The sequence below is a fragment of the Paroedura picta genome, chromosome 3 (assembly GCF_049243985.1).
Source record: "Paroedura picta isolate Pp20150507F chromosome 3, Ppicta_v3.0, whole genome shotgun sequence".
In the NCBI taxonomy this organism is placed as follows: domain Eukaryota; kingdom Metazoa; phylum Chordata; class Lepidosauria; order Squamata; family Gekkonidae; genus Paroedura; species Paroedura picta.
In genome coordinates, this window is record NC_135371.1 from 84688303 (window position 1) to 85172190 (window position 483888).

General features: G+C 43.8%; 2 protein-coding genes across 3 annotated transcripts; both read left to right on the forward strand.

Annotated features, from left to right (window-relative positions):
• Positions 1-38973: 38973 nt before the first annotated feature.
• Positions 38974-423243, forward strand: ADAMTS2 (ADAM metallopeptidase with thrombospondin type 1 motif 2). The gene is made up of 22 exons (XM_077326669.1): positions 38974-39493; positions 40637-41001; positions 205918-206080; positions 308044-308243; positions 317076-317159; positions 343490-343646; positions 346031-346136; positions 349635-349778; positions 354452-354584; positions 358187-358300; positions 373875-374020; positions 378135-378310; positions 378862-378995; positions 382395-382518; positions 384107-384187; positions 391137-391300; positions 391848-392004; positions 393872-394004; positions 397096-397303; positions 399948-400077; positions 408174-408263; positions 417187-423243. Exons 1-22 carry the CDS (start codon positions 39406-39408, stop codon positions 417648-417650), a joined length of 3561 nt encoding a protein of 1186 aa, XP_077182784.1. The 5' UTR covers positions 38974-39405; the 3' UTR covers positions 417651-423243.
• Positions 423244-435904: 12661 nt separating this feature from the next.
• On the forward strand, positions 435905-457035 carry LOC143832363 (uncharacterized). 2 transcript variants are annotated; one of them, XM_077326663.1, is made up of 2 exons: positions 435905-436004; positions 453411-457035. In XM_077326663.1, the coding sequence occupies exon 2, from the start codon at positions 453413-453415 to the stop codon at positions 454391-454393; it is 981 nt and encodes a 326-aa protein (XP_077182778.1). In that variant the 5' UTR covers positions 435905-436004; positions 453411-453412; the 3' UTR covers positions 454394-457035. The 2 variants fall into 2 exon arrangements, with proteins under 2 accessions (XP_077182778.1, XP_077182777.1); XM_077326662.1 differs by lacking the exon at positions 435905-436004 and adding an exon at positions 440334-440703.
• The last annotated feature ends 26853 nt before the right edge of the window (positions 457036-483888 follow it).

Sequence of the window (483888 nt, forward strand, 5' to 3'; positions counted from 1 at the left end):
GGTGCCCAAAACTGAACACAGTACTCCAAGTTAGGCTGAACCAGAGCAGAGTAAAGCGGTACCATCACCTCCTGTGATCTGGACATGACACTCTGTTTGATACAGCCCAAAATCCCATTTGCCTTTTTAGCCACTGACACTGCTGACTCATGTTCAATATATGGTCTACTAAGACTCTTAGATCCTTTTCGCACATGCTACTGCCAAGACAAGTCTCCCCCATGTTGTGAATGACTAGGCAAGACAGGAAGGAAGGAAGGAAGGAAGGAAGGAAGGAAGGAAGGAAGGAAGGAAGGAAGGAAGGAAGGAAGGAAGGAAGGAAATGGGGATAAGCAATGTGTGTGAAATTTTCCCTTTCCTGTAACTTCTAAATGGAGCCACACTCTACAACTGCAATAGATAAGACTGCGGATCAATTAGGCAATATATAGCAAATATGATATACACAAGCCATTTGCAATGGAATGAAAAGTAACAGGAAATCAAAGGTTTTTAAAGGATCATCTAATTGGCTGACTTCCCTATGCACTCAATCAAAATATCCCTCTTAGCCAGACTGGAAGCTGAAAAAGTTCCTTCAGGTTTTGCTGTATTATGATTTTCTGATCTGGAAGATGAAAAGTATAAACTATGCTCTCATGAACAAAGACTGATTATAATTTCAAAATGCTCCCCTTGTTCCCTAACAATAAATATCTGTTTGACACTGGAGGGTGCCTAGGAGCTTTTTATTTTTCTGTGAAAGGCAGAGAAAGTGCAGAATTAACACTGCTACTCCTATGGGGCAAGAAACAAGATGGTGTAAAATGTATCACCCTTATCAACAATGTGGAAATAAAAAGATGATCAATATTATCTTCTTGTTTACTGGAAATGTTGTACCTCAGCTAGTATTGTGCCAAAGCTTAATTCACAGAACTCAGAGAAGCAAATAGAGAAGTGTTCCTTTTTTTCCTATTTTACCTCTCATCTTCTAATGTTTACGTCTCTGGAGAGATATTGGATTCCCCCCCAAGTAAATAAATATCGCCATGTCAGGCGAACTTCTCTTGGATTAATTGTCAGTAACTCTTTGGATCAGTGAGAAGGATCATGAATATAGGAAAACCAGTGTGAAGTATGTTCATCATATCCTATGGAGACTGTTATACATGGACATAGTAGCTGTCTTATAGTCTGTTAGACCACTGATTTATAAAGGTTGCTATCTCCTGTTCTGATTGGCAGCAGTTCTCTATTGTCTCAGGGTGAGGCCTGTTATGTTACCTGGATGAAGTCTGCAGGGGGCTTTGCTGCTGCCTCATGCCTTGAACACTGTAGCAAAGCAGTCTTCCCTGATTGGCCAGGGCATCAGTTCAAAGTCTATCTGGTTACCAGTTGCAAAGCTTGTCTTAAAAGTAACTGTGCTCCAGAAACCCTAATTTCTCTCAGTAGAGATTTGCCTCTTGGATTTATTACCCCTCCTTTGCTGTCTCCAATCCTCCCCCTGCCCCCATTCAAGAAAAGTAAGAGGCTCCTACTGTGCTAGGCTTCCCCCCCCCCCTCTGTTCTGAGCTTCCCCAAACGAGTGCAGAATACTCTCTGTTTCAGTTGGGGGGGTGAATAGAGGAAGACCCAAGTTCAAATCAATCTGAATTCAGCAGGATCCACAATGGAATAAACAAAGTAATTGCAGAATCAGCCCTGCTCTCTGAGTTGATGACTGGAGGTGCTTGGGATTGCACATCAGACCGTCTGCATGTAAAGCATGTGTTGAAATCAAAGTCATACCACCTCCAACATACCTCATTTAGCATAAACCGACATAACTTCTCCTGGACCTCTTGGAGGCTTTTGATACTATCAAATTATAGTATCCTTCTGGACAACTTTCCAGGTTTGGGATTGGGTGACAATATTCTGTGGTGGGTTTGACCCTGTCTTAAAAGTAGGTTTCAGAGTGTGGTGCTCGGGGACTGCTGCTCTTCTTGGCTTCCGGCCCATGAGGTCCAACAAGGTTCTAGTTTATCCCTGAACTTTTCAATATGTACATAAAGTTGTTGGAAGATACAATCTGGAAATTTCAGTTGAGTTGCCACCAATATGCAGGTGACACTTAGCTGTATATTGTGTTTCCAGTAGAAACCACCATGACCCAGCGGAGCTGGGAACAGTGGTAAATAAATGTAATTAATTAATTAGAAGAAGAGCTGGTTCTTATATGTCACTTTTCTCTACCAGAAGGAGTCTCAAAGCAGCTTACAATTGCCTTCCCTTTCCTCTCCCCACAACAGACACCTTGTGAGGTAAGGGAGGCTGAGAGAGCCATGAAATTACTGCTCGGTCAGAACAGCTTTATCAGTGCTGTGGTGAGCCCAAAGTCACCCAGTTGGCTGCATGTGGGGGAGCACGGAATCATACCCGGCTTGCCAGATTTGAAGTCCGCAGTCCTAACCACTATACCAAGCTGGCTATTAATTTATTAATAGATCAAAAGGAGGCTTTGGAAGCCATAAACAGGTTCCCAGAAAAAGTTTTTGGATGGATGAGGGCTAACAAACTGAAACTAAATCCTGGTAAAACACTGATGCTATGTGTGTGTGTAAAAGTTTGAACCCAGGAATTGGGATATCTCCTGTTCCTTATGGGAGAGCCCTCCTCCTAAAGAAGCAGGTTTGTAGCTTGTGGTGAAGCTCAACCTGGACTTCCTGTTGGATAAACAATTGTTATTGGCACTCCTACCTGGTTGGGCTGTTATGTGCGTTTGCTTGTTGATATGTTTTTATTGACCTGTTTAAGTATTTTATGTATACCTTATTTTCAATGCTGTTTGAATGCCTTTGGTGTTTCAGTATCAGAGATGTTTTAACTTGTTGATGTTTGCTACCTTGGGGATCCTGTTTGGGCGGAAAGGCAGCATGGAAACAGTTTAAATAACTAAAATACACACCCTTGTGACCCACCAACTGTAGTCTATTAAGGTTGCCATATTCATGTTTCCAGGATCTGGCTAGCCCAATTTGCATTTTATGTAAACTGCTAATTATGCAAGTCGAACTGCCAGCCAGTCAGAAGTGGGATCCCCCCACCCGTGACTGTAGTAGATTACAGCTTGAACTCATGAAGCAGCTTTATAATGAGTCAGACCATTGGTCTGTCAAGGTCAGTATCGCCTACTCTGCCTGGCCGCAGCTCTCCAGATTCTCAAGGTCTTTTGCATCACCTTTCCACTGAAGATGAAATGGGAGAAGGAACCTTCCACACTCAAAGCAGATGCTTTACCACAGAGCCATGCTTCTCTTGTCAGCCACAGCTTTAAAAAGGCACAGACTGTAGTGCTTAGAGCGGAAAAGGTTGGCTTTGAGATTAATCTGCGCACTCTGGAAAAGTGAACTGGAGTTTATCACACAGCCAGCAGCATCAAGGCAACAGCTTTCATGCAACTGCTGGCAGTACTGCACAAGTATTCTGACTGAACAAAGCACCAGTCTAATTTTGACCTTGAATCTGATTTTCCTAAGATGCCCTTCATATCAGGGCAAGTATACTGGAGTCCAACAGCCACTCCTGTCCCTGTTTACTGTGGTGTAAAGCTAAGTTTCCTCAGGCTTCATAGTACTCTGATTGACATCGAGGGATAAATGGAAGAGTGGGAAAGTTCCAAATCACCCCCTCAACAGCTACAAAGGCAAACGGGACTTGCCCCTTCAGTGAGGCAACCCATGCATCCCCTGTTCAATTCAATATTATGTTCTGGTACTTTGCGATTTATTCTGTTGATTTTACTGTTAAAAAGCAAAAATAAAAATAAATAAATTAATAATAATAATAAATATATATTGGATATTGCGATTAATTGTGGTATTTGCACACATGGAGGAGGGGCTTTGACGGCTGAACTGCACTTCCAGGTGGCAATGGGAACCAAGCAGAAGTTTACGTCTCATAGGGTTCCCAATATACTGCTACCTCCCTGGTACTAGCAGGCCATTGGGGTGCTCGGGAGTGCCTGGCTGTTGTCAGATGTATCCCAGCATGCCTGCTGGGTGTAAAGTTGGCTGCCTTGTGGCCAGTGGGCCACAAGAAGGCTGGATTCTCTTCCCCATGTCATCCAACGCTGTGTTGAATAAAGTTGTGGCCAGTTTTAAGCCAAATTATGTTGCAGTGTCTTTTATGGCAGGGAAGGTGTTCACCTGCAAAGCAAAACTAACTCTGACCCTACTTAGAAAGCTTATAGTTTGAGTTGACAACAGGAATGTTGGAATTTTATTATCTGTGTAAATATAATTTTATTACATTTGTGGGAAATGAGGAAAATGGTAATTAGAAATACCCAGATTTCTCTCTTTACTCCCTGAGGGAGTGGGTACCAAGATTTTTATTTGTTTCAATGAGAATGCGCCTACACAAAGGACGTGCTTCCCTATTATGCATCTGTAGTTTATTTCCTTAAGGTTTTTTTTGCAACAGCAGCAGAATACCCCATCCTTCAACCACAATCACTAATACCATATCAATTTTTATTACATCTTAAAATGAAAATTTGCAGTGAGTCCACTCATGTAAGAGATATTCTGAGTTGTAGGAAGTGGTAAAGGGCATTCTTACGTTGCAGTCATACTAACACAAGCACTTATGTACACAATGTCTAATTGACCCACAGAGTTTGGTTCCATTCAAGGGGTCATGGCAAGTATTGCATTATTTATTTACAAAATGTATATTCCGCTTTCTGCCCTTACAAGGCTGCTAACAATTTAAAATATACATAAAACATGATAAAACTACAGAACAAAATCATGAAAATAACCCCCTTCCTTGACATATCTCATTAAAACAACTTTAAGAAGAATTAAAATATGAGTATTTTAATGCCATGTAAAGTTGTATATTATGAGCCCTTTGTGGCGCAGGGTGGTAAGGCAGCAGAAATGCTGTCTGAAACTGTCTGCCCATGAGGCTGGGAGTTCAATCCCAGCAGCCGTCTCAAGGTTGACTCAGCCTTCCATCCTTCCGCGGTTGGTAAAATGAGTACCCAGCTTGCTGGGGGGTAAACAGTAATGACTGGGGAAGGCACTGGCAAACCACCCCGTATTGAGTCTGCCATGAAAACGCTAGAGGGCGTCACCCTAAGGGTCAGACATGCACAGGGGATACCTTTACCTTTTTTTCCCTTTAAAGTTGTATATTATTTATTTATTTTATTTTAAATTTATATCCCACCCTTCCCAGGAGGCACAGGGTAGCTTACAGAAGATTTAAAATACACAACAAATCAAATATTAATTATTAATTTTAATTACTAATTTTAGAATAGTAAAGCCTAAATCTATTTTTAATCTAATATTAATTTTTAATCTAATATTAATTTAGGTGTTAAAGGCTGTACCACCCTTTTTCGCCCCAGGACTGTCCTAACTGTCGTGTCCAACTGCAAATTGCCTCAGAACCCTGACAGAGCTGGCTGGAGGCTGCAGAGTGCTCCCCCTCCCCCCTCCCTTCAGGCCTGCTACGAAGGAGCCTCTGACAGGCCCTGACTGAGGGGAGGGAGGTGTTTACAAGAGCAATGCAGGGGAGTCTGTGGGCATGGATAGTGCTGTCCTTTTGAAAGGGGGAAGCTTTCACCTTCTGCCAAACCGTTGGCTGACCAGGAGGCCACAGAAAAGCCCCTTCTCACTTAAAAATACTGCTCTGGCCAGGCTAGCTACTCGAGGTTAGTAATTCTTCTTCACAACTCTCTGCAGATTTGAGGCCTACAGCATGAAGTTGTTGTGAAGATCAAACTGGATGCTGTTGCAGGGGTTCCTTTGCCTCCTGTTTCATCTGCACAACAACCCTGTGCATTAGGCCTCAAGTCTTTCAATGCAACAATAACCTTAAATGTTTCTTCTCCACAACCCTGTCCAAAGCAGCCCTTTCTGCCTGGGGAGCTGATCTTTATACTCTGGAGATGAGCTATAATTCCAGGCGCTCTCCAGGCCCCACCTGGAGGTTGGCTACCCCTGGGTTGGAAATATTCTTGGAGTTTTGTTCGTGGGACTTCAAAATCATATAATGCCTCAGAGTCCAGCTTTCAAATGAGCCATTTTTTGCAGAGCTGATCATTATAATCTAGATATGAGCAGTGATCTAGATACTATGGTAGAGGCTTGCAGGCTGCAGTTGGGAGTGAGTGGTGTGGGTGTGTCCCTCCTGGGCTATGGGGTATGGTCAGGCCTTACCAGCAATTCTTTGTATTCTGGGGCGCAGACAGACCAGCATAAGTCCTGCGAGTCTGGAAAGTGCAGCAATTGGCAACCAGTGCAGCTGCCTCAGCACTGGCTGGATGTGGGCCCTCGAAGGTATGGCAGTGAGGACCCTAGCAGCTGCATTTTGCACTAGCTGAAGTTTCCAGATCAAGGACAAGGGCAGGCCCGCGTAGAGCGAGTTACAGAAATCTAATCTGGAGGTGACTGTCGCATGGATCACTATGGCTAAGTGGTCAGGGGACAGGTAGGGCGCTAGTAGCCGGGCCTGGCGAAGGTAGAAGAATGCCTGGCCCGCTACATAGTCAGGGAGGCATCGATGGTCACCCCCAAATTCCTGGCTTGGGGCGCGATGGTAAGTTGCGCTCCCGCCAAGGTGGGTAAACGCGCTTCCTGTTCCTGGCCCCTTCTTCCCAGCCATAGGACCTCCGTCTTGGAGGAGTTGAGTTTCAGGCGACTCTGCTCGAACCATTCTGTCACTGCTTCCAAACATCTGGCAAATAGTTCTGGGGGGGAGTTTGGGTGGCCATCCATTTGGAGATAGAGCTGGGTGTCATCAGTGTACTGATGGCAACCCAGCCTGAAGCTCCGCACCAGCTGGGCCAGAGGGCACATAAAGATGTTGAACAAGGTGGGGGAGAGAACTGCGCCCTGGGGAACCCCACAAGGGAGTCTATAAGGATGCGAGAACTCTTCCCCCACTGCAACCCTCTGGGCCCGGTCTTGGAGGAAGGAGCATATCCAGCACAAGGCTGTGTGTTGTATCCCCGTGCCGGCAAGGTGGTGGACCAAGATCTCATGGTCCACGATGTCAAAGGCCGCTGACAGGTCCAATAGGACCAGCATGGCCGACCCGCCTCTATCCAGCTGGCGCCGGAGGTCATCCAGCAGGGCAACCAGTACCGTCTCCATCCCATGGCCAGGACGGAAGCCAGACTGATATGGATCGAGTGCCGAAGTTTCTTCTTGAGTACCCCATGCTTATTAGGGCAAGGTGGCATTTTGGTGTCTGTGGCCTAATTCACACAAGAAGGGAAATGACGCAGAACTGGGAGGAATTGGTTGCCATGTAATCTCCCTCTAAGGATCTTCAGTCTGATTTTCACTTCACATATCTGAAGACATGGCTCCGGAAAGCTCATCTGTAACCACTATGCAATAATTCCCAAAGGTCAGTCCTCTCCCATAGTCAACGAACATTCCAAACCACAGGTTCTTGACACCCATATCTCCACACCCATGCCCTCATTTGTTGCCATGCCACCACAACCTCCCACACAACACACACATTCAACCCCATGCCCTTACAGACTAGACAACTCCTCCCCTTCCTCTTCCCACCACCAAGCTCTAACGCCTGTTGTATTCCTGGATACAATGGGTTTTGCCCCTAGTAAAATATAAAATACATATAAAACAGGTAAAACCTGTGCCTTTTCCACTGTAGCTCTCACTCTGTGGAACTGGGTCCCCGAAGGCCATTTTATTCACCACTAGTAGTAAAACTGGTTGCGTGCTGTAAGGCAATGGGCACTAGCTCATTTGTGCCTCACTTGGAAGCTGGCAACCCTAAAAGGTCCTTCTGTGGACCACAATCCTGACCGAAGGCAGGTTCAAGCTCACCTAGGAAGTTTGGAATTCCTGAACATGAACCTATATCTATCTGGCAACCTTACGTCCTCTCTGCAACGTTTTGATGACCTGAAATAGGCCAGGGGCACTATGTGGCTGGTTCGGTGGCTGTGGTGGCATTATATACTTTTGAGGCCCTACTTTCAAACCTCAAGGAATATTTCTAATCCAGGGGGAGCCAACTTCCAGATGTCGCCTGGAGATCTCCTGGAATTACTGATCATCTCCATACTATGCTGATCAGCTCCCCAGGCAGAAATGGCTGCTTTGGTGGGTGGAGGCATTGTACCCTTTTGAAGCCTCACTTCCAAACCTCACTTTCACTGGGCTTAGCTAGCACAGCCTGTTGATTGGCTGGTGATGTCTGCTTTTCTGAAGCCTGAACTGCTAGCAACTGCAGTTCCTGTTGTTGTCTGCAAAGCCAAATCATTGCTTAATAAAACTTGAAAACCCATTTCTCCCCAAAGTTTCATTGATACTTTCCTGTAAGCTCTTTGTATGCGAACTCCCAAGCTAACTCCACTTGAAATTCTGGGCCACTTATTCCTTTTATTTCATAGAACCTTTGTGGCAAATACTGATTTTTATTTATCAGACCAGGGTTGAGCAAAGACACCCTGTGTCTCTTCAGCTAGTTGATTTTTCACAATTTACAGTTACAAGGTCTAAATATTCCTTATTTAGATCTTCTTGAACTTTTCAGACTGACAGGACCCTTGCAGTCTGTCTGTTTGTACCAAAAAACTAAAAACTGCTACTCATAAGGGCTGGTGAGAGCTCACTGTCCAAGTGGGACACACCTGTGCCACTCCATCCCAACCTCAGCCTGCAAACCTCTGCTGTTGTCTCTACTATCCAATTGGTCTGTCTGTTTGTGCCAAAAAATACAAACTGTTTCTGGTAAGGGACACCGCTATCATTGTCTCTATTATCATTGCTCATCTCCACACTATAAAATCAGGTCTGCAGGCAAAAATTGCTGAATTGGAGGATGGACTCTGAGGCATTGTACCGTTTTTGAGGTCCTACCTCCAAACCTGAAGCAATATTTTCAACCCAGGGGTAGCCAACCTCCAAGTGGGGTCTGGAGATCTGGAATTACAGCTTACCTCCAGACTATAAAGATCAGCTCTCTAGTCAGTAATGACTGCTTTGGGGAGTGGAAAGGGATGTTGTGTAAAAGAAACATTTGAGGCCTCCCACACAAATGGTTGTGGAGATGAAACACTTGAGGCCTAATGCGCAAGGTTGTTGTGCAGATGAAACAGGAGGCAAAGGAACCACCACAACAGCATCCAATTTCATCTTCACAACAACATGCAGTAGGTCTCAAATCTGTAGAGAGTGGCAGAGAAGAGACATGCATGGCTTGGCTCTGTCTTCCCTCTGATGAGAATCAAAAATTTGCACTGTGTGAAATGTCAAAATTTGCTTAACTTAATTTAAAAATATGGTTTATGTGGTTCATTGTCTGAATTATACCCTTCAGATAAGTCATATACATTTTATTCAACAGTACATGGATCCTTCTCTAGGCTAGATGCTATTCTTATCTCGAAGGAAGCATTGCACTGGGTTGAGAAAATGTCAATTGGCATGATTAAGATTACAGATTACAGATCATGCTCTGATTATGGCTATTATAAATACAATGCAGACCAGCACTAACTATACCTGGAAGTTTAATCCTGTTCTTTTGACAGATAGTTCAAGTAGACAAAACCTGAAAGTTACCTTGGAAAGGTACTTTCAAGAAAATGCAGACAGCTCAATATCAAACACATTAAGGTGGGAAGCTATGAAAGCTGTAATGAGGGGAGACTGTATTAAGAATTTATCAAGAATAAAGAAACAAAAAAATAAATTAATTAAGGATATGGAAATTGAAGTTGGTAAATTAAAAGAGATTTATAAAAGATCGGGATCCCTCGTGGATAAAGTTAAAGTAGATCAGAAATTACAAGAATTAAATATGTTAGATATAAATAGAACAACTTTAAAATTATGGTATATGAAACAAAATTATTACAAATTTGAAGGAAAATGCTCGAGATTATTAGCAAACAAAGTGAAGTTAAATCAAACAAGAAAACTGATTATGGCAGTAAATAATTCTAAGGGAAAATTGGTTAACAATCCTAAGGAAATAGTAGACTCCTTCTTGGAATTTTATACCAATTTGTATGCAGCAAAGGAATCCCACTCTCAAAGGATTAACGAATACTGCCTTTTTGTGAATATTCCTCAATTAGAGTTTGGAATGAGAGACATGTTAAATAGACAAATAACAATAGAAGAAATGAAAACAGCTATTGACTCATTAAAAGTAGGAGCAGCACCTGGATTAGATGGATATACAGCAGTATTCTATAAACAATATAAAGACATTTTGGTTCCTCACCTTTTTCAGCTATATAATGAAATTATGGATGGAGCTTCTCTTCCTCCTTCTTGGCTTGAAGCCAAATTAATTTTAATTCCAAAAACAAATAAAGACCCTACATCTAGGGAGTCATATAGACCCATATCATTAATGAACAGAGATTACAAAATTTTTACTAAAATCTTGGCTTCTAGATTTAAAAATTGCATTGGTAATTTAATTAGCATAGATCAATAGGCTTTGTTCCAAAATGTTATATTGCAGATGCAATTAGAAAAGTGATGAGGTTGTTATATTTTTCAAAAAAGGAAAAAGCAGTATTGGCATTAATATTTTTAGATGTTTATAAAGTATTTGATTCAGTTGATTGGAATTACCTAAAGAAGTTAATAAAATGCTATGGTTTTGGAAATAGATTTAATAACGCAATTCAAGCTATTTATTCCACCTCTTATGCAAATATTTTGATCAATAGTATTTCAGGAAAAGTGGAAATTAACTGTGGTACTAAACAAGGATGCCCTCTTTCCCCATTACTTTTTATTTAAAGCCTCTAGCAAATAAATTAAGAAATAATCAGGAAATTAGAGGCTTTAATTGCAGTGGGGTGGAAAGGTTGTTAACAATGTATGCTGATGATATGTTGCTCTCAATAGCAGATTTAAAATCATCTATAAAACCTATTAAGGAAGAATTTCAAAATTTTAGTCAAATTTCAGGGCTAAAGATAAACTTTTCAAAATCTAGTCTGTTATGTAGTAATATTATTCCTAAAATACAGCTAGAGGCTTCTCAGAAATTAAATATCCCATTAGTTCATAAAAGTGTCAGATATCTTGGTATAACAATGACTAAAAATGTGAATAAGATGTATCAATATAATTATAAACCATTGTGGAGACACATAAAATTAGACTTGAAGAAATGGGGAAAACAGAATAGTGGTACATTCACTCAAATTGCATGGGTTAAAATGTTTATTATCCCAAAATTATCATATTTATTTTATGTATTACCATGGCATCTTTCCGATAAGATCTTAAGGAAATGACAAATACAAATAGCCCAATTTCTTTTTAGATCCAGGAAACCGAGAACAGCAAAATTATTGAGATACCATTCAGTAAAAGAAGGAGGTTGGGGAATCCCAAATATTTCTTTATATTATGATGCATATCAATTAAGACATATTATTCCTTTCCTATCTCTCTCAAGGGAAATTAACAGCTCAAACTTGGATAATGATATTTTGGAGAAAATAGGAGGTTTGGAAATTTAATTCAGCAAGATCGCTGGTAAAAATATAAACATAAACTCTTTGCTTACTCTTCATAGTCCGATTCTAGTATGGAAAAAATGGAAAAAGAACCTATACCCTGTAATCTCCCCCATTAACACCTATTTTCTGCCACCCAAAATTTTTAGCATTTAAAAGTTATGGATTAGACATTGTAGGAGACCTTGGCAAAGTCCTTCTTCTTAAAAATATTCATACAAATTTATCAGAGGTTAGCAATTTATTAAGACATGAAAAACATATTCCAGAGGGATGTAACTGGATGTTGAAACTTCAAATTTCATCCTTTCTGCAAAGGAAAGAAATTCAAATCCAATTGGATAGACCATTAACAGATTTTGAAAAATCAATCAACAACTTAGATAAAATAGAAGGGAAACTAATATCGAAATTATATAAAATATTATTAGATCAGGAACAATCTGTATCACAAACAATAAAAAAAAATAGACCTAAATATCACTATTAATGGGATGGAGTGGAATAAGATATTTAGGCAAGTTCCATTTAAGTCAATATCAAGGAAAGTCCAAGAGCATGAAATAAAGGTAATTCAAAAATGGTATTATACCCCAATTAGGGTATATCGAATGAAGAAATCTGGGGATAAAAAATGTTGGAGAGGCTGTGTAAAGGAGGGAACTTTTATTCATATGTGGTGGGAATGTCCAGCAATAATGAAATTCTGGGAGAATTTTTTTTTGGGAAATTAGTAAAATTGTAAAAGTGAAATTAGAACCTTCAGTCCAGTTGGTTCTCCTCAATTTATTTCTCAATTAAAATGCTCAAAGTAAGCAAAAAATATTGGTGAACTTTCTGATTGTAGCTGCCAGGATGTTAATTGCGACTAACTGGAAAAACGCAGATAATATCACATTAGAAAATTAGGCAGTTTGTGATGTTGGAAAAGTTAACAAATAACATTAAAGTAATTAAAGGGGACAAAAAGATTGAGGATTTTAATATAATTTGGCTTGATTTGGCAAATTACAAGGACATTTTCAGACTATAAGGTATGTGAACTAGTGTTGTAATGTGTGACTTGGAATCATGATGAACAGTTGAAATGTAACAGATGAAATGGACATTGTCTACAGGATTCAAAAGGTTTATGAAGCTACAGTGTTGTGCTGCAGTGAATTTTGTTTTTGGTGGGGTGTTTCTGTTGATTGTCTGTTATTTATTAATTATAATAAAAATTTATTTTAAAAAAAACGTCAAAATTCCATTACAAATTGTAGTGGTTTGAGCTGCCGCAGACATCCAGCAACATTGGCAGATGTGCGGAATGGACCCCAGAGTCTATTTTTACAAGTAGAGATTGGAAAGCTTTTTGCAGCACCCATTGAAACTGGTCTTATTCCACACTGGGGAGGGTGAGATCTCTGTTACACCTGTAATTCAGGAAGGCTTGCTTGCATGGTTGGGAACCAGACCATAAAATAGATGGTCATGCAACATTGTTTAATGACTACCGTATATAAGAAGTTAAATAACTTCAAAACTGCAACACAGAGATGTTTCTTAAAAGGAGAAGTTCATTTTCAGAGATGGGTTAATACAGTGGTCCCCAACCTTTCTGAGGCTGGGGACCGGCAGGGCATCGGGCCGCGCCCGTGGACTGCGCCCACGCAGGCCACACCCACACATCGGGCCGTGCCCGCATGGCTGCGAATGCGCGGCCCGGCCCTGATTCCCTCTCCCCGCCCTCCCGCAGTAAGAAGCTTCCCGGGCCCAAGCTTGTGGCCTGGGAAGTTTTTTACTGCGGGGGGGGGCAGGGAGAGGGAGCCGCGGCCCGGCGCCATGGCCTTCGCGGCCCGGCACCGGGCCGCGGTCTGCAGGTTAGGGACCACTGGGTTAATAGTTCAACCCAATCATTTATCTGAAATAGTTTAGATGTCATGCTAAGAGTAGACAGGAAGCTAAATGATTACCACAAATAGGTGTGAAAATGTATCTTCTTGCCTTTGTTAAACTATTATCCTGCAACTTCTGTTTTTTTTTAAAGCATCAACCCCTAAGACAGATGGGCATAGCCTGTAAGCCCCTGTATAAAACGGGAAATGCCTGTTTTACCTCGGAGCTGGCTTTCCTGACATGCTCCCATGTTAAAAGCCTTTAATATGATACGGGAGAACTTTGTGTGCGACCCTTTATTTCCAGTTTGATAAATGGAATTTAGATACTCTGGTTGGAGTGGGGCCCTTTGTCACGGGGACCCCCTATATAACACCTCCAGCAGTGAGGCCGGCCACAACAGTATGTGAGAAGGGGCTTTCTGTGGGCTCTCTGTCAGCCAACAGTTAGGCTGAAGGGGAAAGCTTTCTCCCCCTCAAAAGGAAAGCACAAGTACTCCCACAGACTCCCCTGCATTGCTCTCAGAAATGCGTCCCTCGCCTCAGTCAAAGGCTGTTAGCAGCTTCCTTCACAGCAGGCCTGAAGAGAAGCTGGGAGATGTGTGCAGAATCCTGAGCAAGAGCAGCAGTTGACTCTGAGTGAGGGATATTCCACCAATAGGATGCTTTGGAACCTTCAGCATTTTGTCAGGTTGTACAGTCACAGTTTTATGTATATAGGTGATATTATGATGAATAATATTGTACTCATCTATTGTACTCATCTATCTAATATTGTACTCATCTATTGTACTCATCTAATATTGGTTTTAAATGATATCGTTTTAACTATGAATTATAAGCAACCTTGAGCCACAAGGTAAGGAAAAATATAAGTAAATACATATACAAAACTTAGCAGCCCTTGATCTGCAGGTATGAGCAGATAAGATGGATACTATCACTTAGTAAAGTTAGCAGAATAAAGTGCAGCAACAAGGACTGGTAATTGCCATCATAATATAGTTTGAAGGTGTGGAATGACTGCCACAATCATTGTCATGTAGTCCCCACCCCCCAATCTGGTCACATTTGTTAAACTCTGACAACATTTAGACCAGGGGTAGTCAAACTGCATTCGCTGGCAGGGGCTCCTGGGAATTGTAGTCCATGGACATCCAGAGGGCCAGTTTGACTACCCTTGATTTAGACAGTTAGGATGAGTAGGATTTTCTATCTCTTCTATACAAAGTTGTTTCTCTTCGTAATAAAACTATTTTATTCATTTTAGTATCTTGGTGTTTGCTCCTCTCACAAATTTAAACTCTGCCACCACCCCTAATGTTGCCTCCTGACACTGATTTTCACAGGTTTGCTGTCTCTACATATGGAGGTTCCTTTCTCTCACCATGGCTAGTTCCCACTGGTAGACCTATCTATCTAATCTCCTTATAAAGCTTTCTGTGCCTGTGGCCATCACTAAATCCCCAGACAGCCAATTCCATACTTTAATCACTCTTTGTGTAAAGATGCATTTCCTTTTGCCTGTCCTGAGTTCACTGTCCATAAGCTTCATTGGATGACCTCAAGTTCTAGTAGTATTTCGGATGAGGGAGAAAAAGCTCACTCTGCCCACCATCTCCAACTTGTGCAAAATTTTATAAACCTACTTGACACTTTTCTATACTGAAAAGTCCCTGATTAGTTTTCATCAACCCTTTTGGTAGATGATGAAGCCACGACATAGAAAATCCTTAACATTGTGTAATTCCCCAGTAGTCATTACTTTTGTCTTCTTGACATTGAGCTGTAATCCTGCTTTGGCATTTTTCGCTTTAACCTTCATCGGTAGTTGTTTCAAGTCTTCCCTGTTTTCTGCCAGTAATGTGGTGTCATCTGCATATTTCAAACTGTTAATGTTCCTTCCACCAATTTTAATTCTACTTTTACTAAATCTAATCCAGTTTTCCATATGATATGTTCTGCATAAAGATTGAAGAGACAGGGAGATAAAATATATGCTTCTATTTATCCGACAGTGGCCTCTTGTCCAAAGTATAGGTTACACTTCAACACTATAAGATGCTGTGTCACACCTATTTCCTTTAAAGCCTTTAGCTTTTCATGATCCACACAGTCAAAAGCTTTGCTGTAATCTATAGCCTATTATGCATATACATCTTATTGCCGACTTCCACTAAAATCAAGTCATGAAGCTTGAATTCGGTTGCTGTATGGGCGCTCTGCAGTTCTTTTTCTCCAGTTTTTCTCTTAGGAATTCCTAGAGATTTGGGGGTAGAGGCTGGGGAAGATGTAGAGGGAAGGGGCCCCAGCAGGTTATAATGCCATAAAGTCCACTCCCCAGAGCTACCATTTTCTCCAGGGGAACTGATCTCTGTAATCTGGATATAAGCTGTAATTCTAGAAGCTCCTTAGGCCTCACCTGGAGGTAGGCAACACTTCAAACACTGGGTACAATGGCACACTACAGGATGTGATTGGCTGTAGCATTTGTTGGAATATAATTGAGGATTAGCATGGGAACATCATCATCTGCGGATCTCCAGTGAATCTAACGGGTATGTTTTTACTCCAACTGGGTTTTTTTATGCATAATATTATACCACTTTCCTGGGCCAGAGTGAGTGTAGAAGTCTGGATCACCTCTACTACTTCCATAACTATGTTTTCAACTCTGTCAGATTTCCCCCTTTCACTGGCAGAATCTCAATATCACAAGGATAATGTTAAACCACATGGCCTCCTACAGACACAAGGGTTTGTTAGGAAGACATAAATACTATCTGCTGGCATAGTCTTGTACTCTGCTGTCACAGGAAGATATGGGAACAGTCCTCTGTCACCCACCTGGTATAAACTAGGAACTGAAAAATATACCCAAAATAACACCCATACACCTTAATATGCCAAGAGACATAGTCAAATTACTGCTGAAATACAGAATCTTGTAGTGTTAGTAAAACTGATACTTGTCAATAAACTAAATATTTTAAAGTTAGGATTCTGATGTTGGGGCACCTATCCCCTCTATCACAGCTTAGCATACCTCACAGGATGGTTGCAAGGATCAAGGAAGATATTCCACATGTTCTGAAGAAATTATAAATTGTAAGTGTGTAAAATCAGTGCAATATTTTTTTCATGTAAAATTCTAGCATTGTATGGACATCTAAAATGACATAGTCTCCCCAGTCTTCCTCAAAAATTAATGGAACATACAGGGATCAACTGAGCTTATGCTACATATGAATAAGTTTTCAGTGGAACTTGCATATGCATATTTGGTACTGAAATTAATCACAAAGATAAAACACCAAATATACAGTCCAGCAAACTTTCAACCAACTTCCAATAGGGCTTAACAATAAATGAGGCCCAGTTCTCACAAGAAAGAACTGAGTAATAAAACCGAAGCATACAAGAGAATTTCAATAGAAAATCAGCTTATGTTTCACAGGCCTTTTACACACATAATTTTCCTTTGCTTTTAGGTCACCAGTCTGTCAGGTTTTATTCACACTCCACATTGGCATTGTTTCCGTGCTAGCTTTGGTTTATTTAGCTCCCCACCCCATCCTAATGTTTTTCAAGTGCTGTTTTGAGGCTTTTATTTATTTATTTAGAGCTAGAGATTCTGAGAGCCATCTTGGTGCAGTGGTTAGGAGCATGGACTTCTAATCTGGCAAGTCGGGTTTGATTCCCCGCTTCTCCCCCACATAGAATCATAGAGTTGGAAGGGGCCATATAAGCCATCTAGTCCAACCCCCTGCTCAATGCAGGATCAGCCCTAAGCATCCTAAAGCAGCCAAGAAAAGTGTGTATCCAACCTTTGCTTGAAGACTGCCAGAGAGGGGGAGCTCACCACCTCCTTAGGCAGCCTATTCCACTGCTTAACTACTCTGACTGTGAACATTTTTTTCCTGATATCTAGCCTATATCGTTGTACTTGAAGTTTAAACCCATTACTGCGTGTCCTCTCCTCTGCAGCCAACAGAAACAGCATCCTGCCCTCCTCCAAGTGACAACCTTTCAAATACTTAAAGAGGGCTATCATGTCCCCTCTCAACCTCCTTTTCTCCAGGCTGAACATTCCCAAGTCCCTCAAACTATCTTCATAGGGCTTGGTCCCTTGGCCCCAGATCATCTTCATCGCTCTCCTCTGTACCCTTTCAATTTTATCTAAATCCTTCTTGAAGTGAGGCCTCCAGAACTGCACACAGTACTCCAGGTGTGGTCTGACCAGTGCCGTATACAATGGGACTATGACATCTTGTGATTTTGATGTGATGCCCCTGTTGTTACAGCCCAAAATGGCATTTGCCTTTTTTACCGCTGCATCACACTGCCTGCTCATGTTTAGTTTACAATCCACAAGTACCCCAAGGTCTCGTTCACACACAGTGTTACCTAGAAGCGTATCCCCCATCCAGTAGGCATGCTTTTCATTTTTCTGACCCAGATGCAGAACTTTACACATCTTCATTAAATTGCCCATTTTTCCATTGTGTTCAGATCTCGTTGAACTCTGTCTCTATCTTCCGGAGTATTTGCCAGTCCTCCCAATTTGGTGTCATCTGCAAACTTGATGAGTAGTCTCTCCACCCCCTCATCTAGATCATTAATAAATATGTTAAAAAGTACCGGGCCGAGCACCGAGCCCTGAGGTACCCCGCTACTCACCTCTCTCCAGTCTGATGAAACACCATTGACAACAACTCTTTGATTGCGGTTCTCTAACCAATTCCCTATCCACTTAACTATCTGAAAATCCAGAATGCAGTCCTTCAACTTATCCATCAGAACATCATGGGGAACCTTGTCAAAAGCTTTACTAAGATCCAAGTAAATGACATCAACTGAATTTCCCCGGTCCAGCAAACCTGTTACTTGGTCAAAAAAGGAAACCAGGTTGGTCTGGCAGGACCTGTTGGAGACAAATCCATGCTGACTTCCTTGGATCACCAAATTGTCCTCCAGATGTTTGCAGATCACTCCCTTTAATATCTGCTCCATTATCTTCCCCACAACAGAGGTCAGACTCACTGGTCTGTAGTTTCCCGGGTCATCCTTCCTCCCTTTTTTGAAGATCGGAATAACATTTGCTCTCTTCCAGTCCTCCGGGACATCTCCAGTCCTTAAAGAGGTTCCAAAGATGATGGACAAGGGCTGTGCAAGTTCTCTGGAAAGTTCTTTGAGTACTCTCGGGTGCATTTCATCCGGACCAGGGGATTTGAACTCATCCAGTGCAGCTAAATGCCTCTCGACAACCTCTCTATCCATGTTAACCTGCCACCCAGACACTATCCTTTGGCTATGCCCATCTCTAGATGTGCCTAAACACTTTGACCTGTGGGAAAAAACAGTTGTAAAATAGGCGCTGAGCCTTTCTGCTTTCTCTGCATCCTCCGTTAGAATTTTTCCATCCGCACCCAACAGTGGGCCTATTGCCTCCTTTACCTTACGTTTGCTCCTCACATAACTGAAAAATCTTTTCTTGTTACAATGGGCTTCCCTGGCCAATCTTAGCTCACTCTCAGCTCTGGCCTTTCTGATGATTGATCTACAGTGCCTAGTAACCTGAAGGTACTCTTCTTTAGAGCTCGTTCCTTCCCTCCATTTCCTGAACATTTTCCTTTTCTTTCTTAGTTCCTCTTGAAGTTCTCTGTTCATCCAAATAGGCTTCTTAGAGTTCCTGCAGTGTTTTCGTCTTTCTGGGATAGTCATTGATTGAGCATACAATAGCTCTTGTTTGAGTAGCGCCCACCCGTCACATGCTTCCTTCCCTTCCAGCATTCTCGTCCATGGTATGACACTCATCATGTCTCTGAGTTTATTAAAGTTTGCTCTACGAAAATCCAACATCCCCATCTGGCTACAAGCTTCCTTGGCTACTCATCTCAAAAGGAATTCTATGAGGACATGGTCACTTCCCCCTAGGGTACCCACCTCCTTCACCTCATCCACCAACTCTTGCCTGTTGGTCAGTATTAAGTCCAGTATGGCTGAACCTCTTGTGGGTTCATCTACCATTTGATAAATGAAATTGTCAGCCAGGCAGGTCAGAAAGTTGCATGACTGAGGACGCTTCACAGAGTTTGTTTCCCAGCACACATCTGGGAAATTGAAGTCACCCATGATGACAAGGTCCTGCCACTTGGATATTTTTTCAAGCTGCTCACAAAGTGCAGCATCCACATCCTCTCGTTGGTCAGGCGGTCGGTAGCAGACACCAACCACCACACTGTTTGTTTTCCCCTCGCTTATTTTCACCCAGATGCTTTCCACTGTAGATATGCTCTCCTTCACTAGAATTTCCTGACAGGTAAGCCCTTTCCTCACATACAGTGCCACTCCTCCACCTATTCGATGTATTCTGTTTTTTCTGAACAGTTCATATCCATCCACCATTACATTCCAGTCATGAGAATCATTCCACCAAGTTTCTGTGATGCCTACTAGATCATACCTTTCCATCAGCATGAGACGTTCCAGCTCTTCCTTTTTATTGCCCATGCTTCGGGCGTTAGTATAAAGACATCTGAATCCTTTTACTTTTGGTTCCCTATGAGCTGGCCTTGCCGGTTGGGCTGCCCCCGATCGTTTTCCTCCCATACACTCCCTATGTTGATCATCTCCTTCCCCTTGTGGCTTTAGTTTAAAGCTCTCCTGATGAATCTCCCCAGGTTCCTGCCAAACACATTCTTCCCCAGTTTCGATAAGTGCAGTCCATCAGGTGCTAGTAGGCCTTCCTCAAGAAAGCCTATCCCATGGTCCCAGAAACCAAATCTCTCCTGCCGGCACCAACTACGCGTCCCGTGATTCACCTCCATTATCTTCCTCTCCCGACGCATTCCTCTTCCCTTGACAGGCAAGATTGAAGAGAATACCACTTGTGCCCCCATTTGCTTGAGCTTCCTCCCCAGATCTTGATAGTCTTTTTTAATAGGAGCTATGGTATTCAGGGACATGTCATTCGTTCCCACATGGACCGTCACAAATGGGTAGCGATCCGTAGATTTGAGAAATTTGGGCAGCCGTTCTGAAACATCTTTAATTTTCGCCCCTGGCAAGCAACACACTTCCAGGTTAGGGGGTCGGGCCCAGCCACATGGCGATCCATTCCTCTAAGCAGGGAGTCTCCAATTACCAGTACTCTCCTTTTTTTTTTTTCTCAACTCCATTTCCTTCTGCCCCAGTGGCCTCTTCCCTTTGTTTTAGACTTCGTTTTGGGACCTCTTCCCTCGTTGACCCTTGCACCTCCTCTGCAAGGGCCTGAAATCTATTCTGGAGCTCCAAAGGCCCCGAGAACTGTCTCGCTCTTCACCGTTGAGTCTTTTTCTGAACTGCCTGCAGAGGCTCCCTAGTGTGGTCAATCTCCTTATCCTCTTGAGCAGTGGTCCCCAACCTGCGGCCCGCGGCCCGGTGCCGGGCCGCAAAGGCCGCGGCTCCCTCTCCCCGCCCCCCCCCGCAGTAAAAAAAAATCCGCGGGCGCGGCCTGTGTGCGCGGCCCGATGCGTGGGCATGGCCCACGTGGGCATGGCCCACGTGGGCGCGGTCCCCGCGGGCGCGGCCGATGCCCTGCCGGTCCCCAGCCTCATAAAGGTTGGGGACCACTGCTCGAGGACTGGCTGTATTCTCTTTATTCCGAGTTGCAGGGCTCAAGTGATGTTACACACCAGCATAATGTGAGCATACCTGTTCTCAACCCTCCAGTTCTTCCAGGGATGGCTGTCAGCTGTGACTGGTAACCCTAGTCCCAATAGCATGTTTTCAGCTGCTAACATGTTGTCAGCTTTTCAAGTCAAATGAAAATGCATATTTAGGCTTGCTAGTGTTTGTGATGCAGTGTAGTGAATTAAACATAATGGGGGCTGCAATGCCTGAACAGATTTCCTTCAGGCTCATTATACAGTGGTCTTCTCCTGTGTGGTTAGAGTGTTGCCCTGCAGAATTGTAGTTGTACTGTGACTTCTTTCATTTTCTATTAATAAACAATGCTTCTATAAGAATCTCCCCAAATGAGCATTGCCTTGTAGAGACAACATTTTTATCTCTCAGATACCAAAATTCCTGTTTCCTATTGCATTATGGTCTTCTAAACCTTGTAACTTTGATGGACTTAGTAGGGTGTAATTCTTTTTAAGATTTTACTGTGGGTATAGTAGCCTGTTTGTATGATGAATCTTTAAGAAATTTCCCGAATATACTTGGCTTGTCTCTTTTATTAATCAAACAAAAGCACCCTCCACACTAGAAAGTCAATCAATAGTGAAGAGAAACATTTACATTGGAAGATAATCAAATGTAGCTAAATTAATTAGCTAATTTAATTAGCTAGTTAGCTAAATTAATATAATCTTAATATTGATACAGGGATTGCAAATATTTCTTGACCATCACATCACTGGACTGGAGTATTAATATGATAGCAGTATAATGCTGTACATGAGAAAATCAAGTGAAAATATGGGCTAGCGAGTTGTAATAGTCATCAAAATACAATTATACTCATCGTTAAATACAGATGGCTAATGAAGGATACAATAACAATGAAGTTTTATGAGTTATGATGGGAGATGAAACAGCAAGGGGCATTAAGAGTAAGCATTTGTTATGGATCATTAAACCAAGATCAAGCAGCTGAGCCAAATGACAGGGAAGATGAAGAGATACAAGGCTTGGTCTACAAGTAGAAATTTACAACCTAAATTGTGGACAACAGTGTTATGGTGTGTGGACTGAACACCAGAACTGGCAACACTCATAATTTTCAGGGATTTCTAGAAGGCTGGACATATAATTGAAAGAGTACATCATTAAAAAAACTTCTAGTTTTTGTGGTTTGACAGGCTTAGATACAAAAACAAATACATTGTCAAAAAGTGACAATGACATTAAAGCCAGTCTCTTGATTTTGATTGTTTTGTCCATCCATTCACCTACATGATTCTTAGGCCACCTTTCTTACTGGGATCCAAAGAGGATGACAGAGTAAGTCAATAGAATCAACAGGATGGGACATCCAATTAAAAATCCATTGGGATTTCAGAAATATGGAACAAACCAGAAATCTGTAAACAGAACTCAAGCAAAGCATAAGTAATAACAGGATGTGTAAAATGGTGCAAAAATTATATAGTAGGATCTGAGTTACAGAAACAGGCAATATGAGCTATTCACAGTAGTAAAGAACACAGTCCCTTAGACCAAGTAACTTTCTGAACTATTTTGTTACAGTTAACCCTGTGAACTGTGTAGAAAGGCCCTGTTAAATAATACAGTTTGTGGAAAGACAATAGAGTAGGAAACTTCCTGAACTCACCAGACAGGCCTCCCTATAAGGTGTGGGACACAACAGAGAAAGGCAGTTGTTGGTTTTGTTGGCAGAGTTTAAATATGCAAAAAGGAATAAAGACTATTCTGTTTAAAAGAAAAAAGAGTTTTATTGTGAAGAGAAACAACATTTGGGAGAGACAGACAGACAGACCTGTCTAACTGTTCTGTTGTCTTAATTCTGTCTGTTGTGGAGACAAACAGAGAGGAAGTGTGCTTAAAGGAGCTGGAAGTATCCAAATAAGCCAATCAGGACATAGGAAGAAATTATTTGCAAAATGCCAGGAAGTTCCTGGCCTAAATATGCTAAATATACATCTCCTCCAAAGCTCCCTGTAGAATATTCTTCATATCCTCTTGAGTCATGCACACTACAGATTTCAACAGATTTTGCCCATTTGCAGAATGCCACTTGCAGGAGGTCCTGTTCAGATGAGCAAAGTTGTCATGCTGGAGCGTATGGAAAGAGGCTATGAGGGCCCAAGGCCATGAAAGGCTTTCTATGTTATAGGAAATATCTTAAATTGAGCTCGGTAAAGGAACAAAGCACCAAGACCAGATGGACTAACTTCTGAATACTATAAGAAATTAATCTGCATACTTACAATTTCTCTACAGCAGATAATGAATGATTTATTGGATCAGATGAAAGCAAATCACCTGAATTCCTGGAGGAATCAGATCCATCTCTCCCACAATCATATAGGCCCATCTTAAATGTGGACTATAAATTTTTTGCAACAATACTGGCAAAAAGATTACACTGAATGTGAATGTGATACATGAGGACCAAACTAAATGTGATACATGAGGACCAAACTGGATTTACACCAAAGAGATATATGAAGGAGAATATAAGATTGGTCCTGAGCACAGTGGATTTTGTAAAAAAATTGTCAAAAGGTAGCTTATAGCTAAGGAAAGGCTGCTCTTTTACCATTGCTATTTAATCTGGTCTTGAAGGCAATGGCCAATAATATTAGGATGGATTAAAATATTCCTGGTTTGCAATTTGAGGATCATGAATATATAATACACACTTATGTTGACAATGTAGTTCTGATGATGATGAATCCTGAGCCTTCAGGGAGGGCGGTATACAAATATAATGAATGACTGACTGACTGACTGACTGACTGACTGACTGACTGACTGAATGAATGAATGAATGAACGAACGAATGAGCCAAAACTTGTAAATTGTTTGAACGAGTTCAGCACAGCTTATGGATACAAAATAAACAAGAAGACAAAAATTATAATATATAGGTAAGAAAAAAAAATAAAGGAGACACAATTAAACACAGGGTGTGAAGTAAATCCGACCAAAGTTAAATATCTAGGAGTATACATAGACAAAGATCTAAATAAGCTATTTAAAATAATTATGAAGAAACCTGGCAAAAGATAAAGAAAGATCTAATTGGTTGGAGCAAATTGAGCTTATCAGGGTCAGCAAGGATTGTGACAATCAAGATGAATGTATTACCCCAGTTGATTTTTTTATTCCAACAATTGTGTTAGAGCTTAGTGAGAAAACTTTATCAACTTGGCAAAGACATATCAACAAATTTATATGGAATAATGAAAGACTTCAAATTGCTTTTAAAATATTGCAAGATGGGGGGGGGGGGAAAGGAGGTCTGGGAATTCCCAACATCAAAATTTATGATCACGCAGCAGATTATGGATTGGATAAAAAAAATCTGGGGAAAAGATTGATTGAATTTGAACAGGGAAGCTCGGTGACATGGCTACACAAAATATTGTGGCCATGCAAAAAGGACCATGTTAAAAAAAGTGCACAACAGCAAATTTGGAGAAATAAATTTATTAAGATTTTGACAAAATACAGAGACAGAATAAATCTCAGCCCTTCCCCACTAAAAATAATTATCCAAAGGAGACTAAAAGATTGATCTGTGGAAATAATTGATGAGCAAAGGGAAATAATAAGTTGGCAATAACTGCAACAAGAGGGGAAAATAATCAGTTGGTTTATCAATATGCAATGGGCATCAATATTGAAAGAAGAATTAAAAGACTCTAAAGAAAGGCTACCCCCTTCAAGGATTGCTGCCTTGCGGTGGCAAGGGGGTTTGCATAGCTCAGTGAAGCTATGAGCTATGCTGTGCAGGGCCACCCAAGATGGACAGATCATAGCAGAGAGCTCTGACAAAAGGTGATCCACTGGAGAAGGAAATGGCAAACCACCCCAGTATCTTCGCCATGAAAACCCAATGGACAGTTCCAAAAGGCAAAATGATATGACGCCAGAAGATGAGCCCCTCAGGTTGGAAGGTGTCCAATATGCTACTGGGGATGAGCAGACGGCTTGTACGATTAGCTCCAGAATGAATGAAGTGACTGGGCCAAAGCCGAAAGGACGCTCAGTTGTGAAAGTAACTGGAGGCGAAAAGACAGTCCGATGCTGTAAAGATTTTTATTCCCAAGGAACCTGGAACGTCAGATCCATGAATCAAGGCAAGCTGGATGTGGTCAAACAAGAGATGACAAGACTGAACATCAACATTTTAGGAATCAGTGAACTAAAATGGACAGGAATGGGTGAATTTAATTCAGATGATCATCAGGTATACTACTGTGGACAAGAATCTCTCAGAAGAAATGGAGTAGCCTTCATAAACAATATGTGAGTAGGAAAAGCAGTCTTGGGATACAATCTCCAAAATGACAGAATGATCTCAGTTCGAATCCAAGGCAAACCATTCAACATCACAGTAATACAGGTCTATGCCCCAACCACTGCTGCTGAAGAGGATGAAGTTGACCAGTTCTGTGAAGCTCTACAACACCTTCTAGAAGCAACGCCAAAAAATGATGTGCTTATCATCATGGGGGATTGGAATGCTAAAAAATAACTGGGATAACAGGCAAGTTTGGCCTTGGAGTACAAAATGAAGCAGGGCACAGGCTGGTAGAATTTTGTCAAGAGAATACAATGGTCAGAGCAAACACTCTTTTCCAACAACCCAAGAGACAACTGTACACATGGACATCACCAGGTGGTCAACACAGAAATCAGATTGACTATGTGCTCTGCAACCAAAGATGGAAAGTTCTATACAGTCAGTAAAAAGACCAGGAGCTGATTGTGGTTCAGATAATCAGCTTCTTGTTGCAAAATTTAGGCTTAAATTGAAGAAAGTAGGGAAAAGCACTAGGCCACTCAGGTATGAACTAAATCATATCCCTGATGAATATACAGTACAGGTGACAAATAGATTTAAGGAATTCGATACATCCAATTGAATGCAGAATTCCAGAGAAAAGCTAGAAGAGATAAGGAAGAGATAAATGAACAGTGCAAACAAATAGAAGAAAATAATAGAATGGGGAGGACCAGAGATCTTTTCAAGAAAATTGGAGATATGAAGAGAACGTTTCATGCAAAGATGGGTATGATAAGGGACCAAAATGGTAGGGACCTCACAGAAACAGAAGATATTTTTCAAAGGTGGCAAAATTATACAGAGGAACTATACAAGAGCGAGCTTAACATCCCTGATAACCACATTGGGGTAGTTACTGACCTGGAGCCAGACATCCTGGAATGTGAAGTCAAATGGGCCTTAGGAAGTCTGAGCAACGCTAAAGCTAGTGGTGGTGACAGCATTCCAGTTGAACTATTCAAAATCTCAAAAGACGATGCAGTAAAAGTGCTACACTCAATATGTCAGCAAATTTGGAAAACGCAACAATGGCCATAGGATTGGAAAAGGACAGTTTACATTCCAATCCCAAAGAATGTTCCAACTACCGCACCATTGTACTCATTTCTCATGCTAGCAAAGTTATGCTCAAAATCCTACAAGGTGGGCTTCAGCAATATATGGACTGAGAACTTCCAGAAGTACAGGCAAGATTTCGAAGAGGCAGAGGAACTAGAGATCAAATTGCCAACATACTCTGGATCATGGAGAAAGCTAGGGAGTACCAGAAGAACGTCTACTCCTGCTTCATTGACTATGCTAAAGCCTTTGATTGTGTGGAGTACAACAAATTCTGGCAGGTTCTTAAAGAGATGGGAATACCAGAGCATCTTATTTGTCTCTTGAGAAAACTACATGCAGGTCAAGAAGCAACAGTAAGAACCGAGCATGGGATCACCGATTGGTTCAAAATTGAGAAAGGAGTTCGACAAGGCTGTATACTGTCACTTTGCCTATTTAACTTGTATGCGGAGCACATCATGAGAAATGCAAGGCTAGAGGAGTCACATATTGGGATCAAGATTGCCGGGAGAAATATCAACAACCTCAGATATGCAGATGATACCACTCTAATGACAGAAAGCGAAGAGGAACTAAAGAGCCTGTTGATGCGGGTGAAGGAGGAGAGTGCAAAAGTTGGCTTGAAACTCAACATCAAGAAAACGAAGATCATGGCATCCGGCCCCCTCAATTCCTGGCAAATAGATGGGGAAGAAATGGAGGTAGTGACAGATTTTATTTTCCTGGGCTCCAAGATCACTGCAGATGGGGACAGCAGCAAAGAAATTAAAAGACGCTTGCTCCTGGGGAGGAAAGCTATGGCAAATCTAGACAGCATCCTAAAAAGCAGAGACATCACCCTGCCAACAAAAGTGCATATAGTCAAGGCTATGGTATTCCCAGTTGCAATGTATGGCTGTGAAATTTGGACCATAAGGAAGACCAAGCGTCAAAAATTGAGGCTTTTGAACTCTGGTGCTGGAGAAGACTCTTGTGAGTCCCTTGGACTGCAAGGTGAACAAACTGGTCAGTCCTAGAAGAGATCAGCCCTGACTACTCCTTAGAAGGCCAGATCCTGAAGATGAAACTCAAATACTTTGGCCACCTCATGAGAAGGAAGGATTCCCTGGAGAAGAGCCCAATGCTGGGAGTGATTGAGGGCAAAAGAAGAAGGGGACGACAGAGAATGAGGTGGATGGATGCAGTAGGTGTAAGTTTAAATGGACTCCGTGGAATGGTAGAGGACAGGAACGCCTGGAGGATCATTATCCATGGGGTTGCGATGGGTCGGACACGACTTCGCACCCAACAACAACAACAAAAGGTAAGGCTTAAAGAGATGGGATTTCAAAAAGATGATTTCAAGAAGGATGATTATGCAAGACAAACAACATCACCTATGAAACTGAGAAAGAACACATGGAAATGTATGAAAGTGGATGCAGAACTTTAGGGAATGAATTGAGATGGAAGACTAGGAACACTTGTGGTATAAAACAAAGAAATTAGCAAAATGTCAGGCTTTACAGGAAAATTGGTATAAAATTTTTTATAGATTGTATCTGACTCGTAAAGTGATATGTAAAATGTCTAATCACACCAATAGTAAATGTTGGAAATGTTATGCAACAGTTGGATCTTTTTTCCACATTGTAAATTGGTTAAAAAAATGGATAAAAGTGCATGCAAAATTCCAAATTATGTTGAAATTCAAATTTGTATGTGAACCAAAATACATGTTATCAAGTGTTTTTCCAACAGCTTTACCCAAAGATAGAGCAGAATTCTTCTTCCATGTGACAACAGCAGCAAGATGGAAACAACAACAGATGCCTCAGATGAACTCTAGCAGTGAAAATATCAGAGAACTGGCGGCGTTGGCCAAACTAACAGCTATTGTAAGCCGCAGACCAGCTGAGGAATTCCAAAGCCATTGGGAGAAATTTCTAATATATTTATAAATACTAACTTTCTTCTTTTTCTATATTCTATTCTAACTAAACAATCAAATAAAATGTATATTAAAAAATTAAATTGAACTCAGTAACCGATGGGCTGCTGATAGAGTGACTGTTTAATATAAAATGTTTGCAATCCTAAAACAGTTATCTCCTAAAATTAAACTAATTAAACCTTCTTATAATTAACCCAATAAAACTGGATGCCCTGTTTCATGTCAGATTTCAAACAATTAAAAGCATAATCACAGGACAACTAAGTTGATTTAATTTACAAGACATGCCTAAAAATTTGGTAGTTTCTTCAGTCAGCTTAACTTCACAAAAGAGGTATACAGCTGTATATCCCAAAGATGTACATTGGAACTTGTAGTGATTGTTGTGATTTAGAGACACATCCTTATAGGAACATAGAGAATGGGAGCTTCCAGTGGATCCCTGCTGTTTAGAAGGGGGGGAGCTGAAGGCACTAGAACTATTTCCACATGAGGAATGTATTCCTGGACAGCCTTCAAATTTTGGCAGGCTTTAGAGCCCCCTCCACATGATGTTGCCTGCATCCCGAGGCTATCCAGTAGCTGGTTGCAATTTGGCCATTTTTAACTCGCAGTTTCGGGAATCACCAAAACTGGATTTACCACCTTAAATCATGTGTCCCATCGGTGAGCAGCCAGTGAGCAACCAGGGATAAGACTATATGAAGGGGTAAACGCACAATAGTCTTAGCAGCTTTGTCCCACTCTCACAACTGACCTCCCCTCTCCATTGCTTCGAGTAATTTAAAAAAATGTCATGGTCCATATTGCAGTGCATCCGAAAAACTACATCATCAAAGGTGAAATAAAATCTTCTTTAAAGTGTCCACAGTTTTTTGGGGGATCAGGCAGGCTGGTGGTGGATGACCTGGGAAAGAGGAGGGGGGTGATCAGGCTGCCTTCTCCCAATCATACAGGGGTCTAGACACCTGTTTTAAAGCCAACCATTTACACAAAATGTATTTTTGGGCTTCAGGGACTATCTATCTATCTATCTATCTATCTATCTATCTATCTATCTATCTATCTATCTATCTATCTATCTATCTATCTATCTATCTATCTATCTATCTATCTATCTATCTATCATCTATCTATCTATCTATCATCTATCTATCTATCTATCTATCTATCTATCTATCTATCTATCTATCTATCTATCTATCTATCTATCTATCTATCTATCTATCTATCTATCTATCATATTTTTATACCGCCCTCCCATATGGCTCAGGGCGGTTTACGTACAACATCGTGGGGTATTACATGGAATGACTTACGCATAGAAGATAGTCAAAATAATCCAACAGTAGTTTAAATTAACATAATATCAATGAATTTGATCAATAATATAACAGTACTAGAAATTAAGCCCATTTTATGTCTGAATAAAATGGGCACTAGGAACCTGTCTTCTCTCGGCGGTGGGAGCGGCCTCATGGCGGTGAGGCCGTTCCCGGGGCTGAGAGAAGTCAGAGAAAACAGCGTTCTGACAGGAGGCCGGCTGCGGGCCCCCCCCTCCTGAAGGCCAAAACGGCCTCCTCTCACCCGGGGAGCGGCAAAGCCGCTCCCGGGGCGACAGGAGGCCGGCTGCCACCCCCCACCCTCCCGAAAGCCGGGAGAACGGCGGCGGTGGGTGGGCAAGGCCTCTGCCGGCCCCGGGCGCTCCTTCGCGGTTCGCACTTACCTGAGGTGCGTGCTGCCAGTGGCGTGTGTGAGGAGTCCAGGGCGGGCCAAGTGGCCAATAGGGAGGTGCACTACGCGTGCCTCCCAGTTGGCCACTTGGCCCCTGAGTGGCCCTCTCCGAGTTTTTACCCCGGACGGGTCCCGCCCTAACTCCTCCCACAGAGCCCTTACTCTTTTATTTATTCCGCGGCACGCCGCGGTGCAGGACGGTGTTTAAGATAGTGATTAAAGTGTTGATCTAGGATCTAAGAAACCCAGGTTCAAATCCCGCCTCATGCCAGGGATGCTTGTTGAGTGATCTGGGTCCTGTCATTCCCTTTTAGTCTAACCATCTGGAGTTCCTGTGGCTGAGCAGGAAGTGTCCAAGCGAGGAAGCATGCCTACCTAATCTGGACAGAGTGCAGCTATCAGTGCCTTGCTTCACCTGGAACCTGGATGTGATCCTTGATGCTTCCCTCTCAATGGAGGCTCAGGTCACAAGAGTAGTGTGGCTGCCATTCTGCCACCTACACCAAGCCAAACTAGCAGTATCCTACTTGGCCCCAAAGCACCTGACCACAGTGATCCATGCAATGGTCACCTTTATACTGGACTTCTGCAACTCGCTTTACCCTGCCTGCCCGTAACCTTGATCTGGAAACTGCAGCTGGTTCATAATGCTGTAGCCAGGGTCCTCACAGCAACACCAGGGAGGCCCCACATTTAGCTCATTTCCCAACAACTGCGCTGGTTACCAGTTGATATGCACTGAACACATGAAACTGACTTACTGAGACTCAGACCATCACGGTCCATCAAAGTCTGTATAGTCAGTATTGTCTACTCAAACTAGCAGCAGATCTCTGGGATCTCAGACAGAGGTCTTCCATATCACCTACTGCCTTGTCCTTTTAACTGAATGTGCTGGGGATTGAATCCAGGACCTTCTGAATGCAAAGCAGAGGATCTACCACTGAGCCACCACCCCTGCCTGAATCAAGCTTCCTGCACTAAATTGGTTCGAGTGGAAAATTCATCTCTTTTGTAGACTTCCAGACAGCTATATCACTTTCAGCCCAATCCATTACCCAATTAAACCAGAGTACTTGGATTTAAGTTGGTATTTCTGTTGATTTAAATGGAATTTAAAGTTGGCTTAAATCCAGCTAAGTTAGAATTGAATTGTGCTGTGGATCAGGCAGTTTGGAAGGCATGGTCTGAATGAAACACAGAGGCGTCTATATTCAATTGATTTTCATGCTCCATTAATTTGGTCTTCTGCTGCATTGCATTCCACCAGTAAACCACCTGCATGAATGACCAAATGGTATAATATCAGCCTGTACCACTTCTTTCTGCTATCATGTGCAAACATGGATCTCTTCCATGATGAGCTTCAAGAACCGCAGATGACAGTTCTCGCTGTAGATGAGGTCACCTAGGGATGCTAGCCTTCAGGTGGGACCTGAGGATCCCCTGAAATTACAGCTTATCTCCAGAGTACAGAGATCAGTTCCTTTGGAGAAAATAGCTGATTTGGAGCATGGACTCTATAGTATTATACCTCACAGAGGTCCATGTCCTCTGCAGGGTCCATCCTCAAATCTCCAGGGGTTTCCTATCTTGGATGTGTCAAGACCCATGCACCCCCATCTCCCACCAGGGTACTGGCAGCCCTACCAGGTCCTAGCTCACAAATTAGAGATGAAGCAGAAATAATTGTGAATGATTTTGTGTAGTTTCTTTTTATTCCAAAGAAGTCATACTGAGTGCTATACTTTCAGGCAAGGCTGCAAATCAGTAGTATATGTACTTGGCTTGCGCCCTTGGCCAGATAAACAGGTACTCATTTCTGGATGTTTTCCTTCCCCTTTCTGCAAGTTTTGTGGGGGCTCTAAGAATATTGGTTCTACTGAACCCCTGGGAATAATAGGTCTTTCTTATCAGCTTGTCTTTAAGCTGAGTCTATTCATTTGTCTTCTTTGGTGGTCAGCAATGTACCATCCTCCAGTTCATGATGGAGTTCAGGATAAAATGAGGGAAGTAGGTATGTGTGAGAGGGAAATGATTGGGTCTGTTATAGTTTTATTGCTTCTTTGGAGCTGAAATTTCCCAAAATCAGTTGTCGCAACTCTGGTTTTTCTTTTTGGAATCATGCATTGCTCACATCAAAAGGGAAAACAAGACATGAAGAATGAAAGGGTTGGAAAGGTCAAAGAAAGATAAAATGGCAAACAAATGTTTTTCTTTGCTTGTTAAGCTTTTAAAATGTTGCTCAGTTACTAGTATGGGATTTCTTTTTATTTGCATAGTTGAAAAATGCTTAAAATGGGAAGCAAGTAATATAGTTAATACAGATCCATCTTGGTGCCATAGACAACCAATATTTAGATAGTACCTATTCTAAGAAGAAGATCAGGGTGGGGTAAAGTCTCCCTGTACATCTGGAGCCTTTTCAGTCCAGTCCTAAACAGAGTAACAGCCCTATGGACACATAATGGTATTATACTGCACCATTTATATATGTATTCTAGTCCTGCTGTTCTAATTCCATTAATCGCCCTTGTGTTTAATAGCTTATTTGCTGATATTGCTTATATGGTTTTTATTCTATTTCATTGCTGCCTTTATCCTGACAATTTATATGACTGCTGCTGAGAACTATTAATTGTTTGGGTTTTTTAGAAGTATGTTACATGCTGCCTTAAGAGCTATTCAGCTGAGAGCACAGGTTCAAAATAATTTAAGTAACAAATTTATCACAGATAATGCCCCCCACTGCATTGGTTCTGCTTCTCTCCTCACAGATACCAGATCACTGTCATATCTACTTCCCAAACACATCCCATCCCAACAAAATATAAATATTTTCAAGGGTCATCAAAGAGAAACAAATTTAATTTGTTTAATTAATTTAATTCCAAAATGTTATGTTGACTATATCATGATAATACATTTGCAGCCCAGGCTGGTCCCCGCTAGATCCCTAAACCTCATTAAAGTATGCCCCCTTCTATGAAAAGACCCTGGATGGTCTTTATCTGAGAAATTACTTTATCTGAAGCAACTTTATCTGAGAAATCACAACTGGGACTAAAGGTCAGAAAATATGTGCTCCTTTTCTTTCAATGATGTAGAATCACAGATACAGAGCATTACAGTTGGGGTAGTAAGAAAAGGCATTTTTGATTAATTCTTCCATTAACTGTGACCTATCCCCAGCTCACACTTGGCTTGATACCAGCTATAGTTAATGCAGCCAAGACTCCCAAAATTCCTGGGAAATTGCATTTACAGCTTTCTCTCACTACTATATGGGACTCTCTTAGCTGGCTTCCTACAGATCAGCAGACTGCAATCCTAAATAGTTACAAGCCTTATAATGACCCCATTGGTCTTAATGGATTTTGAAGGTTATAATTTTGTTAAGGGTGACACTGATAACGCTCTTGCCCATAACCTCTACTAGAGTCCACAAACAAGAAGGTGTAACATTAGGAAATTTGCATTATGTCTTGATGACATAGGTGTTTGAAAACTATCATGCTAGGAGGAAGCCCAGAATTCAAATGTCACCCCCAGACAGGCAACAGAACAAGGTCTTAGCTGAGCCACTATCTCAGTCTCTGCTCTATACATGCAAGACTGGAGTAATAATACCTGTCTGCCTTACAGAACTGTAAGGACTGTTGCAAACATTGTTGAGAAAATTAATTGAATGATCAATAAATTCCTTTTCACAGTGGATGATGATTATCAGTCCTGGCTGCCTCCTGATACAGATTTGGGAATGAGGGCAGGAACTCTGTAACCCTAAAGCCTTGTTGGAGTGTTGGCTCCAGGAACTGCATAGATTTTTTTAAATCCCAGACACACAATTATCTGGGAGGGTCCAGTCCCCTATTCTGAAGCAATTTTTAATTATTTATTTATTATATTTACTAGTAATTAAGCCCGCTGCAGCTTAAATGCAGCGGGCGCTAGGGTGGCAATGGATTTGGGGGGGTGGCAGTGTGACATGGGGGCGGGCGGGGGTGGACCGTAGGCCGTGGCGGGGGGGCGAGACAGTCCCCCGTCGGCCGGGGGCTCCTGTGGGCGTTTTGGCAGTGCGGGCTGTACCTGCGACGTGCAAGGCAGTGGAGCATGGTTGTCATCATCAGATCGGCGAAGGGGCGGTGTGCTTGGCGCGGTGTGTGAGGCGTTGCGGCCGCGGGCTGTCCCGGCGGCAGCGGCTGGCGGGCGAGGCAGTGGCTGGGCCATTGGGGCGGCCGGTGCCATTGGGGGCGGGCACGGCGTTGGAGGTGCAGCGGCGGACAGGAGCAGCAGCTGGAGGCCTCTCGGGCCCGCGGCGAGCTGTGAGCGGCGGGCAAAGGCGGGCGCGGTGCTGGCGCAGCTGCCGGAGGGGCCAGTGCCATGGGGGAAAGCGGCGCTGGGTCGGGCGCTGTCAGGGCAATGTTAGGAGGGCGAGCCGCGGCTGCAGGCAGTGGGAAAGCGCGTGGGGCATTGGGAAGCAGGGCCAGGCGTGTTTTGGGGCGACAGGGGCAGGCAGGCAGCAAGGGAGCTTTGCGGGCTGACAGGCAGGCAGAAAATGGCGCCGGTCATTCGGATGCGGGCAAGTTGGGGGGGCGGGTCGGGAGGTGCGGTGGCAAGGGACCAATCCCCTTGCTGCCGGACTGACAATCGGAGAGGTGCGAAGCACCTGCCGATTGGGCCCTCCAATTATCAGTAATGAGGAAGGGGCCTATCGGCACCCTTCCTCATCACGGACAGGGCCCTCCTTAGGTGCCCTTACCCAATTATTTAATCCGCTCCACAGCAGCGGTTTAAAGATATTATATTTATATAAATTAGGATTGACTATAGCAATATTTATGTGTTTGCTTGTATATGCTTAGATTTATAGGTGTCCCCTACTGAACCAGTCATCTTGGGGTGGCGTACAGGATAATAAACAATACAACAAACAAATACAGTTCAAAACTACTAAAAAACTACCAGTATGATGTTACCAGCTGAATCATTGTCTGAAGACCCTCCATTGGAAGAAGGATGCAGGCAGAGGACCCAAAGCCAGTAGGGGTGGTCCATGATGTCCCTGTTCTTACTGGCATACTGGCCTCAACCATATGCCTGTTGGAAGGGCTCTGTCTTAGAAGCCCTGTGGAACTGTGCTAGTTCCATCAGAGTCCTGACCTCCTCTAGGAGCTCATTCCACCAGATGTGAACCAGGGCAGAAAATGCTCTGGCCCTGGTCAAGGCCAGCTGCACTTCTCTGGAGATGGGGACTACCAGTGAGCTGTTGCTGACTGTAATGTTCGCCAAGGTCCCTTACATAATCAGGTCCCATACTGCATATGGCCTTAAAAGTTAACATTAACCTTGAATTGAATCCAGAACTCGACTTGGAGGCAATGCAGCTGCTGCAGGATTGGTCCTCCATGATGTCATTGTGAGGATCGGTGCAATGGCATTTTGGACCAGTTTTAATTTCCAAATTAAAGTCAAGGGCAGGCCTGTGTAGTGCAAGTTACAATGTAGTCTAGAGGTGACTGTTACATTATTACCATGACTAGGTGCTCTGGAGCCAGATAGGGCACCAGAAACTTAGCTTGGTAAAGATGAAAAAATGCCAGCTTTTCTACTTTCATGACTTAAGTCTCCATGGACAAGGAGATGTCAAAAAGTACTCCCAGATTCCTGGCCATATATGCGGTTGTCAGTTGCACTCTGTCCAGGTGAGGGAGATGCGTTTCCTGTACTAGGCCTTTCCTCTCTAGCCACAGGACCTCTGTCTTTGAAGGATTCCACTTCAGACAAGTACTCTTGAGCCATCCCACTGCAGCCTCAAAGCATCTGGCCAATGAATCTGGAGAGGTATCCAGTTGATTGTCCATCAAAAGATAGAGGTGGTTGTCATCCACATATTGGTGGTGCCCAAGCCCATAGGTCCAGATCAGCCGTGTGAGAGGTCAAATAAAGATGTTAAATAATACTAGGGAGAGAACTGCTCCCTGTGGAACTTGGCACTGGAGCTGGCAGAGATGCGATTGATTCTCCGAAGTTGCTACCCTGTATGTATAAAGGAAGTAATCCATTGATGGGCTATCCCCCATATCAATGAAGTGGCAAACAAGAAAATTGTAATCTACCATGTCAAATGCTGCCATAAGATCTAGTAACACAATCAGTGCTGACCCACCTCATCTCTGGAGATCATCCATCAGGGCAATAAGAGCCGTCCCCACACTGTGGCCAGGATGGAAGCCAGATTGTAATGAATCAAGGACCAATGCTTCTTCTAGGTATGCTAGTAACTGGTCTGTGGCCACCCACTCAATCACCTTCCCCAGGGACACAAGATGCAACATGGGGCAGTAGTTGGTTGGTTCACATGGGTCCAGTGATAACTTCTTCAATAGAGGGTGAACCACTGCCTCTTTCAGACTGTCCAGGAAGGTCCCTGTAGTGATGGACTGGTTTATTATTATTTGACTTATAGTTATGAAAGTAGTCATAGTAGAAATATCCTCTCTTGTCCACCATTGTCTTTTGTGCTTGTGAAAATCCATCTAACTACCCTGTATAAAATATAAGCTGAATTTAAGCAGAATCCCTATAAAGTACATTCAAGCAATACTAATTGCTCCATTAGTAACTGAAGGAATATTGTAGCACTTTGACTATAATATTAAACATTTATTTATTTATTTAGGTTTTTATATCGCCCTTCCCTATGGCTCTGGGCGGTTTACATAAAACATTTCAGAACATTTACATAGAATATAAATATAAATAATATACCAACTAGAACTAGGACAACATTTCCACAACAGTAACTTTAAATAAATCAATATATCTAATTCTCAACCTGGCCAGATCTGAGGATACATAAATCTAGAGGCTAGAGCCATGAACAGGCAAGATAGATCTTTCTATAAACCTAAAAAATGCCCCATGTTTGCAGAAAATTGGCTGTTGCTAAGCAACCACAAACAGCATTCCATGTTTGGTTTCTGTCATGAAAAGGCAAGGGGAGGGGCAGGACCTTTTCCTGGGTTGCTTTGACATTTGAGAAATGGCATCAAGGCCAGGGCCAGCAGTAGCCCCTGGACAACTTGATACCAGACTACATGTATGACTCATCTAGATCTGGGCTGGTTCTGTGCAGCGCCTCCTGATTGGCCCAAAGTCCAGACAAGCCCCACCCACTCTCTGACAACCTACCCCTTAAAAAGGTAAAGGTATCCCCTGTGCAAGCACTGGGTCATGTCTGACCCTTGGGGTGACGTCCTCTAGCGTTTTCATGGCAGACTCAATACGGGGTGGTGTGCCAGTGCCTTCCCCAGTCATTACCGTTTACCCCACAGCAAGCTGGGTACTTATTTTACTGACCTCGGAAGGATGGAAGGCTAAGTCAACCTTGAGCCGGCTGCTGGGACCAAACTCCCAACCTCATGGGCAGAGCTTTCAGACTGCATGTCTGCTGCCTTATCACTCTGCGCCACAAGAGGTTAAACATGCCCCTTACCCCTTTATTTATACAATGAAACCTGTATAAAGATACCATGCAATGTATAGTAAATTTTAACACTAAGGTTTGTTATATGTAATTCCTTTTCTCATGTATCCTTCCAAGAAATATTCCACCTTTCCACCCAATCAGGGCCCACTAGGCAATACACACACACACACACACACACAAATTAAAATATTTAAACAAATAAAATACACTTAAAATAGTGTGAAAGGCGAAAATGAGCTCCTTTCCCCTCCCCCAACTCCTTATTTGACTGTAGAACCTAATTTGAAAGAAATTTCAATGCAATTTAATGGGAATCCCCCAGTTAACAGGATAAAGTTCTTTGGAGTCTAAGGGACGTAGACTCCATGATTTTAGGTATGTACTTAACTTTCATTTTAAAAGCAATGGGATTTCAAAATACTGTACTGTGGTCAGCTCACATATTAAGTTTGTGTGGGGGAAGCAAAGAACTTTCTACTTTTGTTCAACTGACATCATAATAAAGCCATGCTGGTGGGCACAAGGATTTCATGTTTTAAAAGAAAGTCTTAGGTTTCAAGTGTCAAAAATTGAGATTCTGCAAACCCCAACTTCCAACTAATTATTTAATCTTGTTCTATGGTATGATTGAGAGAGAATTAATCTTAAAACATCCAACAGGTGCTTTGCCCCTCTCTGTTTTTATCAATATGTTTTACTTTTCAGTCCAGTCCTATGAATGCTGACTTAGAAATGAGCTTTGATACATTCATAAATGTATATTAAGTAGGCATACATTGGTTTGTGTTGTACATTTAAGTCTGTGTCATAAAAGGATTTTTGAGGGGTGATGTTTGAATGGTTGTGTGATACAGCAAACATAAATAGAGAGCATGAAAAAAAAGAACTTAATTCCATGCTACCAAACAAGTTAAATCTGATACATGTGTGAATTTTTAGGAAGGGCCCAGAAGCATTTTCAGGACCTTGGAAGGAAGGCTTGCTCTGTTCTCGGTATCGATTAGACAATCGGGATATGCCAGATCCCAGAATATTTGGTGCAGGGAAAACAGGCAGATGTGAAGCTATAGGCAGACAACCATGAACCCTGAGGGGTCATTTTGCTGGACCACGACATCACTTTGAAAAGACTCTGAAGTCGCTGTCCGGAAGGGAGAGGTTGTGGCGAGGTGCTTTGGAGGAGCATCAGGAGGACCGGACCGATTCCGCGGCGCGAGCGTCTTAATGGTGCAATCAGCGGCGCGATCTCCCTCCGTGTGTCTTGGGAGGAGAGCAGGATTTCCCTCGATTGGCTGGGAGGCTTGGTCGGGATCCCGCAGGAACCGCCTCTTAGCCGTGTTGGAGAAAAGTGTCCCGTGGCGGGAGGCAGCTGCGGAGTTTGGTCCCACAGGGCGGCAGGAGCGGCGAGAGTCCCGGGGAACCGCCACCGCGAGGCCGGGCGGCAGGCTCAGGCTCGGCGGGGCTGTGGCAGGCGGCTTGCACGCAGCAGCGCCTCTGTCAATCAGGCGGACTTCCCTCCTGCACGCCCTGCGCTTTCCAGCCCGCCGCCTCCTGGTGTCTCTGCTGCCTTCGCCGAGGAGAGCGGCCGCTTGTGGAGCGCGGCTGGAGAGGGGCGGCGGCAGCGCCAGCGGGACTGAGGTTTCCCTGCCGGCGGAGGCGCCGCGGGCAAGAGGGCGGTGCCGGCTGCCCTCCAATGTGTCGGGACTCCCCTGCAGGGAACTTTAAGGCTGGCTCCAGAGGCTGGGATCGGGCTGCGCTACGCCTGCCATGGGTCCTGCAGCCGAGATCGCCTCGCTTCTCGCCTGCTGGGCGCTCCTCCTGGCTGCGGGGTCCCCCCACAGTCCCGCGGAGAGAGGTAGGTGCTGGGGTCTCCTTGCCTTAGCCCGATGGAGCCGCCACCTCCCTTGGCCCGGCTGGCCCTGAGGCTCCCTCGCTGCCTCTCAACTTAGCCCGCAAAGGACTTTTTTTAACCTTCTCCCAGCCACACTTCTCCCGCGCCACGCTGACCCTGGCTGCCTGGAGGAAAGGCGGGGGGAGATCCCCGCCGCCACGTGGGGCTACTTCTGGGTTGCTGTCTCGGGGAAAGCAGGGGAAGAGCGCTTCGGGGAGCTCGCCTGCGAAAGAAGAGTTTCAGTCGCACGAGTGTGTGTGTGTGTGGAGAAGGGGGGGGGGGGAGCGGGAACCTCGAATGAACTCTGTTTACAATGGGACGCATGTGGCAGACCCGCGTTTAGTGTGTCAATTCCTGGAATTCCATGTGTGGAATAAAACACCTGGCAAGGACTTGGTTTGCTTGCCGGCTGTTGTTTGAATTAAGACAGAGGGAGTGGATCAAGCAAGCCGTTGACTTTTCCTTTCGATTCTTTTACAAAAGCTGTTTGTTGAAACTTTAAGGTTGATCCAGAGGGATCCAGATTTGCTTTTGTTCCCGGAAGCTGATGGCAAAGTTCAAAAGTTGAGGGGTTGGTGAAAGTGTTTATGTCCCTTGGGATTGTCACCCCTGCTCCCCCCCCCCCTTAAAGCTAATCGATGAGGGATTGGAAGAGGTTATCCCTGTGGCCCTCATGTCTCAGTTGCCAAAAGATGGCATCCTGGATGCTTGGCCAACCTTCAGTCTCTGGCATGTTTTCACACTGGACTCCTGTTCATAAAGATAGATTCAGGTGGGTAGCTGTATTGGTCTGAAGCAGCAGAAGTGCATGTACATGACAGCTCATGCCTTGAATAAATCTTTGTAGGTCTTAAAGGTGCTTTTGGACTCAAATTTTGTTGCGTTCATGAAGAGTGAGGTAAGGCGTCTGCACTGTAATTGAGGTTGCCTTGCTCTCTGAACCCCCCTATTCTCCTTTAATTGAATAAGCTTTATGGGGTGGGATATACTGAAGAAGGGCCTGTCTTCATGCATCTGGGGGAATTACTACGGTGTCTTTAAGGAGGCAAAAATCTGGAGTGTGCTTTTTTGGTAACAAATTAGTAATTAATTACTCTCTTTCTCCAGATTACATTTTGGGGGCGCTAGAAGAATACAGAATTGTCATCCCAACGAGCACAGACTCTGAGGGCCGGTTCCTCTCCAAGGTTGTATCTGGAGCTCCAAAGGGGCGCTTCCGAAGGGACACTCTTGAGGATCTTCTGCACGGAACTGCAAATGAACAGATTTTTTATAACGTCACTGTTTTTGGAAGAGAATTTCACTTTAGATTGCGACCAAACTCCAGGCTGGTAGCGCCTGGAGCAACTGTTGAATGGCAGGTGGACTCTAATATCACTTACATTGAACCACTCCATGGGAATTGCCTCTATGTTGGGGATATCACCGACTTGCCTAATGCTTCTGTTGCAATAAGCAATTGCGATGGGCTGGTAAGATGCTTTGCTGTTATTATATACCTAAGAGAACAAATAACCGTTTTCCTTTTTAAATGCAGAGCTTCAGCCTTTAAGAAATAATTGCATGTCATTTGTTATATTAATTGAGAAATCAAATGAAGGAAATGTTCCCTTACATGAGTTTAAGTGTGATGAATTTTAAATATCAGAGAAGCAAATTCACTCTGCATTGTCTCATAACTTTATAGCAGAATTGCTCGACAAATCACTAATTATCAACATGACAATCTAGATCTTGAAGCTTTTCAACACATCTGAAACAGTGGCCTGCTGTCATTGTCTAATTCCCCCCCCCCATCTTCAGATTATGGTGGAGGTGCTTCAGAAATCAGATAATAATACCAAAAGGGAAGGCTTTTTTGCCAATTGATTGGCTTTTGGTCTGTGGAAAAGAGATTTGGAGCAGGCCCTTGCCCTTTTAAAAGGTCTCTTGCTCATTACATTTCTCTTATCCATCTAATCAAATCAAGGGAGACTTTGGAAGCAGTCGTTTAATGGGTTTCACAATACATGCACCTTTTGTGATGGCTCGATGCTTGATGAGCTGTTTATATGTTATATACAGCTGGAAACTAGTTATAGTTTCCATTCCAGAATGCATGTACAGGAGTCAAGCTGTATGGCCCAAGCTGTGTTTTTGAGAGTAATTGCTATACAGAACAAACTTTGTTTTGCTTTATTTTGGGAAGTAAACTTCTAATTACATTCAATATTGTCTTGTTTAGATTGAGGTGGGGGGGAGCTACCATACAGCTGGTACTATTTATATGATAAATGGATTTAAGCTTAGAATGTGAACTTCCTGTATTGTCTTGAGTTCATGGACTCATAGTTTCCTCCAGGATTTGATTGAATTGTAAGAGGAATGGTATAGCATTGCCAAATCTTTTCTTTCTCCTCTCACAGTTTTCCTCTGCCTTTAATAAGAGACCGGCCCATAAGTATTTAGCAGGTGAAGCTTCTGACATCCTGTGTCTCAAGCAGTGTCTAAAGCATTGGAACCCTGCCAGAAAAATGAGGGAAACCCTAGGTGGCAGTGTTTGATGTTGTTTTGTAGTGCCAATGGAGATGACCCTGCACTTGTGCCAGAGTGGTGCCTAGGACCATGGGAGATTTAAATGTTGTTGTGCCCATTGAAACAGTAACCACTGAACTGCCAAATCCATATTTGTTTAGGGGGAAATTGTCTAGGAAGTCCAACATGAAGTTGAAAGGTAAAGATGTTCAGTTCCCTTCAGGAAACTGTTTAGATCAACGGTGATTGAAGCTCAGATATAATATGTATCACAGATCCATCAAAACACTAGCAAAGTCATAAAAAGCAAGAAGATTTAAAAGTCAAAGGACAACCACAGGATCTGGCAAAACAAATGTCAACTGACAGGTAAAGCATGCGAAACAAGAATTTGAAGAGTGCAAATCATTCCCAAAATATAGATTTGTTTGACCATATTGGTAGCAGAAAACTGGCCAAAGAGGTGATTGGGCTGTAAACCAAATCTTTTTGGGTTATTTTTTGCCAGTCATGCCACGGTGTCTTGTTTTACTGATGTTGTGGTAACAATTTCTTGTGGTTGCCTATAACTACTTGTTTTCCAAAAGGATGTCAGAAGAAGTAAGTAAAATAATGCATTGTATAGAGACAGTTGATAAATATCTTTCTCATTCTGTCAGAGTCAAATGGAGGCGTTTGACGTGACAGTCTAACAGACAAATAAAAATTAAGAAGTCAAAAGGTCTAGATGATATATACCCTTAAGAAACACAAATATGAAATTGTTGATTTCTTATAACAATAATAATATGCCACTTGTCAGAAAATGCTAATTAAAAAAGAATCTAGGGGGATATAGGAAATTACAGATCAGTAATGGATGGAAACTTATTGAAGATAGAATTATTGTATAGAAGAACAAACCATACCGAGGAAGAATCAGCGTTTCTTAAGTGCTGTTTGACAAATTACATTAATATTATCTTCAAAATCAAAAAGGAAGTTGAAAAAATGTGAAGCATTTGAATTTGATCCAACATGAAAACAAGTCCCATGAATTACACCAGCAGTAAACTTCTTGCCATAGTATGATTAAAAGATCAAGGGTCACCAATGTTAGATAAAACCCTAGATTTCACTGGTGGGCTCCCATCCAAGTACTAACCACGGCTAATGCTGCTTAATGTCCAAGATCTGATAAGATCAGGTTAGTCTTGCCCATCCAAATCAAGGCAGTTTTTAAAACCAACTTCAAAACATCATTCCAAAGTCTCAACATGCTCAGTTTTTACTTCAAGTTTTCCCACATGCTGAGTTCTGTGTAAGGGCCATGGCTATAGGAAAATGTCTCCAAAGAATTACATCACAGGTTATTGTTATGATCTACATACTTCAATCACTAAGTGTTTAAAAGAACTCTCTATTGTATACTAGGTAAATATTAAACAGAGTTTACAGTAATATAGAAAGGGCATGCCTCTGCTGGCACTCAGATCTGTGCTGTGAGCATCAGGTTTGCTCCTTATTCAAAGTGCTGAAAAATAAAGGCTCTTTGAAATATTTTATACATTATGAATGTTGTGAGAATCACTTGCAGCCTCTTGTAGACATTTTCTGGGCTGTAATTTAGGACAGGGACACTTTTGGAACACTCAGGAGCTCTAGTGGCTGCCACCACAAAATGGAAGGCAAACTGAAAAGGATGGTAGCATTTAAACTGAGCATTCTCATATGAATTGCCAGCTCTTCCCAAAGGGTCACTTCTTCCAGATCAAAATGTGACAGGGTTTTCTGAAGCATCCTCAGCTCCATTGAGATGGAGGAAAGCCAGGATTGGCCCTTTGCTTTAGGGAAGGAAACCCATTGTCAGTACCATGCACACCACGTTCTGGGTCCATGTTTGGGATATCAAACAGAACCTACAATTATTGAGCTCGATTATCAGTATGTTAACAGAATCATCACTTAATGTGCTTTAATACATGTGATTACTGTAACTAATTTTATTTCTATGATTTTGGTGTAGATATTCTGAAGTCTTGGTCACACTGGTATTCAGTACCCATTGGATTTACCAGTAATTGGTAAACTAAATCCTAATTAAAATCTCTGATTCTTACAGTCATAGTTAAAAGAGAACCCATTTGAGCCTTTCTCTGTGTTATGGATATGATACAATATGGATTTGAGAATGCATAAGATAAGTGTGCATTATAGCCCATAAAGGTTTCAGGAAATAGTCTATCCAGATGTTCATGTTGTGGAAAAACAGCATAGAGACCCATAACATTTAGATGAAATGTGACCAGTCTGAACCCTGGAAATGAGTTAGATGCGAGATATGCCATGGATGAAAGACAAAAGCTTGTACTCTGGAAGTTTTAATTACAAAGGTCTCGTAACAGACAAGTGAACGGAGATGAGTGAACCTTAGAGAGCAATGGAAAGGTCATGTGTATTTGTGCACCACATATTCCAGTTAGTATTTCTGGGAAATTATGCTTACTGTGACTAAGACTCAAACTAGATTTTTCAGAAGATCACATGGCTACTTCCAAAAGCAATTTCTGCAGCAAAAAAAGGAACTGTCAGGACTTTGTTGTTTCCAGACACTATCAAATTTGGATCTGATCTTGTTTGCATGGCAGTGCCCATGGCAGAGCTGCTTCATGCTTTACATTGCTACATAATGTTAAATTGTGTTTTTCCCAGCAGCAATTTCATCATGTGAAGGGCAGACCGTGTTCTTACACAAGCAGCAGTCAGGGACTGGGGACTCATAACTGGGGCTTCTCAGCCCATGTTCCCAAATGATCTACTTTCCCACTTGACATACTTGTTGCAGGGAACATGTGTACCATTGGCGTAATTGTGGCTAAACTGGATTGCTGTAAAAAGGTGGTGAGTGACAACAAGCATAATTCGTTCTTTAGCATTTTTTCAAACTTAAAAAATAATCCCAAAATAATAGTCCCTAATAGACATGTAAGGAAAGCCAACTTTCTGGCTGCTTTCCCAGATGTTAATTTGTCTAGAAATGTCTGGTACAGCAGAAGTGCAATTTAAATTTCCCTAATAGCAGTAGTGACCGCAGCACAAGGCACATCTTGGTGAGTTAATGACAATGGGTGCTCCTAGTCAGGCATTTATTTCTAGAAAGGAACTTGCGCTTTGATTTTTTACATTCAGTCAGTCAGTAACCTTTTATTGGCATAAAGATTTTTACATTCTAAGACCTGTATGTCCAATCTCATAACAAAGCCCCTTTCATTTGTATGAATTATCCTAGGTGCAAGAGCTTATTTGAGACCCGGGATATCAGCAAAGAACCAGACATATTCCTACACGATTTAAATTAATAGATATAAGGTGGGGATATCAGAGGAATCAGCAAAAGCTCTTAGGGCTGCTTTGTCTAGGGTTTCTTGTGGACTTTGACTTTTTTATTGTTAGAAGCAAAGAATGAGTGGCAGAGAATGCTGCATTTGTGCTTGAACAGAGGCAGGCTTATTAGAGCACATGAGGCATTGCCTTACCAGGTTCAACTGCCACAGTCCCCTCCTACCTGCCATCTTACTTACCTGTAGTCTAGATAAGTACCAGAATGCCAATCTCAGTCTATTTTTTTTAATGGTAGAGGAGGCAGAAAGAGGAGAAAGGAAGTCGGAGGTTATCTTCATCCATGTAGAAACAGTAAAGGAATACCAGTTTTAGGGAAGATCAAGACAGATGGATAGGCCTTTCTCATGGAATCTATTGAATTGACCAGTCAGGAACTCAAATGGGGGCCAATGAGCCAGCGTCCTGAACCTGGTGTAAAAAGATGGGTAAGGTCTGGCCTAGACTGATTTGACCTGTGAGGCTGTCCTCTCTCTAGCTCTGTTGTCTTCCCCTCAGTCTATTTTGCTGGGTCCTGCTTGTGGGGCTCCCAAGGCCTCAGAATGGGAAGGAAAGAGGATTGCTTGACCTGATCCTTCTCTGTCCCAGAACAACAGCTGTGTCTATCTTTCTTCCTTGGCCAGTTACAGGAGCCCTTTTAAAAGAGACTGCTTAGCCCCACCTTAACCATCACCCACTAGACCCCACTTCTCCGGACACACCTGGCCTATTCCCCCACAAGGCTCCCAAATTTATCTTCAGCTTCTACAGCCATCTTGCCCATTGCATATACCCTGGTGTTGGCTGGGATACACAATAGGCACTTTGGGCCTACCTCTCCATATGCCTCAGTGCCTAGGCCAAGCATTCTCACCCAAGTTTCATGAAAACCCGGTGTTTCTTGATGGCCCTGGAAAGGTTTCCTGAATGGGTGGGAGTTAATTATTTTTACATTAAAAAAAATTGTTGTGTTTATGATATGACCACATATGATTATGTTGACTTCTTCCCAACATGGCCAATGTTAGGTCTGGAGGGAGTGGGAAGGGGAGGGGCCCTGGGTGGGTGTGTACATAGTTATGTTTCCCAACTACATTCTGCATGATTATGTCATTTCTGGGGTTTCTTGAAGCCTAAAGAAAGTTTCAGGGATTTCTCAGTAGTAAACCTCTATGTCTCCCACCAGAACCTCCCTAGCGGGGTTAGTCAGTAGCTAGGTGCCAGTTTGGTGTAGTGGTTAGGAATGTGGACTTCTAATCTGGCTAGCCGGGTTTGATTCTCCACTCCCGCACATGCAGCCAGCTTGGTGACCTTGGGTTCACCACAGCACTGATAAAGCTTTTCTGACTGAGCAGTGATATCAGGGCTCTCTCAGTCTGACCCACCTCACTAGGAGGGTGCCTGTGTGTAGAGAGGAAAGGGAAGGTGAATGTAAGCCACTTTGAGACTCCTTCGGGTAGAGAAAAGTGGCATATAAGAAACAACTCCTCCTCCTCCTCCTCTTTCTTTTAGGTTATTTTAGGGTGGGGGAGGGTTAGTAGGGTGGAGTTGGGTTGGGTGTGTATGAGTTTGTGTGTATGGGCTAGGGAGGGAGTTTTAGTTAGGGCTAGTGAGAAGTTGGCAGACCACCAATGCTAGGAGTATGCAGGGGGATAGCGTGCTCTCAGAGGGGGCCAAGGTGGGGCAAGATCTTGACAGTGATGGGCCCTGTGATGGGAGATATTGTGGGGAATGGAGGCTGGTCAATAGAAGAGCTGCGAGCTATGTGGACCCATGTGGGCCCTGGTTGTGGAGACACGGCTGTGGGCCCGGGCACGCTTGTTCCTTTTCTAATCTCCATCCCATCCCCAGATATGTGAGGGTGGAGGTCAGGAAGGACCCAATTTTGGTGCTATGTAATGCAAGGTCAATTAATAACAAGACCTCAACTCTGGGATTGTTTCATGGAGTTGGGAGCAGACCTTGCTTGCGTGACCAAGACCTGGGCGCAGGAAGGTGAAATGATGGCCATGAAAGAACTAGCCCCACCTGGGTTCTCAGTCCTGCACCACTCTCAGATCCATAGTAGGGTTGGTGGTGGTTATTCTCGTCTGGGAGGCTTTCTCCTACAGGGCTCTCCTGGTGCCTGTGATCTCTGGAGTGGAGTGTGTCAGTATTCGATGAGACTCGGTTGAGGGCTTGGCCATCTGATTGGAGTACCACCTGCTCAATTCCCCACTAAATGCCCTGTTGAGGCTGCTGGAGGTGTTGGCTTCCAGAGCATTGCAGTTTCTCAGGTTTGTAGTCCTGGGAGACTTCAATGTCCATGCAGATGCGCCATCCCTGGGTCATGGCTCAGACCTAGTGTTGAACATGGTGGCACTGGGGCTCTTGCAATTTGTTACCAGTCCTACCCATCAGGCTGGCCACACCCTCAATTTGATCTTTGGTGCTCAGATAGTGGTAGATCTGGTGATGACATCGGTCAGTCCACAGTCAGACCACTATGCCCTGTGAGCCTGGCTCAAGATCCCTTCCCTATTTGGGCAGAGGGCATATTTTAGCCCACCCATGGAGACTTATGGATCTGATTGGATTCCAGAATGCTCTGTGAGACCTGACGCCTCCTGGTGACTCGGTGCTGGTAGAAGACTAGCAGTCCCGCCTGATGGCAGTCATACATGAGATCTCCTCTAGGCGTCCTCTCTGCTCTCGCCTCAAGCAGGCTGCTTGGTATACCAGGGAGTTTCAGGAGATGAAGAGGGAAATGAGACTACTAGATTGAGTGTGGCGGAAAACTCATGTCGAAGCAGCAAGAACATACTATTACATGCTTATGAGGCCGTATGAGGTGTCAGTTAAAGTGGCAAAACAAGACTTTTTTGCCATGAAAATTGCATCTGTGAGTTCTCACGTGGCATATTGTTTAGGGTAGTTTGATCTTTTACTGCCCTCGAGGAGGGGCGCCAAGATCTTAGTATATTGGATCTTAGCTGAGAGGCATTTGTGAGCTTTTTCTTGTCTCTTAGCTAAGAACCTCCCAACACAGTTGATACAAATAGGGAACTGGAGGCCTGTTGGCCATTTTGGGGGTGCAGTTTGATGGCTTCAGATGGTTCTCTTTACCCAAAGTGGACAAGTTGCTGGGATCGGTGAGGGCTACCACTTGTCCCTTTGATCCTTGTCTGTCTTGGCTGCTCAAAGAAGGTAGTCAACGGATAAGACATCAGCTTCAGGATATTATCAATCTCTCCCTGTCTACTGGGGGGTTCCCTCAGCCACTGAAGAAGGCAGTGGTTTGCCCTCTCCTTAAGAAACCATTGCTGGATCTGCACGACCCGGCCAGCTGCTGCCCGGTTTCTCATCTTGCATTTCTGGGTACGGTGGTTGAAAGAGCTGCTGCAGACCAGCTCCTGTTATTTTTAGAGGAAGTTTCGGCACCTGTCAGGCTTCTGTCCTGGTCACAGGATGGAGATGGTGCTGGTCGCCCTGATGGACAGTGTCTATCACCAGCTGGATCGGGGCAGTTTGGCCATCCTTGTGATGTTAGATATGGGGGACAGAGCTCCGATTGCTGCCCTCCTTCCCGCAGAACCGAACACAAAGGGTGGCAGTGAAGGATGAGTTATAACATCCCTGTTGACTCCCTTGTGGGGTCCCTCAGGGAGCAGTACTCTCCCCCACTCTTTTAAATATCTTTATGCACCCTCTAGTCCAGCTGGTTTGGAATTTCAGGTTGGGCTGTCATCAATATGCAGATGACACTCGGCTCTACCTCCTCATGGATGGATAGCTGAAATCCCCCAGGAACCATTTGCCAGATGTTTGGAAGCTGTAGCTGAAGAAGGCAGTGGTTTGCCCTCTCCTTAAGAAACTATTGTTGGATCTATGCGACCCGGTCAGCTGCTGCCCAGTTTCTCATCTTGGGTTTCTGGGTATGATGGTTGAAAGGGCTGCTGCAGACCAGTTCCTGGCATTTTTAGAGGGAAAAAATGAGCAGTGTCGTCTGAAACGCAACCCCTCCAAGATGGAGGTCCAATGGCTGGGAAGGAAGATGGCAGATCAGGAAACATGCTTACCCACTGTGGCTGGGATGCAACTGAACACCATGCCCCTGGCCAGAAACTTGGGGGTGACTCTGGATGCCTCGCTGTCTATGGAAGTGTAGGTCAGGTGTTTTACCACCTATGTCAGGCAAGGCTGCTAGCACCCTACTTGTCTTCTGCGCACCTAGCTATGGTGATCCATGCAATGGTCATCTCCATAACTGACTCCTGTAACTTGTTCTATGCGGTTAACCTGATCTGGAAATTGCAGCTGGTACAAAATGTGGCCACTAGGGTCCTCACAGAAACACCTTGGAGGGACCATATCCAGCCAATGCTGAGGCAGCTGCAGTTGTAGCCCAGATCTGGTTCAAGGTTTTGGTTTTGACCTTTAAGGCCCTTTGTGGTCTGGGACCCACATATCTGAGGGACTGCCTGTTGCCCTCCACCCCTCCACCCACCCATATGGCTTTATGCTTTGTAGGTAGTAACGTTGGTGATTCCTAGCCCCCGGGAAGTTTGCCTGGCTTCAATCAGGGTCAGAACTTTTTCAGTCCTGGCGGAATGAGCTCACGGAAGAGCTGAGGGTCATGCAGGATCTTCCAGCATTTCACAGAGCTTGCAAGACAGAGCACTTCCACCAGGCTTATGGTTGAGGCTGGGGCATGGAAGATCTTGTGGGCTCCCTAGAAGACAGCACCACCTGGCCAGACCTTTTCTCCTGGTGGATTGCAGGCATCGTAGCTCTATGGTACACCAAGAGATAGCCATTAGTGGCTAGGGGGATGGGAAATATTTTACCTCTGGGTTATATATAGTTTTAATGGGGATATAGTTTTTTTTGGGGGGGGGGTTTATCCTTTAATTTGCCATGAGACGGCTTGCTGTGAGTGACGGGAAACAAATTGGAATTTTTGTTTTTTTAAAGTTGAGAAAGGTTGGCCTAGGCTGCTGCTGGACCTGGGTGGCTCTTTCTGGCCCAGACCTGGCCTTCTCTTAGGGCAGCCCTGAGGCTGGGTCCCAACTGGTGTTGCCTGCAAAGGCATCCTTGATGGTGGAGGTGGCTCAGAGTCTGGTGCCTTCTCTGGACAGGATATAGGGTCATGTATTAGGAGCTGCTTTTTTTCTGGTTAGGCAAAGAATTTTTCTTCTGTTGGAACTACATTCTGGTGAAGGGCGTGTGTGTTTTATGTTGTTGTTCTGTAGAGCTGGGTGCTTTTCTGCTCACTCAACCTGGGTTGCAATTTTTTATTGGATTTAGGGGTGCGAGCTCTGGGCTGGGAAATAGTTGGAGACTATCCACCCTTCAAAGCATTTATTTTCTCCAGGGGAACTGATCTCTGTCACTTGGAGATGAGCTGAAAAACCTGGGGATCACTAGGTCTTACTTGGGGACTAACATCCCTAACTGTTAGTCAAGACATTAAGGATATGATGTTTACCTGTGAGATAGGCCTGGGTTCCTCCCACCCAACGTTTACAGTTAGACTGCACCTGCTGGGAACTAGATTTTCAAGTGCCACAGGGGTCTGATTCAGATAGTGGCGGGAGGGAGCGAGGGCTTCAGGCCTCCTTGCTTCATTTTCGCATCCCCGTATGGTCCCAGTGATATATTATTTGACTCCCTGGGGGTTGCATGTGAGTATCCCTAGTGGGGCATATAATGACTCCCAGAGGGCTGTTTCTTTCTGGGAAACCAGAATGTGGGCTGAAGCCTCTTCCCCTGCACCATGGTCCAAACAGTTTTTGGTAAATAAGTTCCCTGCAGTTACCAGCTGGCTACAGAAAATGTGGGTTTCCCTGACCCATCTTTTGTCAAAATGTATTATGTAATTAGGATCGAAGCAAAAATATGCATACTTCGAAAGGCAGAATATTATCTTTTGAGCCTTGCATTTTTCAAACAAAACTGTGGTCATCCGGGTAGCAAACCTTAAAGTTCAGTTGAATTGCATTGCAAATTATTCCATGAAGTTTGTTTCCATCTGTGAATTTTCAGCATCTTTATAGGCAATGCACATGTTTCAGGAGCTTATTGCAACCAGGCTGCTAATCAGTCAGTCAGTCAGTCAGTAACCTTTTATTGGCATAAAATGTATAAGACATATAAAAATAGGGTTTAAAATTTCAACAAAATAGTAAAATGGGGTTACATAACCAGACAGATCTTAAAATGATTAAATAAACTATAAAAGATAAAATACAAGGTAGGCAGCATATTATAAAAGCATCTTAGTTAAAACTCTAGCAACTAAAATGGTTATCTCTGGGTCTTTGTCAGGCTGCTAATCTAATTGCATCAAGTTTAATTTTGCCTCGTACAGCATTACATCTTCCAAGGCATTTATTCATGGTAAAGACATACAAGTATTCTTTTTGATCTTGTTGTATATTATGAAAAAAATCCATGGCCTCTGGCGGTGTGCGAGCCAGTGCCCGTATGCAGATGCAGAGCTGATGTGGCGCTGCTGGTGCTGCCCCTGTCCTCTGTGCCGCTGCACTGGCCGCCTCAGGCTTTGGTGCTCACCAAAGCGGCTGAAGCACACCAGAGTGCTCAACCCTAGTATGAACTACTCACTGTTTTCACATTAATTATTCTAAATTGGCTGATTTTTGTACCCATTACAAAAAATATATATAAAAGATCAATTTTATCTATTGCATTGCATTTATAGAAATCCTGTTGCTTTTTATTGGCTGTGCCTTTACAATGTGCATTCATTCTGTACCCTGTTTTAATAACTAGGTGGTACAAACACATATATTTGAAATAATTAAATAAAGGGAGGCAGTGACCCTACTTAGACTGCCAAGTGTAATTTAGAAAGGAATAAAATTCAGATTGGTAAATGGTTTTTCCCCCTTTACCAATTTAATATTGTAAAAGATCAGAGACCATGGATTTTTTTCATAATGTACAACAAAAGAGCCTGCATGGTGTAGTGGTTAGGAGTGCGGACTTCTAATCTGGCGAGCCGGGTTTGATTCCCCACTCCCCCACATGCAACCAGTTGGGTGACCTGTAAGGCCAAATTTTGACCACCTGATGGGGCTTTCAAGACTAGAGATGTTCACAAGCGGTTTGCCATTGCCTGCCTTTGAGTAATGACTCTGGTATTCCTTGATGGTCTCCTATCTAAGTACTAACCAGAGGGGAACCTACTTAGCATCCAGGATCTGATGAGATCAGACTAAATTGGGCTATTCAGGTCATGTGTACAGAGGCAATATTATTTTTTTACTTTGTATGGTGATATAACTGATATAATGATATTCAGATACATTAGCACAACAAAAGCCCATATTTAATTTATAATGTCTCATTATAGTCAGATGTCCTTAAGCATTTTAAGAAATGTAGTTTTACTCCTCCATGCTGCAATGGCAGCAGGAGAAAAAATATATTAGGTAAGACTCATGAAAATATGAATGCCATGTGTTGGACTGAAAAATGAGAAAATAATAATAACCATAGTATTCCTAGGATGATAATGATAATAGGATCTGTATGGTGAGGGAAACAGTTTGTGGTGTGAACTCACCTGTCACCTCTTCTGCAGTGTGTTCCATGCTGTCTCTTTATTCCATTGAACACAAGAAATAGTGGTGTCAACAGATGGCTTCTGAGTGCCTCTCATGTTTTCAGAGCCACCTTGGTGTAGTGGTTAAGAGCAGCTTCCTGTAATCTGGAGATTTGAGTTTAATACCCCACTCCTTCACATGTAGCAGCTATGTGACCTTGAGCCAGGCACAGTTCTCTCAGAGCTCTCTCAGCCTCAGCTATCTTACAGGGTGTCAGTTGTGGGGTAGGAAGGGTAGGCAATTGTAAACCACTTTAAGACTCCTTCAGGTAATAATAAAATAATAATTAAAAAAAGGTCTTTGAGCCTAATGCACCCCAGCCTAGCCAAGATGCAGCTATGGATGGCTTCTAAAAGTAAGCCCACAGCACTATTGCAGGAGCTTCCCTCATCCCTACAATTCAAGATAAGCTTGCACAAAGGCTTCTGGAAGAAACGGGAGGAAATAAAGTCACATACCTCATCTTCTCACCACCAAACAGTGCTTCTCAGTGGAAGTTTTAGCCAATGGTTAACAGAGTCAGCTGCCTGTGCTCAGGGAATATGAGTATCCACAGCCCACTCTCTCAAAGTACAGTGGAGAAGAAGAGTAGGGTTCTTCCACTGCTTATACTTGCTTCATGTGGGGCTCATGTAGTTGGCTTCTGGTGGAAGTGGTGGCTCCCACCCCTTGCACAGGTCAAGGGCCAGTCCTTGCTTTGCCCAGTGTTTGTGGGATGTGTGTAGCAGTGCTGCTTCCTATCTGGAACAGAGGAAGCAGCACTGTTCCAGTTTCTATCTGGAACTGAAGATAAGGGGATTGACCTCATCATGGAGCCTCTGCAGACAGTTAGGAAAAAGACTCAATGGCGTAGAGCGAGATGGTTCTCGGGCCTTTGGAGCTGCAGAAGAGATTTCAGGCCCTTGCAGTAGAGGTGCAAATGTCAATGAGGGAAGAGGTCCCAAAACAAAGTCTAAGACAAAGTGAAGAGGCCATGGGGATAGAAGGAAATGGTGTTGAGAAAAATTTAAAAGGAGAGTACTGGTAATTGGAGACTCCCTATTAAGAGGAATGGATCGTCATGTGGCTGGGCCCGACCTCCTAACCTGAGAGGTGTGTTGCTTGCCAGGGGGGAAAATTAAAGACATTTCAGAACGGCTGCCCAAACTCCTCAAATCTACGGATCGCTACCCATTTGTGATGGTCCACATGGGAACAAATGACGTGTCCGTGAATACCATCGCTCCTATTAAAACAATCAAGATCTAGGGAGGAAGCTCAAGCATATGGGGGCACAAGTGGTATTCTCTTCAATCTTGCCTGGGAGAGGAAGATAATGGAGGTGAATCAGTGGCTGAGTAGTTGGTGCCGGCAGGAGGGATTTGGTTCCTAGGACCATGGGATGGGCTTTCTTGAGGAAGGCCTACTAGCACCTGATGGACTGCACTTATCGAAACTGGGGAAGAATGTGTTTGGCAGGAACCTGGGGAGATTCATCAGGAGAGCTTTAAACTAAAGCCACAAGGGGAAGGAGACGTTCAACATACGGAGTGTAAGGAAGGAGACCGATCGGGGGCTGCCCAACCAGGAAGGCCAGATCATAGGGAACCCAAAGTAAAAGGATTCAGATGCCTTTATACTAACGCCCGAAACATGGGCAATAAGAAGGAAGAGCTGGAACTTCTCATGCTGATGGAAAGGTATGATCTAGTAGGCAGCACAGAAACTTGATGGAATAATTCTCATGACTGGAATGTAATAGTGAATGGATATGAATTGTTCAGAAAAAACAGAATAGATCGAAGAGGTGGAGGAGTGGCACTGTACGTGAGGAAAGGGCTTACCTGTCAGGAAATTCTAGTGAAGGAGAGTATATCTACAGTAGAAAGCATCAGGGTGAAAATAAGTGAGGGGAAAACAAACAGTGTGGTGGTTAGTGTCTGCTATCGACCGCCTGACCAACGAGAGGATGTGGATGCTGCACTTTGTGAGCAGCTTGGGAAAATGCCCAAGTGGCAGGATCCTGTAATCATGGGCAACTTCAATTTCCCAGATGTCTGCTGGGAAACAAATTCCGAGAAGCATCCTCAGTCATACAACTTTCTGACCTGCCTAGCTGACAATTTCATTTATCAAATGATAGATGAAACCACAAGAGGTTCAGCCATACTGGACTTAATACTGACCAACAGGCAAGAGTTGGTGGATGAGGTGAAGGAGGTGGGGACCCTAGGGGGAAGTGACCATGTCCTCATAGAATTCCTTTTGAGATGGAGAGCCAAGGAAGCTTGTAGCCAGACGCGGATGTTGGATTTTTGTAGGGCAAACTTTAATAAAGTCAGAGACATGATGAGTGTCATACCATGGACAAGAATGCTGGAAGGGAAGGGAGCATGTGAAGGGTGGGCTCTGCTCAAACAAGAGCTATTGCATGCTCAATCCATTACTATCCCAGAAAGACGAAAACACTGCAGGAACTCTAAGCAGTCTATTTGGATGAACAGAGAACTTCAAGAGGAACTAAGAAAGAAAAGAGAAATGGAGGGAAGGACAGAGCTCTAAAGAAAAGTACCTACAGGTTTCTAGGCACTGTAGATCAATAATCAGAAAGGCCAAAGCTGAGAGTGAGCTAAGATTGGCCAGGGAAGCCCACTGTAACAAGAAAAGATTTTTCAGTTATGTGTGGAGCAAACATAAAGTAAAGTAGGCAATAGGCCCACTGTTGGGTGCAGATGGACAAACTCTAACGGAGGATGCAGAGAAAGCAGAAAGGCTCAGCCCCTATTTTACATCTGTTTTTTCCCACAGGTCAAAGTGTTTAGGCACATCGAGAGATGGCAGTAGCCAAGGGATAGTGTCTGGGTGGCAGGTTGACATGGACAGAGAGCTTGTTGAGAGGCATTTAGCTACACTGGATGAGTTCAAATCCCCTGGGCCTGATGAAATGCACCCGAGAGTGCTCAAATAACTTTCTGAAGAACTTGCACAACCCTTGTCCATCATCTTCAGGACTTCTTTAAAGACTGGAGATGTCCCGGAGGACTGGAAGAGAGCAAACGTTATTCCGATCTTCAAAAAGGGAGGAAGGATGACCTGGGAAACTACAGACCAGTGAGTCTGACCTCTGTTGTGGGGAAGATAATGGAGCAGATATTAAAGGGAGCAATCTGCAAACATCTGGAGGACAATTTGGTGATCCAAGGAAGTCAGCATGGATTTGTCTCCAACAGGTCCTGTCAGACCAACCTGGTTTCCTTTTTTGACCAAGTAACAGGTTTGCTGGATCGTGGAAATTCGGTTGATGTCGTTTACTTGGACTGATAAGGTTCCCCATGATGTTCTGATGGATAAATTGAAGGACTGCAATCTGGATTCTCAGATAGTTAGGTGGATAGGGAATTGGTTAGAGAACTGCACTCAAAGAGTTGTTGTCAATGGTGTTTCATCAGACTGGAGAGAGGTGAGTAGCGGGGTACCTCAGGGCTCGGTGCTCGGCCCGGTACTTTTTAACATATTTATTAATGATCTAGATGAGGGGGTGGAGGGACTACTCATCAAGTTTGCAGATGACACCAAATTGGGACAACTGGCAAATACTCCACAAGATAGATACAGAGTTCAACGAGATCTGAACACAATGCAAAAATGGGCAAATGAGAACAAGGTGCAATTTAATAAAGATAAGTGTAAAGTTCTGCATCTTGGTCAGAAAAATGAAAAGCATGCCTACTGGATGGACGATACGCTTCTAGGTAACACTGTGTGTGAACGAGACCTTGGGGTAATTGTGGATTATAAGCTAAACATGAGCAGGCAGTGTGATGCAGTGGTAAAAAAGGCAAATGCCATTTTGGGCTGTATCAACAGGGCATCACATCAAAATCACAAGATGTCATAGTCCCATTGTATATGGCACTGGTCAGACCACACCTGGAGTTCTGTGTGCAGTTCTGGAGGCCTCACTTCAAGTAGGACGTAGATAAAATTGAAAGGGTACAGAGGAGAGCGACGAGGATGATCTGGGGGCAAGGGACCAAGCCCTATGAAGATAGGCTGAGGGACTTGGGAATGTTCAGCCTGGAGAAAAGGAGGTTGAGAGGGGACATGATAGCCCTCTTTAAGTATTTGAAAGGTTGTCATTTGGAGGACGGCAGGATGCTGTTTCTGTTGGCTGCAGAGGACAGGACATGCAGTAATGGGTTTAAACTTCAAGTACAACGATATAGGCTAGATATCAGGAGAAAAAAATTTCACAGTCAGAGTGGAAAAGGCTGCCTAAGGAGTTGGTGAGCTCCCCCTCACTGGCAGTCTTCAAGGAAAGGTTGGATACACACTTTTCTTGGATACTTTAGGATGCTTTGGGCTGATCCTGCGTAGAGCAGGGGGTTGGACTAGATGGCCTTTATGGCCCTTTCCCACTCTATGATTCTATGATTCTTTGAAAGATAGTGGTAGGAGCTATCCTCAGATCCATTGCAGCAGCAGCAGTCTGCAGAGCTTCTAGCAGGCTAAGCTAAAGGAAACGAGGATGGAGAAAATAGGCCTCTGAGCATGCATCTTGTACGCTGAATGAAGGCAAGCATTACCTAAAATGCACATCCAGCTCTAGAGACCTATCAGCTTTGGAGGACTTTTTGGGATCTCTGAGAAGTCTCCTTTGACATGCCAGTTTTAAATGAAGCAAAGAATCATGACTGGGTAGTGGAAAGAGGATAAAAGGTGAATATATTGTAAGTACAAAGATAATGCAGAAGGAAAGCAGGGGCAGAGCAAACTGAAGAGTTATGCTTCTAGCTCAGTGCTTTACAAAACAAAGCTGAAAAACAGTCCTGGAGAAGAGAAGGCATGAGGTCAACTTGTTCCTACTACAGCAGGAACCATATTCCTCCGAGGAAGCTGGTTTTTCATACCCCACTTTCTGTCCCTTTGGCACAATCCTTTTTAAGCTGTGAGGGGGACAAAGGCTGATCTATGATGGAGATTGTCATATTTTAACATTATCAAATCTTAGTTCTCTTCTCCATTCAGAGTCCGGTTGGAAGGCAAGCAAGTGGTAGGCTGCTTGGTTCTCTTCAGCCCCAATTATGATGGTTGATGGCTCACTCTTCATACCTTCTGTTGCCCAAATTCCAAGACAGCATGGGGATAGTATAAACATGTAGCCCTATTAGGGTTGCCAAGTCTACTGGTCTAGGTGGGGGTTCCCTGCTTTCCAGACACACCTCGCCTCCCCCAATTCACCCCAACCTAGAAGAACATCTCTTTTTAATCTGATGTACTTGTGTCACCTGGAAGTGATGTCAGCATGTGAGGTCATCAGAGTGCGTGTGATGCTCCAGTCATTCTTGGGTGACATTGGCACATCACAAAGGTGCTGGAACATGCCCCCAACTCCCATTGGCAGCACAGATGGACCTGGCAATCCTTAGTCCATATCTTTAAAAATCCTGTGTTCTTCTGAATATCTTCTGGTCCCTTTGCTATTAAGTTATTTATTTACTTTCTTCATTTGTATCCTACCTTTCTTCTCAATAGTGACACACAGTGACTAAGTTACCTACGGCAGCCCTCTCCCTGTGGCTGTTTGGTGACCTGTGAATCTGCACCCGAATATTAATAGGGACACTGGTTAGACTGCTTCAGAACAAAAGGCAACACGCAGAGGTTTGCAGAATCAAGAACTCCTGACAACTATTAATCAGATATAGTCTTCTGTGTCACGCAGTAGAGGACTTTCATTTACATATGCCCAGAGCAAAGCAAGCAGCTGTTAAACAGAAGTTCCAACTTCTTCAGGTGTTTGTTATCTACTGTGTATGTTGTCGATGTGCTGCTCTCTGTTATAAATGTTGTGTGCTCTGAATGAATCATATTCCCAGTAGCCTTTTGATCTGAGGATGGGATGGAGTAATTTTTTACATCAAACAGGTGGATGCCATCTGGTCTGAATGTTCAGAGGCAATCACATTTGATATCTTAGTGTTACACTGTAATCTTCTGGATAAGAGGTAGGTATTTGCTTCCTGCATGACTGTGTGCTACGCTGTTTTGCTGTAATGTCACAAACCCTTTCTACTCCTAAGCCACGCAAGAAGTAGTTCAGAGTTTTAAAAACTTGGTCTAACTGAGGTTTCCCTTTATACTACCTATGTATTACACAAAGTATATTTATATCCTCTCTATACTTTCATTCCCTGCAGTTCCCGAATATAGTAACTCATTTGAACAAAGTCATAATTACCTCACTGGATAAACAAACATCTAATTTGTGAAATGTTGGCTCCAGGGTTCAAACCACTATTGTTGAAGCATACTTCTCTGTTCACTGCACTTATAGGTTTTTACTCCCTGTCATATGCTGGTACTGTTTCCTTAGCTGTTCACTACTATTGAGTTTTGCATGTTCATTGCCTCAGAGTGAAAAGAGTGTCACCGAGGCCCCTAGCCAGAATTTTTTTGTTAGAGGAGCAATTTTTGTGGTGAGGCAGTACAGTAAAGTAGACAGCAGCCCATTATGTGTCTGTACAGAACTGCCATGCTTATACTTCTACTCTCCTGCTGCTCTACACTTGACAGCGAGTGATTGTTGGGGTCCACCTCTAGTTATGAACCTGACCATTTTCTAAAAAGAAAATATAGAAACCTAATATGCAAGCCAGAGTGTTACATTTAAAAATTGTTTCACAAATTGAATATGGAAGGGAGGGAGAATCAGTGGAAATTATCGCTCCCCCCCACATGTACAGCTAAAACTTTTCTACTATTATTATACAGCTAAATAAATGTATCTGACAAATGGACCAGCAAACCATGGCACATAAAATAATGCAACACAAAGCAAAATTATCCCGTTTGGCCTTCAATTGACTTTACAGCTCATGTAACATTTTCAGTTTATCTTCAGTTAAAAGTTAATACAATGACTACCAACTGATTTCTGTGTTGCTGGCTAAAAAGAAAACCCATTTTTTGCCTCTTGCTCTGCAAAACACTAAGTAGAACCTACCACCAGCACCATTTCAAATCTGCATGCTTGCAGGAGCATTATCTGTCCTATAGTTGTGTTAGTGGGAAAGCAGCAGAGCGGAACAAATTTTGAGTCCAGTGGCCACTTTAAGACAAACAGCCCTCCCCTCACTAATTTGGCAGTAGGCATCACTGAATGTTTAGGATCACACTGCATCCTTCAACATAGAACCATGTGGCAGAACGAGTTAGATGAAAGAAACATAAAATGAACAAAGTTTGATTTCAATAGTACCTAAGACCAACAAAATTTTATTCAAGGTAGATGTTTTCATGCACATGCACCCTTTGTCAGATACAGAAAAAAAAAGATTCACTTTGAAATTTGTCATTAAAAGGCATTTATCCCAAGAGAGGTACTTTTGAATGAAGTTAAACCCTTCCATTGTTTTGCTGATTCAGAGGGAGCAATGAACAAAAACACCCTTTAAGAAAATCCTTCAACACAAACAGTGATCTTCTATACAAATGCCTTGGGGAGCAATTGTCCTGCCCCCCCCCCCACCTCCAGCACTTGAGCATATCATTTTTGTTCAGTCACTACTCCCTAGATGCAATTTAGCTTTTACTTACCACTGGAATTGAGAGCAGAACACTGAGGAAAGCAAGACAGTAGCACTCAAAGGAAGCTGCTTGCTTCCCAAGTCATTACAAAAGCTTCTAGCAGTGAGGAAGGCATCTGGCATGCGGGTGGCAACCCTAGGGCACTTGTTATTGCTCCCCAGGATAGGTCAAATCATAAATGTGTGTATACTTCTACAAGCAGGCAGGAGCTGGGGGAGGAGAAGGGTGTGCAGGGGAAGAAGATACTGATGCTTGTCTGAATCTTGCACGCTCAGCAGTAAGGAAACCAAGAATCACTACCCCACAGTTACCACTGCCAGTCAGAAGCTGAAGGTAGTAAAGCAGGGCAGGAACCGATTATGCATGGTGGTGGCTGTGATGGGCTGCCACTGGCGGACCTTGTCCACCCCAGATTACTGTGTCTCCACAGATGCAGCTGGGGCAGAAATGTTATGCCACACGGGGAGTGGGTGGGGTACCCCCCCTTTGAACAAAGGTGGGATTGCATGCAAACGGAATTCCACCTTCCTGCGCAAAGAAAAAAAAACGCCCCATTCGGCCCTGTGCCACCGCAAAGCACTGCAGAAGAAGAAGAGTCTCAAAGCGGCTTACAATTTCCTTCCCTTCCCTTTCCCCACAACATACACCCTGTGAGGGAGGTTAGGCTGAGAGAGCCCAGATATCACTGCTTGGTCAGAACAGCTTTATCAGTGCTACAGTGAGCCCAAGGTCACCCAGCTGGTTGCATGTGGAGGAGGTGCAAGGAATCAAACCTGGCTCACCAGTCTGCGCTCCTAACTACTACACCAAGCTGGCTCCCAGAGGTGACTAGGGCATTTTTCATTTCTGCCAGGGGAGGAGCCAGGCCTTCCCTGGTTGCATGGGCCTGTCCTGACACAGGTGCCAATAATGCCTGTGGCAGGAAAGGGAAGCTGAAAAATCAGCATTCTCTTGTTGCGGGGCCCTAAAGCAGGCCAGGGCCAGGAGGGGGCTGGCCCAGTGGTGAAATCATGCGTAAGTGGGGATTAGCCCCACTGCCATGTGAGCGCCAGCCTGGCCTTTTCACTCTGTGCATAATATGTCAGGCTGTCTTTTTATATTGTCCCCTATCAGCCGCTATAGAAATTAGTTTGTAGAGGGCTGCATCCCCACTGGATTCCTTTATCTTCCTGCCCATGGCACTGAGAGGTAAATGGTCCTTTCTGGGGGGAGGCACCATGCGGGGACCCTGAAAGTTATGCCTGGAGGCAACGGGCAGGCTCGTGATTGAGTAGAGGAAATTTCAGGATGGGCATCACCCCTTCCTGCCCTTTGGTGGCTATGGTCCCTATGGTCACCATTTGGGGACTGCTGGAGGCAGTAGATTTCTGTGTTTCAAATCCCATATGATTTTTTAGGAGCTCCTGTATCTTTAGTTATCATATGGTATTATAAACTACCTGAAATAAATGTTCTTAAAGCACATACCTTTTTACAATTTCATCTTGAGTATATTGAAGGGTAGATCTTTTGTAGCCTGCTGTGAATCCTACCTCCTCTTTCACATGCCAAGATACACTGAGTATCAACTGTACATATTACAAACAAGTTCCTGTTTTTCCATCATAATGGAACTTTGGGGCTGGTCTAAATATTGGTAAATTTGTTGGTAGATACGTTATGTGTCCCTATTTTAAGGCTGTAATCCATGTTTTGGAATTAAATTAATAAGGCTTACTTTTGGGTAAATATATGTAGGATTGAAACTGGGCATCTGTAACTGGTAGATTGCTCAACTTTGATGCAAAATGAAATGTAACACGGTGGCCTGCTTTTAAAGTATTCTTCAGTACTGTGAATCTCATCCATCATAACTGCATTTACAGCTAACCAAGTGCTTTGAGGCTGCCAGATGATTCTGCAGTCTTCCATCTATCTGTGTTGACCCTCCACCCTTTCTCCCTTAGCTTGGGTCTATGCATTTTAATGATGAAAGAAACCCCAACAAAACCCAGAAACAAAATACTCAACATTTTTATGTTCAAAGATAAGGCAAAATGAAAATGTAAAACTGAGACCTTACTGCCTTCGTTGGCTAGGACAATAGATAGCAAAAGGCAGAATGAGTAAAAGAAAACACAGAATTATCCTGCCCTTCCCTCCAAGGAACTCAGGGTTTAATCTGCTGAATTTTTATTTGCACAACAATACTGTGAGGTCTGATAAGAGTAACATAGTAGTGTATTGGCCATTCAAACCACTGGGCAAGTAGGCACAGCAAAGAGTCATACGAGAAGGAAATACCTACATTTTATCCAGAAAATTACAATGCAACACTAAGGTGTCAAATGTAGGGCAAGTGTCCCTTAAAATTCTGAGATGGGGTATTGGGCACATACACAAAATGGCTGCCACAGTAGGCAGAGCCAGCTACAAAATGGCTGTCATAGTTTACCTTGTAGTTAGCCAGTGAAGATCCTACCAGTGTGGTGGCCAAAGCAACATCTTTCAGAATTGGCCCAACAAATTAAATCTTCAAACCAAAGCTGCCCCTGGCTCTGTCCACTTTCTAAAAATACTCGGTGAGTGGTTGCTGTGGTGGGGACTCCTGATGAAAATAATGTATTGCTTGAAACATCTTTCCATCAGAGTATTCCAGGTTTTTTTCATTATTGTTATCTAAGGTTGTAAACTCTTTAAAATAAGCTGGCAATAAATATTTAGACAAACCAAACTTGTTCTAGAAATAGTTTCTTGAAATAAGGGGCATCAATATCTTCTAGCAGCCACTGGAAGGGAATTTGCTTTATACAGCTCATCTCATAGAATTTTGGAGTTGAAGGGACCTCCAGGATCTACTAGTTTAACCCCCTGCAGGAAATGGCCACCGGAGCCAAGCATCTAGACAATCCCTTCTCTCCACCCACTTACAATCTGCCTAAGTTCACAGATGGCTATCTAGCCTCTGTTTAAAAACATCCGAAGAAGGAGAGCTTACAACCTCCTGATGATAAAATCCCAAATATTGCCCTCAGTCCTTAAAAGAATAGCACACAGAAAATAGGAACCAAGCCCAAAGTTAAGGAGTTGTCTGATGGCCTTCAAACAAGTATGGAACCGTGGATTCCTTAATGTGGACTCAGAAGAAAAAAGGAAATCATGAAGCACAATGATATAGTAGTCTTCTCTATGTTTATAAGTGAAAAGGTTATAACATAGTCTAAATGGTCAAACATAAAGAGTCAACCAAAACGGGATCCTAGGTTAAGTGACCCACTTTCTGTTTTATCTTTGTCAGTGGTTGCTCTTCCAATATACTGTCATAGTAGTAGTTGTAGTATCACATTGGCAAAATGCTCATAATCATCTGGGGATTTCATCAAGTGCCCCATGGAATGCATTGAATGTATCACATGAATATGCAGTACATTTATATAATAAACATTAAAGAAAGCATTGTCTGAATTGTTGTTTTTATGTCTCAAATTTTCACTTGTAGCCAGTGAGTGCTAATATTGCCTCCTGGGTTGGGGTAGTAGACTAAATGTTAAGAACAACTGCTCTAGAGTATACTCTAGTGAATGTATGAAGTGAATGTATGAAGCTGTCTTATGCTGAACTGAACTACTAACCCATTTAGCTTTATATGGCTGCCAACGCTCACTCTGATGCAAGCTCTCCTGTGTGTCAGGTGGAAGGTCCCTTCCCCTGTCTTATTATGGAAGATGTTTCTAACTTCAAAAAACATTTGCTCCACCACTAAGCTAGGCCCCCTCCCCAGAGGCTCGCAATATCAATAGTGAACAGACCAGTAGTCTTTCAAGGTATAATGATATGGAATCCTGTTTGTTTTCATATTATGGAACTGTCCAAATTGCTACTTATGTTCTCATTACATTTCCAAGGAATCTCCAGTTTCAGAGAACCTTTCCTGAAAACCATTGCGTGTTTCTGCCTTCACATTGATATAGAGATTTCCTGATTGCCTTGTTGAATATTCATCAGTGTCCCCACTTTAGACAGTTTGACACATTTGGGGGGTTAAGCGGCTCTCTCTTAGAAATGAAAGAATTTGGATTAAATTCTATCTCTTGCCTTGAAAAAGCAAAGTTTTTATAAACTTCTTTTGTTCTAAAGTTGACAGCTTAAGAGAACGTAGTATAACATTCATTTAAAAAATCCCTTTACTCTTCACACTAGGGGGGCATGGATTATTCACAACAGTGCTTGTTTCTTAAAAAGATACATGTCAAATATTTGGCAGTTTCTGCCCACTGAATCTTAGTAGAAAGAATATATGACATTTTCCCAGCACTTTTTTCTCTCTCACTCTCTCAGGGAATAATGATATTGAATCCAGCTTGTTCTCATATTATAGAACTGTCTTGAAACTGTCCAGGTGCAAAATGAAAACCCTGTCAAGAGCTGTGTGGTGTGATAAACGTGTGGATTTGGACTAGGGATACTTTGGTTCAAAACTCCTGTAAACTACAGAGTTTTATATTTGGTTGAAGCTCTCACTCAGCTGACTCCTCCAGGATACTCAATCCTTCATCAGTTGTGAACAGGAAGATTGTGGAATAGCAATTCTCATCCAAAATTCTTTCTCCTTTGAACAGCTTCCTGCCCCAAATATTGTGGGCATTAAATGTGTAGGACTGGTGTGGGGTGCCAGGGAGAGGGTGGGCATCCTGGTGTCCTACCATCCACCTAGCTAATCAGCTGATTCTCTGCTGAGGTCCTGGCAGAGCAGGCCTTGCATTTCCCTCAAATGATAGTTTGAGGGGATTTCAATGTCTGTGCCAATGCTACCTTGCCTGGTTCCTCCTTGGATTTTATGACTGGTGTGGCGTCTCAGGTTGCACTGGCCCCCACACTCAGAGTAGGCCACATACTGGATCTGATTTTTTGTGCAGGAATTGATCTGGATTCAGCGGCACTATGGATTGATCATTACCTTCTGCTCCATGGAACCCTGCCCTTCCTGGTTGGCGAAAGCCTTCAGGGAAGTGGTAGGAGGAGCCTTGGGAGATATAAATCTCTCACTCTTCCCCTAGCTCTGTAAAGGAGACAGTGGTGACACAGCTCATGAGTCATTGTTAGATAAGAGATATCTAGCAAATTGCCATCTAGTATGTAATCTTCCATTTCTGGGAAAGGTGACTGACCAAGCAGTGGCTGAACAGCTCCAGGAATTCCTGGATGAGGCATCTGCCCTAGATCCCTTGTAGTCCAACTTCCTGCTGGGATTTGGGACTCAGACAGCTCTGATTGCTCTGGTTGATCATCTCTGGTTACACCTTGTTGTAGGCATGATGACGCTACTGATCCTGTTGGATCTGTCTGCTGCCTTTGACACATTAGACCATTTGGTCCTGGTCAACTGCCTAGCCTCCCTAAGTGTGAGGGCTATGGCCTTGAGCTGTTTCTCCTCATTCCCTCAGGGTTGGTCCCAGATGGTAATCATGGGTAGAGAGAGTTTGCCACCATTGATAGTTCTACAGGGGTCAGTTCTCTCCCCAATGTTATTTAACATCTATGTGTGCACCCTCTGGCAGAGATTGTAAGAAGGTTTGGGTACCATCAATACTCAGAAGACACCCAACTCTCTTATTTAAGGTCCACCTGGTCAGAATTTAAACTTTGGCCTCCTTCCTGCATGCAGTGGTGGAAGCTAAATCCATCTAACAGATTATGTGGCTGGGGAAGCTCAGAGCACTGAGGTGAGCACTTCTACTGACCTTTGATGAGGTCTGTCCTTCTACGGTTAACTCAGTCAGGAATTTGGGAGTATGGCTCAGTTCTTTGCTACCCATGGACAAATGTGACCTTGGTGAAAAACACTGCATTTTACCATCTGTGTTAGGCCCCCTAACTGGCTCCCTATCTGTCTTGAGAGGATTTTGCCAAACTAATTCATTCAATAGTCACTTTGAGACTGGATAACTGTAACACACTTTATTCTGAAGCTACAAGGAGTTTAGAATGCAGTCGCCAAATTGATGACAGGAGTTTTCTAGTCAGCAAATCTTACGGCAGCTATACTGACCCCCCAATTAGTTTCCAGTGACAATTCAAAGTGTTGATTTTTACCTTTAAAGTTTTAAACAGCCTGGTATGCTCATACCTGTGGGACCACCTTTCCCACATGATCCTCCCAATCTTCTCCAATCTTCATATAATTTATTGATGGTCCCTGGTCTATGAACTGCCCCCTTGTCTCAACAAGGACAAGGGCCTTCTCAGAAGTGTCCCTAGATATGTAGATTCAGCTGTCCCAAGAGGTGCATGCCTTGTGGGACCTCCCTAGGTTCTGCAGGGCTTGTAAGGCTGCTCTTTTTTCAGATTGCCTTTGGGTGATTGTGATCTACTAGGCAGCTGGTATACTTCAGCTGTGTCTTCACCATCCATACCTCCTACCCTGCTTGATAGTAGATAGATTTTAATGGGGATAGTTTTTAAACATTTTATATTCTAAAGATTATTTATTACATCTTTGTATTTTTTATTGATGTATTTTATATTCTGTTAGCTGCCCTGAGTCCTGATTCGGGAAGAGGGAGCAGAATAGAAATTTGATAAATAAGTAAAATTCACACTTCATTTGAGTACACAAGGCAGAATATAAATTTCAGTATAAATACAAAATAAAAAAAATTGTTTATTCTTCCTTACTTTTAATTCCTTCCTACTTTGCAGCTTTGTAGGTTAGAACTACTGGGTTAACCAATCCTAATTGTGCTGCCCTAAATTGGAAGTAATATTGTAAGATAAACCATCATTTTATCTTGGTATTTAATAAGAATAGCATTAATTGAAGTAGTATCTAGAACAGGGGTGGCCAATCTGTGGCTCTCCATATGACCATGGACCACAATTACTGTGAGAAAGATGAGCAGTGACAAATAGGCAAGTAGGGTATGATTCTCTGATCCAGTCGGAAACTATCTAGGGTTTTTTTTTGGGGGGGTGGGTTGGTCCCTGTTAGTCATGTCAATAATGGGTTGTATTGAGATCAATCAGCAGAAGGTGTTGGCCAATGTGGATTTCGGTCACTGCTAATAGTTGATCTAGATAGATTGAAGAGCTGACTGGAATTTTTGCTCCCATCAAAGCATTGGCAAAACAGGAGGTAGTGATGGGGATAGTAATTTTGGTTTCATTTTTGAAGTTCATAGAAATATTTTAATTTATACTGCCTGTTTTGTTGGTGTAACATTATTCTGTTGTGGAACTGTAGTCTGGGAAGGTTTAGGTACTAAACCCTTCATATCTCCTGATATCTTTCCAATGCCATCCCTATCTGGCTCTTGCACCAATGAAATTCTGTCAGTAGCATAGCAATGTTACACTAACAAAACCACCACTGCCAACACAGAATCCTCGGTTCCAGTGTATCTTTGAGCTATGCTGGTGTAGGTAACTTACAATGGAATTCTCAACCGAGCTACACCCTTCTAACTCTGCTTATGATTGCACTATTAATTGGCATCCTGAGGCTTTCCAGCTGGTATGATAGGATCATAAGATCAAAATATTTGGATGATTATATGATCACTGTCTTGTTCTGTGTCTGTTAGTTTGCTTTTCCAAGAGTTGGAGCTCTTGACTGGGACTAATTAGGTAATAATTTCATGTAGTGTGAAATTAGCAATAATGCTTAGTATTCATATAGCAATAGAGTGCTTAGAGCACTTTTCCTAATAATCTTATTATCTTGAAAAATAATGTGCTTATAATTAGTGATGTTAGCTCAAAAAGGACTAGCCAGGATTCCAAGTAAATTGGTGGAAACTGTTGTTAAAGGGAGAACTGTTGTTAAAGCGCATAGAGGAACAATCCCTACGGAGGAAAAATTAGTATGGATTCTTTATGGGGAAATCCTGTATCTCCAACCTTTAGGAGTTCTCAGATTGCAAGCAACTATATGATGATGCACTAGGAGACATTATGTTCTTGGACTTTGAAAAAACACTTGTTAGAACTTACCAAAGACTCCTGAATCAACTTAACCTTCTTTGGGATAAAATCCTTTTATGGATTAGAAAACTGGTTAAATAACAGGAAGCAAATAACAACGTTCAAGTCCAGTGACACCTTTAAGACCAAAAAAGTTTTATTCAAAGTATAAACTTTTTTGTGCATGCTCACTTCTTCAGATAGTAGGTGGGTTTAAACTGCAAGTATGACGATATGAGGAAAAATTTTTTCACAGTCAGAGTAGTTCAGCAATGGAATAGGCTGCCTAAGGAGGTGGTCAACTCCCCCTCACTGGCAGTCTTCAAGCAAAGGTTGGATACACACTTTTCTTGGATGCTTTAGGACAGTGGTCCCCAACCCGCAGGCTGTGGCCCGGTGCCGGGCCGTGAAGGCCTTGGCGCCGGGCTGCGGCTCCCTCTTCCCGCCCCCCCGAAGCGAGAAGCTCGCCAGGCCGCAAGCAAATCGGCCGCCGAAGTGGCCGATTAGTTCGCGCCCTGGCAAGCTTCTTGTTTCGGGAGGAGGGGGAAGAGAAGCTTGCCGAGCCACATGCTAATCGGCCGCTTTGGCGGCCAATTTGCTGGCGGCCTGGAGGGGCCGGGAGAGGGAGCTGCAGCCGCCGGCATGGCGGCAGCGCAAACACGCATGTGCGGACTGCTGCGCACGCGCGTTTGCGCCCCTGCCGGGCACAAACGCGCATGCGAGGCAGTCCGTGCATGCGCGTTTGCGCTGGGGCTGCCGCGCGTGCGCGGGGCCCCGGGCCGCCCTCTCCCGCCACTCCGTAGCAGTGGTCCACGGCAACCGGAAGGTTTAGGATGCTTTAGGATGCTTAGGGCTGATCCTGCGTTGAGCAGGGGGTTGGACTAGATGGCCTGTATGGCCCCTTCCAACTCTATGATTCTATGATTCTGTGATTCTAAACAGAGAGTGTTTCTGCATGAGGAATCTGCCCCTGGACAGCCTCTGATTGCTGGTAGGTTTTAGAGCCCCCTCCACATGATGTTGCCTGCATCCCGAGGCTGTCCATGGGCTGGCTCGTGTTTTGTCCAGATTTGCCACGGGATGAGGGAAATCGCAAAGAGTGGATGTGCCACTATTTATCTTGCATCCCGTTGGTGAGCAACCAGTGAGAATCCAAAGGCAAGCCCGTATGGAGAGGGAAAGATGCAATGGTCTCTGCAGCATTGTCCCGCCCTCGCACCCACCCTCCCCTCTCTATTTCATGCTCTGAGTAATTTTTTTTCAAATGGCACAAAGTGTTGCACAAAGCTACATTGTCAAAGGGAAAATAAAATCTTCTGCAAGTCTTTTTGGGATCAGGCAGGTAAAACACACCCCGTTTCTGTTTTCTGGAAGTGGGGAATGAGTGGGGAATGAGCTGGGAAAGAGGGAGGGCAGGTGATTTAGCAGCCTTCTCCTGATCATACACTTTGTTTTTAAACCAACCATTAACACAAAATGTCATTTTGGGCTTCAGTTACCATGTCCTTCTCACAACCCAGGCAGGCAAAAATAGTCCCGTTTGTATTTTCTGGAGGTGGGAAATCAGCTGGCAAAGGGGTGTGTGTGATCAAGCAGCCTTCTCCTGATCATACAGGGGTCTGAGCACTTTGTTTTTAAGCCAAACATTTACATAACATAATCTTTTGGGCTCCAGGCACCATGTTCAGCATCTCAGAAATCCACCCAGACAGAAATAAAGTCCAAAAGAATACGAATCCCAAAAAGGCGGGAGGGGGGGGGGAGATACTGTATCGTTCTGGCATTCCTCCATAGCAATGCAGTACTGTTTATTTTTTATTAAAAATGCATCTGTGTTGTGGCATTACCGCATAGCGACGCAGAATTGCCTTAAAAAAATAATTTTGGGGCTGGGTGGGGGAAGAAAGTTTCAGTCCATGAGAGATCTGCTGTGCTGTGATTGGTGGCTTGCTGTGATTGACAAGCCAAGGAGTGTGGGAAGAAGTTTGGCTTGTTTTCCCTTGCAGCCTCGTTGGGAGGCAAAAAGCTGCGATGGGGCAAAGGGAAAATGTGGGAGGGGTCTACGAGGAGGGCTGCAAATGTGAGGTTTACATCTCGTATTTGCAAGCAAGAGGTCACACACGTTATACTCCCTGTATGGAAACAGTCAGACAATTCTCAATGGAAGAAAGGAAGAAATTGATACTGGAACTGGTGGTATTTAGCTGGCATTGGGGCTAAATAGCTCTGCAGATGGCATCACATTATTTAGGATTATGAAAACCAAGGCAGATTGTGAATAATTTGCAGTTGTGATAATCTCTTCTATTTCTAGATTTGGTGAGGGGGTAACAACATGGCTAATGAGGTTCAATATAAGTAAGTGTCAAATTATGTACATTATGACAAAACATTCTAACTTTCATCTACAAATGGGCCCTGAACTGTTGTTGGCTAACTAGAAAAAAAGATCTTGCAGTCATGGAGAATGACAATGAAATGTCGTCAATATGTGGCAGCAGTGAAAAATGGCAAATTGTATACTGGTGATTATATTTAAAAAGATTGAAAACAAAACTGGCATTACGTCAGTGTCCTTGTATATAATGCTGGCCCAAGGATTTCTGATGCCCTAGTTGCACTGCAAGACCCCAGGCACCTATGATGGATGTTAAATGGGAAGGAGTAAATCTAGGGGTGCCATCTCTGAGCTATGAAATTCTTGGAGATTTGAGGATAGCGCCTTGTGAGGGTGGGGCTTGGAGAGGGGAGGGACATCAACAGGATATAGTACTGTAGACTCTACCCATCCCCCAAAGCAACCATTTTCTCCAGATGAACTGATGTCTGTGGTCTGTAGATCATTTGTAATTCTGGGAGCTCTTCAGGCCCTATCTGGAAGTTTGTAACACTTGGTAAATTCATTTCTTCCTTGGTACTTGGGGCAGGTGTCCTGGCTGGGGTCTCCCATTTTCAGCATGCATGAACTGGTGGGCACTGGTACTCATTCTTCTTGTCTGTTACTCTCCAGCCCAATGAAGAGACTCAGTCTAGAGAAAGGGGAGGGAAGTGACAGCAACAGTTGATTTGGCTTGGTAGGAGGTACGACTTGGCAGCTGCCCCAGCTGATTGCCTTGCAAACGTCTCCCCTGCCAAGCAAGGAGATGTGCCTTGAGCTATTGCTAATGCCACCCAGAGTAGGCAGAGCAGAAGGGAGCAACAGGCACCTGGGGGTAACTGGCACACACATTGATTCTCTTGGACTCTATCCCTTCTTTCAGTGGTTCCATTAAGACTGGAAGGATGAAAATCCTTTTGTCTACCCTACTCTTGGGTACAGTAAACAATGTACTTCTGCTGTCCCAGTTTTCTCCATCTGAAAATTGGCTCCATTATCTGGAGATTGCCTGCTCAATACCTTGTACATGTGGAGGGGCATGAAGGCAGTTGCCAATATTCTTGCCAAGTTCCCATCTCTTAACCCTGGTGACAACAGTCATCTTGCTACAGGTCAACCTGGCAGGCCCAGGGACTCCATACTCTGCCTTGCCCAGAGTAACAGTAAAAGGAATAGGCCAGTGGGCAGAGCTATGTGCTCCTGGCTCCAGGATGATGTAGGTGAGATCCCTGCCTAACAGCACTGCTAGAACTTGGGAGAAATGGAACTGAAATGGCACATGCTATGTCCAGGGCTTGGTGGGACTTGACAGCCATCACAAGCATAGGAGCAAGTCCTGAGAGAGCTACCAACATGTGTAGGATGTGTAAGAGAAGAACTCAGAGCAAGCCTACCCTTTGGGGCACCCCTCTAAATCTGGCACCCTAGGTGATTGGATTAGGTTTAATAGCCCTGCTGGTCATCCTTGTATAGATCTGTGGTACAGACTACAGGTTTGGTCACCCATCTCAAAAAGGATACAGAAAAGGTGCAGAAAATGTGAACTAAAACAATCAAGTGGTTGCAACATCTTCTCTACTCTTCTCAGTACATAAAAGTGATGATGACAAGAAAGTGATAGAGGGTTATGGTTTGGATACAGTCATTAAATGTTCCCCCACCCCTTCATAAATCTGGAATTTGATGTCACCTAAGAAAATTGGCAGTACATTCAGGTCAGGCAACATAGAATCTGCAGACATGTTTGGGGATGGCCACCCATTTAGAGGGCTTTGAAAGGAAATTAGATAGACCTTTCCACATAGGAAAGGCCTTATCAATGACAATTGTAGCTTAATGGAAACTCCAAATTCAGAGGCTTGTTTGCTGGAAGACCATTGCCTTCATGACCTGGGTAAGATTTTCCAAAACATCTGACTGACCCCAGACATTTAAAGCAGGATGCTCTGCTAGATGGGTTTGAGGTCTGATCCAACAAGGTTATTATGTTTCCCTGCAGCTAGTATTAAAGAAAAAGTCTAAGAGCTCAAACTATTCTGCTGGAATAAATAGGAGTCTGAATTGCTTTCCACAGAGTTTCCCCTGCTTGGATGAGAAATGAACATGGTCCAAAAAGAAAAGGGAAAAAAATTAAAAACACATCTGGGCAGCCAGACAAAAAGCTATAATTAAATCCAGAACTTTGCATTTCTTTTCTGTGCACCGTTTAGCTGTGTGGCTGTAAGAGTTTGTATTTTGTGTGTTGTACATTTAATCTTTGAAACATCTTCTTTTTTAAAAGAACAACCATTTTATGTTCCATTTCTAGAGATGTATTTGGTCAAGAAATGACTTCAGTGAACTCCCACTGTTATATGGGGTTGCTAGAAGGGGACGACAGAGAATGAGGTGGCTGGATGGAGTCACTGAAGCAGTCGGTGCAAGCTTAAATGGACTCCGGGGAATGGTAGAGGACAGGAAGGCCTGGAGGATCATTGTCCATGGGGTCATGATGGGTCGAACACTACTTCACAACTAACAACAACAGCCTCCAGGTGTGGCCAGGAGTCCTCCCAAAATCATAATAATTTTCAGGCTACTGAGATCGGTCCCTCTGGATAAAATTGTTGCTTTGGAGAGGTGGGGGGCACTCTATGACATTATAACCTGCCCCTCCCCAGCCCGGTTCTCCTGAGGCTGTACCCCTAAATCTCCAAGAATTTCCCAAACCAGAGCTGAATATCATTCTTATCAGTAAGATACCTACTAAAATGAATGAGTGTGTATTGAAATAAGGCCTTTAAAAAGGCATATAGTTGATTGGGGTGACAGCCAGCTCCAGTTTCCTTTCCTTGATTTCAGCAAGCCTTCACTTTGTGCTTCTCCAGTTTCCTGCTTCTTGCAATTTTTACTTTCTCAGGCTTTCTGCTTCTTTCTCTTTTCTTCTCTTCTCAGCCCCTGAGCTGCTTCTGTCCCTGGTTCGCTTTCCATCCTCTACACCTTCTTTTTAATTCCTATGCTTCTGTTGAATGCTTAGGGTTGCCGCTTATAGGCTGGGAATTACCTGGAGATTTTGGGGATGGAGCCTGAGGGAGAGGGATTGGGGAATGGACAGACTGCTATGAGATATAATACTAGAGAGTCCAGCTTCTGAAGCAGCCATTTTCCATCACCTGGAGATCAGTTGTAATCACAGGAAATTTCCATCCACCACCTGGAGATAAGCAACCCTATGGATGCTGCTTTTACCCACTTGTTTCAAACTCTCCCTTAAACCTATTTAGCTATAGCCAATTGTAAATCTTGTGGTGTAGAGTGGTAAGGCAGCAGACATGCAGTCTGAAAGCTCTGACCATGAGGCTGGGAGTTCGATCCCAGCAGCCGGCTCAAGGTTGACTCAGCCTTCCATCCTTCTGAAGTCAGTAAAATGGGTACCCAGCTTGCTGGGGGGTAAATGGTAATGACTGGGGAAGGCACTGGCAAACCACCCCGTATTGAGTCTGCCATGAAAACGCTAGAGGGCGTCACCCCAAGGGTCAGACATGACTCGGTGCTTGCACAGGGGATACCTTTACCTTTACCTTTAATTGTAAATCTACCATCCCATACAAATTATAACTGGAATGGAGACATGGCCTGGTGTTAGGTATCGTAGATGCTTGAAGAAGAAGCAAGAGGCATTTTAATTGGCTTCCCCTGCTTTTTGGTTGTTGTTTAAGGAAGTCATGAGTCATAGATAGCTGGTTTTCCCAAGGCTGCCATCTTCAAAATACCATTCCAGGTGGATGCTGTTGCAGATATCACAAAAATGCAACAAGCTCTTTAACAGGATGCATTCTGTCTGCTATACAAGAACACTCTTTTCACTTAAGCTAGTGGATATAAATAAGGAATGTGCATAGATTACCATGAAGTTTCTACTTTCTCAAGAGTGGTATTAATACTGGGCATCTTTTGCTGCCCTGGCCTTTATCTTTTCAAGATAATAAATAAATGTGTGTCTCGGTTCTTCTGTTGCATTGAAATGAGAAGTTAAGGGAAAGCCAGAGACTAGCTTGGAGGCAGAGGGATTGCATCAGATGTTTAGTGCCTGTGGGGATTGCTCTTCCCCCATGGAATTTGGACAGGGGTTATTGTGACCAAAACAACAACAGCTGTGGCTGGTGTACTTATGTTAATTTATCAAATTAGATGTAAATATAAGACCTATCCACCAAGTGGATTTGCAGTTAATCTTAAAAGGTCAGGCTGTGCTAAAACTGATCAGGAGTCAAACTCAGCCACTATTGTCCTCCCCTCCCTTGGGAGTGCCAGAGGTTGGAAATGGCCCGTGGCATTGCTGCTTGCTTCTGCACATCCATTGCCACTTCCTCTTCCACTGTGCCTGTGTCTGAAAATTTCCATCAGCTATGGCTGCGGTTGCTGCTTTAGCTGCATAATAGCTCTAGGTTCAGTCATGGTGATGTTGTAAATCAAAGAAGGAACACAGTTTCAACAGCATTGTAGAAATGCTTGCTGTTGTGTATGCAGACAGTCTGCTCAAAAATGGCAGTATGCAAATGAAGGCTTCTAATGTGATCAATGAGTGGATTGTATTAGTATTCTGCCATAGACTAATCAAACGGCTGCACTAAGGGCTAATCAGGTTGGGGGGAGCAGCTGAAATGGATATAAGTTCTGTGAGTTCCTATTTTTGATGTTAGGTGCTCTAGTTGATGTTGGTGTTGAACAAAGAGCAGTTGAATTTGAAGAAACTGCATCTGTGTCTTGCTGAACCTACAGAAATCACAGCAGAAATCAGTTATAGGGTCTTCCAAGGCACCTGATGTTCTATAACTGTGTTGTAGAACAGCGGTACCCAACCATTTCTAGGTTGAGGACCGCTTCCGGGGGTGGGGGAGAGCCGGCGGCCCGGGCGCCGCACACATGCAGCAGTGCTGCGCAAATGCACATGTGTGGAGTTGCTACGCATGCACGTTTGCGCTTCCCCGCAGCGAGAAGCTCACCAGGCCACTTTGCTCATGGCCTGGTGAGCTTCTTGCTGTGGAGGGGGGGGGGGGAACAGGCAGGCGCGTCCGCCAGCAGCCTGGTACCAAGGTTTTCACGGCCTAGCACCGGGCTGCAGACTGGAGGTTGGGGACCACGGTTGTAGAACATCAGGGTCTTCCAAGGCATCTGATGCTCCTTCCTTGCCCTTCAGGTTGCCAGGTCCCCCTGGGGAGTGGGGATGGAGCCTGAGGAGGTCAAGGACCTTAGTGGGGTATAATGCCATAGAGTCCATCCTCCAAATAATCCATTTCTTTCAGGGGAACTAATCCTTGTATTCTGGAGATGAGCTATAACTGAGCTGTAATTCCAGGGGGTCCTCAGGTCCCACCTGGAGGCTGGCATCACTGCTTACCCTCCATAAGTATGACAGCTTAGTGCAACAATAAGAAAACGACAGCAGAGATCAAATAAACAACCAGGTTGGCTTAGAATAGGGAAGAACAGGACTCTTTCTGAATGTCATTTTTGAAGACCACAAAAATAAGACTTTTATTCATTTATTATTATTTTTATTATTATTGTATTTATACCCCACCTCCCCCCGAATGCTTGAGGCGGCTTACATAACCCCATCCCCTAAAAACCATAAAATAACAATAAGTTCCAATAAATTTACAATAGTGGCAACAATGATGGCTTAATCTTACTCATTTAGTCTCCACCTCCTCAACTACAGGAGGGGGGGTGACACTCTCTACCGCCAGTTTGTGAGGAGGGGGGGCTGATCTTCTTACCGCCCGGCCTCAACTATAAGCCTGGCGGAAGAGCTTTAATTTAATTTATTTATAGTTTGATATGTATACCACCACTTTCAGACTGTCTGACTGCTCCTCTTTTCTCTCCAGTGGACCCTCCAAGTGCCTTCCAACTTTGTGGTTCCTGAATCTGTTTTACTCTTTTATACATGTTCTGCCTTTCCTTGTTGGTCAAAGTGGGTTACATGTCACAGATGAAATACATTTGAAACATCTATAACAACTTCTGCTGTTATATATAATTGAGAAGGCCCCCCTAGGCAGGCCCTGTCCAGACTTCCGCGTCCCGATTGGACCACAGACCAGTTGCTCTCAGCCCCACCAACCTGGACAGGGGCACTCTGGCGCTATTTATTTTTATTTTATTTATTTATTATATTTATATACCGTCCTCCCTGAGGACTCAGGGCGGTTTACATAAAACAGGAAAAGATACAATTAACATATGGTAACAGGTAACAGTAATAGTAAGAACCTCTTGTGGTACAGAGTGGTAAGGCAGCAGACATGCAGTCTGAAGCTCTGCCCATGAGGAGTTTGATCCCAGCAGCTGGCTCAAGGTTGACTCAGCCTTCCATCCTTCCGAGGTCGGTAAAATGAGTACCCAGCTTGCAGGGGGGTAAACAGTAATGACTGGGGAAGGCACTGGCAAACCACCCCGTATTGAGTCTGCCATGAAAACGCTAGAGGGCGTCACCCCAAGGGTCAGACATGACCCGGTGCTTGCACAGGGGATACCTTTACCTTTACCTTAACAGTAACTGTAATAACAATATAACAATAATAACTTAACAAATTGCAAGAGCCTCAGCTCGACTCTTACTGGGACCCAGTGGGTAAAACTGATTAGTGTTGCTCATGGGGGGGGGAGCTTGGGGGCCAACTGGAAGCGGTGGTTTGGGTCGACCTCAACCAAATGCTTGGTGGAGGAGCTCCCTTTAGCAGGCCCTGTGGAACTGTTTAGGTTCTGTTGGCGCCAGTATAGCCTTGTCTGCCACCAAGGATGGAAGTTGGTGGGTCTGCAGGGCCCACCTATAAGTGTGGGTGGGAGGGCTATCTGTCACCACCTCTTCCAGGCTCACCGGGCATGAAAAGCCCCGGCCAGTCTGGGAGACACCGTGGCAGGTCTCCCCCCCTCTTTCTACATCTCTCCTATCACTCTGTCTTTCTTTCTCTTTCTATCCCTCTCTCACCCTTTATCTCTATCACTCTTTTTTTCTTTTTATCTCTCTGTTCTTTTCTCTATCTTTTTCTCTCTTTGTTTGCTTCTCTCCCTCTCTTAATTTCAATCTTTCATTCTCTCTCTTTGTAATTCTATCTCTGTCTTTCTCTCCCTCTCTTTCTTTCTATATTTGTCTCTCTGTTCTTTCTTTCTTTCTTTCTTTCTTTCTTTCTTTCTTTCTTTCTTTCTTTCTTTCTTTCTTTCTTTCTTTCTTTCTTTCTTTCTTTCTAGCTATCAGTTTCTTTTCCCTCTCTCTTTTATCTCTTTCTTTCTTACTCTTTTTCTATCCTCTTTCTCTTTATATATCTCTCTTTCTTAATCACTCTTTCTTTCTACTTCTCTCTCTTTGCCATTTCCCCCTCTCCCCCATGCTAGCGCCCACTGTATCAGCTACAACAGGCTTTAATTCTAGTTACTGTATAAACCAGTATAAAACTCCAGATATCTCCTCTCTCCCAAACAATAGAGGCATGTAGTTAATAGATCCCATTATCATACTTGGTAATAAAATGGCCTTGCAGAGCATCTTGAAGATTTCTAACAGTGGTGCTCATTTCTGTTGGATATTTTATATATATATATATATATATATATATATATATATATATATATATATATATATATATATATATATATATATATATATATATAGATAGATAGATAGATAGATAGATAGATAGATAGATAGATAGATAGATATAGATATAGATATAGATATAGATATAGATATAGATATAGATATAGATATAGATATAGATATAGATATAGATGATATAGATATAGATACACACACACACACATACATACATAGCTACCTATAGCTCATAAAGGAGCTCTTAAGCTTAGATGTTACATGTTTGAAGTCCAAGATGGATCTCCTTGTCTGCCCAAAGCAGTTTCTTCTTCTTCAGGGTGGAAGTGGAAACCCTCCTCTTCCGTTATGAGTTGCAGATATGGGTAACAAGCACATAAGCAATGAACACTTTTGCACAACAATAAACAAATCACATGACCCAAACTTACCTGTTCCCACTAGCAATTAGTGTCAATAAACATTAACCCTTTCTCTGACAGACAGCAGCTGACTCTTGCTAAACAAAGGCTAGCAATTTACTCCTGTTCCACAGTAAAAGTAAGGGGCTCTGGTTGATCCCTTTTATCCTTACTGCAACAGCAGTCAGGTGAGGATAGGTTAGGGTGAGAGAGGGAATGACTGGCTGATGGTTGCACAGCAAGCTGCCATGACAAAAGTGGATATTTGTACCTTGGTCTCCCAGATCCTAGACCATTACTCTAATCCAGCCTTTTTCAACCTTTTGACCATGGAGGAGCCTCTGAAATATTTTTTCAGACTTTGAGGAGCTCCTGAAGTCATGTCAGGTGGGTGGAAGTGACATCACTACTCACAACCTTAGCCTTCCTTTTACTCCTTCCTCATGACTCCCTCCCCCTGTTCTGCTTCATGTAGACTGGAAAGAAGAACAGGAGCTGAGAAGACAGCCTGTACCATGACCCCAATACCGCACCACTTCAGAGCTCCTTCGAACCCCCAAGGGTCCACGGACCTCTGCTTGGGAATCCCTACTCTAACCACTAGTTGATAATACCATTCTAATATCACAGAAGCAAAATACTTTTTTCTCCCCACTCCAAGAAGTTTGTCAGCCATGCTGCCCTTCCCTGGTTTCGTTGCCTAGTAAACTTTGAAATAAGGTTATTGTTTTTAAAACTACTTTGTGCTAGCACCTCAATGATGACATGGTTGAATGATGGCATGGTTTTATTTTGTACTGCAATTTGATGGTACATTTTCACTTGATGCCAGTGACGTGTAGTCATAGTGAAGGAGTAAGACATAGACACTTGCAAGTTTCCCAATATCTTTGCCTCTTTACCTTAAAGGAAGCCAACCATGGAAATCTATTCTGGTACTTAACAATGTAGAGGTAGAGCAGAAGGGCAGCCTTTAAGGCTCTACGCAGTCTGGGTCTTGCTTATATGCTGGACCGCTTAGCTGTCTATGCTCCCCGCAGGGCTCTTTGCTCTGTAGATATGAATCTACTGGTTGTCCCAGCCCCCTGGGACATCCGCCTGACCTCGACCAGGGCCAGGGACTTTTCGGCCCCGGACCCAACCTGGTAGAATGAGCTCCCCGAAGAGCTAAGTGCCCTGTCAGAATTGTCAGCTTTCTGCAGGGCCTGTAAGACGGAGCTCTTCTGCCAGGTATATAGTTGAGGCCAGTACGGGGTCACGGAGTTACCATTGTTGGATCCCCAATGTGTGTGCCAGGCCAGAGACCTCAGTCCAGGGAAAGAGCTTTTGACCCATTGGCTGAACGGGGGGTGGGGTGGCATGGAGGGTTTTTTTGGAATTCCTATCAACTGCCCTCTTGTTAATTGTTAATTGTATTAAGGGGTGTTTTTAGGGGGTTAATTGTGTTTTTATAATTTTATTGTAAACCACTATGAGTCAACCCAGAGTGGTGGTATAGAAATCAACCAATCAATAAGTGGCTATACTAGTGGACAATACTACTTCTGAAATAATATCAAGATAGTAAAAGCAATTCAAAGTATTGCCAGTTCAAACCTTTGTATCTTTGGCCAAGACCAAGGCCAAGGCATCAACAGAGCTTCAGGCACCTCCCATAATAGATGCTTTTGTATGAAATAATATTAGTCAAATGGGCTGTTAACGAGGGAGAAAGCAATATTTGTTCAACAGGTTCTACCCAAATCTAGAAAGAGAAGAATATATTTCCTTAGCACAGCAGGATAACATGTTCTATTCACATCCTGCTGAGTTAATGTATATGAGTTATCTCAGGAACCTTACTGAAGTTGGAAAAGATTTGATTTGAATAAGAAGCTCATATTATGCAAATAATGAAATTTTCGTTTTGCTGATCTCAGCCCCACCCCTAATAACAGCTCTGCAGGAAAGGCAAGATTTTGACAGCAATGGGTAAATTAAGAAAGCAACCAAAAATTGCAAAACCTGTAAAAATCACTGCTAAGAGCCAAACAAGGCAAGCCATTTTTTCCATGAATCATATCTACCCCCTGCAACACGATGGGCACAGTCTTACAGTCGAATGCCAGCATCTGGAAACTAATTTCTAAACAGCACAGAGCACAATTTGCATTGCAAATTGGGTTACCAGCACAATACTTGCAACTGGCAGGACTCTACGAGGATGGAGAAACTGCTTTGCACAATGCCATGATGTCTTTTCTGGCTGTAAAGTTACCATGTTGTATGACACTCTACGATTTCCTCAGATCTCTGTGGTAAATTTCCTAGAGCACTGTGTGACTTTAGTTCTGGGTTCCTAGCCAGAAGTGACATTGTGGCATAGCACAAGGCTGTTCGCCCCTCCATTTCCCCCTTGTAGTTCCATTGATTACTAGAGTGGGATGGGTAGTACTAGCATGAGTTCTCTCATTGGCACCAGGAACCTGCAATTAGAAGAAGAAGAAGAAGAAGAAGAAGAAGAGTTGGTTCTTATGTGCCACTTTTCTCTACCTGAAGGAATCTCAAAGCTGCTTACAGTCGCCTTCCCTTTCCTCTCCCCACAACAGACACCCTGTGAGGCGGGTGAGGCTGAGAGAGCCCTGATATCATTGCTCGGTGAGAGCAGCTCTATCAGAGCCGTGGCAAGCCCAAGGTCACCCAGCTGGCTGCATGTGGGGGAGCGCGGAATAAAACCCGGTTCGCCAGATTAGAAGTCCACCCTCCAAACCACTACATTGTGTGTGTTGGAGGCTTCATTTTCCTCATCTGAAACATCCCCTTAGGACTATTATTTGCCCCATTGGAGGAGCTCACATTCAGGCTTCTGACTGGACACATAATACCTCCCCTCATTCTGTTTAGGGGTCAGGAAAATGGGGCATGAAGGGATTCTGAAGCTTCTCTTTTCCTGGCTCCATGGTCCCAATCCAGATTTAGCCCCTGTGGCACTTGGCAATTTAATTCCCAGTGGGTGCTGTATGACTGCATGAAAATCAGTTTGGGGATATCCAGATCCAGGTTGCTGAAAAAGTCACACTTAGACTGGGCCTTCTCAAGCCCGCATGGTTCAATCATTAAGAGTGGCAAACTCTAATATGGAGAACCAGGTGTGTCAGAGGGTGCATATAGATGTTAAACAACGTGGGAGAGAGGATTGCCCCCTGAGGGACTCCATGAAAGTTGGCAACTGCGCAATTGCGCCTCTTCCATTATGACCCTCTGTGTACAGTTCCAGAGAAAGAAGAGCAGCCATTGCAAAGCCCTTGTATTCTGCCCGAGGGGACAAATGCCGCTGACAGATCTAGCAGTGAAAAGTAGAGTATAAACCTCTCCCCCCCTCCCCTTGGCTCTTCTTCCTTCTGGAGCTTGCAGCTAGAGGGCTTTTTTTGCCGCTCTTCTCAAAGGTAGAGGCTCTTTAGGTCAAAGTCCCTTGGAAAAATATATTAAAATAAAGTATATTAAAATAAGGAGTGACTGATAAGCTTGTTCAATGAACTCTTATGGAATTTATTGACCAATCAGACACTCAAATATCCAAATGTTTCCAGAATCAGTGTGGTTTTGGTCAGACAGAGCTGGTGGATCCTGAATCATTTCTGTGTTGTGCTGCCTACTAGGTTGGTAAGGAGAGGGTGGAAGTGGGCAAATGGGAGGGTGTTTTTCCTGCTGGTCTGCTTTTCCCTTTATTGCAATAAATATTTGGCAATTGTTACATAGCTACCCAAAATGCCTATAAACATGAGTCCAAGTTTCAAGCAAAGCCAAATCTATGAATCAAACATCCTAAATACTCCTGAGCTCATGCTATTGCTCCTATTTTAAAGGCTGGCTTGGGCAAGAATTTCTAATCATTCTAGCTTTCCTTCTATCCTTTTCTCTGTTTTCTCCTTACTGCCTGTACCACTGTTTCAGCTTAGATTGTAAGCTTCTTGGGGCAGAGGCAATTTTTCTGCTGACTTTTATGCTGCAAGCACCATGTTAACACAGCCCGCGGGCGCCGCGGACTAAATAAAACCATAAGGGCTGTGTAGGAGGAGTTAGGGCGGGTTCGGTCCGGGATGAAGAAGGGTGCCGATTGGCCCCTTCCTCTGGACAGACCATCGGCCGAGCTCAGCCGATTCCCACCCCACTCACGCAGCTCGCAGTTGCTTCCTTGCTGGCGGCCTGACGCAACGCCTCCGACGCGTCAGGCCGCCGGCCAGGGAGCCCCCGGCAAGGAAGCAACTCCCTCCAAATTCTCTTCAGCCACGAAGCGCGGCTGCCGGGGGCTCCCTGCCCGGCGGCTTGACGCAGCGAGAGGCGCGAAGCGCCTCTCACCATGTCAAGCCGCAGCATAACTGAGGCCCCTGCTTTGGAATACACGCAGCCAACATCAAGAAAATGGCCGCCAGCCAGAAGACGCCACAACCGGTAAGCCACCTTTTACTCCAGCCTCCTAGTGCCCATTGTATTTAGGATACAATGGGCTTTTTTACTAGTTTATAACGCAGTAGTAATATTACTTTGCCATCTGCTAATGAGATGGTTGGAGTAAATCCTAGGAATCTCCAGTTGAAAGAATCTGGTAGTAGGTGATGAGAAAGATCTCCATCTCAGGCCCTGGCCAGCAGCTGCCAGTGAATAGACAGTGCTGACTTAAAGGACCTAAGGTCTGATTCAATAGAAGAAGAGTTGGGTTTGATACCTATCTTTTCACTACCCAAAGGAGTCTCAAAGCGACATGCAATCACCTTCCTTTCCTCTCCCCACAACCAACCCCCTGTGAGGTAGGTGGGGCTGAGAGAGCTCTGACAGAGTAGAGTGACTGACCCAAGGTCACCCAGCGTGTTCAAGCCTGAGTGATACGTCCTAATGGCTGAAGGGCTGTTTGGATAAAGCTGGTTGTAAGGAGAGCTGAAGCCCACACCAATTTCCACTTAAGAGAGTAAAATATAGCAGCACGATGTCAGGATCAGTGTCTGTTCTCTGCCATGATTTCTGTCTGTGTGCCTGCATATTGCCTGTTGCATATTTTGCTTTGTCCTTGTGACCCATGCATTCTCTCTGTTCCCATGTAAGCATGCCTTGTAGTTGCCTCCTTTGATTTGCCTGCTTTGATCCCTGTCTGCTCACTCTGCATATTTTCCCCCTCCCTGTGAAACATTGTTACAAGGACCCTGTGGTTCCTGCAAAGGCTTATCAACTAGCTGGCAGCGCTGGCTTGACCAAGGCCGAGTGAATTTCAACATCTCTGGCAGGAAACCTGTGATGGCACCTGGGAGAGGGGGCACCTCCTCCTATGGGAACACTCAAGTTTTGGGCGGGAGAAATGTATTGATAAATTCTGGTTGTTCCTATGTTGGGCAGATTTGACTTCTAAAGTTATAGTGACTAGAGCTAACTTCCATTAAAGCTTTCTTTCCATAGAAGTTTTGTTGTGAGTTTTGTCAGCACTTGACAGTAAGTCAAATCTGTAAGACAGTAAGCCTACTCACCAAAGGTAAAAGATTCTACTTATGTACATGTTATCTGTTTAGAATCTGATTACTGTCCTTGAGTGGTCTTGGTATTACAAGGGGCAAGCATGGGGACAAAATCTGAGTGACTTTGCTCTGACTCCACCTACAGCTTGCTGCCCTACCCTCCACTCTCTGGGACCCACCAGGCACCAGCTCCCACTGATGAGCACTAGACAAGTAGGAGAAAATAATGCTCCCAAGCACAACATGTGTGATAGTTTCAATGTAACCAAGCTTTTGTAGTATTTCCCCAAATGATTAGTTTGAGCTTGGTGCATATGTGATACTAAATGGTGCAACTCTTATGTATGTACATGGTTGACTTTTGTAAAATGCTAGCTTGAATGTCAGGCTTGTCCAGATCACTAAATTGTTGTGTATAGTTCTGCAAAGGAACCAATCCCATTCTAGCTAAATACTATGCTTTAAACCGCTCAACATTTTAAAGATATTTTAGTCTTCATGCTTTACTGAAGCAGCCAGCTTTCCGAACAACTTTCATCATGTGAAAGAGTTGGACAGGAAAATTCTCTTGGCCCATGCTAGGAATCTTCATCATGAGGTATTCATTTGTTCCACAAATAATGGTTTTCAAAGATATTTGTCTGCCCTGCATGTTCTCCAAATTGCTTCTTTCAACATAGCTTCCAATATAAATGTATTCCTTTATTCAGAAAAAAAACATGTTAATAGAAATAGCTAATTTATTCCTGCTTTATTAATAGAAAAGCTTGATAAACTTTAAACGGTAGTTTGCAGAAATCCCCCCCCCCTTTCCCTCTCTCTGTAAAATTCACCCCCTTCATTGTATGTAGCAGGCTTCTTATCATGGCTGCTTCATGGTTATACGTTGTACACAGAAATATTTGAATGCCTCTATAAACATACATTATGTCTGAGAGCCTATTAAAGGGTTGTTAAGCTCCAGGTGGGGCCTGGATATCTACTATTATAACTGATCCCTGACAATAAACATCAGTGCTTCAAGAGGAAATGGCTGCTTTGGACGGTAGACTCTCAGGCATTGTCTCTTAATGATGTCCCTTCCCTCCCCAGGCTCCACTCTTAAAATCTCCAAGTATTTCTCAACCCAGGGCTGGCAACTCTAAGTTAATACCTCTTCTCCAGGTGTCCACTTCAAACACTATGGTATCTGCAAATGGGACAGATTAGATAGAACAATCTGCTTGATACAGTATAAAATGGTTCTGATAATTCAGTCTTTGACAATGCCTGATCTTGTTTATTTTATTAATCTATCTTGGTTTTAAGATAAACTCCTGCTGGACACAGAAAATGCAAGTATGCAAATAAATGGCCTCTCTTATAGAAGAAGAAAGGGGGGCATCATCTGGACATGGAATCTGAGTCAATGGACTAGCTGACTCTGGAGGTACCCTCCAACTCTGTGATTCTATGATTCTGAGAAAGACGCTTGAAGTAAGGCAGCACAGAAAACCCGACAACAGTAAAAAGATCTGACAATCTCTAGCAGTACTTGTCCCAAAAGCAGTGCAAACATCCAACTCAAGTTGTAGATTGTATGTTTATATTATGTGTTTTGACCTTGAATTGGTATTGTGTGTGTGTTTTCTTTTAAATACAATGTATGGTCCGTTTTTGCACAGACTTCATGGGGCTGTATCACAGCCTGCTTAATATGTTGTTAACACAATATGTAAATTGTACTTTACCCTTTTTATCATGTGTGCTCATTCTGTTGACAGATTATTTGCTGAGGGAGATTGAGTTCCGGCAACATCAAAGTTTTTGGTGACAAGCAATCAATTCTGATTATATTTGCTGCCAGCAAAGCTGGTCAAAACAATTGAACACGATATTTAGTTCTTATATACAGGAATGTTTGGTTTTGGCCTGAAACAGAAATTTTCTACCTTGCTTTAGGCCAGTACTTTATGAGAGGGGTGGTCTGCCAAGCTAAAGGTAGCATAGAGCTAGAAGGACCTGGAAATACACATCAATTGTAAGGAAAACCACTATTTATACTTAGAAGTTTCTTATACTCCATTGTTAAAGATGTGGCTTGAAGTAAATGACTTGGATCCGAATGAATCTTCCACAGCCAGATTTCTATCTGCCGAGTATGAGTTTTCATGTTCCCTTCCTTCTGCAGCTTTAAATGATCCCTGAAATGTTCATTCTGAGGGATGGAATATGGTTGCTAGCTGTGGGAAAGTCTTGAAGAATGGGGAGGGAGGGAGGGAGGAGAAAGAAGGCTGGAGAGGGACCTCATTGGAGCATAATATCATAGAGTCCACTTTCCATAGTAGCCATTTTTTCTTGGGTATGTTGGCTGTGTTGTAGTTCTGGGAGCACACCACCTGGAGACTGGCAACTCTAAGGTGTAAGCAGGGTTCCCTCTAAGTCAGGATTTCTCAACCGGTGTTCCGTGAAACCCTGGGGTTTCTGCACAGCCCTGGAATGGTTTCCTGAATGGGTCGGAATTAATTTTTAATATATTTTTAAAATTTGTTAAACATTTATTGGGTGATATGACCATATATGGTCATGCTGACCTTCCCTCCTAAAGTGGCCAATGATGGGCCTGGAGGGGGTGAGAAGGGAAGGGGCCCAAAATGGGTGTGTATACAGCTATGCTTCCCAACCATATTTGGCACGATCATGTCACTTCTGGGGTTTCTCAAAGGCTGAAGAATGTTGCAAGGGTTTCTTTATGGTAAAAAAAGTTGAGAAAGGCTGCTCTAAGCTGTATGCATGAGCAGCTCAGCAGCAATTTGGAGTTGAACAGGGTCTCACACTGCCTGTTGCCCATTTTAAGATTACAGCAGTTATATTCTGCTCACCATGTGGATGGTTCTCAGTAGGGGAATAAATTTAGTGGCAACCGTGGGTGGAAGCAACATTTTTTGGGGGGGTATTTTGAGTTGCAGTGGGAATGGATAAAGTTGTGCTTTCTGGATAGAAACACATAAATGAATTACTGCTAGATCCAAGGAAATGTCTGCATGGGACCATACATTTGATGCTTATTTATTTACTTCTTTATGTCCCACCTTTCTCACTGTTAGGTTGACTCAATGTGGCTTACGTCATTTTCCTCTCCTCTCTTTTATCGTCACACAACCTTTTATGTACGCTGATGTGTCGCAGCCAAGCAGCATGCTCCACCATTTCTTGTGTCCCCATGGGGAACGCATTTCAGTGGTGGAGCTGGTCTACCACTTTCTGCATCCCTGCGGGGCACACGTTTTGGCAATGGAGAAGCTCTGCCACCACCACTGTTGCCACTCCTCCTGCAGGCACCCGTGCTTGGCCGCCAGCCACCAGCCCACATCCCTTTACTGATGTCTCCAAATCAATTTTATTTGTGGGAGGGTGCCTGCACACGAAAGCTCACACTTTGAATAAATCTTTGTTCATCTTAAAGGTGCCCCTGGATTCAATTTTTGTTCTTCCAAATAATTGGTTTTTGTTACTCGGTTCGTACTCTGCCCTTCTCTCCATGGGGTTCCCAAAGTGGCCAAAATCGCTCCCATTTCATCCACACAACAGCCTTGTGGGTAGATTGAGATAGAGCGTTCGTCTGTCTGAAGCAGTGGAAAAGAGCGAGATCGGCATGGTGGGACAAGAGGCAGAGCTGAACTGAGAAACCTAGGGGAAAAAACAATTCCTATACAATCATGAACAATGGATCTTCATGCCACTGGTCAGTGAAAGCACACTTGCAAAATTTTATGGTTGGGGGTCACCACAACATGAGGAGCTGTATTAAAGGGTCATGGCATTAGGAAGTTTGAGAATGACTGTTTTAACCACTACTTCATTCTGACTGTCAGTATAGTTGTGAAACGAAGGAGCTCCTTGTTCATGTGAATGAACTTTACATAGCTAATAGAACTCTGGCCTTAAGTTTGCAGATATTACATTATTCAGCATTCCAGTTCCTGTAAACTGAATCCTGCAATGTGGAGTCATACTCAGCTGTATGATTTGTTATTCTTGAAAGAGGCATCCAAAATACTATGAAGGTGTTTTAAAAACAGCTACATTTAGAGTGTGCCAGCATAAGTATATTTAATAGGGTTGCCATAATAGAAAAATACAATTGTAACTTGATAAAATGCATTGTTGAGTGTTTGGGCAGTTCAGTTATTCATGTATACAGGAATAACATGCTCATTTTAAGAAACCATTGGGGAATAGTCCACCCCAAACTTATCATTACTCAGTGCACTTGATAGTTTTATTTGTGCATTTAATTGATCTGCTTTTTATCTGAAAGAGGGGTGAACCCCCCCCCCCCGAAAGTGTTCCACATTTTTCATAAGTATCTCTGGAGAAAAAAAAAATAGTGCTTTGCAAAGCTGTCTACAGTGTGTTACCGAGCCGGGGAACAGTGATTCAAAATGGCATTTGGATGCTGTGCAGCTGACTTGCGCAGTATTACTTGTGGTGGCTTCTAATTAGAGGAGGATGACCTTGCAGTTCTGTCTTGGTAGTGGAGGGACATGATGGAGCTTAGTGCAAAAGCACTTTATTGAGCATCTTGTCACATATCTGTCTCTTTAGTGCTGCCCTTTCTAGGCCAGGGGCCAGACCACATCCATTTATGCAAACCCCAAATTAATCTTAAAAACAAACTCTGTATCCTTTCATAGGATGGTTTTGTGCCAGGTAGCCGTTGTTGTTGTTTTCTTCTTTTTTGTTTGAAAGCTGAAGGGTGCATTTGTTGAAGGAAATTGCTTTGCACATTTCCTGGGGCTTTTCTGCATGCGATAAATATAGTGAAATACTTACCTAAGGTAGGCGTCATATTCCGGCTGCTCCACATGACGTTGCCAACATCCAGCGTTTAAAGCGCAAGTTGGGGAATCGCATAAAGTGGATTCCTCAACCTATTTAGTTCTAGCTAAGGGAGAGCAACCAGCAGAGGGAAGGTAATGCGTTAAAGGTGCCTGCCTCATCCTGCCCTCACATCCGTCTCCCTCTTCCAGGGACAGGAATTTCTTTTAAAAAATGGCTAACCTCCTGGAGCAACGAATAGGCGGACACACGTATATGCGATGCCAGAAATAAAAGAAAATGGTTTTCTGTGTTGTGCCACGAAGCATGCCTTTCGAATGTTTTCTCCCCTCCAATCAGGAATGATTCTTCCCCACCAACCCCAAATCAAAGGACTAATGAATCATTGGCTGATTTGGCTTTGGTGCCTAGTAAAGTCAGTGTGGCCATTGCCTATAATGGGAATTTTGGCTTTCCCGCCTTTCCTGAGGCCTGAGGAGGTGGAAGTTTGTTACAACCTCCAGATTTTCAGGGTAGCTCTGGGAGGCTCTTCTCTGACTGCCCTCCAAATTTCAGACTTATTGGTCCAAGGGGTCCACTTTTAGATGCTCCCGAAGAAGATGTCCCCATCCCTCCAAATGGAGAGTTCGTTCCATAGGATATAATGGAGGAATGGGGGCAGCCTCTTAAGGAGCCCCTAGATGTAGATTCTGTGGACCAATAATTCTAAAATTTGGAGGGGAGTCAGTGATGAGCCCCCTGGAGCTACCCTGAAATTTTGGAGGCTGTACCTCACCCCTCCCAGGCCCCTGGAAAGGCGGAAAAGCCAAAAATCCCATTTTAATCGATGGTGGAAGGGAATTAGTTGTCTGAATTGATTGACAGGTGGAAGTGCAACGCGTAAAAGGCGTGCTGCTCTCTTTTGCCATTTCCAGCAGCAGTTATTGAGGGTAAAACGTGTGAAAGGGCGGCCAACAAAGGCAAGACAGCGAAAAGGTGAGGAGTGGCCAGGAGGCACAATAATATTTAGCTCTACACCATTCAGATTGCGTAATGCTACTTTCACTAATGTGCAGGAATGCCCTTTGAGTCACCTGTACAGAGACAATGAAGTGCTTTTTGAATGTTCAGATTTAGAAGACCTAGGGCAATTCCACACATCTAAAAACATAGCGTTAAGCCAGCACAGTTGCGTAATGCTATTAAAAATCGTGCCCCCCGTCATTTCTTACCTCCTCGCACTCTCGCTTTCTTCTCACACTTTCTCATGCTTCCTGGCACTGTGCATGGCTGATTAAAATGGCGGAGGAGATGGACTCGCTAAACCTGCGAGTCTCTCCCCGCCTGTCAATGAAGAGAGCCAGACAATCACCTTTCTCCCAGCTTTAAAGGGAAAGCGATCTTGCATTTAAAGTAAAACTTATCAGTTCCTATGCCTATGCATGTAATCATAGATGCATTGTTCATAGTTTAATGCCACCCCATTTTGAAATTATATTTGAAGATCAACAGTAATTATTTCCCCAGGTTTTTTTGGAGTGGGTGTTGAGAGGCATGCTTTGTGTGCCAGCTGGTGAGTAGAAATTTTTTTCTCTGCCTGGATCAAGCAACATGTATTTGTTGCTCCAGACAGCTTGCAACAACAACAACAAAAAAAGAGCCCCATTCCAGGGAGAAGGAAAAGGGAGGTGGGCATGAGAGTAAGCGCTGGAGACGGAGATCACACTACTTCTGGCCTCTTTAGTTATGAACAGCTATTTCACTAGGGGTTGCTGCTGGAACGCTGGATGCTGATGACATCATGTAAAATGTAAAAAAAAAAAAAGTGTCTGCAAGAGGTAACCCTTTCACTACGTTTTCTGAGTGCAGAATAGCCCCTAGATTGGCATACGTTTTGACTGCTCTTATAACACAGTGTTTAGGTGAAGCTTTATTTTTCTCTTTATTTCTGCAAACTATTTATTTATTTATTTATTTATTTATTTATTTATTTATTTATTTATTTATTTATTTATTTATTTATTTATTTGATTTCTATACCACACTTCCATATGCTCAGGGCGGTTTACAAACAACATGGAACAAATTAATATATAACATAAACAAATACAACAACAACAACAACAACAATCTAAATAACACAATTTCAGTGATCTTAAACAATATAACAGGAATGGAACTTAGCTAAGGTGCTAAGCCATTTCGTCACTTCTTCCAGGCATCTGGTTAAGGTTTCTGGGGGGGGGGCGGGGAATCGGGGCGGTCATCCATCAGGAGGAAGAACTGGGTGTCATCTGCATATTGGTGGCAACCCAGCCCAAACCTCCGTACCAGCTGAGCAAGAGGGCGCATGAAGATGTTAAATAAAATAGGAGAGAGGACTGCTCCCTGTGGGACTCCACATGTGAGCTGATGACAGTTGGATTCTCTCTCTTCTATTTCAACTAGTTTAGGCTGCTTTCATTTCTGCAAACTGTCAGCATGATGGTCTTTGGTAAAGTGTAGCATGTTGCTGTGGATTGAATATTACCACATTCACTGCCTGTATTTGTGCAGAGGTACTCTCTAGCATCTGCTGTGGTTCTTCAGATTTCTCTCTGATTTTCTGATGCGTCTCTATTCATCCCAGTTGCCTAAGAATGTTAAGCAGATGACTTCCTTGCAGGTATACCAGGAGGTGGTGGAATGTTTTGCCACCACATTTAAGGGCTTGGAATTCCTAGATGGCCTGCTATGCTCCAAGTCTGGGTCCCTTATTGGTAGCTGGTAGGCAAGAGCTGCCTCCTTTTCTCATTAGCTGGAAATAATTATTTCACTGGGAAAGAATGTGCTGTGGTTCCTGCAGTGCTTTTGAGCATCTAAAATGCAGCATTTGCATGAGAGATCTGGGAGATGTCTTGGTGGGGAAGACAAGAATGAGAGGCAGAGGAAAATTGAACCACATCTGATCAGAATTAAAAGATCATTGACTATTTTGATTGCTAAGGCATCAAGTGCAGATGTATATTATTCCACTTCTAGAAATTTTTAGATATTGCATAATAATATTCCCATGTTTTGACATAATATGCCTTTTAGACTACAGACTCTGTTTATGTTTCTGGCCTGCTTCCGTACCACAAGGTTCCGGCTACTTGACAAGGATGTGTAATGGACTAAAAAAAGTTCAGATTTGTCATTTGTTTGTAGGGTGCTGTAATTGCCACAAGATCATGGCTTAAAAATGTTATACATGCAAAAAATATATATATTGTTGTAACTTGGTGAGACCCAGTGTGGTGCAGTTGTTAAGAATGGTGGCCTCTAATCTGGAGAACGGGGTTTGATTCCCCACTCTTCCATATGTAGCCAGCTGGGTTACCTTGGGCTAGTCACAATTCTCTCAGAGTTCTCTCAATCTCACTGTTTTCACAGGGCTTCTGTTGTGGAAGTGTACACAATTGTAAGCTCTCCGCCTTTCTCCTCCTTGTATGAAAATATAACTTGTTTCTTTTGATGGCATACCTGTGAAAAAGTCTAGTCTTGCATTTGAATATTGGCCAGTCATTTTGCTCCTGCTCTAAGTAGCTTAAGATTCCATGCTGTTTCTGAGCCATACAAAAAGTAGCATACACTTGAATGAAGCAAATGAAAAATGTCTGGTGTTCCACCAAACTCAAATTTATTTTAATACAGCACTACGGCCAGATAAAACAGATAGCAAGAAAAAAACATTTCAGAGTAGAAAATTGCAAAATCAGGGAGCCAGTACAAAATTTAAAATATATAAAATTGTATAATTGATTGGTACATTATAAAAAATGCATAGTAAAATTCCTCTGAAAATCTTCACTTAAGCTTAAGTTGTCTTTCCCTTGTGCTAAGCACATGCGCACAAAATTTGGCAACCTGTTTACTAATATGGCCCCTACTATTCCACAGGAGGAATTTTACTTTTTCTTTGTTTGAGCTGGTGGAGGAATTCCTGAGTAATGGGAGGATGAATTTATTTCTCGCAGAGCTAAAAGTAGGGCACCTTAAGAGGACGTTTTCGATTGACTCTATCTCTCCGGAATTACAGGGGCAGAGTCTTTCAGCTAATGGAGTTTTCTTGAAGCGAATAGTCTTTTATTACAGGCTCACTGTTATGGTGAGTAACCTCCCACACCTTGCTCCCCTGCTGCTCAGTGGGGCAAAATTGGGGAGGGGGAAGCTGGCAGAGTGTTCCATCATGTTGTGACATGACTTCCATGTACATGACCAGAAGCGGTGTTGTGCAACACTGTGTGTCCTACCAAGGGCTGGCAACCCTAATGGAGTGTGATCTGACAGAAGGTACCTAATTACTGATGAAATAACTGAGAAATAACTGAGACCAAGGCCTGAAGTTTTAAACAGGCAACATGCATGTTTCACATGGAAAATAAAAAAGGGAAGAGGGAGACATGATTATGCTTTTCAGTGGCTGTTGCATGAAAGAGGGGAAAATTGAAAGCAAACTTGAGTTTCTGCACAACAGAATTCTGTAGTTTGGCTGCTTAAGCTTGTTGCTTAGGAAATATCCAGCCAGGGCTGAGGCAGCTGCACTGGTTGCCAGTTGCTGTCCAGATCCAGTTCAAGGTTTTGGTTTTAACCTTTAAGGCCTTATGCAAGTTGGGACCCACATACCTAAGGGACCGCCTATCAGCCTATGCCCCCTGCAAGGCTTTACGCTCTGCAGGTGACAATTTACTGGTCATTCCTGGCCCTAGGGAAGCATGCCTGGCCTCCACCATGGCCAGGGCCTTTTTGGAAAGGCCCTGGCCCTGACCTGGTGGAATGAGCTCCCAGGTGAGCTGCGGGCCCTGTGGGAACTCTCGGCGTTCTGTAGGGCCTGCAAAATGGAGCTCTTCCACAAGGTCTATGGTTGAGGCTGGGGTTGGTGAGAAAGATCGAGGGTGCCTCCCCTCCAGCGTTAAGCAACAACACAAGTCATCTTACCCCTCCTTCCTCCCCCACACTAGAGGCAGGGTTGGTTGGGGTAATATTCTGCCATATTTCTCACTTTTTATTGTGATTTATATTCTGAATTTTGTGTCCTTTTAATGGGGTTTTTAATGGGGTTTTATGGGACATCGGTAACCCACCATGAGCTGGCTCTGGGAGTGGCAGGGAATACATGTAATAATAATAATAAGTATTCTTTATTGTCAGGGAACTCTGTACTAGATAGGAAAGGCAAAGTAAAAGCTTCCAGTTGTCTATGCAAGCTAGTATGGAGGAAGATTGGACAACACATGGCCAGCTCTCATGGTGGACCCAGAAAGAAAAAGAAAGAGAAAGGAAGTGATCAGAAGAAAGAAATCTCCAAAAATAGCATTCTGGATAATAAAGAGACAGCTGCAGGAGTGCACAATAGAAAGGTCTGGAACCACCCGGTCTACCCTATACAAACTCTCTACTACTGCCTTTCCCTGAGACACTAAAACCTGTGCTAGCATTTAGCTAGCATTTAGTGACATTGTGACACAGCACACTTCCTTCCAACAAAAGTGTTTGTTGCCTCAAAGACCAGGGCTAGATCTAATGGGCGTATGTTACAAGAGGTCAGATTCAGGTTGAAGATTATGAGAAACTTCCAAATGGTAAAAGCAGAAAGATATTGCCCCCAGTTCCTAGAGAAAGGTTTTCCCCTCACTGGATGTTCTCAGGCAGAGGCTGGACAGAGGCTCTAACTCTGGAGTTTTTGCACTGAGTAGGTAGTGTTCTAGGTGGCCCGTAAGGCCCTGTCCAACCCTTTGAATTCATAGTTCTCTATGCGTTGAACAGTGCTATGTGTTCTACTCTTGAGACGTCATAGGGCTGTGGTCTTAATAACATCGGTTCAAATCTGATCTCAGTGTTTTTACAGTTAAGTTAAAATTTGCATTATAGGTGGACTTTTTGCTTACAAAATCATATTGTGACTTGTGACTGAAAGTTATATAAACAAGGACAGCACTTTCTGGAAGGTCTAAGTTGAGATGCTATGGTGTACATATTTTCAATATTGTGGTGTATTTCTGGAATTCAGGGTGCTGCATGTTGCCAAGGACAGCAGAAATATTTTCTCAAATCTTTCAACAATGTGACTGAAAAGGAAGGAAAAAACAGTTAAGCCTTTTCTGTTCTTGGAAGAGTGATCTTATTATTACCTTCATATTGTGCAAAGGGCATTCACACATCATAATAATCCCCAGCTTGCTTTTGTTTAAGGGCATTAACCTGATTCTCTGTTGCTTTATAATTCACATTAGAATTTTGCTGTAACAGACCAGAGCTGATGTTTCTTGCTTTCTTCTTTGTGATATTAAGCTGAAAAGCAAAAGCATATGAAGGATAGAAAGAAAGGAAGGGATTGTAAAGTTGTAAATTGTGGGCACTGATCTATCCTTTTGTTCTCACTGAATCTTTGCACCCACCATGTCAAGGGAAATGAAAGCAGGCAGACATCCATAAAGAGGTTAGTGCAGACCTAGCATGTCCAGTAAGCTTTTGGCAAAGTGAAGCTTGTACCTCTTACTCCATGGGTTGGATCTCAGCTATCATTTTTGTGGATGCAAAGACATGAAGCATGTCTGCCCACTCCTTCTTCCCCTAGGAGCCCCAAATGCATCCCTGAATCTTGTTCCTCAGGGGGAGAGGACATTTTAGGCTCCCACAAGAGTGGGGGGTGGGGTGGGAGAATCACTCTTTGCAAGTCCTTTTGCCTGTGAAAGTGTTCATTGCAACCCAAGTCTTATAGATATTTTCAGTGATAATATCCCTACAGTATCCTCACTATCTAGCTGTCTTCTGATTGTATCATGACACTTTATAAGTCTTCCTGGCCACTATACTGAGATCAGACAAAGCTTTGCTATATAAACAGCTAGGACTTCCTGCATCCTGGGGATTCCAGCCTCCAGGTAGAGTACTGGAATTAGATAGTATAGATATCTGTTACTCAGGAGAAAATGGTTCCTTTGGAGGGAGGACTCTGTGGCATTGTGCCCCACTGAGGTCTGTGCCCTTCCTAGGCTCCATCCCCAATCTATAGGACTTTCCCAACTTCGATCTGGCAACTATATCCCCCGCCCCCCACTAGTGGCCAGGAAGACCTGGCAACCTTACTCCATGTTCACTGCTGATTCTGGATTATGTGACTAATGACCATTTGAAAAATAATTCCATACGCTGGAAGTATGTGTCGATTTGATTTAACGCCCATAGGTTGGGAGCTCTTGGCAACTGCAGCTGTCCAGTATTATATAAACACAGAGAAATGTACATAATAACAACAAGAAGCCCTGCAATTAATTGCACTACTTTTGATTGCTAAAAGCCTCTTGTGGTGCAGGGCGGTAAGGCAGCAGACATGCAGTCTGAAAGCTCTGCCCATGAGGCTGGGAGTTCAATCCCAGCAGCCGGCTCAAGGTTGACTCAGCCTTCCATCCTTCTGAGGTCGGTAAAATGAGTACCCAGCTTGCTGGGGGGTAAACGGTAATGACTGGGGAAGGCACTGGCAAACCACCCCGTATTGAGTCTGCCATGAAAACGCTGGAGGGCGTCACCCCAAGGGTCAGACATGACTCTGTGCTTGCACAGGTGATACCTTTACCTTTACCTTTGATTGTTAAGAATTGAGTTTCAAGGGGAACAAATGCCAACCTGGGTTTTTATTTTATGTTCTGCCAAATTTGTACAGTAAAAGTACTTCTATAAGTATTAAATTATGAAAACATTTCATTTGGCAGCTTGCATGCTTAAAGGTAGTATTTTTTGCAATATGTTCAGTGCATTTCTTAGGGAAAAATTGCAGAGCATGTGTTTGCAGTATAGATCTTGTATATATTTCCATAGAAACCACCCTTTCTCAAGTTCCAAATCTGTCGATATTAAGCAGATGACTTTTGAAAGGATAAAGCTTTGGGACATATGTTTAATTACCAAAATACAGAAACAGGAGAACTAGTTGTATTTAGCATGCCAAAAAAACAGCCTGAAGGTTGCTTCTCCAGTTACTTCAGCCAATATAGAGCAGAAGATAAATGGTTAAGATTTATGATGGTTCTTGAAAGTTAATGTAATAAAAAATGCAATCATTTTAGTAGAATAGCAATATTATATGATTACAGTGAAACTGCTGCCCTTCCACATTGCAAAATTCTCAGCATAGACAAAAGATTGCCACGTAGAATAAGATAGGATCATTTTTGTTGTCATCCTTTAAGGAATATAAGTCTAAAGCTGCCTTGGACATAAAAAAAATTGCTGCATGAACTCTTTCCTAGATGTTTACCTAAAGTATATTAATCTTACTCTTTCTGGGGGGGGGGGAGGTCAGTAGTCTTTTAGATTTTAAAATACCTTTGTAAATGCCCTCAAGTCACAAGACATGGTAACTCCAGCAAGGGGCTTTCAAGCCAAATGTGAAGCAGAGTTGGTTTACCTTTCTTTGGAGTCTCCTATTCAAGTATTCACACAGCTTGGCTTCCAAGATCTGACAAGATTGGGTTATACTCCCTTAATTTAAAACAGTTTTGAAACAGGAGACTAATGTTTATTTGACCATAAATTATGTGTTATCAGCTTGTTTCTAAGTTATGGTGAGCCTATGAATTAATGACCTTCAAAATGTCCTATCATGAATAGTTTTGCTCAGGTAAACTGAAGGCCATGGCTTCCTTAATAGAGTCATTCCATCTCACGTTGGGTCTTCTTTTTCTTCTGCCTTCAACTATTCCTAGATTGTCTTTTCCAGTGATTTGAGTGTTCTCCTGCCATCGCAATACAATAACCTTCATTTAGTCATTTTATCTTCTTGGGAGAATTGAGGCTTCGGTTGATTTAGAACCCACTTATTTGTCTTTGTTGTGATCCATGGTACCTGTAGAACTGTGCCCCAACAATAACTTATAATTTAAAGGAATGATGGTAATAGTGGTAGTGCTAGTTTGGAAGGTGGGAACCTTGAAAGACATTGTCCTCCACACTTTCATTTGAGTTCACCTGACCTTTGCTGGTTCAGTTAAAAACCTTGGGACTAGATGCAGCTTTATTTCTCAAAAAGCAGGTTGCCATGCCAAATTAAGGGCACCTCAAGCTCCCATTGGTGGATGAGGGACTACAAACAGAAAGGGGCTTTTTCATTCACCCATTGGTGTACGAAGAGAGAAAAATACATGGTGATGTTTATGCATGCAAAAAAAGGTGTCCCTGGAACCTGTGTAAAGCAAAAAGTTGTAGCAAAGCAAGTTTACAATACTGTGAGGAAATGCCATGGAAAATGTGTGCCATGCAGAAAGAAAAATAAGACTGTGGGGTTTGCATGGGGAAAACGGTGCCACATGCAGAAACTAGAGAACAGATGTAGTTTTTTTGCAGAGTATTTGCAAGCTTTTCCCCAGTGCATAATACCTCCTGGTATGCTTCAGGAATTATAACTGACATCCAGCTTACAGAGATCAATTCCCCTGAATGAAAGGGCAGTTGAAGAGGGCAGACCTTATGGCTTAACTTCCCTGTTGAGCTCCCTCTCTAGCATGACTCCAAATTTCTTAAACTGGAGTTGGCAACTCTGCCTTATGTGACCAATTTCTAAGGAAAGTTGTATACCACACAGGAAAGTGTGCTTAATACTGTCGTACAGTTTTACAATATTTCCTGTTTTGGGGTTGTCAGCATGTATTTGGTTTCTTCCTTGGTACAGCAGCATGGGGTAAAACTGATCTAAAGTACGATCTGTTGCAGCCCATAAACTATAATTATAGAGATAAATTTCAACAATGAAGTCATAGCATGAAAATTTCCTGTCATAGCATGATTTGTGTCACTGAAGATGGTTGGGAGCAGAGGAAGCCACTTCAAGTATCACTAGAGACAGATGGGAATCATATGTGTGGCTGTCCCACCTCCCCCTGAATTAAAATAAATTGCATCTGGCAACATTGCAAAAAAAAAAAAAGTCTCTCTGCAAAATTTTCACTTGCTGCCTCAAAGCAGCTTTCTTTGATAAACTGGGGGCATGAAATTGTTCTGCTGTTTAAACTGGGAACAGGGAGCTGTGAAGATATGTTCTCTGTTAACCCAACCTTAGAGATCCTACCATGACCTTTCTGGGTTCCATTTTGTGCCCTGTTTATCAGCAGATTGCATGGAAGTACTAGATGGAAATCAGCAGAGAAATGCCTGAATTCAGGAGGAGAGTGCAAAAGTTGGCTTGAAACTCAACATCAAAAAAAAAAGATCATGGCATCTGGCCCTCTCAATTCCTGGCAAATAGATGGGGAAGAAATTGAGATAGGGACAGATTTTATTTTCCTGGGCTCCAAGATCACTGCAGATGGGGACTGGAGCAAAGCTATGGCAAATCTAGACAGTATCCTAAAAAGCAGAGACATCACCCCGCCAACAAAAGTGTGTTTAGTCAAGGCAATTTTATTCCCAGTTGCAATGTATGGCTGCGAAAGTTGGACCATAAGGAACGCCGGGCGTCAAAGAATTGAGGCTTTTGAACTCTGGTACTGGAGAAGACTTTTGCGAGTCCCTTGGACTGCAAGGCGAACAAACCGGTCAGTCCTAGAGGAGATCAGCCCTGACTGCTCCTTAGAAGGCCAGATCCTGAAGATGAAACTCAAATACTTTGGCCACCTCATGAGAAGGAAGGACTCCCTGGAGAAGAGCCTAATGCTGGGAGCTATTGACGCAAAAGAAGAAGGGGACGACAGAGAATGAGGTGGCTGGATGGAGTCACTAAAGCAGTCGGTGCGAGCTTAAATGGACTCTGGGGAATGGTAGAGGACAGGAAGGCCTGGAGGATCATTGTCCATGGGGTTGCGATGGGTCGGTAACGACTTCACACCTAACAACAACAACAACAATGAAGGGGCAGAGCTTTATTTAGATTTGATTTTTCATACTTGCATGTTGTGTGCTAGTTTCTTTTTATTTCTTGGTAAAACCATGATTTTAACTGATGTACATGCATTACTGTAACCCAGGACACCTCAGTGCGGTGCCTGTGGACATCATGGTACCTGCCAACACCTTGCCTTGCATCTGCCAAGTGTTTTTAATAAGTGGGTGGGATAAGGTAGGGCTTTGGGGGGTTTTGATGTGGATGTTAGAATGCAAACATGTATATAAAGGACTTAATCTGTGCAAATAGTGGAGTAATATTCTAAATATACATTGGACCATGACTCCGACTAAACGTAATTAGGCTGCATCACAAAAATGGCTAATTCACCTAACTGGAACATCTGTTGAAATCATCAATTCTTCCCAATTAATGCACTTTTCTTGTTCAGGTGGAAGGTGATAATGAAATAATTACACCAAATTTTGTTCATTTTTCAAACATCATTTTATGTTTCTATCAGGATCTGCCCAGAATTTCTGTTTTACTGTACAGGCATGCAAGGGGCTTTCACCAGCCTTTTAGCACTGTTACAAGTAATTGTGCAGATTAAAGTGGCTGGGCCCCATGTAAACACTCAGCCAGGTGACGTGGCATCCCCCCTTTTACTTTTTGCATAAATGTATTAGATGCCTACAACATGAAGACCGGTTCTGCTAGATTAAGTGTTCTTAGCTAGCTCAATATTCTTATTTTGTGTGCATGTAAAAAATATTTTAAGCAATACATGAAATTTAAAAGACATTCTGTTAAACAGAACATCTTCCTGAAATATTGAAGACCTACTTTCATAGTTGTCTTACTCCTTGATATTTTGTAGTTGGCTCTGCCTCCCACGGCAGCCATTTGGTGTTTGTATCACTACCCTGGGTCAGAATTCAAAGATGCCTGAAGACTGGAAAAGTTTGGGGACCCCTGCTGTAACTGATAATGAATATGGTCACAAGATTTGAGAATCACTAGTGTATAAATTACCTTTCAATAGGAATGCCTCACTAGATGGCACTATGGTTAGGGTTAAAAATGAGTAAATTAATTCCAAGAGCACAAAAAGTTTTGTTATTTATAGAAAAAAGACTCTTTCCCATGCTGCATTGTAACATGGAACTGGGGTTAGCAGTTTGGAAAATCTTACTCATCTAATTGTTTCTTACATGGGATTGGTGTAGAGAGCTGCGACTTCTAATCTGATGAGCCAGATTTGATTCCTCACTCCTCCACATGCAGCCAGCTGGGTGTCCTTGGGCTAGTCACAGTCCTGATAGTGCTATGCTCAAAGAGCAGTCCTCTCAGAGCTCACCAGATATGGTTACATTCATTCTGTGATCAGCAGTTCTAGAAATAGCTATGAAAAAGATAGCTGAATGTATATTGACCTTTGTGCTAAGTCTAGTCCGAAGGTTCAAAAGCAGAAGGAGCGTGTCCACCAAGTGAGATGGGCAGGGGAGTGAAGTTGAGAACCAGGCTAGAGTCAACACTGAAGGGAGTTCCAAAGCTGTACTGTGATCGAGTAGCAAGGGAGCAGAAGCAAAAGCCAAGCCAGAGTCAGAAACCAGGAATGGAGTCAAGAGTGTAGTCAAAGTCAGGAACCAGGAACAAATGGTCAGAGCTTTACTGCTGCAATAAGCAATACTGGATGTGTAGGCAGACAGGCAGAGAACACATGCATTTCACCCATGGAGAGGCTTGTCCCAAGACTCTCCTTAAGTATACTATGGCTAGGTGGGGAAGCTATCACCCGAAGGACTTGCAGTTGGGCCTAGTTCTCATCTGAGGAAGGAGCCTCAGCTGTAACCAATCAGGACTGACAGTGTGACAACCAAGCCAATCTCCTGACAGCTGTCAGATTGGTGCAGCGGCACCATCACTATGGTGAGTCTTCCACTGGACTGCGTGGGTGCTGGCAGGTAGGTCTGGGTCAGAGCTTGGATGGGCCCAGGTGTCTCATCATCTGAAGGATCAGGCTGACCCTGATCTTCGATCAGTCCTTAGTCGAAAGGTCTGTAAGCCGCACAGGGTGTGTGCTTGGGCTGGGAAGTGCACCTGGGTTGGCGACTGCCTCTGGAGTGCCCTCCAGTGGCTCAACAGGAGGTGCAGCAGGTGCAAGCATGACAACCTTATTATTTTTTTCATTTTATTTTTTAACTAGCTGCAAATTCATAAGAACGGGCTTTGCAGGGCCCTTCCCTAGGCCCCTGTGGGACGACAGTCCCGCAGCAGGCTCCCTGGGCTGAGGCAAGCATTCTCGCAGCGGCAAGAGTGCTTCCTGTGGGCCAGGCAAGGGAAGCTCCCCCAACCCTCCCTCCGGCAGGCTCCCTGGGCCTCCTTTCCCTGGGCTGCAGGAAGTGCTCTCGCAGCGGCAAAAGCGCCTCACGCGGCATGGGGAACCTGCCGGGGGGAAGGGGGAAGCTCCCTTCTCTGGGCTGCAGTGAGAGCACTTCCCGTGGCCCAGGCAATGGAGCTGCCCCCTCCCCCCAGCAGGTTCCCTGGGCCGTGGGAAGCACGCTCGCTGCCTCACAGAGCGCTTCCTGCAGCCCAGGGAAGGGAATCTTCCCTCCCTGCGAGCCGGCAAGGAGGGAGGATGGGAGGTGGAGACAGAGGGCCAATCGGAGTGGCCCTATTCCAACTCGGGCAACTGGACTGTCTCCACCCCCAGGGTTGTTTCACAAATATATAAGGGAAAACAATGGATAAGGATTTACCTTATTTTTATTTTATTTTATTTATTTGGGTTTATACCGCCCTCCTGGAAAACCAGCTCAGGGCAATGGACAATAATAACTGTACCAATAATAAAAATTAAAAATGTATAACATTATTAACATGGGACCCCAAATCAGCTTACCTCAATCTCACCTCCTCCATTTTATCCTCACAATAGCTCCACTAAAGTTGGAGGGAGTCTAATTAGGCTGAAGGGACTTGGTCCATCCTAAGTTAGGATACATGCTACTAGTTTTACTACCATATAGCCATTAACTTTATAAACAGCCAATCTATTCTCGGATCAATAATTAGCAAGAAAATTCCCAATGTGACACTGTTCTGGAACGATGCTGGGTGTCAGGAGGAAGCAGATCTAGATACGTTATGAATTTACTCAAAGAGGTTACCAATTTAGGACCAGTGAGCTCAGTTGTTGGACAGTACTAGTTGGATTGTTAGATAAGAGGGTGTCTGTTGTGGAGAGAGGAAAGGGAAAGTGAATGTAAGCCGCTTTGAGATTCCTTTGGGTACAGAAAAGTGGCATATAAGAACCAACTCTTCTCCTTCTTCTGTATCACAGCCATGTCCTTAGTTTGCAGAATTCACAATCACAGCCTGGAATCCCTAGAGTCCCATCTCTATTCTCCCCCCTCCCCCCCCGCCCCGTTCACCTTTTCATGGTGAAGGGTGGTACAGATGCGCTTGTGCAATCCACACCAGCACTTTGCAAGGACAGGGCAGCTGGACTTGTTCCCAGGTCAATAAGTGTGTGGAGATTTGCACCTACCAGACTCATGCACAAAAGACAGAGCCGGAGTGCCCACAATGTAATCCCGAAGCTCCACAAATAAGGAGAAAAGAATGCATAGAATACCACAGAAAATCTTTTCACAGACAGGATGATGACAGGATGGTCACCCTGGGCTGCAATTGGAAGCAAGTGCTCCTGACTGAAATGCAGCTTGCAGTCAAGTAAACAATAACATGCATAGAATCAGGCTGTGAAGCCAGCAAGGTGAAGACCTTTCCAGCTTCACAGACGGAGGAACCCCTGACCCAGCTACTGCTACATGATTTCAATCATAGAATCATAGAATAACAGAGTTGGAAGGGACCTCATGGGACATCTATTCCAATCCCCTGCACTGTGCAAGACCCTCACATCCCAATTACTAATCTACTGTAACCTGCCACCCCTTTGCCTTCACAGAATCAGCCTCTTGGTCAGATGGCTATCTAGCCTCTGTTTAAAAATTTCCAAAGATGGAGAACCCACCACCTCCCAAGGAAGCCTGTTCCACTGAGAAACCGCTCTAACTGTCAGGAACTAAAACCAACCATGTCAATTTTTCATAAATGCCCCATCACATAGAGTTGTCATGACAAATCACTTGAACATGGTATCATCACATGGCATCATATCCCTCTATGCATCTTAACAGATACAATACCTATTTGTCTAAGCATATTTGGATGGTACCTCTCAGCGGCTTCTAGTATGTGAAAACTGACAACTTGGCCTTACTCTACTCCCTGCATTCTTGTTTTACTTTGTTTTATCCTCTTTCTCTCTAAATTTTTCTTTTAAAATGTTTTTTCCTACCAGGTACAGTTTCCCCCACTGGGGGTGCTACTTGTATCTCTGTTCTATTTCTATTTTATATTTAAATTGGATGGATGTGTGTGTTTGCCAAGGGCAACAACTCTTTCCCTCGCTCCTGCTAATTGGGGTTGTACATGGTCACTGGCATACCTTTTCTTTCTCTTTATGTCTTCTTTTGTGCCACATTAATCCTCTAGCCTCTATTTGCTTTAATCCTATACATGTTAACTTTCAAAAATTGAAACCTTTAAACATTTTGATAACTTTAAAACCATTTATAAACAGTTTAAACAATCTAACAATCTTTTAACTTTTAAAATCTTTGCATATTTCCATTTATTTATCTTACTTACCTATTTATTTGTTTGTTTATTACTGAAATGATAGAAGAGATAGGAATGATATAAAGCTGTGCTTCACCTTTGATTGGTTTTATTTTGTATATAAATATTCATATCTACCTCCATTCTACATTTATACTTAATATTTTCTATTCACTTTACATTTTATATTGTACATTTTACATCTACTTCACTGTATCGTACTATTACTGCAATTATTAATCTAGCACAATCACATCCAGTTGTATGTTTTTGTTTCCTCCGCCAATCTTTCCTTTCCCCCTTTAAGTAAGCTTCACTGTCTAAAATCTACCTTACTTTCCCCTTCCACCCCTTATTTTGGTGGGGCTGTGCAGTGAAAAAGTCAAGCAGATCATATTTTATTTCATCCTACTTTTATCTCTACAACTGCTGAAGTATGGAGTTGAGTGGACTGCTCTACACTGTTTTGTCCCACTTCCAAATCCACTTTTACACCCACCAGGTGTGGAGCTCTTGTTTAGTTCTTTTTGGAGCTCTTGGTTTTGATTTAGAATCATAGAATCATAGAATCATAGAGTTGGAAGGGGCCATACAGGACATCTAGTCCAACCCCCTGCTCAACACAGGATCAGCCCTAAGCATCCTAAAGCATCCAAGAAAAGTGTGTATCCAATCTTTGCTTGAGGACTGCCAGTGAGGGGGAGCTCACCACCTCCTTAGGCAGCCTATTCCAATGCTGAACTACTCTGACTGTGAAAAAGTTTTCCCTAATATCTAGCCCATATCATTTATTTTCTTTCTTCCTTCTTTGGAGATTCATTGCTGGGGAGTCCTTCCTCCTCCACCTTAGTGTAGTTGGTTGCAGTATGGAGTAGCACAGAGGGCTTCGGGAGAGTTTGGAGAGAGCTTTGACTACCAGTTCATAATTATTGAGGTTCCTCATTCCCCCCCTCTTTTTTCATTCCTGTTGATTCTCTCTCCTAACTGCCAAAGAAAGGAAGCTAAGGCCCATTCCGCACAAGTTAAATGTAGCAGGATTGTGGCAAATTGCAAACGCTACTAATTTGCAGCTATGCACGAAATCGCACACAATCTGCCACACTCCTGAAACAGACCCGTGAAAAGCGCCAAAAGTGGATTCCCCCTCTGGAAAGCACTACACTCTTGCAAACAATCTGCAACAGTATCGAAAAAGTTCTGTGCGTTACCATTGTTGCGGTTTCTGCAAATTCCCTCCACCTGGCTCTCTCCTCTGAACTTCTGGCGAAGCAATCGCCATTTTTTTTCCTCGGAGCGAGCGGAGAGCAATGAGCCGGCGAGCCTTCATTCACCCAGTGAGGCTTCTCCAGCTGCAGTCCCTCCACAGAGCTGCTTTAAAGCTTCCCTAAGTCACCAAGCACAACACAGCCCCGTTTGCAAGTTCCCTTTATTTTCAGCCAAAAATCGTGCCCCGTGCACGGGGGGGGGTTCACTTGGGGGAGCGTGACAATGATGAATCAGCAGCTCACATGCCAGATGCCAGCTAGATGGGTCTCTACGTTAGGAGGAAGCAAGGAATCAATGAATCAAGGCATATTCGTTGCAGCATGTGTTTTTCTTTTTTTTTTTTAAACCTGTGCTTAAAGGGAAAGGGTACTACTTGAAATTTCCAAGTACTACTTGAAATTTCCCTCAGAGAATTCAAAATTATACAAAAACTAGATCTAATTTTATATTTAAATAAAATGGGCGCTAGATGTCCCCCCCCCCCGGGCCAGAGTCCCAAAGGCTTCTGTGTAGGCGGCGCAGGCTGCACCGTCTGTGGGGCGGCAGAAGCCTTTCTCCTCCTCCCCCCTGCGTACCGTGGAAGGCAGAGATGTCGTGAAGGGGGGGTTACCGGCGGGCGGCGGCTGATCGGCGGTGTTCTGGCTGCCGGGACGGGCTTGGCTTGCTGGAAGTCAGCCTACCTGTCTTCTCGGCTGGCGGCTGCAGAGCGTCCGGTAGCTGTGGGCATGGTGGGTTGCGGCCAGGTGTGAGGTGGGCGTCACTGTGCTGTGCGGTGGATGGCCGGGTTGGGTGGTGGCAGGGAGCGGAATGGGAACGGCCGGTTGGGGTTGGGGGGAGAACGACGCATGCTCTGTAGCCAGCGCATGCGTGGTATGTTGTGGTGGGGTGGCTGGGGGGAGTGTGGGGGGAGGAAGGCACGCATGCGTGGAATGCCACACATGCGTGGTTCAGTCGTTTGGCGGTGTGGCAGCTGCGTGGGTCATGCGGTGTGCCGGCGGTGTTGGCGCAGGGCGGGGTGGGCCGGGGGAGAGCAGGCCGATCATCAAGGGAGTGAGTACGGCCGAGTGGGAGTGTTCCTGGATAGGTGGCGGGGCAAAGGCTTGTGTTGGGGGGTAGGGCGGTGGAGTCGGTGGTGCGTCTTGTTGGTGGTGTGGGGGTGGTTGGCGAGGGAGGAGGGCTGGATGTTGGGGAGTGTCTGTTGTAGTGCCCGCCCTAACTCCTCCCAACTTGCCCTTAGCCTTTTATTAATAACCGAGGAGCGGTTTACAGATGATAATAGCAGACCCCTAATAGTCAGGAGGCAGGTCCCTAAAGCTCGAGAGATTCCATTGATCAATTTAACTGAACCACCAATTTGACAAGCGCCCAGGAAAATGGTTGAACTTCAACAGGTGAGGGAAAATTTAAAAAGTACTCAGTACTTCTGATGGAAAATACCCTGGATGCTATTGATGGAGGTTTTAAAATTTTTTTTGAGGTTTTATCTCTTGAAGAACAAACTGAGATTATCAAGACATCTGAACAGTTACAATATCAGTTGATTAAAGTCCAACAAAGGAACACAAGAGTGTAGAATCTACTATATTACAATTATACAGAAACAACCTAGAGAGATAACTAAAACAACCCATGATGAAACCAGAAGAAAAGGGACTCCCCTCTGTGCAAAGCTATGAGAGGGATTATTACCTTCTTTGTAATGAAACTCTCTCACGATGCTCCATCATGACCTATTACGCACGACGGCAGCCACTCCAGGCTGCCGCCGTTCCGTTGCAGTGGGCCAAAAAGCCCTGCTGTTCCCTGTGTGTCCATGGGGGAGGAGCTTCCCTGGTGCATGCTGGCTGCTCTGATGCAACAGCTTTGCAGCGCAGGGCTGGAAGGTCTGGGAACGCTCTGTGGCAGCAGCAGCAGCAGCAGCAGCAGCAGCAGCAGCAGCAGTGGACGGGGGAGAGGAGGCATGGAGCCCCCCACTGCACGTTGGCAGGAGCTGGCAGGGGTGAGAGGTGTCCCTGCAGGGATGCTGTAGGTCAGGGGAGGAGCCGGGCCCAAAGGCCTGGCTCCTCTGATTATGCACTGGGCTAGTCTGATCTCGCCCTTGCCTGCACCTGCGGCAGACCTGGGAACATAGAAGAATCTGCGTTTCCTTAACACGGGTCTTTTGATGGCCTGGGTTGGGCCAGGTCTTGGCAGCGGCCAGGATGGCAGCAACGCCGGGTATAATCAGAGATTTTCCCCGAAGCTCTGCTACCACCATCTCGGGCATTCCTCCACGTACATAATCAGTCCATTTGACTTTTCCAGTCATTCTTGAACACAAAATTCAGAAATAATCTATAGGTCCCCCTGTTGCCTATTCAATCAGTCCAATAGAAAATACCACTTCTCATAGTCAATGACAACACCTTTGTAACAAGTTGAAAATAGTAAGTCGGAACGTGACTGGTTAGAAGACCAAATGCGTCTTCCCAGAAGTTAAATCCTTTAAAGCTACTTTTAGTATTATTTTATTACAAGTAGGTAATGGTTAGGCTGTGAGCCAGAAGAAACTATTTCCCCTTTCTGTACAATAAGTTTTCAATAGTTAAGATAATTTTTCTACAAAGATGATGGACTGCTCTATGAGCTTAATCAAGATCAATTCTGTTCCTGCTGGGTGCAAATAAAAGACAAGAAACTATCTTACCTTGGCTTAGCAATTAATTATATATTTATAATTGGGGAACATTAATCCTTACTAATTATCTGTAACCTTTCCATGGAAGCGGTATAAATAAAACAATAAGGGGGGCTGGGGTGGGCCAAGTCCGTGATCAAAACTTACAGATTCGGCCCCTGCCCCCGGACTGACATGTGGAGAGGCCAATTGGGATTGGCCCTCACGGGCCTATCGGGCGGCACACAAAGTGTCCCTTCTGATCCCGCCCTTGCACCCGCTGGAGCCGCGCACCGCAGATTCGCCCACCAATCGGCTCCAATGTGCCACCGCCTGCGCATCTGCCTCACCCCCATGGCCCCGCTCCCTCGAGCCACGTCCCCCGCCGCCACGAGGACCCCACCTTTGTCTGGGGCTTGCCCACAGAGCACTGTCGCGCTGTTCACAGCTCCCTCCGGCCTACTAGGGTAGAATACCGAGCCTACTAGTATAGGCTAGTTCCAGAATCTGCCCTGTTAGCTATGTGGATGGGTTTTTGACAAAGGTAGGCTTGAATTACATGGTTTTCAAATAATTCAGAAATATTTATTATACATATATGCACTAAGATCCCACGATAAGCTGTTGCCAGGTTTAAAATATGTTGGTGTTAATACTTGGTCTAAAGAAATTATAAGTTTCATGTTGCAGCTTTGGTTCTGCTGTAACCCAGAGCAACACTGTGAAACTGGGAGGTAGAAATAAGAATTTATAAATGATCCAAGAATGACAGAAGGAGAATTACAGTACATTGGGTTTAGAAAGGTGTAACTCATTAGGCTTACACTGTTGTTCTCTTTTTGAAAAAGCCAAAGTATGTATTTTCTATACAAAGTAGAATTTCTGTGTCTTGTTTTTCCAATGTACTCCCATGTAAATTGCAAATGTCTGAGTAGTACTGAGTTACACAGCCACTTTTATTTGTATTCCCTTGTGACACTTCTCAAGCCATCCCCATTATATGAGGCCACTTATACATATACTAGTAACCAAGCCCGCTGCAGGGAAATGCAGCGGGCGCTAGGAACTTACTATCGTCATCGGCGGGCTGGTCGGCGGCTTGGTCGGCGGCGGCGGGCTTCTTTCGGCGGCGGCAGGGAGGCTCCCTCGGGCCGCCAGGCAGGGAGGCTCCCTCGGGCGGCGGTCTGACACGGCGAGAGGCGCTTCGCGCCTCTCACCGCATCAGGCCGGGAGCAACTGCGAGCCGCGCTGCGCGCGGCTCGCATTTGCTGGGGCTGGGAATCGGAGGGACCCATTGGCAGCCGCTTCACGCCTGCCGATTGGTCCCTCCGATTGTCTGTCGTGAGGAAGGGTCCAATTCGGACCCTTCCTCATCACGGACAAAGCCCACCTCAAGGCCCCTTAACGAATTATTTAGTCCGTGGCGCCCGCGGCACCACGGGCGGTTTAAAGATTGTTTTCCCTGAATTAGATGCTATTAAGAAGTAGGGTTTTTTACTCACTTATAGCACTGTGTTAGTTCCATGTACCTTCCTGGCTTTCCCCTTCATTCCTGCAACCTTTCCAAAACCTGCAGCCCTTTCCAAATTTTTCTGACATATTTTGGGAGTGAAGCTGAGGTGATGCCTGCATGCATGGGAAAGTCTGAATCTTCCTGACCCAACTCACCCTGACAATTCTTTCTCTGCCCCAGTACCACATGGTGGTCACAAGGACTTTTTGTGTGACTATAGCTTTATTTTATAATATTATATTATAACAGTAACTGTATCCTGGAGGGAAGGTGGCATGGTATAGCCCAACCTCATCAGCTGTTGGAAGCAAAGCAGGGATGGGAGACTGCCCCCCCTCCCAAACTCTGACGAGAGAGGCTATAGCAAAGCACCTCTGCTTCTCACTTGCCTTGAAAGCCCCTTTCTGGGGTTGCCATAAGTTGGCTATAACTTGACAGCACTTTTTACACAAACGCACATATGCACATGCGCACACGCACAGACACGCGCATGCACGCGCACACACACACAAACACAATATCCCTTTCCCTTTAAACTACAGAAACAAAAGTGGCTACAGATTTTTTTAAAAAACTAGTAGAACATTCTATTCCACTTAATATTTCTGGTAAGGCCTTGGCGGAGGAGCGTGTCTCATGGCTTAAGTGCCACTCAGCGCTTAAAACCCACTCAGAGTGGCTGTCCCACCCTCCTGACCACCTCCTCTTTCCACTTTCCTCTGAGGCTTGGAGGCTGCAGATCCCTGCCGCATGAGAGCTGCTCCTGCCTGTGAGTTTCATAATAGCTGCCTGCAGCTTTTCCAGGTCCTGGGGGGAGCAAGAGCCATCTGCAGACTTCTTCCACCCCCCCCCCCCAATCTAGTGCTGTTGTATTCCTGAAGAAGACTTGGTTCTTATATGCTGCTTTTCTCTACCCAAAGCGGCTTACAATCGTCTTCCGTTTCCTCTCCCCACAACAGACATCCTGTGAGGTAGGTGAGACTGAGAGAACCCTGATATCACTGCTCAATCAGAACAGCCTTATCCTTGCTGTGGCAAGCCCAAGGTCACCCAGCTGGTTGCATGTGGGGGAGCACGGAATCAAAACCAGTTTACCAGAATAGAAGTTCGCACTGCTAACCACTACACCAAGCTGGCTCAATGATATGCCTAATGCTGATAAAAAGAATCTCCCCCTTAGTGTGGGTATGAGGGATAGGCCAATGTGGAGAACTAGGGTAGGGTAGAAGTGGGGAAGTCTACAGTGAGGAAGCTCAATGGCTGTTGCATTGTATCAGCAACCACATGGGCAACATGGAGACCACATGTACCTGTACCCATGTGGGAAAAAACGAAGATATAATCCTAAATGCAGGGTTCTTGACCTCATTTTGGTAAGAAGAGTGCAAAATACAATCTTGGCATGTTTTCAGATGAACAGTTGTTTTGGGGGTGGGAGAGGACAAAGAGGAAGGAAAAGTTGCAGGTCATTTCTGTCTCCAGTGGGATCATACAATAGACAGGGTTTTCATTTCAGTAACCAATAAAAAGAATAGTCTATGGCCGAGTAGTGAATGGCACCTTCCTTATTTAAATGTGAGATTAAATGTTTGGAGTACTGGGTTGGTCAAAAATAACCTTAAGTACTAAGTGTTAAAACTTAGGCTGTGTGGTTTTTTGTTTGTGTGTGGACAAACATAGAAGCCAGTAAACTACAAAGGGTAAACATTTAGGTTCTTAAACTGCCAAATAAAAAAGCTGTCCCATCTCCTTTTTTAATATATTAAAGTGGTGTCTGCTAAAGACTGTAATTCCTTCTGCAGAAGGCAGTCTACTTGTGTTTCCCAGGCAAGGCTTTCTGTGCTTATCTCATTCTTGGCATCGTCCCATTTTCAACTAAGACGTGGCAGTAAAGTATTCTGAGGCAGAGCCAAAGAGAGATTGTTGCAGGAAAAAATGTTTCTTACATGTTAGGGTGAACTCTAAGCTGCTAAGGCTAACACGTTTGTCCTGGAAGTTTAAGGGATGAAGCTATGCATTAAAGGCTAGCTGGTTGCTGGGTTTAATCAACCAAGGTGACTTCAATGATATAAGCTCCACAGGAGTCAGTCAGCTAGACTGCAACTAAGCCTCGGAGTTTATATTACGATTGTGATCTTCTAGTATATGATTAATAAAACTGGGTATCCCAAGAGAGGCCATTTTTGGCATGGAAGAAATAGATGTTTCCATATTCAAAAAGGTGATTCATTACCTCTGGGCCAAAAAGCATTGACTGATGGTCATGACTGATCAATTAAACAGATTTTAAAAGTGGGATTTTAGAGCAAAGTACCTTCCTAAGAAACAGTATTGAACTTGCTGAATTTTCAAAGTCCCATTGTGCTTGATGCCTTAAATTATTATTTTAATTAAACATGCACAAGTTATCCCATGTATTGAGATGAAGTGATTATTTTATCTTCATTGGTTAATTAATCAATTAATAGCAAGGTAGTTAATAAAACTTTTGACGATCTTACAGCATTGAAAATAACTAAAAGGGACTTTCAAAGGGATATTTTATAGTTCCTTAGATTCTGATCTCCTTCTCCCCCTTTTTGCTATTTCACCACAGGCAAAATTTTCTGCCCCCACCCCATCATATTTATTTGTTGAATTTTGGGAATACCTTTAGAGTAGTTTGCCTATAAAATATGAATGCAAAGTGCAGAGTGGATATCAGATTTGTTTATAGCACAGAAAGCACAGAAATGAGGAAAACAAATACAATTTAATGTAAGATGTATGTCTAACAGGCATTTTGTACAGCATGTTTACATATTATTGTATGAAACAGAAGGTAGAAGGTACTTTGTCTCCTTTTGCCTTTAATATGGCATAGCCTTCATTCACAAAAAAGAAATATCGGAAACATTTAAAAATACATTGGGTAGGATTAAACACCTACATAAAAGAAGTAGCATAATAAAATACCCTCGTGGCAACACAGCCTTCAAGCCTTAGTTATTGTTAGTAAAAGGCAGCTCCCTTTCCAGGGCTATTTTGACCTTTGTGAAGGGTCTTATCAGGGCCTGACCTGGGAGCAGTTACTGGATTAGAATGACTCACACTGCCCCACTGCTTGCTACTATTCAACGACAGCCATCCAATAAAAGAAAGTATAGTATAGTGGTTGGATTGTCAGATTAAGATTTGGGAGATTGAACATTTAAATCCCCATTCTTCTGGTGAGCTAATTGGGTGGCCCTAGGCCTGTCACTCAGCCTAACCTACCTCACAGGGTTGTTGTGAAGATACAATGGAGGAGAGGATAATAATGTAATTTGCTTTGGGTTGCCATTGTTGAGAAGGTTATGTAAATAAATTATAAATGTAGCTGAGGGCAGATAAAAAGTAGATTGGTTGGTTGGTTGGTTGGTTGGTTGGTCCTGGCTTGTTGTTTTGAAGTAGTTGTTATACTTCAAAATAGTTTTGTCACTGGTTGTTGCTATAATGCTCTGACAAAGTTTCAGCAGGCACTGTATTGGGGACCCCTGTCCTAATTAACTGAACCTACTCACCCCATTTTCAGTAAGTATCATCAAATTACCGTATTTGCCGGCGTATAAGACTACTTTCCCCCCCTGAAAAACATGCCTCCAAGTGGGGGGGTCGTCTTATATGCCGGGTGCACTTCAGTTGGGATAGACATAGTTGCCCATAGTGGCCTCCTGATGCTCGCCCGGTGCCCATAGTTTAAGGTGACCAGAATTAAGGGACGCCGAAGCAGAGGCAGCATGGTGGCGCTCCCCCCCCCCCACTGGGCTCACCAACTCTGCTGCTGTCTTGTGAACTCCTCCCAACTCAGAACTCGCTGGGCCCGCCAAACTTGTGCCTGCGTGCACGCCCCACCTCGCCACGGCAGCGACGGGTCCTCCCACAAAATACTCTGAAGCGGGAGGGGGGAGAGAGAGAGAACTCCAGAAGGGCCGGCTGGGTGAGCCAGTGGCAAAGGAGTGGAAAGAAGGAGGATGCTGGGGGGGGGGGAGGTGCGAGCCTCTGCTCCCCTCCCTTCCCCTTTCAAGCGGTTTTTGGTGTTTTGAAGCCGCCCCCATTCAGGAAGAGAGCACACGCGGCCAGCCCGGCGCGCAGGGAATGCTACTCCTTGATCTGCCCTCTGCTCGTTTGCTCGCTCCCTCTTTGTTTGCAGTTAAATAACAAGAGAAAGCTGTTTCAGTTCAATGCACAGAGGCACTGCCTCTGAGAGAGAGAGAGAGAGAGAGAGAGAGAGAGAGAGAGAGAGAGAGAGAGAGAGAGAGAGAGAGAGTTACCCCTCTCCTCTCGCCTTTTTGGGGGGAAGGAAGGTAATCACTAATCCGAGCATAGTTTCTTGCTTTCTTTTCTTTTTTATGGCTCTCTCTCTTTCTCCCTCTGTCCTCCCCCCCCCTTCTGATGCTCTTTTATGTTTTATTTGGTGTGTGGTAGTCTTATACATCGAGTATATAACAAACTCTATATTTTGAGTGGAAATGTTGGGGGGTGGTCTTATACGTCCAGTCATCTTATACGCCGGCAAATACGGTATATAGAGTTAGAAATGCTCCAATTGCTTTTGTAGAGGGAACATGAGAAATCCAGCATCTTTTAGAGGCAATTTTGGCTTGAGGTAGAGAATATTTCCTCTCCTGATCCCAGTTTTCAGCATAGTGATATGCATATTGAGCCTTTAAAATACTTTGTTAACAGGTGTAGCAGTGCTTCAAAAACCTGTGTAACCCGTTGGGCTGGATATAAAAGGGATAAAAATGGAAAATGATCCTCTGCCATAGTACTCTGAACTGTCTTCAAAACAACTCAAAGCCTTAGCAAGTGTCACTTGTTTGCTTTTTTTAGGTTCTCTCATTTGGATATGATTGAGGCACAGTGGTGGTCACCAAGTGTTCAGGACCCATGTAATTCCCCAAATGGATTTTTTAAATATAGAAATTAATGGGGCTTCTTGGGTTCAGTATGAGTTATTTAACACAGAAACTTGCTGTGAAATTTTCATTTGTTAGAAGGGGCTCTTTAGGAGGATCTAGATGAACATGTCTTGAGGTAAATGCCTCTTTCTGTCCAGCTGTTACATAAAAGTCGTTAAGTTGTGTTCGTTTAAAGAACAACCTTCAGAAGGGCATTCAGAGTTCATTGAAGACTGCAGCGGATAGAGAATCTACAGTCTGTGCCAATGCTTACTCATAGTCCCTGTTCACAAAAGACTCACACCTGGATTATAATTTGAATTTGTCCAGACCTATCCAACCGTTGATTATGGTTCTGTATTGAACTCTGATATTTCAGATCTACTACTTTCATCCTAAGAATGTGCTAATGAAGCAGAATAATTTTAATGTCTCATGCAGTCAAAAGATGGAATTTATTCCTTTTCCCCCAGCCTAACAGGTACACAAGGAAGATCTGGTGCACTGAGTAGATATGAAAAGATTCACTGCACTTCTGCACTTGAGCACGAGGCTGCTCGCCTCTTTCCTGACCTGAAGGAGTAAGTGGGCGGGGCGGGGGGGAGCTGAACCAGCAGCAGCCTCTCACAAAATGAGGCAGATCTCTGCTTGAGAAAAGTCTGGGATTCTGGAGCACAGTCACCCCAAACCTTTAAAAAAATAAATCTTGGGAGGAAAATCTTGCAACCAGGAACTTGGAAGTCTTAGAACTGGTACCAGCCAATCAGCCAATCAGGGACACTCTACTTCTCTACCTCAGCAGGGAGGACATTATTCTGGCAATACCCAGATCTACACTTTAATACTTGGAGCCCTCAAAATGGCTTGATCAATTATACCGAGTTTTCTCTGCTCCTGGATATTGTGGGTAGGGTTACTGTGGCTCAATCAGATTGGCTGCAAATGGAAAATTTAGATCACCCAAAATCAAAATCGCATTCAGTGTAGACAGCAGAGATTTAATCGACCTGGAATTGGAATAAAAGTTCCATGCAGATTTAGCCTGGAACAGTAATAGATCTGTATTTTATAGTGTTTATGACAGGACCCACAAGACTTGTGATGGGGAAAATCCCATCATTTCCCTCAATGTCTCACTGTTCCACCCCCCTGTTGGCTCCTACTCCTCTCCCAGTGACCTGTCTACACTGATGACACTCTGTGGCTCACACAGAAGTGGCAAAGTCAGGGTTGGTTCCTGCTCCTTCCCTTTCTGCTGATTTCACTGCCACCTTTGGTGGCACACATAGCAGTGGATTGTGGTAGCAGCTGATCCTGCTTCTTCTCTTTCTGGCTGTCTGTATCCCCATGGATTCTGAACTTCATGCAGCAGTGTGGCTCACATTCTTCCCCTGCCCCCCCCCATTGTTGCCTCTTGTGGTTTACACAGTGGTAGCAGTAGGGTGCAATGGTGACTCATGTTTCTCCCCCACTTGCATCACAGCCATCTGAGCTTACTTCAGGCAGCTGGCACAGACTGTAGCTCATCCAGGAAATAATTAACCTCTCCCTCTCAACAGGAGAATTCTAAGAGCGTTTAAAAGGCAGTGGTACGCCCATTGCTCAAGAAACCATGCCTGGTCTCGCAGGAGCCTGACAACTATCGCCCCGTTTTGCACCTAGTGTTTCTGGGGAAGTTGGTTGAAAGGGCTGCTGCAGACCAAATATCAGCATTCCTGGAGGAAACTTCAGCCCTTGACCCATTAATGATATTTTAATTAATTCTGATTTTAATTCTGATTTTTATACATTACATCGGCCGCATTTGACGTGGTCGACCACAAACAGCTGGCTTGCTGCCTCGCCGGGACAGGGATACAGGGCACAGTGTTGAGCTGGATATGCTCCTTTCTCCTAAACCGAACCCAGAGTGGGGGAAGAGTTGTCGAGTCCTGTTGGACTCCCTTGTGGTGTCCCACACGGTTCGGTTCTCTCTCCCACACTGTTTAACATCTTTATGTGCCCTTTGGCCCAACTGGTATGGAGCTATGGCTTGGATTGTCACCAATATGCTAATGACACCCAGCTATATCTCCTGATGGTTGGCTGCCTGAACTCCCCCCCCCCCAGCCAGTTGTTTGTAAGCCGTAGCTGGGTGGCTTGAGCAGAGTCGCCTGAAACTCAAACCCTCAAAGATGGGTGTGTTTGCCCACCTTGGTGAGGACGCAACTGGTCACCGCTTCCCAAGCCAGGAATTTGGGTGTGACCTTCGATGCCTCGTTAACGCTGGAGTCCCAGGTCAAAAAGGTAGCCAGCCAGGCTTTTTTCCATCTTTGCCAGGCTTGGCTACTAGCGCCCTACCTGTCTCCGGAACACCTGGCCACAGTGATCCATGCACTGGTCACCTCCAGAATAGATTTCTGTAGCTCGCTCTATGTGGGCCTGCCCTTGGGGTTGATCCGGAAGTTACAGCTGGTACAAAATGTGGCTGCAAGGGTCCTCACTGAAACTCCATGGAGGGCTCATATGCAGCCTGTGCTGAGGCAGCTGCATTAGTTGCTGGTTGCTGCCCAGATCCGGTTCAAGGTTCTGGTACTTACCTTTAAGGGCCTACACGGTCTGGGTCCCACATACTTGAGGGACCGCCTTTTGCCCTATGCCCCCCCCCGTGGGGCTTTACCCTCTGTGGGTTCTAATTTATTGGTCATATCCGGCCCCAGGGAAGCGCAGTTGGCCTTGACCAGGGCCAGGGCCTTTTGGTCCTGGTCCCTACCTGGTGGAATGAGTTCCCGGAAGAGCTACAGGCCTTGCAGGAGCTTTCGGCATTTCGCAGGGCCTGTAAGATGCAGCTCTTCCGCCAGGTCTATGGTTGAGAACAGCACACTAAGGTAGATATGACCCCCTCCCCCTTTTGGACCATTCTGTTGGCGGCTTATAATTGTTTCCCGGATAATAGGGATTTTTATGATTTTTTCATCGCAATATGTCTTGAATTGTAGTTAATGGGGTTTTAGTTCTTAGTTTTAAGTGTGATTTTATTGGGGGATTTTATGTATTGTACTGTGTATTGTACATTGTATTTGTGACCGCCACGAGCCTCCGGGGATATAAATTAAACAAACAAACAAACAAACAAACTGCCCTAAGCTTGCTCTGCGGGTTGGTGGTGGTGGTGGTAGTAGTATATAAAACCAATAAGAAACAAACAAATAAATAATGTGAGTTAGTAACTTATGAAGGATGTACTAGTGTTCCCATAATTCATCAGGATAAACCATCCAAAATGCCTCCAATATAAACATCTTTTATCAGTGATTTCAATCAGCATTGTGCTAAACAGAGCTATATTCTATATTCTCACGTCATTGATTTCAATGGATGTAGAAGGGGTTTAACTGTCTAGGATGGCTTCAATTCTAAGAATTGTTCCCTGGGAGTATGCCCCACTGAATAACAGGGCTTCCTGTTGAGTAATTTGTCACCAGAATATGAATGCAACAAGGGATTGGAGAAAGGAGGTTGGCTGATGGGGTAATACATTCAACTAGAATATTTGTTCATAATTATGCCCTTGCTTAATAAAATTTAAGTTCACAAAAATAACTTTAAAAAGTGGTTAATTGGCCTGTTGTCCTTTTCAGCCACTTTCTAACAACTAATAGTCTTAATTTGTGAGTTGGAATATAATTATTGTGTGAACAGAAGGTGAGAAACACAGTGAAGTAGCAAACAGTAATATTAGATACATGCTTTGAAGAAATGACAGCTACCATTTGGCTGTGTGGAAAGCCACTCAAGTCAAAGGAATTCCAACACCAGTTTGAGTGAAGCAGGTCAGAGAATGCTGGTAAGTCTTGAATTCAACATTCAGTGATGCTCTGGGAACATGCATAATATGAAATTCAAGTTGTTTCCCTCTCCCACACAACTATTCAGTTTGCTTTTTTGCCTTGATTTTATTTCCAGTTAGAAGAAAATCCATTATATACAAGACCTTGCTATGTCAATCCATGCTCCTGTAACTCCCAGATTGTCACATCCTCTGGATGGAGCTGACCTTTAAGACATCTTGGAGGCTTCAAATGAAGGATTTTATATTCTGTATTCTTAACTTCACACTAGTAAAAATAAATAAGGTAATAAACCATTTAAAACTAGCAAAAATCATCAGCAAAAACATTTAACAGCACATTTATCATTGTGTAGAATAAAATTTCTAAAACCAGTCATGCTAAAAACCCTCATAACAGTAAATGCAGATCAACAAATAATAAGAAATTACAACAGAAAACAGAACATTGTGGGATGTAACAAGGAGAGAACAGAATGCCAATCATTAAGAAGTTCTTTAAACTTAGCAGTAATTCAATAGGTATAAATGCACCCCATCTCTGTTACCTTCCCTTTGTACTTCTTAACAAAGAACATCTTGCAGTACATGGCACTGTGGAAATGTTTCATATTTTTCAGGACAGGTAATCCTAGGTAAGAACCAGTATGTTGTTTCCTAGAAGTGAAATGGAAATACATTTCCAGCAGTTCATACCAGGAAGAATTTTATGGCTGCATTTTGAACCAGTTGTTTGTTTTCAGACATTCTTTAAAGGCAGCCCTGTGCATAACACATTGTGGCAACTTGGCCTGTATATGATCAAAGCATGGATCATTGTGACTAGGTTTAGTTTTTATATGAAGCTGGCACTCCAAATAAAGTTATTTAAAAGATCTGTGTTCCTCAGATGATATCTGAGCATTCATTTACAGATGTGGCTCAGTCTACATTCATGTGTGCTAATCAACTTTTTAGGGGAGAATAAAATTATATCCCAAGCAGCCTGACTCCTTTCTTTCTCTTTAGTTACATGGTTGACCAATAGCTGTTCAGTAGCTAAATTGAATTTCAGTACATTGACCCTCAGCTAGTTCATTACTGCCCCCATCTTCTCTGGCACTATATTATTCCAGGAATCTTCTGTCTTTTCTGACAATACTTTAGCAGTGGTCCCCAACCTTTTTATCACCGGGGACCACTCAACGCTTGACAATTTTACTGAGACCAGGTGGGGGGGGGTAGTTTACTCCTCTAGTCTCAACCTAACGCTCTCTGACTCTGGTCGCTATCCCTTCAAAATAAGATACAGACACGCCACAATAATGAACATAAGGAACATTTTATTTTCATGGAAATTTTAACTCATGACAATGACAAATCAATGGGAACCCTGAGCTTGTTTCTCTGTAACGAGATAGTCCCATCTGGGAGTGATGGGAGACAATGACACCCAAAGTGTGTTGTAAAGGGCCGGGGGGGGGGGAGAAGGCGTCCTTCGGGGCCCACCTCCAATTAGTCGATGGACCACATGTGGTCCGCAGCCCACAGGTTGGGGATCGCTACTTTATAGGGCATCAGGCAGCATGTTCACACACAACCTATACTGTACCAGTTACAATTGCCAGTCTGCTTCTGGGTTATATTCAAGATACTGGTTTTAACTTATGCATCTCTTCACATATCTGAAAGATCAAATCTCTCTTTTCAAAGCCTATGTGCCTGTTAAGAGCTGGACAAAAATCTATATTAATATTGCCCCCATTCTGGAAAGTAAAAATTGTGGCTTTTCTATGTACTTTGGAACCATTAGGAAAGCTTTACAATTACAGGTTTTTCACAAGGGATGAGAAATTAAAGGGATTCTTTTCCATCAGAAAATTGGTTAATGTGACCATTATATTGTGTGGACAGTGGGCCTAACTTGTTTAACTATACCCTGTTTTGGATTTCTAAAAATTGAAAGTTTAGGATTTTCTGTATTACTTTACTACTTTGGACTTAGTTATAGTAAGATATAAATACACATGCAAGATATTTTAAATAAAATAAATTCATAAACAGTTAGGAATGGATTGTGAACTTAAACATTATAAAGCGGAGGTCTAAGATTTGACAAGCTCCAGAGTATAGTGCAAAGGGCATTCAGTCTTTCTATCTGAAGTACAATTAAAACTATTTGGATGATCTTTCAGGCCCAGATTACACTATTTCCATGTGTAGTTTATATTAAAAGCAATCAAACTGTGAAAGTCCCTAGTCTAAAGCTGGAGGATAGGGATGGGGAGAGGCATTACATCTTTCTCTTCCTATATTGCCCCATTCCATACTGCTAATTATCCTTTGTAAAATATGCCTATGAGAAAGGGACTAATGTTTTCTTTGCACCTGTTTTCTTTGCAGCTATAAAATATGCTTATGAGAAAGGGATTAATGTTTTCTTTGCACCTGATCCAATTTTAGGAATTGGACTGTCTTGTATGATAGTGACCTGGACATTGGCATACAGGATCTGAGTGAAGTTGTCTTGATTGTCATGTTTTATGGACCTTTGCCCTGCCTGCACTGTCAACTAAGGTCACACACAAAAGAAAGTCAATGCAGTTTTGAACTCTTCTTCTTTTGCTGTATCAGTTGTTCTTTGGGTTTTTCTGAAATATTATCATTTACTGCTAGCCTGGCCTTGACAGTTAGTTCATTCATTCTAAAAATGGAAGCCTAATAGGCAGAGCTATATGTGGTGAAGATTAACTCTGAGTACTCTAGTACAGTCTATAATTCTGCATATTGCACTAAGAAAAGAAGTTAAATTATAAGTTTCTTTCGCTGAATTCCACAGCTTTTGACACAATGTCTCCAACATTACTAATCTTACCAAATATGCTTCTATTCTTGCAGCACATCTTGAAGAACCCCCTCATTCCATAGTATGCCAAGTGCTGTTGATTTGTAATTTTGTTTTCTTGTTTTAAGACATTCATTTTATTGAGCAGTGTCCTTGCATAATTTCCCTATAGAAGAAAGCCCAACATAATGCTTAAAACTACTATCTCCAGCTGAAAAACACACCTGTACCTAGCAATTTATTTTTAGAGGTTATTAGGCCTTTTATTCTCTAATGGCATCTACCTTTTTCCCATCTAACTTTGCTTAAGTAATATTTGCAAACTGCATATCAGTTTGGGTCAAGGAAAGGGGTAACTTTTGATTCCACCTCAGCAATTATCTCTGTAACCCTGTAAATGGTAACCATTGACTTTTGGGGAAGCATATTCCCTGTGGGTCTGCACTGAGATCTAATAGTGTTCCCTTCTTACCATGCTCTTGTCATGCTAGACGTGTGTTGTGTATATACCCTCTTTTATGAAAAGGGAGCACAACATGCTAAGTATCAGTAACATTTCCTTTATATACATTATTGTGTCATTATGTAAAATGTATTGTCACTTTTCTTCATCATAGAACTCAAGGTGACCATTGACCATACCCAGAACTGCTTAGATTTTGGCAAACCTGCTCCATTGTATACTCTCCAACGACAATTTGAGAACCAGTAATGAGTTAATCCTTTGTGCTATCAGATGTGTACATCCCAATTAACTCTGTTCTGGATTCTTCTAATTACCCAGATGACAAACAGCCTTCACTTGGCACTTTGAAACCTAACAATCTTTCCTTCCAGCTGGTGTTTTTGACCTTTTCAACTGGAATGAGAAATGCACAATCTCTTTAAAATTTATTGCAGTCAAAAATTGCCACATCTCTTCTGTGACTATCCATCCCTCCTTTGGTAATATAATCGAAGAAACTGGATATTAAAAAAACGCAATATGAGTAAAAGATTTTTTTGTAAGATATTTTTAATTGATAGAAGAAACTCAAACCAATTGTTGGAAAAATCCATAAAATATGGATTAAACACATGGAAATAATATTGTCAAATGAGTTTTGTTCTCAAAGCTATATTAGTAGACAAAATAATTTGTAGACAAGGTTCTGTTTGTAGACAGCATAATTTGATTTTGAACAAATGGATTTGTTTTAATCCTTTTGTATAAACCCAAGCATTAGTTTTTTTTTTGCATAGCTTTCTGTAGAGACTTCTTCGTACCATGCGGATCTTCCTAAACAGCATATGCACAGATGGGTTTAACCCCCCCCCCTTAAGCATTATTATGGTTCTGCTTGGCATACTTTTTACATCTGAAATAATGACTATGGGATGCAAGACTGTGAGAGAGTGCAAAAGTATTATATTAATAAAGAGTGGCATACTTTATACAGGGTCATAGATACACATAGAGATTTAACCACAGGAATTTTTACTTCTTGGGGTGAATTTAACAGTTCAGCTTCAAGTACTCAAACTTGTTGCAAGTTTTGCAGGATCCGTTACTTACTTCAGAACTGGGGCCAGCACCCTTCTCTTTCTTTTGAGCTGTTTATTTTGCCCCAATATGATCTATGCCATTCAGATCCTTAAAAAAAAGAAAAGAAGTCAAGTTGTTCCCCACCGACGTCTCTCATGGGACTTGCTTCATTTCTGTCTCAGATTTCTATAGACAGCACCTCTCAGGCATGTCTGATCAAAGTGATTGCCTGAAATTTTCCAGAACCCTGACTGTTCCCTGCCTTTTTGGATAGGGCAAATCTGTTTTAACAGTGTCCAGTCTTTTGGCAAACTGCTAGTCCAATGATGACTCATGCACTTTGGCTTTCCAAATTTTTCAACAGTCTGCTTGTATTAGAAAATGCTAGGAAACACTGCTTCTCAGTGCCCTTCATTACTACTACTGTTGCTTTCCCTTCACTTTTTATACACGAGCTTTACATTTTATTGTGGTTTTAACTTCAGGAAAAGGGACAAGAATGATGAGTCAGTAGATCTCAATGACCAATTCACAACGGTCTTCACAATTATGTTCTGGTTATCTTACTGATAACCAGGTTCGCTCTTCTCTTCCATTCAAATTCTTTCTTTTCCATTAAACTTTTTGTGCCATGTGACTCTGCTACCTTGTAGAATTTAACAACCACAAAAGTGCACAAGAACTCTTTTCACACACTCTCAAAGAAAGTAGATTCATTCAACGAGGTCTCTTTTCCTTTAGGATGACTAGTGGCAGATCTCCAAGTGCTAGATGTATGAAAAAAGGTTCTGATGCCAAATAGTATCTCTTGTATAAATTGCTGGATTCTTTACTATGAGAAAGGTAAAATTTGGGTGCTATCAGCAAATCATTGCAACAGTCATTTTCATTGGTTTCATGGGCTTCAGATCTTTCCAAGCATCATGGGCTACCCATCAAGCCTATTACTTTGCCTCTTCTTTCTGTTCTTGCCTTCACACTTCTGCTTTTCTGTCAACTTATACAAGCAGTGTTTTCTTCTGTTCTCTTTAGATCAAGCAGACTGGCAGGCACTGCCTACTTATTATAGATTGGGGCAAGTCATAGCTTCTGCCTCACCGCTAATACAACCAAAAGCAGTTTCAGTTCATTTTCCTAGCCTAGCATGTCTACAATGCCATTTTATGGTTATATGGAAAGAAAAAGCCCTCTTTATACCAGTGAAATGATGTAATGGTTGATTTAAAGTAGAAATGATGAGCATAAAAAGATGTTTATGCATACAAATCTGAGACAGCATGATCCTTATGAGTGGGAACTTTTCCAGTTGCATAGTTTTTCTAGTACCATGCATATTCCCTAAACTTTCTGCCTCCTAGTCCCTGGACAATGAAAAACAGACAGCAAAGTACCAGAATAATTATTATATCAGAAGAAGTCTTCCACCTGCTCTTCAGTATTGGAGACAATTTTGTTCCAGGTAGGAAACTTCCCAGTAAGCAGGGCTTGGATAGGACTGGATCTTCATGAGTAAATTTCCAACTGTTCATCACTAACACATTCCGCCTTGTTCAACATGTTCAAAGCACTGCCAGTCGAATCTTGAAAAAGTCTTCTCATGGTAGACAAAATACTAGCATTAATCAGATCTGACCTGCTTGGACTTCTACCTCTGAGAACATTCTGCTTTCATAACTTCAGCCAACATGGTATTTATCAGATTTTGCCCACCATATACATAACCTTTCATTGTATGTTCTTTTTGTTGAGAAGTCCTTGTCTCTATGTATAGCTGCTAATCATGCATAATCCATCTGCTTATTTATATTTCAGAACATATTGCCTAAAGAAGAAAAGAATCCTTTGTTTTTGTTTGCACATGTCAAAGCTTAAAAAGAGTTTGGTCATTGTAGTATAACTGAGGGTGACATTTAAAAGTTTAGATGGAGCTTTCTAAATTTGAACACAGGTGACTGTGTTCTAAAGCAGTAAAGAAAGAACAGGAAACCAGTTTGACAGGATAAAGAGGTGACTGCTCAGCTAATTCCTAGAGTAGTTTGAAACTGTGCTATTTTATGTTTCGGAGGTTCTGGTTGTTTTCTGATTTCTGTGCCCAGGTGGAAATGGCTGTCATATCTCATCTCCTAATGTAAACCTGTGTTTTTGTGCTCAATTTCTTTGATTGTTAGCCTTTACAGTCAACAGTAAAAAGAGGACAAAATTGGCAACATACCTTTATTTATACTGGCTTTGTTCAGTGGAATTAACTTCTCAACAATCCCCTAAACATCTGTGAACTGAAACAGTTTGGCCTCTTGAATTTCTTACATCCGAGTCACTGCTTAACTCTCCATAAACTGACAAAGCTTTCTGTTGAATCTTCTCCACTCCCCCCCCCCTTTTTTTACCTTGATGATAGGCAATTACTCTTTATTTATTTTGGCCATAATATTTTTATGCTGGGTGCTTTTGTCTATTGTTTCCCTGAGGGCCTCTCAGGAAAATAAACTCTTTCAACTTGGAATATCTTGTTGGCAAAAGTGAATAAAAAACAGATATTTCTTTGATGACGTATTGCCATGTATCCATGAGAGACAAGGGAGAAGAGGGAAACCCTGGATCCACAAGGAGTGGTAGAATGTTTATGTCTCATTCTGATGCTGATGAAATGGACAAAATCTCCATTACTGATTATTCCTGCTCCCCCCTCAGTAGCACTTGAAACCAGGTATAAATAAAACTTCCAAGGGAAGCAAGGGAGAACACAACAGGCTCAGAATTTGCCTTTCCCATTGCCTGGAGCTTGCTGCTTATTAACAAAAAATGTGTTAGTATTTTTGCATCAAAGTTGCTAGCAACAAATATTCCCTTAATAAATGTGGTCAGTTTATCTTAGATTTGGTAGAGCTAGTTTCCATATTACAGTTACATCCATGAAACACGTACTGCGTGTAGTGATGGAACAGATGCATCTTATCTTCACTGCAGCTGGAATGGGAGCGGCAGTGGAACCTTTAACCATTCTTATGAAACATACATTGTTCAGCTTGCCTGTATGAACAAAAGATGCTGCCTACCTCAAGGACTAACACACACAACTGCTTTGTGCTTTCTGGTTATGTTATTTTCCCTGTGTGATTTTCAGGGCCATTCCGCACAAGGACCAATGTTGCCAATTGCTTTCACAAAGCGGAAACGCTATTTTAAATAGTGGAATCTTGGCGTTCCGCATACCTTCATTTGTAGTGGAATCCAGTAGCATTTCATTCGTACCCCACAGGTTTCCGGTCTCGCAGGAATCACTAGAAAGGAAGCAATTTCTTTCTGTGCTTGTTCCTGCCCCTGGCCTGGCCATCAATCAAACGGAACATCCAATGGGCAGTTGTTATCATGCTCCCGAAAAGCCCCTTTCCCTTTAAGCACAGTTTTTTAAAAAACACACACACACACACATCTAGCTGGCGTGTGAGCTGGGGAGTCATCGTTACCATGCTCCCCCGAGTGGAAAAAAAATCCCCCCCCCGCACGGGCATGATTTTTGGCCAAAATTAAAGGAAACTGGCAAACAAGGGGCTGTTTTGTGCTTGGGGACTTAGGGGAGCTTTAAAGCACTTCTGTGGAGGGACTGTAGCCGGAGAAGCCTCACTGGGTGAATGAAGCCTCGCTGGTTCGTTGCTTTTCCCGCTCCGAGGAAAAACAAATGGCGATCACTTCGCCGGAAGTTCGGAGGAGATAGCCAGGGGGAGGGACTTTGTTGCAACCGCTACATTGAGAATGCACATGTCTTTTTCACAAGTGTTGCAGGTTGCTGGCAAGAGTGTAGCGATTTTCTGAGGGTGAATCCACTTTTCCTGATTCCCCAAAAATCGCTACAACAAAGCAATTTTGGCGCTAGTGTTGCAGGAGTGTTGCAGATTGCTCACGACATCATGCGGAACACAGTTTTAGTGGCGAAAACAAAATGTAAGACTAGTGCTATATTAAAGTTGTGCGGAATGGCCCTCACAATTCACCATGGGTTCACTGGTCATATGTGGTCCAGGTGAATGACCTAGTCAGCTGGGTTTCTGTGAGGGACCCAGTGAGATGCTGGAGGATGAGAATCATATGGCCTTCTTGTGACATCCATCTTTGGGGAGATCTCGCTCTTCTTAGGGAAACTGCTTACTGAGTCATAAACTATCACTGTGATGTGATGAGAAGCTTTGCAGGGTCAAGAGGACATCAGCTTCCACATGGAGGTCCATGTGGGCCATGCAAGCTGCATGTCATATACCCCAGCTTCATATGGGGTTTTATGCAGAATATACGAAATACAACATTATGCTGCCAGTGCAACAGTTCTATACTATTATCAGTTTTGTACCTGTAGTGTCAGCAAGAAATCTTCTGTGCATGGTGTAGAATGACAGGTTGCTTGAAACTAGCAATGTATCCAGAAAATAGATATAGAACTTTTAAAGACTAAACTAGTGGAAATATCAAGTGCTATAGGTGTGCAACCCTGATTATGCATGAGGAATTCTTCTATGTGATGACGGCAGCAAGACTAGTTCTGGCCAAGAAATGGAAAACGCAAGAATTACCTTTGATAGAAGACTGGCTGAATAAACTAGCGGACTTTGCAAAGATAGCCAAACTGACACTGATAGTTAATGGAAAAACAGAAGAGGTGTTTCAAGAACAATGGGGCCCATACCTGAATTATTTAAGAAGATAAACTAAAAGGGGACACTTAATAGAGGGGATTTAAGTGCAACAAATGAAGATCATAATCTATTTTTCCTTGTATTAACAATTTATATTATCTGTTCTTTTTCTATATTTCTATCTTTATGAATATATATATATATATATATATATATATAGATAGATAGATAGATAGATAGATAGATAGATAGATAGATAGATAGATATAGATATATAGATATAGATATAGATATAAGAGCCTCTTGTGACGCAGAGTGGTAAGGCGGCGACATGCTGTCTGAAGCTGTCTGCCCATGAGGTTGGGAGTTCGATCCCAGCATCCGACTCAAGGTTGACTCAGTCTTCCATCCTTCTGAGGTCGGTAAAATGAGTACCCAGCTTGCTGGGGGGTAAACGGTAATGACTGGGGAAGGCAGTGGCAAACTACCCCGTACTGAATCTGAAACTCGTGGCTAAGCAGGAGTTGGTGCGAGTTTTCATCCAGTTTGCTCTGTGATAAAGGAAATTGCAAAATCGGGTCACAAACAGGGGCAAGCCTGCCTGAAAGTAGAAACAGGTAACACTCTCCGTGGCATTTTGCCCTGCCCTCGCCTCTCCATTTCCGAATTGCAATAAAAAAAAAAAAGAATGGTGCGGTCCACGTTGCTACAGGACCGCAAAGCAACGTGCCCTCAGGCACCTCAGGGTTGTCCACACTTCCAGCTTCTCTGCCTCCTCGTTGGAAGGCAAAAAGCCTCAAAAAGCCACAATGAAATAAAGCAGTTGTCTATTTTCGCCTGTGCTGCTCTACAAAAATATTTCTGTCCAGCTGTCAGCTGCATCTGGAAACTGGACGACATGCATGCAAGTTATCTGACTGCTTACATCTCATCCCTTTTTCAGTCTGCTCAGTTTGCCCTGGGCACTTTGAATGGGACTGTTCTGTTTTGAGTCTTTTTTGACTCCTCAGTAGCTGCCAGTTCAGCCAGTCCTTAAACAGTTTTCCTTGCCCCCTCCACACCTTTGAACCATTTGCCTTGATCTTCTGTCTTCAGGGCATATGTTATCATTGGCCTTACCCTCAACCCTATTATATATGATTATGTCTCCTGGCGTAATGCTGGGGGGAAAAAAGCACTACCTCTGTTGCTGATGCTCTTTGAGACTGAACAAATTGGTAGGGAGAAAAGAGTAGGAGAAATGTTCAGACCTCAGTTGTAGGTACCAGAAAGACAAAATGGCGCAGCAGGGGCATTAGCTGGCATTGCTTCTATATGGTTTTCTGCTTTGATCATTGAAAACACGCAAGCTATCTCCATCTGCTTAGAGGAAATCAGAGGAAGACTGAGTGAATTCAGAGATACTCCTAAGCAATGCTTTTCATTTGCTGTCATAGAGGTTTTACTCTTTGCCAGACTGTCAATTGTTTTCCAATATCCATTGATTTATTTACTAGCTTGAGTTTTGCCTAGTGCTTGAGGAAGCATAACACCATCTTTAACCGCTCCTAGCAGAGCGGATAAAATAAAAGAGTAAGGGCTCTGTCAGTGGGCCCTGTCCGGGATGAGGAAGGGTGCCTATAGACCCCTTCCCCCGGACTGACAATTGGAGGGCCCAATTGGCAGGTGTGAAGCATGAAGCGCCTGCCGATTGGGCCCTCCGATTGTCAGTCCAGCGGCAAGGGACCAATTGGTCCCTTGCCCCCGGACTGACAAATTGGGAGGTGCAAAACGCCTCCCAATCCGCCCACCTCCCACCTCCCGATCCGCCCACCTCCCATTACTGCGCTTCCCCTCGACGCCGCGGGTCGCCGTCTGCCCGTGGGGAAAGGAGGCCCCATGCCGACGCAGCCGCTACCACCAAGCTCACGCCTACTCGCCGGCCCCCGCACACAAGAGCGGCCTGCACCACCACCCGCCGCCGCGTGAAACGGAGCCGTCGCCACCCACCTCGCAGCTCCCTTCTCCCAGGAGCCGTGGCCCCGCCCCAGCCCGCAGCAAGCTCCCAGCCCGCAGCAACCCCAGAGCGCCCTTTCACATTGCCGACCACACTTTGACCTGGTGCCATCGCTGGCGCCACCCGCCGCGCCCCCGGCCCCGCTGCGCACTCCAGCCTCCCGCAAACACCTGCCTCCTGCCCTCCACGCCACCCACCTTCACTGACAGCCGCCACTCCGCGGGCCCAGTTCCAGAGATCCAGGTAGGCCGCGGTGCACAGGCCTCCGGCCACCACTCTCGCCGCCTCATGGGTCACCCCGTGCCCGCCCTTTGGTCTGGCCCCTGGCCCCAAAGAGCTGCGCCGCAGAACTCCCCTGGCCCACTAGCGCCCGCTGCATTTTGGGGGCAGCGGGCTTATTTACTAGTACAAACATAAAAACAATAATATATCGCTGCTTCTTAAAATAGACTGCTAGTAGAATAACTTTGGGTATTTCCAGTTGCAATGTATGGCTGCGAAACTTGGACTATAAGGAAGGCCGAGCGTCAAAGAATTGAGGCTTTTGAACTCTGGTGCTGGAGAAGACTCTTGCGAGTCCCTTGGACTGCAAGGCGAACAAACTGGTCAGTCCTAGAGGAGATCAGCCCTGACTGCTCCTTAGAAGGCCAGATCCTGAAGATGAAACTCAAATGCTTTGGCCACCTCATGAGAAGGAAGGACTCCCTGGAGAAGAGCCTAATGCTGGGAGCTATTGAGGGCAAAAGAAGAAGGGGACCACAGAGAATGAGGTGGCTGGATGGAATCACTGAAGCAGTAGGTGCGAGCTTAAATAGACTCTGGGGAATGGTAGAGGACAGGAAGGCCTGGAGGATCATTGTCCATGGGGTCGCAATAGGTCGGACACGACTTCGCACCTAACAACAACAAGAACAACACACCACATGTTAAATTGGCATCCCTTCCTGCCACTAACAAACACATTGCTGGACAATTGCAAAGCACATGCTCTCTGAGAAGAATTGCTCAGTAGGTTTATTTGCCTCAGCCAGGCAGTCTCCCCAGTATTTAGACCAATGGGGACAGAACCACCAGAGGAATTGCAGCTGGTCAAATACAAGCATTCCTGTTTCTGAATTAAAGTATTTTATAGAATGCACTGCACTAGAAATGCTGATAGCAAGATATGAATTGCACATCAGAAGATATAAATGTGTGCCATTTAACATAGCAATGTAGTATTTCCCAGTGGCAGAAAAATGGAAGATTTGAACAAAACATTTTTAATATTCCTTAGTGAGGCCTATAAGCTAATAGACCTTATACATGTACCACTTGAACCCAATTTAATACTGAAGATTATGCAAGGACTGGATTAGTTTTCATTGGATTGGTATATTAAAAAGTTTAGTATTTTTAAAAACTTAGGTGAGTCTAGCTGTGGAGCCCATGGTCATTTATAGATCCATTGATGTCTTGGAAATGGGTATGAATGTAAGACACAAATCTCATGTGAAATTGGAATAGCAGAACAAAAACCAAGGAGGCAGTGACAGTTACTTACTAGTGTCCATTCAAGCCAATTGATGTATTTCTTAATTAGAAGGCTGCCTTTTGGGCTAGGGAATAATTAGGTAATGAGACAGAGAGAGAGATTAGACTAGTTTTTAAAAAGATTATTTGCTCATTACTGGAGACTGTAGAAGCTTCTGGAAATTGCATAATTTCAGAGAGTCATATGTTATGAAATTATTTGGATGGGTTTTATTTAGTTTACCTTCTTTAATATATACCCTTGATTAACTGCAGGGTTGTAGAAACTGTTCATGGACTCAGTGAAAGATTGTCAAGTAGAAAATGGAAAGAGACTGTCTGCTCTATACTTTGGGAGAAGAAACTTGTTCAGAGAAATTACTCAGATGCCAAATGCGGCATTTTTTATTTTGATTTAAATTTTTTTTGACATGACTACTGTGTACCCTGCTCCAACAGAGGACTTTTGACAGGAAATAATTGTCTTTTAATTTCTGAAAGAATCCATGTGTGCTATTTCTTAATTGAAATGATTCTAGATAACACAATGTGCCCAAGGACAAGAGTGAGTTGTGGTGCATATGCAACAATAGAAACCAAAACCAGCAGACAAAAAGGAACACCAAATTCAGCAAAAACCATTGTGAAATTGCATGTTCATGCATTAAAGCAAGTGATAAGGAGATGGATCTCACTTATAACAGTGACTTGCTGCAGAGCATTAAAGCAGCAACTGAAAATTAGTTTGGATCAGTCTGCTGCAGATAAAATTACTCTGTAACAGGGCAGTGATAAAAAGAGGTGCCCAGAGAGACATATGGGGATTATACTATTTGGTCTCTAACTGAGAAGTTGCTTCCAGAGCCTGATTAAGACATGCTGAAGGTTCTAAGGTTCTAAATAAAAGAGAAATGAATCAGGGTGGAGCATGTTCAGGCCTGGAATATGGCCAATCCTGGCACCACCTCTAGAACACTGGCCCCCACCACCCAGCTGCACGTGGCTTGCCTGCCCTCGCGCCCACATACACGCTGGCCATGGAGGGCGATGGACCTGTGCCTTCCTGCCTGGTCCTCTGTGTGGTGACTGTGCTGCCGAGGCGGTGGTGCTGGAGGTGGCAGCCCCATCACAGCTTTTACTCGATTTCCATCACGTCTGCAAACCTGCGTCCAGCACCATTGTTTTGGCTAATCCAGTCACTCACTGCCCTGGAGGAAGGGCGCCTAAACAATAATAAATCAGAAATCAGCTGTGAGGTATTTGTAAGCTACTTAACGGATAAAATCTCAACACTCTGCCTCGACCTGCCACAGACCTTGGACTTAGAAAATGAACTAGAGGCTCCTTGTCTGCCTTTGGAGGGAACATTGCTGACTTCAGACTGCTCATGCTTACTGAAGTGGCCAGTAAGTCTGACCACATGGCCACTAGACCCCTGCCCCTTGTGGCTACTTAAAACGGCTGACAAGAGGATAGGAACCCGCCTCTGGGATATAATCAACCTCGCTCTCTCTCTCTCAATAGGAGAATTCCCAGAGAGGGTTAAAAGATGTAGGGATGTGTCCGTTGCTGAAGAAGCCATCGCGTAATCCACGGGAATCTGCTGACTATCCACCCATCTTGCACCTAGCAAATGGTAGAAAGGGAAAATGGCAGAAAGGATTTCTGCAAAGCAAATGACAGCATTCCTGGATGAAGCTTCAGTTCTAGATCCATCCTGGTCAGGTTTCTGGCCTGACCATGACCATTTATACCCTGAGAACTTCACTGCCCCAGCTCCCATGCAGGAGCACCAATAGGGGGCAGATGAGGTGCACCGGGCCAAATGCTCCCCCGTGTGAGTACAGGAAGAGGTGGGGCAACCTGCCACGACTAAAACTCCAGCTTGCAGCCCAGCATGAGACCTCCAGTGCATAAACGGTCCATGAGGTGGAAACAGTACTGGTTGCCTTGATGACTGACTTCTGCCACCAGCTGGACTGAGGCGGGTTAGCACTGCTCATACTACGTGACTTTGCAGCAACATCTGACCTAGTTGATCAGGAGCTCCTAGCACATCACCACACTGATGCTGGGATACAGGGGACAGCCCTCAAATGGCTGATCTCCTTTCTCTAGGGTTGCAGACAGAGGGTAGCAATTGGAGACAGTTGAACTGCTGCAAACTGACTTATGGAGTTCCACAAGGAGCGGTCCTCTCTCCAATGTTATTCAACATCTTTATGCATTCTCTTGCCCATCTTGCCCAGCCAGTTTGGTGTAGTGGTTAGGAGTGTGGACTTCTAATCTGGCATGCCAAGTTCGATTCTGCACTCCCCCACATGCAACCAGCTGGGTGACCTTGGGCTCGCCACGGCACTGATAAAACTGTTTTGACCGAGCAGTGATATCAGGGCTCTCTCAGCCTCACCCACCCAACAGGATGTCTGTTGTGAGGAGAGGAATGGGAAGGCAACTGTAAGCCGCTTTGAGCCTCTTTCTGGTAGGGAAAAGCGGCATATAAGAACGAACTCTTCTTCTTCTTCATCTGGTGCAGAGGTTCGGGCTTGGGTGCCATCAAATGCAGATGACACCTAGCTCTTCCTATTGATGGATGGCCGCCTGGATTCACCCCGAAAATTGGCTCACTCCACCAGAAATCTGGGTGTTATCCTAGATGCCTCCCTCTCTATGGAGGTGCAGGTCACCAAAGTGGCACAAGTGGCATTTTCCCACCTGCGCCAAGCCAAACTACTAGTGCCATACTTAACCTCAGAACACCTGGCCACAGTGATCCATATGACAGTCACCTCTGGACTTATGCTTGTTGATTATGTTAAGATTGTTGCCATAGTTATGAAATTTATCCTGTACTCTGTTACTCACTGCCCTGAACCACAAGGGAGGGCAGTATATAAATGTGAATGAATGAATGAATGAATGAATGAATGAATGAATGAATGAATGAATGAATAATATAACAGAATAAATTGTCTGACAAAACTGATCCAATTGAAAATGCTGTCATGGTATTATGACAGACAATAATAATTATCTTTCCTTTGATTCATATGACTGCATTATGTGTTATGTCTGTTGTGGTCTATAACCAAATCAGTGTAAATGTATATATTACAAATTACTTAGATGAAATAGAGTTAATTTAAGCCACTGATGGGATGAAAATCAATTGGTACCAACTTCCAGTTTTACAAAAAAAAATTGTTCAGGAAGAAACTCGGTGAATAGTTTGAATTGCATGCATGGGCTGTCTAGTAGAATTTGGATTAATTAAAAGTTTCTGCTTTATCAGGTTTTTGGTTACTCCTCTTTGAAGATCAACATTTTGTATTTAAATTGTATGATACACCAAGCTTTCCGTCAATCTGATCAAAATGATGTATACTTTCCCAGATGGTTGCTTTAAACTGGATGTATATTATATACTTTAGTACTAAATTCTGAAAAGAAATACTACTGTTCTAGATGAGGAAGTCGGAGGCGGAGACGTGGGATTTAAAACTCCGCTAGAAACTTCTCACAGTTGATTAGCTATGTGTGTGTGGAGTGAATAAGTATTTAACTGCATCCATACTTTCCCCCCTACTCATTCCCTTCTTGGGAACCGATTCAAGCTGTGAAAGACCTTGTTCATTCTATGAAAATAAGGGTAATTGTGACCATGTCATCTTCTTTTGTGATCATAATTTTCTGAATTAACTAGCACATTAATGTTGCACTCTTAAGAACACTTTCCTGGGAGTAACCCCAATGAATAAAATGAGACTTACTTTGTAGTAGATTTATATAGGCTTGCTCCCTAAAGCAAGTAATGTTAAGGGAAAGTATCCTAATAACTCTTCCCTTTTAGGGCATTGATTTGAAAACCTTATCTTGCACCTGAAAGCAAAATTTGTCAAAATAACAAAGTAATGTTAAGCATATGTAATTTTACTACTGTATATTGGGGTACACATGATTTGAATTATCTGGAATAGCGATCCCCAACCTGTGGGCTGCGGACCACATGTGGTCCTTCAACTAATTGGAGGTGGGCCCCGAAGGACGCCTTCTCCCCCCCCCCCCCGGCCCTTTACTTCATCCCCCCAGCCCTTTACAACACACTTCATTGTTGTGGCATGTCTGTATCTTATTTTGAAGGGATGTTTAAACATTACCATAGCGATCAGAGAGTGCTAGGGCAGTGGTTGAGAGTAGAGGAGTAAACTACCCTCCGCCTCAGTAAAAGGCGTTGAGTGGTCCCCGGTGAGTGGTCCCCAGCGTTGAGTGGTCCCCGGTGATAAAAAGGTTGGGGACCACTGATCTGGAAGACCCAAATAACGTTCTGCCATAATGCTTCTTTTCTTTTTCTTGGTGCTTAAGAATAAATCCCCAGCCTGATAATTTACCCTTTATGGCTGGAAGCTTAGAGTTAATTTAAGCTGCTCTAGCAAAGCTGGCATCTGGCTCTCAGGAAAACCTCCCAGTTATATTTGAAAAGAAGGAAGAAGATGGAGGCACATTAGTTTGTCAGTTTATGATCATTAACCTGCGCCTTCTCTGGTTCATACTATTGTAGTGAAGCATACTGTTTTCTTTTCTATGAGTCTTTCTCTGTCAAATGTCTGCGTGAACACAACCTAACCTCCAGCAAAGGATGTGTCTAATGTGATCGGGTGTGGAGGTTCCATGTGTGTTCAGGCTTTGTGGAAGCTGCTAGGAGAAGCCCTAAGAGTCTGTGTCAGTCCAGCCTCCCATGACAGCTGTGTAAAACATGTATGCCAATATTTGTTCTATTTCAGTGAATATACAGTGAATGGATTCAACTCATATAAAAGTTTTTTTTTTTATTGTCAGTCACTCTGTAACCTTAAATTGGCATAAAACATATGTAAATACAGCTTAAAAGATACCATTTGATAATAAAATAGGCCATGGGATTAAATAACAGATCAACCCATAAAATTGTAAAACACGCCATAAAATATAAAATACAATAGCCAAACTCCATAAAGGGCAGCCAAAAGAGCTGGTACATCACTTTAGTGTTAAAAATTTTGATGGCTGTATGGATAAATTGGTTACCTTTAACAGAAAAAAAGAACTGCTTTATCAGGGAAAATGAAGATCTAGCCAGATTGACAGCTCATTGACAGTGAGAATATCAGTTTATGTTGTAGTGAAAGTTAGCACCTAAATATTGAAATATCTTAGCTTATTCAATTATGGTATACCATCTCTTCAGAAAAAAATTTTTTTTGTTTTGCCATAATTAATTACCAACATATTCTCCCGACAATATTGGTGAACGGTAGGTAGCATTGTAAATCAATCCAGATTAGTCCCAGGTTGTTTTAAAAATCTAGAGAACAAAAACTTCCATAAAAAAAGAAAACTCCCTGCTGATTACACATGGATACATGCTTTTAAATAATATTCTCCCTCACCTTGGTTTAAGATTTAAAAAAATGGGAGGGATCTTTTTGCAGTTTTTGAGAGCATGTGAGAAAGACAGGTCGAAAATTTGTGTTGGCCAGAGCCTTTCTTATTTCCAGATCCCTGTTTGTTTAGAAAAATGAACAAATAGAACATTATGAGTTCAAATGGATTTGGGGACATGTTATTAAAATAAACAATAAATGTGAGGCTTAGTATGATCTGTATAAAGAAAAAAAACTCTAAATGTGGGATTACGGTCTTGTATTCCAAGAGGTCACTTTAGGCATTCAAAGTATTTTCACTGGCTTGAACCATTTGATTTTTTTGTTCAAAGGTAGTTGGCAGATTGAGGAATATGAAATAATCAAAGTAAACATCATTTTTATAATACATCAATCAATATCATGAAACCTGAGGCAAGTGACTTAATTCTCGGCGTATATCGGAGGTCATCAACCCCTGGTCTGTGGCCCGGTACCAGGCCGCCGGCAGCTGCGCCTGCCTCCCCCCCCCACAGCGAGAAGGAAGGGAAGAGGAGGCGCGGCCGCCAGCATGCCGGCAACGCAAACGCGCATACGCGCAGTTGCCGTGCATGTGCGTTAGCGCCCCCTAGTGGCAAAAACACACATGCACAGCAACTCTGCGTGCGCATTTGTATGGCACCCGGTCCATCGGCTTTCCCCTCACCCCCAGAGGTGGTCCCTGACCTCAGAAAGGTTGGGGACCGCTGTTGTATATGATCTCAAGGTATCGTATACAATCAAGCACTTAAATTGATCCTTCAATATGGCTTTTATTTTGAATTATCAGTGCAGTCCCCGTTTCTTATTTGGGCTAAATGTTACTGTTTTTCAAAAGAATACCATATAAACAATATTTTGCCACAGAGTTCTTAAAAAGAAAAGTGTAGGGTTGCCAGATCCACCTTCTCCCCACCACTGGGAGGTAGGGTTGCTAGATCCAGGTTGGGAAACCTCTGAATATTTTGGGATGGAACTTGGTGAGAACAGGGACATTACTGTTGTACAATGCCATTGAGTTCACCCTCCAAAGCATCCATTTTCTCCAGGGGAACTGATGATCTCTGTAGTCTGGAGATGAGCTGCAATTCCAGGGGTTCCTCAGGTCTCACCAGGAGTCTCATATATCTATCAAACTGCCCAGTTATCCAAAACGCTATGAGTCTGTGTGGTCAAACCAGTATCCCTTGAAGAAGAGCTGATATTTTTTACCTTGCTTTTTACTGCCCAAAGTAGTTTCAAACTGGCTTACAATCGTCCCCACAACAGACATCCTGTTAGGTATGTGAGGCTGAGAGAGCTCTGAAAGAACTGTGACTTGCCTAAGTTCACCCAACAGGCTGCATTTGGCAGAATGAATGAATAAACTTTATTGCACTAGGCCACAAGCTATCACAATTTAAAGCATTTGGAGGAGTGGAGAATCAAACATGGTTCTCCAGATTAGAGGCAACTGCTTTGAACCACTAAACCAAGCTGGCTCTCTTGATGTGTTTTACATTTTTTCCATGTACCTGTCTCAAGGAAATCTACTAGAACAGTGGTCCCCAACCCGCGGGCCGCGAAGGCCTCGGCGCCGGGCCGCGGCTCCGTCTTCCCTCCCCCCCCCGAAGCGAGAAGCTCGCCAGGCCGCGAGCAAACCAGCCGCCAAAGCGGCCGATTAGCTCGCGGCCCGGCAAGCTTCTCACTTCGGGAGGGGAGGGAAGAGAAGCTTGAATCAAATCAAATAAACAAACAAACAAACAAATAAATAAATAAATAAATGTCCATGATGTCCAATTCGTATGAGTTCCTATCAGCAACATGCTGGCAGGGGCTCATGGGAATTGTAGTCCACGGACATCTGGAGAGCCACAGTTTGGCCACCCCTGCTCCAGAGTGTCCTCTACCAGTTAACAGCTCCAATTCCAATGACTGAGCAAGAAATGGGTCTTTGAGATCCTGATTTTCATTTTTGCAATGCTGCTCATATTAAGCATATAAAGCAATGATGATGGGACTTTGGCTATGAAGCTTCATTATTACTTATCTTATTATCTTATTATTACATTATTACTTATAAAAGTAACTTTTTAGTTTGCTGGTAATTAATGTTTAAATGGGTTATTGTACCTAGTGGCTGGGAGTTGGCAGGCTTCTAAATTCTTTATGCCTGTTGAATACATTGGCAACCAACTTCAGTAATATTGCACAAAGACATCTGGGGGTTTCTGCTACCCTTTTACCTCTCCCTCATTATTTATTTTACATCCATAAGGTATATGTCTCATTCATTTATATGGTGTCTGCTAAACAGCAGAAAAAACTTGTTTAATCAAACAAATGCGTAGTTCTCTAAACCAGTACAGTTTACCCTGCAGGGAGCTAAATGCAGTTGCCTTTAAGATCAGGCCGTGACATTTTTTAAAAGATCAGTTATACATGGTTTTGGAACAGATGTAGTTCCAGTCAGGTCAATATGCCTATACTGTATAATATTTAATATTTTGTTAGCATTAAATAGGTTTGAAAGGAAGTAATGTTGCTTAAGGTCACCCAGATGGCTTCATGCGGAGAAATAGTAGCAGTAGCATAATTTGGATGAAGGTTTTTTCCTTCATGACACTTACTGGACACTGAAAGAGCTTGCCTTGACTAGGGCCTGCTTTTGAAACATTACAGGTCTCAAATAGTTTTATCTGGCCTTCTTGTCTGACTAAGGTCCATAGTGTCCGGGGTATATAATATAATCTTTAACTACGCCTGCCAATTGGGCCCTCCGATTGTCAGTCCGGCGGCAAGGGCCCAATCGCGAGCTGTGCGCAGTGCGGCTCCCAATTGGTCCCATGCCGCCGGACTGATGAATTCCTTTGCCCGCTGACCAACATCCAGCTCCCTGCCGCCCTCTGCATGCCGCCCACCCAACGCCCGCGCCCGTCAACCCGCAGCCGCCTGCCGCCGCCCCGCACCTCTCGATGCCTCCAGGAGCCCGGCTGCGCCTGGGAGCGCCCGCTGCTGCCACAGCTACACGCGGCCGCCTCCGCACGCCTGCCACGCCGCAATAACAATGCCACCGCCCCGTCCTCCAGCGCCTGCAAGCCCCAACACGCCACCTGGAGGCCACGGCCTACGCCACCGCCAGCCCGCTCCGCTCCAAGTGCTGCGCCTCGCCCTCGCAGGCCACGCGCCACCACGTCTCCGCCCGCTTCCGCCGGTCCCTTCTGCTGGACACCGTTGCCACGCCGCCACACCGGGCCCCTGGTGTCAGGATTGTTAGAAAACCCTGCCATAAATTAGCCTGAGTTCTTCCATGACAGTTTTATTGCTTGGTGCCTGGGAGCTCCAGGTCCTATATCATGCTAACTAGTAGAAGTGAAATGTATGTTATTGTAACCATTATCTCTGAATGTGCTTTTCCGTGGGGCCTCTCGGCTGGGTCTGGTTCTACTGCAAATACCATCTTATCTGGGTCTGTAGACAGTCAAGGCCATGTGAAAGTAACACTGTTTTTAATTGCATGTGTCTCCTCTCTCACTCTCCCCTCCCTTGGGAACTTTCAAGTTTTGGGCGGGAGAATTGTATTGATAAGAAGAAGCAAATCTGTCCTCAGGCCAGATTTGACTTCGCTAGTCTAGATGTATGAAGTGCTTCTCAATAAAACTTTCTATTTCTAAGAAGTTAGTTGTGAGTTCTTGCAACGTCTGACACCTGGCCTGCCCACGCCACTCGCAGCCAATGATGAGGCCCGGCACCACGCCCAGACAACCACCCAACTGTGAGTCTGGCCCCGGACAACGGGGGGGGGGGGAGACAGACAGCCTGCAGCGCTCACGCCCAGCCACCCAGCTGGTCAGCCGTGCCGAACCCCACATTCCCGATGCTAGCGCCCGCTGTATTTACACGACATCGGGCTTAATCTCTAGTTTTATATAAAGGAGCTAACTGTATATAACAGCCTTTTCCAACCTTTTTACCATTGAGAAACCTCTGAAACCCCAGTTGTGGCACGATCGTGCAGAATATGTGTGGAAAACATAGCTGTGTATATGCCTACCTGGGACCTTCTCACCCTTCCAGGCCCATCACTGACCATTTTGAGAGGAGGGAGAGGTCCACAAGACAGTATTTGGTCATATCATCTGATAAATGCTTAACCAATTTAAAAAATATGTACAAGTTAACTCCCACCCATTTGTGAAACCCTTCCAGGACTGTCTAGAAACCTAAGGTTTTCATGAAACCCTAGTTGAGAAAGCCTGGTATATAAAATCTCCTTTATTTTATGTATGCTGTTTTTATTTTATGCCTGACCGTTGATAAAGGCAGCAATGCCGAACTGCGTCTGGTCAGTGGAGGCATTTGTATGCATGTATGCACTGATTTTATTGAGGCTATGCTATAAGCCTTGGGTTTTTAACTTCAATAAATTGTTGTGTTTGGGTACGAAGTCATGTCCGACCCATCATGACCCCATGGACAATGATCCTCCAGGCCAACTTCAATAAATATTAGTACTAAATTTTAAAATGGTGTTCTACCCTACAAAGGCTTTTGTTCATTTTCCTTATTTTGACAGCTTTAGGTTCTTGACTCTGGTTTGGGTTAGGATATTTTCTCCCTTTTGTTTTGGGCAGGGTATCAAACCTCGCTTGCTAGATTAGAAGCCACCACCCTTAATCAATACACTATCCTGGGAATTAGTCCAATCTTAGATTGCCAAGGGTAGTTGAGAATAAAGATAGAATAAAGATACAGGATTCATACGGAGACATTTTCCAACTGGTGTAGAAATGGTCAAGCTTTATAATTAACATAGGCAGGATGTTAAAATTCCTCAGCATATGCCCAGTGCTATATATAATGCATTTTCTACTCTGAAATCTATAAGAAAGTCTAATCTATAAAAAATAAATAAATGGCTTCTTGAAGATTTTGAATTGTAGCTTCAAGTAGTACGTATTCTCTTTCTAGCTATTAGTATTGCTTATGACAATCACTTTTTGAAAAATTTAGTAACTTTTAAAATATAAATAAGAATTTCTAATAGGCTTGAGGTTTATTTCAATTGAAAGCTGCACTGCAGCTATGATAAAGGAAGTTCAGATTGTTAATTTGGAAAATCTTATTTGGTTTATGGTATGCTTGTTTTACAGTCTTTCAACAATGATATTTTTAGCAGAAATCATCTGTGTATGAGCTCAGTCTTGCAAAAGGGATATTTTGTTCAAATGCTTCCTATGATTTAATTCAGTTACATTTAAAGTCCTTGTGAAGTCCATAGACTAGAATGGGAATTGGGTCATGTGGGACATTAATTAATTAATTAATTAATTAAATATGGTTTTTTATACCGTCCATTCTTTATGACTCTGGTTGGTTCACATGGAACATTGCACAAATTTACATGAAACATTACAACAATCTATAACATTATACAAATTTCAATAGAACATCACAACAATCTATCAGGTAACAATCACAACACAAAACGAATAACAACAACACTGGGGAAATCAAATTGTTCAAATCAGAGAAGGGTGTCTGAGGGGGGGGGGAATAACAGATGTTCCGAGTCGGTTGGCCTCAAGCGAATGCTTGGTGGAGGAGCTCCCTTTTGCAGGCCCTGCGAAACTGTGGAAGTTTGGGCAGGGCTCTGATCTCCTCTGGGAGCTCGTTCCACCACTTGGGGGCCAGAACTGAGAAGGCTCTGGCCCTTGTTGAGGTCTGATGTGCTTCGCTGGGACCCAGGATCTGCAGCCAGTTGGAGGTGGTGGAGCGTAAGGCTCTTTTGGGAGTATAGGCAGGGGTGTGGTCTCTCAAATACACTGGGACCAAACCGCTTATGGTCTTAAAGGTGATTAAAGGTAAAGGTATCCCCTGTGCAAGCACCGAGTCATGTCTGACCCTTGGGGTGACGCCCTCTAGCGTTTTCATGGCAGACTCAATACGGGGTGGTTTGCCAGTGCCTTCCCCAGTCATGACCGTTTACCCCCCAGCAAGCTGGGTACTCATTTTACTGACCTCGGAAGGATGGAAGGCTGAGTCAACCTTGAGCCGGCTGCTGGGATTGAACTCCCAGCCTTATGGGCAAAGCTTTCAGACAGCTGCCTTACCACTCTGCGCCACAAGAGGCTCTTAAAGGTGATTACCAAAACCTTAAACTTAATCTGGAATTCAACTGGGACCCAGCCAAGCTGTTGGAGTATTGGCTGGATTTGGGATCTCCATGAGGATCCTGTTTTAGGCCCATTATGTACGGCTGCCGAAACGGCGATTTTGGGTCACATGGAAAATGCGGAGGGGGAAGATGCAAAGCAAACCGGTTATGCATGGGACGGGGCGTGGTGGCGGCAAAACCTGGAGCGGCAGGTGTCGAGGCGTCGATGCGGAGCCAAGAGGAAGCGAGGCGTCCGGGGGCTGCCAGCTTCTCTGGGAACGTAGGGGGTGGTCTCGCTGCCCCTCACGAGTCTGGGCCGGACGCCAAGGGGGGTGGTAGGAAGGGGCGGTAACAGGGCGCGGCTGGTCAATTGCGACCATGCTGCTCACCTGGTGAGAGCGGCATGACGGGGCTCGCTGGCAGTGTCTGCTCCACTGCCAGTGTCTGCTCCACAGCTATTTCTGCTCCACTGCCTCTCCATGGGCCACGCACGCCGCTTGATGACCAGCCAGCTGGTCAGTTGCTTCGACGTCTCCAGGGGGCGTCAGAGTATCTAGAAGCGGCTGGGTATTCCCGGACGCCCCGGCAATGCTGGGAAAAGTTTGCCTGGCTCTGGGAGACCTTTTTTGCCACCCTCCGTGCCATCCAGGCAGACACCCCGGGGCCGCCTCCACCGCACGGGATCTCCTGGATCTAATGTGGGCGGAGGCAGGAGCGCCCACATGCATGCTGCATTGGTAGGAGGATGTGTATGGCGGCAAATGGCAGGTGCGTGATCCCGGGCCGCTGGCCTGGGCGTGCGGCGGCGCCTTGCCGTCATGGCCCTATAGGGACCCCAGCTCCAGCCATCGCCCTCACAGACGTCCTGTCTTCCCCCCTTTCAGGGGATGCCTCGACGGACAGCGCGGATGCCGGGCTGTCATCTTCAGTGCCCGCGTGAGTTCCCGCCGCAGATGCTGCCTCCGCAAGGCTGGACTTTGGAGGGGATTTGTTTGGCCCATATTTCCCCTTCCCCTTGGTTTACTCCCCGTTTGCCTCTCCCCTTCTTTCCTGGCCCGGTTCCTCTGCCCCATAGGTATCCCCTTTCTATTGTTTCCCCCACGTTAGGCTTTGTATTGTATTTTATATTTGTGCTTTCTTCGTTCACACTATTTTATAAAGTTTTTGCATTTTCTTTGAGACCTCGCTTCCGTTCTCGTTTGTGGTTGGGGTGTGTGTTTGGGAATCGGTGGGAGGTGGGGGGCCGGCCTCTCTGCTGTCCTTAGCTGCGGCGATCCCCTCACCCCCACCACTGTGTGCTCTCCGGCCGCCTTTCCGTCCATGTTCCCTTGGGTTCCCCCCGGCCTGTGCCGCTGTTGGTTCCGGCAGCCGCTTGAGCGGTCACGCCACCTCCGACCCTCCAGCCTCCCCGATTATGCACGTGGTCCACTCGGCACCACCTCTGGTTGCGCCCTGGTCGCCCGGGAAGCTGCGCTTTCTTCTGCGTTCCACTAACACGGCTTTTTTGGCGGCGTGCACCTAATCTGTGGCCGGTTGCAGCCGACTCCATGCGTTATCGGTGATTTTAGTCGCCGCCATTCCACCCTGAATCCGCGCTAAAAACCCCGTTCATAATGGGTCTTAGTGAGGATCCTGGCTGCAGCATTCTGCACCAGTTGTAGTTTCCTAATCAAGGATAAGGGTAGGCCTATGTAGAGCGAGTTACAGAAGTCCAGTCTAGATGTGACCATCACATGGATCACTGTGGCTAGGTGCTCTGTGTCCAGGCATGGTGCTAGTAGCTTGGTTTGGCAGAGGTGGTAAAATGCCAGCTGTGCTGTCTTTGTGACCTGGGCTTCCATAGTAAGGGAAGCATCCAGGATCATGCCCAGGTTCCTGGCAGAGTGCATTGCTGAGAGCTGCACACTGTTCAGGGTGGGCAGACGCGCTTCCTCCCATGGTCCCTTCCTACCCAACCACAAGACCTCTGTCTTTGCAGGGTTGAGCTTCAAATGACTGTTTCATCCATTTCGTCATACGTCCGGTCATCCAGCTAAGGGTTCTGGGAGAGAGTCAGGGCAGTCATCTATCAGGAGGAAAGAGCTAGGTGTCATCTCCATATTGGTGGCAACCCAGCCCAAACCTCCACACCAGCTGAGCCAGGGGGCACATAAAGATGTGAAATAAGATAGGAGAGAGGACTGCTCCTTGTGGGACAGTGAATGAAGTTATCCACATAAGCATACAACAGCATATTGGGTCAAGGATAGCAGTGACTGGAATAATGACTCCTCTGCTGTTTGACCATGCCTGTACATTATTAAAAATTATTTTACTACATGTCATAGCAAGAGTATCCAACAAGATGAATCTTCTAGGACAATTAAATTGACTAAGAATCATGACACTGCCTGTATCAAATGTTCAAAATATTGAGTTGTATCCTGCATATTCCTTTGAAGGAAGGAAGGCAGTTTTTACTTATTCTCCACTCCTGCTACAGATCTATAACCCTCAACTTTTCATGGAGGGTCTGACCCCTAGAAGCAGCATTTTGGGAGGTATTTTGATTTGTGGTGAGGATTGGGGTAAAGTGAGGAATTTGTTCCATGTTGACTTAAATCCTTCAGTGTTCAGTGGTGGTATCCATGCCAATAAGAAATCATATTTAATTATATTTGTAAGCATCAAATCAGATCTCTTATTTGTTGCCCTTATGTTTCCACATTTATCTCCAGATGCATGAGAACTTGAGATTGAAAAAATATATACAGAGACACAGAGATTGTTTACATTGAAGTTTTTTTGTATATTTAGCTAGCAGCATTCCAATGAGTTAATATTTTGGGGGGTGTACACACAACTTGTGGGACAGGCTTTCTCAACCAGGGTTTTGTGAAACCCTGGTGTTCTTTGATAGCCATGGAAGTGTTTCCTGAATGGGTTGTTGTTGTTAGGTGCGAAGTTGTATCTGAACCATCGTGATCCCATGGACAAGGATCCTCCATTGTCCTGAATGTGTAAGAATTAATTAATTTTAAATTATATATAATTATATATAATATATATATAATATTTGTTAAACATTTATTGGGTGATATGACCATATATGGTCATGTTAACCCATTCCCCCCCTCCCCATAGTGGGCAATGATGGGCCTGGAGGGGGTGAGAAGGGGAAGGGCCCTGGGTGGGCATGTACACAGCTATGCTTCTCAACCATACTCACATCATTTCCGGGGTTTCTTGAAGGCTGAAGAATGTTTCTGGGGTTTCTCGATGGTAGAAAAAGTTGAGAAAAGCTGTCTTGCGACAACTGTGAGTCAGTATGTTTCCTACCTATTCTTTACCAAAGGGTCCAATCTTAGGGGTACTTCTATCAGCTCCATTGGATATAATGGAGAATCGGATTCTTTGGTTTAAACTTGATTCCCCATAGGTGTCTATGGGGAATGGTCTTTGGGAGCCCCTAGGATGGGACCCCCTGGTGCAATCTTCCTGAAACCTGCAGAGCACTCAAAGAAGACCCTCCCTGAGCTCCCCTGCAAGTTTCAAAAAGATTGTACCAAGGGGTCCAATTCTAGGGGCTCCCAAAGAGGGTGACACCATTTCCCCTAGACTTTAATGGTGGGGGAAAAATAATTTCAGCTGGTTACTTAACCAGGAAATTGGCAATCTTCTCTCAGGAAGATTGCCAATTTCCCACATACAGCCAGCTGGGTGACCTTGGGCTCGCCACAGCACAGATAAAACTGTTTTGACTGAGCAGTGATATCAGGGCTCTCTCAGCCTCACCCACCTCATAGGATGTCTGTTGTGGGGATAGGAAAGGGAAGGCAACTGTAAGCCGCTTTGAGCCTCCTTCGGGTAGAGAAAAACGGAATATAAGAACCAACTCTTCTTCTTCTTATAAACAACTTTCTATGGTACTCTGTCTGAATGTTTGTATTTGTTAGACATTTGTGGCTCATATTTTCAGAGACAATTTTCATGGATGACTGGATAATCTCCACCCTCCACAATATTATCGAGTAGCTTGTTAAATAAACAGACCAATCCTAAGCAGGTCTATTTAGTCTCTGACTCACCTACTCAATAAGAGATATTCCCAGGGGAGTATCCTTAGGATTGCACTTTCAAGGAGAAAGGATAACTAAGGGTTGGAAATTCAGAGGACTTAATAGTGTTCAAAGTGCAAGAGGACACTTCTATCTGTAACGGATGATAAGAATAAACCAAGGCATTGTGGGAAGCCTCAAGAGATAGTCAGTGAACAACAATGACACAATAAGGACAGAGTGGATATGTGTGATTAAATATTAAACTGCTTATGGGAGGCTGGGCACCTAGGCAGCAAGAGCAAGGAAGAGCAATCAGTGAGATAGATGAGTAAGGATACTTCATGGGGTAGCACTTGTATAATGCTCTTAGCATGGACGTATAACTGGGTGTGGGAATGGATGGGGAGGAACTGCCAGGACAATAATTTATAAATGTGCATTCAGCAAAAAAAGAAAATTTGGTTTGCCCACTGGGAATCCACCTTGGGAACCTGTTGTGGGACCCTATTTGAATGGAACAAATACACAGCTTTATCACAAACTGGGTTTGTGGGTATTGAAAGTTGTTTTAATGTTATAGTCTGTATAATGTTCCATGAAAGTTATATAATGTTCAGTGTAAACCACCCAGAGCTGCAAAGAAATGGGCGGTATTGAAATCTAAATAAATAAATAAATATACCAGAAAGATCCTTGAACAGTATGGCATTTGCTTATCAGACTCTGAGTCTTGTTAACTGATGAATCCCATGACTTCTGGATAAGAAGAGGAGAGGCCACATCTGGGAGAGGAGTACAGCTACTAAATATAATTGGGTCATCAGACAGATCCAGCAGATTTGTCCTAAACTTTACGTTTTGAGTATATTTCCCTTATGACTGCAGTTCCCTCTCTAATCCCGTTTACTTTTACACGAAAGATAAATTGTTACATCTAATCAGCAAAATGGTCCAATCAAAACATTCACTTTAAAGTTCTTAAATACAATGAATTTTGGCACTATATATGTCAGTATCAAGAGAAACTTCATTTGCTGCAATCCCTGCTGTTGAATATGGTATAAGATAACAGTGTTAGGAATGCTATGTGAATTTTTGGCATTAGCAATGCATCCTTGGCATTGTAATAAAGTTATTGGGTGGTTTCCATTTAGTTTAGAGAATAGCTGTAAAAAGAAATACTGCAAATATAATCTTTAAGGTGGTCTGAACTACTCTCTTTCCTGGCTCATTTCTTTTGCCTAAAATAGAAGTTAGGCTTCACATTTACATGTTTTGAAGACTACCTTGTTTTATTACAGAATAATTTGTATTTATTTTATTTTTATTTTTATTACATTTTTATACTGCCTTCCCCTGTGGCTCAGGGCAGTTTACAATGAGGGTTCATAGATCCTAATTCACTGTGACACTAGTACAGTACAAGAAGCATTAACAGTTATAAACTGGTCATATTTTGAACATTATTGTTGTTGTTAGGTGCAAAGTTGCACCCATCGCGACCCCATGGACAAGTTGCACCCATCGCGACCCCATGGACAATGATCTTCCAGGCCTTCCTGTCCTCTACCATTCCTCAAAGTCCATTTAAGTTTGCACCAACTTCTTCAGTGACTCCATCCAGCCACATCATTCTCTGTTGTCCCCTTCTCCTTTTGCCCTCAATCGCTCCCAGCATTAGGCTCTTCTTGATTAAAGCCTTATAATTGGATAACTGTTTAACATCCAACCATGAACTGGACAACTGTAAGTGCAACTTTTACAGAGTGTGTGGCCAGATTGGGAGTCACCCTGTGCTGTAGCTGACTGGACGCAGTTGGTAGTAGTGGTGGTGGGGTTTTTGGAGGCTCTAGCTGTTGGTGTTGTTTCTTTGGCCTTGACAGAAAGCTTGGTGGAAGAGCTCTATTTTGCAGGCCCAGCAAATAAACTCCAAAGGATAGTAAAGGACAAATTATGTTCTTCACAAGCCTATAATAGAAATGTGAACCCTCCTTGCTGCAGGGAATATGAAATCCTGGTGAAAAGTGCCTATGTCTTTTAGTTCCCACTGAAATTTTACAGCCTGCGAAATTTTCAAGGAAAGCTTACACAACTAAAAGGAGGCCACATTGCAATTCAACCAATTTTAAAATTACAGTATATAAATAGTTTCCATGTGTGTTAAATCAAGGTCAGTGGTATTTCTTTTGTTTTATTATTTATTGTCAGTTTTATATTCTGATTTTAACTTTGTTTTATATTCTGATTTTCAGATATATAACACATATTCTGATTTTAACTTTGGTGTAGAAATGTATATTGTTCATTACAGTCAACCTGGATGCAGACAGGGGCTGTTACTAAATTAAATAATAACAATAATAACAATAATAATTAATTTGTAAAGGTGTAAACATTTAGCATTTTTTCACATTAATATCTTTAAACTGCCCGCGACGCGGGGCGCCGCAGACTAAATAAAAGAGTAAGGGCTGTTGGGGAGGAGTTAGGGCGGGCCCTGTCCGTGATAAAAACTTGGAGGGGCCAATCAGGAGCCGCGAAACGTTCGGGACTTGGGGAGGGTGGGTGGGGGAGCCGGCCTTCTCTTGCCCCCGGGAGCGAAGACCGGCTCCTAGCGCCCATTTTATTGCAGAATAAAATGGGCTTTATTTCTAGTATTACAATAAAGATCTGGTTTTCTGCAGAGCGGAGGTTCTCTACAGAGATACTTCATAACCAGTTAGTGTTGTAAATGATGATTTTAAAGGCCTGTAGTGTCCATTGTCAAGTTGGGTTGATATATGGTAAATTTGCATTGGATTGTAGCCTTTGTACATTTACATAAGAGTAAGATTTAGAACTAAATCTGTAGATTTAGTTCTAAGAAATGTGTTATGGATCATAACTGGAGGCTAAGCATACAACCTTTCTCCCTTAGTCATTTCCCATGCACAGAAAGGACATAAGATAGAATTTAGTCATGTGGTGTTTAAAATATTGACTCAAGGACAGCATATGCCTAATTTCATTTAGTCAGGCACTGTCCCCAGAATGTATTGAACTACTCTAAAATGTGCATCTATTCAAGTAGCTGGTGTAGGTCATGCTGGAAGGGGACATACACAATGCTTGTTGACATAATGATTTATCCCGTGCTTTTTTCTCACTTCACCTTCCTATAGTCCACCTTTGTCTATGTTGCAACATGTGGATAATTTTTTCTGAAGAACTTTTCAAGCAAAGAATATTTACATTTATAGGAACTATGACTCTTCTTCCTATGTACATGCTAGGATTTAGAAAGATGTATTTGCAACCCTTTTTTTTTTTGGCAATGGCAGGACTATTCTGGAGTTAGAAAGGGAAGGGAGCGTTCCCATTGATACCAATTCCCACTGCAGACTGTAATTTTTCTTCTTGTGCAGTCAATAAGGGTTTGCTGAGCCCCAGACAAGAAGCAAGTAAAAATATTTTAATTTTTTAAAATCTTCCTTTCTTCCCTCTGGGGATCCAAAGTGGCTTATACCACTATCCAACCTTTTATTTCATCCTCACAATAACCCTGTAAAGTAGGTTTGGCTGACTCAAGGTCACCTAGCAAGCTTCCATGGTAGAGTAGGGATTTGAACTCTAGTCTCCCAGATTCTAATCTGACACTCTAAATCTGACATTATGTTTGGTAGTGGTAGGATAGAGCAGGGAGGAACTTACCCACTGCACAAGATCTGCTCCATCTGCCAGTCTCCTAAAATACAACCCAATGTGTGATTTGCTTTTGGACAGATACTTGCAATTTAATTGTGGTTTATAGTGAAAGCTTTAAAAGAGTTCTCCATATGTTTTTGTCCTGTGCTGAGAGAAGGAGGTGGGATACAACCAAGGTCTTTGGTAATGAAGTTTGACTTTTCAATGTTGGCAAACTCTTATGTGTTTAAAATTTTATATTTTATTTGAGATTATCTGAAAACAGCACAAAGTATAGTTAGTATGCACAGAGGCGAGTCTTCTGTGCCAGTTTCTTTTCAGAACATGACCTGTGGGGCATATAAAAGAAGAAGAAATAACAAGCAGATTCCCAGAGGAGGGCAAGCAGTATGCCATTGTGAGGACTGAATTTGCAGAGCTATGTGAAGAATAGAATGCCAAATGTCTGGTTTGTACAAAAGCTGTTTTTGATATCTTTAATATAATGCACCATTTAATAGATGCATGCACAATAGTGACTAATATTCCAAGCATTAGAGCTATTTTCCTGCTAACAAAGCTGTGTGTGTGTTTATTTATTTATAAAATTTCTATGCTGCCTTTCCCAGAGGGCTCAGGGCGGTTCACAACATTAAATATAAAGTTAAAACATTAAAACCAATTAATATTAAATCCAAGAGAGAACAAAGTGGTCCATTTCTAAAACATGAGCTTTTTAAAAGTAAAAAAAAAATTAAAACTCCTCTGTGGGAATAAAAATTAACACATCTTAAGTAAGGGTAATGACTGGGGAAGGCAGTGGCAAACCACCCCATATTGAGTCTGCCATGAAAATGCTAGAGGGAGTCACCGCAAGGGTCAGACATGACCCGGTGCTTGCACCGGGGATACCTTTATCTTTACTTTAAGTAAGGCCTTACTTTCATACTTCTATGATAGGGAAGCATAGGCATTTGTAACTTCAAACCATTGTCATCTTATCACTTGCTATTGTTCTGTTACGTTTACTTCTAGAAGTCCTTCAGATACAACCATATCTGTCTCTGAATATACATTTCTACCTTTATTTCGATTGCCCTGTTGTAACATGTTTTTCTAGTGGGCTTGTCTTTCTAATGTGTTAGGATTGCTGTCTGCTTTACAAGTTAACACATGAAACCTAGCAGAAACACTATCTAATGCTCCATCTTTTCTTTTCTTTTTGTAAATAATTCCTTCTCTGGGAGATGATAATATTACAGCAGTACCGCATACTTAGGGCCATTCTGCACAAGGACCAATGTTGCTAAATGTTTGCAGTATGCAGAAACGCTATATTTAATAGTGGAATTTTGTCATTCCACAAACCTTCAATTCTAGCGGAATATTGAAGTCCCAGTAGTGGTCTATTCATTCCCCACAGGTTTCCGGTCTTGCCAGAATTGCAACAAAGGAGGCAATATTTTTCCACGCTTCTTCCCGCCCTTGGCTGTAAATCAAACAGAACAGCCAATGAACTGTTGTGTTCGTGCTCTTGAAAAGCCCCTTTAACTTTAAAAACTGTTTTTTAAAAACCCGAAAACATCAGTAGTAACGAATATTTGTTCATTCAGTGTCTCAGAAAGATCTTTTTCGCTGGCATAGGAGCTGGTGCTTAGTTTACATGCTGTTCAAGTAAAAATAATAATAAATTTCCCCCCGATGGGTGCAATTTCTGGCCGAAATTAAGGGCAGTGTCGAACATGGGGCTGTATTGTGCTCGGAAACTTTAAAGACAATTGCAGAAGGGAGCTTTGTTTTACTGTTAAGCACTTCAGTGGAGGGACTTCAGCCAGAGAAGCCTCACTTATTCGTTGCTTTTGCCGGTTTAAGGGGAAGAAAATGGCGATCGCGTCTCCAGAAGCTCGGTGGTGAGAGCTTCTACCGCTATTTTGAGAACATACATGTCTTTCACTGATGTGTTATGGCTTGTGCTCAGAAGTGTAGTGGGCTTTTTTGGGGGGGATCCACTTTCCCCCCTAGGTGCTATAAAATTCCAATTGTTGCTAGAGTTTTGCGTGAGTTTTGCGGTTTGTTTATGGCGTCATGCAGAACATTAAATTAATAGCATTTACAAAAGGTAAGACTTCGGCTATGTTTAAGTTGTGCGGAAGGACCTTTAGATAAGCTTGTCTTAGTGAAGCACCATGCAAAGAGTGAAAATCCCCCATAAATTGTTTAACATGTTTTAAAATAGACATTTTTAAGTAGATGGAACCAACTGGAAGCAAAGTGAATAAAAGCAAGCCGGCAAATTGAACTTTTGTCCTCTAGGCAGGTTTTCTATATTACCATTCTCGACAGGGAACTTTTACTGTAACTAAATGCATGCCTGTCAATAGACTGTTCCAAGAAATCAAACAATCTTTTTCTTTAATATCAACAAGGCATAGTGATCCATGAAAGTACGTTCAGCTATAGGATTTGTTATATCTTATCCATAGTTCCTGTTAATATTTGTGAAACTGCCCGGGGGGTGGAGCATGTACAGAGTGTCCGAGTTGGAATAGGGCAAATCAGGATGACTAGCCCAGCCCCTAGAGCTCCCACCCTCTTGGACAGATGCTCACCCCCTCTGCCTGCACACGTGCCTGCTTCCAGGATCCAGCACATCTGCCACACTCCCCATGCAGCAGAGACACAGTGATTAGCTGCGCTGTGGACAAGCTGCCAACTGCATGTTGTGGGAGTTTGTGTGGATGCCCTGCCACCGAGGCTGGCTACCGCTGCCACCTCCTGCCCACAAAGATGCCCTCCCAGCCCTGGGGGACACCAAGTGGGGACAGACCGATGCTGCCAGCTGCCGCTGCAAGGATCCTATATAGCTGTTGCCGCTCCACCACAGGACTGCCTGCCCCTGACCCCGGTGTGCATGCTCCAGGAGGCGGCAGTGATGCTTAGCCTCCTGTGACAGCTAGGATCAATCGTGGGGGCTCGCCGCCAAAGAGACATGCCATGCACCCCAGCCCCTGTTGCCCCCATGCTCCAACATGCTGCCCCCACAGCCTACAAGCTACAATGAGAAGTCGGCAGGGGGAGCCTTTCCCTTCCACCTTGGGCCAGGAAGCCCTCTCACCCCCTCGCAGAGGCGGTGAAAGGGCCTCTTGGCCCAACAGTAAGCTGGTGGGGGGAGGGGGGATTTCCCTTCCACCTTGAGGAGGCTGGGGGGAGGGAGCCAGCTGATGCAAACACTCACTTCAGGTTCCACTACCTGAAGAAGTCATGGCTACTATTGATGTTACTAAAATTATTACAGAATAAATTAAAGGTTTCTTCATTCTTGTTTGTTTATTATTGTGTAGGACCCAACCAGAACACATTCTAGATATGTCCCATTTTCAAATGGAAATTATCTTCCATGGTTGTCCTTTAAATGCAAATATCATGAAAATCCAAATTTGGAAATTCAACCTCTATTGAATATTATAGCATATTTTGGCTCTCCGTTATGGGGATGCTAGTAATACTAACTGCTCCCCTGCTATGACAATAGATCTCTTCCCAGCAATTCTTTCTTCCCAAGTGGTAATAGGAGGAAAAATAAAAAGATATCACCTTTTGTCCAGTATCATGATTTAGCTTCCAGTGGAAACCTGAAAATGATGAAACTCTATGGTTTCACCATAGAATTTCCAGCAATGCCTAGAGGGGCATGATGAAACTTCCAGGGCCTCTTCTGCATGATGGATAAGCTGATGTAAACTCACTAAATACATCGTTGTTTTTCTGATCGCTGCACAAAAGAGTGAATTTACTCTGCAAAACTGATTTTGCTCTGCATGGTGAATTGCCTCTTCGGTAGCATTGTTTCTGAAAGATGCTTTTTAGGGATTCATTTCTCTCCTGCCTGCCTGCGACACACTATTAGTCATGCAGAGAAGCTCCTTAGTTATCCCCCATAAATCCCCCTTAGTTATGCAGATTAGTGACTGCATTAGAGAACAAAGCAGAGTTGGCAAAACTACAGGGGGCTACAGGGCTATGAATTGTTTCCTGCAGAGAGCCTTGCAACGTAGTTTTTTAACAGACTATATTCAATGCAGAACAATGATTGTAATATAATAAAGCGGTCTAAACTGGTTGTTTTTTAAACTGTTTTATTTGGCTCCGTGCAGAATACTTCCAGGTTTTCCCAAGAAGTGACATCATGCAGTTGCTGACAGTACTCATCATGTCCACACACACCATTGCCAGGCTGTGCCTTGCAACCTTACATGATATGAGAGAAGATTGGCTTTCAAATCCCTATTCTTTTTTACTCAGTGTTTCACTGTTTGCTTTTTGCTACTGAGAATATGTAGTTGAACTATATAAAAAAATTCTTGATAGGTACCAAAACTTCCAGAGATGTTCTAGAAGCTTGTTACACCTTTTATTTTCCAAAGCAAAGCCAAATTTCATTCAAAACTTTTATCCAAAAATATTTACTCAGACCTGATCTTCCTGATGAAGTTGTTGTGAAGGAAAAAATGGATAAAAGCCCTACGTTTGTAAATTAATAATATTTTTAAAAAATTGACCACTAAATAGTTTAAACTTTCCTAGTTTGTGCAGAATAGAAGCACTGAAATTAATTTCTTTATTTGTATCTATTAACTTGTAGCCCACTGTTCCTATACAATGGCTGTTACTATACAATGATAACATCATAAAACCCCACAATAAAATTCCCTAAAAATCACAGCATAATAATATTATTATTTTTTTTTTTAGTTTTATTTCCCGCCTCTCCCAACAGGCTCGAGGTGGGTCACAACAACTAACCCCATTAAAATTCCCATTAAAACATCAAACTACTAACATGACGGCTAAAAATACCATCCCTCCCCTATTATCAAAGAGGTGAAGAGGAAAGGATGGGGGGAGTAGCGTACACTCCTACTCCTGGGGGGGGGGGAGCGATGTCCCTGATTCACTGACCCCAGCATCAACCATAGACCTGATGGAAGAGCTCCGTTTTACAGGCCCTGCGGAAAGCTGACAAATCCTGCAGGGTCTGCAGTTCACCCGGGAGCTCATTCCACCAGGTAGGGGCCAGGACCAAAAAGGCCCTGACCCTGGTCGAGGCTAGGAGCGCTTCCTTCGGGATGGGGACGACCAACAGGTTCTCACCCGCAGAGCGTAAGGCCCTGCAGGGGGCATCGGGAAGTAGGCGGTCCCTCAGGTATGTGGGCCCCAACCCGCGTATGGCCTTGAAGGTTAAAACCAAAACCTTGAACCGGATCTGGGCAGCAATTGGCAGCCAATGCAGCTGCCTCAGCACTGGCTGGATGTGGGCCCTCCAGGATGTTCCAGTGAGGACCCTGGCAGCTGCATACTGCACCAGCTGTAGTTTCTGGGTCAGGGACAAGGGTAGGCCTGTGTAGAGCGAGTTACAGAAATCTATTCTGGAGGTGACTGTTGCATGGATCACTGTGGCCAAGTGGTCAAGGGACAGGTAGGGCGCTAGTAGCCGGGCCTGGCGAAGATAGAAAAATGCCTGGCCCGCTACTCTCTTGACCTGTGTCTCCATAGTTAGGGAGGCATCAATGGTCACACCCAAATTCCTTTCTTGGGGCATGATGGTAAGTTGCACCCCTGCTAGGGTGGGTAAACACGCTGCTTATTACCGCCCCCTTCCCCCCAGCCACAGGACCTCCATCTTGGAGGGGCTGAGTTTCAGGCAACTCTGCTTGAACCATTCGGACACTGCTTCCAAACTTCTGGCAAATGGTTCCGGGGAGAGTCCGGGTGACCATCCATTAGGAGATAGTGCTGGGTGTCATCAGTGTACTGATGGCAACCCAGCCCAAAGCTCCGTACCAGCTGGGCCAGAGGGCGCATAAAGATGTTAAACTATGTGGGGGAGAGGACCGCACCCTGAGGGACTTCAGGGTGCCAACGAAAGTGCGTCTAGTCAAGGCTATGGTATTCCCAGTTGCAATGTATGGCTGGGAAAATTGGACCATAAGGAAGGCCAAGCGTCAAAGAATTGAGGGTTTTGAACTCTGGTGCTGGAGAAGACTCTTGCGAGTCCCTTGGACTGTAAGGCGAACAAACCGGTCAGTCCTAGAGGAGATCAGCCCTGACTGCTCTTTAGAAGGCCAAATCCTGAAGGTGAAACTCAAATACTTTGGCTACCTCTGAGAAGGAAGGGCTCCTTGGAGAAGAGAAGAAGAAGAAGAAGAAGAAGAAGAAGAAGAAGAGTTGGTTCTTATATGCCGCTTTTCCCTACCCGAAGGAGGCTCAAAGCGGCTTACAGTCGCCTTCCCATTCCTCTCCCCACAACAGACACCCTGTGGGGTGGGTGAGGCTGAGAGAGCACTGATATCACTGCCCGGTCAGAACAGTTTTATCAGTGCCGTGGCGAGCCCAAGGTCACCCAGCTGGCAGCATGTGGGGGAGCGCAGAATCGAACCTGGCATGCCAGATTACAAGTCCGCACTCCTAACCACTACACCAAACTGGCTCTAATGCTGGGAGCGATTGAGGGCAAAAGAAGAAGGGGACGACAGAGAATGAGGTGGCTGGATGGAGTCACTGAAGCAGTTGGTGCGAGCTTTAATTGATTCAGGGGTATGGTAGAGAACAGGAAGGCCTGGAGGATCATAGTCCATGGAGTCGGGATGGGTTGGACACAACTTGGCACCTAACAACAATAACAACATCGACCAAGTGTCTCTCCATGGCAACACCTTTCCTATTTAAGGGGGAGCCCCCAGGTCATGACCTAGAGGGAGCCAGGATCTCAGAATTCCTAAATGCCCCATAAAAGGATAAAGTGAATGCTGCAGTGAACAGCACCCTCTTGTAACCGTTGAGACTCACCACCCTCAATTGACGCATCAATTGAGGAACAAGAGCAACGTGATGGGGCATTGGGGATCCTGTCTGATTGATCCTGCCTTCCTCCAACCCTCCACAGCCTGTTGGGCCAAGAAGGTTGACCGTGGATCCTATTTACCCATCATTTTTCTGTAAAATGTTAAATTGGCCAAGTTCCAGGTGCAATTCCCTTCAGGTGTGCTAAATATCATAAGAGTATAGACTCCGTCATCTGCCAAGTTGACTCATAGCTCGTCCCATGGTGAAGGCTAAGAAGCCCTTGTCAGCTCCTTCATAGACCCACTATGTATATGGTGCCATGGATCCCAGGACCTCATGGAGGATCACTCTTCTCCAAGGCTCCAAATGTTGGGGGGGAGAGAGACCTATGGATCCTGGCATGCCCCTGGTTCCAAACAACAAATCTCTCAAACTGAAATCGAGAGAGGGTGTCTTCTATTTCATTCTCAACCCCTGCTATGAGTTGTGCCCCAAAAGAGATACTCTCTTCCAGGCATGTGAAGACCAGCCTGCAAACCAACCTCATGACCCTGGGAGAGATTGAGGTCTGTCTGTTCACTGCTTGTTCACTACCTGGTTGTAGCATCAAAAACAAAACCTTTAGGTTAGCAAACTTGTTCTGCAACCAAACCGGCACCACTAAAATTGGAAACAGCTCTAAGAATGTGAGGTCTCAGAGCACTGTAGCTGACCAGCGTGTTGGGCTATGGTCGTTGCACCAACTGTTATCATAGAAAACACCACTCCCTGCACTGCCCACTCCATCAGAATGCACCTGCAAGGCATTATCTATCATAAGTGGGGTCTGCCAAATGGATAGTCTAGTAAAGTGCTTGAGAAAGACCTCCTAAACCTGCAGGTCCTCTTTGATTGGAAGATCCTCTTATGGAAAACAGGGAGCAAGAATCTGGTGGTGATGGGATGTGCTAGTACGTGCCAAGATGGCAGCAGTGAGTTGCTTCCTCCAGCAAGTGCTCTAAGATAAGCAGAATTCAACTTTTTAAACTTACTTTACAGTCAGAGCTCAGCATAATCTTGTTTATAGCTGGCACTGGGTAGTATTTTGTAAATATTTTAGATTTCTCAAGTATAAGAAGGGAGTGCAAAGAGATAAGGTGACTATAGCCTTGCAATGGGAGGCAAGAAACACTTTTTCTCTCCATCAGAGTTGACCAAGTTTATTACAGGGAAATAGCTGGAAATGGATTTATATTTGAAAAAAAAGGATACTGAAGTCTTTTAAATTTTGTTCCCTACATCCAGCAGATACTCAGTTCTGAGCTTAGAACAAGGGAATGAATCAGAAAGAGTTCAGCAGGGAAAGGGCAGTGAAAGAAGGCAGCTGGCTGCTCCAGCGCAAATTGTATCTTGTGGAGGAATTCCTGAGAGTTTAGAATTGAACAACAAGGGAAATAATTCAAGCAGCTTAGATTTGTTTGCTAAACAAACTGTTGTGGTCACAGAAATGGTGACAAATCTTTTTATGAAATAGACCAAATAGATTTAAATTTGCAAAAGATAAAATGAATACTGAACTCCATTACTAGTATGATACTTTCTCACTCTCCAAAAGAGCCGAATGTGATGGCCCAGACCAGGAGCAACATTGAAGAAGCAAGACCTATTAAAGCTCCAATAATTTAAAAAGAAAATGCCATCTTGGAAAGACACTTTTCTGACCCCAAGCAAATTCTGGCTATGCCTTGCCCTTCAACTAGCAAAAACACCTGTCATCTGCAGCCTCAACTGATGGCACTGCTTTTTGACAAATTAAGAGCAGATTTTGGCAGATGTGATCACAGAGAAGTGGCATGCTCTGTAAGTCAGATTTCGGATAAAAATCATGCCGGTCTGGGAATTGTGAATATGCAATGGTTACCAAGCAAGCCCTTCCTTAAGAGATTAATCATCACTTTTGCCTTTGTCAATCTTCCCTCTAGAGTCTTTGTGGATATTGAATGTCCTACTCTTTGCAAGCTAAGAAATCCCAAAACCCGAAACATGGTGGTCAATAGAACTGGTACTCTGGTGTAGAATTAAGTGGTCCCCCCACCTACGGTCTACTGTAAAAGAAGCTCTTGACAACCATGATTTGCAACCTTTTAGGTTGGCCTGTGCCAATCCTACAGAAAACTACAATCTGGTAGCATATTTTAAAGCACTCATCTCAAAGTTGGAATCTGTTCTGTTTAAACCTGCTCATAAAAGGGGAAAAGGGCTCTAGGATCTTCAAACTAAATCTTACAAAGGCTTATAGAAACTTTGCTAAAGCTCTAGGGAACCCAAGGGATAAAGCCCATGATAGCATGCTGGCTAAAAAAAAAAAGCTATAAAAATTAGTTGCCTTAAAAAAAAATTCACAGGGAAGCAGTGGAGAACCTTAATTCAGGCAACTAGAGACAAAAATCCAGCCTTGTTTTGGAAGGTGATCACTAATCGTGCTACCCCATTTGACTCTATCATCCCAACAGACAGATGGGTTACTTATTTTAAAAGCGTGTATGGGGATGCTCACCTCCATCCTATGCAAACTCCAGATCCTGCTGATTTACCCAAATGGGCCCCTGTTACCCCGAGTGAGATAATTGCACAAATATAGAGACTAAGGAAAGGGAAAGCCCTGGGGTGGAATGACATCTCCTCAGAACTTAAGGAATTCAAGGATTGGTGGGCTCCTCATCTAGCGTCTGTATTCACATTCACAGACTCCAACGGAAAGATACCCAGAGATTGGGAAATGGCTGTTATGATCCCTTTCTTTAAAAAAAAAAGGAAGAGGGGGGGGACCCTTCCAATTATAGGTCAACTAGGGGCAAAGCCCATTGTATCCAAGAATACAGCGGGCACTAGAGCTTGACAGTGGGAAGGAGTGGGAGGAGTTGTCCAGTCTGTAAGGGCATGGGGCATGTGCGTGTTGTGTGAGAGGTTGTACTGACATGGTGGCAAATGAGGGCATGGGTGTGGAGTTATGGGTGTCTATAACCTTTGGTTTGGAATGTTCATTGAGTATGGGAGAGGACTGATCTTTGGGAATTGTGGTATAGTTGTTACAGATGAGCTTTCCAGAGGCATGTCCTCAGATATGTGAAGGGAAAATCAGACTGGAGACTCTTAGGGGAAGATTACATGGCAACAAATTCCTCCCAGTTCTGTGTCATTTCCCTTCTTGTGTGAATTAGGCCACAGACATGGAAATGCCCCTCTGTCCTAATATACATGGGGTAGTCACAGTACACAGGTGTCCACCCTGTTCCTTCTTTTCCATTTTTTCACTGTTGATAAAATGTTATGTGCCCACATGCTTCTTTCATGGTTGCTCCTTAGAAGAAGAATGGTTTTTTGTACCCTGTTGTTTACTACCCAAAGGAGTCTCAAAGCGGTTTACAAACACCTTTTCCCTTTGTCTCCCCACAATAGTCAACCTGTGAGTGTCAATCACTGACAGAACTCACAACAAAACTTCTGTAAGAAGAAAGCTTTAATTGGAAGTAGATCTAGTCACTATAACATTAGAAGTCAAATCTGTTCGATACAAGAACAGCAGGCACTTATCAATACTTTTCTCCCACCAAAAACTTGAGCGTTCCCAAGGGAGGTGGGGAACCCCTCACCCAGGTGCCATCCCAGGCTTTCTGCCAAAGGTGTTGAAGTTAGTGCGGCCTTGGTCAAGCCGGCGCCTCAGGCTAGCAGATAAGCTGTATCTTAGGAACCGCAGGAACCTTGTAACAATGTTTCACAGTAGGGGGGGATATGCGGTGTGAAAGGCAGGGTTCAAATCAGAGGCATAAAGGAGAAACTACAAGCAGGGGTTTTGGTTACATGGGAACATAGTGGCTAAATAGGCAGCAAGGACAAACACATATACAGCAACCAAGATGGAGTCAGACAGGTTCACCGAACAATAATCCTGGCAGAGAACAGGGACTGATCCTGACAGTGAGGGATGTGCGGCTGTGAGAGCTCTGAGAGAACTTGGAATGGGCCGCAGTGACCCAGTAGGCCTCAGGTGTCTCAAAGCATTTTCCAATTGTCTTCCCTTTCTCTCCCCATAGCAGACTCCCAATGAGGGAGGTGGGGTAGTGAGCCTCACATGGAAGCTGGCAACCCTAAGAGGAAGACTCTCTGTGCATAGCAGTCTTGACCTTAGTAAAGTTTTTCATACTGGTTTTTTATTTGCCAGGCCAAGGTTGGAAAAAGTCAAGTCAGTTTCCATGTGTCTCCAGCCATTTACTTGTTCACTATTTATAGTTTCAGGCTGTAAATATTTATTTAGATCTTCCTGCACTTTCCAGACTCACAGGACTGATACTGGTCTGCCTGTCTGCTCCCCAGAATACAAACAGTTGCTGGTAAGGGCTGGCCATAGCCCACAGCCCAGGAGGGACACACCTGCACCACTCCCTCCCAACTGCAGGCAAAAATGGCTCATTTGAAGGCTGGACTCTGAGGCATTGTACAATTTTGAATTCCCCCCTCCAAACATCCAGGAATATTTCCAACCCAGCGGTAGCCAACCTTCATGTGGGGCCTGGAGAGTTCCTGGAATTACAGCTCACCTGTAGAGTATAAATATCAGCTCCCCAGGAAGAAAGGGCTACTTTGGACAGGGTTGTGGTAGAGAAGAAACATTTAAGGCCTCCCGCACAGGTTTTTGTTGAATTGAAAGTCTTGCACAACTTGCACAGGGTTGTTGTGCAGATGAAACAGGAGACATAAGAACCAGCTTCGTCTGCAGAATAACGCTGTGCACTGGCCTCAAATCTGCAGAGAGTTGCAAAGAAGAAAGACACATGGCTTGGCTGTGTCTAAACCCCGCCAGAGCAGTATTTTAAGTGAGAAGGGGCTTTTCTGTGGCCTCCCTGGGTGGCAGAAGTGGAAAGTTCCTCACCCTCAAAAGGAATGCCTCAGGCTCCACTGCGTTGCTCTCAAAAACGCCTCCCTCCCCTCAGTCAGGGTCTGACAGAGGCTCCGCAGGAGGCCTGAAGGGAGGGAGGGGGAGGGAGCGCACTCACCAGCCTCCTGCCAGCTCTGTCAGGGTTCTGAGGCAAAGCCACAGTTGAACATGACAGTTAGGACAGCCTCGGGGCAAAAAGGGCTGGTGCAGCCTGTCCAAGCCTCTGTTCTCATCCCCCTTGGCAATCCTACTGACCTCCTCTCAATGCGGTGGTCAGGAGCAGACTGGCAGCCCTGCGGTGGTCAGGAGCAGACTGGCAGCTTTGCGCCTTCTGATTGGCCCCTCCACTTGTCAGTCCAGGGCCCAGGGGCCAATTGTTGCCCCCCCGTCCCGGACTGAGCCCACCCCAACACCCCTTACTGTTTTATTAAGAGGGAAAGATAGGTTTGCTAAATGCTGTTAGCAAACTGTACACTAGACACCTGTTGGATAAATTTATTTTATGGCTTGAACAGTAAAAGATCATTTTACCCGGGCAAGCAGGGTTCAGGAAGGGCAGAGGCAGTTTAGAGCACTGTCTAGTATCACACCATCTGGTCAAAAAATATACTTTTCGCAGTATGACCACATTATATGCAGCCTTTGTAGATTTCAAAACTGCATTTCATTCCATCTCACAACTCAGATTATGGTCAAAACTGGAAGATTCCACAATTGACAAAAGATTTAGTTTTCTGATACGCTCTTTGTACAAGCAGACTACACTCAGAGTCAGGTGCTGTAGGAACAGTCACTTAACAGAGCAGATTAAAACTTATAAAGGGATCAGACAAGGCTGTTTATTGGACCCTTTCATCTTCATTTTGTACATCAATGACTTAGAGAACTACCTTGAGTCCACAGATAGTTTTCCACCCAAGCTAGTAGGTCAGCACATTCCTGCTCTCCTTTATGCTGATGATGTGGTCTTATTATCAAGAACCCCAGTTGGTCTGAACAGAGCCCTGACAGGTCTGGAAAAATACAGCAAGAAAGAAGCCCTAGTAATAAATGAGGTTGTTGCCCCAGAATTAGGACTTGGCGTAAAACAGGAAAGAGGTTAGAACAGAAGTCCTTTAATTACCTGGGAACCCTCTGCCTTGCTAACTGGGAGATTCGATAACGTTTCCTATGAAAATAGAATTTGTCCATGTGAATTGAATTGTATTGAATCTGTCTTGCATGTTCTATTGTACTGTCCATTTTATGAAGGGATTTGGGTCAAATGTTTATCCTCTTTTTTAACTAGGTGTGCCAGGTCTTCTGACCAGGCTAAAGTACTGTTTTTAATGGATAGTCAGAACCCTGTATTGATTGAGGGGGTGGCAAAGTTTTTGTCAGCTGCTATTAGGATGAGTCTAGCTAAACTTGAAAGTTGATAATTGTTTACTCCCATAATTTATATGTTATTATAATGGTTCTATTAATTTTATTATCATCCTCTGACTTTTACATTTCTGTAATGGTTTTATTAATTCTCTTATCCCTTTTATCATGATAATAAAGAAAGACTGTTTGTTTGTTAATTACCTGGGTGTAAATTTTCAGGCTTTAGGATCAAGGCATGAGCACTGCAGACAGCTTGCAAGCATAGAGGAGAGAAGTGCTTAATATACTTAATTTTCATTGCTCCAATGGAACCTATTTTGTTCCAGCAGTGCTCAAACTCTTTCAAGCTAAGACATTAGCTCAAATGTTACATGGAACCTATTTAAGCCCACCAACCTCTTGCTTTGCTTCTCTTGTCTCATCATCCATTTCTGTATGGTTAAAGGTGCATTGGACTACAGCTGGCTTGCTACCCACAATCCTCTGCAACAATTTTAAATCCTGGTGGCTTTTGGCCATTGAGAAGGAAATTATTAGGCTTCTTCTCACTAACATTACTTGGAATAGGATATGATCAGGCAAAAATTGTAGTAAAACAAAGAATTGAGGATTCAGAGCATCAATTTGATCTTTCTTGGTCCCCCAGGTACATCGCATCACTGAGTACCAGATATATTTAAGCCTTTGCAGACTATCTTTCCTGTTTGGAAGAGCATTCATGCTAGCAATATGCTCTGCATTACCTTCTGCAGTCTAGCAGGCCACTTCAAGAAAACCTCAGTAGCTGAAAGGCTCTGCCCCTGTAATTTGGGGGAGATAGAGTAAATCAAACATGTGCTCTTAAGGTGCCATTATTTCAACTCAGCAAGTTAAGTTACCCCATCAAGACCTGCATCTCTCTCAGTGTTCATTTGGTCTTGTCCTGCATTAGCCTGATGAGTTCCCTCTAAACTGTGAGCTTTCCACCCAGCAGCCTGGAAGTGCCCTGGACTATATTTAGCTGAATACCCAATAATGTAAACTAATTGGTAGGGCCTTCATTTTTTTTTCCTGGCAAGAGGAACCCCCAAGTTGCTGGCCATGGTCTGAAATGCTGCCAAATGGGCAGCGCAGTCCTAGGAGCCATTAGGCTCTGCGTACAAGAAGTCATCTAACTAGTGGGATAATGCTTGAAAGTGTCCTAGCTCCTTTGCAGCCCAGTCAAGGAAGGTACTAAAGGCCTCAAAGGCTGCACAAGTGACCGAGCAGCCCATCGACATGGCTTTGTTGACGTGCCATTGCCCCCGGAATTTAAACTCCATAAACCAAAAGTCCCCAGGATGCACTGGTAGCAGGCAAATGCTGACTGGACATCACATTTTGCCATAAGAACTCCCAGGCCACAAGACCACATCATGGCAACTGTTTGGTCAAATGAAGTATACCTCACCGAGCAATACTCTGGGGGATTGTGTCATTAACCGATGACCCTGCTGGGTAGGACAAATGATGAATTAACCTGAATTATCCCAGGGACATTCTCTGCCCCTAGCAGAGAAACTCAGAGATTCGACAAAGGCGGGATAGGAAGGGGACCCGCCACACTGACCGCTTCACATTCCTTCTTGATTTTAGTCAGCACAATATCAGGCATGTCTCTGGCTGACTTCAGGTTGCCACAATTAGTTACAACCTGCTTGCCCATAAATGGAATGTGAAAACAGGTCTCCCTATTAAAGTCCTAGCAGGGAAGGCCAATATCTCTTTGGGATCACTGCTGCCCGCATGGCTCTAGCTTTATATATATATGCTCCCGGCCTGAGGCGGTGAGAGGCGCGAAGCCCCCAGGGAGCCCCCGGCAGTCGCGCGGAGCACCTCTCGCCGCGTCAGGCCGCCCCCTCAAACAGCCGCCGCCCCAGAGTGCCGACCCAAAGGACCGCCGCCGGGGGACATGCACAAATGTAAGTTCCTAGCCCCCGCTGTATTCCTCATACAGCGGGCTATATTACTAGTATATATATATAATAAATTATATATATATAATTTTCATAAAGATAGAAATATAGAAATGAGACAATATAAGTTGTTAATACAAAGAACAGTAAAATATAGTCTTCATTTGTTACACTTAAACCCCCTCCATTAAGTGTCTCCTTTTAGTTAAGCTTTGAGTTTGGGCTGGGAGGCACTGCGAAGATATACGTAATAATACAGATTCAGCTTACATAGGAAATCTAAGACCCCACATTAACTACACAATGGTATGAACTTTTGCCCAAAACTTATAAGCTTTTTCACATTTCCACCACATTTAGGAAAAGAAGCCTACTTTATTACCACATTTCCAACATTTGTTAACATAGTTTTTAGCAATTTTAGCAGTCACTTTTGGTGTCACATACCACCTATAAAACATTTTATACTTGATACAGCCTAAGAGCTATCCTGACAGATATTCAACACCATATTTTCAGATTTGAATTAAATGCTTAACATTGAACATTTCTTGTAGAACAGTATGAACTTTGGCCCTATAACAATACACTAATAAAGAAGAAAAAAAGGGGGGGAAACCCCACTTTATCATGACATTTCCAGCACTTACAATTATATTGCCTTAAAAGTGTACAGAAGAGGAATAAAGATTTCAAACATTGCTTCTCCTTTCCCTTCCCCCGTCTTCTTAAGGGGGTCTGATATCAAGGCTTGCTGCATCTTTTTGTTCCCGTAGACTTATATTCTGTCCACTTAGATTTGGCATAGAAAGTGCAGTTGTACTCTTTTCTGCAGAATATTCACCGATGAATCTTGGCAATTGCACCTCCTGGACTCCGATATCAGTATAATTTTTTCCCTGAGAAGCTCCTTTAAATCGATTACTTCAAAACAGATCCATGTATCTTTTGGTTGATTCTTGTGTACTGTTGCTTGGAAATGGCTGTATGCCTTTTTAAGAAGGGTGTCCTTATCTGGGCTGCGAGGTTCCGACATCCCCTTTTCCATCTCCAAAAATTCAGATTTCTCTTCTGCGGATGATTTCCCACCTTGTTTAGTGCTGTCATCAACCTCTGTTATTGATCCATCATTCCTGTTAGAAACTTCTTCCTTGCTGTCTTGGATCTTCTTAAAAATATTCTTAAGCAAACCTTCTGTAAATGCTTTCAAATCTTGGGTTTGTTTCTCTATTAGATGGGCCATTCTTTTTAACATAGACATGTTTTAGGCTTATAAGTCAGCAACCAATCTCAGACAATTTTGCAAATAGCCAGTAGAGGTCAGCAAGTTGAATTTAGTATAGCCAAACAAGGTGTCCTTTAGAGCTGGTCACACATCAAGATTTCCTGGCACTAGTAGATGACGTTTTGAAGTCAGTGAAGCCAATAGTCTCGTCCTGGAGCAGAGTTCTCGTGGGATCTTCCCAGTCACGGCTCTTATCTCTTATCTCTGAAAACCAAAACAATTGCAATAAAAGCTATTGCTAGTTAATCCAAGTCCTCTTCTTCTACTTAAGAAAATTAGCCTGCCCTGAATCAAGGTGGCTACTCAGGCAGAGCGAGTGGGAGGGAAAGAGAGAGGCGAAAAGCGGCAAACGGAGAGATTACTTGCTGTTATTTATTGAAGCGTTGATTAATGGCTTTCGTTGAGGCTGCCAGATGCTGTCCTCCACTCAGTCACCTGCAGCTTTCACTTGCAATAAATAAATTGTAGAGGAGGGTTAAGGCAGTTTCTTTTGAGAGAGAAAGAAAGAAAAATAGTCCAAGATAGAATATGGCGGTTGTTCTCTTGACCTGAAACACTGACAGCCTGTAATCCCCTAAAAGATTGGAGACAGCCCCAAGAGTTCAATAGGACTTCAAGGGTAGAAAAAGTGAGGTGGGGTTTGCGTACCCCTCCTCTTTTCTGCCAATTTCTTCCACAATTGGCCCCTGTCAGGCTCCAGTGATTGCACTGCAATCCCCTCAGGACGACATCTTTAGCCACACCCACATGGCTCTAGCTTTAATGGTGCTGGCCCACTGGTGCTCTGGGCTGTCACAAGTTCCTCTACCCTTCCTCCCATCCAACGCACACTGTTTTCATCTTTTTGGACTGATCTCGGCCTCTTTGGCGCCTTCATGGTGGCAGGGGGGGAAGCCCTTCTCCCGCTGTCTACAGCACTTCAGCCACCCTCAGGCAGCTGAGTCTAGGGTTATATGTATGAGAGCTTCAAAGACTGGAGGGGGAGATTGAACAGAGTGAAAACTCCAAGACCACCGCTCCAAGTCCTAACCAGCCCCATGCAGCAGTCCAACATCTTATGCAGCCGTTGGGAGAAGGAGCGGGCTCCAAGCATGTGGCTCCTTTTATAGCTGCAAGCTTACTCCTCCCCCCTTCCATGGCCATGCAGTGCACACAGCATGTGCCTACAGCTTCCCTTGCCAAGTTCCTCCTTTGTCCGCCCACTGCCACGTTAATAGCGGCTGAGCTAAATCTCGGCTGGATTTTCTGCATATTTAGACTCATCAATTTTTTTGGTACAGCAGATAAATATTGCTTCCTCTGTAGAAAAATAGAATCATAGAATCGTAGAGTTGGAAGGGGCCATACAGGCCATCTAGTCCAACCCCCTGCTCAACGCAGGATCAGCCCTAAGCATCCTAAAGCATCCAAGTAAAGTGTGTATCTAACCTTTGCTTGAAGACTGCCAGTGAGGGGGAGCTCACCACCTCTTTAGGCAGTCTATTCCACTGCTGAACTACTCTGACTGCAAATTTTCCCCCCTGATATCTAGCCTATATCGTTGTACCTGTCGTTTAAACCCATTGCGCTCTCCTCTGTACCCTTTCAATTTTATCTACGTCCTTCTTTAAAGTGAGCCCTCCAGAACTGCACACAGTACTCCAGGTATGGTTTGACCAGTGCCGAATATAATGGGACTATGACATGTTGTGATTTTGATGTGATGCCCCTGTTGATACAGCCCAAAATGGCATTTGCCTTTTTACTGCTGCATCACACTGCCTGCTCATGTTTAGTTTACAATCCACAAGTACCCCAAGGTCTCGTTCACACACAGTGTTACCTAGAAGCGTATCCCCCATCCAGTAGGCATGCTTTTCACTTTTCTGACCTAGATTCAGAACTTTACACTTATCTTTATTAAACTGCATCTCATTTGCCCATTTTTCCATTGTGTTTAGATCTCTTTGAACTCTGTCTCTATCTTCTGGTGTATTTGCCAGTCCTCCCAATTTGGTGTCATCTGCAAACTTGATGAGTAGTCCCTCCACCCCTTCATCTAGATCATTAATAAATATGTTAAAAGGTACCGGACCGAGCACCGAGCCCTGAGGTACCCTGCTACTTACCTCCCTCCAGTCTGATGAAACACCATTGACAACAACTCTTTGAGTGCGGTTCTCTAACCAATTCCCTATCCACCTAACTATCTGAAAATCCAGATAGCAGTCCTTCAATTTATCCATCAGAACATCATGGGGAACCTTATGAAAAGCTTTACTAAAATCCAAGTAAACAACATCAACTGAATTTCCACAATCCAGCAAACCTGTTACTTGGTCAAAAAAGGAAACCAGGTTGGTCTGACAGGACCTGTTGGAGACAAAACCATGCTGACTTCCTTGGATCACCGAACTGTCCTCCAGATGTTTGCAGATCGCTCCCTTTAATATCTGCTCCATTATCTTCCTCACAACAGAGGTTAGACTCACTGATCTGTAGTTTCCCGGGTCATCCTTCCTCCCTTTTTTGAAGATCGGAATAATGTTTGCTCTCTTCCAGTCCTCCGGGACATCTCCAGTCCTTTAAGAGGTCCCGAAGATGATGGACAAGGGTTGTGCAAGTTCTCCGGAAAGTTCTTTGAGCACTCTCGGGTGCATTTCATCCGGCCCAGGGGATTTGAACTCATCCAGTACAGCTAAATGCCTCTTGACAACCTATCTGTCCATGTCAACCTGCTACCCAGACACTATCCCTTGGCTACTGCCATCTCTAGATGTGCCTAAACCCTTTGACCTGTTGGGAAAAACAGATGTAAAATAAGCGCTGTGCCTTTCTGCTTTCTCTGCATCCTCCATTAGAGTTTGTCCATCTGCACCCAACAGTGGGCCTATTGCCTCCTTTACTTTACGTTTGCTCTTCACATAACTGAAAAATCTTTTCTTGTTACAATGGGCTTCCCTGGCCAATCTTAGCTCACTCTCAGCTTTGGCCTTTCTGATGATTGATCTACAGTGCCTAATAACCTGTAGGTACTCTTCTTTAGAGCTCTGACCTTTCCTCCATTTCCTGAACATTTCCCTTTTCTTTCTTAGTTCCTCTTGAAGTTCTCTGTTCATAATATTATTTATTATGTTATTTATTCTCTGTTCAGAATAAATTGTGTGTGGCATTATGTGTGTTTCCTCTTATTCAAGATAGCTCCTGGCCTCTTTATTGCTATTGTTTCCCCTAGTCACACTTTTCAGCACACTATCTGAAGCATTCTGTTGCCTTGTGTTTGTCACAATGCTTGCTTTTTGTTTTCACTGAGGAAAATAGCCATGAGGCTTTCATTGCCTTGATGCCTGGATTTTGTTGAACTCTTGTTAAGCCTTGCAGTTGTGTGTTTTTGTTGCTTTGGCTCTTCCTGAAGTGTCAGAAAACTTATCTCATTATTGTTGTGAACGTACAGGTGGTCTGTAGAAGGAACAGTATATAAATGTAAATACTTTGCCCCTGAATGAAAAACAACTTTCTTAAAAATCAAGTTACCCCATAAGCGGCAACACTAAAATATCTGAGAAAATGATGTTCTGGAACAGAACTGGCAAAGGCGAATCTGAACATTTAGATGCTCAAACACGAGTGCTGTCTCTACTTGTCATGGACCCACACAATTTTCCATCTTGGTTGAATAACTGCATGGGAATATTCTCTTTTGAGGAGTTTCATTGTGTAAGCTAATTACTGGTTTTCTAAGTTTGACCATATATCCTTGTCTGCTTCCCCCCCCCCAAGCAGTTATGTGGATGTATCTTTATATTATTTTTATCTCTATAATGCTTCTCTAAGAACCCTGCACAAGGGACCTAATAACAAACAAGCAATACAATTCATTAAAAATCTTAAAAAATTATAAAAGTTCAACAGAATTTTCCACAGTAAAATTATTAGTCAGTGAAACAAAAATACCGGGGATTTAATACCTAAAGTGAGTAAAATTTGGGTAAATTCTGTTTGAAAAGAAATGCCTTCACCTAGTGCTTATATACCAACAATCTTAGGAATAGATAATAAAATCAGCCTGTGCAGATCTTCCAGTGCAAGGTGATATGTTTCCTCCATCCCACTCCTGATAACAATCCAGGTATTACATTTTGGGAAAAAAATGGTCGTTTTCAAAAAGTCTTCAGAGACAGCACCTTGTATGAGGCATTACATCGAAGTCATGGACTACGTCCTGCCTTTCAAGGAATATACACAGCTGGTGTTCAACTGAAGCTAATAAAAGATATTATATGCCATACAGGAGAGCTGAACCTCCAATTGTAGGCCAGGATCAGTAATACCCTTCAGACATAAACTTGGTCTTTTGAGGAAGTGCAAACCACTCCAAGATGGGCTGATGCCTCAGCTCTTGAGCAGCTTTGTCATTGACCCAACAGCACCTCAGTCTTGTCTGGATTGAGCTTCAGTTTATTAACCTCCATCAATCCTATACCCCTTTTAACACATTTGTTCATGATTTGCACAGATCCATCCACATTTGCGGCACTTAGAACCCCTGGATGAGTGCTTCGTGTTTTTTTACATAGAAGTTAGACAGCATGAGAGGCAGACAACATTGAACCTTGTGGACATCGTAAGTGCTAGGAATTCCGGCAGTAGTCTTTGAGCACCACCTTCTGGAAGTAGCTGTCTAATAGGAGTAAAACCAACATAGCATGTTATCTACAACTCAGCCAGCCTCTCCTGAAGGATGCTATGGTTTGATGTTACTGAAAGTTGCCAAGAATTCTAGGAAGATGTGCCACCCTTATTATTTTTCAGGTAGAGATTATGAAACAGGATGACCAAGGCCATTTGTACCCCGAACCCAGGCTTGAATTTCTAGATAATTCAGTTTTTCCAGGACATCCTGACACCACAGAGCTACTGGCTTGTTGAGGTAATATTTAATTAGGTCTAGGGATGCTTTCTTTAGAAATGGCCTCACAACTTTAGAAGTGGCCTTCATGGTTACCAGGGCCACCGCTTCCTCAAGGAGGCATTTCCAACTTTTGGACCCACTCAACTTGTCAGCTAAAAGGGACAAGGATCGAAGAGTTTGACCCACAACATGTATGGGGATCAAAATGTCCAGAGAAAATGTCCTATGGCAATAATGAAGGCCTGTGTCACTTATGTCAGTGCTACTCCAACATGAAATCTCCAAGGACCACTAGCCTTGAGGTTCTCAGCATTGAGTTTAAGACACCATCTATCAGGTCCGGCAGGAAGACAACTGGGAAATGAGGTGTGCACAGCACCCAAACAGAATGCTTGTTCTGACCTGATGACCCAGCATGAAATGTTGGGACTCTGGGCAACAAATCACTTGGTGAAGCACAATAGAGATGTAGAGAACCACTGCTATTTCTCTTAGCACTATCTTGGACAGAGTCCTGGCTACTACTACCCTTTGACTCTTCCTCTCGTGAATTTGAGGAAGAAGAAGAAGCCTGACCTCTCCCTGTCTGAGGGTCCTTCCTATCCTGTCCCTTAACCGCCAAGCCCTGCCCACTCACCAGGCCAGACTCTGCCACCTTGTAGAAAAAAATCCTGTCTGTGTGGGCAGCTTCACCCTCTGAAGATGAAGAACTGCTAAGCTCTGTGATAGCAGCGGTCCTGGAGCCCCTAGACCTGCCCTGGCTCCTCCCTTGATGAGTGGCCGCTCGGCCCCGGTGGTGCCCCAAGACAGATTGGGAAAATGCTGCACTCTAGTAGATGGCCTGCTTCTACTGCCTGTAGAGGGCCCGCTGCAAGGATTGCGGATACAATACATTGTGGGTGAAGGAGGAGAGTGCAAAAGTTGGCTTGAAACTCAATTGAGAAAGAAGTTTGGCAAGGCTGTATACTGTCACCTTGCCTAGTTAACTTGTATGCGGAGCACATCATGAGAAAGGCGGGATTAGAGGAGTCACAAATTGGGATCAAGATTGCAGGGAGAAATATCAACAACCTCAGATATGCAGTTGATACCACTCTAATGGCAGAAAGCGAAGAGGAACTAAAGAGTCTTTTGATGCGGGTGAAGGAGGAGAGTGCAAAAATTGGCTTGAAACTCAACATCAAGAAAATGAAGATCATGGCATTCGGCCCTCTTAATTAGATGGGGCAAATAGATGGGGAAGAAATGGAGGTAGTGACAGATTTGATTTTCCTGGGCTCCAAGATCACTGCAGATGGGGACTGCAGCAAAGAAATTAAAAGACGCTTGCTCCTGGGGAGGAAAGTTATGGCAAATCTAGACAGCATCCTAAAAAGCAGAGACATCACCCTGCCAACAAAAGTGCGTTTAGTCAAGGCTATGGTCTTCCCAGTTGCAATATATGGTTGTGAAAGTTGGACCATAATGAAGGCCAAGCGTCAAAGGCTTTTGAACTCTGGTGCTGGAGAAGACTCTTGCGAGTCCCTTGGACTGCAAGGCAAACAAACCGGTCAGTCCTAGAGGAGATCAGCCCTGACTGCTCCTTAGAAGGCCACATCCTGAAAATGAAACTCAAATACTTTGGCCACCTCATGAGAAGGAAGGACTCCCTGGAGAAGAGCCTAATGCTGGGAGCGATTGAGGGCAAAAGAAGAAGGGGACGACTGAGAATGAGGTGGCTGGATGGAGTCACTGAAGCAGTTGGTCCAAACTTAAATGGACTCCGGGGAATGGTAGAGGACAGGAAGGCCTGGAGGATCATTGTCCATGCAATCGTGATGGGTCAGACACGTCTTCGCACCTAACAACAACAAATAAATTGCTATTGCTATTACAAATAAAATGTCAGAGCAATTTCTTGTACACAGGGGACCTCCAAAGTAAGCAGGAAGATAATATTTGTTTAAAAGTGATCCCTGACCTTTTAAAAAAACTTATCTTTAAATAGGACAGGGTCCTATTAAATAAAAGAGTAAGGCCACCTGGGGAGGAGTTAGGGTGGGCCCTGTCCAGGATAAAAACTCAGAGGGCCCAATCAGGAGCCGCGAAGCTCCTGATTCCAGGGCCAAGCAGCCAATGGGGAGATGCGCAAAGTGCCTTCCTATTGGCCCCTCACCAGGACAAACCAAAATTCCATTCACCCAGCCCAGTCTGGCTGCCAGTCTGCTCCTGACCACCGCAGGGAGAGGAGGTCAGTAGGGCTGCCAAGGGGGATGAGAACAGAGGCCTGGACAGGCTGTGCCAGCCCTTTTCGCCCCAAGGCTGTCCTAACTGTCAAGTCCAACTGTAAATTGCCTCAGAACCCTGACAGAGCTGGCAGGAGGCTGCAGAGTGCTCCTCCTTCCCCCCTTCAGGCCTTTTGCAAAGGAACCTGACTGACAGGCCCTGACTGAGGGGAGGGAGGCCTTTCCAAGAGCAACACAGGGGAGCCTGAGGGCCTTCCTTTTGAGGGGGGGGGGGAGACTTTTCCCTTCTGCCAAACAGTTGCCTGACAGGGAGGCCACAGAAAAGCCCCTTCTCACTTAAAATACTGCTCTGGCTGGGGGTTAGACACAGCCAAGCCATGTGTCTTTCTTCTTTGCAACTCTCTGCAGATTTGAGGCCACTGCACAGCGTTATTCTGCAGAGGAAGCTGGCTCTTTTGTCTCCTGTTTCATCTTCACAACAACACTGTGCAGTAGGCCTCAAGTCTTTCAATTCAACAACAACCTGTGTGGGAAGCCTTAAATGTTTCTTCTCTACCACAACCGTGTCCAAAGTAGCCCTTTCTGCCTGGGGAGCTGATCTTTATACTCTGCAGGTGAGCTGTAATTCCAGGAGCTCTCCAGGCCACACCTGTAGGTTGGCTACCCCTGGGTTGGAAATATTCCTGGAGGTTTGGAGGTGGGACTTCAAAATCGTACAATGCCTCAGAGTCCAGCCTTCAAAGGAGCCATTTTTGCCTGCAGTTGATAGGGAGTGGGGCAGGAGTGTCCCTCCTGGCCTATGGGTTATGGCCAGCCCTTATCAGCAACTGTTTGTATTCTGGGGCGCAGACAGGCAGACCAGCATCAGTCCTGTGAGTCTGGAAAGTGCAGGAAGATCTAAATAAATATTTACAGAACAAGTAAATGTCTGGAGACACATCGTAACTGAAATAGTAACTGGCAAATAACCTTGGCCTGGCAAATAAAAAAACAGTATTAAAAACCTTACTAAGGTCAAGACTGCTGTGCACAGGCAGTCTTCCTCTTAGGGTTGCCAGCTTCCCTGTGAGGCTCGCTACCCCACCTCCCTCATGGGGAGTCTGCTATGGGGAGAGAAGGGGAAGACGATTGGAAAATGCTTTGAGACACCTGAGGCCTGCTGGGTCACTGCGGCCCATTCCCAGTTCTCTCAGATCTCTCACAACCCTACATACCTCACAGATTGACTATTGTGGAGAGACAAATGGAAAAGGTGTTTGTAAACCGCTTTGAGACTCCTTTGGGTAGTAAGCAATGGGGTACAAAAATCCGTTCTTCTAAGGAGCAACCATGAAAGAAGCATGTGGGCACATAACATTTTACTAACAGTGAAAATATGGGAGACAGAAGGAACAGGGTGGACACCTGTGTACTGTGACTACCCTATGTGTATTAGGGCACAGGGGCATTTCGGTGAATGTGGCCTAATTCACACAAGAAGGGAAATGACGCAGAACTGGGGGAAATTGGTTGCCATGTAATCTTCCCCTAAGAAGAGTCTCCAGTCTGATTTTCCCTTCACATATCTGAGGACATGGCTCTGGAAAGCTCATCTGTAACCACTATGCCACAATTCCCAAAGGTCAGTCCTCTCCCACAATCAACGAACATTCCACACTACAGGTTCTTGACACCCATATCTCCACACCCATGGCCTCATTTGCCACCATGCCACCACAACCTCCCACACAACACACATGACAACCCCATGCCCTTACAGACTGGACAACTCCTCCCCTTCCTCTTCCCACTGCCAAGCTCTAGCACCCGTTGTATTCTTGGAGACAACGGGCTTTGCCCCTAGTCTAGATATAAGAGCTGTGCATTGATGTAGAATGCATGTTGCCTTACAATGCAGGTAGGAGAGCTCAACTTTCAGGTGCAAGCTGTGAGGCATGTGGTCTCAGAGAGTGAATCACTCTCACATCCTTTATCTGTGTAATACCATGTCACTTCAAAAATCAGAATTGTGATGGAAGGTGAGGAACAGGGCTTGGATAATGTCCAAATGTAAAACACGTTCCCTCAAACACAGTCTCTTCCCCAAAGTGTTTGTAGCTTCAGTGAAAACGACAGCAGAAAAGGACACCATAGAGCTAGGTGCCAGATTCACTAAGGAGAAGCATATGATTCAGTGGATCAGGAAGCAAGAGCAAATGGAGTTGTTGTTGTTGTTGTTGTTGTTGTTGTTGTTGTTGTTAGGTGTGAAGTTGTGTCCGACCCATCGTGACCCCATGGACAATGATCCTCCAGGCCTTCCTGTCCTCTACCATTCCGCGGAGTCCATTCAAGTTTGCACATACTGCAAATGGAGTACTCATCTAAATAATTGTAGGGCTATCACTGGGCCGTACATTCAGAACAGCCAGATGAGGATATACACTCAAGTATGCATTCCATGTCAAGCAAAGCAATGTACCTGCACTCTAATGCATGTTTGAATATGTATCCCATGTACATTCCTTGTTCTTGATTCTGCACATTAGGAAACCAGGTTCTGTCTGGATCTCATTCACTTGATCGCGATGAGAAGAAATTAATGGAAGGGATGGAGAAGGAAGGGCTAACTATTCTTTTTAGCCTGCATCTTTTCTCTCCCACTTAATGACAGTTTCCATAAAAAAGAGAGTGAGATGTAATAATACAAATAATACAAATACACAAATCAACGAGTTTTTGCAGGTGTCCACTTATCTTTAACAGCGGGTTCACTGTTAAAATAACTTACTAAGGGCTAAGTGGGCAGAGAATGGGTGTGGTCTGTCCGAGGCATGGCCCAATCGGGAAGCTGGCGGCGGGGGGGGTGGCTTTCAAGAATAAAACTGGAAACATCTTGCAAGGGGGTGGGTTGATGGTGGACTTTTTGTAATTTCGGAGCAGGGGTGTCGGGATGGCAACTTCACCTCAGCTGCCACCCAAACTTAGTCTGTTTTCTAGCCATAATTGACAAGGCACATGGGGGTGGGGTTCTCTTAGAAGCCGCTCTTCAGATCTCTTTGAAAGGCGCCTAGGATTTCCTTTCAACCTCAATATAGGGAAGGGAGGAATTAAAATAAATTTTAGCAGTTCCTTGATTCACGGGAAAGGAGATGGGGAGGAGGAAAAGAGATTAGAACAAATGTTACCTTTCCGTGTCTATGTTTACATTTATGGCGCTTCAGGGGAGATGTGGAGGGGGGGGGATTGAAAGCATTTCCTGCCTGGAGTTTTAGCCTTTCTCTCTCCCCCCCCCTTCTTTCATAAACCTGGTGGTAACTATAGACATGGCTCGAATATTATTGACATTTCCCTCAACTGCTCCCTCTGTTAACCCAGTTACAGAATTCATCAAGAACTGTGTTGAATTATCTCTTTTCCATTCAGTATCAGCACTAATTAAAAGCTATAATATCTGATATAAATAGTTAGCTCTGCTGTAGGGAAGCAATATTTTGTTTTCCTTTCAATTAGAAGATGATTGAGGTTTTTCAGAACAGGTCAGCTGTGAAATTTGAATTATATGTGTACCCTATTCAAAAGCTCCAGAGATTCGTCAAATGCTTTTACCCAGAGAGCTAGGAAGCTACAACAATGACAAATGCATGCACATACACACACACAAAGACATACATGATAGTGGGCGGAGCGTGGGGTAGGATCTGTGAATGAACTGCCAGAGAGAGAGAGTGCTTTGTTAGGGGCGCAGAGAAAGTAACTAATTTGGAGTTGTTGTCTTTTGGTGCAGTGGTTAGGAGTGCGGACTTCTAATCTGGCATGCCGGGTTCGATTCTGCACTCCCCCACATGCAACCAGCTGGGTGACCTTGGGCTCGCCACAGCACTGATAAAGCTGTTCTGACCGAGCAGTGATATCAGGGCTCTCTTAGCCTCATCCACCCCACAGGGTGTCTGTTGTGGGGAGAGGAATGGGAAGGCGACTGTAAGCCGCTTTGAGCCTCCTTTGGGTAGAGAAAAGCGGCATATAAGAACAAATTCTTCTTCTTCTTCTTAAAAAAAGGAAAAAATCTCAACTCATCAGTAAAGGGAGTACTTCTCCCTGCTGAGCACGAGGATCGCAGTTCACGCTGGCCCTGGCAGGCGGGCTTTCAGCCGCGTGCGCGTCCACCAAGCGAAACTGTTGAAGGACTCCAGAGGATGTGCCAGGCTGCATTTTGGGAGAAGTTGCTTTGGACAACTTTGGGACGAGTTCAGGGAGTTTTGCCACCCGAAAGGAAAGGGGCCGAGGAGGAGAGGATGGGCACTGGGCGAGTGAAGTGTGTCAAGGAAAGTGGGGAGACCTCCTGCCTAGCCCTGGTGGCAGAGTTGGAGTGGTCAAGTAGCAGAGGCGGCGAGAGAGCTTCTTGGCCCAATAGGAAGCTGTCAGGGGGAGGGGGGCTTTCACTTCCACCTTGGGCTAGGAAGCCTCCCTCTGTACACCCCCTCCTTGCCAACCCCGCTTTGCATCACTGCTCGAGCCCAGGGCTTTCGGCGCGGCTCCACCTCAGCTCAATGGGCTTGTGTCTGCCCCATCAGATGCTCTGCCACCCGCGGACCCCCCTCTGCACCAGCCCCCAGCATTTCCATTCACCAACTTCCCCCACAATGGCAGCCAGTCTCCCCTTCCACCACGGAGCATCTTAAAGGTGTCTCTGGAGTCAGACTTTGTTCTGTTGCTTCAGGCCACCACAGCTGCCCACATGAATCAAGCCATAACCGTGTGTTGGGGAGGGGGGAGGGGGAAACTCACCACATTTACTACTTTCGGTTTTATGCACGTTGAAGGTGGGACTCCCCAAACCAAAAGCCTGCTAGTATTGAGCCTAATGCAACGCACACAAGGTTTCTAATTCTCCAGAATTCTATTATCAGAATGGTTGTAAAAACAACAATACAACCCCCCTCTCCAAAAGCCTTACCCCCCCTCCCTGCTTCACTGACATTTTAAAATGGCCATTTTCAGCCCTTGGGGAGGCCGAGGGAGGAGGAGGGAGGCTGCCTTTCCTTCCTTCCTTCCTTCCTTCCTTCCTTCCTTCCTTCCTTCCTTCCTTCCTTCCTTCCTTCCTTCCTTCCTTCCTTCCTTCCTTCTTCCTCCTTCCCTCCCTCTTTCTTTCTTTCTTTCTTTCTTTCTTTCTTTCTTTCTTTCTTTCTTTCTTTCTTTCTTTCTTTCTTTCTGTCTGTCTGTCTGTCTGTCTGTCTGTCTGTCTGTATGTCTGTATCCTCACTCCACTGCATTCCTGACTTCAGCGAGCTTTTTTCCTAGTAACATAACTCGTATTCTTAAAGGAGTTAATTAGTGTGATGGGTTGCTTGCCTTTGTTTGGAATATTTTGTTACTCTGTGAGTATTCAATAACATACCATACCCCCCCCCGTTGTTTAATAAGGTGACTTATGGATGACATCTTGTACAGAAATCATATAGGACAATATGGGTTGGAAAAATATGATAAAAAAGAAATCAGCTGTGAATTCTGATGCCTTTCATTTGATTAGTAGTTGGAAGCAGGGGTGTGCATTTGCATATACCCAAGCCAAAATTATACCTCCTGAAATGAGCCCAAATGCTCCCCAAATTCTGGTACTAATGAAAATTTATTTCCTGGATTTTGGGGAGTGTTCGGTGGTTTCAGAGAATGGGGAATACAAAGAGAGGAAGCTTGCTCAGGAAACAGCTGTTAGTTGACATTTGTCTTCCCTTCTTGTATTCCTTCAGATTAATTTTTCCTTCAGTAATTAGTCATCAACTTTGGGAAGAATATTGTTCTAAATGTGTGAGAGAAAAATGCTATGGTTCAGACAAAACAGCATTTACCTGGGAAGGCTGTATCCTTACCAAGCTGCATTCCTGTTTTTCTCACTGCTAAGGCCACTATTTTTCTGTGCTTGAGTCACGCCCCCTTTCCTGCAATAATTACTTAGAATGAAATTAGATAAATTCAAATCCATTAGATCTTAATGAGAAAAAAAATCACAAATGTTATGTTTTATGCTTTGGTGCTTCAAAGATGGGTGGGGGATTAAGATTAAGAATATTGTTTTGGAGGACTGCAATTATAATGCCCAGCTTGCAACTATAGTAATCAAGCTGTGGTCCCTTGAGTCCACAGGATCTGTCGCATTTATCATTTTCATTCCTAACAGTTCTTTTAATAATCCCTTTCCCTTTAAAATTCAGTACCTGTGTATACTTTTAAACTGCCAATCTATGCTCTTGCCAAAACTTTTTTTTTGTGCATGCTTTTTCCCCTCTTTGCTAAAATATAAAAACCTGTTGTTTAACTCTTTGTAGAACAGACTCCGTAGCTAGTGACTTCTGTAAAAAGGTATCTAAAGCTACCCCCAGAATAAACTTGTACCATGAAGTAGTTAACGTACTGTGCCCAACTGCCAATAAAGTATACCACAACCAAGGACAGCTGCTTATACTGATTAACTTCCACTTCTTGGAAGCTGCCAGGGCTAAATATATCGAAGGCATCCACCTTTTATACTTGAAGATCCAATGTTTCTAGTAAACGCATAGGAGCATAGAAAATTGTTCCATGCATGCATCAAAGAAAGCATGAGCACAGGGTCTAGAGACTTCAATCATACCCTGTATGAATAGCAGCCAGCCATATAATGACCTTGAATTGTGCATTAGATTCATATTGTTCTAAAGCAGCATTTATTGCTTGGCAAAATAAATGTGTATAATGGGAATGGGCAGCACTAATACCCTACATCTGAGGGGGACACAATGGGAGCTCTGCACAATCTGTGATGAGGGCCAGGAGTATATCATTACCCAGATTCTGGATTGGCCTGTTTCAGTTCCAGAATCTTGTTCCAGATACTTTTTTTGGTTCCCAGAATTGTGGAACCATTGTTCCCCATGGGGGGTTTCTGAGTGTTTTTTTTAAATGGCAATTGTAATCTATCAGTTGTAATTGCCACCTAGTGGCCTAGTTAGTCATTGTTAGGGAATATTATTGGGCATACCTGGGGGCCGCGGGGGGGGGAGTTTCTCCTTCCTGTTTCTGGTTGTTCCAAGATGGAGGCCTGGCTGAAGACTTAGGATGTACACCTGAAATATAGTTATATCTACTCCACATGGCTGATTTGGACCATCTACATTACAGCAATGATACCATATTCGCACTGGAAATAGCCCTTTCTCTAAAGACACTGACGTTTCACGGGAATTGAACAGAGGGTTCTAGTTTTATGGAGCTCCAAAGAAGATGCCTGCCACACCTTTGTCTCCATTGTTTAAAATATTTTTTAACTTCTTATTTTTAAAAACTTCACTTTGATAGAAAGCAGTTCTGCTCACTTTTGGATCCAAACTCTAACACCATCAGAATATTGACTTCACTACAGGCCACCTCCCTGTTTTAAAGCTAGACAAAGAAAATGTTACATTGTCTACCTTGTAGAAGGAAGCATCCACCTCCTCCTCTGAGGCAACCAGCGGTGCCATCAGCATGGACCCTGCAAATGCATCACTGCTAAGGGACATAGACCAGGCTGTGTGCCAAGCTGTGGTGGAGTTACTGGAAGAGGAGGAGGTGGTGTTTATAATGGAGGTGACAGTGTCTGTGTGTGTGAACACATACATGCACGCACAGCAAACCAATATGGTTTCTTTGTGATAACCACTTCCTTAAATTATGGAAATAACTGGTCAGTTGCTATACATCATGTCTTCATGCCATTTCTACAACCATCCCTATTCTCCACTACTACTTAGGCTTACTATATAGGGTCTTCTAGGTGAATGTTCCCCACTAAAAGGAGCCGGTAGCTGAGTGGTACCAGGTGGCAGCAGCTGCAGCCTGCACTCATGAAGCCCTGGAGGAAGCATCCACCTCCTCCTCTAAGGCAACCAGTGGTGACATCATCAGGGACCCTGCAAATCCATCACTGCTAAGGGAAATAGACCAGGTTGTGTGCCAAGCTATGGTGGAGTTACTGGAAGAGGAGGAGGTGGTGTTTATAATGGAGGTGACAGTGTCTGTGTGTGTGAACACATACATGCACGCACAGCAAACCAATATGGTTTCTTTGTGATAACCACTTCCTTAAATTATGGAAATAACTGGTCAGTTGCTATACATCATGTCTTCATGCCATTTCTACAACCATCCCTATTCTCCACTACTACTTAGGCTTACTATATAGAGTCTTCTAGGTGAATGTTCCCCACTAAAAGGAGCCGGTAGCTGAGTGGTACCAGGTGGCAGCAGCTGCAGCCTGCACTCATGAAGCCCTGGAGGAAGCATCCACCTCCTCCTCTAAGGCAACCAGTGGTGACATCATCAGGGACCCTGCAAATCCATCACTGCTAAGGGAAATAGACCAGGTTGTGTGCCAAGCTATGGTGGAGTTACTGGAAGAGAAGGAGGGGGTGGTGTTTGTAAAGTCTGTTGGCATTTGGACACAGATGCAAATGAGAGTTCTCTGCTAGCCAAGGAACTAACCAATCAAGGAACCTGATCACTCTGCCAGAGCCAATCCAATTGCTCTGCTTAGGGCAAATCAGATTGCTCCGCTAGAGCCAATCGGATTGCTCTGCTTAAGGGCCAATTGGATTGCTCGGACTGCTCCGCTAGGGCCAATCGGATTGCTCTGCTTAGAGCGAATCAGAGGCAGCAACAGGTATAAAAGTTCATGAGTTTGCCTGTTTTTCTCTGTTCAGTAGTTGTAGTCTGTTGCTGGAGTTGCTAAATAAAAAGAGCTGTTTTGAAGACTTGTAATCTGTGATCACTGAACCCGCAGACTTAATAGTGTTTACTTCAGAATGCTTTACTTGGGCGCGTCTATGATTGGCCAGGAAGTACCATCCTCATGGCTTCGAGAGACAACATTGGAAGAGATAAAAGGATCATTTTAATTACCTGGGAAATCTGGACATTTATAAAGAAACAAGCAGCTATCAGTACACTCTGAATCCATAAAATGCCAGAAATTCCCTGCATTGTTTTTAATATGTATGTCGGTAATCCTGGATAACTCCAGAATTTTGTTAATCATTTGGGAAATCCTGGAACTGTGCTGAAAAGGCTATGAGGCTTGGTGCAGTTTAGAGACCATGAGGGAGGAGGGGAGGCTGTGGAGAGTGGACACTGGGAAAGGGGCAAACAGGGCCCTTTACAGTAATGTGACCATATGTCCCGGGAATGGCAGGACAGTCCCGGGATTTCCTAGTTAGTCCCTCGTCCCGAGGCATTTTTAAATTGTCCCGCGTCGGCGTGGGCCTCCCAACATGGCGTCCGGCTTTTTTTTCTTTGTCTCCTGCCATTCGCAGCCCCGGCCGTGTTGTCCTCGCTGTTTGCCTTGCCTACCCCAACTGTGCATAGACTCAAAGCCCTGCCCTCCAGTGCTGGGCTTAGCCCCTCCCATCACTCACTTTCTGCCGTGTGTTTTGATTGGCTGCTGCTCGGACTCCGCCTTCTTTGTTTGGTGGGTCCAGATCAGAGCAGCAGCACTTGGAGGAGGCTAGAGAGCTGGCCTGTGGAACTGCGAGGCAGAACAAGGTCTTTTTCCTTTGTTCTGCCTGGCTGCCTGCCTGTCCCAGTAAGTCTCCCCCCCCCCAGCCAGCCTGGCCGGACCGAGGCACTCCAGCATTTTACAACCCCCCCCTCCAAAAAAAAACGCTTTGTATTCTTTGCCCTGCCTGGCTGCGTGCTCCAGTAAGTCTCTTTCTCTCCCCCCCCCACTCCGCCTAGGCAGCCCGGCCGGACCGAGGCACTTGAGCAGTTTAGAAAAAAAAGCCAAAAAATGCTGTTTGTATTCTTTGCCCTGACTGCCGGTGAGTCTCTTCCCCCTCCCTCCCCCCCAGCCCAACTGAAAGGCATTTTATGGGGGGGGACGCTGTTTGTATTCTTTGCCCTGGCTGTGTGCTCTGGTGAGTCTCTTCCCCCTCCCCTCCAGGCCAGCTGAAAGGCATTTTAGGGGGGGAAAACAGCTGTTTGTATTCTTTGTCCTGGCTGTGTGCTCTGGTGAGTCTCTTCCCCCTCCCTCCCCAGCCCAGCTGAAAGGCATTTTAGGGGGGGGGAATGGTTTGTATTCTTGGCAACCCCTTGGCAACCCCTCTAAGCTGTGTAGGCATTAGGCATTAGGTTATTCCAGACCTCCAGGCATAGCCTAGAGGTTGACAAACCCCCCCCCCCTTGGTCAGTGCTGTCCCTTCTCTTCAATCTTGAAATCTGGTCACCTTACTTTACAGGCATTTCAGTGAGAAAATGGCATAAGTAGAAAATCAGAAACCCTTGCTCCCCACTCACAGTGTTTTGTATTGCAGTTTATAAGGAGAGTGTCCCCCCCTTGGTATTTATTTACAAATGTATATCCTACCAGATTTTTAAAAACCTAATAAAACACACCTTAAAAACCTTGAAATCAAATAATCTCATGTCTGCCGTATCCATTGCAACTGAAAGCCACTCAGAGGAGGGGGAAGAAACAGGGTCCTGTTGAGATTTATAATGAATTCCAGGAGGCACAGATTCACCTGAGGGAGTGGAGTGGATTGAGAACTAATGTGATGACAGTGACAAGGAGTATTCCAAGGGCTAGGGATAACCTTAATCAAATGTGCTCCATGCTATGGAGTTTTTCAGGTAACCTAGGACTCTTACTCTTGATCTAATTTACCCAACTATGGAATAGAGAAAGGGAGAACCATGGATACTACCTAAGCTCCTTGGAAGAAGAATGAGATAAAAATGTGACTGATCATGCCCTTCATTCCCATAATTTATTATGTGAGAATCTGGGTTTCCTCAGTGTTTGGAAAGTTTTGGACACACGTGATGGAAGGTTTTAACCAAAGAATATTATGGTCTGCAGCATACACTTGGAAAGTGCAAACCTGCTGTCATTATTATTTATCTAGCATGAGTAATAGTTAAAAGACTAGCAACCTGATCTATGAGGCTTGTGCTAGCAGAGCACTTTGAGGTTCAAATTACAAGCTACTAGGTTATCCTGTCAAAACTATATTGCCGCTAAAGGTAAATTTTCATAAGCAGAGATGCTGTAGCCAAACATAAATCATTTCATTTCATTTGCTTGGGGCTGCCCTGTGCTTAATGTAAAAAACTGGCTACTCGATCAATGCAATGTTACCCTGGGAAATATATTTATAATATTTTCACATTTTCTTTCCTAACAGGAGAGTACAAGTGTAAACATGTATAAAATAAGCTTGAAATTGTCATTTTATAGAATATTAAACAAAATGTAAGGCTTAAGTTTAAAGCTTCCTCATGTTCCCTTCCCAGATTGAAGACTGTATAAATTATTATAGCTTAGGGTGATAATACTTCACAGCGTAAGAATGCAGCTGAAGGTTCCAAAGCTTTAGGACACATTTTCAATGTGCCTCTCTTATATTTAAGAAAAGAAGTCCCCAGTATTCACAGTTTATTCTGTGTTTTCATAATTCTAGCAGTTATTTTAAAAAAGAAAGATTTTTTTTCATGTTTATATGTTTAAAGCACAATTTGAATAGTGGAGAAAAGGGTATATTTATAAATATACATAGAAGAGAAGGATTTAGGGTTTCCAGCAGGCACCCAGTGGAAGACTAGGGCAGGTAGGGACATGGGGATATATCAGTTAACTGATGGTATGATTTTGTTTCCAGGCAAACCTGGATGTTATGTCATACCAGTCTAGGATTCAGAGTGGCTGAATCCTAGAGTGGCTTGGCATTACTTCCAGGATCATCCAAGAAATGATGTCATGCCATTGGTGCAATAGTGATATTTTTCTCTGATTTCCCCTCTCTTCCCACCCCCCCTTATTGGCTTACCAAGCAGTAGCTTAGGTTGGATTCTGAAAGCAAGGGAAACTCCACAGAAACAGGAGCATGGCAATCCTAGGGTAACTCCATATATTTATAAATGATTCCATAGGTGAAAATCAACCTGCATAGAATGAGGTGATATGCTTATTTAATCTTAAGTGAATTCCAATGCTGTTCTAAATTTAGTTAAACCCTTCTGAACCAGCTGACATAAGCAGTCTTGAAGGGGTGCAATTCTACTTATAATGGCACTGTAAGTATTCTAGCTTTCAATCCCTTCCTCACTACAGTGGAATAAAGGGCCAGGGAAGGGCATTATAAGAAGATCTGTCTCTTGTGGCAGAATCCTCTGCAGAATGTGGATTGATCATGATTCAAGCTGAATAACCAGAGTTACCAAAACCTTTTCAGCCACAGAGCCCCTACAGTGTCCTGAAAATTTGGTGGAGCCTTAAAATATAATAAATTTTTGGTTCAATAGCTTTTCAAATAGGCATTGTTTTAGTACGCTATTTTTATTTCATGTATATTCCTTATACATTCTTTCTCCCCGCAAAAACTCTCAGAAAATTAATAACAAAATAACAGGGTGATTACTTGAATGTATATTTTTAAAATTTTAATGGAATGTGTTTATTTGTTTTTCTTTGCAAATCCATTTATTATCAACAATGTGGAAATCTGGATTATTATATAAAGTGCAGGATGGTGTCTGTCTTTTGCTTTTGTTGTGGTGTAATACAAAGGTCTGATTGTACAGAAATATGTTGTGGATGGGGGACTGTATGAACTGTACATTTTACAACACATTTGAATCACATTGTTTCAAACCGAGTTAGTAGAAGTTACTGGAATTTTGTTTGGCCTGGCAGCCAGAAGCCATATTGATCAGTCTCTCATAAACTTGAGCTGATAAACTTACTGGTTTGGCTATTATAAAAAATGGATTTCTGAACCCAAACTTGTTACAGTTTGTAGGAGGAAAGTATTGGAGAAGAGAGGAGTACATACCACACAAATACTGTATGAAGTCACTGCAAATATCTCTATCAAAAGTGGAACTGATTTCACTCAAAGAGTCATGCAATGTAAGAAAGCAATAATTCTTGTCTTTTATGGACGAGGGCCAAAATTCCAGTTATCACAATAGAAGTAAAAGTTTCTTTTATATTGAAAAATGTTCACATGTTTTCCTTGCAGCGACTGATTAATTTCATTCAGCCTGGTGAAAATATCTGTAAGGCATGCAAGTTTCAGCAGCCATGAGTAATTTGTCAAACCACTAGACAGTCTCTGTGAAAAGCTAACAGAAATCTTGCAATTGTTTATGATAACCACCTCACCTCTGCATGTTGAAGGAATTTTGGGGATAGTTTATTCCATAATTTCTTGTGCTCTAAAGTAGCGATCCCCAACCTGTGGGCCGCGGACCACATGTGGTCCTTCAACTAATTGGAGGTGGGCCGCGAAGGACGCCTTCTCCTCCCCCCCCCGGCCCTTTACTTCATGCCCCCCGGCCCTTTACAACACACTTCGGGTGTCATTGTCTCCCATCACTCCCAGATGGGACTATCTCGTTGCAGAGAAACAAGCTCAGGGTTCCCATTGATTTGTCACTGTCATGAGTTAAAATTTCCATGAAAATAAAATGTTCCTTATGTTCATTGTTGTGGTGTGTCTGTATCTTAGTTTGAAGGGATGTTTAAACATTACCATAGTGATCAGAGAGCGTTAGGGCAATGGTTGAGAGTACAGGAGTAAACTACCCCCCCCCAGCCCTCAGTAAAAGTCGCTGAGTGGTCCCTGGTGATAAAAAGGTTGGGGACCACTGCTCTAAAGGATTTCTGGAGAGTGCTGCCCTATGCCCCTAGATGTGTTTTAAACTAAAAGGTCTTTTTGGAGTACAGTATACACATAACCGATATTAATGGGTGACAGGAGCTATGTAGCAGCTTCACATGCCTTCATTTCCTTGGTGTAGTCAGCTCGGTGTCGACCGATTATGCACGTGGCTGGGTGTGCCGGGCCACCAGCGGTTTCTAGCATTCCTTCCTGCATATGCATGGAGGATAAAGTCCCCAGTGCACATGGTCTGCCCCAGAGTTGTGCATGCACACACACAACTCCACGGCAGGAAAGTTCCTCTGCACCTCACAGCAGCGGCAGAGGGTGACGGGGGGGACACTAGGGTCTCACCCCAGGATAGTGGAATAGTGGCATGCCATTACCTCACCATTGTGGGGGATGTAGAAATGCCTGCAGGGACACCATAGGTGTGAGGGAGAAGCTGAGCCTTGAAGGACCGGCTCTTCCCAGATGGGCCTCTGATAGCTGGACCTCTGATAGCTGGACCATTGGAGGCCCTAAAGAGGGCTAGGGCTGGGAGGAAGCCTGGATGCTGCCGGTATCATGCGTAAACAATGATTAACCCTGCTGTCATGTAGATGCCAGCCCACCCTTCCCTGCCCATATGTGATCAGTCATAGTAGTTAAGAGAGGCAGTTTCTAATCTGTCATGCCAGGTTTGTTTCCCCGCTCCTCCACATGTAGCCAGCTGGGTGACCTTGGATTCATCACAGCACTGATAGAGCTGTCCTGACCAAGCAGTAATATCAGGGCTCTCTTATCCTCACCTACCTTACGAGGTGTCTGTTATGGGGAGAGGAAAGGGAAAGGTGATTGTAAACAGCATATAAAAGCCAACTTTCTTCTTCCTCTTCCTCTTCCTCCACTGCTGACATAACACATGCAGCTCCATAACCTATGAAATACATTTGGAACACCCTGTACTAATCACACATGGAACTGGAATGAATGAGTTTGAATGGTAAGAAATAAATGATGAAAGTAAGGAGAAATAAGTACACTGGTGGTAAAGCAGTTCATTGGTGCTACAGGCTGAAGGCCCCAAGCTGGAAAGCCCAAGCTAGCCTGATTTCATCAGAACTTGGAAGCTAAGCAGTGTCATGCCTGGTCAGCATTCAGGTGGAAGACCACCCAGTAATACTGGGATTGCTACACAGAGGCAGACAATGACATACCACTTCCAGATGTCTCTTACTTTGAAAGCCCTACAGGATCACCATAATTTGGCTATGATTTGAGGGCACTTTCTTCCTCCACTACCACAGACTGAAGAGTGGTATTTAATGCATGCTTTAGTAGCACCCACTCTGGGATGGGACGATTCCATGAGGAGAATTTAGGATATATAACGTATTTGCCGGCGTATAAGACGATTGGGCGTATAAGACGATCCCCAACATTTCCACTCAAAATATAGAGTTTGTTACATTACATTACAGTACTATGAGCAGCTATGTATATCCCAGCTGAAGTGCACCCGGCGTATAGGACGAAACCCCCCCCCCCACTTGGAGGCATGTTTTTCAGGGGGGGAAAGTAGTCTTATACCCCAGCCAATACTGTAGTTTCGCAAATATTTTTCACATGTCATCTTATTCTGAAGAAAATCTGTGTCTTTCTATCCTGCTAACATCTGAGACTGATACAGGCTTGTGGCTTTATTTTGGGGGCATATTATCCTGCTTTTCTGCATTGAAAGTGAACTCAAGCAATAACAAACCATCAAATATAGCAAAACTAATCCAGTCTAATCCAGAGGAGAGAGGAGCAGAGCAGGTAGCAAATGTCCTGCCCCTGATGGTAACAGTTTCCCACAGGCAGTTCTTTCCTGGAGTTGTTGTTGTTGTTAGTTGTGAAGTCATGTCCAACCCACAGCTCTTATATATAGATAAGTTTTTTAAGAGGTCAGGGATCACTTTAAAACAAATATTATCTTCCTGCTTACTTTGGAAGTCCCCTGTGTACAAGAAATTGTTCTGACATTTTATTTGTAGTAGCAATAGCAATTTATTTGTTGTTGTTAGGTGCGAAGTCGTATCCGACCCATCGCAACCCCATGGACAATGATCCTCCAGGCCTTCCTGTCCTCGACCATTCCTCAAAGTCCATTTAAGTTTGCACCAACTGCTTCAGTGTCTCCATCCAGCCACCTCATTCTCTGTCGTTCCCTTCTTCTTTTGCCCTCGATTGCTCCCAGCATTAGGCTCTTCTCCAGGGAGTCCTTCCTTCTCATGAGGTGGCCAAAGTATTTGAGTTTCATCTTCAGGATCTGGTCTTCTAAGGAGCAGTCAGGGCTGATCTCCTCTAGGACTGACTGGTTTGTTCGCCTTGCAGTCCAAGGGACTCACAAGAGTCTTCTCCAGCACCAGAGTTCAAAAGCCTCAATTCTTTGACGCTCAGCCTTCCTTATGGTCCAACTTTCACAGCCATACATTGCAACTGGGAATACATAGCCTTGACTGGACGCACTTTAGTTGGCAGGGTGATGTCTCTGCTTTTTAGGATGCTGTCTAGATTTGCCATAGCTTTCCTCCCCAGGAGCGTCTTTTAATTTCTTTGCTGCAGTCCCCATCTGCAGTGATCTTGGAGCCAAGGAAAATGAAATCTGTCACTACCTCCATTTCTTCTCCATCTATTTGCCAGGAATTGAGAGTGTCGGATGCCATGATCTTCATATTCATGATGTTGAGTTTAAAGCCAACTTTTGCACTCTCCTCCTTCACCCGCATCAAAAGGCTCTTTAGTTCTTCTTCGCTTTCTGCCATTAGAGTGGTTTCATCTGCATATCTGAGGTTGTTGATAGTTCTCCCTGCAATCTTGATCCCAATTCCTGGAGTAGCTTCCCTTTAAGTTTCCAAAACCTGGAGAGAAGAAACAGAAGAGGTGGTAAAAGCCCTAACCTGGCTCTCAGTAGTTTCTCCGTTTCTGGAAGTATCTTTCCTTTGAGCTGAAGGCAGAAGCAAAGCAGGTGGGGAAAGCTTTCACCCTGATGAGAACAGTCCGTCCTTTCTCCATTTATGTCAGGGTCAGGCTGGAGATGTATGATCTAAGCTAAGCTGGGGTCTTTTGAGGTGCAAAAGCAGGAAGTTGTTCCATATAGACCAAATTTTTAATCAAGACCCCCCCCCCCCCCCGGTCAATGGTGTCCCGCTTTACCAATGTTATAATCTGGTCACCTTAATATATATGTACAATATGTTGTATAGATTCAAGAGGATAGCTGTGTTGGTCTGAAGCAATATAACAAAGTTCAAATCCAGTGACACCTTCATGACCATCAAAGTTTAATTCTGGGTATAAAGTTTTGTATGCTTGCCCAGAATAAAACTTTGGTAGTTTTAAAGGTGCCACTAGACTCATTCTTTGTTCAATATGTTGTATATTTTGTGATTTTTGTATGTGTTTTTTTAAAAGATGTTCTTTCTACTCCAGTGGGCTTATAGGATTTGCCTAAAAGTACAAAAAATTGCAGCCCAATTTTCAAATTGCCCTGGGAAATACATATTCAGTTCACTTCAGTAGGATTAATTTCTCATAGGTAGAGGCAGCAATGGAACTGTTACTGGGCCAATTTTCATTCTTCGGTAGTTCCTATAATTATGTCAGCATAGATCAAAGGTCAGCTTTATTTGGTATAGTTGGAAGAGTTCACTCAAACAGTGTTATAAATGTGTAGCGTTCCATTATGCACTCCAATTGCCATATCCTTTTAGTTAGTTCCCTTCCCCCAGCACCAATTAATTTCAGGTTTATACACGTATAATTCTTCACCTTATTGCATGCTCAAAAACTCAGTGTGTGTGGTAATAACTAAACTCACACATGCTTGTACTAATGAGGTGAAAATGAGCATTAATTAAAGCTGGAGCTAAAGTCTGAGTCTGAACTCTGGTGTCTTTGAGAAGCAGCTGTAGATGCTGTGCAGGTTTACTTAGTTATGGCTCTAGAACATGTTGCTGTGATGTGAATGTGAATGAGAAGACAATTAAGGCACTTGCAGAGTGTTCAGCCAGAGGAGACATTTAATTAGTGGAAAGACCTGAGAACTCTAAGACCTAGAGACTGCTGTCAATTCCAAATATGCTGGCAAATTAAACTTTTAAAGGAAGCCAAGTGAATTCAAGAGACATTAGTAACATTTGAAGAGATAGTTGGAACAACTGGTTATTATTCCACTGAGTTTTTTAGTATGTTTGTAGCAAATAACAACACTTTCTTTGGGGGGAGAATTTCTATGTATAGATGTCAAGATCAAGATAGAATATATTTGCCTTTGCAGCAAACAGGAAGACATATTTCATATGGGTAAATATGAGTACATTGGTTTTAGTTTGTATGCAATTGCTCTCAAGTTGCTTCCAACTTATGGCGACCATATGAACTAATGACCTCTAAAACATCCTGTTGGTAGCAACCTTACTCAGGTCTTGCAAATGGAGGGCCATGGCTTTCTTGATTGAGTCATTTGCATCTTTAGTGTGGGTTTGGGGGTGGAACTGGTAGCCCGCAACACGGTGCCATGGTCAGACTACTATCCTCTGAAGGCCTGGCTTAAGCTCCCATCTCTTCCCTCAAATGGCGGAGGGGGCATTTATGCCCACTCACGGAGACTTATGGATCCAGATGGATTCCTGAATGCTCTGAGGGACCCAAAGCCTCCTGGTGGATCACTAGATTAGATGGTCAACAACTAGCATTGCCAGATGTTGACCACCATTGATGTGGTCACACCTCAACACCCTCTTAAATCCCATCCAAAGTCATCCCCCAGCTATACAGAAGACCTGTGCCACAGGGGACAGGAGGTGATATGACTAAAATGAATATGAAGGAAGGCTCGTGACGAGGCCTCAAGATCATCTTGTAGGATACTTATGAAAGCCTAGGAGATGGCAGTGAAGTTGGCTAAACAAGAGTTTTATGCTGTTTCCATTGCATATGCGAGCTCATGCTTGGCACAATTATTCTGTCAGGAACCAGGCTGAGCCAAGCCTGCAGAGTCCGTGATAAAGACACATCCGAGATCTAACAGGCAGTTGTAAATCCAAAGAGAGCTTTATTAGACAGAGTCCACAGAATGCTAGAGCAAGCCAAGATCTTCCTAAGCAAAGATCTTGATAATAACAAAGAGCAATAGAAAACCCAGGGCAGATATAGAGCCCTGTTCATAAGGGAGGGGTACAAAGGCATTTGGGCGGGAGAGTGAAAGGGCAGCAAAGGGGAGTCAATTCACAGGGCACCAGATGGCCAGGAATCTAATCTAAGTTGTTGCCATGTTGTTGAGACTGAGCTGTCTCCACAAGGACACTTATAGTGAGATTGATATATAAACAACGGAAAACTCCTGCTGGGAAAGGGAAGGGAAGCTTGGAGCCTACAGACAGATTTATAGGTTTATGGCCTTGGTTTTACCAGGCTGGTGAGAAGCGAAAAGGCCAGCAAGAAACGAAACTTAGCTGGCATGAATCGGGGTTCATGACATATTCAGGATAATTCGATTGCTCACTGCCCTGGAAGAAGAGCATTCAAATCATAGTGAATTGGACATAAGCTGTGATGCATTTGTGTGCTATTTCACTGATAAGGTCTTGCAGATCTGCCACAACCTGCCTCCAACTATTGATACAGTAAAGGAGCTTGAGGCCCCTTGGCCACCTTCAGAAGGGACCTGTGATCACTTCAGGCCTCTTACCCAGATTGTGGTGGACATGCTTCAATGAGGCCCACCACCTGTCCTCTAGACCAGTGGTCCACAATCCCCGGTCCGGGGACCGGTACTGGTCCATGGATCAGTTGGTAATGGGCCGCGGCTCCTCCTTGTCTTCCTCCCTGGCTGCTGCCTCGGGGCCTGCCCTGCCACTCTGACGCCGGCTCACCTTTGGTGCTCTCCGGTGGCTGCCATGGCTGGGGCTCCCCCTCTGCATGGCAGACAGCGGGAAGTCAGGGGCGCCAGCGGGAAAGCAAGTGGAACGGGCTCAGGCAGCGGTGATGTCCCTCGGCAAAAGACTACCCCCCCCCCGGGCCTCAGTAAAATTGTCAAGCATTGACCGATCCCCGGTGATAAAATGGTTGGGGACCACTGCTCTAGACCCCTAGAGCCCTGCCCTGGTTCCTTAAAACAAGTGTTGAGAGGGTAGGAGTACCATTCTGGGAGATAATGAAACTGTCCCTAATGTCTAGAACTTTCTCGGAGGCACTGGTTCATTTTCTATTGAAAAAACCATCATTGGATCCACATGACCCAGCCAGCTACCTTCTTGTGTTACATCTTGCATTCCTGGGGAAGTTGGTTGAGTGAGTGGCTGGGGACAAGTTGCCAGCTTACCTGGAAGAAACCTCAGTCCTTGACCCATTCCAGTCAGTGCAATGATATCCGTTTGAAAACAAAATAGAAGCCCAGTAGCACTTTAAAGACTAACAGTATTCCATCATGAGCTGATGTGAATCAAGAGACAGAAGATGTTTACATATCAAGTTATAAAATAACTAGCTTCAAAGCCCCATTCCTAAGAACGGGCCTTGAAAGGGTCCCCTCCCCTGCCCCCCAGCTAGGCAGCTTAAGGTGGCTTTGGTCCCCAGCTCTTAGCTGGATCAAGTGGGGCAGGCGGGGGCTGGCCAGCTCGTTAGCAGGGCCGGGACAGAGCTCCTTGGCAGGCAGTCAGCAGGCCAGGAGGCGGAGGCCCTGCTTAGCAGGCTGGGAGGCCCTCGTTAGCAGGCCCAGCCTAGCAGGGTAAGAGGTCCTTGTTAGCAGGCCCTCCACCATGACCCTTTGCCCAGGGCCCTCTCCCCTTACCTGCTGCTGGCTCCAGGCACTGAGGTGTCTCTGAGAACAAAGAGGCTAGAGTCCATGGACAGAGGGCGGGACCTGCAGGGGCAGGGGCAATCAGGCCCTATTCCAACTTGGACAGCCGGACACGTTCCACCCCCCAGGCTGTTTCATAAATATATAGAGGAACCATGGATAAGGATTACAAATACAAATTACTTCAGCATGGACCAAGAAGAAAGCAACAAAATAAAAAGGAGTCAGACTTGTGCTTGTACTTAAAGCTGTACATGCATACTCACACTTCTGCAAATAAATAAGGATTTCTGTCTTGAGCTTCAACTCTTATATTGGAATACTATTCATGATGGATCCTGCTTGCGATATTAAAGTAAAAAGGTAAAGGTATCCCCTGTGCAAGCACTGGGTCATGTCTGACACTTGGGGTGATGCCCTCCAGCGTTTTCATGGCAGATTCCATACGGGGTGGTTTGCCAGTGCCTTCCCCAGTCATTACCGTTTACTCCCCAGCAAGCTGGGAACTCATTTTACCAACCTCGGAAGGATGGAAGGATGAGTCGACCTTGAGCGGGCTGCTGGGATTGAACTCCCAGCCAAGACATTGAACTACTTTTACATAGACTGCTTCCTCCTTTTGGGCTGCTGCACCCCTTCAGAAAGGCAATGGGCCTCAACAGTATCTTCTATATTTGTTCTGGCTCAGATTCCTCAAGCAGACACAGAAGCTATCTGTCAAATTTCTGCAAAACGGCAGCTGTGTCTCAGTGAATAAGATAGCCAGAAGATAGTTCAGAGAACACGGGTATTTGTAGATATTCCTAAACTAGCCTCCTTCCTTTATTTCTGCAGCTGGAAAGTTAATAATGCAAGACTTTAATTCTGATTTCATTCTCAGAGAGCTACTCCAGTGGTTTTGCTGAAGGTCTTATTGAGATTTACCTTTATAGAACTGAAAACAGAATGTGTCCATCTCTGTTTTAGTCATCTAGAAATCATTCTAGATTGCTCTATTATGTGAAGAAGTGATATTTAATATAAGCCCTTTTTACATTACCATTGGTACAAACAGTGCTGTGAGACAAGGTAGGAATCACCAAAGCAAAAACTTTCTGATGCATGAGTTATGTCTGCACATGCTGCCACCTTCTCTACTGGGCACTTGCTTGTGCACACCAGGTGTGCCACATTATAGTAGAAAATGTGGTTGTAGCACTAGATATTTTTAATATCAGAAATCTTTTAATGGAACTGCCACCTGCCAGCTTTAGGGTAGAGCCTGGGGATCTGGAATTACAACTGATTTCCGGACTTCAGAGTATCTTCTTTGAAGGATGGACTGTATGGTATTTTTCCTAGGGTTGCCAACTCAGGGTTGGGAAATTTCTGGGTATTTTGAGGGTGGTTCCTGGGGGTGGGGTGAAGAGAGGGACCTCAGCAGGATAGAATGCCAAAGTCCACTCTCCAAAATCGCCACTTGCTGCAGAAGAACAGATTGATCATTTGTAATAGCGTGAGATCTCCAGGCCCCATCTGGAACCCATATATACCTCAGTGAGGTCTTTCCCCTGTGCAAACCTCAGCATTCTAATTCTCTACCCCCAAAATCTCCAGGAATTTCCTAACCCAAAGTTGGTAGCCTGCTGTGTGATACTGTGTAGTAGGTACATGGGACTATTTGTGGACACTGGTTGGTGAAGGATGAGAATAGAGATGGGCACAACCCAACCCATGGGTCTCCACAAACCTACGAAATTGGGTAGTTCATGGCTCGCGAACTGGGCTTCTATGGCCACCACCACCACGCAACGACCATGCATAACCACATACGGGTCTTATCCCTCTGTGTGCATTCACAGGCTTTTTCAGGGGCGGAGTTTTCTCCCTCGGTTTACGCGCATTGAGTGTGAAGTGCACAAAAATCTCTTTTCCAGCATAGGTGGGGCTTGGGAGGGTTGTATTTGGTTTCCATGGCTACTCCAATGGTTACCCATTTAGCTTGATTGGCATCCTCATTAGCCAAGAGTAGTGCTCCCCTTGGTTTCAATGGGAATGCCTTGGTATATATAATCCCTGAGCCCATGTGAGAGAGCATTGTGTTCTTTTGCTTTTGGTGGGATTGGGTGGTGGAGAGAGTGAGAGGCGCATTGCTATTTGGAGGGAGATAATTTTGTGGGATAGAGTGGTTCTAGAGAGAAGGAGTACCTTCAGCCTTACTTTTGGGTCTTTGGCTGCTAATTTCTGGCTGGCATTCCCCATTTAGTGCCTGACTGGCTTTTAATCAGAGCTTTGCTCTGCCTGTGGCACTGGCTAGACTTTTCCCTGGCTGCAGGCAGATGTCTTTTATTTTCTGTCTTTGAAGTATTCTGTCTGGGAGCAAGGGAAAACAATTTCTTTCCAATGTGTTGTTCTTTAAGAGTTTTCCTTTTAAACCTCTTCTGGTTTAACTCTCCTAATTTTGTCTCTTAAAGTGGGGTGAAGGAACTCCCACAAATCTAGATTTCTATTTTGGGGGAAACACTTTATTTTGGGTTTCCCATCATTTGGTGTGTGTGGGGGGGGGTCCCTTCCTAGCTTGGTTTCGCCCATCGCATTGCATATAGTCTGGGTGCTGCACAGCCAAATCAGCTTATTGGCTTTCAGCATTTAAGCAGATAGAATAATCTCAAACACAATTAGATTTCCATTTCTGGGAAACATCTCATATTTTCCTGGGTGTTAATTTGATACCCTATTTTACTTTGACTTTCCTTTCTGGGAGTGGGGTTAAAGACCAGCAATAAATCCTGTTTTTCCCCCAACATTCTGAATATGAGGCACAGTTTGGTCTCAATAGTTTCCTTTACTTGGTGTGTGTGTGGGTGGCCCTGGCTGTAGCTCCAGCCCTCTCACCTGGTCAGGGTATTTTGGGTGGCTAAATATCCAAATCAGTTTACTGCTTTTCAGATTTCTTTTCCTTCCTTAAGCCCCCCACCCCACGCTGTTATTGCATGTGGGTCTACCTTAAAGTATCACTTTTACCGGTCAAGTACTAATTTTCTGTGGCTTTCTCTTAGAGCAGGGATCCTCAACCTGTGGTCCTCCAGATGTTCATGGACTACAATTCCCATGAGCCCGTGCCAGCAAATGCTGGCACGGGCTCATGGGAATTGTAGTCCATGAACATCTGGAGGACCACAGGTTGAGGATCACTGTCTTAGAGCATGGTTTTTGCTCCTCTTACCCCTCTTTCCCCAGCTCACATTCCACTGAAACACTTGGAGGCCAGCCAGACACTACTGTTTCTGCCACATCTGGGTACGTTCAGTTTTGGATCCCCTCTGATGATCCCCTCCCCAAGGTTGTGTCTTCCTTTTGGTTTTCCCATGCGTTGGGGCTTTCCCTTTGGACAACAATTTGGTTGGCTTTTGTTGCACAGCCAAGACAGCATATAGCCTTTCGGCATTTCAGGGGATAGAATAATCTCAAATCCATTTGTAACTTTCTAACTGGGAGTGGGATGAAAGATCACCAATAAATCTTGGTTTCTACTTCCCAACATTCTGAATCTGAGGTGCAGTTGTGCCTCAAGATTCACTTTCACTTGGGTGCCTGTGTGGTGGGGGGGGGGGGGCTGTGGCTCCAAACCCAGCATCTTTTCCTGGTATCTGGGGTGGCTGTGGCTGGATAGCCAAATCAGTATCTTGGCTTCTACGTTTTTCCCCTTCCTTCTTTCCCCCCAGATCACACATGGGACTACCTTAAAGTGTCACCTTTACCAGTCAAGTTTTCATTTTCTGTACTTTTCTCTTTTCCACCCACATTCCCCTGCTCATGTCCCATTGACACAAGCCAGTCATAAATCACTGCTTTTGTGGCATCGGGATGTGATCAGTTTGGGATCCCCTTTTGTGATACTCCCCCCCCCCCCCGACCAGGTTGGGTCTTCCTGAGTAGTTTCCCTTTTTAATAATTTGTGGCTGTGGCCCTGCCATTGGAGGACATCCATTCCACAGTCCTCCTTAATTTCTGCCTGCATGCTCCTTGCCCCTTTTGAGATTCTGTAGTCTGACAGTAAGTGCAGTCATAGGCGTCAAGGGGTAATTTGGGATGTGTTTTTTGGGGGGGATCATGTTTATCACTTTCACTCCCTTCTGTTACGCAAAATGCTCTGATCAAAAATTGGGGGAATCAGCTACGCGAAAAGGGAATAACTAGCAGGATCTGTTTTGCACAGTTTATGAGGTGATTAAGCCCTTCAGAAATCCAAGGCAGACAACAAGTACTGTTTAAAATAATATTGTAGCTTTATTTACAGAACTAGAAACTAAGCCCGCTGCACTTTAAATACAGCAGGCACTAGCGGGCCTATAGAGTTGGGCGGGGTGGCTGTGCAACTTGGCGGCAGCTGGCCGTGCACCCAAGGCCAGGAATGGTCCGGCCTGTGTGGCTCTCCTGGCGTCTGCCGGCTCCTCCATGTGTCCCCCCGGCGCGGCACGTACCTGAGGTGTAGGACGGGACGGTCGAAATGGGGGTCAGCGTGCTCGGCGGCGGGAGACAGTGCCGGGGGTCGTTGTTCTCGGGACGGGGCGGCGGTGCAGTTGCTGATGCCGCGTCTCCTGCCACCAGTAGCTGCTGCTGCCGTTGGGCCGGGCACTGCTGCATGGGTTCCGGCGTCGTTGCTGGCGCGGCAGCGGGCAGCAGGTGTTGTATGTTGGCCGGGCTGGCGGTGAGGTGGCATCTTCGGGGGAGGACGGCCGCAGCCGTTGGCGGCACTGGCGCGGCTGCCAGCAGGGCCGCTGAGATCTGCATGTTTAATGGGGGGGGGTCCAGGAAAGAGGATGCTCTTTGAAGTTGCTAGCACTGTGCATGTTTCCCACGGATGCAGGGATACTGGGTTCATGAGGTCAGTCAGTCATGCCAAGTTTCACTGATGCTCTGCAGAGACAGGTTGGCCTGACTAGTGCCTTATGTCTAGGCCATAGCAACTATCCAAAGTCCATAGTCTTGATTGAAGAAGCACACAAGTGCTATCTTGTCCTACGGTGAGGTATGTTATTATAGGTGCTGATTCAAGGTTTCTAGCACCATTGAATACAGTCCAGAGTATCTAGTTGTCACTGGTTATAATCCAGGGTCTGGTAGCACTGGTTACATTTGAGAGGTATGGTTGCACTGGTAACACTTCCAGAGTTGTTTACCTGAGTAATCGCACTTTTTAGTTTTCCCCTGCCTTGGGGCTTTCCTTTGTTTTACGTCCAGTGACTATTGAGGCATCCCCCTAGTTGATTTTCTGCAAGGGTTGGTTGTGATTTGTAATAGGCACCCCACTGTTATTCCTCCCCATCCCCTTCCCCCCTAATTTATAGGTCTCACACTTACTAAATCTGCCAGGCCTGAACTGCAAGTTTGAGAGTGACTCCTCTCTCTCCCACAGATCAAACTCCTTTCTGTTTCCCCCAACAAGATGAGTGGGAGAGTGCAAATGTGTCGTCTACCTCGAGTGCAGGGTAGGGTGCAGATGAGGGGTGCGCATTGTGGAGTGGGGAGGCCTACCTCTTCTCTTATGATGCAGGGACTATTCCCAGTGGAGGCTTACCCAGTGACAAAAAAGGAGGACCCCCCTGCAGTTGACTATTCCCCCCTGTCATTCCCACGAGTTCTACTTTGGGTGGTGTGGCAGGTGAGGATGCAGAGGAGTGCTCCACATCACAGATGCATAGTCTTTTTCCAGACTCCAAAGAGGAGTGATTCTTTGAGCAGTCCAAGGAGCAACAGTTGCTCATGCTGACTCTGTAGAGCTAGGGGATGGGGACTGAAGAACCTCTAGACCCTCCACATCAAAAGCCACCATGTCTTCATCTGCCTCAAACACACCCAAGTGTTGTATTTGTCACAATACTCCCTGGGCCCTGGGTCTGGTGCTCATAGTGAGCGGCACTCCACAGGTGTTAGATGGGTAGATAGATGGTAGTGTAGGTGGGCAGGTAGATAGTTTGTTTGGTATGACCACTTCCCAGTGCCAAATGGGAAGTGTAGTATTTTAATGGTATGTTTAGTGTACATGCTCATAGACTATCTCTTAACTTTCTCCCCCTCAGAGGGAGGAGCCTGAAATGACATACAATGGGCCTGAATACCAAAATGTAGCAACAAAGCCATTAAATCATGTGACATGTTACCCTTTACAAAGATATCCAGTGCCTCCTTGTTCAGGTTTGAACTGGTCTGGATGACTCTGATCAGGCCTGATTCAGATATAGGTGTGTATTTAAGAAGCCCTAGAAATCTAGTTAGCTTTTTAAAATATCAAATCATGATTAACCTCCTGACATTATCATTCTGAGTATAAGATATCAGTAAAAATATTTTTAGAGGTACTTTCTTTTTAATTTTTTTATTAATATCTGTTACATTGACTGTAATAAAAGAATATAATATCATTATTTGATTCTGTATAGATAATTGAAGGAGAATGATTACTTAAGCTCATTATAATTTCTTACTATAAGTGAGCAGGTTAAAAACAAGAAGCACATTCTAAGGAGGAGCATCTAACTTAATAGGTTTTTAACAATAATCTTCTAACAGTAACTAGCTGACTCTTTGCAAAAGGCACAAAAAGCATCTGAGAATGGGAAATAGTGCAGGTATAAGTCCAGCGGCGTACCTAGCCTATTTGGTGCCCTGGGAAGATAAAATTAACACATATGTTGAAAGTGCAGCCAAATCTTCTGGAGAAATTGAGAGAGGGAAAGATTATTTTCTATTTCTGCAAGATTTTGCTGAGCTGGGTGCAAGGAAAGAGAGCGAAGCTGTTAGAGAGGGAGATCTCTTCAAGTTAACTAATGTTTTGATTTCAGACTGGGCAAAATCCACTCAGTTAAAAAGGCAAAGTGTGGAGGTTAATGTGAAGAAAGGCAACCAGCAAGGTGGGAGTAAAGAGAGGGAGAAGAAGTGGAATATAGGAACTCTAATTATATATTTAAATACTTAGCCTTCTATTTCCAGTCATTAAACAATGGAATCAAATCCATGTGTTGTGATTCCTCATCAGAGTCTTTTAAAAAGAAGCTAATATCCCAGATAGAGAATGTAATCTAAAAAAGCCTTTCCAGAATAAGCCCCCACCCAAATTCCCTTTTAATTTCCCTTTCCCCTAATCCCAACACATTTCTTTCCTGCCCATTCCTTTCTTTTTGTTTAACTTGCAAGTGTGTCATCAGTACTCAAAGTACACAACAGAGCAGGGCAATCTTTAAATAGGACAGGGTCCTATTAAATAAAAGAGTAAGGCCACCTGGGGAGGAGTTAGGGCGGGCCCTGTCCAGGATAAAAACTCAGAGGGCCCAATCAGGAGCCGCGAAGCGGCTCCTGATTGGGCCTTCCGAGTGTCCATCCAGGGCCAAGCAGCCAATGGGGAGGCGCGCAAAGTGCCTTCCTATTGGCCCCTCACCAGGACAGACCAAAATTCCATTCACCCAGCCCAGTCTGGCTGCCAGTCTGCTCCTGACCACCAAAGGGAGAGGAGGTCAGTAGGGCTTCCAAGGGGAATGAGAACAGAGGCTTGGACAGGCTGTGCCAGCCCTTTTCGCCCCAAGGCTCTCCTAACTTCCATGTCCAACTGCAAATTGCCTCAGAACCCTGACAGAGCTGGCAGGAGGCTGCAGAGTGCTCTCCCCCCCCCCCCCTTCAGGCCTGCTGCGAAGGAGCCTCTGACAGCCCCTGACTGAGGGGAGGAGGCCTTTCCAAGAGCAACGCAGGGGAGCCTGAGGGACTTCCTTTTGAGGGGGGGGGGGAGCTTTCCCCTTCTGCCAAACAGTTGGCTCACAGGGAGGCCACAGAAAAGCCCCTTCTCACTTAAAATACTGCTCTGGCCAGGGGTTAGACACAGCCAAGCCATGTGTCTTTCTTCTTTGCAACTCTCTGCAGATTTGAGGCCACTGCACAGCGTTATTCTGCAGAGGAAGCTGGCTCTTTTGTCTCCTGTTTCATCTGCACAACAACCCTGTGCAGTAGGCCTCAAGTCTTTCAATTCAACAACAACCTGTGTGGGAAGCCTTAAATATTTCTTCTCTACCACAACCCTGTCCAAAGTAGCCCTTTCTGCCTGGGGAGCTGATCTTTATACTCTGCAGGTGAGCTGTCATTCCAGGAGCTCTCCAGGCCACACCTGTAGGTTGGCTACCCCTGGGTTGGAAATATTCCTGGAGGTTTGGAGGTGGGACTTCAAAATCGTACAATGCCTCAGAATCCAGCCCTCAAATGAGCCATTTTTGCCAACAGTGAAAATATGGGAGACAGAAGGAACAGGGTGGACACCTGTGTACTGTGACTACCCAATGTGTATTAGGGCAGAGGGGCATTTCGGTGTCTGTGGCCTAATTCACACAAGAAGGGAAATGACGCAGAACTGGGGGGAATTGGTTGCCCTGTAATCTTCCCCTAAGAAGAGTCTCCAGTCTGATTTTCCCTTCACATATCTGAGGACATGGCTCTGGAAAGCTCATCTGTAACCACTATGCCACAATTCCCAAAGGTCAGTCCTCTCCCACAATCAACAAACATTCCACACCACAGGTTCTTGACACCCATATCTCCACACCCATGGCTTCATTTGCCACCATGCCACCACAACCTCCCACACAACACACATGACAACCCCATGCCCTTACAGACTGGACAACTCCTCCCCTTCCTCTTCCCACTGCCAAGCTCTAGCACCCGTTGTATTCTTGGAGACAACGGGCTTTGCCCCTAGTCTCAATATAAACCGTGTTTGTCAGAAGAATCCACCCTCCCTCCTCCCACTCTCTGAGGAAGTGTATATGTACAGGAAAGCTTATACCTTGAGTAAAACTTTGTTGGCCTTAACATGCCACTGGGCTTGAACTTTTTCTCTCTCTGGCAGCTACCATAGCTGTGTTCAGCATGATTTGTTAAGGAAGTTTGCCAGAGTCTTGGAGAAAAAGGAAGCTTAGTTGATCCTAGAGTTTTTTGCTATGCACAGACATCCCTGTGCGCCAAGTGGCTGTAGCCAGAACTGCACCCAAAAATACAAGGGAAGACATTTAGCTGGAAGCAGCAGGATCATAGAATCATAGAGTTGGAAGGCATCTCCAGAATAATCTAGTCCAACCCCCAACAGAATGCAGAAAATTCACAAGAAGAAGAGTTGGTTCTTATATGCCGCTTTTCCCTACCCGAAGGAGGCTCAAAGCGGCTTACAGTCGCCTTCCCATTCCTCTCCCCACAACAGACACCCTGTGGGGTGGGTGAGGCTGAGAGAGCCCTGATATTCCTGCTCGGTCAGAACAGTTTTATCAGTGCCGTGGCGAGCCCAAGGTCACGCAGCTGGTTGCATGTGGGGGAGCGCAGAATCGAACCTGGCACGCCAGATTAGAAGTCCGCACTCCTAACCACTACACCAAACTGGCTCTCTGGCACTACACCAAACTGGCACTACACCAAACTGACAACTACCTGCCTGCCCACAGTGACCCCTATCCCATGCCCAGATGATGCCCCCCCCCCCCCCGAATCCCTGGCCAGACTTGCCTGGAAGTAATAATGCTGGGTCCCAGGGTGCCTTCAGAGATCTTTCTTAAGCTGCATCTGGGCTGCAGACTGCACCCCCCCCCCAACACACACATATGCCATGGTTTAGTTCAAAGATGGGGTGTCTTGGTTGAAAACAAAAAGAAAAAGAGCAACTGTTTTTTTTTACCATGCTTTTTACTCCCTGAAGGAGTCCCAAAGTGGCTTACCTCTTCCTGCTTAATCTCTACAACAGACACCCTGTGATAGAAACCCTTGTTTAGTTTGCCTGCTTATGTTCCATATATAGGAGAGAGATGGTGTTTCTGCAGCTAACCCTATGGCCGTTTTCAAGCTGCCTTTGCATTCCATTTTAGTAACTGGTTGCTAATGGATTTTTTCTGTCATTTCAGACAGGCCTGTTCTGTAACCAGCTGCTAGCAAACGAACCTGCTTGCATTGGGTTAGCAAAGTGTGGTTGAGCAATATTGGAAGGCAACTGCTTTCTTCCATTTTCTAAACCTGGTTTGCCATTATAGTGTTCAACTTCGAATATAAAGAATAAACTCCAAGGATGAGCATACCGTGATAAAGGTCCGGGGGTGTGGGGGGAGTGGCACCGTTTGAAATCACCATAGCACTTCAGAGATGGCTCATTAACGGAAGGTATGAACTGTATGAACCCCCCCATCCCCCATCCCTGTATCACTTTACTTAAAGACCCTGTATCACTTTACAACGAATAACATCCAGTTTAGACCAGTAATGTGAATATCTTCTATGTTTCTACATCTGCTAGAATCCCAGTGTTCTCTGAATCACAAGTTGTGGTGATCAATTTTCAAATGGCATTTCTTCAACACTTTGCGCTACTATTTTGGGACATTGCGCTGCTATTTTGGGCATTTTTAAAAAACCACTTGTATGCCTTATTCCTAAAATCTTGTTAAAAATATGCTTCATGTTTAAGAAACTACTTACCCTTCTTTAGCTCCCACTCTCAAATTTATAGGCATGCTGAACCATACCACTGTAACCTCTATATTGGACTATTGTAATACACTGTATGTGGGACTGCCCTTGAAGAAGCTTTAATTAGTGCAAAAAAGGCTACTAAACTGTTGTCTGGAGTTAGTCATTTTCAGTCTATAACAGCTTGTCATGTCATGCTACCTCCTTAGTATAAACGGAGATGATTTTGTGTGGTTAAAATTCTGTCTTGATGAATGTTTTCACATATCAATATTCATTTAAAATGTTGACACAACCATCAAGCTGAGAAAACCTTGACTGCTGTGCTTGTCCTAGGGAACAGGCAGTAGAACTGAGACAGGTGGCCACTTCTATTGGATCAACTTGTATTTGCCTAAGAAAATGGAAACTTTTTCAATTGCACAGAATTTGCAAACTCAAGGGAGGAAGTTTCCAGCAGCTAATTCAAAAGATTGCATACCCCTACACAAATTGATGTCATCTCAATGACCATGACTAATAAAAATTAATATATTACTTCACATTAACTCGTGCGTTGAAGGAGAGATCTGATCAAAACTCCCTGCCTTTCCATAGCCTAATCCCAGCCTTTGTTAATTAGATTCCTGAAGAAATCCCTTTGGTTTAATGCTTTACTGCTGTCCTTCCTTGTCAAGCTGAGACACTGACGTTGTGTTTTCTTGCTCTAATAAAGAATTCACCTTGCTTACTCTCTGCATCATGACTGCTCTCGGGAGAGCACTGAAGTGTGCTTAAGCATATTGTAAAGGTTTATTCAAAATGTCTGCTGCGTGGGCAGTAATTTGAGGTGTTCAATCTTTTTGCCCTGTCACTTCAGGCTGGCATGATTCGCACAGACAAGGACGAGTTCTTCATTGAACCTCTGCAGAAGGGGAAGCAGGAGGAGGAGGAGGAAGAAGGTAGGACACACGTCATCTATCGTAGGGCAGCTGCTGCCAAGAACCCACTTCCTAGAGAGCATCCCGATCTCCAGCACAGAGGTAAGGCTGAGATGTTAATGACAAGTTATATTTAAAAGTTAAACTCAGCTAAAAGCATGAACCCAGTAGTCAGTATAAGCTCTCAGCTGCTACTGCCTTGGCATCCTTGACATAAGAAATCCTTTCTCTTTCATTATTCCTTCTTTGCTGTTACTGTTTAGAAGAAATGAAGGAACTGAAGAAATTGAATTTTAAATACCAGAGTAGCCAGCATCTATCTGAACAGTTCTAATTCTGTTCGAATAAGCACTATAGGTCAACTGTGAAAAGGCTTAAATATTTATTTGAAACATTTTAATCCCACCTTATCTCACTGAACTCAAGGTGGCTGACAATGCTGCAACCAGGTTGTGAGGACATAAATTGTAACAGTCCAAATTAACAGGAGTAGAGTACATTAAATGCATATTCAAATTAAAAGGCACTCAAGTTTAAAACATGCAAAATTAACACACATGCTGAAAGAGTGCAGCCAAATCTTCTGGAGCAATTTATCTTTTTGGTGACCCCACCTTTTGAAATGGCATGCCTGAGGAGGTCATAGCCCACATACTTCTGGTCTTCCACAAAATGTGTAGAACAGAATTCAGAAGGCACTTTTTAGAGGAGCGATAGGACTATGTTAGGATGCACTGGATGAAGAAAGAGATTTTAAAAAGGAAACAGGACTGTATGCTATACTAATAGGTATTGGGCATACTATCTTTTTGCAGTATGTGTTACCATACTCTCACTACATTTTTAGCCATCCTTGTGGCACTGTTATCATACCATGCCTAATACCTTTGTTGTGTTTTCAGTTTTCTGTAGTTCTGCTTCAGGTACTTTGCTCATCATTTTTTTAATTTGATTGATTATGCTGATTGTGTAATCTGCCTTGAATTTTAATAAGAAAAGGGGACTACAAATTATGTAAATAGAAATGATAACAAGACAGCCTTATATGCTTTCTTAAAAATAGCAAATGAAGGTATTCTCCTTGCTTTCTCTGGTAGGCTGTTCCTTAGTATAGGGTCCACCATAGAAATAGCCTGTGATTTTTTTGCTCCACACACACAGTCCTAAGAGAAGATGCCTTAAGGAGAATACTGAAGAATCTATGGTTGAACAGTGCAGGCCTTTACAAATGGGAAGTGAAGATGTGCAGGTCCACTCAATGTAAGCTGTTGCTATTAGAAACCATTTGTCGTTAGTGTGGGACCTAAGTATCTTGTGTAGTGCAACAAAATCACTGCTTTTCAATCTTTATGTAAAGCCTTTAGGTCAAATTACTTGTAGTTTTGGGGTTGTTTGTCCTCAATATGCTGATATCCTTATCTGAATCTCCTGGTGATGTGGTAAAGGTCCTAAATAGCTGCTTGAATGTTGTGGCTAACCAGCTAAAGGTCAACAAACTGGAAGAAAAAGAACCCTGAAAAGACAGAGGTAATGCTGGTAAGGAGGTGGAGGTCTTGAAGGATGTTCTCACTTTTCATAGAATTCAGTTGTCTCTTGCTGACTCAGTTAAAGGCCTTGTGTTATACTGTGTTATACTGTGTTATACTGTGTATCCGGTGTTATACTGGATCCAACCCTATTATTGGAGAAGCAAGTTAATGCTGCTGCAAAAAATGCTGTCTTGCAAATCAGCTTAGCCCATAAGATGGCTCTAACCTTGATATGGCTGATCCAGCCATCTGGATCAGTAACATCAAGACTAGACTACTGTAATGTGCTATACATTGGTTTCCCCTCAAAATCACTTCAGAAACTCCAACTAGTGCAGAATGCTTCAACTCAGCTATTCACAGGAGTTAAATGAAACATGCATATTACTCCCATTCTGCAGACACTCTATTGACACCCATTTGTTACCAGGCTCAATATAAAGTAATGGTTATCACATACAAAGCCCTTAATGGCTTTGGTCTCCTTTATCTGTGAGAGTGCCTCTCTCCTGCTGCTTCAACTACAACTTCACTCATCTGAGCAAAGAGCTTCTGCAGGAGCCAACCTGGTAATGAACAAAATCCATAACTGTCCATGCAAATGCTTTCTCTGCTACCTCAAATCCTGTTCAGTGGAGAGGGAGTGGAATACATATTTGATAGATGGATAAATAAATAACATTCTCTATTGTGGCTCCTGCCTGATGAGATCAAGAAGCCTTCCACTCTCCTGGCTTTATACAAACTGTATATGTTTATGTAAAACTGAATTATTCAAGAGGGCCTTTCTGCATTTGATGTCTATAATATTGGGGTTCTAGTTTGTGTTTCCTGCCTATAACATTGCAAAGGGAGATTGGCTGTTCCTTCTAATTGCATCGACCACAATCTATAAATGGTAGGGGCTGAGGATAAGCATTGTGTGCAATGTGAAAGCCATATCACTACATGAAAATCAGTATTGTGATGTACACATTAGTCAGAGGACTTTTCAACACTAATATGCATTTAATGTGGATGTTGGCTGAATGATGACCATTGTAGGTTTATACAGTTTTTTAAAATGACCCAGTTTGCAAGTGTAGCTGGAGCAGTAGTAAAATCTGGTGGAAAGAAAAACTTTCTCATAAGATTCTCCCTACTGCCTCAACAAAATGTATGTAGTGGATTCATTATTTGAAGGGGATAAATAGCATTGGGCATTGTTAAAGTGGTGATGAAGGATGGGATGTTAATTAATTTGTATTTGTGAAAAATATTGATTTGCCAGCTTTCTTAATGGGTCCATACGATTGGGTTGCTTGTGGAAGTGACATACAGGTAAGTCCTTCCCATTCTTTTGACACTGATTGCTGTAGTAATAATGTGTTTATACAGATCAGTCAGAAAATATTTAACTGTACAAAAGTTCCTTTGCAACAAAAGAGCCTGAAAGAAATTCACACCTAATGTCATCATTTCTTAAAATACCAGGTCTTAAGTATTCCTTGGCAAATAGAACTGGCATAAATACAATTGTGAAGACAAGCTTGACTCCCAGGAATTTGCCTTATACTGAGAATAAATTGGATAGGAAAAGAACTGAAGAATCTTATTAAAATAAAAAGAACCCTTAGATGTCTCAACTAGATGGTTTAGTTTCTAGAAAAACTAAGTTTTCTTTGGATAAAGAAGTATAAGTAGTCACTAGCATGTCAATCTATGGAGCAAGTTAAACACTTCAAATATCTAGGAATTATTTTTCAAGAAAGCCTTTCTTGGAAGGTTCACTTGAACTCTGTTGGGTTGCTATTAGCACTGGGATGACAATCTCAAGATTTTATTACCCTTCTGATGATGGACAATATATTCCTGTGACAGTTAACGTTTTTAATATTAGAGTCACCGGGCAAATGCGGTATGCTGCCAGGGTTTGGATCAGAGCAGTTACAAAAACATTGATAGACCACTATTAAGATTCCTATGCAATATTTTGGGAATTTTTCAGTGTGTGTCTGGAATAGCTCTGAGAGCCAAGTTGGGGAGACATCCTTTGAAACAAAGACCTGGGGAAGAGCATTCAACCTGAAAATTAGGATCCTAAAATCAAACCCAAAATCAAGCCTCCTTGGACTAATCAAGTTAGACCTTCACACAAGTAATTGGGTCAGATTACTGGATCATAAATGATCATCTTTGGGTATTACCCATGATGTGATAGAAACAGAAAGTAGACAAGAATTGACCCAACTCATCAGAAGATGTCTGAGAGACTTTTCTTATGAGAGTATCTTAATCAGAACCCACAGTTTGTTCATCTTTCTCTGTAAGTATTCTCCCTCCAACAAAAATGCCAGTTTACCTGAATATAGAAGGGCATTTTTGTTTACATGCTGTAATGCCCTTTCTTCAGCAGTGATAATGGGAAGATTCAATAGAATTCCATATTTAGATAGATTCTGTACTTGTGCCAACAATAAAATTGATTCTGTGATGTTTTTATTGCCCCAAACTAATCTCTGCATTATTTAACCAGGACTCTGTCTCTTCAGAAGTGAAATCATCCTGGTTTCTCAGAGATAAAGCTAAACAATTTTGTGTATAGGGATGGGAATCTCAGCTTGAATAAGCCCAAAAATACTTGAATGAGTGCAGATTCAAGTATTTTTCAGGCTTATTTGAGTCAAATCAAACATCCCATCAGTTAAAATCAGCTAAATCAGAGAAGCTTGAATCAATTTGAGTTTGATTTGGCTGATTCAAGATTTGACTAACTGTGAAAGCGCTCTTTAAATGCCTCCTCTCCATTCCTTCCCAAGCTGTACAGAGCTTGCTCTCTATAATCTCAGAGGGGTCGGAGGGGAGACATTTAAAGACCCCACCAAATAGCTGATCCTTTACCACCAATCAGCTGATCAATGGAGAGGCTTCTCTCTACAGCAGGATCAGAAGCCTGGCAGCTGTTTTGATCAAGTTGGTTTGATTTTCCCAAGCTGACCCACCGCAAATCGACATACCAAATCTGTGATTCAGTTATTTCAAGTTGTACCAAATCAGGAAACCTCAACTCGGAAAGGTACCATTTTTTCCTCCTGTGCATGCCTATTTGTGTATGGCAAAATTTGTTTGAAAAAAAAAAGTGAAGCTGGTTTCATGCAGCTCTGTAGTGGCAGCTCTGGTCACTTGGCTTGGTTCCCCCATGTAGTGGTTTTGTCAATCCTGATTGAGCTACAGAAGGCTAGAAGAAAAACTAAACACCTTGCCTTCTCTTTCTCTGCCTTTATTAAAATTCCATCCTTACACACTATTTTACCTTAGCATATTAGCCTATTAAGAGCCTCTTGTGGCACAGGGTGGTAAGGCAGCTGACATGCTGGCTGAAGTTCTGACCATGAGGCTGGGAGTTCGATCCCAGCAGCTGGCTCAAGGTTGACTCAGCCTTCCATCCTTCCGAGGTCGGTAAAATGAGTACCCAGCTTGCTGGGGGGTAAAACGGTAATGACTGGGGAAGGGAATGGCAAACCACACTGTATTGAGCCTGCCAAGGAAACGGTAGAGGGAGTCACCCAAAGGGTCAGACATGACTCTATGCTTGCACAGGGGATACCTTTACCCTGACCTTTATTAGCCTATTAGCCCTGCCTACTAGTAATTTACTTTCTGTTTCTTGACAATTCAACCACACACACCTTGCCACCTAAGCCCGCTCACTCCCCACCCCCACCTGAGCAGACTCCTGCCTTCCCTCCCTTGCATCAGTTACTTGAGGGCTGGAGAACTGCTTTGGATGGGATGGTTCCAGCCCCCAGGCAGTATATTTGACGCCCCTGCTATAGAACATTGGCTTTCCAGCTTTAATTAATTTATTTTTTTGTTAAATTCCTCCTTAGGACTCCAGTTCTACATTAATCTATATGCCCTTCACAGCCTGATGATGAAATCCTACCAATTTGCCCTGTTGAGCAAACTGCTGTGTTCCTATCTAATCCTTTGTCATTGCTCTTTAAGAGAACCTATGTTACTGCATTATCCAAGACAGATTCTAGAATGAGACAGCTGAGATGAAATTCATATGCCAATTTGACACTATCAGCTTTGGGCCCAAAAGAGACAAGGAGAGGCTAGCTCATTATAGAAAGCAATTGTAATTCTTATTGTCCAACTCTGGCAAATTCTTGGCAGAGAGGTCTCCACTCACTCTGACTGATGGGTTACAGTTGTGGCTGCTCTGCAGTGTAAAGCATCTCTATCCTGGGAGGCCTTCCCTCACCTCACCACTCTTCTCTGTGTGTATGCATTGTGTAAGTAAATTTGTCATAAACCTTCCAAATCAATATAGTTCATGGATCTGAAAAGAGGGATCTGGCTCATACAGAACTTACGCCACAATAAATTTACTTTGAACTAGTCTTCTGCTGCTAATGGAAGGGCAGGACATTTTCTTGCCAAACATATTTCAGCAGATTTCTCTGAGGCATCAGACACCTAAAGTTACAATATGGTAGTCTAGAACAGAGACCAATTCTACACGGAGGTGTAAAACACGCGCCACCACCTCCTGCTTGCAAACCCGGGATAGGAAACTGCACATTTGCAACTTTTCCTCCCACATTATCCTGCTGTTTTTGCAGCTTTTTGCCCCTTTATGATGTGGTCGAGAAGCAGGAAAGGTAGACAACCCAAAGTTCCCCCCAAGCTCTTTGGGTTGTCAATCAACAAAAGCCACCAATCCCTTCACAGTGGTTGTTTTGAGGACTCAAACTTCCCCCCCCCCCCGAGGCCCAAAATTAATATTTAAAATAAAAATACACTTCCATGCTACAACAGTAAAACTTAAAAAACAAAAAAACTTGCACTTCTGCGTTGCTTTGGGATCATGCCACAACAATAAAACATTCCCTTAAATGCCCTTTTTGGATTCTTTTGCATAATGGTCTCTCTTCCTGTTCTGGTAGATTCGTGATAGGCTGGCCATGGTAACTGGACCCTGATGATTGTGTATTAACGGTAAAATTTTAAAACAAAGAGCATGGACACCAAGCTAATAGGGAGAGGGCTGCTGCATCACATGCCCCCTCCTCTTTTCCTGTTCATACCCCATTGCCAGAAAACACAAAAAGTAATGTGTTTTAGCTGCTTGATCCCAATATTACCATACACACAGAAGAGAACATTTTATTTGAAGTGAGGGCATATCACTTTGTGGCCCCGTAGCTATGCAGACCCTGCCATTTTCTTTTTTTTTTAAATTTTCAATTGGAAAATGGAAAGGGGAGGGTGGGTATGAGGGCTGGCAAAACACTACCGAGACTGTCACATGTTTTTCCTTCCTGTTTGTGCCCTGATTTGCAATGTGACAAGAAGAGGGAAATTGGAATTTTGTGATTTCCCTCATTATGGAACAAACTGGATGAAAACTCATGCCACCCACTGGAGAACTCCCAAGTTGCTGCCAACATCATGTGAAAGCTGCACTAAAACCCACAAGCAATAAGAGGCTGTTCAGGGGCAAATTCCTCATGAGAAATTGGTCTGATGTTTCAGAAATCTGTATGAGTGTCCTTCTCCTGACCGGTTCTCTCTCATTAAGGATCCTGCATTTCACAGTGCAGAAATCTACATTACATCTGTTCCGCAAAATTTGGACCATCTCAGAACTCTAGGGATATTAAAAGAACTTTTTGTATCAATGTCTTTCAGACATTTTGCCTTTTAAAGACGTGGAATGTACTTGAAGAGAACATATGCTAATAGAACGGTACAAGATTGTGTCAAGCTGCAGATAGTTTCAACTGTAATTAAAATGTTTTATGACTTTAAAGAGAATAGGAAATGCAACTTGGCTAGGCAATCTGTATTTGTCTCAATAACAGAAAGAGGCTAAAGGGTTTGAAATTTTCAGCCTTTGTCACACAACACGGTTATTAATGGATTGGTGAAATGACAGCTTCCTATTTTAACCAAGTACCATTAGTTAATGAACAATTCTGACACATTAGTTTCCAATGGGAGGATATATAGAATGATAGAATTTAAAAAGGAATGAGTAAACAACACAGAAGTTTACTGGTAAGGAACTGCAGTATCTTAGATTTAGATGGGTAGCCCTGTTGTTGTTGAATAGGAATGGGCATGAATCCCAAAACAGCAGCTTAGGTTCTGGGGCAGCTCCCGAACCAATCATTGAACCTACTCAGAAGGGCCCCATCTGAACCAAGCGGATCTGGCAAGTTTGGTTCCCGCTTTCTCCCAGCTGTGGCGACCCACTGCAGAGAGAAGCAGGGACCGCCCTGAAAGGGACTCTGCTTCCATCTTTCTCCTGGCCGTGGGTTGCCAGGGCCAGAAGGAAGGAGAATAAGGCCGAGGAAGGATTAAATGACTATGAGCAATAAACCTCTTGGTTTCATTTTCCCCCTCTTTAAAAGGGGGTGGGAGCAAAATCAACTGGCTCACAGCCACTTAACCTTTTGGGTTGGTGCCCCCCCCCCGCCCCGCCCCGCCCCGCTTTGAAAGAGGGGAGTGACGGCAAGGGTTTTAATGACCCACAACCATTTAAACTTAACACCTGACAAGGTCTGTTGGTCAGCACTTAGGTTTAAATGGCTGGTAGCCATTTAACTCATTGATATCTCCGCTCCCTGCTTGAAAGGGGGAGTGAAACTGAAGGGATATAAATTGCTGGCAGCCATTTAACCTGCCTGTTTTGCTTCTCCCTCTTTGAAGGAAGGAGGGACCAAAACTATGGGGTTAAATGGGTCACCAGCATTTAAAGGTCAGCAGGTCTGCATGTCTCATAAATATTGATTTGTAAGCTCTGAACCAGCCCCAGTTTAGGCCAAATTTCAGTTTGTGAAATGATTCATGCCTATCCCTAAGTCTGAAGCATCAAAATAAAATTTGAGCCCAGTGGTACTTTTAAGATCGACAATGTTTTATTCCAAGTATTAACTGTTGGGTTCCTGTACACATCCTCAGATACATTTAAATAGAAGTTACCAGTCCATATGTGTAAAGGATGAACAGCAAAATAGCAAAAGTACAGTAAATTGTGTTTTACAGATGCAAGGAGCAAACTGGAATAACAGGCTTAGTCTATATGGTCACCATATTTTAGGTTTAATCCTGGGGGGGAATATAGTAAAGGAAATTAACATATCAAAATTATTGAAAGATGGGCAGATCTACTCTTCATAATTGTGGAATGCTGAGAGTAATTAACTGAGACCCTATTATGCATCCATCTTTTCTTAAGCATGGTGCTGCCATTGAAAAGGCTTTTTCATGTGCCCACCAGACAAACTTCTTTGATTGATGAGACAGACAGAAGGGCCTCATTCTGCAATCTTGATTCCTGTGCCGGAATTGCAGTAGTCCAGTCTGGATGTAACTAAGGCCTGGATCACTGTGACTACATCTGACTGAACCCGGAATGGGTGCAGCTGATGCACCAACGGAAGCTGAGTGAAAGCACTCTGAGCCACCTCAGTCACCCAGTTTCCTAAGGTGACCTCTGTGCCGATACAGGAGAGATCGCAGGTCCCTGGTGTGCCTTTCTGCTAATCCAGAGAATCTTTGTTTTGTCAGGACAACTGTTAGCAGTGTTATACCCTCCTAAGCCTGTAGACTTCAATGGAGTTAGATTATAACTCTAGGATGGCACCGCAAGTTGCTCATTTGTTGTTGTTGTTAGGTGCGAAGTCATGTCCGACCCATCGCGACCCCATGGACAATGATCCTCCAGGCCTTCCTGTCCTCTACCATTCCCCGGAGTCCATTTAAGTTTGCACCTACTGCTTCAGTGACTCCATCCAGCCACCTCATTCTCTGTTGTCCCCTTCTTCTTTTGCCCTCAATAGCTCCCAGCATTAGGCTGTTCTCCAGGGAGTCCTTCCTTCTCATGAGGTGCCCAAAGTATTTGAGTTTCATCTTCAGGATCTGGCCTTCTAAGGAGCAGTCAGGGCTGATCTCCTCTAGGACTGACCGGTTTGTTTGCCTTGCAGTCCAAGGGACTCGCAAGAGTCTTCTCCAGCACCAGAGTTCAAAAGCCTTTGACGCTTGGCCTTCATTATGATCCAACTTTCACAACCATACATTGCAACTGGGAAGACCATAGCCTTGACTAAACGCACTTTTGTTGGCAGGGTGATGTTTCTGCTTTTTAGGATGCTGTCTAGATATGCCATAGCTTTCCTCCCCAGGAGCAAGCGTCTTTTAATTTCTTTGCTGCAGTCCCCATCAGCAGTGATCTTGGAGCCCAGGAAAATAAAGTCTGTCACTATCTCCATTTCTTCCCCATCTATTTGCCAGGAATTGAGAGGGCCGGATGCCATGGTCTTAGTTTTCTTGATGTTGAGTTTCAAGCCAACATTTGCACTCTCCTCCTTCACCCGCATCAACAGGCTCTGCATATCTGAGGTTGTTGATATTTCTCCCTGCAATCTTGATCCCAATTTGTGACTCCTCTAACCCCGCCTTTCTCATGATGTGCTCCTTCTGCAAGCAGGGTTGCAATAGTTTTCTAAACACAAAGAGCTTTTGCTGCCTGTTAAAATGCATTATCTGAGTCCAAAGTATGGGCACAACATTTCTCCAATGTTGACCATTGCATGAAGAATAAAGGCACTGTTACATACAAAGGCAGAAATGATAATAAATAATTCCTGGAAGGCATCCAGGAAGCTACCAAGCACCAGAATGTTATCAAACCTCACATTTGCATCATTTGTATCATTTGCATATCTGAGGTTGTTGATATTTCTCCCTGCAATCTTAATCCCAATTTGTGACTCATCTAACCCCGCCTTTCTCATAATCTGCTCTGCATACAAATATGCAAGGCGACAGTATACATCCTTGCCGAACTCCTTTCTCAATTTTGAACCAATCAGTGATTCCATGCCTGGTTCTCACTGTTGCTTCTTGACCTGCATATAGGTTTCTCAAGAGACAGATAAGATGCTCTGATATTCCCATCTCTTTAAAAACTTGCCACAATTTGTTGTGCTCCACACAATCAAAGGCTTTAGCATAGTCAATGAAGCAGAAGTAGATGTTCTTCTGGAACTCCCTAGCTTTCTCCATGATCCAGCGCAATTTGATCTCTAGTTCCTCTGCCTCTTCGAAATCCTGCCTGTACTTCTGGAAGTTCACGGTCCATATATTGCTGGAGCCTAGCTTGTAGGATTTTGAGCATAACTTTGCTAGCATGAGAAATGAGTGCAATGGTGTGGTAGCTTGAACATTATTTGGCATTGCCCTTCTTTGGGATTGGAATGTAAACTTACCTTTTCCAATCCTGTGGCCATTGTTGAGTTTTCCAAATTTGCTGGCATATTGAGTGTAGCACTTTTACTGCATCGTCTTTTAAGATTTTGAATAGTTCAACTGGAATGCTGTCACCACCACTAGCTTTATTGCTCAGACTTCCTAAGGCCCATTTGACTTCACATTCTAGGATGTCTGTCTCCAGGTCAGTAACTACCCCATCGTGGTTATCAGGGATGTTAAGCTCTCTCTTGTACAGTTTTTTTAAATCTCTTCTGCTTCTGTGAGGTCCCTATCATTTTGGTCCTTTATCATACCCATCTTTGCATGAGATATCTTCATATCTCCAATTTTCTTGAAAAGATCTCAGGTCCTATTGTTTTCTTTTATTTGTTTGCACTGTTCATTTTAAGAAGGCATTCATCTCTTCTAGCTTTTCTCTGGAATTCTGCATTCAATTGGGTGTATCTTTCGCTTTCTCCCTTTTCTTTCACTTCCCTTCTCGCCGTAGGTATTTGTAAAGCTTCCTCAGACAGCCATTTTGATTTCTTGCATTTCTTTTTCTTTGGGATAGTTTTAGATTGTTTAGTTGCTACTTGTTGTACAGTGTTGCAAACCTCTGTCCAGGCACTCGGTCTATCAGATCTAATTCCTTAAATCTATTTCTCACCTCTACTGTATATTCGTCGGGAATATGATTTAGTTCATACCTGAGTGGCCTAGTGCTTTTCCCTACTTTCTTCAATTTAAGCCTAAATTTTGCAACAAGAAGCTGATGATCTGAACCACAATCGGCTCCTGGACTTGTTTTTACTGACTGTATACAACTTCTCCATCTTTGGCTGCAGAGCACATAGTCAATCTGATTTCTGTGTTAACCATCTGGTGATGTCCATGTGTAGAGTCATCTCTTAGGTTGTTGGAAAAGAGTGTTTGCTATGACCATTGTAGTCTCTTGACAAGATTCTACCAGCCTGTGCCCTGCTTCATTTTGTACTCCAAGGCCAAACTTCTCTGTTATCCCGGTTATCTTTTGGCTTCCTACCTTAGCATTCCAATCCCCCATGATGATAAGCACATCATTTTTTGGTGTTGCTTCTAGAAGGTGTTGTACGGCTTCATAGAACTGGTTGACTTCATCCTCTTCAGCAGCAGTGGTTGGGGCATAGACCTGTATTACTGTGATGTTGAATGGTTTGCCTTGGATTCGAACTGAGATCATTCTGTCATTTTAGGGATTGTATCCCAAGATTGCTTTTCCTACTCTCTTATTGATTATGAAGGCTACTCCATTTCTTCTGTGAGATTCTTGTCCACTGTGGACAAGAAGTTCCTCATATTACATTGTAAATATGGTTGGTTATACAACCCACTAGGACATTCTGATGACACTGCCTATTAGCATCTGGAGCTCTCCAGAACAGTAGCCTTATATGAATGTTCAAAACCATATATTTGATTAGTGGAGGATATCTGTTCTTGGTTCTGCCATGTATTCAGCCTAACACCTGTAAAGTCCTGCATGCATGTCTGTAGAATTCCTGGAGATTTAGGAACAGAACCCTAGGGAGGGAGCTCATAGAAGATGTGACGCCAGAAAATGCACCCTTTAAAGCTGCCACTTCTTCCAGGGAACTGATCTATGTAGTCTGGAGAACAGTTGACATTCCAGGAACATGATAGAAGAGAGGTTTTTGTAGAGTTTTACTTTAAAGAAGGACTTCCTAGGCTTTTCAAAAATGTGCTCCGATTCTGTTGTAAAATAAAACTTTAGGGGAAATGCTGGAAACATCTTATAATGGTCTATATTCGCTTACTTGTGGATAAGTTCCATTGAACTCAACAGGTCTTTTGTCATGGGAGCATCACACTGCAGGGTATTCTGCCCTCTGAAGGAGCAGCCAAATGAAAAGCTACATCACATTATGTGGTCATTTTTTCTCTTTGTTGTTGTTGTTATGTGCGAAGTCGTGTCCGACCCATCGCGACCCCATGGACAATGATCCTCCAGGCCTTCCTGTCCTCTACCATTCCCTGGAGTCCATTTAAGTTTGCACCGACTGCTTCAGTGACTCCATCCAGCCACCTCATTCTCTGTCGTCCCCTTCTTCTTTTGCCCTCGATCGCTCCCAGCATTAGGCTCTTCTCCAGGGAGTCCTTCCTTCTCATGAGGTGGCCAAAGTATTTGAGTTTCATCTTCAGGATCTGGCCTTCTAAAGAGCAGTCAGGGCTGATCTCCTCTAGGACTGACCGGTTTGTTCGCCTTGCAGTCCAAGGGACTCGCAAGAGTCTTCTCCAGCACCAGAGTTCAAAAGCCTCAATTCTTTGACGCTCGGCCTTCCTTATGGTCCAACTTTCGCAGCCATACATTGCAACTGGGAAGACCATAGCCTTGACTAAACGCACTTTTGTTGGCAGGGTGATGTCTCTGCTTTTTAGGATGCTGTCTAGATTTGCCATAGCTTTCCTCCCCAGGAGCAAGCGTCTTTTAATTTCTTTGCTGCAGTCCCCATCTGCAGTGATCTTGGAGCCCAGGAAAATAAAATCTGTCACTATCTCCATTTCTTCCCCTTCTATTTGCCAGGAATTGAGAGGGCCGGATGCCATGATCTTTGTTTTCTTGATGTTGAGTTTCAAGCCAACTTTGGCACTCTCCTCCTTCACCCGCATCAACAGGCTCTTTAGTTCCTCTTCACTTTCTGCCATTAGAGTGGTATCATCTGCATATCTGAGGTTGTTGATATTTCTCCCTGCAATCTTGATCCCAATTTGTGACTCCTCTAATCCCGCATTTCTCATGATGTGCTCTGCATACAAGTTAAATAGGCAAGGCGACAGTATACAGCCTTGCCGAACTCCTTTCTCAATTTTGAACCAGTCAGTGATTCCATGTTCAGTTCTCACTGTTGCTTCTTGACCTGCATATAAATTTCTCAAGAGACAAATAAGATGCTCTGGTATTCCCATCTCTTTAAGAACTTGCCACAATTTGTTGTGTTCCACACAATCAAAGGCTTTAGCATAGTCAATGAAGCAGAAGTAGACGTTCTTCTGGTACTCCCTAGCTTTCTCCATGATCCAGCGTATGTTGGCAATTTGATCTCTAGTTCCTCTGCCTCTTCGAAATCCTGCCTGTACTTCTGGAAGTTCTCGGTCCACATATTGCTGGAGCCTAGCTTGTAGGATTTTGAGCATAACTTTGCTAGCATGAGAAATTAGTGCAATGGTGCGGTAGTTTGAACATTCTTTGGCATTGCCCTTCTTTGGGATTGGAATGTAAACTGACCTTTTCCAATCCTGTGGCCATTGTTGAGTTTTCCAAATTTGCTGGCATATTGAGTGTAGCACGTTTACTGCATCGTCCTTTAAGATTTTGAATAGTTCAACTGGAATGCTGTCACCACCACTAGCTTTATTGTTGCTCAGACTTCCTAAGGCCCATTTGATTTCACATTCCAGGATGTCTGGCTCCAGGTCAGTAACTACCCCATTGTGGTCATCAGGGATGTTAAGCTCGCTCTTGTATAGTTCTTCTGTATAATTTTGCCACCTTTGTTTAATCTCTTCTGCTTCTGTGAGGTCCCTACCATTTTGGTCCCTTATCATACCCATCTTTGCATGAAACGTTCTCTTCATATCTCCAATTTTCTTGAAAAGATCTCTGGTCCTCCCGATTCTATTGTTTTCTTCTATTTGTTTGCACTGTTCATTTAAGAAGGCATTCTTATCTCTTCTAGCTTTTCTCTGGAATTCTGCATTCAGTTGGGTGTATCTTTCTCTTTCTCCCTTGCCTTTCACTTCCCTTCTCTCCTTAGCTATTTGTAAAGCTTCCTCAGACAGCCATTTTGATTTCTTGCATTTCTTTTTCTTTGGGATGGTTTTAGTTGCTACCTCTTGTACAATGTTGCGAACCTCCGTCCATAGTTCTTCAGGCACTCTGTCTATCAGATCTAATTCCTTAAATCTATTTGTCACCTCCACTGTGTATTCGTCGGGAATATGATTTAGTTCATACCTGAGTGGCCTAGTGCTTTTCCCTACTTTCTTCAATTTAAGCCTAAATTTTGCAACAAGAAGCTCATGATCTGAACCACAATCAGCTCCTGGTCTTGTTTTTATTGACTGGATAGAACTTTTCCATCTTTGGCTGCAGAGCACATAGTCAATCTGATTTCTGTGTTGACCGTCTGGTGATGTCCATGTGTAGAGTCGTCTCTTGGGTTGCTGGAAAAGAGTGTTTGCTATGACCATTGTATTCTCTTGACAAAATTCTACCAGCCTGTGCCCTGCTTCATTTTGTACTCCAAGACCAAACTTGCCTGTTATCCCGGTTATCTTTTGGCTTCCTACTTTAGCATTCCAATCCCCCATGATGATAAGCACATCATTTTTGGGCGTTGCTTCTAGAAGGTGTTGTAGGGCTTCATAGAACTGATCAACTTCATCCTCTTCAGCAGCAGTGGTTGGGGCGTAGACCTGGATCACTGTGATGTTGAATGGTTTGCCTTGGATTCGAACTGAGATCATTCTGTCATTTTGGGGATTGTATCCCAAGACTGCTTTTCCTACTCTCTTATTGATTATGAAGGCTACTCCATTTCTTCTGCGAGATTCTTGTCCACAGTAGTATACCTGATGGTCATCTGAATTAAATTCACCCATTCCTGTCCATTTTAGTTCACTGATTCCTAAAATGTCGATGTTTTTCTCTTACTTCTCTGTTAAAGCCAGGAAATTAGGTGGGAATTGGTGGGTAATCGGTAAGCCTATGTCATGCCCCCTGAAATATCTTCTGCATCCAGTGATTGCAGTTTACAGAAAACGGACTGAGAGAAGTACTTTGTCATTAAAGTTCAGCCAGTTCTGTGGATGTGTGTATGTTTGTGTTTTATTATAGTTCAATAGAAGTCTGATATATCACTGGTAGGCAAAATCATGAAACTCTGGCTCACTTACTTTGGCCATATCATGCGATCCAACTCACTGGAGAAAGCGATTGTGCTAGGATTGGTCAGTGGAAGAAGAAAACCAGTCCGGCAAAGAACACAGTGGTTGGACATGATTGGGATGGACACCAGCCAGAACATGGGATCGAGGATCATGGCAGTGGCTGTGCTATGGGATCACCAAGAGTCAGACTCAACTGAATAGGCTGTGGAATAGGTGAGCCTAAGGAGATGGTGAGCTCCCCCTCACTGGCAGTCTTCAAGCAAAGGTTGGATTCACACTTTTCTTTAGGATGCTTTGGGCTGATCCTGCATTGAGCAGGGGGTCGGACTAGATGGCCTGAATGGCCCCTTCCATCTCTATGATTCTATGATTCTATGAATGGCTGACAACAGCAAAATAGTCCAATAAATATGCAATTATATGCATTTTGTATATTTGAGGTTTTATATATATATATACTAGCAAAAAAAAACACTGCACTCAGGAATGCAGCGGGCGCTAGCAGGGAACTAGCGTTCGGGCAGACTGGCCTCCCTGGGCTCTGGCGCACGTGTTCCTGGGAGAGGTGGTGGGGCGAGCATGTGGCGGCTGGGGGGGTGGCAGTGATGGTGCTGGTTTGGGAAGGATCAGCACCAGCTGCAGCAGGTGAAGGCTGGGCAGCGGTCCTACTCTCCATCTGTAGTCGGGGCTGCAATGGCCCGTCGGGGCTCCAGCGGCGGCTCACTGGCAGCAGTGGCGGCGTGTCGATCATGTCACCTGTCCTGAAGCAAGGTTCACAGCCAGTGCTGTTGGTCTTCGGTGCCTTGTCGCCAGGGCCAGCAGATCTCGGGGGCTGCCACCGCTACCCGAGTGGAACAGCGGGCTGGGAATTTGTCAGTGGCATGTGGAAAGGTGGCAGCATGGGCGAGGTTGGGGGTGGGCATGTTTTTGGGAGTGCGTGGCGGTGGCATAGTTAGGCTAATAGAGGCAGGGCGGATGGCAGGCGAACATGTGGGTGCAAGACAACGAGGTTGCCTTGTGTCCAGCTTCAGGGGCGGGCTCCGTAGGGGCTGGGGCAACCCAGGTGTAGCCAGGTGGCCGGGCGGGCACGGCCTCTGGTGGGCATGGTGGGCTGGTGAACAAAGCAGGAAAGTGGAGGAGCGGCAGCAGCCAGGCAGTGTGTGGCGGTGAGGCAGGCTTGCAGCCAGCCTCAGGAGGCAGGCGCTCCAGCTGGCCCAATCCGGTCGCACCTGGAATGACACTGAATGTGTCCTGGGCAGCAATCCACCCACAAGGGCCTTTCCCAAATATTAGGGAGAACAGTGGTAAGGATGCTCTCATGAGAAGGCAAATGGAAAATGTTACCACAAAAATATAATAATTAAGATGGCTTTGTAGATTTTATAGATAATTGATGGGAAGAGCCTTCCCATCATAGTGTATCAAACTGACAAATGCTATTGTTTTTTTTAAAGTATGCATTATTTTTAAGAAACCAATACATATTGTTTTTCTTTCTCTAGAATTCCTCAGATGACATAAATTGGCACAGGATTGGCCATGGGCCCCTGTAATTTAAAGAAACTCTGCCAATAAACTTTAAATAGGAATAGCTCCATTAGAGAACTCTCTCACCCCCCTCCTAATCCAGTCAATATTTTCCCTTCAGTGTGTACCCCTGGTGATTAATGAGAGTTCTCTTAGTTTGCAGTCAGTAAGGCTACAATGACAATATTTTTCGTCTCCTCTTTATATCATATGTGCATGATAAATACATCTGTCTTTTCCTCTGCCTTCTTTTTCCCTACCCCTGAATTTTACTTTGCCGATTCGTACAGCTTTTCAGGGATAAGATGGATTGTGAATTTTACTGTGATTCAACTCTTGAATAAGAAGCAGGGTTATGCACTTCTGAGGAAATGAGTCTCAAGGGATTGTTAGGCCAATGGCTGTCACTATTGCTAACCACCAAGGTGGCTGATGAAGCTTCTTCTGCAAAAAAAAAAAAAAAATGAATAGAAGCTTTGAAGGAGTTTTATCACCAGATTTTGTATACATCAAGGAGGCTCTATTTTTATAGTCCAGATAGTATGGTATGATGAATTGATCCCTTGACTGCTTGCTTGTTTTTTCCTCTTTCCATGTATCCTGTTAAAAATCAGTCTGAGCAGGCATCTGTGATTTTTATTTTATTTGGAAAATTTCTAAGATGCTTTGCCTTTTAATAAAGGTCCTGAAGAATCTTGACAACCAATAAAAACCACCAATAAAACAATACAAAACTTGACAATGTAAGAACTATAATACACAACTTTAATCTAAAAACAGTCACAAGACCAACCTAAGTGATGCAATTCCCTGAGATTTTTCTAGTCTGCCTTCCAAAATATGCCTAGTCCATGTAGGGGCAGTCCAGGAGCAGAAGCTAGGGGTTCCAGCTCTGGGAAGGAAAATTCTTGGAGACTTGGGAGTAGATCCATGGACAGATAGTTTGAGGAGGGAGCTTAAGCAGGGATTTGATGCTATAAGCTCCACCTTCCAAAGTTGTCATTTTCTCTAGGAAAACTGATCAATTGTAATTTGAGTAAAACTCCAGACCTCACCTGGAAGTTAGCAGCTTATCAGCAGCTCAGAAGACTCCCCCCCCCCCCAGGTTTCAGCTCACTTGAGCTGAAATTGGTTCCCACAAATTGTCCCCACAGAAAGGCATGTGGGATCGCTTTGGGAATATCACACCAGCCTTCATTACTCATGGGGGACTGACTGCGAAGATGTTGCAAGACTGGCATCCTGAGAAGACAGGCCACAAGACTGAAGATATGCCTGTGTAAGGATCTTAGAAACATGGAGTGTATAGACTCCAATTCATTATTAATGTTGAGGATCCAGACTGGAATGCCATACAGAATTTGCGGGATAAATTCATATAATAAATTTTTAATGCAGCTGGAATATTTTTGTTCCCCTTTTGATGGTAAAATTTAGTCAGGAATGCTAAGGATGATTTCATCTTGGCTATATGTTTCCTATGATGTGCCCATTTGTTGTTAAAGGAGAAGTTGAGACCAAGATAGTTGAAATGGGACACATGTTCAAGACTGTGCCCATCAATCCTTCATGAATATTTATAGTGGGTTTTTGCAAAAACTAAGATTTTAGTTTTCTCAAAGTTTATTACCAGTTGATTGTTGCGGCAATAGACGATAAAGCCACCAGGTACCATTGGAGACCTACACATGATCTGAACAAGATGACAGTGTGTCAGCAAATGAAAGTAAGGGGTTGGTCTTTCCTCCAAAATGGGGGGATGGCCACTTAGTAGAAAGCTGGGGTGATCATGCAATCAATCAATCAATCAAATTTTATTACAGTTGAGAGACACAAGAGACCAAAATAATATGATTATTTCATGTAATACAATTTAAAACAGATCATGAAATAGGACTTAAAACTATGCTACTTTAGAGCATTGGATTTTTATGGCGGCAGCACAAAACTTAGCCAGCTGAGTTGTCACCTGGGGGGACTCATCACTTAGCAGCCTCTTTGCTCGATCTGCATCATGAAGTTCTGGCAACTTTTTAAGGAGTGGTTAAATCCAGTTGCTACAAATGTCTACAGAAGCAGGGCAGTGGGACAATATATGCTCTCTTGTATCAATTTCACCACTCCCACAAAAACCTTGTCTTAGTGTAAGGGGAATGTTCTTATAGCGACCCTCTACAAGAGCTGAAGGCAAGATGGAGCATCTTTCAAACGTATATGCTCTTCATTGTTTACTTATTACCAGCTGAGACAGATAAGTGGCAGGGGCCAGAACATATCTTGTTTTAACTGGGGCCAGAAAAGTTGGAGTTTTGCTCAGGTCCAGTTGACGTTGATTGTTCTGTATCCGCTGCTTAACTAATGATGCAGCTTGATCATGAGCTAATTTGGATAATAAGTGTATGGAAAAGCCCAGACTTTGGATTCCTCTGTGGACAGCCTTAGTCCAAGATGATTGGAAGTTGTCATTCAGGGTTAAAGAAACTATACCCTGTGGATTATGTATTAATTTCAGCCACATTCCTATTGCTGACAGGCAGATTTTGTCTTGGACCATTAACATTCCTGTTTCCAGATGCACCATGGAGTTGGTTACACAGCATGGAAGTTGGAGGAGTGCCCGAAAGAATTTAGACTGGGAGATCATGCAAAAATAGTTTAAACAATTGGGGAGCTAAATTGCACCCCTGTTTAACTCCAATATTGATGGGGATTTTCTCTGTTAAGTTGCCAGAAGTTAGTTATTTGATCTGTCAGTTATTACCTAAATGCAAATTTCTTAAGTGAAATAAAGACAAGGAGTTCTGCAAGTCTGTTCCAGAGTATATATCTGGGGATGGAATCAAAGGCCATCTTTAGATCTATGAATGCCACAAACAATTTTTCACCGCTTAGTCAGGAATACTTCTCACTAAGAAATGACAATACATCACAATGGGATTTGATGACCATTTATGCACTGGGAACTTCACTGCCCCAGCTCCCATGCAGGAGCACAAATCGGGGGCAGATGAAGAGCACCGGGCCAAATGCTCCCCTGTGTGAGTGCAGGAAGAGGTAGGGAACCTGCCATGACTAAAACTTCAGCCTGCAGCCTGGCATGAAACCTCCAGTGCGTAAACGGTCAATGATCTAAAGTGGAGTTGCCTTTTTAAAATCCAGTTTGCTCAGAACCAATTATTTTATTAGCAGAAACCCAGGTGGTAAGTTTTAAAGCCAGCAATATGGCATACAGTTTACCCAAAACAGAAAGCATTCATTGAAATTCATTGTCAGCTCTTGACAGTGGTCTCTTGACAAAGCTCTCCCGTACCTGTGAGTTGAAGGCCGGTGGTCAAATTCAAATTTATTTTAATACAGCACTGCGGCCAGATAAAACAGATAGCAAGAAAAAACATTTCAGAGTAGAAAATTGCAAAATCAGGGAGCCAGTACAAAATTTAAAATATATAAAATTGTATAATTGATGGGTACATTATAAAAAATGCATAGTAAAATTCCTCTGAAAATCTTCACTTAAGTTTAAGTTGTCTTTCCCGTGTGCTAAGCACATGCACACAAAATTGGGCAACTTGCTTAATAATGTGGCCCCTACTATTCCACAGGAGGAATTTTACTTTTTCTTTGTTTGAGCTGGTGGAGGTATTCCTGAGTAATGGGAGGATGAATTTATTTCTCGCAGAGCTAAAAGTAAGGCACCTTAAGAGGACGTTTTCGATTGCCTCTATCTCCCCGGAATTATAGGGGCAGAGTCTTTCAGCTAATGGGGTTTTCTTGAAGAGGTCCACCAGCATGGCAGAAGGTAACGCAGAGCATCTAGCTAGTGTGAATGCTCTCCTATAGTATTTTGTTTCCAAATAGGAGAGATAGTCTGCTGAGGCTTGAATATATCTGGAACACAGTGGTGCACCATACCTAGGGGAGCAAGATAGGTCAGTTTGACTCTCTGTGTCCTCAATCCTTTGTTTCACTACAATTTTCGCCTGATCGTACCCCAACCCAAGTAGTGAAAGTGAGGAGAAGCCTAATTTTATAATTTCCCTCTTGGTGGCCAACAGCCACTGGGATTAAAATTGTCACAGAGGATTGAAGGAAGTAAACCAGCTGTGGCCCATTGTGCCTTTAACCATAGGGAGATGGATGAAGTTACTGCTTTCACTTTAAATTTTGGAAACCCTGTCTCTAGACATATCCATGAGTTCGAAACACAGTTTGGAACCTGAAGTAACGCTCTAAAAAAATTTGTTTGAACCCGCTCAAGTGGGGCAAAGCAAGAGGTTGGTGGCCCTAAAAAGGTTCCATACACTAGCGATTCCCAACCTGTGGGCCGCAGACCACATGTGGTCCTTCGACTAATTGGAGGTGGGCCCCAAAGGACACCTTCTCCCCCCCTGGCCCTTTACTTCATCCCCCCCAGCCCTTTACAACACACTTCATTGTTGTGGCGTGTCTGTATCTTATTTTGGATGGATGTTTAAACATTACCATAGCGATCAGAGAGCGTTAGGGCAGTGGTTGAGAGTAGAGGAGTAAACTACCCCCCCCACATGGGGCCTCAGTAAAAGGCGTTGAGTGGTCCCCGGTGAGTGGTCCCCGGCGTTGAGTGGTACACGGTGATAAAAAGGTTGGGGACCACTGCCGTACATCATTTGAGCAATTGTCTTAGCTTGGAAGAGTTTGAGTGCTGCTGGAACAAAATAGGCTCCATTGGAGCGATGGAATTTGAGTATATTGAGGGCACTTCTCTCCCCTATGTTCGCAAGCTGTCTACAGTGTTCGTGCCTTGATCCTGAAGCCTGAAAAGTAACTTCCAGGTATTTGAAGGACTTCACCTGTTCTAATCTCATTCCAGCTAAGCACCAGGTCCTAACTCTGGGGCGATTGCCGAAGGCCAGTACCTTAGTTTTTAATTCATTTATTACCAGGGCTTCTTTTCTCACTGTATTTCTCCATGCTTGCCAGGGCTCTGTTCAGACCGACAGGGGTTCTGGACAGTAAGACCACATCATCAGCATAAAGGAGAGCAGGAATGTGCTGCCCTGCTAATTTATGGACTCAAGGTGGACTCTATGGACTCAAGGTGGCTCTCTAAGTCATTGATGTAAAAAATAAAGAGTAAAGGGGCCAATAAACAGCCTTGTCTGACCCCTTTATAGAAGGCCAGTGTTATATCAATAGAGTTTATGCTACAACTTTGAGTTGGATGAATATTGAAATATTGACAACTTCCTAGGATAAGTTTCACAGTCATAGGAGGAAACAACCACTGTTTAAAATGCAGCATTGAAAATGGCAAAAAACTAGAGTCCATTTTGGTTGCTTCATTTATCATTAAAATAGAGACAAGACACATTTTGACGTTAGATTCAATATCTTATTAAGGAGTATTGTGTAAACATTATACTGTATACAGATTTTGATAGCCTGGGACAGGTTCTCTCTTTTTTATGTTAGGTTAAGAACAGCACACCAGGGCCCGAATTCTACTTCAAAGCCATAAAGTACATGCTTCAGGATGCAACACCGAAGTTGACTTGCTTGAAATTACTCATCTGTTCTTTTCAGACTTTAGGTGATCTTTGAGATGTCAGCAAGCACATTGCACCCCAGTTAACTCCCCCCGCCCCCAGATGAACAACCTTTGAAAGTGCCCTAGACATTTTTATCACTTTGTATAAAGTGAAAACTCTTGCAGTGTTCTACTCTCTTTTGGCTTTTTTCTCATCCTGCATCCTCTTCCAGGGTGCTTCTAGGTTCAATTCAGGTGCTAGTTTTAAATCCCTGTACCAGGAATGAACAGGAATGAAAGTATTCCAGCATGGGATGATACAGAGTACCAGTAAAAAAGTAGCTTATCTTCTACTTGGAGCACTTGAGCAAGACAATACCTATAAGAAATTTAAATTAATTTCACTCCTCCCCCATATCCTCTGAACCAAGCAGTGGCAGAGATGCCATCCTCCAGCTAGGATCTGGAGATCCCACTTCTGAGTTTTCATGAAGCCTGAAGAATGTTTCAGGGGTTTCTCAATGGTAAAAAAGTTGAGAAAAGTTGACATCACTATCACTAAACATTATAAAGTTGAATTTGTGTACAGCCAACTCACTCCCTACCTGATTTGCCCTCTCTTATGGTTTGCTGCCAGTAGGGAGAGACCTAATAAGGGATCTGTTCTCTGCCTCCAACTTCCTGCCAGTGTCAGCTGCCAATAAGTTGCCCTGGCCTCTTTCAACTTGGAAGATATTTTTTTTGGGGGGGGGGGATTGAGCTGCTCCTTGATGCAGTCTCTGTGTGCCATCTGGAGAGGGGGCTGTGGGAGACCCAGAAAAGCCCTCCTGCCAGGCCTCTGAGACCCAGAACATACAACTGTTTTTTATTTACTCTGATATTGAACGGAACTGAAGAAATGTACTAACTGAAAGGTTTTCAATTCTTTAAGCATTTTGCTATCAGTTAAATATTTTCATTAAAGGAAGAAACTGTGTAAAGTTAATTATTTGATGTTTATTGTTATTAGCAATTACTGCCACCCAGCATTGTTTCCCACCTGGAGCCTGGTATCCCTGCACCTCCATAGGATCCAAAGCCAGGGCTTTTCTTCAGGGGGACTGATCTCTGTAACCTGAAAATGACCTGCAATTCCAGCAAATCCCCAGGCCCCAACCTCTCCCATCCTGCAACCTCTCTGTCACAGAGTACTCCCCCCCCCCGCCAAGCAAGCCCTTTCATCAAAAGCCTGGAGAGGAGCTGTCGTTGTAGACTCCCCCCTCCAAAACAGCCATTTTTTCCCCTGGGGAGCTGATCTCTCTAGTCCAATTTCCAGGCCACTGCTGGAGGCTGGTGACCCCTGGGTCAAGAATGTTCCATGAGCTTTGGAGGCGGGGCATCAAGAGTCCAAGGGTGGGCAGGAACTTTTGCCATGTAGCCAGATCCCAGGAAGGCCACAGTGCAGTTGTGTATCCCAGCGCCCATTGTATTCCTGGGTACAATGGGCTTTGCCTCTAGTTTTAATATAAAGATAGTAATGCAGTTTGCAACATGGTGACAGCAGTGACTACATCCTAGACACAATCAATAAGTAGAATTGAAAAATGGTAGGGGGAAAACCCCAGGAAAATAACAAGAGAATAACAGGCAATTTAGGCCAGGCATTGAAGGCCCAATAATTTAATCTGTAGATGGAAATTTTAATGGCAGATAAAAAAGAGTCTGTGAGTGTAAGACGGCTTTCATACTTAATTGAAAAAAAGGGCAGGACAATAAGTCAGACATTTTATCAAATATTCCTCAAGCACAGTGTAATCTAACTACAGTACTGGCCTGTTTTGATATCCATTTAAATGAAATGATAGAAAGGTACAGTTTTTCTACATGGAATCAAGCAATGGAAGAAGGTGTTGATGAGTACTGCAGAAATCTGAAAATGCTAACAGCCACCTGCAACTCTGGAGATATTCTTACCAATAAGAGACAGGATAGGGTGTAGAATTCAGAATGCACAAGTATAAGAGAGATTGCCAAGGGAAGCTGATTAGTTCTGATTGCCAAGGGAAGCTGATTAGCACCCTGATTGCCCCTGCCCCTACAGCTCCTGCCCTCCTTCCCTGGATGCTAGCCACTTTGCTCTCAGATGCCTGAGAGAGAGACACAGAGCCAAACTGCAAACAACCCCTGATTACCTGCTATGGAGAGACAGAGAGAGACAGAAAGACAGAGACAAACTGCAAATGAGTCCCAAACTGCCTTGATTCCCTGCTATAAATGAGCCCTCATTAGCTCCTATGGCTCCTGCTGGAAGAGAGAGAGAAATCTGCGCCTGCCGGTGTCCCCAGGGTCCTAGCGCCCATTGCATTCCTGGGTGCAATGTGCTTTCTTGCTAATTGTATGTTAATAATGGAGATGTCAAGGTTCCACGGTCAGGCGTTTGGTTGAGGCTGGGGAAAAGGTGCCCAGAGTTTCAATCTGGGGTCTTGCATCTGGGATCTTGCATTGATGCCGGAATATGAGGGACAGGCCTTCAGTGGCTGATCTCCTTCCTCCAGGATCGTGGACAGAGGGTTGCAATAGGATAGAGAACATCAGACCGCCAACAACTTATGTGCAGAGTCCCACAGGGAGTGGTCTTCTCTCCTATTCTATTCAACATCTTCATGTGCCCTTTCGCACAACTGGTATGAAAGTTTGGGCTGGGTTGCCATCAATATGCAGATGACACCCAGCTCTTCCTCCTGAAGGATGGCCACCCTGACTCTCCCCCAGAAGCATTAGCCAGCTACCTGGAAGCAGTGACAAGATGGCTCAAGCAGAGTCATCTGAAGGTCAATCCTTCAAAGATAGAGGTCCTGTGGCTGGGTAGGAAGGGCCCATGTGAGGAAGCACGTCTGCCTGCCCTGGATGGTGTGCAGTTCTCTCACTCCACCAGGAATCTAGGCGTGATTCTGAACACTTCCCTCACAATGGAAGCCCAGATCACAAAGATAGCATGGCTGGCATTTTACCATCTCTGCCAAGCCAAGCTACTAGCACCCTACCTGGCCCTGGAACACCTAGCCACAGTGATCCATGCGATGGTCACCTTTAGACTGGACTTTTGTAACTTGCTGTACACAGGCCTGCCCTTAGCCTTGACCCAGAAACTACAGCTGGTCCAAAATGCAGCGGCCAGGATCCCCACAGCAACACCGTGGAGGTCCCACATCCGGCCCATCCTCCACCAACTGCAGTGGTTGCCAGTTGAATTCCGGATCAGACTAAAGGGTCTGGTAATTACCTTCAAGGCCATATGCAGTCAGGGCCCAGTGTACCTGAGGGACCGCCTCCCTGATTAAGCCCCCAAAAGAGCTCTGTGCTCTACTGCTACCAACCAGCTAATGGTTCCTGGCTCTATAGAAGTCCGCCTGGTCTCGACCAGGGCAGCGCATTCTCTGTTCTGGTCCCCATTTGGTGGAACGAGCTCCCGGAAGAGATCAGGGCCCTGACAGAGCTTAAAAAGTTCCGCATGGCCTGCAAAAAGGAGCTCTTCTGCCAGGCATTGGGTTGAAACCAGGCATAACCAACAGTGACTGCAGGGCCCCTGCTCCCTCCCTCCCTCTCAGAACTCCACCAGAGTGGTCTGGACCTGTTTGCACGGTTGCACTGTTGCATTGTTTATACTGTCATATTGTTATATTGTTACAACTATTAGTTATTAATATTATTGTACAGTTATTTGAGGTGGTTGAATGGAGTCACTGAAGTTGTTGGTGCAAACTTAAATGGACTTCTTGGAATGGTAGAGGACAGGAAGGCCTGGAGGATCATTGTCCATGGGGTCACGATGGGTCGGACACGACTTCGCACCTAACAACAACGACAACGACAACGACAACGGTTATTTATATGTTATAGACTGTTTCATGTATTGTTCTTATGTTCCATGTAAAGCCTCTGGGGAGGGTGATATATATGTAAATAAATAAATAAATAAGCAAATAAATAAATAAATAAATAAATGCATACATACATACATACATACATACATACATACATACATACAATATGGTTGGTTCTATGGAAAATCTCACTACATGAGAATGTGGTAGGCAATTGTGACTGGTGTGGCAGAGCTATGGGTTTCTTTTGTGGTGTTTCCGCCATCTTGCTGTTGCTATTGTTTTAATTGGTTGTTTTAACTGAGGCTGGGGATGTTTTATTGTTGATATTGATTCTTGTTTTTATTGTTTTATTGTGAGCCCCCTTGGGCTGGCAGTTGCCAGGAAAGGCAGGGTATAAATATAAAAATAAATACATAAAATATCATATTTGTTATAAACCTCCTTAAGATGGCTGTACTAAGAGGGGCAGTCATAGAAATTAAGCAGATCAATAAATAAACAAATAAACTGCCACAACCAAATAAATAAACAAATAAAATGCTATAAAAGTAATGGGCAAAGACTGAATGAAACCACTCACAACAAATGCATACAGAATCGCAAAGAAACAAAGGCATCCCTATGACCTGCCTTGGCTGAGTATCCCCTGAGGCAGAGTTGACTGAAGGGTTACTGCAAAAATTAGGTTAGCTTGGCTGGAGGAAAGCTGGAGGACTTCAGGTAGCTTCGAGGCTCAACATTTGTACCAACACTTGTCACAGACTCAGACTAAGTTCTTGAAATACTGGAACAGGCTTAGCAAGCTCCAAATTGGCCTCAACCTCCTATGTCTTGCAGTGTCTCTTAAAGGGTCTGTGCTTAGTTTTGCACTTGTGTTGCACTGTGCGATTTCTTGGGAGGTCCTTTGCGATTTTAAGCTAATGGGACTCAGTGATGAGACTAAAGAAGCAGTTAGGCAGGGTCTGTCAAGGTGCTTTGACTGCATAGTTGGGGCTACTGGACACCTGGCTCTGGGGGGTCAATTCTAAAGGTGCTGATTCTACCTGACCTCTTCTGCCCTAGACAGCTGTGGCTTTCCACAGCTGCTGACTTCATGTTCAAATCAGGGTTTGTACCAAGAGCTGGACTGAATAACTCCTCTTCAGATTAAGTTTCTGGCTTGCTGAGTGACATCCTGGAAGAAATTTTAAGTTTGATTCTCCTTTCTTTCTGTCTTTACCTCAATCTACCTTTCTTTTCTTTGAAGTTGCATGGCTGGGCAATCACTCTAAATGACCAAATATCATAAATTCCCATAACTGTTCTAAAAACTTTTAAGAAATTAAATGTTTTTCTTCTACTTGGAAGCTAATTTGAAAAATAAAATTTAATAGCAGGTGCTTTGGAACAGCCATGCAGTACTCAGAGAAACATATTTAAAAACACTGCCCAAATCTGTAGTACTCACGACTAGCTGTTGTGAAGCTATTAATGTTAGATTAGTGGTCTTTGTAATCCCCAGGTGTTTTATGTGGTGAACACAGTTAGACATGTGGAGGGAGTCAGACTGGATTGACTTTTCCATGGCAACACTTGGTGACATTTCAGAGGCTGACATAAAGCCTTGAAATTAACACAATATGGTTATCAAGACAAAAATAATTTTTCATGAAAAGCTGCAAATAAATCAAGTGAAAAGGATGTAGAGAATTAAACTAAATTGTGTTTGAATAATATTAACATTTAAAAATTCACACTGTTTAAAGAAACTGTACTGAGCTAGAGTGGAAATGGGATATAAGCAGTTATCAATACATTTAATTCTCAGCATGATCAATACTGTGGGTACCTGTGGATCTGTTGATAAATCCAGAGACTGAATAGACAAGCTCTTTCTACAAACCTGAAAAATGCATCAAATTTAGTAGCAAAATCTGAGATCTAAAAACCGAAACCAAAAGAAGTGGGGGTTAAAAATCCCCCGGTAATAAAATCAACACCTGTAGCTTTAAGAAATGAAAGTCGTAAATAGTTGACAAATGTTGGATGCTAATACTGGATAATTAACATTTTACAATAGATATTTCAGTTTGTAACAGCAAGTAGACCAATATGAGCTGGTACCTAGAGACTCTTTTATTGTAACAATTATTTTGTAGACAACTTCCTCAGATGACTGAAGTAGGTTGAGGGGCTTGTAAAATTATTCAGAAGTGATGCGGTGGGGGGGGGTGCTTGGAAGGCAAGCTGTTTCTCACTTTGCTTTTCCTCTTTAAAATACAAAGGGATAAATTTGTGCATCTTCCCTGCAAATGAATTGCAGGGCAGGAAGTCAGATTCTGGCATACAAAGAAACACAACACCATATATATGTTTTGGGAAAAAACAGGGCCACAACTTTATTGTATTAAAAAATTGAGTGTAGGCATACCAAAGGTGAAGTGGCAGGTCCTAACACACCCCTCCCCTGCTGCAGTCATCAGATGGCATCCCTACGGGGAGGCAGACCAACCAGCAGGCCCATCCATGGAAATGAGCAACTCTACAGGTTGAGCATTCCCTAAACATCAGGCCTGCAGCCCCTTGGGAAAGTAAGCATTAGAGAGGGGCCACGGGTGTCAACCTCTTGTAGCCACCCCTCAGTGTGAGGCAGTCCACCTCCCGTTAGAAGCGGCTCCTGCTCCCACCTGCACTCTCATAAGGAAGCTCCCACTAACAGGCACCAACCTAGCTGACTGGCCAGGTTGCACCAGGTTGACTGGCCAGATCTGACCCCCAAACAGAACACCAAATACAAAGGGGTAAACTTGTTCAGCTTCCCTGCAAATGGATTGTGCCAAAATGTCTTTAAACCTCTGGCAGTCGCTGATTTCATAATCTCAGAAGAAAGCTGGAAAGAAATCATAACCAGTGATTTTCATGCCACCCACTGCCCTGTTTAAAGATACACATCAGCTAGGTAATCCTTCGCCTTCTATTGATGTAATTTTAATCCACTCATTGAAAATATGTAAAAACTCTCCCATCTCTACAAGGAATATCCCTGTTATAAAATGACAAAACCGAAAAGGAAAATACTTATAAAATACACCAGTGCTTTTACACATGAAACAGCTTTATTCCTGTCAAATAAATTGCTGTATTTGATTCTTGCATATACTGTTCGTGTGACAGTCAGTGCAATCTGACTTTCTGATTTATTCCATTCCTACTAACAGCTCAGATCACCACCTGCCTGGAGATCTAAACCAAAATTGTCTTTGACCCCTTTTTTGTGTATTTGTATGTATCCCCCCCACTCTTTTCTCTGGTTTCTCCTTTTTATTCTGTTGCCTCTTATGTCCTGAAAAAGTGTGTGCACATGAAAGCTTATACCCAGAATAAAACTTTATTGGTCCAAAGGGTGCCACTGGACTCACACGTTGTTTCCTTATGTCATGTTGTTGTTATTGTTGTTGTTATTCCAATTTTTATTTCCTGCCACTCCCGAGACTGGCCCGTGGCAGGTTACAATCATCCACAATTATTGATTGATTGGATTTATTATACACTATTCTCAATAAATGTCCTGCGGTGGGTTACAATAACATAAAAAACCCCAATACATAACAATTAAAAATACAATCATCCATATGAAAAAAATACCCCAGTGGCAAGCAAGCCCCCCCATCTGTCGTCCCCCCCCCCAGTGCCTTAGGGGGAAGAAACTATCCAGGGGTGTCAGTCCTAGCTCTAAATCTCCCATTCAGTACAGAATATGGAGTTGTAGGGGGGCCCCTAGATCTTATCTTTACACACCTTCTGATTTGACAAACTCCTGTTCAAGACTAGCATTATGTCACTCTCTCCCCACACACCCCTAACCATAAGAGCTACCAGGTTCCTTTGGAATCCCTCTCTCTTCAGTCCCTTCTTGCTTGACTGTTGCAGATTTCTCCTCCACCACCTACCCTTCAACTGCTGCTGTCATTCCGTTGGTTACTGTTCATTGCTTCCTCTGCTTTGCCTGTGGGACCCTCGTGCAGAGCTTCCCTGTCTTCTCATATCATCTCTTGACTACATGTTATAGTCCAAACAAGACAGCAGTTTCTCTTTCCCTCCTACGAACAGGGCTGCAGATAGTCTGACAGCTCTGTTTCAGAAGTAGTTTCAATATTTCAGTGAATGTACAGCAGAGATTTTACTGTCCAAAGCACAATACATTAATGGAACATTCTATTCACTTTACATTGCAGCAGCGGTTTCAATTTATTTAACGTCTATTCCTGATTTTTGATTTGTATACCTGAAAACCCTACAAAAATTCTACTGCCACACTACTGGTCTTTTAGCAAAAATTAGCAAGAATATCTAATAGAACTGGATATTTCACTTACATTCTTAACCATAAATTTTGATTTTCCACCCTCTTTTTTAACATTTTCCATTATAGTGATACTGCAGTAGTGTTTAAAATACAGCTATCATTTCATTCGTAAATTGGAGGTTGTTGTGGGAGAGTTTTTAAATGAGTTTTTGTCTTGAATGAATGTTTTTGTCTTGAAAGCCTCTTTCTGGGGTGGCTGTGACTTGAAGGCACTTTAAACACACATGAATGTTTTAAATAAATCAACTCCAGCATGCTATGCAGAATAATTTTATACTTCTCGAAACTGTCCAAAGTGTAATATGGTTTTATTTCAAATAGTTCATGCCTCTATGTGGCTTAAGCCACAATTCACTGCTTTTGCCATCTCCTTTACTGAATTGAAATCACCCCATGGCGACACTGGGACTTTCACAATTTGTTGCTGGACCCACCCATCATGCCGGCCACACACTCGACTTGATTTTCGGCGCTGGGATAGAGGTGGATCTGGATACAGCTTTAGCTGTGCCGTGGTCAGACCACTATGCCCTGCGGGCTTGGCTCAGGATACCACCACCTCTAGTTATCGCACACTTATATGAGGGCATATGAGATGGCGGTGAAAGTGGCAAAACGTGAATTTTTTTGCCACGGAAATCGCGTCCGCAAGCTCTCGCCTGGCCCAATTATTTAGGGTAGTTAGATCCCTCACCGCCCTTGAGGGGCGCCAAAATAGTAGCCAACTGGAACTCAGCTGTGAGGCATTAGCAGGCTATTTTGCGGACAAAATCTTGTCACTCCGCCATGATCTTCGCGCCACAGTTAATACAGTAAACGAACTGTTGGCCGCCTTTGGGGGTGATGTTTGATGGCTTCAGACAGCTCTCCTTACCCGAAGTGGACAAGTTGCTAGGTTCGGTCAGGGCAACCACTTGCCCCCTTGACCTCTGTCCGTCTTGGCTCCTCAAGGGAGGTGGCCAGAGGATAGGAGGTCAGCTCAGGGACATTATCAACCTCTCCTTGGAGTCCGGGGAGTTCCCTGACCAGCTGAAGGGGGCAGTGGTTCACCCTCTCCTGAAAAGATCTATGCTGGACCTGCGGACCCCGCCAGCTACTGTCCAGTGTCGCATCTGCGTTCCTGAGCAAGGTGGTTGAAAGGGCCGCAGCAGACCAGCTCCTGGCATTCTTGGAGGAAACTTCGGCACTCGATCCATATCAGTCTGGCTTTCGACCTGGCCACAGGGTGAAGACGGTGTTGGTCGCCCTGTTGGATGACCTCCATCGCCAGCTGGATAGAGGCAGGTCGGCAGTGCTAGTTCTTCTGGACCTGTTGGCCGCTTTTGACATCGTGGATCACGAACTGTTGGTCCACCGCCTCGCCGGCACGGGGATACGAGGCACAGCTCTACGCTGGATACGCCCCTTTCTCCAGAACCGGACCCAGAGGGTTGCAGTGGGGGATGAGTTCTAGTGCTCCTACAGACTCCCCTGCGGGGTCCCTCAGGGCGCGGTCCTCTCCCCCACATTGTTTAACATCTTCATGCGCCCTCTGACCCAGCTAGTATGGAGATTTGGGCTGGGTTGCCACCAGTATGCTGATGACACCCAGCTCTATCTCCTCATGGACGGCCACCCGGACTCCCCCCCAGAACCATTTGCCAGATGTTTGGAAGCAGTGACAGAATGGTTCGAGCAGAGTTGCCTGAAACTCAACCCCTCCAAGACGGAGGTCCTGTGGCTGGGACGTAGGGGGCGGGACCAGGAATCGCGCTTACCCACCCTGGCAGGGACGCAACTTACCATCACGTCCCAGGCCAGGAACTTGGGTGTGACCATTGACGCCTCCCTGACTTTGGAGATGCAGGTCAAGAAAGTAGCTGGCCAGGCATTTTTCCACCTTCACGAGCACCCTACCTGTCCCCCGAACATTTAGCCACAGTGATCCATGCAATGGTCACCTCCAGAATAGATTTCTGTAACTCGCTCTACCCGGGCCTTCCCTTGTCCTTGATCTGGAAACTCCAGCTAGTGCAAAACGCAGCTGCTAGGGTCCTCACCAGGACACGTTGGAGGGCCCACATCCAGCCAGTGCTGAGGCAGGTGCATTGGTTGCCAGTTGCTGCCTGGATCCAGTTCATGATTTTGGTTTTATCCTTCAAGGCTTTACGCGAGTTGGGACCCACATACCTGAGGGACCGCCTATTGCCCTAAGCCCCCCGCAGGGCTTTGCGCTCTGTGGGTGAAAATCTGTTGGTCGTTCCCGGCCCTAGGGAAGCATGCCTGGCCTCAACCAGGGCCAGGGCCTTTTCGGTCCTGGCCCCGACCTGGTGGAATGAGATCCCGGGAGAGCTGTGGGCCCTGCGGGATCTTTCAATGTTCCGCAGGGCCTGCAAAACAGAGCTCTTCCGCCAGATTTATGGTTGAGGCCGGGGCTGATAAGATAGATCTACGCCCCCCCCTGGGATTTGGGACCTGAAGTGAACATCATCAGGACCTCCTCTCCACCCGCCAGTAGTGGGAGGGGTGGAAGTTGAGTTTGCTGATCTCCGCCGTTTTGGTAATGTTTTTTGTCTTTTAATGGGATTTTAATGGGGATCTTAGGACACTGTAACCCGCCACGAGCCGTAAGGGAGTGGTGAGAAACAAATCGAATAATAATAACAACAACAACAACAATAATAAACTAAATTGGCATGTAACACTTGAAAGCTCTGGTCTGTTGCATTCTGCGCAAGGCAACGGCTGAACTCAAGGAAGGTACATGTTGACAGGGTACAGCATAGCTGTATGAAAATAACACTTTGAGCCTGACATTCAGAGGGAACAGCCAGGACAGGACATGTGAGATGTATAACATTTTGAAAGACTAGTTGCCACAGCAACAATTATCATTCCCAAATATTTTTTCAGCAAAGTGACACGTGATTTTACATAGATTAGAAGTTGTCAATATTTTCCACTACAACAATGCCATAAAAGCAAGCGTGCATGACCCACTGAAGCAATTGCTCAAGAAATCAAATCACAAGTTCTAGCATCTGGAATTTTACCTTAAAGACTCTGTTTTGGTTCACTCTCCCAAGTATTTCATTAACAAAAAACTTCCTTATTTAGGCCATGAGATTATGCCGAAAAATGATGGCCAGGCTTTCAAACAGATATCTCTACTTCCAACTTCATAATTTTCACATCCTGTTCCAGAAGTGCTGTATTCCAACACCTCCTTAATCCAGTTCTTGGAAAATCTCTCATTGTGAAAACAATATTGGCAGATTAAAAGAACACAAATGTGAAGTATGTAAAATTTTTATCACTTTATAATTAATCCTTCCACCACCCTCCTCTGTTTTTTGAGCACAGAATTGCTTTTTAAATGTTAAATTCTGATCTCTCTGCACATGCTGCTCTGAGCCAAAAGGCACTGGACTATTGCAGTCTGGGGCTTCTAGAGGAGCTTGTAATAGACTTTTTCCTGATGGAGTCCAGTATTCCCTAATTTATACAAGCAGTATTTTGGGTTGTGCGGGCTCTGAAACCTCTGGGCTGTAAGGGAAGCCAACATAAAGCTTTCACATTCTATATCATTTCAAACCTCTGCTCATATAAATATCTTATGCACAGGAGACCTTCCTGATGTTTCTGTTAGATTAGCATATGTTTTAATCTGTTGAGGAGAGCTCCCTCTTCCCCTGCAGTAGAAGTCACCCCACCCCATGTTCTAAATGAACTTCTTAACATAGATAGATAAGGCTACAGAGATCATTTCTTCTGATTTTTAGGGAACTACTCTTGAATAAGTGCACTGAGGAATCTAGCTACTTATAAAAAGGTAAAGGTAAAGGTATCCCCTGTGCAAGCACTGAGTCATGTCTGACCCTTGGGGTGACACCCGCTAGTGTTTTCATGGCAGACTCAGTACGGGGTGGTTTGCCAGTGCCTTCCCCAGTCATTACCGTTTACCCCTCAGCAAGCTGGGTACTCATTTTAATGACCTCGGAAGGATGGAAGGCAGAGTCAACCTTGAGCCGGCTGCTGGGATTGAACTCCCAGCCTCATGGGCAGAGCTTTCAGACTGCATGTGTGCTGTCTTACCACTCTGCGCCACAAGAGGCTATCTAGCTATCATTTAAACTAATAGGTTCAAAAAGAAAAATAGCGGATATCGTGGTCCCTTTCAAAGAGCGAGGAAGGTGATTGGCTGCTTGTCTTGATTGACAGGCAGAAGAGAGGACCGTGTCTAGCACATTTCCCTTGTCCGCCATTTCAAGGAGGCATGCAAAATGTCAGGAAGTGCTAGATGGCAGCAGAAGAGCCAGCAGGTGAGGAATTCCGGGAGGAGTCTTTTTTTTGTTTATAATTTTATTATTTATTATTATATAAAGCATTTACAGAAAAGTAAAAGAGAAAAAAAGCGACCAGCTGATATGGTTTGCCATCCTCTTTTAACATACATATTCAGTTCCCATCACATATTAATCCTAATCTAGAAGTTTTTACCATCTTTCTTAGCGAGATGATTGTTAATACATATGAGAGTATGATCTGTTATAAGAATATATTCTATTATTATCTTAAGTTATATAAGGTCGGTCCCCTTCATATATTGGCCCTGACCTAAGAGTTACTGCTGCTGTCTTGTTAATACATATGAAGTATAGTTTGCCATCCTCTTTTAGCATACATATTGGCATACATATTCAGTTCCCATCACATATTGATCCTGATCTAGAAGTTATTACCATTTTTCTTAGCAGAATAATTGTTGATACATATGAGAGTATAATCTATTATAAGAATATATTCTATTGTTGTCTTAGATAATATAAAGTCAGTTCCCTTCATATATTGGTCCTGACCTAAAGGTTACTGCTGCTGTCTTTCCCACAGGAAACCAGAAGAATGCTCCACTGTTCATCACATCCTTCAGGTGGTCGCAGAAAATGAAATTGTATTTTTTTCCATAGTAACGCCTGATGATTCCTACATAGAGTATTTCTAGTTGTCCTTCTGTCAGGGCCAAAGAAGTCTCTTGCTTGATTCTTGCTTGCAGTCTCCTTTAAGTAGGCTCTGTATACTTTATCAATCCGGATCTCTTCCTCTGGTCACACAGAGATATCTCCTGATAGCTTCCTGCGTGCTGTCGCCTTTGAATAGACTCTATTTATTTTGTTGATCCAAATCACTTCCTGCTCTAAATAGACTTCCAGGTTTTCGGTGCTTTCCTTCCTTAAATCTGTTTTCCCAAGTTCTTCCAAGGTGCTTTTGATTTTTACGTCCCTAGCTCTCTCCCCCTCCTGTTGATTAACTTCCAGACATTGAATTCTCATTTGAAGTATTGTTGGCTGAGTTGTGTTTTCATCAGCTGTTTTTTCCAAACCGTCGGTTCTGTCTAAAAGCTCTTTCTTAGTCTTTCGGATTTCCTTTTCCACCTTATTGACTGCTTTCAGTATCTTTGAGTTCCCTTCGCATAACAAATGGAAAAGCTGTGCCTTAGTTAATTTTTCCATAGTTCTAGGCAGTCACAAACTATAAACAGAAAGTCTCGTGAGGTCTCGCGGGAGCACGAGCGATCCAAAATTATCAGTTTGTTGATCTCCGTATCAAGTCAGCATCCCCCACTGAACTCTCTCCAACAAAACTTTAAAGTCTCTCTTTTCTTTAAGCTCTCTCCTTGTTTGATTAGTGAGTATAATTAGCTGGGAGCCTCTCACTCGACAAAAGAATTCACTTGTAAATTGGTTGAGGGGGGGGGGGAAAGCTTGTGGGGAAAGAAAAGGAAAAGCCAGAAAACTCACAGTCTTTACTGTTGTAGACTTCGGCTCCTGTCAGTCTGGTAAAAGATGATCTGGGAAGAATGTAGGGTCAGCTGGTCGTTTCAGGCTTAGAAAGTTATTTACGACAAGGGCGCCATCATGACCTTGAGCACATGCCACGGGGATCCGGAGATCTCAGTCTCCATGGATCTGTAGGACCCTCAGGATGCTGTTCCCGGTTCCTGGGGCGACCAGTGAGCAAGATTTGCGTATCTGCTCAGGTCTGCCAGGTGCGGTTGCTCCTGACCCTCAGCATGGCTTAAGAGCCGGACAGAAGCCCAGCTAGTACGGCGCCATCTTCAGTCGTTTCCCCCCGGGAGGAGTCTTTTGTTTTGTTTTTTAGTGTTAAGCCATTGCGTTGGCCTAACACTGCTAATTTTTCTGTGCAGAATGGCCCTGATTTATGGCAGGCCAATTTTCCAATCTCCCTCTGTATTTCTCTTTAACTGGCTCTCCAGTGCTCTCAACATGCTGGTCCCCCCCTCCACATTCCTTAACCTGTTTCAGGATTCCCTCTTTTGGCTTCATTAAGAAAGTCATATTTTTGTGGATAAACTCTTTGAAGTGTGTAAGAATCTTTCTTTATGAATAGCCCTGTTGTGCTGCTTTCATCATCATAACAGGGAGTAATCAGGATGAGCTACAGCCAATCATGGTAATGTATTTTGCAAAAGGCATTTCCCTGAGGTCTTCAGGTTGCAAGCTTATTGCAGGAAGCAGCTGGGGTCCAGAAAACAAACCTTGCTTTCCACGGCCATTCCCCAGGTAACAGGTGGAAGAAGGAGTATATTTGCCTAATAGAAATTTAGCTTTTGTGGGAAATTGCCAATCACAGAAGTTGCCTCTTTTTAAAGTTCTTCTCGGCATGTCAGAGACATAAAAGCAAAGGTCTGGCTGATCCTCCTTTGCTGTGCTGTTTGAGTCTGGTTTTGAAAACTGTGTGCCTGTAGCTTTTGCTTGCTGCTGCTCTGTGAGCCTGTCTCAGTTGCCTGGCTTGATAGTGTGGACTCCTGGTTCTTCAGATCATTGCTGTTCTTTAGGTGCCCACAGATTTGGACCTCCTGAAACAATATTTTTTAAACTTGGGGGATCTTTTGAGGAGAGGCTTCATCAAGTACACTATACATTTGGTGTCTCTACCTCAGCCCTCACATTCACCAGACCACTGAATATGCTGGCCAGATTTCCCATATACTTTAGTGGCTCCATAAGGCATAATGAAGCCAAATTGATCCAGGAATCCCAAAACTTGTGGAATGCGAATCCTTATACTAATACTGGGAATCAGGCGATTCGGCATATACTGAATTAATTCATACCAAACTGATCCAGGCAAAAGAAGTTAACTTTTGTACACTCCTACTGGAGACACGGCTATCAATATTTCTGTGTTTTGTTTTCTAATAGTATTTTTATATTGACTTGACATCTAGGAATGTACTGGATCAAAGTACTTATGCCAACATTCAGCAAGTTATAGCAGCTGCCTAGTTGGACTGGCTTGCTTTTATCTTGCAACCAAATTTAAATGAAACAAAACTGACTTCATGGCCTGAAATTCTTCCCCATAAGAGATCCTCAAACCACATTTTACAGCATTGCTGGAATCAAGTAAAAATGATTTACAGCAGGTTCTAATTTCAATTACAAATGCTTGTTTAACCAAAGTTCTCTCTCATTTCTGTTCTGGGATCCCAACCAACTTTCCATTGTTTTTTTTTTCATGTTTGAGGGACTCTGAACCAAAACCCTCAAGTGATGTGAATTGGTTTGGCCCTATCTTTCACATTTAAAAAGAAGTGTTTTGCACTCATGCACCAATAAGTAATTTGTTAAAATCACAGACCATTGCATTCTAGGCTGCAGTTAGGTGGGAAAGTCAATGGTTTTACAAATGCATAACTGCGGGCTGGACTGAGAGGCTTATGTTTTTCTTTTCATTAGTTGTTGGTCTGTGGTTGCACATTCAATTACAATGACTATACAATGCATTGGGTTCCATTTTTTCCCCTCCATGTCAGTTTTCCCTGTAACTCCAGAAGCTGTGGCTGAAACATTTACTGTTAGACATAAAATTGCCCAATATCTTCATTTTAAACTTTTATCACTATAGGTTGTCTTTTATATCTTCTTTGGTAACCCGGAACATAATGATTTGGGACAGTAAAGTGAGCTTTGTATCTTTAAGGGGTTTTTTGTTTCATTTTAGAAAACACAATTTTGTAATTTCAGTATTCAGCTGAATAAATCTGTGCCTCTGGTTAGAGTTTGTGCATTAACTGAGTTTCTGGTATTTTCAAATATTGTTTTGGTAGAACAGATTTTATTAATACATTTCTATTTTGGGATATGTGTCAGTGTATAAAACATCCTAGTTAAATAATGGTGCATATTCCACAAATAATTAAAATAACATTTAATTGTAGGAATTTTGTTATGTCAGTTTTCTTTAATTATCTGGGTTTCTATATTATAATAGTTAAAGTGTATAATTTAAAGATTTAAAACAGCTAAATAATATGAAATTTCAGCAATATTTAAGAACTGCAGTCTTGTATACTTGAACAAACTGGTCCCAATTAATGATTTGGTGAGGAATTATTTTTATCTTTACAGGCAAAAACTAGACTATCTTAATTGACAATTTAGAATTTGGAAAGGCAATAACACCATCTGCTTCAGATGAATGACCCCAGGTTTGTATTTGTGAACAACTGAGAGCATATACCTGTGTCTGTCAGTTTTTTTGCAAAGGGAAAAAATTCCTGGGACACTGTTCCTCTCTTCAGTTGTTGTTGTTGTTGTTAGGTGCGAAGTCATGTCCGACCCATCGCGACCCCATGGACAATGATCCTCCGGGCCTTCCTGTCCTCTACCATTCCCCAGAGTCCGTGTAAGCTCGCACCTACTGCTTCAGTTACTCCATCCAGCCACCTCATTCTCTGTCGTCCCCTTCTTCTTTTGCCCTCTATCGCTCCCAGAATTAGGCTCTTCTCCAGGGAGTCCTTCCTTCTCATGAGGTGGCCAAAGTATTTGAGTTTCATCTTCAGGATCTGATCTTCTAAGGAGCAGTCCGGGCTGATCTCCTTTAGGACCAACCAGTTTGTTCGCCTTGCAGTTCAAGAGACTCGCAAGAGTCTTCTCCAGCACCAGAGTTCAAAAGCCTCAATTCTTTGACGCTCAGCCTTCCTTATGGTCCAACTTTCGCAGCCATACATTGCAACTGGGAATACCATAGCCTTGATTAAATGCACTTTTGTTGGCAGGGTGATGTCTCTGCTTTTTAGGATGCTGTCTAGATTTGCCATAGTTTCCTCCCCAGGAGCAAGCGTCTTTTAATTTCTTTGCTGCAGACCCCATCTGCAGTGATCTCGGAGCCCAGGAAAATAAAATCTGTCACTAGCTCCATTTCTTCCCCATCTATTTGCCAGTAATTGCAAGGGCCATATGCCATGATCTTTGTTTTCTTGATGTTGAGTTTCAAGCCAACTTTTGCACTCTCCTCCTTCACCCGCATCAACAGGCTCTTTAGTTCCTCTTCACTTTCTGCCATTAGAGTGGTATCATCTGCATATCTGAGGTTGTTGATATTTCTCCCTGCAAGCTTGATCCCAATTTGTGACTCCTCTAATCTCGCCTTTCTCATGATGTGCTCTGCATACAAGTTAAATAGGCAATGCGACAGTATACAGCCTTGCCGAACTCCTTTCTCAATTGAGTTTCAAGCCAACTTTTGCACTCTCCTCCTTCACCCGCAATGTATTAAAATTTATTTTAAAAACTGTCACTATCTCCCCCACAAAATGATTTGTGCATTTCTTCTGTATACCTTATAAACAGGCCCAAGTAATTATTTATAACAAAAGTATATAGATGCTCCTAAAGAAGAATCAATCCTGCAGTTTAAGCCAGATGTGTTTTCCCTATATGGGGCCCCATTTTGAACCAATCAGTGATTCCATGTTCAGTTCTCACTGTCCCCCCCACACACACACTACTGCTATCCCATCTCCTAAATTGGAGGAGGAACCACCTGAAGCCAGGCAATCGCTTCCTGCCTCAGCAATGGGTTCTGAGGTTGGAGGGGGAACAAATTCCTGAGTGGGGTGCTCAGATCGTGAAGACAGAACAAACCTCCCATCACAGCAAGGACATGGAGAGAAGTGCCATGCCCCTGGGAGCGCTGCCAGCCTGACAAACCTTTCCAAGCTTTAGCTGATGACCAGGCTCAAGTCCTGCAGGCGAGCCCATGGGCAGGACACTCCAAATCCCATGAGGCAAGGCGATGACCTTCCCAAGGCAATGCCCTGTGTAAAGCACCCCCCCCCCTTCGTGAGCTCAGCAGCCGCTGGCCATGCTCGGTGTTCTTGAGCTGCAGCCTGGCTCACCTCACAGATGCTTGGGAGGGAAGGCCAGGGCTCTCCGAGTCTGCCGACTGCTCCCCTCAACTCAGATTGCGGCTTCCCCCACGGGCATTAAGCCGGGCTCCAGGCTCCTGTCGCACTGACGCTTGGCGCTCCCCCTCCCCAGCTCTGAGAGGCCTGCCAAACCACCACCCGCAGCCAGATCCAGGTGGGCGGGCCTCTCGCCATGAGATCCGGGTGGGGGGGCCTCTCGCCATTCCCAGTCACCGTAGACCACAAGCTGCTCCGCAGCATCCTTGATATGCTAGGACCCGCACACATGGTGACTTAATAAGCGCCGTGGTTCCACCTCTCCCTTTTACTCTGTTTCCGGTCTCGCTGGAATTGCAACAAAGGAAGCGATATCTTTCGACGCTTCTTCCTGCCCCTGGCTGTCAATCAAACAGAACAGCCAATGAACTGCTGTGTTCGTGCTCCCGAAAAGCCCCTTTCCCTTTAAAAACTTTTTTTAAAAAGCCGAAAACACCAGTAGCAACGAATATGTGTTCATTCATAGCAACGAATATGTGTTCATTCATAGCAAGGAATATGTGTTGATTCATTGTCTCAGAAAGACCTTTTTTGCTGGCGTAGGAGCTGGTGCTTAATCATTTACATGCTCTTCAAGTAAAAAAAAAAAATCCCCCCCCCCGGGCGCGATTTGTGGCCGAAATTACGGGCAGTGTCAAACAGGGGGCTGTATTGTGCTGGGGAACTTTAAAGACACTACTAGGGAGTTTTGTTTTACTCTTAAGTAGTTCTGTGAACGGACTTTAGCCGGAGAAGCCTAGCTCGTTCGTTGCTTTCACCATTCTAAGGGGAAAAAAGGGCGGTCACTTCTCCGGAAGTTCGGGGACGAGAGCGGGGGAGGGACATTCTTTCTACCGCTACATTGAGAACGCACATGTCTTTCGCTGATATGTTGCAGCTTGTGCTCAGAAGTGTAGCGGTTTTTTCAGAGGGAATCCACTTTTCCCGATTTCACAAAAAGCGCTACAACAAAGTGATTTTTGCGGGAGTGTTGCAGGAATGTTGCAGATTGTGTACGACATCATGTGGAACGTTGAATTAGTACCAAAGGTAAGACTTCTTCTACATTTAAGTTGTGCAGAATGGCTCTTAGGGTTGGAAGGTACCTCCAGGGTTATCTAGTCAAAACCCCTGCACTATGCAGGACACTCACAAAAATCTGCCTACCCACAGTGACCCCAATTTCATGCCCAAGTGATACCCTGCACCAAAAATCTCCAGAATCCAGCTTGGCCTGGAGGAAATTCACCTACCTTCACACAGTAGTGATCAGCAATTCCCTGGGTATGCAAGGAAGTGCCACAAGAGATGAATACGGACACAACCCTTCCTGCCTACCCACTCACAATCTGTCTTGGTTCATAAAATCAGCATTTCTATCAGATGACTATTTAGCCTCTACTTTAAAACTTCCAATGAACTGAACTGAGGCTCGCACCCAAGGGGTTTCCCTATGGCTGGCTATTCCCCAAGGAATCCCAGCTGGCACATGGTGCTGGGCTCCAGGTTAGCTGAAGGTTTCGGTAAGTAATGTACCTGCCACCGGGATCTGGGTTTCATTGTGGTTTGCTGACTGTATGGTGCCAGATCCGCCTTATGCTGCGTTGACACACTGGAGTTAATAATGCGAAATGGAGATCTGTGTGTGTATCCTCTTCATCCTCTATCCTCAATATGCCCTCCGACCTCATAATCATGTGCCGATTTTGTTGTGGCTTAAAGAAAAGTAGTACAAGCTGACTTATTTTGTGAGTATCTCAGTACTTGGTTATTTTGATAGCAAAACATTAGCTTATAAGGCAAGTTTCTGGTAATGGAGCACTTTGCCCACAAGCAAATGATTCAATGTTGTGTGTTCTAATGTGGACTGAACCTTGCAAATCATTCTGCGGTTCTGAATGGGTAAAACTTCAAGTGAAGCTTTGCTTGATTGAAAGTGGCTGAAAGTGACATGCAGTTATTTTTCATGAATAAAAACAAATGAAAAATAATAGAAATCATCCATTGAAAACAAAAAAACATTGGATGGCATGCATTTCCCGGAGTTTGTTTACTTTTTCCTCCTTTTTTATTGCCTGCGGGAACTGGACACATTGGAAAATTTCCCATTTCTATAAAACTAATGAGTAAAAGATGGTATACCATAGAAATGTCAACTTTGGAAATTGCAATGAGCATTTATGTTACCATTTTTCTTACATCATGTAACTTCCTGGGTTTGTTGATTTCTCAGTGACACTGAGCTAAATTCTCACAGTGCACATTTAATACAAAGTTTAATTTATTTGCTGACTTAAATTTCCCTCCTTATATTGTACTTTTATATGCTATTATTAAAGGCTTGTTGTTGTGTGTGTTGTGCTGACTTAAATTGCAGAGAGACTGAAATACCCAGGGTAAAGACAGTAACAGTGCCACACTAAGAACAGTTTCTTGGAAGTAAGCACCGTGAGATAAACATGATTAGAATATTGAGTAGACAGTTTAAAGCAGTCAAGCCACTTGAACATATTTAAAATATAATCTATGTAATCTGAAGAACTCAGTTTGATAACCCTACATGAAGCCTCCTTGGTAACCCTGGGCCAGTCATTAACTTCTCATGCTTGGAAGTACATGATAAATCATGTAATAATTTTTACCTGATTAATGATGAAGAAGATGTTTTTATACCCTGCTTTTCTCTACCAGAAAGAGTCTCAAAGTGGCTTACAATCACCTTCCCTTCCTTTCTCCACAATAGATTCAAATGAGTAGCTGTGTTGGTCTGAAGTAGCACAATAAAATCAGAGTCCAGTAGCACCTTTAAGACCAACAAAGATTTATTCAAGGCATGAGCTTTCGAGTGCAAACACTCTTTGTCGGACTAAGAACTGACCATCATGACTGTGGGAATATAGAAGCAAAAGTTAATCCTGTTACATTAGTAAACTGTGTCACAGCATCCAAACACAGCCACATGATAACTCCCTGCCAAAACAGCCAATCAGATCCCACAAACCCATTTGTAGTTCACAAAGACATATCAGAAATAAAACTGTCAAAGCCAGTGATCCATGGCTTACACCCTACTAAGATAGCTGCCAGCTTACCTTCTACTTGTAAGAAAGTTTCACACTGATATGGAGAAAGATGGGGCCGGCAGTAAATAGTAGTTGGTCTTAAAGGTGCTACTGGACTCTGATTTTGTTTTGCTACTTCAGACCAACACGGCTACCCACTTGAATCTTTCTTGAGGGTGGGCATTTTCTCTCCTATTTTTGTAGATTTCTGTTAAGTAAATAGCAGCAAACATTTTGCAGCTTTTGTAAAGAAACATTGGCCCCAAAAACATTGGCCCCCATTCAATAATGAAGTTATTAGAGAGATAAAAAATACTTTGAACTTTAACACTATAGTGACCAGAGGTCTCACATCTGGCGGGACCGCCCCACCTTTTCAAGAGTTTTCCCGTGTCCCGTGTCATGTTCCAAATGTTCCGCACCCTAAGCCCAGCCCAGACACCCGCCGGAGGCAAGAGAGCGTGTAGCCTCCTCCGCTCGCTCTCGGGCCAGGTCTCCTCCCCCGGAGGTGGGGTTAAGGGCACGCAGGTGCAACAGTGGAGTGTGGCGGGGGAGTCTATACCAGGGCTGCTAAGGCCAGTGGCAACTTCAAATTGTGGCACTTTTTGCAAGGGCAGATGCACAGAGCAGGAGAATACCATTTTCCGGCAACATCCCATCGATCCCACTCATCAAGCCTCGCTGTCACCGCGATCTTTGCCGGGTAGCCACGCCGTAGAGCGCATGCGTAGAGCCATTCCAGCAACCGGTTGTGGTCTGTCCCCGGAAGCGAGAGTGGCAGCCTTCACCAGCTCCATTTTCCCAGTGGTGGGCCTCAGCTTGCTACCCAGCATGAAGGAAAAGGAGGAGGAGGATGAAGCGGACGGCCCCCACCGGCAGCTGCGGTCTGCTAGGCACGGCGTGAGCCGAGGCCATGTGCTGAGCTGTCACCGCTGCCACAGAGGCGAGTGCGCCCTGCCCTCCCTGGTCGGAGGTGGCCGTTGGGTTGGCCGCTCCACTCTGGCCCCATCAGGCCCCTTCTCACTGCACTGCAGCGGGCAGAGGTGGAGGAAGGAGAAGCCCATTAAAGGGAACCACGACGAGCTAGAGAAATGCATCGGCTTCGTCCATGAGGCCCTGGAGGCCGGCAATAGGGAGCGCGCCTGCACTTCCTCAACACGGCCCAGAAGCTCTACCCGACCAAGACCGCCAAAGGTGCAGGGAGGGAGAAGCCCTCAAGCAGCCCGGGGCCTTCGGGGCTTGTGCCGCGCCAAGAATAACAGGGCTGCTTTTACTAAGCTCATTACTGTGTTTTCCTTGATAAAAACCCTTCATGTGTATTCCTGGTGAGCCAGTGAAAACTATTGTGTTTCAAAATAGGAGTCCTTTCCCCAAAAAGGAATTATCCTTATTTGTAGAGGGGCCCTAGTAAACCAGATAAACAGGTCTGTTGCCTTTTCTTTGTAAAGGAAGCAACATTGATGGGCACAAAAGAGTACTAAAGTTGCTACCAACACTAGATCTGCCTTGAGAAGGGGCTTCTTGGGACTGGCAGCATTGATATGGCATGGGCACTAGACAGGTCTAAAATAGAAGGGGTCTTGAAGGGTTTTTCTATCTTCGCCAGGCCCGACTACTAGCGCCCTACCAGGTCCCCTGACCACTTGGCTACAGTGATCCATGCGACAGTCACCTCCAGAATAGATTTCTGTAACTCGCTGTACGCCGGCCTACTCTTGTCTCTGATCCGGAAACTCCAGCTAGTGCAAAACGCAGCTGCTCGGGTCCTCACTGGTACACCTTGGAGGGCCCACATCCAGCCTGTGCTGAGGCAGCTGCATTGGTTGCTAATTGCTGCCCGGATCAGGTTCAAGGGTTTGGTTTTGACCTTTAAGGCTATACGCGGGTTGGGACCCACATACCTGAGGGACCGCCTACCGCCCTATATCCCCCGCAAGGCTTTACGCTCAGCGGGGGAGAATCTCCTGATCGTTCCTGGCCCTAGAGAAGTGCGCCTGGCCTCGACCAGGGCCAGGGCCTTTTCGGTCCTGGCCCCTACCTGGTGGAATGAGCTCCCGGGTGAGCTGCGGGCCCTGCAGGATTTACCAGCTTTCCGCAGGGCCTGCAAGACGGAGCTCTTCCGCCAGGTTTTTGGTTGAGGCTGGAGTCAGCGAATGAGTGCCAGCATTCCCCCCCCCCCCCGGACCTAGTAAGTTAGATCTGCTCCCCACCCTCCCTGCCGCTCTGATAGCAGGGGTGGGAATAATGAGAGCTTCCGCCATGTTGGGATTGTCTTTTAATGGGTATTTTAATGGGGATAGGACTATTTTGACCCACCACGAGCCTACGGGGAGTGGCGGGAAATAAATCTAAATAATAATAATAATAATAATAACAACAACAACAACAACAACAACAACAATAATAATAATAATAATAATAATAATAATAATAATAATAGAAGGGATACACAAAAGCATGGAAGGCTTTCACATTCTGTGTCACACTGGGGACTTTGCACTCGTGTAAATGAAGTGTGGTCACTTTGCTCCATGTTGTCATCTACTTGCATTATCTGTCTCCATAAATCTGTCCCCCCTGTCAATGGTGTCCCTCTTTAACAATCTTAAAATCTGGTCACCTTATTTAACACTGAATTTTAAAATGTTAAATGATGTATAAATGCAGTACAGGAATCCATATATATTATTTCTGAAATTTCAAAGTTCTGTTCTGTACATGGAGAAACATTTTGTACTGAAACTGTTCAGTTCTGGAAAGGTTCAGAGTGGTGAATTAAACCACTGTACCTGAAATCCATGTTCCCACTAATGAATAGTTTAATAGAGTATTCTGCAATAGAAATTGATCTGTAGGTGCCCTTGAGTCTACCTGTAACATCTGTAAAGGAAATAGATGATTAAGCTGTAGAAAAAAGGTTTCTTGAAGATTGTTCTTCTAACTAGCTATGCCAGGAGTCAAAGGTTGGGGCTTACTGATTGCCTTATCTATAATGACATATCAGCAGAGTAAAGATGGACTATACCAACAAAGCAGAAAATACTATTGCAGGGAATATTTAAGACTGAGAAGATATTTTTCTTTCAGCCATTGTGCTTGTAGAATATTAAATGAAAATATCCAAGAAGTAGAATTTCACTGTAAAACAAAATTGTGCTAATGGTAGGTCCCATTCTACTGCTACATACATGAATGTTGCATAAGTTCAAGCTGTTTTGAAAATCTATTTCAAAACAATATGTTGCTCTACCCCCTTCTGCTTCAGCTTATGATAAACATGTGGGCTGTTGTTCTTGGAGGCTTCTAAGGAAGAACATGTGTTAAACATTGTGGACATTGGCTATGTTACATTGGTGATGAAGAAGCTTCAAATGAATGTGTGGTTTAGATAGCACTAGCAAATATTTGATATTCTTTGTTTCTTACTCAAATTTTTAGAGTCACCCCAAATTGCAAAGGATTCCTTTGGGATGTTCCTGATTTTCCCTGAGCAACAGATATCTTGAACCAAATCTTTGGAATCTACTGTATCCTTAATTTTGGGTCAAAAGATACATTTGACTGAGCAAAACCAGGAAAGGAAAGTCCTACTGAAGTTCAGAAGAACCATCAAATGAGATTTAGTATGAATCAAAATACTTACTTTTAATTTACTTATTAAGCATAACACTATGCTGTAGTAGGTGTATTATTGCAGGTGTAAAATGGCGGAGTTCCCATTACTCCTACTAGAAAACAAGAAGCAAGATAAAGTCCAGTTTAGTAGTTCTTGGAGCAATAATAAGTCAGCGGTAAGTGGCAAGTAAGGTTGGGCATGAACCAGCTCACGAACTAAAGTTTATCACAAATTTGGGGCAGTTCATGGTTTGTCAAGCAATGTTCTTGGAAGGGTCACCAGCACGAACATTTCATAAACTGTGGTGCTGTTTGTGGAACTTTGTAAATGGATACATTTCTAGACACTGTTCCTACTCAATTAAACTGTTTAAAAAACACTAACACAATAGGGGACAGAATTCTCCAGCATTTGAGAATAGGAGTCCCTCAAAGCTTAACAGGCACTGCTGACTGCCAAGAACAGAGTTCCCATTCTGCTCTATGGGATCAGAAAGTCATATATGAACTCAGCTTGGCTGCACAACCTTCTGTTTATCAGCTGTTTTTAGAGAAGCAGGGAACTTGTTAGAAGCCAACTAGCAGAGCACATTCATTTATTCTTTCCCAATTGTAAACTCTGCTGGAGTTTGGATGTTAAACTGAGCTGCTACATCTCTCTGCTAATGCTAAGCAGAGGGGCTTAGCTACTGTGTGCCTTAGATGGGTGAGGACCCCTGTTTTATACCCTCCTGATTGTGAACTGATCTCCTTGCTGGGTTTGTTAGGTGGACTCAGAGCTCTTTGCCACTCTTTCTCTCTGCTCTTGCTGAGCAGTGGGGCTTAGCTACTAGGTTCCTTGCCTGAATAAGAAACCATGCTTTGCATGCCCTTCACGAGGGAGAAAGGATGGCCATCCAGAGCAATCACTACTGGCAAGCCAAGCAACTGCTTCCGGAGCCCTCCACATAGCACTTTTGACATCTCCATGGGTGGCTCACCTTGATGTCCCACCCACAGCAGCCTGAGTGTAGGGAGCCTTTTTTGGAGGGGCCTCCTGCTCTCCTTCCACTTATCCTTGCTGAGTGGGAATGGGCCCCAACTTCCACCAGCTGGCCGCCACTATTTCCTCTGGTGGAAACCTAGTTGAGTGCACCCTTCGCAGGTGCCTTACAAGAATGGAGGTGTTCAAATGTTGAGGTGGGTTTGTGCCCCTCCAGACATGGGTGTAGCAGTCTGCCACATAGGAAGTGTGTGGACATGTGCCCAAACTGTGGCCCCAGGATTAGGGAAGGCTGCTTTCTGGTACGATGCTAGGACAGGCCATTACTGGGACCCCAGAAATACAATTTGCCCCCAACTTGGAAAGATTGCAGAGGAGCCAATCCTAATATCCACTATGGAAGCAACTCCTGTCAGAGTTGTGGGTAGTAGGCATGCTCCTTTGCTTGTCTGGTGGGGCTGGGGTACCTGCTAAGCTGTTGTGGGGTGACTTGGGGATTTGTCTGAAGTCTTTTCTTGTCTGCCTTTGTGTACCAGAGATTGTAGAAGATCAGGTGGTAGGATGAGGTTCCCTGTACATTTGGTGTGCGTAGCTTGCAAGTGATCTATTCATAGAATCATAGAGTTGGAAGGGACCTCCAGGATCATCTAGTCCAACCCCCTGCACAATGCAGGAACTACCTGCCCACCCACAGTGACCCCAATTTCATGCCCAAATGATCCCAAAAATATACAGAATCCAGCCTGGCCTGGAGGAAATTAACCTACCATCCCACAGTGGCAATCTGCAATTCCCTGGGTATGCAAAGAAGAGCCACAAGACAAAAACACGTCCCTTCCTGTCCACCCACTCACAATCTGCCTAATCAGCATTTTATCTGCCTAAGTTCATAAAATCAGCATTCTATACACTTTGAACCTATACTTGACCTTTTCCCCAAAAGCATTTTTCTTACTTGCCCTTAGTTGTGCTGGACTTGCAAAAATGCCCCCCCCCCACACACACACCTTCAATTTCTGTGGAGATTTTCAGGGACTTTGACTCTTCTGTGGGGCTTCTATTGCCTTTGCTTTTTCTGCTATTTTTTCTTCCATTGGAAGCTTCCTTTTTTGGGAGCTGTAACTTGGACTCCATGAATCCAAAGCCCTATCAAACTTGGAAGAAAGGTAGAGGAGAATCAGCTGGAGATTCATTTTGAGTCTCTAGCTTGTGTAGGATCAATTCTATACACTCCTGAACCTGCATCTATCTTTTCCCCAGAAAGCACTTTCCTGGGGGACACCTTATTTGTGGGGGCATAACTTAAACCGTGTAAATCCAATCATCACCAAACTTGGAGGGCAGGTAGAATCAGCTAGAGATTGCCAGTGAGTTGGTACTAGGGTTGTGTGTTTCAGTGGCCTCCTTGCACCCAGCCATCTCTAGAGGAGCCCAAACACGTCCCTTGATGATTGCCCAGCCGCAGGCTAGCCTCTGTGCTGGGGGGGGGGGCTGCCTGCCTTACATCCCTTTCTCCCTCCCCTTTCTCCTTCCTTCCTTCCCTCCTCCCTCCCTCCTCCCTCCCTCCCTTCTTTTGTTCCATTTCCTTCCTCCCTCCCTCCCTCCCTCCCTCCCTTCCTTCCTTCCTTCCTTCCTTCCTTCCTTCCTTCCTTCCTTCCTTCCTTCCTTCCTTCCAACACTTCAAAGCCTTACACTCCACCCTCACACCATGCTAGCGCCCCTTGTATTTTCAGCTACAACGGGTTTAAGGCTACTAGTTCAATAATGATACAAAATGTTTAAATATGTTAACGGAATCTATGGCATTCATAGTGATTGTCCTATTGCTATGCAATATAGCAGTAGTCCCTAAACTGAAGTAGAGCTGAACTGCTGTTTATTGATGAGCCAGATAAAAAAATTAAAAAGACAACCTGGTAAACAAAGCTGCTCACATATGGCTTACCTTGCAGTCCTAAACAGAGTTATATTTTTCAAGGGACTTTAAAATATGCTTGCCAACTTTGGCTTCAAAAATGTCCAGAGATTTGAGGGTAGTGGCTGGGGAGGGCAGTGTTTTGGGAGGGAAGGAAGTTCAGTGGGGATGTGATGCCATAAACTCTGCCTCCAAAGCTGCCATTTCCTTTCAGAAAACTGATATCTGTAAAGATGAGCAGAAATTCCAGGAGCTCCAGGCCTCACCTTGAGGTTGAGACTGTAAGTCATAGTTGGAACAGTTCCACTTGGTTTATATTTGGAAAACTCACTTTCTGTAGAATGCAGGAAAAGTTTCTCAAGAGCCCCAATGCAAAACAACCATGATTTAGGAATAAAGGCAAGCTGTGTCTTTCTATAGTATTAGAATGGAAATAATTGTTTTATTCAGCAGCTGCCAATGTGGTCTTCCCCCCCCCCCTTCACTAATAAAGTAGTGTTAGTACTATCAATAACAGCTGTATTATCAAGCCTTTTATATTTTTAAGCAGGGCAAAATTCCCAGGTATGGGCTGACTAACACAATTCCACTGTATGTCTAGGCCTTCTTCCATGTTACCTTGGCTGACCTTTATTGTAGTCGATTTTTCACTTCCTCTTATAGACACCAAAAGAAGATTTTGTCTTCCTTCACATTTCTATTTCATGTTTAATCGTTTGCCAAATATTAGCCATCTGGGGTGTAAGAATGTAGTTCTGGACCAATTGCTCTCTTGTTCCTCCTTCTTCTTTGGAATGAGACCTGATCTTTGTATTTCCTGGACAGATGCTTGATGTTTTATTTTTCCTCTACATATTCTTAATTTGTTCATTTAAAAAATATCCTACAACTTCATGTTCAGTATACATAAAACAATCCAACGCGAAAAGGAAGGTCCAAAATAGTGAGTTAGTTAACTGGTCTACTAATCTAAGGACTTGATTTCCAGAGCAGCTGTTTTTTGGTAAGCTCATAAACCAAACACAGGATGATTACACTTTGTAGAGCAGTTTTAGGGAAAAAATGTATGCAGTGATGGCAGTATGACAATCTATTGCTAATTCCAATGTTAGGGGGGGGGAGTTGACTCTAAGGGAGCAAGCTCTGTGACAGCCATTAAAGCTTCTCAAACAGAAATATACTTTTGTATTTCACATGATATTTTGCTGTTATGCATAGTTAATTAAACAAAATTTTCCAGACTACCAGTAAATGCTAGTGATCTGTGAATGGAAGACCATAAATATAATATGCCCCTAAAAACTGCGAGAAGGGATATGGACCAGAATGCTAGACTCCTCTGCATTTCATTTTCCCAGTTAAGATGGCCTCCTAGAATAATTTAAGCTGGCAACTTGTGGGGAAGGGTAATTGGGAGGTGAGGATAGGCACACCAGTGTTATATGGACGCTTGACATCACTTCCAGTGAAGAACTGAAAGTGATGACATCATGCCAGGAGTGCCACTGTAAGATTCACCCAAATGTCTATGTTTACACAATAAACGTTTGGGCAAATCCTTGAACATTGCTCCTTAGATAATGCCACCACTTCAATTTCTTTTTACAAGAAGTAACATTGCTCACAGACTATTTTTCTCCTGCTCACTTTGGAATCAGTATCAGGTTCTAGAGGTAGGCAGAGGGATATCACCCAGGAGACATTGCCTGCCTTTACCTGGGGAAACTATGGCCCAATTGCATGGTGTTAGGGTGACAGGGAATGTACAAGGACTTGTGAGGGTTGTCTCATTTTCTTCTGTATCTCCTTCCCCACATTATTTCCATCTTTCTTTTTCCTGGCAATCCTGACATGTTCACCTTTTCCTACTTCCTTCTCCAACATGAACCAACCCACCTCTTATCTAAGGATGAATGCTTCACCTCAGATAATCCTGAATATGCCCAAATCAATACAGATTTGAGATCTTTTTAGACATATCCAAGCCAAATTACACATCCCATCAGTTTTAACAAGCTGAATTAAAGAAGCCCAAATTTCAGCATTGATTTCGACTTGATATAGCTGGTTCTATTTGGCTGATTGAGAAAGCCCCCACCAAACAGCTGATTCTGAGAATCAGCTGTTTGACAGAGTCTTTAAACGCCTCCACCGCAGACCACTATGAAGCTGTGGAGAAAATGCTCTATGCAACTACAGAGGAGTCTGGAGAAAATACATTTAAAGGAAAGCTCCAAGCCCTTCCAACCTTCCAGCATGCCTGCCCTGCTATTAAGGCTTAATGGCTCCAAGCCAATGTAGTACTCCTTTTTGCTTCCCTCTCCTTGAAAGGGGAGAAGCAAAAGGGAGCCCTGAATGGCAACCAGCCATTTAAACTGAAGCAAAAAAAGGGAAGATTGTTCACCAAAGAATTGTGAAGGAAAAGAAAGCTGTTGAGATGGCTAAGAATAACGTAATTCTTCTTTAATTCAAGCCAGAACAAGTTCTGGTAGAACGCTCATTTTCAAAGGGAAAATTCTTCCTCAGTGGCTTAAATTTCTCAATGTGTTTTCCAATCACTCAAGCATGTTTCCAACTATTGTGTATCAACAGGACCCGTGGTTCCAATCAATCTTTGATGTGGGTTTAACATGGTATTCTGGTAGACTTATGCCACATTCAAGAAAGCAACTGCCAAACAACTGATGATGACTGGCATCCCACCCACTCCTTTAAATATCCCCTTTAAATGTCTCCCCAACTTTAAATCATTTAAATACCTCCCCTTTATATTAATCTCCTTTAAATCCCTCTCTGATTTGCCTGCAAAAGTGGGGCATTCATTTGAAGGGAGTGGACATAGTGCTGATCAGCTGATGACAAGGGCCCCTGTTGTGGAGGGAATTAAAGGGAGTGGGCAGGGCACTGTCATCATCAGCTGTTCAAGGTGCTGACCACGCTGTTTAAAGGCAGATGGTGCTCACCCCACTTTTGCAGACCAGCTTTTTGTGCAACTTTTTGGGGCTTTTTGTGTGGATGCTTCTGTTTCCCCCCCCCCACACACACACTCACACCTCTTCCCAGGCAGCAGAGTCTCTGCTGCCTAAGAAAAGGGGGGAATAGAGCACCTGCCAAACAGCTGATCATGACTGGTGTCCTATCCACTGCCTTTAAATACTTCCCCAGTTTGGAAACAACTCCTGGCTGTCCTTTTTACAGCTATCGACCAATCGGGAATATTCCCTGAATCCTGGCTCAACTCAATCATTGTGCCTATTTATAAAAAAGATGGTGCCAGCTCTCCAGAAAACTACTGTCTATCAGCCTTCTATCCATCGCCAGCAAAATGTATGCCAAACATCTAGAACTTAAACTCCTAGATTGGGTGACTTCAAATGACCTAATAGGTCCTGAACAAATTGGCTTCACTAAAAACTGTTCCACCATAGACCACTGCTTAACCCTCTACTCTCTTGCAGACAAATATCTTCATACAGGTAGGAGGAAACTCTATGTAGCTTTTATTGACTCAAGGGTGCATTCGATTCTATCTCCAGGTGTTTACTATGGAGAAAATTGCAAGATCTTAATATTGATTCGCGCCTATTACTACTTCTAATGAACCTCCATTCCAACAATACCTGTCAGGTTAAATTTACTGAAAAGGGTCATTTAACTAATCAAATCCCCATCCTGAGAGGAGTTAAACAAGGCTGCGTCCTTGCTCCTCACTTATTCAACCTCTTTTTACATGATCTTCCAAAAACCCTAAGACTCACAAATGGTCATCCACCCAAACTAGATAAACTGCCAATCCCACTTCTTCTATATGCTGATGACACCGTCTTGCTTTCCCATTCCAGAATTGGTCTGATTAGATACCTGAATGCTTTCCATAAATATTGCCAACTCAATGACCTATCGATAAACTTCAAAAAAACCAAAGTGATGGTCTTTGCACAGAAGTGGTCTCCCTCAAACTGGCGCATTGGTGGTCATAAAATCGAGCAGGTCAAATACTTCAAATACTTAGGAATCACCTTCCAACATAATTTGCATTGGACCAAACATAGAAATAGGATTACTTTGCAGGCTAACTGTTCCATTACCCATCTAAACCAGTTTTTCTTTCTTAAAGGCAATCAGTTTGTCCCAGCTGTCTGTCGTGTGTTTGACTCTAAAATTCTCCCCCAAATTTTATATGGCATCCCTCTGTGGATCTCAGGTTTTAACAAAAACATGGAGAGGTTACAGTCTGTCTTTTTCCAGCAGATTTTGAGAACTCCAAATTGTGTCCCTTACTCCTCTTTATGTCTTGAAACTGGACATAATCTTCTTGAAACTAAGGCCTAGATTTTCACCTTTAAATATTGGCTAAAACTGTATTTTAGGGTTCGATCAGATAGCCTATTGGCCTGTTTACTGAGAGACTCTTTTAAATTTAAATGGTTCTCTGCCATCCTGACTACACTCCAACAAATTGGCATTGACTACGATTACATCCTATCTCTGAATGAACCTTCCATTATGTGCCAAATCAAACAAAGGCTACTTGATCACGAATTCCAAAAAATCCATTCCACTATCCCAGCAATTTGCTCTCCCCGTGCGCTTGGTCTCCAAGTGAAGCACGGGATAATGCCGGCTTATTTCCATAACTTGGCAAATCCCCTCTATTGCAGAGCGTTTTCGCTTGCTCGGCTTAACGCCTTTCCATCCAAAGTATTACAAGGGAGATTTGCCAAGATCCCCTTTGAAAACAGACTATGCACCTGTGAATCAAGTTCTCCTGACACCATCCAACATATCATACTGGATTGCCCCTTGTTCACTCAACAGAGAAGGCATATCATACCGATTATACCAAAATGGAGAAACCATTCAAGAGACTTGGTTTGCCAATTTTTACTGAGTGATAAGGATGCCGACGTCACTTTTATTATGGCTAAATTTCTGTCCTCAGTTTTTAAACTTAAACTGTCTGATGTATCTTGACTATCTTTGTATATCCTCCTAATCTGCTTTATGCCAATAAAGGTATTGTATTGTACTTCCCCAGTTGTTAGGCAGATGCTCTTCCCTTGCCTTCTCAGTCTTCTCAGCCTGAGAGAGTTTTTTTGTCTAGCATTGGCCACAGATATCATTTATTTCTTAAAGCTACAGATGTTGCTTTTCTTATTTGTGAGAGGCATCCATTTTTAATAAATATTTTTTATTTTTCTATGGTCATTTTCCTTGTTTGTAGAAAGATCTGCCTTTCCATTCATGACTCCTGTCTCTGGATTGTATCTACAGATCTGCTGTGTTGATAATTAGATATTTGGGTGATAATTAGACTTCAAGAACTATAACTTGCAAATGTGGTTCATGTACTAATAGAAAGCTTTCCCTTAACAGGTTCATAACAAAAATGCAATCCAAACATTACTGTGATATAATGTTCATTTAGAATATAATTTCATTTATTTTTACATTGTTCAGAATATAAAGAAGAAAACCCTGGAAACTATTCAGATAGGAGCAGTGCAGACAATAAGAAGTTTAAACAGAATGGTATCAAGAGCATATTCCACAGTAGATTTGGAGTCTTGAGCAGAAATTGTGTAAAGGGTTGAGCTAATAAAGATTTAGCATTTAAGTCATGCAATTGTTCTTCAGTATGTGGATGGATGGGTAGGTGGATAAATAGATAATAATTAGTTATTCTTGGGAACCTCAAAATGTATAATGATAGAAACTGGCAACTGATCCCATATGTGAGATGTTAAATGGCATTTATAAAAGATATAATGTGCAGCCAAGTTATAAATACATTTTATTGGAGGTAATTCCCATTGACTTCAATGAGGCAAACTTATTTCGATGGGAATCCTCCTCAATTTACCTGTCAAATCTTTAATTTTTCTTTACATCTCTCAACATACATTTTTTCTTATAAAGTCCCAGCTATAGAAAACAGCCAAATGTTAGGGGAATAAAGATTGGCTTTAATGTGGGTTTAACATGGTGTAGTGGTTTGGTATAGTGATTAGGAGTGTGGACTTCTAATCTGGCATGCCGGGTTCGATTCTGCATTCCCCCAAATGCAGCCAGCTGGGTGACCTTGGCCTCGCCATGGCGCTGATAAAGCTGTTCTGACTGAGCCGTAATATCAGGGCTCTCTCAGCCTCACCTACCTCACCGGGTGTCTGTTGTGGGGAGAAGAAAGGAAGGCGACCGTAAGCCGCTTTGAGCCTCCTCCTGGTAGAGAAAAGGGGCATATAAGAGCCAACTCTTCTTCTTCTTAATCCTGCCTAGAATTTCTGCACATGGGAGGTAGGCAGTTTTTGTCTGTCATATTATCTCCCTTCCAGAACTGTCAAAAATGTTCCTCAAATGTTACTCCTACAAGACAGGGAACCCCCCAAAATGGCTTGAGAAAAAGAGATGTTTCACAGGAAGGCAGAACTGGTGAAAATTACCCTGCTGCACTCAGTGATTATCCAGTTGGAACAAAGCAGTTAAAAAAAAAGAATATTCATGTATTTCAAAATACAGTATGAAGAAATCCACTGTGGCTTGATGTACTGCAGATCCACCCATCCCCTTTATGTGAGTGGTGATTTTGCAGCTGCAGTGCTTTGGGGATTACAATCTACATGTTTATCGTGATTGCAGAGACGATTTGAGAAAAAAAATACTGGATGTTTTAAGAAAGTAATAACATTTATTAAGTGTTTAGATATGATTTGTAGGATTATTTACAACTGGAGGTCAAGTGTATGCCATCGTTATCAGTATCAAAATATGCAAAACATGATGCTTGTTTTCTTCCTAGATTAATTGAAAAAAGATTCACCAAGAATGTGAACCATCAGCCCTTTTAGAGTCTCAGAAAATTAATTAGTGTTATTGATAATATTTGTTATTGGCAGCAGAAGGTATGAGGCACCATAGTGGCAGTTTCAGTGCCATGCTCCATCTGGGGGCCCTCAGAAAGAGCTATTGGCCTAGTGTCTTCTGTGTCACAGCAGAATGTTTGAAACAATTCAGTTAGAGTTGCTGCGATCAGTTGACTATAGGACAAAGCCTGTAAGTATAAAGCTGATGCTGGGCCATTCCATGTAAGCAACTTGTTGAGAAATATTGGGCATTTCCACATGCCATAAATGTAGCTTAAGGCTTACGTAATGAAGATGCTATATTCCAGCCCCACCCCATGACATTGCCTACATCCTGCTTCTGGGCAGCAAACTGCTCACTACATCCTCCATTTTAAAGCACTTCTCCGTGAATCCCCAAAAATGGATTCACCACCCTAAAAAGCACTAGTGACCGGAGAGCAACTAGCAGAAGGAAGGTATGGAGGCTCAAACACGCTAGAGTTGTCTGCCCTCACTCCCACCTCCCTCTCCCTTGTTCCAGGGAGGAGAATTACTTTTTTAAAAATGGCGAACTCTTTGGAGCAACAAATAGACGGACATGTGTGTAGGTGAAGCTAGAAATAAAAGAATATTCATTCAACAAAGCATGCCTCTTAAAAGTTTTCTCCCCCCCCCCAAAAAAAATCAGGAATTATATTAATTTGCTCATTTATCAAAGGACTTGGCCGCCTCGGTTTCGGCACCCATGGAAGTCAATGTGCCATAGACTATAGTGGAAATTTCAGCATTCCCAACTTTCCCAGGGTCTGGGGGGGCAGGGGTTTGAGGTACAGCCTCCAAACGTCCAGGGTAGCTCCAGGAGGCTCTCCCCTGACTCCCCTCCATATTTCAAAATGATTGGTCCAAGGGGTCCATGTCTAGGAGTTCCCTAAGAGGTTGCCCCCATCAGTTCCATTATATCCAATTGGATGGACTCTCCATTGGATATAATAGAGGGATGGGGGCACCCTCTTCGGGAGCACCTAGAAATGGACCCCTTGGACCCATAATTTTGAAATTTTGAGGGGAGACAGGGAAGAGCCTTCTGGAACTACAGTATTTGCTGGTGTATAAGACTACTTTTCCCCCCTGAAAAACATGCCTCCAAGTGGGGGGGTCGTCCTATACGCCGGGTGCACTTCAGTTGGGATAGACATAGCTGCCCATAGTGGCCCATAGTATTGTAATGTAATGTAACAAACTCTATATTTTGAGTGGAAATATTGCGGGGTTGTCTTATACGCCCAGTCGTCTTATACGCCGGCAAATACGGTACCCTGAAAGTTTGAAGGCTGTACTTCAAACCCCCACCCTAGGCCCCAGGAAAGGTGGGAATGCTGAAATTCCCATTATACTCTATGCTGCCATTGACTTTCATGGGCAATGAAGCCGAGGCAGCCAAATTAGGCCCTTTGTGCACAAGCCTACTCATGATTCCATAAGGGCATGGAATCATTCAAAAGCACTATGCATCTATGATTCTAAGCATAGGCATTGCCACGAAGAAGTATGATTAAAAAACAATTTAGCAGGCATCGCAAGACCTTTAAATTGCGTCAGAATATGGAGAATGGGGATTGGTTGCCTGAATTGATTGACAGGCAGAAGCACGACGCGTATAAGGCGCATTGCTTTCTTCTGCCTCTTCAAGCAGCAGATGAGGAGGGTAAGACGTGCAAAAAGAAGACAGACAAAGATAAGACAGCAAAAAGGCGAGTAAGGCCAGGTGGGGGGGCACGCTATATAATGTTGCAGCTTGCCAGTCCATGGGCATGGTGCTATTTTTATTAATGTGTGGAAATGCCTATTGTGTTGCCCAAATTGGAGGTCTCCTGAATTTAGATGATGAAATTAGCAAATTAATTGGGAACTTAGCATGAAGCAAGTAACTATGGGATCTTTACCTATGTACAGCAGGATATTGCTTTCAGAAAGTCTAAATAAACTTGTCTGAAGTAAACTGGAAATATGTTTTTATTAAAGAAAAATTAAAGAAATACAAGGATACAAAAGCACAAAAAAACACAGTCAAGAAGTATAAGGAAAACAAGGGGGAAAGAGGCAATATTTACCTATCACAATGTGGAGAGTTCCAATGAGACAAATTGGCCACAATTTCATGGGAAGAGGAGGCTGACAGAGGGGTGTGTGTGTGTGTGTGTGTATGTGTCTAGAGAGTCCCAAGACACCCACACAAAGTTTTCTAATTTATAGAAAAATTGCATATTCAAACCATTGCTGACGTGGATAGTCCAGACAAGCCCAATCCTGTCAAATCTCAGAAGCTAAGCACAGTCAAATGAGCCTCTTGTGGCGCAGAGTGGTAAGGCAGCGATATGCTGTCTGGAGCTGTCTGCCCATGAGGTTGGGAGTTCGATCCCAGCAGCCGGCTCAAGGTTGACTCAGCCTTCCATCCTTCCGAGGTCGGTAAAATGAGTACCCAGCTTGCTGGGGGGTAAACGGTAATGACTGGGGAAGGCACTGGCAAACCACCCCATATTGAGTCTGCCATGAAAACGCTAGAGGGCGTCACCCCAAGGGTCAGACATGACTCGGTGCTTGCACAGGGGATACCTTTACCTTTACCTAAGCACGGTCAACTTGGCCTAGTATTTGGATGGAAGACCTCCAAGACCTTGGGTGTTAGTTCCTCCAAGGAACAGTAGAGGTCGTGACGTGGAAGCAGGAAATGGCAAACCACCTCTGAATGTCCCTTGCCTGGCTGCCAGACAATCCTTGGATCTCCTGACGACACTAACCATACCATAGGATATATAAACAAATAAATAAATGGCAAGGATATTGGTTTGTTGTACAAGGAATGGGCCCCTTCTAAGGGATTATTTCCATGCTTTCCAGTCTCATGCCTTCCAGTCTGAATATTTTCAAGCTCCATGGCAGCAGCGGAACTGTCAGCAAAAGTGTCAGGTAGTTCCAGCATGTCCTTGAAGATCTCAGTAGTCCTAGCTTTAAGGTAATTAATCTGTTCCCTGAAATGAGAACTGTTCCCTTAGATGAGCAGTGTTGCAGATACTTATATAAAAATTTGAGGATTATAAGAGGTGTCCCCTGGAACTGTCCCCTGGCACTGAATCCTGGCAAGCAAGAATGGGGTGCTACCTCCTAATGCTGGAGAAATTAACATCAATGAATTGCTGGCCTCCCTACCTGAAACCTATTTGGAAATCAAATAGGAAACCAGAGTACCATCTGGAAATAATCTACCTAGACATTGACTGAGCCCCTCCCCATCTGAGACTTTTAACCATAAGGAAGAGATGGTTTTTAACTTAACTGTATTAATTTTAAAATTAAAAATTATTTATTTAATTGATTTCATTGTTATAATACATCTGAATGTAATCTTTAAATTTTGATGTTATCTATCCTAAGCCTATAGGGAAGGGGGAGGGGGCTATAAGATTAAAGTTATTGTTCTTATAAATGAAGTAAGGCCACTGGGCTCTGGGCTCCAGTGCTCCTACCACATACTACCACTGTATCTCCAGTGACATTTTGGAATGACCTGAGTGTAGCCTTGTGTAGAGAAAGAAAGAGGACTTCCTTTAGGTAAAGTTCAACGGATGAGTTTTGTTCTGTATTGCATGTCTAAACCACGGTTTCCCAACCATGGTACTGAGGTACCATGTTGTTAGGTGCAAGGTCGTGTCCGGCCCATCGTGACCCCATGGGAAATGATCCTCCAGGCCTTCTTGCCCTCTACCATTCCTCAAAGTCCAGTTTCACTTAAGTCCATTTAAGTTTGCACTGAAGTACCATATGGTACCACAAAGGTCCCTCAGTGGTACCATGGCATGGGGAGAGCTCTCCCACACAGTGAAATAAAAAATTTTTAATTTTCAAAAATTCTACCCTTATCTAGGCATGTTGACCCGCCACCTCCCAATGTGGCCAATGACGGGCCTGGAGGGGGTGGGAAGGGGAGTAAACTCAGCCATTTAAAACTTTGCTTCCTGAGGCTCCACTCACTTCCAGGGGGCATGACAGGGGTGTGTGGCCAACTGACATCTCTTCCTGGTACCTCAAAGCCTGAAAAACATTTTGACGGTATCTCTATGGTCATTGACTTGTTGACTGATCATACCCAAAGGGTACTTGTTAATGGTTCAGCATGCTCTTGAAGAAGAGCGACAAGTGGAGTGCCCAAGGGATCTGTGCTGGGGCCTGTGTTATTCAACATATTTATAAATAATTTGGATGATGGTTTAGAGGGGATACTTATTAAATTTGCAAATGATACTAAACTGGGAGGGGGTAGCAAACACAACCGAAGATAGAATCAGAATACAGGATGATCTTGATAGGCTCGAGAACTCGGCTTGGCAGTAGTAAGTGCAAAAAAAGATCTAGGAGTCCTAGTAGACCATAAATTGAACATGAGTCAGCAGTGTGACTTGGTGGCTAAAAAGGCAAATGGGACTTTGGGCTGTATCAAATGGAGTATCATGTCCAGATCATGGGACATGATGGTACCGCTTTACTCTGCTCTGGTTCAGCTTCTGTGTTCAGTTTTGGGCACCACAGTTGAAGAGGGATGTAGACACACTGGAGCATGTCCAGAGGAGGGTGACAAAGATGGTGAGGGGATTGTAGACCAAGACATATCAGGAAAGGTTGGGGAAGCTTGGTCTGTTTAGCCTGGAGAGGGGATCTGACAGCCATCTTCAAGTATTTGCCGTATAGAGGATGGAGCAGAGTTGTTCTCTCTTGCCCAGAAGAGAGAACGTTCCAGAATCAATAGGATGAAATTAATTAAAAAGAAATTCCATGTAAACATCAGGAAGAGGTTCCTGACAGTTAGAGCGGTTTCTCAGTAGAACAGACTTCCTCGGGAGGTGGTGGGTTCTCCATCTTTGGAAATTTTTAAACAGAGGCTGGATAGCTATCTGAGAAGCTGATTCTGTGAAGATTCAAGGGGGTGGCAGGTTACAGTGGATGTGAGATAGGGTTGTGAGTGTCTTGCATAGTTTAGGAGGTTGGACTAGATGACCCAGAAGGGCCCTTCCAACTCTATGATTCTATGATTCTAAACGGTTGAAAATGGCATCATATTTAGCCTAGGAGAGCTTTCCCCTTATGTCCCATTGGTCAGTGACCTTGCAGAATCATAAATGCTATTGAATTGGAGAAAGATGGCCTATACATATTTTAAATAATTAACTGAGCTTTCTTGCATCCTGTGAATTGTCATAATTAAATAATCTGAAGCATGCCAACACATGCTCCTTCTCTGTTTTTTTACAAATGTAATTTTAATTTGTAGTAGAGTAAGAGATTATGTAAATTTGATTGATGTGTAGAAACCCCTTATAATTTGCAACCTAATGTTATATTAGAGCCCCTTGTGGTGCAGAGTGGTAAGGCAGTAGACATGCAGTCTGAAAGTTCTGCCCATGAGTCTGGGAGTTCAATCCCAACAGCCGGCTCAAGGTTGACTCAGCCTTCCATCCTTCCGAGGTTGGTAAAATGAGTACCCAGCTTGCTGGGGGGTAAAACGGTAATGACTGGGGAAGGCACTTGCAAACCACCCCGTATTGAGTCTGCCATGAAAACACTAGAGGGCATCACCCCAAGGGTCAGACATGACCCGGTGCTTGCACAGGGGATACCCTTACCTTTACCTAATGTTATATTGGGGGTGTTTAGGACTAATACTGTATGGAAGCTGGAGTCTGTAAATTGTCACGGAAATTCAGCCGTCTTTCCCTCGAAGAGAAGAACCCAAGGACAAGATAAAAGATGAAAGCAGCAAGGTTTATTTTTACGTGCATGGAGAGAGAGAGTTCAGGACGCACCCAAATTCCTCCCTGGCGTCTGTGACACATTATTAAGGCAGCCTTATTCTGTCTATTGCTCTCCCATTGGCTAGTTAGTCAATGAGCTCACATGCTAATATTCTGCCATGATAGATTTCTAAATTTTCCTCCCCCAGTATGGACCCCATTCCCTTGATACTAAGCTTTCTGTTACAGATCCTGTGTCCTCGCTTTTATCTTTGTAACATACTAGTCTGAGTCTGTTCCTACTTCATACTGAAACAGAAGACTCCATTATATTCCTAACACCATCCGCAAGAATGTTGTGTTTTGGCATTGCCACCCATTATTTCCCTCAAAGCCCCTACTAATGACAGGGAGGGTTTTCTCTCCATTTCCTTGTGTAACACCCCTGTAAGGAATGGTGGATTCCACTACACATGTGCCAGTCACGTCTAAAGGAGAATATGGAATTCCTAGTTAATATACTGCAACCAATCTTTTCTGCCTTGCTGTGGAGGTCATGGATGATGCATCATCTGCAACTTCACATATTATTACAGCCTCACTGGATGATTTTAGGGTATTTCAGCCTCACAATTGAATCTTTGATATAGGATTTTTGACTCTGTGACTGAAATACAGCATTAGGGAAAATCTGTTTGTTTTTTTTCTGGCATAGCCTTTGTCTAATGGTAGACTGATTAATGTGAAACATTCTTCTGTTTGATATGCGTGTGTGTATTTGTGTGTGCGTGCGTGTTTAACAAAGTTGGAAGGAAGTTTCTGTGAATGGCTTAAATGTAAGAAACTTCAATGGCTCAGTATTCTGCACAGGCAGGAATTAATATCTTAGGTGAAAATGTCAAAATAAAAGGTCAGGGAAGTGAACTGAAAAAGAAAGTAGACACAGCTAAAGGAACCTGTGTTTGTTGGTGGATACTCCCGATAGGGTTACAAAAGGTTAGGAGGGGATATATAATGGGAGAAAGATTCACATTTAATTAAAATGTTGCATGAGGAAAACAAAGTGTGCTGTTTCACATTGAAAGAGGGACAATTAATATAATAGAAATTCATAGCTGGGTTTTGTCTTGGGATAGTTTGTATGACTACAGTGATTCTTTTCCACAGGGGTGGTTTAAGCATACAGAAATAGGTAGAAAAAATGGAACTCTTAAAAAGTAATGTATATACTTGCATATAAGCCGAGTTTTTCAGCCCTTTTTTAAAAAGCTGAAAAGTCCCCCTCGGCTTATATGTGGGTATAAAAAACAGCTGCCAGACAAGACAGGAAAGCGGGGGTGGGAGACAAGTATACTTAACTGAAGAAGCAGAGGCAGGAAGAAGTAGAGATGCAGCAAGCCCGGGAGAGAAAGAACAGTCTCCGCCTCCCCCCCTCACTGCCTTAACGAGGCCAGCACCTGTTGCTGCTGCTGAAGGAAGCTTTGTCTCAGAGGGAGAACAGAGAGCAGAAGGAGGAAATGCCCTAAGAGGAAGGAATGGAAATAGAACACTGAGCTAAGAAGAAGGGAAGGAGCGCATGATTGGATATCAAAAGGCAAGAGGGGTCAGAGGGAAGAGGATAGTGGGAAGAAAAGGGAAAAAAGATCCTGCCCAAAATAGGAGGGAGGAAAGGAGAAAAAGCCACTATCCAAACACCACCCTCGACTTATATGTGACTCAATAAGTTTGCCAGCATTTTGTGGTGAAATTAGGTGCCTCTGTTTATATGTGGGTCGGCTTATATGCGCGTGTATACATTAGGTTTTAAAAATATATATATGTGGTTAGAATCTCTTCATTTCATACCGAAAGTCTCTAGTTCAAAGAGTTGTATGTGGTATAAGCTACCTTGGAGAGCTGCTGCCCCTCAAAGTGAAAGTTTCTCTCTTGATGTATTATGTATTTTATTTAAAACTTTTCTATGCAGCATTTCTACCCTAAAAGGGTCCCAAAGACAGCAAACATCAAATTTTTAAAACATTTCAGCATTAAAGGTAAAGGTAAAGGTATCCCCTGTGCAAGCACCGAGTCATGTCTGACCCTTGGGGTGACGCCCTCTAGCGTTTTCTTGGCAGACTCAATACGGGGTGGTTTGCCAGTGCCTTCCCCAGTCATTACCGTTTACCCCCCAGCAAGTTGGGTACTCATTTTACCGACCTCGGAAGGATGGAAGGCTGAGTCAACCTTGAGCCGGCTGCTGGGATTGAACTCCCAGCCTCATGGGCAAAGCTGTCAGACGGCTGCCTTACCACTCTGCGCCACAAGAGGCTCTTCAGCATCAAAACAGCCTTTAAAATAAAGTACATGTAAAATTATTCATAAAAACATAAACACAAAAACACACATAACTCCAAAAGGAGGGAGGGGAACTATAACAGTTCCTGGGAGCACACCAAAATATACAGAAGTCTTTACTTGCTGGTTTTATACAACTATAGGGATAAACGAATCTCCCTGGGGAGAGAGCTTGAAATTTTTGGCACCACAATTTGAGAAGGCACCTGTCTAGACTTGGAGAGTGGGGCAGGTCCTCCACAGATGTCCAGAATGGATGGATAGGTTCAAACAGGAGAAGGTGGCCTTTAAGGTATATTGACCAAACTTTACACGTTTTTAAAGGTCAATATCAGCATCTTGATTTGAGGCCAGAAACAGGTTAGGAGCCAATGTAGATGGAAATATGCAAAGCTGTTACAAAGTGCAAGTAAGAATAGAAATGGCACATAGAAGAATAATTCTGATATGTCATTTGAAAGGGTTTTTAAAATTTTAGTTATTTTACAAGCTGATGGAGCAGCTGTAGTAGTCTATGCAGTAATGAGATTTACTACTAACAGGAGTGCCGGATGCAGAGCTCCGGAAGGATATGATTCATGGATGACTATTCAGTTATTTACTTAATCTAATGTCAGTTCCCCAATACTTAGGTAACAATGGTGCTGATATTTATACTATTTACAAGTGGAGACCTGCAAGATTTGCTGGAGGAATCCCATTGCCTTACTGGGCCACCTTCTTGGGCACCTCTCTGTTTCTCCCGTGAAGAGACTCTTGGGGGGATTTCACTTGGCCACCTATCTGCCTACCTGTTCATCTTCCTGAGACCAGTGGCAGGAAAAAACTCCCCCTCATCCTCACCCATTTGCCTGCTTCCAGCACTGCTGCTTCAGCAGTGGCATCAGAGGAGCAGGCCTTTCCTCTCCTCCTCCCCTGGACACCTATATGCTTCCAGTGAGGTTGCCTTGCTTTCTGCCTATCCACCCACCTATATTGCCTCATGGCATTATAGGGTGTGGTGATGACAACTCCTGTTCTCCCTCCCCCACCTGTAGTGGTTTGCCATTACCTGCCATCTGCGTCACAATCCTAGTATTCCTTGGAGGTCTCCCATCAAAATAGTATCAGGGGAAGGTGACCAGATTGTGCCACTTTGGAGGAACATCTGGGGGTACCTGGCAATTTGTATTTATGTTGCAATTTAAAAATGTATATTACAATACTATTTTTGCATTCTATGCGTTCTATGAAACTTTTTGTTGCTCCATATAGACCAATTTTTTAAGCAAGAACCCCCCTGGTCAATGGTGTCCCGCTTTACCAGTGTTACAATCTGGTCACCTTTATGAAGGGTCAACCTTGCTTATATTCCAAGGTCTCACAAGGGTACAAATATAAACTTTACCATAGACAAAGTAACACAACTATCATTGCCAGTCAAAGGACATAATAGATTAAAATCATATGAACAGTGAGGAAACATGCTCAGTAAAGGCAATATAAATGCAAAGCTCTAATACAAATAACTAATACAAATAGCAATTAAATACAAAATGAGGTATAGTTAGCTGTAGTTAAAATTTAAACTCTTCTTGTTAGATCGTGGGCATTTAAGAGGGACTTAGTTTGACTCCCATAGATCATTTTGAGATAAGTTAATGGACCATAAACTATTTAGTTTAAAGTTTAATTTGTCCTTCTCTTGGAAGGCTACTCCAAACCCCTACAGAATGCAAGAAACTCACAGCTAATTGCCAATATACAGTGACCCCAATTCCATGCCCAGATGATGTCCCCCCCCCCCAAATCCCTGGCTTCCAGTGATATAACAAATATTAGAGAGAAGGTTTTGGAAGGTTTGAAATTTGAGAGCATCCAATGAAACTGATGGGCAATACATTCAGGATGGCCAAAAGGAAATACTACTTTATGCAGAGAGCTAATAAAATGCAGAATTTGCTGCCAGAAGATAGATGGCCACAAGAATAAACAGCTTTTAAAAAGGGGTTAGATTCATGGCTCCAAGCAATGGTCCTCAATGAGGGACAGAGCTTTTTCTGTCATGGCCCCCACCTGATGGAATGAGCTCCCTGAAGAGATCAGGGCCCTGTCCGAACTCTCAAAATTCTGCAGGGCCTGCAAAAGGGAGCTCCTCCACTAGGCATTTGCCTGAGACTGACAACAGGTCCCACCTCAGACATCCCCTCCATGGCCTGAACCAGTCTGTCCTCTCTAAGGGTCTTAGCTAAGTTCCTCTTCCTGTTATATTGTTGTTTAAGATCACTGAAATTGTGTTATTTAGATTACTAGCAAGAAAGCCCATTGCAACCAGGAATACAATGGGTGCTAGGACCCAGGGGACACCAGCAGGCACAGATCTCTCTCTCTTGGAGCAGAAGCCATAGGAGGTAATCAGAAGGTAATCAGGGCTCCTTTGTAGCAGGAAAGCAAGGGTCATTTGCAGTTTGGGGCTCATTTTCAGTCTCTCTCTCTCTCCCCCCCCCCCTCCCTCCCTCCCTCGCAGCAGAAGCCTTAGCAGGTAATCAGGGGTCATTTACAGTTTGGCAGGGCTCTCTGTGACTCTGTGTGTCTCTCTCAGGTGTCTGAGAGCAAAGTGGCTAGCATCCAGGGAAGGAAGGTGGGAGCTTTGCTGGCCACACCCTGATTGGCCCTATTCCATCTCAGACAGCCAGGACACTCTCCAACCCTAGGGCTGTTTCACAAATATTAAGAGGAACAATGGATAAGGATTGTTGTTGTTGTTGTATTGGTTTGTGTTATATATTAATTCGTTCCATGTATCCCCCCCCAATGTTGTATGCAAACCGCCCTGAGCCATATGGAAGGGCAGTATAGAAATCAATCAATAGTGACTGAAGGGAACCTCCACATCCGTAGCCCAGAGGTAACCTCAGGGGAAGGCCTTGGCTTCTATGCCTGTTGATAGCCTTCCAAAAGAAGGCCACTGTATGAGACAGGATGCTGGACTAGATGGACAATTGGTCTGATCCAGCAGGGCTCTTCTTATCAAATAGAAAATGAACATAAGAGTTCTCATATGGCTAAACTTTTAGTGAAAGAAGCTGGTTTAAAGATATGACTGACTAGATTCCTACCGCTTTATTAATACCAGATCCCTTTTAGATCAGATTCGCCCCAGCTTGAGGTGAGGGATCAACTCTCATAAAAAGCAGCTCTGCTTTAGGGACTGAACACCTTTCTTTGCAGTAGAGAGTCTTATATGCTCTCTGTCAAAGTTCTACCTCAGTGATTGGTTCCTGCTTTTCCTTATATTTTCCCCAATCCAATCCTGGCACTTGGATGACGCTTGGGAATCATAGGCCTGCAGGAAAATTTGCAGCAAGGCCTAAGGGTATGAAGGACAGTCTACAGGCCACTTAACTCTACAGCCTCTTTCCTAGGATTATGACAAGTATGCTACAATAATCTAATCTTAATGTCACAAAGACAGAAGTGATATGTGGTCTGTTTTCTTGAAGGATCATTGCTGATGGATTAGTTGGAGCTGGAAAAAACTACCAGGGCAATTTTGCAATCAGCCTGTCCTAGAATCATGTCTACTACAAAATACTGTTGCTAACACTCAGCTGACAATCCCTAGGACCATTTTGGAAACAGAGATTGCTGAGATGTCATTTCCAGTTCTGGAACAGGAAATGAGATCATGATGGTCTAGGAATTTTCAAATTTATATACTACTAGCGTCAAAGCCTGTTCCAAAGAATGGGCCTTGAAATGGTCCACTCCCCTGGCCCCTGGCCAGGCAGCTTAAGGTGGTTTTGGGCTGCAGCTCACAGCTACATCAAGTGGGGCGGGCGGGGGCGTGGCAGTTCGTTAGCAGGCACAGGACAGAGCTCCTTAGCAGGCAGTCAGCAGGCCAGGAGGCCCTCGTTAGCAGGCCCTGCTTAGCAGGCCGGGAGGCCCTTGTTAGCAGGCCCTGCTTAGCAGGCTGGAGGCCCTCATTAGCAGGCCAAGAGGCCCTTGTTGGCAGGCCCTCCACCATAACCCTTTGCCCAGGGCCCTCTCTTGTTATCTGCTTCTGGCTCCAGGCACTGAGGTGCATCTGAGAGCAAAGAGGCTAGAGTCCAGGGACAGAGGGCGGGAGCTGCAGGGGCAGGGACAATCTTTGCTGGCTGCACCCTGATTGGCCCTATTCCAACTTGGACAGTCGGACACATTCCACCCCCTGGCTATTTCACAAATATATAGAGGAACCATGGATAAGGATAATAAATTACATAGCCTTGGAAGTTCCTAGAGAATCCTAATGTCGCTTCTCGTCATCAAACAGGAAATGGTGTCATTATGCTTTAACCATAAACATTTGAAAATTCCTATAATGTCATGATTTTATTTCTTGTTCTGAATTAGGAAATTATATCCCATAATCAGTCAATGCCATTTCCCTCCACCACTCCATTGAGCAACAGCAGGTAACTATGGGTTTCCTGCTGGAACTAGCAAAATAGCAACCACCCTGCAAAATTACCTCTAAGCTGTGAATCTCATCCTCCGGGGAGAATGCACTCTGTCAAAAACCATAACAGCATCCCCCCCCCCCCCCCCTACTCAAAGAACTTCCATCTTGTTTGTATTAACTTTTAATTCATTTTCTCTTATCCATTCCTTGAATATCTCCAGATGCAGACTTAATACTTCCACAGGTGAAATCAAGTTAAAATTTATGAGGTAAAACCATATATGTTTTTGGCTATTGAGAATTCCATAAGTTGTTCTGAGTTACTTAGGCTCTTCAAGATGATAAGCTTTTGTTCCAGTGTTTCCTGAACACTCCTGTACATTTTGGGTCTTCACTGACTATTTTGGTTTGTAGAAAGCTGGGATACTGTATCCAGTAGAATCATAGACTCATAGAATAATAGAGTTGGAAGGTACCTCCTTGATCATCTAGTCTAACCCCCTGCACTATGCAGGACGCTCACAACCCTATCGCTCATCCACTGTAACCTGCCACCCCCCTGAACCTTCACAGAAACAGCCTCTACATCAGATGGCTATCCATCCTCTGTTTAAAAATTTCCAGAAATGGAGAACCTACCACCTCCCAAGGAAACCTGTTCCACTGAGAAACTGTTCTGTCAGGAACTTCTTCCAGATGTTTAGACGGAATTTCTTTTGAATTAATTTCATCCCATTGGTTCTGGTCCATCCCTCCAGGGCAAGAGAGAACAACTCTGCTGCATCGTCTATATGGTAGCCTTTTAAATACTTAAATATAATTATCAGATCCCCTCTCAGTTGTCTCCTCCCCAGGCTAAACAGACCAAGCTCCCCCAACATTTCCTCAGACGTCTTGGTCTCCAAACCCCTCACTATCTTTGTCGCCCTCCTCTGGGCATGCTCCAGTGTGTCTACATCCCTCTTCAACTGTGGTGCCCAAAACTGAACACAGTAATCCAAGTGAGGTCTTCACCTACTGGCAAAAGATGGCAACAGTAGGGGACAGACAAATCTCCATGGGAAGATTGTTCTAGAGTTTTGGTGTCACAACTGAGAATGCTCACTCATGGGTTATCACCTACCTAATCTCTGAATGTGGGAACACCTGAAGAAGAGCGTCCAAAGATGACCATGGTGGTCAGGCAGGTTCATAAGGAAGGAAGCATACTTCAAGGACCATCTGCTTGCCTACACTCCACAAAGAGTGCCTTGCTCCATCCACTCTAACTGATCCACTCTCTGGCCCAAAGAAGTTTTCTTGGCCTCAACAAGAGCCAGGGTCTTTTTAACCATAGCCCTAATCTGGTGGAATGACCTTCCCAATAAAATCAAGGCCCTATTGGAGCTCAAACAGTTATGTAGGACATGCAAAACGAATCTCTTCCACCAGGCTTTTGGCTGAAGGCCAGCAACAGGAGGCCTCCCTGCAGCCTGGACCCATCCTTTTCAGGCAACTGTCCCAAAGCTCTTGGTCTCTCCTCCCTTAACTGTACAATGCTGTTACTTAACTGTACAATGCTCCCAAGTTTGTTTGATGTTAAGATTGTTATAATATGTTCTCACTGTCAAAAATAGTTTAATGTACATTTTGTTCTTACTGGTTCTATTTACACAGCCATAGTAAGGGGTGGTATGTAGGGTTGGGCATTTCGGCTGCTGAAGCAGCCGTTCCAGCCTGAATCAGCCAGCGGCACGGGGAGGGGGGAGGTGCACCAGTCAGCACACAAACACAGGCACTGAGCTCTGCTGGCTGCTTCGGGCCGGAACAGCCACTTCAGCAGCCAAAACACCCAACCCTAGTGGTATATAAATTAAATGAATGAATAAATAAATAAATAAATAAATAAGAGAGTATGTGGCATTTCAGATATATTGGTGTCAAAGGCAGACAGACTCACAACTAGGCTTCTATATTAATAGAAAGCTTTTATTGGAAGTAGTTCTGAACACTCTAACATCTGAAGTCGAGACTAATCGATAAAAAGAAAGCAAGCAGTTATCAATGCATTTCTCCCGACCAAATGTCTCCACTTTCCCAGGGAAGAATTACCCCTACACACACACACCAGGTGCCATCCTGGGTGTCCTGCCAGAACGTCTCTGGCTCCGGCGTCCTTGGTGCAATTTGTGCCCTCTTTTGTAGATAGCACAGCCCAGAGCAACATTTGCAACTAAGTGTCTCAGCAGGGGAGAATGCGGTGTGAAAAGGCTCAGGGTCATCAAAAGAGTTGCAGAGGTGCAAAGAGTTACTACAGAGTCATAAAAAGCACAAGGAGTTTACACACACAAACAAACACAAAGATGGAGACTCTCTGGTCAACCTGGAAACATGGCAGAGAGCAGGGGACTGATCCTGACATTCTGCCCTTCCAAGGGGGCCTTCCCCCCACTACCCTCCATCGATTGGTCTAAGGCAGTGCAGGAACTGTCGATGGAATTCCTTGAGAAGTTTGGGAGCTCAAAGGTGCCCTGCCTCCACCCATTCCCTGTCACCCATGGGGAATTCCTTCCAATCAACCAGGTACTGCAATTTCCCCTTATGCCAACGAGAGTCCAAAATCTTGTTCACTTCGTAGTGCATGTCCTTCTATCAACAAAGATGGGGATGAGAGCAGCAGAAGCGGGATGCCAGTCATCCGGAGTCGGGGCTTTCTTCAGCAAGTTGGAATGAAAAACAGGATGGACATGTCTATAAGTCTTAGGAAGGGCCAATTCCACAGTCACATAATTGATTAGTCTTTTCACATTAAAGGGACCCACAAACTTAGGGTCCAGCTTGCGGGAGGGTTGCTGGCTGCATAGATTCTTGGTAGACAAATAGGCTAGGTCCCCCACTGCCCATGCAGGGGCCACTGCACTTTTCTTGTCAGCTTGTGTCTTGTATGATCACTTAGCCTCCTCAAGGCACCTCAATATTTGCGGCCAAGCAGCAGCAATCTCACTGGCCCATTTTAGTACATCCGGGGAACCCGAGGGAGTGAGTTCCCAAGTTGGCACTGAAATTAAGTTCATGCTATAGAGACCATCTTAAATGGAGAAACCCCTGTGGACACATGCACTCCGTTGTTATAAGCAAATTCCTCCAGGAGCAACAGGGTGACCCAATCAGACTGCTGGTGATTGATGAAACAGCGGAGGTACTGTTCAAGGATCTGATTTACACGTTCAGTCTGGCCATTGGTCTCTGGGTGGTAGCCGGAAGTGAGGGCTTGTTCCACCCCCAGCAAACTCAGGAGCTCCCACCAGAACTTGGCAACGAACTGTGAGCCCCCATCTGTTAGGATTCGGCCCGGGATCCCGTGCAGTTTGTACACGTGTTCCACAGATAGGGATGTGAGTTTCGGGGTGGAGGGCAAGCCCGCACAGAGAATGAAGTGAGCCTGCTTCGAAAATGCATCCACCACCACCCAAATGACTGTCTTCCCATGGCTGGGTGGAAGATCCATAATAAAGTCCATTGTGATCTCCTTCCAAGGGGCTGAGGGTGTGGGCACTGGTTGCAGCAGTCCCTTCTTTCCCCCCCCCAACGGTTTGGAAGTAAGGCACATGGGGCACCCCTGCACGTATCGTTCTACATCTTTGCATAAGGTAGGCCACCAATAGTGCCGCCGCACCAGGTGCAATGTTTTTACAAAGCCAAAATGCCCTGCCACTTTGGGGGAAGCACAAGAGCTCATCAGCCAAACCGGCTCTATGGTGAACAGGGCTTTCAAGTGTTCGAAGGCCATTTGGCATTGGTCTGACCAGGCTAATAGGGCGCTCAGCTTGGATGCTTGCTTCTCCCCCCCCCCCCTTTTGTCTTCAACAAGTCAGTCAGGGACAACGCCACTTTGGCGAAGTTGGGGATGAATGACTGATAAAAGTTTGCAAAACCTAGGAAACTTTGTAATTGCGGCTCCCAGGCTAGCAAGTCCCGGACCTTTCCTGGGTCCATTTCAATGCCTACCGGGAACACGCTGTACCCTAGGAAGTCTACACAGTCTTTGTAGAATTCACATTTTGAAAGTTTCGCATAGAAGTGGTTCACCCGCAAACAGCGTAATACTTCCAGCACCAACTGCACATGCTCAGAGGGCTCTTGTACAAGGGCACACTTGTACAATAGATCGTGCATCACTTTGTTAATTAAATTCATGAACACGCCTAGCCAACCCGAACAGCATGATAGTGTACTCAAATTGCCCATAGGGGGCGTTGAAAGCCGTTAAATATTCATGCCCTTCCTTGATTCGCACCCGGTAGTAAGCTTCTCACAAATCCTGTTTTGTAAAGATCCACGCCTTCCCTAAATGGCTGAACAAGTCTTTGATCAATGGCAACGGGTAGGCATTGGATGCGGAAATGGCATTTAAACTTCTATAATCAGTGTATAGTCTTAGGGTGCCGTCCTTCTTTTTCACAAATAATACGGGTGCTGCCATTGGGGAGGTTGCGGGGTGGATAACCCCCCTGGCCAGGTTTTTGTCAAGAAAGGCGCACAGCTCCTGCAGCTCCCACAGACTCATGGAGTACAGCTTGACGCGCGGGAGGGGCTCCCCTGGTTTAAGTTTGATGGCGCAGTCTGTTTTGCAGTGGGGGTGCAGCTGATCGCACTCTTTCTCCGCAAATACATCCTGCAAGTCCCAGTAGTCTCTGGGCAGCCCGGACGGCCCGGCACGGGACAATGCTGCGACCTCACAGTGCTCTTACGTGGCTGGCCTGCCCGGCTTGGGACAGTGGTGGTCCTGGCAACCTGGGTCAGTGAACTGAATCTCCCTGGTTCGCCACTGGACACTGGGTTCATGCTTGCGCAACCAGTCCAACCCCAGCACACATGGAAACGCTGAACTCGGCGCCACCACTGGTTGAATCTTCTCCCAGTGCTCTGCCACGTCTAAATCTAGGGGGAGGGTGCAGGTTACAGCCTCCCCCCCGAGCACACATTTCCCATCCATCTGGGCAAACTGGAGCGGTCTTGCCAACGGATCCTCTCCCACCCCCAAAGTCTGAGCCAGGGGTGGGCTGATCAATGTCCTCGTACTGCCCGAGTCTAAAATGCTTTGCACCCCCACTCTCTTCCCTGTTATGGGCACAGTCAAAGTCACTGGAAGAAGAAGTAGGGGGGGAGGACTCACCAAACGCTTGCCCCTGCCTTGGACCTGCTGGCGGAGCGTCCTCTCAGCAGGTTGTCTTCATTTCCCGACAGCTCTCCCAAGGTTCCTCCTTCCTCCGCTCAGCTATCGCTGGTGGAGGTGGGCTCATAGACCACAGACTCCAGGAAAGGGGCCAGCAGTGCTTTCGTCATCTTCTTCCTGGCGGTCGCTCCCTTGGTGGAGACTCCGGAAGGCTTGTTTGCTGCGGGCTTGCTCGTTGGCTTCTCTCCGGTGTGTGCTGCCGCTTTCTTGGAGGGGCACTGGGCTAGGAAGTGCCCTTGCCCCCCACATCCCAGGCAGAGCCCCCGCCCCGCCGAGGGGAGACGCTCACGCTGGGCCACCCGCACTACCACCGGAGGACGCATGGGCTGGTCCGCAGGTGCCACCGCCGGTAGTGGGAGCTGAGACATGCCACTACCGCTGGTTCCGGACCCATTTCAGTGGAGACCTCAAAGCGTTCCATGGGTTCCTGATCCAGCTCCAAGCCTACATGCTGGAGGTTGGTTACACTTTCCCCGATGACTCTGAACACATTCGCTTCGCCGGTGACTGCATGGACGGCAAAGCGACCAGATGGTTTGTGAGCCTCTACCGGTACGCCCAGGCTGAGATCTGAAACTACGACCGCTTTATCCGCTGCATGTGAGAGAGTTTCGAGGACCCGTTTGAAGTAGAGACGGCCAAAGAGAACCATATAATGCTTTAAAAGATCAACACCAGCAGCCTGAGTTGTATCTGAAAACAAATAGTTCCAAGTGTGAACTGATATGGTTCCTATAATGCAATGGTCCCCAACCCCCGGGCTGTGGCTCGGTGCTGGGCCACGAGAGCCTCAGCAGTGGGCTGCAGCTCCCTCTCCGTGCCCCCTCCCTCTCCCCACCACCCCACACCTAGAAGCTCGCCAGGCCATGAGCAAATCAGCCGCCAAAACTGCCAACAAGCTTACGGCCCGGCAAGCTTCCTGCTGCAGGAGGGGGGGAAGAGGGAAGCGTGGCTGCTGGCACACTGGCGGCACAAACATGCATGCACAGACCTGCCGTGCATGCGTATTTGCACCCGATGGCGCAAACCTGCACACACTGCAGTTTTGCGCATTCACACATGCGAAGAGCCACCACGCATGCACACGTGCACCCCACCCTATAAAAAAGGTTTGCACCCCATGAAAAAGGTTGCGGACTGCTGCTCTAATGCACTCTAGTCAATATCCTAGTGGCAGCATTCTGCAGTACCTGAAGCTTTTGAGAACTGCTTGGTGCGTGATTAGGACTTTTAATCTGGCAAGCCTGGTTTGATTCCCCACTTCCCTACATGCAGCCAGCTGGATGACCTTGGGCTTGTCAAAGCACTGATAAAGCTATTCTGAATGAGCAGTAATATCAGGGCTCTCTCAGCTTCACCTACCTCACAGGGTGTCTGTTGTGGGGAAAGGAAAGGGAAGGCAATTGTGAACCACTTTGAGACTCCTTCTGGTAGAGAAAAGCAGCATATAAGAACCAGCTCTTCTTCTCCCTCTTCTTCAAGTGCAGCCCTACGTACAGTGCATGCAGTAATCTAATCTGGATGTAACCTGGGCATGCACCACAATATCCAGATCTTTTCTCCCCAAGTAAGACAGAAGCTGGCTAAACAGTCAAAGCTGGTAAAAGGCACTCCTGGCCACATCTACCAACTCTTTATCCAGCGGTAGCACTGAGTTTGAGAGCACCCCCAGACTGTGGACCTATTCATTCAAATGAAGTGCAACTTCATCCAGAATAGTTGACACAAATCTCAGATCTGATCTTCCAATCATCAGCAGTACTTCCACCTTATTGGCTTCAATTTATTAGTCCACATCCACTCCAGAACTGCTTCCAGAAACCAGTTCAGGATTTCTATTATTTCCACTTCTATTTCAAGCTATATATATGTCTGAATCCTCACATGCACCTTTATTCCTGTTCAATAAAATATTCTTATTTCCTCTATTATGGAACCTGGAACTTTATTGAGACTTATCTAGGAGTCTCATCTCTTTGTTTAAACAAGATTTTTGTGCATTTACCATCTCCTGCTCTTTATGACAGATGATCAACCTTAAACCTGCAGGTACATTAAAAGAGAAATGAAAGGTGGTAGAAGAGTAATTTCTCTTGCGCTTATCTTCCCAATAGTGATTTCAGACCCAAGTAGAAAACAGTCATCATTTATTTATTTTTATTTATTTAAAATATTTCTATTCCACCATTCCACCCAACTGAGGGTCTTCAAGATAACAAACTTCTAAAAAATGCTAAAATATTCTAGACACTAAAAAGCATTTAGAATCCAAATATATAAAATATTTTAAGCAATTAAATAAGCCATAATATGTAAAATATTTTGAAAAATTAGATTAATTATAATACAAAAACAAAAAAACATAGAATCATAGAATCATAGAATCATAGAGTTGGAAGGGGCCATACAGGCTATCTAGTCCAACCCCCTGCTCAATGCAGGATCAGCCCAAAAAGCAACATAATCAGCCCTAAAGCAACACAATCATTATTAAACATAATAAGCTTATGTTTGTCAAGTTGACAACTCACTCCTAACCTGATTGGCCCTCTGTGGGGATGTGCTGCTAATAGGGAGAGAGCACTCAGCCAGTGAGAGTCAATGAGTTCAAATTGCACTCTGCCAGTGAGGGCCAATCAGCTCAAATTTTTTACAGACAATTTACTCCCGACCTGAGTGGCCCCCTCAGAAATATTCCCCCACTAAAAGATGCCCCTCAGCCAGGAATAGCCCACCCTGGAAGTTTAGCCCCAATCAGGAGGGAGCTGTCAGCCAGGAAAGGTTGATAAGGAGTCAGCTCTCCACCTCCAACTTCCTGCCAGTTTCAGAAGTTTGCTGGGTGGAAGAGGAGCTGGCCTCAGATCATGCCCTGCTGCCAGGAAGTTACCTTGGCTTCCTGGCCTCTTTCAACTTGGTGGACATGGGGGGGGGGACAAGCCGCGTCCTGGCATAGCCCCTGAATGTCTTCGGGGGGGGGGGGCTCTGGAAGGCCCAGAAAAATTCAGGAAGACTCCTTGTACCTTCACATGCCAAATGTAATAAATATAATAACAATAAACATAGTAATTATATACAATACGATAACATTTATTGTATATAGCCAAAGGCCATTACAAAACATAATTAAAAACAATATGGTACAAATACGAATAAAACAATATTTATCCAATATTGCGTACATAAAATTGTAAATCAGGGCTACTGAGTTACAATAAGAAAAATATGGTGTATCAAGGTGGGGTCTCCTGTAAAAAAGCTTTGGCTCGGATCTTCCTGGTGGCCAGAGTGAAAAGTGTCACCCTATATGAAATATAGAGGTCAAATTCTGATAACAGATAAGTGACTTTGTCAAAATCAGAAGTGGTGTATGAGTTCGGTAGTAACTTGGCAAGGAATTTGCCCCTGGGTTCAGAGTACAAGCCAAAACACAGTGGGGCAGGTCCTCCACAGATGAATTTCTGCATATACACAGGCGTTGGGCTGTGGGTATTTGGAGATATCGCCCAGAGAGCATGGCTGATGGCATCATTTCAAAATGCAAAGATATTAGGGCCATTCTAAGATTGCGTGTTGTTATGTTTACTAAATATGATGCTCTAGAGCAGGGGTAGTCAACCTGTGGTCCTCCCGATGTCCATGGACTACAATGCCCATGAGCCCCTGCCAGCAAATGTTGGAAGGGGCTCATGGGAATTGTAGTCCATGGACATCTTGAGGACCACAGGTTGATTACCCCTGCTCTAGAGTGGTCTTTTTAAATTCTTTTATACCATGGGGCTGATTGTGATAGCAGAATTGAAGAGTGATCAATGAATCAGCTTTGAGTACTCAATCACGTACATCAGAGATATTGGCTGATATATGCAGTAAGTCATCTGGTATGGTATAGCATGAAAGAATGGAGCTAAAAAAAATCAGACCAAGTCCTATCTTTGCTCAACAAGAGCTTAAAACTTTGATGGCTTAAAGAATCTGATTTGGTTGTTATGTCTTTCTTCCAAGATTTCAGAATAGCTAAGTGGGCACAGGCTTTGAGTGAGGGGAAACCAAGCTCTGCCCTCATCAGGGCTGCGGGAGACCCTTTTGGAAGAGCCAGGATACATCTGAAGAAAAGGATCTGAATATGGCTTCTTGAGAAATATGTTCTTCACACTGTCTTGTGAACTCTGGAACCTGACAGGGGTCGATTTGCAGCTGCAATCAACAGAAAGGTTTGCGCACCACAAACCCCCCCAATTTGCTAACCAGGAAGTTCTTGGGAACTCATGGGGCCAATACTGATCCTTAGGGAAATTTATCTCCCTGGATATCAAGCTGTTTGTGTTCCGGGCCACAAAAAAGCCGTTCACCATCTTTGAACTTTTCTGTCTTCTCATATTATTTTTTTAAAAGACTGCTTTTCTTCTATCACCCCCTGAGCTGCTTGGAAGAGTCTTCAGAATTTTCACAGAGATTAATCTCTGACTACAAATGCCTAAGAGCAAGTAATTCTCCAGTGACTTTAAATTGTTTCCACATAGCTCCCCCTGCTCTGTTAACAAGAAGCAGCAGTGAAGTTACCTTCCACAAAGCCTTTCCTGCTAGTTCTTCTTTTACTTTTTTAACTTCAGGGGGAAGGTGAGATATATTAATAACACTGAAAACCAAGAAAGCATTTAACCAGTCTGTTTATCATTTCACAGAGATTGTTTCTTAGATAAGGCATTTGTGCGACACCTTTCCTGAAGCTCCGTGACTTTTTAAGCAACGTCATCAAAACCCTTTGTGGGAGGACCTTTCTTGGCTATTTGCAATATTAACTGAGCTTGGCTGGTGACTTATAAGCCTAAAACATGTCTCTGTTATAAGCCTAAAACATGTCTATGTTAAAAAGAGTGGCCCATCTAAGTCTAATTGGACAGAATATAAGTCTATGGGAACAACAAGGTGCAGTAAGCCTTGATATGAGACCCCCTTAAGAAGATTAGGGAAGGGAAAGGAGGAGCAAAGGGAAGGGGAAACAAGGTGTTTGAAGTCTTTTCTTTGTTCTTTTTCTGTACACTATTAAGGCAATATAATTGTAAGTGCTGGAAATGTCATGATAAAGTGTGGGGGTTTTCCCCTTCTCTTTTTTTTATTAGTGTATAGTTATAGGGCCAAAAGAGCCTCTTGTGGCGCAGAGTGATAAGGCAGCCGTCTGAAAGCTTTGCCCATAAGGCTGGGAGTTCAATCCCAGCAGCCGGCTCAAGGTTGACTCAGCCTTCCATCCTTCAGAGGTCAGTAAAATGAGTACCCAGCTTGCTGGGGGGTAAACGGTCATGACTGGGGAAGGCACTGGCAAACCACCCCGTATTGAGTCTGCCATGAAAACGCTAGAGGGCGTCACCCCAAGGGTCAGACATGACTCAGTGCTTGCACAGGGGATACCTTTACCTTTTTATAGGGCCAAAGTTCATACTGTTCTACAAGAAATGTTCAATGTTAAGTATCTAATTCAAACCTGGAAATATGGTGTTGAATAACTGTCAGGAAGGCTCTTCAGTTGTGTTAAAAACCTAATTTTCTATGCAATCACTGCAACAAGGTTATATCTATAGCCAACAGAAAATTAGTTGAAGAATCTCAAGAATTGTGGAATTCTTATATGAGAAAATTTATAAATTTTGGGCTAAGGTCAAGACATCATCTTGAAGAAAGAGTGGGCTTTTCCTTTAAAAAAATAAATACTGGCTTAAAGTATAAAAATGATCTGAATTGAAGAATTCAGGAGCTGGAAATGTCATGATAAAGTGGGTTTTTCCTTTTTTCATGTATTTTTTATAAACATTGGGTTAAAGTTCATATTGTTTTATAAGAAATGTTTAATGTTAAGTACATAAAAATATGTTATTGTGAACTACAGGAGCCAGTTGATTTCCTGTCTCCCCCCGCTGCCACCGGAGCCGCTTTCCCTCGGCCCAGCCAGCGCGTCCGCCCACCGCGTCTCAGATGTTGCAGGTGTGCTGACTGGGCCGAGGGGAAGGGAAATCCCGCACCCCACCACCAGAGACACTTCAACGCAGCAGCTTCCCCACAGCCAGGAAGCAGGACACAGGGAGAACATGGGCAGGACACGGGACATTTGCGCCCAAGGCATGAGTGTCCCAAGAGCCTCTTGTGGCGCAGAGTGGTAAGGCAGCCGCCTGAAAGCTTTGCCCATGAGGTTGGGAGTTCAATCCTAGCAGCCGGCTCAAGGTTGACTCAGCCTTCCATCCTTCCGAGGTCGGTAAAATGAGTACCCAGCTTGCTGGGGGGTAAACGGTAATGACTGGGGAAGGCACTGGCAAACCACCCCGTATTGAGTCTGCCATGAAAACGCTAGAGGGCGTCACCCCAAGGGTCAGACATGACTCGGTGCTTGCACAGGGGATACCTTTACCTTTACCTTTACATGAGTGTCCCGCCATTTTTGGGACACCTGGTCACATTAAATTATATAGAAAGCTAGAAGGAAGGATGTGAGGTTTCCCAGATGATGTCAAACCCTGCACTACTTCTGTTGTGTGAATTTTCAAAGGCTTACTATGAACTAATAAAATCCCTATACAGTGTTAGAAGACTGGTGATGTGTTTAATCTAAATTTCTGTAAAAAGAGAATATCTTACTCCAACATTTCTAAGAAACAGGCTCTCAAAATACATGACTATCAAGCTGTATTTCAGGAAAGCCCAGGGTCCTCAAAAGCACACAAGACATTTGACAGAATATCAGTGAGGGTGGTCAGAAAGATGGAAAAGCTTGTCCACAATTGGTGCAATCACAGCTGTGTGAGAGTGTCAGGCAGGTTCTGCGATGCACTTCACAGTTCCTACAGGGCAATGATGAGACTCTGTATGCTTGATCCTTGATTATACTCCAGAATTTTCAAGTGTCATGACTGACAGTTAGGTGGTTCTGCTGCAAAAAGCTCAATGTGAAAAGCATTCCCAGAAGTCAGAAGTTTGAAAATCACTGCCCCAAATGGTAGTGTGCCACACACTGACGTCAGGTACAATAAATGTTCTGTGATTATAGAACAATGGATAGATTTTCTAAATTATGTCCAAATGTTTCAGAAAAGTGTTAGCCTCAACTAAGAAATAAATGAATGCAATATAATTTGTGGATAAATTAGAGTTCATCAATTTTATGTTGAAATCACCATTTAACATTCTTTTCTTGTCATTATGATTGATACTGATTTCTAGGAGCTTAACAAGTTATCCCACTAGCTTTATAATGTTACTATTTTTGTTCATTTGTACCTATGTTCATTTATTCATCATTTTTTCTGTAGTTTACTAATGTATTTGATTGTATTGGTTTACATGAGGATGAGGATGATGAAAAATTTATATGCTGCCTCTCCAGAGACATATTTGAGGCAGTTTACAACTAAAATCTTAATTAAGACAATGTATTTCTTTCTTGCTACCAGTGTTTAATTAGCATAGCAGCTAGGAAAATTGTATCATCACCAATAGAATGACTGTAGTTGTGAAAGGTCACTGTTTTAATCATATACATTTGAGTTTTCCATAAAATGTCACATATGTATGTTTAGTAGTCTCTAGTCTCTCTAAGGTCCACTCATTCTCTATATAGTTTTGTGTATGTATATCCACATCATAGTAAACATGCATACAATTAGGCTGCCAACTTAAGTGCTGGAAGACTATATTGGATTTTGCTGCAGCAATCTAACAAAGCAACCTTACTGGGATAGAAGACTAATCCTAGCAGGATTAGACTGGCCTAGACTGGAAGTAGTATTTTTCTAATAAAGCATTACAAGAAGGAAGATTGTAGAATGATTGACTGACAAGTTCAATATAAACCTTCCCTACCACATAACTCTATGCAGTGTTATGTATGCCTATAACAATCAATTTTATGGAACTTTATAAAAGTCTCTGGAGCATAGTAAGACTTTATTGATTACAGCCCTTTCATATCTTCTGTGTAATGCAATAAAATTGGCCACTCCAGTCTGTGGCAGTGTGTATGTCATGTTTAATCCCTGCTAATGTAATTGGGGATAAAATTTTCTCTCTAGCACTTTGTTTATTTGGCAGAACACATACATAAGTGGTTTTAGAACTTTTCTCTCTTGTTGTATTCGTGAACGATACCCCCAAAGTATCAGTCAACTTACTGTCTTCTTATAAACAACAAACCTCCCAGGTATATAACAACACCGAGAATTTCATGGTTTTGCTATTGGGGACATTCTTTTTCCAGTCCCAAAGATATATTGGGATACAAAAATACCCTGTGTGGTTCCCCCACCCACCACAAAATACACTTTTTAAAAGTAATCTGGAGAAATACAATCCAGTCTGCAGACTACTTACCTTACCACCAAGAGAGGTGTTCTTGGGTTAGCAAAAATCTCCTAGATAGAAACAGCATAGCACTTAATGTTAGGATTTTGTTGTGTGTGAAATGCTTTCAAATTCTAGTTGCTTGAGTAATGTAAGCACACAAAGCTGATTATTGGTGTTTGTGGGACATTATTCTGTCCCAATGAGCCTCTTGTGGCGCAGAGTGGTAAGGCAGCCATCTGAAAGCTTTGCCCATGAGGCTGGGAGTTTGATCCCAGCAGCCGGCTCAAGGTTGACTCAGCCTTCCATCCTTCCGAGGTCAGTAAAATGAGTACCCAGCTTGCTGCTGGGGGGTAAAACGGTAGTGACTGGGGAAGGCACTGGCAAACCACCCTGTATTGAGTCTGCCATGAAAACGCTGGAGGGCGTCACCCCAAGGGTCAGACATGACTCGGTGCTTGCACAGGGGATACCTTTACCTTTACCTTTTTATTCTGTCCCAAGAGATACTAGAATTTGGAGTGTGAGTATATTCTAGATTATGTTTTGTGGAAGTATTTTTTTCTAAGCACATTACGTGATAAATCATGCTAATCCAGCACCGACTCAGCATTGTGGAGTGGTTCACAGTCACACATACTTATTGGGAGACTAGACTTCTGATATTTAATAATTTAATTTGTGTGGTTGATTAAGTGGTTGTTTGGAGGAAGTAGATAAATAATCCCTATGATCAGTTGGTGGTTTTATTAACTCATTTACTTCAATCATACCCTGCCATTCTCTCCAGTGTGGACCAGACTGGTTTACATCTTTCTCTCTCCATTTTCTCCTCACACATACTCCGTGAGGTACATTGGGCTGAAAATATGTTACTGCTTTGTGGTCACTCAGCATGCTTTCATGGCAGAGTGGGAATTCAAACCAGTGTCTCCCTGTTCAAACAGAGCCCTCCCCATATATGAAGTATGGAGCTGGAGGGCAAGTGTTGACAGTGCTGCCTAGCTAGTTGCTTCCCATCTTCAAGGTATCATGTTCACCAAATTGAGACTGGGGAGAGTCTAACAGTGCAGTCCTAAGCAGAGTTATACCCCTCTAAGTCCAGGAAAGTGAATGAATTTAGAATATAACTATGCTGAGGAGGGACATTATAATGTTCTGATACTACTGTTCTTCCAAGCCTTTATTTATCAAGATGGTTGTTGTGGCATTCTCATCAGGAAGGTTTAAATTTACAACATATTATTGGTTGGAGTATGACTCCACCCATAAATTTTTCTTTTCTGTTCCTTCCAGTTTCTGAACAACGTTATCACAGCAACAGACAGGCGGTTTTGTTAGCCTGCAAATAAAGCAAGTGTTATTTATATATTTTAAAGGAGTTTTTAATACAAAAGTTGTATCACTGGTTGCTGCAACTATTGCCGCCACCCCTCCCTGTATTTTCCATCTATCTGTTCTTCAGCGCTCATTACACTTTGTTAAAGTATCAAAACATTGCTTACCCCTCTCTTGTTTCCATGATACATTCACATAATATGTGCTGCATTATGAAAGCCTCACTTCTAAGCTGTTGCCCTGAGGTCCAGATCAATGTCACACCCACACACCATAAGAGAACAAAGCAATATTTATATCCATTTGGCTTTCTGTGACTCCAGATATTCCCAGTTCGGTTGAATGTTACCACAAAGCAATATTTATATGCATTTGGCTTTCTATGACTCCAAATGATCCTAGTATGGCTAAATGTCAGAAGATTTAGTAACATTTGATGTTAAAATAGTCTCCATCTTAACTCTGTACAGAGCTAAACATAATGTCATACTTAATGACTTGTTTTTTCAGAGCAAGGAAATATTGTCTTCAAGAGAATGGAATTACTTTTGCTTTACAGTAATTGAGCCTCTTGTGGCACTGGGTGGTAATGCAGCCTACATGCTGTCTGAAGCTCTAACCATGAGGCTGGGAGTTCGATCCCAGCAGCCGGCTCAAGGTTGACTCAGCCTTCCATCCTTCCGAGGTCGGTAAAATGAATACCCAGCTTGCTGGGGGGGTAAAACGGTAATGACTGGGGAAGGCACTGGCAAGGCCACCCTGTATTGAGTCTGCCAAGAAACCTCTAGAGCAGTGGTCCCCAACTTTTTTATCACCGGGGACCGGTCAACGCTTGACAATTTTACTGAGACCCGGGGGGGGGAGGGGGATAGTCTTCTGCCAAGGGACATCCCCGCCACCGCCTGAGCCCCTGCTCCACTTGCTTTCCTGCCGGCGCCCCTGACTTCCTGCTGCCCACTGAGGGGGGCGTGGCCAGCAGCAGCTGTGCAGTGCCATGCCAGGGGGAGCCCCAGCCATAGCGACCACCGGAGAGCACCAAAGGTGAGCCAGCAGCAGAGTGGCAGGGCAGCCCCTGAAGCAGCAGCTGGGGAGGAGGACAAGGAGGAGCCGTGGCCAGGTACCGACTGGTCCACGGACCGGTACCAGTCCCCGGACTGGGGGTTGGAGACCACTGCGCTAGAGGGCGTTACCCCAAGGGTCAGACATGACCCAGTGCTTGCACAGGGGATACCTTTACCTTTAGAATAGAGCAAGAGTCCAGTAGCACCTTAAAGACTAACAATATTTGTGGTAGTGAGCAACGACTCACAAAAGCTCATCATACAAATTTTGTTAGTCTTTAAGGCACTACTGAACTCTTGCTCTTTTCTACTACTACAGACAGTCTAATATGGACTGATCATGCATGGGCAGAGAAGGGTGGGCCGCCACCTGCATGACAGTGGGGCTAATCCCCACTTATGCACGATGCTGGCACCATCCAGGTCCCCTCCTAGCCCTGGCCTGCTTTAGAACCACGACAAGAGAATGCTGAATTTTCTGCATTCTCTTTCTTGCTGCAGCAGTGATCAGAGGTCTGGCTGGGCCAGAACCGTGCGTACTGTCCTCCCTTCACCTACATTGTCCCCATAGGGACACAAAATGCCTCATTTGGCTTCACAGTGCCGCATTTCTATACCCCCCACAAAATCTTAGAATAATAGAGTTGGAAGGTACCTCCTGGATCATCTAATCCAGGGGTAGTCAACCTGTGGTCCTCCAGATGTTCATGGACTACAATTCCCATGAGCCCCTTCCAACATTTGCTGGCGGGAGCTCATGGGAATTGTAGTCCATGAACATCTGGAGGACCACAGATTGACTACCCCAGATCTAGTCCAACCCCCTGCACAATGCAGGACACTCACAACTCTCTCATCCACTGTAACCTGCCACCCCCTTGAACCTTCACTGAATGCTGCTATCCCACCATCCTGCGATGGGACGCCCATGCCCATTGTGCCCTGGTGTTGCTACTGCCGCAAGGCAGAACCTTCCAGCCCTGGAGCTGTGTGTGTGCATGCAGAACTCTGGGGCGGACTACGTGCGTGAGTACATGGTGCCCCGCTGCAAGAAACCAGTAGCGGCCTGGCATAACAACCACCATGCATAACCAGTCATGGTTATTAATCTTGATCTTTTCTTTATGGCAATTTAAACAGGGAGTATATTTTTCTCTCCAGTAATGAGTGCATGGTGGGTATGCACTAGGAAATCCTCAGTTGTGTTTCCCTGACATGAGTCCCCTCCACGCTCCCTTGTATTTGGGAATATATGCTGTCCAGTCTTGCTTTTTGTTGTTAGGTGCGAAGTCATGTCCGACCCATCACGACCCCATGGATAATGATCCTCCAGGCCTTCCTGTCCTCTACCATTCCCTGGAGTCCATTTAAGTTTGCACCTACTGATTCAGTGTCTCCATCCAGCCACCTCATTCTCTGTCGTCCCCTTCTTCTTTTGCCCTCAATCGCTCCCAGCATTAGGCTCTTCTCCAGGGAGTCCTTCCTTCTCATGAGGTGGCCAAAGTATTTGAGTTCCATCTTCAGGATCTGGCCTTCTAAGGAGCAATCAGGGCTGATCTCTTCTAGGACTTACCGGTTTGTTCGCCTTGCAGTCCAAGGGACTCGCAAGAGTCTTCTCCAGCACCAGAGTTCAAAAGCCTCAATTATTTGACGCTCAGCCTTGCCGAACTCCTTTCTCAATTATGAACCAATCAGTGATTGTAAATAATATACTATACTAAATAATGTCCCAGGTAAAGGTAAAGGTATCCCCTGGGCAAGCACCGCGTCATGTCTGACCCTTGGGGTGACGCCCTCTAGCGTTTTCTTGGCAGACTCAATACAGGGTGGTTTGCCAGTGCCTTCCCCAGTCATTACTGTTTTACCCCCCCCCCACACAGCAAGCTTGGTACTCATTTTACCAACCTCGGAAGGATGGAAGGCTGAGTCGACCTTGAGCCGGCTGCTGGGATCAAACTCCCAGCCTCATGGTCAGAGCTTCAGACAGCATGTCGGCTGCCTTACCACCCTGCGCCACAAGAGGCTCTAAATCAGTGGTCCCCAACCTTTTTATCACTGGGGACCACTCAACGCCGGGGACCACTCACTGGGGACCACTCAACGCCTTTTACTGAGGCCCGGTAGGGGGGGTAGTTTACTCCTCTACTCTCAACCACTGCCCTAACGCTCTCTGATCGCTATGGTAATGTTTAAACATCCCTTCAAAATAAGATACAGACATGCCACAACAATGAACATAAGGAACATTTTATTTTCATGGAAATTTTAACTCATGACAATGACAAATCAATAGGAACCCTGAGCTTGTTTCTCTGCAACGAGATAGTCCCATCTGGGAGTGATGGGAGACAATGACACCCGAAGTGTGTTGTAAAGGGCCGGGGGGCGGGGAGAAGGCGTCCTTCAGAGCCCACCTCCAATTAGTCGAAGGACCACATGTGGTCTGCGGTCCACAGGTTGGGGATCGCTACTCTAAATAATATACTATACTAGTAAGTATAGTATATTATTAGCATTTACATACTTTTTCTGGCATCAACAATAAGTGTAAGTCTCCCATTTCTATTGAATCACAGCCATTTTTCCACTGAATTCATTATAATGTTTTTACCTGCCATTCCCTGTCATGGGTCCAAGGTAGCTTATAAAGGTAAAGGTAAAGGTAACCCCTGTGCAAGCACCAGGTCATTTCTGACCCTTGGGGTGACACCCTCTAGTGTTTTCATGGCAGACTCAATACGGGGTGGTTTGCCAGTGCCTTCCCCAGTTATTACCGTTTACCCCCCAGCAAGCTGGGTACTCATTTTACCAACCTCTGAAGGATGGAAGGCTGAGTCAACCTTGAGCCGGCTGTTGGGACTGAACTCCCAGCCTCATGGGCAGAGCTTGAGACAGCATGTCTGCTGCCTTAACACTCTGCGCCACAAGAGGCTCTTAAGGTAGCTTATAACAAATGTAGAAATGAAACTGAAGTTAAATATAAAACCTTACATTATCTTTCACCTGCAATTTCATCAGTATTTCCAATTATTAGCTACTGTATATACATTTAAGAAATAGTGTCTATGTTTCCTAAAATAGAAACATAGAAAGTAGTTTGAGCAACAAGACCAAAGAAGTTTTAATGTCTCATAAAATGGAAAGTATTCTCCTGTCCTCCGACTCAACATTATCTGTAAATTCCTTTCCATTTTCATATTATTATTATCAGACCATGATCTGTGAATACCAGTTTTCCTATTGTCTTCATAATATGAACATGTTCAAGGCTATTTTCATTAGCTTTGTCAATGAGACTCTTGAATGATCATCCATTCTTCAGCACAACATTATTAAATTATAGAGAATTTGCACATTTAATGATTGTGATAACTGACTCCCTGGCATTATGAGTGATATCTCTAACAATTTCATTTGCAGTTTGAGGAAGATGAAATGCCAAGGCTTGAAACAAGGCCTGAATAATAACAGGCTATTGTGAAAATGTCACACCTTTAACCCCTGAATATTCAGTTTTTTTCAGAGAAAATAAATTACATTATGCTCCTATGAAACATTTGAGTTACTTGCAATGAAATATTACAGATCTAATATTTCAGAAAACCAACATTATTGTGATGCCACAATTAAAGATAATGCATTCTGAAAACTGAATATTCTTTGTTGAAATACAATTTAACTGTATCCTTATATGTTCCACATAATATATTTCTGGTAAAGCCTTGGAGGAGGAGCGTATAGAATCCTAGAATCATAGAGTTGGAAGGGGCCATACAGGCCATCTAGTCCAACCCCCTGCTCAACGCAGGATCAGCCCAAAGCACCCTAAAGCATCCAAGAAAAGTATCCAAACTTTGCTTGAAGACCATCTCCTTAGACAGCCTATTCCACTGCTGAACTACTCTGACTGTGAAGAATTTTTTCCTGATATCTAGCCTATATCGTTGTACTTGTAGTTTAAACTCATTACTGCATGTCCTTTCCTCTGCAGCCAATGGGAACAACATCCTGCCCAATGGGAACAGCATCCTGCACTCCTCCAAGTGACAACCTTTCAAATACTTAAAGAGGGCTATCATGTCCCCTCTCAACCTCCTTTTTTCCAGGCTGAACATTCCCAAGTCCCTCAACCTATCTTCATAGGGCTTGGTCCCTTGGCCCCAGATCATCTTCGTCGCTCTCCTCTGTACCCTTTCAATTTTATCTACGTCCTTCTTGAAGTGAGGCCTCCAGAACTGCACACAGTACTCCAGGTGTGGTCTGACCAGTGCCATATACAATGGGACTATGACATCTTGTGATTTTGATGTGATGCCCCTGTTGATACAGCCCAAAATGGCATTTGCCTTTTTTACTGCTGCATCATACTGCCTGCTCATGTTTAGTTTACAGTCCACAAGTACCCCAAGGTCTCGTTCACACACAGTGTTACCTAGAAGCGTATCCCATATCCAGTAGGCATGCTTTTCATTTTTCTGACCCAGATAGAACTTTACACTTAACTTTATTAAATTGCATCTTGTTCTCATTTGCCCATTTTTCCGTTGTGTTCAGATCTCGTTGAACTCTATCTCTATCTTCTGGAGTATTTGCCAGTCCTCCCAATTTGGTGTCATCTGCAAACTTGATGAGTAGTCCCTCCACCCCCTCATCTAGATCATTAATAAATAAGTTAAAAAGTGCCGGACCGAGCACCGAGCCCTGAGGTACCCTGAGGCTGCTCACCTCCCTCCAGTCTGATAAAACACCATTGACAACAACTCTTTGAGTGCAGATCTCTAACCAATTCCCTATCCACCTAACTATCTGAAAATCCAGATTGCAGTCCTTCAATTTATCCATCAGAACATCATGGGAAACCTTATCAAAAGCTTTACTAAAATCCAAGTAAACGACATCAACCGAATTTCCACAATCCAGCAAACCTGTTACTTGGTCAAAAAAGGAAACCAGGTTGGTCTGACAGGACCTGTTGGAGACAAATCCATGCTGACTTCCTTGGATCACCAAATTGTCCTCCAGATGTTTGCAGATCATTCCCTTTAATATCTGCTCCATTATCTTACCCACAACAGAGGTCAGACTCACTTGTCTGTAGTTTCCCGGGTCATCCTTCCTCCCTTTTTTGAGGATTGGAATGACGTTTGCTCTCTTCCAGTCCTCCAGGACATCTCCAGTCCTTAAAGAGGTCCCGAAGATGATGGACAAGGGTTGTGCAAGTTCTCTGGAAAGTTCTTTGAGCACTCTCGGGTGCATTTCATCCGGCCCAGGGGATTTGAACTCATCCAGTGCAGCTAAATGCCTCTCAACAACCTCTCTGTCCATGTCAACCTGCCACCCAGACACTATCTCTTGTCTACTGCCATCTCTAGATGTGCCTAAACCCTTTGACCTGTGGGAAAAAAACAGATGTAAAATAGGCACTGAGCCTTTCTGCTTTCTCTGCATCCTCCGTTAGAGTTTGTCCATCAGAGTTTACCTATTGCCTACTTTACATTTGCTCCTCACATAACTGAAAAATCTTTTCTTGTTACAGTGGGCTTCCCTGGCCAATCTTAGCTCACTCTCAGCTTTGGCCTTTCTGATGATTGATCTACAGTGCCTAGTAACCTGTAGGTACTCTTCTTTAGAGCTTCCCTCCATTTCCTGAACATTTCCCTTTTCTTTCTTAGTTCCTCTTGAAGTTCTCTGTTCATCCAATTAGGCTTCTTAGAGCTACTGCAGTGTTTTCGTCTTTCTGGGATAGTCATTGATTGAGCATGCAATAGCTCTTGTTTGAGTAGTGCTCACCCTTCACATGCTCCCTTCCCTTCCAGCATTCTCGTCCATGGTATGACACTCATCATGTCTCTGAGTTTATTAAAGTTTGCCCTACAAAAATCAAACATCCGTGTCTGGCTACCAGCTTCCGTGCCTCCCCATCTCAAAAGGAATTCTATGAGGACATGGTCACTTCCCCTTAGGGCCCTCACTTCCTTTACCTCATCCACCAACTCTTGCCTGTTGGTCAGTATAAGTCCAGTATGGCTGAACCTCTTGTGGGTTCATCTACCATTTGATAAATGAAATTGTCAGCCAGGCAGGTCAGAAACTTGCATGACTGAGGACGCTTTGCAGAGTTTGTTTCCCAGCACACATCTGGGAAATTGAAGTCACCCATGATGACAAGGTCCTGCCGCTGGGATATTTTCTCAAGCTGCTCACAAAGTGCAGCATCCACATCCTCTCATTGGTCAGGCAGTCAGTAGCAGACACCAACCACCACACTGTTTGTTTTCCCCTCACTTATTTTCACCCAGATGCTTTCCACTGTAGATATACTCTCCTTCACTAGAATTTCCTGACAGGTAAGCCCTTTCCTCACATACAGTGCCACTCCTCCACCTCTTCGATCTATTCTGTTTTTTCCATCCACTATTACGTTCCAGTCATCAGAATCATTCCACCAAGTTTCTGTGATGCCTACTAGATCATACCTTTCCATCAGCATGAGAAGTTCCAGCTCTTCCTTCTTATTGTCCATGCTTCCTATCTCATGGCTTAAGTGCTACTCAGCGCTTAACACCACTCAGGGCAGCTGTCCTGCCCCTGAGTGCCTCCTCCTCCAATTGGTTTGCCTGTCTGTCCAGTAGCCAGCCAATCACCTTCCATCCCCACTCCTGATCATCTCCTCCTCCTTCCACTTCCCTCTGAGGCTCAGAGGCTGCAAATCCCTGCTCCGTGAGAGCTGCCCCTGCCGGTGAGTTCCCTTCCCAGGGGCCTCCAGCCTGCAGCCTTTCCAGGTCCTGGGGGGAGGGAGAGGCCATCCAGAGAGTTCTTCCACCCCATCCCAATCTAGCACCTATATAGATGTATATAGATATAGATATACACATTGCATATATACTGATTTTTTAAATACTGAGACCAACCTATTGCTAGTGTACATATACCAAACTTTGTTACTATTTAATTTCTAGTTTAAAAGATGAGGGTTTTTTTTTATAATAATGCCTTGATGAAGAAAAGGTTTGGTAATGTTTTAGAAAAATAAAAACACAAAATTAAAAAATAATCCATAAAGCTCCATATTACAGCAGAAGCCCACCTACACCCAATGTACCTATCCCTCAGTTATTTGAAAGCAAGTTTGTACTTTCAGCAGCAAGTGTGGTCACCATGTGATTACTGCAGTATAAAAGCTCAAAATCCTACAAGCTAGGCTCCAACAATATGTGAACCGAGAACTTCCAGGCAGGATTTCGAAGAGGCAGAGGAACTAGAGATCAGATTACCAACATGGAGAAAGCTAGGGAGTTCCAGAAGAACATCTACTTCTGCTTCATTGACTATGCTAAAGCCTTTGATTGTGTGGAGCACAACAAATTGTGGCAAGTTTTTAAAGAGATGGGAATACCAGAGCATCTTATCTATCTCTTGAGAAACCTATATGCAGATCAAGAAGCAACAGTGAGAACCGAGCATGGAATCACTGATTGGTTCAAAATTGAGAAAGGAGTTCTGCAAGGCTGTATACTGTCGCCTTGCCTATTTAACTTGTACACGGAGCACATCATGAGAAAGGCGGGGTTAGATGAGTCACAAGTTGGGATCAAGATTGCAGGGAGAAATATCAACAACCTCAGATATGCAGATGATACCACTCTAATGGCAGAAAGTGAAGAGGAACTAAAGAGCCTGTTGTTGCGGGTGAAGGAGGATAGTGCAAAAGTTGGCTTGAAACTCAACATCAAGAAAACAAAGATAATGTCATCCGGCCCTCTCAATTACTGGCAAATAGATGGGGAAGAAATAGAGGTAGTGACAGATTTTATTTTCCTGGGCTCCAAGATCACTGCAGTTTGTAAGGGCATGGGGTGGAATGTGTGTGTTGTGTGGGAGGTTGTGGTGGCGTGGTGACAAATGAGGGCATGGGTGTGGAGATATGGGTGTCAAGAACCTGTGGTGAGGAATGTTCATTGACTATGGGAGAGGACTGATCTTTGGGAATTGTCGCATAGTGGTTACAGATGAGCTTTCCAGAGCCATGTCTTCAGATATGTGAAGGGGAAATCAGACTGGAGACTCTTCTTAGGGGGAAATTACATGGCAACCAATTCCTCCCAGTTCTGCATTCAACATTATTTCCCTTCTTGTCCCCCTGCCCTAATACACATGGGGTAGTCACAGTACACAGGTGTCTACCCTGCTTCTTCTGTCTCCATTTTTTTACTGTTGATAAAATGTTATGTGGCCAAATGCTTCTTTCACGGCTGCTCCTTAGAAGAGGAAGAGCTGGATTTTTGTACCCTGCTGTTTACTACCCAAAGGAGTCTCAAAGTGGTTTACAAACACCTTTCCCCTTCTTCTCCCCACGTGAGGGATGTGGGGCTGTGAGAGGTCTGAGAGAACTGGGAATGGGCCTCAGTGACCCAGCAGGCTTCAGGTGTCTCAAAGCAGTTTCCAATTGCCTTCCTTTCCTCTCCCCATAGCAGACTCTCCGTGAGGGTGGTAGGGTAGAGAGCCTCACTTGGAAGATGGCAACCCTAAAAGGAGGTCCCTCTGTGTACAGTCTTGACCTTAGTCAGGTTTATGCACACCAAGATAGTGTGGAATTCCAGAAGATGAATCTACACCAATCTGGCAGCCTTACCTCCTTTTTACAATGTTTTCTTGACCTAAAATATGTCAGGGAGTGCTAGGTAGCTGTGGGGGCATTGCACACTTTTGAGGCCCCACTTTCAGACTTCAAGGAATATGTTCAGACCAGGGGCAGCCAACCTCCAGGTGGGGCCTGGAATTGCTGCTCATCTCCAGACTATACAGACCAGCCCTGCCCGCAAAAATGGCTACTTTGGAGGGGTGACTGTGTAGCAATTACCTGAGGTTTAGGGAAGCCAGCCTCCAGGTGGGGTCCGAGAATCCCCTGGAAGTACAGCTCATCTCTAGGAAGTTAGGCTGAAGGGAAAGCTCTCCCTCTCTCATGCACCCCTTCAAAAGGAATGCACATGGCCCCGGAATCCACTTGGTTGCTTGGCTGGTGATGTCTGCCCTTCTGAAGCCTGAAACCTACTGCTGGCAACTGTAGTCCCTGCCAGGCCAATTCGTTGCCTAATAAAGGTAGATCACTTAGGTTTCCCCAAAGTCTCACTGTCTACATTCCTGTAAAGTTAACTACAACTGAAATTCTGGGCCACTTATGTCTTTGAGTTCATGGAGTTTTTATTTACCTGGCCAAGCTTGAAAAAAGTCACTTTAGTTCCCATGTCTCTCCAGCCATTTACTGGAGTAAATAGTTCACTATTTACAGTTTCAGGCTATAAATATTCTTTATTTAGATCTTCCTGGAGGTTTGGAGAAGGACCTTAAAATCGTACAATGCCTCAGAGTCTGGCCAACAAAGTAGCCATTTTTGCCTCGCAGGATTGATATTGGTCTGTCTGTCTATCTGTCTCTCTGCACCCCAAAATACAAACAGTTGCTGGTAAGGGCTGGTCAAAGCCCATAGCCCAGGAGGGACACACCCACAACCACTCCACTCCAACCACACTCTGTGAGCCTCTAACATCCTCTCTACATCACTGCTCATCTCTAGATTATAATGATCAGCTCTGCAGGCAAAAATGGCTACTTTGTTGGCCGGACTCTGAGGCATTGTACGATTTTAAGGTCCTTCTCCAAACCTCCAGGAATATCTCCAACCCAGGGGTAGCCAACCTCCAGGTGGGGCCTGGAGAGCTCCTGGAATTACAGCTCACCTGCAGAGTATAAAGATCAGCTCCCCAGGCAGAAAGGGCTCCTAAGGAGTTTGGACACTATTGAGGAGAAGAAGCATTTAAGGTCTCCCACGCAGGTTGTTGTGGAGTTGAATCACTTGAGGCCTACTGCACAGGGTTGTTGTGCAGATGAAACAGGAGGTAAAAGAACCTCTGCAACAGCTTCCAGGTTTACCTGCACAGCAACCCTATGTGGTAGGTCTCAAATCTGCAAAGAGTTGCTTGGCTGTTTCTTCCCTCCAGCAGCATGGCTGGCCACAGCAGTATTTTAAGTGAGAAGGGGCTTTTCTGTGTCCTCCCTGTCAGCCAACTGTTTGGCAGAAGGGGAAAGTCCTCCCCCCAAAAAAAGGAAGGCCCTCAGACTCCCCTGCGTTGCTCTTGGAAACACCTTCCTTCCCCTCAGTCAGGGCTTGTCAGAGGCTCCTTCACAGCAGGCCTGGAGGGGGGAGGGGGAGCACTCTGCAGCCTCCTGCCAGCTCTGTCAGGGTTCTGAGGCAATTTGCAGTTGGACATGACAGTTAGGATAGCCTTGGGGCGAAAAGGGCTGGCACAGCCTGTCCATGCCTCTGTTCTCATCCCCCTTGGCAGCCCTACTGACCTCCTCTCCTTGTGGTGGTCAGGAGCAGATTGGCAGCGATGTATCCAGATTGCCCCTGGCTGGGCTGGGTGGGCGGGTCAGGAGGTGCTTTGTGCCTCCTGACTGGATGGAACTCTGGTCTGTCCTGGTGAGAGCCCAATCGGATTGGCCCCTGGCTGCGCGCCTCCGGATTGGCCACTTGGCCCCCAGACTCACAAGCGAAGGGGCCAATCGGAAGGTGCTTCGTGCCTTCCGATTGGCCCCTCCACTTGTCAGTCCGGGGCCAAGGGGCCAATTGTTGGGCCCCTCCAACCTGGACTGAGCCCACCACCACACCCTTTAGCCTTTTATTTATACTGCGGAACGCAGTTTACATATGCTGACCTTGGCATAGAGCCAAGAGCTTTGCAAGTGTTTTCTCTGGACAAAAGTCTTGACAGCCTTCCATGAGCTACTGAGGCAAGTTGCTCTCTGTGTCATGGGGGGTGGGGGGAAGAGCTGTAATGGCAGAATGACAGCATTAACTGCTAGGCAGCAACCTCAGTTTACCCAGCCTCATTTAAATGCTAAAATAATAAATAAATAAATCATACATAAATAAAAATCATGCCCAATTTTGAAACTCAACCCCCAGGGATGCAAGGGCAAAGTATGCTAACTATTGAAACTTTTTCTGAGGAGATCTGATAGGACAGGGCTTATCAGTTCTTATAAGGAGGGGAGGGGAGGGGACTCCACTAGCATTTTGGTGTAAATTGCTAATATCCCCGGCTCTCCCTGTGACGCTCTAGGAACTGACCAAATCTTAATAGTATTTACTATAGAATTTTGGGGTTTCCTAGAGTTTTTCAGGGAGCAGGGCATGACGTCACATTTGCCACATTCCCGCCCAAGGCTCTACCCTATACAGGTCCTGGGGAGCATGGAAACAGACATGGCATCCCATTGAAAGATGCCTGGAAGATATTGGCCTGGGAGGAAATTGTGAATAACAAAAGAGGGAACAAAATAACCCAACCTATATATACCAAGTTAGGAATCTTAGAGGCTGAGCAGCAGAAGAATAAGCTAAATATTAAATATAAGCTAAAGAATAAGTTAAAGAATAAGGTAAATATTAAAATTCATTACATTCCTCTGCACATTAAAAAGTTTAAATTCATCGACATTAACCTCACACTATAGCACAAATCCAGAGCATATTATCCAGAGGATAAATGATACAAAAAAAACCAAATGTAATTCAACCCCTATTAGGGTCTTCCTCAGTGGTCTAATATTTAAATACACTCATGTAATTTAGTGAAGTGGACTATAAGGCGGTTAAAATATATAAAGAGGCTCCCACACTTCTAAAATGTGTCCAATGGAGCCCCCCATAAAAAGATTTGTTGTCCAAAATTGCACCCTTATTATACCCCTTTCAGCCTAATTGCATTCTCATGTATAAACTTAAAAAAAAATCGCTGTTGTTTTGACATTGTTACATCACTTCCATGGAAAACCTGGAAGTGACATTGTGTCATCTAAGAATTGCAGGAAACTGTGATGTAATGCTGTCATGCTGATAGCATCCTGTAAGTTCCAACACAACTAATTCTTGCCAGCTAGTTTGAAGGAAAAGTTATCTTATGGCCTAAGTCTTCCCCACCCTCTCAGCATCAGGCTGAGGAACATAATAAAATCAGAGTCCAGTGGCACCTTTAAGACCAACAAAGATTTATTCAAGGCGTGAGCTTTCGAGTGCAAGCACTCTTCCTCAGACTATGAACTGACCAGCATGACAGTGGGAATATATAAGCAAAAGTTACTTTTCAAGTTCTCTGGAATACAGTGTGAACACCACACTGCTATAAATTTTGATCTCATGAAGGTTTGAATGTTCCAAAAATTTCCAGAATCTTCAGCAGCTCACAAAGGTTGCATTGCAGACATGCAGAGGTTTCTTGATATGCTTGCTGGAGTCTTGTATTTTCTTGTAAAATGAAAATAGGAGTTCAAGCATTCAGATTTGTTTTTAAAAGCCAGATGCTATTTGTAGTCTACAGGCTACAACCTTCAGTTGTTGTTCAGTGGAGGATATATCCCTGTGTTTCAGTTCATACATATAATTATGCATAAAATTATTTTAATTTCAAGAATACCCAAGGATGTATATTCAACTGTTTATAGAATTGTTTAATCAGAACTTAACAATTTTTTATTTTGTCCATACTTGGTATCTGATGTTTACATCATATTTCAGTTTAGTTTTCACCTCACAATACCTCACTTTAATTTAATTTCCTGGATTAGTCCAATTTCCTTATGCATGATATACAGCATCAAGTTCCCAGTGCAACCTGTGCTAAGAAAAGAGGATTTATGAATTATGAAGAGGCTTATGTGGCTTAGAGGAAAAAGCAATGGGAAAGGTAAAAGACAAGTAGAGGTTATTGAATACAAGCTAAGAAAAAAAGTAAGGTGAAATGATGAAGCAAATTTATGATTATCAGGACTGGTGTTTGTGTAAATTTTAGTCAAGCTGCATATCACTGTTATATAGGCAGTGAGCCAAAATCAAATATGTTGTTGCACTATGCAAAAGTGGAACTACACATGATAGTAGTATATCTGTGTTGCTGCCAAACAGCAGCCTTTCACCAAGAATAGTACGTGCAGAGGAATTTCCATGTTCAATAATTTCCTGTGTGAAAATTTCATGGCTGTAGATTGTTGGTTTTCTGAAGTGTTATATTTTCTACCACAGCCTTTAGCACCATTTTCACCATTGCGGAACTCCTGAAACATTCCTCAGGCTTTGAGAAATTCCAGATGTGGCACAATCATGCAGATTATGGTTGGGAAGCATGGTTGTGTAAACACCCTCCAGACCCATCATTGGCCAATTTTGGAGGAGGTAGTAGGATGACATGACCAGATACAGTCATATCACCCAATAAATATTTAACAAACTTAATATATATAAAAAATTAACTTCCACCCATTCAGGAAATGCTTCCAGGGCCGTCAAGAAACCCCAGGGTTTCACAAAACCCTGGTAGAGAATGCATGGCCTGTCACATTTTGAGGCTGCTCTTCTTTCAAAGAGCTCAAGTTGGCATCTGGGGTTCTCCAGTTTATCTGTCACCACAGTCTTGTGGAAATTATTAGGCTGAGAGATAGCGACTGGATCATATCTGAGTGGGGATTTACACTCAGGTCTCCTTAGTCCCAGCCCAGCACTTTAACTACTACTCAACACTAGTAGGTATAAGACATGTGCACATTTTGGAGAGGAAGTTGTTTTAAAGTTAAAATAGTTTTATTCTTCATCCTCATGGTAGTTATAGTACATTATATTCAGAGTTATATTCAGAGTTGTTTCCATTGGCTTCAAAGAAAACACATTTATGCCAATAATTACTCCTGCCATCCAATAATTGGGATAAAACTCTCAGACTGGAACCTAAATGCCAGATTTCAGACAGACAGTAGAAAGCATCCCGTTTTACAGGTAAATAACATTCTAGTGCGAAGGGTGAACATCAGGAGGTATCACAGCATTTTTTGTTTTTTCAATTCTTCAGTTGGGGTGTGTTGTTTTTAAACAAGCTGGAGTATGTGGGCAGCGATAGTTAATTCTTACTGTCTTTCTTATCTGTCTTTCGTTGATTTCAGCATTTTTTCTTCCTTCCAGTACTCAAGGTGCTCTGGGAGGAAAATTCTGAAATCAATCAGTTAAATACAGCAAAATAAAGTACATTGATGACACCCAAATTCAAATCTATGTGCATATTGATGATATCCAAGTCTGAACCTCTGTACTGGCTGGGCAAGAGGGTGCATAAAGATGTTGGAAAAAATTGCAGAGAGGACAGTCCCCTGTATTTCCCCTCCACATGGGAAATAACAGTGGCTTTTCCCAATTGCTACCCTCGGTCCATGATCTCTCTGAAGGAGATCAAACATTGGAGGGCTGTCTCTTGTATCCTGCTGTTGGTGAGGTGGCAAGCTAAAACCTCATGGTTGACTATGACAAACACTGCTGTAAGATTTGAGCAACATGAGTAGTGCTGGCCTGCCCCAATCCAGTTGGCAACAGAGGTCATCTGTCAGGGCAGCTAGGGCTGTTTCCACCCCATGGCCATGCCAGAAACTCGACTGAGACAGATCTAAGACTGAAGCTTCATCCAGGAATGCTGATATTTGGTCTGCAATCAAGTTCTATTTTCATATTTTCCATTTCTTAAATATGATCAACATTCAAAATGGTATCCCAGGTATTCTGCCCATTTTCCTACACCTTCATCAGTGATTGTTAATCTTAATACTCAATTTTATTGGGTAACACATAGGCTTCTGCTCATAGATTCTTGCCTGTAAGCACTGGGGTTTTACCATAAAGGGGCCAGTTTATGGTACAACCCCAATGTTTATAGGCAGAACATGAGCAGAAACCTATGTGATCTAATAAAACTGACTCATAAAACTGGGCAGAATTCCTGGGATACCGTTTTGAATGTTGATCATATTTAAGAAATGGAAAATATGAAAGTAGGACTCTGGAGTTTGTTGATTAAAATTGTGAAATCATAACAAAGAAGAAACAAATGAATAAATACTTTAGAAAATGTAATTGGCCTACAGATCTTCTTTAGATTTGGATTCATTGCTTGGAGGAATCGACAGTTCGACGACTGATATTTGGTCTGCAGCAGCCCATTCCATCACTTTAGCCAGGAACGCTAAATGCGAGACGGGGTGGTAGTTATAAGGCTCCCGCAGATCCAAGGATGGTTTCTTCAGCAGTGAATATACCACTGGTCTCTCTGTTATGTTATAATACTGTTCTTCATGAGGAATGATAAGCTAAAGGACAGTATAAAGTAGGCACCAGGGAAATACCAGTTGGATCAGCCTTCCAAGGTTGAGATGCTATGACTGAAAAAGCCTTGTCTTTGATCTATAATCATTTCACTTTTGCAGGTGATGGCACCAAAAGCATGAATCACTGACACCACACCTTGAAAAATGCACACAGCTTCCATATCACTTGAAGTAATTTAAGGTCCTGTTCTCAACCCTTCTGATAAATGAAACATGCTTCAGGAGGATCCATGTAGAGGGAGCTCAGTTGATGTTTACTCAGCTGTCTTGGTGTTCACTGCCCTCTACCAAATGCCTGGTGGAATGTCTCACAGGCCCCACGGAATTCATTCAGTTCCATCCGGGCCCTTAGCTCTTCAGGGAGCTCATTCCACCACACTGGGACCAGATGGAAAAGGTCCTGGCCCTGGTCAAGTCTAGATGTACTTGTCTTGGGCCAGGGAATCACCAATTTGTTGAAATTGGATTATCTTTGCGTCCTTTGGGCTCTTTGAAACTTATGTCTTGTATCTCAGTACTACATGATACATTTTTTGAGGTATAATCACTGGAAATTCGTTCATTTGTGCTTTTGTTTGTTTGGAGCAAAAAAATTTGTATTTGTGTATGTCCTTCACTAATTAATTTTTACATTTTCTAAAAGTGTAATAAGCTGTTATTAAACAGCTTATACAGAAACAAAACCTTAAACAAACAATTACAGAACTCCATCTTGGCTGTACCTGGATCCACCTGGCATGAGTTGTTAATAAATCATTTTTGTTGTAATTTCTTTCAGAAGCTGACCTAAGCCATCTAGACAGCATGCTGAACCTCTTAGAGGATGAGATCAATGACTCCAGGAAGAGGAGGCGATATCCAAGGCATGCAGCTGATGATGATTACAACATAGAAGTCCTGCTGGGTGTTGATGACTCTGTTGTACAGTTCCATGGGAAAGAACATGTTCAGAAGTATCTTCTGACACTGATGAACATTGTGAGTAATTTATCAGTACTTCAGATCAGAAAATTAACTGAATGTAATTTGCCTGCTTAAGTCAAATGTATCTTAAAATGAGTGTTGAGTTTCAGAAAAGTAATAAAATTAATAAGGAACGATGAATAAGATTTCCCATGTGTTTAAAATACATTTAGTTTTAATGTGCTCTCTAGATTGGGATAAGAATTGTACTGTTAGAGTAATACAGAAATGCAGCATGTTTTGTTTAGTAAATTCTTGGTACCTTCTCAGGTACCTTCTCAGTTATGTAACTGTGTTTTGAAACATTTCACTTAGTTCAAATGCTATTCTGTATTAATATTTCCTTTCACTTCTTAGTTCCTTAAAAATATCTACCATGTTTAACTGTAGTCACAGATTCTAAAAAATTTTGAACTGAAATTTTGTGGGCCCTTTTTATGGTTTTTGAGAATACCTGATATCAAGGCCTAGAAATGAAAAGAGTAGGAAAGACAGTAATGTGCCACATGATCCTTAGGTGGTAGAAGTCACATTCCAGAAGTTAAAGGGTTAAAAAGTCAACATCAGTCAGTTATATAGGGAGTTTGCATTCTTGAAAGGAAGCATAAATTCTATGTATGTTTCTACGTTTTATGTAAACCGCCCTGAGCCTCAGGGGAGGGCGGTATATAAAGAAAGAAAGAAAGAAAGAAAGAAAGAAAGAAAGAAAGAAAGAAAGAAAGAAAGAAAGAAAGAAAGAAAGAAAGAAAGAAAGAAAGAAGCTTCCATACTTTTTTCAAGTTGAAAAAACAAAATAAAACAAATATTACTGTGGCAGACACACTGAAACAGGTATGGGGACAAGCTTTATTGATCACATCACTTAAATTTATTTCAAGACATGTCTAGTAACTAGGGACCAAGGCCATTGCATTCAGGAATACTATGGGCACTAGATGGGGGGGGGGGGGTGGAAGAACTCTGCAGATGGCCTCCCTCTCCCCCCAGGATCTGGAAAGGCTTCAGGCAGCTGTTAGGGAACTCAGCGGCAGGAGCAGCTCTCACATAGCAGGGATCTGCAGACTGAGTCTTGGAGGGAAGTGGAAGGGTGTGGTCAGGGGTGGGGGATGGAAGGTGATTGGCTGGGCACTGGACAGACAGGCAAGCCGGTTGGAGGAGGAGGCACTCAGGGGCAGGACAGCTGCACTGAGTGGGTGTTAAGCACTGAGTGACACTTAAGCCATGAGACACGCTCCTTTTCCAAGGCCTTACCAGAAATATATTATGTGGAACAGATTTTAGGACATCATTACATATGTAACTGTGGAATAAATTAATTCCTGTTCATGGTGAGTTATCCATTATATATGTTGATATACAGTAGATCTGTAGCAATTTGTACCTGTAGATGTTTTAGAAAGTATGAAGAATGTACCTACTTCAAATGGATTCTTATAGTTCTTAGCACAATGAATGGTCATTGTATCAAAAACATCTAAAATAGTATCACTTATCTTTGATGTTTGGAGAAAAACTTTTATCTTTGATAGGTCTTCAGGGGTTTCCAGCTTGGTCTGAATCTCAAGCTCTTTGCTGAATTGTTTATTTTTAAATAGGAACAGTCAAGACTATTCCATTGTTTGCCAACTAGACATGTTGTGCAATGTCCTCGTCTATTTTTTTGCCTGCCCAAAAGCAGTAGCAGAGGTTGGAAGATTTCACTGCCAAATCAGTTTCATTCCAAGAAAACCAATTTTGAGGCATTTGTGATTCAGTATAATGAGGGACCACTTCTTCTGAGGTGGTACTTTGGAAAGTGCATTTTATATTTCACTGTGAGAGAATAGTGGGATAAGTCAGTGCTCTGTCCATCCCCTTCAAGTTATAGCCAGTTGACATCTTTATTTCTGAAATGGTAGACCACAGGTGTGGATCTTTATCAACTCTTGTTTATATGGAAAATGGCTTGTGTGGTAAACTCCTACATAAAACATCTATCTATCTATCTATCTATCTATCTATCTATCTATCTATCTATCTATCTATCTATCTATCTATCTATCTATCTATCTATCTATCTATCTATCTATCTATCTATTTTTTTAAAATTACCACATCAGAAAGAAATCTTTTTGTTGAGATAATTCTTTAGTTTTACAACTAGGCTGCCAAAGAGAATGTTAGTTCCCATTTTAAACATTTTCCTCAAAATAAGGAAGCCCAATCCAACTTGACCTTTCTTGTAAAATTTAAGCAAAATTCTTACATCAGCCTAGTCACAGAAACAGTTATCTCAAACTCAAAAGTATATTCCTCATTCAGTACATCTGTTTTGTATTATCTGACAAATCACTATCCATAGTAAAAGGAGCAAGAAAGAGAGCCTTGAGATGGTGTGTTCAAGGTGATTTAACTAGATACTATGATTTTTATTCTATGAAAATGAGGTCACAGTCCCTAAAACAGTAATGATTAGAGAAATGCCAGGTTTTTTTTTCACACACTGGGAAGAAGCCAACTTCAGCCTAACTAATCAACAAGGATTGCAGCAAAGTAAAGTTGTCATCTAGCTTTCAGCTTCAGACCATTTTTACACTGCCAGATTGTTTTATTTCCATTAATATGCCAGTATTTCTCTCTATAACTTACTGTTAAATTGTCCTAAAGGATAAAATCTAGATTAGCTGGATACCCAGATGGTTTTCTTTAATGCTGTTAAGAATGTTCTCATCTTAATTATTATTTTTATTATATTGCAACCTCCCATGGAATTCGTGTCAGTGAAGAATGAGTCACGCAGTATTGATGTGTGTTGAGGAGAGGAGACAATAGCTGCCATTCCGCACAATGTAAAATCAGCGATACCATAACCTTACGCAGACACTTTATTTTTGTCAACCTCCTGCCTCGTTCCAGCACTGATCTCACTACATTTTCCAATTTGTAGCGAGATCAGTGGAAACCCCCAAAATGGATTCCCCTGGGGAAATCCCACCAGCTGCTGCATGCAGCCAGCCAAGGGAGAGTGAGGCGGTGACGGCAGTAGTCGTCACATGAAGAGATGTCCCACCCACCCCCTTCATTTCTGGGAGCGGGGTTTCGGTTGCAATGTTACAGGAGCAACAAATAGGCGTTTGTGGGGCTGCAAGATGGTTTAATGTCCCAACCAATGCATATGTAAATAAACGGATTCTCATTTCATCGCATCATTAATTATTTTTTAAAAAAAGAATTCACGGTTAGCCACGGGGATTTAAAATGCCATGGTGTGAGGTGATTGGTTGTCAGGAGTGATTGACGGGTGCAAGCTGGGGGAGGTGCTGGAAGCTCATACCGTGTTCCTCACTCCTCGGAAGGAGTGCACAAAGGGAAAAGTAGTTACTTTTCCCTTTGTGCAGAATGGCCCTAGGAATTGCTCTTACTGTAACAGTAAGAGCAATTCTGTAGTGTTACTGTAACACTATGGAGGAGTGAGAGTTTCTAGAATTCTCACAAAGTATGTCTAAGCCCAGCTGTATGAAAGACAATTGTGGAAACAATACAAAGTTTTTTTGTAAACAAAAGCGTTGTTGCACAATTAGCTTGACTTCTAATGTCACAGAAGCTATCTTAATAGCTTGTATACTCTTGTGTACCAATCAAGACCATTACAGGTTTGTGCCAGAAAATCTGGGAAACTAATAACTGGCTTAAGGAGTGGAAATGATTGGTGTTTATCCCACTACCAATAAAGGGTGACTCCAATTACTGTACAATAGCACTCATTTCTCCTGCTAGTAACATCCTGCTCAAAATCATACAACAACACATAGTAACAACCATCAAAAGACTGGCTTTCAACAGGTGCATGTCACTCATGATCACATAGAAAAACTGTGCTGGCTTTTGGAAAAGTCACAGGAATATCAGAAGGATGCCTGCATCTGCTTTATTGACTGTCAAAGATGAGACAAGGTCCTTATAAGCTAAGGAGGTTTGCAAGCACATCTGTTTTATGAAACTTTAAAAGTTCTCTTCAGAAACAGATAGCTTTGGTTTTTAAGTCCTGGGCGTATAGCCCTAGAAACTAAAATAATTTCTCTTTTTCCCTTTCCGTGTTCATGGATCATCAGATTAAGTTATCATATACAGAAACTGAAAAGCTATTTCTATCAGTCCCCAGAGAGGAGAACAGTGGAAGCATTTCAGATGAACAAGTTTACCTGTTTCCCACCAACAAACATCTGCATGTTACATTTTGAGTGATCCCACTCTTCTTCCAAGACGCTCAGTTATAGACAGTTCTATCCGTCTCTGTTTTTTCTTCACAACAACCCAGTGATGTAGACATGATAGCATTCATGCGACTGCCAAGGGTATGCTGCCACTCTTTTGAAGCAATTTAAAAATGCTGAAAGGGCGTGGTCTTCTGAGATGCTCTTGTCCCTCCTCCCAATGTCTTTTCAAGTGCTGGAGTGGCCACAGATATGCTGTGCTCAACTGTTTTGGCATGTGCAAAGGCATGGGGGGGGGAATAGAGGAACAAGAATGCCTCAGCTTGCCACACTTCTGCCCTATCTTTACGGCATTTAAAATTATTTTTTACATGGTAGTGGCATCCCCATGGCAGACGAGGATGCTATCATTTGGTCCAAAGATTAGGCTGAAAGGGAGTGGTTAGCTCAGGATACTGATGTTTCTAAAGTTAACATATTGGGGATAGCTGTGTTACTTTTTCACAGTCTAAGAGGAAAAATAAAGATACAAGTAGAAAAGTTCATGCACAAGATTATTAGTCATCTTGGTGAACTTGTTATCAGTTTTTCTTCTCAGTAATGCAAAAAGAGAAAAAACTGGTTAGATCCCCATGGGGCTAGATTCCATGATCCATCTGTGGAAGGTGCTGACAGTTGTGCATCTTTCCTGTTTTCCCTTCCCCACCACCTGCGCTTTCTGAACATGGGAGAGTTTACTCATTAGGTTGCATAACCCAGATGAATCACATATTAACTGCAAGGTTTGGGAGGTTGGACTGCGGAAGGAAAAGGGTATGAAATTGCTCTTCTTGCACTGGCCATCAATGTATCTCTGAGAAGGGAAATTTCTCCTGAGAAGAGAGTCATTTCTCCCCCTCCCCCCTCCACAATGTAACCTAGTGAACTGCATAGCTATTATTACTTGTTCTGAGACCTTGGGGGAAAAGAGAAAGCAGGGAAGGTCCACATTCCTTACAAAATCCTTGTGCTGGATCCAGCCTTTTATCTGTCAAAAAAGAAATAAATGATCTCCCAATGATTTGTATTTGTTTATGATAAACACATGTTTAACTGGAAGGTCCAAGAGAGAAAAGAACGGTTACTTTTTGATTAGCAGGGCGGCATTTGCCAATGAAGACGCAACTCCCTTTGGCGTTAAAATGGCCACAGCCATTTATTGCATGCCTTCCCACAAGGGTTGGCCCAGCACAGAAAGGAGCCTGACCCCTTCAGCCACCCGGCTGCTTAACCCGAGGGTCCAGGGATACTCCAAGGCCCACTTCATTCTAGCCGGGAGAGCAGACCCTCCACATCATGATTCCCTCACTGGGAAGAGACAATATCGGGCCCACCAGGCACCTACCTCACATTAGTACCACTAGGTCACTCATCTGTGGGCCCCTGGCCTCCCAGCCAGGGAGGCTGCACTCATATGCTGCTGGTCTCCTTAAAGAGACCCCACAACCCCCAGGGATCCCGTGCGCAAACTGGGATCCCTGCCAGCAGTTTCCAACCATACATATTCCACAGCTATGACAGATACCAACTAACACAGTATGAACAGTACAACCAAAACACAGGAAGGGAGGGAAGCAGTTTGGGCTGTGGAGCCAAAGAGGACACAGGCAAAGGCACGTGGTGCCTACACAGTCTCCCGTGCCCTGCCTCCTCCGCATGCAGCAGGGCTGCACATGCTGCAGCGGGCTGCTGCTCACTGCTGTTCTCCTTAGCCGCCCCCCACCACATCAATGGCGGCCGTGGTGAGTCCCAGCCACTTATTTGTAAAGGCTGTGTTATACTGAGAACAATGCCAACACAAAATGGCAGTGTTCCATGCATGAATGTATAAAGCTCATAAGTCTAGTTTGAAGCAAACAGGCATATTTAAAAACAAACTTCTATACATGCAGTCTTAGCAAGTAGTTAAAGTAGTGGTTTCTTCCCTGATTCAGCAGATGAGGTTGCCTACACAGAATCTTCTTTATGAAGCAGTAATCATGGTTATCTGTTGTTTGAAAGCAAGATATTGATCAAGATTACATGTACATAGTCTTGGAAGCTGTACTTGCAAATAGTTAAATTGACACCAAATTTTTAAGAAATCATGGTATGACCAAAATATAGATAAAATATTTTGCTTCTTAGAGCTTATAGAAGCTACCTTTATTTTCCTAACCTGTAGAGTTACTTATATGTTACCAAAATTTCATAGAATCATAGAATAACAGAGTTGGAAGGGTGCTCATGGGTCAGCTAGTCCAACCCCCTGCACTATGCAGGACACTCACAACCCTATCACTCATCTACTGTAACTTGCCACCCCCTTAAGCCTTCACAGAAACAGCCTCTACATCAGATGGCTATCCAGCCTCTGCTTAAACATTTCCAAAGATGGAGAACCCACCACCTCCTGAGGAAGCCTGTTCAACTGAGAAAACACTGTCAGGAACTTTTTCCTGATGTTTAAATTAAATATCTTTTAAATTAATTTCATCCCATTGGTTCTGGTCCATCCCTCTGGGGCAAGAGAGAATAACTCTGCTCCATCCTCTATATGGAAGCCTTTTAAATACTTGAAGATGGTTATCAAATCCCCTCTCAGTCGTCTCCTCTCCAGGCTAAACTGACCAAGCTCCCCCAACCTTTCTTCATACGTCTTGGTCTCCAAACCCCTCACCATCTTTGTTGCCCTCCTCTGGACATGCTCCAGTTTGTCTACATCCCTCTTCAACTGGGGTGCGCAAAACTGAACATAGTACTCCAAGTGAGGCCGAACCAGAGCAGAGTAAACCGGTACCATCACCTCCCGTGATCTGCACATAATACTCTGTTTTATACAGCCCAAAATCCCATTTGCCTTTTTAGCCACCGAGTCACCTTCTCAAAAAAAGATATAAGGTTGGTCTGACATGATATGTTCTTACGAAACCCATGCTGAGTCTTAGAAATCACAGTGTTCCAGCTACAGATGTCAAGCTGATAGGTTGATAGTTACCCAGATCCTCTTTTTCCCTTTCTTGAAGATCAGGACAACATTTGCCCGCCTCCAATCATCTGGCACCTTACCTGTTCCCTTCCTTTTCTTTCACCCCATTTTTGTACTGAAGTTGAGAACCCTCAAATTCCTTTAGCATCACAGAAACTCAGGTAATTTTGATTAATACTTATTATCCATAATAAGCATAACCAGAACAGGGAGAGAACTAGACAGGGGAAGTGTGACCCTACTAGCTTTTGGCCTGTGGGCTTCCTCAGGGTTTAATCTTATCCCTCATGCTATTTAATATCTACATGAAGCCACAAGGAGAGATCATCAGCTGGTCTGGGCTTCAGCAATAACAATATGTCGATGATTCCCAGCGCTCTCTTCCTTTCCCACACAATTTCAGTTAAGCCCACACAATTTCAGTTAAGCCATTAATGGTCTAAACTGGTACTTGGACTCAGTAATGGGCTGTCTCCCAAAGGAGTCTGTGAAACTCAACAGCTTAGGAAGGACACAGGTAAAATTGGCCACTGTGACCCTTCTGAGAGTGTATGGGACAGAACATATAGCATTTATTGTTTGCAAAAGCCTTATGTTCCTCAGCTCATACTTCCTGTGGTGTAAGGTACCTGCTGGCAGTAAGTATATATAAAATATGTTTCTATTTCATTGCCTTCCATCCAAGTAACTCCCTAAACCTCTGCTTAAGTCCCTGTTCAGATGTTAAGTACAATATGTAAACAAAGCATGATGAGCAAGCTGCTTCTCCTTTATACTTTTCAATGGATGTTCCAGTTTGATGAACTGTCAAGTAGTAATTTAGCACTGTATCATTGACAGTATTCTTGTCAGGTTTTAATTTGTTATAGTTTTATAAAACAGTAATTAAATTTACATGCTTTCAGTAAGTATTGAGAGCTCGTGAGGACTGAGACAAGTCATTCTGGGTCAATTCAGTATTTGATTGTTGCTTTATTGCTGTGAATACACATGTAGGTTTAAACAGTGGTTCTATGTAGGGCTAATACCTAAAACCTAAGAACTGGGGGCGGGGGGGTCTGCATTCCCCGATACTTAAAGCTGTGAATGAAAACATTCTGCTACAGAACATGTGACATTAACATTAATAGAACCTGGTTCATCAGGACAGAACCCTGCAGTCTCTTTTCAGTGCAGAGACATAACCCTAAAATATATGCAGTAGGAAATGTAGGTAGTTGAAAAAGAGCCTTGTGCAGATACATAGTATTGTATTTCCCTTACTGCTGAGTAACTGCAAAGATTCTATGTGCATTACTGAAGAGGTCAGAATTGTTTCTGGGTCAGAACTGTTTCCACAGTGCTTTGGGAAATGTTTCATATCAAACTTTAGCACTGGCTTAGAAACAGAATCTAACTTGTTTTCCTAATATTTTGTGGAGTATGTGTTTGTCTGGGTAGATAAGCAGGTAAGAAGGTTCTCTTGTCTGAGTTTTCCTGAGAGAGTCTGTCAGTAAAAAAAAAACATTCTTCGGTCTCCTCTTCCTTAAAAGAGATAAGGAATTCCTTTTGGAGCTTATGTTAAAACATTACAACATTGATATGTTATCCACACTGTAATCAGTTTCACTGGTACAAGATTATTATATTTTCACAATTGTCTTGCAGGTGAATGAAATCTATCACGATGAGTCCTTAGGAGCCCGTATCAATGTTGTCTTGGTGAGAATCATCATGTTGAGCTATGGGAAAGTAAGTATAATTTTAGAAATACATCTGAAGGTCATACAGACTTCTTACTCTTTTGTGGCTCACAGTGTTCTATTTTTTAATGAATGTACTTGGTAGTAAAAAATCACATTGGCAACCTAAATTATCTGTAATACTTTTTTGCAGTGGGGTCAGTTCCAGGTCAGGTTCTGCAGTATTTTTCATATGCAAAGTAAGCAGAAGCTTGCATCTATTTTTGAGCAAAAACATGAGGCATTGAAAAAGTTATCTAGACACTCTCATGCCTGTTATGCCCCCAATGCATTCTCGCGTCCCTACGGACTCCCTTGTGGGGTACCGCAGGGTGCAGTCCTCTCCCCCACGTTATTCAACATCTTTATGCGCCCTCTGGCCCAACTGGTACGGAGTTTTGGGCTGGGTTGCCACCAGTACGCTGATGACACCCAGCTCTATCTCCTCATGGACAGCCGCCCGGACTCCCCCCCGGAACCATTCGCCAGATGTTTGGAAACAATGACTGAATGGTTCGAGCAGAGTCGCCTGAAACTCAACCCCTCCAAGACGGAGGTCCTGTGGCTGGGAGGCAGAGGGCAGGACCAGGCAGTGCGCTTACCCACCCTGGCAGGAGCGCAACTTACCATCGCACCCCAGGCCAGGAATCTGGGGGTGACCATCAATACCTCCCTATGGAGGCTTAGGTCAAGAGAGTAGCGGGTCAGGCGTTTTTCTATCTTCGCCAGGCCTGACTACTAGCGCCCTACCTGTCCCCTGACCACTTGGCTACAGTGATCCATGCGACAGTCACCTCCAGAATAAATTTCTGTAACTCGCTGTACGCCGGCCTACTCTTGTCTCTGATCCAGAAACTCGAGCTAGTGCAAAACGCAGCTGCTCGGGTCCTCACTGGTACACCTTGGAGGGCCCACATCCAGCCTGTGCTGAGGCAGCTGCATTGGTTGCCAATTGCTGCCCGGATCAGGTTCAAGGTTCTGGTTTTGACCTTTAAGGCTATACGCGGGTTGGGACCCACATACCTGAGGGACTGCCTACCACCCTATACCCCCAACAGGGCTTTACGCTCAGCGGGGGAGAATCTCCTGATCGTTCCTGGCCCTAGAAAAATGCACCTGGCCCCTACCTGGTGGAATGAGCTCCCGGGTGAGCTGCGGGCCCTGCAGGACTTACCAGCTTTCCGCAGGGCCTGCAAGACGGAGCTCTTCCGCCAGGTTTTTGGTTGAGGCCGGGGTCAGTGAATGAGTGCCAACATTCCCCCCCCCCCGGACCTAGTAAGTTAGATCTGCTCCCCAACCTCCCTGCCGCTCTGATAGCAGGGGATAGGAATAATGCGAGCTTCCACCATGTTGTGATTGTTTTTAAAGTCTTTTAATGGGTATTTTAATGGGGATAGGACTATTGTGACCCACCACGAGCCTACAGGGAGTAGTGGGAAATAAATCTAAATAATAATAATAATAATAATAATAATAATAATAATAATAATAATAATACTTTTTCATCTTAGCTATGATTCCTACTTGCATCAGAGCAGGACTGTGCATGCAGCAAGAGAAGGGATGAGGTTTCATCCTCTTTGATTTCAGGGTTTTTTTTAATAGATCCTCATCTATCTTTACACATGATTGTGAAAACTTATAAATACAAATGAGGAACTTCCTATTTAAAATAGTGCTTACTGTTTGGTTTCCTGGCTTGCAAAATACCTTACAGTACTTTCTCTGTAATTTTAGTTGCCTGTAACACCAAGACTCTTTCTGTCTGAGATTTAGCCGGAAGGATATATGTTTCCTGTTAATGAAAAATAAGCAATAAAATGAATATTTTGATGAATAATTTCATGAAAACGTGCACATTCCTGCGCAAGACTGAATGGGCAAAAAGTAGGTTCTGTCTGTTCAGTAGGTAGGCTTCCCAACCGTCTAGGCCCACAGGAAATTTCTCTGCTCCCCACCCCAGCCCGTCTTTCACTCTTGAGGAGTAGAAAAAAAATGGCCTCCAAATTTATGCTCTAGGGACTTGCCATACTTTACATGGTTTTTATTACAGAGACTAGATTCAAAGCCCGTTCATGAGAATGGGCTTTGAAAGGTTCCCCCCCCCCGCCACGGCTGCCCATCAGACACAAAAGGTGGCATTGCCCCTGGGTGCGGCATCTCTGGGCCCAGTAGGGAGGCCTCCTACTGTAGTCATGGTGTCCTGCCGCTTCCCCGTCACTTTCTGGCCTGGATTGTGCACTCACCTGATTGGCTAGAACTGCTGTCTGTCCTGGTGCCTTCCGATTGGCCCCTCACCTGGACTGGCCCCACCCACTCCCCACCCACTTAGCCCTTAGCCAAATATGAATACAGTGAAAACTATATAAAGATTAGGGAAAATTCCTCTAACTTCACGCAGAAATAATACCACATCCTTCCCCAATCCCACCTTTCCCACCAACAACCCCCAAATCTTCCAGCACTGTCTAGGCACTGTTGGGTTTTCAACATGGAGATCAGCTTGTGATAATATATATAATATCTTGCTCTTAATTTTTCTCCTTGATAAAAATTCAGATACATTCTACTTTGTTATAGAATAAAGTTTTAGTCCTGTGGCAGCCTTAAGAAAAACAAAGTTTCATTCAAGGTATAAGCATTCATGTGCATGCACACTTTTTCAGATCAAATGAAATGGAAGTTACCAGCCCATTTATATAGGTAGAGGGTGAGCAGTAATAAGCATGCAGAATAATGACGATGCTTAACAGGCCTTGCCTAGGACTGATTTCTGTTGGATCTGTAAAGGTTGGTCTAAATTTCCCTCAGCTAGGAGTGATTTAAGGATTTGTTGGGCCCATCCCACCAGAGCCAATTTAAGGATTTGGGGGTGCTAGCAGAGTACAATTGCGATGGAAGCAGCCAGACTGGGGGCAGAGAGCCCCCCCCAGTGGAAAGGGGTGTCACTCCAAGTGTCCTTAAAGATGGAAAATGGAAGAAGAGAGAAGCTACAGCCCTGATCCATGGAGAGGAAGGCATTGTGTGGGGCTCCTGGAAGCACGGAACCTTTACTACATAGTGCATGCGCTACATGGATAAATTAGTTAACTTGCCACAATTATTTAACCTCAGCTCAGGGAAACAGAAGCAAAATATGAGTGAAGTAACATTTATGTAACTAGTCAATGAACACCAGAACCAATGATTAAAAATAAATCATAACAGGTATATCATTATTCAGAACGTATCTAAGAGAAAGGCTTTTTTTCTTGCAGAAACATATTTTTCCCCCTGACACTTGATTGGCTTTTTACTGACCATAGAGGTTTTTCGAAGAAAGATGGCTTTATTTTATTCTGTGTGCCATGCATTGTTGAGGATGGCATGGACAGTATCATATGTTGCATAGCAACAAGTTTCTGAATGGATGGGAGATTTCTTGTTGCAACCTGATGTCTACACAGTGTAAAACAAACACATAAGCAAATTCAAATCAATAAATTAAAATGAAATGTACCAACTTTTCTAATTAATAAAGGTGCTCCCTAAAGTGGTTTATAATGGCATTTTCAGGAGTATTGTTAAAATGAAACTGCAGTTTCACCGGTGGTGGTAATGCAGCAGTTCTCAACCTGGGGGTCGGGACCTCTTTGGGGTAAAAACGATCCTTTCACAGGGGTCACAGCAGGGTGAGCAGCTTGGCCGGGGGGGGGGGCTGCCACTGTTGCCGCTCCTCCTGCAGGCGCCTGTGCTCAGTCACCAGCCACTCCAGCACTGCCTCCAGCACAGCTCAGTCTCCCGCCAGGCGCTCCAGGTGACGGCACACCTCAGCGGAACAAGAGCCAGAACTGAACTGAGAAACCCTCAGAAAAAGACCAATTTATATACAATCATGAACAATGGATCTTCACGCCATTGATCAGTTTCAGTTTAATTTCTGTCAGTCAGTTAGTAACCTTTTATTGGCATAAAATATGTATAAGACATATAAAAATAGGGTTTAAAATTTCAACACAATAATAAAATAGGCCATGGGGTTACATAACCAAACAGATCTTAAAATGATTAAATAAACTATAAAAGATAAAATACAAGGTAGGCAGCATATTATAAAAGCATCTTAGTTAAAACTCTGGCAACTAAAATTTCTGTGAAAGAACACTTGTCTAATTGAATGGTTGGGGGTCACCGCAACATGAGGAATTCTGTTAAAGGGTTGTGGCATTAGGAAGGTAATGGAACATGCATCTCAGACATATCAGAAACAGTGCCTGGGGCATCAGGAGAGAGTGCTGGCTTCTTCTGCCCATCTGTCACTACCAGCAGCAGCCCCAGTGTTAAAGGGCACTTGAAGCATAGATGAGTGTGTGGACGTAGAGGCAGAGGAGAGAGGAAATGATATGTGGGAATTCAAGGGCAATGAACAAACTGGAAACCATTTGTGGCTTTCTCCATTTGTTTCCATTTTCCACAAAGACTTGAACGGCCCTTTCTTCATATGTTTAAAAATGAATGGATATCCTTGCTGGCACTTCCATGCTATGCTTCGAGGGTTCAGGGCAGGCAAGAATGCTGAACATATTGAATGACAACGGAGGACCTCAGCTATGGAGCAGTGTGTTAGAGTTATGCACTTGCCACAATTAGTTAACCGGTGTTTTTGTGAACAGTCCATATGATGTCAAGATCAGCCCATTATTTAGATGGTTTATTCTTATGCTTCTTTCAGGCAAGATTTCTGGTGATTTTTCTTTCACCTAAAAGGCAGTTGCAGCATCAGGCTGTCCCAGGTACTCAGTTAAAGGTTGTTGAGACCTTGCCTTTAAAATCCTTCTTAGAAGCTAATTAGATGCTACTTGTTCTGTCATCTTTCTCATGGTGGTTATAAATAATGACCAACTCTTGTGAGAATTGCACAACCTTTTTTACAATTTTGAGCAAGCCAAATTACTAATCTTTTAAAAAGCATCATGTTTATTAGAATGATAAACTTATAAACGAATAATAAATGTAATTAGAATGATAAACAATATTTTTCTAATTTAAACAGTGATTCTGGCTAACTACCAAGTTTTTAAAAGTGTTTAAGCCTTCCCTCCCATAATTTCTGATTTATGTGTGTGTTTGTTTTGTTATCAAATGGCAGCTGCCTTATGCTGACCACATGGGGTTTTCCTGGCAAGAGACATCCAGAGGTGGCTTGCCATTGCCTGCCTTTGTGTAGCAGCCCTAAACTTCCTTGGTGTTGAAGGAGGACACCAAAAGTAATCTCTGAAGCTGCTGAACTCTTTCTTTTCTGATTACTTCAGACAGCAAAAGTAGAAGAGTACCTCCCCCTAGCATATTTATAGTAAGGCTGAGAGAACTGATGTATAACTTAGAGAAGATGAGGCTATGGAGTGATATGATATAGCTGTGTTTAAGTATTTAAAACATGAACACGTTGAAGACAGGGCCAACTTGTTACTTCAGCTTTAGAGGCAAGGACTAGGAGCAATGGTTGCAAATTTATATATTGATTTGATTTGTATCCCACTCCTCACTCAAAGTCTCAGGGTAGCTAACAGCATAGGTAAAATACAGCATAAGATACATTAGATACCATTTTAAGACCATAAAATAATATAAAACATACACAATCATTACAATTAGGATTAGTAACCCTCCTAATCACCACTTGGCTACAATCATAAATCAGCCCAATACTTATCAGGGTAGTTCTTGATGTAACAGTGAAATTATGGGAAAAGAGGTTCCACTTAAATATTAGAAAGTATATTCTGATGGTGAGAGCTGTTCATCGATGCAATATGCTACCTCAGAGGGTGACGAAGTGTTCCTTCGTTGAAAATCTTTACGAGGAAATGGATGAGCATCCAACATGGGTGTGTAATTTTTTAGTCCCTGAGAAAGTGGGGGACTGGACTGGATGTCCCTCTGTCGTCTCTTCCAGCTCTATGTGATTCTGATTTAAAGCATTTTCCACCTCTAAAATCTCCCAACCCAGAACTGGCAACCTTATTGCACAGTTAGAACTTGAACATGGAATTTGCCACTGAAACTGAATTTGCAGTATCTTTTTTTCTGCCACTAGTCATGGCTTGATCCAGACCAAATAGTTCTAGCTTTGGGGTCACATATATTTGCAGTCACAACACATCCCACCTAGCCTACATGACTTCCCCTTAGCATACCTTACATAGTATGTACTATGTCTTTGCTCTGGCTCATTTTTTTCCTTCTCTGCTTAAAATTCAGGAAGAGCAGGACTTTTCTGAAGGAGATTACTTCCTGTAGTAAATCCTTCCTTCCTGTTTATTATTTCTTAGATTTTTAGGGGCAATATATTAATTATGTTTACACTTCATTGTAGAAAAGGAATCCTTCAGCTGTGCAAAAAGGCTGTGGTGTGGAACCATCCTAACTGCATGCCTCCTCAATGCACATGTTCCAATATTTGAAGAATAATTTTTAATCTGATGGTCTATGAAGAAGTCTTCTGGTCCCTGGATTACTTTCAGGAGAACATATTAGCCTGTGTGGTGTAGTGGTTAAGAGTAGGAGACTCTAAAGAATTGGGCTTGATCCCCCGCTCTTCCACATGCAGCCAGTTGGGTGACCTTGGGCCAGTCATGGGATGATCTTGCAGAACAGTTCTCTTAGAGCTCTCTCAGTCACACCTGCCTCACAGAGTGTTTATTGTGTGGAGAGGAAAGGAAATGTGTTTGTAAGCTGCTTTGGGACTCCAGGTAATGAAAAGCAGGGTATAAAGACCCAGTTCTTCTTCTTCGTCTTCTTCTTCTTTGTCTTCTTGTATGGAACACAGAGGCTGACCATTCCTGCTCAAGTCATGAACTTCTGGAGTAACATAAGCTTCAGCTTTAAAATGGCAGCTTTAGGAATGCCTTCAAAGTCCTAGATCATGCTAGAAGTTGATTCCCATCGCCATTAATTCTTCTCACATTGTTAACCTTAGCTAGATGGCAAGCTTTCAAATGCCTCTTATGCTTCAGAATATGCAGAGAATTTTTTGTTTCTTCAAAATAAAATGTTGAGAAAGAATTTTCTGCTCTAAAGATTCAAGCAAAGCAGCTGCAAATTTTCACTAAGTTATGTGTAATGCAACTTTGAACAGTTATCTTGTTCCAAGAGAACAGCTTCCAACAAAACATGTTATGATGGATTTGGACAGGAACAAAATAGCCAAGCCAACCATGTTGGAAAGCAGATTTTTGCTGTCATCTTTCCCTTTCCTTTTCCAGTATGCTGAATAGGAAATGTTGCTTATAATGTTGGTGGAGCTGAAGCTTCAGCCATTACCAGGAATGGTCAACAAAGTCTGCTGGGCATCTTACAGTCTCTCTGTCCTCCCTTAAAATCTTGCAGGTAGTTCCCCCCCCCCCCCCCATGCCAGCCATGTTTCAAGAGTACATCCCTGTACACATCACTTAAGAATTCTACTGGATCCCTTGCGGAGTTCTCCTCTCTGTATTTCTTCTTGGCTAACTTCCATCCACTCAGACCCATTTCCCGTCAAACCAAAAGTTGAAATTTTGCATCAGCCAGGACAGACTCATAGATTCCTCTCAGTATACGGGAGGACAGTGATCCCTCTGACAGGCAGCTTTCAAAGCATGATGTAGCTTGATTAAACACAATACTTTTGGACACAGAACAGGAATTCAGTGCATACTAGAAGTGCAATGAGGTCCTTCTTACTGCATATCATATATGCATTTTTTTTCTCTTCCCTCTCATTCCTGAAGGATAGATTGCTTTCGTTTTTTATGAGATTGACAGCATGCCAGGTTTTTTTCCATTGTGTTACCTGCAAGATGCTGCCCTGGCTAATATTTTATACCAGATAGAACTTTTTCTCCTTGGCAATATATTTATATGGTGATATTAGATAGTAAAAGATCTAACATGCTACTACCAGAAATTACTTCTCACAGTCCTTTAAAGAGAAAAATGTCAGTTTGGTGATTGAGTTCTGCAGTTGTTTTGCTGCTATTGACTTTGTTACCATGGATACTAGATGCTGTGTTTTCCTTTTTTGTTTATCTTTTTATAACAACTTGCCTGGTTCATGTGGCAGAGGGAAATAATCTCAATAAGCATTTAAGAGAAATTTTTTTAGAGGATTAAAGCTCTTTGTCATTTTGATGGCTTGAATATATTTTAGGTTGTGTCTGACCTGGATGCTATCTTATTTCTAAATGCTGCCAGTAATATAAACACTTGCCCTTTGAAAATCTAACAAGATAAATGTCACCTCTAGTAAGTTGCAGGTATTCTAAAGGAAGGTACGGAATCACCAGACTTTACAGCTGGAGCACCATCTAATGGATTGGTTTTGAAAGGTCCTTTACAATGTAATACAAAGGTGTTTCATATTACTTCCCTTATTTTCCAATAACAGGCAGTCATTTCTGCCAGCAGTGAAACTGACAAATCCCATTTGTCAAAAACCCAATTCGATAAACCTTTCCACTAACAAAACAGAGCCAGTATTCAAATTTTTCTGCTCCATTTCTCCGTGGTATCCCCATAGCAGTTCATTAAAAAGAATCCTAGTAATTGAACCAAAATAATCAATAAAAAGAGCAGAATAATATTTATTTAAATAGCAATAAAGGCCAATAAACAGCAAGGAATCATTGACTAGCCTGCTCACTAATGCAAAATTAAGAGTGTGTTATATGCTAATCAAACCACATCAATAGTATTCAGAATGCAATTTACAAAAATGTGAATCACTTGCTCAGTTTTACTCAGTAATTGTCAGACCAGAAACAGAGTGGTCTTTACTCTGGGTCAGTCTGCCTTTTGGGGCTACAAGAAAGCATCTGAGAATGTGCCCTTGGTTTTCCAGCTTACTGTTTTTCTCTCATCCATCAGAAGTTTCAAAAGTCAGTCAAATGGAATTCGTGCTGGCAACAGTCAGTCAAATAGGATTCATTTTCCTTTCACCCTTACCAGCTTTAATTCCTATATGCTCCTGGGAGCAGCACAGCCTAGCAATATATGCTGCTTCAGCCAATGTTGAAGAACTCTCAACAGAAAATGGCAGCATACTGTTTTCTGATTCTCCACCCCCCAAGTGTGCAAGTCCTCCCACAGAGCATCATTCACAATCCTGCTACACCTTATTAGTTTTCTATATCCCCTTTTTGTCATTGTTGAAATTATCTGGTGTCTGCCATAACAGAGTTTCTAATGCTGGTATTTATTTCACCAGGATGATGGGATTTGAGAATTATTCCATTATGGAGCCACTATTTTTCCTTGAACATCAGAATAGCATCAGTGGCAAGACCAATGTTTTCATTGTATCTGGAATCCTGCCCTGTCCGTAATTGGTTCCAGAGTCTGTAGAAGAAGACAACAGCGGCATAAGGTGCTGGGAATGAACTAGTGGCTTCTGCTCATATCTACCTGCCTAGGATCTAAGGTGGGGGCTCCCATTGTGGTGCCCAGGGGAACCATGGTGCCCACCGTTTCTTGGTGCCACCATTTCTTTAGAAAAGGGTGGGACCAAGTGGGGCTTTTTCCTGGCAAGGTTTCCAACTGGACATTTGAGATTTGATTGGCTATGCATATTTTTTTAAAACATTGCTTTGGTGGCAGCCAAACACAAGGAGCTTCAGTGTGTGATTGAAAGTAAATGGTAGTATTTTATGGCTGGCTTCATCTCCTGTGGCAGCCATTTGGGGACTGTACCCACGATACTGAGTCAGAATTCCAAAGGTGCCCACAGGCATAAAATGTCTGGGGACCCCAATGTAAGGTTTTCAGTCATACTCTCTGACTTGATTATGCATGGCAGTGGCATGCTCCACTGTTTCTTGTGTCACCATGGGGGATGAATTTCAGTGGTGGAGCCAGTCCGCCACTTTCTGCATCCCAATAGGAGACACATTTTAGCAATGGAGAAACTCCAACATCGAAATGCATCCCCCCTGGGAAATGCAGCCTCAGCGTAAGTGTTCTGCCACGTGTGTTGGTGGTGAGGTTTTTTAAAAGAAGTGCTCCCTTGCTATGGGCCATCAGAGGCTCTAAAGAGGGCCAGGGCCAGAAGGGGGCCAGGCCGATGCCAATGTTGTACATAAGCAGGGATTAGCCCTGCTGCCATGCAAGGGCTGGCCCAGCCTTTCCTGTCCATGCATAATCAGTCTCTGTGAGGCGAAGTAGACTCTGGTCACTTTAATGCATTGTAACTCTTGTTTCTATTTTAAAGAGCTTTACAATTAAATTTTAAGTCCTGGCCACTAGCTCAAAACCATTGTAGCTAGTTGATATCCCATTCTTTCTTAGCAGAGTAAAGAAATGCCAAAGAAGATTTGCATGCAAGATGCTGTGAGCATAGCAACTGCACTGGAATCTGTAGTAATGTTGCTCGCACCTACCATTCATGGAGTGACACACCAGCATAGCCATTATAGTAGCCATATATGGAAACAGCCTGCTATTACACTGCCATGCCAGAAAGTCTCTGAGCAAGCATCCACAGAAGAGAAGAAAGAACAAAAACAACAATGAACCCTCCACTCTAAGAAGGGATTGCACCATGCCTAAAAAGAACCTACAGATTGCCACAGGCCTGTGATATCTGCAGATGCAATCAGGTAGACACACAGGGAAGAAAGCATGGTCACTTCGCCCACCACTCAGATACTTCCATGGTTTGACTCAGCAGAGGAAATCCCCCTGGAAGTTCACAACTTCTTCCGGGCCAAGGGTTAAGGGCTGGGGATTGAGAAGAATGTCCCTAGGAGCAACTTTTTCTGAGCCAAGGGAAACTCAAATGTGAGGACAGCAGATGAGCCAGAAGGTATTCCTGTTCCTTGGCCAGTAGTTTAGTAGCACAAGGTGAGCATGTGTGAGGATTCCTCATTTAAGCCCTGCATTGGTTTAACTGAGTTTGAGGCACAGCAGCAGGGAATGGGCCATATCTACCGATTGGGTTTTTCATACTCTAATCATTTTGTTTAGCACCTTCCCATCCAGCCAGCTTTGCTTACTGCTGCCTGCCAGTATTGACTTGAGAAGCCCTCGTTTTCAGTCTCTCTTCCAGTCATGGTCATTTCTCACACAACAGTGGGGATCAGGGGGATTGTGAACCTGGAAGAACCCAAACCTCCTTGCTAGAGCATAAGTGTATGGACTTCATAAAATTAGACTGCCTAGATCGAAGAGCCATCTTAGCCTAACTTTACACTCAGTTATGCTGGGATTAGAAACAAGCAGAGGGTATGAAGTTAGGGCATGCATAGATCCCTATCTACCAAACATCATGAAAACAAAGATCACTATGAACCAATGCATACAGCCTCAGGAACAGAATTCTGAAAGAAAACCTTCTTGGTGTAACAAAGCACCTGTGCCTGTGCATTTGAAAGCTGCATTGAAAGACAGCAGACTCTTAGGTACAGCTGTCCCTATTGCTGCATGCAGGGTTACGGGGGACAGCTTTACAGTGGCTGATCTCCTTTCTCCAAGGTCACCGACAGAGGGGTGCACTTGGGGAGAATGTATCACACTGCTGCCAGCTGCCTTGTGGAGTTGTGCAGGATACGGTCTTCTGCCATACCTTATTTAACATCTGTATGCACCCTTTTGCTCAGATCGTCAGAGGGTTTGGACTGTCAGAGGGTTGGGAGTGTCATCAGTATGTTCCTGATGGATGGCTGCCCTGATTCACCCCCAAAGTCATTCACCAAATGTCTGGAAGCAGTGGCAGGATGGATTAACCAGACATGCTTGGAACTCAACCTTTCAAAGACAGAGGTCTGTGGCTGGGTAGGAGAAAGCGCAACTACTCAGACTTTACAAGGTGCAGCTTATACCTGCACATTCAGCCAGGAACTTGGGGTGATCTTTGACATCTCCCTTATTATGGAGGCGCAGATCACAAGAGTAATGCAGATGGTGTTCTTATATCTTTGTCAAGTCAAACGACTAGCACCCTATTTGGCCCTGGCACACCTAGCCACGATGATCCATGTAATGGTGACCTCTAAACTGGACTTGTGTAACTTGCTCTATGTGGGCCTTCCCTTATTTCTGACCCAGAAATTGCAGTTAGGCCAAAATGTAGTGGCCCGGGTCCTCACAGGAACACCTTGGAGGGCCCACATTCAGCCTGTGCTTTGGCAGCTGCACTGCCTTCTGATTGAATTCCAGACCAAGTTTAAGGTTTTGGTACTTAACTTCAAGGCCATCCACAATTTAGGGCTGGCATACCTGAGGGACCACCTCTCTGCCTATGCCCCGCAAAGAGCACTCCACTTCCAAAATTCCAACCAGTTGGTGGTCCCCGGCCCCAAGGAAATATGTTTGGCCTCAACCCAAGCCAGAACTTTTTCAGTCCTGGCCCCTACTTGGTGAAATGAGCTCCCAGAAGAGATCCAGGTTCATTTAGATCCCAAAATTTGGTTTAGTAGGATAAGGCAGAGCAACAGAATTCAGTTTTTATATATTTACTAGAAATTAAGCCCGCTGAAGCTGAAATACAGCAGGCGCTAGTGGACTGGGGGTAATAAGGGGAGAAAGGAAGATAGAAGAGGGAAGGAGGGATGGGAGTGAGAAAGGAGAAGGGGTGGGTGAAGGGATGAATAGAAGGGAGGAAGGGAGGAAGGGAGAAAGGCAGGCAAGTCGAAAGAGAGGAAGTGAGAGGGAGAGAGAAACAGGCAGGAAGTAGAGAGAGAAACAGGAAGAAAGGAATGCATGAAGTAAAGAAGGAAGAAGGAAGGAGGGAGGGAGGGAGGTGGACTGGGAGGGGAGGGGGAAAGGAGGGGGTTGTGCATGTTCCAGGGGGAGTGGCGAGGAAAACGTGAAGGGGGGGTGGGGAAAAGCATTGGGTAGAGAGGGGTGGGTGCATGGATCGCGGGCACGACTTTGTGGGGGGGCAGATGGCAACGGGTGAGTGCATGGGTCGTGATCGGCGGCGGAGGCGGGGAGCGCGGGGGCGAGTTTTGAGTTTTTGTTTCGCGGCTCCCTCCGAGTTTTTATCACAGACAGGCTCCTCCCCTTTCTCCTCCTACCTACCCCTTTAGGGCTTTGTTATTACAGCTCCGCAGGAGCGGTTACAGATGTTTTCATTATTTTTAATCTGGACCCTTTGTTCTTTACCGCCCCTATGAATCCAATAAATATATAAATAGGACAAATTCAAATAAATAATATTAGGCAGAAAGCCACACAGTCTCTCTCTCTCTCTCTCTCTCTCTCTCTCTCTCTCTCTCTCTCTCTCTCTCTCTCTCTCTCTCATATTTGATAGATAGAACCTTGAAACTGTTGAAATTTCATGATGCACAATTTTTTCAGGCACTGTGTTCCTTTTCCTTCAGAGTGTTTGGAGCAGAGAGATCAGGATGAAGATGCTATCCACAATGTTCTTCCCTTAATTTTGAAAATAAAAATTTCATTTATACCCAGGTTAGGTTTAGGTCAAGATATGGAAACCCTTGGGCCTCCATGCCAAACTTGTATACTGTTTAGCTGTGAAGATGTTTGTGTATTGGCAAACAAAATGAGAGGGGGGACCGAGGTTGTAGTTGGCCAGACATTTGTGTGAGAGAACTGAGCCCTGCTGCTGTTGTCAGCTTCCTAAGGACCTCTCTTTAGTTTCTTGAGTACAGAAAAGGCACTCCATGCCAAACAAAATAGTCTGGTATATTGCTGTTTGGCATGCATGCTGATGGTCTGTGTATCTGGTTTTGGGGCTCTAAAGAAATCTCTATTCCTTTCTACAAATTATTTTTATATTCCAATATTGCATTTTGTGATGAATTAGATTTTGTTCCTAATGTTTCTCTTGAGCATCATTGTTCTCTTCATCCATTCATGTCTGCCTGATGGCAGCTGGCCTGAATTAATCGAATCTATCACTTGTTTCCTTGTGCAAATAAGCTCTTTATTTATAATCTTTTAAAATCCTTTGTTAGTTATATCAATAATGTATAGCACCTGACTTTTATTCAGGTTTTAAAAAATAGAAATGGCATGAGTCTTGCCTCTACCATAATCCTGTTTTATTTTCACATCCTTTGCAAAACAGATCAAATGGTAAAATACGTAACTTGATCTTGTTCAATTAGATCACAGGAATTAAATTACTGTGTTGCAATATTGGACAGCATGATGTCACAACACATTGGTTCTGATTACTAACTTATTTTGTAGTCTTGACAAGGTTTTTATAGTAATACTAGTTGTTAAGCCCGCTGCAGTAAAAAATGCAGCAGACGCTAGCGGGATGAAGGGGGGGCAGGCTTGGGGAGGCATGGAGAGGCCTCCTGGCTGGCGGCCACTGTCCCCTCCCAACGTGGCGGGTCGAGGTCGCGTTGAACAGGTGGGCCCCGGGCCAGTCATGGGTGAGCGACGGTGCAGCAGGGCTGCTGGCCCTGGCTTCACGGCAGCTATCATGAGGGCCATGAGGCAGTGGCGGGCCCAGTTCTCTGCTAGCGGCATGGCCTGATGTTGAAGTGCAGTGCTGCTGGGACCTACCTCTCTTGGTGGTCTCTATTGGGGGGGCCTCATCTACAGCAGGGTGGAAATGTCTGCGGCAGCACTGGCTCCAGTGGCTCATTTTGGGCAGTGCCAGTGGCTCCCACTCTGCACTGGCAGCGGCCATGTGGAGCGGTGAAGTGGCGGAGTCATGCCTGCTCCGGCAGCCAGGCACGTCTGTGGCCAGGCTGCCAGAGAAGAGAGTGGGTGGTGAGGTAGGGTGGGGTGCTTAAAGGCCAGTTTCAAGTCCAGACACTGTCCAAGGGTGGACATGCTCTACCTCTGGCAGTTTCCCAAATATTAAACAGAACCATGGATAAGGATAATATTTATTTTAAATTTATATATGCCTTTCTCCAAATAAATCCCAAACTGTTTCCAAAAATGAAAATAATAAAATTCGTAAAATTCAACATAAAATACAAACAACAAAGGCATAACTTCATTAAAATCTGTTTGGTCATGCTCTATATATCAGTTTGGCTTAGTCCTTATAACTGTTACACTGCGTTCCTTCCCAGCCAGGCCTTTCACGTACTCTGTTTTTCCTTTGACATTGGCAGCTGCATCCTTATGTCCAAACGTTTAAGTTAAAAAATATCTTGGCAAAGTATATTTATGCTGTATGTTGAGTATGCTGGAATAATACGGAGTTAGAACACTTAAGTTGACATATAAATAATGGTTGTGGTTCTTGTTAGAATGACACTGTTGCCCTGGTAACATTATTTTTGCAAGTGCAAGGCTGGAGTTCACATGTGTTTCTTAAAAATTCTGGAAGTTACTGGCTGTTACAATAAGTCATTCATTTTATAGCATTTCATGGGAATATGCTTTATTTTATTTCCTCTGGGAATATGCTTTATTTTTCCCCCTTCAAATTAATTACTATTAACAACATACTTGAACTATTAACTCTTTTGTTACATAAGCTGTGATTGTCATCCTCCCCAGTAAAGCATTTGTTCTCTGTATCATTTTGCAAAGATTTTTTTTCATTTAACCTACTGTAGTATGGACATGATCCCTTATCACATAGTATATGCAAGCTGAAAGAATATGGTGTGAGATGTAGAATCACACCTGCTGGTCCTGTCCTCAATCTCCACATATTCAGTGATCAAAAAAAGCGTGTTCACATGTTTACTTTATTTATTTATTTATTCTGTGGATTTTAGGCCACCCCTCTATGAAAAGGTCTAGGGGACAGCTTACAATTAGGGCCCATTCATTTTGCACATGTACAGAATTGTGGCATGTATAGGAAGAATGTCTATTGTATTCTGGCCTTCAGATGAACATGTCTGTATGCATATGGGATGGAGTATACGGGGGCAGCATTGTCAACCATGTGACAAATGGATAGGAGGCCACTTGAGGGAAATTGTAAATTTCTCCCTAACATTGGGAGATTTCCCTGAGGGGCTCAAGGAGGCAGTGGTGTGCCCTCTACTGAAAAAAACATTGCTGGACCCACAGGACCCCGCCAGCTACCGCCCAGTCTCGCATCTTGCGTTTCTGGGCAAGTTAGTAGAGCAGGTCACAGTGGATCAGCTCCTAGCATTCTTGGAAGAAACTTTGGCCCTGGACCCATACCAGTCTGGCTTTCGAACTGGCCATGGGTGGAGACTGCGCTGGTATCCTTGATCGAGATGGTTTGGCCATTCTCGTGCTTTTAGATCTGTTGGCCACATTTGATGTGGTCGACCACGAGATTTTGGCCCACCGCCTTGCCGGGGCCGGATTTAGGGGGACCGCACTAAAGTGGCTGGTCTCCTTTCTCTGGAACCGGACACAGCGGGTTGCAGTGGGCGAAGAGTTGTTGGCCCCTTTCGGGCTCCCATGTGGAGTACCTCAGGGGGCGATACTCTCCCCTGCACTTTTTAACATTTGTATGCGCCCTCTAGCCCAGCTGGTCGAAGGCTATGGGCTCGGTTGCCATCAATATGCAGATGACACCCAGCTCTACTCCCCCCCCAGATACATTTGCCAGATGTTTAGAATCAGGGGCTGGATGGATCAGGCAGAGTCGCCTGAAACTCAGCCCCTCCAAGAGGGAGGTCCTGTGGCTGGGTAGAAATGGGCAGGATCAGGAAGTGCATCTCCCACGCCTGGATGGGGTGCAATTAACACCGGCACTAGAAGCCAGGAACTTGGGTGTGACCTTTGATACCTCCCTTTCCATGGAGGCTCAGGTCACAAAAGTAGCCCAAACTGCGTTTTTTCATCTGCGCCAAGCGTGGCTACTAGCACCCTACCTGCCCTCTGAACACTTGGCGACAGTGATCCATGCGACGGTCACTTCGAGACTAGACTATTGTAACTTGCTCTACATGGGCCTACCCTTGGCTTTGACCCAGAAATTGCAGCTGGTACAGAACGTGGCTGCAAGGGACCTCACTGAAACATCTTGGAGGGCCCATATTCAGCCGGTGCTACGCCATCTGCACTGGTTACCAATCAGCTTCCGGATCAAGTTTAAGGTTCTGGTTTTAACCTTTAAGGCTATATGCGGCCTGGGTCCAACTTATTTGTGGGACCACTTATCTGCTGATGCCCCCCGCAGGGCTCTTCGCTCTGTGGGTATGAATTTACTGGTGATCCTGGGCCCCCGGGACATACACCTGGCCTCGACCAGGGCCAGGGCTTTTTCAGCCCTGGATCCAACCTAGTGGAATGAGCTCCCAGAAGAGCTACGGGCCCTGCGGGATTTGTCAGCTTTCCGCAGGGCCTGCAAGACGGAGCTCTTCCACCAGGCATATGGTTGAGGCCAGGGCGACTCCCAGCGCTGTCAGCTGTGGATCTCTAGCCGAAACCAACTAAATCCCTCACTCCCAGATAGAGAGTAATTTCTCCCATTGCTGAACGGGGGGAGGGGAGTGGGTTATATATTTATTATCCACCATTGTGAAATTGTGTTTTAATTACATTTTAATGGGTTTTTATGGGATTTTATTGTTCTTATGAATCTCTGTAAACTGCTGCGAGACTTTTGAGAGTGGTGGTATATAAATATAAAGATAAATAAACAAACATACAAACAAGCAACCTAGAGAAAATATGTTCAGTCCCTTTAATGGAGGCCTTATGGTATGTGTCTGGTGCTGTTAATTACCTTGATGGCTTGAAAAGTGTCACCTGCCCATTTCCACACATTAAAGATCTGTTAAAGGGACAGGACATTTTTTTCTCCTGGGTGTCAGCAACTCTAATATGGGGTGTGAAATGGACAGGAGATATCAAAAGGGCCAAACAACGGAAAAGCAAGTATCATTTTGAAGATGTGAAAAGAAGTCAGACTTAAAACCTAAAGGTCATATGAAGATGCACATTGCAATAAGAAATCTGGGTTAATTATATTAGCATTTAGTATTCTTTTGATAAATTCCAGATCTTTGATAAATTCCAGATCTCAGAACTAAACTGGATGCTGAGAGATGTGTGACTGGAAAAGCAGATGGTGAGGAAACAATCCTGATCAGGACCATGGTGCCAGAGAGAGATCTGAACACTTTCTGCCACACCATTGTCTCAGGCACATCACTCACCCCTCTGAACTGATTCTGCTCCTTGGGGGGAGGGGGGACATACTGATTCTTGTATAGTCTCTGTGGGCAAATAGCAGCTCTGGAGAAGAAGTGATTTAAATGGAAGGGAAAGCATGGAAGGTAAGTATTTGGGGCTTTTAGGTTGTTGCTGCTTTTTTAACATAGCAGATCTGATTGCATGTCTCCTGCCATCTTTTCTGCTTACAAAGACCCAGATCTCTGCTTTATTATTGCAATGTAGTATTACAAAGTTATTGCCCACATACTAGTTCAGGGGTCCCCAAATGTGGTCCCCATGGGCTCCATGGACACCTTTCCTGGTACCCCCTGAGTGTTTTCAGAAACTGAGCAGGGCTAGGTACAGGTTTTGCCCAGCAAGATTTCTAATTTGTCACTGGAAATTTGCCTGTCTGTACAGATTTTTTAAAACTGCTTTAGCTGGAGTTGTCACCATAATACAGTGTGGCTGAAGGCAAGCTGCAGCAGCCATGTTGTGGCTGGCTTCATGTCCTGTGGTAGCTCTTCTGTGGCAGCCAATGTGTGGCTGCACCCAGCATGGTGTCAGAATTCCAAAGAAGCCTGAAGGCTCTAAAAGGTTGCCCCCCCCCCTGTAAACGCCATAGACTGTGTTCTTTACTAGCTTGTTTGTTCCTTTCATAGAAATGATAAAAGGGTAGTAACCTATTGTTACTAATTTGAAGCCAACTATGCAACCACACAGAGGGAACCAGTTAGGATAGAATCAAAGTTGTCTCTTCCATGATTCTCAAGACGGCTGGAGATTGATAATAGCAAGTAGCAAAAGAGAAAGTATGCTGCTTGTTCTGCAATCATTCCTGGCTTGAAACCCAAACCTATTTTTCAATCTTATTGGTCCAAGCCAGTATAGAGGTGAAAAAATTAACTGGTAGGCTGACAGGAGTTGATTGACTCTATTGTCTTGTTCTTTTAATTTAAATTTATTGCACCTTGTAAACTTTATCCCTGATCCTTCTGTTTATCTTGAATACCATCCTAGTTGCTCTTGATGTGTTCACATTCTGGTGAGTTCATATGCATATTGATGCTATATATTCTAAATCATTTATTAGCTGATACAAAACCACTGACAGTTCTTGTTGTGTATGAGCACAACTGTGTAACATGCTACAACTTCCATATAATATTTCAGATATTAGTTCTGCATACTTCCTTTTTGTCTGACTCTTCCAATATGTCTTTATCAATTTCTGCAATACTCCTCTAAATCTGACATCTTATTGGAATTTTAAATCAGAGAAAATGATACATAATACCTTCCCTGAATCAGAGCAACTTGTATTCCAATGCTCTATAAACAAAATAGTTTTTAATCAATCTCTTTGACTCAACTTTGTCTTTCTTTTTACAATATACCATTTTTTACAATATACCATTTTTGTGAAAAAGGCCAGTTCCTCCAATTTCTTTTATTTTGCTTCCATTTCAGCAATTAGAATAAGTCTTGTTCTAAAACTGAAATTATCAAAGATAAAGCCTATTAAAGTATCAACAGAATTCTTGGTGTCACAGTCTTTAAAGTGTCTTTATTTTGAAAAAAAAAATCAAATGGATTGTTTCATGTATTCTTTATACGTTTTATGTAAACTGCCCTAAACCTCTGGGGAGGGCGGTATATAAATATAATAAACAAACAATTAGTCATTTTTATATACCTTCTAGAAATATGTGATGGCTATAACCATCAATACTTTTTAAAGTGCTAATACTATACCCATTTTGCCAGCTTGCTCTCTCTATATTTCTTGAAGATCCCAATATACATTGTAATATAAAACTCTGTAAAATATCCAGTGACTTTGTTGAATGCCATATGTCACAGAATTCAAATACATAAAATTTAATATATATTCCTTACCGACACATGAAGCATGGATTTACTTAGCACTGAAACTGGAATTGCTTTTGGACCAGTAGAATCTCATTTGTAAGGTGCTTGGAAAACTTACTGAATAATGAATCTTTTCATATTAGAGTTCTGCATGAGACAACACAGATCAACCAAAGTGATTTCAACTAGAGAGCTGGCTAGAGTTTTTCATATGTAGTAAAAGAGATTTTTCAAAGCAAAATAGATATATAAATATAGATATGCATATGTTTTGGAGGGAAATAATAGCTCCATTGAAATCAGTTGCTTGACAAATATTCTCATCTATGTAGGTAATGGTTCTGTTCTGATCATGATTCTCTTTTTATCTATTCTGAGGTTCCCAGTATAGTGGGAAGCCTGTTGTCAATCTCCATCATTAGCTGTTGCAACTCCCAGGGGCAGCCTTCCAGCATCCTCTCTGACAGAATATCACTTCTGGGCACAACCCAGAAGAAACTATAGGTAGCTCTAGCAATTGCCGAAAACTGTATGGTTTTAAGACAGAGGCCTTTTATGCACTGGTGTTTTCCTTCACTTTTACCATGCATTCCCATTGGGTGTATTTTTCCCTTCTGCATGCCAACTCACTTTCAGTTTGCAGACATGTTGGGCTTTCTTTTTCCTTCTGCATGGTTTTTACTTCCTTCAGCACTCGGTTTATTTTCCTTTTGCTGTGTCTGTTTTTTTAAAACGTCTTATTACTGTGGTTCCCCCTTTTCTTCACTCACAAGGCAAAGGTAATTTACAAGCATAACAATTCAATCAAACTTTCTTCTTCCCTTTTTTCTATCTCTGGGAGGTTACTCCTTTACCACCTATATTGTGCCACATGGCTGGTCTCTCGTCATTGGCAGGCAGGATGTATTTTTTGAAAGTGTAAGGAGAGCTACTTTCCCGTTGTTTCAGTATCATGCAACCATCTTGCTGAAGGTTTAATGCTTCTCCCACTGTCAGTATTGCTAAGAATTTAAATTTTCCTCTTTGAAGTTTATCAATCTAGCATAGCAAAGGAGGGAACTAGAGGCGGCTGAGATGTGCAGAAGGATCTTGGTAGTCTCCCCTTTTGTTTCCGGAGGAATGGCCCACATGGGGAGACCTCAACCAAAGCCCATTAGCTGCTGGCTCATTCAAGCCGTTCCTTAGGCCTGCTGCCTGATGTCTCTCAGATGGCAGCACCCTCCACGACAACATGTCAATAGAGGAGCCTGTGCCCCCCCCATGTGCAACATGTCAATATAGGAGCCTGTGCCCCCCCTCCTGCCAGAGCTGCCTTCATCCGCAGAGTGGGGGCAGCACAGCAATGCCAGGGCGGCTGGCAGGAGTAGCGCGAGAGGAGGAAGCGTTTCAGCAGATGTGAGGAGAGGGGGAGGGGAGAGGGAATAAAGATTCTCACATGTAGCTAGATCTGCAGGACACGCAAACACTTGCCTGGGAAGTAGGTGATGCATGGCAAGTTCCTTCCAAAGCAACACCAAGTTGCATTGCGCATGCACGTCTAAATAAGCACAGAAACAGTGCCTTTTGCAGGGGGGATGAAGGAGCAGCCAGCGGTGAAAAATGCCTAGGCAAAGACATCAGTGATCAACAGGGGGGAGGGCAAGAACCCTCACCCAGGCGGCTTAATGTGGCTGCAGTGAGTTTGAAGCCGGCAGAGATTCTCTCTCCACTCCTTAACCAGAAGAGCCCTGGGTGCGAAGGAGGGGAAGACATGGGAGCCACGGAGTTTGGGAGCAGGTGGAAGAGCCACACAACAGGCAAGGGCAGGGCTTGCAGCGGGGAGGGGGGGAGGCGCTCCTAGCTTCTGACTTTCATTAGGGTCTTACCAGCAATGTGTTCCTCAACCCCTCTCTGAGAGGTTGCTGCTGGCTCAGTTTCCCCATCGCTCTCCCTTCAGCAGGCCCAACAACAAGGTGCTCAAAATTGCCTCAGCGTGCCCTCCGGCTAAAGCACATGCGGCCCAGGGAAAGGACCCTTCCTTGGTGCATTGTGCATCCAGCCAGTGCATTCAAGCAAACAGAGAGTTTTGCGCTTGGAGAAAGGGTTGATGGCTGCTTGGAAATCAGCCAAGAGCCAGGAGTGCCTTCCCTCCTCCCGCAAGCCTTGCCCATCATGGGGCTCTTCTTCCCATCCCAAACTCCGTGGCTCCCATGTCTCTCCCTCCTTCGCACCCAAGGGGAGAGAAATGCCCAGGGCTCTTCTGATTAAGGAGCGAAGAGAGGATCTCTGCTGGCTTCAAACTAGTTGCAGCTACGTTAAGCCCCCTGGGTGAAGGTTCCTGCCCTAACTTGGCCTATCTTTTAAAAATAGTGTGGGGCCTCTTTTCTGTAGTATTTAAGCTGCCACCCCTTTGTGGAAGCGTCTCAGCAGCCGTGAGGAGAGGGGGTGGGGGGAGGGGGGAAGGGTGGAGAGAACAAAGATTTTCACTCTTTATGTAGATGTTTCACATTAGGGGCGAGAATCTTTGTCGTTTGATTTTTAAATTGGAAACTATAAGTGTATAACACAGTCTCAATTGGATACAAGACAGCTTGATTAATCGGCTTGTCCTTCCAATCAAATTACCTTACTACATAAAGTTTACATTTACTGAGATTTAAAACAGAGTTAACCTCTTATGGTAAAACTAGTGTCACTTCTACCAATATTAATTAAGATAAATTTTACAGCAGTTTTTCCCCTTAGGGAATTTATTTTAAAGAAAAGATACAATTCCAGACAAAGCTGCAACAAATCAGTTCCTAGAAAAATTGGGAGTATAACAGCAGAAATCTTGGGGGTGCTGTTGGGCATGATGTTGCTTACAGGGAAAACCCTGGAGTGGTTTCATAACCCCCTAGGAATCATCAGACACTCTATGGTTGTGATCCCCAACCACCGGGATTCGGCCCGGTGCCGGACTGCAACAGCCCTGGCACCGGGCCGCAGCTCCCTGCCTCCACAGGGCCGCACCGGGCCGTGCATGCGCATTTGCGCCATGTGCAGCCGCAAATGCGCATGCGCAGCACTCTCGGGCAATCGTTCTCCCCACCGCCGCCGGTCCGCAGCCTGAAAAAGGTTGTGGACCACTGCTCTATGGTAAAACTCACAGTTTTAGGTGATTCCTTGAGTGCTCTGATATCACTTCTAGGTTTCCCCCCAAAATGGCTAAATACTGCCATCCCAGCAGTTATTTTATTTTTTTACTATGAAAGTCTATCACAGGTACATAAAAGAGTGATAGGTCTGCTGTTATTTTGCTAATTTAAAAGGTAGCGTCTCCATATGATCTGTATTTTAGATTAGCGGTCCCCAACCTTCTTGTCGTCGGGGACCACGTCCGAGGGTGGGAGAGAGCCAGCGGCCCGGCCACAGCAGCTGCACGTAAACGCGCACGAGCAGTTGCCGAACATGCGTGTTTTCGCCACTAGGTGGCGCTAACGCGCATGCGCAGAACAGCCGCACGTGCGTGTTTTCGCCAGCAGGGGGCGCAAACACGCATGCGCGGTGGCTCCGCGCGTGCGTGTTTCCGTCGCTGGCGTGCCAGCGGCCGCGCCTGCCTCTTCCCCCCTCTCGCTGCGGGGGGGGAAGGCAGGCGTGGCCGCTGGCAGCCCGGTACCATGGCCTTAATGGCCCGGTACCGGGCTGCGGACCGGGGGTTGACGACCCCTGTTTTAGATGATAGGAAGAATTAAAAGATTTCTCAATATGACATAGGGTATCTACACTACCTGTACCACAATCCCATATTCTGTCAGAGTATGGTATCTTTAGATACGTCCCTTGCAAAACTCTAGTTAGTAAGGCATTAAGGTACAACAATATAAAGGCATGCCTATAACGAGGAACAGTCAAATATAAGCGGTAATTAGGAAGAATGCCAACAAACACATCATCCTCTACAGACTGTATGATCGTATTTAAATTGATGTTTCTTAATTGTTCTTATGGCTTCCTGTATGGTAACTGCATAAAGGAAGTGCAAGGCCTGAAATCATTGCTCAACAAGTTTATCCCAATGGGAAACATGAGAATCCTCTAAGCTGAGTTAGCCTTCTTGATATCAGAGTATATAATTTTGCTTTTAAGAGAAAAAGACTTCAGCCAAGCCCAAGGTTGAAGAGATGGTTGTCCCAGTTCAACTGAGAGGGCTATCCCTGCTACACAGTTCTGCAGATGGAACATAGGAATTTAAGAAGAACTGAATCCAAGGACTCTCCTATTTTATCATTTCAGACACCATCCCCATATATACTTTGCATGGCCACCTTGGTGTTAAACAATTTGATGGCAGATGGGATATACTGAGTCTCAGATGAATAAAAGAATGATAATATTTGATGCCGCTGTAGCCAGTTTTTAAAATGAGCAGGTTGCACTGACCAGGGTGTAAACTGCACGGAGCTTTTATTCCAATCCCAGGTCGATTCAGTCCCTGCCGTCTACACAGAATGCGATTTCCGTTTTGATTCTGGATGATTTAAATTTTCTTTCTGCAGCAAGAAGGATTAATCCGGAGTGACCCTACCTTTATTGTGCAATATATTAGAGTGCTTTTAATTCTCAATATTTTTAAAATCAAATTGAGAAAGCAGGCTGTTTTGAATCTGGGCTTTGCTCCGTGGTAGAGAACCCCTGAATGGCCAAAGTTGATCATGTGACAAGCTTGCCTTAAAGGATAAGCCCCTAATTTCTCTCAACTTTGGTCGGTCTTGGATTTTTTCTCCCTCCTCTGCCTTCTGCGATCCTCTCTCCCCCTCTCCAAGAAAAGAAAGAGGATCCCTGCTTGGCTCCTCCACCCCCCCCCTTCAAGAAAAGAAAGAAAGAGGCTCCCCCCCCTTCTGAATTACCCTAACCACGTGCAGAACACTTTCTATTTCAATGTGGGAGGGAGAGGAAGATCCGAGTTCAAATCGATCTGAATTCAACAGGATTGACAATGGAATAAACAAAGTAAGTGCAGACTCTGCCCAGGTTAATCTTAGGGAAAGCCAAAAATATTAGCAAACTGTTATTTCCAGGTATTAAAGAAGGCATGAGATGGAGGAAAACACTTGTTTTAACCACTTATATAGATCATTTAAAGATAACAAGGTCAATTTATCTGGTAAACTAATGGTCACATTTATAAATAAGTAGAAAACTGATTATTCTAGATGGTCTTAAGGAGAGAGTAGACTATGGGGACTTTACTTGTTTGAGCAAATTTGGGGCAAGAATTATAAATTGTTTTCTAATCTCCATTGACTTTATTGAACTAGTAAACTATCCTGAACTGGAGAAAACAATTGCTAGAAATCATATGCCTTATTTCTACTCATATGTCTATAATCTATGTCCTATATATATCATCATAAAATATAATTGTCAGTTTGTCAGGGAGTAGGGGGAGAATTGCAGATTCATCATTCTGGTTGATCAGGTCAGAGGCTGGATATCTCAAACAAGATATACTTCTCAAGCCCTGCTCTCTGTGCATGACAGACTCTTTTCTATGGTGGTACCTCCTCTCTGGAATGTATTCTCCCCTTGAGGCATGTACTCTATTTTTATATGCCTGCCTAAAGCACATATTTTAACATAGACTTTTAATTTGGGATTTCTGTGACAGTTAACATCTAGAAGATTCGCATGGACTTTATGCACTATTGGCTACAACTCTGATTATTTATGAATTATGTACCATAATGATTGGATTGTAACCATTTACTGGGCTGAAGTTTAGAGGCTTGGTCTGCTGTCACAGCATTTCTGTAAAAAGATCTATAACATATTATTGAAATACCTTCAGAATGTCAACCCTCCACGTGGAGCAAGACATCCCCCACCACCAGTAGACACTTCCCCAACACTGCTCACCTGGCTGCTGGGACCAAAAAATGCAGTAAAAAGGGACACCAGCAGCATTCTGATGTGGTGATGTCTTTTCCCATGTTCCTGATGGACTGTTTACGCACTGGGAACCTCACTGCCCCAGCTCTTGTGCAGAAGCACAAATTGGGGGTGGGTGAGGCACAGTGGGACAAATGCTCCCCAGTGTGGATGCAGGAAGAGGTGAGGCAACCTGTCATGACTAAAACTCCAGGCTGCAGCCCTGCATGAAACCTCCAGTGCATAAACAGTCGAAGTGAAGCAAGTGGTTTACGTCACCAGGTGATCCTAGGAATGCTCTGGAATTTGGACAAAATTCTATGTTTAAATTGAACACCCTGACGTCTCTTTTAACTGCACAGGGAGCAATGTCAGTGCATCACCAGAAATGTCATTACATCTCTGGTGAGCACTTCTATCACACAGATGTCCTCCTGCTGGTTACCAGGCCTGTGTCACCCTAAATATCTTAAAAATTAAAGAGAAATAGGTAGACTCAAAACAATTCATTTTCCTTTTTTTCCCCCTTTAATCATTTAGTCCATGAGCTTAATTGAGATCGGTAACCCTTCTCAGAGCTTAGAGAATGTATGCCGTTGGGCCTACCTACAACAGAAACCTGATACTGGACATGCTGAATATCACGATCATGCTATTTTTCTCACAAGGCAGGATTTTGGCCCCTCTGGAATGCAAGGTAAGATCTGTATGGAATGAGACCTGTTATAAAAACATCACTGCTGGATCATCATACAACAGGCTGTAGAACACCGACATTTCATAAATTATTCAGTAGAAGAAGCTACATTTGCCTTCAAGTCTCCCTCCTCATCCTGTTCCTCTTGTCCTGGACTTCTGATTCCCCTGTGACAGTTTCCCAGACTATTTTAGGACCCCATCCTACATTTTGAGAATCTCTGCCTCAAATGAAGCTTCTGATTGTCTTAGTTTATATTTATTTGTCAGCTTCGAAGGTTTTATTTTGAGGGCAAGCTTCTAATTCTTAACCAAAACAAAGACATTTTCCAAGTTAGCAGATTGGCCATAAAAAACGATGAGAATTTTGGAAAAAGAACAGATTTCTCAGGATAGATTCAAGTGGGTAGCTGGGTGAGTCTTAAGTAGCACAACAAAATCAGAGTCCAGTAACACCTTTAAGACCAACAAAAATTTATTCAAGGCATGAGCTTTCTAGTGCAAGCACTCTTCCTCAGACTATGAACTACCGTCATAACAGTGGGAATATAATTTTCACCCAAATGTGAAAATATTCCTGCAAGTGAAAAACTGTGCTGGCAACTATGTTGTCCTGAGACCAAAGAGTTAAATTCAAAATTACATTACATATTACTAACATCACCTTACAGTCACATTGCCTCAAATAAATCCGTCTCCACTTGGGTGGAGACGGATGGGGCCAGCAACAAATGGTAAAATGACAGCCATTAATCAGTAACATAGACAGTTTTATTTCTCCTATGTTTTTGTGAACTACAACTGAATTCAAGGGGATTGTATGGCTGTTTTAGCAAAGATCATATGGCTGAATTTGGATATTGTGAGACAGTTTACTAATTTAACACAATTAATTTTTGCTTTATATTCCCACTGTCATGATTGTAGTTCATAGTCTAAGGAAGAGTGCTTGCACTCGAAAGCTCATGCTTTGAATAAATCTTTGTTGGTCTTAAAGGTGCTACTGGAATCTAATTTTATAGATTTCTCAGAGAGGAGATGTGATATATACATATACACATTTCACACAATAATTTTCAGAAGTGCTAAACCTCAAGCACTTGGCAATTTCTGCAAAGAGACACTCTGTAAACATGATAGAGAATGGTAGTTCAATTGTATTGTTTTTCCCCCTCCCAAACTTGTGGTCTGTTTACCTTGCCAGTTGATAGTAGTAGTGCATGAATTCTGGACCTCTTCCTTCACCATTCACTGTGGACTTTTAACATTAGCACATAATTTCTGAATCTCTTCCGTCTCCATTCATAGGGCTGTTTAGTACTTCCTGTTTTTTTTACTGGTTGACTCTCACTCCGAGTACTTTCTGCTTTAAATGTTATTATTTAATGCTGCTTTTCCACCAGCTGTATCCCAAGTTGCTAGTTTGTTTCATTTGTTTAAATCTTGTTTTCCTGGCTAATGATTTTGTAGATTTGACTGTGGGGAAAAGCAGACAGGAAAGAAGACCAAGTGGATTGCACATTGGGATCGGAATTAGATTTCTTGTGGGGTTACAGTTTGGGTTGCACTCTGAATCATAGGAAAACTGTTCAAACCCACTGTTCATTTTGTCATCTCATTGCCATACCGGTCTTCACTGTATTCTTAAAATATTTAGAAAGAAGCCAACTAGGACAATTATTCATTTCATGACAGATTCTCTGTTAAATCATTTAGATACTACTGAGATATTGTGCAATAGTGTATAGCTCAGCTTTTCTTAGCTTTTTTACCTTTGAGAAACCCCTGAAACATTCTTCAGATTTCAGGAAACTACAGAAGTGGCACAATCATTCAGAATATGGTTGGGAAGCATAGCTATGTACACGCCCACCCAGAGCCCCTCCCTATCCCACCTCCCCAGGCCCATCATTGGCCGTTTTGTGAGGGAAGGGTGGGTTGACATGACCATATATGATTATATCACCCAATAAATGTTTAATAAATCATATACATATATATACATATACATACATCCATATACATACACACACACACACACACACACACACATTCAGGAAACATTTCCAATCCTGTCAAGAAACCCCTAGAAAGCCTAGTATAGCTGTTAAAAATAAGTGTGTTTTTGATTTTGTTTTTAGATAATGAAAAGTGGCCACAAGTCTCTTGTCCTAGTATGGATGATACTAGGAAATCATCATTTAATTTCTCAGAATCTTCAATAAGACAACACTAGAACTTGTCATGTTTTGTATATTGTTAAACAGTTGAAGCATCCTGATTTTAAAAAATCCAGACAGATTTTATAAAGTTGCTCTTTAAGGTATAACAATCCATTGTACAGAAGCAGTCTATATTTCCTAATTCTTCTGTTTTCCCTGATAGGTTATGCTCCTGTCACTGGCATGTGTCATCCAGTTCGAAGTTGCACACTTAACCACGAAGATGGTTTCTCCTCAGCATTTGTGGTAGCTCATGAAACTGGACATGTGTAAGTAACACTCTATTCAACTAGATCCAGATATATTTATGATGGTGGGGCTAGAGCCATGATTTCAGTCAAGGAAACAAATACCTTTAAAATAATGGAAGACATTGACAGATTTGTTTCTTCCATAGAAGTGAATGGGGAAGCTTTTCTTGTCAAGGCAACTGCATAAGTGCACTAAAGCTTCTAAACCTACAACAAATATTTCTGTTAATATTAGTGTCCTTCAAGAACAACTTTCAATGTATTTTGTTCTGTCACAGATACTGCAATACACAGGTGAGTTTGTGAATTGGATATTATTTACGATTAAGGCTAGAACAGCATGGATGTGAGGGTGATCTGACTGTGTCATCTGTCACCACATTGATCAACAGGGTTGATTCGGGTGATCTGGTTGGCGAGGCGGGTGTTCCCTACCTCCCTCACCACTCCATGTGCATCACTCCCGAAGCGGTGCACTCAGTGAAAGAGGATGACCATCGCAGACAGAAGGAGTGTATTGTTCTTTGGTCAAGGGCAAAAACAATTAAGCTTCCAGGCTTGGGCCCTATCTAGCATGAGTGGAGCGGCACTTGCAGGAGTGAACTTTCAGATTGCTTATCTCCCCCTGCAGCCAGCTGTGCACACACAAATCCTATCTGATGGTAGTGGTAGTGGTCAGAGGACCACCAGGAATCATATTGTGTGTGTCTATAATGGAGGTCTGTCATGAGAGGAAATCAGCAAATTGGCTGCCCTTTTCACCTTCTGCTAATGAAATACACAGACTTCAAGCCCATTTCTTATACCTGTATCCTATATAATTTTCGGGTGTTTTACCTTTACAAGTTGAAGATCACATCTAATGAAAACATGGATAGGTGTACAGATAGTTTGTTCGTGCAGAATTTTCAACAGAACTCTTCAGAACACCCTCACCTCATAGACTTGCTTTCATTAGAACAAAAAGGGCAAAATATTGGGTGAAGATTGATTGATTATTGTATAAAAATCCCTAGGCATTTCTTCATGCAGGCTTCATCAGGGGAATCAGACTATTCACCTCGTACTGGAACTGTCAATTGATTAATCAACCAACTTTCACCTGGCATATATAGAACTATGTAGAGATGTGAGAGTATAGTGAGTGGTAGAGGATGAAAGAGGGTTCTGCTAAACTGTAAGGGATTCCTCCCACTCTGAATCCTTCTTGATATTGGTATTCTGATTATAGAATCATAGAATCATAAAGCTGGAAGGGGCCATACAGGCCATCAAGTCCTGCAGGGTCAGCCTAAAGCAGTCTTTCTCAGTTTTTTTACTGTTGAGAAACTCCTGAAACATTCTCCAGGCTTCGAGAAACCCCAGAAGTGGGGCACTTGTGCAGAATATGGTTGGGGAGCAACCTCCCACCCCCCAACACCTCCAAACTATCATTAGCCATTTTGGGAGCGGGGGTGGGCCGACATGACGATATATGGTCATATTATCTGATAAATGTTTAACGATTAAAAAAAACCATTAATTAACTCCCCTAGAGTTAAAGGCAGCAGTATGCTTGGGTAACCTATTAGGATCAGATTCTGGCTCCGTCTCACCACCACCCTTTTGGGGATGTTCATGGGGAGCATGGATAGTTGTTTATACTGACATGTTTCTTCCTCATGTTGTAATTTTATGCCCCATTTTAATTTTTAATAGTGTTTTATGGGGGGGGGGGGTTAATGGACTGTTGTCACCTGCCACGAGCCAGTTCTGGGAGTGGTAGGGGGTAAAAATCTAAATAATAATAACAACAACAACAACAACTTCCACCATCCAGGAAACCTTTCTAGTGTTGTCAAGAAACCTCAAGAAACCCTGGTTGTCAAGAAACCTCAAAAAACCCTGGTTGTCAAGAAACCTGGTTGAAAAGGCCTAGCCTAAAGCATCCTTGATAAGTATCTGTCCAGCTGCTCCTTGAGGACTACCAGTGAGGGGGAGCTCACCACCTTCTGAGGCAACTGATTCTACTGCTGAACTATTCTGATTGTGAAAAGAAAATTCCTAATATTTAGCCAGTACCATTCTACACACAGTTTAAAGCCATTATGGTGGGTCCTACCCTCTGCTGCCAGTAGTGGTTATCATAGGGGTGGAGGGAGAAGGGAGTTGTCAGTTCCTTATCTGAAGGAGAAAAGCTAAAAACTACTTCCTACATTTTATCCACATTCAGGGAGCTCCCCCCCCCCCTTTGTGCACTTCCTTGTGCATTCAGTGGCTAAACAGGCTTTGAAGCACATGGATGATGATCTGGTAGACATCCTTGGAACTTCCAAAAAGCTTTGGACAAGTTCCTTCACCAAAAATATCTGAGTAATAATATCAGTCACAGGATAAGAAGACAGCTACTTTTGTTGTTTAAAAAATAGTTAATAGAAAGGAAGCAGAGTAGGAATAAATTAACAGTTCTTTTAGTAGAGGATGGTAAGCAGTTTTGTCACACAATGTTTAGTATTGGGATCAATGCTATTTAACTTGTTCATAAATTGTTTAGAATTAGGGCTGGTCTGTACAATGGCACGTTTGCAGATGATACTGAATAATTCAGTCTGGTAAAAATCACAGAAGATTCTAAAGACCTTCAGTAGACCCTCTGTAAGCAGGGTGAATATGCTGTCAACATTCGGAGGTTGCCCAGCTACTTTTTTATGTGCAGAAAATATATATGTCATTGGTACAGGGAAATAAGTTTCATAAATATGCTAAAGCATGATGTACAGGATTTTTCCTCATGGTAATAATCTCCTGGCACGAATGAATGCTTTCCCCTCAAAGGTCTTAGGGGGAAGATTCCACCATATCCCATACCACGTGAGACTCTGTCCGTGTGGTTCTGGCTGCCCTGACTCGGTCTCACACATTTTGTTAGATTGCCCCTTATATGAACAGTGTCAGGATGACAGCTTTGTTGCTTTGCTGGGAAACAAGCCTTCTGTAAGTAAATCTATGACCTTGCAATTTCTGCTCTCTGACAAAGACCCAGAGGTAACAATTTTAGTTGCCAGAGTTTTAACTAAGATGCTTTTATAATATGCTACCCACCTTGTATTTTATCTTTTATAGTTTATTTAATCATTTTAAGATCTGTTCAGTTATGTAACCCCATGGCCTATTTTATTATTTTGTTGAAATTTTAAACCCTATTTTTATATGTTTTATACATATTTTATGCCAATAAAAGGTTACTGACTGACTGACTGACTCGTGGTAATAAGGTTATTGCTGAGGCCTATCAGACTTCTGGGGTTTCTGGGCCCTGGAAAAGGTCTGTTCCCCCTTCTGCTTTAGTTCTGTGTGGACCTGGTAGGTATCTGGGTATATCCTGTGTACACTGTTTTGAGTTCATCAAAAGAAAAGCAACATACATGAATAAGCAATAAGCAGAGAAAATGAAAATATGAAAAAAGAGGGAATATTAAATGTTACAGCATTTGAAAAACCCATCAACAGACTTTGTTCCACTATATTTTCTTATAGATTAGGCATGGAACATGATGGCCAAGGGAACAGATGTGGGGATGAAGTCCGTATGGGAAGCATAATGGCTCCTCTAGTCCAGGCTGCATTCCATCGCTTCCATTGGTCTCGATGCAGTCAGCAGGAGCTGAACCGATATCTTCAGTGAGTAGAACGATGAAATGGAATCTATTATTCTGGATTGGAACTTTGATAGTAGCATTTACATATCATCATTACAGTAGGTATGAAGTTTGGATATAAACATAAAACAATTCTGCTAGAAATATGGGGATTGCTTTCAGGAGATAAAAGCCATAAAACAGAATTTATAGCAGCATTGCAAATAATTATGTTTTCTCAATTTTCAATTATAGAATCATAGGATAATAGAGTTGGGACCACATAGGTCATCTAGTCCAACCCCCTGCACTTTGCAGGACACTCACAACCCTATAGTTCATCCACTGTAACCTGCCACCTCCTTGAACCTTCACAGAATCAGCCTCCCCGTCAACTTCTGTTTAAAAATTTCCAGAGATGGAGAACCCACCACCTCCTGAGGAAGCCTGTTCCACTGAGAAACCACTCTAACTGTCAGGAACTTCTTCCAGATGTTTAGATGGAATTTCTTTTGAATTAATTTCATCCCATTTGTTCTGGTCCGTCCCTCTGGGGCAAAAGAAAACAACTCTGTTTCATCTTCTACATGGCAGCCTTTTAAATACTTGAAGATGGTTATCAAATCCCCTCTCAGTCATCTCCTCTCCAGGCTAAACAGACCAAGCTCCCCCAACGTCTTGGTCTCCAAACCCCTCACCATCTTTGTTGCTCTCTTCCGGACACGCTCCAGTTTGCCTACATCCCTCTTCAACTGGGGTGCCCAAAACTGAACACAGTACTCCAAGTGAGGCTGAACCAGAGCAGAGTAAAGCGGTACCATCACCTCCCGTGATGTGGACATGATACTCGGTTTGATACAACCCAAAATACAATTTGCCTTTTTAGCCACCGAGTCACACTGTTGACTCATGTTCAATGTATGGTCTACTAAGACTCCTAGTGTAAGTGCTTTCAACATAAGTCAGTTCTCTTAAAAGTAATATTGTTAGGTATTGATTTTAGCAAGAAGAGATGAAAAAAATAAAAATATGGTACTTAAAAAAACAGTCTTTTAAAAAAAGATTAAACTTATTCAATAGAATATCCATCCTATTTTTTTAACAACAGGACAAAAAAAATCCTTTGATGAATAGATGTAATTCATCGCTAACAAAAAAGTACTATGCCATCTTTTGATGTTGAAATAGTTGTATAGTGTGGTCACCATAGGAAGCAACTCTGAATCTCGTAATTGTCATTTAAGTGTTTATAACTTTGAGGATTGACTCTTGTAACAGACTCTACAGGGGTGTGCCCTTGAAGATGGGTATGAAATGTCAGGTGATGCTGAATGCCACAGTCAACCTCCTCAGTGTGATGGGGAACTTGGAACATATTCAGTGTGACTTCAATAACTGTGCTAGCTTCTCATTTGCTCCCAGTCCCAATACTAATCCTAAATTTCTTTGCTTCCCCTTTATTTCTTCCTTTCCCCCCTAAAATCTGTTAATCATCTTTCAACTAAGCAGCACTCAAAATAAACTATACAAATCTGAAATGAAATCATTTGCAGGAGTAGTCATTTTCTTCAGATGAACTGATATCTATTGCCTGAAAACCAGCTGTAATAGCAAGAGATCTCTAGGTAACACCTGGAGGTTGGCAGCCCTAAGCATAGAAAATACATGTAGATTTTATTTTTCCTATTCTAATACACAGTAGTGCTTTCCATACTCTACTTGAAATTTCAGGAGCAATACTGGGTTCTGGATCATGCTCAGACTGTAATCAGCTCCCTTAAACGAAATGTAATCAGCTCCCTAAAGGGGATAAGGGGTACAGCCTTGCGCTGAATACACTCCTTCCTCCAAAACCGGACACAGAGGGTGGCAGTGGGGGGAGAGCTATCAGGCCCTTACCAGCTCCCTTGTGGGGTACCACAGGGCTCAGTGTTCTCCCCCACATTATTTAACATCTTTATGCGCCCTCTGGCTTAACTCGTGCAGAGTTATGGGCTGGGCTGCCATCAGTATGCTGATGACACCCAGCTCTTTCTCCTCGTGGATGGCTACCAGGGCTCTCCCCCAGAACCATTTGCCAGATGTTTGGAAGCCGTGGCCGGATGGCTCGAGCAGAGTCGCCTGAAATTCAACCCCTTCAAGATGGAGGTCCTGTGGTTGGGCCATAGGGGAGCAGACCAGGAAGTGCATTTACCCTCTCTGTCCGGGACGCAACTTAAGATCACGTCTCAGGCCAAACTTTTGGGGGTGACCATTGATGCCTCACTAACACTCGAGGCACAGGTCAAGCCGGTAGCTGGCTAGGCATTTTTCCAGCTTTGCCAGGCTAGGCTACTAGCGCCCTATCTGTCCTCTGAACACCTGGCCACAGTGATCCATGCAACATCACCTCCAGAATAGATTTCTGTAACTCGCTCTACACTGTCCTGGCTTTGGACCCAGAAACTGCAACTGTCCTCACAGCTACACCTTGGAGGGCCCACATCCAGCCAGTGCTGAGGCAGCTGCACTGGTTACCAGTTATATTCCAGATCAGGTTCAGGGTTTGATTTTGACCTTCAAGGCCCTCCGTTGTCTGGGCCCAGCTTATATGAGGGACCACCTATCACCCTATACCCCCCACAGGGCTTTACGCTCTGCAGGGGCTAACCTATTGGTCATTCCCGGTCCCAAGGAAGCTCGGCTGGCCTCGACCAGGACCAGGGCCTTTTCGGTCCTGGCCCCGACCTGGTAGAATGAGCTCCTGGAAGAGCTGCAGGCCCTGCAGGAACTTCCAACATTCCACAGGGGCTGCAAGATGGAGCTCTTCTGCCAGGCTTTTGGTTAAGGCCGGGCAGCAAGGAAGATCTGGGCCCCCCCTCACAAAGTGGTGGTTGTGTGTGTCATCAGCTCCCCTCCACCTCCCCTTTTTAGTGGGGTTGCAGAGATTGGGTTAGTCTACGATAAACCTTGCCGCCATTCTTGTCTTCTCTTAATTAATTTTGTTAAGGATTGGTTACATGGGGTACCATGTTTTTATTGAATTGGTTTTAGGGGATTGGTTTTATGCGACCCACCTCAAGCCTCCGGGGGGAGGCGGGATATAAATAAAATGATGATGATGATGATGGTAAATGTGATTCTATTGAGAAGAGGCAAGCATACCTCCCTTGACCTACCAGAACTGTCCACCATCAACAATTTCTGCCTTGTTGTGGTTTAATTTTACCTAAGATTATTTAGGCCATTCTGCACAGAAAAAAAATGCCTCATGCCAGCGCAATGGCGTAATGGTAAAAAAGTGCCTCCCAGAATTCCTCACCTGCTAGCTCCTCTGCTGCTGTTTCACACTTCCTGGCATTTTGCATGGCTGCTTGATTTGGCGGAAAAGGGGAATGTGCTATACACACTCCTCTCTTTCCCCTGTCAATCAAAACAGGCAGGCAATCACCTTTCTCCCTCTTTTAAAGGGACTGTGAGCTAATTTTTTTATAAAAATGACTTCTATGTTTAAACGCATATGCATCTATTCATAGATATATAAGACTCCTTTTACTGCAAGCCCTCTTGCCATCTGGAGCCTTGAAGCTTTAAAAAAATGGGGGGGGCAATTTGTTTTTTTGTTTTGTTTTGTTTTTTGGTGGGGAAGAGGCATGATTTATAGGCAAACTGGTGTGAAAAAGTTTATTTTGTGCTCTGCATGGCGATTGTGGGTCTATCAGTTGCCCCGTTAAAAGAAAGCCCCATTCCGGGTTAAGAGAGAGGGAGGCGGGCTCAAGGGCGGGCACTGGAGCTGGAAATCTCACTACTTCATCCACTTTGGTATCACATGTATCTCATGCGAGTGTCTTGCTGGCTGCTCTCATCCTGCTAGCGCTACATGGCAGGGGTAATCCAGTTTTGTGGATTCCCTTTCAAGCGCTTTAAAATGGAGGACGTAGCAGCTGGTTTGCGGGTCTAATGCTGAATGTTCAAAAATATTTTGTTTGCAGAAGGTAAGACTCCCACTTCTTTAATCAGGTGCGGAATGGCCCTTTTTGTTGCCTAAGAGTTGCCTGCTATGGTCCTAAGATATGAGGAGCAAACGCTAATGAGGTGAAGATAAGCTAAACTAAGCTAAACTAAGCTAAACTAAGCTAAGCTAAGCTAAGCTAAGCTAAGATAAGATAAGATAAGATAAGATAAGATAAGATAAGATAGCAGAGCACGTGACAGCTTAATGAATGTAAAAATGAAAACAACCTGGGCATTTTCAAGAGAGCAATAAACTAGAGAGGCATTGGGCTTGTATATATTCTTACAACTTGTGGACACAAGCAGAAAATCATTTATTTATGTAGCTTGGCAAGCAGTATTCATGGATGACTGCATTGACCCCCCCCACACACACACACACACAAATGGAAACATAATTAAAGTATTTGTCTTCCTATTTCTAGTGACTTTTTTCTTCTATTATTTGCAGATAGCTTTTTTGAGGTAGTTGCTATGATTCCTTGTCTTCCCTCTAACATGGTGGTGTAACATACGAGCAGCATGTTGTCTTTTCTCAGATGTAAATCTGTTATGGTGTGATGTCTTGTTCTCTGTAATGAAGAAGGTATTAACTGTGCTTTGTGAAACTCATTTCTGAGAAAACATGCCCTTTATTTTGCTTGGACTAAATATGAACTGAATCTTCAAGCACCGCAAAAGTCTCACATTCCCATCTGTGGCTGTAATTTTTGCCCACTACAGTTCCTATGATTGTTTGCGTGATGATCCTTTTGACCATGACTGGCCTTCCCCTCCTCAGCTGCCTGGAATTTATTACTCAATGAATGAGCAGTGCCGCTTTGATTTTGGTTTGGGCTACATGATGTGCACCGCTGTGAGTAGACACAAACTTGCTGTACCTCAACCAGGGTTTTGGCACCTGCACCTGTCATAGGGTTGCTAGTGTTGGGCTGGGAAATTCCTGGAGATTTGGGGGGGGCAAGGGGGGGTTAGGGAAGAGATGGACCTGGGTGGGGTACAATACCATAGAATACATTTACCAACGCAGCCATTTTCCTTTTTATTTTTAAATCTTAATTTATTTTTGACAAAAATCGAAATAAAACAAATACAAAGCTTTAAAGTACAAACCACAACACTACCATAAATCATCAGTAATACAGGCTTGAAATTCATTCTGGACAGGAAAGCATTCAATTTTTTCAGACCATTGGCCATGTAGCAGACATTCGTTTACACAAGCAAATACAATCCGCTAGTTTTATAACCAGTCTTCTTTCTTCAGGCTTATGTTCTTCTTCCAGTTCTGAGCAAAAATTAGCCTTGTAGATGTTATGGCATTAAGGACAAAAACCAGCCCCCCCCCCCGAAGAACAGATCTATGTACTCTACAGATTTGTTGAAATTAGGGTTTCCAGCTCTGGGTTGGGAAATACCTGAAGACTTTGAGGCTGGAAGTGGGAGTGGGTGCGATTTGGGACAGGGAGGGACCTCAATGGAGTATAATGCTATGCAGTCTACCCTCCAAACAGCCATTTTCTCTGAGGAAGCTGATCTCATTAGTCTGGAGATGAGTTATAAGTCCAGATGATCCCCAGGTCCCATCTGCAGGCTGGCATCCCTAGCTGTAATTCTGGTACTTCTCCAAGTCCAATCCATAGGCCGGCAACCCTGCCCTACAATGGTTTTTAAAAACCTTTAAAACAGCCTGAGAATGGTATTTCATTAGTAGTGGCACCTTCTGCCAGAGGAAAGCACCTCTCCTAGTGGAACAGATCCAGGGGCTCCACCTCAATGTATCCAACTAACATGAAGTGAGAATATGAACAAACTGAGGTGTCACAAAATTTGTCTATTAAAAATTGTGTAATTATAGTAAGAGGGTATAATTATTTTCAGCATGTTAACTTGTCTCTATAATGAAGTACAATGCTACATGCATTGATAGGGACTTTCTAATGTGAACATTAATATAAATATGAAGTCCATATTAAAGACGGCTCATCTTAGTACTTAATATTGATTATCTCCCATTGAAGGTTTCCAAGGGCAAATCTATGCCATTTGAATTTAGTATTATGAAATGGGCTTCTAGTTCAGTATATCTGGTGCTTTCCTAGAGTACAGTGGTAAAACACGAATATGTGTTTCCTTTCACCCCATCCCCATAGTTAATGGTCACAGGATTTAAACTGTAAGAAAGCAAACACCTTCTGCTAGCTCCTACATTTTAATCTTCAGCCCTGAGAGTAGCATCTGGGTGGTATAAAATCACTTTTAAGATAAACGATTTGTCACATAAAAACTCATAAAAGCAATCTGTTTTATTTCACATAGAATTACTGTTGCTAGATAAAATTACTGTTGCTGTTTTTCTACCCCAGCCTGCATGGTTTCATACAGATTAAATTGTCCTCAAAGTACATGCCTCCTTAAAATGTGATCTATAGTTGTGTCTACATGTGTCAGTAATCCCTATGAGCACAGCTGTCCATGGAACAGAACAGGAAAGTCCCTGCAATTGTGCATATTCAGTCACGTTGGTAGAACATCACTACTGGCATTTCTTTTAGAGGCATTTTCCCCCTTCTGTTCCATTCCCCTCACATCCTAATTTAGAACTGGGTCTAACTAAGGGGATTCAAGACTTGGATTGGTAAATTGGCATAAATTGAACAAATCTTTAATGTAAACATTGCTAACTTGACCAAATGGAGGAAATGGCCAGATAGAGATATAGGAATTCCACACATGCTTCTGATTCCTCAGTCTACCTAAATGTACATACCAAGAAAGGGAGGGGAATTGTGGCTTTAGTCCTATGACTATCTTAAAAATCATCTCATTTACGGATACTTATACTATTTAGATAATTATTTAGATTTTAACTATCAAGATTTAGAACAGGTTATTAATGTTTAAAAGCCATTTCTATATAATAGCTAGTAAAAGCAAATCTGTTGTACAAGAGACAAAGAAAAAAGGGTCATACCAAGTCTCACAAAGAAAACATTAGCCCATGTAGGGAAAGTGAAGCCCCAATACGTTTCGCGTCAAGCTTCCTCAGAGGGATACCCAGTAGAATGCTACATTCCCTTTTGTTAGCTCTTTCAGACAGATTTTTACAGAAGGAAAGTGACATTCTATTGAGAATCTGAAGTGATATCCCGCTTGATGTGAAACATGTTGGGGTTTCACATATATTAAAGATTCTTTCCCTACATGCACCAATTGTTCTTTTCTATTTTCTTTGTAGAAGAGACAAAGCAATATCCCTTTTCAACAGTGGAAAGGTTTAATCTTTCCTTACCCAACAGTCTCAATCCGAATTAACCACCCCCATGTGCCTGATTTTTACAAGGTGGGGTCTTTACAGGGGATCATACTGGGGGTTTTGTAATTGGCATCTAATAAATCCTGTATACTAAAGCAACTATCAATTACAATATGAATGGACTAGTCCTGGAGTATGAAACAACAATGAGGGGAGAGCAAGTAGCATTTCAAGTTAGAACCTACCCTGCTCGTTGTTGTCATTGCTTGTCTATTATTTCTGTTTTATTGGACGTATGAGACTGTTTTACAAGCTGGTTTCCACTTAGTGAAGGGTATGGGGCAAAACAGATGGCTTTGGGGTCCTGTTGTGTAACAAATTTGTTCCATTTATCATGTATATATGAGCACTAAGACCCTTTAAGCTTTGTTAAGTCAGTCTAGCTTCTTAGTCCAAGAAGAGTTGGATTTCAACCACTTCTGTGGTGATGAGTATTAGAAACATTATTTCTCCTGGCTGTGAGTGGAGGATTCTGCTTGTACCTATGCCATGATGATCTCCAGTCTGCTTCTATTTGAGGCAAGATACTGCTGTTGAATTTCTAAAGCTGCTGGTATTGATCTGTAATCGGAACCTATGTTTGCTGCATCCTAAGAGCCATCAGAGCAGACTCTAATTTGTCATTCCTGCTGACCAAATACTGCATTTGGAATGCTGATCACATGCCCTTTTTCATCATTGCCTTCTTGGGAGGTGTGTGTGGTGTCTAGCCATTGGGGGAGTGGGTTGGAGGCAAGGGAGCTGGCTGAGATTGAAAGTAGACATTATTGAACTGATCATAAGTGGCAAGTGGGGAAAACAACACACAACTAGTATTCAGGTTGCCTTGCTCCATCAGGGTTTGAATCCTAGATGCGTAGCAGTTCCAAATCAGGTTACAGTGAAATTCAGGACTGACTTGCCAGATCCCTTAAGTAAGGTTGAGTGACCCCCATCCACCCAGCCCTGGCCTAGTGGCTATCATTTATAATCTCAAGACTAGTCTTCTGTATCACCAACAATACCATTGCTAATGGGTTGATACCTTAAAGTTTTTCAAGAAGCCTTTTCTTTATATTTTGCCAACTGTTTTGTTCATGTAATGCAGATATTAACATTCTTTTTCTAAATGCAGTTTATGAGTACGTGTCCTTTTCTTCTAGTTCCGTACCTTTGATCCTTGCAAACAGTTATGGTGTAGCCATCCTGATAATCCTTATTTTTGCAAAACAAAGAAGGGACCTCCATTGGATGGAACCATGTGTGCTCCTGGGAAGGTGAGAGATGGCATCACTTTACTTAATGTAGTGAAAGAAAAAGCACAAGAATCTGCCAGTTATCATTGTTTATTCTGAAACTATATGTATTTTCTGGAATACCCTATTTAGGATCAGAAACAAGAGTTGCAGAGTTGGTACATTTGGAATATACAATTCATGCTAAAGATTTACCCCCCGGACTTTTGTAATATATCCCAGATCACTCTTGCCCTGTTTTCCACATGTAAAAGGATTGACAGGACTTGCTCATTTATCTTACATTTTAATTTCCTGTTGGATCTTTGCAGTGTATTTTGTGCTACTGTTTTACCTGCTGTTTCATTAATATGGCTTATTGATGGTTTTAATGTACATTAGTATTTTAATACTTTTTATAGCCACCTTTGGCATAATTTGTGGAGACGCAGCTAAATAAATGATAAGAAACTGAGTTGGGTCCAGTGGAAAATTTCCATGAATGGAAGGGGAATGAGTTTTTTGCCAGTTCCCCTTCATGTTGTCTTCAAGCATTGGGGCTGCAGTGGGAGGAAGAAGGTAAAGAAGTTGCTAGATATTCTTTCCATCAATGGTGATTTTATGCAGGATGAAACACACTTTCTCCAGTTTGTGGATATCACACAGCAGCATGGGAACTAATTCCCTGCAGCTTCTTCCTGTGTTGCTCTAAAGTCACCATGTAGATTAGATTAGATTATTTATTTACGGTCATTAACTAGCACCAAAGTATGAATAAAACCACATACCTTGTTAACTGCATTTTAACAGCCAGGGCACTCAGCATCATAATATAAACAAAGCCACAAACATTATTACAGCATTTTGACAGCCTGGTCACTCAGCATCAACAGTAAGAAAGTCACCATGTAAGCAGGATCCATGACATGGATCTTTCCCATATGTATGTCATCTAGCCAAGAGAAAGGGCAGCATGGAATGATAGGAAAGAAACCATCTCTTTGGCCCTAGCTTAGTGGCTCCTTCCTGCAAACACTCCCAGGATTACCTGAGATCCCAGGTGAGTGGTTTCTGTGCTGACACTGGAAGGTATAAAACCTCCTCAGACTTTTACTTCATTTTACAGCCATGTATTATTTTTATCTCTTGTCTAATTTCTTGCCATCTTGACTGTTAATTAATGACTTTATAGCCTTTGCTGTAAAATGAATCCATAAAACAAGTGTTTTATTGAACAAATTAACAAGGGACAAGGCAGCTCTTCTGAATTCTGAAACGAGGTTTTATTTGTACTTTTGAATATAACAATTAGCCTTTATGTGTCTGGTCTAATAAAAAAAGCCTAATAGTTTACTAAAATCCCTGACAAGAAAGAATAAATACGAGTAATGAGCCTAATAAAAAGTATAATATTAATGCAATGTTGAAAATTCCTTCTCTGGGGAAATGTTTTATTGTTGCTGCATAGTACAAAGTTTGCATGTTAAAATAACTGAGTTATTATCCTTTCCTCAAAATTCAAGGATATGGAAGAAAGGATTAGGAGGAGACAAACTATTGCAGAATAGAATATACAAAACTAGTTTGAACAGCTGATGTAAGAAGTTGGCAGATGTGACCTTGTAGAGCTTTCCTGTTCCTCATTTGTGTGATCCTCTACAAGCCTGAATGTATACATATTTTATGATGTTATTAGGCTGCTGCTGAGCAGGTGGAGGGGAAGGGAGAGAGTCAGTTTCAGCACACCTATTTGCAATCTCATCTTTTGCTGTTGGGTTATTAGAAACTGGATAACAGTGCTGCCTACTGCCTAGCAGGCCACAGATGAGAAGTCAGTGCTTGTTCATTTTACTATATAAGGTAAACCTGTTCAGCAAGGACATCCTCTGCATGGAATCAGGCTTCCACATAGAGGTCCATTCCTATATGTGGTACCCAGTGGGAAAATGTGCTGCACATGTGGTACTTCATGTGGCATCGAGGATGGCTCAGATTAGATGAGATTCCTAAATGCAGCACCAAAAAGCAGGTTTGCACTGTGGGAGGCCTAGTGAGCTTTTGTGGAACAATGGAGTTCTATATAAGAGATTTGAATGACCAGGCTTAATGGACCAAGGTCTGTAAGAGACTCGTTTCCCTAAAACCCAGCAAAAGGTTATTGGGAGACCGTATCAGAAAAAGGTGCTCATATACCTTTTCCACATGGGGAATTAGGCCCAGGTCGGCATTCGTCTGGTTGGGGGGCTAATCCCAGCTTCCATATGACATTGGTACCAGCCTGGGCCTGGCTTGATTCAGGCCCCCCGTTTCTGCCTTGGGTGCCAATGGGGCCTATGCCAAGGCAGGCCAGTGTGGCAGGGAAGATCTGGCCCTTCTAGGCCAACTATATTGTCCTGACACAAAATTATCTAGGCAACTCTGCAGCACTGCATAACACCACTGAGCTATCTGGGACCTTTTACTTTGCCTAGCAACGCAGTATTGCTACCGTATTCCTAAACAAGAGAAAAAATCCCCCCCCCCATGACAGAAACTTTCCACCCCAGCTGCCTCGTGTGGAGGCAGAAATCTGGAGTAGACAGGGTGTGTCACTAAAAACGGTCTCCGTGGGGGTCACAGGAAGCAGCAGGGCAAACCACCTCATTACAAACACCCAGTGGCAGCCTTGTGCAGCACCACTAGCGAGCCTTCCACACAAAATTCAAAGTGCCAGCTACCTCTGCTGCCTCTATCTTTACCTGGGAGCCAGAACAGCTAATTCTCCTTGGTTTGGGCATGCTTTTCTCCCTATTGGCCTCTTTAAAAACAACACAGCAAGATGTGTGTGCCTTGCATGGCTTTCATGAGAATTCAGCCATCATTTTCTTGTGCAAGTTGCCAGGCACCCAAGCTTTCACAAGAAGGAGACCAATGAGAGTTCAGGAAGCCCTATAGGGCGGGGGTTGTCAACCCCCGGTCTGCGGCCCGCTACCGGGCCGCGAAGGCCTCGGTACCGGGCCGTGAAGGCCTCGGTACTGGGTCACTGCCGATTGCGCCTGCCTCTCCCCTCCCCACAGCTAGAAGCTCGCCAGGCTGTGAGTGAAGCAGCCGCCAAAGCAGCCCAATAGCAGCAGCCAAAGCGGCCGCTTCGCTCACGGCCCAGCTAGCTTCTCGCTGTGTGTGTGGGGGGGAGGCAGGCGCAGCCACCGGCACTCCGGCTGACGCAAACGCGCATGCATGGACCTGCTGCGCATGTGTGTTTGCTCCCCTGCTTGCACAAACACGCATGCATGGCAACTCTGTGCATGCGCATTTGCACGCAGCTGCCACACGTGCGTGCTGCCAGGGCGGCCGGCTCTCCCCCACCCCGGGAGGCGGTCCTCAACCTCAAAAAGTTTGGGGACCGTTGCTACAGGATATGCATGGTTTGCTGTTCTTTTTGTAAGGAGGGTCTGTTGCAGCAAGAAGTCAAGGAGGATTAGCTGCTTCAGCTTCCAGCTGGGAGGACAGGGGAGGTAATCAAAGTGGAGGTGAAGGAGACAATTGTAGGGAAGATGGGAGAAATATTTAAATAGTTTCTCCACACATCTGTTCTTCATGTGTGATAATCTCATCTGTATGAACAGAAATACAAACATCTGGCTTATCTACCAATTGGTAAATGGTCATCTGGCTCTACTTTTACTTCAATAGCAGCCTTCTTTGCCTTCTTCTATAAAGAAGTGTGTAAAGGATCTAGTTTGATGGAAAAGATGGTTATGCTATCAAGTCAGTACTGATCAAGGTGGGGGAAGGAGGGCGAGCAGCCCAAGTGCCTTCCCTTCTCATGTCTTTCTCTCTTCCCGTGTATGGTAGCTGTTTATCCATCTTTCTTTGTACCAGGATATGGTCAAAGTGGAATAAATATTTCATTCATTCATTTGGGATATGTTTATGCCACACTCCAGAGACCTACAAAATACAGTATATTTTAAAGCAGCCTTTCTCAATTTTTTTCCAGTTGCGAAATCCTTGAAACATACTTCAGGCTTTGACAAACCCTGAATGGCACAATTGTGCAGAGCATAGTTGAAAAGCATCATGTCTACACGCCCACTCAGGGCCTCTCCCCCTCCCCACCCCTTTCAGGCTCAACACTGGCCATTTTGGGAAGGACGATGAGGCAACATGACCATATATGGTCTTATCACCCAATAAATGTTTAACAAATTTTAAAAAATAGATTAAAAATTAACTCCCAACCATTTGGGAAATTCTCCCAGGACCATCAAGAAACCCCAGGATTTCATAAAAGTCTGTCTTTTCTAAGATTTTTAATTGAATGTTTTTCAACGTAACATTAGCAGCTGAGCTCTATAATTTTTTTTAGTAGCAAGCTGATGGGACAACTGCATAGGTTTGAGTATATACTGACAAGCTACTTACTTGCCCACTTTTGTGAGGTTTTTGAAAGATTTAAAAATCTTTCTAGCTGACATAGCCAGTTCTCTCACCCTTTCCCTGTATTATATGCCTCACATTCTGTCCAGCCTACATTTTATGAATCTAATAACTGCTTTCCAAAATCCCTTTTAATGTTTATGTTTTGTATACATTTTAAGTAATATTTCTGATAGTAACCTCACTTTTAAATCTGTTTCCTGGTTGGTTGATGGTTTCCACCCAATGTTTCACTGCTATTATGCTCAGTGTGTCACATTGGCAAGATATATTTCTGGCTCCTTAAAAGTGATGATGGATTCCTTGTGTGAACTGGATTGATTTCTCTCATGAAACTCCTTTGACTCTTGTGTGGCAAGAAGAGCCTGCATTTTATGGCATCTTGTGCTATAAAGAGGTTGTCTGTCATCTCATGCCCTCTCCAAAGACTTTTAAATAGAAACAGGACTCAAAAAGGCTATTGCTCTTAAGAAAACACAACAGACTTGTATGTCTTTTAATGTTTTATTTAGTGATTTCCATTGCACAAGAATTTTCAAGAAGTTATGTAATGCAGCTAGTGACATGTTCTTAACTTGCAAGGTTAGGCTCATTCCTAATCCACCTCTGCAGCTGTAGTTGCCCATTCTTCCTGATTCTTCTGTTTGGAAGAGAATCTATTCATCCCTCTCTTGCAGGGAGCAGCAGTGGGACACTGTCTGCAGTTTCATATTTTTCATGTGCCGGTGTAAGACAGTGGCAGTAGAAAAGTTGTTAAGTTACCACACTGTTGGACTGAGGAAGACATGGGAGACCAGCATTTGGGAGGCTACGGAACCTTATTCCCTTTCTTTCCTATGTGGGATCTGTTGCTCTTGCATCCTCAGAGTCAACATGCGGTTCCTGTTGGGTGTTTATTTACAAGTAAGAGCTCTAAGGTGTCAGATGTTTGCAATATGTTATTCCAGTATTTATCACCTTTGGTGGTTTGGGCAAAGTGTGTTTCCTAAGTGCCTTTCCTTCACTATAGATCTATGTTGTGTGCCCCGTCTGATTTACATTTGTTTTTGGTGGGATTGCATACTGTTGCTGGTGTTCCATGATTGACTGTGTAGAGTTAGTCAATTCCTAAGCGCCATCATGACAATATAGGGTGTAGGTGGTTATTTTTGTTTCTCCATTGATTACAGTTGGAATAGTTTAACTTACACAAACCATTATAAGGGGATACAACTAAGGTCTGCAAGAACTTAGAATACTAAATTCCATTCCACCATCTCCCATGACACCTCCAACACTACTCAATCTGCAATCTTATGCAAACATACTAGGACAATCATCAGAAGGTATGTGATAAACTTCTAGTGCAAAAACCAAGTAAATCTGCCCTAAGGAATGACTGGGTGGGAGACCACATTGAGAACTATAAGTAAGATGCTCTGAATTCCATAAATGAGAACCAGGGAACAAATCTGTAAATAAACTTAGAACTGCATTGCAAGATTCAAATGTTATTTGAATGGCTAGTAGTCATGGTGAGTACAGGGAACATCCATGGTCAGAGGCAGTAAACCTCTGAATCAGGAGGCAATATCATAGGAAGCCCTTGGCCTCTTTGCCCTGCTGTTGGACCCCCAGAGGAACTTGTTGACTACTATAGAAGACAGGATGCTGGACTAGATGCACCACTGGACCGATCCAGCAGGCCTCTTCTCATCTGATTTTCTTATGTTCTTATTCTAGCATTGTTGTGAGTAGACATTAGTACTCAGTATCTAGGTCAGTTGTGGTCAACAATGGTGTGTGAATCAGGTTACACTTATTCAGTTTCTTTAAGCTACAAAATAGGTTTCATTTCAGTTAAGTATATAAAGGAAGTAGCTTAACTTTTGTCAGAATATTTTCATTGGAAGTTTGTCAGGGAAAAGGAGAACAGGATTATAATCAATTAAAGATGTTGGTTCAAAAAGATTCCCCATTTCATTCCACATTAGGGACTTGAAGTTTTCATGATTTCATACCTCTATTCCCATCAGCCATTATTAAAAGTGCAAGCCAATTTAAACATGGCTAGTGCGTCAGAAAAACATCCTGGCCTTGCAGCAGCTGAAGGAATTAAGTGCCAGAACACATTGGTCTTGTTTAGTTAGCATTAGCTTGCTGATGGGTGTTCTTAACTCTTCTCAGCCTCGAGTGCTAGTGAGCAGCCTATCAATCAGCAAGAAAACTATCAACAGATTCTCTTCAACATTGTATAACAGCATTTTTAGAGGATTTGGTAAGCTAGGCTGGAAGCGATTTTGGTCCCACATTGCTTCAGTTTATCCCCTGATTCCTACCTATATTTTTTATTTGCCTCAGTTTTTACCCCCCTCCCCCCAACCAGTTCTTTTGAGACCACTTTTTCTAGAACTTTTTCTGGAAGCTAATTTTGAGTCAGCTTTTTCCTAATGCATAATGTTTCTATTTGTTTTCTTTGTTCCACCACCTCTAGCCCTCTTTTTAATTATTTGATTTTTGTCATTATTAAATCACTCCTACTTGCTGTGTATAAGTGATTTCAAAGGGGTGAGTAGGTTAAACCCTAAAATATTGATATGTCAATGTAACAAGTTCCGTAAATTTCCAGTTTTCTTTTTTTTTAAGTAAGTCTTTAGCTTCTTTCACATTGATAGAAGGAAAAAGGTTTAGCTCTGTGAAGGAACCACCTACAGACTTTCTTTTATTTAAAAAAATGAAAACTTAGAATTCAGAGAACCTGCTTTTATTGCAATGCTCCATCAATATATGTTGAAATTGTAGGCAATGTTTTAAAAAAAAATAAGGGGAGTATTGTGCTGCCACTGATGATGACGCACCCTCCTTTGAAAATCCTCATTGTATAAGCCATGTGCAGAAGGAAATAAAATAAAATTGTAAAGAATGCATAGGGTGGTTGGTATAGAAATCAAATAAATAATAAATAAATAGATATGTTGAAGAACCCTGTGTAAACCAGTTCAAGTGCTTCTTGATTGACTTCCAAGAAAATCAGGAGCAACTCGAGCGTGCAGAATAGATCACAGAGTTCTAAGATGTGGCATTGGGTCTTCCTTTTCATTGTTTGCTATCCACCCAGTTTTCCCCTTCCTTTTGTGGTTGCTTCAGTGATCCCACCTCTAAAGTTATAATGGTAGTAGTGGAATGTGCTGTTCAATCACATCTGTAGAGAGATGGTTTGCCAGTGCCCTCCTTTATGTTGGAACCCTGGGCTTCCTTGGTGGTCTTTTATCCAAATACTGGTCAGGACCAACTGTGCTTGGCTTCCAAGATCCAATGAGATCAGGCTAGCCTTGACCATCCAGGTCAGGGTGAAGTGATAATGAGGGCGGGGCAGGGGAGAATTGGTCTTTTCCGAGCCCCATCTGCCTTACTTCTAATAATTAATTAATTTTAGGGAAAGCCAAAGGGATATAAACAGTCCATCTCTTCATTTCCTTTCACATTTGCACAAGCCATTTCGTTTTCTTCCATAAAAGCTGGAGAATCAAATAAAAGATACAGTAAAGGAAATTAACCAAGGAAAAAAATGTTTTCCAAAGGCAATCAACACAGTCCAGATGATTTCACACTGAGAAAGCTGACCTCAGCTTCTCCCAGACAGGAGACAGATGGATAAATATGTGCTGTGTTAGTCACCACAGAGACAGAGAAAATTGGACTTTCCAAAAGAATATTAAATTGGCGTCCACAGCCTTTTTGTTTAATACAGCCATCACAGGCAGTCTTTAGCAGATTAACAGATGGAATGGGCTAAAGCAATCCTGTCAATACATCGCTGTGTCATAAAAGGACACAGTAATAACCTTCTCATTGGCAGAATTTTGCCACATTAAAGGAATTGAAAATGTTAGCCATGGGGGAAAATATTTTGCAGTTCACTACAAAAAAATCATAAATAGTGGTCCAAATTCTGATGATCCAATTATACTTCTTTTTTCTTTGTGTAGCTAATTGATCTACTACCCAAAACATTTTAGGCCACCCCAGTATACATATTAATTCCTCAGATTATTTCTTTATGTACTCTTACTTCAGACATGCTGTCATAGGGTTAAATAGTTATTCAGTAAATTCTACGTATCTAGGACTGGGTTGGGGGAGGGGGGCTGCCCATCAAGTCACAGCTGACTTATGTTGGGGTTTTCAAGGCAAAATACATTCAATTATGGTTTGCCATTGCCTGCCTCTGCCTTGTTACTCCAGACTTCCTTGGTGGTCTCTCACCTAAATACTAACCAGAGCCAATGCCGGGCAGCTTCCAAATTCTGATGAGACTTCCAAGAAGATGCAGTCCACCAAATAGGAACTTTCCTTTTACACAACTATCTTGTGACATTGGGATACTATATACCCATCAGGGCCAAATATTGTATACCTTCATTAAAAAATAAGGTGCCATATTTCAGTCTGGAAAAAAGCTGCATTCCTTTAATATAGGAAGATCTCCAAAATACCCAATCTCTACTACAGTATGCAGTTCTTTACAGTTTCAGACTATGAACATTTTCAGTGGAACAGTTTTATCCCATAGAATTTAGTGGGTGGCATTGAGAACCAAACCTTCTTTCTGTGTAGGTTCACCCAGCATTCTCCTTGCCTATTCCAGAGTCCTTTTTGTTTGTGAATTGATGCCAACCCCATATGATAGTAGAAATGCATGCTGCCCTATTGTTCTACAAGAACTGAGCACCAAAGGACAAAATGTGATATCCAGAAATGAAATCTCTCCTTTGAGTGAGTCCCATGACTGGATGCTTATGGTTAATGCTCACAATTATCTCCTTCATGCTTAAGTAAGAACAGAAAGTGGCAATTTCAGTTGTTGTTCATAGGAATGTCAAGGGAACAATTTGCTAGTTTGAACTACTCTCACATGTCAGATGTAACAGTTAAAGGCCCTCCAATATAAACATGTCTTTAAATTGTGTTGGAAGACCAGAAGAGATGGTGCTGTTAGGGTTACCTCCAAAAGTAGGAAGCTTCTCAACAGGATCTGCTGGCTGAGCTCAGATTTTGAGCATAAAGGTGGAGGTGGTCCTTCAAGTTATTTAGGGCTTTAATTCAGTGTTGATATCAGTGTAGCTGGATTGTATCCAGCTCTCAAAGTGTGTATCAATGAATGTACTCGTGGTATACATGTGGACTGTAGCCATTATGAAAATGTCTTCTGTTTTTTGACAAGACAAGACAGTTTTTGCATCTTCCCTTTATTATATGTTTCATTCTTATACTCTGCTACAGTAATTATCGATTAGGCTTTGACCTTCAATATCTTGCTGGCATACTGAAGATCCCCATTATGAAGACCCAGTGTCTCCTCTTTTCTTATCAGCTGATGACTAGACAGTGTTCTCATTTTCTGGAGAGTCTGCCATCCTTAACATTCAGGATGGCATTTACTCATTTAAGGTTCCAATCCTTACCCATAGCAGTGCGTAGTGGTCAGTTCTCCCATCTCCCCCTATCTGAATGCATCTGCAAATGTGATAGTGGAGTGATGTAATGGACTACACACTATGGACTGCCCCCTCTATGATGAACCAAGAGGCAAGTTTATTAAAAGAATACTCCCTACCACCTCAGGCCTCTCAAAAACTGAGTATATGATCTTTTTATTGTCTGATATCGATGCCTACGTTACCAACAGAGTTGCACTGTTTGCTCTTGCAGCCAGGAAAATCAGGTCCAAATTGTGCAATTAGGATTAAAACCCTAATCATTATGGTTCCTTTTATCTGTGTAACTTTTTATTACTTTTATTACTCCCTGTGATTTTATCAGTTTGATGTCTTAATTTTAACTGACTTTTGTACTGTACAGTTAATTTGCTGGAAATGGCCAATGGCCGACTAATAAACTAAATCTGAATCATTGTCAAGGTGCTACTAATTGTAGCTTTTATCCCTCGTTATTAGTGATAATCTGTCATATTTTTGTATTGTTTTCTGGTAAAATACTGGCCATCCTATGCTCAAGGATATTTTGCTTTATAAATACTTTTTCTTTGTTTTTGCTAGCAGTGGGTGTTCAGCCATATGTTTTGCATATAGTGCCTGCCAGGTGCCCAGATTTGAAGGCTGATTTTTCAGAAAAGCAATTGAATGATTGCACTTGCTGTTGTAGCAATCTCTCTCCATGTGTGTGTGCATGTGTGTGTGTGCCAGGCATCCATTTTGACAGAACCACAACCTAATATGAAGCAATGATATGACATTAAAAATACTTCCCAACCCAAGATTTATTTTTTACAGTTTATAAACACAGAACAGTCTATTAAGGCCACCCTACTCAGCTCTTTGTCAGGCTGCTACATGCTGGTGCTTATTTCAACAGGAATATTGACTATGTTCTTTCCAAATCCTTCTTTCCACATTCTGATATTAATATGGTTACTGGGAAAAGAAGATGTACATTGTCTACTAACTCTCTTTTATCTGAAATTATTCTTGATTTTTGTCTTCAGAGTTTATTCCCCATCTCAGTTAAAAGCGGTCTAAAATACAATTTTTATCAGCTTTTATTATTTTATTTATTATTTAGATTTATATGCCACTACTCCTTGCAAGCTGGCTTGGGGTAGATGAGAACAAAATAATTACATAGGGTTGAAACATTAATTCAATTTTGATAGTAATTAAAATCAATTAAAACCAGTTAAATACAGGCCTTTAAAAAATCTGTTGCCACATAGTATCAAAACCAATAATATTCCTCATTTCCAGGGAGAGAGTCCATCACAGGAGGAGGCCAACTCAAAGATATCATTCGGTTCTAGTTATTGGTCTCAGCCCAATGCCTGGTAGAAGAGCCCTGTCTTGCAAGCCCATTGGAATTGAGTTGACTTCAGAAAGGCCTGCAGCTCTTCTGGGAGCTCATTCCTCCAGGTCGGGGCCAGGACCAGTATTTATTTGAAGGTTTAGAATTTTCCAATTGATGTATTCATAGAAACCAGACTTTAGTAGAGTTCTGTACCAGTGTTTTATCTCTTCTTCTTTTTCTGAGTAATCTCTTTGTCATTTCATAAATTAAGGGTGGTAGATATCTCTTCTTCATCCTTGGAGCAGGCATTAGGAAACTACATTAGGAAAACACAGTGTGTTTAAGTTTTCCAGTGTGTGCATCTTCCAACATGTCAAACATACAACTTGCTTGAAGTCAGTTTGTGAATGTATTCGGTAACCTGCCAGTGTTTGGGGGCCTTGGCTAAAGCAACCTTGTTTCTCTAAACCAGTGGTCCCCAACCTTTTGATCACTGGAGACCGGTCAACGCGTAACAATTTTACTGAGGCCCGGGGGGGGGGTAGTCTTTTGCCGATGGACGTCGCCGCCACAGCCTGAACTCCTGCTCCACTTGCTTTCCTGCCGGTGCCCCTGACTTCCTGTCACCCACTGGGGGGTGCTGTCAGCAGCAGCTGCACAGTGCCACGCCAAGGGGGAGCCCCAGCCATGGTGGCCGCGGGAGAGCACCAAAGATGAGCTGGTGGCAGAGTGGCAGGGCAGCCCCCGAGGCAGCAGCCAGGGAGGAGGACGAGGAGGAACCACGGAGGAGCCGCAGACCGGTACCAACTGATCCACGGACCAGTCCCGGTCCCCGGACTGGGGGTTGGGGACCACTGCTCTAACCCAACTGACCTTCCCCCCAATGGAGGCAAACATGGAAGTAAACTCAAACATGAGTACTGCCCTTTTTGGCATGAACAAAATTGACAGCAAAATTTACCTGGACTAAACATGTTGCTTGCTATTGAAACCAACTCCATCAGTGCAGTGCCTTGATGTTTCTGTTTGATGTCCAGCTCAAATATCTTATCAAGCGGCTCTATGACTGCAACAGCTGCTTGTGCCACAGCTGTTATGAACCCCCTACTTCCTGACCCATAGTTCTCACCCCTTGTTGAGATTTGCTTGAATGCCTTATGCTCCTGGATCTCCCACTGGGTTGTGGCACCTTCCCAGGCCTGCTCAAGAGCACCCCTCCCATCTCCGCCTGCATCTCAAAGGCTCATCCTCCTCTCACTCTCTTATCTCAAGGCTGTTCTCACTGGGAGCTCAGTCTAAATACCAGATGGCCAATTGGGCTGTTTTGGCACCTTGTAGATCAGAGGAAACTGTATTGCCCTTTCTGTGTGAATTAATGTTCCCGCCAAATGCTGCTCCTATGCTCCACTCACCTAGCTAAGGTATATATGCTTTGCAACACCCTTGCCCAGCGTCTTTATGAAGATTCCTGTCTAAGAGCTTATGCAATGTGCTGATCTTTGTCCTGATTTTCCAAATAAAGACTTTTACTTAAAGTTTCATCCCAAAGCCCGAGAGTGATGTCTATTGTGTGAATCTGCTGGGACTCAATCGCTTGGTTCCTGACAACAGCCTCATGGCTTGTTTACACCTCCTTATGTAAGTTTCATTTACTGTGTGCTTCAGTTTCTAGGAAAGGGCCACAGCTCAGCAGAAGAATATCCACTTGGCACACAGAAAACCCCAGGTTAAATCCTGGGCATTTCCAGTTAAAAGGATCAAGTAGAACAGTGGTCCCCAGTCTTTTTTCGGCAGGGCAACTGCTCTGCCCGCGCAGCACGTGCACATGCGCAATTTCGGCCGTGCATGCGCGATGCGCGGCGTGGCCATGATTCCCTCCCCCCCCCTCCCGCAGGAAGAAGCTTCCTGGGCCGCAAGCTCGCAGCCTGGGAAGTTTTTTACTGCGGGGGGGGGTGGGGAGAGGGAACCGCGGCCCAGCGCCCTGGCCTTCGCGGCTCGGCACCAGGCCGTGGACCGCAGGTTGGGGACTACTGAAGTAGAAGGTCTGAATAGACAAGCATGACTATGATGGACTATGATGATCTGATTCAGTATGTTCATGTGTATGATTAGTCATGGATTAGGGTGTGTGACAATCTTTGCACAGAAATTGGCTGATTAGCAGTTGATTGCATGAGTGAGACTTCTTTCCTTTAAGCTCCTTTGATCTAATGATCTTGAGCAGCAAATAAAGAACCATTACTTAATTGTAAATAGTCCAGATTACACTGATTTATATAAATGGACAGGATTCTGTGGTTTCCCTATTGCTGGTGTAGCTTCAAATATAATGCAACAGCAATGGGGCATTGACATGGGACAATTTTTCATAGTTTCCCTGCCCCAGTTCCCTAGAAGCGGCTGCCCCTATTGCCTGGATCACCAGGGCATTGACATTGTTTTAAAAGCATTACTGGAATATCATTATTTCAATACAGTACCTGAATTTTACTACATTTCACCTCTTGGAAGCCAGTATGAAAAAAAGATATTAAAACATAAATTTGATGCAAATGACCATTTTTCTGTAAACAGTTTTTATTCTGGAAAAAAAAGACTCAACTATATTAATTGTAGAAAAAATAGTTATTGTTGCTATATTTTCTCATACTTCACTGAAGAGTCAAAATAATTGTTACCTCCAGTGTACTATGGGAATTAAATATGCTATTAAACTTGGAAATGGTTCTAATTTCATGCTGTTTACCATGGGCGTAATATAACTGTTGCTTTTCCTCATCAGGATTTTACATACAATCCTACTTTGCGCTGGAATGCTATTTTTCAAAAGTAAATATCACCCTTGCTACATAGCTGAGCAGAGCCAAATAAGAAACTGTGGATTTTGTCTGTTAACATGGTGTCATTTTGACTCAAATTAAGTAAGGATATAAATTTAATTTTTGTGATATGAATATCTGCATCCAGAAGTTGCCATACTCTTCTGCTCAGGGAAGGCATTTCTCATAGTGAAACTGAGCATTCCTTTTTCTCCTTCCTCGCCCCTCTGCTCATTGACCTCCCTGAACTGCTGCTCTTGAAAGATGAGATCCTCAGGATCAGCATCAGAGGCAAATGGGCCGGAGGAAGAAGGGACTGGTGGAAATTACTTCGCCACCTTTGTCAGTAGAAAGCTTACTTTAGATCTAACCAGAAGTGGGTTATCCCAACAGCTCATGTAGAATGTGCACTGGGCCCCACAGTTTCAGGGCCTCCGCCATGCTGTACAGTTAGGGGGGCTTCACACGGTGATTGTTAGGGGGTCTTTATACTTATGCAGTTTGCAGATTGCAGGAATGAAAAAAGGGTGATATGCATGCTCTGTTGGTAACTGAGCATACACATAACTTATTTAACATGTGTGCATGCAGACCATGTTTTGCATAAGTGTGAAGGTACCATTAGACATTGGGGTATTTCACTTGTGCATGTTGCCAGGGCTTGAGAAATGTTTTCAACAAAGTGAAGCTGTCAGTTGCTTCTAAAGTTCCAACTATTCCTGGGAAGGATGCCCCTCAGTTTACTTGCATAGCACAAATAACAGCACAAGTTGTGCTCTGCTAAGACCCCACAAATCCTTAAACTGGCACTTTTGCTATGGGCCTTGCAAATCCTTAAACTGGGAGGGAAACAAACAGATGACCACTCAGTGGTATAATGATTAAACCAAGGAACAAAACATTGAATTGAGGCTGTCGAGTAAACTGTGATAAGTGTAACTGTTTATTCAAAACAACAGCTGAAAACCACACCAAATGAATTGGTTTTTCGATGGACTTCCTCAACAATCAGTATCCAAAAGCAATAGAAAGAAATTCCAGGGTAAAATATAATGAAATCTCTTGTGGGGAACCTGGTCTACTAACAGAGCACTGAAAGTCACCTCATTGATGATGCTCTTCTAGTAGACCAGGTCCCCCATAACAGATTTCATACTACAGAATAGTATCTGACTTTGGAATTTCTTTCTATTGCTTTTGGATAGTGACTGCTGAGGAAGTCCATTGAAAAAACCAATTCAGCCATTGTTTTGAATAAGCAGTAACACTTACCACAGTTTACTTCGGAGCCTCAATTCAATGTATTGTTCCTTGGTTTGTTCATCCATAAACTGGGCCTGGATCCCATCTATAGTATTTTCCAGTGTGTTGCCTATTGAGCTGCATGCATTTGTGAATTGTCTCATTTCCTTTCGGAATTATTCTACAGGCAATGTTAATAGCCTGTGTCAAAATGTGAGGGTACATATTTTATTACTGTTCACCTTTCCCAGTTATATAATATGCTTTTGCTAATGTCCAAGAGTAAGAAGTCAAGAGTTACTCAGCATTAAAACTAATTATGAAAATATGCATACTTGTATATTTTTCTTTTTTAGCATTGTTTTAAGGGTCACTGTATCTGGTTAACTCCAGATATCTTGAAACAAGATGGAAACTGGGGAGCATGGAGTAAATTTGGTGCCTGTTCTCGAACGTGCGGAACTGGAGTAAGATACAGAACACGCCAGTGTGACAATCCTCAGTAAGTTAAATCTAAGCAAACCATACTAGTTAATGGCTAATAAATATTTCTGATGAAGATATTGATAAATTACACATTTTTTACTGTGATCTGGGACTCTGCTTTTGTATTATATGGTTATTTCTTTCTAGAACTTTGATTGAGAAGACTGATGCAGACCCACTCAATGTTATCTGGAATGCCCTTCCTCTTCAGGTTCACCAAGTGTCTTTTCTTGGTTTGTCAGTTCGACTTTTAAGTAACGGGCCAAAAAAAGGTGTTGTTGTTGTTTTTTTTTAACTTAAATCCATAGATTGGAACCACAGTGATGGAAGAGAGATTTTACTTCAATCGGGGTGGGTGGAGGGGTACCTAATTTGCAGGAGAACTTGAAACCTTAAAAGACTGGGGGATTTCAAAAACATAGAGAGATAATCTGTGTTTACACAGTAGTCTCCTCTTCTTCTTCTTGCCTCTGAGGTTGCCTCACTGGAGGCATTCAGGTGTCTGGTTGAGGAAAGGGAGACTGTATCCCCACTGAAAATGACCCTAAGGCAGCAGTGCTAGAGGTGGGAAGGTGCCTCAGCTGACCAACACACACACTACTTGCTGCCACTGATGCTAAGGCAGCATCACTGGATGCATGTTGGAACTTTCCCTGCCCCCTGGTCCTGCTGAAATAAGCGGAAGAGCACAACAGGAGCCACATCTGATCAACATCCCACCCTCTAACGAAGCAGCAGTGCAGGAGGATGATAGGTGGGTGAGAAGGAGCAGGGGATCCCTTCTGTCACTAGACCTGAAAAGAGTGATGGAGAGGGGATCAACTGAGTGACCCCCCCCCCCAGAGTCTTTGTGGTAGAACTATTCGTCAAATATTTCATTTTCAAGTATCTGGAGCAGAATTCAGGATTCTTACTAATGCCAGTGTTCAGGAATACCTAGAGCTAGCATTTTAAGCTAGCCTAATTGTTCTCCATTAATAGGTGTCTCAGACAGTGGGAGGAAGAACGGAGAGAAATACCCCACCTCGTCCAGGAAAGGTAGCTCACACTTGACATGAATCTTACTTGGCCTGAGGATGGAGGATCCTGGACCAGGGCATAGCCAAGCTGCTCCTTTTTCCTCTCACTCCAGTGTGGGGACAAGACCCTTACTCCAGGGCCTTTTTTCAGAGCCCCTTGGTATTTGGTGGACAGGCAAAAATGGATCCCCTGCAGTTTTGTTGTCATTTGGTTGAAAAACAGTCACTTCAGTCCACCCCAAAGTCCTATAGGGAATAGTGAAACCAAAATAATGCCAGACTCCACCCAAAAAACATGAATCCAAAATCCTATAATGGTGTTAGCGGAGCCAAATATAATCAAATACCAATATTTATGCTGGTCTCAAAATCTGAACCTAGAAAATACTAGTGTGTTTTTTCAGGTACGTATCCCTCAGTGGACTAAAAGCAAAAATAGGTTTTGTGGCATTTTTGATAATTGCACAACTGCAGATGGGGACTGCAGCAAAATTAAAAGGCATTTGTCCTGGGGAGGAAAGCTATGGCAAATCTAGACAGCATCCTAAAAAGCATCACCCTGCCAACTAAAGTGTGTCTAGTCAAGGCTATGGTCTTCCCAGATGCAATATATGGCTGTGAAAGTTGGACCATAAGGAAGGCCGAGCGTCAAACTCTTGTGAGTCCCTTGGACTGCAAGGCGAACAAACTGGTCAGTCCTAGAGGAGATCAGCCCTGACTGCTCCTTAGAAGGCCAGATCCTGAAGATGAAACTCAAATACTTTGGCCACCTCATGAGAAGGAAGGACTCCCTGGAGAAGAGCCTAATGCTGGGAGCGATCGAGGGCAAAAGAAGAAGGGGACGGCAGAGAATGAGGTGGCTGGATGGAGTCACTGAAGCAGTCGGTGCAAACTTAAATGGACTCCGGGGAATGGTAAAGGACAGGAAGGCCTTGGGGATCATTGTCCATGGGGTCATGAGGGGTCGGACACGACTTTGCACAACACAATGAGTGTGCTCAGTTCACACATGTTTTTTCATGTCACGGTTTTGTCTGTTCACATTCACTTTGAAGATTGATTTTCTTTCACCCCTGTTTTTGTGTGTCTGCATGTGCTGAAGCATTACAGCGTTTTAGCAGCTTGAATGGGTCTGCGCAATTTCCATTAAAATACATTCCTCACCCAGTTTGGTGTAGTGGTTAGGAGTGTGGACTTCTAATCTGACATGCTGGGTTTGATTCTGCACTCCCCCACATGAAACCATCTGTGTGACCTTGGGCTCAGCACAGAAGTGATAAAATTGTTCTGACCGAGCAGTGATATCAGGGCTCTCTCAGCCTCATCCACCTCGCAGGGTGTCTGTTGTGGGGAGAGGAAAGGGAAGGCGACTGTAAGCCGTTTTTTGCCTCTTTCAGGTAGAGAAAAGCATCATATAAGGACCAATTCTTCTTCTTCTTCTTCTTCTTCTTCTTCTTCTTCTTCTTCTTCTTCTTCTTCTTCTTCTTCTTCTTCTTCTTCCACTACAACTGAGGATTGTTCCTAATGTACTCGGATCATCCCTTAATGGTTGCCTCTTTTCCCACACTTGAGCAGCCTCTCTGGCTGCCCCCCCCCCATTTTAATTTCTTTTATCTGACCTGTATAAGGTACACAGCTTGAGGCAGCAGCTGGGAAGGAGGATGAGGAGGAGCCACGGACCGGTACCGACTGATCCACGGACCGGTACCAGTCTCAGGACCGGGGATTGGGGACTAATGCTCTATATGACAAAATTGTCTGTGTCAGGGCCTTAAACTCAATGATCCCAGTGGAGCTAATGGTTGAGTAAGCTTGCATGGAGTAAGGTGCTGCCTCAGTCTCCAGTGCCTGTGCTCTTTCTGGGGGGAGAGGCTCCATCCTTGCTTTGCTCTGCCATGCTACTAACTTCACGTGGAGAGGTGGCTGATCTTCCTAGAGAAACTCTGTGTTTATGTACATAAGCACCAACCCCTCTGGATGGCTCTTTGCCCAAACAATATTTTTTCATGCTTTTTCATGCTCTGGGTTTTTGACATGAGATAGTCTCATCGAATGCCTTGAAATCTGTTGTGGCCAATGCATGCATTGCTGTGGCCAATGCATGGGATCAGGATGCAGAGAAAATAATTGGGCAATGATTGACTGCTTGTGTCAGGTATTTAAATGGGACTGTTTCCACACAGATGCCCTCCAGCACTGAAATGTTCTAATCTTGGCACACAATTTATTTTTTAAGTTTATCACCCAAACCTACTCTTTGGGCAGGTATTGAGTGGCAATCCGCAAGTTGGAAAATAAATGTTAAGGTTCCAAGCAATTGATTTCACAATGGAAAAAGTGTACAGGAAAAACTATTTTAGGTAAGAACGGGGCAGGGGGAACCAAGAAAGACCAGAACAGCATAAGGATATTAATGAATTTGTCTGGACACAAGAAAAGAATCCAATAACATTGGGGTATTAAAATGGAACATTAAGGCTATCTGGAAAATTCTTTAGTGGTTGCTTGGGTTGATTCTGCAGTAAGTTATCCTTTTAAACATTTTGAAAACAGTGTTTTGTTTTTTGTGAAGGATTAAAAATTGGTCAGGATGATAGCAACCATAATACAATGGCTTCTGTAGTTCTTTTTTTTTTAAGCCTGTAGATGTAAACGCTAAGTGAAATGGCAAAATGTTCATTGATGAGATCTGATTGCAGTGTCATAGTCGTTTGGGACTTCCTGTGAACTCTAGCACAGCAGTCCAGTGGCACTTTGTCTTCCTCTAGATACAGCAGGCATTAACATTCTAGAGACGTATGCTGACATGAGACAGCCTGTGTCACAGATAGCCAAAAACTAAAGAAAAGGAAGGATCATTATAGTGGACTGTTCTGACTCTCTCTCTCTCTCTCTCTCTCTCTCTCTCTCTCTCTCTCTCTCTCTCTCTCTCTCTCTCTCTCTCTCTCTCTCTCTCTCTCTCTCTCTCTCTCTCTCTTTCTCTTTTTCTATTTTTACAACCACAGAAATAATTGAAAGGCAAGTGAAAGATTTAACACAGTGGTAGTTGATATAACTGATATAATGTAACATTCCCATTTTGCTTTTGCTTCTCTACCTTTAAATTCCTAGCCCAGCTAATGGAGGTCGTACATGTTTTGGTCCAAGCTATGAGTTCCAACTTTGCAGCACACAAGATTGTCCTAAAGATTATGAAGATTTCAGAGAGGAGCAGTGTAAACAGTGGGATCCTCTCTTTGAGTATCAGAACATGAAGCACCATTGGCTCCCATATGAGCATAATGATGGTTAGTATTTTTTGTCTTAATCTGAGTATGCCTTTAGTGCCCTTGGTGCCTGTCTGTCAAATCTAGAAGATTGGAATTTCCTGTCTGGAAAAAAGATTAGTAGCATTAGCCATTATAATAGCACTCAGGTTATCCTGTCATATGTCTCAATCATTTACGGGAAGGTAAGCATGCCAATGTTAGGCTCGTTCATCACTTAGCCCCTCCACTGAGCATGTCAGTGCAGCCCCACAGTGGCATCATTACAGAAGCTTTGCTTTGTTTTGAAATTAATTAATTCTGTTGATACGTTTAATGAGATATAAACATCTCTCACTACTGATCATGGATGCAGCTCACATCTGGGAAACTTTATGGAAAGCCTCATAAAGTTGGATCCAAATTCTTCCCTTGGTGAGATGATGCGAGTCTTTGAAGATCTAAACATTTTTTGCTTCCATAAATGACAAGTGCCCCATCGTAAGCATGCTCATTGAAATGCCAGCCATGTACCAGACAAATAATAAACCATGTGTTGAACAGATAAATCACAGAAGTCTTTGTTCTTTCAGCTAAAGAAAGGTGCCACCTTTACTGTGAGTCTAAAGAAACAGGTGATATTGTGTATATGAAAAGACTGGCACATGATGGAACACGATGTTCCTATAAGGATTCTCATAGTATCTGTGTGCGAGGAGATTGTCTGGTAGGTGATATCTATTTCCATTGGCATGATCATGACTTTAAAATTAAGCTACTTTTTAAAATGCACTTTTAAAAGCTAACCAAGGAAAAGGGAAAGATGAGGGGTGGGTTTGTGTGTGTATGTGTGTGTTCCTCTAGCAATACCAGAAGCTCCAGGGATCTGGGTGGAGTCTATAATACAAGCACCTCAGGGAGCAACATTGATGTGTGCTTGAGACAAGTTGCCATCTCTTGCCATGTGACTTGGACTTCCATTGGTTATCAGAGTAGCACAGGAAGAGCACAACTAACAGCACTCTCCTGCCCCTGAAGTAACACAGATTGCTGTAATGGGCTACACTTTTAAAAGTTTAGAAGTGCTGTTCAAGCAGATAAAATACCGCAAACAGTTGATTATTCACAGAGGCAGGGAGCCTTGAGTGACAGGCTGTTCCAAGTGAACTGATTGGTTAGCATCAGCTGAGCAGAGAAAAACTTTAGAGCTGAATGTTGAAGAGGATAATATATTTGGAATTTAGCCCTTAATGTAAGCAGACAGGAGAACTGGGGAAAGCTGGCAAGGATGAGTGGGTAGTTAGACAGAGAACCCAATTTGGGTGAAAGAAAGGAGATAGATCTTCTAGTGAGAGGAGAATTTCCTTACCCAGTCATATAGGGAGTTAGCTCTGAAGACTGCAGAGTTATCTGGTCTGGTGAGGTTAGAAACTGTCTTTAAAGACCTTAAGAGTCCTTTAAGAACTCAAAGGTGTTTAAAGATTGAGTACCAGAAAGAAACATCCCTGATGACCACAATGGGGTAGTTACTGACCTGGAGCCAGACATCCTGGAATGTGAAGTCAAATGGGCCTTAAGAAGTCTGAGCAACAATAAAGCTAGTGGTGGTGACAGCATTCCAGTTGAACTATTCAAAATCTTAAAGGACGATGCAGTAAAAGTGCTACACTCAATATGCCAGCAAATTTGGAAAACTCAACAATGGCCACAGGATTGGAAAAGGTCAGCTTACATTCCAGTCCCAAAGAAGGGCAATGCCAAAGAATGTTCAAACTACCGCACCATTGTACTAATTTCTCATGCTAGCAAAGTTATGCTCAAAATCCTACAAGCTAGGCTCCAGCAATATGTGGACCGAGAACTTCCAGAAGTACAGGCAGGATTTCGAAGAGGCAGAGGAACTAGAGATCAAATTGCCAACATACGCTGGATCATGGAGAAAGCTAGGGAGTACCAGAAGAACGTCTACTTCTGCTTCATTGACTATGCTAAAGCCTTTGATTGTGTGGAGCACAACAAATTGTGGCAAGTTCTTAAAGAGATGGGAATACCAGAGCATCTTATTTGTCTCTTGAGAAATTTATATGCAGGTCAAGAAGCAACAGTGAGAATTGAACATGGGATCACTAACTGGTTCAAAATTGAGAAAGGAGTTCGGCAAGGCTGTATACTGTCGCCTTGCCTATTTAACTTGTATGCAGAGCACATCATGAGAAATGCGGGATTAGAGGAGTCACAAATTGGGATCAAGATTGCAGGGAGAAATATCAACAACCTCAGATATGCAGATGATACCACTCTAATGGCAGAAAGTGAAGAGGAACTAAAGAGCCTGTTGATGCGGGTGAAGGAGGAGAGTGCAAAAGTTGGCTTGAAACTCAACATCAAGAAAACAAAGATCATGGCATCCGGCCCTCTCAATTCATGGCAAATAGATGGGGAAGAAATGGAGATAGTGACAGATTTTATTTTCCTGGGCTCCAAGATCACTGCAGATGGGGACTGCAGCAAAGAAATTAAAAGACGCTTGCTCCTGGGGAGGAAAGCTATGGCAAATCTAGACAGCATCCTAAAAAGCAGAGACATCACCCTGCCAACAAAAGTGTGTTTAGTCAAGGCTATGGTCTTCCCAGTTGCAATGTATGGCTGCGAAAGTTGGACCATAAGGAAGGCCGAGCGTCAAAGAATTGAGGCTTTTGAACTCTGGTGCTGGAGAAGACTCTTGCGAGTCCCTGGGACTGCAAGGCGAACAAACCGGTCAGTCCTAGAGGAGATCAGCCCTGATTGCTCTTTAGAAGGCCAGATCCTGAAGATGAAACTCAAATACTTTGGCCACCTCATGAGAAGGAAGGACTCCCTGGAGAAGAGCCTAATGCTGGGAGCGACTGAGCGCAAAAGAAGAAGGAGACGACAGAGAATGAGGTGGCTGGATGGAGTCACTGAAGCAGTAGGTGCAAACTTAAATGGACTCTGGGGAATGGTAGAGGACAGGAAGGCCTGGAGTATAATTGTCCATGGGGTCGTGATGGGTCGGACACGACTTCGCACATAACAACAACAACAACCAGAAAGAATGTACTAGCCTTCTGAAAACCAAAATAGTCAGGGAATACTCAAAGAAAATGTACTGGAGTGTTTGGGAAAACACTGGAACAAAAGCCTATCAACATATAGATAAAAATACTGTGACAGGGTGGGACAGCTAGCACCAAAAAGAAAACACATTACTAGGGTGGCTCAGTCAGTGAAGGGAAAGAGAAGTGGAGGAAAAACCTTGCCTCTGAAGGGGGAGTGTATGGAAGGGCATCATATTTACAATTAGCCTTGGAGAAAAAATGTGCTGTGCCTTTAATAGAGACTGAATGTGTACAAATGGGAAGCTGAAGCTTGTCATCCCATGGAGGTAAATAACATTGCCTGGTAAATGACATCTCATTAAAACTTTATAAAATGTACTGGATCATTTTTCTTCTGGCCTGTTGGTGATCCTAGGAGTAACTCCAAGAAAAGGCTCTTCATTCTCTAAGTCATTTATTTATGTAAAAAAAAATTGTATAAGCCTGTTTTTTACCCAACAAGTTTAAAATGTCATTGAAAAAAAGAAGCTTGGGATTTAACTGCAGTTTCTGATGAGCTCTTCTCCCTAAATGCTACTGAATCCAGCAGTTCCCAGTTTGCAACTTTGATACAACATGTTGCTCACAAGACTTTGAATTGCCTTTCATGATCACAGACCACATCTTGAAGCTGGATTCACTATAGAACCATTTCTTCAAGTTACCTGGGGAAGGAAAGTGTACACTCTTGCCCTCAGTGTAATTTGTTTGCTGGTGTTGCCCATGGGTAACATTGACTGGTGTGTTATTGAATTAAATAGCTTCATAATTTCACATTCAGAATAGTAATATGCTCCTGAAGCATTATGAACTAATATCAGGATTTGGTTAAGTAGCTATAAGCAGATTTATTTTAAAATGCCAATATTTAAACCATGTGTGTGTGTTAATGTGCCCTTTCAGGGAGATACTATTTTTTCTGTGTTTTGAATATCCTGTTTTTAATAATGTGATCTAATGAATTTCTGACTCTTCCAGAACGAGTAATATCTCTTGTTCTTTGTTTACAGAAAGTTGGCTGTGACAAGGTAATAGGTTCATCGAAGCAAGAAGATAAATGTGGTGTGTGTGGGGGAGATAACACCCACTGCAAAGTGGTAAAAGGAACCTTCTCCAGGGCACCAAAGAAACAAGGCTAGTACCCCTGTTCCAAAGAAACATGCAAAACTGCCACAGAGGGGCTTTTCGCTTGCTGCATTCGATGATCCATCCAAATACACAAACAAGCTTAAGAAGTTACTTCTAATGAGAACAGCAAGGGTGTTATTAAAACAGAATAATAAAGTAGAGAGCTCCACTGAGTGTGTTCAAGGCCATCTATATGCTAACAGAGGCTTAATGGATCAAATCTTTAGCTTCATGTTTGTAGCTTAGTCTGAGTCTTGAGCATCTACTTGATTATTTTCCCCTGACTTGCAGCCTTTCTTGTTTTGATCATCTCAGCTTTAATGTTATCCATTGGGCCATTTAAAATTCACATATACTTACAAATTTTGGTATAAGCATATGAACAAAGGTCTTACTCCATTCTGGAAATGGTAGCAGTTCTAGATAGCCCTACTTTTTGACAAATGCCAGATGTGACGGAATAAACTCACAATCCCTGTTCCCTTGGGTCTTGGGAGGTCAGAAAATCCTACAGTCATCCCAAGGCTCAGCTCATCAATGCCACCCCCTTTTCTTCCTCTGGGGGGGGGGGCAAACTGTTTCCACCAACAAATGAAAGAGGATCTCTTGCTAGACAGATACATCTAGGAGTCTGTATCTGTGAGGTGGTAAGAGGCTCTGAGCCATTGCTACATATCTCACCTTACTTGTACTAGCTAGAGCAATCTCAAGCTATTGTGCTTAAAGGATGGTGCTTTACTGCTCTTTGTTGCCTTTACTGCTTTTTAAATAGCAAGAATTAATAGGTGTGGTGTGCACACTGTCTGCTCAAGCCTCATGTTGGGCATTCCACAGTCTTCCATACTCTAAACTCTTTATTCTAAAGAAAGTTTAATCAGGATAGGCTAGTAATTCTTGAAGTTGTAACATCTGAAAGTCCTTCATTACCTTAGTTCTCAAAGACTTTTTCTGTTATCTCTCACTACATGAACAAGGTGGTGCCCTGTAGTGAAAGTTCAGTCCTTCATGGCCTGTGACCATCCAAAGAAGAAGAAAAAGAAGAAAAGAATCCAGCCCCTCTGGAGTAATTCTGATCTTCTTGCCTCAAGAGGAAGAAAATGCTACCTAGCCATTTGGCTACCCCAGTCAAATGTGACATTCTGCCAAGATGTAGGATGTTGAGCCTTTTGTTCTTACTTTGGCCAGAGCCATTTTCATAAGTAAGAGCTGGAAAACTCTGAGTCTGGGAGAGATAAATGAGTCACCACCTATAGTATTACATTTTTCAGACTTTCACTAGCATTGCAGTCTCTGGAGCATGAATGGAGTATAACCTCGGTGGATAAAATACTGAGATTCTATATTCTTCGTACAAGTATATCCTATTATATCAGGAAGATAGGTTATCTTATCTATGGAGCAAGCTGGGAGCAACAAATTATTGTTTTTAGGCATTAAATAAAATGATTTCCAAGCCAGAGTTGGCAAGTAATAACATTGTACAATAATGTGAAGGCATAATTTTCTTTGCAGACAAATATATTTATTTGGCCTTTGAAACTAAGGTTACCATCCCTTTATAATAATCAATGTTGTTTTAAATTGTACCCTGCAGGTTACATTAAGATGTTTGAAATTCCAGCAGGTGCGAGGCACTTGCTTATACAAGAATCTGATGCCACTATTCATAATCTTGGTGAGTGGGTGCTGTTGTTTTCCTTTATGTAAGTGTGCTTTTTCGGACAGGCTGGAAATGTTGTGTTCAAATACTTTTATAATTTATTTATGAGAGTATTTGTACCCCAGTTTCTACATCTTGGGGTGGTCCTGTACTCGTACGCTGGCTTGTCCAAAGGCCTGGGCTGAAAGCCACAAGTTAAGAGCTCATGCTCAAGAGCTCACATTTATGGCTATGTTCAAGCTTTATAAATAGAAGATAAATAGTAAGGGGGAAAATTGTCAGCAAGATGGTGTAGCTGGTAAAGGTGTTCCTCCCCTCTTTCCCTCCTTGATCTCCCTGACCATATATAATCTAGAATTCAGTACCCAAAAGTAACCCAGAGAAAACTGCTTTATTCAAGAACCCAGAGGGTTTGAACAATTACATAGAACATAGCACTATTCCATAATAAACATGTAACTTTATTTTGGTACACCTTTATTCTGGTTGGCTGTCACTCTGCAGCAGCCCGGACAAGGATCTGTCCAAGGCTGAGATGCCACAGACTGAAATGTTATGCTGCCTAGTATGTTCTATGACAGGGGTAGTCAAACTGTGGCCCTCCAGATGTCCATGGACTACAATTCCCAGGAGCCTCTGCCAGCGAATGCAATCCCAAAGGAAGTTACCTCCTTCCAAGTCTTCAATGGATTTAGAAGGCTGTAAGTCTGTTTAAGATTGCACTATAAGACAGTCTCACAGGTTGCCAAATGACCTATCAATTGTAATGAGAAACTTGGAATTTCATCTGACAAGATCTGTCCAGAACCAGGCTCTTTTCAAAATGCAGGTCTTCTTTGGTGTGGTAGATGCTGCTGTGCAGCAATACAATCCTGGTCTACTACTTTTCAGGGTTCTTGCATAATGTTCATTCTCTATTCAGCTGCTCATCAGGCTGTGTTTTGCAGATGTCTACACATTCTTGGTCCATTCTCTTTCAGATGCTGAGCCATAAATAGCAAGGATGTTCAATCAATCGCAAAGCTTAAACATTAATTGAAATCCACTCCTTGCCATTCAGTGAATCAATAGGAGACAGTGTCTTGTAGATTATTATTAATTAGAAGTGGATTCAAACCAAATGGCCCTGATAACTATGCTATGAATCACCCATGTTTTTGCAATTGTAAATGCTTCCTCAGACTGCTATTCCATACAGCCTCATAGGTCTAATAGCATTTTTGGCATGGGCTCCTTACCAGTGCTATGCAAACAGCTTCTAGAGAATCACAAACAAGGTGTAAACCTTTGACTTTGTAAGCCTGCAAAACATAATGATGTTGACAACTCACATGCATCTGGGAAGGCAGGCTATGTACTGTCTACATTCCATGTGAACTGCCCTGAGTCTCAGGGGAGGACAGTATACAAATATTAATAAATAAATGTAGTTGAAACTAGGCATGTGCATCCCCAAAAAAATTCAGATCATTTCAGGTTTGGAATAACCAAATTTGGACCGTTAAAGCAATTTGGCCATCAAAGTCAATGACACTATTGACTTTAATGGGAATGTTCAGGTTTCCACATATTCTGTGGCCTGGGGTAGGTGGGTGGGTGTTTGAAGTAGAGGCTCCAAACTTTTGGGGTAGCTTTAGGAGCCTTTTCTCTTATTCCCTCCCAAGTTGCAAAAATATTGGACCATGGCCTCAGAAAGCAAGAGGGGGTACTGTCACATGGACACCTTCCTCCTCCTCAGCAGGATCAGCATGTGCCCCAACCCTCATAGCCCCAGTGGAAGAGCTCTGGGTGGCCTAAGCACTGAATCCAGGCTTCTATCATCACAGAAGCCTCTCCCCCCACACAAAAAGAATAGTTAAGAGAAAGACCAGCTGGTTTTTATACCCCACTTTTCACTACCCAAGGAAGTCTAAAAGTGGCTTACAATTGCCTTCTCTTCCTCTCCCCATGCCAGACACTCTGAGAGCTTGGTGGGGCTAAGAGAGCTCTGACAGAACTGCTCTGTGCGAACAGCTTTTGCAGGGGTTAGAGAAAGTCACCCAGAAGGCCACACATTAAACTGGCTCTCCAGATCACAGAAAACAACAGCTGTCATGAAGATAGATCCTCCAAGGTCCAGCACAGCAGCAGCCATACCCAGCCAGCCAGCAGACAGTAAACAGACATCCCCCCCTCTCCGGGGAAGTGAAGTGATCTCTCTCTACTGTGTGGTGTAATTTCAGTGGGTCTCCAGGTGCCACCTGGAGGCTGGCATCCCTTGAAACTCCTAGTGTGCTGCAAGGTTCCTCCCCCCCACACACACACACACCTTGCCAGTGGAATTGAAGTGATCTCTCTTTGCCGTGATGTGCTATCAGTGCGTCTCCAGGTCCCAAATGGAGTCTGGCACCCCAGAATTGCTGGGTTGTGAAACCACAGCTCCTCTGCTCTGGCATGCAGCATCACTTCCAGAGCAGGTGATGGGAACTGCTCTGTGTGAAGATTGAGCTGTAATTCCTGTTTATTCCCATCTTCTCTTGCCTGGAAAGTGGCATCTGCATGTTAGAGATCTCTCCCTCCCCTCCCTGCTTTGTTAAAGTTCCTATTTCCATCTTCTCAGTGGCCTGGGGGGAGGGGGTTCAGTTAGAGGCTGCAAACTTTCAGTGTATCTTGAAGACCCTCTTTTCTAAAGATCCACCAGGATTCAAAAAGATTGGACTAGTGGGTCCATTTCTAGGGGCACCCAAAGTGCTTGCCCCATTCAGCCTTCATTTAATCCAATGGAGTGAGACTAGACTAAAGAGTGTGCATTTCCAGCATAGGATACAATAGGACCAAACAGGGAGCCCTACTTGGGTGCCCCTAGAATTGGACCCCATGGTCCCATATGGAGCCACATGTTTGTCTCTTCTTATTGGTCAGTTTTACACAGGGCATGTTTTTTTGTAATTGTAAATAGAGATTTTTCAGCTGTAGTTAGTGTCCGGTAGCCATCATAAAGGTAAAGGTAAAGGTATCCCCTGTGCAAGCACCGAGTCATGTCTGACCCTTGGGGTGACGCCCTCCAGCGTTTTCATGGCAGACTCAATACGGGGTGCCTTCCCCAGTCATGACCGTTTACCCCCCAGCAGCAAGCTGGGTACTCATTTTACCGACCTCGGAAGGATGGAAGGCTGAGTCAACCTTGAGCCGGCTGCTGGGATTGAACTCCCAGCCTCATGGGCAAAGCTTTCAGACAGCTGCCTTACCACTCTGCGCCACAAGAGGCTCATTGGTAGCCATCATAGCAGAATATTATTGGTTCTCTTCCCTTCATCAGTGTACAAGCTTCAGTACTGCTTCCTTTTCCCAATTTGTCAACTGCTGCTGGCTCCCTAGTGTAGCCACTTTAAATGGGCTACATGAGGAAGCCTTCTTCACCCTTCCCTTCCTACAACTGGGCTTGCATGAGGAAGGATCTCCCCACAGGATCAGCTGGCTCTAGCTCCCTGGCCTTTAAACAGGCTGTGTGAGTAAACTTGAGATAGCTGGGCCTACATGGAGTAAGCTTTCCTTGCAGGCTCACTGGGGAAGCCTGTAGCTGGAATGGGATGGAGAACTCTTCCTGCCAACTAATTCTGACACCCAGCTCTATCTTCTCATGGATGGCCATTTGGGAAGGTGACCAGATTGTTCCACTTTTGGAGGGACATCTGGGGGCACCTGGCAAACTGTACTTATGTTGCTATATATATATATATACTATTTTTGCGTTCTATGAACATTTTTGTTGCTCCATATAGACCAAATTTTTAATCAAGAACCCCCCCCCCCCCGGTCAATGGTGTCCCGCTTTACTAATGTTAAAATCTGGTCACCTTACTGTTTGGACTCCCCCCCCCGTACATTTGTCAGATGTTTGGAAGCGTAGTTGAATGGTTGTACCAGAGTCACCTTAAACTCAAGAACTCAAGCCTTTCAAGACGGAGGTCCTGTGGCTGGGCAGGAAGATGGCAGAGCAGAAAGTGTGCCTGCCCACCTTGGGTGGGATGCAGCTTAACATCTCTCCCTCGGCCAGGGATTTGTAGGTGATCCTGGATCATCACTATCAATAGAGGCCAAGGTCACAGTACTATCCTGTATGGTGTTCTCCCATCTACACCAGGCTCAGCTACTAGCTCCCTATCTGTTGTCAGACTGCTTGGCCACAGTGATCCATGCAACCGTCACCTCTGGACTGGACTAGGCTTGTGCGATTCGGCCGCCAGCAGTGCGCCGCAGGGGGGGGAGGGCGGCGCAATGGCGGGCGCAACCACGCAGGCATGGAAGTCCGCGCCTGCGTGGTTGCGCCTGCCATCGTGCCGCCGCCCTCCCCCCACGGCGCGGCGCTGGCTGTGCCCAGAGGGAATGGCCGCCAAGCAGCCGAATCGCACAAGTCTAGACTGGACTTCTGTAACTCACTGTATGCAGGTCTACTTTTGTCCCTGACCCAGAAACTACAGCTTGTAGAGAATCCAGCTGCTAGAGGCTTCACAGGCACACCTTGGAGCGTCCATATTCAGTTGGTTCTGAGGCAGCTGCATTGGTTGCCAGTTGCAGCCTGGATCAGGTTGAAGGATTTGGTGGTAACCTTTAAGGCTATATATGGCCTGGGCCCCACATACCTGAGTGACCGCTTGCCTTTTTATGCCCCCTGCAGAGCTCTCCGTTCTGTGGGTGATAATCTGTTAGAGATTCCCAGCCCAAGAGAGAAGGGCCAGGGCCTTTTTGTTGCAGTTCTACAGGGCCTGGAAGTTTGTTGCAGAACTGTTGCAGTTCTGCAGAGCCTGCAAGACAGAGCACTTCCACAAAGAGCTTTTCCTATTGCCCTATGCCTCCCCCCGCAGGGTCTTATGCTCTGCGGGTGAGAATCTACTGGTCGTTCCAAGCCCCAAAGAAGCACACCTGGCCTCAACCAGGGACAGGGCCTTTTTGGTCCTGGCCCTGACCTGGTGGAATGAGCTCCCAGGTGAGCTTCGGGCCCTGCCAGACCTTCCAGCGTTCCGCAGGTCCTGTAAGATGGAGTTCTTCTGCCAGGTCTATGGTTGAGGCTGGGGCAGTGGGGGAAGATCAATGGGGCCCCCTGTTGCCAAGCTCCAACTTTGATTATTAACTTCCTCCTCCCTCTAGAGCAGTGGTTCTCAACCTTGGTGTCCCAACCCCAAGTGGGGTTGCCTGGCCCTTCCGTGGGGTCGCCAGGACAGGTTGGTGGCAGCGGATGGCGGGTGGCAGCGGAGGCATGGCACTGGTCGCATCCACACAGCCTCCAGATCGTTCTGCATTTGGGTACATCACTGCAGTTGGGGTCATGGCCTTACAGCGGTTGAGAACTACTGCTCTAGAGGTAGGGGTAGGAGTTGGGGGTTTTCCCCCATGTTGTGGACGGTTGGTTTTACTGTATTGGTACTTTTCTGTCCATCTTAATGGGAGTTTAATGGGGGTTTTAACTGGACATTCTGTAACCCGCCACAAACCTGCTTGGGAGTGGCAAGTAATTTAATAATAATAATAACAACAACAACAACAATAACAGTAATAAGTGTTTGGTTGGGGCCAGGGCAAGTAAGATCTTGGGGCCCTCCCAAGGCTGAGCTCGAGCATCTGGCTAATCCTCATACCCACAAGGCAGGATTGGATCAGGATGGTTTGGAGGGAGGTGGAATTTGTGGGTATTATATGGGAGGGTTTTAATGGGATTTTATTGGATCTGACGTTGTTACCCGCCACAAGCCGTTTGCGCGAGTGGCAAGTATAAATTCAAGGATGGATGGATAGATAGAAAAATGTTTTTCATTTTCATGCTTGTGTGTGGAGAAACAAAGTAAAATTCACAAGTTCTAGATCAGCACCAGATACTTAACAATAAAGCAGTATGTAATATGATATTTAGTAGTACCCCGTACACAAATAAGAACTTATTATTTGTATCTTGCACCTTCACCTAAAGGTCCTATGGCAGGTCACAACTATACAGAATAAAATAATATAAAATACATTAAAAACTTTTAAAACATAACCTTGACCTTCCTTCACACCCCTCATAACCTCCACCTTCCTTCACACCCAGAAGAATCTAGACATGAAAAGCCTGGGTGAAGAGATGTGTTTTCACCAGGGACCAAAAATTGTATAATATAGATGCTTGGCAAATCACCAGAGGGAAGCTGTTTCAAAATCTGGTGGCCACCACGGAAAAGGCCCTCCTGCATGTCACCGCCCTCGCATCTCTGAGACCATTTTTGCAGCAGAGGCTTCACGCTGTGCTGTAGGCTAGAGTTTGAGCTGGGGCAGGCTGCTCCACCTCCTAATGCTCCCGGATGGGGGAGCATTTGGCCCAGTGCACCTCATCTGCTCCTGATTTGTGTTCCTGCATGGAAGCCAGAACAGCAAAGTTCCCAGTGCGGAAACGGTCTGAGAGAGGCAGAACTACAAGAAGACTCTTTCCTTGAAATCTCCATGCTTGGGCAAGGTCCATAGGGGAGAAGGCACGCCTTCAAATAACTGGAGCCCAAACCTAGGGCTTTATATGTTAACATCAATACCTTGAATTGAGCTCTGTAGCAAATAGGGAACCAGTGCAGATCTATCAAGACCCATGTGATGTATGTCTTTGTCAGAGCCTCCCATCAGCAGCTGAGCTGCTACATTCTGCACCAGTTCTAGCTTCTGGACCATCTTCAAGTGTAGCTCCATGTAGAGCACATTACAATAGTCCAATCTGGAGGTTATCAGAGCATGGATCACCATTAGCACATTATCCCTATCCAGGAAAGGCTGAAGCTCGTGAACCAGTCAGAGATGGAGGAATGGAGGCTACCACTGTCATGTGAATTTCAAATAACAGTGATGAACTTGTATGAAACCGCAGAGAAAATAGTTCCTGAAAGCTTTCAGTCTTTTCCCTTCCTCCTGAAAATTAAAATAAGAAACACCTCTGAGAATTTAATATTTGTCCTGTTGCTTCTAGCTATCAAGAACAGAGAAACAGGGAAATTCATTTTAAATGAGGACAACTATGTGCCAGACTCCAAAGTGTTTGTTAATATGGGTACAGAATGGGAATATCGGAATGATGATGACCGAGAAATGGTACAAACGATGGGTCCCTTGCACAATGGAATTATTGTTCTGGTAAGTCACTTTAGGATACCCAGCTAATATTAAGTCATACAAATTACTGTTACTGTTAGGCATAGAATACTTAGCAGTGTTCTGCCACTGGATATAAGCTGAAGTTGAGCTTCCTGTCTTTAGTGGCACCCTGTTGCAGCTACTGTGGGTGGGGTTGGGATGCGCCAAGGCCGTTCCATTTCAGCCAGTCTCACCTATTTCCCCTCATCCCATTAGGGTTTTTGCTGACCACCCTGAGAGGTGTTGGCAGACTTGGCAAGCTATGTCAGTCCATGGAGAGGAAGCAGAAGAAGTAAAAAGAAGTGAAAGTACCATAAGTTGAGCCCATGTGTGCTGTGATTATTTTCTCACTGTATGTCTTGTCTCTCTTCTCAATTTCAAGGAAGTGGCTTATGATGATCACCATTTTCAGGGGAATCAACATTTTAATTAGGGTTCAATAGTTTTGAAAATGTAAGCCTAGTTTATCATGATATTTTTAAATGCCTATGTGGAGATTCAAAAAGATTTTGGTTGCTCATAATGTATATCTTATTTGTCTGACAAGGTAATCCCTCATGGTAATGCCAAGATTTCACTGACATACAAGTACATGATCCATGAAGACTCTTTAAATGTTGATAACAACAATGTTTTGGAAGATTCAGTAACATATGAGTGGGCCTTGAAAAAATGGTCACAGTGTTCAAAACCGTGTGGAGGAGGTAAAGAATGGATGCTAAACTGATTGCTAGATAACACCTTTCTGTGAATTACAAATCTATACAATTAATTGTGTAATCCAGATCTGGTTCGTCCTTGTATATCACATGACTTTTCATCTCTTGATTGCCCATCATTTGATGATTGGCAGCTGAATGTATGAAAGGACCTTACAGAAAACACAATGCCTGAGCTGACAGAACTGTTTTATCTGTGGGATTACATCTGTAATTCATTCATCCATTTGATGCTGCATGTACATATATATAGTATGAAATGGGAGGGCTAGAAACTGTTCAAGTTACATTCAGAAACAGAGATAAATGAATAGTAATGAACTTCTGAGGTGTTAAAAATCTGAGGTGCAGAAAATATAAACTTACCCAATAGAGATCCAAACTGTCTGCTTCAGGGAAATGTGTGTATCTAGATCACAACCTGTTCACTCATTTCTTGAGTCCCAAGAGTCCACCTAGTGTGCAATTTATGCTGTCTCATCTGCTCCTTCCTGACCAGTCCCATATGGCATGTGATAAGTATATATGTTTATTTCCCTTGCCCAGGCTCAAACGTATAGTGGGATACCATCAATCTTGCCTTTCCAGGAGCCAGCCTGGTGTAGCAGTTTAAGAGTGGCAGCCTCTAATCTGAGAGCTGGGTTTAATTCCCTTCTCCTCCACATGCAGCCAGCTGGGTGATCTTTGGCTAGTCATAGTCCTGTTAGAGCTGTTCTCACAGAAGTTCCGTCAGAGCTCTCTCTGCCCCATCTGCCACACAGGGTGTCTGTTGATGGGAGAGGAAGGGAAGGCTACCTCCAGACTTCTTTTGAAAAGCAGGGTATAAAAGCCAACTTTTCTTCTTCTTGAAAACCAACTGGAATGACATGAAAGTTATAAGTTCATGAACTGATGGCTGCATGTGGGAGGTAGAATACAACAGTCATTATTGATGCTGCAATCAAACTTGAATAAGAGCCACTACAATCTTGGAAACTGTGGTAATCACATACATTCCCCAGTCCCATACAAGATCCCATAAGATCCTAAATCAGGCTTTCTCAACCAAGGTTTCATGAAACCCTGGGGTTTCCTGAATGGGTGGGAGTTAGTCCATTTTTAATGTATTTTTAAAAATTTGTTAAACATTTATCAGATGATATGACCATCTATACTCATGTTGACCTGCCCCCCTCAAATGACCTATGATGGGCCTAGAGGAGGTGGGAAGGGGAGAGGCCCTGGGTGGGCATGTACACAGCTATGCTTGCCACCCATATTCTGCAGAATCATGCTACTTCTGGGGTTTCTCAAACCCTGAGGAATGTTTCAGGGGTTTCTCAACGGTAAAAAAATGTTGAGAAAAGCTGTCCTAGATTTTATTTGTTTGTTTTAATGTATATGCCACCACTCCCAGGGTTACCAGTTCATGGTGGCTTCCAACATTCATACAAATACAATAAAATATAATTCAACCAGTTAAAACATTCTAAAATACATAATAAAAACCCGTTAACAGTCAGCAGCAATTCAATGCTTCTATGGACCAGATAGCTGATTTACCATGGAGGTATTGCAGTTTTGCAAATGGAGCCCCTAGAAGTTCCTGGCCCTACCTGGCCTCAACCATACATCTGGCAGAAAGCTCCATTTTTCAGGCCCTGCAGAACTGATACAGTTGAGATAAATGAGTCCACTGACACCTCCACAGAATCCTGTAAATAAGCATCATTTCCCCTGACCCAACAAAAATAGAACCCACTTTTTATTCTGACTGGGGATATTATCCAAAGCATTTTGAACCATAGAAGTAAATTTAGGTCTGTATGGATGGGTTTTAGAAGTTGAAGATAAAAGATGTCTTGTTCTTAAGGTCATCAGTTTACAAAGTATGGTTGTCGGAGGAAGATTGACCACAAAATGGTTCATCGTAGTTACTGTGAGTCCATCCAGAAACCCAAGCCCATCCGCAGAGTGTGCAATCTCCAAGAATGTTCACAGCCAATGTAAGCATTTCTCTTTGCCGGAATAAATCATCATAATAAATGGAAACAGGACTGCCTGTGGCTAGCATCAGATAACCTCTTACACTCCATCCTTGTGGAGTTGCTGTTGGTTATTTGCTTGTTTAAATTCTGAATATACTTGCCTGTTTCTTAGGCATCCCAGGATAAAAGAGATGTCTGGTGAATAAACATGATTCTTGTTTGGATATCATGCTAGAACACAGGGGAATGCAGAAGTCAAGCTATTTAATATAACTGCTAAGAATCTACTAAGGCTAATTCAGTGGGACTTACTCTCAGGAAAGTATTCTTTGGATCACACTCTGGCCTTTCAGAGTGGGTTGAAAGCATGATTTAATTGTGTCTGGGAGGGAAAGCTAGACATTCTCTGGTGTGCTTGCATCATGTGATCTGTATGTGAATCAACAGGTGAGGTGCCACATTACACACCAAAGGAAGTTTCCAATTAATCAAGGGCAGATTGGAGTGCCAGAATTTTTAATTTTATTTTTTTAATGCTTTTAATTTTACAAAATACTTAAAGTTACATTTTGGTGGGAAATCTACCGCAAGCTTCTTCAAACATGGAATTTAAAAACTGGCACAATCTGGAATTCCAGAAGTGAATGTAGAAGCATTTGAAACTTGCAAGCCAACACAGCGTGGGAGTCAGAGAGATCGGAAGCTGATCCCTGTCATGTGGAGATCAATTGTTATGCTGGTAAAACCCCAAGCCCCACCTGGAGGTTGGTAACTCTGATCCCAATGCATAATCACCCATCTCTGCCTCAACAACAAAGTTATTAATAGGTCTTCTCTTAACCCTTGAGTTGCAGTCTTACAGCCTGTAAGACTTTACACTTACTGTTTCTTTTTGTCATCTGCTGACTATAGAAAAATGTAAGAAACACAGAGGCTAATCTTGTGTTTGTTAATATGTTACAGTCAGGATTTAGAAAGGCTTTAGTGCTGGACCTGAAAGAAACAAATGTATTATTCTGAAGGCTCTTTAACGGCAAGACAAACTATTTGGCTGTGGATATTGTTCCTTTACATATTCTTAGCTGATGGTTGCACTGCTGTTAAATCTGAAAGAGCAAATTAATCTCTATGAATGATGGTGCTACCATCTGCTAACAAGCCTTGTTTTAGTTGTTTATCTCTCTGTTGGCTTCCACATGCATTACTTCGAGTATGACAGATAACTATGGCTAGGAAGCTGGGGGGATATTCCATTCTTTCACTTTCAAGGCAGTTGAAGAGAAGGTTGTTTTGGGAAAGACACTGTGTAGAATATTTAGAATGTGAAATGAGATCCTGTATTTTTTGTATGTAGTATCTCATTGCGTGTGGTTTCACAGATCTGATTTGTGTTGCGAAGATGTCAGCAGAATGAGTGAAACACCATAGTCGTATGATGTTTGCCTGCTGCAGGATACAGGTCTTATGTTTTAGGCTGCATTTTCATTTGGTTCTGAAAATGGTTAATCAGCAGCAGAGACAGAAGCAAAGACATTCTTGAAGAGCATTCATTAGGAAAAGGGAGGTTTGTTGAAATAGATCATAATCTCCCATCTAAGAATAAGGGTTTAAGATCGGTGAGGATTCCACCATAGCATACTTTCTCAGGATTTCTTCAAGAGTCAGGAGATCTGAATGGAGGCTGAATCCTAATCCCCGGGGGATATATTTCTGAGTATACTTTATTAAGATTGCACTGAAAATAACTAACACAAAAAAGATTAAAAGCATTTTGAGTATCATGAGTGCCTCCAAATTTGGTGACAGAAAGCAAAAAAGAAAAGAAACAATATTATATGGCTGTTTTGTTGTGAGAAAGTTTGTCAATTTTTCACAGTTCATTTTAAGTAGTTCTGGGATGCAAAAGTGCAAAGAGTGGGAAGATCTGCATGTGTCATAATAACCTAAACAATATCAACAACTACTGCCCAGTGGCTAATATCCCATACTTGGGCAAGCTGCTCAAATGGGTGGTGGATGCACAGCTTGGAGGAGATGAAGGATTTAGACTAGGGGTGTGCATTCAGACCTACCCAAGCCAAAAATATAACTGCATCCCAAAGGTGTCTGGGATTTTTGGAGAAAACTGAGGGGGGTGGAATCTGGAAAAAAATATCCCAGATATATTCAGGAATTATGGAAAAGATTGGCAGATTGCTCCAGCCACTCCACTGTTTTTTTGTGGGAACCTGATGTCTGCCATCCTTTTAAATCTTCCCTGTTTAAAGGAACTGCAGAAAAAGCCTGGAAAACAGCTAAGCAATAGGAGAAATCAGCTGTGTCCTCTCAGCTGTTTTTTTGTACAGCTTTATCTCTTTTTTCCCCTCAGTTTTTTCTTCTTCTTGGTTCTATTTGATCTGAAAAAAAATTGGGATTTCCAAAGAATTCCCATATCCAAATACTTTACGGGTACTGGGATGTGAGATTTTTTTAGGAATCCCAAAATTTGTTGGGGTCCAACAGACCTGGAGGTATTCTGCATGGAGCCAAATAAAACAGTTTTAAAAATAACCAGTTTAGACTGCTTTATTATATTACAATCGTTGATCTGCATTGAATATAGTCTGTTGAAAAACTATGTTGCAATGCTCTCTGCATGAAGCAATTCATAGCCCTGCCCCCTGTAGTTTTGCCAACTCCGCTTTGTTCTCTAATGCAGTCACTAATCTGCATAACTAAAGAACTTCTCTGCATGACTAATAGATCATCTCAGGTAGGCAGGAGATAAATGAATCGGTGAAAAGCCTCTTTCAGAAACAACACTTAAAGGCAGTTCACCATACAGAGCAAAATCAGTTTTGCTGAGTAAATTAACTCTTCTGTGCAGAGATCAGAAAAACAACGATGTATTTAGTGAGTTTTCATCAGCTTATCCATTATGCAGAAGAGGCCCTGAACTAAAAAATACTGAGAAAAAAATCTAGGCCCATTTCAGTCTAAATTCAGGCTCGGCTTGGGGATGGAAAAGTCTCTGTTGCCCTGGCTGATGACTTCCGTACTGCCAGCTTCAGCTACTAATGAGTCCTATGATGGATAAACTTACATACCAGACTTTTTTTCGTTAAATCAGATGGGTTACTGGAGACTGGGAACCATGCAGCAAAAGTTGTGGAAAAACAGGATATCAGATGCGTTCAGTACAGTGCATCCAGCCACTTCATGACAATACAAACCGTTCTGTTCATACCAAGTACTGCAATAGTGATCGTCCAGAGGGCAGGAGAGCTTGCAACCGAGAACTTTGCCCTGCTCAGTGGCAGATAGGACCCTGGTCACAGGTAAGCAGCACTCTGTAGCATTATTTGATTATATTTTAAGTTAGTTTTACTGAGGATATTGTCAGATAATTGCCATTTGTACCAATTAATAAGCCATTAGGCTCAAACAGTTCACATCCTTGTCATCCACAAAGACCCCTTGGGAAAAAAAACAGGGAAATGAATTGCACAATTGTATTTGTGGGATTGTTTCCATAACTTTGCTGCCTGAAGTTTAAGCTTGTGTGTGTGTATTTCAAGTTTTCCTGAACATTTAAGTTTGGGATAGCAAGCTGAATGCTGGTCTCAGATCATCAAAAGTGGGTCTAGTACAGCGATTCTCAACCTTTTTGGCCCCGCAACCCCAACTGCAGCAGCATGGGCAGGCAGTGCGCAGGTGCGCGCATAGGCGCACAACAATAAAGGTGGCCAGTGCCATGGCTCCGCTGCCTCTGCCGGCCACTGGCTGCCACCTCCACCCGCCACCGCCACCACTTGCCTCTGCCTGCTACTGCCTCCTGCCTCCGCCCACTGCAGAGGGCAAAAACCAGACTGACTGAGGTAGTCAATTCAAACATTGCAGGTGCTTAACAGGAGACTATATGAAGTCTGAGTAAAAGAACAAAACAAGGATCACATCATGAGTGAGATTAGGGAAGCCATCAGGAACACTGAGCATCCTGGCACACAATAGCCTAGGTTACCTGAAATAAACCAACTAAAGTGCTTTTCTTATCAGATTGGGAAACTTACCTCTCCAGCAACTCTCCAGCAGCCATACCACATTTGCTGTCTTACTGATTAGTTGCTAAAGTTGTTATAAGTTATAAGCATTATATAGTTATAAGCATTTCAGTTGAGTGGATACTCCAGTGCAGTCCACCTGGCTTTTGATATGCACATACATCACACACTCATGAACATCATTCCCCCCAATCATTTCAGTAGAGAAGATAAATTCATAAGCACAACACAATAAAAGGATAGGGATTCTGTGGAACCAGCGAAGAAGCATTTGGTGTTTGAAGTGCTGTGTGAATGATATTGCTTCTGTGTCTGGGGATGATGACTGGACTGGGATAGTCATATGTACCTTTATAGTTAAATAGGTAGATCTGATGAATAGCAATAAGACCAATTCCACATGGGCGAAAAAGGCCAGCACAGTACTTGTATGGCAGCGGGGCTAATTCCCACTTCCACACAACGTTGGCGCTGACCCGGCCCCATCCTGAGCCTGGCATACTTTAGGCCCTGTGTTGCCCCACATATTTCCACATTCCCCGGTCTGCCATGGGTGCCAAAGGAGCCTATCCAGGTGCAGCCTTGTGTGGACAGGGCCTTCCAGGCCTGGCTCTTCCCCCTCCTACAGCATTCTGGCAGGGGCAAAAAATGCCCCAGTCAGCTCCATGGTGCTTTGTGGTGGCACAGGGCAGAATGGGGCTCTTTTATTATTTGCACAAAGGTGGGATTGCGGTGTGGAATTGCTATAAATGATGCAAAAGAATTGTCTTCACAAAATTCATTGTGAGTTTGATCAAAAAACATTTCCACATGGAGGGCCAAATTGTGCGTTGTCTCCTGCCTGCAATTGCAGGATAGTAAATCGTACTTTTTCACCTCTGAACACTATAAAGCCTTCCCCACCACATCATCCATTTTCCCCTCCTCGCTAGCATGGAAAAAAGGAAGAAGAAAGAGCAACATGCTCTTTACTCACCGCTCCTCGGCCTGTCAATCACTGGAGACAACCAATCCCCTCTCAGAGGAGGTTTGTGGATCTCCTGAGCAGAAAAAGTAATTTAAAAAAATCAAACAAATTCATTGCAACGTGTATGCGTTGCCACACAGAGCAGTTTAAAAAAATCCAAACGCCTGGATCCTGGAGCAAAGGCAGAGCAGCCAAATGCTGCAAGTTATGGGTGGTGGGCTTGGCCACAGTGCTGGGCACCGTCCACATCGTGCGGGTGCTGGAAAAGCCCCCCGCAGGCACCAAAGCAGTAGCATGGCCAACAAACGGAGGGCATGTCAAGGGAGGCAGGGACAGCAGCAGCTTGGTGAGGCACCCCGCAGGTGAGAAGGGGGGCTAGGAGGATGAGACAGGGTCCAATTTGCAGCAGCTGCAGCTGCTGGGGTAATTGGGAAGGAGGCAGGAGTAGTGGCAGCGGAGAGGGGAGGGCAGGTGCAAGGGCGGGACACCGCTCAAGAGACTATAGCACATTTCCCCTCTCTATATAGTCACTGGTTGCTCCCTGCTTGTTGACAGCTGGGATGCATGATTTACTGTCTCGCACTTCCTGGATTTACCACATTGCGCTTTAAAAATAGCCTAATCTCAGCCCATCTACTGGACAGCCTCGGGATGTTGGCGACATCATGAAGAGTGGGCTCTAAAAGCCGCCAACATTCAGAGGCTGTCCAGGAAAATACTCCTCATGCAGAAATGGCCCTAAAGTTCTCTCATGCTAAGAAGGCTTCTGCCAGCATAGCATGTTTCTTCTTCTAGATAAAGGTTGCTTCTGTTAGCTGTCACCTTCTTGTGTTGGAGGAAGGTTCTATTATCACTGGAACCAAAACCTTTGGTCCAAGCCATTACTTATAATACCTGCTGACTGCGTAAAAATATGCAAGAGACATTGGTGCTCAGTTTGTGTTTCCTCTCCAGTGTTCTGTCACCTGTGGTAATGGCACTCAAGAAAGGCAAGTTCTATGCAGGACGAGTGAAAACATTATGGGTTTTTGCAAAGAAGACAAGCCAGATGCAATAAGGATCTGCAGATTACCTTTATGTCCCAGTGAGTATTTTTGAGGATACTGTCCTTTGTGATGCTTGAGAAATTAAATTTGTTAGTGCTTCTTAAATGCCTTATCTGAATGAAAAAGAATACTAGGTTTATTTCTCTATAATATGTCACATATTCCTTTGGAACATTTCCTTTGGAAATTTCAGTAGTGGGAATATTGTTGTAGTTGTTGTTGTTGTTATTTGGATTTATAGCCTGCCATTCCCCTAAGGCTCGTGGTGGGTAACAGCATATAAAACCCCCCGATAAAAACCCCTAATACATAAAAATCATGCTAATACATAAACATATCAACCAACCCAACACGGCAACATTACCCAAGGAGGAGACCAGAGATAGCCTGAAAGGACTGCAGAAGAGGGGGACCCGATTTCACCAGGTGGCGCCGGCCTCAGCCATAAGCCTGGTGGAAGAGCTCCATTTTGCAGGCCCTGCGGAAAGCTGGTAAATCCCGCAGGGCCCACAGATCACCCGGGAGCTCCTTCCACCAGGTAGGGGCCAGGTCTGAAAAGGACCTGGCCCTGGTCGAAGCCAGACGCACCTCCCGGGGGCCGGGAACCACCAACTAGTTAGTCCCCGCAGAGCGTAAGGCCCTGCGGGGGGCATAGGGCGTCAAGCAGTCCCTCAAGTATGTGGGTCCCAGACCGCGGAGGGCCTTAAAGGTTAAAACCGAAACCTTGAACCTGATCCTGCTAGCAACTGGTAACCAGTGCAGCTGCCTCAGCACCGTCTGGATATGGGTCCTCCAAGATGTTCCTGTGAGGACCCTAGCAGCTGCATTTTGCACCAGCTGCAATTTCCAGAGTACTTACATGTTTGGGTATCTTTCGGGGATGTGGGAGGATACCATCTAACAGAACCATCAAGGAGAAAGCATTTAACAAAACAATAGCTGTTGCTCCAAGAAAACAGCTATCATAGTGAGTTACACATTGGCCAAACTCCTTGCTTGCTGGAAGAGTTGGCAGTGGAAACTGGGTATTAGGGTGCATGCTACATTCTGTTATGTTTTAAAGCACGATCAGGAGCCTCCCCCCCCACACACACACACACACCCACACATACTTTTTCGTATCTCAGGAAGTTAATTTCCTTAACAGAGTGTAAATAAATCAATAACTTACCTTGGCCATTCTCAAGCTGCTGTTAAAAATGTCCTACAGTGCCAGTTTCCCCCACCCTTTTCCCCTGTGTTATCTTCTGCAGACTTTTTTAATGTTCTAAGTTGAGCACAACAGCTCTAAACCAGCCTTTCTCTACCTTTTTACCATTGAGAAACCGCTGAAGTGTTGCAATCATGTTGTAGAACATGGTTGGGAAGCATGACTGTGCACATGCCTACCTGGGGCCCCTCCCCTTCCCACCCCCACCAGGCCCATCATTAGTCATTTTGGGATAGGGGTGACATGACCATATATGTCATATCACCCAATAAGTGGTCATATCACCCAATAAGTGTTTAACACATTAAAGAATATACAAAGAATTAATTGCCACCCCTTCAGGAAACCTTTCTAGGTCTATAATAAAATCAGAGTCCAGTAGCACCTTGAAGATCTTTGTTGGTCTTAAAGGTGTTACTGGACTCTGATTTTATTGTGCTACTTCAGACCAACATGGCTACTCATTTGTTAAGAAACCCCAGGTTTCACAAAACCTTGGTGGAGAAAGCCTGCTCTAAACTAGCACTTCAGTGCTATAACAACATTATTGAAATGCTCTGAAGTCAGCGGAATTAAGGTATCTCATCAGTGCCACTTTCACATTTAAATGCTATAACAGTTTAGTGCTAGGACGTTCAATATTTTAAAAAAACTATGAGGAAGATCACACTGTGAAAAAAGACAGGGGGAAAAAGCAGCACTGTTTGAAATTACCATAGTGCTCCAGCGATTTCTCATTAGCACAAGGAAATTTGCTGTATGAAACCTCCATCCTTGTATCGCTTTACTCAAAATTGGGCCAACAACAAATAACATCCAGTTTAGAACTGTAATGTGAAAATCTGTAATGTGGCACTCATAGGGCTCTATCACATCCATACACAGTAGGGTTGTGCACTGAGGCCCCGATTCGGATCGTTTTGGATCCGAATCAAGCCGATTCGGACCGGTTCGGATCCGAAACGGCCCGATTCGGACTGGCTCGGATCCGAATCGGCCAATTCGAACCGGTTCGGATTCGGACCGGTCCGCATCGATTCGGGGCCAATGCAAGTCAATGGAGGCCATTGACTTGCATTGGAAAGGCTCCCGAATCGATTTGAAGCTGTCCGAGCTGATTCGGGGCCAATGCAAGTCAATGGAGGCCATTGACTTGCATTGGAGCCTCCCTAATTGTTTCGGACGATTCGGGGCCAATGCAAGTCAATGTCTCCATTGACTTGCATTGGAAAGCCTTCCCCCGTCTTCCCAAGGGGCTGGGAGGGAGGGGTGTAAGTTGCACCCCTGAAACTTCTTGGAGAGCTCAGGGAGGGTCTTCCCTGATTCCCCTGAAAGTTTCAAGAAGATTGGAATAAGGGGTCCAAACCTAGGGGCTCCCAAAGAGGGTGCCCCTATCCACTCCATTGGTTACAATGGAGTGTCAGATTCTTTAGGCTGAACATGTTTCTCCATAGACTTCTATGGGGAATGTTCCTTGGGAGCCCCCAGGATGGGACCCCCTGGTGCAATCTTCCTGAAACTTGCAGGGGACTCAGGGAAGACCGCCCCAGAGCTCCCCTGCAAGTTTCATGAAGATTGGACCAAGGGGTCCCATCCTATGGGCTCCCAAAAGCGTGAGAAAAAATGATTTCAGGAAATTGGCAATTTACCTGCTGAAATCATTCTTTTCTCACTCTTTTGGGAGCCCATAGGATGGGACCCCTTGGTCCAATCTTCATGAAACTTGCAGAGGAGCTCTACGGGGGTCTTCCAGACCACCTCCCTCCTGGCCCAGTATCTCAAGGGACAGGGGTTCTCGGACTCCTGGGGCTCACTGAGGTAAGCCCTCACCATCCCAGACGCACTGTCCTCCCTCGGGCACCCGCTGCCCTCAATAGAAGGAGTGGGCTGGAGGAACCCCAGCAAGAAGTTGCCCTGCTCAGCCTTCTCGCTAGGGTGGCCCGCAGTGGCTGATGTGCCAGCAGAGGCTGGGGGGGAGGAGCAGCGGATGTGCTGGCTCCTTCCTCCCCTGCCTGGCCTCAGCCTCCTTGGACTTCCACCAGGCAAGCCTCTGAATGAGCAGCTCGCGCCATTCAGGAAGGCTCCTCTCCTTCTCTGCTAAGCTGCCCTTGATGCGCGGATCACACATGACGGCGAGCCTGTATGTCACAGACTTGCAGAGGGGTTCGAAGCGGCTGTCAAGCCCTCTCAGAAGCCTCCTCGCAAGCGCGCTCATGGCTGGAACAGCGTCTGCACGTCCTAGAGCCGGGTCCAGGAAGGGGGCCAGCACCACACGGGCCTTGTGGACCATGGGCACAACCAGACCCAAACTCGCCGTGACAGACGAGAGCATCTCCATGAAAGTCTTGAAGGGCCCAAGCACTTCCACGGTCTGAGAAATGATCTCCCACTCTCGGTGGGTGAGCCACTCCCCAGGCATAAACATCCTCGTCTCCTGGACAAAGGCGTCTAAGGCTCTCCTCTGCTCCACCAAGCGCTCAAGCATGGCGCAGGTGGAGTTCCAGCGCGTGCTGATGTCTCTGATAAGGCAGTGCTGCGGCACGCCCATCAGGACCTGCTTTCTCTCCAGCCTCGAGACATCGTACGAGCTGTGAGAGAAATGCACCATGATCTTCCGGCACTTCTCGATGAGATGCCGGAAGTCAATGGCTTCGGCAGATGAACCGGTTCCCTTGGAGCCGATCCCAAGGGCATCCTTAACCACGAGGTGGAGAAGGTGGGCCGCACAGGAGATGTGCTTCAGGCCCATGCCCTTGACTGCCTTGGTCATGTTGAGGGCACCATCTGTCACCAAGAAGCCCTTGGTGACCCCCGTCCCACTGCCTACCCACCCATCTACCAGTCTACAAATGGTGCCCTCGATGTTGTCTGCCGTGTGCCGCACATCGAAGGGCTCGATGTGCAGCAAGGCATGGCGATAGCCTGCCCGGCAGCCCTCACCCTGCCTAACAGGCTCAACCCCACCCAGCACCTCCCGTACGTCCCACCAATGTGCAGTCAGCGAGATGTATGCATCCTGCGCATGACATGACATCCATATGTCCGACGTGAAGTGTACGGTCCCTGAAGCTCGGGACATCTCTACCTCCCCATGGCACCTGGCTGCCCTATAAAGAGAGGGCAACACTGTCCTGCTAATCGTGGTATGACTAGGAGGCGTGTACCAAGTGGATATGCGACGGCATAGTCAGTGGAAGTACATGTTGTTGGCCAGATGAAAGGGGTACCCACCCACGGCCATGAGCGCAGCTAGGTCATGGTTCGCGGCCCTAAACCCTGCCTCAAACCCCCCTTTTGGCATGCCACTGCCAGCCCAGGCAAGCATCTCCACCATGGTCGCTTGCCCCCCTCTAACTCCACCCACCCCCTGAGAAGAACTCTTAGGGAGAGCTCTCGAGGTGGAGGTCCCAGGTAGACTCTCCAGCCCCGTGCTGGTAGGTTGTGCCTGCGCAGGCACCCCACTGCCAGCCTGTCTCTCCCCCTGAAGCAGGACAGCCTGGTGGTGCCTCTTCAGGTGGTTCATGAGGCCGCTAGTCGTGTAGTGACGCTCTTGCCTTCCACGACTAACCCTCTGCCTACAGAGCTGGCACTCTGCTAGGTGGGTTCCCTCCACTGTCTGGAAATAATTCCAGACTTTGGAGCCTTTGGACGACGCAGGCTGACTTGCAGCCTGCTAAGTCCTCTGAGCTGCCTCCTGTGAGGAGCTCGGGCCGGACACACCGTGTCCAGAGGTGGGGACAGAAGGAGGTGAGAGAGGGGGAAGGGGTCGAGATGGCGGGGCAGGGGGTGCCACCTCCATCTCTCCCTCTTGCACCACCTCTACCATCTGCTCCTGTTCCCCCCCCCCAACTGAAGCCTGCTGGATCCTGGAGGAGAAAGGGGAGTAGACTGGCGGGCCAGTCCCTCACCCATCTCCTCCAGGGCTCTCTGCACCCCCGAGGTGATGCCTGGGGACATGAAGGACAAGCCACTCATGTCCCCAAGGCTCACCCCAAGGGAGAGATCAGGCAACTCCTCCTGACGCCCCCATGCCTCGCTAGCAAAAGGAGCGGCACGAGGCGCTGCCTGATCAGCAGGCCCCGCAGAAGTGCCAGCAAAGACCCCTGCCTGACGCACCTTAGAAGGGGGCGCCCCGGCAGCCGCCTCAATAAAGAGACCCTTTCAGACACTCTTTATTGCACCACTCCGGCCAGAGGTCGGAGTGGTGGAAGGTCAACCCAAGACAGGCCTCTTCTCAGGTAGGGGGAATGACGCTTCCTTCCCCCTCTCACTCCCCTCCACCCCTCTAGTTTTCTGTAGGGCCCCGAACCTGACCTTCCTTCTTCCCACTCATGTTCCCTTGGACAAACTTTTCCTACTAACTGTCTGTAATCTAAGAGACAGGGAAATTTGAGGCCCTACCACTAACTGCCCTAACACCTGTTTCTAAGGACACCTTGAAACTTATAAAACCATCCCACCAGCTACCTGTTTAGTTTTTTTAGACCCTAAGCTGACCTAACTTCTATGGAGTTTTCCTGTTCTCTCTCTCTCTCTCTCTCTCTCTCTCTCTCTCTCTCTCTCTCTCTCTCTCTCTCTCTCTCTCTCTCTCTCTCTCTCTCTCTCTCTCTCTCTCTCTCTCTCTTTCTCTCTCTCTCTCTTTTTTGTTAAACTAAAGGAACCTGTCTGGTCCTAGCTAAGTTTAATTGGCCCTACCTAACCTACAGCAGGGAAAAATTAGAAAAAAAAAACCTTTTTAGACTTTAAAAGTGTTTTAAACTACCTGAGTGTTACTAGCTAGAAGGAAGGCTGGAGCAGATTTGTGCACCAAGCCCCCACCTGATCTGCTAAGAAGAACCCCTAAACCTGTTGGCCTCTAAATCAATTCCTGTCTCTACCAGGAAAGCTGGCCTTCAATAAGGCACAGCCCCTGCTGGTTTAAATTTTTTTTAACTATTAAGAAATTACTATTTTAACCTAAAACCCAAATCATTGTTCTCTTATAAAAATCCTATCTGGCTACTTAGGAAAGAAACTATCTGTTCTAAAAAATTATTTGCACTTTATAATTTCTCCTAACACTATGGATTTTACTGCCTATTTAAAGGGTCACTAATTGGGCACCCCAAGAAGAACGCAGCAATTCCCCCCAGGAAGGAAACAAACAATCTCTAAAACACCAACCAGCTGCCAGCCACCCAGGGCACTCCCCCAAAGGTGGCAACCAAGCAAAAGTGGCCCTGCAAGGCCCAAACTGCCAAACCAAGCCTAGCCTAGGCCAACCAAACAGCTTCTACATACAAACAACCAGCAGCCACCCAGGGCACTCCCCCAAAGGTGGCTACCAAGAAAAACTTGCCCCGCAGGGCCCTAACCAAATAAGCTAACTCTACCTAGGCTAAGCAAAGAAACAGCTTCAACAAACAAGCAGCAGCCACCCAGGGCACTCCCCCAAAGGTGGCTGGCAAAAACTGGCCCTGCAAGGCCCTAAGCTAAACCAACCTAAGAACAAACACAACCCCCCTAAACTGAAACTAGCCCCCCACCAAAAACACCTACAACTATCAAACAACCAGCTGCCACCCAGGGCACGAAGCCCAAAGGTGGAAAACTGAGGAAACCCAAAACAACCAAACCCCCCCCCAAAAAAAACAACCAGAAAAAATGCAACTTTACAATACAAGCCCCAACCCCCACTCCCAAAATACTTTTACAAAAAACAAAACAGCAAACAGTTAACACAATAAAAACAGCAAATACAATTCCCCAACCCCCCCCCCCCCAGGCCTCCACCCACAGAAACCCAAAGGCAAAAAACTTTTGAAAAGAGGAGGGAGAGAGAGGGAGAAGAGGGAGGGAAAAAAAAGAGAAAAATAGAAAAGGAGAAGAAAAAAAACCCCTAAAGCAAACTATTGATGTCTTCTACAGCGCAGTCCACAGGCCAGGTCCAGAGAGGTCCACCAGGAGTCCAGGAGGCAGGCAGGCAGGCAGGCTGCTCTACCAAGCAGGAGCTTAGGAGCAGCACAGCCAGCCAACCAGAGCTCAAAGTGAGCTCCAGCAAGCAGCCCCTTGTTTTAAGTAGCCTCCTCCTGGGCAGGCTACAAAGCAAGGGGATTTAAAAAATAAAAACCCTTCTGTGAGTGGCCAGAATGCCTGAGCTGAAAAGCTACAGGCATTCTGGTTGGCCACTCACTCCCCCCCTCCCCCCCGCTGCCATTTTAGGTGGCAAAAAATAAAGTAAAAAAAGGCAGCGAGAGAGGCTTCAGGCAACGGCTGCCTGAAGCCTCCGACTCAGACGAATTGATTCGGGCCCGAATCAATTTGGGTGTCCGAATCGCCGAATCTCGGCGATTCGGACCACTAGAGGGCGCCAGAGGTCCGATTCGGACCGTTTCTGGTTCAGAAACGCCCGAATCAGCCCCGATTCAGGCAATTCAGGTGTTTCCGAACCCAAATCACCCATCCCTAATACACAGCAATAAACTCTGGTGTGCTTCAAAGAAAATAGTAATCAGGGAGTGTCAGACAATTGGAGAAAAGTTCTTTTGCAGTACAGTTGTCTGCACCCAACTGTGTCATGTGAACACTTCACGTTTGTATGCATCTGGTAAATAAAACTTATGAATAATCACATAAACAAACTGTTTATTTAATGCATTTGTTTTCTCCTTTTGCTTTTCTGGAAACATTTCCAGTCATCACTTCTCAAGCTTGCATGTGATGAATCTGAACGGAGATGCCCCAAATTTTAAATCCTTGAAAATTGATATTGTAACTATATTTTTCTAAGTGGAGCCATTTCTTTTTAGAGAGAGATGTCCTTTTAAGATTAAACCGGGAGCTATGAATTCTGTTTATTCAGCCAAGGATTTTAAATAGTGCATTACAAAGCTACAAATGTGCTCATCTGTCTTTCTTCCAATGTCTACCTCATTTGTATTTCAGAAAATTCATCAGATACATCAAAGAAAACTTACATGATACAGTGGCTGTCAAGACCGGACCCAGATTATCCTATCCAGAAAATATCTTCAAGTAAAAGACCCATTTATAACTCTGCCTTTGCCCTTAAATGCATGCCACATCAAATGTGGACTTTGCCTTCTGCTCTATTCTTCTTTCTATATGGAAAATTTCCTTGACTCTGCCTAGTTTTACCTTGGGCTGAATCTTTTTTCCCCGTGGCACTGGGCCTTGGCAGACAGTGTCTCTCTTCTCTGGCGGTTGAGTAGCAGTGGTAGTAGAGGTGATAAAGGTGTTGGATGTGTGATGTAGGACCCCTACAGTGTGTTGCAAGTCCTCTACAAAGTGAGCTGGTATCAGTTTGCTTGGTGATGGTGAAAAAAGGTTCTTAGCTGGCTCATGATTTCAGTTTGGTGGTGAAACTGAGAACTTATTGTGAATGTGATCACATCACAATAATGACACCTTGTAGTGCTAAAGTTCTCCTTTTATCTAAAGGTCCTCTCTCTCATAACAGGTTAGCTTCAGTTTTCTTGCAGGGTAGTGAAACAAAAATGAAAGTGCTCATTTCCATCTTCCTTTAATCTCATTGCTTCCACAATCATGCTTCACAATTTCAAAATTTCTGGCTTTAAAATCTGCATTTACCATGAAGACCTTCTGATTACCAGTAGCTGAAGCTCTCTCAAATACTGTTAACTGGCTGATGCTTCAAGTGAGTCTCCTTCACTTGTGTGTTTTCTCTTTCTAAAAACTGCAAGTGTTTCTTCTTCACACAATTTTGCCAGAACATCTTTTAAAAAAACCCTGAAAAACAAAACAACAACAAAACATAAGTGCGCTATGCTCTGGATTGTGATGTGCAGTATTTTTAATATGGTTGAGACCACATGGCATTGTTGTATTGTGCAATGTCAAAAGCTGCTCAACAGTGAACTCTTTATACATCATTACATTCATCAGTCTTTTTTCACCATTTGCATGTTTGACTTGACTGGTTGTGTGTTATGTATGTGTGTGGCCTATCAACGTGTGTCTACTGGCAAACATAGCAGTGTGAACAACTACAAAATTACCTCAATTTTTATTGCTTTGTTTTATTTTGCATAGGGGAGGTGAAGTAAGAAACTATATTTAGAAAAATGCCTTAAAATTTAATTGTGTTGGCATTAACGACCAGTTCCAGCTTTAAATATATACCCTGGTACCATGAATTAATCTTCATGTACAGCATTTTTACTTGAATGATAAAACACTGAAGAATGTTTGCATAATAAATGAGACAGTTCTTACCAAACTAAGCATTTGAATATGAAATTTCACCGGTTTTTATTGCATTACTGCTTCAACATACATTTGGCTTGAAGATCTATAGCTAATTGCCCATGAAACCCTCTTATAATATCATATAACATATCACATACTGTATCAGTTTCTAAAATAGCAGTCCCTGGATACGATAGTGAATTGCTTGCTGCCTTCCTCAACCAAATCATATACTTTAGGAAGGTGGCTTTGTGAATCTTTACAATGTAGCACATCAAAATTGTCATTATCATGTGATCACATATTTAAATTTTGCTGTTACTATGATGATTTCCTGCAACATGTGAGTAATTTTACATGGCAATGTCAAAAGGCAAAGACATGTTATCTGGCACTGAATACTGTTATGTAAAATAATTGGTGTTTAACTGTTATAAATTTATTCATGACTGTTACTTACCTTTAAATAGACAACTGTTAAGTGACGTTCAAGAGATGGGTGGCTACAGCGAATGGTGCAATAAGGTACCTGGGCATTGTGCGCTAGGTCTATATGCACTTTGGTTTATCAGGGATATTTTATTAGTGTTTTGTATGTATTTAACATAATATATTAAAGATGTGCCAATTCAGTTTGCTTTTCAATATTTTTTATGAGGCCAGTTGAAATGTGTACCAAAGTGACTGTGCAAATTACTATTTTTTTTCCTTACTGCTGAGTTGGAGACATACTGACAGTCTGTCATGCATACTGAAAAAAATAATAAAATGGGATGAAAGTTCAGCAGCTCCGGTGGTTTTGCTTCAGGAAGACAGTGTGTATGTTATCCTGAAGAGCAGGGGCAGTCAAACTGCGGCCTGCCAGATGTCCATGGTTTACAATTCCCATGAGCCCCTGCCAGCGAAACTCATGGGAATTGTAGCCCATGGACATCTGGAGGGCCGCAGTTTGACTACCCCTGCTGAAGAGTATGAGTTACAAGGTTTAGGAGAGTCAGCAGTGTGTCTTGCGGCATGTTAAAGACTTTGTCAGATGCAAAAGGGGTCTTTTCCACAAAAAGCTTCTACCGCAATAAATCTGTTAGTCTTTATGGTGCCTCAAGAGTCACTGCATTGGTTGCAAGAGATTAATAATGGATCCCCTCTGGAATCATCGCTATGGAACATCAAGCAGATTCCTTTATATGTATGCTTTATGTATAGGACCTAAATTGTCATTCACCTCAAAGGACTTTTGAGTTGGACTTTTGAGTTTGGAGCAGTGGTTTTCCTGGTTTTTCTACCAGGAAGTAAGGCATTTTTCTAAAGATGCTTCAACTGTTTTTGATACTGAACAGACAAAAAAAAAATCGTAGCATAATTATTACTAGTATATATAAAGTACATATAAACTATGTGTCATGACTCTCTTGTTATCACATTTTTATAAATATAAGGAAGAAACTATAGCTTCAGTGAATTTTACAGAACGCTGTAAACAGAACAGAATTTTACAGAATCCTGAGTTTGATCTAAAAAGTCTTTGATCTCATGATAGACAAATTAACACAAGTTTAAGATGACCAAAGAAGCAGCTTGCTATCCGCACCCCCCACCCCCAAAAAAAATTGATAGCACATAACGGGGATAATATAAGAAAACTTGTTTTCAGTCTTATTAATCAGTGCAAAATTTTCAAAAAAGATTAGCTACACTGATATGTTTGCCAAGTAAACGCACGCTTGTTTTATTTAAGCAGTGGTTGAGTGAAGATATCATTTATCCTTTGTAAAATCCGTGAATGCTTCTGAATTTGAGTAGGCTGTGTTATGTGTTGCAATGTGTCTGTGAGGCTGACACTTATGTTGCTCTGCTTGCAATGCTGTTCTAATAATCCTGTGGTGTTACCATTGCGCCCTTCCCCAGAAGCTTTGCAACTGTGCATATGAAATTTTTTGGACCCAGCAATCCATCAGCAGAATGGGCTGCAAGTCCCTGTTCCCTCATCCCAGCATCTCCTTCCAACTCAATAACTTGCACACCTCCTTCTCTGCTGCTGTAAGTCCACAACAAGAATAACTGTTACATGAAGGCATAGCAAGGCATTATTAGGTCCTAAGTCTCACTTGAGTAGAATACACAAACATATAACTAACACAAGCACATATAAACATAGGCACATAGAGCTGAGTTTCAGCCTTAATACACTGTGAATTAAGAACAAGCTTTCAGGAGTAAACATGTTCACCAAGTTTAGTATTACAAGGCAGTCAACACATGGATTTATTTCCTCCCTGAGAATTTGGAACCTCACTTAATGATAGCAGTATGGCAGAGCAATGAACCTCCCAATGAGCCATGTAACCAAATGATCCAAACTTTTATGCAAACTTCTTTTTCATAGCCCTTTCTTTTCAGGGATAGTTGGTGTGTGCATTTGTACATATATGCTCTCTTAAATCACTTTCCCCCAGATTAGATTTGAAGGCACAATTACACACATCTATATTTTGAGATAGTATATGAATGAATGCATAAAATGTCTATTTTCCAGGGCAGAAAAGCATTCTTCGGAACTGCTGCATTCGTTTCACAAATGGGAAATGAATCATCTGGGAAAAGAATACTTACCTTCATCTTTGTATGCTGGTATGGGTGTGCAACATACAAAGATGATCTTAGATAATTCATCTCACCTAAAAAAAACTTTTGCACTTTCTTTTGCTTTACATGAATTTGGGGTGTGCATTTGGTTTCTTCTGTACATAGATAAACTTGGTTCCTGCACAGATCTTCAGTTTGGAAATTTCTGGTGCTATCTAGCTTTTAGGTATCAAAATCCTCTTCTCCCAGAGGCACCATCTTGGCCACCCATGCCCAAGGGAGAGGAATGGCATCTTTCCACTCAGTTCTTTTTCATTTAGCATTTAGAAACACTCTCTGCATAAATTCCTTCAGAGTAGACTAGATTTTTCTCCTCAGAATAAGCAAATACAGTCCCAACATCATTGAGACCTATCATAGAGGTGATTTCTGATTCTATTGGCTAATATTATTCAGTCCACAGACATGCAACTGACAGTATCCTTGTCCAAAGATCAAATTCTGCAACTGCTCCACCCTGCTGCACCACCACTAAGGCCACCCAGGAACTGATCCTAATACCACTCTGAAAATGCTACATCTTCCAAGCATTCATCACCAGATTCCTGGAGCGGGTATCATCAGGCTCCAGATACATATGAGCAGTTATTTCCCCTTGCTTACACTCCTTACTACAAGGAGGAATACAAGGGATCAGTATTCAACGGCTTCCTTACAAACCTTGTTTGCAATAGCCTTTTGTAAGCTCTTAGCATCACCACTTACCGCAGGTTTCACTGCATGTTCAACAGCACTAGTCCCAAGTCCCATCAGCTGTGATCTCTTATCTGCTGCGTCTGACACTCATTTCTCCTTCTGGACCAATAATACTTCCCTAGGCCCCAAAAGCTGAACACACTCCTCCTGCCGCACCTGCTCACAGCAATGGTACTGATGCCTGCTGTACCTGTCAAGAAACTCCAGGTGTCCAAATAGTGACAATGAACCCAACAGCAAGCACTGGGCCTAACACCCCCTTGGAGCTGAAAAGGCACCTCAGCTTTTTCCAGTCATTTGAAGGAGAAAGATAACAACGCCTTAGACACTGACAAGCCTGACCATATTTTGGAAATTCCCGCAACCAATCAATGACTGACATCAAGGCTTTGTCCCTCATGGAAGATGCAATGAAATGTGCAGAGCAGCTGATCTGTATGTTGACTTCCTAGGGTTGGAGATAAAGTGGTCCCCAGAACTTCAGGACCCCATCCTTGGTCTCATAGATGCTAATACACAGGTCCTAACGGCACCCCCTGCACTGTTCCAGGTTTCCCTGAGAGAAACCAATCTACATACTTCCCGCATCATACAGACTGGACAGCCTATACAAGGAATGGGGTAACTTTCCTTTTGCCCTTCCTCACCCACAATGAAGCATTGTGATGGATGCTTTATGGGAAAAGAGAAGACAGACACCCCACTCAGCTCCTACATATAAAAGGGGTAGAAAATTCCACTTGTTAGCTGTGGCAAATCCCACAGCATCATTGTCAGATGCCATCAAGGAGATACTTATGAATACTAAGGAACTATTTACCAGAGTGCAACAAGAAATTATTTCACATGTTTGTTTCAGAGCAAGGATGGGATCTGTCTACATGTTGAGTAGTTTAGTTTACACATAAACTAAAAGAACTAAAACTAAACTAAAAAACTAAAAAATATTGGAAATAATGCATTAATCGCACCCTCCCCCCACTCTACCAAATTCCCCAGTTTTTCCAGTGAAAAAACAGAAAAAGACCACAAATGTTTTTCATGCTATATATTTTTGAACATGGAAACCTTTCCTTAACAAGCATTTTACTTATTCTAACATTGAAAATGATTCATAGAAGTTTCTTTTCTGTGCTCTCCTTAATTAAGGACTCAGAAAAATAATGGGGGGGATGTTGTTTTTCTGATTCCCCCTGCCGATCCTCACATTTCTGGACCTGAGGTTATTCACCTGCCTGTCATCTGTTCTGCAAGGAGGTCGAGTGAACCCTGTGTTTGTGTTCACATCCTCATCTGCAGCTTCACGGGGACAAAGCAAACCTGTGCTTAGATAGCTCTTTCTTACCAAACATTGTCACTGGGTTCCCCTTGAATCTGAACTTATCTGATGTGAAGAGAGTCACACATTCTCTGGTTACCTGTAGGGCACTATCATTGTACTTGGACAGAGCCGGTGCTTGAATGTACATTTGCTGTAGTGCTTGTGATGGCCTCTGGACTTATGTGATGGCCTCTGGATAAGGGTGCTTGAATGTGGGACCATTTGGTGATATGTCTAGCTCAGGGGCTGTTGGCTGTCTGTTACCCTTAAGTAGCAAGAGAACCATGCAGTGGCCAGCACCCTTATGGGAGTCCAGTGTTTGCCATTCCACATTTCTCCCTCAACAGGTGAGTTGGATGACTAGTTGGTCCACCAGCTGAGAGATGGGCTGCTTTTGTAGTTGTGTTCACTATAAACTGTGCCCTGTTTCCTTTTTGCCACTTATGTTTCTTTTGTTTGCTCCCCTTGGCTCTCCCTCTCTCCCTTCTCTGCTTCCAGGGTTGCAAATCACTGAAGTGTTTCATCGCATTGCGTTATTAAGCTACATAAGTATTTGATCACATGTTACTCATTCATATTAGCAATGGCAAATATCATATGTAGTCAGTTTCTATGGATTTAAGCTTCAATGCAATGAAGTAAATAGAAAACACAACTGTATTCATCTGTACTGCATATAGCTTAACCCGGGCAAGGTTTCCTTTGATGCATTCCAATAAGAGTTAGAATGGGTTTTGTTTTTTGAAGCATGGATGTATGATTCTGCAGTACTTCATCTCTAACAGACTGAGATTAGCAGGTTATAAAATTGCTTTCCTACTTGCACTTAATGATTTTGTGCTACTGGGAGTGACATTAGCTCTACTTTTTAGTGAACAAAGCATGGAGCAATAGAAAATATGCATAGGTTTTTAATAGAAGCAATTAGGCCTAAAAATGATATGATGATGGGCTAATTTATCACTCCATATCTGAAACCCTAGAGTTAACATAGCCCTGATAATAATCCATCAAAAGTAAAAAGTCAGTGCACATGCAGTGCATCAGCTCAAAGATTAGTATGACAAATATTTTTATTAGAAATATAGCCATGGTCACAGTAGAATTTTGCAAACAGCATTTTTTCTGCTTCAGAAATTAAGCAATTCTTCTACGATAGATTAAAATTAATCTCTTTTACAGGACCTGGGTAACGCATAATCAACATGAGTATAAGGGGGCCATTATCTTGTTGCCTTAGAACTCCCAATCAGTTATGGATCAGCTGGACAAATTCGAAGTGACTATTCAAGGCCAGTCTTTGGATAGTATGGCTTCTTTGTAAAAAGATACTCGAAATGCTGTGGGTTTTTCGGCTGCGTGGCTGTCGTCTGGTAGTTTTAGTCTCTAATGTTTCATCAGTAACTGTGGCTGGCATCTTCAGAGGTAGGATGAAGCAAGATGAAAATCTCTCCATGCCCAAGTGTGTCAGCTACAGTCACTGGCAAAACATCAGGGACTAAAACTACCAGACCACGGCCATGCAGCCTGGAAAACCACAACAAGTTAACTCAGGCCATGAAAGCCTTCAACAATTCACACTATGCATTGCTGTAATGTACAAAAGGCACTTCATAAACCCTGTGGGCTCCCTGGAGTTTCCACATTCAATTTCACTGTTGATATGAGTGTGTCATGTTCGTATGGAAATTCTCCATGCAATTAGGACAATTCATGTGGTGAGTAATTCTCACATGTTTTAATGATCACATGGAACCCAACTGCCTTCAACACGATAGCCATGAGTTGCTAGTTTGAAGCTAAGAAGGCCTTGAATCCATGAAATTTGGAAATGCCAACCACTCTTGAATGAAACAAACAATTACAGTTTAAGACTATTTAAAATAATACTAAAATTCATGTTCCTCTGTCAAGTAAAAGAGAAGCAAGAGAGTTGCTATAAACACTATCATTTGTTTGCTTCCACGTATCTAGTGGCCATTGCACAGAGTTTAGCTATCTGTTTACATGCAGTGTCATTCCCTTCCTAATGGAGGTGCAGGTCACTAAGGTAGCTCAAGTGGAATTTTACCACCTTCTCCAGGCAAATCTACTAGTGCCCTACCTGGTCCCAGAACACCTAGCCACAAGGATTCATGCTGTGGTCACCTCCAGAATGGATTTCTGTAATCTGTTCTACATGGGCCTTCCCTTAACGCTGATCCGGAAACTACAAATGGTCCAGGACACAGCAGCATGACCTCTCACCAGTACACCATGGATGATCTGCATCCAACCTGCCTTGAGGCAGCTGCACTGGATTCCAGTTGAATTCCAAAACTGCCTTAAGACGTTGGTGTTAACTTTTAAGGCCATACGTGGTCAGGACCTGATGTACCTGAGGTACTGCTTGGCTGACTATGCCCCCAAAGGACATTAAGCACATCCAACTTGAACAAACTGGTGATCCCTGGCCCAAAAGAAATACATCTGGCCTCAACCAGGGCCAGGGCTTTTTCACTCCTGGCCCCAACCTGATCGAATGAGCTCTTGGAAGAACTGAAGGCCCTGACAGAACTGTTTTCAAGATGATATGGTTTTAAAGTTTTAATATTATACTATTTTTTAAATTATTATATGCATCATGTACTAATGCTGGAAACTGCCCTGAGCCCATGTGCTGGAAGGGATCGGGTACAAGTAAAAAAATAAAAATAAGAGAAATTTAATTTTTTCTTGATTGGTAATGCCTAATACAAAGGCGTGCATACTTAAATGGACTCCGGGGAATGGTAAAGGACAGGAAGGCCTGGAGGACCATTGTCCATGGAGTCGCGATGGGTCGTACACGACTTCGCAACTAACAACAATACAAAGGTGATATTACCTTACAGCAAAGTGATACATAAAATAAGCATCTATCTCATGAAAATTTGGTCAATATATAACACTGAAGTTTTTGACCAGTAAGAATCTGAGAGAGCTTCAGTCTAGCTATATCAAGCCTGTTGTTGTTAGCGCGTCTAGATCAACGTATGCATCATTTTATCTCTTGTTTACAGCATATACATTATTCTATTTCTTTTCCAGAAGAACGTTGCCAAGGAGACAAGTCAATGTTTTGTCGCATGGAAGTTCTCTCCCGATACTGTGCAATACCTGGTTACAATAAACTGTGTTGCAAGTCTTGTAATATATACAGTAACAAAACAGGAAATGACAATTCAACAGAACTGGATCAAAGTAAGGTTAATGATATTGAAGAGAACTTCACTCCCACACATACAACAGGTGTTGAAGTCCGCATCCCACACCCTTCTTCAGATCCACCGGTCATTTCCAAGATAAACATCACCAGTTCCAATGCAACCGAAGACCAGCCGGAAGTTAATGCAGTGGATGTTCTATATAAAATCCATGGACTGGAAAATGAATTTCCACAGCAAAATATCATCTTGAGGAAGAGGCCACCTTATGAAAGGACAAAGAACCAGAGAATTCAAGAGCTGATTGCTGAGAAAAGGAAAAGAGAGATGCTCAGGAAATTGCATTAAAATGGAAATATCACACACACAAACACACACATATATATTTCTCTCTTATAGAGATGTTACCAACACCACAGTAATGCCTATGTCATCAAAGAGACTGGATAATGATCATGGTGCTACGGCAGACATGCCAAATGCTATAGCCTGCAACAAATGGAAATTTATGGTTATTTAATTAAGGTTAATAGAAATATTATAATAATTGCTAGGGATAGAGATTGCCACACACAAAAACTAGTGCAATTACCATGTGGTTGCATTTCACTGCAACCACATGAACAGTGCTATCTAACTGTGGTCAGTCGGGTTCTCCGTTTGGGGGTTCTCATGCTCTTTCAGAGTAGGCTCTCATCCAGTGGAATGTTATCGGCATACAATCTGAGATGCTAGATTGATCCAAAATCCTCAGTGACATTTGGAAGCATCTACTGCAACCTATAAAACCTCACCTTTGGGAAGGTCTATGCTCACCTCTTTCATCCTTTTTTGGAAATGTCTCGTTAATTCCAGTATATCAGATGGTTTGAGAAAGCGATCGGGCCTTCCTGGTGTTTTTAAAAAGGCAAAGGCATCAGTCTGGGGCCACAGATAAGACTGGGATTACAGCAGGGGTGGGAGGACCAGTACAAGATTTCCCCAATTGAAACTGATACCACATTGTGCCATTACTAGCCCTGAAAGGGGGGAAAGGCAGCATCAAGTATTTGGCTGTCATTTTACCTTACAGCTTAGTGGGTGAGGGAGTTGATCAGCACAACTGTGTGGGCACAGAAGAATTAAGCCCCTTTTCTCACACTGCCACCAGCCTTTAAAAACACAGGAGAATCTAATTAGAATTGTGTGTGCTTGTTTCCTTACTTTGATGTGCCTGGGTCACGTATGCCAGTCAGGCCTCTCTTTTCATTGTTTTTTATGGTGCTACTCTCAAACTCAGGTGGCAACAAAGAATACTGCTGCAAGATCAAGAATCTTAATTTGGACTCTGTTCCAGTCAAGTTAAAATACATTCCTCATGTTAAGCACTTCAAAAATAAAGTAGGTAAGTGGTACATTGCCTTCTTATCAATTCTTACAGAAGGAAATGTTTACACACCGGCATTGGAGGTTGCTCCAGTGAAAGGTATCACTCACTGTATCTGCTTTCTTATTGTCACATCTAGGGACCAACGCAACCATAACATTCCTTAATCCATTACACCAGGGGTAGTCAAACCGGCCCTCCATATGTCCATGGACTACAATTCCCATGAGCCCCTGCCAGTGAATGGGAATTGTAGTCCATGGACATCTGGAGGGCCACAGTTTGACTACCCCTGCGTTAGACCATATTGAATGCGAATAAACCAGCCACATGCTGAAGTTTAATTCTTCCTTTGAAACCACATCTCCTGTTTATGCTAGTAGTATCTGGGTGTTCCCATAAGGAAAGAGCATTCCAACAAAACATTTGAAACAATCAGTCTCAGGCTTAAACCTAGACTGGCTGGAGCATCCCAAATGTCTTATGAATTTGTTTTAAAATACAAATAGTCTGTAGCCCTAAATGCTTGCAGTGCACTTTACAAGTGCTTAAGATTATGGATCATGTCCCCAAAGCACTTTAAAACACATTCTGATTAATCTAAATGACTGGATTTCTCTTTTGTTTCAGTTGGTGCTTTTGTGAAGAAAATGGGTTTTTTTGAACTACATTTTCTACAGTGCAGTGTTATGTCATTGTGGTGATGGACAACTTGTATTATCAGCACTTCATTAGAAGCTGTTCTACTGTAGCAGAAGCAAATGCTTGTCCTTGTGTATACATATATAAAGATATATGAATACACAGTACTGGATCTCTCGGATCTTAGCAGAGTAGAGTTTGACAGCCCTTTGAGTACTGATTTCATCTTACAGCACTTTTTGAAAGCTTGTACAGATGTTAGATTCATCACAGTTTTGCCGCTGTTCATTTTGTTCAAAAGCAAATGTGCAGCCCAGCCTTAAAGCATGTTTTTTTGTTGTCTGCTTAGTGTGTTTGTGATTCCAGCTTTTTGATCAGCCCTTTATGCCTTCTGGCTTTCAAACATCTGCATCATGTTCCAGGTCATCCATCTCAGTTAACCAAATTAAAGCTGGAGCCAACTGTATGAAAACAATTATGAATGAGAGAGATAGTTGGAAATGTTTATGGCTTCAGCTAGAAGCGTCAGGTCAAAGAGCACAATTACAAGCTTTAGATCAGGGGTAGTCAAACTGCGGCCCTCCAGATGTCCATGGACTACAATTCCCAGGAGCTCCTGCCAGCATTCGCTGGCAGGGGCTCCTGGGAATTGTAGTCTATGGACATCTGGAGGGCCGCAGTTTGAGTATCCCTGCTTTAGATAGTGGCACTGCTAATGGTTCAGGAATCTCATGGACTGAAAAGCTGGGTTATGTCCTTTGTTTATCTTTTTTTTTAATCTATCCTGTCTTTTCTTATCTGAAAGGAATGATCTGCTGTTGTTGAGACTGATCTTGCCCTAAGAAAGTGTACAGAAGGCCTGACAAAAAGATCCCCCTTTTGTTGCTCATTGAGGCAATTCAGTTTGTGGCACATAATGCTACTTTTTCATTAGGGCTCAACAGCTGACTACCTAATTCCACATATGTTGGATCATGCACTTTCAATGTGCTTTTGCAGCTGCATTTTCTTGTGTGAAACAGGAAAAACTACTTAAAGTGCATTGAAAGGGCATTAACTGGTCTCCCAATTGATAATGCCTTTTCCTTTCAATTCAGCTAGATCCAATAACCAAACGGGGCACTTCAGATAAGCACCATATAATTTTTAGAGAATGTACACTGGCTATAGATGGTGTATAAATTGTGGCATACAACATAGGATTTGGCATCACATTTCAGCAGTACATTCCTGCTTAGAATTTGGCCTTTTCACATTCCATTTCACATTCACATTAGCACCTGAACTGTTTCATGTACACCAGCTGCTAGTGGTAGATGTGGAAGCACACGTTCTAATAAGCATTCTAAAAGATGCACCGATTGATATGGATTGTGCTCAGCTGAATACCTTAATGAGGGTAGCATACAGAGGCATATCTGCACCCACATGTGGATTTCCATTACTGGACTAGAAGGATCCAAACAGTAAAATTATAGGTAAATTGTACAATAGCAACATATCAGAACCCATCAAACTTCTTAAAGTTGCAGGACCAATAGGGCACTTCTTTTCAGCAAAATAATGTGAATTTCATATTGCATTTGGCATACTGTGCCCATCCCAAGCATTCTTATATTAATGTCTATGAATACTTACATGACAACTTCAGTTTAGAAAATGGCAATATGTTGTGAGAGAGGCCTACTATTATCTGATGTTTATCCCAATGAATCTTGGTGGTGTATGGAAGGCTCTTGGCTATTGCATATAAACCTACATGTAGATTGTTTCATCTATCTCATACTATCCTACCCTTCCTCCAGGGAGCTTAAGTCTGTACGTGGTTCTTCTTCCATTTTATCCTAACAATAATCTTGTGTGGTAGGTTAGATTGGGAGAGAATGATTCATCCAAGGTCATCCTGTGAGCTTCACAGCTGCGTAAGGATTCGAACCTGGGTTACCCAGCCCTTGTAAGCCACAACACCATGCTACACTGGTTCTTTTCATTTGCCCAGTGTCTACTTTTGCTAACAGCCTAGAAATATACACATTTTATTTTACAAATAGTGACTACTTTTTTTCTGTCAGGAGCCAGACTTGACAAGTTAAACATAGGATCACTTCTTTGCATTTCATCAGTCTACGCCAAAAAGAAATGCTGATAAGCCCCTCATGACCGGGGGGGGGGGGGGGGGGGCAGGTGGCTGGGATAGAATCAACTGTCTGCTGCCTGGCCTAAATGACTTCCTCATTTCTCCTCTGTTGGCGCAACTGGGATGCTAATTGTCCTGTGATGCTTTAATAAGTGGTTGCTTACTTTGCTAGGAAGCATCAAGTTTTGCTTCGTTTTTTAATCATCCATTGCATTCTATATATAGCTACAGTTGGTCACTTGCCTGTTTACTATTACAGTTTCCTGCATGGCATAGCTGTGCTGACAGTACAAACGAAATACATTTTGCTCCCAGTGGCTTTAGTGTCCCCTGCTGAGGATAACAAAGAAGGTGTGGACTAATTCTTCTCACCGTCCCCAAAGGGCACATGGCCACACAATACTAAGGGAAGGTCACTTTAAGCATCGGCCTTTTGATCCTGAAAACATTTGCACAACTGTACTGTTCTACTAGTGCTATCTATTGTGCCAGCTATTTTTTTTAATGCGCCCATTTCTGTGCCCCTAACAATAGTTTTTGATCTATAAATGTTTGCGGTGCTACAATGCTTGCCTTCATGCTGTGAAAAGCTTCAATGGATCATTCCTGAAGCTTGGAAGAGTTCTGAGTTTCTCATCTCTATTGCTTTGACTGGAACTCCCCAGTTATAAATTCACTTATCTTCTGCAAATGGAATCTATGATCCTTGGTTTTCACACCATGTTCTGCCTCTTCAATCTGAACTTTCCCCTCTGAAATTATCTCCTTGTTCTTTGTGTGGCAGTAAATCGGCATTATATCTTACATGTATATTATATGTATAAGTGACGTATATGGTATGTGTAAATGCCATATAAATGATGTATAAAATAGTACAATAGGCAAACACAATATGCAAACTACAAAACCAGCAGCAAAAAGTAAATAATTGAAATTGTTTCCCAAGTCCATCAGCCCATCCATCAGCCAGCCCGTCTTCAGAAGATATACTGTGGTTTAAGCCATGAGAGCAGGACAGGATATTTTTGGGGTCAACTGGAATCCTACATTCAACATCCTGGTAATCCTGAATTACCATCATTGCACTTATTTTCTCATTGTAGCTACCTGGAATAAAAGAACTTTGCTCCATCTTACATTTCATTTTATCCACTAAGACCACATTTCTAGCAATCCATAGAGCAGGATTTTCAATGCTAAGTTCTTTGATGTACTAAGCAACTTTGTTTATCAAATGTTAAGGATTCCATTGAATAACTGTACTCCCAGGGAACTAACACAGGACCCTCTTAACACAGCTGCCCAGAACATGATGGCTACATGAAACTCTTGCACACGCCAGGTCCTTGCCTGGAGTCAGCCAGTAACAGATGCCCCCATCGCACTGTGTGACAACCCACTGCCCATTTGCATTTTTAAAAGATTTTGCAGTAAGACAAAAGCCTGAGCCTTTACATTACAGAAGTTTGCACAACTGGCTGGCCATGAGTGAGAAACAGGGTGAGGGATTTTCAGCAGCTACCATCTGCCCCCTGGCTGTACATTATTTGAAGAGTCTTTAAACGATGCTTTGCCCAGTACTCAAAAGGCTTTTGTGATGTCTCTTTATTATATAATGCATTTAAAACTTTATTTACTCACTGCAATGCACAGCTGTGTTCGTATGGCACAGCCTTTCACATACAATGCATATGCCTTAACATCTGCTGCAATGAATAGCCATGAATTGTATATTAAAATGTATATACAAATCAGAACTTTTTATTTGATAATTTATTAAAAGTCTAGATGTCTGAGGTTGTTTTTGTAACAGTGTTTGACTTTTTCACCTATACAACAGCCAGACTCTTTTTCAAATTACAGCAATGCTTGTTGCTCCCATAACATAGAGGGACAGAAAGTGAGCACAAAATATCAGTGTGGGAACTGTCTACAATTCAACTATATTTTACAGCTTCCATTAATAAACATGAACAAGGAACTTGCAGGGGGGGGGATCCCAATCCCCTTGTTTCTGCATCAACTCCCCCACATGATTTCAGAAAGTCATCCCCCTTTTTTCCCAACTTCACCACTTCAATCACTTAATTCCAACCCCTGGCTGTCAATCTCTCCTGTGTTGCCATCCTGAAGGGGAAGGCGTAATGAATCTCCTCCACCTCTAATTTTGTACATCAGTGGAGGGGACAACAACAATTCCTTCATCTCTCCCCCTATACCTTTGCGAGCTTGCTAGACAGGGAGAGTGATGACTTACACACAAACAAGGGTTGTGTGCTCAAAGGGGTAAGGATACCTCCTTACCTTTACTACATGCATCTTTACCACTGGGGTGGGCAAAAGGTAATGACAACTTCTCCATTCTTCTACTATTCTCTTCATACTATGGCAAGATCTGTAGTATGGGCCCAGTGCAATTCTTGGACTCCACTGCTGGGGTGTCCAGACCTGACACTGCTTTTGCAAGCCACTGCTAGTGCATCTGGGCTCAGCATGGTTCCTGGGCTTCACTGACAGCTCATCTGGACTCAACACAGCTCTTGCAGACAGTAAGCTGTGTGTTCGGACCCACCACAGCTCCAACGTTTCACTGCTATCATGTCCAGACCTGACCGAGCTCTCACAGTACGTCTGGGCCCAGTGCAGCTTCCAGGTTTAACTGATGTTATGGCCAGGCCTGATTCAGTTCTCGCAGGCTGCAGCTGGCTCACACCTTGCAGGCCACTGCATATTGGCCCAGCACAGTTTTCACATGCTGCTGAGGCTGGTCCCACATGGATCTGAGTGGTTGCTACCACCAATGAGGGTGAGCTCAGGGCAGCTTTCACAAGCTGCCACTGCTGAGGGTGGGCAGAGGAGGTAAATCCATTGTTTGTGCATGCACATATATTGTTCTAGTTCTGGGGGGATTTAATACAGAGAGAGTAAATATTTACAGATATTAGATTTTTCTGCCAATGGGGGGGGGGGGGTTTCCCACAAGTTTGGAGAAGAATTTCAGGGTTGGCCCAATCCTCAGATTTAAGTATCTGTAGATCTGCCCACACTTGAGAAATACATATATAGTGTTGTGCCTTCAAGGATTCTAGGGGAAAGAGTCTTCTTTAAAAAGGATGTTGTTTGTATAAATCCTTCCAGAGACTTCAGTAATCTGCAGATGCTACTGGTGAGTCCTTTATTGAGATGTGAGACCACCCACCTCTGGCCCTTCTTAGGGGCAAAGAGACTGTTCCCCTCTCACCTAGGCAGAGTCTGCACTTACTTTCTTTATTCCATTGTCAATCCTGTTGAATTCAGATCGCTTTGAACTCGGGTCTTCCTCTCCCCCCTCCTCCCCATTGAAACAGGAAAGTCTTCTGCACGTGGTTAGGGAGGCTCAGAAGGTGTGGGGGGGCTCTTTCTTTTCTTGAAGCCTCTTTCTTTCTTTTCTTGAAAGGGGGGGGGAAGCCAAGCAGGGAGCCTCTTTCTTTTCTTGGAGGGGAGGGGGAGAGGATCGAAAAAGGCAGAGGAGGAAGGAAAAATCCAGGACCGACAGAAGTTGAGAGAAGTTAGGGGCTTCTCCTTTAAGGCTAGCGTGTCACATGACCAGGTGTAGCCTATCAGAGGTTCTCTAGCATGGAGCTTTCTTTATTCAGGATTAACAGCAGTCTCAGATATGGCACAATAAAGGTAGGGTCACTCCGGATCAATCCTTCTTGCTGCAGAAGCAAAATTTAAATCGCCCCAAATCCAAACTGAAATTGAATTCTGTGTAGAGGGCAGGGGCTGAATCGATCTGGGGTTGGAATAAAAGCTCCGTGCAGTTTACACCCTACTCTTTGATTATGGTTTCTGCCTGAATCCTCAGTGCAAGCTATTTCTGACATGGACAACCGGACCATAAATTGCATCATACACAATGGTTCTGGAGGAGGGTCATCGTTCTATGGGGAATGCAAAATTAAAGGATGGTCAGATTCCTCCTACATGTGGCTACATGTGGCCACTCAAATCCACAACAATGAGGGGACAATGAAGGAAGAATAGATTAATTTTGTGCTTTTCATTTCACTTTATATCGTACTAGAGACCTCATTCATTATTAAACACATAACAACTACCTGGTCAATATCTAGCTTGCCCTCCACTAATGTAATAACCTAAACTAAAAATATCTCCAGATGAATTTTAACTTTCCAGATGAATAACAGTTATGATAGAGATGCACAATCTGATTTCATGTTACCATACAGCAGAGGTTCTCAGGCTCAATAAATTATGTATAACAGGCACACCATCCAACCCGAACATTTAAGTTCTTTTTACAAAACAGGAGCACCTTGAATGTTGTTTCTGTGCAGAGTGGTTCCACTTTCTACAAAGCAGTGCTCCCTTTCATTGGCTTTTAGAGGGACTTCTGATTCTATATAAAGATATGTTCCTGTATTTATGTGACCATTTTGTTCTCTGCGGCTGTGTTGGGGTAACATATAGCTTTGTGAATACATAAGAGCATAATGGTTGTAGGGTAGAGGGCAGAGACTTTGACTCACGTATCAGTGCTCAGCTTCCTAGACCTTCCACAAATGAAACATTTGATCGCTTTGGGATTTCCCTAAACTTTGAAAGGCAGATCTTTGGAGCAAAGAAATTTCATCCTTATTGGGCCGTCGGAGAAGTGACCCGTAAAAAATATGTTTCCCACTACAATGGGATTGATTATCTAATATCACTACCCATTCAAGATTTAAACAACTCAAGTTGGTAAAATAATTTAAGAACAAAATACAACTTTCTTTTGCAGACAGCATACAATGAAATGCTAGTTTAGCAAAGTGGACTAGGATGAATTCTAACAAAGGGCCCATCCCTACAATGTGCAACAACTTTAGTGAGGCAAACACTGGAAATCAAACAAAAGGCCCACAGGAAAATTACCTTCCTAGAGGTAATTACCTTCCTAGAGGTAATGAATAAATATTTCGGACATAAGCACAATATAGGAACAAAGACAAGGATTCATTTAGTAAACACACAAACAAATATTTGGAAACATTTCTTACTTGCCACCATGAGAATAAATGTGATGTCATAAATGTAATCAGTTCTGTCCAATAGGTATTTTTTAAAATTAATAGTGGAAATGAATCATTAACAGAAAATGTAGCATCTGAATACAAAATCCTGTATCTCTTTAACATTTACCGTACGCCTGAAGCAGCCACAAATAGCAAATACTCTCATGGAGGGGATATTATCAGACATGAAGCTAAGATCAACTTTATTCCTTCTAGTTTATTCCTTTCATAAATGAAAACTGCAGATTCACCACTACTGCCAGGAGAATGCTGAAGCTCACTGAATGCTGAAGGTAGAGAAAACAAAAGGCTGTTTTTAAAAGAGTTTTTTCTGTGGTATCAGACTCAGTGTTGCACCTAGCCTATTTGACACCCAGGGCAAGCAGACTTGGTCACATGGTGGCAGGCTGGGGATGGGGGCCTGAACCCCATGGCCACTGCAGAGTAGTGCATCTCTGGGCCTGCCCCAGTGTCCTGCTGTCTTCCAAGTGGGCAATGGTAGAGGGGTCAGCTGCCTTGGGCCATGGGTGTCCCCAGTATGTCCCCATGGACATGGCTACTGTGGGTCACTGCAGGGCTACTGCTGCTGCTGTGACAGCCTGGCTGTGGGGGAGTTGGGGGTGGGGGCTCCTCTGTGCTGTGACAGTTAAGCATTAGGGGTGGGCATCAGGGGTGCCCAGAGCATATACAGCAGGTCTTGACTGGTGGTGTCCATGGGTCACAGCCTCTATGGTTCTCGCCCACACAACTCCATCAAGTGGCACCCAGGGCATGCGCCTTGGTTGCCATACCCTAGATATACCTCTGATCAGACTAGCCTCTTCAGAGAGATAACTAATGCTTATATGGACATTGAAAAAGGAAGACACCTGATGTCAACATCTGAAATCTCCTTATTGTCAGGGTTGCCAGTTCTGAGTTGGAAAATACTAAGACCATTTCCACACAGGGAATCTGTTCCTGGACCACCTTCAAATGCTGGCGGGTTTTAGAGCCCTTTCCCCATGACGTCAGCTGCATCTTGAGGCTTTACAGTAGCTGGGTTGAGTTTGGGCCATTTTTAACTTGCAATCTTGGGAATCGCCAAAACTGGATTTACATCTCTAAATCACACATCCCATCAGTGAGCAACCAGGGATAAACCCATATGGAGGGGGAAACTTCTTGGCAGCTTTGTCTGCCCTTGCACCCGCCCTCCCCTCTCCATATCCTACTCCGAGTAATTTGTTTTTTAAATGGCACGTTCCGCAAAGCTACATTGTCAAAAGTAAAATAAAATATTCTTTGTCCACGGTCTTTTTGGGATCAGGCCGGCAAAACACAGCTCCTTTTATGTTTTCTGGAGGTGGGGAATGGGCTGGGAAAGAGAGGGTGATCCAGCAGCCTTCTCCTGATTGTACAGAGACCTAAGCACCTTGTTTTTAAGCCAACCTTTAACACAAAATGTCTTTTTGGCCTTCAGTTACCATGTGAAGCCTCCCCATGAGGAGAGTTGCAGATGCAAAATTTACCATCCCGTGTTTGCAAGCAGGAAGCCACTCGCATTCTGTTGCTCTGCTCTAGAGTTTCACAGGTTCTTATTACAAACAACAGACCCTATGTGCAGATTCAAGTAGCAAACAAATATTGTAGCCATTGTTTTGGTCACATGAGTATGGATGGGGGGAAAACTGAAAAAAAGGCCAGTCCTGTCAGGAAGCAGGGTAGGGTCTACACAGGGCTTTTTATCCACTCCCAGTCCGAATAAATCCCTGCTGTTGACACTGAATTCGATTTCCATTTTGATTTTGGGCACTTTAAATTTTCCATCTGCAACATGAATGATTCAGCTGCTGTGACCCTACCCTTCCCCTGTGATATCCAAGAGTGGAGATAACTCGGTATAATTGATCCAGCCACTGAGGTAGAGAAGCAATATGTCTCTGATTGGCTGGGCACCAGTTCAAAGACTTCCTGGTTGCAGAACTTTCCTCCCAAGATTTATTTTTTCTCTCTGTTTCCCTCTGGAATCTGTTTTGAAGTGACTGTGCTCCAGAATCAGCATAGATTTGTGTCCTTCCCTGAGAGGCTGCTACTGCTGCTGGCTGGCTGGCTCGGCTCTCCCTCCCCCGCTCGTTAAGGAAAGAGACGAGCAGCCTCGTGCTGCACTAGGCTTCTCCACCAGCAGTCAAAAGAGGGGAAATATAACATGCCCCCCTCCTCCCTCTCAGCTTCCCCAATGACATGCAGAACACTTTCTATTTCAAGTCGGGGAGAAAGCGATGAGGAAGACCCGGGTTCAAAATGATCTGAATTCAGCAGGATTGACAATGGAATAAACAAAGTAAGTGCAGAATCAGCTCAGGTTGAGCTGCCTACCTCAGGTGAAAAATTTGGGGCTATCATTAAAAGGCAGCAAATCTTTCAGCTTCAATAATTTGGCTTAGTATTGTATTTTCATCATGTCTCCTTCACCAACTGAAGAATATATTCCTGCCCCCACAGAAAAATATGGTCACCGTGTATGGAAGTGAAAGCAAGACTTGCTTTGGCACTTTCCCTTCTTTTTTGGACATGGTAGCTTCATGGATAATGCAAGACTTTGTTACTGGATGGGATTCTTTGCACTTTCCTCATCTCTCTCCAGTCCTCCTGTTCACTTGCTTCCTGACCTTAACCAAGCAGAAGCAGGTGTATATTAGGGGAGGGGAGGGGAGGGGAGGGGAGGGGAAAGAGGCTTTTTTGAGACCAGTGGGACCCATCCATATGCAGTTTCTTTGCCTGTGGGGCAGAAGATCATATACAAAAGGTCTTGGACCAAAACCTATTCCCATTAGCACTATAAACAGTTAAGAGAAGTCTAATGAAGGATAAAAACAGTCTCTTATGATGTAATGGGGTGGGGGGAGATTATTATGTTGAAAACATAATCACCAATCAGAACATCAATACACATATTCCGAAACAAACACAGTGATGCAAGTCTCAAAACAGCCTCCATTTAAAATCTGACAAGACCTTCATGGATAATGTCAAGGGACTGGATCTATATTTGATCTACATGACTACTTCCTTCAGAAATTGCTAGATTGGTAGAACACAGAGAAGAGGCTCCAACATCATTATGATTACATATGACCCACCCCTGCATAGAGTCTGTGAAGACAATGGGAGTTTAAAAGAATAACTCTACAGAGAACTGCTGGCTTGAAATATAACCCATGCAGGCAAGACTGTGATGCCTGCATGTTCAACCACATCCAACGTGATTCAAGCCAGGCCTTATGATTCACCGCCCCCCTGCTTTGATTTTTCCAACATCTGGCAAGACAAATTCCGAGGACGCATCTTAAATGAGCGTTGGAACTGGAAGCATGATAGTGCATCATCCACTAGGTGGAGGCAAAAGACTGTAAAGAAGAGCAATGAAGGGCTCAGAGTGGCAGCTTTATTGTGCTGTCAGCGTTTGCCTCTTCTACATGAAGTAAACATTATTCATTACCACAACATGCTAGGCCATACGAAAGCTGATTTTGAAATATGCAGGTATTTATCCTTCTCCCTCTCTGATAAATTAATACATTTGATCATTTAGTGAGCATGAGGGGAAGCATCTTCTTTTCATGCTCAGCCTTGTCCATTGCACAGAAACCTATCTAGGAAACAAGAACCGTTGGAGCACATTAGGGGGAGGGAAATTCACAAACTCCACCATGGGAGAGGAAAAGCCTGCAGGCAGCTCATATAGAATGGTTCTGAAATCGAGGGGGAGCTAAGCTTTGAAGGGAGAAATGACAGATAGTCTTGTTCAGGATTATCACAAGAAGCTGAATTTAAAGAAAAATCATCCGGAAATTCAGTCAAGCTGTAAGACTCCCTCTCTCTCTCTCTCTCTCTCTCTCTCTCCCCTTTGCCTTCTCTGTTTACTTCATTTAAGCTGCCCATTAAAGCTTTTCATACCGATTTGTGATCTTGCTGCAATGACTAAACATAACGGCAACATCATGTTTCCTTAATGGGTTTCTTTTATTTTTTCCCCCCTACATGTTGCTATTCTGAATCTCTGATGACTTTAGATCTGCAGCTATTGGCAAAAAGCTTTCAAGCAATGCTGGAACTGCTAGGAAACTGGGGGGTCCTCCCACCTCGTTAATATCCCATGACTCATTAACAGATGCCCTGGGTGTATACCTGTCGCCTGTGAGTCAAAGAGAGGTTAATGGGCTAAGCAAATATAATTAGGAAAGGCAAATCAGCTGGGAAGAAGCACCCATCCACTTGGCCTCCTTTGAATATGTATTCAGAGGGAATTAAATCAGAACTAAAATCAGTGATTTGCTTTTACACCGAGCAAGTGTTTAATCTACCATTGTTATATACAGAAAATGTAAAGAGATGGTTTTAGTTTTAAAAATCAAGAAACAGCAAGCCATATTCTGTTATATAATCAAATTGCAAGAGAGATCTAATAAGAAATGAAAAAGGGCTAGGATTTTAAAAACCACAAACCACGCAGAAAATGTATATGTCAAGTGGCGCACTAAATGGAATTACATAAATAGAAAATGATTTAGAAAGAGTAGGGTAATAGAAACTGAAATACTTTGGCCACCTCATGAGAAGGAAGGACTCCCTGGAGAAGAGCATAATGCTGGGAGCGACTGAGGGCAAAAGAAGAAGGGGACGACAGAGAATGAGGTGGCTGGATGGTCATTGAAGCAGTCGGTGTGAGCTTAAATGGACTCTGGGGAATGGTAGAGGACAGGAAGGCCTGGAGGATCATTGTCCATGGGGTCGCGATGGGTTGGATACAACTTTGCACCTAACAACAACAACAACAACAGGGTAATAGACTTAACAAATAGATAAGAATACCATCCACAGTTCTTGCTTTCTGTATAAAAGCAACTTCCTGAAGCAAACACCAGATACTACAGCGCACAAAGCATAAAGATGCTATAATCTTGAAACAATGGGTGTCTTTGTGACAAGGAGATCAAGAAGTCGGGGGGTGTAGGGTTGCACTGTGGCCTGGGAACAGTGCCCATGCTGTACTGTGGGACGGACCTACCCTCTTTGCCAAGCATAGGCAAGTCCCCAGCAGCCGTACCCTGTGACCTGGAAGCCCTTTTCTCTTAATCCTAAAATTTGTCACAACTCAGTAATTAGGGAAAGGCACTTTGCACATATTCAGCTGCATGACTGTTTTTAGTATATATCTCAGGCTGAACTGGTCTTATGATATTTATTTCATTTTTAGATCTTTACCCTGCCATTTCCCAAAGAGCTCATGATGGCTTACAAGATGCACAATAATTAAATACAATTTTTAAAATCTAAAATTCAGTTTTAAAATTCAACTCATAAAGTTGTAAAACCTATGGCTGCCTGTTCTCATACAGAGCATTAAGATGGATTACTGAACTAGAGAGCCCTATGGAGTACTTGTTACCTGTGGGTGCACTTCCAAACATGTCTAAACTGCAGACTACAATCTCAGATCTTACTAAGAAGAAGGCAGCATTCAACCATACCGTTTGTAGAACCCATATGTGTAGGCTGGAGGCACACAGACTCTTCTTGAGCCAAGGGAAAGGGAGGTGACCCCCCCCCACACACACACACACACCTCCTCAGACTTTAGACAGCCTTCCTTATTATTTATTTATTTATTTTATATTTATTTATTATTTAAATTTATTACTCCTCTCCTCCCGAAGGCTCGAGGCGCATTACAGCATAGAATAAAACCCCAATAAAACCCCTAAAACAGACAGAAAAACTACAGTACAAATGCAATCAAAACCACAATTTGGGGATAAGATGTGGCGGTAAAATATATCCCATACTAATAACCACCCAAAAAAGCATTTCAGAGGGGAAGGGCGAACAGAAGCATCAGAGAAACAACGGGAAAAGAAACCATTTCCTCACAACCTAGAATAATTTATGCCACATTCAAGCAGTTTTTTTGTTGTTGTTGCTTGTTTGTTCTAGAGGTCTAAACTTATATTGAATGCATCCAGTCACGCTTGTATTCATAGTAAGTAAATGTGGGAGGCTAGGAAGCATCATATACAAAATCCATTCTTATGATGGGAGAGGATCTTGGAGGGGTAGAACTGGGCAGTAAACTTTGGAGTATTGCGCTTTGGTGTGTTAAATTTGCCAAATCCCACCGGGCCACCAGCAAGGGATTGGGGGGGGGGGCATAAGGTTGCCAGCTCCATGCAGGGAAACTCCTGGAGAGTTGGGAGTGAAACTTGGGGAGGACAGGGACCTCAGTGTGGGCAATGCCACACTGTCTAGTTTCCAAAGCATCTATTTTCTCCAGGAGAATGTAGTTTAGAGATAAACTGTAATTCCAAGAGATCCCCAGGTCCCACCTGGAGGCAGCAATGCTAGTGTGTGTGGATGTGGTGTGAAGAGCCACAGATAGTTTATCATCAGAATTTTTCACAGACTTGGGGGGGGGGAGGCATTCCTTTAAAAGGATGCAATTTCTCTCAAATTTAAAATACATCATTTTTGACAAACTCAGGTTGGACAAATTAATACAACTAATATAAGATGTTTCTTCCACACAAATTAATGTCTAGCAGATAGGAAACTACCATCTGTACAATAGCCTTCTTCTATGCATATCTATCGGAGGTGAGTATCTGGAGAATGAAATTACTTGTTTTCAGAAACGTAACTTGAGCTTTCAATACCAGCTAAGGTAAGAATGTCTTTGACCTCCCGCATTGGCATCAACCCCGCAATGCTCTTTCCAGGCTGAAGAATGCTACTTCAAGAAATATTACATTCTAAGCTATCAGCCGAGCTTGGAATCAGGGTCAGACCTGAGGTCCCTTCCTAAATGCTTAGATAGCTCAGCGTGCCTGGACATGCATTTGTGTGGAATGTGAAAGGATTGCTGCCTTGGTAACATGGCTGCTCATAGCTCAGGAAGAGTCTTGTCAGTAGGGGGTTACATTTCTGCAAAGGCATTTCCTTTGGCCATCACTGTGAACCGGTGCCATGCTTTGAAGAAATCACTGAAACTGAGCCCTCGGGACTGAAATTTTCTGCCATTTTACATTCCCAAGCTTCCTGTTCACTGAGTAGTAGTAGTAATTATTATTAATAATAATTAATAATGATGGTGCTAACAATAATAATAGCAGCAATAATAATTAAGGGGACAGGCAGGGTGGGAGTTGACAGCCCATAGTAGGGAGTTACTGGACTCCAGTTATGGTCACATTGGCCCTTGAGGCTCTCCCCTTGTGAGAGAGAGAATTCACCTGGAGGAAAAGGAACCACCGCAGGCCACGCACTCTTCCCTCCCGCCAGGGTTGGCAGACTGGGCTACAAAGGTACGAGAAACCTGGGGGAAGTGTCGGAGACCTTTCACAAAGCTAAGGCAGATCTCAAGGTATGGGCGGACAAGAAATGCCCATTTAATCCATAGGGGGCATGGTTTTAATCTCCACAAAACACCTAAAAAATAGGCATCCAAGCAACAAGCCGAGTTATAAGTTCATGGGGCCATTTAATGTGGTGGAGCTGGTAAACAAGGTAGCGTTTAAAGTGGAGTTGCCTCCCTCATATCAGAAAGTGCACCCTGATGTGTTCCACATCAGCCTCCTGAAACTGACCCCCCCCCCCACCGGATAAGTGGCATCCCATGGTTCCTCCTCTACCACCTGTTACGGTGGGGGATGAAATGCACTATGAACTCTCAAAGGTACTCGATTCCTGGATCCATAGGAAATGTCAAGTCAAGTGAAGTCTTTATTATTACGGTACTAGACCAATAGTCAAATTACAAGATACCTAAAAACATCTGGCATAGACCCATAGGAAATGCCTGCAGTATCTGGTAGCTTGGAAGGGGTTCCCTGGCTCTAATAATGAATGGGTGGATGTAGAGGACGTTTGCGCCCTGGTACAGGTAAAACGTTTCACAAGGTGTACCTTTCCAAACCAGGTCCAAAGTCTCTCAATTCCAAAGGCGGGTAGGAGGGGGCCCTGGGAGGAGCAGAGCTTCATGAACCTCTAGTTCCTGACCCATAGTTCTCAGTTCCTGACCCATAGTTCTTACCCCCTTTTAAAATTTGCTTGATTGCCTTGTGCTCCCAGATCTCCCGCTGAGTTATGGCACCTTCCCAGGCCTGCTCAAGAGCGCCCCTCCCACCTCCCATCTCTGCCTGCATTTCCCATCTTTGCCTGTATCTCACTTTCTTATTTCAAGGGTGTTCTCACTGGCTGCTCAGATGACTGCCTTGGCTGTTTTGGCACTCTGTAGGTCAAAAGAGACTGTATTGTTCTTTCTCTGTGAATTAATGTTCCCACCAAATGCAGCCCCAATGCCCCCTCGCCTAGCCCAGGTATATATGCTTTGCAACCCTCTTACCCAATGTCCCTGTCAAGATTCCTGTCTGAGAGCTCATGCAATGTCCTGATCTTTGTCCTGAGTCTCCAATAAAAACTTCTACTTAAAGCTTCCTCCTGAAGCTGATGTCTGTGGGGTGAGTCTTCTGGGTCTTAAACACTTTTTCCTGACAGGCAAGGTATAAATCTTGTAAAATAAAATAATAAATCCTTGCACAGAGAGTAAAACTTTGAAACTCTCCTGGACCCTAGCATACTTAATCCCAGTAAGGCCTTCTGAGCTCTGACAAGTTTTTTGACACACATAAACAGAAAAGCCTTTGTGTAATATATCAGGGGAAGGAAGGCAACATGGCAGACCCTGATCTCATCAGAGCTCAGAAGTTAAGCAGGGTCGGTACTTGAATGGGAGACCACCGACAAAGACTGCAGAGGAAAGCAAGAGCAAACCAACTCTGCTTCTCACTTGCATCAACAGCCCCTTGCTGAACTCCCCATAAGTTGGTTGCAACTTGATAGCACTTACGTACATAACGATATCAAATGAGGTTATGTATATCCATTAAGATATGGGGTAAGAGGAATCATTCAGGGAACAATATATAACAATGACTTTTTTCTCAGTCATTGGTATCTAAAGTGCTTTATAGTAACAGCACTTTAGTTTGTCAACAGGTTTCTTCAAGGATAAGTCATCCTTTTGTGGTTGTGAGAACAGATGCAATTAGGATGGTGAAATGACCTTCCCACCATCCACTGCCCTGAAAGCTTCCGAAAATAGTAAGAACATGGGGGGGGGGTATCAGAAACATAAGTCACTTTAACAAGTGAATTCTTGTACTCATTTGCCATTTGGTCTGGTAACCTGGGCTCTGAAGCACATCTCAGGAAACTTACAACTTAAAGAATCCCTACAGTGTCCCCAGTCTGTTAACTAGTTATATGCTTGTTTGCACAGGTATGCTCATACTGCTAACTGCCTTCCCTTCTATCCCCATGCATTCCCAACCCAAGTATAAATAATGATGCTTTCTTCACATAAGAGAATCTTCAGACACTACATAAAGAGAAGACAGAGAATCCTTCAAAAGGCTCTCTTTACTTTTTTTGACAACCACCTGGAGAAATACAAGAAGAAAAAGGTAAATAAAATCCTCTTTTATACTATAACTAGAATTAAAGCCAGGTGCATTCAGGACTGCACCAGGCACTAGGTAGGGGCTTGGTGGGAAAGATATAAAGGGAGTGAGCACAGAGAGGCATCTCTCTGAAGTAAGAGGGGGGAATTAAAGGGCCTCTTACCACTGGGAGAGGCGGTGGCCGGCTCCTTGGCCCTGGTGTCACCCTGCAGGCTGCAGAGAGGCTTCTCTCTGCACCCTAGGGAGGTGGAATTGAAGAGCCAAGCAGCTTTCCCCATCACGCAGCCCTGCTCCTGCAGGGTGAAGGAAGGCTTGTCTCTGCACCCTGGGGTGGGGTAACGGCTGGGAGAACCAGCCAGTGTCTCTACCCGGGTGCTGGCTGGCTCCTTCCCCTGGCACTGCCCTGCAGAGTGAAGGAAGGCTTGTCTCTGCACCCCAGGGTGGGGTGGGGGCTGAAAGAACCAACCAGTCTCTACCCATTGGGAGAGTTGCTGGCCAGCCTCATTTTGGAGAGACGCTGCCTGTCTCCCTGGCCCCAGCACCACCACCACGGAGCATAGGGAGCTTTCTCCCTGTGTTCCACGGGGGTGGGGAACTTCTCCTGGATGTCAGGTGCTCATTCCATTCCACCCCATTCCTTTTCAGATCCCCTCTCTAATCTCTCTAGGTCACCCTGATCGCTGCTTCCTGCTTCTCTTCTCCTCCCCTTTCTCCCTCTCTCCAGGTGGGCTCCACTTAGAGGTGTTAAAAACATGAGTCAGGATGATCGCTGCTTCCTTCTTTCCTTCCTCTGCCCTTTTCTCCCTCTCTCCAAGTGGTGAGATCCCTCTCTCCAAGTGGTGGGATCCGGTGCTCCGCTTTGAAGTGTTAAAAACATGAGCAGGCAGCCCACCCTGCCCAGCTCCAGCATTGAGCGCCCGGCTGGGTTCCCACACTTCCCCTTGGGAAAGGTCTTCTGGCTCTCCTGGGGAGGGAGGGAAGGTTCTACTCATCTTTGACCGCTCCTGCGGTTAAATAAAAGGGTAAGGCCACCTGGGGAGGAGTTAGGGCGGGCCCTGTCCAGGATAAAAACTCAGAGGGCCCAATCAGGAGCCGCAAAGCGGCTCCTGATTGGGCCCTCCAAGTGTCCATCCAGGGCCAAGCAGCCAATGGGGAGGCGTGCGAAGCACCTTCCTATTGGCCCCTCACCAGGACAGACCAAAATTCCATTCACCCAGCCCAGTCTGCCTGCCAGTCTGCTCTTGACCACTGTAGGGAGAGGAGGTCAGCAGGGCTGCCAAGGGGGATGAGAACAGAGGCTGTGCCAGCCCTTTTTGCCCCAAGGCTGTCCTGTCATGTCCAACTGCAAATTGCCTCAGAACCCTGACAGAGCTGGCAGGAGGCTGAAGAGTGCTCCCCCTCCCCCCCCTTCAGGCCTGCTGGGAAGGAGCCTCTGACAAGCCCTGACTGAGGGAAGGAGGCCTTTCCAAGAGCAACGCAGGGGAGACTGAGGGCATTCCTTTTGAGGGTGGGGGGACTTTCCCCTTCTGTCAAACTGTTGGCTGACAGGGAAGCCACAGAAAAGCCCCTTCTCACTTAAAATACTGCTCTGGCCAGGGCTTAGACACAGCCAAGCCATGTTTCTTTCTTCTTTGCAACTCTCTGCAGATTTGAGGCCACTGCACAGTGTTATTCTGTAGAGGAAAGTGGCTCTTTTGTCTCCTGTTTCATCTGCACAACAACCCTGTGCAGTAGGCCTCAAGTCTTTCAATTCAACAACAACCTGTGTGGGATGCCTTAAATGTTTCTCTACCACAACCCTGTCCAAAGTAGCCCTTTCTGCCTGGGGAGCCTATCTTTATACTCTGCAGGTGAGCTGTAATTCCAGGAGCCCTCCAGGCCACACCTGTAGGTTGGCTACCCCTGGGTTGGAAATATTCCTGGAGGTTTGGAGGTGGGACTTCAAAATCGTACAATACCTTAGAGTCCAGCCTTCAAATGAGCCATTTTTGCCTGCAGTTGGTAGGGAGTGGTGTAGGATTGTCCCTCCTGGCCTATGGATTATGGCCAGCCCTTACCAGCAACTGTTTGTATTCTGGGGCGCAGACAGGCAGACCAGCATCAGTCCTGTGAGTCTGGAAAGTGCAGGAAGATCTAAATAAATATTTACAGTCTGAAACTATAAATAGAGAACAAGTAAATGTCTGGAGACATATAGTAACTGAAATGACTTATTGGCCTGGCAAATAACCTTGGCCTGGTAAATTAAATAAAACAGTATAAAAAACCTTACTAAGGTCAAGACTGCTGTGCACAGACAGCCTTCCTCTTAGGGTTGCCAGCTTCCCTGTGAGGCTCGCTACCCCACCTCCTTCATGGGGAGTCTGCTATGGGGAGAGAAGGGGAAGATGATTGGAAAATGCTTTGAGACACCTGAGGCCTGCTGGGTCACTGCGGCCCATTCCCTGTTCTCTCAGATCTCTCACAACCCCACATACCTCACAGGTTGACTATTGTGGAGAGACGAATGGAAAAGGTGTTTTTTAAACCCTTTTTGAGACTCCTTTGGGTAGTAAGCAATAGGGTACAAAAATCCATTCTTCTAAGGAGCAACCAGGAAAGAAGCATGTGGGCACATAACATTTTACCAAGAGTGAAAACATGGGAGACAGAAGGAACAGGGTGGACACCTGTGTACTGTGACTACCCCATGTGTATTAGGACAGAGGGGCATTTCTGTGAATGTGGCCTAATTCAAACAAGAAGGGAAATGACGCAGAACTGGGAGGAATTGGTTACCATGTAATCTTCCCCTAAGAAGAGTCTCCAGTCTGATTTTCCCTTCACATATCTGAGGACGTGGCTCTGGAAAGCTCATCTGTAACCACTACGCCAAAATTCCCAAAGGTCAGTCCTCTTCCACACTCAATGAACATTCCACACCACAGGTTCTTGACACCCATATCTCCACACCCATACCCTCATTTGCCACCATGCCACCACAACCTCCCACACAACACACATGACAACCCCATGCCCTTACAGACTCCTCCCCTTCCTCTTCCCACTGCCAAGCTCTAGCGTCCGTTGTATTCTTGGAGACAACGGGCTTTGCCCCTAGTGTGCCTATAAAACCTGGGTCCCATTTAAGAGCAGCCTGTGCTACATATTGCCCTGGCTGTTCGTCTGTGTGTCCTACCTTCAATAAACCTAACTTTCTGGTGAAATGCCAGGTGTCAGTAGTCACTGTTATCTAGGAAGGGCTCCGCAACGGCACTATTTGCTTGGTCCGTGACAGAGGCATCCTGAACGCTTGGAAGGCTCCTGGCAGGCAGGGCTCATGCTGGAGGCTGTCGATTGTTCAGCATGTTGTCAGAAGGGTGAATGACTAATTATGTATAAGATAATTATGTACAAGATAGAGAAATAGATCCAGAAGAGGTTCTTTCGAAATATAAATGTAGGCACTAAGATTTAGAAGTGCTTTTAGCAGATCAATAATTAAACCAGCCAAGCAATATGGGGGAAATGCTACATTCTCCTCCTCGTCATACATTATTTACTTTTTTCCACTTGAACCAATAGTTCTTATCATACTTTTAGTTGAATAATCATCCATCTTAAATGTAAATAATTATGCCGATTTCTATTTCTCAGAAAAAGTGCCTTCACTTTTTGTGAATATTTGAGTGCTTTTCAGAAATATTTGAGGCTCCAGAAGTTACAATAAGTTCCAATAAAAAGATGTATTTATATATTTCAGCTGAGCACTGCCCAGTCCTTATTTGCTAGGAAAGGCATAATGGTTTCCTTCTGCAGGAATTTCCCATCCATATTTTACCCATGAAGCACCCGGGCTTCATTTCTAGAAAAAGAATCCAAGCCTATCTAGAGACACCTCTCTCTGATCTGGAAGGCTCTGCACACATTCCTGGTGTCTGGGGATGCTTTGTACATGGTCAGCATTGAGAGAAATATTCTTTTCAGGTGGTCACTGGCTCTTTGATCTGTTTTTAGTATCTGTGTTACAGAGGTGAGTCTTAAAATTGGAAACAGATGCTGGGACTGAATCAGGACACAAACCGAATCCTCTGTTGCTCGACAATCCTGACTAAAATTCTATAACAGTGTACAAACTGGGAAATACGGAGGTGATTTTTCAGCCTCCTGGACAAAAGAAACCTCTGGTCTATATTGCCAAATCTGAGTAAAGATACATTGAACAGAGCTGTAGAATCCATGTGTATGTGTGTGTGTGTGTGTGTTTTTAATGCCATTTCCCCCACAACAACCGAGAACAGCTTGGAATTTGGTTTAATGTGCTGCTAATCACTTCCCACGGATGCAAACACAAAGCCCTCTCCCTAGTACACTGAGCATCTTGAATAATTCAAGGCAGAGAGCATAACTGAATGCTTTTACTGCACCAAAGAAGAATGATTTATTTGCCCTGGGGATCATCATCTTAGAACTGTCTCCCCAACTCCCTGCTATCGGCCTTTCCAGTAACCTGAGGCACTTATCAAGCTCGGATTCTAGGGAAACAGAACGGCACACACGAGTCTATATTTAGCAACAACAACCCAAAAGCAGCTGAATCAGCTGACTGGAAGCGGCTACCCTGATGTGCAGCTTTGGTTCAGATTTAGTGCTAAAAATCAAGGCAAGAAGACAGCACAGGAGAGGTGCCAGAGGTTTCAAAGCAATCAAGCCTCACCCTCAGGTAAGGAAAACAGTAGGGTAATACCAGTGGATAATTGTGGTTAGCAGCAGTGAAACTTGTGTAGGATAGATGACAGAGAGCAAAACTTGGATCTCAAGAGGAAAATATACTAAGGGGACAGGCATGGAAAGCCCACTGATGCTTAAGTGCTTCCTCTTCTTGTGGCCAGAGGGGCAGGGAACCAAAGACTATATGAAGGTTATGCCAAACAGCAACATGATATCTACTGCGTGTACATGAGGACGTGTGAGAGTTCCTCCATCCTAAGAGACCAGGTATTCTTTGTGAGGCTATGTTATCTATTTAGGACTGGGGTGAAAGGGGTGGGTTACATTTAGGTCAGGGTAACTCTGTTAAATACATTTGAACCAGCTGCATTTGAACAGAGTAGGGTTTTTTTGTTTTGTTTTTATATCCTCCAGTATTTAATTGCCTTTCTTTCTGACGGTGGCAGAGTGACTCTGAAGAAGTAACAGGGCTTTAAAAATCCCCTTAAAATTAAATTTCCTCTCACCCACCATGCAGCTCACCTTAAAGCTCAATACCATGTAAGGCATGGCCTTTGATAGTTTCTTAAAACAAAGTACCTAAATAGTAACAATTTGACCAAAGTGGCAATAGGAAAAAAAGTGCTTTGTGAGTTGGAAAAAATCCTATTTCCATACTCAGCTGTAGACTTAAAAGAAGGGTGTAGTAGGCTGTAAAATATATCTTAAATCTGGGTGAGAATAGTGTTCCCTTATGTACTATAGTTTAGGCTCCTTTGAATCAGCAATGGTTTCCTCAGAGAATCTTGGGAATTTGTGAGGAAGTGTGACAATGCTACTAAGGATTCGTTTAACTGCTTGTAGTTTAGTATCTTAACCCTCAAAGGATTAATCTAGTTGTCATTTGTAGTGTAAATCCTTCTGTGGTTGGACTATTCCTGCTCTGATTCCTAGCCCTGAATTCTCCCAATGAAGAACGATCTTTTAATACCCGCCCCCTTCTCATATGCCTGGAAAGCTCAGTTCCAGTCCCAAGGAATAAACCTAGAGGCTCAACAAGATGATACACGGGACACAAGTCAGGATTTGTGTTGCCCAAAACAACTTGTATTTTATTTGACATTTTGTTCCTAAAATACTACAGCGCTGGATTCGGCTTGCAAATGCAGTAAAAAATATGAGCTTCTGCTTGCCTTCCTTCACCATTTTGTCAAATTGAAATAGCTGGAGGGAGGGTGCTATTTGCCCTACCATGGAGTGCTCAGGCTTTCGGTCAGTTTAAGTGGAGTCCCACAGAAGAGCAAACAGTCCCCCTCCCCCCAGCAGTTGTTTCAGTTTGGGAAAACAGCTCAGGAAGGAAGGCTGAAGTCCCTCCTCCCTCCATGTCATACTCATGAGCTGAATCACACCCCATAGTGCTCAGGAATGTTAGTTTCGCAGTGTTACAAATGACACAGGTTGAGGCAACTCTAGCTTTCCAGAGCCATGTCATCAGATATGTGAAGGGAAAATCAGACTGGAGACTCTTCTTAGGGGAAGATTACATGGCAACCAAATCCCCCCCAGTTCTGCGTCATTTCCCTTCTTGTGTGAATTAGGCCACATTCACCAAAATGCCCCTCTGCCCTATTACACAAAGGGTAGTCACAGTACACAGGTGTCCACCCTGTTCCTTCTGTCTCCCATATTTTCACTGTTGGTAAAATGTTATGTGCCCACATGCTTCTTTCATGGTTGCTCCTTAGAAGAACGGATTTTTGTACCCTATTGCTTACTACCCAAAGGAGTCTCAAAGTGGTTTACAAACACCTTTTCCATTTGTCTCTCCACAATAGTCAACCTGTGAGGTATGTAGGATTGTGAGAGATCTGAGAGAACTGGGAATGGGCCGCAGTGACCCAGCAGGCCTCAGGTGTCTCAAAGCATTTTCCAATCGTCTTCCCCTTCTCTCCCCATAGCAGACTCCCCATGAGGGAGGTGGGGTAGCGAGCCTCACAGGGAAGCTGGCAACCCTAAGAGGAAGACTCCCTGTGCACAGCAGTCTTGACCTTAGTGAGGTTTTTAATACTGTTTTTTTATTTGCCAGGCCAAGGTTATTTGCTAGTTACTATTTCAGTTACGATGTGTCTCCAGACATTTACTTGTTCTCTATTTAGTTTCAGACTGTAAATATTTATTTAGATCTTCCTGCACTTTCCAGACTCACAGGACTGATGCTGGTCTGCCTGTCTGCGCCCCAGAATACAAACAGTTGCTGATAAGGGCTGGGCATAACCCATAGGCCAGGAGGGACACTCCTGCACCACTCCCTCCCAACTGCAGGCAAAAATGGCTCATTTGAAGGCTGGACTCTGAAGCATTGTACGATTTTGAAGTCCCACCTCCAAATCTCCAAGAATATTTCCAACCCAGGGTTAGCCAACCTACAGGTGTGGCCTGGAGAGCTCCTGGAATTACAGCTCACCTGCAGAGTATAAAGATCAGCTCCCCAGGCAGAAAGGGCTACTTTGGACACGGTTGTGGTAGAGAAGAAACATTTAAGGCTTCCCACACAGGTTGTTGTTGAATTGAAAGACTTGAGGCCTACTGCACAGGGTTGTTGTGCAGATGAAACAGGAGACAAAAGAGCCACTTTCCTCTACAGAATAACACTGTGCAGTGGCCTCAAATCTGCAGAGAGTTGCAAAGAAGAAAGACACATGGCTTGGCTGTGTCTAACCTCCGGGCAGAGCAGTATTTTAAGTGAGAAGGGGCTTTTCTGTGGCCTCCCTGTCAGGCAACTCTTTGGCAGAAGGGGAAAGCCCCCCCCCTCAAAAGGAAGGCCCTCAGGCTCCCCTGCGTTGCTCTTGGAAAGGCCTCCCTCCCCTCAGTCAGGGCCTGTCAGAGGCTCCTTCCCAGCAGGCCTGAAGGGAGGGAGAGGGAGCACTCTGCAGCCTCCAGCCAGCTCTGTCAGGGTTCTGAGGCAATTTGCAGTTGGACATGACAGTTAGGACAACCTTGGGGCGAAAAGGGCTGGCACGGCCTGTCCAAGCCTCTGTTCTCACCCCCCTTGGCAGCCCTACTGACCTCCTCTCCCTTTGATGGTCAGGAGCAGACTGGCAGCCAGACTGGGCTGGGTGAATGGAATTTTGGTCTGTCCTGGTGAGGGGCCAATAGGAAGGTACTTTGCGCACCTCCCCATTGGCTGCTTGGCCCTGGATGGACCCTCGGAGGGCCCAATCAGGAGCCGCTTCGCGTTTTTATCCTGGACAGGGCCCGCCCTAACTCCTCCCCAGGTGGCCTTACTCTTTTATTTAATAGGACCCTGTCCTATTTAAAGGTAAAGGTAAAGGTATCCCCTGTGCAAGCACTGAGTCATGTCTGACCCTTGGGGTGACGCCCTCCAGCGTTTTCATGGCAGACTCAATACGGGGTGGTTTGCCAGTGCCTTCCCCAGTCATTACCGTTTACCCCCCAGCAAGCTGGGTACTCATTTTACCGACCTCGGAAGGATGGAAGGCTGAGTCAACCTTGAGCCGGCTGCTGGGATTGAACTCCCAACCTCATGGGCAGACAGCTTCAGACAGCATATCGCTGCCTTATCACTCTGCGCCACAAGAGGCTGTCCTATTTAAAGATGCTTAAACAGCAAGAAACAATGACATACATCAGATGTCATACCAGCAGTTATAATTTAGAGATTAAAAACGAGATCAAATATAAAAAGAGTTTTGGGGGTGGGGAGCGACATTACTCAAAAGTCTGAGAGAATAAATAAAGTTTTGCCTGATGCCAGGTGGGTAAGCATTGAGATGAAAGCCATTCCAGGGTTTAAGGTGCTATGACTGAAAGGCCCTACTCCTTGTTCCCATGCACTCCATCTTGGACAAAGGTGGAGCTTCAGCAGTGCTTCAGCAAACAATCTTAATAGGTGGGCAGGAACATATGGAAGAAGAAGTTCCTTTTGTCCTGACTTTAAGGCTTTAAAGGTAGTAGCATTGTGGACTGAGCCTAGTAGCACATAGGTAGCCAGGGCAATTTCAACATACATATGTAAGATGTTAGCTGTATAATAGGTACTAGTTAGTGATCATGCCTTTATTTTATTTATTTTATTCCTGTCACCACAGTTGAGTTATGGCAACCCTATGCGGTTCTTCAAGGCAAGAGACATTCAGAAGTGGTTTGCTATTGCCCATCCCTGGTATTCCTAGGAGGTCTCCAATCCAAATACTAACCAGAGCCAACCCTGTTTAGCTTCTGAGATCTGATGAGATCGGGCTTGCCTGAGCTAAACAAATCATGGTTATGCCAATTACTGCTTCTAAACTATCTCCCTACCTCATAGTAATCATGTAGCAATGAAAAGGGTATTGGACATGGCTTGAAACCCTCTCAAAAATTTGAGGTTTCAAGCTTTTGAAAAAATGGTCCATTTCCATGTGAGGAATATGTTCCTGGACAGCCTTTGAATGTTGGTGGCTTTTAGAGCCCCCTCTACATGACGTCACCTGCTTCCCGGGGCTGTCCAGTAGCCAGGGTATGATTTGGCCATTTTTAACTCGCGATTTTGGGAATTACCAAAACTGGATTTACATCCCTAAATCGCACATCCCATCAGTGAGCAACCAGTGAGCAATCAGGGATAAGGCTGTACAGAAGGGGAAACATATGATAATCTCAGCAGCTTTGACCTGCCCTCCCCTCTCCATTTCCAGCTGTGAGTAATTTTTTTGATGGTGTGGTCCATGTTACAGTACAACCACAAACCTACATTGCAAAAGTGAAATAAAATCTTCTTTAAAGTGTCCACAGTCTTTTTGGGATCAGATAGGCAAAACACAACCCCTTTTCTGTTTTCTAGAGGTGGGGGATGTGCCGGGGAAGTGAAAGGCGGGTAATCTGCAGCCTTCTTCCGATCATACAGGGCTCTGAGCATCTTATTTTACAGCCAACCATTTACGCAAAATGTCTTTTTGGGCTTCAGTTACCTGTCCAGCCTTCTCACAACTTGGGCAGGCAAAAACAGCCCCATTTGTGTTTCATGTATTGTTACCCTTGCCCCCATGCAGGCTGGGATATCAGCCAGGGAAAAGGATGAAGGCACTGAAAATAGCATTCTGACTGCTGGATCCAACACACTATCCACAAGCCAAATCCTGGGCAGAGTCTGCACTTACTTTGTTTATTCCTTTGTCAATCCTGTTGAAATCAGATCGATTTGAACTCGGGTCTTCCTCTCCCCCCCCCCCATTTGAAACAGGAAAGTGTTCTGCACATGATTAGGGTAGTTCAGAAGGGGGTGGGAGCCAAGCCTCTTTCTTTCTTTTCATGAAGGGGAGAAGAGGAGCCAAGCAGGGAACCTCTTTCTTTTCTTGGAGGGGGGGGGGAGAGAGAGGATCGAAGAAGGCAGAGGAGGGAGAAAAAAATCCAAGACTGACAGAAGTTGAGAGAATTAGGACTTCTCCATTAAGGCAAGCTTGTCACATGGCCATCTTTGGCCAATCAGGGCGTCTCTACCACGGAGGTTCAAAACAGCCTGCTTTCTCAATCCGAATCTTGAAATATTGAGCATTAAAAGCACTCTAAGATATCGCACAATAAAGGTAGGGTCACTCCGGATCAGTCCTTCTTGCTGCAGAAGGAAAATTTAAATCACCCCAAATCAAAACGGAAATCGCATTCTGTGTAGACGGCAGGGACTGAATCGACCTGGGATTGGAATAAAAGCTCAGTGCAGTTTACACCCTGGTTTCACAAGTTAGAGGCAGTTTAAATCAAGGCTGCTCAGTCAGCCTGGCTCAGCTTGGACCCTTGTTCATGGACTGCGATCATGGCAGCCAAATGATTATCACATTGTTTGCATCTAAACAGCTCCAACATATCCAACTGCTGCCTTGACTCCCCTGCTGTACCTGTTACTACCACTGCTGCCTCCAGCTTAAATGGATATTGTTAAAAAGAAGCAACATTTGTTTAGTTTTTGCACTTGAGTGCATCTAGGGGTAGTCACTCAGCATCTGCTGTTCAGATCCTGATCAATTTGGGCATGTCCATTTTTGCACAGCCTCAAAGAAATGGTGGTACTGCTCTCAGTCAGGGGGAAAAAAGCCAAAAAAAATCTATTGTACTTGTCGAACAATATTCCTAAGGTGGCACTTGATGCCCACATTGGCAACTAAAAGGAAGGCAGCTGGACTGTTCCAAGTATGAATACATTTTGGCATCTCTAAATAAAGGTGAGGTGGCAGCCCATGGACCTAGGTAACAAATTTTTATTATTCCTTGTACTAATGATATATGTTTGACTTCACAACCCCCAAAACCAGAGGATAAACTCCATGCAGGTCATTTACATTTACAATATTCAGGTGCAAGTTATAGTTTTCCTAATAAGTAGGTCACTTTAAGAACCTGATCAAAGTTTCATGTCATCTCAACAGAGCAGGGATTCCCAACTGGTTATGCAAGAGTTTCCCAGGGGTCACACGGCCTTTCCCAGATGTTCAGATGATTGCTGACTTCACTACACATTACTGGAGCCTACTTCCCCTGTTGCTCTGCAGGCCTAATTTCTTTCTGCATAATGGAAATGTTAAATGATCAGTTGATTGATTGCCTGGATCCCACATTTTACTTCTGTGCCCACTTCTCTGAAGGGGCATGTCACCACTTCTGGTGTTCCTCAAACTCTGAAAAAGGCTGAAGAACGCTGCAATGGAGCTTCTTTTTCATTTGCCATCTTCTTTCCTGTTCTTGAATAGATATGGCTAGCTTGGTCATGCACCCACTGGGTTAGACTTGCCACAGTTAATCATCCTCTGTTGCAGTAGGAAAGGCAGCAAATAAGAGGAGATAAGGGGGGGATCCTGTGTGGCAGGTCTGCAGCAGTATGACCTTGAAAATAAATGAGTTTCTCCCACAACCACTAGGAATAAACATATTTCAAAGAAAACATCTTCAATTGCATGAGTTTTGCTCACTCCAGCAAGGGGTTTTGTCTATGCTGACCTGAAAGTCTGTTAAAACTGCCTCTGAATGATCTTGGGAGTTTTTCTGTAGCTGCCCTCAAAAGAATGCTCACAAAGGGCTTTTGAGGGAAGTTAAACAGTCAGTTGGCTAGTTTTAGTCTGCTGGCTAAATTTGCACTGTAGTCTTTACATTTTTGTAAGATCTTTTCAGTCCTTTTCAGAAGAAAATCAGCATAAAAATATTTTAAATAACTGAAGATGTGGTGGGTGGGTCATGATCTAAGAGAAAAGGGATTGCAGGGGAGACAGAAAGCAACAGAGATACATGCAGGGAAGGCAGACATTAGTAACACTAATGGGAAAATGAAACTGATAACAAATATATATCTGGATAACTTTTAAAAATGGGGCAATACAATGGAGTGATGCTTTATATTTTGTTTCCATATATTTTACATTTATATCCCTATAAGACTGGGATCTTTGCTTTTATGTGCCTAGAATTCGTTTCCCATTGATGCTAATGAAAAGAAGCACAGATACTAATGGATATACTGAACATGAACGAAGCTTTAAAAAGGAAAGCAAAAAAGAAACTGAACATCTTTTTCACACACATGGACAAGAGGAAAATATGCAGGCACACACGAGAGGTCCTTTTTAATGGCCACTCCAAGATTATGGAACAACCTCCCCTCACTTAGTGCAATTATTAAGAGTGATGATGGCCTCTAAACTGGAGACTTGGTTTGGTTCCCCACTCCTCCAAATGCAGCCAAATGGGTGAACTTAGACTAGTCACAGAGCTTGTTTTCACAGATCAGTTCTGTCAGAGCTCTCTCAGCCACACCTACCTCACAAGGTGTCCATTGTGGCCAATAAACAATGCAAGGTCAATGAGAGCCAGTTTGGTGTAGTGGTTAGGAGTGAGGACTTCTAATCTGGCATGCCAGGTTCGATTCTGCGCTCCCCCACATGCAACCAGCTGCGTGACCTTGGGCTCGACATGACACTGATAAAACTGTTCTGATGGAGCAGTGATATCAGGACTCTCTCAGCCTCACCCACCCCACAGGGTGTCTGTTGTGGGGAGAGGAAAGGGAAGGCAACTGTAAGCCGCTTTGAGACTCCTTTGGGTAGGGAAAAGCGGCATATAAGAACCAACTCTTCTTCTTCTTCTTCTTCTTCTTCTTCTTCTTCTTCTTCTTCTTCTTCTTCTTCTTCTTCTTCTTCTTCTTCTTCTTCTAAACATTAAGGCCCTGACTCTGCAATACTTCTTAGTGCAGTTAGGGGTGGACCTTGCTTGCATGACCAAGACCTGGATGCGGGAAAGCAAAACAGTCACCTTGAAAGAACTGGCCCTGCCTGGGTTCTCAGTGCTGCACCAACCTCAGATCTGTGGGGGGGTGGCTATTGTGGGCCGGGGGGATTATTCTTATAGGACTCCCCTGCTGACGCAAATTGGTGGAGTGGAGGGTGCCAGCATCAGATGGGACTCGGCCGAGGGCCTGACCATCTGGCTGGTGTACCATCCACCCAATGTCCTGCCAGAAGCCCTGCCTAACCTACTGGAGGTCACTTGGGCATTGCAGTGCCCCATGCTGATAGTCCTGGGGGACTTCAATGTTCACACGGATGCATCATCTCCAGAATATGGCTTGGACTTGGTGTCGTCCAGGTGGTTCTGGATCATCAGCTGTTTTGTGGTCAGACCACTATACCCTGTAGGCTCGGCTCAAGAAACTGCCTCTTCCCTATTTGGGCAAGGGGTGCATTTTAGCCCACCCACAGAGACTAATGGATCCAACTGGTTTCCAGAATGCTCTGCAGGACCCATTGCCTCCTGGAGACTCACTGGCGGTGCTGGCAGAGGACTGGCAGTCCTCTCTGAAGGCCATCGACAAGTTCACTCCTAGATATCCTCTCTGTCCTTGCCTCAAGCAGTCCCCTTGGTATACCGGGAAGCTTTGGGAGAGGGAGAGGGAAGTGAGACAACTGGAGCGAGTGTGGCAGAAAACTCGGGATGAAGCAACAAGAACATCTTATCACACACTTGAGGGTTTATGAGATAGCACTAAAAGTGGCAAAAGAGGATTTTTTTGCCACAGAAATGGTGTCTGCCAGCTCTCGCCCAGCACAGTTGTTTAGGGTAGTTCGATCTTTGACTTCCCTCAAAGAGGGGTGCCAAAATGTTAGTAAATTGGACTTGAGCTGTGAGGCATTAGCGAGCTATTTTGTGGATAAAGTCTTTTCACTCTGCCATGAGCTTCCCGCCACAGTTGATACAGTAAGTGACCTGGAGCCCTGTTGGCCAACTTTGGAGGTCATGTTTGATGGCTTCAGGTGGCACTCGTTAACTGAAGTGGACAAGTTGCTGGGAGGTCAGCTCAGGGATATTGTTCACTTTTCTCTGTCTACCAGAGAGTTCCCTGAGCTCCTGAAGGAGGTGGTGGTTCGCCCTCTTCTCAAGAAACCATCACTGGACCTGCAGAACCCAGTCAGCTACCACCCAGTCTCGCATCTTGCATTTCTGGGTAGGTGGCTGAAAGGGCTGCTGCAGACCAGCTCCTAGCATTCTTGGGAGAAACTTCAGCTCTTAATCCATACCAGTCTAGCTTCCATCATGGCCACATGTGGAGATGACACTGGTCACCTTGATGGATGAACTCTGAAACCAGCTGGATCGGGGTGGGTTGGCCATACTAATTACGTTAGATCTGTCAGCCACTTTTGATGTGGTCAGTCACAAGTTACTGGTTCACCATTTCACCAGGATGGGGATACAGGGCACAGTCCTTGATTGGCTACACTCCTTTCTCCAGAACCAGACCCAGAGGGTGGCAGTGGGGAATGAGCTGTCCTTATGGAGTTCCTCAGGGGGCAGTGCTCTCCCCCACTCTTTGCAACATCTTTGTGCCTGCTGGCACAGCTGGCCCAGAGTTTTGGGCTAGGCTATCATCAATATGCTGATGACATCCAGTTCTATCTCCCCATGGATGGCTCCTGACTCCCCCCTGGAACCATTTGCCAGATGTTTGGAAGCCATGGCTGGATGGCTTAAGCAGAGTAGTCTGAAACTCAACCCCTCCAAGACAGAGGTCCTGGGTAGGAAGGGGGCAGAACAGGAAGTGCATTTCCCCATTCCAGCTGGGACGCAACTAATCATTGCACCCCAGGCCAGGAATTTGGGAATGAGCTTGGATGCCTCACTGACCATGGAGGCGTCAAGAAGGTAGCTCGCCATGTATTTTTCCACCTGTGTCATGCGAGGCTACTAGCGCCCTATCTGACCTCTGAACACCTGGCCATGGTGATCCATTTGAGGGTCACTTCCAAAATAGATGTCTGTAACTCACTTTTTGTGGGCCTGCCCTTGTCCCTGACCCGGAAATTGCAGATGGTGCAGAATGCGGCTGCTAGGGTCCTCACAGGAACATTTTGGAGGGCCCATATCCAGTTTGTGCTGAGGTTGCCAGTTGCAGCCCAGATCCGGTTCAAGGTTTTGGTTTTGATCTTTAAGGCCCTTCATGGTCTGGGTCCCATGTATCTGAGGGCTCGTTTGTTGTCCTATGCCCCCAGCAGGGCTTTGCCCTCTGTGGGTACCAACTTGTTGGTCATTCCCAGCCCCAGGGAAGTGTGCTTGGCCTCGACCAGGGCCAGGGCCTACCTGGTGGAACGAGCTCCTGGGAGAGATGTGGGCCCTGCGGGAGCTTCTGACTTTCCACAGGGCCTGCAAGATGGAGCTCTTCCGCCAGGCCTTTGGTTCAGGCCAGTGTAGGAGGAAGATCTGATTGGGCCTCCCTCAGGAAGTATATCATGCAATTTTTCGACCACCTTGATGATGATTGTTAACATAGCCCTCTGCTGCCCAGTGGCAGGCATTCCGTTATGAGGTAGGATTGTTTTTCCGCCATGTTGGGGTTTTTTATTCGTCGTTGTTTTAATGGGTTTTATTCTTGTGGAGTTTATTTTTACATTGTAACTCGCCTCAAGCCAGCGTGTCAGGACTGGTGGGTAAGAAATGTAATAAATAATCATTATATTATAATTATAATAAAAGAGGAAGAGAAGGCAATTGTAAGCTGATTTAAGACCCCTTTGGGTAGTGAAAAGTGGGGTATAAAAAACAATTCTTCTACTACTTTCGATTTTCAGGAGGCAGCTTATTTAGGAATGTATTTGACCAATTTAGTTTTTTGTTTATTGGCATTCCTAGTGAGATTTGAAATTGTGATCTTTTGCTTTATTTACATTCTAATAATACAGCTTGAGTTCTGCAACATAAAATGCAGCTGATAGATGTTCCAAAATAATCACTAAAATAAACACAAAAATAAAAAATAAAATGGGTAGGGTACCATGCTGCAGGTCAGGAAGTTCTGAGCTGCTTGACAACTACTCTCTGTTTTCAAGCAGGCGGCTGTTTTTTTTCTTTTTCCTTGAAGGCGCAACAAATATATTGTAGATGACCTTTCATTACATTGGATGAGATAAAATAATATGAGTGTAAGAGATGCAGTAAACACAGCCTTTTACAAAAGGAGTTTCATTTTCATATGTTCTAGCTGCAGCTTCTTTCATGCCTGACTGAAAAGAGATAACCAAAATAATGTATTTCCAACATAAACAAATTGTACAATATATAGCTGTATATAACTGTGTGTGTGTGTGTGTGTGTGTGTGTGTGTGTATAACTGTATAATATAGCTACCTCTGCCTTTACTGTAGATACCAGTTGACATTTCACAAATCATCTACAATAATGCACTCAGAACAAAAATGATTTAGTTATGTGGGACATTTATATAACTTGACAACTGATTTTTATTTTTAAACACTTTGCTAATAATACTAAAACCAAGTAACCTTTGTAAAAAAAAAGCCACTTTTATTGGACAGTCTTAACAGGTGATCTGGAGGATAGGGAGCCTCCAGGAGCAAAGTCTGCCATCTGACATACTCGGCTCCAGTCTCAGGCTGCTAGAAGAAGAGTTGGTTTTTATGCCCCTCTTTCAAAATGGCTTACAATTGCCTTCTCATTGTCCCCTCACAACAGGCATCCTGTGAGGTAGGTGAACAACTACATGGACAAATAGTCCAATTCTGGGATATCCCCCTTTTATTGTTAGTATTAGTATTAGTATTAGTATTAGTATTAGTATTAGTATTAGTATTAGTATTAGTATTAGTATTAGTATTAGTATTAGTATTAGTATTAGTATTAGTATTAGTATAATGCAATATAACAAAGTAGATATGACAATTGTTTAACAATCAGATTTTCTGATGCCCCGACGCTGTTATTTAGCTCTGTTTATCAAGAAAGTCTGTATAATAATGCCATTGTTCTTGAAATTCATGTGTGTTCCTGTTGACCAAACTAGTTAGTTTGGCCATTTTTTAAAGTTCTGTCAGTTTTTCAAATCCAGCCAATGTTAACTGTGTACACCATCAGATTCAGCAGTGCTCTGAAACACATGGTCTATTGGGGAATCAGATCAGAGCCCTTTTAGGTATGGCATAAGATAGAGGTATCTATAGAAAATAGAAGCTTTGCTCCTGTGGTAAGTTTTGAATATAATAAGGTTTGAGATTTAATATTCATTTTTTAAAAATACAGTAACGTATGTTTTGAGAGTTTCACATACAGCCATGCCCACTTCTTCAACAGAAAACATTTTAGATTTATTCAGCTACAGTGCTTAGAATATGCTCCATCAAAATCTTTATCAGTTGCACTGGGTAATTGTAGCCTGTATTTTCTCTACAGCGATGGCTCCCCGGATAAGACTAAACATAGCAAAGTCTCTCCCGACCATAAGTGAAGCCCGAGAAGATACTCTAGAAGACACAACGAGCAACACAAAAACCTTTGAAAATGTTTATGTGAGCCCAGACTGTTCCTTGGGTGAAGAATACCTCCAGTCCATTTGCCAGCTGGCAAAACCCACCTATCCGGTATCACCAGGAAGTCAGCAAAAAACCCAAGATGTGAACAAAGCAGAAGTGTTGCCCAGTGGCCACAGAGGCTCAAACCTGTCTGAGACACCAAAAGCAGCCCCCAGATATAAAGTAACCAACACCCTTCTTGGTGTGATATCGTTGCAAAGAAATGTTCTTGATCATGTCAAAACTTACTCTCATTCTAGAACAGATCCACTGGAAGAGCTGTATACAGATGCACAGAAGACCTTCTACTGGAGGAGATGTCCTGACCACAAGGAGAGTGTTGGTTTTGATTACTCACGGCACCGTTGCCATGGAACCAGTTTATCCAGGCCTCAAGAAAAAAACACAGAGAAGAAAGACGTCATCAGTTTCCCCAGGCTCCCTTCCCCAAGACCAATGCAGAGGGGGAACAGTTGCCCAGAGCTAAAGAGTCTGCAAACCCAAGGGAAGATGCCAACTCTGGAGCATGGCCCCAGTCAGAAAGAAAATGACCCTCTTGTTATTAATGGCAAACCAATCTGGCTGCATGCAGCCCGAGAAAATTCAGTGAGCGGCCAGATTGTGAGACGTGCCCAAAGAGATCAGAAGCCTCTGAGTGCAGTGACAGGCCCTGGAGAAGAACAAATGAAACCTTTTGCTTATGACCAAAATATAAAGAGAGAAGTGAGTAACAGAGAAGCATGTGTGGGGCTGTTCCACAACAGTCAGAAAGGCACAACCCATCACTGGATTTCTGAATACCAGTGTGCTTGGAAAGAAGCAAAGCTCAGAGCTTGCTTGCTACCTGCTATTTCAGAGTCATGACTTGTTACTCGCTTGGATGAAAATACCGATGCTATCTCTTTTTGACTTTTGTGGAGTGCATTCTATGATTTTTAAAAAAATATATCTACAAAATGATCATTTGCAGATAAATGTAAATTGCAATCTGTTGTTCTATGATCTAGAGAGCACTGAAAGTGTCTGAGAATCAAGTGTGAACGAACAGCAGTGATATGTGGAGCATATATTAGCAGGCTCTGATGTGGAATTGTAATTATCACACATTTTGTAGTTTGATGCATGAAAACAGATAATAATACTTTCAGCTCTAAGGGGCTAGGACGGAAATTTGTTCATATATCAGTGACATCGTTTTATGTGTATGTAGGGGGGGCAGATTTGTAACTGCACAATTTTAAATTCTGCACGTGATGATCCTGAAAAAGCATCAAAGGAAGCATTGACGCTCAGATGCCTTCTCCACTTTCTCAAGGATGTCTACAATGCTTTAGTTAAGAACATAAAAACAATCTGGGGAGTCTGAAAGCACATGACTCATCCACTCGCTTTACTAAACTTCCCCCAATAGAGATTCATGCATACTAGGACTGACAGCTCTGGGTTGGGGAAAACCCAGGTATTTTGGGGAGCGGGGAGCCTGCAGAGGGTGGGATTTGAGGAAGGGAAGGACTTCATTGGGGTATAATGCCATTCAGCCCACCTTCTAAGGGCCCGTTTTCTCCAGAGGAACGGATCTTTTTTGCCTGGAGATGAGCTGTAATTCCAGGGGATCCCCAAGTCCCACTTGGAGGCTGGCATCCATAATGCATACATCTGCATCATTAGCTTACAGTAAACCCAAACCTGCCTCCATCCCACTCTCCTTTTTATGGGGCAGATGCTTTTTGAGAGCACTTCCCACCACCTAGCACTCTCTCAGAGGAAGACAGGTCCCTTGTGCTTCCCAAGCAGCACCTAGCCCTTGACCAGATTCTTCTATACCCCTCCCCCCAACGTCCCTATTCATGTGTTCTAGGAAATCTTGCAGGTATGTGTGTATATCTCTTTGGAAAAAAAGAGCCAGCTTGGATTCACTTTACTAATAAAATCTGGGAGCAGAACCTGAAATAATGTGGTGTTTAAATTACATGTTCAGCAATATATGCATTGGATGTGACATGAGAATGACTGAATACTAGCTGTACCAAACTTAAAATTATATGCACACGCTGCAGCTATGGTTGCACTAGCAGACTGGATGACCAACCCAATGTCCAGATAACTAGCACTAGAGAGAGCAGGACTAGGAACAGGTTTACATGAAACTCTCTGGCCATCTTCAAGCCAAATAATTTTTAAGAGGTAAAGGACAGCCTATGGATTGCTGGTGTTTTGAGTGTTTGGCAAAGATATAAGGGCAGGCTTTCTCCAGCATCCTCTCTAATGAAATCATCGATTGAGGCTTATTTTACTACACAACAGCAAGCAAGGATCACATGTTTGAGGTATAAGGATATCATAACTAAAACAAGTAACCTTAGAGGTCTTCAAACTTTGAGTAAAGAAGGAATTTCAATACAGTGGATGGAATATAACAGACTGACTTGGAGTTTTAGAGCCGAATTTGGAAGATTAAAAGGTGTTAAAGCAACATTAATGGAGTTTGAGGAAATCATTATGCAGGAAAAACCTCACCTACAGAGCCAAATATATAATATACTCCTGCGAGATGAGACAGAAACAGAAGCTGTCAAGAACTGCATGATCAAGTGGGTGAGGAACCTAGGAACTCAGACCACCTTAGAAACCTGGCATCTGGAATAGGGTACCTAAGATAACCAGGAGCCAGGCAGAGAGAGGCAATAAGGGGGTGGTGAAAGGAAGTGGATAAGAAAATGAATCTATATTGGTTTTTTTATGTTGTATGTTTTCATTAATGTAAATTATAATAAATAATAAAATAAGGGGAAAAAGAATTACTGAATACATGTATAAAGAAAAACCAAGTCTGCACGGCACGCAGATTATCCATATGTTTACTGTAACTTGTGAACAGGACTATTATTTTTGTGTTTCTCCTATTCGGAAGGGAATTCCTCCTGCTCAGTCTTGTGAAAGAGTCAAGTGGGAGCGTAGCTTTCTTATTTGCTCTAATAGGAGGGATACTGGACAATTTTATATCACTGCCGTACTCAGTGTGATAGCTTTAGTGAGAGTCAGCTAGTTAATGGGGCAAGATCCGTGGAGGAACAGGGAGGCTGAGCTTCCTTTTGACTTTTCTGGACTGAACTGTGCTAGATGTCACCTGATGTTTTTCTGATACCAAGGAGGCCAAATTAATCAAGAGCCCTGTGTTTGAATTGTATCCTCTTACTGCTAGCTTGTATTTTTGCGTTTTCAGTGGCTTTAGCAACCAACTGGCAGTCCTTTCCCCTCCTTTATGGGATCATGTTCAGCTACATAGTGTACAGCTTTCTGTTTTATATACAGAACCTGTAACAGTACATGTGACTTCTAAGAATGCCTTCATGTCCTATCATATTCGTAGGTACAGTGCATGCCCCATAATGTATATTGTTATATTTAATAGTGATACACCATTCCTTTTATTAGCTGTATGTTTACATGTGGATCAAGGATCTGCACATAGTGTGTACAAACAGTAAAAAAGGTTATGAATAATGTTTGGTATTGCAGAGATTGATTTATTTATCCTATAGTAGAATTGCACAGAGGAAACTTATAATAATATAAAATATGGAGCCAAGTAGATAAAATGTTTATGCAAGTGCACTGGGCAAACCCACTAACTACTAATATCTAAGATTTCAGCCCACTCAGTAGCAGCTGGGGAGAGCACAAAGAGCTCCATCACATCTCCCTGGAAAGCACAATGTCACATTCCTGTGACAGATGGAAAATAGTTTGATGGGTTGCACCACAATCTAATTCAGGACCTGGTAGGTTGCCCCATTTAAACAATAGGTCTACAGAACTTCCAAAGCCTGTTCATATTCTATTAGCCCTCTTCCATATTTCACATGTCAAGTCAAACCCTATGGGCCTTTTCTTTGAGTTTATCAGGTTATGGATATTGGGTAGAACAGATTTCATCCATTTTTGCAACCATTAATTCCCTAGATTGAAATTCTGTGATTGCAGGATTTGTGCATATCTTCTTGTTGGGTGTCAGGACTACAGTCTGGATAGGCCTTCATTAGCCATGTCTTTATGCATGGACTGCTCTCTGTTTCCCATGATCTTTCTATATTCACGAAGAAAAGCACCTTGCCTATGGAGATGCGGGAGAGCAATATGGCAAAATGTAGGTAGTTAAGAGGTTGGAGTGGGTTTAATAAATCTACTGATGGTTCTCATTGTTGCATTGAGTTGGACGTCAAGTTTTTGAACATGGGGGCTGCTGAGCCACACTGAAGAACCGTATTCCGCAGTACTATATACCAAGCCCAAAGTTGAGCATCGGTGTTGTTGCAGACACACCCCAAGTTGTACCACATCATTTTTGGAGAATGTTGTTTTGTGTGTGTGTGTTTTCACTGACTTTTTCCGCATTAGGAGACAGATCTTATTTTAGTTTTGCTTTGGATTTCCTTTGGATGCTGCAAGTCAACTCTAGGCTTTCCACTTTGGGGCTTTCTTCTTAAGTGACTAAGGATTGGCATGTAGGAAGTTAGCACTTTCAGAATGTTAAAAGAAAACTAGTGAGATAGCACTGAGATAGAACTGCTCTCCATGATGTACTCGCTTTTGGGGGTGTGGGGCAAGGTAGTGTTGCTAGCCTAAGGTTGCTAAGTCTGGGTTGGGAAATTTCTAGAGATTTGGGGGTAGAGTCTGGAGATGCTGAGGTATGGTGAGGAAAGGGATTTAATGCCATACAGTCCACCCTCCAAAGCCATAATTTTCTCCAGGAGAACTCATCTGTCATCTGGCGGTCACTTGTAATTCTAGGACCAAGGGTCCAAATTGCAACCCCAAACCCATTTATTTACTGCAAAGTGTCAACATGGCAATTTAACCTGAATACTGAGGTTTTAGTTTAGGGGGGGAAACAACTCATACATTAACATCTTTTGTCTTAGAAGAAAAACACAATAACAGAGCTTTCAATGATACAAACAGGTTTTGTGCCCCCCCCTTTTCTGCACCTTACTCTCCCCTTCTTCTTCATCTTAGCTCCATTGAGGGGAGGCAGTGAGGCTGTGAGTGTGGGCATCTTCGGTGGGGTGTGGCCCAGGTCCTTCTGCCGACACTTGCAAATGCCAGCCCAGCTGAGTGTCTCAAGCCAGCCCAATGCTTCCCATGCCAGGGAACACAATACAAAATCTTTAATGGCATCCACAATACAAAACAATATACAAATCAATTCTGTAATACAGGTCTAAAAAGCTGTAAGGAAAATTAGAGCAGGCAAGGTAGCAGCAAATACAAAAGATAAAAAGAAGTGACGTTTACTTCTTTACCCTGTGAGTCATTACTATAGATAAAAACTTGGCTACCCATTCAGGGGTCTCCAAGCAATTATCAATAAGCAGCAATTCAAGAGCCCTGCCATCTGAGACATTAGGGAAGGGTAGAAGTGGGGAGATCAAGTCAGAACGTTTGTTGTTATACAACTCACATCGCAGAATGATATGGCAAATTGAGTCTGGTTTTGTATAGCAATACCTGCAAATTCTTTCATTGCGGGGAATTCTCCTATATCTGCCTTCAACCATTGCAGAAGGAAATATGTTTAGTCTGGCTAACATAAATGCTCTGCGGTTCGAAGGTATTGTAAGGTTGGAAAAATAATGTGCCATAGAGTTTGGGGAATAGAATAGACCAAGAGCTCGTGGAGAGCATGCCCCCCCTGCACCAGTGTAAATTATCTGGAGATCAATATCCTGGATTTTTCTTTGGGTGGTTTGAAAAATATGATCCTCTCCAGAGTTAGCTAGAGAATCAAGAGCCCATTCTGCACACATAGGTTAATGCACTTTCAATGTGCTTTGGTAGATGGATTTTCCTGTGCAGAACAGGAAAATCTACTTCTAAAGTGCATTGAATGTGCATTATCGATTGTGTGCAGAATAGGCCAAGGTCAATGCCTATGGATTTTATTTTAGAAGCAATGGCCTGGGACCATTTCGAAGTATAATGGTCAGGTGGAAGAAGTGCAAGGAGACTATTTGGCGGAGGGCTAAAGAAAAGATGGAGCCAGTATTTGATGGATAAAATCCAAGCATGTGATTCAATAGTGTGTAGACTCAGCTCGGCACATAAAGTCAAATAGGTTACCAACTTCGGTAAGCCTAAAATTCTCCGGTAGAAGGCCACAGATAGCTTCTTTATTCGGAGACTGGGAAGAGTCCTACCCGTCCTCTGGGTGCAGGGAAGCCGGACCTCATGCAGGCTGACTCAGTGAACTCTGTGCTGGGGTGACAGCACATGTGTCCACAGAGAAGGCTCTGAGGGGCTTTTTGCACGCCTTCAAAATCGCACAATGGTTACTAATTGAAAACGCTATTGATTTGCCATAACGCACGCCGACGCCGACAATCTGCCACACACCTGGAACCAATCTGCAAAAAGCGCTTCCTTGTAGCGCTTTCAGGGAAATCCCCAAAAGTGGATTCACCCTCCGGAAAGCGATACACTCCTGCAACCAATCTGCAACAGTAGCGAAAAAGACCTGTGCGTTAACATTGTTGCGGTTTCTACAAAGTCCCTCCCCCTGGCTGTCTTCTCTGATCTTCCGGCGAAGCGATCGCCATTTTTTTTTCTCCAAGCGAGCGGGGATAAACGCACCAGCGAGCCTCTTCTGTTTAGAGGCTTCCCTGGCTTCAGTCCTTCCCCTTTAGTCACTAAGCACAAACCACAGAAAAGCCCGTTTGCTGAAATAAAGTCCCTTTATTTTTTACACATTAATTCAGCCGAAAATCGGGCCCGTGAGAGGGGGGGTTTCACTCGGAGGAAGCGTGGCAACAATCAAACGATCAAACGACAGCTCAAACACACCAGGCAGCTGGATGGGTCTCTCCGCTGCAACGAATCTACCCAGATTCGTTGCTATGGGTGTGTTTTTTATTAAAAAAAAACCTTTCTTAAAGGGAAAGGGGCTGTTTGGGAGCATGCTAACGGCTGCCCATTGGCTGCTTGACGGCCAGGGGCGGGACGAGCTTGGCAATAGCGCTTCCTTTCTAGCGATTTCTGCCGAGACCGGAAGCTTGTGGGAAACGCTACAAAACGCAACTGGATTCCACTACAAAGGCAGGTATGCATAACGACGAATTCCACTACTTTAAATGGCGATTTTTCATTCAGTGACCAATTTGCAACAAAGATCCCGGTGCATAAAGCCCCTGAGTGCCGCCTCTGGCATGCATGCCGTAGATTCACCATCCTGTTCTAGGAGATCTCCAAGCCCTACCTGGAGGTGGACAATCCTACTACAGGAGACCTGGGGCTCTCCTCCTATGACGGCTATCTCAAGAATACAGAGATCAATTCTCCTGGAGGAAATAGCAGCTTCAGAGGCCACACTCGGATCACTGATTCTAGGCAAAGACCCTCCCCAAATTTCTTATTCCACATTCACTGTCTCCAAATCTCCAGGAATTTCTCAGGCTGGAGTGGTAACCCTGTAAGGAGTGGCAGTGGGGAGCTCCAGTATGAACAAACCATGCAGCATTTCATTCTACCATCTCCTTTTGCTATGGGTCTAGGCCCTTCCTCCATGAAAAAGCTGCGGGTGACTCTTTTCCCAGCCTTACAAACTACAAAAGCTTTATTGACATTTGATAAATCATTTAATTCACTGGTCTAATTTCTAGGAAGGCTAATAACTGTAATTCAAACTACAATGAAGCACATAGTGATTATGATACAAGTGGTAGTTTTTTGTCACCCTCTGAAACATTTGCCTTCTCTGCACTTACAATGGTCCTTGTAACACACTGAGAGTAATGGTGCTCTCCAAAGACAGAGCACCCTACAGCTAAATGGCTAGTCTGGTGAGTGGAATCTCATCTAGCTGAGCACTTGACTTTAAGATTCCACGTTGTTGGTCAACTGTACATTATGGAGAGTATTCTAATTGAAGAAAATCCTTGTTCTTGCTTTGGGTTCTCTCAACAGTTTTATTGCTTGTAAATTCTCTGTAGTCTTGCAAGCTTTGAGGATAGACAGCTAATAAAAAGGATCAGTTGCATAGTCCGAGATGCTAATTGTTTCAAAAAAAAGCCAACATCTATACAGGGGAAGCATCCATTCTGGCAGGGGCTCATGGTAATTGTAGTTCATGGACATCTGGATAGCCACAGTTTGGCCACTCCTGATTCTAGAATGAACACATCTCCTTGACTGCACTGCCATTAATCTCTGTGAGTGGCCTTATGAGACCTGCTTTAGACAGATTGAGAACAAGATAAACATTGTTCTCTAAAGCTGCAATCCTAAAAATAAAGACCCTGGAAATTACTGCCATTTAATTCAAGTAAGTATACATAACATTATGCCCTGCTGCTTCTGTGAGACTTCAGAGTTTAGAGCTGAAACACGGAATATAATTTAAAAAATAAGAAATAGCATAATATCATGTGAAGGCATCATGCTTATTTAGGATAGAACATTTATTTGGGCACACTGAAAAGCTTGGATATGCCCTGTGGGATTTTTTTTTTTAACTACAGATCGATGCCATATCACCAATCTGTTTTTGAAAAGCCCTTCAGTGCTGGTCATGCGGCAGCCACAACTCAAGTAACAAAAATTCAGCAGCAGTTTAAACAGATGGAACAATTTGAGAAGTTCTTTGAAGCCCAGCCATGGACTGAATCCAATAAAGTAGTGGTCCCCAACCTTTTTATCACCGGGGACCACTCAACGCTGGGGACCACTCACCACTCAACGCCTTTTACTGAGGCCCGGTGAGGGGGGGTAGTTTACTCCTCTACTCTCAACCACTGCCCTAACGCTCTCTGATCGCTATGGCAATGTTTAAACATCCCTTCAAAATAAGATACAGACACGCCACAACAATGTACATAAGGAACATTTTATTTTCATGGAAATTTTAACTCACGACAATGACAAATCAATGGGAACCCTGAGCTTGTTTCTCTGCAACGAGATAGTCCCATCTGGGAGTGATGGGAGACAATGACACCCAAAGTGTGTTGTAGAGGGCCGGGGGGGATGAAGTAAAGGGCCGGGGGGGAGGAGAAGGCGTCCTTCGGGGCCCACCTCCAATTAGTCGAAGGACCACATGTGGTCCGCAGCCCACAGGTTAGGGATCGCTACAATAAAGGACTTGCAATTTCTGAAAAGCTGATTCTGAAGATCTTGAGTCTTCCACAAGAAATATACCTCCTGGCGTTATTACATATATTGCATGGCGATATTACATGCATGCCATGTGATAACTACAGTATCCAATCATGGATCTGTGAGAAGTCAGGGTCTAGACATCATTGGAATGGTTAAAGATAAGAAGGAGAATGATGAAACCCAGAATTCCTGGTAGGAAAGGCAGGATAAAAATGTAACACAACAGATCAAAATTATAAATGTGACTAACAAAAAAGGCCATTACAGGTATGCAATGGGCGCTAGGATCCAGGAGACACTGGGAGGTGTGTCTGCGTGTCTCTCGGTGTGCCTCACAGCAGGAGGCATAGCAGGTAATTAGGGCTGCTTTGTAGGAGGGAAGGAGGGCTGATGTGCAGTTTGGGGCAGCTCTCTCTGTGTCTCTCTTTACCTCCCTTGCAGCAAGAGTGATAGGAGGGAATGAGGGCTTGTGTTCGGTCTGGCAGGGCTCTGCTGGCTGCACCCTGATTGGCCCTATTCCAACTCCGACAGCTGGACACGTTCCACCCCCCAGGCTGCTTCTCAAAGATATAGAGGAACCATGGATAAGGGTATATTAAAATGTAATGAATAGGAAGTCCACTGTGCTGTGTGAAGATCCATAGTTTGATCTCTGTGTCTGCATGCTTTGAAAAGGGGAGGGGGGAGGCATATGAGAGAAGACAATCAGATACAACTAGCAGGCCTCCCAAGTGGAAGAAACAGCACTGCTGCTACCACCAAGTACAAACCCAGTTTGCTTGCTTTCACAGTGCAATCCAGATCACAACAGCCCTGTTCAATGTAACATTTTACCACCCATAGAGGACAGATGTGCTATAACTGATCCAATAAGTGCAATGGCCATTTATGCTGAAAGGGACAACATGCATACATAAGGAGACCAGATTGTCCCACTTTTGGAGGGACATCTGGGGGTACCTGGCAAATTGTATTTATGTTGAAATTAAAATATATATATTACAATACTATTTTTGCATTACATGCGTTCTATGAAACTTTTTGTTGCTCCATATAGACCAAATTTTTAATCAAGAACACCCCTGGTCAATGGTGTCCAGCTTTACCAATGTTAAAATCTGGTCACCTTACACATACATTCCAGTTTCAGAACATGTAGCAGGCCACAGATTAATCTGGTGTCTATTACTTGTGGTCAGAGGCAAAAAAATTTTTTTTTTCCAGAGGAAGTGTTGCTTGTGCACATTGGGAGATTTGCATGTAGCAATTCTGTTTTGTATACATGGTCACGGCCCCAGAAATGTAATAACTGAAGAAGGTTAATATAACACTACAATGCATGCAGTTCTATGGGGGAAAGCAAATAGATATATAGAGATGCCAGCCTGGGACTAGGAAATACCTAAAGATTTTGGAAGTGGTACAGAAAGGAAGGATCTCAGCAGAGAGGAAGGTTTGCAGAGAGGAAGGATCTCAGCAGGGTATTATGCCTAGAGTCCCCCCTCCAAAGCACCCATTTTCTCCAGGGGACTGATCTTTAAAAACTGGACATCCACTGAGATCATGGCAACCCCCAGATGCTACATGCAGGTTGGCAGCTTTAGTGATATAAAGGTAAAGGTATCCCCTGTGCAAGCACCGGGTCATGTCTGACCCTTGGGGTGACGCCCTCTAGCGTTTTCATGGCAGACTCAATACGGAGTGGTTTGCCAGTGCCTTCTGGGTACTCATTTTACTGACCTCGGGAGTATGGAAGGCTGAGTCCACCTTGAGCTGGCTGCTGGGATCGAACTCCCAGCCTCATGGGCAGAGCTTCAGATAGCATGTCTGCTGCCTTACCATTCTGCGCCACAAGAGGCTCTTATTTTAGTGATATATAGCTATATAAAAGTCACCTCCCCCTTCAAGGATCGCTGCCTTGTTGTGGCAAGGGGGCTTGCGTAGTTCAGTGAAGCTATGAGCTATACCGTGCAGGGTCACCCAAGACGGACAGGTCATAGCTGAGAGCTCTGACAAAAGGTGATCCACTGGAGAAGGAAATGGCAAACCACTCCAGTATCTTTGCCATGAAAACTCTATGGACAGTTCCAATAGGCATAACGATATGACGCCGGAAGATGAGCCCCTCAGGTCGGAAGGTGTCCAATATGCTACTGGGGATGAGCAGACGGCTAGTACGAGTAGCGCCAGAATGAATGAAGCGACTGGGCCAAAGCCGAAAGGACGCTCAGCTGTGGAAGTAACTGGTGGCGAAAAGACAGTCCGATGCTGTAAAGATTTTTATTCCATAGGAACCTGGAACGTCAGATCCATGAATCAAGGCAAGCTGAACGTGGTCAAGCAAGAAATGACAAGACTGAACATCGACATTTTAGGAATCAGTGAACTAAAATGGACAGGAATGGGTGAATTTAATTCAGATGACCATCAGGTATACTACTGTGGACAAGAATCTCGCAGAAGAAATGGAGTAGCCTTCATAATCAATAAGAGAGTAGGAAAAGCAGTCTTGGGATACAATCCCCAAAATGACAGAATGATCTCAGTTCGAATCCAAGGCAAACCATTCAACATCACAGTGATCCAGGTCTATGCCCCAACCACTGCTGCTGAAGAGGATGAAGTTGATCAGTTCTATGAAGCCCTACAACACCTTCTAGAAGCAACGCCAAAAAATGATGTGCTTATCATCATGGGGGATTGGAATGCTAAAGTAGGAAGTCAAAAGATAACCGGGATAACAGGCAAGTTTGGCCTTGGAGTACAAAATGAAGCAGGGCACAGGCTGGTAGAATTTTGTCAAGAGAATACAATGGTCATAGCAAACACTCTTTTCCAACAACCCAAGAGACGACTCTACACATGGACATCACCAGACGGTCAACACAGAAATCAGATTGACTATGTGCTCTGCAGCCAAAGATGGAAAGGTTCTATACAGTCAATAAAAACAAGACCAGGAGCTGATTGTGGTTCAGATCATGAGCTTCTTGTTGCAAAATTTAGGCTTAAATTGAAGAAAGTAGGGAAAAGCACTAGGCCACTCAGGTATGAACTAAATCATATCCCCGACGAATACACAGTAGAGGTGACAAATAGATTTAAGGAATTAGATCTGATAGACAGAGTGCCTGAAGAACTATGGACGGAGGTTCGCAACATTGTACAAGAGGTAGCAACTAAAACCATCCCAAAGAAAAAGAAATGCAAGAAATCAAAATGGCTGTCTGAGGAAACTTTACAAATAGCTAAGGAGAGAAGGGAAGTGAAAGGCAAGGGAGAAAGAGAAAGATACACCCAATTGAATGCAGAATTCCAGAGAAAAGCTAGAAGAGATAAGAATGCCTTCTTAAATGAACAGTGCAAACAAATAGAAGAAAACAATAGAATGGGGAGGACCAGAGATCTTTTCAAGAAAATTGGAGATATGAAGAGAACGTTTCATGCAAAGTTGGGTATGATAAGGGACCAAAATGGTAGGGACCTCACAGAAGCAGAAGAGATTAAACAAAGGTGGCAAAATTATACAGAACAACTATACAAGAGCGAGCTTAACATCCCTGAAGACCACAGTGGGGTAGTTACTGACCTGGAGCCAGACATCCTGGAATGTGAAGTCAAATGGGCCTTAGGAAGTCTGAGCAACAATAAAGCTACTGGTGGTGACAGCATTCCAGTTGAACTATTCAAAATCTTAAAGGACGATGCAGTAAAAGTGCTACACTCAATATGCCAGCAAATTTGGAAAACTCAACAATGGCCACAGGATTGGAAAAGGTCAGTTTACATTCCAATCCCAAAGAAGGGCAATGCCAAAGAATGTTCAAACTACCGCACCATTGCACTAATTTCTCATGCTAGCAAAGTTATGCTCAAAATCCTACAAGCTAGGCTCCAGCAATATGTGGACCGAGAACTTCCAGAAGTACAGGCAGGATTTCGAAGAGGCAGAGGAACTAGAGATCAAATTGCCAACATACGCTGGATCATGGAGAAAGCTAGGGAGTACCAGAAGAATGTCTACTTCTGCTTCATTGACTATGCTAAAGCTTTTGATTGTGTGGAGCACAACAAATTGTGGCAAGTTCTTAAAGAGATGGGAATACCAGAGCATCTTATTTGACTCTTGAGAAATGTATATGCAGGTCAAGAAGCAACAGTGAGAACTGAACATGGGATCACTAACTGGTTCAAAATTGAGAAAGGAGTTCGGCAAGGCTGTATACTGTCGCCTTGCCTATTTAACTTGTATGCAGAGCACATCATGAGAAATGCGGGATTAGATGAGTCACAAATTGGGATCAAGATTGCAGGGAGAAATATCAACAACCTCAGATATGCAGATGATACCACTCTAATGGCAGAAAGTGAAGAGGAACTAAAGAGCCTGTTGATGCGGGTGAAAGAGGAGAGTGCAAAAGTTGGCTTAAAACTCAACATCAAGAAAACAAAGATCATGGCATCCGGCCCTCTCAATTCCTGGCAAATAGATGGGGAAGAAATGGAGGTAGTGACAGATTTTATTTTCCTGGGCTCCAAGATCACTGCAGATGGGGACTGCAGCAAAGAAATTAAAAGACGCTTGCTCCTGGGGAGGAAAGCTATGGCAAATCTAGACAGCATCCTAAAAAGCAGAGACATCACCCTGCCAACAAAAGTGCGTTTAGTCAAGGCTATGGTCTTCCCAGTTGCAATGTATGGCTGCGAAAGTTGGACCATAAGGAAGGCCGAGCGTCAAAGAATTGAGGCTTTTGAACTCTGGTGCTGGAGAAGAGTCTTGCGAGTCCCTTGGACTGCAAGGCGAACAAACCGGTCAGTCCTAGAGGAGATCAACCCTGACTGCTCTTTAGAAGGCCAGATCCTGAAGATGAAACTCAAATACTTTGGCCACCTCATGAGAAGGAAGGACTCCCTGGAGAAGAGCCTAATGCTGGGAGCGATCGAGGGCAAAAGAAGAAGGGGACGACAGAGAATGAGGTGGCTGGATGGAGTCACTGAAGCAGTAGGTGCAAACTTAAATGGACTCCGGGGAATGGTAGAGGACAGGAAGGCCTGGAGGATCATTGTCCATGGGGTCGCGATGGGTCGGACACGTCTTCGCACATAACAACAAAAAAAAAGTCACCTGAATGGATTCAGTATGACACTGGAGGAGCCAACACACAGTTCCAATCACAGAGATTTTTTCAAATGAATATAAGAGGGCCGCATCACTATGTTAACTGTATAAAAGCTTTAGTTATATTTTCCTTTAACTAATTCTACTGAGATATTTTGCTCATAGAATACTCTCGTCTATCTCTGAATCTCTTTGCCCATTGCAGGACCTCCAGTCTATATAACTCTTTATCTAATATTCTCTCCTATTCTGTTTCTCCATCCAGTGTTTGCTTGCATTCCCATTTCCCTACCCCCTATCCTCTTTCCCAAAACTGATTGCCCAACCTGGACCTTATTTTCTCTTTTCACCCCCCTGTTTGCATCCCCCGTCCCCCTTTCAGCCTCTTTTTTTCTTTTTTGGTCTGTTTCTTTTATGCCTACCTTGATAGCCACCCTGGCACACTGGACAAGAGTATCAGACTCACATCCTAGGAGACTGGGTTTCGAACTTTCCCTTCTACCATGGGAGGTGACCTTGGGCCCTTCTGACCTATTGCACAGGGTTGCTTGTTTGTTTGTTTATTATCGGACTTCTAGACTGCCCCATTGGCCATATCATTTACAATATTAATAGATATAGAAACAATTGAAATCATTAAAACAATTAAACATTTAGATCAACCAAAAGTTGGTGTCATCCCGTTGGAGTTTTTGTTGGTGCAGGCGGTGAGAGCTCTCTGGATTCCAGCAGGGCGAGGCCTTTATTTTTGCCTGTGCTCACTGGTCCAAACGGACCTCAATCATAAGCCTGGCAGAAGAGCTCCATCTTGCAGGCCCTACGGAACTGTGTTCTTTTGGGGAAACGGAGGAGAGCAGAATATTGTTCTAAGCCGCTTTGTGTTCCAAATGGGGACAACATTTGGGTACAAATAAATACAAGCCTCCTTTCCATCCGCTTTGCTGCGTTTGTTGGCAGCAGCACACCAGAGTTTCACTCCCCCAGCATGCCAAGGTAGCACAAGCATTTTAGGTTGGATGGGGCCATGAAGTGTGCCTTTCAGGCTTCATCTGGCTGGGAAAACGGGCACCAACTCTAAGTTACTCAGTTTTAGGCAAGGCAGAACAAGATAGTTGTAATGATGCCTATTTCTAACCCGTTTTGATAGTTTTCCCTAAAGTAGAAAGAGCTACTGATGATTAATATTCAGAATAAATGGCCACTAACAAGCTTTTCAATGGAGGTAGGACAGATAGCAAAGAGAGGGCCCACTCCCCCCATGGCAGAATAGTATTTGTTTGTTTGTTTGTTTTTTACTTAACAACATTTATTGTCCACCTTTCTACACATACAGGGCCACCAACATGGCTATTTTCTCTTTCAGGGCTCTAAAATTCTCTAACACTAGAGAAGTTCAGTTCCTTAGAGTTCTGTCTATCTCAAAAGGACAAAGTTGCTGCCTTCAAAAAAAGAACAAGTCATTTTTAATATGATGAATAAGGATTCAGCATGCTACCAAAAAAAAAAAATTAGCACATGGTATATCCATCCCCTGCTTGTTATAATCACAGTAAATCTGTGTGGCAAATCCATGGTAAGTAATGTTCATGCAAATGTCACATGTATTCTTGTTGCACTCTGCTGCTGCCGCCGCCTCTTCTCCTTCTGCTATGTTTCCTACATCTAAGATCATCAAGGGAACACGTGTTTTCTTCTGGCTGTATGAAGCCGCTCAGAAGAAGATAACTGACAGCAGTGTAAAAAGGGAATCTTCTTGCATTCAGAGAAGCAATGTCGGTCTCATAACATGTAAATTTTCTCAGCTCTCTTCAACACTGTTGGATTAATTTCATATTGATCTCCTCCAGCATGTACAAGAAAAGGCATATGCAAAATGTGAAACCGGTCACATACAGGTACACACCATGGGATTCCCTCTTTTAATAAAAATCAGCACAGTGTGGATTCATGAGTCCCACTTGGGCGTATAATGTTGCAATGTGCAATGTTCCACTCCCCATTAGTTCTATGTACACTGCCCTGAGATGTCACAGTAAGGGCAGTCTATAAATCGAATGAATAAATACATTAAATTAAATAAGGAGAGAACAGGATTTTGCTTGGCCACAATAACATCCACCCTCAGTTGTTCTGCATTAGCAACAAAAGCACACTTGATGCTCAGCTTCACATGTAGAGAGGTCAGTTCCCCTGGAGAAAATGGCTGTTTTGGAGCCTGGACTCCCTGGCATTATACAACACTGAGGTCCCTCCCTGCCTCAAACCCTGCCCACTCCCACCTACACCTGCAAGGTCTCCAGGTATTTTCCAACCCAGAGCTGGCAATCCTATTCACATGAAAACTTTACACCTAAAGAGAAGTGGGGGATCTCTTAGGCTCTTACTCACACTCCTCAGAAACAAGCACAGCAAAACCTATAGCCTGCGAAATGTGCAATTCCAAGACATCTAAAACAAAGAAAAAACCTCTGTGGCACAATAACAATAAAAATCACTGGTTTTTCTTCATATCATTCTTCGACTGGCCAAACAACAATGCTGAACATACAGCCAAGGCTAAGATTATTGTTCCCAAATATCAGGACCATTCTCCCCTTCTAACGTGGCAGCCTGCAAGGTCTTTCTTTACAATTATATGAAAACAACCATTTCAGCATTAATTGGTCCCTTCTGCTTTATAACTAATTGATTTTTGTGGCAATTTACCTGTTTAACTTCTGATTCTAAAATTCACTTACTATATTAAGAAGTCTCTAATGAAGAAAAAGAGCCTCTTGTGGCGCAGAGTGGTAAGGCAGCAGAAATGCTGTCTGAAGCTATCTGCCCATGAGGCTGGGAGTTCAATCCCAGCAGCTGGCTCAAGGTTGACTCAGCCTTCCATCCTTCCGAAGTCGGTAAAATGAGTACCCAGCTTCCTGGGGGAAAAAACGGTAATGACTGGGGAAGGCACTGGCAAGGCCACCCCATATTGAGTCTGCCATGAAAACGCTGGAGTGCGTCACCCCAAGGGTCAGACATGACTTGGTGCTTGCACAAGGGATACCTTTACCTTTACCTAATGAAGAAAAGGATAATATTGTAGCATAGTACCTGAAATAAACCATAGAATCATAGAACTATAGAGTTGGATGGGTCATCTAGTCCAGCCCCCTGCACTGTGCAGGACACTCACATCCCATTCACTCATCTACTGTAAAACCAAACCAAAGACTACCCTGGAGGTCTGGTGTCTTCTTTTTTCTCAATGGCTGGTAGTTCTGGTAACAGCAGACATTGATAATGAGTTGTCCTCTCCTGCAAGAGGCACTATAGATGGCCACAAGCGTCCATCTAAGCAGTAAGCCAATACCATAATTAGATCATTTACTAAGACCACTGCCTACCAGCAGAGGGGGCTTTCTCAGCTTTTACAATGCAGTCTGTTGAAGCAAAATAGGGTTTGAATAAGAGCCTCAAAGCAAAGCTAGCCTGAACAACAGACAGACTCTAGTATAGTGAGAAATTAATGGCAAGGACAATAGGGAGAGCAGAACAGATATTAGGATTTTGCGCAGCGGTGTCCGAATCGGCCGTTCCAGGTTGACGCAGCCAGCCCCCCCCCCCGCCCCCGCCCCCGCCCCCGCCCACAGCGTGGCACTGGCTGAGTTGGCCTGGAACAGCCGATTCGGCCCCTGCCACACACAGATGCTCCAGTAATATTGCATGGGTAACCTCTTCCAGGGACCTAAGGGAAGTGCCTCCACAGTTTGTATGGGCTGATGATAGCCAGACCAGGAACGTATCCCTATTTTGAATGCCTTTGGGACCCAAAGAGCAAAGAAGAAGGCAGGAGCTGTGAGGAGGACTGAAAGCGTAAAACAATAACTGATGAGGTGGTTTTGCCAACCTTCTGGTAGGTCATGGAGATGTCCCAGAGTTACAGCCATTCTTCAGAAGACAGAGATTAGTTTCCCTGGAGAAAATGGTGGTAGACCCTGCTGAAGTCCCTCCCCTCCCAACCCCTGCTTTCCTCAGGCTCCACCCTGAACATCTCCAGGAATTTCCCGACCTGGAATTGGCAACTGTGTGTGTGGGGGGGGGGGTATGAAACTCTCTATTTATCCCCCCACAGTGAAATTTCAAAAGTGCTTCTCTGATGCAAAATGCATTTTTAAAAAGACTGAGAGCTGGTAATAATCTAACATTTTGGACTATTAGGCATTACCATAACCCGACTGAAACTAAATGCAAAATATCAAAAAACCTACCTACTATATTTGCAGTTGAGTCCATTGAGAACTGGGGAGGGGGGGACACTGGCAGGGAGCAGTTCTATTCATTTGCTTGTAACGTGTACTGGGCTTCAGTATGTAACATTTGCAAACAGATTATGTAGCACAAACTTGTTTGGGATGCCTTAGCACTGATTCCCCTTTTGCTGACTTCTAAAAAAAACAATCCTCGTTCCGCTTAAATTTCTCTTCCAGCCCTGCACCCTGTCAGCTGCTTTCCTTAGGAAACATCTCTATGATTTCTCAGAGAAGTTAGCCTAGACTGACTCCTAACATGTTGCCCCTTTATTCAGTCCTAGCAATGGAGCCTAATAGAAACAATATCAAACTGAAAACTTCATAGGCAGGATGTTATTTGAATATCTCTAAATATATAGCAGGTGCTGATTTCATAATCTCCTGAATGCTCCTTCTGTTTTCTCTTGGGGGTCAGAAGTTGAAGAACAAAGGACAGTTTGAACATAGGACAGGACTTCCACTTCACTTGGTCAGATTGCCAGTAGCCATGGGTGCCCCTACCTTACTGAACAAGAAAGTCTAGGGAATGGGCTATCCAGAACTAGCAAACCAGGAAAGAAAGCCAGATTTGCAGGAAAATATGGACACTTTAAAAAAATTGTTTGAAACACACATACACCTAAATAGAGTATTGTCATGTGCAGACATTGCCCCCCCCAAATGTTCTGGGGGCATTCTGGTTGTGCTTTAGCAAACATTAAAACAATGGCGCCAGACAACATGGGGGGGGGGATGAAAGAGACACAATGAGGCCAAGATTCAAGTGCGTAGCCATGTTGGTCTGAAGCAGCAGAACAAATGAAGAAGGAGTAGTAGTAGTAGTATTTGGTTCTTGTATGCCACTTTTCTCTACCCAAAGGAGTCTCAAAGCGGTCTTCCCTTTCCTCTCCCCACAACAGACACCCTCCCTGTGAGGTAGGTGAGGCTGAGAGAGCCGTGATATTACTGCTCAGTCAGAACAGCTTTATCAGCACGGTGGCAAGCCCAAGGTCACCCAGCTGGCTGCATGTGGGGGAGTGCAGAATCAAACCCACACTCCTAACCACTACACCAAGCTGGCTCTCCACCAAGCTCTCCACCAAGAGTCTGGTGGCACCATTAAGATCAACAAAGTCATATTCAAGGTATAAGCTTTCATGTGCACACACACCTCCTCAGATACAATGTCAATAAAATGTCCGATACAATGAGGCCAAGAAACGGGACCAAAAGAGTGGGGTGGGGCAGCAGGAAGACAGGAGGGGAGGGAATGGATCTAAGCATAATGTGTAGAGGGAAGGAGGAAAAGAGGCCTAGAATCTGGTGGAAGATGGATGTCGAGTGGGAGTAAAAGCAGGATGAGGGCTGGGAGACAGAGCTCACAGCCACAAGGAAGCAGGAGGACATGAAAATAGCAGGCAGAGGGGGTGCTGGGGGAGGAGATTTCCTCTTTCTTGCTCATTGCCTTTGAAAGTGTCTGCACTAACCATCAGGGACTTTTTAGCTATTGCTATTGCAATGAGAATTGTGTGGACAAGTCAGCCAAGAATCACCATCAATTCCCAAGGGGAAAAAATTATTCAGCCCTCTTCCCAGCCAATGTAGCGTAGGTTCAAGTGGGTAGCCATGTTGGTCTGAAGTAGCACAACAAAACAAAATCAGAGTCCAGTGGCATCTTTAAGACCAACAAAGATTTATGTATTGGCACTCAAAGGCTCACACCTTGAATAAATCCTTGTTAGTCTTAAAGGTGCCACTGGACTCTGATTTTGTTTTGTTGTGCTACTTCAGACCAACATGGCTACCCACTTGAACCTACGCTACATTGGCTGGGATTTTGTTTTAATGTTCGTAGGATTAAAGTGTCAGATTAGGATGTGGAAGACAGAGGTTTGAATCCCCACTCTGGCATGTTGTGCCAGTCACACACTCTCTGCTTAATCTGCCTCAAGTTGTTGCGAAGTTGAACTGGAGAAGGGCACAATGCAGACTGCTGTGGATCAGCTCCACACTGTGGAGAAAGAAATAGCACAATGGTTACAAATTGAAATCGCTACAGTTTTGCCGTTATGCACAACGTCGTTGACAATCTGCAACACTCCTGAAACCGATCCGCAAAAAGCGCTTCGTTGTAGAGCTTTCAGGGAAATCCCAAAAAGTGGATTCACCCTCCGGAAAGCACTACACTCTTGCAACCAATCTGCAACACTAGCGGGAAAGTTCTGTGCGTTACCATTGTTGCGGTTTCTGCAAAGTCCCTCCCCCTGGCTCTCTCCTCTGATCTTCCGGCGAAGCGATCGCCATTTTTTTCTCTCCGAGCGAGCGGAGATCAACGCACCGGCAAGCCTTCGTTTACCCAGTGAGGCTTCCCCGGCTGCAGTCCCTCTGTTTAAAGTCACCAAGCACAAGCAACACAGAGGCCCGTTTGCTGGTTTATTTTCCCTTTATTTTTCACACTATTTTTGGCCAAAAATCGCGCCCGTGAGGGGGGGGGGTATTTTTTTTTTCACTCGGGGGGAGTGTGGCAATGATGAAACGGCAGCTCAAACACCACCTGCTAGCTGGATGGGTCTCTCCGTTGCAACGAATCAACACAGATTTGTTGCAATGTGTGTGTGTTTTTTAAAACCTTCCTTAAAGAGAAAGGGGCTGTTTGGGAGCATGATAACGGCCACCCATTGGCTGCTTGACGGCCAGGGGCAGAAAACAGCTCAGCAATATCGCTTCCTGGCTAGCGATTTTTGCCGAGACCGGAAACCTGTGGGAAACGATAGAAACGCAACTGGATTCCACTACAAAGGCAGGTATGCATAATGACGAATTCCACTATTTAAAATGGCGATTTTTCGTTCCGCAAACAATTTGCAACATGGATTCCGGTGCGGAATGGCCCTGAGAGAAAGGAAGGGAAGCCAATCAGTTCCTGGGATCAGTTCAAGGGACTGGCTACCACCTCTGAAGCTCTGAATGGCCTTGGGCCTTTTTACCTGCAGGATCACCTCTCCCATTAATCTCCACTGTGATGCTCATCTCAGCAAAGCTTCCTGAAAGTGCTACTGGCAACTGCCCATGCACATGCATTGTCTATTATGACTCCCATCTAGTGGAAACCTCTGCCTGAATTCAGGCAGAATGCGCAACACAGAAATGCTGAGGAGGGCACTTTTACAAAGGACATGATGGAACAGTTCAGTGCTTTCATAAGTGAGTAGGATGGCAGTCTTCTGCAGTGCTTGCTGTAAACACTACCTTGCCTTTGCTTCTTTCAAAATTAAATGCACTTCCTGCTTTATTTAGGGTATATTTTACCTTAGACAGTTTATTATTATTTGCATCAAAATATCTAATCATAAACATGGCCCCCACAGAGGGTACCTAAATCCAAAGACTGGGACAATGGACAGACAAAAAAGATCTTTCTACAAGCCTGAGAAAGACCCATGTTTACAGGAAAATCCTTACCATTGGCCCTATAAATAAAAGAAAAAGGGTCCTGTCCAGGCCCGGACACCACCCCTGTGCGGGTGGTGTCCAGGTCAGCGGGCCAATCCCTGCAAAGCTGGACGCATCTGGATTGGGCTGGCCCCTGGAGAACCCGCCTCAAGGGTCTGGCTACGCTACTTGGACACCATACGGGCCCTCCTGCGAGGAGGCCACATGGCTGGGAAGGTGCAGCCTCACTGGGACAGCAGGTGGGCGGGGATGGCTTCACCACGGCCTGCAGAGCACACCCCACGCCTCGCAGAAGCGCCAGGTGTTCTCTGCGGCCCACAGGGAAGATGTGCACTCCCAGGGGGGAAGGGGGCTGGGGAGCCTTCAATCACAGCCCAAAAGGCCTTCCTGGGGCAAGGAGACCCCCTCTCCTGGAGCGCCCGGCGGGGGGGGCTCACTGTGGCCTCCTTGCCCCGGGAATGCCTTCCACTGTGTCTCAGATGCAGTGAAAGGCCTTCCTGGACCTAGGGGGCTGTGGAGACCCCCCCACAGGCCGCACCAAGGACTGCCCTTCCCGCCCCACTGGCTGCCTCTCACCCTGCTCCTGCCTGCACCCAGCTGCTCAGGAGCACCTACTGAAGACAAGGTAAGCTTGAACGGGGTGCCTTCCCGCTTCTCTTTTCTTTCACCCTTCTCCCTTTTCAAAGCCCATTTTTTATAAATGGGCTTTGCTGCTAGTCTAAAAAAAAAAAAAAACTAAATCCTCCAAATTGACAGAAGCAGCACCTCTGACTTAAAAACAGACAAGTCTTCTGTGGTTATTGCTAGGCAACCAACAACAGTATTGCAGCATTCAAGACTTGGTTTCTATCAGTAAAGGGCGGGGGGAGGGGCAGGACTCTTTCCAGGGCTCTTTTGGCCATTGAGGGAGGACTTCTCAAGGCCAGTCCTGGCAGGAACCATTGACAAATTCATACCACACAACTGGCATGACTCCTCCAGGCCTGGCTGCTTGCTATGGATTAACAGAAGCCACCTGCAACAGGTGTGGTGATTAGAGTTTCAGGTTAGGACCTTAGAAGGCACAGGTTAAAATCCCTGCTTTGTCAAGGAAGCTCACTGGGCGACTTTGCAACTGTTGAATACTGTCAATGAATCCAAGTTCTCAGGACTGTTAATGTGGATAAAATGGAAAAGGAAATGATATAAACTGCTTTGGGTTCCCATTGTGGAGAAAGGGCACGAATTAAGTAAATAAATGTAGATGGCAAATAAAAGGTAGGTGGTTGGTTAATAGATGTCAGGAATCAGGCTGAGTCCGTGATAAAGACACATCTGAGATCCAACGGTCAGTTGAAATCCAAAGAGAGCTTTATTGAACAGAGTCTACAGTAATGCTAAAGCGAGCCAAGATCTTCCTAAGCAAAGATCTTGATAGTAACAGAAAACAATAGTCAGTTCAGAACAGTTATAGTGTTCTCTCAATAAGGGAGGGGTATAAAGGTATTTCGGCGGGAGAGCAAGAGGGCACCTAAGGTGCTAAGGTTCACAGGATTGCCAGATGACCGGAATCTAATCTCTAAACTCCTGCTCTGAAAGCAGAGGAGTCTTGGAGCCTGAGGACAGATTTACAGGTTTACAACCTCCGATCTTGCCAGCCTTCAAGAAATGAAACTAAACAGGCATGAATCGAGGTTCATGACAGTAGAAAGGAGAGAAGGGAGCAAGGAAAGTTGAGGATACCAAGCAGCCTTTTTCAACCTTTTGACCATAGTGGAGCCCCTGAAATAATTTTTCAGACTTTGAGGAGCCCCGGAAGTGATGCCAGCTGGCCACACCCCCTGCCACAGCACTGGAAGTTGCATCACTACAGATCAACCTTTTGCTACCTCCCACTGCCTTCACTACTACTCTGGTGGCTCTGCTGCATTTGGCTGGAAAGAAGAGGGGAAGCTGAGAAGTCAACCTGGACCCCTTCAGAGTTCCTTCAGTCCCCTGGTTGGGAATCCCTGATATAGAGGCTGCCAAACTGAAGATGGGGTGTGTGGGGCAAGTAAAACTAAGTTGACTGATGGATAGGAGGAGAGAAAGATGCAGGACATGGGGGAATACTTTGAAGGCTTTCAGGAAAGAGAAAAGGGAAATAGCTTGGGACAAAAATGAGAGTACCTTCCACAAGTCCATGTGGGACCCCTGCTAGTTGTTTTAGAACTCTATAATTTTAGTCCTATTTCATTTCCCATGTTTTATGCTATATGATTGCATTTTAAAAAAATTGTAATCCACCTTGAGTCTTAGCAAGAAAGCCAGGCTATAAACAAATACATAAAAGAAGGGGTGGGGCTGTAACGAAATGATAGCACATCTACTTTGCATGCAGACATAAAAGTGACATGAAAGCCCTCTGACAGAGACCCTGGATACCTGCTGCCAGCCTAGGTAGACAATATTGATTTTGATTAACAGTTGGTTTGATTCAGTATAGTACATGCATTTGAAGTAAAAATTCCTGCTGCTATGAGTGTACTTGTAGGAATGGCCCATTTTTAATTGCAAATCCAATATAATAACTCAGCATTTCTAGAGTTTTTGAGTTGTTTTCAGTAGTTTTACTCTAGTACATTAGGAGCCTCCCTTACACAGAATTACACTATAAGCCTATATATGTCCTTCCCAAATGCTCTGTGAGGCCTAAGAAAATTACTCAATATATCACTCCTCAGAAGAGATTAGGACCCCAAGCCTTTTGGGAAACTGGAAGAAGGTTTGTATAATTATGTACAATATATGGTGTAATGGTTGCATTTGCAGGTGAAGACAATTATGTATTTATATCAACCACTCTGAGACAGAGCTTACTTAATTGCTGTTCTTCAGGTAACAATAAGAAATGCCACAAATTATCCCCAGCATGAAAACCTCAACAGAGATTGTGTATTTCTTACTTTTTTGCGTATGTTTGATTCCCTTGCCATAGATAAGAGATGTCTCATGAATCTAACAAATGTGGCAATTGTTCCATCTAGTGGTAGTTTGTTGTCTTGTCTTTCTAGAGCAGTTGCTCCACAGAACATCCTTCACTATGCAAAGCTATGATTACCTCTCTTTCTAATGGCAGCATGCTGGGAAAATTCCAGCAACTAAGGTTTATCCAACACCATCAAAAGTGGGGACGAAAAGAAGATGCATGCATTATTTCAGCCTGGTACAAAAGTTAACGCCATGTTTGGGCTGTGCTATTCGGACCAGTGGATAGGTAGCTCATAACATTTAATTGTGATTACAAGCAGCCATGCTGCACAGCTTGGTGTGTCTCTGACAAAGGCTGGCAGATGAAGCCTTGTATCCCAGTGCCCAAACCAGTGGGGTCTAGAGGTAAGGGAACGGAGTGAGAGAACAACCTACACCCCTGAAAGGGGGGGGGGGAGCAAACACAGAGAATAAGGGTGCATTGGCCTAAAACGGAGATGAGAACAAATTCTGAAGTGAAATGGGATGCAGACCTGTCAGTATGCGAAAGAGAAAGTATAAGTGAGCACAAAGAAGAGAGCATTCATTATGGAGAAAGATAAAGAAGCTAGTCTTGGTGGCATGAATCCAGTCAAGATCCAGGTGCAGGAAAGGTGATTTTCTGGTACACTGACTCACCTGACCCTCCAAAAGGAACTATTCCAAGTCGTCTCCTATCTGCTTGGAGCAATATATCAGGCTATCACAGGAAGAAGGAATCAGCAAAATTTGTCTGTTCCCCACTGCTCTGTGCACCCATAAAAATGTGTATGAAGTCCAAGCCACTGTAAGCTCCCTTCTATGGTGGTAGATAGAAAAGAGACTCCAAATTCAGCGCTAAACTGATCTTTATTCCATGGAGAAAAGGAAATTCTGCATGATCTTAGAGATAATTAGATGAACCTACCCAACTACTCTGGTCATCTTGGAAGCCCTGCCTTGGATGGCCCTGCCATCCTAAACTATGCAGGTGGCAACATAATGAAGGGCCTTGTGGTACTCAGGGGGAATATCTGCCTTCCTCTATCATTGCCTTCTTGAGAGCCCACTAAGGTGAAGGGTGAAGAGCAGTGGACTCTAAAGCTGGAGAACCACTCTTCCAGATGAAATCTGCTGGGTGACCTTGGACCAAGCACAGTTATCTCAGAATCTCTCAGCGCCACTTATCTCACATGGTGTCTACTGCAGGGAGAGGAAGGGAAGGCAATTGTAAGCCACTTTGAGACTAGTCCTTACAAAAGATTAAAGCAGGGTATAAAAGCCAGTTCCATTCCCCACCCTTCCTCTTCTTCTTCTGCAAGTGAGTGAACATTTTTGTTTGCTGTTCATTCAGTTTATTAATCCTCCACTTTGATAATGTGTGTATATGTCTTTATTTTTTAAGATTTTAAAATAATTTATGTACATTTATCTGTTCAATGCTTAATATTTTAAAGTAATGTATAAAATGTCATTACATGGCCTGGCAGCAAGGGAAATAATAGACAATGTTGTCAGTACAACAGCAATTACTTAATTATTTTGTATGCTGCTTTTCATGTTTTATGGTTTGTATGAATTTATGTATATATACACATACACATACACATACACATACACACATACACATACATACATACATCTTTATACAGCTATTGCCGTATAAACATAAAAGGCTAAAGCCTAAGTGGGTGGAGAGTGGGCAGGGCCAGTCCGGGTGAGGGCCCAATCAGAAGGCGCGAAACACCTTCCAATTGGGCCCTCACCAGGACAGACCAGAGTTCCAGCTAGTCGGGACCACCGCAGGGAGAGGAGGTCAGTAGGGCTGCCAAGGAGGCTTGGACAGGCTGTGCCAGCCCTTTTGTATATATACTATTCTATTTTAAGGTTATATTATTTTGTAAAGGTATACACCATCCTTCTCCATGGTTCCTCTATATAATTTGTGAAATAGCCTGGTGAGTGAACGTGTCCGGCTGTCCAAGTTGGAATAGGGCCAATCAGGGTGCAGCCAGCATTGCTGGCTGCACCCTGGTTGGCTGGCTGCACCCCTGATTGGCCCTGCCCTTACAGCTCCCGTCCTCCCTCCCTGGAGGCTAGCCATGTTCCTCTCAGACGCGCCAGAGACAGAGAGAGAGACACAGAGCCCTGCCAGACAGAGAGACACAGAGAGAGAGAGAGAGAGATCTGCACCTCCCGGTGTCCTCTCTGTCCTAGCGCCCATTGCATTCCTGGCTGCAATGCGTTTCCTTGCTAGTATACAAATAAATCTATTAACAATTACTATACTGGGGAAAATTCAGACCATTTAGCAAATACTTCTCAAAGGTGGCATCTGCAGAAATGAAACAGTCAATTTTATGATACCTGATAAACATAGAGGAAGATACTCACATCTGTATCCCCTTAGGGAGCATTGGTGCATAAAGTCACAAAGGAAGCTGAGCCCCTTAGGATGCGTGTGGTCATACCTCCTTGCTTGGCCAGTCAAAAGTACATTCTCCCAGCCAGATAGTGGATCTCAAAACTTTCAAGGCCATGTACTCCTTATTTTCCATGATAAAGTGACTCTGATATATGGATGCAGTTCTTCTAGAACAGTGGTCCCCAACCTTTTAATCACCGGGGACCAGTCAACGCTTGATAATTTTACTGAGGCCCGGGGGGGGGAGGAGCGCTAGTCTTTTGCTGAGGGACGTTGCTGCCGCTACCTGAGCCCCTGCTCCGCTTGCTTTCCCACCGGCGCCCCTGACTTCCTGCCGCCCACTGGAGGGCGCTGCCAGCAGCAGCTGCGCAGTGCCAGGCCGAGGGGGAGCCCTGGCCATGGTGGCTGCTGGAGAGCACCAAAGGTGAGCCGGTGGCAGAGCAGCCCCCAAGGCAGCAGCCAGGGAAGAAAACAAGGAGGAGCCGCGGCCCGGTACCAACTGATCCTCGGACCGGTCCTGGTCCCCGGACCGGGGGTTGGGGACCACTGTTCTAGAACATTCTATTAATGTTCTTCTAACTTCCTGCTATCAAATCTCCATGTGATGAGAAGGACTGGAACAAAAATGTGGAAAGGGCTGTAACTAGAATAAGATCGCTGACGGAAAGCAGGTCCAAAGCAGCTCCTGCAGCCACAGGTATATTGGAGTTTGTTGCTTCTGTTGTTGGGCCATTTCTGTAGCAGGCTCTGGATCCAATTTGAGGTTCTCCCTGAGGACAAACTGATCCAGTGTTTTCTTGTGTTCATGAGGAAAGGCTGCAGGTGGAAAGGCGTTCAGCCTCTATGCATTTATGTTTACATTTTCTTCAATAATTTGAAGACACTCAACACTGTCCAAAATTGAAGGTATTCAAAACTTGTTCCTTAGGTATTCTTGGAAACTTGAAATCAAGGACTAACAATAATCAGCAATATCACATTTAAGTAAAATAGCTTAGGAACTCAAATTATAAGGGATCTCTAAATATTAACAATTTACTAAAATTACAAAAGTAATGCTATGTGACCTATGGTAGTATGGTGTCTTAATCCAAACTTCCATAACAAAACACCATCTGGCCAACATTTATATTTTTAAACCATTTTAACTGGAAGAAAATGCTTAACTTTGTAAAGATTAATGTTCTTCGGTTTTTGCTACTATAGTAAGTACTCTGCAAATATTCATCACAAATTTATCAAGTCTTCCCAATATATCCTCAGTTAACAGTTTCTTTTTATGTAGGTCAAACAATGTATCATGCTGCTCAATTAAGAGATATGCCAAAGCATTAAAGATACTTTTAGAGAACACCACAAAAAACATGTTTAATATTTCAGGAACCTTTGTGGGAACTTCATTTTGTTGATGAGCTTCAAGCATACCAGTTGTTTTACTTCCTCCATCCTGAAAAATCCTCCAGAGGCTTTTAATTCACATGGCCTTATTTTAACACATGCCTCTATGAAACACGAATATTGCTAGGATCCCTGTTAAACAGAATAATACTTTCCTTTAAAAGACCAATACTTAAGCATACAAGATAGTCTATGCCTCCTTGACAGAGTGTGGTCATCCCAGCCTTGAAACCAGATGTGGTGAGTTCACTAACGAAATAGACTCAAAAGATCAATAACTATTGGCCCAGTCTCAAAGGTGATTAAATAGATGGTGGCTGAAACACCTCAAACATTGGATGAACTGAATTGTTTAGATACTTTGAAATTTGGTTTTAAATCTGGCTGGGGAACTAAAATAGCCTTGGTCACCCTAGTGGATGATCTATACCAGGAGATGTACAGAGGGAGTACAACTCGATTATCCTGAACCTCTCAGAGGTTTTTGATACCATCAGTCATATAATTTGGGACTGCCTTTCTGAGAAAGAACCATTTTGAAATGGTTCTAGTCCCACCAGGACATGTTTTAGAAGGTGGTGTTACAAGTCTGCTGCTCAGTCCCTTGGCCTCTGCAATCTACAAGGCTCCCTCTTGTACTCTAACAGAGTTTTGGGCTGGATTGTCACTAATATATAGATGACACACAGCTCTAACATGCTTCTGGTTGATCACAGGAGCATGTAGAAATCCTGGACAAATGCCTGAAAGGAATAAACTGAAACTGAATGAAAGCACTACTGGTGGGTGGAAGGCCTGGTCTGGAATTTAAAATGTTTCCAATTCTGGATGGGGTTGTATTTCCTTTGAAAGAACAGGTCTATAGTCTAGGTACACTATCATTCCTGTCTTGGTCTGTCTACACTGGTTCCCATTCTAATTCCGAGCACAACTCAAAAGTACTGGTGTTGACTTTTAAGGCCCTATACCAGGTGTGGCCAGACTGTGGCTCTCCAGATATCCATGGACTACAATGCTGGCAGGGGCTCATGGGAATTATAGCCCATGAACGTTTGGAGAGCCACAGTCTGGCCAACCCTGCCCTATACAGTTTGTGACCAACATACCCAGAGGACCCCCTACTCCTTTATGAACCTACTCAACCACTTTTGTCATCTTTTGAAGCCACTTCCAGTGCCCCCAGATTCTAAGGCATGCGAATAGCAAGAAATCTCTGAAAACTCTCCCCAGAGACTTATCTGTCCCGTTCTGTTGCCATATTTCATCAGAAGATGTTCGGCATTCTTTCAGTGATCCCTTCTTCTCACGAATGTTTAATTATTTCATATGCAGTTTAGCTTAAGTTGTTTGAATTATTTGCTTTTGTTTGTTCTGATGGTTTAAGATGTGGTTTTACTGCATTATTTGTAATATGCTTGTTGCCTTCATGGCTCTTAAATGGAAAAAAGGCTGGTATAAATCTTGTAAAATAAAGGGGTAGATCCTAAAGCACTTCCAACAGTGGAAAAAGTATAATTTTCACCAATTTCACCTATCACTTGAGAACACCAAGTTGTCTTCTATATTTTTCAGATGTTCA

Coding starts and splice junctions, on each gene's coding strand:
- LOC143832363 (XM_077326663.1), top strand. CDS start 453,413: ATGGCTCCCCGGATAAGACTAAACATAGCAAAGTCTCTCCCGACCATA.
- ADAMTS2 (XM_077326669.1), top strand. CDS start 39,406: ATGGGTCCTGCAGCCGAGATCGCCTCGCTTCTCGCCTGCTGGGCGCTC. Junction 317,160..343,489: donor TCATGTTGAGCTATGGGAAA/GTAAGTATAATT, acceptor TTAATCATTTAG/TCCATGAGCTTAATTGAGAT. Junction 397,304..399,947: donor AGATAGGACCCTGGTCACAG/GTAAGCAGCACT, acceptor TTTCCTCTCCAG/TGTTCTGTCACCTGTGGTAA.